This window comes from Lissotriton helveticus, chromosome 1_1, assembly GCF_964261635.1.
Source record: "Lissotriton helveticus chromosome 1_1, aLisHel1.1, whole genome shotgun sequence".
Taxonomy (NCBI): Eukaryota; Metazoa; Chordata; class Amphibia; order Caudata; family Salamandridae; genus Lissotriton; species Lissotriton helveticus.
The window spans coordinates 69,721,126-70,297,841 of record NC_136057.1 but is presented as its reverse complement, the minus strand read 5'-3'; the positions used below and the strand labels follow the sequence as shown (position 1 = coordinate 70,297,841).

Genomic DNA, 576,716 nt, shown 5'->3' with positions numbered 1-576,716 from the left:
AAAAGCACGTACCTCCTTCTGGGTCTTGGGCTGAGGAAGACTCGCTATTAACTGGATACGGTCTGGTGTCAACTGCCTACCCCTCTTGGACAGTAAGTGTCCTAAGTAGACCACTTGCTGGACACAGAATTGAAGCTTCGAAGGGGACACCTTGTGCCCCATCTCGGCAAGGAAATACAAGACTGTAAGGGATGCTCGCTCGCAAGCACATTCAGAACGGGCTGTGATCAGTAGATCATCGACATACTGGAGCAGGGCAGTGTCAGTTGGCATGTGAATGTTGTCTAGTTGTCTCTTAAGTGCTTGACTGTAAATACTAGGACTTTCTGTGAAACCTTGAGGAGCTCGTGTGAACATATAGCTCCTTCCATTTAAACAAAATCCGAAAAGGAATTGGCTGTCTGGATGAATAGGGACACTGAAAAACGCGTTCTTGAGGTCGATTACAGTAAAGAACATGGCTTCGGAATCAATGGCTGTCAATAGGGAAGAAATATCTGGGACAACTGGATACTGAGGAATAATACATTTATTAAGTTCTCGTAGGTCAATCACTAATCGATATACTGGGGGTGCATTTGGATCAGTACGTTTCATGACTGGAATGATCGGAGAATTGCATACATTGGAGTCAGTTTCTACAACCACTCCTTGGGCCATGAGCTCGTCAATAATTTTGGATAAGGCTGCTACAGCCTCAGGTGGCAATCTGTACTGTCTGATTCGTGGTAACACTACACCTGGCTTGAGAGTCACACGATGGGGTGTGATTTGCATATAACCAACATCAGTTGGACCTTGCGCCCATAAATGCTGCGGAACATTAGACAATCTGGGATCAAAATCTCGTAATACATAGTGACCCTTAAAGTCACGTAGGAACAGACGTATTCCCTCTGGGGAACAGCATATAACTGCACCTAACTCTTTCAGTGTTTTAATACCTAATAGATTTTCTGGACATGACTTAGTAAGTAACAAATCAGTAGTACGGGACAATGGACCTACTTCTAGAGTAACTGGCTTTGATATTTCATTTACAATGGGTTTTCCTGAAAATCCAAGGGAAACATTTCTTGAGCCTGAGAGCGGAGCCCCTGGAACTTCGGCGTGACTTATAGTGGTCCTACTTGCCCCTGTATCGATCAAAAACTTTCTGTCTTTCCCTAATACTTGACTGTGAACATAGGGACCTTCTTGATCTACAGGTATCTCGATGAGAGGCAAGCCTACCTCCCTCTCTAGGCTGTTTCATGAATACTGCTGGTACTCTGGATACTCGGACTGTGCATACTGGTACATCTGCTGTGTAACATGCTGTGTTGCAGCGATGGGCTGCGGAGCTGTAACTGTCCGTTGTGTATTCTGTGGCTGAGGAGTCTGTGAAACTTGTTCTTGTCTAGGCGGACGTGGTCTTTCTTTAGTCTTACCAGTAGCTATGTTGTGTTTCAGAACTGCACACTCGTTTATAAAATGACCTGGCTGTTTACAATAATTGCAGTTCCCTTTAACGGGAGCTGCAGGATGACTGGCTTGATTCGGACCCCTCTTCTGACTGTCTTGAGGAACAGATTGTGCAACTAGTACTTTCATTTTCGTGTCTTTCATACGTTTTCTCTCGTGTTCTTGCTCTTCTCTGATTCTGTTCTGGTGGTATTGGAGCATCTGCAACATCTGGGACGGGGTATTAGCTTGCCAGGTACTTTCGACTTTCAAAACTCGATTCTTAATTGGTGGACTTGAATTCTCGACTAATTTAGTAACAAAAAGGTGAGGGTATGACTCACTACTTGTCTTGAGGCCACTGTTGATACTAAAGCATTTCTCAAATCTAGAATAAAAATCACTAATGTCTTCGTCTTGTTTCTGTTTACAGGCTGAGATTGCATCCCAGTCTTCCTTTTTCGTTGTTAACAATCTGGGTAAAACTTGTATTAATAATTCTGGCAATTCTTTACATTTCGCTCCAAGACCGGTACCTGGTACTCGTGCCTTGTCTTCGGCTTCTAGAACTGCCCAATCGATCTTTTTCTCTCCCACCTCCCATTCTTTTTCCTTGAGCTTTTCATACACCCCTGCGGGCAGCAGAACCTTTAACATTTTAATTATATCTGGATACGTGTATTCTCCCATACGGAGCATGTCTTTTAATTCTCTATGGAACCCTGCTGGATCTTTATCATGACAGGGGATTAATTTCTTCATCTCTAGGAGTTCCATCTTTGTAATCGGGGTGTAAACAAACACTCGTTCTAGTTCGCCACCTGTTCCTCTAACTGGGTGGACTTCTCGTAACGGATTCTGTCTCTCTATGTAAAATGGTTTACTTTCTGGGGGTGAGACATGAACAAAATGTGGATTCAAAAACGTTCTATATTTGTGACGCTGTTCTAGAATGACATTAATTAAATCGGTACCTAAACCTTTCCATCTCCACTGGAGTAACTCGTTCAGGATATCATGTAACGGGCCTGGATCAGAGTGCTGACCCTCATACAATGTAATGAGGTGCTGGATCATATACATACCCGCCAGTCGTTGCTCGGCTGGGGGCATTTTCAGAAACATTTGTGCCACTATTTCATCTGGAAAAGTGGTAGAATCAGTTATCCATCGGACTTCTGATCGGACTAGTTCTTGTTCATGCATGGTACTCAACTCACTGTAACCGATTCGTGATTTCAGAATGTGATCGGTAGCTTGAAACACTTGTTCTAGAGAACCTTGTTCTGGTGCTGGATGATGGAAAGTAGACTTGTGTTCTAGGCGTAAATGGTGATCTGGAAATCTAGATTTTCCTACATACGCTATTCTGGCGGGATTCTCGTCCTCTACCTCTTCAGTATCAGAGTTACTTTCTTTCTCGCTTACTTGTGCTGCTTTACGCTGTTCGTGTAACTTTATTATTTCTTTACGGATTTTCTTGTACATACTCTCCATAGCACCGACGGTCTTGTGCTTACCCTCGGCTATATTATCACTCCACCTTGTCAGGGTTTTCATTTCAGCCGGATCTTTAGACGCGTAATCTTGTTCTCTTATTAGACAATTGATCAGAAACTTTAATATCATGAGCTGGGTCTCAGCTTTCCTTTGAGACATGGCCTCGCCAATGCTTTCTGGATCATCCCCGGTACGGATGAAACGATATATTCTGTCTAGATCTTCTTTCATATTCGGTAGGGTGACTAGATACTCGGCCACCTTTCTTACGCGGAATGAATATAAAACCATATTATCCTCGCCTGGGACTGGATCATAGCCGCATTCATTAAGGGCTTTTCTTATTTCTGCTACAGACTGATGTCTGGGCGTACGTTGTGACGCTTGTGTATGTAATTCGGCTGTCGTTAAACGCTTGTGCGGCGGCGGGGTTTGAGGAGTACCTCCCCCTGCGGCCCCTAAACTAGAGTCGTCGACTGATGCTCTTCGTCCTGGCAGAGTGGGAAATGGAAATGCAGGCTGGACTTGTATGGCGGGCTGGACCGGGGGTACCGTAACAGGTACTCCGGTGTCTGGAGGAGTGGGTAGTGCCTGATTTAAAGGGACTGGCGGAGCGCGAACAGGATTTGCATATTCTGGGACTGTGCTGTCCAAATAGGACGAAATGAAAATATCAGCTGCGGTCTGTTTGTGACGTAGCTTGGTCGGAACTAATGGTGGCGGGAAATTACTGGATGCCTCTGGGGTCGCTTTTGGCAAGCCCTCGGCACGGAGAGGATACATACCCTTAATAAGGGCATGCCTCTGTCTGTCTGACTGTTCGGCTTTAACTTGTTCACCAATCTCGATTAATTCCCTTTCTTGGGCTCGTTCCAAGGATTCTCTACTTAATTCTGACTTTCTGATTTATTTTTTCGGTTCTTTTATGAGCTTCTTTGCGCCATAACTCGATGGCATCTTTCTGTGACTGTCTGGCTTTCTTTTTCCATAATGCTTCTTCTACTCGCATGATGCACTCGGCATCCCATGTACCCGATACGGGCCATCTATGCTTTTCTTCTAACTGTTTGGTATACTCGACCCATAAATCTAGATACAATATGGCGCTTATGCCATGCTTCTGATACATAAAATGACCTGGACTGTCCCTAGGCGGGACAGGAACTGCTGCTTCCAGCAGACCCTTTCTAGTTTTTAACTGACGTAACTTAGAAAACAAGGGCATGACTGAACTATAATCTGGACACAATACGATACACAATAAACACGATAACTACTTCACACTCATTCCACGACATCAAGATACATGAAGAACATTCAGAATAACAGTTCGAACAGAATACTACCTGGAATACGGAAAACAGAATACATGACTTTTCTCGAGAACAGAACTGACTAGAACAGAAACTAGATGCACTGCTGAAACAGTACGAAACTTACCGGTCTCATACAGAGACACGTCAGGACCCGCATCCACCGAAGTGGACACTTCGTTTGTGGGACTGTGAACCACCAACCCACGGACCAGAGTCAATTAAATTGACCCTGTCTAGATACTACCCCAGTAACGGTACTCACCGGGCAGTAAGAACGGAAGGCCTCAGACTGGACTGGACTGCCTCGACGTCGGACGGACGAACTTCGGACTTCTGTTACAGGTGGGCCTCCGGATACCTCGGACCTTGGACTCTCGGCTTGGGCTCTGGTCGGGACTCGCCGCGTTCCTCCACCGTCTCGTCTGGATGCTGGACCGCCTCCTCCGTCTCCTCCGTGGGCCTGAGGGATACTTGAAGCAGAAATATCTGCCGGTGCGCAGAAGAGTTCCGTCACGACTGCAGAGGGTCAGGGGGTCGGCGTGGCTTCACCGACGCGTGGGGAAAGGGCAAGTCCCTGTTCGGGCGCCATTATGTGGTATATAAATAAATAATACCGGATCTAGGTTTTACTAGGCATAGCAATAACAGATAGCTCAATAAATAAGAGTCAAGATTCGAGGTAGTAGGAGTTTGCAGGTTTATTACAGCATAAAGGACAGGAACAGGACAACCTGCATAGGAATAGGATGGCAGGGCCCAGCAGCTGCTGGGGCTGGATCTGGGATGAGCGCGCTGGGAAGGATAACTTTTTAATAACAGTACATGAGCATATATACATAACGCAAACACATAGCATTACATTGCAATAGGCGTAGCAGTGGGAGGAGCAATAGGCGTGACGCGTAGCAGTCGCGAAAGATAAGGGTGAAAAGAGGTGTAACAGGGCGTATACATAGACATGTGATGCAAACGTAACAGAATATGTCATGAATGGGGCGGAAACCATGGAGGGGGCTACCTGAGGAGCCGGGACCTCTAACCTGATGGTGCGCGCAAACTGGCAATGACGTGTTACTAGGAGAAGCTGGGGGCTATGAACTCTGTGCTAGGAGCAGAGACTGAAGTCTGGAGAGTCAGGGCGACATGTACCTAAACAGTATCTAGTATCTGATGTTTAGAGAACATGTTGATATAAACTAGAAGTCAGGAGGGGAGAGGCTAACAGACACTAAGACTGGAGCATGCATTATTCTACATGTAGTGCGTGATGAAGAATATTAAATGACCATTAAATGCAGTATTTCTCTTACATGGAGACGTGAAGGCTAGACAATGACGGAAACTATTGATGCGATTCAGTAGCTTTAGGAATGCAGAGAAGGAGGACTGAACTGATAATCTGGAATCATAACATACTCTTGGCAGACTCAGAGGCAGAGCCAGGCTGAACCGGGCACTGCGAGGCAGGAAGTAAGTGAAGGGTCGAGGACACAGGTGGGGGCTGTATCGCTCCTCAGCGAGGCTTCAGGAGACAGGAGACAGGAGCTGAATCTGGTGTCCAGGCCCTTTTGAGGCCTAGAAACGGGGACTTTACAATGGAATAACGTGCACACTGAGAAACGTGGCAACGTAGCTTTACATGGGCCTGATATTCGTAGTATTCACGAGAACTGGGAACTGACATACTAGAGGTGGACACAACTGTAATTGCGTCTTTAAATCAAACATAGGGAATACATATGCATATTTAATCATGCACATATAACATATGATGGATGACACGTAGGGACACAGAACATGACAAAATTTACTTTTCCACACACCCATCCACCAACCCATCCATCCACCCACCCAACTATCCAACCACCCACTGACACCTCCATTCACACATCCATCCACCCATCCATCCATCCACCCACCCATCCGCCCACCGACACATCCATCCATCCATCCACCCACCTAGCCAACCATCCACCCACCCAACCATCCATCCATCCATCCACCCATCCATCCATCCATCCATCCATCCATCCATCCATCCCATCCATCCATCCATCCATCCCATCCATCCATCCACTCATCCACCCACCTATCCATCCATCCATCCACCCACCCATCCACCCACCCACCTATGCATCCATTCTTCCATCCACCCATCCATCCATCCACACATCCATCGGCTCACCCATCCATCCACCAACACACATCCATCCGCCCATCCACCCTCCATCCGTCTATCCATCCATCCATCTACCCACCCATCCACCAATCCATCCATCCACCCACCCAACTATCCAACCACTCACTGACACCTCCATTCACACATCCATCCGCCCATCGATCCATCCACCCACCCATCCATCCGCCCACCGACACATCCATCCATCCATCCATCCACCCACCTAGCCATCCATCCACCTACCCACCCATCCATCCATCCATCCCATCCATCCATCCACTCATCCACCCACCTATCCATCCATCCATCCACCCACCCATCCACCCACCCACCTATGCATCCATCCTTCAATCAATCAATCAATCAATCATACCATTTGTATAGTGCGCTACTCACCCGGAAGGGTCTCAAGGCGCTTTGGGGAGGGGTCCGCTACTGCTCGAACAGCCAGGTCTTGAGTTGTTTCCTGAAGGCGAGATGGTCCTGTGTCAGCCGGAGGTGGATGGGGAGGGAGTTCCATGTCTTGGCTGCCAGGTAGGAGAAGGATCTTCCTCCGGCGGTGGCTCTTCGGATGCGTGGTACGGCGGCGAGGGCGAGGCTTGTAGAGCGTAGCTGACGGGTGGGCGTGTAGAAGGTCAGGCGGTCGTTGAGGTACTTGGGGCCCAGGTCGTGGAGAGACTTGTGTGCATGGGTAAGGAGCCTGAACGTGATCCTTTTGCTGACGGGGAGCCAGTGCAGGTCCCTCAGGTGGCCGGAGATGTGGCTGCATCGGGGGATGTCCAGGATGAGTCGGGCGGAGGCGTTCTGTATGCGCTGGAGTCTTTTCTGTAGTTTGGCTGTGGTTCCCGCGTAGAGGGTGTTCCCGTAGTCCAGTCGGCTGGTGACGAGGGCCTGGGTGACCGTCTTCCTGGTTTCGGTCCGGATCCATCGGAAGATCTTTCGGAGCATACGCAGGGTGTTGAAACACGATGTGGAGACGGCGTTGACTTGTCTGGTCATTGAGAGGGAAGAGTCCAGGATGAAGCCCAGGTTGGGTGCATGGTCGGTTGGCTTGGGGGCGGTGCCCAGGGCGGGGGGCCACCAGGAGTCGTCCCAGGCAGAGGGCGATGGTCCCAGGATGAGGACTTCCGTCTTGTCTGAGTTCAGTTTCAGGCGGCTGTTCTTCATCCATTCGGCGACGTTTTTCATCCCTTCGTGCAGACTCGTTCTGGCGGTGGCAGGGTCTCTGGTGAGGGAGAGGATCAGTTGGGTGTCGTCGGCGTAGGAGATGATGTTGAGGTTGTGCTGGCATCCGATGGATGCAAGTGGTCTCATGTAGACGTTGAATAGGGTGGGGCTGAGTGATGATCCTTGTGGTACACCGCAGATGACTTCGGTGGCCTCGGATCGGAACGGGGGGAGGCGGACTCTCTGTGTTCTTCCGGCGAGGAACGAGATGATCCACTCCAGTGTCTTCTCTTGGATCCCGATGTTGTTGAGGCGTTGGACTAGAGTGCGGTGGCAGACGGTGTCGAACGCTGCAGAGAGGTCCAAGAGGATGAGGGCCGCTGTTTCCCCGTTGTCGAGCAGGGTTCTGATGTCGTCGGTGGCTGCGATGAGGGCGGTCTCGGTGCTGTGGTTGGCTCGGAAACCGGACTGCGAGGGGTTGAGGGATCCGTTTGTCTCGAGGAAGGCTGCGAGCTGTCTGTTGACGGTCTTCTCGATGACTTTGGCAGGAAAAGGGAGGAGCGAGATGGGGGCGGAAGTTCTTGAGGTCGGTGGGGTCCGCTGTTGGTTTCTTCAGTAGGGCGTTGAGCTGGGCATGCTTCCAGCTCTCCGGGAAGGTGGCGGTGTTGAAGGAGGTGTTAATGACGTCCCGGAGTTGGGGTGCGATGATGGAGTCGGCCTTGTTGAAGATGTGGTGGGGGCAGGGGTCGGTTGGAGATCCGGAGTGGATGGTGTTCATCGTGCGGGCTGTGTCTTCGGTGGTCACCGTGGTCCAGGTGCGGAGGGTGGCGGTGGGGGGCGTTGGTTCAACAGTTGGGTGCGTGGGTGGGGCGTCAAAGCTGTTGTGGATGTCGGCGATCTTGCGGTGGAAGAACGAGGCGAGAGAGTCGCAGAGATCCTGTGAAGGAGTGATGTCGTTGTTGCCGGTGCTGGGGTTGGAGAACTCCTTGACGATTCACCCATCCACCCATCCATCCATCCCTCTACCCACCCACCCACACATCCATCCATCCAGCCATCCATCCATCCATCCATCCACCCACCCATCTATGCATCCATCCTTCCATCCATCCACTCATCCACCCACCCATCTATGCATCCATCCATCCATCAATCCATCCACACATCCATCTCCACTTCTTTCCTCCCTCTGTTTCTCCCTCTCCATCCACCTAAAGTCGTTTTCAGGCCTTGGCAAAGTGGGTTCACTTCTTGCCCTGGGCCCCAGCCTTTCAGGGGCCCCTGGTAGACCTGGCTCTGTTCTCCACACAGCCCTGCCCTGATGACCTTGAATGGTTTTTAAACACAGTTTGTTTTCATATATTTGTATTACAGGGGCAGGGATTGTGCGCAGTGACGTCAGTGAGCTGCTGCTGAGTCATAGGACACACTTTAGAGTCTGGAGCAGTCTGATTGGATCATGAATTCACAACTGCTCTGAGCAGGGGCCACAAAATGTTTGATCCAGGGCCCCTAAAATCCTTAAGATGTCCCAGCATCCCCTTCCTCTTCCTCTTTTTCCATCCATCTAACTCCTCCCCCCATCCCACAAGGAGCAGAGGGGCCCCTCCCACAAGAGAAGCATAGGGGCCCCTCCCACAAGAGAAGCAGGGGGGCCTCCCACAGGAGCAGCAGGGGGGGCCCTCCCACAAGAGAAGCATAGGGGCCCCTCCCACAAGAGAAGCAGGGGGGGGCCTCCCACAAGAGAAGCATAGGGGCCCCACCCACAGGAGAAGCAGAGGGGCCCCTCCCAGAAGAAGCAGAGGGGGCCCCACCCACAGGAGAAGCAGAGGGGCCCCTCCCAGAAGAAGCAGAGGGGGCCCCACCCACAGGAGAAGCAGAGGGGCCCCTCCCAGAAGAAGCAGAGGGGGCCCCACCCACAGGAGAAGCAGAGGGGCCCCTCCCAGAAGAAGCAGAGGGGGCCCCACCCACAGGAGAAGCAGAGGGACCCCTCCCAGAAGCAGAGGGGCCCCTCCTAACCTTCTACAGGGGCCCCCAGGGGTTGGCAGCAGCAGCAGTCCCCCAGGGAGCGGTTTATTCTGTATTTATTTTAGGGTGTTTATAAAGCGTGAAGGAGGCCGGGGGAGTCGAGGCGCCTCGGATTAAACATTTATTATCACAAGTTGTGCCCAAGAAGAGATACACAGAGTATAACACCCCCAGAGGGGCAGACATCAGGAGTGGGGTACAGTGGGTGCAGTGTCAGCTGCACAAGACACGATCATCACCACAAGCCAGAAATACCCCAGAGACCTGCCCCCTCCAGAGAGGACACTTCAGGGTTAAAGGTCACTATGGGGAGTGGGGGGGGCAGCATCACCGGAGCCGGACCCCGGGGCTGAAAGATGGAAATGGATCAGGACATTTCCCTCATTGTGAGGTTGCCACGCGCCTCGTGTGTAGCGCCTCGAGTCTGGTGTGTCCAGGCACAGTCTGCCGAGGGTCACACAGCGCGTGGGGTCCGTCGGTCGAAGCTCCGCCCAGATCTGAATGTGTTGCTGTGACTCGGGTCTGATTTTTAGGTCTCGCGCACGGTGCGTGGTTCACACACGGGTGCACCGAGCGCTGCGTGTTTGACAAGGGGGTCTCTGGGCGCTGTGTCTTGAACGTCACGAACTACATTGAGGGGAATGTGCTTATATATCCAGAAGTGCTTGTCTCAAGACAAAAAGTGTGGTTAGTGGGTAACTGCATTTCTTATCTGGCGGTAATGCAATTGATAAAAAACGTATACATCTATGTTTTGAGATTGGATATATTTAGCATATGTTTTGTGGCGGCGGAAGCTATTCTTAGATTGCAGTGACCCCTTGACATTAATACGTTTAGTGGTGTCATGTGTGCGAAACACTGCCCGACCCCTGTGTGCGCCCCTCTCCGCCGCCGCTCCCCAGGTGCCCCCACCCCACTGTCTTACACAACCTACTATATATATATAATAAAAGCAGCATTTCAAATACAAGAGGTTTAAAAGTTACGCACGGGTGCCCGTGAGTCCTGGACTCGAAGTATCCATACATCATCATCTGTAATGTCTACAACACGTGCTGCCAACACAGATGGATTACAACAAGCATTTGCAAAGCCAATAGGCCTTCCTTTAATTTTCTACCCTCAGTTACAATTTGTAAGAATCAGCAGTGCTGAGCAGTGTCGAGAGTGTTTGCTTGATCTCCACGCGCTGTTGTTTAAATGCATTTGTAACGCCGAGGCTGCTCGCGTGCTTTGCCATTAACAGAAAGCAAAAAAGCGCACAGAGGCCCTTTTAAGTCTGGAGCTGCTGCAGCATTAAATATGAACGTGCGCCTCGCGCTGAAAGAAACACACATCATTGACGGCTCCTGCAGCCACGTTGTGAAAACGTATAAAAAATATTTCGACCCATATATTTTCTTTACATTATATGGACTCGATGTCTTTAGCGGGTAGAACGTTAACAAACTTTATTACAGGGATGTTTTAAAATTGCCATTGTTACTCAAACACATTACACAAACCCTTGGATGTTGCATCGCTCTTACTGCTTACATCAGCCCCACACACCCCTCCCCCTCACATACTTTAACTCAGAGCAGGCCGCCACACCCTGCAGGGCGATCCCTTCCTTTGAAAAGCCTCAGACACATTCACACTCGAAACAACTCCATGTCGCTGCGTCCACCTGACCTCTGCAGGTCACTGGCGCCGCCGACATTTACATATCAGACGGGATGAAAGGAGGCGCCAATCACAGGGTCAGCCGTCTGCCATCTTTACAACAAGCAGCGCTAGTGACACCTCACTCTTAATGTCGGCGCTACTTTCCATTCACACCATGAGTGCCTCGATCGCATCGGGGCGTTAGTTCCAGGGTACGCGTCATTGCTTGTTGTGATCAAAGAGTACACGCTTTGCATTTCTTTCTCTCTTTCCTTATTTAAACTCCACACACGCCCCTGTCCAGGACAGCGCCTCGTTCATGCGACCAGAGACGTGTCCTGTGGCACTCGGGCTCTGTCCACTTCTCGTCTTTGTGTAAGTACATCTTAACTTATTAAATGTGCCTAGTGTGTCAATGCATCCTTTGTATTATATTTACCATTAATACAAAGGTTTGTTTTATTATTTAGCCACGGAAGAAAGTTCTTTTCACAACACTTCGCGTAAACCTGTGACTTTGGGATTCTTTTGAAGTGTACCGCCAAGCAACCTGTCGTTTTGGTAAGTAGATTGTTGGTTTTTTTGTTACATGATGTGAGTTGTTTACTTAACTTACTTTCTAGGGAAATGCAGCTCTCATGATTTATCTTATTGTATTGAGCTGCACTAAAAACGTCTTTTTATGAGTAATTATATTAGATCATATAATATGTAACATTTGTATTGTTTGCTTTTATGATTGATTCTTTTTAATCGACTAAAGTCTTTGAAACTGAACTGACTGTTATTCAGATGTACATAACTGTATTAGCAGTGTGATGTTTGAATGCCCGCCAAAGGTGTGTTGTTTAACACAAAGGGCCACTCTCAGTTCTTTTTTAGCCCGCGTGTGACTCGTGGCTGTGACGGGTGATATAATACACCTGAAATGGCCTACATTTACGGGTTCGTCGAAATTGCAAAGTTCCACAGAGCTCCTATTGAGGTATAATCCCGAGTTCTGAACCTTTATGAGGGACTCACACTTACACCTAAAGGAAGCATGGCGAGCTCGGGGTTTCCAGGGCTCGCCCACACACTCCACCGCTGCATCATGAGATCCATCTCCCGGCGAAAGCCTGAGCTATTTCCATACCCGCCCCTTGCAGCGTTAACAAACAGCAGAGGCGCGGGGACCGCAGGGCGGCCGGGATGCAGATAGACAGGCAGGCGACCACAGGCACCTGAGCGATAATGCTCACACCTGACGGCTGGCGTGAGGTCCTCGCGCCAGTACTGCTAATCCATAGTAGATGCCACTCCACATAATATGCTGCCCTTTCCTGCTCTACAAGCCCCCTCTCATCCTCTGCATTCCATCTCTGACTTTAAATCTCATCCTCTCTCGCCCCTGCTCCACACCTCTCTCACCTTTAGCTCCCCCCCCCCCGCTGTCCCCCGGATCCCCTCTCCCCCTCAGCCTTTCTGTTATAGATTTGGTCATCTTTAGGGGCAAGCTGCCTCCTCCAGTAATGTACAATCGTCTCCAGAGTCTTTCCTCTCTGCCTTTTGTAAGACTTGTAATCTCAAGTCTTTGTAATCACGAATCTTTGGGACGAACCTCGTTCAATGTATAGCGCGCTAGCACCTCTGGACAATGTCGGCGCTATATAATAATGCATAACTGACTAAATAAACTCAGTCTACGGGCAGAAACCCCCTCCCTTTCCTCCTTCTTCAGTCCCTCTCACCTCCTCTCTTCTCTTCGGCACACCTCCCGGCCATCCATGCAACTCCCCTCTCACCATCAGCAGCCCCCCCCTCCATCCCTCAGCAGCCCTCTCCTCTAGCTCTTTTCTACCCTCTCTCCCTCGCCCCCTTCCTGCTTCTCTACCAGTGACACCATCTCCCCCTCTCCATCTCTCCTCTCCCTCATATCTCCCCTCATACCTCCCCTCAGTCTTCTCGTCCCGCTCTCCCTCGCCCTCCCTTCCTGCTTCTCTACCAGTGACACCATCTCCCCCTCTCCTCCATCTCTCCTCTCCCTCATACCTCCCCTCAGTCTTCTCCTCCCTCTCTCCCTCCCTTCCTGCTTCTCTACCAGTGACACCATCTCCCCATCTCCTCCATCTCTCCTCTCCCTCATATCTCCCCTCAGTCTTCTCTTCCCTCTCTCCCTCGCCCTCCCTTCCTGCTTCTCTACCAGTGACACCATCTCCCCCTCTCCTCCATCTCTCCATCTCTCCTCTCCCTCATACCTCCCCTCATACCTCCCCTCAGTCTTCTCTTCCCTCCCTCACTCCCTTCCTGCTTCTCTACCAGTGACACCATCTCCCCCTCTCCTCCATCTCTCCTCTCCCTCATACCTCCCCTCATACCTCCCCTCAGTCTTCTCTTCCCTCTCTCCCTCCTTTCCTGCTTCTCTACCAGTGACACCATCTCCCCCTCTCCTCCATCTCTCCTCTCCCTCATACCTCCCCTCAGTCTTCTCTTCCCTCTCTCCCTCGCCCTCCCTTCCTGCTTCTCTACCAGTGACAGCACCTCCCCCTCTCCTCTATCTTTTCCTCTCCCTCATACCTCCCCTCAGTCTTCTCTTCCCTCTCTACCTCCCTTCCTGCTTCTCTACCAGTGACACTATCTCCCCCTCTCCTCCATCTCTCCTCTCCCCCATACCTCCCCTCATACCTCCCCTCAGTCTTCTCTTCCCTCTCTCCCTCCTTTCCTGCTTCTCTACCAGTGACACCATCCCCCCTCTCCTCCATCTCTCCTCTCCCTCATACCTCCCCTCATACCTCCCCTCAGTCTTCTCTCCCCTCTCTCCCTCCCTTCCTGCTTCTCTACCAGTGACAGCACCTCCCCCCCTCCTCTAAATTTTCCTCTCCCTCATACCTCCCCTCATACCTCCCCTCAGTCTTCTCTTCCCTCTCTCCCTCGCCCTCCCTTCCTGCTTCTCTACCAGTGGCAGCACCTCCCCCTCTCCTCTATCTTTTCCTCTCCATCATACCTCCCCTCATACCTCCCCTCAGTCTTCTCTTCCCTCTCTCCCTCCCTTCCTGCTTCTCTACCAGTGACAGCACCTCCCCCTCTCCTCTATCTTTTCCTCTCCCTCATACCTCCCCTCAGTCTTCTCTTCCCTCTCTCCCTCGCCCTCCCTTCCTTCTTCTCTACCAGTGGCAGCACCTCCCCCTCTCCTCTATCTTTTCCTCTCCCGCATACCTCCCCTCATACCTCCCCTTAGTCTTCTCTTCCCTCTCTCCCTCGCCCTCCCTTCCTGCTTCCCTACCAGTGACACCATCTCCCCCTCTCCTCCATCTCTCCTCTCCCTCATACCTCCCCTCAGTCTTCTCTTCCCTCTCTCCCTCGCCCTCCCTTCCTGCTTCTCTACCAGTGACAGCACCTCCCCCTCTCCTCTATCTTTTCCTCTCCCTCATACCTCCCCTCATACCTCCCCTCAGTCTTCTCTTCCCTCTCTCCCTCGCCCTCCCTTCCTGCTTCTCTACCAGTGACAGCACCTCCCCCTCTCCTCTATCTTTTCCTCTCCCTCATACCTCCCCTCATACCTCCCCTCAGTCTTCTCTTCCCTCTCTCCCTCGCCCTCCCTTCCTTCTTCTCTACCAGTGACAGCACCTCCCCCTCTCCTCCATCTCTCCTCTCCCTCATACCTCCCCTCAGTCTTCTCTTCCCTCTCTCCCTCGCCCTCCCTTCCTGCTTTTCTACCAGTGGCAGCACCTCCCCCTCTTGAGGTACTGGGTTTTTCAGAACCGGTACCGAACCGGTAACCCAGTGGTGTCAGGGTACACCCAAAGACCTCGGGTACTTTCCTGTTTAGACCACAGAAACTCAGAGTCTTCTAGGTGAAGTCAAAGATCAAATTTATTGGCTGCAATCAAGTAATAGGCGTCCTAGAAGTACAACACGGGGTGTATGTTCTCAGGAGACTGCTCAATCTTACAAAGTCAGGCTTCTCTTTTTATACGAAATATTGTGCTTTAGGCAAACATTCCTAACATTTTAGTATACCATTCACATGTTTCCACTACAAAGAAAAAGCAGAGTCATGATGACAAGCCCACATTTCAGTTTGTCCATCCCATAACAAATTACCCGGCAAGGCCCAGCATTTTCATCAGATATCAGTGGACCCCCAATAAAAAACGTGCACCTCTCCATCATAAAGCAAGTGAGAGAGAAAAGAGCAGGGGCAGGTGTGAGCAAGATTAGGCAGGGTGTGTGTGTGTGTGTGATGAAAGGGTTTATGGTAGGCTGTGCCTTGATGCTATCTTGCTCGGCCACTGGGAAAGGAACTGGCCGAACAGGTTCGGCCTGGGGCAATGGTTCCAGCTTGCCCAGGTCACAGGGAAGTCAATTAAGGTGTACGTGTCCTTTGGAATCAAATTTGGCTTAATTCATCTGCCTATGTGAGGGCAACTCACAAAATGGCTGCCGTACACAAAATGGAACCCAAGGGTTCAGAACGAAAATGACGATCTCGAGGTGAAATCATTACTCGAATATGACGAAAATGCTAGCACATAGTGTACTCGTCATTCTCGGTCTTTTGATACCAAATTCGTCCTGTTACGACGAAGTTTTATTCTCGAGTCCAGAATTTTCAGAACCACAAACCCTCCTTTTGCCCTTACATAGGCAATTAACCTATCCTCATGCTAATCTGAGTCCAGGTCTATATTCCTAAAGTCATTGAGATGTTGCTGTAACATCATTCTATTACTTAGTTCGTCTTTTGATACAGGCTTCCTTACACATGATGTAGCACAGAGGCCACATATTGCAGGAGCACACTGCACGCACAGACAGAACAGGAAAAGAATGGCAAAGACCATCCCAATGACCATCAGAATTTTCCATCCCCAGGCGGATATCAGTTCCCAGAACTATCCCATTAACGACCAATCTCCTTTATCCACATGAATAGATTCGGAAATCTTATGCAGTTTGGAGATGGCCTGGTACACTGTTGGAGCGTTATCTGGAATGAAAAAACAGCAACTTGATTGGATCAATTTACATACCCCACCTCGGTCTGCAAGTATGACATCTAACGCGACCCTGTTCTGAAGGGTCATAAGACGATCCGATTCCTGCTGTTAACCATTGGTCCCCAGAACGGCAGAAAACCCTTTGCGAAGTCCCCAAATTCTTGTCCTGCAGTGTCTTCTTTACTCAAGACACCTCTAACTATCCTTGTCTTGTGGTAATCTGCCGCTGCTGTGTAGGTGGGAGGCAACAGGAATGAAACAAAGCATGTGCCCGAAAAGTCGGGGGGCAACCATGTATAGGCTCTATCATGGCAGATGAAATATGTACCCTTAGCTGCTAAGAACGCAGGGGAAGTCTGAGACCCAAAAACATATGTTTCAGTACAGACACTCTTCCCTAACTGAGCTCTGGGATTCTTGCCAGTACCTTGCAGACACAGGTGACCCTGATGTGGTACAATCCAAATCGGGGAAGATCTCTTAGCTTGCTGTTTCTCACTCAGAGTAGCTCCATATCCGGGCACGTTGCATCCTATGTATGCTAGTGTCTCATCTTCCGGGGTAGTTTCATAAGAAATATCTTCCTTAATCATGTTGACTATACCCTTAACTAGAGCACTATTCTTAGGATTGTCTTTTACAGAACGTAGGGGTTGGACTTCACGTGCGTAGATGAATATTGTTCTGTATGCCCACACAGAACCATTATGGCTGAAAGGCAGGACCAGATAAGGGATACCTTTTTCCGTTGTGTGAGGCATAAGACCACACACCCAGCAGTTAGTTGTGTTCATTACAAGTTGGTGTTGGTGCAAGAGCTGAACAAAGGAGTTATTAATAAACTCTAATCTCCTAGCTGATTCATGTTCAGGAAGGGGTTGAAAAGAATGAGAGGAAACAGTAGAAATAGGAGGTGTAGGCGATGTAGTGGGTGCAAATGTTACTTGAAAAGAGAATAGAACATATCCTATCAAAAATATCATAACACTGAATAACATGAAAATGCACAATATCAAAAAGCTTTTCTTTGTCATCATTTTACATATTCTATTTTTAAAGTTCGTTTCCTTGGCAGGTCTCTCCATCTCGAAAAACTCCATCCTCTATACAATGCTGCCCGCGATGGGAGGTTGTTTCTGCTAAGGAATGCTTCTGTCATTCTAGGGCAACTCCCTTAAACCAACCAGAACTGTCGACCTAACGTCGTCAGCTGCACCCCAAAGACTTGGGCAATCGCGGCCCTAGCAGCGGCACCCGGATGGCGGTTCGAAAAACAAAAATAAGCAAGTTTCTCAGATGGGAGAGCTGCGCTTTTCAAAAATAGTACTTGGAAAAAGACACTTTTATTAGTTCGCATTTCTCGGCCTCAGATTATATCGTTGTTTTCCTGGTATTGTATTATCTTGGAAAAGGAGTTCAGGCTCTGTAGTGCCCAATGGAACTGACGGTGATACAGTTGGTTGCAAAATATTGTCGCTCTCTTGTTCAGTAAGTGTTCCTTTTACACGTGCATCACTGAAAGGCAGAAAACGAGGCACGGTTTCAGTCTCTGAGTCACCGACACCCTCCTGGACCCACCGGTCGTACGGCAGAGGTAAAGGGACCCTTTTACAATGGACCCCGTGGATCCAGTGCTTCTTCCCTTCCACTCGAACAGCTGATCTTGTGGAAAGAAGGACGAGGTGCGGTCCGGTCCACCTGGGCTGGTCGTTCTTAGTTCGCTGGAAGTTCTTGATCAGCACCCACGATCCAGGGTCGATCTGATGTCCTGGAGCTTCAGAGACTTGAGGCAGTGTATCATGCACCTGTTGGTGTAAAACACGCAATTTAGCCGTGAATTCGTACAGATAATCAAGCAAAACAGGGTGTTCGATTTCACTGAACTTTGTGGGCCTTGGCACTCCCCATATGTTGGCCGGACGGCCAAAAACAATTTCGTATGGACAAAGTCCCACTCGCGAATGCACAGTCATTCTGGTAGATAGGAGTGCTAAGGGTAGAGCATCAGGCCATTTAAGACCAGTGCTCGCTTGAATTTTGGCCAATTTAAGTTTTAACGTGCCATTGTAGCATTCTACCAGTCCAGCTGATTGGGGGTGATTTGCAGCGTGAAACTTCTGATGAATTCCTAGCCCTTCACATACTTTGTTCATCACTCGACCCACAAATTCACTCCCATTGTCACTCCAGACCATTCTCGGCATTCCAAATCTGGGGAAGAACTCTTTCACAAGGGCTTTCGCTGTGGACAAGGCAGTATTGTCCTTTAGGGGATATGCTTCTACCCATCTTGAAAAGGCACAAACAACAACGAGTACGTATTTTAAATTGTTGCACCTCGCCATGTGGATAAAATCTAGCTGCAAAACCTCGAACGGATACGTAGGAGGCGCAAAATGACCAGCTGGAGTTGGGGTTCCCCTACCAGGATTGTATTTCAGACACACCATGCAATTCTTTTTTTTTTTTTTTTAAAAACCTTCATTGGAGTAAGCAAGAAAATACAAGGATGGGCCTACAACCACACGGGCTGGCCGCTAAAGAGGAGTCGAAATGCAAGATACCTGCCCGCAGAGGCAACAATCGACCAATGCAATACTCCCCACGAAATACAGGACAAAACAGATTTTATTTTATATGAAAGAACAAGCACACAAAAAGGCGAAAGTATAGTACTGTCAGTCAGCCCAAAGGACGTAAAGGGGGTATAGCAGCAGGAGAACATAAACGGAGCTCCAAGCTCCAAGGAGATCGGGGGGGGGGGGGGAGGGGCGAGGAGATCAGAGGGGAGAACCGGAAACACCAGTACAGCCCCTATATGAAAGGTTCCAGGAACGCTCGCCTAGGGAGACAGGGTAATCTCAGCAGTGCCTACAAGGGGAGGAGTACAAATGTCGCCACGGTAGTCATTCCATTGACCCCAAACCTTCGTCCACGCCCTGGGTCTGCCCCTGGCCACATAGACAGTCTTCTCACGGAACATGGACCAGTCCATATTATCCTCCCATTTCGAGACGTCAGGGGGCCTAGAGGCCCCCCAGAGTTGCGCGATATCCCGCTTCGCAACCATATAACCCAGGGTGGCCCATCTGGTCTGGGCCACCGAATAGTCGGTGGGTTCCCAAACATTCAAAAGACAGCGACGAGGTTCCGGACGCAAGGACACACCTGTCACCTCAGCCATCACTTCAAGCACAGCCGTCCAATAAGCAGCCACCATCGGGCACTCCCAAAGAATATGCAAAAAAGTTGCACTCAAACCACAGCCACGCTTGCATAACCCGTCGGAGGAAAAGCCCATCACCACCAGACGCGGTCCCGTAACGTACACCCGATGAAGGATCTTAAGTTGAACCAGACGGAGACGAGCCGGAATAGCCACCTCCTTCGGGGAGGAGAGGGCCGATTGCCAGTCCTCATCATCAAGTTCCAACCCATCGCCCACCCACGCTTCCCGAAGTCGGACCAGTAGGTCGGCCCGATTATTAATCAACTTTTTATAGATCAGGGAAATAGTGCTATCAGGAAGATGCCCGTCAAGGATACGGTCTTCAAGGGGGGAAGAATCAGGCGGAATCTCACCAGGAGCAAATACCGAAGCAAGGGCGTGTCTGACCTGTAGATAACGAAAGAATTCCCGACCATTCAGGCCATAGTCAGCCTGGAGGGCCTGAAACGACCGCACAGAACCCTTAGAGTACACATCCCCCACCTTACAAATCCCAATCACATCCCAACGGTCGAAACCCTTGGTAGACCAGAGACCGCCCAGACGTTCCGAAGCATAAAGCGGTGTCGCCAACGTCAAGCGATCTTCCCAGCCCAAGCTCACATTCGCAGCGCGCCACACAGTCAAAGCAGTCAATGTAGGTCCCACAAGATGGCGCCCAGCGGAGCGAGAGTAAAGCACTCTGTTAAAGTCACCTCCCGGAAGCTGAAGTTTATCCATCTCGAACGCCGGATTACGACCCGGCGAAAACATAACGTGATTGATAGCAGACAGGTGGGAGGCCCAATAATATCTCTTAATGTCGGGGAGCGCCATGCCCCCGTCATACCACGGGATGGAAAGTTTCGCGAGAGCAATGCGCGGACGCCCATCCCAAATAAGCTGTCTCTGAAGACTCTCAATCTCCCGAAAATAGGTCTTAGGGATAGGATCATAAAAGTTCTGGAGAGCGTAGAGAAATCGCGGCAATGACATCATTTTAAACAGGGCCGCCCGACCCAGAGGAGATAAGGGAAGTTTACGCCAGCGGGCAACGTCCAAACGTAGTCTAAGCAACGGGGGAAGGAGATTACGATCAAAGCGAAGGGACGAGTCCAAAGTAACAAAAATCCCCAAGTATTTGAAGCCATCCTGGGCCACCTGAATGGGAAGTCTACTCGGCAACGGAGGCAAGACACCAGATAAAACATATACACAGGACTTGGTCCAGTTAATTACAAGGCCCGAGTTAGCACCAAAGGACGCGAGAACGTCAAATAAAACGGATAAAGACTTACGAGGGGAGGTAAGATACAAGAGGATATCGTCTGCATAAAGCGAGACACGGTCTTCAAAGTCCGGGGCCCAACGAATCCCTTTAAGGGACGGTTCCCACCGAAGCCAGGCCGCCAATGGTTCAAGAGCGAGTGCAAACAGCAGCGGAGACAAGGGGCAACCCTGGCGGGTGCCCCTGCCCAAGGAGAAGGGAGCCGACACCCTACCATTCACCACAACTTGCGCCAGAGGTTCCGCGTACAACAATTTAATCCAGCTAATAAACTCGCACCCGAATCCGAATTTCTCAAGAGTCGCCCATAAATAGGGCCACTCCACAGTATCGAAGGCCATAGAGGCATCCAAAGACGCCAAAATGGTCGGTTCCGTCAACAGCCCCGCCCTCGCTATCACGCCGTGAAGGCGACGTAGATTCAAAGCAGTGTTGCGATGCGGGATAAAGCCAGATTGATCTGGATGGACCAGGTCACCAAGAACCGACAGAAGACGGGACGCCAAAAGTTTCGCCAAAACCTTGGGTTCAACATTTAACAGGGATATAGGCCTATATGAGGAACAAAGGTCCCGCGGTTTACCATCTTTGGGGATGACGACTATCGTCGCCAGACGCTGATCGTAGGGAAGGATGTTCCGCTCTCGGGATTCTAAAAACATATCGCGGAGATACGGCGCCATCTTATCGGGACGTAACTTGTACAACTCAATAGGCAACCCGTTTGGGCCCAATGCTTTGCCCGAGCGGAGCGAACGGATAGCAGTAGCTATCTCATCAGCCGTAAAAGGGGAGTCCAAAGCAATACGGTCCAAGTCGGAGACACAGGGCAGAGTTATATCACGCAACAGAAGGCGAGAATCAGCCACATCCCTCACAGACACGGGAGCATACACAACACGGAAGTATTCAGCAAAACGGTCAACAATGGCAATCGGGTCAGTGACATTCTCACCACTCGCAGACTGAATCACGGGCACCACACGATTAACTCTTTCTTTCTTGTCCAACCACGCTAGGAGTTTACCCGCCTTATCACCCACATCATATAACCTGCCCTGTTGTTCTCGAAACATCACCTTTGCAGCGTCCGTGACCAGGGATTTATAGGCAAATTGTTTCAAACCCAGGGCGTGAAGTTTCTCAGGCGTGACACCAGAGTCCAGTTCGTCCTCCAAAGCCGAAATCTCCCCCTCAAGGTCTACCGCCTCCCTCTTCCCGGCTTTCTTAGCTTCAACAATCAAGGAAAGGGCCTGTCCACGAATCACCGTTTTAAAAGCTTCCCAGAGGGACACAGCCGAAGAGACCGACCCCTCGTTGTCCAGGAAATACGCATCCATGGACTTGAGCAAGAGGCTACGGGTCTCAGGGGAGGAAAGGTACCATGGGTTAATGGGAGCTACTCGGCCCGCTGCCTCTACCCCGACCTCAAAACGAAGCCAGAGCGGCGAGTGGTCAGAGATACCCCTTGGCAAATGCAAAATCTCACTGACCGCCGACGACTGGGCCGCGGGCATCAGGAAATAATCCAGCCGAGACAAACTGCCATGTGCCCCAGAGTGGAATGTGTATTGAAGCTGAGTGGGATGCAACAGTCGCCAGCAGTCCACAAGGCCAAAGGTATCTAAAAACCCACCCAACCACTGCTGAGCAGCCGGAGTATCCCTAGGGGGATGGCGATCGTGAAGGCCGGAAAGCACCGAATTAAAATCACCGGCCAGGAAGAGAGTACTATTAGGGAGATCTAACAAGACGCGGCCCAAATCAGTGAAAGTAGAAGTCTGCAAACCCGGGGGGACATAAACATTGAAGAGAGATAGGGTGCGGCCCTCATATCTACCCACCAAGACCGCATACCTCCCTCGGTCATCTTGAATCACCTCATCAATTGCCAGGGGGAGGGAGGTTCGAACAAGGATACCCACACCCCTGGAACCAGAGGTAAACCCCGAGTGTGCCACAAGGCGGTAGCCCCACCTATTCATTGCATAACAAACATTTCCAATCAAATGAGTTTCTTGCAGGAAAACAATGTCCGGTGATAAACGTCGTATACATTTCAAAACCACACTGCGCTTAATACGATCTCCCAGACCGTTAACGTTCCAGGAAACAAATTTTAACCCTCTACCCCCCATCCCATCCACCCGAGCCAAGACCCCACGTCCATGAGCACGACATCAGAAACAGCAGCAAACACAGGAGCAATCCGCCTTGAAAACAACACACAGAAAAGAAAGAACTTCCCAACCCCCCTCCCCCAAAATGAAAAGGAACACCCCCCACCCTGCACCCCTGCAAAAAGCTAAAGAGCCACCCCAACCTGCAGTGTGCCTGTCGCCCTAGGACCCCTATTCTACACAAAGACCCCGGAGGAGGAAAGGCCCCCGTTCCACCCGCCCCCCGACCACACCAAGAACTAAAAGGAACAAACTAAAGACAAAATAATTATGCTGTAGAGGAACGCCGGCCAACATTCCTGAAAACGTATTCAAAGTAAGACATGAGAGCCGAACAGTCAGATCTCCGCACCACCTTCGGCACCACCAGGGTGAGCGGCGGGCTCAGTCTCAGGAGGACGGTCAGGCAAGGAGTCCAGCCAGTCATTAACAACATCTGGTCGATCAAAGAAAAGGGTACGCTCGTTATACTCGACCCGAAGCCTGGTGGGAAAGAGCATAGCATAGCGTAGGCCCCGGTCCCGAAGACGTTTCTTGGCACCACGAAATTCCATCCGTTGTCTCTGAACTTGTTGGGAAAAGTCCGGGTAAAAGTTCACCGTGGCATTTTCAAAGGCCACCGGGCCCTTCACCCGCGAAGCCTGCAGGATAGCGTCCCGGTCTCTATAGTGGAAAAGCTTCGCCACAATAGGTCTCGGCGGGGCTCCCGGCTTACCTTTGCCCCCCGGAACACGATGTGCACGTTCCACTGTGAAAAACTTAGTAAGACCAGAAGGGGCAAGATGGTTCAAGACCAGATCTTCAACCAGGAGATCCACCGAGTGGGGTTCTGGGTTCTCCGGTACACCAACCAGACGGACATTGCAGCGACGTGCCCTATTTTCAAAATCCTCCAGGCGTCGGGTCATGAAGTCGTTCACCCGACGGAGATTTCCAACCTCCGTCTGGAGCTCCGATACGTCCTTCGTGAGGTTGGATGATTTAATATCCAGTGATTGTACCCTTTCATTCGTCTTGCCGAGATCAGCACGAATCAGATTCACTTCAATAGCCACAGTGTCAAGTTTATGGGCCAAGGCCTCGTACTGTAGGCCGATGGATTCCCTCACGCCCAAAATGGCGCCCATAATGTCCTGCAGGGAGGGCTCCGCCGACTCCTCCAAAACTCGATCGGACGCTGTAATAGGACCAGGCAGGGCAGCTCCGGGGGACCCCTTAGAATGGGTATAGCGGTCCATAACATTTGATTGAACCGGAGCTCCGCGCAGAGGTGTTTTCGTCTTGCGCGTCTCCCTGTCCCCTCTGCCCGCCATTTTGAAGATGCGTCACAAGGCGAGCCACCAGGGTCAACGGGCCCGACACCCAAATCGCAGGACCAAAGGTTCCAAAAAGGGCACCACTCGGGTAGAGGTCGCCAAACCAGCAAATAGTCCGCAGGAAGGCCCAACAGCCGATCTGCCTCCAAGTATCAGCCCCTGCACGACACGCACACTGTCGGCCCAAGTCGAAACAGAATCGAAACCGAAACTTAGGAGGGGGACCCACAAGGCTAGTTCTCCTGCCGCTGTTGTTCAATTCCAGGACGGCCACAGAACCGCACCCCGTCCCGGGCGCACCTGAAGGGCGGAGCCCAAAAGTTCAGATCACCATATCTCAGGAATCCAATGTCCAAATCGATTTCTGAAAAGTGCCAGGGTCATCAGCCAAACGTCCTCCACATGAATTCTTGCAGGAAATCAGGATTCAGTCAGGATAAAATGCCGGGAGCGGCGAGGGTCCGGAGAGCGCTGTGCTCAAGCGGCCATCTCGGATGCCCGCCAATCTCCTCCCCTCCACCATGCAATTCTTGACCACATTCTCTGCACACTTAGGAATTCCTGCATTTTGCCATACTGGAGCCAACAACTTACAAATCCCTTTCACACTGAAGTGAGCCATTCCATGGGCCATTGTAACCACTGCAAGCACGTACGCATCGGGTAGCAACCATCTCTGATGCTCTGACAATTCAATCCAACAACCATTTGCATCCATTCTACCCGTACTTTCTCTCCACATGTTCAACTCTTTCTCTGTAGCCTCAGCTTGAATAGACTTTACACTCTCTATTGTGTCTTCACACATTCCAACATCACCAACCCATCTTGCAGGGCCTGCAACATACATTCGGCTCATCACATTCCTCGCTGTCTCTTTTGCGATTTCGTCAGCAAATGCATTTCCACGACCAACATCATCAGTCACCTTCTTGTGTGCGCTACATTTCACAATCGCAACTTGCAACGGCAAAGTAAGGGATTCAAGAAGCTCATTCACCAACTGACCATGCTGAATCTTAGCTCCATGCGAAGTCAGGAACCCACGTTCTTTCCACAATCGTCCAAAACTGTGAGCCACTCCAAATGCATACTGGCTGTCGGTGTAGATGTTCACTTTCATTCCTTTTGACAACACACATGCTCTTGTGAGTGCAATCAATTCTGCTGCTTGAGCTGAATTATGTGGAATACGTGCAGTTTCAACGATCGTATGCAAAGTCGTGACAGCATATGCTGCAGTCGTGTCACCATTCGGAAGCTTGAAACATGAACCATCCACCCATAATGTACCATCACATTCAGAAAGAGGAGTGTCCCTAAGATCTATTCTCCCTTTCGTTTCTTCTTCTGTTCTAAGAAAACAATCATGCTGTTCTGAAGCATCTAGTTCCTCTACAATTGGCAACAACGTAGCAGGGTTGAGAGTGTTGCATCTTTTTATATGCACATGACTCGCTAACAATATCAACTCGTAACCTGACAATCGAGCACTAGTTAAGTGCTGTGCTGCGCCTTTAACTAGGCCGGGTCACCCCCTTGCTCCCCACGCCTGCCGCTGCCACTGCCTGCCTCCTGCTTGCTGCTGCTGCAGAACGACCCAGCCGCCGCTGGGCCGCCCGGAGCTCCCCCTGCCCCCCTCGCTTGACCCAGGGACACAGAACCGCCGCCGGACGCCCAGAGGTTCCCGCCGCTGCCTCCCTGCGGCCCCGCCCACCACCAGCCCATTGGCCGCCCCGCTCCCGCCACCCAGCTCACCCGCCCACCCGGCTCCTTACTTAAGGGGTCCTGCGGGGTCAGCCAGGGAGTGACCACTGCGCCTTTAACTAGGCCGGGTCACCCCCTTGCTCCCCACGCCTGCCGCTGCCACTGCCTGCCTCCTGCTTGCTGCTGCTGCAGAACGACCCAGCCGCCGCTGGGCCGCCCGGAGCTCCCCCGGCCCCCCTCGCTTGACCCAGGGACACAGAACCGCCGCCGGACGCCCAGAGGTTCCCGCCGCTGCCTCCCTGCGGCCCCGCCCACCACCAGCCCATTGGCCGCCCCGCTCCCGCCACCCAGCTGACCCGCCCACCCGGCTCCTTACTTATGACGCCCCCAGAGCGACCGCGCAGCGGACGCGCGCAGCGGGAGCACCGATTGAGCGCCGAAGGTGCGCCAAAGGTAAGCCCGTCTGCGCCCGTCCGCGCCTGGACCGCACCCAGTGCCAGGACCCCTGGCCCCCACCGACTGAAGCCGACCCGACGGACCTACGACGCCACCGAACTCAACGCACTCAACACCGGCCGAACCCCGGGCTGCTACCGAGCCACACCGAGACGCACCCACGGACCCTTCAGCTGCCACTCCTGCAAGTTCACCTGCAACCGGACCCACGCCACACCAGCACCCACCAAGCCGACCTCCAGCAGCACCCACCTGAAGTGCATCCTGCTCAACACCCGCTCCGTCCACAGACACGCCGTCGAGCTCTGGAACCTGCTCGACACCACAGACCCAGACGTCGCCTTCCTCACGGAAACCTGGATGAACGCCTCCTCAGCGCCCGACATCGCCATCGCCATCCCAGAGGGCTACAAGATCACCCGGAGAGACCGCGCTAACCAGACAGGAGGAGGCATCGCCATCATCCACAGGAACACCATCCGCATCACGACCAACACCGACGACACCCTCGCACCCGCCGAACACCTGCACTTCCAGATCCACGTCAACCCCAAGACCACCCTCAGAGGCACCCTCATCTACAGACCCCCGGGACCACGCACACAATTCAGCGAGGACATCGCCGACATCATCAGCCCACACGCCCTCCGCTCCGCCGACTACATCCTCCTCGGGGACCTCAACTTCCACCTGGAGAACAACAACGACCGCAACACCACCACCCTGCTGGACAACCTCGCCAACCTCGGACTCAAGCAACTGGTGACCACCCCCACTCACTACGCCGGACACACTCTCGACCCGGTCTTCTCTTCCAGCAAGGACATCGCCTTCAGCCACGCCACGGGGCTCCACTGGACGGACCACAGCTGCGTTCACTTCAGCTTCAGAAGGACCACGCTCCACCATCACCAGCAACAGGCTCCCCGCAGAAGCTGGAACAAGATCACTGCAGACCAGCTCGCTACGTCCCTGAACAAGAACCCTCCCACCAGCACTACAAACCCCAGCCAAGCAGCCACCAACCTCACAAAATGGATCAGCGACTGCGCAGACGACCTCGCCCTGCTGAAGACCCCGCCGAGCAGACACGGCAGCAAGAAAGCCCCATGGTTTAACGGCGACCTCAAGAGCTCCAAGAAGAACTGCAGAGCACTCGAGAAAACCTGGCGCAGAGACCCAACACCGGACAACATGACTGCCCTCAAGCTCGCCACCCGAAAACACCACCAGCTGATCCACACCACCAAGAAAACTGCTTTCAAGGAACGACTGGACAACAACGCACACAACAGCAAGGAACTCTTCAACATCGTGAAAGAGCTCTCCAACCCCAACTCCGGAAACAACGACATCACCCCTTCGCAAGACCTCTGCAACTCCCTCGCCTCCTACTTCCACAACAAGATCGCGGACATACACAACAGCTTCAGCACTCAACCGACGCACGCCACGACCGAACCACCGCCCCCCACCACCACCCTCCGCGCCTGGACCCCGATCAGCACCGAAGACACCATCCGCACGATGAACTCCATCCACTCCGGATCTCCGACAGACCCCTGCCCTCACCACGTCTTCAACAAGGCCGACGCTGTCATCGCACCCCACCTGCGGGACATCATCAACACCTCCTTCGACATCGCCACCTTCCCGGAGAGCTGGAAGCACGCCGAACTCAGCGCTCTACTCAAGAAACCATCAGCAGACCCAACCGACCTCAAGAACTACCGCCCCATCTCGCTGCTCCCGTTTCCGGCCAAAGTCATCGAGAAGACCGTCAACAAGCAACTGGCCGCCTTCCTCGAGACGAACGGTTCCCTCAACTTCTCGCAGTCTGGCTTCCGGGCCAACCACAGCACCGAGACCGCCCTGATCGCAGCCACCGATGACATCCGAGCCCTGCTCGACAACGGAGAAACAGCGGCCCTCATCCTCCTGGACCTCTCCGCGGCCTTCAACACTGTCTGCCACCGCACCCTAGTACAGCGCCTCAGCAACGTCGGAATCCAGGAGAAGGCACTGGAGTGGATCACCTCCTTCCTCGCCGGAAGGACACAGAGAGTCCGCCTCCCCCCGTTCAGATCGGAAGCCACCGAAGTCATCTGCGGCGTTCCTCAAGGCTCCTCGCTCAGCCCAACACTCTTCAACGTCTACATGAGCCCCCTCGCAGCCATCGCACGCCAGCACAACCTGAACATCATCTCCTACGCCGACGACACCCAGCTGATCCTCTCCCTCACTAACGACCCCGCCACCGCCAGAGCCAACCTGCACGAAGGGATGACAGGCGTAGCCAAATGGATGTCGAACAGCCGCCTGAAACTGAACTCGGACAAGACGGAAGTCCTCATCCTGGGATCCTCACCCTCCGCCTGGGACGACTCCTGGTGGCCCCCCGCCCTGGGCAGCGCACCCAAACCAACAGACCACGCACGCAACCTGGGCTTCATCCTGGACTCCTCCCTCTCCATGACCAGACAAGTCAACGCCGTCTCCTCGTCATGCTTCAACATCCTGCGCATGCTACGAAAGATCTTCCGATGGATCCCCACCGAGACCAGGAAGACGGTCACCCAGGCCCTCGTCACCAGCCGTCTGGACTACGGCAACTCCCTCTACGCGGGAACCACCGCCAAACTCCAGAAAAGACTCCAGCGGATCCAGAACACCTCAGCACGACTCATCCTGGACATCCCCCGCCGCAGCCACATCTCCGGACACCTGAGAGACCTGCACTGGCTCCCAGTCAACAAGAGAATCACCTTCCGGCTCCTCACCCACGCACACAAAGCCCTACACAACCAAGGACCAGGATACCTCAACAGCCGCCTCAACTTCTACGCTCCCAAACGCCAGCTTCGATCAACCAGCCACGCCCTCGCCGCCGTCCCCCACATCCGAAGAGCCACCACAGGAGGAAGGTCCTTCTCCTACCTGGCTGCCAAGACTTGGAACTCCCTTCCGACCCACCTCCGCCTGACCCAGGACCACCTCGCCTTCAGGAAGCAGCTCAAGACCTGGCTGTTCGAGCAGTAGCGGACCCCACCCCCAGCGCCTTGAGACCCTCCGGGTGAGTAGTGCGCTATACAAATGCTCTGATTTGATTTGATTTGATTTGATTTGATTTTGATTTGATTTGATTTGATTTTGATTCTGTGTCTTGGTTCTGTTTAACAACGTGTCTACTGCATGTGGAACCATTACGACTAACGTGTTATTCATCACTAGACCAGCAGACTGTCAAATAGAAACAGCTGCTGCCGCTGTTGCTCTTAAACAACTCGGAAATGCTTTAGCTACCAGATCCAAAGTCGATGAAAAATACGCACATGGACGCTGCTTGTCTCCAAACAACTGTGTCAACACTGACAATGCACAACCTTCTTTCTCATGGACATACAATGTAAAGGGCTTACTGTAGTTGGGGGTACCTAACACAGGAGCCGAACATAATGCTGTGCGTAATTCAGAAAAACTTTTCTGACAATCTTCAGACCATGGAACGGGATTGGGTGTATCCTTACACGTTAATGCCACCAAGGGTTTGGCCAGCAAGGAAAAATTTGGTATCCACTGTCTACAGTACGATGTAATACCTAAGAAAGCACGCACTTCTCTCTGTGTTCTTGGCACACTCAATTTTGCTATTGCCTGAATTCTCTCTGGGGTCAGTTTCCTTCCCTCCTTCGATAAGAGATGACCTAAGTAGGTCACTTCTTGTCGACAATATTGCAATTTGGAAAGTGACACCTTGTGATGTAAATCACACAGATAACGCAACAATGACAACGTGGCTTCTTTACAGATCTCTTCAGTATCTGCAGCAACAAGCAGATCATCGACATATTGAACAAGGTAGCACCATCAGGTAAAACAATCGTATCAAGCTGTGTCTTTAGAGCTTGACTATATATAGATGGACTTTCACAGTAGCTCTGGGGAGCGCGTTTGAAGCGGAAGCTTCGTCCTCCTAAACTGAAGCCAAAAATATCCCTGCTCTCCTCAGCATTCGGGATGCTGAAGAAAGCATTCTTCAGGTCAATCACTGAAAACCAAGTCGCAGAAGCTGGAATCATAGTCAATAGGGCAGTAATATCAGGGACAACTGGAAATTGTGGCACAACTATTTTATTGACCTCTCTCAGATCGATCACAAATCTGTAAACAGGTGGCTGAGAAGGGTCAGTTCGTTTCAAAACAGGCAGAACAGGACTATTGCAAACGTTGCCTCTTGTTTCTTCAATCACATCTTTTTCAATCAGATCGTAAACGATCGGTAGCAACGCTTTTTCACCTTCACTGGAGATTTTGTATTGGGGAATTCGTGGCATTTTAACATTGGCTTTCAATGTTACAGCATTTCTAAAAGACCCACATCATTAGGACCAGTAGCCCAAAGAATATCAGGAAGAAACGACAATTCTGTCGGAAGTTTATCCCTTGACAAATACATTGGAGAAACCACTTTCTTACCAAGTGTAAGTTGTACTCCCGAAGGAGAACAGTACAAAGTCGCATACAATCTTTTCAACAGATCCAATCCCAACAAGTTTTCACCACAACCTGTTGTCAGAATAAGGGGTGCTTCGAATTCACAAGGACCAACAGAAAGAGACATAGGACTAGAAATCGGGTTCCTAACCGGGGTGCCAGAAAAACCTACAGAAACATTCATTTCGCCAGACAAAGGTGCGCCAGGGAGTTTTGAGTGCATAATAGAACTCTTTGTAGCACCAGTATCCAACAGAAAAGGTTCTGACACACCTGATGTAATCACCTCAACGTAAGGTCCACTCTGATGTACTGGAACTGAAACAACTCCCTCTCTTTGTCTATGGGTGTCCTAGCAACCATTACCTTCCATATTCTCATCTTCTGCATAGTAATCATCAGCATAGTACTGAGCTGTCCTACCAGACGCGTTATTCTGCTGATCAAAACTATTCATAGAATTTTGAGGCGGAGGGGGACGTGCATTCTGAGGGACATTTCCACGTCCTCTACCTCTAGGCGCTTGCTGAGCACCTCGACCTCGTGTACCCGGGACACCATTTCCACGCTGTAACAGAATAGGGCAACTATACTTAAAATGACCCTCTTCCTTGCAATACGAACACTGATTGGGGCCTACAGGGACATGTGGCTGAGTATACTCGACTCTTCGCCTTTGAAACTGTTGAAGTTGCTGATAATTATTCTGATAGTTACTCTGACCACCATTATTCTGGCCACCACCACCACCACGTGGCGTATATGCTTGCTGTAACAGAACCTTCGTTTTTAACTCTTTAGTTTTCTTCTCTGCTCTATCTTTCTCGTCTTTGTCTCTATTTTCGTAATATTGTGTAGTAGCCAATATCTGTGCTGAAGAGGAAACTGCCCAAGAACTCTCTGAATCCTTCAACTTTTTACACAACTCGGGAAGCAGATTGTGCACGAATTTATCGACGAACAACCGCTGACCACCTTCTGTACTCATATCTTGACCACTGTGGTCGACAAACGTTTCTTCAAACCTGGTGACGAAATCAGACACCGTTTCATCTTTCTTCTGCTTACATATAATCAATGATCTTACCAGGAAGCTCTGCTACTAAAGGCTCAGGCTTAGCACCACCAATTTGTAGGGCATCTGCAGCAGCAATATTAGCCCATGAGTCACCCAACTCCTGATCATGATCTGTATGACGAATCTTTCCCCATAAAGGCTGTGGAACAACGTTCCCAAACAACATGTCTATATACGCTAAATTCATGATACATGACCCAGCAGTCTGTGACAACTCTTTGTAATACCCTGCAGGATTTTTACGGGGATCAGGCAATGTCTGCTTAAGGGCCAAAACTTCAGCTCGCTTCCATGGAACATGTACACACACGCGCTGGAAATGAGGCTGAATAGGTGGATTAGCATTTGCGTCACCCTCTCTCCATTGTGGGGGAGCTTCTCTCATGGGATATTGTCTTCCCTTCTTCTTGACAGAAGAATCAGACTCAAACAACGACTTAGAAACATCTTCAGTCCTAAGCGACAACAACGTTGCAACTGCTTTCTCAACATCTGAACCCACAATTGTGCCTTTTGAAAATTCGAACCGTACATGGCTCAACTCGGGCAGATTAGAGTCAAAATCATTTTCCTCTAAATCTTCACACAGAAAAGCACACATTTTCTCAAAAACGTATCTCTGCTTCGATGCTTCCCACTGATAGAAGACATCCATAACAGACTCTAGACCATATCTTGTCGGGTCAGTCATCCATCTATGTGCCAAATGATTTAACGTTTCTTTCTCCCTAGAATCAGGCTGTTGACTACGCAACTGTTTATGCTCAGAGACAGGAGCCGGACTTGCCGCTCCAAAGAAAGGATATAAAATACTAGTAACAGTGCTAGCCACTCTCTGATGAACAGAAGGAGAAGTCGATGAAAAGACAAGAGGGAAAACAGGATGAGACGAGGCAGATGCAGAGGCAGTGTCAGTAGGAATACCAGGAGTGGTAGTCGATACAGTAGTCAAAGTTGTAGGAAGTATAGGAAGAGCAGATGTAAAAGCCGGTGGCCCTTGAGGAGGCTGCACCGGAAGAGCAGGAGCCAGCTGAAGAACAGCTGGTGGGTGCTGTGGAGGCAATGCAACCACGGGTTGCGCAACAAAAGGTTGCGGAGGTGCTGTAGCATTATGCGCATGGGGGGTGGCGAAATCAACAAATGCGACATTAGGGGATCCTTTTTAAGTTCTTTTGCTGCATCTTGCTGAAGAGGCGGCAAAACTGGATAGCATTTATCAATCACCATTTTACGTTGCCTGTGCAACTGCTCACTCATCTGTTCTTCTTCATTGTCTTTATACTGCATAGCAGCTTGCATTATCGAGATACCCCTTTCTCTCTTATTTTTCTTCGCTAATTTAATTTCCTTCTGTTTGGCCTCCTTACGCCATTGGCGGAAAGAGTCAAACATTGCCTGCCAGGCTTTCTTCTTGAAGAGTTTAACTTCGAGGTTATCTAGGACTTCCGTATCAAAGCTACCATATTGGGGTCATTTTAAAACACCATCGTTTCTGGTGTATTTAATCCACACTTCATTATATGTGATGGGACCTACTCCATGTTTTACATATAATTCATAAGTTGGAGTTCCAATCGGAGGAACCGGACATGAGTACTCCAATCGGGAGTCCCTTTTACTACCACAACAAAACTAATTTCCAAGTCTGCTAAGACCAGGCATCTTCGCTCTCTAGTCTAGCTTCAAACTTCAAAGGATTATCGAATACGATATTCTCGTGAATACACGAGTCCTTCGGCTTTGGCGCTTGCAAGTTCCAAATTAAAGATCCCAAAGGGATACCCAAAAACTAAGAACCAACTAAGGACTGGGAGACGCTCCACTTATACTTAACTGAGATATCGATGACGTCACCAGAAGACTCATCTATCGTTTCGCTCTACCAATCATCAAGGGTCCAAAGCAGGGCGATAGCCAGGGCAGCAGTCCTTTGTAGCCGTCGGGAAGCGGGGAACCTCGCAGCAAAGACTTTCGGACCACGTCGACATGCAGGGGTCCATGAAGTGGCGGCCTTCCTCCAGAATTTTCACACAAAGCTCCTCACGAACCTCTGGCTTGGACCGGTACCGCTGGAATCGCCCCACGTGGGGCGCCAACTGAGGTACTGGGTTTTTCAGAACCGGTACTGAACCGGTAACCCAGTGGTGTCAGGTACACCCAAAGACCTCGGGTACTTTCCTGTTTAGACCACAGAAACTCAGAGTCTTCTAGGTGAAGTCAAAGATCAAATTTATTGGCTGCAATCAAGTAATAGGTGTCCTAGAAGTACAACACGGGGTGTATGTTCTCAGGAGACTGCTCAATCTTACAAAGTCAGGCTTCTCTTTTTATACGAAATATTGTGCTTTAGGCAAACATTCCTAACATTTTAGTATACCATTCACATGTTTCCACTACAAAGAAAAAGCAGAGTCATGATGACAAGCCCACATTTCAGTTTGTCCATCCCGTAACAAATTACCCGGCAAGGCCCAGCATTTTCATCAGATATCAGTGGACCCCCAATAAAAACGGGCACCTCCCCATCATAAAGCAAGTGAGAGAGAAAAGAACAGGGGCAGGTGTGAGCAAGATTAGGGAGGGTGTGTATGTGATGAAAAGGTTTATGGTAGGCTGTGCCATGATGCTATCTTGCTCGGCCACTGGGAAAGGAACTGGCCGAACAGGTTCGGCCTGGGGCAATTGTTCCAGCTTGCCCAGGTCACGGGGAAGTCAATTAAGGTGTACGTGTCCTTTGGAATCGAATTTGGCTTAATTCATCTGCCTATGTGAGGGCAACTCACAAAATGGCTGCCGTACACAAAATGGAACCCACGGGTTCAGAACGAAAATGACGATCTCGAGGTGAAATCATTACTCGAATATGACGAAAATGCTCGCACATAGTGTACTCGTCATTCTCGGTCTTTTGATACCAAATTTGTCCTGTTACGGCGAAGTTTTATTCTCGAGTCCAGAATTTTCAGAACCACACTCTCCTCTATCTTTTCCTCTCCCTCATACCTCCCCTCAGTCTTCTCTTCCCTCTCTCCCTCGCCCTCCCTTCCTGCTTCTCTACCAGTGACACCATCTCCCCCTCTCCTCCATATCTCCTCTCCCTCATACCTCCCCTCAGTCTTCTCTTCCCTCTCTCCCTCCCTTCCTGCTTCTCTACCAGTGACAGCACCTCCCCCTCTCCTCTATCTTTTCCTCTCCCTCATACCTCCCCTCAGTCTTCTCTTCCCTCTCTCCCTCCCTTCCTGCTTCTCTACCAGTGACACCATTACCCCCTCTCCTCCATCTCTCCTCTCCCTCATACCTCCCCTCAGTCTTCTCTTCCCTCTCTCCCTCGCCCACCCTTCCTGCTTCTCTACCAGTGGATGCATCTCCCCCTCTCCTCCATCTCTGCTCTCCCTCATACCTCCCCTCATACCTCCCCTAAGGCGTCTCTTCCCTCTCTTCCTCGCCCACCCTTCCTGCTTCTCTACCAGTGACAGCACCTCCCCCTCTCCTCTATCTTTTCCTCTCACTCATACCTCCCCTCATACCTCCCCTCAGTCGTCTCTTCCCTCTCTCCCTCCCTTCCTGCTTCTCTACCAGTGACAGCACCTACCCGTCTCCTCTATCTTTTACTCTCCCTCATACCTCCCCTCATACCTCCCCTCAGTCTTCTCTTCCCTCTCTCCCTCGCCCTCCCTTCCTGCTTCTCTACCAGTGACACCACCTCCCCCTCTCTTCTATCTTTTCCTCTCCCTCATACCTCCCCTCATACCTCCCCTCAGTCTTCTCTTCCCTCTCTCCCTCGCCCTCCCTTCCTGCTTCTCTACCAGTGGCAGCACCCCCCCACTCCTCTATCTTTTCCTCTCCCTCATACCTCCCCTCATACCTAACCCTCAGTTATTTCTTCCCTCTCTCCCTCCCTTCCTGCTTCTCTACCAGTGACACCATCTCCCCCTCTCCTCCATCTCTCCTCTCCCTCATACCTCCCCTCAGTCTTCTCTTTCCTCTCTCCCTCGCCCTCCCTTCCTGCTTCTCTACCAGTGACACCATCTCCCCCTCTCCTCCATCTCTCCTCTCCCTCATACCTCCCCTCAGTCTTCTCTTTCCTCTCTCCCTCCCTTCCTGCTTCTCTACCAGTGACAGCACCTCCCCCTCTCCTCTATCTCTTTCTCTACCTCATACCTCCCCTCATACCTCCCCTCAGTCTTCTCTTCCCTCTCTCCCTCGCCCTCCCTTCCTGCTTCTCTACCAGTGACATCATCTCCCCCTCTCCTCCATCTCTCCTCTCCCTCATACCTCCCTTCATACCTCCCCTCAGTCTTCTCTTCCCTCTCTCCCTCGCTCTCCCTTCCTGCTTCTCTACCAGTGACACCATCTCCCCCTCTCCTCCATCTCTCCTCTCCCTCATACCTCCCCTCATACCTCCCCTCAGTCTTCTCTTCCCTCTCTCCCTCCTTTCCTGCTTCTCTACCAGTGACACCATCTCCCCCTCTCCTCCATCTCTCCTCTCCCTCATACCTCCCCTCATACCTCCCCTAAGGCTTCTCTTCCCTCTCTCCCTCGCCCTCCCTTCCTGCTTCTCTACCAGTGACAGCACCTCCCCCTCTCCTCTATCTTTTCCTCTCACTCATACCTCCCCTAATACCTCCCCTCAGTCTTCTCTTCCCTCTCTCCCTCGCCCTCCCTTCCTGCTTCTCTACCAGTGACACCACCTCCCCTTCTCCTCTATCTTTTCCTCTCCCTCATACCTCCCCTCATACCTCCCCTCAGTCTTCTCCTCCCTCTCTCCCTCCCTTCCTGCTTCTCTACCAGTGACACCATCTCCCCCTCTCCTCCATCTCTTCTCTCCCTCATATCTCCCCTCATACCTCCCCTCAGTCTTCTCCTCCCTCTCTCCCTCCCTTCCTGCTTCTCTACCAGTGACAGCACCTCCCCCTCTCCTCCATCTCTCCTCTCCCTCATACCTCCCCTCATACCTCCCCTCAGTCTTCTCTTCCCTTCGCTCCCTCGCCCTCCCTTCCTGCTTCTCTACCAGTGGCAGCACCTCCCCCTCTCCTCTGTCTTTTCCTTTCCCTCATACCTCCCCTCATACCTCCCCTCAGTCTTCTCTTCCCTCTCCCCCTCCCTTCCTGCTTCTCTACCAGTGACACCATCTCCCCCTCCCCTCCATCTCTTCTCTCCCTCATACCTCCCCTCATACCTCCCCTCTCTCCCTCGCCCTCCCTTCCTGCTTCTCTACCAGTGGCAGCACCTCCCCCTCTCCTCTATCTTTACCTCTCCCTCATACCTCCCCTCAGTCTTCTCTTCCCTCTCTCCCTCCCTTCCTGCTTCTCTACCAGTGACACCATCTCCCCCTCTCCTCCATCTCTCCTCTCCCTCATACCTCACCTCATACCTCCCCTCAGTCTACTCTTCCCTTTCTCCCTCGCCCTCCCTTCCTGCTTCTCTACCAGTGACACCATCTCCCCCTCTCCTCCATCTCTCCTCTCCCTCATACCTCCCCTCATACCTCCCCTCAGTCTCCTCTTCCCTCTCTCCCTCGCCCTCCCTTCCTGCTTCTCTACCAGTGGCAGCACCTCCCCCTCTCCTCTATCTTTTCCTCTCCCTCATACCTCCCCTCATACCTCCCCTCAGTCTTCTCTTCCCTCTCTCCCTTGCCCTCCCTTCCTGCTTCTCTACCACTGGCAGCACCTCCCCCTCTCCTCTATCTTTTCTTCGCCTTCATACCTCCCCTCATACCTACCCTCAGTCTTCTCTTCCCTCTCTCCCTCCCTTCCTGCTTCTCTACCAGTGACACCATCTCCCCCTCTCCTCCATCTCTCCTCTCCCTCATACCTCCCCTCATACCTCCCCTCAGTCTTTTTTTCCCTCTCTCCCTCGCCCTCCCTTCCTGCTTCTCTACCAGTGACACCATCTCCCCCTCTCCTCTGTCATGTCGTGACTGCAATAACGACATACAAAATAGATCTATTTGTAGGAGCTTTATTCTTTGCTTCCTTTCACATTCCTGTCCCTACACTATCTGCCCTTTCCTGTTCCCGCTCCGCCTCTTCCCCCAACCCCGAAACTCCTCCCATCCCAACTACTAGACTGTGTACAACATTACATCTCCCCCTTTGTTAACAAACAAACTTGAACTGTTTCTATTCCATCTCCTCAATCAGTCTCTTTGGCTTGATTATGTCTCTTCGTGGTTGGAGACATGTTCCGGCGTCTGTCAGTGCATTTTCCTGTGACCGGTCAGATCTCAAGGTTGGGCTTGGTTGACTTGATCCGCCAACATCTTGTTGCGCTGTGTCTCTCTCAAGTGTTTCTTTCATACCTGGTGTGCATTTCTGAAAATGGGACACGTTTCGGGTAATCCTTCTCTGCTCAGACTCAGCAGTAATCATGGTGCCTTTATTCTGAGTAACAATTAGAGGTTCGTCTTTGAACCGACAATCTGTTTTCTTGGTCTGCTCTTGTTTGACCACCACACAATCTCCTGTTTGCAAGGAGGGAGACTTGGCACGCCGTCTGGCATCGGCATACGTTTTCATCCTACTCTTCTCCGCATGGTCAGCCCTAGCTGTTTCTTGATGAGTGCGTGTTGGGGACACCGGTGCCAGCGCTCCTTCCCACGTAGGGATCCTTGTCCTAATGGGTCGCCCTAGCATGAGTGTAGCAGGGCACTTTCCGGTGGTGGCGTGTGGAGTGGTTCAATACGCCCTTAACACTTCATTCAGAGCCACTTGTAATCCTTCTTTTCTAGCGTGGCCTGTTGAAAGGTCTTTTTCAGGGTGGCCATGAATCTCTCAATGGTGCAATTGGCTTGGGGCCACAACGGTGTAACCTTTCTATGTCGAAAGTTCAGATGCTTTGCAAATTCACTGAATTCATGGCTATTGAAAGGAGGGCCATTGTCTGTTTTGAGTTCCTTGGGAACGCCCCATGCAGGAAACACTTCGTCCAATACAGCAATTGTGCTGGAAGCATTGGTGGACGATACAAATTGAGCTATTGGGAATCGTGAATATTCATCCATGATAGCCACCACATACCGGCCTGATTGGAGGGGACCATAGAAGTCCCTGGCGAGTTACTGCCATACCCCTTCCGGCAATGGAGTAATTTGAAGAGGAGCGGGAGGCTCTCCTGACTTTACCAGTTGACACTGTGGACAGTCTTTCAAGGTGGACTCAACTATTTGATCTAGTTGCGGGAACCAGACTCTCTCCCTTAATGTTCTCTTGGTGGCAACCACTCCTCTATGACCTTCAGTGCCAGGTTAACCACTCCTTGACGTAGCTGCCTCGGGATGACAATCCGATGGTCCCTCAGCAGGAGCCCCTCTGAGGTGGTTGACAGTTCGTCACTGACATGTCGGAAGGCTTGCATTTCCTGACGTATTTGTGAGTCTCTCATTTCGTCCTCGCTCTCATGTCTCCAGCGATGTGTGTGCAGCCGGCGCATTACTTTTTGAAGGATGTTGTCCTGCGCCGTAGCATCCTTGATTGCTTCTAGGGGAACTGCGGGTGGTCGGGCTACACCTACCACAAAGTGGATGTATTCTTCAGCCAAGGATGAGTGTGATTCATGGGATGCCTGGGGGTGTCTGGACATATAGTCCGCCGGATTCTCACCCTTCCCGGGTTTGTGAATGATGGTGAATGTGTACTCCTGCAATCTCAGACCCCATCTTTCAATGCGGGGCGGCATCTTGGCCTTGGGGTTGCCGAAAATGGTGACAAGGGCCTGGTGATCCGTGATCATGGTGAAATGTTTGCCAAAGATGAACACATGGAAATGTTCACATGCCCACACAACTGCTAAGCTCTCCTTCTCAGGCTGAGAATAAGCTTTCTCGGTGTCAGAGAGGCTGCGGCTGGCGTATGCCACGATGTGGCGTCGCTCAGTGTCGTTGTCATATTGAGCTAAAATGGCGCCCAGACCTACTGGACTGGCATCCACCGTTATCTCCGTCTTCCTTTTGGTGTTGAAATAGGCCAGATTGTCCGCCGATTCCACCGCTTGCTTGATTTCTTGGAAGGCCCGCTCGCACGGGGGACTCCACACAAACGGTTGTCCCTGTTTCGTAAGGGCACGAAGGGGGTGACTGATTGTTGCATAGTCCTTGATGTATCTGGAGCAGTAACTGTCCATGCCCAGAAATGATCTGACATCGCTGACATCTTGAGGGCTCTTGGTGGTGTTGAGCGCAGTCACTTTCTCGGGGTCAGGCTTCATTCCAGCCCCTGAAAATACGTGACCAAAGAACTTGAGCGTTGACTGGTGGAACTCACACTTGTCTTTGTTCAACGTTAGATTCGCTTCCAGGAGAGCATGACACACTCGATCCAGGGCTTGATCATGCTCCTGGGTATTTGAGCCATACACCATTATATCGTCACTGTAGTTCAGGGAGTTCGGGATATGCCTGATGGTTTGGCGTATCACCTCTTGAAAAATTTCCGCTGCGGAAGAAATTCCGAAGCTCAGTCTTTTGTAGCGGAATAAGCCCAGATGAGTTGCAAATGTTGTAATGTATCTTGATTTTTCATGTAACTCCAACTGATGGTATCCCTTGTTGAGATCTAACTTTGAGAACACCCTGGCTCCATTTAATGCCGCTATCATGTCGCTCAGGTGAGGCCCTGGATGTCGTTCCCATTCTATTGCTGTGTTGGGAAGCCTCATGTCGCCACACAATCTCACTTTCTCAGGGGTACCCTTTTTGGGGACGATCACAACTGGGGACACCCATGGTGTGGGACCATCTGTTTTCTCAATAATGTTCGCTTGAAGCAGTTCCTGAATCTCGTCCTCCACTGCCTGCTGAAGGTGGAAAGGTACTCGCCGTGGGTGTTGAGCAATAGGTCGAACTTGGTCGTTGATGTGTAGGCGAATCAGGCACTTGTTCATCTTGCCGAGTCCATTGAAGAGCTTGGGGAACTTCCGGACAATGTCTGGATTGTCATGTACTCGGTACAGTATTTCAACCAGTCTGAGTCTCTCCGCCGTGGGCAAACTGAGGAGACAATCAGCCTCCGGTTCCTAAATGACGTGAATATATGCTTGTACTGCTGTGGATTCATGTTTGAGCGTCGTTGCGAACTTCCCCTGACAAGGAAGTGTTTTTTTCGCCATCCAGGTGAACACTCTGACATGTGCGGGACTCAACGCGGGCTGCAGTCTCATCTTGTTGTATTCAGTCATGGGCATGTAGTTTAATGATGCCCCACTGTCAAGTACAAATTTGGTGGCATGAGTCCCCACTTCAATATCCAGCGGAGGATATTTTTTTAGTTTTAGTTGATCCGGGTCAGCCACCATGCAAACGTATTCGTCCGTGTACATCGTCTCTCGAGAACTTGACCTCGATTCCCTTGACAATTACCTTCTGGTCCAATGGGATCTGTGAGACTCTCCGCTGGAATGTGACGAGCCAGAAGACGACATTGCCCGGTCCTGCACAGCCTTTGCATGATGTCGCCTTTCATCCGTCCGAGATCTGGTTTTCTCACTCTTTCTCTCCATGCTGTACACTCCACACATGGCTTCGAAATGATTCATGCGCCCACATTTACGGCACTGTTGTCCCATTGCTGGACAAGCGTCTGTATGGGGAAATCGTACCCACATCGATAACATTTCCGTGGACGTTCTGGCTTCTTGGTGTAGCCCGATCTCGTTTCTCTCCTTCTTGATTCGTGGCGTCGATGACTCCGATGTGTGTGTCTGGAGGCTGGACGAGACCTTCTCTGATGGTCGCTGGATCTTCTCCGAGGACCAGAGCTTTGAGTCCAACACGCTTGCTCCTTTTTCTCGCCCCGCCCTGTCACCATGGTTTTCGCGTGCTCTTCTGCCTGGTCATATACTCTCGTCATCTCCTCAATCTCGTCGAGGTTATGACTCTTTCTCAGCAGTCGCCTGCGAAGGGTCTCCGAATGACAGCCATCGATGACTCTCAATCGGATGGCATCGTCAGTTGAAAAGGAGTAAAAAATTGCAATACTGCGATAGTCGCCGCAGTCGTGAGATGAAAGGGCTCATAATTTCCTCTTTGTCTTGACGTGCCTGATGAAACACGTACCTCTCATAGTCCACATTTCGTTTGTGTACAAATTTTCTGTTTAGTGCATCACGTACTTTATCATAGGTCCCTTTATCATCTGCTGGCAATTCTTTGATCACTTTCCCAATCTCTTTGCCAACAAGATTGCGGAGTGCAATTAGTTTGTCTCTGGCTTCCGTGACTTTTGACCCTTCTAGGTAATCTTCAAAGTCTTCCAGCCACTCCTGCCACCGAGGACCCATGCTTCCGCCCGCCACCAGGGTCAATGATTCCGGGGGGCGTAGATGTGAGATGATGGGCGTGACAGAGGCAGCCACGGCCGCTGCTGCACCGCCTCCCGCTGCTGCACCACCTCCGTTTCGAGTGGGTGACGTTGACATGCCTGGACTGACGTGTTAACAACGTACTCGTATTCTGAATGGTGCTCGCTTTTGCACCCTTTTTTTTTTTCCTTGCACTCGCCAGTGCTTGTCTGGCAATTATCACTATTTGTCCTTGCACTCACCAGTGCTTGTTTTGCATTCATCAATGCTTGTTTGGCTTTATAAATGCTTGTCCTAGCCTCAAACTGAGGATGCCTGACTTCAAAATGGCCGCTCCTGTACTTCACAGGGGATGTCCTGCACAGCTGCCTGACTCTAAGATGGCCGCCACCTATCACCCACGAGGCTTGACTCTTCATTCATGCTGCAACTCACTCGGTCTCATTGGACACTCACCGAGGGTCTCTCGTTCAAACAGCAGGGATTTGCAGCTCAGCTTCCACTTCCAGGCCACTTTCACCAGCCAGGTAGGCCAGGAGCGAGCTCCGGTTTCTTTCGCCTACCGAGTTCGGTTCCTCACGCATCGGGGGTGAGACCCGATGTCGGCACTTTCTTCTGGCGCCTCCACGGGGGTCACTGGCTTCGTCGGACGCTCTCCACTCCTTCAGGACGCTTCGGGAGGACTGAGGTGGGCTCTCCGTACCTTCTCTGGGGGCACAATATGCAGGGCACACTCGAGACTTTCTTTTTGGCGCAAATTATCGCGTCGGGTGCCAGAAAGGCAGCGCTGCACTCGTGCTGTTCCACTGGGGGCTCTACACGATCGGCAAATCGTGGAGCAGCTCATTTACCGCTGGCCTAGGGCTGTAGGAGGCGGCTTCCTCGGGGCACACGTGTCCTGCAGAGGAACTTTCCTTTCGTCGGGGTGCCCAGGGACAGGACGCTTCTTCTTTAGTTCCGGGGATGATTAACTTCTCATCCCACCCTCGTCGCCAGTTGTCATGTCGTGACTGCAATAACGACATACAAAATAGATCTGTTTGTAGGAGCTTTATTCTTCTGCTTCCTTTCATGTTCCTGTCCCTACACTATCTGCCCTTTCCTGTTCCCGCTCCGCCTCTTCCCCCAACCCCGAAACTCCTCCCATCCCAACTACTAGACTGTGTACAACATTACATCCTCCATCTCTCCTCTCCCTCATACCTCCCCTCATACCTCCCCTCAGTCTTCTCTTCCCTCTCTCCCTCGCCCTCCCTTCCTGCTTCTCTACCAGTGGCAGCACCTCCCCCTCTCCTCTATCTTTTCCTCTCCCTCATACCTCCCCTCAGTCTTCTCTTCCCCCTCTCCCTCCCTTCCTGCTTCTCTACCAGTGACACCATCTCACCCTCTCATCCATCTCTCCTCTCCCTCATACCTCCCCTCATACCTCCCCTCAGTCTTCTCTTCCCTCTCTCCCTTGCCCTCCCTTCCTGCTTCTCTACCAGTGACACCATCTCCCCCTCTCCTCCATCTCTCCTCTCCCTCATACCTCCTCTCATACCTCCCCTTAGTCTTCTCTTCCCTCTCTCCCTCCCTTCCTTCTTCTCTACCAGTGACACCATCTCCCCCTCTCCTCCATCACTCCTCTCCCTCATACCTCCCCTGAAACCTCCCCTCAGTCTTCTCTTCCCTCTCTCCCTCGCCCACCCTTCCTGCTTCTCTACCAGTGGCAGCATCTCCCCCTCTCCTCCATCTCTCCTCTCCCTCATACCTCCCTCAGTCTTCTCTTCCCTCTCTCCCTCGCCCTCCCTTCCTGCTTCTCTACCAGTGACAGTACCTCCCCCTCTCCTCTATCTTTTCCTCTCCCTCATACCTCCCCTCATACCTCCCCTCAGTCTTCTCTTCCCTCTCTCCCTCGCCCTCCCTTCCTGCTTCTCTACCAGTGGCAGCACCTCCCCCTCTCCTCTATCTTTTCCTCTCCCTCATACCTCCCCTCATACCTCCCCTCAGTGTCTCCGGGGCCCCAGGGGGGTAGATTAGCCCCTGTCTGAATGAAGGGTCGCACCGCCTTGTGTCCTTCTGACCTGTGTTTCAGAAGGGTGTGGGGTCTTGACACAGACATGTCCCTGCCGCCCTTGCACCGTATTCCGTTTGTTTTTGTGAGGTACGCGAGTGTCTCCGGGACCCCAGGGGGGTAGATTAGCCACTGTCTGAATGAAGGGTCGCACCGCCTTGTGTCCTTCTGACCTGTGTTTCAGAAGGGTGCGGGTCTTAACACAGACATGTCCCTGCCGCCTGTGGAAAAGTAAATTTTGTCATGTTCTGTGTCCCTACGTGTCATCCATCATATGTTATGTGTGCATGACCAATATGCATATGTTATTCCCCATGTCCGATTAATGACGCAATTATAGTTGTGTCCACCTCTAGTATGCCAGTTTCCAGTTCTCGTGAATACTACGAATATCAGGCCTATGTAAAGTAATGTTGCCACGTTTCTCAGTGTGCACGTTATTCCATTATAAAGTCCCCGTTTCTAGGCCTCAAAAGGGCCTGGACATCAGATTCACCCCCTGTCTCCTGAAGCCTCGCTGAGGAGCGATACAGCCCCCACCTGTATCCTCCACCCTTCACTTACTTCCTGCCTCGCAGTGCCCGGTGCAGCTTGGCTCTGCCTCCGAGTCTGCCAAAAGTATGTTATAGTTCCAGTTATCAGTTCAGTCCTCCTTCTCTGCATTCCTAAGCTACTGAACTGCATCAATAGTTTCCGTCATTGTCTAGCCTTCAGGTCTCCACTTTAGAGAAATACTGTATTTAATGGTCATTTAATATTCTTCATCACGCACTACATGTAGAATAATGCATGGTCCAGTCTTAGAGTCAGTTAGCCTTTCCCCTTTTGACTTCTAGTTTATATCAACATGTTCCCTAAACATCAGATACTAGATAGAGTTTAGGTACATGTCGCTCCGACCCTCCAGACTTTAGTCTCTGCTCCTAGCACAGAGTTCATAGCCCCCAGCTTCTCCTAGTAACACGTCATTGCCAGTTTGCGCGCACCATCAGGTTAGAGGTCCCGGCTCCTTAGGTAGCCCCCTCCTATGTTTCTGCCCATTCATGACATATTCTGTTACGTCTGCACCACATGTCTATGTATACGCCCAGTTACACCTACTTTTACTGTTATCTTTTGCGACTGCTACGCGTCACGCCTTCTGTTCCACCCACTGCTACGCCTACTGCAATGTAATGCTATGTGTTCGCGCTATGTATATATGCTCGTGTATTGTTATCAAAAGTTAGCGCGCTCATCCCAGCCCCAGCAGCTGCTGGGCCCTGCCATCCTATTCCCGTGCAGGTTGTCCTGTTCCTGTCCTTATGCTGTATTAAACCTGCAAAACTCCTACTACCTCGAATCTTGACTCTTATTTATTGAGCTATCTGTTATGATATATGTCTAGTCAAAAATAGGGTATTATTTATTTATTTACCACACGCCCTTGCACCGTATTCCGTTTGTTTTTGTGAGGTACGGGAGTGTCTCCGGGGCCCCAGGAGGGTAGATTAGCCCCTGTCTGAATGAAGGGTCGCACCGCCTTGTGTCCTTCTGACCTGTGTTTCAGAAGGGTATGGGGTCTTGACACAGACATGTCCCTGCTGCCCTTGCACCGTATTCCGTTTGTTTTTGTGAGGTACGGGAGTGTCTCCGGTGCCCCAGGGGGGTAGATTAGCCCCTGTCTGAATGAAGGGTCGCACCGCCTTGTGTCCTTCTGACCTGTGTTTCAGAAGGGTGTGGGGTCTTGACACAGACATGTCCCTGCCGCTCTTGCACTGTATTCCGTTTGTTTTTGTGAGGTACGGGAGTGTCTCCGGGGCCCCAGGGGGGTAGATTAGCCACTGTCTGAATGAAGGGTCGCACCGCCTTGTGTCCTTCTGACCTGTGTTTCAGAAGGGTGTGGGGTCTTGACACAGACATGTCCCTGCCACCCTTGCACCGTATTCAGTTTGTTTTTGTGAGATACGGGAGTATCTCCGGGGCCCCAGGAGGGTAGATTAGCCACTGTATGAATAAAGGGTCGCAGGAAGAGCCCGCAGCGCCTTGTGTCACTCTGACCTGTGTTTCAGAAGGGTGGGGGGTCTTGACACAGACATGTCCCTGCCACCCTTGCACCGTATTCAGTTTGTTTTTGTGAGATACAGGAGTGTCTCCGGGGCCCCAGGAGGGTAGATAAGCCACTGTCTGAATGAAGGGTCGCAGGGGCAGCCCGCAGCGCCTTGTGTCATTCTGACCTGTGTTTCAGAAGGGTGGGGTGTCTTGCTCAGCTGGATACACTTGCGCTGCCCAAACGCTGCAGTTTTCCGCCTGCCTAAAACTGTGACCGGAGCTCTGCAGCTGTATCTGTGCGAGTAGCGGCTGGAAGCGCCATTCATCTATCTATCCACACAGATGTGGTGTAACTGGGTTCCTTCCACCTGTTCTGTCCTTGTGCTTAAGGAGCTGACAGCAATGCGTCTGGGTCCGAATTGGGAGACGACGACGAGCTTGTCCTGGTTTGAGGGTGAAATGGAAGTGTGTGAGGGAAGCTTGAAACATTCCGCGTGTGGGTGTGTGTTTAAGAGAGTGGACGTAAGTCTGACCACGAGGCTCGCTTCCACCTTGAATCTCAGCCTGTGAAGCCTGCTCCCTGGTAACCGTGTAGCCGTAGTCGTGCTGAGAGCGTCGGTGCAGTCACCCCATGTGATGGTGTCACCCGGTGCGGTCCGCACCCCCCGGACCCTCCTAGTGACGCCACTGTTAGCAGTGTGATGTTTTGAATGCCCGTCAAAGGTGTGTTGTTTAACACAAAGGGCCATTCTCAGTTCTTTTTTAGCCCGCGTGTGACTCGTGGCTGTGACGGGTGATATAATACACCTGAAATGGCCTAAATTTACGGGTTCGTCGAAATTGCAAAGTTCCACAGAGTTTTTATTGAGGTATAAAATGTCCTGAGTTCTGAGCCTGTATGAGGGACTCACACTTACGTGTGGCCTAAGTTACGCACAACACCAAACTTTGTGAATCAGGCCTCTAAACGTCATCTAAGTGTACTACCAAGGGAGGGGTTAGATGGGTGTTAAAGTGGGGGAGATTTACCTACAGGCAGACAGTCGGGCCGCCATCCGTACTCGTGGGGCGGAATCTTTGTATCAGCACAAGGGAGGGGGCTAGTGCTGGTAAGTACTTTCACTGTATTCAGGGACAATAGCTCCCTGAAACCTACAAGAGCAAGTTAAGGCAATGCTGTGCAAAGCCACTGTACCCTCTTCAGCCACTGACAGTGGCGGTTACTTTTTTGGTCAAGGACCGCCGCACTGCGTAGCCCGATATTTAATGTTTCTTAGAGGGGGCTTGGAACCCGCCCCTCTTCTCCATTGGCTGGCTTTCTAAACGGAGGCCAGCCATTGGAGGAGAGGGGCTTCACTCGGTTCAAGCCCCGTCTTTTTGCGATTCGGGGGCATGTTTTTTAGGTTCTTTCTATCTGTGACGCCATCCGTCACTCACCCAAAAACACACCCCCAAATCGGAAAAAATGTGAGTTTTGCGGCAGCCATTTTTTGTTGTTGTTGGCAGGAACAGCCCCGCTGCCACTCCAGGTAAATCACTTGTCCCTTCCTCCTACCACGGGTCTTCCCTCTTTCTTTTAACCTATCCCATGTTACTCCTTTCTCTTCTGCACCATTTCCATTACCATGACCACTTTTCCCTCCGCTCACCCTCGTCTTTGTTTCCCGCCCTCACCACAGGACCCTCACCACGGACTGTGAACTCCTCTCCGCCAAACACAAGGTGAGTTATTTAATGAGGAGCCCAGCGCCCCGCGCCGCCGCCTGATGCTGCAGCGCGAGGCAGAGGAGGCTCGCACTCGCCCCCCGCTCGCGCTAGCCTCTCGCGCTGCACAAGAGACATGCTTTTCGTTCCAGCGGCTTGGAGGGAACGGGAGCAGAGCCACGGAGCAGGCATCAGCGCTTTGTGGCATCTAATTGGACTGCCAGGCCGCATCGCTGTAGGAGAAGCAGGGGAGATATTAAAAGATGATGAGGCGCTGCCTCCAGATATTGCTTTCATTTGTCCAGCTCTCCATAATAAGGCAAGAGCTGAAACGAAGAGTCAATCATCCGGGGTTCAAGGGCAGCGTTTCCACTTAGCCGCTTTCCTGCCCTTTTATACCAAGAATGTATTTTCTTCCAGGGCTGACTTTTGGAAATGGGTGAGCTGGGCCCAGGGTGCCCAGATTTAGAGGGGGTGCACGTTTGGCTGACCTTCTAAGCTGCCTTGAATGATCCCTTCATTCCGGGACGCTGGTTCAGTTCATTACCTCTCGAATGTCTATACAATCGTATTTTCTTTACTTCCCTTAGCCTCCCTTCAGGTGATGAGACAATGGCAAATGTGTGTTCGCAGGCCGCTCTCTGCTTGGAGATATTCAGCGGCATTTGTGACTTTCAGCCACTCCTAGCTTTCAGCCGAAAGCTCTCTGCATGTTGGGACATGTAGTTCCACGCGTGTAATGCAAATAGTGGTGCTACCACCCCCAGTATGCTGTTGCCTGCCTAAGAGTGAATTGGTGATTCCCTTGGGGGTAGAAGCACAAGGGTAGAAGCATTTTTATGAATTAAAATCTCTTGGAACAGCACAGAGCGCCGTGCTCCAGGTTGTCTATAATTGGGCACACAGAGTTTGTTTCTCCCTTGCTTCGTTCCTACGGAAAAGCGCTCTGATACCTGCGGGTCTAACCAGCGCTATACAAGGGTGAATGCCAATGTCAAGGAGCCCCCTCGCTGTGCTTGCTCCCCTGCCCCCTGGCTATGCTTGCTCCCCTGCCCCATGGCTGTGCTTGCTCCTCTGCCCCCTGGCTGTGCTTGCTTCCCTGCCCCCTGGCTGTGCTTGCTTCCCTGCCCCCTGGCTGTGCTTGCTTCCCTGCCCCCTGGCTGTGCTTGCTTCCCTGCCCCCTGGCTGTGTTTGCTTCCCTGCCCCCTGGCTGTGCTTGCTCCTCTGCCCCCTGGCTGTGCTTGCTTCCTTGCCCCCTGGCTGTGCTTGCTTCCCTGCCCCCTGGCTGTGTTTGCTTCCCTGCCCCCTGGCTGTGCTTGCTCCCCTGGCTGTGCTTGCTCCCCTGCCCCCTCGCTGTGCTTGCTTCCCTGCCCGCTTGCTGTGCTTGCTTCCCTGCCCCCTTGCTGTGCTTGCTTCCCTGCCGCCTCGCTGTGTTGCTCTCCTGCCCCCTGGCTGTGCTTGCTCCCCTGCCCCCTGGTTCCCCTGCCCCCTCGCTGTGCTTGCTTCCCTGCCCCCTCGCTGTGCTTGCTTCTCTGCACCCTCGCTGTGCTTGCTTCCCTGCACCCTCGCTGTGCTTGCTTCCCTGCACCCTCGCTGTGCTTGCTTCCCTGCCCCCTCGCTGTGCTTGCTTCCCTGCCCCCTCACTGTACTTGCTCCCCTGCTCCCTCGCTGTGTTTGCTCCCCTGCCCCCTGGCTGTGCTTGCTCCCCTGCCCCCTGGCTGTGCTTGCTCCCCTGCCCCCTGGCTGTGCTTGCTCCCCTGCCCCTGGCTGTGCTTGCTCCCCTGCCCCCTCCCTGTGCTTGCTTGCCTGTCCCCTCGCTGTGCTTGCTCTCCTGTTTGTGTATGTGGCTCTGGGTGTGTGTGTGTGTCTCTGGGTGTGTGTGGGGCTCTGTGTGTATGTGTGTGTGTGGCTCTGTGTGTGTGTGTGTGTGGGGGGCTCTCTGTGTGTGTGTGTGGGGGGCTCTCTGTGTGTGTGTGTCTCTGTGTGAGTGGCTCTGTATGTGTGTGTGGGTGGCTTTGTGTGTGTGGCTCTGTGCAATAGGTCATGCATTTGCGAGTGATTAAGCTATTGGCATTGTAAATGACAATGCCATATATTTAACGATTAAGCAATTGGCAATGTAAATGACAATGCCATTTATTTATGATTTAAAAAAAAAATGTCATGAGCAATGCTAATAGCTCTACCTTTAATAATGCAGAGACCATTGCATTGTAAATGCTTGTTATTATTACTAATGAGCGTGCATTTCACGCGTCATGCGTGTGTCCTGGCTGGGCACCCTGTTGGATCAGCCCCACTTGGGCACCAGTGTACCCGCGGAGTGGGGAGATGCTGGCGCTGGCGGGCCACAGAGTGTGCCGGGGACCAGGCGAACCTCTCCCAAGGCGCACGGGCTGTCAGGCCCTCGTGTTTACAAAGCTCGCCCATTGACTTTGCGGCTATATTATGTGTAAATGAACACCCATGCTGTGTGCAGAAAAGTGAAAAGTATATTAAAACAGTCACAATAGCTCCCAAAGGCTCCATTTTCAACCGTGGGCCCGAAAATCACAGACACTGTTTGCCCTATAACACTTTGTTTGTGCAATGCAGTCGACGTGTTCCTAAGAGGCATTTCCTACAGCTCTTTACACAATGCACCATCGCCTGAACCATTTCTGGGGAACACTATCCTACGCCCATTTGATAGGAACAACAAATTTTGGTACAAAATATAATATAACATGATATTAAGATGGCATGTTGACGCCAAATGCGGTTGGGCTGGTGCTTGAACACGCATCGCTCACTTCAATGGCTGCAGGTTTTTACACCCGGATATCTCTGCACGGAGGGCCACTGCAGCCTTTCATCTGTCTGGCAAACTCTTCCATGCCTCGGGCCCATGAGACGCCTGTGCCTGCACCCCTGCAGCCAAGGAGACCCCCACCACTGGCGTAACGAAAAGTGAGGGGTCTCCCTGCATGGTACTTAGAGGGGCCCCCTCCAGGCTCAATCAGGAGCTCTCCGGCCACAGTGCAGTGCCGAGGGGGCCCCTTGGAGCTAGAGCCCCCCCACACCGCGGGACACCTGTGCCTGCACCCCTGCAGCCAAGGAGACCCCCACCAGGACCCCTCACGGCAGGCATCTCCTTCCTCTCTCTCCCTCCTGCCCCACATTGCCCCTCTCGTTGTCTATCTGCATGCGCATCTCTCACACTCTGCCCCACTCTGTACTCCTCTCTCTCCCTCCTGCCCCACTCTGTACTCCTCTCCCTCCTGCCCCACATTGCCCCCCTCTCCTTGTCTATCTGCATGCGCATCTCTCACACTCTGCCCCACTCTGTACTCCTCTCCCTCCTGCCCCACAATGCCCCCCTCTCCTTGTCTATCTGCATGTGCATCTCTCACACTCTGCCCCACTCTGTACTCCTCTCCCTCCTGCCCCACATTGCCCCCCTCTCCTTGTCTATCTGCATGCACATCTCTCACACTCTGTCCCCACTCTGTACTCCTCTCCCTCCTGCCCCACATTGCCCCCTCTCCTTGTCTATCTGCATGCGCATCTCTCACACTCTGCCCCACTCTGTCCTCCTCTCCCTCTTGCCCCACATTGCCCCCCTCCTTGTCTATCTGAATGCGCATCTCTCACACTCTGCCCCCACTCTGTACTCCTCTCTCCTGCCCCACATTGCCCCCTCTCCTTGTCTATCTGCTATGCGCATCTCTCACACTCTGCCCCCACTCTGTACTCCTCTCCCTCCTGCCCCACATTGCCCCCCTCCTTGTCTATCTGCATGCACACCTCTCACACTCTGCCCCCACTCTGTACTCCTCTCTCCCTCCTGCCCCACATTGCCCCCTCTCCTTGTCTATCTGCATGCGCATCTCTCACACTCTGCCCCCACTCTATACTCCTCTCCCTCCTGCCCCACATTGCCCCCTCTCCTTGTCTATCTGCATGCGCATCTCTCACACTCTGCCCCCACTCTATACTCCTCTCTCCCTCCTGCTCCACATTGCCCCCTCTCCTTGTCTATCTGCATGCACATCTCTCACACTCTGCCCCCACTCTGTACCCCTCTCTCTCCCTCCTGCCCCACATTGCCCCCTCTCCTTGCCTATCTGTATGCGCATCTCTCACACTCTGTCCCCACTCTGTACTCCTCTCTCTTCTGCCCCACATTGCTCCCTCTCCTTGTCTATCTGCATGCGCATCTCTCACACTCTGCCCCCACTCTGTACTCCTCTCCCTCCTGGCCCACATTGCCCCCTTTCCTTATTTATCTGCATGCGCATCTCTCACACTCTGCCCCACTCTGTACTCCTCTCCCTCCTGCCCCACATTGCCCCTCTCCTTGTCTATCTGCTATGCACATCTCTCACACTCTGCCCCCACTCTGTACTCCTCTCCCTCCTGCCCCACATTGTCCCCCTCCTTGTCTGTCTGCATGCACACCTCTCACACTTTGCCCCCACTCTGTACTCCTCTCCCTCCTGCCCCACATTGCCCCCTATCCTTGTCTATCTGCATGCACATCTCTCACACTCTGCCCCCAGTCTGTACTCCTCTCTCCCTCCTGCCCCACATTGCCCCCATCTCCTTGTCTATCTGCATGCGCATCTCTCACACTCTGCCCCCACTCTGTACTCCTCTCCCTCCTGCCCCACATTGCCCCTCTCCTTGGCTATCTGCATGCACATCTCTCACACTCTGCCCCACTCTGTACTCCTCTCCCTCCTGCCCCACATTGCCCCTCTCCTTGTCTATCTGCTATGCGCATCTCTCACACTCTGCCCCCACTCTGTACTCCTCTCCCTCCTGCCCCACATTGCCCCCCTCCTTGTCTGTCTGCATGCACACCTCTCACACTTTGCCCCCACTCTGTACTCCTCTCCCTCCTGCCCCACATTGCCCCCTATCCTTGTCTATCTGCATGCACATCTCTCACACTCTGCCCCCAGTCTGTACTCCTCTCTCCCTCCTGCCCCACATTGCCCCCATCTCCTTGTCTATCTGCATGCGCATCTCTCACACTCTGCCCCCAGTCTGTACTCCTCTCTCCCTCCTGCCCCACATTGCCCCCATCTCCTTGTCTATCTGCATGCACATCTCTCACACTCTGCCCCCAGTCTGTACTCCTCTCTCCCTCCTGCCCCACATTGCCCCCTCTCCTTGGCTATCTGCATGCGCATCTCTCACACTCTGCCCCCACTCTGTTCTCCTCTCTCCCTCATGCCCCACATTACCCTCTCTCCTTGTCTATATGCATGCACATCTCTCACTCTCTGCCCCCACTCTGTACCCCTCTCTCTCCCTCCTGCCCCACATTGCCCCCTCTCCTTGTCTATCTGCATGCGCATCTCTCACACTCTGCCCCCACTCTGTACTCCTCTCCCTCCTGCCCCACATTGCCCCCCTCTTTGTCTATCTGCATGCGCATCACTCACACTCTGCCCCCACTCTGTACTCCTCTCTCTTCTGCCCCACATTTCCCCCTCTCTTTGTCTATCTGCTATGCAGATCTCTCACACTCTGCCCCCACTCTGTACTCCTCTCCCTCCTGCCCCACACTGCCCCCTCTCCTTGTCTATCTGCATGTGCATCTCTCACACTCTTCCCCCACTCTGTACTCCTCTCTCTCCCTCCTGCCCCACATTGCCCCCTCTCCTTGTCTATCTGCATGCGCATCTCTCACACTCTGCCCCCACTCTGTACTCCTCTCCCTCCTGCCCACATTGCCCCCTCTCCTTGTCTATCTGCATGCGCATCTCTCACACTCAGCCCCCACTCTGTACTCCTCTTTCCTGCCCCACATTTCCCCCCTGTCTCTCTGCATGCGCATACCTCACACTCTGCCCCCACTCTGCACTCCTCTCTCTCCTGCCCCAAATTGCCCCCTCTCCTTTTCTATCTGCATGCGCATCTCTCACACTCTGCCCCCCACTCTGTACTCCTCTCTCCTGCCCCACATTGCCCCCCTGTCTATCTTCATGTGCATACCTCACACTCTGGCCCCACTCTGTACTCCTCTCCCTCCTGCCCCACATTGCCCCCTCTTTGTCTATCTGCATGCGCATCTCTCACACTCTGCCCCCACTCTGTACTCCTCTCTCTCCTGCCCCACATTGCCCCCTCTCCTTGTCTATCTGCATGTGCATCTCTCACGCTCTTCCCCCACTCTGTACTCCTCTCCCTCCTGCCCCACATTGCCCCCTCTCCTTGTCTATCTGCATGTGCATCTCTCACACTCCGTCCCCACTCTGTACTCCTCTCTCTCCTGCCCCACATTGCCCCCTCTCCTTGTCTATCTGCATGCACATCTCTCACACTCTGCCCCCACTCTGTACTCCTCTCTCCCTCCTGCCCTACATTGCCCCCATCTCCTTGTGCAATCTGCATGCGCATCTCTCACACTCTGCCCCCACTCTGTACTCCTCTCCCTCCTGCCCCACATTTCCCCCTCTCCTTGGCTATCTGCATGCGCATCTCTCACACTCTGCCCCCACTCTGTACTCCTCTCTCCCTCCTGCCCCACATTGCCCTCTCTCCTTGTCTATCTGCATGCGCATCTCTCACTCTCTGCCCCCACTCTGTACTCCTCTCTCCCTCCTGCCCCACATTGCCCTCTCTCCTTGTCTATCTGCATGCGCATCTCTCACTCTCTGCCCCCACTCTGTACCCCTCTCTCTCCCTCCTGCCCCACATTGCCCCCTCTCCTTGTCTATCTGCATGCGCATCTCTCACACTCTGCCCCCACTCTGTACTCCTCTCCCTCCTGCCCCACATTGCACCCCTCTTTGTCTATCTGCATGCGCATCACTCACACTCTGCCCCCACTCTGTACTCCTCTCTCTTCTGCCCCACATTTCCCCCTCTCTTTGTCTATCTGCTATGCAGATCTCTCACACTCTGCCTCCACTCTGTACTCCTCTCCCTCCTGCCCCACATTGCCCCCCTCTCCTTGTCTATCTGCATGTGCATCTCTCACACTCTTCCCCCACTCTGTACTCCTCTCTCTTCCTCCTGCCCCACATTGCCCCCTCTCCTTGTCTATCTGCATGCGCATCTCTCACACTCTGCCCCCACTCTGTACTCCTCTCCCTCCTGCCCCACATTGCCCCCTCTCCTTGTCTATCTGCATGCGCATCTCTCACACTCAGCCCCCACTCTGTACTCCTCTTTCCTGCCCCACATTGCCCCCTGTCTATCTGCATGCGCATACCTCACACTCTGCCCCCACTCTGCACTCCTCTCTCTCCTGCCCCAAATTGCCCCCTCTCCTTTTCTATCTGCATGCGCATCTCTCACACTCTGCCCCCACTCTGTACTCCTCTCTCCTGCCCCACATTGCCCCCCCTGTCTATCTTCATGTGCATACCTCACACTCTGGCCCCACTCTGTACTCCTCTCCCTCCTGCCCCACATTGCCCCCCTCTTTGTCTATCTGCATGCGCATCTCTCACACTCTGCCCCCACTCTGTACTCCTCTCTCTCCTGCCCCACATTTCCCCCTCTCCTTGTCTATCTGCATGCGCATCTCTCACACTCTGCCCCCACTCTGTACTCCTCTCCCTCCTGCCCCACATTGCCCCCTCTCCTTGTCTATCTGCATGTGCATCTCTCACACTCTGCCCCCACTCTGTACTCCTCTCCCTCCTGCCCCACATTGCCCCCTCTCCTTGTCTATCTGCATGTGCATCTCTCACACTCCGTCCCCACTCTGTACTCCTCTCTCTCCTGCCCCACATTGCCCCCTCTCCTTGTCTATCTGCATGCACATCTCTCACACTCTGCCCCCACTCTGTACTCCTCTCTGTCTTGTCCCCCCTTTATCTTTCGCTCTTCTCCCCCTTCCTCCGTGGATCTGTAGTGCTCATGTCCGCCCCCTCCCTGCCCCCAGCCCCCTTCCTGCCTTGTCCCTGCCCCCAGCCCTCTTCCTGCCCCCAGCTCTCTCCCGCCACCTCTGTATCTTTCTTTGTACCGGGCTATAACCACGTACACATTATGTAAGGCTCATTGAGTATAGCATGTCCCTTAGAGAGGGAATCCACCCGGAGGAGTCGCCAATGTCCTCGTTGCGTGGGGGGGGGGGCAGCTGCAGGGACTCTCGGCTCCCGGTCTTACCGCCGGTTCTATTCTTGCAGAGGGTGCTAGGAGAGGGGAGGGTGGGACATTAGTGGAGGGATGGGGGTGACTGCTAAACCTGCAGCAAGTGCTGTGAAGCAATTCACATCCTTCACTGCCCCCTGCAGCCACGCTGCTGTCACTATCTCCCTCTGTATAATATTATCATTCTTACGCTGCGGTCGGGCTGGCGCTTCAACACGCATCATTTTTACTGTTATTCATTTAAACGTGATTCTATGCTTCTCACTCTTTAACTCGCTATACTACTAAGTTTTAAAAGAGTGATTGCCTGTTAGCCAGTTTTTAATCGTATCTTTTTTTTGCCGTTTGTACTACATGTTTATTTTATTTTTGGACAATTAGTGGGTCAAAGGCAAAGCTGCAAACATGGGCAGATGTTTGTAGTGTTGCTCTCTAGTTGTTGCGTCGTGACGTAACGACGCAGAGCGCGGCCGCCATCTTGAGAAGACGCGCGGAGCCCGCGAACAGTGCAGACGCGGTTCCCGGCACTCTCTTACCGTAAACTACATAAAAAAAGTATTTACTGGCCCCCAACTGAGTGTCCCTTGTTCATGCCTCAGTGCCTGCCATTATCACTACAAATTGGCGACGAGGGTGGTACAACAAAAAAAAATGAACGAAACGGACACCACCACAACAGGACCACGAGGCAGCTGGGCCAAGCACAGCAAAGGGGTCAAGAGAGACAGTGAGAGCGTGGCAGAGGAGCAGCCCGCACACTCTTCCACACACCCTGGCACACGGATGCTGGGGGGGGGAGATAGCAGACCAGCCTCCTGGAGCTGCACAACGCAAGGTCCACCCACAAGGCACCGGACAATGAGACGCCGGCCACGGTGAGTGAAGCAGCAGGGTGCAGTGTGAAGGGAGGACGTGACCACGTGCCCTTGTCCCAGCCTACCTTCCCAGCGGGGCGACCACATTCGCGGCAGCAACACCGGCACCATCCCCCACGCCCCTGGCGGAGCAGGCACAACAGAGCGGGAGTGGAGAGACTGTGCACCATGGGAGCCCCTCGCACCAGCACACATCCGGCATGCCAGGAAGTCCCTCAGGGGTGGAAGAGCGTCAAGAACGCAGAGCGGAGATGAGTGCCCAAGCCTCCTCGCTTGCAACGCCAATTCCCTACCTGCCCAAACCCAGGGAACCCTCAATGAAGTGGGACGATTGGAAGGTGTACTTTATGAATTACCTGGAGGCCCTAGAGGACGAAAGTGGCGGGGAGTTTCCCAGCAAAAGGAAGAAGAGGATACTCCTCCATAACCTGGGTCCTGAAGGCATCAGGGTCTTCCAAAACCTAGTACCCAAAGCACGGCAGGACGAAGACGACGTCATCTTCCAGCACGCGATTGAAGACCTGGACAGTCACTATAGACCGGTGGTGTGTACGTCTATAGACAGATACAACTTCCAACAAAGAAAACAGGCAGCGGGAGAGTCTATAGATGAATATGTGGCAGCACTAAAGAAACTGGCGGTCACCTGCAAGTTCGGCGCGCTACATGACGAGTTCATCAAAGACCAGATTGTCATGCACACCATGAACACATCAATCCAGGACAAGCTTTGGGTCAATGGGGATGCGTCCCTGAAAGAAGTCATAGCAATGGTAAAGAAAGCCGAATTATCAAAAAGATGCGCAGAGGCGGGGAAAAGGGAAACCCTCATAAAACCCATGGTCAACAAAGTTACGGACGCTGAACTTCCGGACAGGCGCACTGGAGAGGCGGGGAACGCGAAGTTGCCCACGAGGAATGCTTTCAGACAACATCCCATCAAGAAATTCACGAACGAATGCAAGAATGCATGCTACAGATGTGGGAGCCAATCACATACTAGCCAGGAAAAGCGATGTCCAGCGTTCCGGGCCAAGTGTATGTTCTGCGGCATTATGGGGCATTATGAGAAAGTGTGTCGCCGGAAACAGATGACCCGTGGTCAAGTACGTCGCACAGGATCCAGAAGAGGAAGGAGAAAAGAGGACGATGAAGATAATGTCCTCTGCATAGAGGATCACATACTCGGAATCAACTGCACCCGCTCGAAAAAACTGCAATGAGATCTGACCATAGGAGGAGTGCAAATTAGAGTGGTAGCCGACTCGGGGTCCCCGTACACCATAGTACAAAGCAAGGTGTGGGACGAACTCTTCAGACAGCATCTAGGGCCACACCTGATTCCTCCAGACATCCGACCAGTCACGTTCACGGGAGAACCGATCCCCATGGTGGGATACAGAGTCCTACAATTTGAATTCAAGGGGCGGAAAGCAGACTGCAAGCTGTTTGTAGCAGGGAAAGGACCCTCGGTCCTAGGATGGGTCGACCAGGGAGAGCTTGGCATACAACTGAACCCAGGTGGAGTCACGCAAGTCCTGATGAAAGGCCCAGAGAGGCAGCCGGAAGATGACAGATGGAAGGAGGAGTTCCCCACGGTGTTCGGAGGCACGATTGGAAAACTGACAAAATTCACTCATAAAATAGACCTCAAAGCAGATGCAAAACCCATGTGCCATAAAGTAAGAAACATCCCGTTGGCAGTAAGAGAAACAGTACAGTTGGAGTTGCAACGGCTGGAAGAAAATGGCATCATAGAGCCGATAGACAGCGCAGAATGGTGGCCAGGAAGCCCAACGGCAGGTGCGCCTGTGGATGGACCTGAGAGAGCTGAACAAAAACATCGTAGTTGAAAAGTTCCCGCTGCCACGGATTGACGAAATGCTGGCCCAGACCAAAGGCATGAAATGGTTTTCCACCATCGACCTAGCATCGGCGTACCACCAGATAGCCCTCCATCACACGTGCCGAAGACTGACGTCCTTCATAACTCCATTCGGGTGCTACCAGTTCTGCAGGATGCCGTTCGGACTAGCTTCGGCTGCGGCTGTCTTCCAAAAACGTATGCATAGATTGTTCAAGGATGTAAATAGCGTACAGTATTTTCAAGATGACATTTTGATTATGGGCCGGGACCGATCGGACCATGACACAAAGCTATCCACGGTGTTACATATCCTGGCGAGGAACGGGCTCACGGCCGAATGGGACAAATGTCGTTTCAGAATGTCATCCGTCACGTACTTGGGCCATGAAATCAGCGATCAAGGGATCACTCCCAAGCGCTATAACGCCAAGGCCATACGCGATGCACCGCCACCAACCAACAAGGAGGAAGTCTGCTCTTCCATAGTCAAATTTTATAGCAAATTTGTGCCACACTTCGCCACAAAGACACACAACCTGCGGCAACTGCTCAGAGACAGAACAACTTTTGAATGGACACAGGAAGCAGACAGGGAGTTCGAAAGCATCAAGAAAGACATCTGTGCGGCAATTCCTCTTCATGGATTCGACCAACGAGCGTTGTCCGTACTCACCACGGACGCAAGTGAGAAGGGGCTGGGTGCTCTCCTAATGCAGGAAAACGAATTCGGAGCGTTGTCCACCATCAGCTTCGCATCCAGGTCCTTGTCCCCGATGGAACAGAAGTTCAGCATGGTGGAAAAGTAGATGCTAGCGGCAGCTTGGGCGATGGAGAAATTCAGCCAGTTTATATGGGGCTCGAGGTTCCGCCTCCAGACAGACCACAAACAACTAGTCAAAGTGCTCACCTCATGCGGACACGCGAACGCCACCCCTAGGATAGCAAAAATGACATTGAGGTTGCTAGACTACAGGTACGACGTCGAATACCAGGGTCAAAGAACAAAGTGTCAGACTACCTGAGCAGAGCTGCCGATATGGAGGAGGCTCCTCTTAGCAACACAGAAGAGGAAATCAGCGTGGCATTTACGGACGACCACGAAAAGGTGATCAGCGCGCAAGAATGGAGAGACGCCTACGAGAACGACACGGACCTCATTGCAGTCAGGCAGTGCGTACTACAAGGGTGGCCGGACAAGAGACGCCTGAGCACTGAACACAGGAAGTTCTATGAAGTGCGAGACAAATTGTCCATTGGAGAAGAGGGCACCTTCCTGCTCAGGGGAGATAAAGAATTCCTTGGTGACTCGCCTACTCTCAATCCTACATGAAGGACACTTAGGCATTGTAAAGACAAAACTACAGGCGAAACAAACATACTGGTGGCCTGCAATGGATAGTCAAATAGAAAGACACGTAAGAGAGTGTACACAATGCCAGAATGCTGACAGATCACAGAGCTTAATGAGACCGTCTTTGGGGAAGTTCAAAAACCCAGTGAACCCGTGGGAGGAACTGTCGATAGACATCCTGGGGCCGGTGCTGGATGCACAAAGTGTCCAAAAGTATGTGGTGGTGCTCATGGACAGGTACTCCAAATGGCCTGAAGTGGAGGTACAGGAGGAAATGGACACAGAAACAGTATTGAAGTTTCTCACAGCCGTATTTCTAAGGGAAGGCATTCCACGTTCCATCCTAAGTGACAATGTGCCCCAGTTCACATCGGAGAAGTGGAACGCCTACATGAAAAGGAATGGAATCAAGATCAAACATACATCGGTATACCATACAGCCGGAAATGGCTTAGCCGAAAGGTTTAACAGAGTGGTCATGGGGTCGATACAATCGGCAATCAGCACAGGAAAGAACTGGGAAACTGAGTTGAGGAACACGGTATGGGCATACAGGATCACTCCCACCAGCACAGGATACAGTCCCTTTAAGATCCTCAGAGGGCGTGACCCCTTCATCAGGGATAATGTTGCATGAAAGGAACGCACGGTAGTGAGCAAGTGGTCTCCTGCAAGAGTAAACCACAATATGGGAAAAGCCCAGAGAATATATTCTGAACATTACAACAAAAGGCGGAATGTGAAAGAAACGGACTTGGAAAAAGGAGAGTGGGTCCGAGTCAAACTAGCCCAACTGAAAAGGAAGGGTGAAAGCAAATTCAGTGCGCCCATGCAAGTGAAGGAGGTTTACAACAGAGCGGCCTTGCTGAGCGATGGGAAAGTTTGGTCTCAGGATCACATGTCCAAGTGCAACAAAATACTGCAGTGGACCAAGGAGGAAGAAACCCAGTCAGAACTTCTTTGTGACAATCAGGCTGAGGTCATCCCGGCGGAGGAAGAAGGAGCAACCTCGGGGGAAGCTATGAGAGAGTTGGTGTCGGCAGAAAGGAGTGATCTGGAAGGGGCATCGGGACACCAGGCAAGCCCCGGAGAAATGACAGCCAGGAGCAGGCCCGTGGGCGGAGGCAGATCATGGCTGAGAACTCCCAGGGTGGACACTGATATCGCCTCCGGTACCCCCGTGAGACACACCCGAGCTGGCAAAACAGTGGTAAGACCGGCCCGATATAAAGACTTTGAGATGGGAGAGATTGATGTACTAAGAAGCACATAGACTATGGAGACTTACCTTTCACTATTATGTAAATGTTAAAGGAGGAAGATATGTAGTGTTGCGCTCTAGTTGTTGCGTCGTGACGTAACGACGCAGAGCGCGGCCGCCATCTTGAGGAGACGCGCAGAGCCCGCGAACAGTGCAGACGCGGTTCCCGGCGCTCTCTTACCGCAAACGACATAAATAAAGTATTTACTGGCCCCCAACTGGTTGTCCCTCGTTCATGCCTCAGCGCCTGCCATTATCACTACAATGTTTGCATCTGGTTGGAAAAATATGGTTACATAAGAATGAAGTTACCTGTTATCTATGCATTTGTGCTGTGGAGGGAGGGTTTCCGTTTGCATGGAGATGTTAAAATATTCAATGGTTCTCTGTGCATATTAGTAACATCTGGCCAGCGTGCAAGGGTCAGCTCGGTTTTCTGGCACTGTGGGAGAAGCTAAAAGGCAAACGGTGTTTTCATGGCGGGTCTTGCGTTTGTGTGCACCAAGTAGAACTCCATGCAATGTACAACAGCGTAGCAAGGGTGCCCGTCAGTGCTGGTGCAGGCAGGGTGAGTGGCCCCATTCAGTGCTGAAAATGTAGCAGAGTACAGCATTGTCGGTGTTCAGTCACCCCTTTGCAACTCTACACACCTGGTGCTACTGCACCTGCTGCACTAATAGTCTCTAGGAGAGGTGTTTAGGGCGTTAAGTCAATTGTCCTGGTGCAGGCAATGAGCCCATCCACTAGTCAAGGTGCAGAGTACATCATTGGACCGTTACCTCTGTTGGGGGCCTTGTTGCCACTGCGCCTCTCGCACATTTGTCCCCCCAACATCCCCCCACGACGCTATACTTGGCAGACGATCCTTACCTTATGCAAGGTCAAAAAACAGGATATATTTCAAAAACTTTTTGGGCGGCGGAAGCTATTTTTAGATTGCAGTGAACCCCTTGACATTAGTACGTTTAAGGGTGTCATGTGTACAAAACACCGCCCGACCCCTACGTGCGACCCTCTCCGCCACCGCTCACCAGGTGCTCCCCCACCCCACTGTCTTACACAACCTTCTAAGCGAAGCACAACGAACAGATATTACAAACGCATCTCCGTTTTTTGTTTTGGGGTACTTTAAAATCTAAAAGGTCTCAATGTTACGCACGTTTAAGCTATTGCCATTGTAAATAACAAAGCATTTTAGTTTACTCTTTAGAAATAAAACGGAAAATAAAAGACATTGTTATTTGCAATGTTAATAGCTTAAACTCACATACCTGCGACACTTATCGCCCTGCCGCACCGTGTAAAACGAACAAATACCTTTAGGTCGAGGTGGCACAATATCTAAAAAAACGCATAACTACATAAATAGAATCAAGTATTCTTCGTCATACTTTCACGGTGCGTAAAAGTGAAATGCTTCCGCTTCACTCTACACGTTCTTACAAAACAGTTTTATACACAAAAAAAACCCAGTTGTCAACATTAGCAGTGGTTGGGGGTAAAGCATAAGGTAAAAAACTTGGGCCAGTCGTTGGGATACTAAGCATCCAGTCAACGCGTTAATAAATCACAAGATGTCTACACTACTTGCTGCCAACAGAGACGTATTTTTAAAATGCATTTGGAAATAAAATAAGCCTTGCTTTTAATTTATACCCGGATCTCTCTGCAAATAAAACCCCTACACCTCTTTTACTACTTTACTAACCTTACAATATGCCATATTATTACACCTTTAGTAGCCCACTATCATACAAACCCTCTAATTACTCTACCCCTCTAATAACTTCCATCCCTATAAACCTACACTAGACCTCTTCTAGCCCTTAATACCTCTACCCCTTTACTACTTTCAAATACCTTTACCCCTCTACTACCCCAGGACTACCCCCTCCGCAAATAATACCCCTCTACTCCTCCTCTTATATCCATAAATCACTCTACCCCACTTCTGCTCTTCAACACCTGTAGCCCTATACTACCCCTCTACTACCCCTCGACTACACATCTAACACTCTTCTACACCTATAATCCTCTAGCATTTGATTCATCTACCCAGATATCCTTCAATCTCTTAACCCACAGCTATCCCTTTACCCATGTACCCATCTATCATCACTCTACTAGCCATAATACATTTAAACATACAAACCCTTTGCTAAATACATTCTTCATCTATACCATTCTACTACCCATCTACCCCTGTACTACCCCTTTAACACTCTAAACCTCTGCTAAAACTCTTCTAACATCAATCACTCTTACCCTCTTCTACTCTTATAATTCTTTACACCTCCAATCACATAGTAGCCCTATAAAAATAAACTACCACTATAATACCCCACTAAGACCCGTGCCACACCACGTACTCAACAAAGCAGACGCAGCCATCGCACCCCAACTACGGAAGGTCATCAACATCTCCTTTGAAACAGTAACATTCCTGGAAAGCAGGAAGCACGCCGAAATCAACACCCTCTTCAAGAAGCCCAAAGCGGACCCCAAGGACCTCAAGAACTTCCGGACCATCTCCCTGCTCCCGCTCCCGGCAAAGGTCATCGAGAAAATCATCAACATGCAATTGGCCCGCCACCTGGAAGACAACAACATCTTGGACCCATCCCAGTCCGGTTTCAGTTGCAACCACAGCACCGAGACAACCCTCATTGCTGCCACAGACAACATCAGGCGCCAACTAGACAACGGCGAAATATCAGTCCTCCTGGACACGCCTCCTAGAAGCCGGAATCCAAGAGAAGGCCCTGGACTGGACCACATTCTTCCTTTCAGGCAGAACCCAGAGAGTCTGCCTCCCACCCTTCCAATCCGAAGCCACCAACATCATCTGCGGCGTCCCCCAGGGCTCATCCCTCAGCCCGACACTGTTCAATGTCTACATGGACCCCTCGCACAAGTATCCCGCCATCACGACCTCAACATCATCTCCAATGCCAACGACACCCAGCTCATCCTCTCCCTTACCAAGGACACACACACCGCCAAAACCAACCTCCATGAGGGAATGAAGGCCATTGCAGACTGGATGAGGAGGAGCCGTCTGAAACTGAACTCAGACAAGACGGAGGTTCTCATCCTTGGACCCACCCCCTCAGCCTGGGACAACTCATGGTGACCAAACACGATGGGAACAGCACCAACACCCACCCACCATGCACGCAGCCTAGGATCCATCCTCGACTCCTCCCTCTCCATGTCCAGGCAGGTCAATACCGTCTCCTCCTCCTGCTACAACACCTTCCGCATGCTCCGCAGGATCTACAAGTGGATCCCGACCGAAACAAGAAGGACTGTTACACAGGCCCTCGTCAGCAGCAGACTGGACTACAACAACATACTCTATGCAGGAATCCCAGCCAAACACCTACAACGATTACAACGCATCCAAAACGCCTCCGCCCAACTGATCGTCAACGCCCCCTACGCAGCAACATCACCCCCACCTGAAAAACCTACACTGGCTCCTCGTCGACAAGAGGATCACCTTCAAGCTCCTCACTCACGCACACAAAGCACTCCACAACGCCGGACCAGCCTACCTGAACAGCAAACTCAGCTTTCACACCCCCACCCGCCAGCTCGGCTCAGCCAGCCTCGCCCTCGCCGCTGTCCTCCAGATCTAATGTATGAAATCCGGCGCAGATCCTTCTCCTACCTCACCGCCAAGACCTGGAACACCCTCCCTACCCACATACGGCAGACCCAATACCTATCAATCAATCAATCAATCAATCATAATATTTGTATAGCGCACTACTCACCCGGAAGGGTCTCAAGGCGCTTGGGGGAAGGGGTCCGCTACTGCTCGAACAGCCAGATCTTGAGTTGTCTCCTGAAGGCGAGGTGGTCCTGGGTCAGCCGAAGGTGGATGGGGAGGGAGTTCCATGTCTTGGCCGCCAGGTAGGAGTAGGATCTGCCTCCGGCGGTGGCTCTTCGGATGCGTGGTACGGCGGCGAGGGCGAGGCTGGTAGACCGTAGCTGGCGGGTGGGCGCGTAGGTCAGGCGGTCGTTGAGGTACTTGGGGCCCAGGTCGTGGAGAGACTTGTGTGCGTGGGTGAGGAGCCTGAACATGATCCTCTTGTTGACGGGGAGCCAGTGCAGGTCCCTCAGGTGGCCGGAGATGTGGTTGCCTCGGGGGATGTCCAGGATGAGTCGGGCGGAGGCGTTCTGGATGCGTTGGAGTCTTTTCTGTAGTTTGGCTGTGGTTCCGGCGTAGAGGGTGTTTCCGTAGTCCAGTCGGCTGGTGACGAGGGCCTGGGTGACCGTCTTCCTGGTTTCGGTCGGGATCCATCGGAAGATCTTGCGAAGCATGCGGAGGGTGTGAAAGCATGATGAGGAGACGGCGTTGACTTGTCTGGTCATCGAGAGGGAGGAGTCCAGGATGAAGCCCAGGTTGCGTGCGTGGTCTGTTGGCTTGGGAGCGGTGCCCAGGGCTGGGGGCCACCAGGAGTCGTCCCAGGCAGAGGGTGATGGTCCCAGGATGAGGACTTCGGTCTTGTCTGAGTTCAGTTTCAGGCGGCTGTTCTTCATCCACTCGGCGACGTCTTTCATCCCTTCGTGTAGGCTGGCTCTGGCGGTGTCGGGGTCTCTGGTGAGGGAGAGGATCAGCTAGGTGTCGTCGGCGTAGGAGATGATGTTGAGGTTGTGTTGGCGTGCGATGGCAGCAAGGGGTCTCATGTAGACGTTGAAGAGGGTGGGGCTGAGTGAAGATCCTTGCGGGACGCCGCAGATGACTTCGGTGGCCTCGGAGCGAAACGGGGGGATGCGGACTCTCTGTGTTCTTCCGGCGAGGAACGAGATGATCCACTCCAGTGCCTTGTCTTGGATGCCGGTGTTGCTGAGGCGTTGGACTAGGGTGCGGTGGCAGACAGTGTCGAACGCTGCAGAGAGGTCCAGGAGGATAAGTGCTGCTGTTTCTCCGTTGTCGAGCAGGGCTCGGATGTCGTCGGTGGCTGCGATGAGGGCGGTCTTGGTGCTGTGGTTGGCTCTGAACCCGGACTGCGAGGGGTCGAGGGATCCGTTAGTCTCGAGGAAGGCGGCAAGCTGTCTGTTGACGATCTTCTCGATGACTTTGGCAGGAAAAGGGAGGAGCGAGATGGGGCGGAAGTTCTTGAGGTCGGTGGGGTTTCTTCAGTAGGGCGCTGATCTCGGCATGCTTCCAGCTCTCCGGGAAGGTGGCGGTGTTGAAGGAGGTGTTGATGACGTCCCGGAGTTGGGGTGCGATGGTGAAGTCGGCCTTGTTGAAGACGTGGTGGGGGCAGGGGTCGGTTGGAGATCCGGAGTGGATGGTATTCATCGTGCGGGCTGTTTCTTCGGTGGTCACCGTGGTCCAGGTGCGAAGGGTGGCGGTGGGGTGCGTTGTTTCGACGGTTGGGTGCGTGGATGGTGGGCCGAAACTGTTGTGGATGTCGGCAATCTTGCGGTGGAAGAACGAGGCGAGGGAGTCGCAGAGATCTTGTGAGGGAGTGATGTCGTTGTTGCCGGTGCTGGGGTTGAAGAACTCCTTGACGATGCTGAAGAGTTCCTTGCTGTCGTGGGCGTTGTTGTCCAGTCGCTCCTTCAGTGATTTCTTCTTGGTGGTGCGGATGAGCTGGTGGTGCTTGCGGGTGGCGTGTTTGAGGGCGGTCATGTTGTCAGTGTCCTACTTTCCTTCAGAAGACTCCTCAAAACCTGGCTTTTCGAACAGTAGCAGCAACCACCCCTCCCCCCCTCCCCCAGCGCCTTGAGACCCTCATGGGTAAGTAGCGAGCTTTACAAGTACTCTGATTGATTGATTGATTGATTGATAAAATGTTAGCATTTAAGGCCCTTAAGTCCACTCATAGTCTAATACTCTGACCACTATCCTTGGTTGTGATGACTATGTTTGCCAACCAAGCAGAGCTCTCTGTTTCTTGAATTACACCTTGGTTGACCAATTTTTCAATTTCCAATCTTCAAGGTTCTCTCATAAGTAAAGAAATAGAACGTGTTTTGTGAACTACTAGGACATCACCTTCTTTTAGAACAATTTTATGCATGTAATTTTTTAACAATCCCATATTTTCATTAAAAACATCTGGAAATTCTTTAGGAGATTGGTTCCGACTTCTGGGGGATCAATATAACAATGTAGTGCAGAGGAGGTGAGGCCTGTCCAGAGCTGGGGGGTGCAGAATAGGTGAGGCCTGTCCAGGGGGGTGCAGAGGAAGTGAGGCCTGTCTAGTGGGGTGCAGAGGAGGTTAGGAATGTCCAAGGGGTGCAGAGGAGGTGAGACCTGTCCAGGGAGGTATAGAGAAGGTAAGGCCTGTCCAGCGTGGTTCAGAGGAGGTGATGCCAGTGCAGTGGGAGCAGAGGAGGTGAGGACTGCCCAGGGAGCTGCATTATAGGTGAGGCCTTTCCAGGGGGGTGCAGTGGAGGTGAGGCCTGTCCATTGGGTGCTGAGGAGGTGAGACTTATCCTTTACTGGGTGGTGCAGATGATGTGGGGTCTGTCCAGAGGGGGTGCAGAGGAGGTGAAGCCTGTATGAAGGGGGCGGGGTGTGCTATAGAGGTGAGGCCTTCCAGTGGGATGCAGAGGCGAGGAGGTCATTTCCAGAGGGGGGGGGGGGCAGAGTGGGCGAGGTCTATCCACATGGGTGCAGAGGAGATGAGGCATGTCGGGCAAGGGGTTGGGAGGTGCAGCAGAGGTGATACCTGTCCAGGGTGGTGCAGAGGAGGAGTGAGGCCTGTCCAGGGGTGCAGAGGGGTAGAGGCCTGTCCAGGGGTGCAGAGGAAGTGAGGCCTGTCCAGGGGTGCAGAGGAGGAGTGAGGCCTGTCCATGGGATGTAGAGGAGGTGAGACCTGTCCAGGGGTGCAGAGGAGGAGTGAGGCCTGTCCAGGGGTGCAGAGGAGGAGTGAGGCCTGTCCAGGGGTCCAGAGGAGGTGAGGCATGTCCAGCGTTGCAGAGGAGGCAAGGCCTGTTCTGTCCAGGGGAGTGCAGCCTAGGTGAGACCTGTCCGGGTGGTACAGAGAGGGTGAGACCTGTGGAGAGGGGATGAGGGGCAAAGGAGGTGAGACCTGTGGAGAGGGTGTAGGGGCAGAGGAGGTGAGACCTGTTCTGTTGGGGGGAGGTTAGAAGAGCTGAAGCCTGTCCAGGGGGAGGCACAAAGAAGAGAAGGCCTGTCCAGCAGGTGCAGAGGAGGGGAGGACTGTCCATGGGATGTAGAGGGCGTGAGGCCTGTTTGGAGGGAAGTGCAGAGGAGGAGAGGCCTGTCCAGGGGTGCAGAGGAGGAGAGGCCTGTCCAGGGGTGCAGAAGAGGAGAGGCCTGTCCAGGGTTGCAGAAGAGGAGAGGCCTGTCCAGGGGTACAGAGGAGGTGAGGCCTGTCCAGGGGTGCAGAGGAGGCGAGGCCTGTCCAGGGGTGCAGAGGAGGTGAGGCCTGTCCAGGGGTCCAGAAGAGGAGAGGCCTGACCAGGGGTACAGAGGAGGTGAGGCCTGTCCAGGGGTGCAGAGGAGGCGAGGCCTGTCCAGGGGTGCCGAGGAGGTGAGGCCTGTCCAGGCGTGAAGAGGAGGTAAGGCCTGTCCAGGGGAGCAGAGGAGGCGAAGCCTGTCCAGGGGTGCAGAAGAGGAGAGGCCTGTCCAGGGGTACAGAGGAGGTGAGGCCTGTCCAGGGGTGCAGAGGAGGCGAGGCCTGTCCAGGGGTGCCGAGGATGTGAGGCCTGTCCAGGGGTGCAGAGGAGGCGAGGCCTGTCCAGGGGTGCCGAGGAGGAGAGGCCTGTCCAGGGGTGCAGAGGAGGAGAGGCCTGTCCAGGGCTGCAGAGGAGGAGAGGCCTGTCCAGGGGTACAGAGGAGGGGAGGACTGTCCATGTGATGTAGAGGGGGTGGGGTCTGTTTGGAGGGCGGTGCAGAGGAGGCGATACCTGTCAGGGGGGATGTAGAGGAAGCGAGGCTTGTCCAGGGGGCTCAAAGGAGGTGAGTGAGGCCTGTCCAGAAGGGTGTTGAGGAGATGAGGCCTGTCCTGTGTTTGGGTGGTTCAAAGGAGGTGGGGCCTCTCCAGGAGGGATGCAGTGGAGATGAGACCTGTTCATCGAGGCGGGGTGGTCGAGAGCTGAGTTTAAGTTTATTAATTGTTTTCCTAAGAGATTTGTGGAATGAGTGTAAGTTGCTTGTAAACTGGCCAATTGAAGAGCCACAGAGTGAAGCGCCTCAAAATATTTTATTATATATTACAAGAGATTAATGCAGATTTACAGACAATATTGCAAAGTGGAAGACCGGGTAAAAGAGGGTGCATCTTTTAGCGTTGCATCCAGAGGTTAGTCCTAATGTGAGGGGCTGCAGACTAACATTCTGGATGAGATTTTGTTTTACGCAAAGTACTGTAGTGACAATTTTGTTAAAAAGCAGAAAAATATATAAAAAAAAAAATAATGAGCGCTCAGACAAAAATGTTCCAGAAGGGTGACAATATTGCAAAAGCAAAGACTGGGTAAAAGAGGGTGCATTTTTTAGCGTTGCATTCCGAGGTAGTGCATATAACCAGCAAAATGTGAGGGGCGGCAGACTAACATTCTGGATGAGATTTTGTTGTAACCAAAGTTCTGTAGTGACGATTTTATTACTAAGCAGAAGAAGATCAAAATAAAAATAATGATGACGCAGACAAAATTTTTCCAAACGGGTGACGAAATTGGTTCTCACGGATTGTATTCTCGTTTTGATTCCGGGTTTGTTGCTGGTGTGAATTTGGATATGCACGGCGTTGGTGTGCAGAGTAATGATGTTCAGTATGTGCAAGGAGGAAATGTTGTTCCTCTGGGTCAGGGCCGGACTGGGAACCCAAACCAGGCCTGACAATTTTGACGGACCTGCTCACTGCCTCTTTTGTTGCTGGGGGGGCGATATAGCAGCACCACAGCAAAACCAGCCCCCAGTAACAAATACGTTTCCCAGCACTGAAGAATCGGCCCGCACTCTTCCAGCCTCCCGGGGAAACACCCGAAGCCCGTTCCGGCCAGTCCGGCCCTGCTCAGGGTGTTGGTTTTACTGACATTGGCAATTTAAATACCTCAAACACTAATAATGTGCAGAATAAGACACACTCCTTGCGATGTTTGCAGGAACCTGGGAAACTGGAACATGAATCAGATGGCCAGAATGGGATGTCACAGTCAGTGGTCCCAGCCCAACTGAACTCTGTGCCGAGCATGCAGAATGAGAGGCAGATACATTGGAACATACCTTCAGTTCAGATGGTCCCACAGCCCAGTGCAGAATAGAATGCCAAATTCTCAACAAATTCAGGATTTCAACAAAATCCTCCAGTGATTAATAAGGATTTTCCACTTCTTGCGTCTACACTAGGAGTTTCTACTGGACTGAGTCAGACACAATGACGGTGCATGAGACGGGAGAAGGGTTGCATGCTTGGTGCAGTCCTAGAGGTCACCCAGAGTGACCCTTTTGTAGAAGAAGACGTAAATGGGAATTCAGCATCACTTTTGATCAATAAATGTGCCTCCCGTTCCACAGTCAGACTGACGGGAGCGCCCAACCCCCCCTCTTGGGAAAGGAGTCCAAGTTGTAGGCATTTCTAATAAACAACTAATAAGCTGTCAGCAAATGTTCCAGTACAAATTGGGTCAATGATGAATGGCCAAAAACGTATACGTATCCAGTTATTATGTTAGGGAATTACCTTGTAAAATGACTTGTGGCTTTTTGGGGAAGAGTCACAATTAATTATTCATTTTGTAGGTGTGATTTATTAAATTACATTTTGTTGTGCCATGTTTTCATGAACATTCATTGATTGCTGTCACTTTTACCTCATCGTGAACCATGTCAATAATGTGTTCTCTCTGTCTAAAAACTTAAGAACTTTTCCTTGATTCCTAACTGAGCAGATTCTATATCAGTTTGCTATTTGATATTATTTAAAAAACTGTTCTTATATTTTAGCACCCATTTGTTGTGTGTGGTCTGTCTATTGACTTTACAGCTGGAGTTATTTCTGATTCTGGCTTTTCATATACTTTAGAGGTTACCTTTATGTGATCCTCCTGCAAATATTGTGATAATTATTTCTCTGGCTGTGTAACCATGTTTATGTCTTCAGTAATTATTTGAAACCTTTAATATAGCTTTGAAGCTTGTTGTAGCTCCAAAGGCAAGGGCCTATACCGGGGGAGCGGTCCTTTAAGGGACTGTACTGCCTGCTACGGCTGACTATAAGGTCATTAAACTGTTTGCCCCATGAGGGCAGAATGTGTTAATCAATAAAACAACGGTGTCCCAGAGACCGAGGGGGTTGAAACACCTCCGGTACTCTGAAACCTTTGTTTCAAAGCTGTTGCTGTGAAACTTGAACAGTTAACAGCCGCATGCGGGGCCACGGTGGTTAATTGTGGAACATTCACAGCAATAGCTGTTAAAGGAGGCTGAAGTCAGCCCCTGGTTCTCCCTGGGCTCGGTTGTTTTGTAAATCCAGGACGGTTATTTGTAAAATGTGATGAAGTGTGATTGTCGTCTGATGCAAAATTATTTCTTTACTTCCTTTCAGGGTATTCTGGGATGACAGGCAGTGCAGCGTGGCTGCCACCCTTGGGGGAACAAACAAAATAATTGTCAGGTAAGGATTCCTATAACTCTCTGTTTCCCTTTCCTCTGTTTCTTCTTTCTCGCTTCCCTTTCTTGATCTCTGTTTTTTTTGTCTCTTTACTTCAACTTTTGACTCTCTCTGTGCACTATTCTTGTTGTTATCAAACTTCTGATAATAATATGATGGAGCCACATTCCACTCTTGGAACATGTTGGGTGGTGCACTGCAGGTCCAATTCCTTTTTAGGTCAGTTTTGCCCAGCAGTTCCTTAACTAGTATCACATTTGTCTCCTCCTCTACACCACGTGATGGTGGTTCACCCTGATTAGAGGTGCCACGCTGTTGCGCTGCTACTGCGTTTAGAAAATGACCATGATATAAAAATGTTATTGAATCATTGTGTACGTTCTAATGGGGGAATGTTTTAAAAACTATTATAATTGCTTACTTGTGTGGGGTTACTGCATTCTTTCCAAGCACTTTTCTGTTTTTTTCTTCATCTCGGGGAGGGGGTGGGGGGCTTGTGGGGGTCTTTTTTCCTTCCCCGGTCTGGTATTGCTGATAGATGTCAGTTCATTCAGGTTTATGTTTCGAGGGTTCCTTTTCAAGTGTCTGTTTTTTTTCATTTTAACCTTTTTTGAGGACAGCGATTCAGCGATGAGCAAAGTGATGCAGTGATGGTCTGTCCAATCACATGGAATGATAGATTCAAGTTGAATGGAATTACCTTTAGAGATAATTAGATCCAATGTCGCTTCCAGGTTCTAATAGGACTTTCGCATATTTGGGTCAAGTTTAGTTCAGCTAAGAAGGTTTTTAGGCTAATCACTGATTGGTCATTTGGGTCATTCCAGTAGAGGTTGAAGTCACCAAGGAAGATTTGGGCGCAGTATACACGGAGTTGGTTGTGATGATTTCCATAATTTGTTCAATGGATGGAAGCTTATCTCCTGGAGGGTGGGAAAACGCTTGCAGTTTGTATCGAGGCCTATCTTTACTCAGGATATCGATGCCTAGATATTCACACGAGATGAGAGTAACGTTTTGTGCTTGCTTCACACAGAGATTATTGCAGTGAGTACAGGGGTTACCTCCACCAGGTCTGTTTGGTCTATCTAATCTGATGATGTCCTAGCTGGGCGGTACTATTGAGCGTTGGAGTGAAGGAGTCATTTAGTCAAGTTTCAGTCAGGACTATGAGGTCAAGATCATTGGTAAGGAAAAGGTCAGCAATATCCACTGCATGTTTAGATGCTGATCTGCAATTGAGTAGCGTACGTTTCAGATGGGGTATGGCGACAGCGGAGGCAGCCTCAGTGATGGGAATTTGCTTGAAGTTGGAATTGTTACCTGCTCTGGGATTGGGCCTAGGATCTCTATGTGGATTCGACTGAAAGAGAAGTGATTAAATATTGTTGTCCGATTGAGAATCTTTTATCCTGATGGGTCGGTGAAGGCGTGGGGGTAGGAAATTGTCTTCCAGGTCAAATGAGGAGATGTTGCGATTGCTGAGATCCCATTGGATGTGCGGGGTGACATCCGTCTAACATGATTGTCATTGGATTGCTAAAGGGAGTGTCTATTCTTACCCATCGGCCTGGTGGGAAACCAACAATTAGCGAGCTCTGAGGTGAGGGATATTAGGCTTTAAACCTCAGCCATAATTTGATGAAGCTCCTGAGATATCTCAGTGAGTTTGGAGTCTTTAGTAATGTGGGAACAGGAGCTCGTGATGTGTGCCAGGAGGCCAGGTGAGACTGCTCCGGTTTATGGTGTTAGGGAGAAACTGAGTTGGGAGAACCAGGGGAGGGGGGAATAGAGATAGAGTCATGATTGAGGAGTGGGGTTCAGGGACTCAAAAACAGATTGATGAGGACATAGGCGCCATGTTATTGGTCATGTTAGCGGGTTCCGAAATAGCAAGTGTCAGGGTTCTTCCAGAAAGAGTGTCACAAATGCATCAGTGCTGACAGTGGGGCTCAGCACTTTCACCCATTCTTTTTAATCTACTCATGGAGCCCCTGGCAAACGCATTTAACTCAGTGAACATTCTATATCACCTGTATGCTGACGACACCCAACTGTATATGAAAATCTCGTCACAAAGACTTCCTCTCCATCAACTCTATTCCACAGAATACTCAAAGTTGGCTCACTGGTAACCACCTCATGCTTAACCCCCAAAAAACAGAATTCCTCCTCATCTACCCACCCAATCACACACCCAAGATAAATTTATGGTTGAAACATCTAACTTCCTTTGACACTGCTCCGCACATCATTGACTCCGCGAAATCCCTGGGAGTCCCCACAAACACCTGAACATGCAGGCACAAATCAGTAATGCCACCAAGGGAGCTAATCACCAGATGAGTATACTAAAACTTAAACCCTCCCCCCCACAGACCGACTTAAAAATGGCAGTACAAGCCCTAGTGCTACCAAGATTAGACTATGGAAGCACCACTCTATGCGGTTTCCCCAAATACTGGCCGGCCCCGCTGAGGGCATCGCTTAACGCTGCGGCCAAACTGGTATCAGGAACTAAAAGAAATAACTACATCTCTCCGACCTTGAAAGTTCTGAACTGTCTGCCCTATGAGGCAATAATACACCTAAATATCGCTTGCATGACCCATAAAGCCCTGCATAGCAAAACCCCAGTTACTTCACTCTAAAACGAGAGTGATCAGGAGGATGTAGACAACTGCGCAGTGCGAGTTCACTACTACTGAAACCACAATCCTTCCATAAAAAGAGAACGGGCTGCAAAGCATTCTCATGGATTGCACCGAAGATTTGGAACTCCCTACCTCCAGTGGTATGTGGGATCTCTTCCTTTACCTCCTTCAAACAAGCATTGGCATAGCCAATAGGTCTCGCCTTTGGGACCTTATAAGTGTTTAGCCATGCAACAGTTGATGTTGTTGCACCAAGGATATTGTGCTGGATAAGCAAACACCTATAAGATCACAAAGGCGAGACCTATTGGCTATGTCAATGCTTGTTCTTACTTTGCCTGGCTTATTAGAGTTATTGCTAAAAATGGCGTCTTCCCATCTATAGGATTGGGAAGACAGGAATAGTGGATTTTAGAAGATCTCTGAAATATCGGAAGTCGGCTCCTTTTTCTGCTTGTTTTATATGTGTAGGAAGGTGGAATCTGACTATATGGTTGTCCCCACTTTTTTCCTGGTATTCTGCTGGTTGTTTGACTTAGTTGGGCTGGGACCCTGCTAATCAGGACCCCAGCCTATCTGCTTTCTCTTTAAAATGGACTCAATGTACTTTAGGTACATACCAGATTGAGTATTGTGTCCTCTCTGTGAGTCCCTGTATAGTGACCATAGGTACCCAGGGCATAGGTGCATCCAAGGCCTACCAGGGGCAGCAGCATGTTTTATGCCACCCCTGGCTGGCCCTCCAAACTGACACCACAGGTCTGTTCACACAGCCTGGGTAAGGTGGTGTAATCACCCCTTACTTAGATATAGTATCCCTATATCCACCTATATATATAGACACATAGACACCTATAAGACACTTCCATGGTACGCCTCGACAATCCTGGAGGCAGAGTGGTTGGTTTTATGTGAGAGGGTGCCCTAGCATGAGCTGAGCCCCTCTGCAGCTTTCGGAACCATCTCCTTATAGCTGGATAGCCATACCATATACTCTTAAGTGCATTATAATCCTCATGGTTAATGCTAACTTTGGTTTGGCTTTATCAAAACATGTCGTGTAAGGTGTCAAACACTGTGGAATACTACCCCCCCCCCGCCAGTTCTGGCAGCGGGGGTAGCATTCCACCCTTTTAGAGGGAGAAGACATGTTACTACTGTTAAACCCGGTAAAAGTTAAACAGAGCCCCAGGATCACAAAATGGATGCTGCTGCCACAGACGCGAGTCTGACCTCCTGCTGCTGAACGAAACTCCGGCAGGGGAGGCCTGGACAATAGGTTTCCTGCCTTGGGAGGTGCTAGCACCTCCCCAAACAGGCTTTTAGTGTATTGGGGCAGGGAGGGCTGCAATTCTAGACACTTCCTGGGGCACACAAGGTGCTCCATGCATAGCCGGTTCAAACCAGTTTCTGGGGCATTCCAGCCCCACTCTGGTGTGAAACTGGACAGAGGGAAAGGGGTGTAACCACCCCCTTTCCAGGTCCACCCATAGGAGGGACCTAGCCAGGTAGTTCAGCCCCTAAGATCAGTATAAGTATAGGAGCTGTGTCCCTAGGACTTTAGATTATCCTGGACGAATCTTTGCAAGACATATCCTGGACCTTTGACGTTCCATTCTGACTGGAAGACGGAAGATACCTCCCTTGTGGTCAAGGAGTGACCACCCTGTTCAAACAGGCACCATCAGCAACTTTGCCGGTCTGCAGTTTCAAGGCTCCTGTCAGATCTCGAAGACTCTGCGACTCAAGCACTGGACTTCCAGACTTCTCTGACACGACCCACATCCACTGCAAAGCTGAGACACGGGGTGGTCACGAGAGAAGTGGGACCAGCCATCTTAGACATCCTGCGATTTGCTACCTGCTTGACTACTGAGGCATCCTCGCAGTTGTGCATTGGAGTAAGAGAAGCCCTAGCTCCGAGCACCCTTTGCACTGAAGCTCAGGCCCCTCCACTCCACGAGTGTCCTGTGGGACCCGCCTTTGCATTTGTGCTCGATGCGTCTTCCCGGCTCCTTGCCTGTTGGCTAGTGAGTCCCACATAGACTTTCTTACAACTTTAACTTGCTGGCCTGGTTGCTCCAGGCTTGCTCCAGCTTCCCTGAAAAGGAGAAGTGCCACAGACCTTGCTGGTCTGCAACAGAGTGAATCTTGACATCCTGCGTGGGTTGCGGTTGCCAAGGTTTGTTGAGTTCAATCCAGATACCGACACTGTCGTCAGCTTGATCCGTCGTGGGACAGCTCGAATCCAGTGGCTGGTCATCGTCGATGTCTCCTGGACCTCGTGGCTGAAGAGACAAACTCCCCTTCTCCACCTGCAAGCACTCGACATCGCCTGGTTCCTTCCTGGTACCTTCCTGGTCACTGGCTAGTGACCCAGACTCTGTTCCCTCTGCTTTCAGGTTCTTCACATCCTCTATCCACCCTTGGATCCACCCGGACACTTTTCCTCTGGACGCTTGCAGCACTTCTTTACAGCTCTCCATAGAAAACAACGACGAAACCCGACATCGAAAGGCACCTATGCACCCGGCTTCCCTGGGTGAGGTAACACGAGTACCCCGGTGCTCCCATGGGTCTTGACTCTCGAAGTGTCCTAGTCTAAAGGGGTTTTGTCGTAGTCCATCCGGAAGTGTCCTTTAACAGTAACTTTGTGACTTCTTCGTTCTGCATTATAAGTCAATGGTAACCGGCGTCTGTGTTTAGACACTGCACGCGTCTCCCGTGGGCCTCCTACTTCCTAACCATTGGTTGTTTAGTGTAGCCCCAGCGATTCCGCAGGCCCTAGGCCTACTTTCCATTTCAGTCGTGGTTCTTATACCACTATTTTAATATATGGTTCGTGAGGCCCCTAGGGCATTACTGTATATTGTGCAACTTAATGTATGCTGATTGAGAATCTTGTATTGTACTTTTACCTCTGACCTCATATAGAGTGCAGATGGATTGTGTTTAGATTAAATACATATATATTTGATATATACCTGGTGTGGTGTCCTTTCATTTGGCATTCAAGGGATTATACATGGTAAAACAACTTGCTTAACTCGCCTACTGAAGTCTTAGCCTGAAGACTGCTGGTCCATGCTACCACTAGGATAGCTTTCTATAAGGTTGACTTTACAACCACCATCAATAAGGGTCGATTCGACTGGTGCAAGGTGCCCAATAGAACTAGTGACATCATATGCCAGGCTAACTTCTCACAATATGTAGTTTGCACATATGTGAACCCTGTCTGGAGAAGGTGCATTACATTGATAGCATGTCTCTTGGTGGTAAAGCAGGGGGCTGGCTTATTAGGCCCAGGACACCAATTGCATTTATTTAATTGCAGAAAATATTACTAGCCTAAGACAGTGGTCTTATATTTCTCCTTTCCTGGCTCTTGTTTCATGCTGTTTATGATATCTCCAAGCAAATCTGTGTTATTGTGATAACTCTCGGCAAACCCAATGAGTGCGTTAAGATAATTCATTCAACTATAAGATTTAGTGCAATGGAACACTGCATGCTGATTGGTGGTGCCTCCACTCTGCATCTTCGTGTACATTGGTCTTTTGTGTGAAGGCCTGTTAAGTGTTACATCATTGTCTCAGATCCGAGTTAGCGTCATTTTGATTGGCGTAAGCCCTGCATGTATGTATACACTGGTCTTCAGTTAAGTGTTACATCATTGGTTAAGATAAGATTTGATTGACAGGCCAGAGGTACCCATGCAGGGGGTGAGGTGCACAGCCATGACCTTCAAGGGTCCCAGCTAACACGGAGGCGAGGGCTATGACCTATGGATCCCTCATGGTGGAGAGAAGGGAACAGCCATGAATCCAGGAACAATGAAATCAATCTCTTTCAAAGCTGGGCTCAGAGAGTTGTCAAGCACCATTGTACTGAGCAGGGTCTCTATCGGGCTCTGTTTTGTGCCCTGGCACAGATGGTCCGTTTTTTCCCGGACCGAAGTGACAGCAGGAATATCGATGTGCGCTACTCACACTGCTCACTTCTCACCAGTGTGTGCTGCTCACACTACTCACTTCTCACTAGTGGAGAAGTTACGGCATGACGTCATGTCAGGGGGGCGGTGTAGGAGAAGGGACATCAATTAAAGAGAGTCATTTTCTCTCTGGATTTCCCTTCTCTTTTTGAATCTCAGGAGCAGCAACATTGTCCTGGTGTCACCAGGGCTTTAAGGGAAGTGTTTTTAATAATATATACAAGCTGTAGTTGCTGCTTATGTATCTTATGCAACTAGCAACCATTGACAAAGCCAATAGGCCTAACTTGTAGGTATGATGTGACTTGTTGTATCATATATCTGGAGGCAATGACAGGAACAGCAAAATACAAGCCGGGCAGCACACTGTGCTAAACACAGATTTTTAGCTTATGTGTTTTAAAGCCACACCCTTAATTACATTGACCATGTTTCTTTCAGAGACCCCCCAGTTTTTTCATCCCACTTAAAGCCCTGGGTATGATGTTACTTGTTGTATCATATCTAGATGCAACACAGAAACCGCAAAATACAAGTCAGGCGGCACACTATGCTAAGCACAGATGCTAAGCACAGATTCTTAGCTTACGTGTTTTTAGCCATGTCCTTAATTACATTGGCCACGCCCCTTTGAGAGACCCCCCAGTTTTTTCACCCTACTTAAAGCCCTGACTACATCACATTACTCTTCCTTTAGCACATTGTGTTTGAGATCCTGTTTGGATATTTTCTTTAAAGCGCTTTCAATTGAATCTTGGCCCTATGTCTTGGTGACCTTCCGCTTCCTCACCGGCCGGGCATTACTGAACCCAGGTCCACAGACTGACCCTAATCACTGAACCCTGTTCCACAGACTGATCCTACTAACAGTTCCAGGGCCGCGAATGTCTTCCTACAGAGCCCACTCTCCTCCGGGCCACACCCGGACAGCCCCAGCTGCAGTGACGGACGGGTGCCCACAAGTGCCGGCTGCCTCTCGTCGCCACACGCTATGTCCTGCTCCATTAGTCTCCGAGGCGTCTCTGCAGGATGGCTTCCCGGGAGCAGCGGGCCTTGATGGCAGCCGAGGCGGGCGACGCGGCGCGGAGCTCCAGGGGAGAAGATCTGATGACGGCGCTTAGCATTTAATTAAAACCGCTGGGACCGAGGCCCTCCCGGGCACCCATGAGGAGGACAACGGGGAGGGAGCGAGGAGAGGCGAGCGGAGGGAGAGGGCTTCAGGGAGAGGGCCGTAGTAGGAGAGGGGAAGGAAAGAGATGCTGAAAGGAGGATGAGAAAGAGTGAGGCAGAGGGTGTCGGAGAAATAAACTAAAGGAGGAGAGGGGAAAATGAAGGAGGAAAGGGTGGGGTGAAAGAGTGCCACGAGATTTCAGAGAGAACAAGAAAAAAAGCACTTGCGTGGAAGCAGCGGGGAAGGATTACTCGCGGGAGCGTTAATTGTGACCCGATGGGCCGCGCGCTCCCGCGAGTGAATGTCCTGACGTGCACGCGTTGCCATTGAGGGCAATGGAACGTGTGCACGTGCTTGGCTGAAAAGCCTAAGCATTCGAAAAGGTCGTTTTCCTTTGCAGCTCATGCGCGCTGCGAAGGCTCGACCTAAAAAGAAGTAAAAATGCTTCTAATGAACAAATTCACATCCTAAGACTTTAATTCTTTGTGACCTCTAGTCACCTGTGCGATCCATATATTATTGCCTACATCTTTCGTATTGAAGGCGAATACCGAATGTATGTTTACTACTTCAACCATCTAATGTTTAATAACTGCGTATTGTGAAGCGTTCTGATTCCCTTGTGGTTCATTCTTTGTTGACTACTAGTCACCTATGCTATCCATATACTACTATCTACCTCTTTTGTACTGAATGGCGTATACCAAATGTATGTTTGCTATCTCAACCATCTAATATTTAATAACTCTATATTGTAAAGCGCTCTGATACCCTCGTGGGTCATGTTTGTGCTATATAAAACTTTATAAAAAAAAAAGGTTCAGAGGTAAGGGGCAGAGATGAGGTGAAGGTGTTAGTATCGAGTCAGTGTATTTCAGTGGTCGCTGCTCTAGGGTGTGATGAGGGCTCAGGCTATTATGACACAATTGTTGGTTGAAACAAGCTGCAAGGGTAATGGTAAATGAATGCTGTTGGGTAATCTGATGAAGGTGGATTGGGAGGAGGGGAAAGGGGTGGAGCAATACAAGCAGTGGGGAGAGGGGATGATACAGAAAGAGGTACCCGTGGGATGACTAAAGGGCTAGGATGAGCTTGGGTCAGGGAGGAAACTTTTTCATCACAGAGAGTTTGATGAGAGGAAAATGTCATCAAGTAATTCTAGGCTGCGTTCAGATGCTTGGATGAGGATAATCCCATTATTATAAAGGGAGATGGTAGCCTCTGCTCCGCCAACAATAGAGGGAGTTACCAAGAGTCTGAGACCGTGGGGGGCTTTAGTGGATGCAGTGATCCGAAGCAGAGAGCAAAGGGTTTTCCTTCATTGTGCTGGTCTTTTAATGCAAAAAATAAGGTCACTTAAGGTAGCACCTTTATTCGTGAAGACATAGGGGGTAGAAATAAGGGTTTCTGGGAGAAATTTGAGAAGTCTGTGTTAGAAGTTCTTGAACACGCTTTTAGGGGTATATGATAGTGTAGGAATTTCAGGTGAAACTAGTTTGGAGTCTAGTGATCTTCAAGAAAGGGAATCCATGGCTAAGGGCACCAAATTTCCAGAGTGGAAAGAGGGGAGGGACCGGAATACTACATGCTCACGTGGGGGGAAGCTGAGGGGAGTTGAGGAGAAGGGGCTATGGTCAGATGAAGGAAGGAAGGGATGGAGCAAACCATGGGGTGACTGGAGGAAAGTTCCATGACTCCGTTCTACAATAGCAGCCCATTAAACAGCAGAATCATGACAGAAGATGTCCAGAGAGAAGAAGGTACTCTTTCTGTTTTGGGCTTATCAGCATTATATGCCTGTGATTACTAGGTGGAAATCAGCAAATCCTGAAGAAAGGGCCCAACTGTGAATATAAGAAAGGGAAGTTGGAATACATTAGGGCAAACTAGATTATGCAATTAGGAAAATAGAATCCGGATTAGAGGGATAGGGGGATGAGGTGAACAGTGGCCTAGGATAAGCGGCTGAGAGGTGAGTAGAGATGCACTTGGAAATTCGATAGACTGAGCCAGTCTGGGAAGCCAAGCAGAATTAGTAAACAACATCTTTCTAAGATGGCTGCCACCCTGGTAACACTTAGAAGCTATAGAACATGATAGTCTTTTTTTCCTGTCCTTAAGAAGGACATGATGAGTCCTATGTTGATATCTAGATTCCGAGAGTCTTAGAGGCGCCGCCATTTTAGATTGGGCAGGCACCTTATACAGGGGGGCTCAATACATGATGCAGGGCCTATAAGGCCCAGATAGAGCCCCTTAATGCTACAAGGTCCCCAAACACAGTCAGCACACAAAAGGCCCTCATGATCATGCCTTGAGACAACAGCAAGGGAAATCCTCCTGAAAAACGAGTTAGTAGTGAATGAAACCAGGCACCTCCATGAACAATAATATTTGATGTATGGCACAACACCCTGATGTCTACCCTACTGTCTTGAGTCTTCCTGATCCATCTCTTACTCCAAGAGCTGTTCTTGTTTTGACAAAACCTTCACCATATGCATCTACCTAAAGCTGTAACTAGTATATGAGTGCTGTGTGAGTGCCCTTTTTTTGCAAAGTTACTCTATGAACACCTTTGCTGAAATAAATAAGATTGTGGCATGTTCTAAAGAACTTGTATGCAAATATCTGTGTATGGTTAAATATGCCTTCATAATTTTCAACAATAGTAATAAAATAGATGGTTTTTTAATCAATTAAAAATTGTGTATGCACATTCCTGTATTTTTCATTTAAGTAATTTAAATCTCTTTACATCCAACAGAAAACAATCCTTGATTGTACAAAATGTTTAAGAATAATGAAGATAATACTGTAAATCTGCAAAAGCAAAGTCGTAAACATTGAGTTCCAGTATTCAGGAAAACATAAGTGCCGACAGAGAGAGCGGTACCTGAACATAAACTGACAGATCTTGGAAGTACCGTCAAGGGAAATTCAGTGTTTCTACGAGTATCAGCTGTGCACCTCCATGCCTCAAGATGAAGAATTGACCTCTAGAAAATTAAGGCAACACTGATCAAACGCCTCTTGTGTAAACATGTCCAATACCATGAGGTGGTTACAGCAGTACTCTGCTTCCTAAAGTGATATCAGACCACCATTCAGTGCTAAAGGTGTATTGTAAACTCCCTCGGGCCATTCCACAGCAACCAGCAAAAAGCACAGTTAACTGAAAGTTAAAAGATATGGGGGTTCTGCTATATACTACACAGAGTATATTTACCAAGCCTAAAACTGCATCAGCGAACACACACAGGGAAAAAGCCATACAAATGCAATGAATGTCTGAAGAGCTTTAGTCAATTATCATGCCTAAAAAACAGCAGCGAACACACACAGGGGAAAACCCATATCATTGCAGTGAATGTGGAAGTAGTTTTACGGAATCATCTAAACTCATGAGTCATCAGCGAACACACACTGGAGTAAAACCATTCAAGTGCAATGAATGTGGGAAGAGCTTTATATATTTATCCCACCTAAAACGGCATCAGAGAACACACACTGGAGAAAAAACATATTCTTGCAGTGAATGTCTGAAGAGCTTTAGTCGATTATCTCTCCTAAAACAGCATCAGAGAACACACACTGGAGAAAAACCATATAATTGCAGTGAATGTGGAAGTAGTTTCAGTTCCTCTTCAGGATTTAGGTTTCATCAGCAAAAACACACAGGGGAAAAACCATATCATTGCAGTGAATGTGTGAAGAGCTTTCCTAAATTATGGTACCTAAAACAGCATCAGAAAACACACACTGGGGAAAAACCATTCAAGTGCAATGAATGTGGGAAGAGATTTTGTCGCTTATCAGTCCTACATATACATCAGCGAACACACACAGGGGAAAAACCATATCATTGCAGTGAATGTGGAAGTAGTTTTAGTTACTCTTCAACATTAATGATTCATCAGCGAACACACACTGGGGAAAAACCATACCATTGCAGTGAATGTGGAAGTAGTTTTAGTTACTCTTCAACATTAATGATTCATCAGCGAACACACACTGGGGAAAAACCATACCATTGTAGTGAATGTGGAAGTAGTTTTAGTGAATCTTCAACATTAAGGATTCATCAGCGAACACACACTAGAGAAAAACCATACCATTGCAGTGAATGTGGGAAGAGATTTTGTCACTTATCAAACCTAAAACGGCATCAGAAAACACACACTGGGGAAAAACCATACCATTGCAGTGAATGTGGGAAGCGCTTTAGTCACTTATCATACCTAAAACTCCTTTAGAGAACACACACAGGGGAAAAACCATATCATTGCAGTGAATGTGGAAGTAGTTTTAGTGACTCATCAACATTAAGGGTTCATCAACGAACACACACAGGGGTAAAACCATATCATTGCAGTGAATGTGGGAAGAGATTTTGTCACTTATCAAACCTAAAACGGCATCAGCGAGCACACCCTGGGGAAAAACTGTAGTATGGCCCCTACGGTCACGCTATTCTTTGCTAAAGTTAGCCTCAGTTAGCAGCTATTCTAACTGCGTGTCTTTTTATTTTTGCACACAACACTCTGTATCTTCTTGTGTAAGACGCCTTTCTGCCCACATGAGCTCATATTGTTGTAGTTTGCTCTCAGCGTACAAGGTCAAAAATCAAGCCACTGTGCTTTCCATTTCTGGTCAGTCCGTACTACCTAGATATAATATTAGGCACTTCTTGGATTGAGAAATGCTTGCATTATACTAACACGTAGCAGCTTCCTCAAGACAGACGGAAGATTTCCTTCTACAAACTAGAGCCTTGCTGAGCCTATGATGTAACCGTACTCCTATATTCTATGGTGAGGGTTTCCCCAGAATTGGCCCAGAGATCTTCTTTTATATAATATACATATTCCTACCAGGGGAGGGTGGTCTAGGCGCTATAGCCGAAATGTCCACTGGCCAATCAGAATGATTTCCCCCTTCTTATTTTATGGTATTGTAACTTTGATCATTGTTTTTATCTTGTGTATTCTGCTGGTGATAGCTCATTTACTGCATTATTGAACAACGCACAGTTTGTTAGTTGAAAAATAAACGTTTTAAACTTTACATAGACTCTGCATTATTTGGTGCGGACAAGCACGGGTGAGTGAGCAAAAGGGTGTGCAATGCATTGCTACCGCAACTGAGAGGTCGGGAGGTCCATGTTCTGGTTTTGTCTAAGTATTAGGTATCTTTGGAAGGTCTGCTGAGCTAATGAGACACTGTAGCTAGTCGGTCTAGGGATTGTGGGTTCTTAAGTGTAAGTGCGGTACAACCAATCTTGCACTAAAGGCCTATTTTCTTGTGCATAGTTCTGTATGTGCAGAATCTCCACAACAAAACCATTCAAGTGCAGTGACTGTGGAAGTAGTTTTAGTTCCTCTTTAGGATTAATGTATCATCAACAAACACGCACAGGGGAAAAACCATTCCAGTGCAATGAATGTGGAAGTAGTTTTAGTGACTCATCAACATTAAAGGTTCATCAATGAAAACACACTGGAGAAAAACCATATCATTGCAGTAAATGTGGAAGTAGTTTTATGGAATCATCTAAACTCATGAGTCATCAGCGAAGGCACACTGGAGTAAAACCATACCATTGCAGGGAATGTGGAAGTTGTTTTAGTTCCTCTTCAGGATTAATGTATCATGAACAAACACACACAGGGGCAAAACCATTCCAGTGCAATGAATGTGGGAAGAGATTTTGCCGCTTATTAGTCCTACATGGACATCAGCGAACACACACTGGAGAAAAAACATTTCAGTGCAATGAATGTGGGAAGAGATTTTGTCGCTTATCAGTCCTACATGGACATCAGCGAACACACACTGGAGAAAAACCATACCATTGCAGGGAATGTGGAAGTAGCTTACGTGATTCTTCAATATTAAGGATTCATCAGCGAAGACACACAGGAGAAAAAACATATATTGGCAGTGAACGTGCAAAAAGCTTTTGTCAATCTTCAAACCTAAAAATAAATCAGCGAGCACTCCACCATCACCATCAATGAAAGTGTCTATTCTCTGCTATTGTTTATTTCCCTACAGCAAGGAAAAACATGAAATATCAGGAAACCCATTGGGAGACTAGCACAAAGTGGACTAAAAGTAAAAAAACATTGTTGGTATTTATTCTGTGAGAGTTTTAACTAAAGAAATCCAAGCACACCTGACCATGCTGCCTGTAAAATAAACACCATGAACAATGCTTGGACTAACAAGGGTATTTGCAGCTAATTTTAGAGATTAGTACTAAAACATATAAACCCAACACACTCAAAACAATTTACCAAGCACAAAATGAAGATTCTTCAGAGCTGACTGTGGTTTTGGTCATTTTATGCATCATTAATGGTTCTGTGACAGTGGCCAGAGAACTGTGTAGAAAAGAAGAAGTGAAAGCATGAGAATGTGATCTGCAGCTCTCTGGGTTAACCCTCGCAGTGCTGACATTTACCTCTGAAGCAGGAGAATGTGAGCTGAAGCTCTCTGGGTTAACCCTCGCAGTGCTGACATTTACCTCAGATGCAGGAGAATGTGAGCTGCAGCTCTCTGGGTTAACCCTCGCAGTGCATGACATTTACCTCTGAAGCAGGAGAATGTGAGCTGCAGCTCTCTGCGTTAACCCTCGCAGTGCATGACACTTACCTCTGAAGCAGGAGAATGTGAGCTGCAGCTCTCTGGGTTAACCCTCGCAGTGCTGACATTTACCTCTGAAGCAGGAGAATGTGATCTGCAGCTCTCTGGGTTAACCCTCGCAGTGCATGACATTTACCTCTGAAGCAGGAGAATGTGAGCTGCAGCTCTCTGGGTTAACCCTCGCAGTGCATGACACTTACCTCTGAAGCAGGAGAATGTGAGCTGCAGCTCTCTGGGTTAACCCTCGCAGTGCATGACACTTACCTCTGAAGCAGGAGAATGTGAGCTGCAGCTCTCTGGGTTAACCCTCGCAGTGCTGACATTTACCTCTGAAGCAGGAGAATGTGAGCTGCAGCTCTCTGGGTTAACCCTCGCAGTGCATGACATTTACCTCTGAAGCAGGAGAATGTGAGCTGCAGCTCTCCGGGTTAACCCTTGCAGTGCATGACATTTACCTCTGAAGCAGGAGAATGTGAGCTGCAGCTCTCTGGGTTAACCCTCGCAGTGCTGACATTTACCTCTGAAGCAGGAGAATGTGAGCTGCAGCTCTCTGGGTTAACCCTCGCAGTGCTGACATTTACCTCTGAAGCAGGAGAATGTGAGCTGCAGCTCTCTGCCTTAACCCTCGCAGTGCTGACATTTACCTCTGAAGCAGGAGAATGTGAGCTGCAGCTCTCTGGGTTAACCCTCGCAGTGCATGACATTTGCCTCTGAAGCAGGAGAATGTGAGCTGCAGCTCTCTGGGTTAACCCTTGCAGTGCATGACATTTACCTCTGAAGCAGGAGAATGTGAGCTGCAGCTCTCTGGGTTAACCCTCGCAGTGCATGGCATTTACCTCTGAAGCAGGAGAATGTGAGCTGCAGCTCTCTGGGTTAAGCCTCGCAGTGCATGACATTTACCTCTGAAGCAGGAGAATGTGAGCTGCAGCTCGCTGGGTTAACCCTCGCAGTGCTGACATTTACCTCTGAAGCAGGAGAATGTGAGCTGCAGCTCTCTGGGTTAATCCTCGCAGTGCGTGACATTTACCTCAGAAGCAGGAGAATGTGAGCTGCAGCTCTCTGGGTTAACCCTCGCAGTGCATGACATTTACCTCTGAAGCAGGAGAATGTGAGCTGCAGCTCTCTGGGTTAACCCTTGCAGTGCATGACACTTACCTCTGAAGCAGGAGAATGTGAGCTGCAGCTCTCTGGGTTAACCCTCGCAGTGCTGACATTTACCTCTGAAGCAAGAGAATCAGAGCTGCAGCTCTCTGGGTTAACCCTCGCAGTGCATGACATTTAGCTCTGAAGCAGGAGAATGTGAGCTGCAGCTCTCTGGGGTAACCCTCGCAGTGCATGACATTTACCTCTGATGCAGGAGAATGTGAGCTGCAGCTCTCTGGGTTAACCCTCGCAGTGCATGACATTTACCTCTGAAGCAGGAGAATGTGAGCTGCAGCTCTCTGGGTTAACCCTCGCAGTGCATGACATTTACCTCTGAAGCAGGAGAATGTGAGCTGCAGCTCTCTGGGTTAACCCTCGCAGTGCTGACATTTACCTCTGAAGCAGGAGAATGTGAGCAGCAGCTCTCCGGGTTAACACTCGCAGTGCATGACATTTACCTCTGAAGCAGCAGAATGTGAGCTGCAGCTCTCTGCGTTAACCCTCGCAGTGCATGACATTTATCTCTGAAGCAGGAGAATGTGAGCTGCAGCTCTCCGGGTTAACCCTTGCAGTGCATGACATTTATCTCTGAAGCAGGAGAATGTGAGCTGCAGCTCTCTGGGTTAACCCTCGCAGTGCTGACATTTACCTCTGAAGCAGGAGAATGTCAGCTGCAGCTCTCTGGGTTAACCCTCGCAGTGCTGACATTTACCTCTGAAGCAGGAGAATGTGAGCTGCAGCTCTCTGGGTTAACCCTCGCAGTGCATGACATTTACCTCTGAAGCAGGAGAATGTGAGCTGCAGCTCTCTGGGTTAACCCTCGCAGTGCATGGCATTTACCTCTGAAGCAGGAGAATGTGAGCTGCAGCTCTCTGGGTTAACCCTCGCAGTGCATGACATTTACCTCTGAAGCAGGAGAATGTGAGCTGCAGCTCGCTGGGTTAACCCTCGCAGTGCGTGACATTTACCTCAGAAGCAGGAGAATGTGAGCTGCAGCTCTCTGCGTTAACCCTCGCAGTGCATGACACTTACCTCTGAAGCAGGAGAATGTGAGCTGCAGCTCTCTGGGTTAACCCTTGCAGTGCATGACATTTACCTCTGAAGCAGGAGAATGTGAGCTGCAGCTCTCTGGGTTAACCTTTGCAGTGCATGACATTTACCTCAGAAGCAGGAGAATGTGAGCTGCAGCTCTCTGGGTTAACCCTCGCAGTGCATGGCATTTACCTCTGAAGCAGGAGAATGTGAGCTGCAGCTCTCTGGGTTAACCCTCGCAGTGCTGACATTTACCTCTGAAGCAGGAGAATGTGAGCAGCAGCTCTCCGGGTTAACACTCGCAGTGCATGACATTTACCTCTGAAGCAGCAGAATGTGAGCTGCAGCTCTCTGGGTTAACCCTCGCAGTGCATGACATTTACCTCTGAAGCAGGAGAATGTGAGCTGCAGCTCTCTGGGTTAACCCTCGCAGTGCATGACACTTACCTCTGAAGCAGGAGAATGTGAGCTGCAGCTCTCTGGGTTAACCCTCGCAGTGCATGACACTTACCTCTGAAGCAGGAGACTGTGAGCTGCAGCTCTCTGCGTTAACCCTCGCAGTGCATGACACTTACCTCTGAAGCAGGAGAATGTGAGCTGCAGCTCTCTGGGTTAACCCTCGCAGTGCATGACACTTACCTCTGAAGCAGGAGACTGTGAGCTGCAGCTCTCTGGGTTAACCCTCGCAGTGCTGACATTTACCTCTGAAGCAGAAGAATGTGAGCTGCAGCTCTCTGGGTTAACCCTCGCAGTGCTGACATTTACCTCTGAAGCAGGAGAATGTGAGCTGCAGCTCTCTGGGTTAACCCTCGCAGTGCTGACATTTACCTCTGAAGCAAGAGAATCAGAGCTGCAGCTCTCTGGGTTAACCCTCGCAGTGCATGACATTTAGCTCTGAAGCAGGAGAATGTGAGCTGCAGCTCTCTGGGGTAACCCTCGCAGTGCATGACATTTACCTCTGATGCAGGAGAATGTGAGCTGCAGCTCTCTGGGTTAACCCTCGCAGTGCATGACATTTACCTCTGAAGCAGGAGAATGTGAGCTGCAGCTCTCTGGGTTAACCCTCGCAGTGCATGACATTTACCTCTGAAGCAGGAGAATGTGAGCTGCAGCTCTCTGGGTTAACCCGCGCAGTGCTGACATTTACCTCTGAAGCAGGAGAATGTGAGCAGCAGCTCTCCGGGTTAACACTCGCAGTGCATGACATTTACCTCTGAAGCAGCAGAATGTGAGCTGCAGCTCTCTGCGTTAACCCTCGCAGTGCATGACATTTATCTCTGAAGCAGGAGAATGTGAGCTGCAGCTCTCCGGGTTAACCCTTGCAGTGCATGACATTTATCTCTGAAGCAGGAGAATGTGAGCTGCAGCTCTCTGGGTTAACCCTCGCAGTGCTGACATTTACCTCTGAAGCAGGAGAATGTCAGCTGCAGCTCTCTGGGTTAACCCTCGCAGTGCTGACATTTACCTCTGAAGCAGGAGAATGTGAGCTGCAGCTCTCTGGGTTAACCCTCGCAGTGCATGACATTTACCTCTGAAGCAGGAGAATGTGAGCTGCAGCTCTCTGGGTTAACCCTCGCAGTGCATGGCATTTACCTCTGAAGCAGGAGAATGTGAGCTGCAGCTCTCTGGGTTAACCCTCGCAGTGCATGACATTTACCTCTGAAGCAGGAGAATGTGAGCTGCAGCTCGCTGGGTTAACCCTCGCAGTGCTGACATTTACCTCTGAAGCAGGAGAATGTGAGCTGCAGCTCTCTGGGTTAACCCTCGCAGTGCGTGACATTTACCTCAGAAGCAGGAGAATGTGAGCTGCAGCTCTCTGGGTTAACCCTCGCAGTGCATGACATTTACCTCTGAAGCAGGAGAATGTGAGCTGCAGCTCTCTGGGTTAACCCTCGCAGTGCATGACACTTACCTCTGAAGCAGGAGAATGTGAGCTGCAGCTCTCTGGGTTAACCCTCGCAGTGCATGACATTTACCTCTGAAGCAGGAGAATGTGATCTGCAGCTCTCTGGGTTAACCCTCGCAGTGCATGACACTTACCTCTGTAGCAGGAGAATGTGAGCTGCAGCTCTCTGCGTTAACCCTCGCAGTGCATGACACTTACCTCTGAAGCAGGAGAATGTGAGCTGCAGCTCTCTGGGTTAACCCTCGCAGTGCATGACATTTACCTCTGAAGCAGGAGAATGTGAGCTGCAGCTCTCTGGGTTAACCCTCGCAGTGCATGACACTTACCTCTGAAGCAGGAGAATGTGAGCTGCAGCTCTCTGAGTTAACCCTCGCAGTGCATGACACTTACCTCTGAAGCAGGAGAATGTGAGCTGCAGCTCTCTGGGTTAACCCTCGCAGTGCTGACATTTACTTCTGAAGCAGGAGAATGTGAGCTGCAGCTCTCTGGGTTAACCCTCGCAGTGCTGACATTTACCTCTGAAGCAGGAGAATGTGAACTGCAGCTCTCTGGGTTAACCCTCGCAGTGCATGACATTTACCACTGAAGCAGGAGAATGTGAGCTGCAGCTCTCTGGGTTAACCCTCGCAGTGCATGACATTTACCTCTGAAGCAGGAGAATGTGAGCTGCAGCTCTCTGCCTTAACCCTCGCAGTGCTGACATTTACCTCTGAAGCAGGAGAATGTGAGCTGCAGCTCTCTGGGTTAACCCTTGCAGTGCATGACATTTACCTCTGAAGCAGGAGAATGTGAGCTGCAGCTCTCTGGGTTAACCTTCGCAGTGCATGACATTTACCTCTGAAGCAGGAGAATGTGAGCTGCAGCTCTCTGGGTTAACCCTCGCAGTGCATGGCATTTACCTCTGAGGCAGGAGAATGTGAGCTGCAGCTCTCTGGGTTAACCCTCGCAGTGCATGACATTTACCTCTGAAGCAGGAGAATGTGAGCTGCAGCTCGCTGGGTTAACCCTCGCAGTGCTGACATTTACCTCTGAAGCAGGAGAATGTGAGCTGCAGCTCTTTGGGTTAACCCTCGCAGTGCGTGACATTTACCTCAGAAGCAGCAGAATGTGAGCTGCAGCTCTCTGGGTTAACCCTCGCAGTGCATGACATTTACCTCTGAAGCAGGAGAAGGTGAGCTGCAGCTCTCTGCGTTAACCCTCGCAGTGCATGACACTTACCTCTGAAGCAGGAGAATGTGAGCTGCAGCTCTCTGGGTTAACCCTCGCAGTGCTGACATTTACCTCTGAAGCAGGAGAATGTGATCTGCAGCTCTCTGGGTTAACCCTCGCAGTGCATGACACTTACCTCTGTAGCAGGAGAATGTGAGCTGCAGCTCTCTGCGTTAACCCTCGCAGTGCATGACACTTACCTCTGAAGCAGGAGAATGTGAGCTGCAGCTCTCTGGGTTAACCCTCGCAGTGCATGACATTTACCTCTGAAGCAGGAGAATGTGAGCTGCAGCTCTCTGGGTTAACCCTCGCAGTGCATGACACTTACCTCTGAAGCAGGAGAATGTGAGCTGCAGCTCTCTGGGTTAACCCTCGCAGTGCATGACACTTACCTCTGAAGCAGGAGACTGTGAGCTGCAGCTCTCTGGGTTAACCCTCGCAGTGCTGACATTTACCTCTGAAGCAGAAGAATGTGAGCTGCAGCTCTCTGGGTTAACCACAGTGCTGACATTTACCTCTGAAGCAGGAGAATGTGAGCTGCAGCTCTCTGGGTTAACCCTCGCAGTGCTGACATTTACCTCTGAAGCAAGAGAATGTGAGCTGCAGCTCTCTGGGTTAACCCTCGCAGTGCATGACATTTACCTCTGAAGCAGGAGAATGTGAGCTGCAGCTCTCTGGGGTAACCCTCGCAGTGCGTGACATTTACCTCTGAAGCAGCAGAATGTGATCTGCAGCTCTCTGGGTTAACCCTCGCAGTGCTGACATTTACCTCTGAAGCAGGAGAATGTGAGCTGCAGCTCTCCGGGTTAACCCTCGCAGTGCTGACATTTACCTCTGAAGCAGGAGAATGTGAGCTGCAGCTCTCTGGGTTAACCCTCGCAGTGCATGACATTTAGCTCTGAAGCAGGAGAATGTGAGCTGCAGCTCTCTGGGTTAACCCTCGCAGTGCATGACATTTACCTCTGAAGCAGGAGAATGTGAGCTGCAGCTCTCTGGGTTAACCCTCGCAGTGCTGACATTTACCTCTGAAGCAGGAGAATGTGAGCTGCAGCTCTCTGGGTTAACCCTCGCAGTGCATGACATTTACCTCTGAAGCAGCAGAATGTGAGCTGCAGCTCTCCGGGTTAACCCTTGCAGTGCATGACATTTACCTCTGAAGCAGGAGAATGTGAGCTGAAGCTCTCTGGGTTAACCCTCGCAGTGCATGACATTTACCTCTGAAGCAGGAGAATGTGAGCTGCAGCTCGCTGGGTTAACCCTTGCAGTGCATGACATTTGCCTCTGAAGCAGGAGAATGTGAGCAGCAGCTCTCCGGGTTAACCCTCGCAGTGCATGACATTTACCTCTGAAGCAGCAGAATGTGAGCTGCAGCTCTCCGGGTTAACCCTTGCAGTGCATGACATTTACCTCTGAAGCAGGAGAATGTGAGCTGCAGCTCTCTGGGTTAACCCTCGCAGTGCTGACATTTACCTCTGAAGCAGGAGAATGACAGCTGCAGCTCTCTGGGTTAACCCTCGCAGTGCTGACATTTACCTCTGAAGCAGGAGAATGTGAGCTGCAGCTCTCTGGGTTAACCCTCGCAGTGCAGACATTTACCTCTGAAGCAGGAGAATGTGAGCTGCAGCTCTCTGGGTTAACCCTCGCAGTGCTGACATTTACCTCTGAAGCAGGAGAATGTGAGCTGCAGCTCTCCGGGTTAACCCTCGCAGTGCTGACATTTACCTCTGAAGCAGGAGAATGTGAGCTTCAGCTCTCTGGGTTAACCCTCTCAGCGCTGACATTTACCTCTGAAGCAGGAGAATGTGAGCTGCAGCTCTCCGGGTTAACCCTCGCAGTGCTGACATTTACCTCTGAAGCAGGAGAATGTGAGCTGCAGCTCTCTGGGTTAACCCTCGCAGTGCTGACATTTACCTCTGAAGCTGGAGAATGTGAGCGGCAGCTCTCCGGGTTAACCCTCGCAGTGCATGACATTTACCAGTGAAGCAGGAGAATGTGAGCTGCAGCTCTCTGGGTTAACCCTCGCAGTGCATGACATTTACCTCTGAAGCAGGAGAATGTGAGCTGCAGCTCTCCGGGTTAACCCTTGCAGTGCATGACATTTACCTCTGAAGCAGGAGAATGTGAGCTGCAGCTCTCTGGGTTAACCCTCGCAGTGCATGACATTTACCTCTGAAGCTCTGATGTAGACTAATGAGGACACAAATTCTTCAGCCATGAAAATAATGCTTAAGTTTTAACTGTGAAACTATGTGACAACAATTAAATTTATGTTACTCTTTTGGTCTGTCCTCACGATGTAGCAACTGTTATACAATTATGTTAAACATTAGACAGTGCATCTACATAGAAATAGGCACTGGATGAATGTGGAAGTATGCCTGTATATCTTCAGTAGGGACCATGCACCAACTACGTGCTGAATATTGATCATCTACATCGCAATTGCATTGCAAATGCTTTTTTATACACTGTTGGTATAAACATATATTTTTGATAACTCATTATACTTGGTTGTTCACAATTTGTCTTTTCCTAATTCAAAGGTCCTCTTTGTTCTTATATTTCCTCAATGTTTTTACACACTTGTACAACAAATGATGATCATAGTCCGAATTTCCATCTACGAGCCGTACTCCTCAGCACATTACACAACCTCGCATTTCATTAGCGACAAAAAAGTTAAAATCTCAAAGAAACTTGGCCCTACGCCTGGCTAGGAAAAACCCAGGCAACAACTGGTCTCTGGACTGGTCGGATAGGATCTCCTTTTACTCCGATGATATCCCCTGTACCTGGCCTACCCTCGATCCTCAATTCACGGGTTGTTGCATGTTCTTGCCCTCTTTCGACAGTACTCAGGTTATATCAATAACTGGGACAAATCATTGATTTATGTCCTCAGTGGCGAGCCCCTACGTATTCCCCCGGGCAGCAGCGCTGATATAGTCACGGGCGGTTTCCGCTATCTGGGCATTTATATCAAGAGGAACAAGGACGTTTTCTATCAGAAGAATCTCCTGCCTCCCCTGCATCGCCTCCAGGATGACATGCAGCACTGGAAGACACTGCCCCTTACTCTATTGGATAGAGCTGCCCTTTTTAAAATTAATGTGAAAACCAAGAAGGATTTGGCTCTGAAGCAGCAAGGCTGAGCTCAACTATATATCAAGCAGAAGACAAAGTGCCAATACTGCTGTGATTCACTGTGATTATTTTGTCCTGATATAAGAATGTACCATCACTATATCAGCCAGCTTATGAATTGCTTTTATTTTTCCATTTTCATATCTTATTTGTTTAGAAAAAACCTTTTCAATTTTTTACATATGAACAACATATTACATCAACATACCCCACAAATTGACTGTACAAAATACACCATTGTCTAACACCATCACATCAAGCATTCTTCTTCATGCATACAACATTCATACCCATACTCTATATACAGCAAAAATCGATAAACCAAAATAAAAAAATTCCACCAAAAGGAAGACTTTTTCCTATGGGAAAACACAAATCCACATTTTCAAGTTGTTATCACAATTTAGTACATTCAGCCAAATTATAGGACAAACTCCTATTATTGTGGAGAATTCACTTTGATTTCCAACTCTTTTTTAACCACAGCGTGCAATTTGGTTTATCTTTGGCCTACGCGTTTCAAACCCCTCCCCAGTGTGTTCGGGGTTCTCATAAGGGCCGATAGTTTACTTTGCGTCAGACCTGCACTGCTTCCTTTCATATCTTTGTGGTAGGAAGTGTCTACAAGAGTGAAAGGACGTGGAGTTGATTCCATGTTTGCGGGCATGTTGATGAAATTAAGGAAACGGGAATGCCACATCTTACGAACTGTGTCTTCGGCTGGCCGTTCTTCCGTCAGGCTCGATTCCTGGTATGGAGCCCCGTCTGCATGTACTGTTACTGCCTCGATGGCTGCCCAATCAAAGCGTGCGATTAAAGCATATTACTGGGCCTCACAATTAGTGGTCCTCAATCACTGGGCCCACCGTCCTCTTATGGATCCAGCATACAGGATGGACAGGCTTAATATGACTGCGGGCATTTACCTACGAGCATTGTATGGAGGGCTCAGGCATCTACCCAACTATACTCCGACCTCTACCACAGTTTCGATCTGGCATGCGGCAACCACCACATTGGGTTGTAAGGGGAAAATTACGCAGGTTACTCAATTGCTGGAATCGTGCCGATAGGGTATGCTCTCGGGTTATTCAAGGTTTGAAAAGTGGGATTTGATTGGTCTCTCCACGGTTGGGGACCTGTGGGCAAAGGTGCTGTGGTTCCATTCGGAGAACTACAATTAAAATACCAACTGCATGAGGGGAAAATCGTTTTGTTATCTTCAGGCATGTAGTGCCTTCTGTAAGGCAATTCCCAAGGTCTCCCATCTATCTTTTCTCCTCGCCTCTGGAAGATAGGCTTCTAGACGATTATCTCCCGGATAAGGCCATCTCCCTGACCTACCGTAAAATACTTAATAATTCACCCGAGACTCTCGACAAACTACGCACAAAATGGTGCGATGACGTGCAAGACTTATGTGATGAAGATTGGAGGGAGGCCCTGGCTTCTCCCCGGGAGGTGGCTCATACAGCTTAAAATACCTCACAGGGCCTATTATACCACCACAGCACTTGTTAAAATGGGTCTCTCTTATTCCTCACTCTGTCCCCGATGCTGCGGTTCCATAGGCACCTTCTTACACTACTAGTACAGTACTGGAGTGCGATTTTGTCTACCATGTCCCAAATATGCCATAAACCTATAGAAACCTCTCCTCGACTTTGTCTCGTAAACATTTGGGGCGCCACTGACCTCTCTCGAACTGAACAAACATGGGGTTCGCTGGGCTGTATAATAGCAAAACGCAACATAGCCAGAACATGGAAGGGAGGAATGGTGCCCCAACACAGGGACTGGGCGGCCGACATGGACTGGTGCATGCAGGCTGAAAGAGTGGTGTATGAGAGCGGGGGATGCCCAGTTAAATGGACAAAAATATGGGACCCCTCGAACGAAAGCAGAGGTCTTCTGTGCACTCCCTTTGATGATGGTTCCCCATTTAATGTTGATAATGAGACACTTTAAGGTTTATTACCAGTATGTGACCGAAATATTATCAGTGACGCTTCTTTTTATTATACTTCAGAAGAGTGCAGGATCAATAATGGAGGTCAAAGAGCAGCAGCTGTGTGATAGCCAGGCCGAGCACACTTCAGAAGAGTGCAGGATCAATAATGAAGGTCTCAGAGCTGCAGCTGTGTGATAGCCAGGCCGAGCACACTTCAGAAGAGTGCATGATCAATAATGAAGGTCACAGAGATGCAGCTGTGTGATAGCCAGGCTGAGTACACTTCAGAAGAGTGCAGGATCCATAAGGAAGCAGCAGCTGTGTGATAGCCAGGCCGAGTACACTTCAGAAGAGTGCAGGATCAATAATGAAGGTCGCAGAGCTGCAGATATGTGATAGCCAGGGTGAGCACAAGGCTTCACTTCAGAAGAGTGCAGGAATCATAATGTAGGTCACAGAGCTGCTGCAGCTGTGTGATAGCCAGGCAGACTTCTGTTCACCATAGATGAATTATTAACAAAGTCTCCGACCCACATGACGTGTGATTGCCGGGCTGAGCTCAGGGCTTCTCTGCAGTAAAGTGACGGATCATTAACAAAAGTCACAGAACCTCCCAATGTCTGATAGCAAGGCTCAGCACAGGGCTTCTCTGCAGAAGAGTGTCGGATCATTAACAAAAGTCACAGAGCCTCCCAATGTCTGATAGCAAGGCCGAGCACAGGGCTTCTCTGCAGAAGAGTGACAGATCATTAACAAACGTCACAGAGCCTCCCAATGTCTGATAGCAAGGCCGAGCACAGGGCTTCTCTGCAGAAGAGTGACAGATCATTAACAAACGTCACAGAGCCTCCCAATGTCTGATAGCAAGGCCGAGTACAGGGCTTCTCTGCAGAAGAGTGACGGATCATTAACAAAAGCCCCAGAGCCTCCCAATGTCTGATAGCAAAGCCGAGCACAGGGCTTCTCTGCAGAAGAGTGACGGATCATTAACAAACGTCACAGAGCCTCCCAATGTCTGATAGCAAGGCCGAGCACAGAGGTCGAATATTTACTTTCGCTAGAAAGTATGATGATTTAACAATTAAACCAGCACAGATTACAAACAAGCCCAACAAAGAACCAAGTATCTCATCTAGCTCCACATCAATCTCCTCAATAGAGAGTGTAGAGAGCGAGGAACCTAGTACCAGTATGGGAGCAAGTGGGCAAAATTCGGCTTTTTTACAGGAAGTACAGCGATTCAGGCTGGGCAACAAAAAGAAAAATCAAGGAAGCGAGTCAGGCGGGGTGGCAAAAAACACATGGGCAGGCGTAAAAGCAAGGAACACGAATGCCCAGAATCAATGATAAATAAGAATGTGAACCACCAGGTGGGCAGCAATGTCGAATTGAATAATGCTAAAGAGTTAAATGTGATCAATCTGTCTTCTAGAATACTGACGCAAGAAGAAAATATAATACTATGTAAAGGTTTGAATTACTGTGTGACTGAAACACCTGCATTGGAAAATGTACATGTTGACCTTTACAAGTTCGTGCGCAAATTGAAATTAAAAACTTACTTTGCAGAACGTCCGACTGTTTGTAATTTATCTGGTGGGCATGTACGTAACTCTGATTTCACTATTGCTGACATTCAATTATTGCACACTATTGCCATTTTAGATAATGATTCAGAAATGGAAGATTTGGTGGATTTTGCACGTAATCTTGATATAGTAGAAGACACCACATTGGACAGTGGACTACGACCCCCATCCAAATTTGTACCACCCACAAGTAGCTCCTCAGCAATAGATGAATTCACAGCCAGAGTTACTCGAGACCTGTACAAACTAGAAGAAACTCATGGCCCCCAATCCAAATGCAAGCACCAGTACAATCTCACTAAGCATGAGAAATCCCTTTTGAAACATCTAAAAGAGGATCCCAATGTGGTGATCCGTGAGGCGGATAAGGGCGGTAACATAGTCCTGATGGACTATGATGACTATGTTGTGTGAAATAGACAGACAACTTGGCCAACAACACTGCTATAGACGTTTGACATCTAACCCCACGACTCAAATTGAAAATAACATCAATGCCCACCTGGTAGAGTGGAAAGAATCAGGACTAATATCTGAGGTCGAACACAGATACCTACAACCATGTAAGTCGCGACATCCCTGCATCTACATACTCCCAAAAGTCCATAAAGGTGGGATATTCCCGCCCGGCCGCCCAATTATATCTGGGAATGGAGGGCCTACGGAGCACTTGGCAGAATATGTAGACACTTTTCTACAACCATTTGTGAAGAATTTACCTTCTTTTATTAAAGACAGTAGAGAATTACTTTGCAAGTTGGAGGATTTTCATTGGGAACCTGGCACTCTCACATTCATAACTATGGATGTGGAAAGTTTATATACCTGTATAGAAATAGAACAGGGTACTCGGGCCGTAACCCATTATTTGCACAAGAGAAACGCAAGCCACTTACAACATTCTGAGATGCTTCTGCAAATGGCCAATTTGGTCCTGACACAGAATGCATTCTTGCATGGAAACAAATGGTTCCTACAGTTACAAGGTACGGCCATGGGTTCAAAACTGGCACCGTCGTACGCGAACCTCTTTATGGGGTTATACGAACGGGAACATGCGTGGGGACGAGATGCAGGCCCATGGCTAGATAACATTCTATTCTACGTCCGATACATCGACGACATTTTGTTAATATGGAAGGGCAGTGAAACCGCGTTTGCAGAATATTTCAATTATTTAAATGAAAACAATTTCAACGTTAAATTAACCACCAATAGCTCCAAAGTTGAGATTGTATACTTAGACCTGAAGCTGTATGTGGTCGGTAACAAAATCCAAAGCGACATGCACAAAAAAATTACAGCCTGCAATAGTGTGTTGCATGCCGATAGTTGTCATTCCAGCACGACCATTTCAGCCATTCCTTATGGAGAAATGGTTCGTGCACGAAGGAATTGTAGTCAAGAGGACAACTTTAACAGAACCATAAAAGATATACAAAGCAACTTTAACCAGATCGCTGCTCAGCATATTCCCCTCCTGTGCTGAGATTTGTATATTCCCTTTATTCATGACGAGCTGGGCTCGTCATGAGCGTGCGAGGAGGCTACCTCATGACGAGCCCAGCTCGTCATGAGCGTGGAAGGGGTTAAGACAAGAGGATATTCTGAAACATGTCTAAACAAAGCGGAAAAGAGAGCTAAAAAACTTGTCAGATCGGAAACATTGGTATCCAAGCAAACCAGAAAGAAAGATGAATTTAATGAGCAGTTTGCCTTTATAACAGAATATGGTATGTTTAGTGGCCATATATATAACATTCTAAGACGACACTGGGGCCTCTTACAGTGCAACACAGTGCCAGCTAATGCCATTTCGGTACGACCAAAAGTAGTTTACCGCAAAGGTAAAACAATTAGAAATATGCTGTGTCCCAGTCATGTTGAAGAACGAAAGTCTAATCCACGTATATGGATGCCGACAGGCCCGGTGGGTTTCCACACATGTGGAAAATGCAATGTCTGTCAATTTGGTATTAACAGGTGCACCAAATTTCAATACAATCGATCAAAAGAGTACCGGATACTCTCCTTCATGAACTGCAATACCACTTTCTGCATATATGTATTGCAGTGTTCATGTGAGAAAATATATGTGGGTAGCAGTAGCAGACTGCTTAAAATAAGAATACAAGAACATGTTAGGGACATCAAAAAGAAAGACGATCGTTCTCCGATAGCCCAACACATAGCAGAGACGCATCCCACTCAAACTAAGATCTTGTTTCATGCCATAGATCACGTATGGGCAGGGACCAGAGGAGGAGATAGAATGGTCAGACTCAGGCAAACAGAGGCGAAATGGATATGTCGCTTGAGGGCTGTCTCTGAGGGGTTAAATTTTAATAATGAATTTCATCATTTTTTATAATCCTGTCTGAGACTGTTATTTTATGTGACACTGACTATTTGTCTAACATCTAACAGAGACATAAACGACTCCATGCCTTATTGTGTGCGTCTATGTTTCTTTATGAATTGTAACTGTTAATGCAAAATTGTCACACTACAAGTGCACAAATGGGCAAACGAATATGTATGAAACATGTGCCTATAGATTATGTTGATAATGGACCTCAACAGTCCCCATAATCACTATGCTAGGGGACTATACTTATTCCTCCATTTTTATCGAGCGGGTGAATATCAACACATCACCAATGTATTTTAAATGCAGTGACTACTTGAGAATACCGTCACGATAATAGGGGTTGGATGGACTAATAAAACCGAGTACTTGGCTTACTTAGATAACAAATAGAAAACATCACTCCTATGTACGCCTTGAACTATAATATGAGGACATTCGATTACCATAGAGCGTTTTCTCTGTATTGTAAAGAATCAGCCAATATTAATCAGCTAGCATTGTCTCTAATATTGCATGTTGCACTTTCAGCAATGGCGCCGTTTCTCCCCGACGAATAACATAGCTGGATAGTACGCACGTGATTATTAGTCTATTATTTGGACTACATTTCCCAGTACTCGCCACCGTCTTCGCCTACAATATTGAAAAAGAGGCGACAAGTCAAAACATAGATCGGGGGAGAAATAACTACATTCCCCATCAACCTTGGGACGTCGGAAATTACGTCAAAACGCCAGACACTGTTTTGCCCAACCACGGCAATAAAACTCACGTTGTATATGGGACTTCATCTCCCATGACCACAGTAATGCTAGGAACTACGAGAATTTAAATGACAACTATGCGCGGCAAAAACTATTAAGCACAGCTGTTGTGAAACGCCCAATTTTGGGTTGTTAATACGGGTACTTAAAGACGCTCGCACAAGGGTTTCTAGACTCACTTGGAAAGGACCCTGTACGAGACGCTAGCGGCACGCTAAAAGTAAGTACCATGAGAATTCCTATGAGGTATCGGTCACTGCCTCTGGACTTTTTGTTGCTCTGTCTGACCAGATTGATATGTGTCTGACTAGATCTAATATCCATATGGGTTAGTTTTTTAATAGCTGGAGGCTTCGTTCTAAAATATACCGTAAACAATGGGCTAAAAGACCATTCTTTTGCTAGAAGTATTCGATTCATTTCTGTGGCTTTTAACATAAACTTCAGTCTAACATCATGTCACCATAGAGTAGGGTCTTATAATTCACTAGTACCGCTTTTCCCAATAAATAATGGTGAACAAAGTTGGAATAGGGGATTTTCTTAGATTATTAATAAGATGTGGTTCAGGGTTTACGTTTTTTGTAATGCTTAGTAATTTTGCATATATCATAGTAGACGAAAGTGATCAGAGAGAGATTTTATCAGGAAAATAATAGCACACTAAATTCTCTGTGTTATCTGGTGCTATGTCAGCCATAACAAGAGCATGATGTGAGCCACCAAACATGATGTTAGTGTGACAAAAAAGAGCTACCATAGTGTATTCCTGTTGGTACCTAGGTTATGGGTCATTAGTGCATTACTGCTATATTTTTCTTCCCTACATATAATGTAAGGGATAACCTGGGAGTTATGCAGTTAATATAGACATGTAGTAGAAGTTGCGTCTGCCTACTCAAGCCTGAATCATATATATATTTTGTTACAAAATGGAACCGATATGAATGGGGGCAACAGACTTTTATACTAGTGTATGGGACAGCCTGGCAAAATAGGAGTTTTTTTAATATGAATTAACAAGAATGTAACTCTAACATGGATCTATATATACCATTATAGATGCCCGCCCCTTACTGAATAAATAATGATGGGCTCTACTGCACTCCCAAAATCACACATGTAAGAGCGAGAGACGTCATTGGGGACACACCATATTACCTTTGTCAATGTAAGTAGCACTGTCTGGACATTGTCCAAGACTTGAACATGGCACATCATACGTATTTGATTGTTACTTTGGTGTCTTATTTATTTGCAGATTCTTGTGATACGGATGATAAATATTGAAAACTATTGTACAATTTATTGTAAACCTGAAAGCCACATCGTCAACGAGGGTGACTATGAACCCCGTTCTTTAGTGTAAGTGTTATCTGAACGTATTTCCTACCATATACTGTACATAAGAATGTATAGCACCCTAAATTGTGATTTCAACATCTCATAGGTCCTCTTTGTTTGGTGTATCCCTGCTCAAGCGATGCAAGCTCTACCCATTACATTTCTATCGACTTTAGAGGTATGACCAAACGTGCAAAATGCTCAAAATTTGTAGTGTGTGTAGATCCATCCTATATGATTTGATATGAAATTGATTTAGCTAAAAATGACAAATACATGATATTACCTAATATCTGATTAGACTATAATAGATAGTGTTTACCAAGTAGTAGCAATGCAAGAGGGTATTTTGAGGCTAACTTCTCTCCCTGTGTTAGCTTCTTACCTAAATCTTGGCAAAAACTGTACATGAAATGTGGGCACATGCTTTCTTTTTGGTGTTTATCGCTTTCCAAATGTATGAAGTACAATAATGTAAATCGATGTGTGTTGGATTAATTTTCAATAAGTATAGAACATAACAGAAAATATAGAATCTATATAGTATTACGTGTAAATGGCCAGTCGCACTATACTGTGTGCAACTCCCCCTGTTTTTAAATGACATACCTTGTGTACATATTATATTTGTCTGTATTTGTTTTTATCATGTAAATATCTTCTATGTGTAATTCTTTGTCTTATGTACAATTGCTTCTAGCCCTGAAGAAGTCACGTTTGTGACGAAACGCGTTGGCAGCTAGCAATTTCCTGAATTTCTAATTTTTCTTGAATAAAAATTTTTTCAATACAATTTTCAAGACTTGGACTTCGCCTCTTTCTGGAAAGCGGTTTTGCTACACATTTGAAAAATACTGTTGCATTATTCTGGCAAAAATTACAATTTGTATATAATTTCCCGTGTGCGGGTCATTGTGTGTCTTCTCCGAGCACAGGGCTTCTCTGCACAAGAGTGACGGATCATTAACAAAAGTCAAAGAGCCTCCCAATGTCTGATAGCAAGGCCGAGCACAAAGTGAACCAAATCACCATTGTACATTCGTGGGTGACAGTTGTAGATGGCAGATGGATGATGGAGCTGCATTTTGAAATGATTGTTCTACAAAAGAAATAAAAAAAGAGATTTATTGCACCATACTATTATATAGTTGGAACTAATCATGACACTATAGAATGTGCATAATAATTACTAGATTTTACATGGTAATAAAATTGTATGTTTTTGGATATGTAATAAAACAAAAAATAATTTGGATTTATAGTATTTGACTGCTGATTGTAAAGAATGAGATTGCTCCCCTACACTATCAAGATACTTTGTGCTGTTTACAGGGTGTCTACAGAAGACCCAAAAATGATGGAGGGAATGCAGAACAAATCAAACATTCATCCACAGTCAGGAGATCTGAATTAAATCCATTGTTCTTTTGCTCATCATGCCATCCCAGTTTACAACCAGCCATATGCAAATCTGTCTTGACCATGCTCCTCATTGGGAACAGTCCAGCCTGAACTGCAGAACCAGGTCCTATTAGATCCAGAAATGAGCATCCTGAGAACGGTTTTGGCATATCCAACTTATCAGCCAGGTCAGGTTCAATTTAGTGGCACAGTGAGCCCGGGACTCATGCCTGGCCATACCAGGAGCACTTAGTGCAAGAAAGCAAAAGACACACAAATGATGGACGGAATCAGGAACAAATCAAACATTCGCCCCCAGTCAAGAGATCTGGGTTCAATCCATCCTTCTTTTGCTCACCATGCCACCTCAATTTAGAGCCAGCCATATGCAACTCAGTATTGACGCTGCTCCTCATGGAAACAATCCAGCCCTAGCTTCCAAGGCAGGTCCTCCCTGGACTAGAAACAAGCATCCTAAGATGAGTTTCAAGGAATCACGCCTCATCAGCCAGGCTAGCTTGAATACTGTGGCACTGTGAGCCTAAGACCAATATCTGTGCATACCCGGCATAATTAGGGTGTGTCTGGCACAGATGGCAGTTGAAGGGGGGTCAAACTTGACAGTGTGTCCCTGGACTGACAAGGTTTCTTTGGTTGGGATGGTACTAGCTCTCCTATGTTGCTGGAAAGAGAAGTGCTACTGGTAATACAGAGATCTGTACTACACTACTTTTAATTCAGTCATTGTTACCCAACCAATGCATTATTTTTTAAGAGCGATAACAATATGTCTGTCGACGGCACTCCTCTTGTTAATAATCCATATAAATACCACAAATTGTTCAGTACTTGAATGTATTTTGCTTCAAGAGGGAAGTAAACATACATTTGTCATATTCTTTTTTTTTTTTTTTTTTTTGAAAACCTTTATTGATAAACAAATATAAGTACAAGCGCAGGCCTACAACCACAAGGGCCGGCCGCAAGGTCAGGAGATTCAAAAGGGAACAACATCAACGTGTACGGTAGGAGGAATACAGGATGGACGTACAATGAAATCGTTACACAGTATGCTCCAGGATAAGAAAGGTTTCATTTTATAATGTATAGAGGAGGTCAAAGCCATATCTACCCATGTGTCATGCAACATACTCAAAGAAAGAGGGGAGGGGACGAGAGGGATGTAGCCCCCTACGCAATCAAATAACCACAGTAGAGCAAAGCCCAGAGACATCCAATGCCCATCAAAGGTTCAAAGAATAAAGGACAAATCGTAGCAAACAAGTAAATGGGTCACCGCATAAACCGCCCTCCCGCCCCGAAAAAGGAGAAGGTGCAGACACTTACGAAACGAAGGAGATAGAACAAAGGGACATAGCCCACCCCCTAGAAAGAAAGCAAAGAAGGGACCATAGAAGAAAACAAACTAAAATAACAAACACCCCCCCCACCCTACATCACTGTAATGGCTATGGCCTATCCCACTAAACAGCGTGCCTGTCGCCCCGAATCACCCGAAATATAGAAGAAAGAGAAAGGGAATAATAACAAAGGGAAAAAGGAGAAAGGGATAAAAGGAGAGAAAAAAGAGGGAAGAGAAGGAGAGAAGAGAAGAGCGGAGGGGAGCCAGCGATCGAAAGACAGAACACCACCCCACCCGCAATAACGGATCAGTGGTCGAGGTCAAAAAAGGGATATCGAGAAAAGCCTACATAAAGGAGGAAAACAGAACTGTCCAAATGATGAAGCACGGAGATGCCAATAAACAAAACAAAAGTCCCGCAGGCACCCAGGCACGATCACCCCTGCCCAGTTCTATGAAAAGCAGAGCTGCCAGACCCCGCCATGGCCAGGAAACAACACGACACAGTGGGTCCATACCAGTCAGGGAAGGCAAGTGGGATCTTCACGGAACACCGTCTCGGCGAACAAGAAGCAGCCAGGAAAAAACGGCAGCAGTCAGAATGCAAAAGTAACCCAAAGATCCACGTGGCCAAGCACAAAGTCCGGGCTGTCCAGCACAAAGCAAAGAAATCAGGATGTAGGAAATACTGCTGCATCGGCACCGGGTCCACTTGATCCCATGAAATCGAACACCCAGCCGGATATCCCAGCACAGCAGCTGGAGAAGTCTCAACAATACCAACTCGGGGAGACGAAACTGCGTCACAAAATGGATGAACAACCATGGCGGCGATCCGCAACTCCAAGTCCCGGCAGTGCAAGGACAGGTCGATCCGCAGAGCACCCAGGGCGAACAAGACAGCACTCCGTGTAGGGGCCGCCCGACTCAAACTAGGTCTGGGGAGAGCAAATGCAGCAACGTCCCTGTCTCCAGGAAGAAGACACTCCGAGGGGCCATCCGCATCTTGTGCATATCGCCGGCCGCCATTGTCGCATCCGCCTACAAGCCCATCAGGAGTGTCGGAGGCCCCAGGACACACAGCCGATCCACGGCGGAAGGCGCTCGGCGGAGAAAGGAGAGTCACCAGAAGAACGGGCGTGCCCCCCACAACACTCGGGGGAGCCCTGCACCGGATCCCAGGCGGGACAATCAACAGGAGTGGGCTTCTCACTCGAGGGGTGCCGGACAACGCGGCTTCTCTTCTGCGGGCCGGCAGGCAATCAGGCATGCGGGGCGGCTCACCATCGGGGGTGGGTCCGCTACGGCGTTCCCGGCTCGCGGCTCTCAGGCTCCCACCAGCGGGTCTCTTCAGCGGTTCCGGGCCGCCGGCACTCCGAACACCTCCGGGCAGACTCAGCACTCGAGGCCCCGGCGTCAGGGCCGGGAAGGCCAGCAAGGTCCCAAGGGCAGAACGCAGAAACCACTGCACGCCAGAGCCCCGGAAGAAGACGGTAAGTGAAGGCTCTTCCCAGGTAACCAAATTCGGATCACCCCGATCAGGATTAAAGACAGGATAGGCGGCGGGGAGGAAGGGATCACGGAGCGAAGCGTTTATGCGACTGTTCCGATCGCCATCTTGGCTCCTCCCCCATTTGTCATATTCAAAATACAAAGTACAAAGAGTTTCTCGGAAAGCTCTCAGCACCTTGGAAGGGTGAACAGTTATAAAGCTAAGGTTATTTAAGGTTTGGGTTTCATATCTAGAATGTCGGTCTACCCATGTCCCGGACTAACCGGGCAGTTTAAACATTTTTCATAGTATGTAAGGCTGTTTTTCAAAGCCCTTGTGAGAACATACAGTGCTAAAAGTCTAGCAAAAGCAATCTATGGCGCCCTCCACTGGTGTTTCTGAGTCGGACCTGCTTGAGCTTCTGTTGTATAGAGAATTCTGTGGGTTGCTCTGGGGGATAATAATTCCGTTGTCCTACGGAAGCTTAACTTTAAATGTTTATTGACTAGAATGGAACTAAATGCACTCCTGGACTGGGCCAAGATATGGGCATGTAAGTATTCCATTCTGAAGTATGTCTTTGTTATTGACAAGATCTGCTGAGATTCCAAGGAGAAAGTTCACGGAATCATTTTGATGTTCTTGTTGTCACTGAGTGTAGATGATTAGAACATGGATCACTGTCATCACACTGTTTATTCAGCACAAATATGTGTGTGGAATTTTGTTAAAATGTCCTCATTCTGTGTGCATTTCACACCAATACTTCTGAAGTCAGGGAACCATATCTATAAATTAATACAGTTGAATACAATTACTAGAGTGAGGCTCAGTCATTTGGTAATTTTAGAGAATCAAAACATTTGCCACCAAGAACTGGGAACGTAAAATGATTATATTTGTTTTTTTGAATAGGTAAACCGTTTTCTGCCCCTGGTTCTCTTTAAAACAGATGCCAGCCGATATGCCTACAAAGCTGGTTTGATATACAGCCTAGCACACAAGGTCAATGTCTGGAAGCCTAGGAGGAGGTCACTTTCAGAACTTGGAATTGAAACCTTTAGTTGGTGTTATCTGCTAGAAAGAGCAACGCCCCTCCATGGAGCCAGAGTTCCGTCCACCATGGCACTTTTGGTGTGGAAGGCTTTGTGAACCAATGAAATTCAAGTAAAGAAATACGACTTCCTATCAACTTGGCTGCCTGTCCTGTATGACATGGTGGGTGTTCATAGAGAACTGGCTTCTCAAGCTAGGCGGAGAGCACTGGGGATGTTACAACTAATTTAAGAGATAGTTTAGTTGATAAACAAGACATTTGTCCCAAGCCTTCATTGCAGGGTACAGAATAAGGAGGTCGTCAATTGCTGAAACACCTAGTAGCTGACATCGAGGCGACAGATACAATTATAACAGAGCAGCAATTTGCCAACAGTTATGTGTTTAGATCATTTTCACTGTATTAGGGCCCTTAAAATGAAAACACAATTTTTTTAAGAAAGCTAGTGTGAGTGTAACTTCCCTCAGATGATCTGGACGTTCTGTAGTAATTAGCCAAAAGTATGAAACAAAGTGAAACTAGAGAGTTTTAGGTCAAAAAGTGACTGAATTAGCCTAAGAATTCCCATCAACCATAGATTGGAGGACGCTGTTGGTAACATATCTCCGCAGGTTTCATTTAGCTAGCAGTGGATTGAATTATTTTAGTTAGTCTGTTTGTGTATCTTTAAATGTTTAATCAAACGTATAATCATTTTCAGACCTGAATGTGTGTAATCCTTTTGACACACCAGTTCCTTGTTCCCTACCGCTGTTTATAAATTGATTAGTTGATGTTAAAATACATTTTAGTCATTGATGTTTTCTTCTGCACTATTGTTGTATCAATGTCATGGAATATTCATTAATTCCGAAATAAATATGGTTTGATTCATTCACTCACATTCTGTCAGCTCTTCTGTGATTTTTTTATTTAGGAACAATGAATGCTAGAAATGTATGTCTAGGGTGGAGGTGTTCAAACTGGTGGTGTGCCCCCTTAGGGGGGCCTCGGGTGATCCCAGATGGGGCGCCAGGCACTGGCCCAAAAAAACATTATACTGATAACAGTGCTTTATTTTAGCTGGAAATAATGAGCGGCAGTAAGCTGCTCTCCAATGGGCCATCACTAAGATGTTTTGTCGTTTATATCCTAACTGGGAGTACGTGTCAAAAGAGACGGGACAGCAAATGTTCTTCAAAACCCCCACCCCCACTTCAAATAAAGTCACTGTGGGTACTGTGAGAAGTTAGCCTGGCATATGATGTCCACTAGTTATAGTGGGCTCCTTGCACCAGTCTAATCGACCCTTATTGATGGTGGTTGTAAAGTCAACCTTATAGAAAGCTATCCTAGTGGTAGCATGGGCCAGCAGTCATCAGGCTAAGACTTCTGTAGGCAAGTTAAGTTAGTTGTTTTACCAGTTATAATCTCTTGAGTACCAAATTAAAGTCCACCACATAAAGTATATATCAAATATATATGTATTTATTCTAAACACAATCCCTCTGCACTCTTTATGAGGTCAGAGGTCAAAGTACATTACAAGAATCTTAATTAGCATATGATAAGTTGCACAAATACAGTTATGCCCTAGCGGCCTCCCAAACCATATACTAAAATAGTGGTATAAGAACCATGTGAGAGTTAGAAAGCAGGCCTGGGGCCTGTGTAATCGCTGGGGCTACACTAAACAACCAAAGGTTAGGAAGTAGGAGGCCCACGGGAGACGCGTGCAGTGTCCAAACACAACCGCCGGTTACCACTGTCATCCTGGTGTTCCATCATTTCCCATATTAAGTAATTACACTATTGCTAAAAACTTTCTTGGCTTGCATAGCTTTGCCAAATTTTTTATATCCCTTATTAATCAAACCAGGTTTAAGGACCTTCATCCAATCACCAACTTTTAAACCGTGCACTTTAGTTTTCCATTTGTTGTCATACCATTTTTTTGTTTTATGTTGTTTCACTTCTACCCTCTTAGCAGTATCATGTACCCATTCCTTCTCGTGCACAATTTTCTTGCATTTTTCCCTGAACCACCATGGACATACGCTGGATGCAGGATCTCTCCCTTTAAGTAATTTGAAGGGACTAACTTCGGTGGTGGAGTGTGGGGTGATCCGATATATCCACAACCATTCCCTTAACGCACTCAACTAATTGCTACCTTGTTTGAGTGAATCAGAAACAAACAATTTTAGAACTCTATTGAAACGCTCAACTTGTCCATTCTCACGTGGTTCATAAAGGGAAGTAAATTTATGCTTAATACTACAATTCTTGAGAAAAACACCAATCTCAGCTGATGTAAGTTGCACACCATTGTCAGAAATTAATGTAGAGGGACATACTTCACATGCAAAAACTTCTTTGAAAAAAACAAATAACAGCACTAGTGGTAGCCTTAGGGACAAACTTCTCTTCAGGCCATTTAGAGTGATAGTCAATAATGACTAAAGCAAAATGAGAATTCTCAGGCAACATATTAAAGGGTCCAGATATGTCAAAAGCAACTTTTTGCCAAGGCCCCTCAGGCCATTTAACAATTTGTAGGGGAGGAATGTGTACCCTTAACATCTTTTCACTAGAAACACACTCATTACATTTTATGACTACCCGGTCAATGAACCTAGCCATACCCGGCCACCAAATATGAATTCTGATTAGTTATTGCATAGCAGAAATACCTGGATGTGTCTTGTGGGATATCCTTAGAATGACCTCTTGTACTCCTCTTGAAGGAACACATTTCACAGATTTGAGGATTAAATTGCCTTCAATTTCTAACTGCTCTGAAACATTGTAAAAAGGTAAAAATTCTGACCTCACGTTAGTTTTGTTTGGCCATCCTGCCATAACAAATTGTTTGAGGTCACTCCACCTGTCATCATTCACTTTCCACCCAGAACTGCTCCGTGATTTCTTTGTACTTTGAAGGGACAACGTCATTAATGCTTACAACAAAATCAACTTCCTTAACTAAATTAACATCATCATGACTACAAGGTAAGCGTGAAAAAAGTCAGCAGTGACATTTTTCTTCCCTGGAACATAATTTGTTTTAAAATTATACTCTCGAACCTAACCTTGAAGTTCTAGCTGTGGATTTCCACTCTTTTCCTGTGGATAGTATATTAACTAACGGTTTGTGGTCTGTCCTGAGGATGAACTTGCTACCCCAAACATAAATCCTGTAATGTTCCACAGCCCATACACAGGCAAGAAGCTCTCTCTAAATCACCACACACTTGCTTTCTGTTTCATTGAGAGTCCTGGAAGCAAATGCAACATTCCACTCATCCATACCTTCCCTTTGTGATAAAACACTTCCAAGGCCATATAAACTGGCATCAACTGTTATAATACATCCTTTCTTCATGTGAAAGGGTTTCAAGGTGGGTGCATTGACAACATCTTTTTTTATGCTCTCAAACACCTTTTGCTGTTCTTCTTCCCAATCATAAACAGCATTATGCCTTATTAATTTTCTTAGAGGTTCTATTTTAGTGGCAACATTTTCTATACATTTGCTATAGTACTCACACATGCCTGCAAACAATAACAGCTCCTCCTTGTTGTTGGGGGTAGGGGCATTGATTATGGCATCAACATTTGATTTTTTAGGTACTACACAGACAATGTGTGTCCTAAGTATTCTACAGAGCGTTTGAATAATTTACACTTGTTTGCTTTAAAAGTGAGGCCATGGCCATCTAATCTCCTGCATACTTGGTTCAAATGCATTTCATGTTCTTCTTCATTTTCTGAAAATATTGATGTGTCATCCTGGAAGCATTTAACATAAAAATCAATGTCTCTAAAAATCTGAAACATCGCTCTCTGAAACACTGACACAGCTGAAGTCAGGCCGAAAGGCATCCTAGTATACTGAAAAAACCCTTGTGGAGTAATAAAGGCTGTGTATTTGTTAGATTCTTCTGTGAGCTCTATCTGGTGGTAAGCAGATCTCAAATCTAACGTTGAAAATACTTTAGTACCTTCCAACATAGAAACTACTTCATTGATATTAGGTAGTGGGTGACAATCTATTACAATGTTCAATCAATCAGGGGATTATAAAGTTCGCTACTCACCCGTGAGGGTCTCAAGGTGCTGGGGGGAGGGGGGAGCAGCTACAGATCAGTCGAAGAGCCAGGTCTTGAGGTCCTTCCTGAACGTGTGCAGGGTCAGGGAGCATCTGATGTTCACAGAGAGATCATTCCAGGTCTTGGCCGTGATGTAGGAGAAGGCTCTCCCACCGGTTCTATTTCTGTGGATGTGGGAGACCTCTGCCAGGGCAAGGTTGGCGGAGCAGGGGTTCCTCTTGGGTACGTGGAAGGAAACTCGCTTGTTGAGGTATTTGAGCCCGATGTTGTTGAGGGATTTGTAGGCATGGGTGAGGAGTTTGAAGGTGATCCGCTTCTCCACGGGGAGCCAGTGGAGGTCTCGTAGGTGTTGGGTCAGGTGTTCGTGACGCGGAGTCCTGAGGATGAGTCTTGCTGCAGAATTGTTAAAATGAAATGCCCTTAAGTCCACACACACTCTAAGTTTTTGATCCGGTTTCCATACTAAAACCCACTCAGAAGACTCGATGCTTTCAAAAATTCCCTCATCTGAAAAATCTTTTAACATATCTCTTAGTTCATCTCTTATGTTTATAGCTACCACCCTTAACTTTTGTTTAACAGGGCATGCGTTTTCTTTCAAGACAATTTTATATGTAAAATCCTCAACTTACCCAATTTGTCACAAAATACATTGTTATATTTATTAATGAGTTTTGTTTCCTTATCAAAACAATGATCATTAAGATTAATATCTGCAATCCTCTCCATTAGTTCTTCACTCAAGGACACAGGTTCTTTGGACCGTGGGTTAAGAATTATTCCTAATTTTCACTGATCTTCACCAACCTAGTACATTCACTCCTCTCACAGAAATACATAACTTAATCTGCACACATCTTCCTTTGAAACATAACTGTACTTGAAAAAATGTTGTTGAGGGATTTGTAGGCATGGGTGAGGAGTTTGAAGGTGATCCGCTTCTCCACGGGGAGCCAGTGGAGGTCTCGTAGGTGTTGGGTCAGGTGTTCGTGACGCGGAGTCCTGAGGATGAGTCTTGCTGCAGAATTGTTAAAATGAAATGCCCTTAAGTCCACACACACTCTAAGTTTTTGATCCGGTTTCCATACTAAAACCCACTCAGAAGACTCGATGCTTTCAAACATTCCCTCATCTGAAAAATCTTTTAACATATCTCTTAGTTCATCTCTTATGTTTATAGCTACCACCCTTAACTTTTGTTTAACAGGGCATGCGTTTTCTTTCAAGACAATTTTATATGTAAAATCCTCAACTTACCCAATTTGTCACAAAATACATTGTTATATTTATTAATGAGTTTTGTTTCCTTATCAAAACAATGATCATTAAGATTAATATCTGCAATCCTCTCCATTAGTTCTTCACTCAAGGACACAGGTTCTTTGGACCGTGGGTTAAGAATTATTCCTAATTTTCACTGATCTTCACCAACCTAGTACATTCACTCCTCTCACAGAAATACATAACTTAATCTGCACACATCTTCCTTTGAAACATAACTGTACTTGAAAAAACCTTATCTATCAATTCTTGACCCATCAAAGCTTTCAGCACATATATCTGATTGTTGTAAATTATCATAATTACACACGTTGAGTAATTTTTCCTTAAAATATTGCGTAGTTATAATTGTCCAAGGTGAGCCAGAATCGGCCATCAGTTCTAAATCAGTACCCATAACTTGGAAGATTGATTTAGGAGATCTTTAGTTTTTATCAGGTTCTCTGTTTAAGATGGAAACAACAAATCCCTTGTTGGAATCTGGTATTTCTTGGACACAAGTAACTTTGTTTCCTTCAGAAGTACTAGAAGTGTTACTCCGCATCAGGTTGGGATGACGCTTATTGGTCCTGCATACACTTCCAAAATGTCCCACTCTACCACAATATCTACATTCTTTGTTAATTGCAGGGCATCCTGGAAAAGACGTTATGTGGAATTTGCTTCCACACCTGTAACATGAGTGGTGGTTATTGAAAGTGTCATTCCTCCTGTATGTGTGACTGTTATTACATTTTTGAATAAACTTCCCTTTCGAGGTATCGTTTTTGGATTCATTCTTGACTTTGACAACACAAATTTCTTCCTCATTTGCAGTCTTACTGGACTTTTGTTTGACTACCTCCATCCATTTTTCTGACAGTTCATAGCTTTTGCTGTAGCAATTGCTTCTGCTAACTTAGGGGCTCCCATGACCCATATTTTTTCTTGCATCTTCTTGTTTTTTACATGTACGATAATTTGATCACGTATCATTTCATCAGTAATGCGACCAAAATTGCAATGTAAACTCAAAGGGCCCGATTCACAGAATGAACTTAAGACTCAATCCTAAACTGACTACTATTTTGGTATTCACAGAATGAATATACTACTTTTCGTATTCACAGAAGTTAGGATTTTGTCTTAAGTTTGTCTTAAGACAGACTTAAGACAAAATCCTAACTTCTGTGAATACCAAAAGTAGTAAGTGCATTCTGTGAATACCAAAATAGTAGTAAGTTTAGGATTGAGTCTTAAGTTAGTTCTGTGAATCGGGCCCAGAGATCTTAGAGCAGTTAAAAAATCATTGAATGATTCTTCCTCCTTCTGCGCCCTAGTGTAGAATTTAAATCTATTTAAGCAATATTAGCAACGGGCTTGAATCTCCTTTCAATCCTGGTTAATGCCTCAACATATACATTCATGTTGTCTCCTCCTTCACCTGTATCACTTTGTGTAAACATTTGAGGAAGTGTTCTAAAAATGTCCTGTCCCTCTGAACCTAAACAATGTAGAAATCTACGTTTTTTTCTTTCAGCACCAAGCGTCCACCATCTATTGCTTTCATATAAGTAATGAATTCTTCTTTCCATTTTGACCATGGCATGAGTGGATCACCTTTGTTTTGTAAGAACTTGGCAGGAGGTTCAAACTGCATTATGTTGTATAATTTATGTGAAATAAGTCAAAGAAAATGGCAGGAAAAATGTATATAGTTAAATAAAACGATATATCAATGTAAGTGTGACCATAGAAAGTCTGCTGGTATGAAATGTCTACTTTTGTAGTAATTTGCGATAAAAAATAATATGGAAAATGCAAATAACTCACTCTCAGTAAAGGTGAACGATAAAGTTCTTCACAAGTGATGATCTCCGATGACACGATGTGCAGAACGTGCACCTCAGCATGTTTAATGAGTACTAAATGCTTTAGTTGAAACGCGGTGAAGCGTTGTCTAGGCAACCACAAAATGGCTGACACATACATTGCACACACAGGCAACATGACGACAAGGGAACGCTCGCCTGGATGAGTGTTCTTACGGAGGAGGAGAGGAGAATGTAGAATCTCCTGAGCTCGAATGGCTATAACGACGTCTTGTGAAAGGTAGGGATCCGTTGACTTAGTTATTCTTTTTTAAACACTTACTGCGCCCGGGATATCAGAATGTAGAAATATCAATGAAACACTGATCCACACAAAATTTCCAAATGAGAAAATCTCCAAATGCGCCGTATGCATAGTGTACAAGAGAGTTTCACCAGTTATCAAAGCCGATGTATAAGAATAATTCCAGTGTAATCCATAAAAATAATTCCCAAAAATTGGTGGGTTCGAGAGACACTCTGTTCCTGTGCTGCAGTGTAGACTGCAGTGAATCTGTGATCCCATCTTCATTGCCATTGTTAAGATGCAAAAACATCCAAATAGTAGAACAGGTGATTTATTGGCAGCACGGCTAATACATCTTCCCAGGTTGATCTCCAGAGGAAACTGAAGCCAACAGTGTGGAACACAGATCACAACACTCCATTTGGAATGTGGAAACCCACACAAAGATATACAGAACTCATGCTATGAAAACATACAGCATGAAAAAGAGAACAATCAATACATCAAAGCTTTATTACAACAATTAAGTCTTAAAGCACATGCATATAATAGCTAAAACAATACATATATATTATACATGCTGGGGTACAATGCATGAACACAGAATGTAACATGGTACTATCCACAAAGTCTACTCAGTCCTGTGCATGTGCTTTCTGGTGTCTCTGAACTTAATCCTGTATTGTTCAGTGGTTAAGCCAAACCCATCAATGAAAGCACTCGTCAAGACTGAGTAATTATCAGCATCCTCTTCTCTAACAGTGAGGAGCTTATCTCTACTTTTGTCAGCAAAGGAGAGCCACAAGATTGCTGCCCACTGCTCCTGAGGGACCCTCTGTACTTTACAGGCACTCTCTAGTGTAGTTATCCATTTGTGGATGTCATCCCCACTCTGGTATGGAGGGACTATCTTGTTCAGGTTCCTATGATCATGAGTCTACTCTCTAGTTCTAGACACTGTTGCTGACACCATGGGACTCTAGTCGCAGTTTCTTCCTTGCTCTCTGAACTTCCAGGGGCTCTCTGTCAAGGGTAAATAGCCTAAGCCTAGCTTTCTCAAGCTCAAGACGTTGTTACTCCCTATCCATAGAGTTCCCCTTCTTATTAGAAATGGAGGTCCCTGTTGAATGTCCTGAGGCATTAAATTCTGCAGAGAAGGATCTAGACCTCCTTGGTGTACTCTGCACCTTCCCAGGAGGATCAAAGGGCCATTCTTTCAAGCCACCTGTATTCTCCTCTGGGAGGTCTGACTTGTCCATGTAGGAGTCATCAGGCTCCACCTGGTTAGGGTTAGATTCTAGGGCAAAGAGGGACTCCCCTCTTGTCCTATCCTCATGCCCTGTCCCACCCACTCTTTCCTGTTCATCTGACCCACTAGTTTTCCTGAGGTCATCCAACAATAACACCTCTAAGAGGCGTTGAGCGTTGGCTCCTTTCCCTTTCTTCAACTTTCTAGAGGCACACAGAGCTTTCATGTTCTTGAAACGAAAGTTCACTGTTTCTAGTAATCAGAGAGCCGCTGGCGTCTCCTTTGGAGGACATACTGTGTGGTGAGGTATTGCACCTACCTAACCTAGTGGGAACTAAACTCTCTGAGGTTGGAGAAAGGGTGTGCTAGACCATTGACTTACCCAACCCTAAGTTGAGTAGAACTTACTTATTCTAAGCTTGTATTATATGTGCCTAGTATTAGTGATGGTTTCTCAATTAATCATTACAAATATTGTATCTGGTAAAACAATGCAGGCTTGAATCCCAACTGCTGCACCCAATGTGAGAAGCTGGCCTGGTATATGATGTACACTTATGTAAGTGGACACCTGCACAAGTCCAGGCAACCCTCATGATGTTTTAAGAGGTCTTAGACAACCTTAGAAAGCTCTCTAAGTGGTAGCTGTGGAGAACAGCCTTTAGGCTTAGTCCAGAAGGACTGTAAAGAAGCTTGTTTTATCAGAATGCAATCATATAGTATAGATTAAATGAAAAGAATCACAACAAGTATTTATCAAAATATGTATTTGTTATATAATACTCTCAAGTATGTTCATATATCTTCCACATGGAGAGAAACACAATGCACACACTACTTCAGCAAAGAAACACAGTAAATAGCACCTAATATACAGTAGACCCAAGGAGGGGGCCCAAACCATATACGAAGAAAGTGGTATAAGTACCGTGACTCGAGTCAGGACGATGTTGAGAGGACGTACAAGTGCTGGGAACGCACATAACCACCCAAGGTAAGTAGATAGGGACCCCATAGAGAGAATGTGCAGTGTGGGAACACAACAGCGAGCCCTGTACAACTCTATGTGTAAGTCTTGGTTGGATTTTTAAAGATAAGGGACCCTTCCTAGTGGACCCTGAAGGAACCTGTGGAAGACAGAAGGTTGGAGAGCCACCCCACCTGTGGATACCCAAGTACCCAAGTTACGCACACCAGGGAAGCCGGGTGCATACATGCGAAGTGGTGTCGGAAACCGCCGTCATTTCCAATGGAGGACTTCAGGAAAATGCCACTGTTGGAAGAGGAGAAAGTGTCCGGTGGAATCCGAAAGTGGAAACTATATGAAAAGTACCTGCAAGCATAGGGGACAAAATCTATGTCACTCAGCAATGACCAGGAGTGACCAGGAGACTTTGAAGACGAGTGCCCTCCGATGTCGGGTGTTGCAGGAGAGTTGACCTTGACTCTGCAGCTGTGAGGACCAGGCGATGCTGAGGAAGTCCAGGAGCAATACAAGAGCCGTCCCATGTAGGATGTCTATTGCACAGGGATCGGTGTCCAGCTGGTGCACCAACAAGCCTTGGCAAGTGCAACCCACTCAGAAGTCGAAGAAAGTGCAATGTTGGGACCAGCAAGGTCCAGGGGACTCACGCAAAGCGGGGGAGTCAGGGCAGGCCTGAGCAATCAGGGAGCCCAAGAAAAGCAAGGGTGACCCTCAATTGTACCCACAGGCCGGAGGCACTGGAGTCACAAGAGGACCTTAAGCAGCTCACCAAATGTTGCAGGCCAGGATGCACATGATGTGGTGTGGCTGAAGATTCTGGTCACAGGAGATGCTCGAGGTTGGGGCTACTTGGAGCATGAAGATCTTCTAGTAAGGAAGCCAACAAGCCTTTGCAACTACAAGTTGGACACTGTGCACAGGGGTTCATTTATTGCATTCCCATGAGGGATACTGACCTCAAACTTGGTCAGAGGGAAGGCTAGGTCTCGGAAGCTATGGAGCCCACCACCTGTTTTACAAAGCCCATGGTGTCCACAGGCGATCAGGATCTGCAGACAGGACAACTTAGGTGTGGTGCTTGCAAATGCAAGGGAGTAACTCCTTCACTCTAAGGGAGATTTATTCAGGTGTCTTTGATAATTCACAGGCCTTCGAAGGTTCCTGTATGATGCACAGACACAGACGATGCAGCAGACTGGAAGGGAGACAAAGTCAGGCACAAACAAAGTCCAGCGAATTCCAGAGTGCCCATACGTTAGAAGAAGGAGTGGTGTCTGCTCTGAAGCTTATCCTACGACGAATCTAGGGACCTACACTCAGGTAAGCCCTTAAGAACCCTAGGGAAAGGGTTGAGAAGATTCAGGTGACCCTCCCAAGGGAGGGTCTGGAAAGAGGGGAGGTTACTACCCTGTCCTTTGTCCATTTTCATGCCAGAGCGGGAGCCAAGGGCTCCCAGGACTGGTTTGAACTGGACTATGCACAGGGACAAAAAACGGGCCACTCATGCAGACTTTGTGGCACTGGGAAGCACAACCATCCGGTCCCAATACACTAAATCCTGTCTGGGAGGTGGTCACGCCTCCCTGTGACCGGATGCCTATTGTTCTGCCTTCTCCTGCCCGAGCTTCGCTCATCAACAGGCGGGCAGAAATACGTCTCTGGTCGGCAGCAACCATTTTTTGGCTGTCAGGGTCTGGGAGACTGGTACCGGGGACATGGAGAGCCTAGCGGAGAGGTCTTATAGTACTTGGAATCATACCCCCACACCGTTTACAGTGTGGGTGTATGATTCCAACATGTTTGATAGGAAAACATAATTAGATTTGTTGCAGCCAATTTCAAGATGGTCATCGCGTAATTACGCGATGCCCCTCTATATAGTATAAGGCTGCTTCTCTGACAACCTGTAGGGGTGTCCTGCTCATGCAGGGGCACCGTCTCACTTAGAACCAAGCACCCTGCCTTCAGGATTGCAAAGGCCTGCTAGAGGGTTGACTTATAGGTTTTAATTCAGTGACCTTAGATAAAGAAACCTATATCTTTAGTAAGTGGTGTTAGCACCAACTTACACAGGCTGCAATGGCAGGCCTGTAGTACTATTTTGAATGGTCTCTCATGAGGTACCTATGCCCATGGTACCTTAGCACCATATATTAGATACTGACAAGGGTACCCCACTTTCCAATCTGGGATGTACCTAAGTATTGAACACAACAATGTAGGGAAAAGGCAGATAGACTGGGGTCCTGATGAGCAGAATCCCTGTCACACTACTCATAATACAGCTTAGCACCAGGCAAAAAGTGGAGGTAACCATAGAAGCAGATCCTACTTTCCTACAATCAATTACTATACCTTGTCCCTATGCTATTGCTAATCCACAGTGAATAAAGGGGCCTCTTAGCCAGAAGCACTACTGCACCAAACACATATTTTCTCTCTGAAACAAATGAATAACACTGAGAAAGCTTTTGACGGGTGATCCGGATTTCATATTGCTAATTCGTACACTATTCACATACAGCTCACGAGGTTGACAGCCTCTCTTTACAAAAAGGCTATAGCACCATTATCAATAATAGGTCAATCGGTCCTGTAATGCCCCAAAGAAGTACCCAGGAAAGATGTCCCATCACCACGTTGCTTTGAACATTGTTCATGGAATGCTTATCCATTTCTATTCACTTCCATCCTTCAGTTCATTCGCAGGTGGTCTGCTCCACCCTCATAAAACCGAATGCCAATTATATTGCTCTGCATTCAGCAGCAAGACCAAGCAATATTCGTTCTGCACTGTCTGCTGTTAGGGAATACACTAAGGGGTCGATTCACAGAACTAAACTGAGATAAAATCCTAAACTTTCTACTTTTGGTATTCATAATAGGCATTTAGTAGTAGATAAGTTAGGACTCCTACCTCTACAACTACTAATTGCCTTCTGTGAATACCAAAAGTAGTACGTTTAGGATTCTGTCCCAGTTTAGTGGTAGTAAAGATAGGAGTCCTAACTTTACTAATACTAAATGCCTTCTGTGAATACCAAAAGTAGTATGTTTAGGATTTCACACCAGTTTAGCAGTTTAGTAGTAGTAAAGTTAGGAGTCTTAACTTTACTACTACTAAATGCCTTCTGTGAATACCAAAAGTAGTACGTTTAGGATTTTATACCGGTTTAGTAGTAATTCTTTGTGAAGACTTAAACACTCATTTAGATAGTCAAGCTGATCTCTAAGAAAATCAAGTATACCATGGGAAAAAACTGAAGGTTTTCAAGGCATTGCAAGGTCTTGTAGGGGAACATGGTCTGAGAGATATTTGGGCTAAATATAAGGCATGCAATTCATGCTTTACATTTTATTTGGCTCCCCATAATGAATTAGTAAGACTAGATTATTTCTTTGTCTCAACTACATTGGCAGGTCAAGTCGGTTTTGAGAGTTTCCAGAGGGCTGTTTCAGATCATAATCCCTTGGCAATAGAATTCTCGATAACAGGGTTATCAGGAGTAAAACATCCTGGAATTTGAGAGAAAACTTCTAATTAATCAAACATATAGAGATCATATGGCTAAATGGATCTCAGAGTTCTTTGAGAATAATAAGGAATCTGTGCCAGAGAACGTAGTTTGGGATGCTGTTAAAGCTGGGGTCCGAGGGCAAACCCTGAGCTTCTTCTTTCATCATCATCAAGATATTCAGTAGATCCACCAAACAATAGGAATTTAAAATCTAGATTCAACCCCGTACTTTGGAGCCGAGGTGGCAATGAAATTTAAGCAACATAGGGCGAATCTTATGAGCTGTGGGAAAATACAGGGCGACTGCAAGCAAAACATCTGTGACAGCAAGAAGTAGCTAACAGAATATTAAGGATTAGTGATCAGTCAGGTAAAGTACAAGAAACACCATCGGGGGTGCTCAGGGTTTTCAAAGAGTTTTACGAGCAACTCTAAAAGGAGGATATAATGTCATTAAGGATCAAGGCTGGAGAACACTTTTTTAAAGATCTGGATACGCCAAAGGTCTCCTGCAAACCAAATCACAGGCTGGCAGCCTCAATAAGCAGGGAAGAGACTGAAGTGGCTATTCACTCACTAGCTATGGGGTAGACTTCTGGACCTGATATCATTCCATTGGAATTTTATAGAACATTTTTCTAGGTAGTGCAACAACATATTTTGCAAACTTTTTTGCAGGCCCAAAGAGGATGTGTGCCTCCTTAATGGCAGAGGATACCATAGTTGTGTTAAAAAAGAAAGCAAAACCAGAGCTGAATCCAGGCTCATATAGACTGATATCTCTTTTGAATTGCGATAGTAAAATATACTCTAAGATACTCACAATTCACCTGGGTGAGGTTTTATCCCCTTTAGTTTCAACGTGCCAGCATGGATTTATTCCCGGCAGAGACACAGTGGACCATGTCTGCCGGGTCGTAGCCCTTTTGGGCTCGGCACCGGCCATGAAATCACCATTAGGCGTAATCTTATTAGAGGCTGAGAAAGCGTTCGATTGGGTCTCATGGCAGTTCCTCTGGGAAGTCTTCCAATGGAAAGGCTTTTGCAAAGAGTTTTCTGGGGCAATCAACCCCTTTGCTGTGGGGGTTATTCCCCCGCTGTGCTGGGGGCAGGGGGGCGCGCACAGCGTCCCGGTGCTGATGACGAGCTGAGCTCGTCATCAGCCACAGTGCTCGAGTGCTGATGACGAGCTGAGCTCGTCACGGCCGCGCCCGTTCCTTAGAACGCTCAGCAGAGCAGGGGAATTAGCCCCGCGTGTGAGCGTTCTAAGGGCCATGACGAGCTCAGCTCGTCATCAGCACACACGCACCGTGGCTGATGACGACTTGAGCTCATCATCAGCATGGGAGGGGTTAAAGCACTGTACTCTTCACCTATGACCGTTATTCACATAGCAGGACAAGACTCAGCCCCATTTGACATCACAAAGGGTATGAGGCAAGGGTTCCCATGCTGTCCTCTTCTATTTGCTCTGTATATCGATCTATTTTGAGATCAATAAAAGATAAATACTGTCATCAAACCGTTGACTGTGAATAGGCTTGAATACAGAGCACTGGCATGTGCAGATGACATAGTGGTACTCAATACTGATCTGATTACAACACTCCCAGAGATTAACATCTTAGCTGACCAGTCTATTGCTTGTTCAGGCTATAAACCAAATGCAGATTATGTGCTCGGAAAAACTGCATATAGCCTACCCACTAGTAGTTTCTGAGGTAACATGTTTTGGGATTAAAACTACACCTAGAAGTGAATGAAATGTCGATTTGAATATGATTATAGATAAGGTTAGAAGAGAACTGGAAAGATTGGATCACCTACATCTTTCATTGTTGATCCTACCTCTGTTTTTAGGACTGTCCCTTAGAAATGATCTTATCCTGGATATCGAGTCTGGAAAGGATATGTCATAGGTTTTTAAGAGGATACCGTAAGCCCCGGAGGGCTCTAAGCGGATGGTTCTTCCAAGACACCGAGGTGGATGGGCAATCCCTAGTTTTCTTTTTTCTTTTCGGGCCTGCATGCTGCAGCGCATGGACATTCTGATTTCTGGCGTTCCAACAAAGATTCTCGATGCAGAGAAATCGACTATTTATGAACCAGTCTTGGGTAGCGATCTGAGGGGCTGCTTTCTAAAACTGCTAGAACCTAGCTATTATAAAAAGACAACATTTTAAATTCTAAAAGCAGCTCATACAGTATGGAGGCAGGCAAAGTGTAAATGAAGTATTTGGAAATTAATTATTTACGCACCATTAATGGCAGCAGGCATACTCCCATCAATCGTTCAAGACCAAGTAACGTTTGGGGGATTGATTTCGTGGGCGATCTCTATAGGGAAGGGCAGCTGCTATCTTTCTCAGAACTGCAAGAGTCATTTGGGCTAGCTAGAGGAGTGTTTTTAAGTACCTACACTTACGGTGTTTTCTTACTAAAGCATGAAAGGTGCAGGATCAACTCTTAAAATACCAGTGGTTGAAGAATTGAAGGGCGAGGCTCGTCTTGGTAAAATGTATGAGATATTAGTCCAAGCATTCGCTGATGATATTGAGGTGAAAATTTTTAAAAGGGAAGCTAGGCTAGGAGTAGAAGGAACTTTTATTAAGTATTCACTGTAATTGGCAAGCGAGGTGTTAATCACAGGGAGCCTTAGGAGTCAACATTTTATGTCTATCTTTGACCTCTATTATACACATGCGAAGGTACCTATATGGGGTACCGGGAGGGGGTAAATGTAATAGATGCGGGCTGCAATCGGCTGACACCCTCCATATATTATACACGTGCGAAGGTACCGGGAGGGGGTAAATGTAATAGATGCGGGCTGCAATTGGCTGACACACTTCATATATTATACACGTGAGGCGGTATCTATATAGGGTATCAGGAGAGGGTAAATGTAATAGATGCGGGCTGCAATCGGCTGACACCCTCCATATATTATACACGTGAGAAGGTACCTATATGGGGTATCAGGAGGGGGTAAATGTAATAGATGCGGGCTGCAATCGGCTGACACCCTTCATATATTAGATACGTGAGAAGGTACCTATATGGGGTACAGGGAGGGGATAAATGTAATAGATGCGGGCTGCAATCGGCTGACACCCTCCATATATTATACACGTGCGAAGGTACCTATATGGGGTACCGGGAGGGGGTAAATGTAATAGATGCGGGCTGCAATCAGCTGACACCCTCCATATATTATACACGTGAGAAGGTACCTATATGGGGTACCGGGAGGGGGTAAATGTAATAGATGCGGGCTGCAATCGGCTGACACCCTCCATATATTATACACGTGCGAAGGTACCGGGAGGGGGTAAATGTAATAGATGCGGGCTGCAATCGGCTGACACCCTCCATATATTATACACGTGAGATGGTACCTATATGCGGTATCGGGAGGGGGTAAATGTAATAGATGCGGGCTGCAATCGGCTGACACCCTCCATATATTATACACGTGAGAAGGTAGCTATATGGGGTATCGGGAGGGGGTAAATGTAATAGATGTGGGCTGCAATCGGCTGACACTATCCATATATTATACACGTGAGAAGGTTCCTATATGGGGTATCGGGAGGGGGTAAATGTAATAGATGCGGGCTGCAATCTGCTGACACCCTTCATATATTATACACGTTGTGGTAAATATTTTAGTAATTTACCTTGATCGGAATTTCTAGACAATATCAATAAGTTCAAAGTATGAAGAGCAGAGTCCGTGGTGGTTCGAATTCAGGGTCTTTATTGAGTAACTCGAGTTAAGGGAGAGCTCCGTCACCTGAGGAGGATCGGAAGAATCTCTAACTTTATTATCTGAACACACAGTATTTATAGCAGAAAAAGAGGAAGGAGCTTCCCTTCAATGCATGCCCGGATCATACGTTAACATAAAACAGAAGTCATGTAGGCCCGGATCATATGTTGTAATAGAACAGAAGTCATGACCATAAAAGGAGGCAGCGTCATGAAAGAGTGAAGACGTGGTAGAGGAGATAAAACTGCGTCATGATTTAGAATAAGGAAGCACAAGAGAGGCGAAGGTGTGGAGAAATAACACTAGGCTGGTTCCTTAGATAAGGGAGAGGTGGTCGTGACAGGATGTCTGTTTGTCGTGTTTCAGCATTCGGGGGCTCTTCTTCTCGGAATTGGTTGTCGTGGTTTAACAGAATGGGGCCCATTTCTCGGAATTGGCCTGATTATAGGGAAATGGTTACAGATGGGGGGGTTCTTGTTCTCGGCATCGGCTTAACCACAGTAATGCACGGTTTGAGTGAGGCAGTTGGTTCTCGGAATCGCTTTGACCATAAGGATAAGCATTTGACTTTTTGGGGAAGGAGAGCGCGTGTGTGACTACATGAGGCGCATCATAAGCGCGTGGTCGTTTCGTGCTCGCGTTCTCATGTGCTCGTGTTTTCGTGTGCACGTGTTTTGGAATGATGGGCTCGGGGACGTGACGGGAGAGGGTGTATGATGGGACATAACTGTTCGATAAATAATCATTTTCCTCATTCCCTCCTTGTCCCATAATATACCCTTCTAAAATTATTTGCTTTTTCTAGTACACCTCTATACTCATTAGGTCGTTTACTTGTTCCTGTAACATGATTCTTTCTCTTTCTTTCTTTCTGGTCTGGGTTTTGGGAATGCAGGTAGTGATACAGAAACTACAGAGTGCTGGACCGCACTGAATACAGAGGCAGCAAGTGAAGAGAATAGCTAGAGCAAGACCTAGGACTGTAAGCACCTTCCATCCCCATGAGGACAGGAGGCTCCAGAGCCAACCCGTCAGGGACCAGGCACCAGTGTCTGCATCTAGTTTTCTGGAAAGTATATGAAGGCGGGAAATAGCGGCATACACCGAGGGTGCATTATCTGGGATAAATATACAGCAGCTGGACCCGATCAGTTCACATACACCACCACGGTCAGCCAATATGATGTCTAGGACCATACGGTTTTGTAACGTCATGAGTCTGTCGGCAGCCATCTCAGCGGTGATGTTACTTAATGCACCGGCTGTTTCGTTTATGGCTCCCTGGACTACACGAGTCAGTTGTCTTATGTGGCGGCTGTTGATCATAGGCCCCCAGAATGGGATGACTCCTTTAAAGAAATCGCCAGCCTCTTGGCCCGCTGTATCTTCAGCATCTATGGCCCCCCTTCGCCGTCTATTAATTACGGTCGGGGGGTCACTGAGATGATAATCTGCTGGGGCGGTGTAGGTAGGGGGGAGGAGAAATGCAATGTAGCATTTTCCAGACCAGCCTTGAGGTAACCAAGTGCGCGCGTGAGATCCACAGATAAAGTAGGTGTTGGGGGCAGTGGCCATCGTTGGGAAATTTGGATCAGGTAGGGTGTAGGTCTTGTTACATTCACTATCTCCCATTTTCTGACCCTTGCCCTTTCCTCCTACGCAGAATAGGCCCTGGTGGGGCACGGCCCACCCTCCCTGGTCTGTCTGTCTTTTCTGGACTGAAAATGTCTCCCTAAAGGAGGTGGTGTCATTAAAAAGGGAGTAACTGGTGTTTTCACTAATGTCTGCTCGTCCCCATGTTGCTGTGAAAGTTACCATCCTTGCAACGGTTCTTACTGTTTTTGCTTTTATCTCATTCCAGGTACTAGCGTTTTTGATCGGGGTCTCAGGAATGTTCCTAACAGAGGCGGAAAATATCATAGAGAGTGCATAGGTAGATCCAGCATAGCCAAAAGGGAGAGGAATAAAAGGCATTCCTTTGTGCACAGAATGTGGCATTAAACAACAGACCCAACAATTTGTCTTGTTATTCACCAATTGATGTTGGTGGAGTGTGGAGATGAATGTGTTATTGAAGAACTCTTTTCTTCTGTTCATGAGATGTGGAGGAAGATCTACGTGTGAATGCATAGTAGTATTGTTCAAGGGCGCAGGGGAAGACGGTGGGAAAGCTAGATGAAGGAACCAACCTAGACAAGCCATGATGCAGAAAATAAGAATCATGATAGAAAGGAAAAGGGGAACTTTGTCATGTAACAGTTTCGCACAATGAGTCTTTATCTTCATAATTTCGGCTGCTTCATTTTTGAGAGGATAAAATGCACCAGTAACCGGACTCTTCCCAGCAACCGCTTCACCAAGCGTCCGTCTTGGGCTTAAATAGCCACTGGCAGGCCGGATTCAGATGCAAATGTCTCAAGTCTGTTTGGGGTAGGATCGCAGCCGCGATTTGTACTCTTCTTGGGGTAAAAGTTCTGGGAGGGGTGAAATAAAGTCTGTCGTTTCAGTGTCTTTAAAGTCTGTTTTTTCAGTGTCTCTGGTCTCAGGATCAGCAACAGTGTCCGGAGTTGGTCCGTAGAAGGGTTTGCAGTGCGACACGTGCAACCACCCTTTCCGTCCCTCGACCTTGATGGCGGTCCTCGTCGTCAGCAGCACCAGCTTGGGGAACGTCCACCTTTTCTCCAGAGGGCTGGTTCGATCAAAATTTCTGACGAGCACCCATTGACCAGGCTGAAGGGGGTGCTCATCGGGCGCGGTCTTGTCTGGGAAGGCTGCAGCCACCTGTGAACGGCAAGAGCGTAGTGCAGACATCAAAGAAGCCAAGTAATCTGTCAGTACATTTGCATCAATGTCAATTAGCTTTTTAGGAGATGGGACACCCCAGATATTCGGAGGCCTCCCAAATGTAATTTCATAGGGGGACAGACCCGTCCGGGAATGTGCCACCATTCTCATATAGAAGAGGGCAACCGGAAGAGCTGTAACCCAATCTATTTGTTTGTCAGCGCATATTTTTGCTAATTTTGTTTTTAATGTCTGGTTATGTCGTTCGACTAGGCCTGCTGCTTGGGGATGCCTAACACAGTGAAACTTCCAGGTGTATCCTAGCAGTAAGGAGACAGCTTCCATCAATTTAGAGGAGAATGGTTGTCCGTTGTCAGAGTAAATGACTCTTGGCAACCCGTAGCGAGGGAAGAATTCCCTCACTAATTGCTTGCCAGTCATCTGGGCACCATAGTCTGGGACGGGGTATGCTTCAGTCCATCGAGTTAAGGTACAGACTACTACGAGGACATACTTATATCCCCGACATCTCTCCATCTGTATGTAGTCCATTTGTAGGACTTCGAAGGGGTGATCTGGAGGATGGAACCCTCCTTGTTCAACGGATACACTTTTCGCTGGATTGAACTGACAGCAAATCATACAGGTTCGTACTTTTTGTTTGGCTGCTGCACGCAGATGCTTGTTGTGCCATATCAGATTCAGACAGTCTAACATTCCTTTCTCTCCTAGATGTGCGGGACCATGAGCAGTTTCTATCATTATGGGAACCATTAGGTCAGGGAGAAACCATTTGGACTTGTCCTGTGTTACCCAACCTTGATCCGTGTGTGAACCTCCCTCCTCTTTCCATTTTCTCTTTTCGGTTTCTGTGGCTTGATTTTGGATGTCTACTACATCCTTGGTCGGATCGATAACTGGACAGATAGTACTAATGGTGGTTTCGGTGTTTAGTGTTTCTGTCTGAGCAGTATGTTTAGCTGTGGCGTCAGCCAGAGCATTACCTCTGGTGATAGAGTCTACAACTTTGGTGTGTGCTTTACATTTTAGTATGGCTATTTCTGCGGGTTTGTGTATTGACTCTAGTAGCTGGAGGACAAGGTCTCCATGTTGGATCTTGGTTCCAGGAGAGCTCAGGAAACCTCTCTCTTTCCAAAGGATGCCGAAATTATGAACTACCCCGAATGCATATTGTGAGTCGGTGTAGATGTTGACTTGTTTTCCTTTGGACCATTCACATGCTTGGGTGAGGGCTATTAGTTCTGCTGCTTGTGCAGAATGTATGGGTATTCTGGCTGCTAGAAGGACGGTGTTCTCTGTAGTGACAGCATAGGCTACTGAGAGTTCACCTGATTGGAGACGCATACAGGAACCGTCTACAAACAGCATGTATTCTGGCGTACTTAGAGGGACATCTGTAAGATCAGACCGGGGTTTTGTGACTAGTTCGACCACCTCTAAGCAGTCATGAACCTGGTTGTCAACTGGAACAGTAGGTAGTAGCGTAGCTGGGTTGAGGATATTGCACCTTTTGATGATAATATGGGGTTGGAACAGAGTGACTTCGTAACCTGTGAGGCGAGCTATGGTTAGGTGTTGTGTCTGTGTCCTATTTAAAAGCAATTCTACTGCATGTGGAACTTGTACTTCAAGGGAGTGTCCTAGTACTATGGAATCACTTTGTCGTATTGCTAGAGCTGTAGCTGCAACAGATTTCAGGCAGGCCGGCAAACCTTGTGCAACAGGGTCAAGAGTGCTAAAAAAATAAGCACAGGGACGGTGTTTGTTAGCTTGTGTTTGTGTGAGTACTGACAAGGCTGTACCTTCCCGTTCTGTGACAAAGAGGACAAAAGGTTTGGCATAATCAGGTGTAGCTAGGACAGGTACAGAGCATAATGCCTGTTTGAGGGTGTCAAAAGCAAAAGTGTGCTCAGGTGTCCATGGCAGTGGGGAAGAGGTTGTGCTTGTTAGCTGTATCAGGGGTTTGGCCAAGTATGCAAACTGGGGAATCCACTGTCTACAGTAGGATGTGAGACCAATAAAAGCACGGACTTCTTTCTGTGTCTTGGGGACAGGAATGTTAAAAATGAGTTGAATTCTTTCAGGTGTGAGTGCCCTACCCTCCTTTGACAGCAGGTGTCCTAGGTAGGCCACCTGCTGTAAACATAATTGTAATTTCGAGGGTGACACCTTGTGGCCATGTTGTGCAAGGAACATTAGGACAATTCGTGAAGCTTGTTTACATTCTGGTTCGGAGCGTGCGGTGACCAGTAAGTCATCGACATATTGTAACAATGTCGTGTTGGCGGGCAGAACAATGTCATCTAGCTGTCTTTTAAGTGCCTGACTGTAGATACTGGGACTTTCTGTATATCCTTGGGGAGCTCTTGTGAAGCAGAAGCTACGACCTCGTAGGGAAAATCCGAATAGGTACTGACTGTCTTGGTGGATGGGTACACTGAAGAAAGCATTCTTCAGGTCTATTACAGTGAAATGTGTAGCCTCAGGATCTATGGCTGTTAACAGAGTACTGGTATCCGAGACCACAGGGTATTGTGGTACTACGCATTTATTGAGTTCACGTAAGTCAACCACGAGTCTGTAGACTGGTGGCACACCATCATCAGTTTTCTTTCTGACTGGCAGGACTGGCGAGTTACATGTGTTGGAAGGTACTTCTCTGACTACTCCTTTTGTTATCAAATCATCGATAATATGAATAAGGGCTTGTTCTGCATCTGGAGGTAATTTGTATTGACGGATACGAGGTAGGACAACTCCTTCTTTCAGTGTCACTAAGTGTGGTGTAATATCCATGAATCCTACATCTGTTGGATCAGTAGCCCATAGTGTAACAGGAATGTCTCTTAGTCTGACATCTAGTTCTCGTGTGGTGAAATGACCTTTAAAATCTCGGAGGAATAGTCGGACTCCTTCTGGGGAACAACATATTATAGCACCTAGTTCTTTTAGTGTCTGGATGCCAAGGAGATTTTCGTGACAGGACTTTGTAAGCACTAAATCGGTGGAAGTTGTAAGAGGACCAACTTTAAGTGAAATTGGTTCAGAAACTTTGTTGATGACAGGTGTACCAGAAAAACCCAAGGAAATACTATTTGAGCTAGAGAGGGGTACCTTGGGAACTTCGTTGTGCTGCACTGTCGTCCTACTAGCCCCGGTGTCGATCAGAAATTTTGCTTCCTTACCTAGGAGTTTAGCATGTACATAGGGACCCTCTTGGTCAACCGGGACCGGTATTAGTGGACGATTATCGTGTTCCTCCCAGCTGTTTCATGAGAACGTGGGGAATTCAGGATAGGATGACACTGGGTACTGATAGAGTTGGGTGGTAAGTTTAGCATCAGTTGGAGGAGCAGAAGGACGAGGGGGATAGTTACGGGGTTGTGTCTTCCCAGTGGCAATATTATGTTTTAATACTGGACAGTCACGCACAAAATATCCTGGCTTTTTACAGTAATTACAAGTAACTTTTTCTTGTGATACTTGGGGTTGTTTAGGGGTCTGTTGGATCGTATTAGTTTGTGCTACTAATACCTTCATTTTAGTATCTTTTGTTCTTGTTCGTCCCTAATTCTATTTTGGTGATATTGGAGCATCTGAAGTGCTTGTGAGGGGGAGCTTGCTTGCCAAGTACTTTCTACCTTCAGTACTCTATTTTTGATCGTGGGCAAGGCATTTTCTACAAGTTTGGAAACAAATAATCGACTATAGGCATCTCCACCGGAGGAGAGGCCGCTGTTGATGAGGAAGCATTTCTCTAACCTAGAATAATAGTCCCCTATATCCTCATCTGGTTTCTGTTTACATGCAGAGATAGCATCCCAATCTTCTTTCTTAGTGGTCAGCAACTGGGACAGTATTTTAGGGAGACAGCGAGGGAGTTCCTGAACTAGAGGTCCCAAACCTTGTCCGGGATTACGAGTGGCATCTTCTTTCTCTAAGTCTGCCCATGTTACCTTTTTCCCTTCAATCTCCCAATCTTTTCCCTTTAGCTTGTCGTACGTTCCTTGAGGTAACAGGACTTTAAGGAGAATATTAAGGTCTTTATAAGTAAAGGAACCCATTTGAAGAATGTCCTTGAGTTCCCTATGGAAACCCGAAGGGTCTTTTTCGTGGGAAGGGACCATTTTCTTCATCTCGAGTATTTCTAGTTTTGTCAAAGGAGTGTACACAAATGTTTGTTGCAACTTTCCATCGGAATCTGCAACGGGGTGTACTTCTCGGAGGGGGAACTGTCCTTGGTCATAGGGATGGGGATTTGTATCATAACTGCCTGTAAAACATTGGATATATCGCTGTCGTAGTTCAAGGAAGATATTAAGGAATTCTTGTCCCCTAGCCACCCACCTCCCTTCTAAACAGTCTCGTAAGAGAGAATGTAATCTTTTTGGTGGGCAACCAGTATCTTCGTACATTGTAATGAGGTGTTGAACCATATAGATGCTAGCTAGTCTTTGAGAGGCTAGAGGGATCGATAAAAACATTTGAGCAACTATATCAGAGCCATATATGGAGTGTTGAGATACCCAATGGGTGCTTGATCTAGCGAGTTCTTTTTCTTGTGTGGTGAGTGGAGGCTCGTCGTCCATCCAATCATCTAGAGCTTCTTGCGTTCGTTGGAACAACCTATCTGTGGGGGCTGACAATTTCTTAGTTCTAAGTTTGAATTGTCAGTTATTCTGAGAACGAGGGATACGGGAACGTACTGCACCCTGAAAAGCAGTTCCTTCGTCTCTATCCTCGCTCGTACTCTCATTCTCAGTTCCCTGGGTAGGGGCATCTTTTCGATGGGAATCGGAAACCTTGCTTATGAAGAGTGGAATAAAAAGATCTATTTCTTTTATTTTATTGAAATTCCCTGCGACTACTGCTTGGTCTAGTTGTAGTAAATCATCAGGAACTCTTTTTCCTGCACTGGCTATCATTCTAATAAAACAAGTGATCATGAATCGTGAGAGGCATTTTCTATGTGCTATGGGTCTATTTTGTATAGCCTCCTGTAGTGTTTCTAAATTTTCTCCTGTTCGAAGCGCTTCATAAATTTTGTTTAGGCAATTTGTGATATTCGGTACCTCTCATATACCTTCTAGAGCTTCTCGTAAGCGAAGGGAAATATCTGCTTGTGAACCTTCCCCTGGGTTCGGGTCATAATCACATTCTAACAGAGGTAGAACACCACCCGAAGTGTCAGGGATGGGTTCCGTCTGAGTAACTACTCGTCTGGCGGTTACCTGATTCGTATAAGCAGGAGGAGGCTCCATCAAGTAAGTAGTAATAAAATCGTCGGGTACAGAAGGAACCTTAGGGCGTGGGGGTGCCGTAGGGGTACTAGAATCTGAGTTAATCTCGGACCCTGTTTTTGGTGAGAGGACAGGATATATACCCGTTACTGAGGCTGATACCTCCCTTTTCTTTTGTTCAGAACAAATATCATCATCCTGATCCTGTAACTTTTTCATCTTACTTTCTTCCGACATTCTTTTTGCTTTCTCAACTTTCCCTTGCTCTTTCTGTTCCCTTCGATGTGCTTCTTTTCGCCATATATCAACACTCTCTAACATCGAAGGTCTCGCTTTCTTTTCCCAACATCTTTTCTCAACCGCCATGATACACTTCAAATCCCATGTGCCACTCTTTGGCCATCTAATCGCGATGTCTAAATCTTTAGTATAGCTTTCCCAAAGATCCAAATACAAGATGGCACCAATCCCATACTTTGTGTACATAAAATAACCAGGAGTATCCTTCGGGGGGACTGGTACAGACTGTTCCAGTAACCCCTTCCGGGTAACCAGTTTACACAGCTTAGAGAACAAAGGCATTGTATCAGATACAGATAAAACTTTACACTTGAAAAAACTCAATATATTCTGAGTATCAGAATACAAACATACCGTTTTATAGAAACCTAGAACCCGTCTTTACCGTGCTCTGAATAACTCAGAACCCGTCTTTACCGTGCTCTGAAAATTCAGAACCCGTCTTTACCGTGCTCTGAAAATTCAGAACCCGTCTTTACCGTGCTCTGAAAATTCAGAACCCGTCTTGATACACTCCCAGCAGTACTCACCGAGGTGCAGAGAACTCGAAGATCTTGAAGATCTGGATACTTGATTACGCAGCGCTCGTGGACAGGGACTGGTCGGGTTTCAGACGACCTCGGACTCGGCAATCTTCACAGGTTTCGGGCTCTGGGTTGGAACTTCCGCTGTCGTCCTCACCGCCTCGTATGGATGGCTAGGCCGTGGCTCGGCCCCTCTTCGACACAAAGGAGTTCATGCAGGAACACCCTGCAGCGTGCACGTAGAAGTCCGTCGATGTCTTGAAGAGACCGGTCAAGGTCCGCATCACCGGCGTGTGGGGAGAAAGGGAAGTCCCTATTCAGGCGCCAATTTGCTGTGGTAAATATTTTAGTAATTTACCTTGATCGGAATTTCTAGACAATATCAATAAGTTCAAAGTATGAAGAGCAGAGTCCGTGGTGGTTCGAATTCAGGGTCTTTATTCAGTAACTCGAGTTAAGGGAGAGCTCCGTCACCTGAGGAGGATCGGAAGAATCTCTAACTTTATTATCTGAACACACAGTATTTATAGCAGAAAAAGAGGAAGGAGCTTCCCTTCAATGCATGCCCGGATCATACGTTAACATAAAACAGAAGTCATGTAGGCCCGGATCATATGTTGTGATAGAACAGAAGTCATGACCATAAAAGGAGGCAGCGTCATGAAAGAGTGAAGACATGGTAGAGGAGATAAAACTGCGTTATGATTTAGAATAAGGAAGCACAAGAGAGGCGAAGGTGTGGAGAAATAACACTAGGCTGGTTCCTTAGATAAGGGAGAGGTGGTCGTGACAGGATGTCTGTTTGTCGTGTTTCAGCATTCGGGGGCTCTTCTTCTCGGAATTGGTTGTCGTGGTTTAACAGAATGGGGCCCATTTCTCGGAATTGGCCTGATTATAGGGAAATGGTTACAGATGGGGGGGTCTTGTTCTCGGCATCGGCTTAACCACAGTAATGCACGGTTTGAGTGAGGCAGTTGGTTCTCGGAATCGCTTTGACCATAAGGATAAGCGTTTGACTTTTTGGGGAAGGAGAGCGCGTGTGTGACTACATGAGGCGCATGATCAGCGCATGGTCGGTTCGTGCTCGCGTTCTCGTGTGCTCGTGTTTTCGTGTGCTCGTGTTTTGGCATGATGGGCTCGGGGACGTGACGGGAGAGGGTGTATGATGGGACATAACTGTACGATAAATAATAATTTTCCTCAACAAGAGAAGGTACCTATATGGTGTATCGGGAGGGGGTAAATGTAATAGATGCGGGCTGCAATCAGCTGACATCCTCCTTATATTATACACGTGCGAAGGTACCTATATGGGGTACCGGGAGGGGGTAAATGTAATAGATGCTGGCTGCAATCGGCTGACACCCTCCATATATTATACACGTGAGAAGGTACCTATATGGGGTATCGGGAGGGGGTAAATGTAATAGATGCGGGCTGCAATCGGCTGACACCCTCCATATATTATACACATGAGAAGGTACCTACATGGGAACCGGGAGGGGGTAATTGTAACAGATGCTGGCTGCAATCGGCTGACACCCTCCATATAATATACACGTGAGAAGGTACCTATATGGGGTACCGGGAGGGGGTAAATGTAATAGATGCGGGCTGCAATCGGCTGACACCCTCCATATATTATACACGTGAGAAGGTACCTATATGGGGTATCGGGAGGGGGTAAATGTAATAGATGCGGGCTGCAATCGGCTGACACCCTCCATATGTTTTACTCTTGTCCTAAGCTCAGTCTTCTTCAGGATATTTAGAAGTTCCTGGAAAGGATCCTATGTGTATCCGTGTCGATCGCTCCTGCCTTCATGATTCGGGAAATACCAGATAGCACTGAAGCAAGCGAGGTGGTAATGGCACATTCAGGTTTTCTCTGGTTGGTGATGGCTCTTGCCCGACTCTTCATCACTTTCCAATGGCTAAGTGCGGATCCACCAACTGGTAGTAGCTGGAGGGCTAGAATGTTGTCTATCTATAACATAGAATCCCCCCTATTTGATATGAAAGGGCGAAGGAAAAAGGCTATGGTACGAAAGATCTGAACTTTGATCGTTACATGGCTGAATGAGGCTGGCTCCAGTGAGGGATAAAGGGAGAGTTTCCCCCGAGCGATATAGCTATAGTCTGAATTAGTGAGCCCTATTCTTTTTATGGCCCGGGGATTTCTGAAAAACATTTTATAGGAATATTCCGGAAAGCAAGAACATGTATCATCTTATCTTGAATCCATATTACCTGCTCTTAGTCTTGCTTTGCAGGGTAGGTTAAGGAGGGAAAGGTATAAGTATTTCATGCACTTTATTCTATTTTATGTCTTCCTGTGATTCGGTAGCTTGGTTTCCTCCAGAATATTAACAAAGCACTTATCTGTATGAGGCACTTGCACTTTACTTGAATTGTGATTGTTCTTCAAAACTGATGTACAAGTAAAGAGAATAGTAATATCTGCTTTTGTCGGTATGGCTACATTGATTATTTATTTGCTTATTTATTATCTGTATAAGGAATTATGTTCTCAAGAAAGCTGTATTGGTATGTGGTGTGAGGATTGCTACTAACATGGGTAAATTGGTTTTAGTCTTCAAAGAAAACATTAAAAAATAAATTAAAAAAGAGATGTCGGAACAGGAAGATCACAATCGCAAAGGCAATCTGAATTTCTAAGTTTTACCAGAAAAGGCAGAGGAGAATGCCAATTTGTGTGTAGAGTTCTTGGAGACCTGGCTATCACGCACACTTAGTAGCAAATTAGATAAGATTTCAAAATAGAAAGGGCACATCTAGTCCCTATGGATAAACCACGTTCTGAATCATCAAACATGCATCTCTGAGCTATGATATTCAGACTACTATGATACCGCCACGCGGAGATTATAATCGCCCACATGAGAAAGATGCGACAGATATCTTGGAAAGGAGCAAAAATGAACATCTGACAAGACTACTCGATAAAAACAATGTCAACCAGGAAAGGTTTCCTCAGTCTTTGACCATCACTGAAGGACTACAACAACCCGTGTAGATGCGCGGGCCCACCAAAATTCCAGATTATCTTTTACGAAAAATGCCTGTTATTCACAGAACCAAAGGATCCACAAAAAGTTCTAGCCTCCTCAGCATCATCACGCATACATACGGAATAACCCACCAATTCACTGCTGCGCTCACTCCCAACACCTGGAGCTTTAACGTATAGACAATCTCCATACTTTTCGTCATCAGGATCCTGGCATCCCTTCATCATCAACCACATCGTCTAGGCAAAGACATCATATCTCAGATCTCGGGACTCAGTCAGTTTTTATGCTTCTGACTACCCAGGTTTGCCATGGCACTCAGACACTCTACATTGGTCACGTAAGATCTTTGAATGGTGATCAAGGTCCCGCCATGCATGCTCAAATTTATTATGCGTAGCACTGCTTGATGTTAAATATCTCTGTGCCACATTACGGAGGTTGACGTTTGCTTGGTCCACTCATATTTGGTATCGCCTACATGTAAAATAATTAGACAGACACAAACGATGCACTCGCTCAATGTCTGAATATATTTGTTATTGGATTTTCTGAATTAACTGGCTGCTTAAACAATGGTTAACCTAAGTATAGGAGACGGTTAAGGTTCTGACCTCCATGAAAGACCGGATCTGCTAAGATCTGATGAGACCTGTGAACACAGCATACTCAAGCCCACTCCCACTACACTTGGTCTGTCCTTCAAATGTTTGCCCTGCATCCCTAGGAGAACTACCTTTTGGTCTTTCATATCCAGAATTATACCACAACCACAACATCTTGGATTTCCCATAGAATCCTTAACCTGTTGTTATGTTGCCCTTGCTCATCACAATGACAACACCTCCATGTACATCACCTGCTCAACTAGTCGCGGCGAGTGATCAGCCCTCCGTGACACCTGATCTGCCCAACCAGCATAACGCTTTGATCACAATCATACACAACTTGACTCGTAGCTGGGCTCTCACGTGGGAGATCAGACTCTTCCCTAATGTTAGTTTTATCTGTGGGGCAGGATTGCTGCTCAACCGGATTGGGATAGTCCTCTTGGGGATCATTTGCCCCGGTTAGAATATGGTTGAGGGAATTGCATCCTAGACGCATTCCAAGGGTGGGTTGAAGGAAGGGTAAATAAGGGATTTTGTGTTTTTGTTGTGTTTGTTATAATTTTGTTGCTCATTTTAGTTCAGCTGGTCCTCTCTCTATATTCTTTCACTCTGGTTCTATCCCCTCTCCCCCGTCTCTCTGCCTCCTGTGGCTCCTCCGATTGGCCTCCTAGTTCGTACTGACTCTCCTTTCTCATGGCTCCATCTCAGAACAACACCCGGAGCTCTTCCCCTCTTCGCACTCATCGCTTGCTATGGACACTGATGTGCACCCTCCAACCCGATCCAACAAAATACCCACAGTGCCTTCAGATTCCATCTGCTATTGTTCAGAATATTCACATTCTCATAACATTGCACATTCCCTGAATATACTCTCGCTAAACATGCAAGGGCTCAATCAACCAGGTAAAGTAAAGTTATAGCTGATTACTGCAACAAACTGAAAGGCAACATTATTCTCCACCAGGAGCTATACCTCAGATCTATACATGATGTGAAGTTCTACAGCCCATGGATAGAAGCCATTAGTAACTCCCCAACCCCCCAAAAGAAACACGGTGTAGCTACGCTTATCTAAAAAAAGCCAGAAATTCTGTGGTCTCCTATATCCATGACCAAGTGGGAAGGTGGCTTGTCTCTAAATGAAAATAGGAGAGCTAGAATTTTTGATTTAAACATATATGCTCTAAATTACAATGCATGTGAATTTTGGAGAGACCTAGATCAGCAAATATCAGACCTGCCAAAGAACCTGGGCATTGTCTTGGGCAGTGACTTTAACCTTCCCGTGGATGGCAACCTCAACAGAATTTACACGTATAAATATATAAGGATAAAGGCTCACAAACAAATGAGGATTTGTTTCAATAACAATAATTTGATAGATGTTTAGCGGCTTTGTAATCCTATGGGGAATGACTACACATTTTACTCTGCTTCACATCACTCACTCATACGCATAGATTCCATTATGGAGAGCACAACGATGCACCACCTTACTCAGACCCTTAAAATCAAACCCATCTTGATCTCCAATCTTGCCTGTGTATCGATTCAATTAAGACTCAACAGTACTACTCGACCACCCCACCAATGGGGACTCGATGACGACCTTATTGATGACTCCTCTAACAAACAAGAAATAGAAACAGCCATCAAGAACTTACTCAAAGAAAATCGCCCTAACAACACCTCTGGCACAACCCGTTGGGATGCCCTTAAACAACCCTGAGAGGAACTCTGATTCATATGGTTTCTTTGAAAAACTGACATATTGCCAACCAACTAAAAGAACTCAAATGCTGTATCTAAAATCTAAACAGCCAACTCAGACCCTCTGAAGCTCAGCGCTCCTCCCAAAACTCTACTCGACACAATAGGAATATAGTCAAATCAGAAAGCTCAAAAGTGGATTGACGTCATCAAAGTGTACTGGCTCTGTAACAACAACAAACCTGGTAAAGCTTTAGCTAGCTATATGAAATACACAAAAAAGCACTCATATCATCTATCAAAATAAATTGGTGATATAACCACATTCATCCCTGACATCATAGGCTCGTTTAAACACTTCCATGAGGATCTTTAGAACTCCAGCCCTCCCCTCTAAAATTAACAAATACCTTAACTCTTGTAAAACTTCCATCACTATCTCCACAAGACTCTCTTGGCATCAGCAAACTCATTTCAGAGGAAGAGGTCAAGACAGCTATCTCTTAAAATAAGGAAAGCTCTGGCTACGCAGAAAAATGTTATAAAACAGTTACAGACATGCTGACTGAATTTCGATGCGCGCACTGCATCGCATTTGGTGATGCAGTGCACGCAACGAAATTCGTTATACTTTATTTATATGTTTACTTACCTGTAAAGCTCCGTAATCCATGCATTACTACCCCCCACTCTGCCCTCCCTTTCCCCACATCACTGCCCGGCAGGTACTCCCACTACCAGCCGTGGCTGAAAACCAAACACTTATAAGGTCACAACGGCGAGACCTATTGGCTATGCCAAGGCTTTTTGGTACTTGGTCTTCCATGACCAGAGCCATCCCAGGAGAGTCGTGGGTTTCTCCCACTCAAGCGACTCACACCTGAGACCAGAATCTCTCATGATGACAGAGACCGTGTATTTCAGCAAGTCCAGCAGTGAAATATCACTGCTACCCATGACAGCAGGACAGAGAGAATGACCCCCACATGAGGAGTATCAATAAACTGAGCACAGGCACCGAAAGCTGCAGGACCATGAAAATTAAAAAGGCTGTTCGGAACAGCACCACCACCGTGGGGCACTGTGTCGTCCATGGCGTGCAATGCCACTGCACAGTTCACTGCACCAGGCTCTGTGCATCATGGCCATCACAGACAACACACAATGCAATAACACCAGATTAACGTGGGTGAAATATCGAAAACCAAACAATGCCAAAGAGGGTATACAGGCACATACAGATGCACTGTGCTTGCTATGCTTAACTGCACAAGTAAGTATCCTGGTGTGCAGTCAATAAAACCGACGCTGCGCTTACATAATTCCCTTCATAATGTTTCGGGGCTGTAAATTCGGCCACAGCACTCTTGCATCACAACATTTTTACCCTCAACATTCTGGAGTACATTTTTGGGCATTACCTGGGTCTCTCCTCATGTCAGCATGGCGTGCTGCCTGCTGCATAAAAGAGTGCAAACCTCCCTCACCCCACCCCAATAAAAGGGAAATTTATGGCTCTTGTTTTCACCCTAATAATACAGCATTTTATAAAGCGCGAGCAGCTACCTCACGAGGAGGTGTCCCGGCGCTAGGAAGAACACAGTTGACCAGGAGACTAGGAGAAAGGAAGCTAACGTGGTTGGGTAAAGAGCCAGGTCTTTAGCAGCCGCTTGAAGCAAGGTTCAGTGGGGGATGGCTGAATTGCTGGGGGTAGGGTGTTCCATAACTTTGCAACATTTGCCGAAAAGATTCGACCCCCCCAAGCGAGCCCTTTTTGCTCGTGGGACTACAAGTTGAACACGGCAATTGGAACGAAGCGCACGGGTCTGTGAGTATCTCGGGAGCCGGATTTTCAAATATTTAGGACAGGTGCCAAACAGAGATCGGTAGGCCAATGTAAGTGCCTTAAATTTGATTCTGCCGGCAACTGGTAGCCAGTGCAGTGCAGGCGAACACTTTATCTTTAAGCAAGCTGCTGCCCTGCCATACTTCTGGCTTACCCCAGCAAATGGTGCCATTAAAATGTGACCATTCTCCAACCACTCTATTACACCTTGAGTAGGTCGTCCGTCTGGGGATACCAGTCAAGATAAAGTATGTACGGAAGCTGCTGTCTGACTACTAGTATTTTCTACAACAGTCTAAAAAGGAAAAGATGGTACAAACAAAATGGAAGACAGGCTTTGACGTCAAACAGGGTCTAAATGCATATGCGCACAACTAATCATTTCTCCGATGCACAATTAAAATAAATGCAATAATACATTGCTTATTATTATTATATATCACTGTGCACTCACGAATTTTGCTGTCACTTAACGCTGTGGATGGCGTACTGGTTTTATCGTCCTTCAAGGCAGAAAGACAGAGCCTACTTGAAAACGGCTGTCTGTAGCTTGCTCGTAAATCTATACAACAGTCGCATTGACCCACCGAGCTATTTTAATCGCGCCTCACAGTACTGCTGTATCGTTGGAGCTGCCGAAGATAAGTGATTCAATGTCATAACGCGCAGCCACTTTGCCACTAACACAATAACTTTGAAACGCTGCATCGGGGTCTGTTTAGTGGACGTTAAGTTCGTACCAGGTATTGCTGTCTGCTTGAATATAAAGTCATTCAGAAAAGGGGGTGGTGATGAACAGAGTGTCTGAATTAAGCAGACCACTCTTACCCAGTCCAAAGATCAGGGCTTGATCGATCACCGTTTTTTAGCTCACTGCACCATCCCAGCTCAGAACTTGGCTATATGCAAATTAGTCTGTTCCTGTACCAGTGCATGATGGGAACAGGGCAAACCAAACTACCAAGCCAATTCTTATACTGGGAAGGAAACAAGTTTTCGGGGACCGGTTTCTGGCATTTCAGCCGTCGTCGGCCCGGCTTGCTTGAATCCTGATGGTGCAATGAGCAAGGGACTCACATCTGAGTATACCCTTCCACGCTTATGGTGGACACAATGATTCAGAAAAGGGGGTGGTGATGAACATAGTGTCTGAATTAAGCAGACCACTCTTACCCAGTCCAAAGATCAGGGCTTGATCCAACACCGTTTTTTAGCTCACTGCACCATCCCAGATCAGAGCCTGGCTATATGCAAATTAGTCTGTTCCTGTCCCAGTGCATGATGGGAACAGGGCAAACCAAACTACCAAGCCAATTCTTATACTGGGAAGGAAACAAGCTTCCGGGGACCGGTTTCTGGCATTTCAGCCGTCGTCGGCCCGGCTTGCTTGAATCCTGATGGTGCAATGAGCAAGGGACTCACATCTGAGTATACCCTTCCACGCTTATGGTGGACAAAATGATTCAGAAAAGGGGGTGGTGATGAACAGAGTGTCTGAATTAAGCAGACCACTCTTACCCAGTCCAAAGATCAGGGCTTGATCCATCACTGTTTTTTAGCTCACTGCACCATCCCAGTCAGAACTTGGCTATATGCAAATTAGTCTGTTCCTGTCCCAGTGCATGATGGGAACAGGGCAAACCAAACTACCAAGCCAATTCTTATACTGGGAAGGAAACTAGCTTCCGGGGACCGGTTTCTGGCATTTCAGCCGTCGTCGGCCCGGCTTGCTTGAATCCTGATGGTGCAATGAGCAAGGGACTCACATCTGAGTATACCCTTCCACGCTTATGGTGGACAAAATGATTCAGAAAAGGGGGTGGTGATGAACAGAGTGTCTGAATTAAGCAGACCACTCTTACCCAGTCCAAAGATCAGGGCTTGATCCATCACCGTTTTTTAGCTCACTGCACCATCCCAGCTCAGAACCTGGCTATATGCAAATTAGTCTGTTCCTGTCCCAGTGCATGATGGGAACAGGGCAAACCAAACTACCAAGCCAATTCTTATACTGGGAAGGAAACAAGCTTCCGGGGACCGGTTTCTGGCATTTCAGCCGTCGTCGGCCCGGCTTGCTTGAATCCTGATGCTGCAATGAGCAAGGGACTCACATCTGAGTATACCCTTCCACGCTTATGGTGGACAAAATGATTCAGAAAAGGGGGTGGTGATGAACAGAGTGTCTGAATTAAGCAGACCACTCTTACCCAGTCCAAAGATCAGGGCTTGATCCATCACCGTTTTTTAGCTCACTGCACCATCCCAGCTCAGAACCTGGCTATATGCAAATTAGTCTGTTCCTGTCCCAGTGCATGATGGGAACAGGGCAAACCAAACTACCAAGCCAATTCTTATACTGGGAAGGAAACAAGCTTCCGGGGACCGGTTTCTGGCATTTCAGCCGTCGTCGGCCCGGCTTGCTTGAATCCTGATGGTGCAATGAGCAAGGGACTCACATCTGAGTATACCCTTCCACGCTTATGGTGGACAAAATGATTCAGAAAAGGGGGTGGTGATGAACAGAGTGTCTGAATTAAGCAGACCACTCTTACCCAGTCCAAAGATCAGGGCTTGATCCATCACCGTTTTTTAGCTCACTGCACCATCCCAGCTCAGAACCTGGTTATATGCAAATTAGTCTGTTCCTGTCCCAGTGCATGATGGGAACAGGGCAAACCAAACTACCAAGCCAATTCTTATACTGGGAAGGAAACAAGCTTCCGGGGACCGGTTTCTGGCATTTCAGCCGTCGTCGGCCCGGCTTGCTTGAATCCTGATGGTGCGATGAGCAAGGGACTCACATCTGAGGATACCCTTCCACGCTTATGGTGGACAAAATGATTCAGAAAAGGGGGTGGTGATGAACAGAGTGTCTGAATTAAGCAGACCACTCTTACCCAGTCCAAAGATCAGGGCTTGATCCATCACCGTTTTTTAGCTCACTGCACCATCCCAGCTCAGAACCTGGCTATATGCAAATTAGTCTGTTCCTGTCCCAGTGCATGATGGGAACAGGGCAAACCAAACTACCAAGCCAATTCTTATACTGGGAAGGAAACAAGCTTCCGGGGACCGGTTTCTGGCATTTCAGCCGTCGTCGGCCCGGCTTGCTTGAATCCTGATGGTGCAATGAGCAAGGGACTCACATCTGAGTATACCCTTCCACGCTTATGGTGGACAAAATGATTCAGAAAAGGGGGTGGTGATGAACAGAGTGTCTGAATTAAGCAGACCACTCTTACCCAGTCCAAAGATCAGGGCTTGATCCATCACCGTTTTTTAGCTCACTGCACCATCCCAGCTCAGAACCTGGCTATATGCAAATTAGTCTGTTCCTGTCCCAGTGCATGATGGGAACAGGGCAAACCAAACTACCAAGCCAATTCTTATACTGGGAAGGAAACAAGCTTCCGGGGACCGGTTTCTGGCATTTCAGCCGTCGTTGGCCCGGCTTGCTTGAATCCTGATGGTGCAATGACCAAGGGACTCACATCTGAGTATACCCTTCCACGCTTATGGTGGACAAAATGATTCAGAAACGGGGGTGGTGATGAACAGTGTCTGAATTAAGCAGACCACTCTTACCCAGTCCAAAGATCAGGGCTTGATCCATCACCGTTTTTTAGCTCACTGCACCATCCCAGCTCAGAACCTGGTTATATGCAAATTAGTCTGTTCCTGTCCCAGTGCATGATGGGAACAGGGCAAACCAAACTACCAAGCCAATTCTTATACTGGGAAGGAAACAAGCTTCCGGGGACCGGTTTCTGGCATTTCAGCCGTCGTCGGCCCGGCTTGCTTGAATCCTGATGGTGCGATGAGCAAGGGACTCACATCTGAGTATACCCTGCCACACCTATATGGGCCACCATAAGCGTGCTGCTAGTCGAGACCAAAAAAAATGAAAGATCTCCTCGACACATTGTCTCCAAAAAATATCACATGGTGGGGACAGGTGAGCACAGAAAAATGATGATGCCACCCTTGATCAATTTTATATCCATCATGCTCCCTGTCTCCTTATCCGTCACCGTCTTCAAATCTGTGGATTTAGCCATTTCTAAATTCATATGGTAAAAGAAAAAAGGGAGAATCTCTATGAAAATCTTGAAGAGGAACAAAAGCTCTGGTAAATATTGCAGACTATGCCCGATATCAAAGAGTGTTCCTGATTTCCCAGGGATCCTGGTGGTTGAACCAACATGATCTGAACCCTCTCCTCCTTGGCTTTCCATTGAGATAGACCTCACAACTCGCCTACCTCTCAGCTCCATTCTCACAATTCATAACCTAGCGAAACTCCCATTAGATCACTCTAAATCCATTCTGTTGGATAAAGTATCCTCACTCCTCCAATTCGATACACACCTTACACACAAACTACAAGGCTCGGCCCTCGCGTCCCTTTGGTTTACCCACCAGATCACAATCTGCCTCAGCTGGGATCACAAAGGAATAAACAACATAAAAATCATTAGATCCTTTGGCAACCCTATCTATCCCCTTCTCTAACATAAAATCCAGCAATGACCTACCTAATATTGACTTCTACAAATTCCTAGTCTTCAATGGAGCATTGACCAAGCTGAAGCTCCCACATGAATCAGACCTACCGAACTTACTAATCACCCTAAAACAACGAGGCTGTACTGCCTCCCAATTATACAAACTCCTTGACACTCACAACGGGCTCTTGTTGAAACCATTTATCATAATATGGGTACCGCATATTTCGGTGGCCAACAACCTACATAGTAATGAAACGTGCTCGCAAAAAAATTGGAAATCTCCCTTTGACTCAAACATTCCTCCCACCATAGCACAAGCCAGAATTCTGGTCTATTCATAAAATTAATTTGACTTCATATAGATTACACAAATTGGAACTAAGGGATTCCCCACTATGCTTGCGCTGCGGGGAGGAGATAGGGGATCTTCCTCTTAAGTTCTTTACATGCAAACTAGCACGTCTACTCTGCACAAAAATCAAAGAGTTGATACAACAGGTCGCAATGAGATCATTAGTAATTGACTTCCTTACAACTGTGCTAGGACTTCACGCTAACCAGAACGCACTGTTTTTAGACTCACATAAAGCCTTGTTAGTTGATCTCCTCTTGTCTCTGGGTACAAAAACAAAACTTCCAGATTGGAAATCAACCTCTGCTAGAGCCTATGACAAATTGTGGAACTTCCTCTGTTCAATTAGGAGTGCAGATAACGCAATATTCACAAAAACACATAGCTCCTCAAGTTCAAGACATTTCTGGGTTACACTCAATAAATTTCTACAGGAACACACACCCCTATAGTCCAGCCCCACTGTTGGACTTGGCCCTTTTCACGGAATTTTTTTTGCTTTTTGCGTCCCCTAATTCATGATGTCCCCCCTTTATAATGTAATTGTATAGGCCCTGCGAGGTTGTAATGCTCTGTGTATTGTTAAAATCAATGTTAGGTACAGGTGCTCTACCCTCAACATGGCTGCCACTGACCCCTGTTACTGCAGTGTGGTCTTGTAAAAGCGCATTCTAGTTGCCAGAAGCTGGCAGGGACTCCAAACAATGTTGCCATTCCAGCCTGCCTTGCCTGCCCACAGTTAGAGTAGGGAAGCTCCTGGCACCTTCTAGAATAAGGGCGGAGCTTAGTTTTGCCGCCTTAGAGGGTCTAGGCACGGAGGCAGGGAGAGAAAACTTTCTAGTCAGTTGGGGCATCACTGACCTGGGGAACCCACGCAGGAGTTTTAGGCGGTTAGGGCCTAGTCAGGGACTTATGCCACTGAGAGTGACAGGGCTTAGGTGCTGCCTCTTAAGTTGAGTGAGGTGCCCTGGACTACCCACTGATCTGGCCCGGCGAGAGGGGAACCCAGGGACCATCTACAGTGACCTGCAGAGGAAGCCTGCCTGCAGTCCCCAACTCAACCCCCCTTCAAGAAACAAGAAACTGAAATTTACAAGGGCCAAAATCCATCGGGCGCCAAGAAGAAGAAGTCTAACTGCTATAGGACTACTGGAGAATCAACCAGGTACTGGACTGTGCTGCACCTGCGCCCCCTTTGTCCTGACCTGGGTCCCTGCGCTAACCTGCCACTGTCGTGTGGCCTGTCCTGTTTGAACTGTGATCTGCCTCCCACTTAAATAAACTACCCGAGGAGTGCTGTGGACTGCTGTCCTGCATCATCTGAACTGCCATAGATTGCCAGAGCTGTGGGTCCCTCCGAGCGCTGTGACCTACTCCAAGCGCTATCTCTGCTGAGCATCTCACCCACGTGTGCCTTAGCACTGGCACCGTGAAGTGATTGGGCTGCTTGGGGCCCCAGCGCTTCATTCCTCCTGAGAAGCGCTGTGCCCCTAAGCGCTATCGTGGAGACTGCCCCCAAGCGCTGATTCTGCCAGAAGCGCTGTCTGCGCACTCAGACCAGCGTCACGTGACGGGGGCGTCAACAGAGACTCCGCCCCCGCCGTGCGCTCATTGATCCTTGATCGTCACGCCCCCGCAGGCCGCACTGCCATTGGCGGCTGCGGGCGCGCCCTCCAGGAGGCCGTTCCTGATTGGCTCCCGGGCCCCGGAGACAGCGCGAGGCCCGGGAACAGCACTTCCATCTCGGGGAGGGCTCCGAGGAAGTCCGAGCCCCCCCATCTGCCCGTGCAAGCCCCGGGTGGGCCGAAGAGTAACAGGGAGCCCCCACCTGCCGGCGACAGCCCCGGGGGGGTCCTGACCAGCCCCCACACCGCCGGAGGGCTCCTAGAAAAGCACGAGCCCTCCCCCAAAATTACCGGAAACCCACGCAAGGGCTCCTGTGTGAGCCGAAGAGAGAAGGTAATCCCCGGGGAGGTGGGCGGGAGGCCGGAGAAGGCCCGAGTTTGCCCCTCCCTGGGGGAAAGTTGAAATTGGGCCCCGTTGGCCCTCACAAGGCTCCCTGAACTGGGGAATAGCCCCATTGAAGACTGATGACTGGGCCTGTTGGCCCCTAGTTAGCCCCAGAGAATCCCCTGACTGGGGCCAGGGCCCCTATATACACTGTCAGGGCCTCACCTGGTAAAAGTTAACCCCTGCCTGGGGTACGGTGGAATGCCAGTTACTTTAGCCTTATGTATGGCTTGTTATGGTGATTAATCAAATGCTCATTTTCAGCCTGATGCAGGGCTTGTTGGGGCCATATGAAATCTGTGGTGCAGAATAATGGAATGGTGGACATTTCCTAATGAAAGGGTTCTACTAATCTAGTAAGAGGTTTATCCTTGCTCAATTAATTGGGTGTTCCCATTTGATCAAATGTTTATTCTGGCCCAAAGGAATGTTGGTTTACCTGAAAAAGGTGGTAGTTCTTGCTAAATGAACTGTTTACTTCTGTTTAATGCAATGTTTTACTCCTACGCACGGAAGTGTTCTCTATCCCTGCCTAATGCAGTGTTTCCCTGAATGCCGACAGGTGGCCGATGAAAGGTTTATCCTTACCCACTGAGAGGTTTTACCTCTGCTAATTCCCTGTTCTACACTTAATGAAAGGTTTACTCCTGTTTAGTGCTCCCTTTCCTAAAAGTCTACAGGTACCTACTTACATGTTTATTGTTGTGACAAGAAAGGTAATTTCTTCCCTGACAGGGTTGTTGCGATATGCGGAATTGATTAAGGAATTACAACCTTTACTCCTGCAGGGAAATGATTATTGAAATGTGCTGCATGGATAATGAAATGGTCATGTTTATCCTATGAGGTGTTCCCTCTGATTGAGGACCTGCTTTACTTTCTAATGACCTATTTAATCCTTTTAGGAAATGTTTGGGTTTTGCCTAATGCAACGTTGTTGAAATGCTGGAAGGAAGATATTAATGCATAGTGTATCTATGCTCCTTTTACCTTCTTATTGCCCTACTGAAGTTCTCCACAAATGGTTAATGAAATGTTTACTGCTGGGCAACGCAGTGTCTAATTTCCTTGATGAAATGATCTGCAAATGTTTAATTAACTATTCTTTTGCCTCATGAGAGGTTGCCTGATTTTCCCTAAAAGTGTTTAGGCCGCATAGGAAGTTGTTGACTCCAGGTCCACGGTTATCTAAGGAACTGTTGATTCAGGCACCAGGTAATGTGATGGTATTTAATACCTGATGAAATGTTTTACATTTAAAGAAATGTTCTATCCTCATTTAAGGCACTGCTTATTCCTGCTGAAGGATATGTTTTACTTTTGCTGAGGAGTTTTATGTAAAGTTTACCCTTGCTTGGTGAGCTGTTATTTGTTTTGCCTACCGAACAGGTCACTGACCTGCCAGGCTCATCCTTGCCTGATGAGCTGGTTGTCCAAGCTAAGTCTTCTATGAGATGTTTTGCTCCTGTTTAATGAGATGCTAATTCTTTCAAGAAATGTTCATCTTTAACTACTGAAATGCTAATTATCTACTGAGATGTTATTGTAACGGATTTAAGTGATTATTGAACTGCTCCCTTTTCTCCCCTCCTATGAAATGCTTTAATGACCAAACGATACTGTGATTTTCCACTCCTGAATCTTAATCTTACATAAAAGTTATTTGATTTTTAATCAAACACACTGGAGTGGCGTCAGTCATTGTGTGCCTTTTATTGTCTCAGGGAGTGTGTGCTGTGTAGTCACTTAACAACTAAGCTTTCGGGTGCCTACCTGCTCGTGCCAGGCTACCCCCGGGGAACTGGCAACCCCAGTTCCTACATTGGTGCCTAGCGGTGGGATTCAGGACCTGTGACTATACAGCACCCTCCAGTGAGACGGAGTGTGCCGCAATTAGACTGGACACCTATCGTGCTTGCAAGCATAGGTAATTGCCCCCACTGTCTAGCCTGTGTGTAGAAACCTGTTTGACCCAGAATTGTTACCCACGTCCTAGGATCTTTCCTTGATTTTTATCTGGGTCCCCACCTGGCAAAATGGAGTTCCAGCTGGCCAAACTGCCATGGGAATTTTGTCAGGGGATGGGGGTGCCGGTTGGGCGGAGAGTCGCAAAGGAGGTGCTCCGTACCGCTTTGAGGGCAGGGGTAAGGGCCCACCCAGAGGGGAGAGGGGACGGGGAACAGGAGGGGCAGGTTACACAAGGGGAGGCGGGCGCTCCAGAAGGACTAGACCTACTGAACACTGTGATGAGTGGATATGTGTTGCCGGGAAGACGTTCCAAGACAGGCAGTAGTGTATCTAGCAGGAGTGTGTCGTCCAAGGTGTATGAGGACAGGTGGGAGGAGAGGCAATTGAGATTGGAGCTAGCTAAGCTAGCACACGAGAGGGAGAGAGAAAGGGAAGATAGGGAGTTTGCAATGGAAGAAGAGAAATTAGCATTGGAAGAGAAGAAGTTGGCGCACGAGATTCAGCTCAAGGAAATGGAGCTGAGAGCCTTACAATTAAGTGTGCCGAGAAATTCTAATGGTGGCAGCGTACCCGAGGTTCGGGGGAGTGATCCTGAAGGGAATGGTGCAGGGATCTTCCGACCCAGCGAGGCGGGAGAGGGCTTGAGTAACCCAGCTAGGTCCCAGGATAATGTGAGGGTTGTAGGGCCTCACATCCCATCTACAGGAGGGAGTGAGACGGGGAGGTGTCCCGAGGTGCCCCAACCACAGTCACAGGGCCTGGAGAGTTTGGTAAGTGAACCCCAGGTTGGGAGCCTAGGCTGTCCTGTTGTGCCTTCCAGTAAAAGGAATCCCCTCGTGCCAGAAGAAACCGGAGCATCAGTAACCGGAGCTCCAGTGGTTCAGGGTTCTGACCAGTCGCAGGGTTTAGATCCTGGACTGGGGTTTCAGGTTCAGGAGTTGCCTGACCTGGAGGGTGGGGTACCTGTAATTGAGGTCCCTACCGAATTGACTTCCAGGGGTACTTCTCCCAGTGGGAGGGTGCGGAACTCTGGAAGGGGGTGCGGAGGGAGGGAGGACTCTCCTCCGTCACCGGCTCAGCCGCGGGGTGCAGATCCCGGGTTGGGTGGCCAGGTTGAGGGTTTGCCGGACCTGGCGGGTGGGACATCTGTGATCAGAGTCCCCCCAAATTTGACTCTCAGGGGTACTTCTCCGGTTAGGAGGGTGCGGAACTCTGGGAGGGGGTGCAGGAGGAGGGAGGACTCGCCCCTGTCACCGGTTCAACCTAAGGGTCTAGACTCTAGGTTGGGGAGAGAGTGGTGTCCTGAGGGTGTCCCGCTTAGGAGGAAAGGGTGGAACCCCAGAAGGAGAGGTAGGGGGAGGAGAGCCTCGCCCCTGGTGGCTGGTCAGCCTGAGGGTTTGAACTCCAGATGGGATGACCAGTGGCCGTTTGGAGCTGCAAGGAGGAGAAGGAGAGTGGTCAAATGGTACTACGGGCCTGGGGCTACTGCCCCCCACTCTATGAGAGAGCTAGGGCCAGATACTTTTGGACTGTCTAGAGGCCAGTCCTGGCCACATCCCACTAGGGAACACCAGTGGGGTGGTGTGAATGGTGAAGAGCTGGCAGATGCCATTGGAGTTACGGGCCTGCGTCCAACTTTTTTCGCCCCAAGCAGGAAAGCCCATCACTGTGATGATTGGTCTAACCTGGCTTTTGGCTGGGGGGGAGTTGTGTTGGACTTGGCCCTTTTCACGGAAATATTTTTGCTTTTTGCTTCCCCTAATTCTGAAAGTCCCCCTTTGTAATGTAGTTGTATAAGCCCTGTGAGGTTGTAATGCCCTGGGTAATGTTAAAATCCATGCTAGGTGCAGGTGCCCTCTTCCCTCAACATGGCTGCCATAGGCCCCTGTTACTGCAGCGTGGTCTTGTAAAGGCGCATTCTAGTTGCCAGGAGCTGGCAGGGACTCCAAACAATGTTGCCATTCCAGCCTGCCTTGCCTGCCCACAGTGAGAGTAGGGAAGCTCCTGGCACCTTCTAGAATAGGGGCGGAGATTAGTTTTGCCGCCTTAGAGGGTGGTCACCTGACCTGGGCCTATATAAACAAGGGAGGGAAAACTTTCCAGTCAGTTGGGGCATCACTGACCTGGGGAACCCACGCAGGAGTTTTAGGCGGGAGGGCCTAGTTAGGAACCTATGCTACTGGGAGTGACAGGATTTAGGTGCTGCCTCTTAAGCTGGGTGAGGTGTCCTAGACTAGCCCCCTGATCTGGCCCGCGCCAGGGAACCCAGGGACCATCTACAGTGACCTGAAGAGGAAGCCTGCCTGCAGCCCCCAACTCAACCCCCCCTTCAAGAATCAAGAAACAAGAAACCAAGAAATTGATATTTACAAGGGCGCAGGAACCATCAAGCACCAAGAAGAAGAAGTCTAACTGCGCTGACCAGGTACTGGACTGTGCTGCACCTGCGCCCCTTTTGCCCTCACCTGGGTCCCTGCGCTAATCTGCCACTGTCGTGTGGCCTGTCCTGCATGAACTGTCTAATTTTCCTCAGCTTGCTGAACTGGACAAAGCGCTGTGCCCCAGGCGCTATCCCTCCGATCACCTGCTGAAGCGCTGTGTCCCCTTGAGATAAGAAAAAGAGAAAATGCCCGCCCACCTTGTTTTGTTTGCTCCAAAATTTAAGCAACAAATCAATATTATTTAGATATGTTAGGTATATTTATTTTTACCTGTTCTTTAAATTCAATTTTTGAAAAAATCATTAATTTATGTCAGAAAGACAACACTACACATATATCACATATATACAACAACTTGTACAAAACATTCACCAAAAAACATTAATACATAAATATATACATTCACTGTACACAACATTGCTAATACATTTCTTAGCTGTTCCAAGGACAAATGTCAACTCTTTGCCTTAATAACCATTAGTGATTATACTGATGAGAACAGTAGTGAACAAAGTCACAATCAACCAGAGATATTAAATAATAATTCACAAATCAATAATTATAAATAATTCAAATTTTTATCTCCGTTCTGCCGACGCGTTTCGAACACCAATAAACAATTATGGGTTCTCCTCAGGGCTTTGTCACTTTTATCTTTCCTGTAGCCGTTATTCTCCTATATCTGAATCTGGGTCTTTGAGCTGCAATCTTTTTGATTCTGTGTCTGGGCGTGCCCCTACAGCTTGGCTCTCTTTTAACCTTATTGGGTCCACCGTTAACTTGGGGGCATCTCACTTCATGTACACGACGTTTTAAATATGCGGGTAATCTTGTTTCAAATCGGTCTGCCGGACTCCCGCTATGCGCGCCACATTGGTCCCTTCAGGTTGCTCTCGCATTCACACACTAATTTCGACTTGCTACGGCGTCTCGCTCGACCCACAGTGAGACGAGCGAGACGCCGTAGCAAGTCGAAATTAGTGTGTGAATGCGAGAGCAACCTGAAGGGACCAATGTGGCGCGCATAGCGGGAGTCCGGCAGACCGATTTGAAACAAGATTACCCGCATATTTAAAACGTCGTGTACATGAAGTGAGATGCCCCCAAGTTAACGGTGGACCCAATAAGGTTAAAAGAGAGCCAAGCTGTAGGGGCACGCCCAGACACAGAATCAAAAAGATTGCAGCTCAAAGACCCAGATTCAGATATAGGAGAATAACGGCTACAGGAAAGATAAAAGTGACAAAGCCCTGAGGAGAACCCATAATTGTTTATTGGTGTTCGAAACGCGTCGGCAGAACGGAGATAAAAATTTGAATTATTTATAATTATTGATTTGTGAATTATTATTTAATATCTCTGGTTGATTGTGACTTTGTTCACTACTGTTCTCATCAGTATGATCACTAATGGTTATTAAGGCAAAGAGTTGACATTTGTCCTTGTGTGGAAAAGTAAATTTTGCCATGTTCTGTGTCCCTACGTGTTCCCCATCTTATGCTATATGTGCATGATCGATATGCATACGTATCCCCTATGATCGATTAAAGACGCAATTACAGTTGTGTCCAACTCTAGTATGCCAGTTTCCAGTTCTTGTGAAAGCTACGAGTATTAGGCCTATGTAAACCTATGTTGCCACGTTTCACAGTGTGCACGTTAATTCAGAATAAAGTCCCCGTTTCTAGGCCTCAAAAGGGCCCGGATTCAGATTCAGCTTCTGTCTCCTGAACTCTCTCCGAGGAGCGATACAGCCCCCACCTGCATCCCTGACCCTTCACTTACTTCATGCCACGCAGTGCCCGGCTCGGCCTGGCTCTGCCTCCCAGTCTACCAAGAGTATGTTATGATTCTAGTTATCAGTCCAGCCCTCCTTCTCTGCATTCCTAAGCTACTGAATCGCATCAATAGTTTCCGTCATGGTCTAGCCTTTATGTCTCCATGTAAGAGAAATACTGTATTATATTCATAGAATATTCCTCGCACCCGCACTACATGTGGAATTATGCATGCACCAGTCTTAGAATCTGTTAGCCTTTGCCCTGATAAGTTTTGGATTCTATCAACATGTTCTCTAAACACCAGATACTAGATAGGCTTTAGGTACATGTCGCTCTGACACTCCAGACTTTAGTCTCCTCTTCTAGCACAGAAGTCATAGCACCCAGTTCTCCCTGGTAACACGTCATTGCCAGTTTGCGCGCACCACTAGGTTAAAGGTCCCAGCTGCTCAGGTAGCCCCCTCCATGTTTCCGCCCCATTTATGACATATTCTGTTACGTTTACATCACATGTCTATGTATACGCCTCTTGTTACACCCACTTTATGCCTTATCTTTCGCGACTGTTACTAAACCCCGCCTACTGCTACGCCTACTGTATTGCATGTAATGTATTTTGTTTAACTATAAATATTGTGCACTGTTATTAAAAGTTAGCGCATTATTCCCAGATCCTGCCCCCGGCAGCTGCCATCCCATTCCCATGCAGGCTGTCCTGTTCCTGTCCTTTATGCCTGATTAAAGCCTGTAAACTCCAGCTACCTCGAATCTTGACTCTTATTTATTGAGCTATCTGTTTATATTGCATCCAGTCAAAAATAGATCCGGTAATTAATTATTTATTTACCACATAATGGCGCCCGAATAGGGACTTGCCCTTTCCCCACGCGCCGGAGAAGCCACGCAAGCCCCCTGACCCTCTGCAGCCGTGACGGAACCATCCTGCGCACCGGTAGATATTTCTGCTTCAAGTATCCCTCAGGTCCACGGAGGAGACGGAGGTTGCGGTCCAGCATCCAGACGAGGCGGTGGAGGAACGCGGCGAGTCCCGACCAGAGCCCAAGCCGAGAGTCCAAGGTCCGAGGTATCCGGAGGCCCACCCGTAACTGAAGTCCGAAGTTCGTAGTCCGTCGTCGTAGCAGTCCAGTCCAGTCCGAGGCCTTCCTTTCTTGCTGCCCGGTGAGTACCGTTGCTGGGGTAGTATCTAGACAGGGTCAATTAATTTGTCTCTGGTCCGTGGGTTTGGGTACGCAAATCCAACACGAAGTGTCCACCTAGGTGGATGCGGGTCCTGACGTGTCTCTTTATGGGACCGGTAAGTTTCGTACTGTTTCAGCAGTGCATCTAGTAATTCTAGTAAGTTCTGTTCTCGAGAAATTCTTGTGTTTCTGTTCTCAGTATTCCAGGTAATATTCTGTCCGAACTGTTATTTTAATGTCATTCAATGTGTTTTCAATGTCGTGGTATGAATGATTTGTTTTCTCAGTCATTATTGTGTTCATTGTGTATTGTATTGTGTCTAGATTCCAGTCTAAGTCATGCCTCTGTTCTCTAAGTTACATCAGTTAAAAACTAGAAAAGGGCTGCTTGAGGAAGCAGTCCCTGTCCCGCCTAGGGACAGTCCAGGTCATTTTATGTATCATAAGCATGGCTTAAGTGCCATAATATATCTAGATTTATGGTCTGATTATACCAGACATCTCGAAGAGAAATATAGGTGGCCTGTATCAGGCACATGGGATGCCGAGTGCATCATGCGAGTAGAAGAAGCATTGTGGAAAAAGAAAGCCAGACAGTCACAGAAAGATGCCATCGAGTTATGGCGCAAAGAATCTCATAAAAGAACCGAAAAAGAAATCAGAAAAGCAGAATTAAGTAGAGAATCCACAGAGAGAGCCCAAGAAAGGGAATTAATCGAAATAGGTGAACGAGTTAAAACCGAACAGTCAGACAGACAGAGGAATGCCCTTATTAAGGGTATGTACCCTCTTCTTGCCGAGGGCTTGCCAGAAGCAACCCCGGAGGCATCCAGTAATTTTCCGCCACCATTAGTTCCGACCAAGCTACGTCATAAACCGACCGCAGCTGATATTTTTCTCTCGTCCTATCTGGACGACACAGTCCCCGAATATGCTAATCCTGTTCCGCCAGCTCCTGTAAATAATGTAATTCCTGTTCCTCCAGCCACCGGGGCACCCGTTACAACACCTGTTACGGCACCCCCGGTCCAGCCCACAGTACAAGTACCCGCTACATCAGTCACTCTGCCAGCCCGTACAGTACCCGTCGATGATTCTAGTTTAGGAGCCGCGGGGGGAGGTTCTCCTCGTACCCCGCCTCAACACAGACGTATAGAATATATCATAGAATATTCCTCGCACCCGCACTACATGTGGAATTATGCATGCACCAGTCTTAGAATCTGTTAGCCTTTGCCCTGATAAGTTTTGGATTCTATCAACATGTTCTCTAAACACCAGATACTAGATAGGCTTTAGGTACATGTCGCTCTGACACTCCAGACTTTAGTCTCCTCTTCTAGCACAGAAGTCATAGCACCCAGTTCTCCCTGGTAACACGTCATTGCCAGTTTGCGCGCACCACTAGGTTAAAGGTCCCAGCTGCTCAGGTAGCCCCCTCCATGTTTCCGCCCCATTTATGACATATTCTGTTACGTTTACATCACATGTCTATGTATACGCCTCTTGTTACACCCACTTTATGCCTTATCTTTCGCGACTGTTACTAAACCCCGCCTACTGCTACGCCTACTGTATTGCATGTAATGTATTTTGTTTAACTATAAATATTGTGCACTGTTATTAAAAGTTAGCGCATTATTCCCAGATCCTGCCCCCGGCAGCTGCCATCCCATTCCCATGCAGGCTGTCCTGTTCCTGTCCTTTATGCCTGATTAAAGCCTGTAAACTCCAGCTACCTCGAATCTTGACTCTTATTTATTGAGCTATCTGTTTATATTGCATCCAGTCAAAAATAGATCCGGTAATTAATTATTTATTTACCACATAATGGCGCCCGAATAGGGACTTGCCCTTTCCCCACGCGCCAGAGAAGCCACGCAAGCCCCCTGACCCTCTGCAGCCGTGACGGAACCATCCTGCGCACCGGCAGATATTTCTGCTTCAAGTATCCCTCAGGTCCACGGAGGAGACGGAGGTTGCGGTCCAGCATCCAGACGAGGCGGTGGAGGAACGCGGCGAGTCCCGACCAGAGCCCAAGCCGAGAGTCCAAGGTCCGAGGTATCCGGAGGCCCACCCGTAACTGAAGTCCGAAGTTCGTAGTCCGTCGTCGTAGCAGTCCAGTCCAGTCCGAGGCCTTCCTTTCTTGCTGCCCGGTGAGTACCGTTGCTGGGGTAGTATCTAGACAGGGTCAAATAATTTGTCTCTGGTCCGTGGGTTTGGGTACGCAAATCCAACACGAAGTGTCCACCTAGGTGGATGCGGGTCCTGACGTGTCTCTTTATGGGACCGGTAAGTTTCGTACTGTTTCAGCAGTGCATCTAGTAATTCTAGTAAGTTCTGTTCTCGAGAAATTCTTGTGTTTCTGTTCTCAGTATTCCAGGTAATATTCTGTCCGAACTGTTATTTTAATGTCATTCAATGTGTTTTCAATGTCGTGGTATGAATGATTTGTTTTCTCAGTCATTATTGTGTTCATTGTGTATTGTATTGTGTCTAGATTCCAGTCTAAGTCATGCCTCTGTTCTCTAAGTTACGTCAGTTAAAAACTAGAAAAGGGCTGCTTGAGGAAGCAGTCCCTGTCCCGCCTAGGGACAGTCCAGGTCATTTTATGTATCATAAGCATGGCTTAAGTGCCATAATATATCTAGATTTATGGTCTGATTATACCAGACATCTCGAAGAGAAATATAGGTGGCCTGTATCAGGCACATGGGATGCCGAGTGCATCATGCGAGTAGAAGAAGCATTGTGGAAAAAGAAAGCCAGACAGTCACAGAAAGATGCCATCGAGTTATGGCGCAAAGAATCTCATAAAAGAACCGAAAAAGAAATCAGAAAAGCAGAATTAAGTAGAGAATCCACAGAGAGAGCCCAAGAAAGGGAATTAATCGAAATAGGTGAACGAGTTAAAACCGAACAGTCAGACAGACAGAGGAATGCCCTTATTAAGGGTATGTACCCTCTTCTTGCCGAGGGCTTGCCAGAAGCAACCCCGGAGGCATCCAGTAATTTTCCGCCACCATTAGTTCCGACCAAGCTACGTCATAAACCGACCGCAGCTGATATTTTTCTCTCGTCCTATCTGGACGACACAGTCCCCGAATATGCTAATCCTGTTCCGCCAGCTCCTGTAAATAATGTAATTCCTGTTCCTCCAGCCACCGGGGCACCCGTTACAACACCTGTTACGGCACCCCCGGTCCAGCCCACAGTACAAGTACCCGCTACATCAGTCACTCTGCCAGCCCGTACAGTACCCGTCGATGATTCTAGTTTAGGAGCCGCGGGGGGAGGTTCTCCTCGTACCCCGCCTCAACACAGACGTATAGAATATATCATAGAATATTCCTCGCACCCGCACTACATGTGGAATTATGCATGCACCAGTCTTAGAATCTGTTAGCCTTTGCCCTGATAAGTTTTGGATTCTATCAACATGTTCTCTAAACACCAGATACTAGATAGGCTTTAGGTACATGTCGCTCTGACACTCCAGACTTTAGTCTCCTCTTCTAGCACAGAAGTCATAGCACCCAGTTCTCCCTGGTAACACGTCATTGCCAGTTTGCGCGCACCACTAGGTTAAAGGTCCCAGCTGCTCAGGTAGCCCCCTCCATGTTTCCGCCCCATTTATGACATATTCTGTTACGTTTACATCACATGTCTATGTATACGCCTCTTGTTACACCCACTTTATGCCTTATCTTTCGCGACTGTTACTAAACCCCGCCTACTGCTACGCCTACTGTATTGCATGTAATGTATTTTGTTTAACTATAAATATTGTGCACTGTTATCAAAAGTTAGCGCATTATTCCCAGATCCTGCCCCCGGCAGCTGCCATCCCATTCCCATGCAGGCTGTCCTGTTCCTGTCCTTTATGCCTGATTAAAGCCTGTAAACTCCAGCTACCTCGAATCTTGACTCTTATTTATTGAGCTATCTGTTTATATTGCATCCAGTCAAAAATAGATCCGGTAATTAATTATTTATTTACCACATAATGGCGCCCGAATAGGGACTTGCCCTTTCCCCACGCGCCGGAGAAGCCACGCAAGCCCCCTGACCCTCTGCAGCCGTGACGGAACCATCCTGCGCACCGGCAGATATTTCTGCTTCAAGTATCCCTCAGGTCCACGGAGGAGACGGAGGTTGCGGTCCAGCATCCAGACGAGGCGGTGGAGGAACGCGGCGAGTCCCGACCAGAGCCCAAGCCGAGAGTCCAAGGTCCGAGGTATCCGGAGGCCCACCCGTAACTGAAGTCCGAAGTTCGTAGTCCGTCGTCGTAGCAGTCCAGTCCAGTCCGAGGCCTTCCTTTCTTGCTGCCCGGTGAGTACCGTTGCTGGGGTAGTATCTAGACAGGGTCAATTAATTTGTCTCTGGTCCGTGGGTTTGGGTACGCAAATCCAACACGAAGTGTCCACCTAGGTGGATGCGGGTCCTGACGTGTCTCTTTATGGGACCGGTAAGTTTCGTACTGTTTCAGCAGTGCATCTAGTAATTCTAGTAAGTTCTGTTCTCGAGAAATTCTTGTGTTTCTGTTCTCAGTATTCCAGGTAATATTCTGTCCGAACTGTTATTTTAATGTCATTCAATGTGTTTTCAATGTCGTGGTATGAATGATTTGTTTTCTCAGTCATTATTGTGTTCATTGTGTATTGTATTGTGTCTAGATTCCAGTCTAAGTCATGCCTCTGTTCTCTAAGTTACGTCAGTTAAAAACTAGAAAAGGGCTGCTTGAGGAAGCAGTCCCTGTCCCGCCTAGGGACAGTCCAGGTCATTTTATGTATCATAAGCATGGCTTAAGTGCCATAATATATCTAGATTTATGGTCTGATTATACCAGACATCTCGAAGAGAAATATAGGTGGCCTGTATCAGGCACATGGGATGCCGAGTGCATCATGCGAGTAGAAGAAGCATTGTGGAAAAAGAAAGCCAGACAGTCACAGAAAGATGCCATCGAGTTATGGCGCAAAGAATCTCATAAAAGAACCGAAAAAGAAATCAGAAAAGCAGAATTAAGTAGAGAATCCACAGAGAGAGCCCAAGAAAGGGAATTAATCGAAATAGGTGAACGAGTTAAAACCGAACAGTCAGACAGACAGAGGAATGCCCTTATTAAGGGTATGTACCCTCTTCTTGCCGAGGGCTTGCCAGAAGCAACCCCGGAGGCATCCAGTAATTTTCCGCCACCATTAGTTCCGACCAAGCTACGTCATAAACCGACCGCAGCTGATATTTTTCTCTCGTCCTATCTGGACGACACAGTCCCCGAATATGCTAATCCTGTTCCGCCAGCTCCTGTAAATAATGTAATTCCTGTTCCTCCAGCCACCGGGGCACCCGTTACAACACCTGTTACGGCACCCCCGGTCCAGCCCACAGTACAAGTACCCGCTACATCAGTCACTCTGCCAGCCCGTACAGTACCCGTCGATGATTCTAGTTTAGGAGCCGCGGGGGGAGGTTCTCCTCGTACCCCGCCTCAACACAGACGTATGACGCTACATGAGCTAGCGTTACAGCGTACACCCAAATTTCAGTCCGTTGCAGATATCAAGCGAGCACTTACCGAATGCCGTTATGATCCAGTCCCAGGCGATGATGACATGGTCTTGTATTCATTGCGTGTAAGAAGGGTGACCGAGTATTTGGACACCCTGCCGAATATGAAAAGTTATCTAGACAGAATATATCATTTCATCCGTACAGGAAGAGATCCAGAAAGTATTGGCGACACCATGGTCCAAAGAAAAGTCGAGACTCAGCTCATGATTTTAAAGTTTTTAATTAATTGTTTAATAAGAGAACAAGATTATCCAGGAAAAGATTCGGAAGAAATGAAAGTTCTGACCAGGTGGAGTGACCATATAGCCGAGGGAAGACACAAGACACTAGCTAGTATAGAGAGTATGTACAAGAAAATCCGTAAAGAAATAATAAAGTTACACGAGAAACGAGAAGCATTACAAGCAACCGAGAAAGAAAATGACTCTTCTACTGAAGAGGTAGACGACGAGAATCCCACTAGAATAGCGTATGTAGGTAGAACTAGACTTTCCGACCGACATTCACGTCTAGACTACAAGAAAACTGTTCCTTCTCCAGTACCAGAACAGTGTTCTCTTGAGCAAGTATTCCAAGTTACCGATCACATTCTGAAATCACGAATCGGTTATAGTGAACTTAGTACTATGCATGAACAAGAACTAGCCCGATCAGCAGTCCGATGGGCTACTGATTCTACCACTTTTCCAGACGAAATAGTGGCACAAATGTTTCTGAAACTGCCCCCAGCCGAGCAGCGACTGGTGGGTATGTATATGATCCAGCACCTCATCACTCTGTATGAGGGTCAACATTCTGATCCAGGTCCGTTACATGATGTTCTGAACGAGTTACTACAGTATAGATGGAAAGGTCTAGGTACCGATTTAATTAGTGTCATTCTAGAACAGCGCCACAAATACCGAACGTTCCTGAATCCGCATTTTGTTCATGTCTCACCCCCCGAAAATAAACCATTCTATATAGACAGACAGCATCCGTTACGAGAAGTACACCCAGTTAGGACAACGGGTGGTGATCTAGAACGAGTATTTGTTTACACCCCGATTACAAAGATGGAACTCTTAGAGATGAAAAAGTTAATTCCCTGTCACGATAAAGATCCAGCAGGGTTCCACCGTGAATTAAAAGACATGCTCCGTATGGGAGAATACACGTATCCTGATATCATTAAAATGTTAAAGGTCCTGTTGCCCGCAGGGGTATATGAAAAACTCAAGGAAAAAGAATGGGAGGTGAGAGAGAAAAAGATAGATGGGACAGCTCTAGAAGCTGAAGATAAAACACGTGTACCAGGTACCGGTCTAGGAGAGAAATGTAAAGAATTGCCCGAACTGTTAATACAAGTTTTGCCAAGGTTACTAGCCACGAAAAAGGAAGACTGGGATGCAATCTCAGCCTGTAAACAGAAACAGGATGAAGACACTAGTGATTTTTATTCTAGATTTGAGAAATGTTTTATTATTAACAGTGGTTTGAAGACAAGTAGCGAGTCATACCCTCATCTTTTTGTTACTAAACTAGTTGAGAATTCAAGTCCACAAGTTAAGAATCGAGTATTGAAAGTCGAAAGTACCTGGCAAGCTAATACCCCGTCGCAAATGCTTCAGATGCTCCAGTATCACCAGAACAGAATCAGGGAAGAGCAAGATCATGAAAGGAGACGTATGAAAGACACGAAGATGAAAGTATTAGTTGCACAATCTGTTCCTCAAGACAGTCAGAAGAGGGGTACGAATCCAGCCAGTCATCCTGCAGCTCCTGTTAAAGGGATCTGCAATTACTGTAAACAGCCAGGTCATTTTATAAACGAGTGTGCAGTTCTGAAACACAACATAGCTACCGGTAAGACTAAAGAAAGACCACGTCCGCCTAGACAAGAACAAGTTTCACAGACTTCTCAGTCACCACAGAATGCACAACAGACAGTTCCAGTACCGCAGCCTATCGCTGCAACACAGAATGTTACACAGCAAATGTACCAGTATGCACAGTCCGAGTATCCAGATTACCAGCAGTATTCATGAAACAGCCTAGAGAGGGAGGTAGGCTTGCCTCTCATCGAGATACCTGTAGATCAAGAGGGTCCTTATGTTCACAGTCAAGTATTAGGGAAAGACAGAAAGTTTTTGATTGATACAGGGGCAAGTAGGACTACTATCAGTCATGACGAGGTTCCAGGGGCTCCGCTTCCAGGCTCTAAAAATGTTTCCCTTGGATTTTCAGGAAAACCCATTGTTAACGAGATTTAAAAAACCAGTTACTCTAGAAGTTGGTCCATTGTCCCGAACTACTGATTTGTTACTTACTAAAGCATGTCCAGAAAATGTATTAGGCATTAAAACACTGAAAGAATTAGGTGCAGTTATATGCTGCTCCCCAGAAGGAATCTGATTGTTTTTAAGAGACTTTAAAGGTCACTATGTATTACGTGATTTTGATCCAAGATTACTGAATGTCCCGCAGCATCTATGGGCACAAGGTCCAACTGATGTTGGTTGTATGCAAATCACACCCCATCGTGTGACTCTGAAACAAGGTATAGTTTTGCCACGAATCAGACAGTACAGATTACCACCTGAGGCTGTAGCAGCCTTATCCAAAATTATTGACGAGCTTATTGTTCAAGGAGTGGTTGTAGAAACCGACTCCAATGTATGTAATTCTCCTATCATTCCAGTTATGAAACGTACTGATCCAAACGCACCTCCAGTATATCGATTAGTGATTGACCTTCGAGAACTTAATAAATGTATCATACCACAGTATCCAGTAGTCCCAGATATCTCATCCCTATTGACAGCCATTGATTCTGAAGCTACATTTTTCACTGTCATCGACCTCAAGAATGCATTTTTCAGTGTCCCGATTCATCCAGACAGCCAGTATCTTTTCGGTTTTTGCTTAAATGGAAGGAGCTATAAATTCACACGAGCTCCTCAAGGTTTCACAGAAAGTCCTAGTATTTACAGTCAAGCACTCAAGAGACAACTAGACAATATTCACATGCCAACTGACACTGCCCTGCTCCAGTATGTCGATGATCTACTGATCACAGCCCGTTCTGAACGGGACTGCGAGCGTGCGTCACTTACAGTTCTGTATTTTCTGGCCGAGCAGGGGCACAAGGTGTCCCCTTCCAAATTGCAATTCTGTGTCCAGCAAGTGATCTACTTAGGCCACTTACTGTCCAAGTGGGGTAGGCAGTTGACACCAGACCGTATCCAGTTAATAGCGAGTCTTCCACAGCCCAAGACACAGAAGGAGGTACGAGCTTTTATTGGCCTCACTTCTTATTGCAGACAATGGACTCCTCAGTATGCATTTCTAGCCAAGCCACTGATACAGTTAACGACACAGGAGGCAGCCGTATCGACTGTCCTCCCTTGGACCCAGGAACATACACTTGTTTTCAATGAATTAAAGAAAGCCTTATGCCAAGCACCTGTTCTGGCTACACCGAACTACAGTAAGCCTTTTACACTTTTTGTCACAGAACGTGATGGTACAGCATTATCTGTTCTCACACAAGATCAAGCAGGACAATACAAGCCCTGTGCTTATTTTTCTAGCACATTAGATCCAGTAGCCCAGGCTTTGCCTGCGTGCCTCAAGTCAGTTGCAGCCACAGCACTAGCTATCAGACAAAGTGATTCCATAGTGTTAGGACACTCCATGACAGTACAAGTTCCACACTCTGTGGAAGTTCTTTTAAACCGAACACAGACTCAGCACTTGACAATTGCACGTTTAACAGGTTATGAATTGACACTGTTCCAGCCACATATAGAAATCAGACGCTGCAACGTTCTGAACCCTGCTACACTGTTACCGTCAGTTACTTCAAATCCTGCCACACATGACTGTGTGGAAGTAGTTAACACTATGACAAAGCCAAGACAAGACTTGACAGATATTCCATTACCTGATCCCGACCTGACACTTTATGTGGATGGTTCATGTATGAGAACTAGTACAGGAGAACTAGTAGCCGCGTATGCAGTGACTACTGACACTGAAGTTATAGAGACACACCGTATTGACACCTTGTCTGCTCAAGCAGCAGAGCTAGTCGCTCTGACCCAAGCCTGCATGCGTGCCAAGAACCTGAAAGTAAACATATATACAGATTCACGTTATGCATTCGGAGTCGTACACGACTTTGGAGTGCTCTGGCAAGAAAGAGGTTTCATGACTTCTCATGGAACCAAGATTCAGCATGGTCTTCTTATTCAAGCTCTGTTAGATGCAATTCATTTACCGACAGCTATCGCTATCATGAAGTGCAAAGCACATACGAAAGTCACTGACATTATTTCCCAAGGTAATGATCTAGCAGACCGAACAGCCAAGCTCACAGCTCAGACTCCAGACATTCCAGTCAACACGACACTGACACACACTCCAGATCCGACTACATGTATGACAGTTAAGGACCCTACACAAGATGTCATAGACATACAGTCACATGCTACTCCCGACGAGATCAAGAAATGGTCCGAACAAGGAGGGGTCCAGACAGATCAGGGATGGTTGACGAAGGGAAAAGCCACATGGTTTCTCCCCGACTCCATGCTTCAAGTCATTATCAATACCGCACATAGTCCTGCACATTTAGGAGAAAAAGCTATGTTAGACAGTATCCAGAACATTTGGTTTAACAAGCATTTACGAGCTGCAGCCAAGCAGAAAGTCCGTACCTGTATGATATGTTGTCAGTTCAATCCAGGTAAAAGTGTCCCGGTGGAACAAGGGGGATTCCAACCTCCTGACCACCCTTTTGAGGTCCTCCAGATGGATTATATTCAGATGGAGCGATGTCGAGGTTTCAAGTATTTCCTCGTAGTTGTATGCGCTTTGTCCAGGTGGACAGAGGCATATCCAGTCCCAGATTACACAGCCGCGACCACTGCCAAGCAGTTGGTTCGTGAATTCTTTCCTCGTTGTGGACTCCCTAGGGTCGTGTATTCAGATAACGGCCAGCCATTCTCATCTGAACTAATGAAGCATGTGTCCCTTCTGTTAGGGTACCAGTGGAAGTTCCATTGTGTACGCCATCCTGAAGCAGCCGGTCTCGTAGAGAGACATAACCAGACATTAAAAATCCGCATTGCCAAAGTTTGTAAAGAGAAAGGTGTAGACTGGCTGGAAGCCCTGCCAGTCGCTCTATTTTATATGCGCATAGTTGCACATTCCAGATCAGGTCTGTCCCCTTATGAGGTCGTATTTGGCCGCCCCCCAAACATGTGGGGTACACCTAGACCCCGCAGTATTACAGATGTTTCCAGTAATATGCTGACAGATTACCTAGCTTCCTTGATGTCTGCCCTACACTCTTGTCGTTCACAGGTTGCCGCTGCATTTCCAGACAATACCGAAGTGAAACCGCATGAAATCGTTCCAGGAAACCTTGTCCTTGTAAGGAACTTTGATCGTTCAAGTCCACTGGAGCCTCATTGGAAGGAGCCAAGACTAGTCCTTCTGACCACCCGCACGGCCATGAAGTTGGAAGGCCGCAAGGGGTGGGTCCACCTGTCCCACGTCAAGAAATTTCATGGAGTTCGTGAAAAAACATTTGCCAAGAACATTTCTAAGGACTGCCAAAATTCTAAAGACTGCCTGAAACCAGACCCTGAACTCGATTCTGAACTTAAAGTTCCTCAGTTAGAGGAAACTCCGCAGCAGGAGTATAAAAAGAAACTCCGGTCCAGTAAAATAAGTCAGCCAGTTTAATTGTCTAAGTCCCCCTCGGGTGAAACGGTTAGACAGGTTTCTGACATGTATGAGATAGACCCCCATAGCGAGAGAGTTAGTCAAAACTCTATCAGATGTATCGTTTTTCTAAGTTTTATATTGTTTCTAAGTCTTATGGTTACCTGCACAAGTTATGCATTACATTTATGTTTTCCAGTTTCTCATGTAAATAAGTTTGCTAATGCTACAGTAGAGCACACATTTAGTGATCTGCCTCCTCACGAGCTATCCTATCGTCTTGCTATGCGTAATAACACGTTTATTAGAATGTTACACTATTCACACCAGACCAGCAATGCCACTAATTGTTGGGTGTGTGGTCGACTTCCCCCTTTCCAGACACCGAAGGGAGTTCTGCCACTCTTTCCTTATCCATTTTCACATAATGGTTCGTGTGGAGCATGGTCCACGTTAACGTCATCCTCAACTGATATGTCCCTTCTGAATAGTACATGTTTCCCAGACAAGCAAGGTCTCACCCATAGAACAGGGTCAGATCTAGAAAATGAAGTATATGATTTAGGTAATTATTCCTCGAATTTTATGGTCCTGAATGTTCAGTCCGATACTACTCCAGATTTGCCTGCTATTTCAGTACTACCAGTCAAAGGCGAATTATGTGTCAGAAAGAATGGTTCCGCACATGTAGGACACAGTGATTGTACTACTATTGTCGAGTATAGTGACAGTGGGAAATCTATTTTCAAAGCCTCACGTCATTCTTATTTTGTTTGTGGTCAGACCGCATATGTTCGTCTGCCCCTCGATTGGGATGGAACATGTTACATTGCCTTCCTACTGCCACCAGTTTTTCTAGCCCCATCCGATTATCATAGAAATACACATCTAGTACACGTTAGACATAGAAGGGAGATCGAGTCCCCGATTGTCGATCAAACTGAAACTACTCTAGAACAGTATCAAGACTTTAATAAAGGTTTTTTCTTCTTTATAGGACCTGTCCAGAATAGTAAGTTAATCCGTAGGTTAACCAGAACCCTTGAAGCAGTAGTGAATGAGACTACTTCTGCTCTAGGTAACTTGACCGAAGAGCAATCTGCTATGAGATTTGTCGTGCTCCAAAATCGTCTCGTTCTTGACGTCATACTGGCCGATAGAGGAGGAGCATGTAGAGTCATCGGATCTAGTTGCTGCATTTTCATTCCTAATAACGCGCCGTCTGTTTATTCAGCTATAACCAGACTTCATAAAATTGCCCATCAGTTACACCAGAATCCAGGCACCTGGACATGGTCCGGTTGGCTCTGGAGTATCATATCTGCCTGGGGATGGAAAGTATTGTCATTTCTAGGTATTGCAGTAATGATCATTTTCAGTTGCTGCCTCTGTTTACAATGTGGCCCTGCGATTTGCGGCATTTGTGCTACATCCTGTATTCCTCGTCCTAGTCCTAAGTCCCATTCCAAGCCAATTCGAGACGAGCAAATGATACTGTATGAAATGATAGATGGTATCATGAATATTGATGTTTCCTGATGGAAACGTAGTGACAAGGAGGGAATGTGGAAAAGTAAATTTTGCCATGTTCTGTGTCCCTACGTGTTCCCCATCTTATGCTATATGTGCATGATCGATATGCATACGTATCCCCTATGATCGATTAAAGATGCAATTACAGTTGTGTCCAACTCTAGTATGCCAGTTTCCAGTTTTTGTGAAAGCTACGAGTATTAGGCCTATGTAAACCTATGTTGCCACGTTTCACAGTGTGCACGTTAATTCAGAATAAAGTCCCCGTTTCTAGGCCTCAAAAGGGCCCGGATTCAGATTCAGCTCCTGTCTCCTGAACTCTCTCCGAGGAGCGATACAGCCCCCACCTGCATCCCTGACCCTTCACTTACTTCATGCCACGCAGTGCCCGGCTCGGCCTGGTTCTGCCTCCCAGTCTACCAAGAGTATGTTATGATTCTAGTTATCAGTCCAGCCCTCCTTCTCTGCATTCCTAAGCTACTGAATCGCATCAATAGTTTCCGTCATGGTCTAGCCTTTATGTCTCCATGTAAGAGAAATACTGTATTATATTCATAGAATATTCCTCGCACCCGCACTACATGTGGAATTATGCATGCACCAGTCTTAGAATCTGTTAGCCTTTGCCCTGATAAGTTTTGGATTCTATCAACATGTTCTCTAAACACCAGATACTAGATAGGCTTTAGGTACATGTCGCTCTGACACTCCAGACTTTAGTCTCCTCTTCTAGCACAGAAGTCATAGCACCCAGTTCTCCCTGGTAACACGTCATTGCCAGTTTGCGCGCACCACTAGGTTAAAGGTCCCAGCTGCTCAGGTAGCCCCCTCCATGTTTCCGCCCCATTTATGACATATTCTGTTACGTTTACATCACATGTCTATGTATACGCCTCTTGTTACACCCACTTTATGCCTTATCTTTCGCGACTGTTACTAAACCCCGCCTACTGCTACGCCTACTGTATTGCATGTAATGTATTTTGTTTAACTATAAATATTGTGCACTGTTATTAAAAGTTAGCGCATTATTCCCAGATCCTGCCCCCGGCAGCTGCCATCCCATTCCCATGCAGGCTGTCCTGTTCCTGTCCTTTATGCCTGATTAAAGCCTGTAAACTCCAGCTACCTCGAATCTTGACTCTTATTTATTGAGCTATCTGTTTATATTGCATCCAGTCAAAAATAGATCCGGTAATTAATTATTTATTTACCACACTTGGAACAGCTAAGAAATGTATTAGCAATGTTGTGTACAGAGAATGTATATATTTATGTATTAATGTTTTTGGGTGAATGTTTTGTACAAGTTGTTGTATATATGTGATATATGTGTAGTGTTGTCTTTCTGACATAAATTTATGATTTTTTCAAAAATTGAATTTAAAGAACAGGTAAAAATAAATATACCTAACATATCTAAATAATATTGATTTGTTGCTTAAATTTTGGAGCAAACAAAACAAGGTGGGCGGGCATTTTCTCTTTTTCTTAGTTCATTATAAGGTCCAGCCAGTCCCACATTTTAAGGACCTAACTCCTTCACTTTAAAAAGTGTCCCCTTGAGAAGCGCTTATGTTCTGCAGACAAGTTCAAGCGCCATACCTTTGTAGCGCCACGAAGTCCCGGTGTGGAGCGCTTTGGCCCCATTGTGCCTGTGAGAAGTGCCAAGGTACTGGTGGCCTCCATGCCCCTGAGGCACTAGGTTTTTGAAGCGCCATAACTGTCCAGCGCTGGGCCCCCAAAAGCGCAGTCTGCGCACTCACCGCAGTCGCCCTGTCAGGCGCTGTCTTCCCCAGTCACCGCTGCAGCCCGGACGGTCTGAGGTGCCCTGCGAAGTGCTGGCATCGCCGTCATCTGTCCCGGCGGGCCCCCGGTAACCGGAGAGGGCCGCCGCCATGTCGCTGTGGGCCGTGCTCGGCCCGGAAGAAGAGTGAAGCAGTGGCGCTGTTACCCGGTGCGCCAGGGCCCGGCTCGACAGGAGGGCCTTCCCGCCACTGCCAGCATCGTCTCGGCAGCCCCACGATGTCAGGAGGGGGCCGCCGCAGTATTGTAGCGGGCCGTGTTGGGCCCTGAAGCAAGAATACCGGCATTACGTGACGGGGGGGCGCCGCGTCATTGGCCGCGCCCCCGCCTGTAGCCGCGCAGCCATTGACTGCTGGTCACACACCCCAAGGAGCTGCCCTGCCATTGGCCGCCATTAAGTAAGGCCTCTGATTGGCCCGGTACCAGGAGAAGCCCCGGCCGGGCCTGAGAAACGTCGCGGAGGGGGCCAGGAGGTGAGAGAGCGCCCTCCGATTCGCTGCACCATCGGGGCCGGCGGAAACCCCGGCGCGGGCCCTGCAACCGGCCCCACAGAGCAGAGAAGACCAGAGGGCTCTGAAAAGAGCACACGCCCTCCCTCCAGCCTCCTGAGACCACGCAAAGGCCCCGGAGGGCCGAAATACCCAAGGTAACCACCGGGGAGGAGGGCGGTAGGCCGGGTAAGGCCCGAGGTCGCCTCTCCCCTGGGGAAAACTGTGACTGGGCCCCGTTGCCCCCCCCCTAATGTGCCTCGAGTAGCTGGGAGGCTTGGGAACAGATACTTTCCCCATTGAACTGCCTTTTGCCAGTTTTAGGCTTGGAGCCTGGTAATTGAACTGGGAGTTAATGTTTGGTGAACACATAATCCACTTCATTGACTGTTGGTGCATGGTGGCAGTCTTATGCTGCCTTTACTGTTCATACTGCTTAAATGTTTTCATGCCTGCTTATGGGAGGATCTTTTTCCCTGTACTGAATTTCTTGCAGGGGTGGGCCTCTATAGTTCCTGACCGGGTTAAGTTCTGGACCCTAGTGATTTATGCCAGTATTGTTTCGAGGGCCTGATTTTGGTCGCAAGACTGTTGATATTTACAAGAGGAAATGCTTATGATTTCTCCCTACAGGTTAGCCCATGGTTTATGAAACTACCTTCCAGCCGGCTGAATAATTTAACGTGACAGGCTGTGTATTTGGAGTTTTCTGCTGTACTGAAAGTACTTAATGACATGCTCTAAGGTCAATGGAATGTTTTACCCTTGAGTAAACAAATGTTTAAATCTTAGCCTTAGGCATGGCTTAACCTGGCTACTGAAGCCATTCACTCCAGCTAATTAAATATTTTACTCCTCTCTAGGGTAGGGGTTCCTGAATGCCTACAGTGATATAAGGAAATGTTTTATCCCTGCGTAGGGAAATGCTCTACTCTTAGCCTTATGTATGGTTTAACCTGACTAATGAAATGTTTCACTCCAGCTAATTGAAGGTTCACTGCAGTGTAAAGAAACGTTATTTCTTTCCTGACAGGATAATTGAAATGAAATTGAAATGTGCTGCATTGCTGATAAAATGGTCATGTTTGCCTTATGAGGAGTTCCCTCTGATTGAGGACATGTTTTACTTCCTAATGACCAATTTACTCCTGATTAGGAAATGTTTGGGCTGTACCTAAGGAGAGGTTGCCTGATTCTCCCTAAAGTGTTTAGGCCTGCAAAGGAAGTTGTTGACTCCAGGTCTACAGTTATCTAAGGTACTGCTTACTGCGGGCTAAGGAAATGTCCTACATGTAATGAAAAGTTTTATCCTTTAATGCACTGCTCATTCCTGCTGAAGGATATGTTTTACTCCTGCAAAGGAGTTTTATGTAATGTTCATCCTTGTTTGGTGAGCGGTTACTTGCTTTACCTACTGAACAGGTTACTTACTTGATGACATGGTGATTTCTCCATACCTAATGAGATGTTTTGCGCTCCTGTTTAATTAGATGCTAATTCTTCCAAGAAATGTTCATCTTTAACTACTGAACTGCTAATTATCTACTGAGATGTTATTGTAACAGATTCAAGTGATTATTGAACTGCTCCCTTTTCTCCCCTCGTATGAAATGCTTTAATGACTAATTGATACTGTGATTTTCCACTCCTGAACCTTAATCTTATATATTTTTAATCAAACACACTGGAGTGGCGTCAGTCATTGCGTGCCTTTGATTGTCTCAGTAAGTGTGTGCTGTGTAGTCACTTAACACCTAATATTTCGGGTGCCTACCTGCTCGTGCCAGGCTACCCCCGGGTAACTGGCGACCCCAGTTCCTACATGAACTTTAAAAGCATTTCCAGACCTACCCCAGTCAATGTGCCTAAATCATTTCCACCACAGTGCACAATTATGAGGTCAGGGTGTGGTAAATGCATAAAGGATTTTACCAATGGTATCAATTGGTGACTTCTTAATCCTCTCTGTCCAATCCATACAATGTCCACATTTGGTAAATCAAGGTTGTAAATACCTCTGTTAGCTGCGTAATTTTCACTCCAGTGGACAAAGTTATGACCCACAAACTAGACTTTTGGCATCTTGAAGGTAGATGTGCTTGTATTCAGATGAGTTGTGGAAATGAAATGGCAGTTTGAAAGTAGGAGTTATGAAAAAAAAGTGGTTGAGATTCAGTGCACTTGAAAAACAAGAAATGATTGGTGCTTTCTTAAAATTCAGCACTGCAAATTAGGGTGCATGCTTTTTTTTTTAAAGAAGTCATTTCAATGGTTGAGGAAAAGTCATTTCAAGAAACATTGCACATGATTAGCTGGTACATTGAGAGGTCAAACACCCTTGCTGCATTGTTTTGCAACATAGTATGATGAACTTTTCAACAGTGAGCTGGGTTAGGAGGGAGTTACCATGGTAACAGGGGAATGAGCACTGGGGGGATGGGTGAATGTTATGTGACTTTCAAAGAGTTCAAATGTACAACCAATTAAAAGGTGCAGTTTGGTTTTGAATTTGTGTGGGAATAATTTGTATTGGTTATGTACAAGAATATGGGTCTGAAATGAGAAAGAATCTGTGCCATTATTCTCAGGCTCCAGTGAAAGAAGCATTATTCGGAGATTCAGCTTAAGAAAATCTGTTGAGTGTGACTGACACTGTTCTACATCTTCTAAAGCATTTTTAAAGGTGAGTAATGATTATTTTAATAAAGATAGACTGCTGTATGCACTATGGGGAAGATTATGAAGCATATTGTGCTTCTTTATTCTTGCATTTTGTGTCATTTTTTTGTAATGATGTTTAAAAATAGAATGGTGCATATTGGAAATGTATTGTGAAAAGGAGTTAGATTTCTGCTTTGTTTTTGTAGTGGTCATTTAAATGAGCTGTGCTTTGTGTCAAAAACGACTTACCATGGAAAACATTTTCTGGTAAAAAGTCTGGTTTTTAAATTTTGGTCAAGGATTACACTGAGTGTCTGTTTAGAGTAAGAAATTATATTTCTATAATTTTCAATAATGTCACATGTGCCTTCTAACAGTTTGCCTCTTTTAGCTTAAAAGGTATTCTGTGCCTGTGTCTCATCTTACTCTGTGCCTGTGTGTTATCTGAAATATGATTCATTTAATGAAGATACACTGCTGTATGCAGTATGGGGAAGATTAAGAAGCATATTGTGCTTTTTTATTTTTGCATTGTGTGTGTCATGTTGTTTTGTAATGCTGTTTAAAAATTGTATGGTGCATATTGAAAATGTATTTTGCAAATGAGTTAGGTTTCTGCTTTGCTTTGTAGTGGTCATGGAAATGGGCTGTGCTTTGTGTCAAAAACGATTTACTAAGTAAAATGTTTTCTGGTAAAAAGTCTGGTATATATATGCTTATATATAGGTGGGCTGTTTTTGGCCAGTAGAGACAGTGAAATATTATGAGCAGAGACACACATACTGCTTGTAGAGACAGACATGGTAAATTATATGTAACATCCTGGTCATGGGCCTAAGATCACACTGTGAGTCAAGCTTGATTTTAAATGGATCTGGGTGAATAATATGCTTAGTTGATGTCTTTAAAAATATGGAAGTACATGTTTTTCAAAGACATGGTAGATTACATGTAACATGCTGGTCATCTGCCTAAGATCACACTGATGGGTGAATCAAGCTTCACTCACAGTGTGATCTTAGGCACATGAGCAGGATGTTACATGTAATGAGAAATAAATATTATGTGTTGCTTAAATATGGGTGCCCTCTTTTTGGCCTGTAGAGACAGTGAAATAATATGATCAGAGAGACATATATTGCTTGCAGAGACAGACATGGTAGATTACATGTAATATCCTGGTCATGGGCCTAAGGTCACACTGTGAGTCAAGCTTGATTTTAAATGGATGTGGGTGAATAATATACTTAGTTGATGTCTTTAAAAATATGGAAGTACATGTTTTTTAAAGACATGGTAGATTATATGTAACATTCTGGTCATGTGTCTAAGATCACACTGTGAGTCAAGCTTCATTTTAAATGAATCTGGGTGAATAATTTGTTTACTTGATGTGTTAAAAAATTATTTCTTGAAGTCAGTTAGGCTTTATGATATGTACTGCTAGAGAATCTTAGCCAGCATGTCTGTTAGGCTTCTTAGTTGCCAAAAGATCTATGGTGATTCCTTTTGGCAGGTAAGAGGCCTAACAGACATGCTGCCTAAGATTCTCTAGCAGTACATATCATAAAGATTGCATGTAACATCCTGGTCATGTGTCTAAGATCACACTGTGAGTCAAGCTTGATTTTAAATGAATCTGGGTAAATTATTTTTTTAGTTGATGTCTTTAAAAAATCATTTCTTGAAGTCAGTTAGGCTTTATGATATGTACTGCTAGAGAATCTTAGGCAGCATGTCTGTTAGGCCTCTTAGTTGCCAAAAGATCCATGGTGAGTCCTTTTGGCAAGTAAGAGGCCTAGCAGACATGCTGCCTAAGATTCTCTAGCAGTACATATCATAAAGATTACATGTAACATCCTGGTCATGTGTCTAAGATCACACTATGAGTCAAGCTTGATTTTAAATGAATCTGGGTGAATAATTTGCTTACTTGATGTGTTAAAAAATAATTTCTTGAAGTCAGTTAGGCTTTAGGATATGTACTGCTAGAGAATCTTAGGCAGCATGTCTGGTAGGCCTCTTACTTGCCAAAAAGGCTCTATGCTGTGTAATAAAGATGTGTGTAACATGGTAATAAAATTAGTGTTTTTTTGTTTTTTTAGTGTTTGCTGCTCAAATCCAAGAATCTGGAGTGTAATTGAGAGTGTTTTGAACCTTCAAAACCATTTATAAAGGTGAGTTGCTAATTTATAAAGGGGATCTATTTTTGTGCAGCTTAAAATAATAAGAAAAATTTCTCTCAATGTTTCCACCATTTGTTGTACCATTTTATCTTTTATGTGTACCATGTCTGTATCTGCTTGCACTATTTATCTATGTTGTCATACTATTTTACTGTCTCTCGGCACCATCTTTTTATGGGACTGCTCCATGTGTTCTTTTCTTTGCAGTCCTGCTTCATCTATCCTCTGCCTGTAACAGTTTAGTGTCTGCGTGCATTATTTCTTGCTAAATCTGCATTATCTCTCTAACTCTGGCTGTACCATCTGTCTGAACCCATTCTTGTGTATTTTCAGAGGCCTATTATGATATGGCTGTTGGTGTGTGTTATGCAGTCCTACCATGATAAATATTTTCCCTCTCTGTCTGTAGTTTCGCACTCTCTGGTTGTACTGTTTTCTCTCTGTCTTCTCTATCTGTGCCTCTGTGTGCTTTATGTAGCCTCTGGATGTAACATTTAAGTGTCTTTTTGTAGCATTTTTCTCTATTGTACCATTGTATCATCTGTGTGTACCATGTCTGAGTCTGCTTGCACTATCTGTGTCTGTTTTCATACCATCTCACCGTCTCTACTGGCAAAAAACAGACCATATACATGTAAGCAAGAAATAACATTCCTTTTTCATTTCAACAGGACACCCTGGATCTTTATTGCACAACATAGAGCCTTCTTAGCAAATAAGAGGCCTAACAGATATGCTGCCTAAGATTCTCTAACAGTACATATGCTGAAGCATAATTGTGTTCCAAACATGATTTTAAAACACAACAACTAAGCAAATTATTCACCCAGATTAATTTAAAATCAAATTTGACTCACAGTGTGATCTTAGACACATGACCAGCATGTTATATGCAATCTACTATGTCTGTCTCTGCCTGCACTATGTGCCTCTCTGCTCATACCATCTCACTGTGTCTCTGCACCTTCTTTTTTTGTAACTGCTCCATCTGTTCTTTTACTTGCAGCAGTGCACCATCTGTTCTCTGACTGTAACAGTTTACTGTCTGCCTGCGTTATTTAATTTTTCGTCAGCACCATCTCTCTATATCTGTGCCTGTACCATCTCTCTGCACCCTTATATATGCATTTGCAGAGTTCTATTAAGATATGGTTGCTCATGCTTAGCATGAAATTGTGTACATGCTGTGCAATTTAGATGCTGAGTGTGCTGTTGAAAGGCAAAAGCAACTGTCTCTGTGGCAAGTAGTAATCTTTTTAGTGATTTTACATTTCTGCACTGTGACTTCCACCTTCAGTCTGTACACAGTTTAAACACCAGTTTATTGTGCTAAACTCAGAAAATCCATCCCTAGTAATAAATTATAAAGTCTTTCAACAGTTCTACAGTCCAGAAAACCCTTAAACAAAACTCACAGTAAGACCCTCTTTGACTGCAGTAATTATTTAAATAAATTGCAAGGGATAGTGTTATGTGTCTAGGATCACAGTGTGAGTCTGTTTTAAAAAAAGAAGAAGGTGGCAGATTAATTTGTATACTTAATGTGTTTAAAAGTATGGTAATGTATGTACTTATAAAATTGGTAAAGGTAGTTTTTAATAATCTATTTGTGAAAAAGATATAATTAAGTCTTTATATTTCTTTGGAAGGACCAGCAACATAATATTATTGATACAATGGAAGACTATCAAGAAAACGTTGCTTTGAATTTTGACATCTCAAGTGATTTATTAGAGGAAGTGAAAGATGGACTTTTTCCAGAGGAAAGTGATACTGGAAATGAAGATTTTTTGTATGAGAGTTTGGACAGTGCTTTTGTTGAAGTGGTAGAAGATTTTGAATTGGAAAATGAAAATTTGGTTTATGATGAAAATGAAATACCGGATGAAGTCATGTTGCAAGTTTTATTGGACTATGAAATTTTCACAAATAAATTTATAATTTATAATAAAACATTTTTCGAGTCAGTCTTCTTGTAGTATTGCTCGTTCATGTTTTTAATTAAAATGAGAATAAATGTTTTAATGAAGTGTGTTAGAGATTAGGGTCAGAAACATTAATTCCACTATGACCCCCTACACCGCCTGAAAACTACTGTACTGTTCTTAACCCTGAAATATTATTCTCAGGAAATACGTCTATAATGTTGACACACCAATGCACTGCCATCAAGTCACAAACAGCACTCACTACATGATTTCCTACTCTGTTCAGAGACTGTTGCTATGCCTTAATTTTACTTATAAACTGAACCAGTGTTTACATTATTTAGTGGTTATAATTTCTATGTTATAAGTTAGTAGAAGTCTATATTATTTTTTTTCTTTATTCATAACAGATTATAATTTTGAACAGAAAGAAAAATCAACAAGCAGAACAAAAATGAAAAAAGAAAAAAACAAAAACAGACATACTATTCGAAGAGAAAACAATTAGAAGAATTACGTAATCAACAAAGGACGGACAAAAAGAAGAGTGCTCCTGGTAAGACAACCAAGGATTTTATAAAGAAAGTATGTCAAAGGAAAACAAATTTTGGATAATGTGGGAAAGGAAAAACATTTGGGAGTATCTACAAGGAGAAATCAGAGAAAAAAGAAAAATGTTTCCCAACTCTGCGGTGAACAAATGAATAGACAAACTAATCAGTTTGCGGAAATCAGGAAGCGTATGTTTTATAATAGAGTAGTTTCAAATTTATTAAAAAATGTAAGAATTTCTAAAAGGAAATCTGCTTTTTATAAGAAAAAAAGTATATTGAGAATATTGTTGAACGCGCATTTGAGACACAAAAAGTTATTTGTTTTAGTAATTAATAGAATAAATACACTGAAAAAGGAAATCAAAGTTTTAAAAGCTAAGAGTAAATGGAAAAGAGTAATTAATCGGACTAATTTTTGTGATGTTTTTTCTGGAAAATGGATGCATAGTTCAAGTTGTGAGCCATTTTTTAATGAAGAGAGTTACTTTCAAACTAATGATTTGTTGCATGCAGTTGACACCAGTGGTCGAGCATATGAGGTGAAGGACGGTTGTCCTATTGAAAAAGAGAAAATTGTGCCTAGAAATACAGAAGAGGTGATAGCTCATGAAGTTTTAGGGAGACGTCCTAAGGCTCCTGTGTACACTTGGAATTGTAGTAGTATTTGCAGTGTACGACAGGATTCAATTGATTTCTTTTGCAATTTCTTACGTAAGTATGCTAAGAAAAGTCTTAAACAAAAAGTTAAAATGTTGCAAGAATTAGACCCTTGCAGAGTGAGAGAAAAAACAGGTCTGCAAGGGCATTCTGTGGCTTGTCTTTCTAAAAAAGTATGCCAGAGTGTTTTTCACCATTTCAGGATGTTAGCAGTGCATCATACCGAAGTAAGAAAATTAGTGAGAAGGTTGTATTATGCAAAAAGTCCAGCACTTAAGCTCAAACAGTTAAATAGTGCTCTTTTGCATGGATCTGAATTAGATGTTAAGAAGATCTGTGAAGAAATTGAGGTTAATTATTTTGGTCCAGAAGAAGACAGTGCAGAAACTGATTCAGTAATAGAAGGAAATGTGGTAGAAAATGTCCGGAATTTTAATACTGAAAATTTTGAACAGGAAATAACAAAGTTTAAGGTTATTGCAGGTGAAAAACCAAATTTTCCTTGTGTGTGTTGTCGACGCACTCATTACAAAAATCAAACCATGTTAGTTGATTTATATTTAAAAAGTGAAGAGGAAAATAATAGTGAGTTGAAAAAGTTTGCAACTTATTTGTTGGTAGAAAATTGTTTTGATTTGGGTTCTGATCAACGTATTTGTAAATATTGTTATAATCAATTAAGTGATAATAGAATGCCTGCTAGAGCTGTACATAATAATCTTGAGTTGGTGAGTATTCCATCTGAACTGAAGGATTTAAATACCTATGAGACTATTCTGATTCAATGTGTGCATCCATTTCAGGCTATTGTTTGTATGGAGCCTAAAACACGGAAATTAAATCCTTCAAATTTACAAAGAGGATTAAAGGGAAGAGTTGTATATTTGCCTATTGATTTAAAGAAAAACATTGAGACAATTGGTGTTGAAAATGTAGAAGAGGAACCTTTAGTTATTCTAGTTAATGGTGTGCTACAAAGAGTAAGAAAATCTGGCAAGATTTAGTGGATGTTAGAAAAGTCAAAAAGACAACGTTGTATTTGGTCAAAAACAATAAATACTATAAAAATGTATACGTAGGAGATGAAGAAATAAATGAAGAAGAGGATAATGATTTGTCTGCTGGACAAATTGAAAAAGTGAATGTGTCCAGAAGTGAAGAAATTTATGAACATTACAGTGTTCATCCACTGCATTCCAAAGAAGCATTTGGGAATGCTATTGAATTATTTCAGATGAAAAAAGCAGAAGGAACTCCCATTAGTGTATGGGAAGAAAGCTTTGAAGCTCGTTGTTTCCTTAGTTATTTCCAATAGGTCAAGGTGCACGATATGATGACCGACCTATGCAGATTCCTGCTTCTGAATACCGGACAAAAGGATTATATGCAGAAGATCCGAGATTTCGTCAATGTATTCCATATTTGTTTATTTTCTGTTTGAGAGTGATTTATCTGGACTTTCTTATGCAGTAAACCATATACTAAAAAGTGGAGTACAGCTGCAAAATGTTTTAGCAAGGTAGTTTATGGATAAAGTCCAACAGAAAGACACTGTTTTGGATTCTCACCTAATTAATCTAATGGCATGTCAGCGTGGTACTAATGAGTATTGGTACCGTCATCATGGGGATTTAAAATGTATGCTAAGAAACTTAGGAGCACCTACATGGTTTCTAACTCTAAGCTGTGCTGAATATGCTTGGGAAGATTTACTTGAATTTCTTCGAGAGGCAAATGCAAACATCGAAAATATAGAGTACAAGACACCTGGGGAACTGTGCTCTCTGGATCCAGTTAATGTTTGCAGATATTTTAATCATAGATTTGAAGCTATGATGTCTTTTATTACAAACAAAAAAAAAACTCCTCTTGGCGAAGTTCTGGATTTCTTTTGGAGAAAAGAGTATCAAGCGAGAGGTGCTCCTCATATTCATATGCTATTATGGATCAAAGATGCTCCCAATTTTGGAAAAGACTCAGATGACACTGTACTGTCTTTCATTGAAGAATATGCAACATCTGATATACCCAAAAGTACAATTGATAAGGACTTAAGAGGGAAAGTGTTACGATTTCAAAGCCATCGTTGTGGCAAATATTGTCGACGAAAATTCAAATCAAAGGATAAATTCTATACCAAATGTCGTTTTGGATTTCCACGACCAGTAATTTCAAAAGGAAGAGTGAACAATTTGATGTCGTCTTTGCGACATACTGTCACAAGAAGATCACCAAAAAATACGTACAATTTAAGAAGAAATGAAGAGTCAAAATACATAAATGACTATAACCCAGTCATTTTGTCCATGTGGAATGCTAACATGGATATTCAATATGTTTCAGACAACTCTATTGCTGTGGCTCGATATGTAACGTCTTACATCACCAAATCTGAAAAGACGGAACTAAAGGATATGTGGGAAGACATTTCTCATGAAAAGAGCCTAAGTAAGAAATTGTATACCTACAGTTTGAAGATGTCATCTCATCGAGAAATTGGAGCATATGAATGTTGTGATCGATTACCATCAGCAAGTCTTTATGCAAAATCTCGAACAATCATTTGGGTGAGTTTAGGTCTTGCAAGAACAAGAAACCGAGTTTTGAAACCTGTTCAAGAAATTGAATATTTAGCAGAGAAACAACCAAACAGTACACACATTCTGAAGACAAACATGTTGGATACATACTATCCAAATAGAAGTAATCTGCTTGAAAACATTTGTCTGTATGAAATACTACAAAACTACACTTTTAAAAGGAATATTACAGAGGATATTGATAAAGGTGTATATGCTGTGATTAGATGTGAAGGATGTCTGGTAAAACAAAGAAAAGGATATTTGATTAATCACCGAAAACTGAGTGGTGAAACTCCTGACAAAAGAGAATTTTACTATTTAGCTCTTTTGCAACTCTTTAAACCATGGCGTAAAGAAGAGGAACTACTTGGTTACTTTGACAGTTATGAAGATTCATTCAACGCATCTAAAAATAGTATAGAATGTCCTGTTTTTAGTAATTATCTGCAAATGTTGAAGGACGAAATAGAGCAAGAAGCAACAATAGAAGCGGAGATTGCTAGAGACAGTTCTCAAGATAGTAAAAGTTCTGCTTCGTTGAGTCACGATCCACTAGGACAACCAATTATCCAAAATGAAGCAGCCACTGCCATGGATGAGGTGGAAAGAGCAATGGAACAAGTTCAACAGGATGTAATAAACTTAGAAGAATTGGAAAAGCAACTTAATCTTGAGCAAAAACAAATATATGATGAAGTGACACAGCAGATTGAGCATGGTTTTCGTCATGAGAAAAAAGAATGCTCATGTATGTCATTTCAACCTGTCCGACTATATGTGAGTGGAGAAGCTGGAACTGGTAAAAGTTTTCTAATTAAAGGAATTGCCACATATCTACGGCAAAGAACTGAGTCATCACTCTCTTGTGTTGTTACTGCTCCAACTGGGTTGGCAGCACACAACATAAAGGGATTACTTTACATCGTTTATTGATGCTGCCAGTTGAACATGAAAATAAATTACAATACCACAAGCTATCTGGAGAAGCTTGCTGTGAAGTTTCTAGAGTCCTTAAAAAATGAAACTTCTCATTATTGATGAGGTAAGCATGGTATCAAATGTAATGCTTGCCTTTGTGCATTTAAGAATGCAACAGATTCTTAAAACAGAGTATGATGTGTTATTTGGAGGCAAACACATCATAGTTTTTGGAGATCAACTGCAGCTAACTCCTGGAAAAGGACAACCTGTATTTAAAACTGTTACACATGAAGACACCAGAAAGTGCCTGGGAAGTATTGGAAATGTTAATATATGGTCACATTTCAAATATACTGTACTCATTCAAAATATGCGACAGGCAAAGGATGCTAAATATGGAAATATTCTTCAAGATATAAGAATTGGAAAACTAAGTGAACATGCCAAAGAAACTTTACAAACACGATTACTTTCCAATTTGTTTCCAAATGAAAATAATGTGGCAGAGAAAATATATAGTAAAGAGGCAGAAGATAAGTCAGTTATATGCTTGATGCCAACTCTCCAAGAATGTTCAATGTTCAATGAAAAAATGTTGAAGTTAGAAAATGAAGAAATTAAGAAACTGGAAGCTAAAGATAGAATAGAGCATGAAGGAAGTACTATTATTTTGTCAGAAAGGTTAAAGTTAAAATTGGATTCATTAGAGAAATAAATATCTAAAACTGCTGGTTTAGAAAAGAATCTGTATGTATGTTTAAAATGTCGGATTATTTTACGAAGAAATTTACATGTGGAAAGAGGTTTGGTGAATGGAGCAATGGGTAATGTTGTTGGTTTTGTGAATTATCCAAATAGAGATGAGATTGAATTTTTTAAAATCAAATTGGATGGAATTGAAGAGGTACAACAAGTCAGTCGTTGTTCAAATCGATTTTTGCTTGTAAAAGATTTATATGTCTGCCGAAAACAGTTTCCTGTTTGTTTGGCATATGCGGTGACTATTAATAAATCTCAAGGTTTAGGTGTAGATAGTGCTTTGATAAATATTGGAAGTACTGTGTTCAAAGAGGATATGGCCTATGTTGCTTTATCACGTGTTAGAACTTTATCTGGATGGTATCTGATTGATTTTGATGAGACAAAGATTAGTGCAGATCTAAATTGTGTGAAGGAGTATAACAGGTTAAGAAGAGAATATGCTCCAAGTTTACCTCAATATCCTTTAATTGAAAAGTGTGTGGTAGGTCGAAAAAGGAGATATGAGGAAAAATGTACTGAAGTAGTAGAGAAACTAATAAAAATAGATGAACCTGTGATTGGTAGCAAAAAGCAAAAAGTTACTACTGAAGAGATTGTTGGATTTAAATTTGAAAACAGTTCTGGTGTCAACTGCTATGTAAATGTAGTGGTTAATGTTGTTTTCTTTCTTAAAAGTTTACAGCAACAGATTGTTGAAAATCGGGACCAAACATTTTTTTGTTCATTAAATTCTGTGTTTAAGAAATGTAACAGTGATAATAGTCAAATAGCAAATGTTTCTCAACTTCGAAATGTTTTAGACATATGTGCTGGACTAAATCAATTTTCTCAGAATATTCAGCAAGATTGTCAAGAATTTATTATGTATATGCTTACAGTTTTACAAGATGAAGGTGTAGATATTGATAGTCTTTTTGGCCTTTCTTATAAATGGCAACATAACTGCGACAATTGTTCATTTTCAAGTTTTACTGACATACACACTGAAAGATTTATATATTTAACATTACCAGACTGTAAAGCAGTGTCTTTCAAAAATCTAGTTAGAGATGCGCATCAAAACATGGTCTGTTCTCAATGTAACTCAGAAATGTTATCAACATTATTTATCTGAAGATATGGACAGTATGTAAGTTTAATGTTTCAACGATGCAGACCTGATGGAATAAAATTGACAACTTCAATTAAAAATGTTGTGGCTTCTCAACTATCAATTTCTGGAAGAACTTTTGTAACTGTAGCAATTATCTTCCATGATGGTCCTTCAACAACATCAGGACATTACACAGCTTATTTGAAATCTCCAACAGGCTGGACTCACTGTAATGATAGTCAATTGACTTTTAAAAAACTTTTGCCTTTTGACTTACCAAATTCTTATCTGGTGTTTTTGCAACCCAAATTTCAGTAAAATTACTTGGCGTAGGAAGATTACTGCTGTTAAGAAAAGATACTCTGTTGTTCAGAAGTATCGTGCGACTAAGGGTGACCAAATTTAAAAATGAAACTTGTATTTGGCATAGTGATAGTATCAGGTACAGGTTTAAGTAATGTTTCATGGTACAGAACACGTTGGAACGTTTTATTCTAAAGGTCGGGAAAAGAATGGTTAAGAGTACAATTAAGTAATTTGCAAAATAAGGACTTTACTATACTATTTGGCCATGAGGAATAGTATCTGAGAACAAAATGACTACTTCTGATAAATGTAGGTAAAACATGCTTGTACGGAAGTTTATTGAGAGGTATTTAAAAATAAGTCATATTATTTTATCACTTTGTGATTGTTGAAGATGTAGCAACCTTACACAAGAAATTGCGATTTAGAGAAAAACATTTAAGACATGTTTTTTCTCATATTTACATAATGTAATCAAATGTTGTCTGGGTTTTTTAAACACAATCATTTTGATTGTGTTTTTTTCCCGCGCTGTTATATGATGAGTAGTATTGAGCTCACTGTTTATAGTGCAAATCAATATATTCTGAGTACAGCAAAAATAAACCATATAACATATTGTACAAGTTATTTTGTATTTTGTATTCACAAATATTTATTATAACTGATTTGTTTATTCTCTTCCACAGATATTACATTTATAAGGTAAGTACGACTAATAAAAAATACTTTTTCATTAGTTTTTTATTTCTGTTTCTCCCTATACTTCCCTCACTCCCTCTCTCTTACCCTCACTCCCTTCATCACCTCACTTTGTCAGTCCCCTTCTCTCACGGTCACTCCCTTTAACTCATCCACATTTCGTCATTTACCTTTCTTTGCTCCTTCCCTGAGTCCCCTTCTGTCACTGTTTCATTCACTCCCTCTGTCTCTGCACTTTCTCACTCCCCTTATCTCATGCTCACTCGCCTTTATCCACCCTCTATCATCCCTGTTTCCTCAATCTCAATGCCCTTCTCTTACCCAACCTCACCCCTGTTTCCTTACTCTGCTTCCTTCACTTCTCCTCATTCACCATACTTCAATCCATACTTCAGTCCCCTTAGCCTGCTCTATTTCCCTTTGTCCATCCCTTACACTCCTTCCCTGTCTCTACCCCGTTCACCTTCTCTCACTCACTCTTCTTCATTCTATTTCTTTTAGTGCCCTTTCACTGTCCTTAACTCACTCCTCTACCCTTAGTCCTTTTCTTTTACACACTGTTTTTCTCATCTTCCATTACTCATCACACTCTCCTTTCCTCCCTCACCATACTTTCCTTTCCACAGTCATTCCCTCAATCCCTTCCTCTGTTTCACTCAGTCATCTTAGTAATTGATTTATACACTACACATTCAGTCCCTCTCTGTCTCTCCCTTTCTCTTCCTTTGTTTCACTTTCTGTTTCCTGCACTCCTACTTTCTTTTGTTTTATGAAATGTATATTATAACTCTATTTTTTCTTTTATTCCACAGATAGTATATTTTTAAAAGAAATTTACTATTAATTTGTTACTATTTCTAAGGTAAGTATAACAAACAAAAATACTTTTTAATCACTCTCTTACTTCTCTTTGTCTCTTGATCATTGTTAAATCTATCTCTTATTCGCCTTCCTTAACTATTTTTACTTTCCTTTAGTTTCCTTTACTTATTCCCATTAGTTCCCTTTTTTCTTCTTTACAGTCTTTCTGTCATTATTAATACTGTTTTTTCAGCCTCACTCACCTTGTCTAACTACCTTTTTCTCTCTCTGTCCTTTACTTGTCTTTCCTATCTTCTACTATCACTACATTTATCTTGCTTTTTTTTCCATTACTCTTTTCCCCTCACTCTTATACCCCTTCCCTCACTATCACTTCCCTTTACTGAATCTCACTCCTCTTCTCACACTTCATGTTCTCTTCTCTGTACATCACTCCCATTCCTTTTCTTCTTCTCCAATTTCTTCAGTACCCCTCATTTTCTTTTCCTCACTTCATCTGTCCATCTTGCTCCCTAATTTCTTTTTCTCATTCCCTTGTGCTACCTCCTTTTCATTTACTCTCTCTCTCATATTTTGAATATTTGTTTCTCTCTCTTTTATTGTGTGTTACTCAGTCTAACTTCTCTTCCTGTCTGTTTCTCACACCTTTTCTCTTTTGCTCTCTCTTTCCATTACTCTTCCTCACACTCTTTCACTCATTTAATTCCTCAGGGGCAAATTTAGAAGCCCATTGCGCCTCTTTTATACCGCCTGTGCGTCACTTTTCTTATGCAGTGGCAGTGCAAAAGAAGCGCCATAGTGCAGGGAGATGCATCACGTTGTAAAACCCTGCACCACATGAAACCAGTCTCAGGTTTCATGTGGCCATTTCCACGCAGGGGTAGGCGTTCCGTCACAAGAACCCCTTTGAAAAGTGATTCAGTGAAATCGACAAGATTTCACTGAGTCACTTTACCAACACTGATGTGTCAAAACATTGCATCTGTTGAAGCAGGTGTAAAGGTTGACGTAGCACATTACAGATAGAGCAAGTTGGAAAGGTGCTGGAGTTGCGTCCTGCATAGAACAGAATTTTAATACTGTGCAAACTTTCAGCCCTAGATGTGACATGCATCTGTTTATTCCTGTGCCATGGTACACCGCATTGTAAATGCGGTGCATCATGAGTGGTGCAAGGATTAATTTGTGTATCGCATCTTTCCTAGCGCATCTCTGCTATTTTGCAGAGATGTGTTGGATAACATAAATGTGTCCCTCTGTTCCATTCCCTTTCTATGCTTTCCTAAGTCCCTTCATTCTCTTACTCAATTTTTTAATCACTTATTTCCCAATTCTCACTTTCACTTACCTCCCTTTTATCATCCTCAAATCCCCTTCCTTCATCATCTTTCCATTTCTTTTACCTTCACTCCCCTAACCCTACTCTATGTATCTCTCTTTGTCCCTTACTCTCCGTCCATATATCCATCCTCACTCCCCTTCTGTGACTCCTCCACCTTTACTTTCTTTTCCATACTGCTCTTCCCATAATTTTTAATTTCCCTTAACTCACTACCCTACCTTTAGACATCTTGGGGCAGATTTAGAAGCCATTTACACCTCTTTTGCCCCGCCGTTGCATCACTTTTGTGACACGTCGGCGGTGGAAAAGATGCGCTATGGTGCGGGCTATTTACAACATGATGCATCTGGGAGATGCATCACGTTGTAAAGCCCTGCGCCTTAAGGAGGCGTTCTGGTGCAGGGGGGCGTTCCTGCGCAGGAACGCCTGCTAAAAGTGGCTAAGTGAAATCTACAAGATTTCACTCAATCACTTTTAGGCCAATGCTATGTCAAAACCCTGCGCCTGCTTGAAGCAGGCGTAAGGCTTGAAGCAGCATTAGTTGAATGGGCCCCCCAGGAGCATTGCTGGAGCTGCATGGCGCATGCGACGCAACTTCAGCAATGCGACACCTTTACGACACAGATGCGTCACGCATGTGTGCCGTTTTTGCCCCATGGTGCGCCACATTGTAAATGTGGCACATCAGTGGTGGCGCACAGGTGGTTTTGCTTGTTGTAGGTTATTTGGCGCATCCCTGCTAATTTGCAGAGATGCACCATGTAACGTACATCTGTCCCCTAGTTTCAGTCACTCTTTTACTTCACTATCTTCAGTCACTATACTTCCTTTACCTCACTCATTTGCTCAGTCCCTTACTCCATTTTTGTCATTCATTTAATTTAGTCATTTATACACTACACATTCATACAAAAGAAAGATGACACAGTGCGTAACAAATAGAGCTCTTTTTGGAAAAATAAGTTAGTTCTGAAAAGAACTTTTTGTTTTTGTTTTGTTGTTTTATATTTTTTTTTCTTTTTTGAAAGTTTTATATATTTTTTATTTTTCTAACAGGAACAGAAATCTTCAACTGAAACACTGTTCAACAGGAACAAAATAAATCCAAACTTTGAAAAAATGTATCGTCTCTGGGAGCATTGATGTTCATTAATTCTGCGCTCGATCAGAGTGAGGCTCTGCTCCGCGTACACAACAATTTCAAAACATTTGTTGCATCTCATGTGGACTTTGGACAAGAATGGTCTTAGGTCCATCTGTGCAGTGGATGGAGATGCAGGTCGCCCTCCAGATGATGTGCTGGCCACAGCGGGTGGTATTTGTGCGGCCAGAGCTCTTGTTGATGCCTGTGCAAATTGCACAGGGTGCACTTGTCTGACATGCCTTATCATAGTATGAATTGAAAATGAGTACTTTTTTGATGGATTTCTTCTTAAATAGAACAGTGCCACATATAGTACAAGTGACTTTCGGGGCATTCACTTTTTTTAGTCCTTCAGGAAACGTAAAAAATGTCCATATGAAAGATTCCTTCCCTTTTCTTTGAGGAAGCCGATAATCTTCCCCAGAATCAGAAGAAGAATCCTGTCTTGCAGCCATTTCAGAAAATTCTCAGGAAACTTCAAAAAGGCTCCTTCTCCCATGAGAGTAAAACAGATAGTGAGGGAAGTGGGTGGGGTTTTTGAAGATTCTAGAACAGAAACTACTATAAATCAATCAAAAGTGTTGTTTTCGAGTCACATGACATGACGTGCGCGCTCTGGTGCGCGCACGCGGTGGGCGCACCGGTCGCGCACGTCGGTTTAAAATGGCGTTTTACCCGATTTACATAAAAGTTTCAAAACGTGAAAAGGAGGCAACCTAGACACTCCCTGACCCCGTAGAGTTTCTCAGGGGGTCCCAGAAGAATCTCGACGGGCCCAAAACCCCCTTTTTTTGTTGGAAAAATAGCGGGGTGCGCGCACCCGGTCGCGCACGTTGGTTTAAAATGGCGTTTTACCCAATTTACATAACAGTTTCAAAACGTGAAAAGGAGGCAACCTAGACACTCCCTGACCCCCTAGAGTTTCTCAGGGGGTCCCAGAAGAATCTCGACGGGCCAAAATACCCTTTTTCTTTTTTTTTTAAATAGCGGGGTGCGCGCACCCGGTCGCGCACGTCGGTTTAAAATGGCGTTTTACCCGATTTAAATAAAAGTTTCAAAACGTGAAAAGGAGGCAAGGTAGACAGTCCCTGACCCCCCTAGAACTTATCAGGGGGTCCCTAAACAACTCCGATGGGCAAAAAAACCTTTTTAGCGCGCACCTAGCAATTTAATTAAAAAAAAGGTGAAATTATGTGACTCAAAAACAACATTTTTCATTGGTTCATAGTAGTTTCAATAGAATATTCAAAAACCCCACCCATTTCCCTCACTATTTGCTTTATTCTCCTGGAAGAAGAACCCTTTTTGGAGCTGGAAGCAGAAAAAACAACAGAATGGCAGAAAGACAGGGAAGAACATCTTCTTTTCTGACTCCCACATGGAATATCGCCAGCAAGCCAAGAAGGGGAAATCTTCTTTTATTTGGAAGTTTTTTTACTTTTCCTGAGGGACTAAAAAGGGTAAATGCCCCTAAAGTAACGTGTACCCTTTGTGGTACTGTTCTTTCAAGGGGAAACACTGATAAGACATGTAAAAAATCTCCACCCTGTGCAATATGCCCAAGCAGCCACAAGAGCTCTGGCCCAGCAGATTCCAGCAGCTGTGGCCAGCACATCTACAGCTCGACCTCCATCACCAGCAACAGCAGAAATGGACCTTAAGCCATATTTGGCACATGTGCATATGCGATGCAACAAATGTTTTGATGGTATTGTTTTTGGTGAACAGAGCCTGAAAGTAATTGAACGCAGCATTCAGGATCATAAATGATCTGAAAGGAGATATTTTTTTTTATATTTTTCATTTATTTTGTTCTTGTTGAATAGTTTCCAAGTTGCAGTTCCTGACTTTAAAAAAAAATACAAAACTTTAAAAAATGCTAAAAAAAAATATAAAACAACAAAAGAAAAAAAAAGTTCTTTTCAGAACTCATTCAATTTTCTAAAAAGAGTTATATTCCAAATACACTGTGTCATTTATTTTTTAGAATGAAAGCGTACTGCATAAATGAGTGATTGAAATGACTGAGTGAAGGGAAGGAAGGGACTAAGAGAAAGTCTGAGAAAAGGGGAATTTGGTGGGTGACAAAAGAGGAGTCGAAGAGTGAGTGAAAGAAGGGGACTATAGGTAGAGGAGTGAGTTAAGGGGAATGAAAAACTAAGGGAAGGGCAGTAAAGCAAGGAGAAAAAAACCAACTTGCAGTGTTTTGATGTTGTATTTATATTCATTAAAAAAACAAAGATTTACACACATATTTTATTTAGGGGTTAGCATTTAAAAAAACTTTGAAATTCACTATAAAAAACATAGGTTTCACACACGTTATAGTTAGGAATTAGCATTTAAAAAACCTTGCAAATTCACTGAAAAAAACATAGGTTTTACACACGTTATAGTTAGGAATTAGCATTTAAAAAACGTAGCAAATTCATTGAAAAAAACATAGGTTTTTTATCAGTTATAGTTAGCTGGACAATTTACTCATACAAAACCATTGAAAAACCCACGTTATAGTTAGTTGTACTCACTATAACTGGTGCGCCCGCAAAGCACTGCTAATGGAAAGGGGCGACCATTCGGTCCCCCCGAACGTATGGTGGAGTACCACGATCCCCCCGGGAAGCCATTTTGGGGCGGGAGGCGAGTCTCGGCTGGTATGCCCGAAGCGGCGTAGCCGGGGCGCGCCTTTTCCCGCCCTGGAGTGGGTTGTCCTAGACACTGACGCACTCGGCCACGCCCTCGGTGGCGGGCGGGGGCGGGTTGACGCCCGCCCCGAAGACGGATAAAAGAAGCAACAAGCCAAGAAAACATCCTCTCGTTCCTGTGCTCTGAAGCTGCACCTCCCCGCTGCACGTGAGCTCAAGACGGAACGAAGAGCCAATTTTGAGCGTTGTAATCTTTCTTTTTGTCTTACAGATATCCGTCTGGGAATGCCTAAGAAAGTCGGACAGCGGGTCAGTACCGATCAGATGCTCCGCATGCTCATGAAGGAGGTAGCCGATTTGAAGAAGCAGATGGCGGCTACGAACGGGGAGGGAGGACCGAAACGGCCTTTGCCGGGAGTAGTCCCCGGTGGGAGAGGCAAGAGGTCCAGAAAGGGGACGCTTGGGGGTGAAACTCCGGTCCCTGATACCCCACTTGAGGAGCCAACCCCGGTGCCGAAGGGGGGGAATTCGATCCCCGTGGTGGTCACCCCCGTGACCAGGGAGGATATGCCTCCCGAGTTAGCGGCACAATTGGCAGCGTGGTTGGGAAAAGAAAACGAGGGCACCACGGCTGACGACGCCCGGGCAGTAATGAGACAACTGCGGGAATCTAGGGAGGCTGGGAAGACACCAGCTTCTGTTACCCCGCCAGTTATGGCGGCAGAAAATGCAACGGGCCCAGTTTCGGCGGCAAATGCAGCCTCTGGTTCAGGTAAGCGGCCATTGCCGATCGCGGGGGAAGGGTCTGTACCTTCACGAAGGGAGAAGGTGGCTCAGCATGTTCCACTGGAAATTAAGGAAAAGATTTGGGCGAATAAGTATGTTAATATTTTTTCTTTGCTTACCGACCATTACGAGATGGAGCATGTTAAGAGCCAAAAGGAGCTCATGCATCCGAGTGTTTGGCGCGCAAAAATGGCCGCCTTTAAGGTTGACGAAAACATTGGTACTTGGGGCAGAGTGTGGGGCATTTTTACCTCCATCATGGGTGAGCGCAGGCCCGAGTTGCTGACCGAGTTGCCTATTTATCAAGCGCGTATCATGGAGTACTCCGTAGCGTATGGGGGCAATCAGTGGTTCTGCTATGACAATATTTTTAGAAAAGCTAAGGAACATGACCCAGTTTTGACTTGGGATTGTTACGACTCCGTGTCATGGCAAAAAATGGAGAGTACTGGAATGTTAAAAGTACCATTGTCAGGGAGTAGCGGGGGTGAATCTTCCCGCCAATACTCTGGGACACCCTTTCGGACGGGTGCAGGTAGCGAGTACCACTCGAAGACGAGTGGCAACGCAGGTAAAAGGGGAATCTGTTGGAATTTTAACAGAGGTAAATGTACGAGGCCCCAGGGGTCGTGCAAGTTCAGACATGAATGTGGGGGGTGTGGGCAGCCATCCCATCCTGAGTCCATGTGCAGAGCCAAAACGGGTGATAACGGTGGTTAGGGAAGCGCCAAACAGGTCTGAAATAGTCCGAGGGGCGACTTTACCTACTCCGATTGATACCATGGCAATGATTCCTTGGCTCAGTGAATACCCGGATCATGCTTCCGCTGGGGTGTTGCGGAACGGGTTTTCATATGGTTTCCGCATCCCAGTGGGGGATTTTCAGGGTGTAGCTAACTGTACGAATCAACTATCGGTCCTACAGCATTCGGCTGTGGTACAGGCAAAGATTGGGAAGGAGGTGATTCGAGGTCGTGTCGCCGGTCCATTTGACTTGCCACCGGTTGATAACTTTGTTTGTTCCCCTCTAGGGGTGGTCCCCAAGAAGGACCCGGGTGAGTTTCGGCTGATACATAACTTGTCAGCCCCACGTGGTCTTTCCGTGAATGATGCGATAGACCCGGAAGTATGTTCGGTGCGGTACGCATCTTTCGATGAGGCCGTCGCCATGTTGCATCGCCTGGGGCCCGGGGCGCTGATGGCAAAATCAGATATCGAGTCAGCGTTCCGGTTGCTCCCGGTACACCCAGACGATCAGCGTCTCCTTGGTTTTAGGTTTCAGGGTCGCTATTACATGGACAGATGTATGCCAATGGGATGTTCTATATCTTGTGCCTATTTTGAAATGTTCAGTTGTTTTTTGCAATGGGTCTTCACAAAGAAGACGGGTTTTCAACATGTTATGCATTATCTCGATGATTTTTTGTTCTTGGGGGCAACCGGGGATCCAGAATGTGGACAGGCTTTAAATGAATTTTGTGTCTTGATGAACCAATTTGGTGTGCCATTGGCACCAGGTAAGACCGTGGGTCCCTCGACTTCCCTCGAGTTTCTGGGGATCGAGCTCGACTCGGTAGAGGGTTGTTTTCGACTACCAAGAGATAAGGTTTTGAAATTCAGGGCATCCCTTGAAACATGTATCAGTGAGACTAAAGTAAAACTGCATCAATTACAACAAGTGGTGGGCCAGTTGAATTTTGCCCTGAGAGTAATGCCGATGGCCCGCCCCTTTTCCCGCTCGATTGCACAAGCCATGGTCGGCCTGAAGGAGGGTCATCACCGCACGAGGCTCTCGGCAGAGGTTCGCCAGGACATGCGCATTTGGTTGGCATTTCTTGCGGATTTCAATGGTCGAATTGTCTGGATAAAACCGGCGGTGTCCTCTGAGGAGCTGGGGCTGTGGACAGATTCGGCGGGGAGTATAGGTTTTGGCGCCATATTCGGCACACAATGGACGGCTCAAAAATGGCCGTCATGGTGGCATGAGTGCGGATTGACGAGGAACATTGCTTTTCTCGAACTTTTCCCCATTTTGGTGGCCCTGAAAACTTGGCCTGAGGGGTTCCGGGATCAGTCTGTGGTGTTTTGGTCTGACAACATGACCGTGGTAGAGTGTATCAATAGTCAGGCAGCACGTTGCAAATGGATGCTGAGACTGCTTAAAGAAATTGTGTTATTGTGCATGCAGTTGAATGTGCTCTTTAGGGCAAGACATGTCCCGGGGGTATTGAACCAAGCGGCTGATGCGCTTTCTCGTTTCCGTATGCAGGCCTTCTGGGGTTTTCTGCCCGCAGCGGACCCGGTGGCAGCACCCTTTCCCGAAGCTCTCTGGTCTCTCGGTGCCCCGAACTACAAAACCTCGTGGGAGAGAGTTTAGCGCCCAGGACAAGGAAGGCATACGAAGGGGCGTTCCGTTCCTATTGGTCCTTTTTGGGTTCTGCTAGGGGGGAGCTTTGGGGCCAGGAGGAGCTTGTCGTTAAATTTTTGCTGTCTTTACATCAGGCAGGCAAATCAGTAGCTACGGCCCAGAGGCATCGGGCCGCCATTTCCTTTATGGCAAGGGCTCATGGGATCCAGGACCCGACAGCGTCTTTCGTAGTCCAGAAAGCGCTACGGGGGTGGCAACGCCTGGAGGGTCGCAAAGCAGATGAGAGGCGCCCGATAGGTCTGGATAGGTTGGCCCTGTTATTTTCCGTACTCCCGGCAACGTGTTCATCACAGTATGAGACAGTGTTATTCCGAGCCGCTTTTGCGCTAGCATTCCATGGGGCTATGCGGGTAAGCGAACTAGTGGCGAGGAACAAGCGGGATACGATGGGGGGATTGTGCCAAGAGCACGTTCAGGTCAAGGGGGAGACAATGACTGTCTCGTTTGTCAGGTCCAAAACCGATCAGGGTGCGTTTGGGGACTGCATAATCATACAGAGGATTCCCGGGTCCCCCATGTGCCCTGTGGTTTGCGTAGAGGAATATTTAGCGCAGAGAGTGGCATCATGGGGGGGACCTTTTTGAGACACGCTGACACCACCCCACTGACAAGGTTTCAGTTCCAGCGGGTGCTTGCGATGTCGATTTCGGCCGCGGGCTTGAACCCCGGCGAGTTTGGGACCCATTCTTTTCGGATAGGGGCTGCTACAGAGGCTACAGCCAGGGGTCTGAGTGTAGAAGAAGTAAAACGTGTAGGGCGTTGGTCTTCGAACTGTTATAAAAGGTATGTGCGGTTGCACATGTTATGAAGCTGTAATGATGTACTCACGCTTCTTGTTTTGTTTGGTTTTCAGTTGCGCAAGCCTACGAGGCGGGGCGGACTGTGCAGTCGACCCGACACATGGGGACCAGCGGTCAGACATCACCGGCTGGGAAAAAGGAGGTGTGGGTCGTGGGCCACTCATACGTGAGGCGTGCCGCGGACGTATTCAAAGCAGGTGACATGATTCACGTGGCTGGGGAATACGGGTACAGTGTGTCCTTCTACGGAAAGGGCGGGCTCTGTATTGACCAGTTTCAATCCTTTTTCGAGGATTTGTTAGGGCGGACAAGGTCACCGCCGTCTATAATCATAGTTCATCTTGGGGGCAACGATTTGGTGGCCACTGGTAGACGACTTCTTCTTGAGGCAATGCTTTCCACAGTAAGTTGGTTGGCAAGGAGAGTTCCAGGGTGCACAATTGCATGGTCCCACATGATCCCACGAAAAGTGTGGCGGGGGGCTATTTCTGTTTCTGCTCTGAATCATTCAGTAAGGAAAATAAATAACAAAGTGAGTAGATTGTTTCGTTCAAGTACTCTGCATTTTGTCTCGCATGGTTGTATCAGAGGGGACAGTATGTATTTGGGGGACGGTGTTCATTTGTCCCGGGTGGGGAACGAGTTACTCATAGGAGACCTCATAGCTTGGTTAAAAAGTTTATAACATGACCTTTAGGCAGGAGTTGTTGTGGGGGGTCCGGATAGCCGGTCAACTATCCGGCCTGTGGCGGTAAGGTCATGATCGGTGAGCAGTAATTGGAAGATCCCTATGGGGGGGCGTCACCCATTACGGATGGGAGAGCTCGGGGGAGGTGGCCATTGGCCCCTCAACGGGGAGGCGGTCCCGTCTAAGGATAGGCCGCCGGAAGGAAAGGAAAGGTGGTCAAGGCCCCTTCCTGGATAGGAGGGGCTACGGGCCCTCCTGGGGAATTTCCCGGGGCCAGGACATCTGCGACGGCAGATGGGTAAGTTGTGTGGGGTTCGGGAGGGGGTTTACGCTACCTCTTAGACACCTCACACTAGTCCTCGGACGACCGTTAAATGGCGTCGAGTTCATTGGGGCCCCCGTCAAGTCCAAGGGAAATTGGTAGATGCACTTGAGGTACGCCTCTGTGCGGTTGGTCCTCTCACAAGTGAGGGTTGTATTTCTGGTTTAGGGATCTGACACCGGTTACGACCTTGCCGTTGGCCCTTAACGTTAGGATGTACAATTTCAAGTCAAATGTTTTGTAGGATGTTGGATCGGCTAGGAGAATCTTTGTATTAGAGATCTGTTAAGGTTAGCCAAACATCGTAATGTGGAAATGAAATTGTACATAATATGAAACTGTTATTTTAATGTTTTGATTTTGTTTCATATTTTAATAAATACGGCCGGGAGGGTCACTCCCTCCCGCCTTCCAAAAGTTCAGAACCGTTTCGGTTTCCCATCCTTGGGGATTGTGTCGAGAGGGGGTGGCGGGTATCTCAGCCATATGACGTCACATATTACATCACTCATGACATAGTCAGTGACATCCCTCATGACATCACTGATGACATCTCAAATTACATCACTGATGACATCACTGATGACATCATCCTTGTGAAAGAATGGCAGACCCTCTCTCAGTGTAATATAAGCTTTGATACACACATTGAAAAAAGAATCAAAACATTTCAAAACAATGGAGAAACTAATTCCACTTACAACAACCTATTCGGAAGTTGTAAAATATACATACACATTAACTCATTCACCAACATTTCTATATAGTTACTCATACACATACTCAATCATCATAAATACTCATTCATCTATGCATTTTATTACACAACGAAACTCATCCTTAGAGTTACTCACACACATACTCACACAAGCAAATAAATTATAAAACAACCGTACACTTGCTTACACAGCTATACATACACCACTACTCTTACTTCTACAGAAACGTACACATACTTTTTCATTAAAACAATCACTTATAGGAACAAAAACGTATTTATACAGAAACTCTTACAATCTATTGAACTATCCGCTCTGTCTCCCGCTTCTTCTCTCCCCAGGCACTTAAGATCATCATAGCCGCCCTGGTAATCTCACGATTGGACTACGCCAACGCCCTCTATCATGGCATTCCAGCATATAGCCTGCGTAGACTCCAAACCATCCAGAACCAGGCGGCCAGGCTGATATACGGCCTTCCGCGCTATCACCACTCCACCCCCCTTCTAAAAGAGCTTCACTGGCTCCCTGTGAAACAACGCTCCCTTTTCAAGATCGGATGCATGGTTTTTCAGGCCCGCCAGGGCACTGCCCCCGCTTTCATCGCCTCACTAATTAAACCCTATGTCCCCGCCAGAAATCTCCGGTCTTCCTCCAAGTCCCTTCTCCAGATCCCTCGCTTCTCACGCAAAAAGTGGGGCGGTTCTAACTTCTCAACTCTGGCTCCTACTTTCTGGAACTCACTTCCAGACAATCTTCGTTCCGCAACTCAGTATCTCTCCTTCCGTAGAGACCTGAAAACTTTCCTTTTCAGCCAGGCTTTCCCCGCCTAATACTCACTCCACCCTTCCATGGTCTTTCCCCCTCAGTTCTGAACCTCCAGCGCCAAGAAACCGCAAGGTGTACGCCGCGCTCTACAAGTGTTTTAAATTAGAAATTATCTCTCACTCTCACACATACTTACCTATATGCATCAATTTTTACTTATACAAATTTAAAACATATGTAGTTACTCATAAAGAAATGATTCAGACAGTCATTCACTTACTAACACACCCATACACACACTCATCCACCCATACAGTCCTGCACACATGCTGTCTTCAAAACATATACAAACAGTAAGCCACTCCTTCATTCATATATGCACAAAGTAATACCCCCCACCAAACTTAACAGACACTCTTACTAATACTCAAAAAACTAACTAATATCCCATATAGACAATCATGTAGCTACTCACCAACCCAAGCATCCGTCTATAGATAAAGGGAGACAGTGATACAGATATTTACAACTTTAAACAATAATTGCTAATACATGTATTTAGTAACATACACTTAATAAGTCAGTTATACAATCAATGGAAAAAACCCCATCCATTTAAATACTTATTTAACCGTTTGTTCTTCCCTCAATGTTTAGGTATATATATATATAAAAAAAAATCAGAAAGACACACATTCACTGGATGATGTCATCAGTGATGTCATTTGAGATGTCATCAGTGATGTCATGAGTGATGTCACTGACTATGTCATGAGTGATGTAATATGTGACATCATTAGCAGTGCTTTGCGGGTGCGCCAGTTATAGTGAGTACAACTAACCATAACGTGGGAATTTCAATGGTTTTGTATGAGTAAATTGTCCAGCTAACTATAACTGATATAAAACCTATGGGTTTTTTCAATGAATTTGCTATGTTTTTTTAATTGCTAATTCCTAACTATAACGTGTGTAAAACCTATGGTTTTTTCAGTGAATATATAATATGTATATATATGTATATATATATATGTGTGTGAGAGAGAATATTTATAGTTATGCACCTGTAGGACTATGGAATTACTAACCTGCAGACTAGGCAAAAAAATTCCCTTTTAAAGGTAACATGTGGCAACAGCTTAAGCAGGTCCTACTCAGTGTGCCAGTAGAGTAGCTCCATAGATTGCCTTTGCTAGACTTTTAGCACTGTACGTACCTATAGGGGCTCAGAAGAACTGCCTTGAATATTATGAGAAAAAAGGTAATCGCTGAGTTAGACTGAGACATAGTTAGAGCAACGTTATGGATATTACCTTTGCAGGAGCGTTTAAAAAAATCAAAACCTCAAATACGAATAACTAATCTCAAATACCCATAACTTTATAACTGCTGACGCTTCACCCTTACATGGTGCTTGTAGTGTTATAACAAACTCTTTGTACTAGCCTACTCCATTCCACAATAATTCCTATCAATAATTTTGCTATCATGCACTGAATCTGTTTTATGACCACTTAGGATTTGGTTTAATGATCCTCTGTAAATAAGAAACTCATAACAAATATTTATACAATTAATCTAACCGCAAATCGTTTACATAGTCAGCGATTGGCCAAGATCCAGCTCGATGATAAACACCTCTGTGAAGTGCCACTATGATGGCTTCATTTACGGATGCATGCCATGGTGAACATAAGCATCACTTCTTCCGCGTCAGGGCTTGGGCGGTAAATGCCGTGCACTGCAAGCATTAACCCTGAGAGCCACAGCTCTCATTCCGATTTGTTCACTTATTCCGCGTCAGGGCTTTGGTCGTAAAAGTTGTCCAATGCAAGGATAACCCTGAGAGTCACAGCTCACATTCTGCTACTTTTACTTCTTCCGTGTCAGGACTTGGGTGGTAAATGTCGTGCACTGCAAGCAGTAACGGGGAGAGTCGCAGCTCCCATTCTGCTCCTCTCACTTCTTCTGCATCGGGGTTTGGGTGGTAATTGTTGTGCACTGCAAGAATTAACCCTGAGAGTAACAGATCCCATTCTGTTCCTTTCACTTCTTCCGCATCAGGGCTTGGGTGGTAAATGTCCTGCACTGCAAGCATTAACCCTGAGAGTAACAGCTCACATTCTGCTCCTTTCCCTTCTTCCGGGTCAGGGCTTGGGTGGTAAATGTTATACACGGCAAGAATTAACCCTAAGAGCTACCGCTCACATTCTGCTCCTTTCACTTCTCTGCTTCTGAACACTGTTTTCTGACCACTTTCACTGAGTCATCACTGTTGTATGAAATGACCAAACACTACAATCAGCTGTGAATATTCTGAGGTGTGCTTATTAAATTAGTTCTTCCTGCAGGGACTCAGTCAGAGTGTGTTGAGTGTATAGGTTTTAGCACTAATCCTTCCAGTTACCTGAAAATACCCTTCTTAGCCCAAACATAGTTCCCAGTGCTGCTTTTACAGGTAGCATGAACAGGAACCATTGGATGTTTTTCTTTTTAACTCTACTTCATCAAATAAAAACCACAAGTGTTTCTTTTCTTTTATGCCACATTGTGCTAGTCTCCCAGTGGATTTCCTAGTAAATCATGTTGTTTTGCTGTGTGCTCAAAAGTGAGCAATCACTGGGAACAGACAGTTTTATAATGTTACAAATATCATTATTTGTTTTTCTTCTTTCCTTTTAGTTGAGTCTTCCTTCAGCAGGAATTTGAATAGTCCTCATAATTATAATTCTCTTTTTTCTGTAATTCCTTCATCTCACAATAACTGCAATGTTCTGCTCCTGACTATGTCCTTAGATGGATCACAATTATTGTTAATTTAATAAAGTACTTTCAGGATTCACTGCATTTCTAGGATTATTTCTAAGTAAGTTAAATGAAGGTATGTGTTCACGGAGGCCTGTGTAGCATCGAAAATTGACAAAAGCTCTTCACACTTTCGGTGCACTTGTAAGGTTTTCCCCTTGAGTTTTCGCTGATGACTCTGGAGACCTGATATTTGACAAAATCTGTTAAGACATTTATTGCAATATCATTTTTCCTCTGTGTGTGTTTGTTGATGTATTCGTAGGTTTAGTAGCTGACAGAAGATATTCACACATTCACAGCAACTGAAAGGCTTTTCCTCTGTGTGTGTTAACTGATGAATTCTTAATGTGGAAGATGCACTTAAGGTTTTCCTACATTCACTACAGTTGTATGGTTTTAACCCAGTGTGTGTACGCTGATGTCTATATAGACTTGATAATTGACTAAAGCTCTTCACACATTCACTGCACTTGAATGGCTTTTGTCCTGTGTGTGTTCGATGATGGGTGTGTAGGATTGATAATTGACTAAAGCTTTTCACACATGCAGTGCATTTAAATGGTTTTTCCCCTTCTGAGGTCGCTGATGATTCCTTAATGCAGAGGAGTCAGTAAAACTACTGCCACATTCATTGCAATGGTATGGTTTTTATCCCGTTTGTGTTCGCTGATGTCTTTGTAGGTCTGATAATTGACTAAAGCTATTCATGCATTCACTGCACTTAAATGGCTTTTTCCCTTTGTGAGTTAGCTGATTAATCCTTAATGCTGAGGACTCTATAAAACTCCTGCCACAGTCACTACAAAAATATGTTTTGCCCCATTATGTGTTCGCTGATGTCTTTGTAGGTTTGATAATCAACTTAAGCTCTTCACACATTCACTGCCCTTGAATGGTTTTTCTCCTGTGTGTGTTCGCTGATGAATCCTGAGATTTGAGGAATCACTAAATCTACTTCCACAATCATTTCTCTTAAATGGTTTTTCCCCTGTGTGTGTTTGCTGATGGCTTTGTAGGTTTAATAATAGCCTAAAACGACTTCCATATTCACTGTTCTTGTGTTTTTTCCCTTGTGATTTTTTTGCTGATGTCTTCGGAGATTTGATACTTGACTAAAGCTCTTCCCACATTCATTACACTTGAATGGTTTTTCCCCTGTGTGTGTTCGTTGATGAGCCGTGAGATTTGAGGAATCACTAAATCTACTTCCACATTTACTGCAATTGTATGGTTTTTCCCCAGTGTGTATTCGCTGATGTTTTTGGAGGTCTGCTAACCGACTGAAGCTCTTCACACATTCACCGCAATGGTATGGTTTCTCCCCTGTGTGTGTTCGCTGATGTCTTCGGAGGTCTGCTAACTGACTGAAGCTCTTCACACATTCATTGCAATGGTATGGCTTTTCCCCTGTGTGTGTTCGCTGATGTGTTTGGAGGTGTGAAAACCGACTGAAGCTTTTCACACATTCACTGCAATGGTATGGTTTTTCCCCTGTGTGTGTTCGCTGATGTCGTCGGAGGTCTTCTAACTGACTGAAGCTCTTCACACATTCATTGCAATGGTATGGCTTTTCCCCTGTGTGTATTCGCTGATGTCTTCGGAGGTCTGCTAACTGACTGAATCTCTTCACACATTCATTGCAATGGTATGGCTTTTCCCCTGTGTGTGTTCGCTGATGTGTTTGGAGGAGTGATAACCGACTGAAGCTCTTCACACATTCACCACAATGGTATGGTTTTTCCCCTGTGTGTGTTCGCTGATGTCTTCGGAGGTCTGTTAACCGACTGAAGCTCTTCACGCATTCACTGCAATGGTATGGTTTTTCCCCTGTGTGTGTTCGCTGATGTGTTTGGAGGAGTGATAACCGACTGAAGCTCTTCACACATTCACCACAATGGTATGGTTTTTCGCCTGTGTGTGTTCGCTGATGTCTTCGGAGGTCTGTTAACCAACTGAAGCTCTTCACACATTCACTACAATGGTATGGTTTTTCCCCTGTGTGTGTTCGCTGATGTGTTTGGAGAAGTGATAACCAACTGAAGCTCTTCACACATTCACTGCAATGGTATGGTTTTTCCCCTGTGTGTGTTCGCTGATGTCTTCGGAGGTCTGTTAACCGACGGAAGCTCTTCACACATTCACTGCAATCGTATGGTTTTTCCCCTGTATGTGTTTTCTGATGTATTTGGAGATTTGATAATTGACTGAAGCTATTTACACATTCAGTGCATTGGTATGGCTTTTCCCCTGTGTGTGTTCGCTGATGTCTATGTAGGATTGATGATTGACTAAAGCTCTTCACACATTCAGTGCAATGGTATGGTTTTTCCCCTGTGTGTGTTCGCTGATGATCTTTTAGGATTACTAACTGATTAAAGTTCTTCACACATTCAGTGCAATTGCACGATTTTTCTCCTGTGTGTGTTTGCTGATGGTGCTTTAGTAGTGATGACAAACTAAAGCTCTCGCTGCATGTGTATGATTCTTTTTTCTTGCTTAGTGTTTTTGGGATGGATATATATTTGTCTACATCACATGACCGTGTTTCCTGAAGGGCCAACATGGTTGATAAGCTACTTGCGTTATTCTCACATTCCCTGTATGTCTGTGGTGTTTTGGATGCTTGATTTCTGATTGAACAATAAAATACAAGACTCACTAAATACCTATCGCATTCATAGTAAAAGTAAGGCGCCTTTCTGGGTGATTGCGTCCTTACATTGGATGGCGGCTTTGCGTGCTTGTGGGTAAAGATTTGTCTTCCTTCTGGTCGGTGCAAATTGGGACAATACTTTGTGCTTTAGAGAGCAGAACCCCTCTTTTCTTTAGCCTTCAGTTGTTTGGTTCCACTTCGTTGTGCTTCTCCCTGGTTCCTGTGGCTTGGCTAGAAAGAGTTAACAATACACTGAGAGCACTGTAATGCAACTTGTAATGTTTACAGCTACTCCGAAGAGTGTCCCTGGGCCGAGAACAGGTCTGAAGAGAAAGTAAATCTGGTTGTTTCAAACATGGACAGATAGCCAGGTTTTCAATCTTTTTTTAAACATTGTCATGCTACTAACAGCGCAAAGCTCAAGAGGGAGTTTTTCCAAGCTATGGATTCCAAATAGACACAAGACCTTCCTCCAACTTTCATACCGACCTCATGATCGAAACAGGTGTTGGACGCTTGTTTATACAGCAGGTGGTTTGTCAGTGTTGTTGCCCTAATTCTGTAGAGGGCATTTCTTCTTCTTGTGGCGTGGAAGAGTAGAGCTCAAACTTGTATTCACTGAATTGCCTTTGACTGTTTCTTCCTGGATCTGTCCTCTGTCTCTGATTTCACTGATATTTTCTGAGCTCCTTATTTTTGACTATTTTTGCTGATTTGCTGTGTTATCTTCATTATTCATAATCAATCCGGCCATTTAGGCTTATTTTCTGTTGGATGTAAAGAAATTAAAAATTACTAAATGCAAATGTAATGGAATGTGAATACACAATATTTATCTGGGCGTAGAAGAAAGACATCTCTGCTTTACCATATCTGAAACTTAACAAGGAATATTTCACCATACATGGATATTTCACTGAAAGTTCTGTTGAGCAGGTCACAGCTTATTTACTCATAAAAAGGCAGTGATTTACCATGGTTCACAGAGTAACTTACTAAAGAAAGGGAAGCCACTGAGCCCTCACATGCTACAAATACAGTTTTAGCTAGATACACATGGAGATTTAGCTAGATACTCATTTAAACAAGAACAGATTGTGAAAAAGAGAGGGAGCACAAAGCATTGCAGTTAGGTCAATTTCATGAAGTTTCTACCAAAGGGTCCTCAGGACTGTCTTACTCGTGGTGGCGGTCTGACTGACACCACGCTGGCGGTCTGACTGCCACCACGCTGGCGGTCTGACTGCCATAATATGAGTGTGGTGGTGGAACCGCAACGAGACCTCCACCTCCACCTGAATCAGGTATCCTGCATCCGCGGTGGTCTGCAAACGGCCTGAATATACGTGCGGTACATATTCTGGCCCTGCTGAGCCAATTACAATTTGCATATCCACTGCCCGTTTCATGGTGGGGACACCACCTTGAAAAGGGCAGTGGACATGCAGGTAAAGGGGCCCTAGCAGGGCCTCCTGACAAGTCTGAGCCTAGGGTTGCATGCGGGGTGCACATGTTGTACCTCTTGGAACTGCACCCTCATTCCTGCATGGTGTGGCATGCAAAACATGGTGCATGCCATACAGTGCAGGAACGTGCTGCAGGCCCTCTCAGGGCGGTGGTATGCTGTTTAGGATCTCCTAGGGACCTAACACAGCCGCTGCCATGAGACTGCAGCTGCACCACCCGCCCTGGATTAATGTCATAATCTGGTGGGCGGGCTCAACAGGGGCTTGGCGATCTTCCTGGGAACACCATGGAGGTGGTCCCATTGGAAGACCGCCAAACTCGTAATAAGGCCTTAAGCCACCTTCAACACTTTCCACAGCCCTCCTGGTTCAAGCATTTCTGGATCCTTCTAACTTGGAAAACTGAAGCATTATCCTGAGTTGAGGTGGATTTTCTATCGGCATAATATATATCAATCGCCCTTAAACTAGTGTCTGATTCTGAACTGATTGACAACTTAAACAAGCATTGGCATAGCCAATAGGTCTCGCCCACGGGACCTATTAAGTGTTTAGCCATGCAGGAGAATAGGGTTTGGGGGAGTGGGTGGGTTTGCTTAGACTGGGCACTAATCTTTGAAGCTACTGTATGTGGAGTCGTTCTGTTGCAACACAAATCAACTACAAACAGAACCAAGCATATCCACACACACGTACAAGCATACACACTCATGCAAGTAGGCAGTGAAGAGGGAGCATGCGGGCACCTGATCTGCCAACCAGAGTCTGTCCCCAGCTCCTTGTGCTGCCCAAGCAGAGCCCCCCGCACACTGCACCAGATGCCTTAGGCACGTCTCTTTAATTATACGGAGTGACTAAATCGATGATATCATGGATACTGTGACAGTAAGCACTGTGGCACTGTTAATTGTAATGTTACTGATGCTAAATAATAAATAACGTTTTTTTTAAAAAGCACGTCTCTTTAAACAAAAAAACAAACAAAAAAAGTTACAAAAAGAAAAATATTTTTAAAAAGGTGCCAACTTGGTAGACAATGTAGGTCCTCAGGCAGTGTGTCTTTTTGCCGGGTTGAACATAATTCCAGCCGCGTCCAAAGGTTTGAGAGTGAAGGGCAGGGGGGCTAGACATGACAATCTGGACTTTAGTGAGGGGTGGGGGTTGATGTGATGAGAAAGACAAGAATTGGCAAGATTTTGTTCCAGCTCGACATTTAAAAAAAAAAAAAAAATCGCAAATTGCTAAACTGGCAACCAGTGTCCATGGCGGGGAGAGATCGCCATGCTAGGCATATATTGGCTTTTACAAAAGAGACCCGGTCTCCATCAAGGGAAGAAAGAGAGAGATGGGTCCTGCAGAAGAGTTGGCGATTTTTGACATCTTTTTTCCCAGTCCTTCCCCTCCCCCCTCCTGCTCCTCACCAGATCCGTTACCCCAACACTGATGCCCCTCGTGTATTGGCTTAGCAGACAAGCATTGGCAAAGCCAATAGGTCCCACCTTTTGGCTTTGCCAATGCTTTTTGCTGACTCTGTTCAGCCTTTTAACAAACAGTGGTGTGCCGTGGGGGGAAGGGGTGAGGGAGCACCTCACGGGCCACCGCAAGTGGGTGGAAACAAAAAAAATGCAGACAATGCGAGGAGGGTGTAGTGTAGCTCCTATATTCCCAATAGGCTCTGCGCATTGGAATAATATAAACAGCAGTGTGGACGTAGGACTGAGGTCGACTAGGTCTCTACTGACTATATTAGACTTAAGGTTTGCCAGCTAGCTCAGAGGTCACTAGAAACTTTCACGAATAAACAAGGAGGAGTTTAACCTCCCTGGATAGACAAGAAGGGATTAGCTTCTGACAACCATAAAACATGACAACTTTGCTCTCCCAGAATAAGAGTGTATCTCTAGAGTCGTGTGAAAACAATAGACAGCTATTTCACTCAGTCAAATGTGCGTACTTACTTTCACCAGATTGCAGAGAAAAGAGAGACGGGCGTTTTCAATAAAAGGTGTTATTTATTGAGCAGTCTTCTTCCTCATGCAAGAGAAATGAATTGCCACAATTGCAATACTCATAGTAAAATAAAGTGCGTTCAGTAAAAGGAGGATTATAAAATAATACTGTAAAAGCATTGATATGGTTTCTTAGCCATATGATACTTTAAAATAGATAAAATATATACATACATATATACATTGACTAATCGTACTCAACTGGTGCTTCTAAATACGCCTACCCCGGTGTACCTGACCTAAGCCTAATACGTGGGAAGGAGTAAGTAAGTAGCAGTTTAAGTTAAGTTTGTTTTGCCAAGAATCTGACTCAAGAATTCTCTTTTAAGGGTTTAGTCAGCTCCGTACCTGGGTAAATAGAAAGCAGGAGGTCTTGTATCTCTCTCTCAGGACTCGATATCCCAGTAACCCGCGAAGGTATCTGGAAACACCGGAGCTGGATTTCTCGGCAGGAGAAAATACAGCGTCTCTCTCAGTGCGTCAAAGAGGAGGGGCAGGGTCCGTGGGCTCTCGCATCAGCTGGGCTCTCGGGCAAGTAGATAGCTGCTCTGCTCCAAAACCACCACCGTGTCTTTGCTTAAGGCAACATTGGTATATTTATACCTGAAAGGTGCCGGGTTTGACGTAAGGTTGGACATAAGACGTCAATAAAGATGTCACTAAGAACTGGCAATTCTTACAGTGCTTTACAGGAGTTCTAGGACGAAATCAAAAGAAAAGCAAGGGGGATTTCCCAGGTTGCTGGAGGTTTGGTTTTGTTTAGAGAACTCGTTGTGCTTTCTAGGGGGCCGGGGTAGTAGCCTTGCTCAATGTGACAGCATGTGCTACGACTGAATTATGGATATGATTACTATGCCGTTATATGGATATTATTGATTATAACCGGACAAGGGCATACAATAGAAATATCGATTCAGGTTCCTATATAAAACACTACACCCACTCCACGAATTAATGTCCATCATTACTAAAACTAAGCAATAGTAAACATTTAAAAGGTGCATGTGTATACCAACCCACCCCAAAATACATTTTTGCATTTGAAATGGTGTATGCGAAATACATGAAAATGATTATAGGTACTGTACGCTTTTCAAGCAGTGTAATCATTCATTAAAAAGGATGCATATATATATCAGCTGAATGATTTTGCGAAATTTACACATGAAATGGCTCTTTATACAGAAAAAAAGGGCGAGACCATTCCATCACATACAAATACAGTTAACTGTAAATGTCCTAGAGGCTGAGGTAATATATTGTCTCTAGATTTCCTAAAAATAGAAGTTCTGTTCTCTAAGAATAGTTCTACTTTAAGCAGAGTACAAGTGCCTTTAAAAAGGTAAATATTTTGGAAGGGAAGAGAAAAAAAAAATTTAGTTTTCAGGGGAAAAATAGTTCCAAATATTTTTAGTAGCTTTTTGTTTATCAAAGCTGAAGGCCGAATTCAGAGTACAGGGAACGCTGTGTGCTTGTTTGCTTAAAAGTTATTCTTTCTGTTCAGGGGAGAACATCATTTCAGACAGACTCGCAAAAAAGATGTCTACGGCTTCAGGTGAAAGTTCAACCAAGTTTGAAAATACTGCAACTGTGCAGTCTTGAGCATGATTGCTATCGTCGATGTCAGGATCAGCATTGCTCACAGAAGGTCATACCTGGGTGATGCTGCTCTCATCTCGTACTTCACTATCACCTAATCGTATTGTAGAAGTCTCAATGAATGCCGTCATCAGGATGGGTAACCGCTGGGGACAACACGATGCATGAGGCGTTACAGGACTTAGCAAAGTATCTGTATCCAATGGTACTGCTGATTGTAGTGTAAGACAGACGTCCAACACGCATTCTTCTCCGCATAGCATACATCAAAGCACAGGTAAGATACAATTCTGCCAGATGGGTCTGAATGAAAGAAACCAGGTCATATTCATATCTCTTAGCTGGGCTAATCCACGGACTTTAGTTATGCGGTCCCGATAGCGTATAGCTGGGATCGTTTCTTCCATCGTTGCTGGAGTCTAAAGAATGGCTCTATTCGTGTTGCAGGTGTGCCATGCTGGTAACATGAAAGGTTATTTGAAGTCCCCTCACAGGCCCCATGCAGGTTAATACTTTGACACAGAAGTATACCACTTAGTGATCTTTTACAATTATTACCACTAAGAAATACATTCTGTTCCTTTTCACTATAACATGTGTGTGTAAGGTAATTTCCATGATGACTTAATGTACCCTTTACCCAACCTTTCATACTGGCCTGCTGGTATATACTCTTGACAGTATTTAAATTGGAAAGTTGTTATCGGAATAGTTATTATTCCGTATATTATCCATTCAATGACAGGTCTTTCTGACATTGTCAATGGTAATCTCTCAAGTTTTTCAATGCTCAAAATCGTATATCCTGCTCCTTTTTGTGCCAAGCTGATTTGATTATCAGTAAGGTTAAAGATAGAGAATAATGATGTTGTGTTGATTAAACGCCAGGGCACGCAGCCTGAACGCAGATTTTGCAACGTCCAGCCAAGCTGTACAATAGAACTCAATTGGGACTGACCGTGTTGTAACATTAGTAAGTCCTGCTCTATTATATCAATAGCAGATGATACAATACTGTCCAGTGAATATATTCTGGAAGACAGAGTCATTAACCCATTGTCTACAACAGAAAGTGATTTTTCCAAATTAATATGGTCAATTTTCTGTATTTTTTCTGCTGTTTCAATTTGCGTTTCTTTCCAAGCTTCGTTGTAAGCTGCGTATATACCGGCCACTATGAAACGTTTTTGACGCTGTTTGCGTGGTCCCATTATGAAATCACGCAAGCCAGCACCTTCTTTAAGTAAAGTCAAGCGTTGCTTAATTTCTGCCAGTGTGGATTTCTGTAGCCATTCGAGGCAGAGTTTCCCTACACTGTATGTTGTAACTATCCCTGGATGTTGTCTCTGGGAGTATCTAGGGTCTGGCCTGGTCAATTTGAACCCCTATATTTTGTTCAAGAATCTATCTTCACAGTTATTTGTGTCTGTGGGCCAGATCAACCATTTTTTCCATTCAGGATGTGTTCTGTTATGGTTAAAAATATGGGATACGTCTATCTCAACATCTGTAGTGCTATTACTGTCAGGTGTTGGCTTTGGAATAGACGGTATGTTTAAGTCTTTATTTTGGCTAGGCCAAGACAGGTTGTCTGTTGAATGGTGTCATTCAAGAATATAATTTGTTCTGGGATCATGCAGGCTCTAAATAATGATTCTATACCTTGGACCTGCCAATCTTTGGTACCCCAGATTGTTTTTGTTTCAATGTTGTTTTTCCAAAAATCGAAACCAAATGTAGTCATTTTTTCTTAGAATGTTTCTGAATAGATTAATTTAGTATTTGTCAGCATTGTTTTCACCCCTGTCTTATTTAACATTTTGAAATAAAACGTTTCTGCATCACTTGTATTAAACCCTGAGAAGTATGGGAATTTCTCATAAAATGTTTTTGAACTGCCTTTTGGTGGAGTTGCACAATGTTCCCATTGATTATAATTTAAAACATTTCTAGGTTGAGCAGATTTATGCAAATAGTGATGTGCAAAGTGATTATAACAATACATTTCTTCATAATTTGATGAACCCTGTAAGTAATCATGTTCTGTAAATTTTGCTGACATTACTAAATCTGACATCATATTATTAATACTTTCAAAGTCCCAATCATCAGAGAATGTGCTCGGCTTTACAAAGTCACTTAATGAAACCTTAAATTGGTGTGGATACTTCAAGAGCTCGACCGGGCCATAGATTTCGTAATCTGTTTTGTTCCAAGCTACCCCACCGGGTATTGGATTGGCTGTGACATTCACTGATGATAGTTCTCTTTTCTCGATGTGAGATGACTTGTGTGGCTTTAGGACGAAGTTGATGTTCTGACTTGCTGTGTCCATTGTTCTGTATTTTCCCTCAATGAATTTTCCCAAACAAAGAACCATGATGAGCCAAAGCTGGAGGAAAAGTACACCTAACACAATCCAAAATTCAATCCATGGAGAAATCAGATAAGTTTCTTTGAGTTGTTGAAAGAGTTCATTTACTTTGTCTTTAAAAGTTTTTGTTGTTGGCTGTTCTTCAGGTTCGCTCGGATCCTCAGAAAACTCATCGAAATTGATGAAGTAGCCAGATGCTGTTCTGTCAATTGTTGGAATCGCTTCCAGATTTTCATTTGCTTTTGGAATTTTCTTTGTTTCATTAGCATAGTCTGTGGCTACATCGTTGTAGACAGGTGTTTCTTGATGAACTGTTTTAATTTGGTCTTTAAGAGGCATAAGTTCCATGGCTTTGTTGCATAGTCCTTTATTATTCACTGCAGGTTTATCAAAAGTGATTAGTCTCTCAGTTTGAACCTCTTGAATTGTAGCAAGATTTGGTCTTCTGCTACTTCTTGGGAGTCCACTGGGCCTACTACTTATTATTGGCCACATGATTGTGGTTTTACCAGGTCGATGGATACAACTCGGTTCTCCTTTTTACCAGCAAGGGGCGGTAGTACAACTGATCTTGTTCCGTTGACAGCTAAGACAGGTACTGCTTTTCTGTAAGAAGGCCCAAATTCCTTCTTCACAGCGATCTTCTCTCTGACCAGATCCCCAATTTTTGGAATCCAGACAGGCCTTGCTGGGACAGGTGGTTTATCTTCAGTGGCTGTTGGCTGCTGTTTTAGCTTTATGTTGCTCAGGTCTTTTCTTGTTTAATTTAAGTCCTGTAAAATAGCCAAACGATCTTTGATATCAAAGCATTTTTCTTCTACCACTGAAGTCTGAATATCTAAGTCCTGAATATGCATTCTAGTACCGAACAATAGTTCGTACGGACTGAAAACTTTTAGAGAATTTCTTGGCAGATTGTTAAGACTACTTTGGACACTTGTTAAATGTTGCACCCACCCATCACCCGAACCTAATACCCTCACCGTTATAGATTGCTTTATGTCTCATTTTTTTCTTTCCACAATCCCGTTTCCCTCAGGATGGAAGGGACAAGAGTACCGCAATGCAATGCCCATGCTGGTCATAGCCTCCTTATAAGCTCGAGAGCTAAAAGCAGGACCCTGGTCAGAATGTAGCATGCCAATTGCGTATGTGCCGATATAGACTCGCAAATCTTTTATAACAGTTCTGGCGTCAGCCGAGCGCTGGGGTCTACATTTTAAGTGAATCTAGTCTTAAATAATATACATTGGGACGTATTTCTCCTGTTTGATTATGCGTATAGATCGCCTTATGCTTTCTAATAGGGGTCCGGGCACTACTCTGGCCGGTTCACTACTGCGATCTCGATTGCAGTTTGGACAAACCTTTGCAAATTTGTAATTTTGCAGGCTCATCCCCGGCCACCAGTATTCTGATTGCAATTCTTTCAGAGATTCCTTGATCGTCTGGTGTCTTAGACCCTCACCCATGTGTGCTTCTTGAATCAAGAAGATTCTCCTGTTCGTGTTTGGAATTACCCTATCCCCCACTCCAGGGATTCGAGCAAAAGGAACGGAGTTTGCATCTATTATGTATGTATAATTGAGTGGATAGTTCACGGGTAGCGCTGCACAGTCGCCTTTTGAAGACGTTTTTACTGCCAGCATGGTTTCCTAGTCTATGTATATTTCTGAACGCTTTTTTGTGGCTACGGAAGCCAGATTAGTTGCTTCCGCTGTGGCTAACTCAGCCAATGAATTCCCTGCAACGTGAACGCCATCACGCTGATGACTCAGTGTATGTATCATGTGAGTCTTTTGTAGTTCTTTCTGTAAAAGAACTACTTGTTCCCAAAGCGAGTTCTGCTTGATTGTGGCACCTGTGTCATCTTTGTAACCGTTTTGAACCCATTTCTTTAAGTCATTATTGTAAGATTTGACGCAGGAATGCGAATCGTACACTATTAGTGACGGGAATTCGCGATCGGCAATATCGAGCGCCATTTTTAAAGCTATTAATTCATTTTGTTGCCCTGAATTGTCTTTTACAGATTGTGACATTGTTACCAGTGGTCTCAATTTACCTCCGCGCCACCGGCATTTAACAACCTCGCACGTAGCATTGTAAGCTTGCTTTCCCCAAACTGAGGGTTGTGCATATCCGTCTGTACATATTACACAGGCGTACTGTTGTAGGGGCAGAATTTCGATTGCCACAGGATATTCTTTTTCATATGTTAGATCTTTCAGTTTTTTCATGTTCGGGTCAAAATAGTATTTCACTTTTTCTGTAGCAAGAGAATTTTCCCATTGTACCCATTTTGGATCTAATGCCACGGTAGTCAAATTGCGTGGGCTTGTTAATGCCTCAAAGTCTGATTCTGCTGTTAAAACAGTTATCTGTCTGCCTTGGGCTTGGGCTCTTTCTTTTGCTACAGCTGTTTGAACCGCATTTACAATGTTTTCCGCAAGACTGAATGTTTTTTCAGCTTCTGTGTACAAATGTGATTTGTATGCTAATGGTACCTTTTCTCCCTCATTAGAGGTCAGGTACGTGAATCCGCATCTTCCTGGGATGACTCGGATTACAAGGTTGCGTGTATTATCGCGAGTTTGCAATTTTGTTTTAGCTAACATGTCTGTTTGCAATGATCTCAAAATTTCTGTGTGTTTTTGAGTCCAATTGATTGGTTTAAAATCAGGTTTTATTAATTTATAGAGAGGTTTAACCCTCTCTGCATAATTTTGAATGTAAGTTCTTCTGAAATTCAGGAAACCTAGTATTGATTGTAAGTTCTTCAGCGTTTTTGGTGCTTGGAGTAACAGCGCACTTCTCTAAGAAATTGTCTGCTAGGCTTTTGCCTTTACTTGATAATTCATATCCTAAAAACAGGACAGTTAGATGGGCAATTCGTGACTTTTTAAAGTTGAATTTGTAACCCTCTGCTGCGAACCCAAGTATTATGGTGTTCACTCTTTTCAAGTGAGTATCCAAGTCATCATCTGTCAGATAGATGTCATCGACATAAGATAATGCCTCATCATCATACATTTGTAGTAACTCTGTTACCCTTGCTGAGAATAAACCTGGGCTATTCTTGAATCCCTGTGGGAGTCGACAGAAATTTGCTGCGAACCCATTATTGAGAAAGCGGTCAAATACCTGCTTTCAGGTGCTATGTTTTGACAAAAGAACCCATTAGAGATGTCTAATGTCGTTTTGTATTTTTTGCGCACGATGTTATTCATTAGTGCTGCACTGTGTGAGTTTTGTACTGCAAATGTCTCGCAACATGAGTTAAGGTGTCTGTAGTCCAAAACTAGACAATATGAATCATCTGGCTTGGAGACAGGAAACAAAGGATTGTTCATTTGTGAGGTGCATGTTTCAATCACCCCTTGGTATTCAAGTTGATCTAAGATCTCCCTGACTTGTTTTTTAGCTTCTTGTTTAACTGGGTACTGCCTTTGTGCAGTTGGTTGACATTTTAACTGGATTTTGTGAGGAGGAGAGTCCTCATCCCATCCTACATGATTTTTATATAATGCAGGAGCTTGGGCTACTGCCCACTTTCTTGCATATGTATATTTTCTATGAATTGGAATATGATTTGAGAAGGCAGGCATAATCATTTCTTCGCCATGAGGGCACTCTCTGACAAACTCTGGTGGCTAGTCTTTTTCTGCTAAAAGGATGTCATAGCCTTTTGAAAGGTTATCCCAAAATAGACCCCTTACTTTCCTAGTCTTATCTCCCTCTATACGTAATGTTATTTCGTATATTTTATGAGGTTTGCTAACTCTGGTATCTGCAGTTTCCACTTGAATGTATTAATTCGTGTCCACTGTCTCCAGATGATTCATCAGGATCTTGCGAGCTATGGTCACTTCTGCTGCGCTGTCTAGCACTGTCTGGGCCCACTCTCCGTTTTTCAGCTGTGTCCTCAGTATCCTCGGCATGTCTGATTATTTTAATACTGGCTACCTTCTTTTTTGGAAATTGTAATTTTTTACTTTGATGAGCAGGTTCCTTGTCTTTGGACTTGACGTGCTCTTCCCTGTGTTCTGACCGTCCTCTTCTTTCTGATTTCTGCGAGGAAGTCTGAAAAGATCGAGAGGGACGTGTATCAATATCTTGATATCTATCAGGTTTCTTTAAATTATCCCTATTTCTAAGGTTGTATCTTTTCTCAGAGGGCTCCCTCTGGGGAGACTTGTGTCCTTGGTTCGGAGATCTTTCTCTCCGTCGAGGAGACCTTCCTCTGGACTGGAATCTTTTTTCTTTGGGAGTGGATTGTTTATTTCCATTCCAGCTCTTTTTTGGAGTATTTGGATTATTTTTAATAAATATCTTTTCAGGATTTTCAGTTAGTTGTGGTTTTACTGGTTTCCCACCCAAACTATCTCTTCCTAGTTCTTCATAGGATTTTTCTATAATTCTGGCAAGTTCAAATGGCTGTTCCACTATATCTGTTTCTTTCAATTTCAGGAGGAAAGTTATATCCTCTGTTGCCAATTGAACTAACTCTCTATATGCCTGTGTTAATTCTTTTATTTTAACTAAGAGTTCTTCGCCTGACATTTTTTCTATGTCAGGATGTGGTATGTAGCTGGCTAGGACCGGCCACGTTGCTCCTGGTCTACCTAGTGGACCGAGCCTGGTGATGTGATTATTATGTTTTAGGGCGCCTTTAAACCAGAGCAGGTGCTCTTGGTATTTTAATGGGATTTCCACCTCCTCGAAAGGAGTGTACTCTTCCGTAGGGTTCCTCTATTTGGTAATAGTGGAATTCGTGTGTGACAGCGTTTGCTGCTGGAAAGTTTATCCATGAATAGAATACCTCTGTCTGCCGATATTCATGTGCCTCAATTACGAATACGACTATACCACCTCTCGATGTTAGTCCATTCTCTATAAGTTTAAGAGTTATAGTTTTTCTTATGTTGACCGGAATGAGTATAGCATTCGGGTCGGTCTGCAGGAGACTAGTGTCATCCTCTAGGAGTCGAGCTGCTATTCTAGCTGCCTCCCTTTCGTCGTCACTTTCTGTCATTTTTACTAACAGAAAGGTGTTGTTGCAGATCAAGTTTTAAGGAAACAAAGATTAGGTGCACAATATTTTGGGACACTGTATCCTTCAACGTTGAATAAACCAAAAACTATACATAGAAATCTCTTCCTACTAAGTTCCGGCAGATTTTTAACCTTTTACCCACTCCAGACGTCTTCTGGAGTATTTACGGGGAAAAGGGTCTGTGTGAAAAAGCACGACTGAGTTACTCTAACGTCTTGCGTTAGATTTATCGCCTTACAAACGTTGGGCGCCATGTAGTGTAGTTCCTATATTCCCAATAGGCTCTGCGCACTGGAATAATATAAACGGCAGTGTAGACGTAGGACTGAGGTCGACTAGGTCTCTACTGACTATATTAGACTTAAGGTTTGCCAGCTAGCTCAGAGGTCACTAGAAACTTTCTCGAATAAACGAGGAGGAGTTTAACCTCTCTGGATAGACAAGAAGGGATTAGCTTCTGACAACCATAAAACATGACAACTTTGCTCTCCCAGAATAAGAGTGTATCTCTAGAGTCGTGTGAAAACAATAGACAGCTATTTCACTCAGTCAAATGTGCGTACTTAGTTTCACCAGATTGCAGAGAAAAGAGAGACGGGCGTTTTCAATAAAAGGTGGTATTTATTGAGCAGTCTTCTTCCTCATGCAAGAGAAATGAATTGCCACAATTGCAATACTCATAGTAAAGTAAAGTGCGTACAGTAAAAGGAGGATTATAAAATAATACTGTAAAAGCATTGATATGGTTTCTTAGCCATATGATACTTTAAAATAGATAAAATATATACATACATATATACATTGACTAATCGTACTAAACTGGCGCTTCTAAATATGCCTACCCCGGTGTACCTGACCTAAGCCTAATACGTGGGAAGGAGTAAGTAAGTAGCAGTTTAAGTTAAGTTTGTTTTGCCAAGAATCTTACTCAAGAATTCTCTTTTAAGGGTTTAGTCAGCTCCGTACCTGGGTAAATAGAAAGCAGGAGCTCTTGTATCTCTCTCTCAGGACTCGATAGCCCAGTAACCCGCGAAGGTATCTGGAAACACCGGAGCTGGATTTCTCTGCAGGAGAAAAGACAGCGTCTCTATCAGTGCGTCAAAGAGGAGGGGCAGCGTCCGTGGGCTCTCGCATCAGCTGGGCTCTCGGGCAAGTAGATAGCTGCTCTGCTCCAAAACCACCACCGTGTCTTTGCTTAAGGCAATGTTGGTATATTCATACCTGAAAGGTGCCGGGTTTGACGTAAGGTTGGACATAAGACGTCAATAAAGATGTCACTAAGAACTGGCCGTTCTTACAGTGCTTTACAGGAGTTATAGGACAAAATCAAAACAAAAGCAAGGGGAATTTCCCAGGTTGCTGGAGGTTTTGTTTTGTTTAGAGAACTCGTTGTGCTTTCTAGGGGGCCGGGGAAGTAGCCTTGCTCAATGTGACAGCATGTGCTACGACTGAATTATGGATTTGATTACTATGCCGTTGTATGGATATTATATATTATAACCGGACAAGGGCATAACATAGAAATATCGATTCAGGTTCCTAGATAAAAACACTAAAAGGGCAGGAGCATGTTTAACACAGACAAAGGAGGGGGGCGGGAGCAAAGGTTATGCGAACAGCAGGGGGCGGTGGGAGCCTGGTGAACATGGACAATGGAAGGGGGAGGGGTGTTACCTCATGGGTTGCCGCAAGTGGGTAGGGGGAGGGACAAAGGGAATGCGGATAACGGGAGCATTGTGAACATGGACAATGGGTGGGAGGCGGGAGCAAAGCAACAGGAACGTAAACGAGCATGGCCGGTAAAGTGTGTTTAATTAGTAACCTGATCCACGACGAGGAATGCAGCTGCCACCCAGCGCTCCACTGCTGGCTCCCGAGAGCAAAAGATCACCGGAGTGATCCTTTGGAGAATAGGTTGGACATGCACCTGCCTTTGGCCATTTAGGTCCTTTCATTATTGAAAGACACACGCAAAGGCCAATCCAATGTGTGGGAGGAGTCAGACCCACACGGAGAAGTTTAGAGTGCTCACAAGAAGCCTCCCATAGTGCAGCGCAAAGAGCACTGCGCAAGGCTCGACATAAAAAGGAAGAATTTAGTTCTTCCTACAGTATTTCAAGTTAAGATCCTGTTGTAGTTCAATCAGCAGCTCCTTCCACGATTTTCGGTAAAATAGAATGAGGGATTTATTGCAATTGCCTGTCTTTATATTGTGCACACAGATAAAGCAAACAAATATGAATTCATGAAATGTATTATTCAACGATATCAGTCATTTATTCCTTTTAGAGAATACATCACAACCAATATTTTAACTGCAACAAAAGCAATGCAAGCACCATTCAAGCTAAGAGGCGATTGTAGCACCGTTGTGAGTGGATGAATGTCTTTTTCAAATCCGTAAACGGGCCGCCGCCACCCTTGGCCCGGATTGCACCTGTTGTGTGAAAGCACTGGATAATGCTTGCGCGATACAGTATCTTGCAGGGACTGAAGAATGCATTGCTCAGCAGTCTGTCTGCAAAAACCCTGAAGATGCATGCACGATTCAGCAATCAGAGCACAAATATATCTGAAGGATGCATGGCTCAGCAGTCTGTCTGCAACAACCCTAAAGAGGCATTCATGACTCAGCAATCAGAGCACAAATACATCTGAACAATGCATGGCTCAGCAGTCTGTCTGCAACAACCCTAAAGAGGCATGCATGACTCAGCAATCAGAGCACAAATAGATCTGAAGAATGCATTGCTCAACGGTATGACAGCAAAAACCCTTGAGAGGCATGCATGACCCTGTAATCAGAGCACAAATAGATCTGAAGAATGCATGGCTCAGCAGTATGTCTGCAAAAACCCTTAAGAGGCATGCATGATTCAGCAATCAGAGCACAAATATATCTGAAGAATGCATGGCTCAGCAGTCTGGCTGCAACAACCCTAAAGAGGCATGCATGACACAGCAATCAGAGCACAGATATATCTGAAGAATGCATGGCTCAGCAGTCTGTCTGCAAAAACCCTTGAGAGGCATTCATGACTCAGCAATCAGAACACAAATAGATCTGAAGAATGCATTGCTCAGCAGTGTGTCTGCAAAAACCCTTAAGAGGCATGCATGACTGCAATCGGAGCACAAATATATCTGAAGAATGTATGGCTCAGCAGTCTGTTTGCAAAAACCCTTAAGAGGCATTAATGACTCAGCAATCAGAGCACAAATAGATCTGAAGAATGCATTGCTCAGCAGTATGTCTGCAAAAACCCTTAAGAGGCATGCATGACCCTGCAATCAGAGCAGAAATAGATCTGAAGAATGCATGGGTCTGCAGTATGTCTGCAAAAACCCTCAAGAGGCATGCATGACTGCAATCAGAGCACAAATAGATCTGAAGAATGCATGGCTCAGCAGCCTGTCTGCAACAATCCTTAAGAGGCATGCATGATTCAGCAATCAGAGCACAAATAGATCTGAAGAATGCATGGCTCAGCAGTCTGTCTGCAAAAACCCTAAAAAGGCATGCATGACTCAGCAATCAGAGCACAAATATATCTGAAGGATGCATGGCTCAGCAGCCTGTCTGCAAAAACCCTTAAGAGGCATGCATGACTCAGCAATCAGAACACACATATATCTGAAGGATGCATGGCTCAGCAGCCTGTCTGCAAACACCCTTAAGAGGCATGCATGACACAGCAATCAGAACACACATATATCTGAAGGATGGATGGCTCAGCAGACTGTCTGCAACAACCCTTAAGACGCATGCATGACTCAGCAATCAGAGCACAAATAGATCTGAAGAATGCATGGCTCAGCAGTCTGTCTACAAAAATCCTAAAAAGGCATGCATGACTCAGCAATCAGAGCACAAATATATCTGAAGGATGCATGGCTCAGCAGCCTGTCTGCAAAAACCCTTAAGAGGCATGCATGACTCAGCAATCAGAACACACATATATCTGAAGGATGGATGGCTCAGCAGACTGCCTGCAACAACCCTTAAGAGGCCTGCATGACTCAGCAATCAGAGCACAAATATATCTGAACAATTCATGGCTTAGCAGTCTGTCTGAAAAAACCCTTAAGAGGAATGCAAGATTCAGCAATCAGAGCAGAAATAAATCTGAAGAATGCTTGGCTCAGCAGTGTCCACTATCACACTGTTGCGACGCATGCAGGCAGGAGGACTCTAGCATCACAAATATACTCTATGTAGGAAGAATAAGAGGCGATTTCTGTCCGTGCATGCATACACTTATGCTGGGCAAAGGACGTGCACGACTTGTCTGTGTGCACACAACTGCGCTGTAGAGGATACAAACATAGCAATCATAGCTCAACAGTCTTGTGCACAACTGCACTGTACTGGATCCATGCAAGATGTATGTGGGGGTGTGGTTTGTGTGTGTGTGACTATCACACGGGTTGAAAGCAGGATGGCGCAACAGTGTGCACAATTGTACTGTGTTGTAGTGTGCACAACTGACCTGTACAGCAAACCAGGTAGGAGTTAACAGTGTGCAGAACTGCACCATACAGGAAGCATGTAAGGTGTAACTGTTTCTACTCATGCAGCACAGCAGTCTATATAAAGCATGTATCGTACTAAAGTGTGTGTACAATTGTACTGTGTAAAAAGAAAGCATGGCTCGGCAGTATGCAAAAATTCTTTTCACACTAAGCATTTAAGACCTAACACTATGCACAACTGCACCTTAAACGAAGCTTGCACGGCAAGAGAGATTGCTGCACGGTTGGCTGTAGGATGCATTGAGGGCACAGCTCAGCAGTGTGCACAACTGCACAGTATCATAAGAATACCTGGTTAAGAAAAGCGCAGCAGAGGGTGTACACAATTGTGCCATATAGAAATTATTTGTGGCTCATCAGTGTGGGCACAACTGAAATGAAGATGAAGCACGCGTGGTTCAGCAGTGTGCATAACTACCCAATATACGAAGCATGTTTGGCTCAGCAGTGATTGCCCCATTACAGTGCGTAGAAGTATGCAAGTTCAGCCGTGAGCGTCTGACTGGAAGCATGCAATGCTCAGCAGAGGGGTTACAATAGTGGTGTATAGGGATGCATGGCTCGCCATGGTGCTAAATTGCACTCAAGGAACCATGTATTCCTCAGAAGTGTGTACTACAGCAAAGTACAGTGAGCATGCAAGGTACTGCAGTGTGCACAAGGGTACAGTACATTAAATGAGCTTGACTTTTAAAACAAATAATCAAACAAATATTGAGAGAACACACAGTTTAGTAATGCATGCATGATTAAGTAGCTACTGCTAGTTATAGCAGAAATGTCACAGCCAACCGTGTGTGACTACCCAGATCCTAGATGCCTAGGAAACATGCACTGCTCAGTACTTTTTTTCGTTCCTGTGTGTCTCAGCACAAAGTTTAGGCGTGGGTTGCTAACCTCTGTGTTTGTGGGTTGTGCATCACCGCTACGTGGCCCACGTTGTCAGTTTGGTTGCGAGAAAGCATACACTGCTCTCCTGTCATTTCGCTGACACTGTCCACGCAAGGATTTACTTTGCACTCGTACAGCGGATCTAACAGAGCAGAGAGGTCACTGCAAGCCCTAAAAGCAGCAAGCACCTTTCACCTCTGTTCACATGCATCACAAGCAAGTACTTCCCCCCTAAGCACACGGTCATTGAGAGTGCCAGCCCAAGTGCCCTGTTTATGCTCTGCCACAAGCACATGCAGACCCGGATGCAAAGTGCAACAATTACCTGGGGGCTCCCATGCAGCTCAGCATGTAGAGGGGGCCCAGGGGCTGAAGCATGGCTGAAGCGGGGCTGTCCGCTGACCATGGAGGAGAGAGCTGCAAGGTGCTTCCGCGAGATGGTCATGCTGCTAAATCTTTTTCTTTTTAATTATTTAAAGACTAATCAATGGATTTGCACCAAATTACAAAATTAGAACTTTCTGGAACAAGCTCTAGCTTTCTGCCAAATTTGGTGTAATATTGTTCAGCGGTCCGGGCTGTAGTCATGTCTAAAACCCTATGGGAAATTGCAAGGGGAAAAGGCATTTTGGGACCATCCTTTTTCTCGGCCTCTACTGACAAATGACCCCCAAAGCTTTCTAGACAGCAGCTGAATTGAATAGTAAACTAGCTTTAAAACTTTTGTAGACTCGTCAAATGGAGCCAAAGTTATTAGCAAAACAAAAAAAAATGTATACTGAAACTAGGTCCTAACTATAACTACCTACTGGTGACAGCTAGTGTTTTATATATACATACATTGCTTGCATTGTCTCGCACCCGGGGGGTCCGGCGACACATAGAAGGGATCTAAACTGCAGTGACTAAGGTGCGTTAGGTATTTACACCTACGCCATGCAGTATATGCAATACACATGGCGTATACTGCGTTAAAGAAACGCAAAGTATCGGCTCATAGAATCTTTAAATCGAAGTCAGCTGTGAGACGAGACGGCGCCGCAGATGTAAGTGATGCCGATGGCCCAACCGGCACTTTGAAACAACGAGGAATTACACTGGAAAAAATGAGGAAAAGGGAAATCAGTCAATGGTGGAAAGCCACATCACTTCAAAATTACCTGGATGTAAACAGAATAACGAGAGGCCAAAGAAACTTTCTAATCCCCACAATGGCAAATCCTAGACCTGAGCTACTGAAGGATTGGACAGAAAATACTCAGAATCCTGATCAAGAGTGCATGGATAGAGCATACAGATTTAACAGCTAAAATCAAGGGCATAACGGATGAATTTGAGAAAGAAATAGATCAGGAAGGCGTTAGGAAAATACTTAAGCCAATTGAAGAACACCTCAAGACCTATGAAAAGGATGTAATAGAGCGCAAACAACATAAATTCCTTTGAGATGAACTGATTACGCAGCAGTAAGGATTGTGATATTTGTGAAAAATTTTGATAAAGCCCATCAACAAATTGCTAAAGATAGCAATGGAGCAGAGACAAATAGTTTCTTACCTGTCTGTGAAGTTTTGCAGCTTGAAGATCTTTCTGGATTCACTACGCTGTGCATTATTCTGCGGTCTAGTGGTTGGGTCCGGCATCGTAGTCTTTTCTTTCTTTTTTTTTTCGTAGCCCAGGTGGGAGTCGACGTCCCGCCTTTTGGTGTACTTCCTGTGACGTCGGCATGCTTCCAGCGGAAGCTCCTACCTTTGAGCGCCATCTTCGGATTCTTATTTCTTGTTTTTGTGTTCTGCTTGTGAATCCTTTGGCAATGTTTTCTAGTTTTTCCTCCAAGTAAATTATGTTTCCCACTTTGTCTATTTAAGTGTCTGTTTGTATATTGTCCTTTTTATTTCCACCTTCTTCTCCTGCCTCATCTTTCTGGTGGAGGTGGGTGGTGAATCAAGAAAGATCTTCAAGCTGCAAAACTACACCGACAGGTAAGAAACTATTCATTTTGCAGCGTGAATCTTTCTGGATTCACTATGCTGTGCATAGACTTTGTAGCGGTTTGTTATGTTTGTGGCGGCTGCGTGGAAGATGAGAGTTGGTTGTTGAATATATGTTGAAGCACCTTCTGTCCTACTTGTGCTTCCTTGTTCATTTGTATATCCACATAGTAGTGCTTAGTGAACGTGTGCACTGAAGCCCATGTTGCCGCCAGGCATATGTCTTGAATGAGTGTGTTATCCAGGAAGGCTATTGTTGCTCCCTCCCTTCTTCCTGGTAGAGTGGGCTCGTGCCCCCTCTGCTAGTTCTTGGCCTGCCTGTTTGTGGCAGAATTGTATAGTTTCTGCGATCCATCGTGTGATGGTTCCCTTTGTTACTGGTCTACCCAGGAAACTGCTTGCAAAGGACACAAATAACTGCTTTGTTTTCCTGTGCTCCTTAGTTCTTTCCATGTAATGCATTACTGCTCTTCTAGCATCCAGAGTGTGCAGTGCCCTCTCTGCGCTTGTGGACGGTTTCTGAAAGAAGCTTGGTATTTGTACTGTCTGGTTCATGTGGAACCTAGACACCACCTTTGGCATAAAGTGCGAGCCAGTTCTCATTATCACCCTATTATTGTGTATTTGAATGTAGGATTCCTGCAGTGTCAACGCCTGCAGTTCGCTTACCCTGCGCAGCGAGATGATAGCCACCAGAAAGGCTGTCTTCATTGCCAGCATTTGTAGGGAGGCCTTATGGATGGGTTCAAAGGGCACTTTCACAAGCTCTGTTAGGACTAAATTAAGGTTCCATGCCGGTGGCGGCATCCTCTTAGGTGGTGCAATCCTTTTTGCCCCTTCCAGGAATCTCTTTACTACTTGTGATTTAAAGAAGCTCTTTCTTGTCTCTCCTCTTGTGTAGGCTACTATCGCTGCTAGGTGTACTCTTAGCGAGGATGAACTTAGTTTTCATTTCAGCAGGTGCGTGAGGTATCTTAGCACTGTTGATTCCCTCATCTTTTTGTGTAGTTTCTTCTTGATGCACCATTGTGTGAACCTCTTCCATTTTGCCACATAGCACCTTCGTGTGGTAGGTCTCCTTGCCTCTCGTAGCACCCGCAGGGTGCTCTCAGGTAACCTTAGGTGTGCAAACTCTATGTCTTCAGGAACCATGCCGCTAGGCTGAGGGTCTCTGGCTATGGGTGCAGTACTTCTCCGTTTTGCATGTAGAGTAAGTCTTTTCTTTTCCCGAACTTGTGGGGTGGTCCCTGTGCCATTTCCATTATTTGTGAGTACCAGGTCTGCCTTGGCCACTGTAGTGCCACCAGGATCAGTGTCATGTTGCTGGTTCTGCACTTGTTGAGTACCCTGTGTATCAGTGGTATCGGGGGAAAAGCGTAGGCAAATATTTTCGACCAGCTTATCCATAGGGCAGTCCCCTGGGATCGTTCCCCTGGTTACCTGGATGCGAAGTGTCGTTATTGGGCATTCTGGTGTGTTGCAAATAGGTCTATCATCGGTGTTCCCCATCTCCTGAATAGCCTTTGCGTTTTTATGTGCATTGAGCTTCCACTCGTGGGATGCTAAAGTCTGTCTGCTGAGCCAGTCTGCTTCCACATTGTCCTTCCATGGTAGGTGTATGGCTAGCAGGTCTATTTTGAGTGGGACGGTCCATCTCCATATTTCCTGCACTAGGTTGGATAGTGCGATTGATTGTGTTCCTCCCTGTTTGTTGATGTAGAACATCGTTGTTGTGTTGTCTGTTTGTATCAACACTCTCTGGTTGTACAGTTGTTTCTGGAATGCCTTCAGGGCGAGGAACACGGTCTTCAGTTCCAGGTAGTTGATGTGTCTGACCGCATCTGCTGGAGTCCACAGACCCCTCACTTTGAGTTTGTTCATGTGTGCTCCCCATCCCATCTCGGATGCGTCTGTGGTGATGGTCACCGTTGGGGTTGGTGGTGTTAAAGGCTTCCCTTTTGTTATGGTCTCCCTGTTCCACCACATAATCTCCTCCTGCACTGTGTGCATTACAACCACTAGATCTTCCCAACTTCCTGTAGCTTGTGACCATTGTTGTTGCAGCCATTCCTGGAATGGTCTCATGCGGAGCTGTATATTGGGGACCAGGTGTATGCAGGACGCCATCATCCCCATGATCTTGCTCGCTGTCCTTACTGTCAGGGCTCGCCCCTTCTGGTAGTGGCGTGTCTCCTTCAGCAGAGCCAGTGTTCTCTTGTCGCTGGGGAACACCTTGCGCTGTATGGTGTTGATCTGTGCCCCCAGGAAGATCTTCACTTGCTCTGGTTCCATTGAGGATTTCCCCCAGTGTATGGAGGAACCCAGGTCTGTCAGTGTTTCTGTGACCCGCTGTGCGTGTTCCTTGCATGTCCTGTGTGAACTTGCTTTTATTAGCCAGTCGTCGAGGTAAGGGTATACATGAACCCCTGCCTGGCGCAGGTATGCTGCCACGGCTGCGAGACATTTGGTGAACAGCCTTGGTGCGGACTTTAGTCCGAAGGCTAGGGCTGTGAACTGGTAGTCTTCTTTGTTGATGGTAAATCTTAGTAGATGTTTGTGCTGCCTGTTCATGGGAAAGCGCAGGTAGGCATCTTTGAGGTCTATGTTGGACATGAAGTCTCCGTCCCTTATCTCAGGAATTACCTCTTGTAGGGATGTCATTTTGAATTTTTGTGTCTTTATGTATTTGTTTAGGAACCTTAGGTGAAGGATGGGTCTTAGCGTTTCGTCCACCTTTGGAACTGGGAAATAGTTTGAGTACACTCCCTTGTTCCTTTCACTGAATGAAATTGGTTCGTTAGCCTCCTTTCCGAGCAGTTCTTGTGATTCCTCTAGGAGTGAAATGAAATGAAATGAAAAATTACACTTATATAGCGCGTAACTACCCGGAGTAACGCTAGTTCTTTTCCTGAATGTGCCTTCCTTTTTTGTTTTCTGTTTGGTGGTTTCTTTTCCAGTTCTATGCTGTATCGGAACTGTATGATGTTGAGTATCCATTTGTCTGTAGTTATCTTCTTCCACTCCTGGAAGAAGTATCTTAGCCCGCCTCCTACTGGTGTTACATGTTCGTCGATGTTTGGTCCGGGTAAACCCCTCTCGTTGACCTTGTTGTGCCTCACCCTCGGAGGGGTCGTGTGGGTGGGCACGCTTTGCATGACGGAGTCACTTTGAGGTGGGTTGTTGGCCCACTCTTCTTGTTTGCCCTCATCCATTCGCCCTCCCGCGAAAGGACTGGCCCCGAGGTTGGAACTGCCAGGCTTGCTTTTGCTATCCCTGGTGTGACTGCTGGAATGTCTGGTGAGACGTTCCCGTCTGGTTTCCTCCCCTTCCGTTTGGTCTCCGTGTCGGGGTACCCCTTCTCATCCCTCTGAATTGTTAGGCCCCCATGGACCTTGCAGTTTCATTTTCTTTCTTGAGCTGGGTGAGTTTCTCATCCACCGGTGCCCCGAACAGTGTCTCTCCATTGAACGAAGTACTCAGAATGTTGTTTTGTACTTCTGGCGTCGGGTCCTTCTCCTTCGAAATCGAGCAGTCCTTTTCGGGGACGTGCTTCGACGACCTTGGCTTTTCGCCGGTCTTCGCTGCCTGGGAGTCCTTTTCGAAGGATCCGCTGGGCTGTTTGTCCTTGGATGCAGCTGCGCTCGTCGAGATTTTCGGCGCCAGTGCTCCGTTCGAGGACTTAGACTCTGTTTTTCGAGTCTGACTTGGGCATTCGAGAGCCTGTCGGGGGTTTAGGGGTCGACGTCTCTCCTACTTCTTTAGATGCCTTCTTAACGGTCTCTACGACCGTGTAGTCATCTGGTCCCTTGGCGATGTTGTCCTCTTCGTCGCTGGAGAGGCCCAGGTCCCGAAGCGACAGAGGTTGGCCTTTGCCTTGCATGGTGTAGTTGGCTTTCCTCTGTCTCTAACCCTGAGTGTCTGCGGGGTGAAGGAGGAGCAGGCGTTGCAATAATTGCTCTTGTGGTCAACTGGTAAGCAAAGGTTGCAGACCGGGTGCTGGTCCTTCTGTGCGTATTTGTGGTGGCAGTTACGGCAGAATTTAAAAGGTGTTTTGTCCATTCCTGCGCTCAGGGGGCCCCCTGTGTGCCCATTATCCATAGGATGTCGAAGATCTCAAAGTTCTCCTCCTTCTTTGTCGTCCCGGCTTGGTGATCTCATTCCTCGGTATCTTCTCCAATCTTTTCTGTGTAAAATTCGTCTTTTTCCTCTTCTTTTCTCCAAAAACTCTGGAGCCTCTCGGTGACGATCCAGACCCAACGGTGGAAAAAAGAATCTGAAAATGGCACCCAAAGGTGGGAGCTTATGACCGTTTAGTCATCTGGCCCCTCGGCGATGTTGTCCTCTTGGTCGCTGGAGAGGCCCAGGTCCCGAAGCAACAGAGGTTGGCCTTTGCCTTGCATGGTGTAGTTGGCTCTCCTCTGTCTCTCTCTAACTCTGAGTGTCTTCGGGGTGAAGGCGGAGCAGGCGTTGCAATCCTTGCTCTCATGGTTGAGGTTGCACACCGGGTGCTGGTCCTTCTGCGCGTATTTGTGGTGGCAGTTACGGCAGAATTTAAAAGGTGTTTTGTCCATTCCTGCACTCAGGGGGCCCCCTGTGTGCCCATTCTCCATTGGACGTCGAAGATCTCAAAGTTCTCCTCCTTCTTCGTCGTCCCGGCTTGGTGATCTCGTTCCTCGGTATATTCTCCAATCTTTTCTTTGTAAAATTCGTCTTTTTCCTCTTCTTTTCTCCCAAAATTCTGGAGCCTCTCGGTAACAATCCAGACCCAATGGAGGAAAAAAGAATCTGAAGATGGCTCCCAAAGTTGGGAGCTTCCGCAGGAAGCTTGCCGACATCACAGGAAATACACCAAAAGGTGGGACGTCGACGCCCACCTGGGCTGCGAAAGAAAAAAAAGAAAGAAAAGACTACGATTCCGGACCCAACCACTAGACCGCGGAATAATGCACAGCATAGTGAATCCAGAAAGATTCACGCTGCAAAAGTATCAGAATCAGGCACGGACCAGAGCTCTGAACTCGAATCGTTGTAAGACCTGAGAAACAAGATGGCACCAAAGATTTATTATTCCGAGGAACTTCGGATGCTCCAAAAAGAAAAAGAACACTCATTTCAGTCAAAACAAAGAGGCAGAGGAAGGGGCACAAAAGTGAAAGCCAGAGAAGCTGGCAACAAAGGAAAACAAACAAACAGCGGCATGGGAATACAGGGCCAGCATGGAAAGAACAAGTAATGGCAGTTCAATCGAAGAAAGTAACGGTAATAAACCTCTCTAAAACACAATTCACACATGAGGACATTTGGACTTTTAAACTTGGATTATCCTTTTGTCCTACATCACAAGTAAATTATGTACAATTAAGGATCAATTTATTTAAGTTTGTTAGGAAGTTGAAATAGTACAAAATACATGCATTCCGTCCAAACAGGGAAACAATTGATATGACAACAACAACCACTTCTCTCCAGACTGCCCTTACAATAAGAGGCCTTGAGATATTACAGACACTACAGAGTTTAGAAAGAATGGAAGAGACCACAATCATATCTAGTAATTCCAATGACTCTCTACATCCCACTAATATTAACAACATCCTTGGTAACGACAGGGGGAAATGACTAATTTTAGAATGCCATCTAGATCTATATCCCAATTACCCAAATACAATATTGACGTATTCTCAGACACAGTTACAGTGGAAATTTTGAAACTAAGTAGAGAACAATTGAAACAGAGTAACTTGAACAAGAGACAATGGAACACATTAACTGAGTTACAGAAAGATCAGACAATAATCATTAAACCCTCCGACAAGGGGGGCAACATAGTGATAATTTGTAGCGAGAACTATGTAAAGGAGGGACTCAGACAGGTGAGCAATAGCACCTGTTACGTTAGAAGTGACAGGGAATGTTAGAAATGGGATTTCCAGGTGGCTAAGGCTTGCGCCAAAGCCAGGCAGAAACCACCACTCTAGTCAGGGCAAGGAAGTTACACGCCAAGGATAACCCCTGCTCACCCTCTAGGTAACGTGACACGAGCAGTAAGGCTAATCCCGGAGGCAATGTAGGTTAAGTATTTGCGCACGCACCCAGCAACAACACCCAAGGCCCACCACAAAGGAAACTCCACACAAGGTTATATATAAAAATAGCCTTCGTATTATACCAAACACATTAGATAATAAACACACAATTTACAATGTGCCAGAGGCACGGGCAGAATTTACAGGGGTTTATATACTTGGACAGGGCCACATGAACCACTGTCAGGAATAAGCACTTGGTAGAACTAGCACTTTGTAGAAATAGAATACTTGTAGGAGTAGCGCTTAGCACATAGAACATATCATAACTGTAGCATCAAATAGTAAATGTAGCACACAACCAGTAATCACTGGTAAAAGGTAAGTATCACCCACGCGATCCTAAACACCTTAGGCAAATATCACGCAGGGAACCATGCACTCACTAGCATAACTATACTAGGAAAAACAACCACCTAAGCATAAAAATACATTTAGGGGTATAGGCAAGAAGCTTGGCACATGATGCATGAAAACACATTCAGAGGTGTAGGTAAGAAGGCATTACACAGTAGGCAGGTAATCACAAATTGCGCAACGATCACATAGGGCCAGAAACAGGTACCCCACGCAAGGGCACAACACCAGAACTGTCCACCAGGCCAACTGGCCTCTCAGGTGCTGAAACGCCCGGTGTCCACATGATCAGAGAAGGCTGCGCAGGCAGCCAAAGAAGATGGCGCAAGGGTTCCTGGGGGGGCCTAAACGAAGCAGCTGCCCACTAAATGCTGGGCAGCTGGAGACCTCCTCTGGGCTCTAAATAAACAAAATAGGGCCAAAACAACGTGGGAGCCTCGTAGGATCGAGAGAAAATGCTGCCCACTGTGGGGGGAGTGGCCCGCTGCCAGCCGGGGCCGCTCTACCTTCCGAAATGCCCCCAAACTGGTGGAGCCTCTCGGGCTCAAACAATAATGCCCCCAAGATGTTAGAGTCCCGCTCGGGGGACTCGACAAACAATTATGGCTCAAAACGAAGGCAGCACTTAGCATGAGGGGGCGGGCACCAGCAATGTGCCCTGACACCCCCTCTATCAATAATGGCCTCCGAGGCCCCTCGTAGGCTGTGAATGCACTAGTGCCCAGGAACCTCTCAGGGCTTGAGTCAGCAAATGCCCCCGTTGGTGTCCCGCTCTGGGACTGCTACAATAATGTACCCCCAAAGTCGGAGTCCCGCTTCACTCACCGGAGGTCTTCTGCAGCACTCCTCTGGTCTGCGCTGGGTAGGGCGAGGCTCCTCTTGGGCTGCGGGGCTCTCCTTTTACTCAGGGAGCCTTGCTGCTCTGGCGGCCGGTGCTCCTCTCTGCCGGGGGCTGCAGGGCTCTCTGATGGGAGACACACGCAGGGCTCACACCGCCGATGCGGGAACACTGCTTCCTATTTCCTCCTACGGCCGGACTTCCTGCTCCTTGGCCGGGCCCCGCACTCGTCTCAGCAAGGGCTGCCTGACTTCTGGGGGCCGCAGCGGTGATTTTCTGTTGTCCCTGGCTGCGGCGGTGATGTGGGGCTGATGAGGGGTAGGCTCTCTCTTTAATTTAAATATAAAGCGGGGTGAGCACCCGCTAGGCCGCAAATGTAAGAATACACCCTGACAGAAGGTCCCTGGCGGGGTGAGCACCCGCTAGGGACATGAACCGGCAAAATTGCGGGGTACACTCCCGTGTCGATGATAAGCACAAAGGGGGATCCCCACGCTGGGGATTCCCTCGAGAAAAGGGATAGCCGCTCCAGCGGTGCAATGCACTGTTTTTAGAGGGGGGAGGCCAGCGCTCCCTAGGGCTGGCAGGCAGGAATCCCCAAAGTCTTTCGAAAGGCAGGGGGGCAAAGGCTGGGCCCAGGGGCCAGCTCACAGGGCCCTGTAGGCAGGGAGGCAGTCCCCAGTGGCGGTCCTCCTGGCGCCCAGCAGCAGCAGCAGGCCCCTCTCTCTGGTCAAGAACAAGAGAGCAACATTCATGGGGACACAGCCCCTTTTTATACACCTAATTCCTCTGTCTGTGTCTGCAGGGTGGGGGGGGAAACCAGTCGCAGCTGGTTTTGGAGCACTCTGATGTGCTCAGGCCCTCTTCTCATTCACTGGGCAGGTTAGGGTCATCAGTCGCACCACAAGGGGTGGAGCCAGCATTGTGTGGGGAATGCCCAGCCCTATTCAGGTCCCAGGTGCACCCCTCCCTCACATTAACATGCAGATCTCCCATTCACCATCGGGGCAGACCCATCCTGACTCATGGAGCCAGGCACACCAGCCAGTCTCAGCCAATCACAAGCCAGACAGCCAATTTAACTTTTGTACACAGAATGATAGGAAACCCAACCTTAACAACTTACAACAAATACATATAAACACCAAACCGCAAAACCTGAACTCAAACAACGCTGGGAAAACACTGAAATGTCTTTTGATCAACTGTAGATCCGCAACTAAACATGCATCAGACATAGCTGACATCATCATTAACAAGGAAATTGATATGACAATGCTCACGGAAACATGGTTATCATCATCTCCGGTCATGGACTTACTAGTGCCCCTTTTATATAACATTGTAACACTGGATAGACCAAAAAAACAGGGGGCGGCTTAGCCTGCATCCACCGCTCTGACATAGCAGTAAGCCATATACAATCGGAACCACTCAAATCCTGCGAATACCTAGGGCTAAATATAAGATCGGCTAACAACCAAAGTTGCAACTTGCATGCAATTTATCACCCACCAGGTATCAATAGTTCTTTTATAGAACAACTAATGGAGATCATTACGGCAAACACTAACACCGACACAAATTATATTTTTTTAGGGGATTTTAATCTGCACTGGAACGACACCAATGACAAACAGGTCAACACTCTTAAAGATTTCTTAGCCGAGCTAAACCTCTCTCAAGCATGCAGACAGCCAACTCATTCGAAAGGAGCTACGTTGGATTGGATAATTTCAAAAAAAGAGAATACTTCAATCCTATCAATTGAACCTTGCGACTGGTCGGATCACCATGCCATAACCTTTCGGATTCCCACATGGAAAAAGAATAAACACTCACAACCGAGCAAAGTAAAAAAATGAATGGATACGGGACACAAGAGAACCGAACATGGAACTACTAATAGAAAGATCCGAGAAGGACCTGTACCCACCTAACAACTTGCAGAACTTGAATGATCTAACGGACCACTACACTTACTTAATAAAAGATATAGTGAACACCACAATGCCTCTGAAACTGAGAAAAGTCACAGAGAAGGACAAAAATCCATGGTTTAACGGAACACTGAATGAGGAAAGAAGGAAACTGAGACAATCAGAGAGAAAATGGACACAACACCCATCTTCTCCCGAACTGAAATCCCTCAGAAAAACCAGAAAAGAATACAATAAGAAGATCCTCAACTCCAAAAAAGAATTTATTAGATCAGAACTGGATCTCACCAAAAACAGACCACGGAAACTATTTGAAATATTAAAACAACAATCCAACAAGTTTGCCAAATCGTAACAAGAAATCACAAAAACACATCTAAGAGAATTCTCAACATTCTTCACCAACAAAGCCAACACGTTGGAAAGAGAGCTTAGGAGTGCAGCGGATATCCTAGACATCCAAAGACCCACAACGAACAATACCAACTCTACCAACTCAATAATTAAGGAGGGCAGGACATACAAATAAGGCCCACTGGGATACGTTCAAGTTATTGAACCAGAATAACATCACCAAAACGCTACTAGACATCAAACCTAATAACCATTATAACAAGCCTCTCCTATCAAAATTCATGAAAGAAGTCAGCCACATCCTGATTCCTATATGGACAAAAATTATTAACGCCTCTCTCTCACAAGGGATACTTCTGGAATGCCTAAAAACTGGACAAGTAGTCCCCATTATCAAAAAACCGACAGCGAAACCGGCTGATCCGAATAACTTTCGCCCAGTAACCAACATCCCTATACTTGCCAAACTAATAGAGAAATGTGTACAAAAACAACTTAGCGAACACATAGACAATTTCTCCCTACTGAATGAATGCCAATCGGGTTTCAGAACAGGTCACAGCACGGAAACAGCAATTCTACATATAGTCGATGATGCTCTACAGGCCCTAGACCAAAATAGATCATGTCTACTCATCCTCCTAGACCTATCTTCTGCATTTGACACGGTAAATCATGTAAAATTGCTGAACAGGCTGCAGGACAGGATGGGAATATCGGGTAATGTGCTGAAATGGTTTGATTCCTTCCTCATAAATAGAACGCAAAGATTCCTGGTCAACCAAATTCTGTCGCCCTCATGCCCTAACACGATTGGAGTTCCCCAAGGATCTACATTATCTCCTTCATTGTTTAACCTGTATGTCGAACCGCTTACGGAAATTCTTCAAAATTCTAAAATAGCCTTTCATATGTACGCGGACGACCCACAGTTATACATTAAATTCGCATCTCTGGAAGACATCAAGCTGATGAACGAGGCTTTATAAACAACATTACAATGGTTAACAAGCAAACTTCTGAAGCTAAACACCCAGAAAACAGAATTCCTACTAATGTCACCACCTAAGAACCACACAGAGTCCAAGGAATGGTCTAAAATTATCATGGCGCTTAACTGCACCACTACCTTAGCTGATTCGGCGAAATCGCTAGGAATCATACTCGATGAGAGCCTTGATATGAAAGCCCCTATCAAAGCAATGGCTAAAAGGGCCCGTTTTCATTTGAACTAAATTAGAAAAATGAAACCTTACATTTCTCAGGCGGATCTTAAACTAGCATTCCAATCATTGGTAATCTCGAGGATTGAATATGGCTGCACTACTTTAGCAGGCCTACCCAAAATCTCCACAGCTCCACTAAAAGCATGCCTCAACGCAGCTGCAAGAATGATCACCGGGTCGAGAAAGTTCGACCATATCTCTCCACACTTGAAAGCATTAAACTGGTTACCGTGTGAAGCCAGAATTCAACTAAAAATGACATGTATCACTCACAAAGCGCTTCAATACAATACAACAAGATACCTTGCCCAGAAAATTGAACTATCTGGAGGAAACAGACCAGCTAGGAGAGCAAAGGAGTTAGTGCTGTGACCACCCATCTTCCGGAAGCAGAAAACCTACGATAGAGTTTCTCAGGAGCAGTACCCAGAATCTGGAACTCTCTTCCACCAAACATTAGAAAAATAACAAACACAGCGTCATTCAAGAAGGAATTGAAAATATTTCTAATAAGCAAATACCTCCCATAGGCGAGACTAATCTTTTTAATCTCCATGTTATACTATGGTAACCGTTTAATTTGTTATCGATTTGTACTTAACTACGTTATTTAACCAGGTATAGTTGTATTATACAAAACTGTATCTGTTGTACTATACATCACTGTGTCTATTCTACCTCATGCAATGTAAAGCGCTCTGATACCCAAGGGTCTTGTTCGCGCTATACAAAACTCTCTAAATAAAATAAAATAAATAAATAAGTGGCACTTCCACACTAGGCACAATAACGCCACACACATCATCGCACAGCAATCAATATCACGAGTTCGCACATACCAAACTCGCCCCTGCACTCCCCACGCTTCAGGAACTACCAGTGACACATACATTCCCAATGCATTCCTATGGGAGGGCAGGCCAACCTGAAAACGCGCACGCACTTTACACTGGGACACAGTGGTAAAGTGCGCAGAAGCCAAAAATCACTAACACCACGTCACAATTAAAAGCAAAAAGTTTAGTGGTGAACCTACTAGAAGGGCCAAGTCCAACAGGGAATATTTACAAAATATAATTACACACCAATAAAGACTACTGGAGTGGCATGAACACCAACTACTCAGTTGGGATGAACTACAGTTCCTAAAAATGAAACACCTACCGTCCCCACACACTACCTAGTGTAAAGGTGCATAAGGATGCACTAAACCCACCAGGTCGTCCCATTGTTTCCTCAAAAAATAATATCTTTGAGAATACCTCAATATATGTTGATCCGTTTCTGGCACCATATGCACAGAATTTGAATTCCAAAAATCCAATAATCTGGGTTGGGACAAGGAATGTTGGCTAGAGTGCTTAGACGTGGAAAGTCTGTACACTAGTATTAGGCATCAAGATGGAATGAATGCCTGTAAATACTTTCTCGGAATGAGGGATGCTAAGGTACTTGTTAGAGGGGGGAGGTCTCTGGGGGACAGAGGTAAGTACTCCTGACCACCCGGGACCCCTCTCCTCCAGGAATGTTACCGAGCACTAGAGTCAGACCCTCCAGAGAGGAGGGTTAAGCATTAATGTTCATGTACACGGAGACACCACACTACAAAGGGACACCACACCAATGGATTATAGGCAAAACAAGTTCTTTATATATGGCTTCTCATCAGATCAGGGATTATGTACACTTGGGCTAGGGGCCAGCTTTGCTTCTTGAATGGCCGGGACTCATGGAGGGGATTTGCGGGAGACTTCGTGGGAATTCTCGAGGTACTCACAGTCTCCCCGGGTTAGTCTCTAGTCCGGTCGGCTCGGGAGGGCTGTGGAATTCAGCGCTCCAGGCACGGGTGGTGGAGGCCACGTATCCAGCGTACGGCTCTCAATCCTCTAGCCGCGGGATACGGAGGGCTGCAATGTAGAGGTATCAGGCGTACGACTCACAATCCTCGAGTCGTGGGATACCGATGGGGTCTAGAGCGGCGGGTTTGTGGACAACTCGTACCCTCAACCACGATTCGTCCACTTGATGTTCCACACACCCTGGCGGTGACAGGCCCGTGCCGCTCGTACTTTGGAGTGCGAAGGGCTCTTGTGTTCGGTCTCCGGTGTGGGGCACACCCTGAAGCACCACTGGTCCAAGTACGGTCCGACAGATGTAGCTGCAGTGCGTACTCTGGAGCGCACAGGTCCTCAAGCGCTTCCAGGTACGGGGCAGACAGATGTAGCTGCGTGCGTACTCTGGAGCGCACAGGTTCTCAAGCGCTCCAGAGTACTCCAGAGAGCTCAGGTTTCTCTGAGGTTGGGACCCTGTGGGGGAGGGTTCTGGCGGACCCCGGTTTCTATCGTTGGGCCTGGGCACTAGGCTTCCTGCTACTGGGGGGAACTGGGGTGCTATGTTGGGGTGGTTACGATTCTTCTGGGATCAGGGGGGATGTAGGGAGGACAGAAGACAGGGCTACGCTGGGGGTGGCCGCGCAAAGGGGACGGTCGGGGCCCGGGAGGTAAGAAGGCCCACGCCAAGGAGGACAGGTCTAACACACGTCCCCCCAGCTGAAAGGCAAGAAGAACTACTCATCCCCTTGGGAGTTCTCCTCACTGAGACAGAAAAACCTGGATAGACCATCCGCATTGGCGTGATCAGTACCCGGGCGGTGTTCGACGGTGAAGTCCATCCCTTGGAGGGAAATGGCCCACCGCAACAGTTTGGGATTCTCTCCCCTCATCTGCATTAGCCACCTGAGGGGCCGGTGGTCGGTTTGGACCCGGAAGTGAGTTCCGAACAGGTAGGGCCTCAGTTTCTTCAGGGCCCAAACCACCGCAAAGGCCTCCCGCTCGATGGTGCACCACCTTTGCTCCCTGGGTAGTAATCTCCTACTGATGAAGGCGACTGGCTGGTCATGGCCCTCTTCATTTAGCTGGGATAGAACTGCCCCTATGCCAAGCTCCGAGGCGTCGGTCTGGACAACAAACTCCCGGGAGTAGTCAGGGGCCTGGAGTACTGGGGCGGTGCACATGGCGATCTTCAAGGAGTCAAAAGCCTTCTGACAGGTGGGGTCCATTGCACCTTCTTAGGCTGTCTCTTAGAGGTCAATTCTGTCAGGGGCCCCACTATGCTGCCATACCCCTTGATAAATCTCCGGTAGTAGCCGGTGAGGCCGAGGAAGGCCCTCACTCCGGTCTGGGTCATGGGGGGTTCCCAAGCCAGGATGGCGTCGATTTTGGGTTGGAGGGGCACCACCTGGCCGCTCCCTATGTGGTGCCCGAGGTAGACCACTGACTCTTGCCCAATCTGGCACTTACTGACCTTGATGGTGAGCCCGGCCCGGCGCTGGGCCGACAACACCTCGCAGAGGTGTCGCAAGTGTTCTCCCCAGTCGGTGCTGAACACTGCATTATCATCCAGGTATGCGGCGCTCAATTCCTCCAGCCCCGCCAGTACCCGGTTGACCAGTCTCTGGAAGGTGGCCGGGGCGTTCTTCATTCCCAATGGCATCACCCGGAATTGGTAGTGCCCATCGGGGGTGGAGAAGGCGGATCTCTCTTTTACTCCTTCGGTGAGGGCAATTTGCCAGTATCCTGAGGTCAGGTCGAAAGTACTGAGGTACTGTGCTGCCTCCAGGCGGTCAATGAGTTTGTCTGCCCGGGGAAAGGGGTGTGCATCCGTTCTCGTGACGGCATTGAGTCCACCGTAATTCACGCAGAACCTTAGTTCGGGCGTGGTACCTGGGGTGGCCGCTTTCGGGACCAGGACCACGGGGATGGCCCACGGGCTGTCAGAGGATTCTACTACCCCCAGGGCAAGCATTTTGGAGACCTCCTCCTTAATGCAGGACCGGACTCGGTCTGAGACACGGTAGGCTTTGTGCCGCACAGGGGTCCTGTCCCAAGTGTCTACATCGTGGACACACCAATCTGTGACACTGGGGACCAGGGAAAACAGGTCCGAGAACTGTCTCAATAGCTGGCGACAGTCTTCGTGCTGTTCCGGGGTCAGGGAGGGGAAGAGAATCACTCCCTCTACGGAGCCATCCTTGTCCTTAGCACATAGGAGATCTGGCAGGGGCTCGGTCTCCTCCTCCGCCCCATCATCGGTGGCTAGGAGCATGCTCACCTCAGACCACTCAAAGTGGGGTTTAAGGCGGGTCACGTGGGGGACCCTCAAAGGGTTCCTTGGGAACTGTACATCTACCCGGTAGGTGACCTGGCTCTTGCGCTCCACTACTTTGAAGGGACCGGTCCATTTGTCCTGGAGGGCGCAAGGTTCCACCGGGGCCATCACCCACACCTGCTGACCAGGCTGAAACTCTACCAGAGTGGCATTTTGGTCATACCAGTGTTTCATTTCTTCCTGGCTAGCCTCGAGGTTGGCCTCCGCGAGTTCTTTGAATTTCTGAGTCTGGTTCCTTAGGGCCTTAGGGCCAGGATGTATTGGAATACATCCTGGGGAGGGTTTTGGGGGGCTGTCTCCTAGCCCTCCTTGACTAGGCTTAGCGGTCCTCGGACGGGGGTGACCATAGAGTAGTTCAAAAGGGCTGAACCCCAGGGACTTTAGGGGAACTTCCCGGTACGTGAACAAGTGGCAGGGTAGGAGGATGTCCCACTTACGCCTCAGGGGTTCCTCCAGGCCCATGATCATTCCCTTGAGGGTCCGGTTGAACCTCTCAACCAGACCATTGCCTTGGGGGTGGTATGGGGTGGTGAATTTGTAAGTCACCCCACACTCCTGCCACAGGGACTTCATGTATTTTGAAATGAAGTTGGTCCCCCTGTCGCTCACCACCTCCCGGGGGAATCCCACCCTGGAGAATATTCCCATCAGGGCCCGCCCCACCACGGGGGCCATCACTGTTCAGAGGGGGATGGCCTCGGGATACCTGGTGGCATGGTCCACCAGGACTAGGATGACTCTGTGGCCCATGGCAGTCCAGGGGTCCAGAGGTCCCACAATATCGATTCCCACCCGCTCAAAGGGGGTACTGACCACCGGGAAGAGCTGGAGAGGAGCTTTGTGCCTTCCTCCACTCTTCCCACTGGCCTGGCAGGTCTGGCAGGACTGGCAGTGGGTCGCTACGTTTTGGCGCATCTTGGGCCAATAGAAATGGGTCACCAGCCCGTGGTATGTCTTATCTTGTCCCAAGTGTCCGGCTAGAGGCACGTCGTGAGCCAGGCCCAGTAGGAAGTCTCTGAAGCATAGGGGTACCACCAGCACCCTGGCTGACCCTAGCTCAGCAGACTTAGGCTCGCTGTAGAAGAAACCATTCTCCCAGTAGATCCAGTGGGACCCGGACTGTTTGCCAGCCGCCTGTGCAGTGGCCTGCTGCCACACGCCTAGAAGGGTGGGGCAGGTGGTTTGTTCTCGCCAAAACTCTTCCCGGGAAGGTTCCCCCTCTTGTCGCCACTCGGCCAATCCAGGGAAGTCCCCCAGCTCTGCAATCTGCTCTCCGGTAGGGCCCGGGCTTCTTCTTCTTCAGGGTTAGATTCCCCTAGGGTGTCGGGACTGGAGGGGTCAGGTTGTCTGCACTCCCTTTCTCCTCCCTCTGAGGCGGGGCTCTGGGCCCTTCTTTCTGGCCCGACTTCCTCTGGAGCACTCATCCGTGCGGCCATGGCCCGAGTGGTGGCGCACATCCACTCGGGTAGGCCCATCATTCTCAGATGAGCCTTTCGTTCCACCTGTGTCCACGGAGAAGTCTCCAGGTCGTTGCCTAGTAAACAATCGACCGGGATGGAGGGTCGGACCACTACCTGCAGGGTGCCAGATACCCCGCCCATTCAAAGGGAATTTGGGCCATTTTACAGAGGCTCTAAGAATTGTCAGCCGCAATGACGGGACAGAGGACGTGAGGGACAATCTGCTCCTTTGATACCAAGTGACAGCGGCCAGCCGTGACACCGGCACCGGTGTCGCGGAGGGCCTCTACCCGGTGTCCGTTGACGGTCACCCACTGCGCGTACTTCGTAGTGTTGAGCGGTAGCGGAGTTCCAGGGACCATTTCTCCATCCCCTAGGGAAACCAGGGACATCGCTACGGGTTCCCACTCCTCTGGAGCTTCTAACTCCTCCTCGAGTGCGACGGCGGTCAGGTGACGGGGGGGTTGCCAGAGATGGTGGGCTTTTCGTAGAGGGGACACTGGGCGTCACTGGCATAGTGGCCTGGTTGTTGGCATTTGTAACAAGAGGTGGCGTTCCTTGGCCCCGGTCTGCCTGGGGGGACCCCAGGGCTCGTTACGGGGGAGATGGTGAACCTGTCCGCTTGTTTCCTTGGAGGCTACGTTGGGGCCCTGGCGAGAACTCCCGCAGCCTACCTTGGCCTCCCCCCTCGCTGTCGGGGGCCCTTCTGATTTCTAGCATGTTCACCCACTAGGCCCCTGGGGACCCAGGTGTTCACCCAGCAGTCTGCCTCCACGGCGAGCCGTCTGGGGTTAGTAAGCTTGCTGTCCAGGAGGTGCTGGCGCAGTTCCACAAAGCACTTTAATGATAGGTGTTCCAAGGCTATCAGATCAAATAACTCTTTGAACGTGGTGACCTTGGTGCCCTTGATCCACCCTTCCAAGGCTCTACTGTAAAAGTTGACATATTCTACCCAGGTGGTACCAGGGAGCTTTTTGCAATCCCTGAATCACTGCCTGTACATCTCTGGGGTGAGCCCATACCTAGCTACTACGGCCTCCTTCATGTGGCTGTAGGAATTCAGTACCGTAGAGGGGAGTTCTAGCAAGGTATCCCTCCCCTCGCTCAGGAATCGCCCCCACAGCCCGGCCCCCCAATCCTTCTCTGGGATCCGGTGGGAGGTCATCGCTACCTCATAGGCTTTAAACCATTTTTGAATGTCATCATTCCTATAGTATTCCTTGACTACGTCTTTAGGGATGTGATCCTTGGCTTCTACAGGGGGAGGGGTTCCTCGGTTCCCCGGGGGCCCGGCTTCCTCACTCCTAGCCTTGAGTTCGAGCTCCTTCAAGCTCCGTTCGTGCTCCAACTGGAGTTTCCTGCCCTCATGCTCTCGCTGCAACTTTTTTTCCTCCAACTCCCCTTTCAACCTCAACTTTTCTATAGGTAACTTCCTTTCTGCTAATTTAAACTCCCCTTCAATTTTTAAGCTTAGCTAGCCCTAACTCGTGGGCTCTGCTCTTCTCTCGATCTGCCAGTTCCTCTGGGGACAGGCCTCTCTCTAGCGTGGCGCTACGCGCAGGGGAAACTGGTCTCTCCCTCTCAGGGGCCCTGGGTTCGTCCTGCCGTCCGTCCTCAGCACCGTTCCCTTGTACATGGGGAGGAGGCGCCCTGGACTCTACCCAGGCCTTCAGGCCTTCTGGAAATCTTCCTTGGTGTTTAGGCCAGTGGTGAGGATTTGAAAGTCCTTACAGAATTGTTCAGTTCCCTATAGGTGGAATTCTCTAATTGGTCTTCTTGAAAGGTAGGGTTCCCGCTGGGCCCGGTAAGACTCATGGCGCTAGGTAGTGTGTCAGCTGCTCCCCTATACAATGACCACAAATGCTGATTCGGATCTTTTCAGCTGCTACCAGTGTTAGAGGGGGGAGGTCTCTGGGGGACAGAGGTAAGTACTCCTGACCACCCCGGGACCCCTCTCCTCCAGGAACGTTATCGAGCACTAGCGTCAGACCCTCCAGAGAGGAGGGTTAAGCATTAATGTTCATGTACACGGCGACACCACCACACTACAAAGGGACACCACACCAAAGGGTTATAGGCAAAACAAGTTCTTTATATATGGCTTCTCATCAGATCAGGGATTATGTACACTTGGGCTCGGGGCCAGCTTTGCTTCTTGAATGGCCGGGACTCATGGAGGGGATATGCGGGAGACTTCATGGGAATTCTCGAGGTACTCACAGTCTCCCCGGGATAGTCTCTAGTCCGGTCGGCTCAGGAGGGCTGTGGGATTCAGCGCTCCTGGCACGGGTGGTGGAGGCCACGTATCCGGTGTACGGCTCTCAATCCTCGAGCCGCGGGATACGGAGGGCTACAATGTAGAGGTATCAGGTGTACGACTCACAATCCTCGAGTCGCGTGATACCAATGGGGTCTAGAGCGGCGGGTTTGTGGACAACTCGTACCCTCAACTACGATTCATCCACTTGATGTTTCACACACCCTGGGCTCCGGGTACGACTCGCACTTCTGAGCGCCGTAGGTTGGGTCGCCCCTCCTGGTGGTGACAGGCCAGTGCTGCTCGTACTTTGGAGCGTAAAGGGCTCTTGTGTCTGGTCTCCGGTGTGGGGCACACCCTGAAGCGCCACTGGTGTCCTTGCGTTCCCCGGGACGTGGCGTACAGCTGTCGATGCGGTGCATACCCTGGAGCGCATAGGTTCTCACGTGCTTCCAGGTACGGGACGGACAGATGTAGCTGCGGTGCGTACTCTGGAGCACACAGGTTCTCAAGCGCTTCCAGGCACGGGACGAACAGATGTAGCTGCGGTGCGTACTTAGGAGCGCACAGGTCCTCAAGCACTTCTACGTATGGGGTGGACAGATGTAGCTGCGGTGCGTACTCAGGAGCGCACAGGTCCTCAAGCACTTCCAAGTACGGGACGGACAGATGTAGCTGCGGTGCGTACTCTGGAGTGCACAGGTTCTCAAGCACTTCCAGGTACGGGACGGACAGATGTAGGCCAGGTACAAGGCTTGAGCTGCGGCGAAGTCAGCAGGGCTCGAGTCGGGGGCAACAAAGCGTCCTCACGGGGTCTGGGGAGCCGCGATCTAGTCAGCAGGGCTCAGAGTGTCTTTGGTGGGAGTGTGACGTTCTTCTTCTCCAGGATGGGCCGCTACTACGTCAGCAGGGCCCTCTTGTTCCAAGATTCAACTAACTTCACTCCCAAGGTGGCCACCGTTATATCTCTCCTTTTTCCTTTCAATTTCTAGCCCTCCCATATAGCTCCTCAGGCCTGGGGCTGATTGTCGGTGCCTCCGGCCATCTGGCACTCATCTCCTTTGAAGTCTGGAGGTGGGGCTTTTCCGCTGCCCAGCAGGGAGCGGGGCCGTTTTGGGCAGGAGGTGCAAACGAAACTCCTCCGCCCCATTCCACTGGGAAAAGGATCGCTACCCACAGCTGGGCAGGGAGGCGAAGGGGGGTTCAGGTTTCTCTGAGGTTGGGACCCTATGGGGGAGGGCGCTGGTGGACCCCAGTTTCTATCGTTGGGCCTGGGCACTAGGCTTCCTGCTACTGGGGGAAATTGGGGGTGCTATGTCGGGGTGGCTACGATTCTTCTGGGATCAGGGGGGGATGTAGGGAGGACAGAGGACAGGGCTACGCTGGGGGTGGCCACGCACAGGGGACGGTCGGGGCCCGGGAGGTAAGAAGGCCCACACCAAAGAGGACAGGTCTAACAGTACTACAACACAAACAGATGATCACGGAAATGATCAAAACTTGTCTAAAGGAGAACATTTTCCTCTTTGAAAATACATTGTATAAGCAAATACAAGGAACAGCCAGGGGGACATGCTTCGCCCCCAGCTATTCCAATCTTATGGTGGGCTGGTGGGAGGAGCACGTCCTATGGAATCAAGATCAGAATAGATTCATTGGTCAAATCAGTGTGTGGCTCAGGTATATTGATGACGTCTTCCTCGTTTGGGAGAGGAGCGAGGAAGACCGTAAAATCTTTTTAACTGTCATCAATAACAACAACATCAATCAATTCACCATGAAATACAGCCAGGAAACAGTGGATTTCCTTGATATATGAAAGTTTCACTCAAAAATGGCACACTCCAGACTGATCTCTACAGGAAGAAACTGCTGGCAACTAGATCCTCCTTGCGGATCTATCATCCACCAAGCTACTGCTGGAGTATCCCCTATAGCAAGTTTCTCAGAGCCAATAGAAACAGTAGCACCAAAGAAGGCTATAGGAGAACCAAACAGGACATGGTAGATCGGGTTAGTGCCAGAAAGTATCCTATGAAAAGCCTTATAAAATCTAGCATAAGGGCTGATGAATAATCGAGAGATGAACTTTTACAAGGTAAATCAGACATATCAAGGGAACCTGACAAAGAACTGACACGATTTATCATCAAGTTTACATGTCAAACAAACAACTTATGCAAGATCTTAAAGAGTAGATGGGCAATACTAACAAATGATACCACCTTGAGAATGAAGATAGGCAAATACACCCAACATCACTTTTAAGAGAAATCTTTCCATCAAAGACATGTTAGTATACATCCATCTCACAAGTAACAGACAAACTTGGATGCAACAGAGTCGAGGTTTCAGAAAATGCGGTAACTGCAAGGCGTGCAAATTCAGCACTAGCGTCTATGAGATTACCCTAGACAGGATTAGGAAGAAACACTGTATCACTAAACCAATCACATGCGAAACAAACTATGAACTATATGTAAGCATCTGCCCATGTGACAGATGAAATATAGGGTTGACTACCTTTTCCATGCAAAAGCGTATCCTCGAACATTGGTATGCCATTACAAATGCAGACATGAGCTACAGCACAACACTTCAGGGAACACCGTGATGGAGACTGGACCAAAGCCAGATTGTTTGGCATTGATACTGTTGTGAAACACCCTAGGGGTGGCAACAGAACTACTGAATTACGCAGAATGAAATCTAGGTGCATACTAGAAACAGGAAGTCTCGCTCCACATGGTATGAACCAGGGCAAAGAGCTTTACACACACTTGTAAATTAGAAGCTCCTATGTGTAACTCATTTTTAGGTTTCGTCCTGGCGTTGCAACTGCGTAGCAGTTGCTCCGCCCAGGCGAAATCTAATGTTATCTCTATAGTGGGGACTTGAAACCGCCCCTTCTTCCATTGGCTAGCTCCATAAATGGAGGCTAGCCATTGGAAGAGATTGGCTGTCAATCACGTTTTTCCGTGAAAACGCGATTCGGGGGTGTTTCTGGGTCTTTTTTTAAGCCCCGCCCCTTGCTGCCGTGTGTCCCGGGCCGCGCTGTGATTGGATGCAGGCCCGGGACACCCCCGTGACGTCATTTCCCGGGCCGCACTGTGATTGGCTGCCGGCCCGGGACACCCCCGTAACGTCAGCCAATCACAGCACGGCCCGGGACCTGACTTTTTTTAGGACTTGTGCCATGTATACAAATGTGACAATGCGGTATAAAACACGAACTATTAGTTGGGCAAGGATTAGCCAACCATCTACTGATCCAGAATGCTACCAACTCATGAATGGCGGAGGTGTGGTCATGTGGTTAAATCTGTTCGCTGAAGGATCTGGAAGCTCTGCATTCTGATATTGGCTTCCGCACTTCAGGGAATCGCGTGATTCTGGGCAGATCACTATCTCCCAGCGCTTAATGTGAAGCTCGTGCTTTAGCTGGTGCAAGCTACAGTGGCCTCCTGACGAGGGCCCGGCTCTTTTTTCCGTTTTACAAAGGTAAGTAAGTACTGCTGTCTCCCTGTGCCTCAGTTCAGTTATGTGAGCAGTTAAGAATCGGTTCAGTGCGAGTAATACATGCTTTGTAAAACCGCAGGGGTTTAAGACATGTTTGTAGCCAGAGGTTTGTTTTAGAAAGTTGTACTCTGAACCATGCGTCTCCCGCACCACAGTTTAATTTATTCTGTTATCATTTCTGGTTTGAAAAACCAAACACCAGGAAACGTACACAGTCGTGTGATGGTACTCCAAGGTCTGTTCGAAAGGGCGCCCAGACAGGGATAGCGCTACGATGCCATGGCGAAGATGGGGAGCGCTATACAAATGCCAGCCGCAGCATTACCTCGTATTAGCTAAGTAGCAATGGGATACTGTCCACTTCCGTATGACGTTGTTCAAGTTGATGTGGAAAACCTATTCTGTCTCTCTGCAATGTTCTTCAGAAACTTTGTACAAAGCATCCCTCTCCCCCAAAGGAACTTTGCCCCTATTCCGACTTTAGAAGTGTTCAAAAGCAACCAGTAATAAGGGTTACCAGACGAAGCTCACATGGTTTGTCAAAGGCAGCCAATATATACATTCAGGGCTTTTTATATCAACCAACAACCAACCATCAGCAGTGTGGCTTTTTACATTCAGGAATGCTTCTTCTATCACTAGAAACTAGGAACAACAAAAAAATATACAGAGCCGAAAAAAAACACTAACGCGTAGAAGCCAGAAAAAAGACGGGGCACTTACCTTGGACTGCCTGTGGGCTGTATGGGACATCACCGAGGAGCAGCTATTTAAAATAGGGAGAAAAGGGAGATTGCAAATCGTTGCGTAAGTGGAAAGGATACCAGAGGCCACATCCTTCAGTGGCCCACTTTCGTTCAGCTCTCTGGGTGTGATGTCACGACACCGCCCTATCGTTAAACGGTCCTTGCGGGCTCCTTGGGCCGGAAAGACGAGTGACAACACGGACCATGTGGAAAGATTACAGTGGCGGCCGGCTGCCCACACCCAGAGGCACTGAGATAATGAAGAGCATGTCAGTAGCGTAACCCGGGGGTCATTGGCCCCGGAGTAAGAGAGCCCCGGTGCATCTGAACTTGCTGCACCAACGGAAGCTTCTAGCACACACAGTTACATCATAAAACGGCCATGTATTTGAACCCATTTCCTTTATGATGCCTTGGACTTTCACCACAGCACAAATTATTTTGCACAATTCCCTTCTAATTCGTTTGACAAACGTCAATTATTTTTGGGACTGTGAGGTTTGACATTCCTCTCACACTTTTTTCTTCATCCGCCCTGGAAATGCTACATTAGAAAAACATAACAAGCATTTGCAATGCAATAGGTCTCGCATTTACGCAACTTTAAACTATTGGCATTGTAAATGACAATGCCCTTTATTTATGTTTTGAAAACCAAAACATAAAAGGCATTTTCTTTTACAATGCCAATAGCTGAAACTCGCGTAAACACGAGACTTATTGCATTGGAAAACAAGCATCTGTATACTAGAATAATACTTTATGAGAACTGACTGGTATACTGACTTCATATACTGTGAAGCACAAATTCGTACTCTGTGAGATGTCCAGTCATGCACTGGGGTTGTAACTAAGTACACTGGCCCCTGGGGCAGGGTGGCTGGAATTGATTTTTGCATCTTTGCCGTTGCTGACAAGTTTTCTTCTTTTAAATAGATGTATATGTTGACTGCCAGACCTTGATTTTCATCAGTCTACCCCGCAAGAATCCACACCTTTTTCTCTGCTGCCCACGGAACCCAGGTTTATATTTTTTCAAAATATTCCGCACCGGATGTGACTCAGAAGTCCTGACCCTCTCTTCCTATGAGGCACTGCGACTCTTGTTGCTTTGTATTGTGGGAATGCTGTCACGTGACCCGGAAGTACTGGAATCACGGGCAAATGTGTTCCGTAAAAGATCAATAACGGGCTCGGGGCGGATTTTACGGACGGTTGGTGTAAGTGGAGGAGCAGTGGTGACTCTAGTTAAGATGGCTTTGGATTCTTCATTATTATTTTATGTTTCCGTGGCATGACGTTTTAATGAAGACTGTACGCTTTCAGTTTTCGAGGCGTATGTTTGTGTGCCTGCAGGACAGGCACGCCCGTGCCTCCTTGATTACATTTTCTCCTTTTTTCACTTCAGTGCATCAGAGGAGAGGCCACGTTGAGTGTCAAGGCCTTTCAGCTGGCGTGCCTCGTAGAGCGGGAGCTCCTGGCGGTGCCAGTTGTCTCGGGTGACAACTCCCGACAGCAGCAGCTACGCATCGAAAGCCTCGAGTGCTGCGGACATGATTTGTATCTGGGTTCAAGTGATGGCTGCATCCGTCGCTTCCTGCTGGAGGCGAAGAGCCATCCAGCCACGGGGCTGACAATTTTACTGGCTCCCGACAATTGCAGCAAACACTACTGGGCCCAAGGAAGCCAGTTACAGAACTCCGTGCCGCTTCAGCTTTGCACCGGCTTCTAGTTTTGTGTGATAATGTCATCAGTCTTGCTGACATGAGTAGTCTGGAGCTAGTGGCTGCTGCCGGGGCCCGAATAAAGGGTGCCACTGCATTCACCCTCAATGAAAACCCTGCAAGCGGCAGAGATCCTCTCTGTGTAGAGCTGTGCCTCATCTCTGCCAAGCGCCGTGCCAGTCAGATATTCCTGGTTTATGAGGATCACGTTCAGATGGTCAAGGAAGTCGTGACTCCCGAGCAGCCCTGCTCCCTTGCGGTGGATGGACACTTTTTGTGCGTGGCCCTCACCACTCAATACATCATCATGAATTACAACACTGGTTCATCACAGGACCTCTTCCCTTACAACAGCGAGGAGAAGCGGCCTATAGTGAAGCGTATAAGTAGACAGGAGTTCCTGCTGGCCGGTCCTGGTGGATTAGGTGAGGCTCTCTAAGCATGTTGAATTTCAGTTCATTAATTGCTGTAAGCACTAGTTTTTGTTAGGTCTCGCATTTGCGAAAGATTAAGCTATTGACATTGTAAATGACAATGCCATTATTTATCTGTTTTAAAAACCAACACAAAAATAAACAATTTGTCATTTGCAATGCCAATAGCTCTAACTTTGTCAAAGGCGAAACCGTTGCATTGTAAATGCTTGTTCTTTTCTTTTGATGATATTTCTAATTGTCACAAATGTATATATTTCTTTCTGAAGACATATCACATTCACCATCGATATTATTTTCTCCTCTTATAATGGTTTTACAAAATGCAACACAAAGAAGACTATACTTAGGTTGTACTTACGTTACGCTGGTATACTAAATTGCTCTTTTTCTCACTTATAAATATTTGGAAGCTTCCATGCACATCTGCTGGTAGTGTTAAGGAGACTATAATAGGCGACCCCCATGTGGCAACACCTTTTTTTATTCACTGAGGTGGAAGTACGATTTAGTTTCATTTGGGTACTATACCCTTAAGCACAGCAGCATTTGTTTGTCAGTTTTTAATTAGTGCACTAGACTCTAACAAGAAATTGTTTATCAAAATAAAAATATAATTCAGAAATAAGCCAAACATAGCTGAACAACTGTCATAGAAACTGTACTATACCTAATATATGGTGGCTAAAGTCAATATTATTGGTAAAACTTAGTTTACTAAATAACTGCTTTTGTTCGTCATTGATAAATTTTTTGTTGGCAAAGCGTTGAGCAGGAATGACAGATTGTGAAGTATTTTGTTTATGTTTACTTGAACACGTTTTTACACGTTGTATAAATGCAATGAATATAGAGAAAAACGGGTTATGTGAAAAAGTTTGTCAGATCGAAACGCACCAGTTTCGTTTTACAAATAAATACCAGTGATAAAATACGACTGCGTTGGTGTGGCTGTTTTCTCAGGAGTGACAGGCAAGGCAGAATACATGTGGAGCATACATATATATATTCCCTGAAAAAACTACAGGTTACAGGGACGTTAGAGTTAGGTTCAGATTTCACTGGGTCAAAACATAAATTCAGCTGGTATAGTTACCTGAGCTAACTATAACTTATGCCTCTGCAATGCACTGCTTATGACCTCACATATTGCATCACTCATGACATGGTCAGTGCCATCACTAATGACAACATCCACAGAACCCCTCACACAGCCACTCCTACCCCATAGAACCTCTCATAGACCCAATCACAACCCCACATAACCCCTCACATACCCATTCACAGACCTATACCAATACTCACACAACCAATGACTCATCCAAAGAGCCACTCACAAATCCACTCACTCATACAGCCACTTACACACCCACTAAGTCATCCATACAGCCACTCATGCTCCCATTCACTCACCAATACAATCACTCACATATACATACAGACAGATACTTACACACCCACTCCTATCCCATAGAACCTCTCATACACCCAATCCCAACCCCACATAACCCCTCACATACCCATTCACAGACCCTTGCCAGCACTCACACAACCAGTGACTCATCCAAAGAGCCACTCACAAATCCACTCACTCAGATAGATACAGCACATTCCTGCCCTTTCACTATCACGCAGTGCAGCTAGGTGACTTGCTGAGCTGCGCTGTGTGCCCCTAAGTGTAGCAGAAGGAGGTGCAGTATGGACAGCTTTTTCCAGTGAAGAGTAAAGAGCGGTGCAGCGTGCCCAGATTTTCTCTTTTTTAAACGCCCCTCAGACTGTAGTGATTCCGTTTGCAGACCACAGATGGGCTCTAAACACCCTGCACAGAATAGTCAAAGGCAGAGGAGTCTGCACAGATTTCCTCTTTTATTTCAAACCCCCTCACAGTGTAATAAAAAGCAGTGCAGTGTGTGCACATTAGCTTTCCTGTCAACAGCCCTCACAGAGCAAGGAAAAGCAATGCAATATACAGATGTTCTCGGTTCTCAGAGATTATTAGGAAGCTGAGCACAAATTTCTCACAAAGTAGTAAAAAGTAGTGCCGTTTCACAGACATCCTCTTCAAAGTGCAGTAAAAAGCAGAGCAATGTGCACCGATTTCTCACAGTGCAGGGGGCACAGACTACTCTTAGTGCAGTACAATGCATGGCAGCAAGCACAGATCGCTCATAGTGCAAATAGCCGTGCAGCATGCACTGATTCCACACAGTGCAGTACGATGCAGGGCAGCGTGCACAGATTTCTCATAGTGCAGTAAGATGCAGTGCAGTGTGCACAGATTTCTCATAGTGGAGTATGATGCAGTGCAGTGTGTCAGGTTTCTCATAGTGCAGTACGATGCAGTGCAGTGTGCACAGATTTCTCATAGTGGAGTATGATGCAGTGCAGTGTGACAGGTTTCTCATAGTGCAGTAAGATGCAGTGTAGTGTGACAGGTTTCTTATAGTGCAGTAAGATGCAGGGCAGTGTGCACAGATTTCTCATAGTGGAGTTTGATGCAGTGCAGTGTGACAGGTTTCTCATAGTGCAGTAAGATGCAGTGCAGTGTGACAGGTTTCTTATAGTGTAGTAATATGCAGGGCAGTGTGCACAGGTTTCTCATAGTGCAGTAAGATGCAGTGCAGTGTGCATAAATTCACCCTTCAACACACGTAATGACCACAAAAGTCCCCAGGGCCAGAAGGAAAGACCCTTCACCCTCCCAGAGGTCCCCTGGTAGAAGAAGCCAGCTCAGTCCACCCTCTTCAGTGATTTCTCATAGTGGGGTAAGACGAAGTGCAGTGTCACTGATTCCTTATAGTGCAGCAAGGTGCAGTGCAGTGTGCACAGATTTCACACAGTACAGTTAGATACAGTGCAGTGTTGTAAACGAATCTAGGAACCTAGTGTAATTTTCCGATTCATGCCCTTATATAGGTATACTTTACCCTATCCTTATATAGGCATAGAAATCATTACCATATTTGGCCTAAACCTTACAGCCCAAATACGGCAAGGCTACTTCCACTAAGTTCCAAGAATTCACAAGGATTTCTTGGAAAAACCCGCCTTCAGCAGCTAGGAACATCCCCCTGGTTGAATATTAAGTTATGCAAGAAATCCTGGAGTTTTCTAGGAATTGAACCTTTGAGTGACGTTATTAAGTCCAGTCATGCGTCAAACTCGGCACCTTCATGGTATAAATATGCCTACATTTGCCCAAACTAGCACACAGTGGTTTTGGAGCAGATCGACTAACTACTTGCCCGACACCCTGCAGCAGCAAGTGCCGAAAGAAGCCGACCCTCCAACAGACGCACTGAGAGACGCTGTTTCTTCTCTTGCCGAGAAATCCAGCTCCAGTGTTTCCAGCTTACCCTTGTGGGTATCTGGGAGATCGAGTCCTGAGAGAGAGATACAGGACCTCATTCATTCTAAAACAAGGTACGGAGCTGATTAGACCCTTAGAGAATTCTTGATTAGACTCTTGCAGATTCCAGGCAAAGAATACTAAACTTAAAATTACTCCTAAAAACGTATTCCTTCCCTCGTGCTAGGCTTAGGTCAAGTACACCGGGGTAGGCGTATTTTAGAAGCACCAGTTGAGTACTTTTAGCCATTCTTTTATCACTGTATGTATTTTATATATTTTAGGCAACTTATGGCTTAAGAAACCATATCATACTTTTACAGTACTACTTTATAATACTGTTCGTATTATATGCCCTGTACTTTATACCCAGCATTACTATTGTAGCAGTACATTTCTCATACTTGAGATAGAAGACTGTTCAATAAATACCTTTTATTGAAAACGTCCGTCTCTCTAATATCTCTGCAACTCTGGTGAAACGAAGCATGCACGATTGACTGAGTAAAATAGTTATCTACTGTTTCCGCGACTCTGAAGATTGATTTCTTATTTTTGGGAAACAAAGTTGTCATGTTATATGGTTGTCAGAGACTAATCCCTTCTTGTACTTTCGAGAAAGTTTCTAGTGACCTCTGAGCTAGCTGGCACACACAATTAAGTTTAGTATATTCGGTAGAGACCTAGTCGACCTCAGTCCTACGTCTAAGCTGCAGGATATATTATTCCAATGCACAGAGCCTATTGGGAATATAGGACCTACACTACAGCAGTACACTGACATAGACTTGTCATAGTACAATAAGATGCAGTGCACTGCACAGACTCCTCATAATGCAGTCAGATGCAGTGCAGTGTGCACAGATTTCTCACAGTACAGTAAATAGCATTGCAGTACTCCGAATTCCTCATAGTGCTGTAAGGTGCACTGTGGTGTGCACAGATTCCTCATAGTGCAGTAAGAGGCAGTGAAGCGTTCACAGGTTACTCAGAGTGTACTACGTTACAATGCAGTGTGAACAGATTTCTCAGAGTGGAATAAGACGCAGCACATTGTGCACAGATTTCTCATACAACACTAAACTGCAGTGCAGTGTGCATAGATTACTCATTGCAGTACAATGCAGTGCAGTGTGCACAGATTTCTCACAGTGCAGTGGCACAGACTTCTCATAGTGCTGTAAAATGCAGTACAGTGTGCACAATTTCCTCATAGTGCTGTAAGATGCAGTGACGTGTGCACAGCTTTCTTATAGTAGTGAGATTCAGTGTGCACATATTTCTCACAGTGTAGTAAGATGCAGGGCAGTGCGCATATAATCCTCACAGTACACTAAGAAACAATGCAGTGTGCATAGATAATTCATAGTGCAGTAAGATGCAGTGCAGCATGTACAGACTGCTCATAGTGTAGTATATACAGTGCAGAGATTTCTCACAGTGTTGTATGATGCAGGGCGGCGTGGACAGATTTCTCTCATTACAGTAAGATGCAGTGTAGAGTGCAAAGATTCTTCACAGTGTTGTAAAGATGCAGTGCAGCAGCACATATTCCTCATGCAGTAAAATGCAGTGCAGCATGCAGTGATTTCCATTGTGCAGAGGGATGTTGTGCAGAGATTACTCATAGTGCAGTCAGTTACAGTGGAGTGCACACAGATCCCTCACAGTGCAGTAAGATGCGCCACAGTGCACAGATTCCTCAAAGTGCAGTAAGATACAGTGCACAGACCTCTCATAGTGCAGTAGTATGCAGAGCAGCATGCACAGATTCCTCACAGTGCAGTAAGATTCAGTGCAAAGACCTCTAATAGTGCCGTCAGATGCAGTGCAGTGTGCACAGATTATTCATAGTGCAGTAGGATGCAGTGCACAGATACCCTCTTCAACACAAATGATGCCCACAAACACCCCCAGGGCAGGAAGGAAAGCCCCCCAGGGCCCCCAGATAGAAGAGCCCAGCTAATCCCCAGGGCCCCCGGATACAATAGCCAGCTCAGCCCCAGAGGCACTCGGATAGAAGAGCCCAACTCAGCCCCAGGGGCCCCGGATAGAAGAGCCCAGTTCGGCCCCAGGGCCCCCGGATAGAGGAGCCCAGCTCAGCCCAGGGCCCCTGGATTGAAAAGCCCAGCTCAGCCCCAGGGGCCCCGGATAAAAGAGCCCCGCTCAGCCCCAGGGGCCCCACATTGATAAACCCAGCTCAGCCCCTGAGGCCCCCGGATAGAAGGGCCCAGCTCAGCATCAGGGCCCCCAGATAGAAGAGGCCAGCTCAGCCCCAGGGGCCCCCAGATAGAAAAGCCAAGCTCAGCCTCAGGGGCCACCGGATAGAAGAGCCCAGCTCAGCCCCAGGGGCCCCAGATAGAAGAGCCCTGCTGAGCCCCAGGACCCCCAGATAGAAGAGTCCAGCTCAGCCCCAGGGCCCCCGGATAGAAGAGCCCAGCTCAGCCACAGGGGTCCCGGATAGAAAAGCCCAGCTCAGCCACAGGGGCCCCGGATAGAAGAGCCCAGCTCAGCCCCAGGGGCCCCCGGATAGAAGAGCCCAGTTCAGCCCCATGGCCCCCAGATAGAAGAGCCCAGCTCAGCCACAGGGGCCCCGGATAGAAGAGCCCAGCTCAGCCCCAGGGCCCCCCCCGGATAGAAGAACCCAGCTCAGCCCGGCTCCTGCAGAGATTCCCTCCAGGATTATTCAGTCTATTTCTACAAACACAGCAGAAGGTGCCGACAATCTCCTACCTGAGCAGAGACCTGAGCAGACATCTCCAGGCTCTCTCCTCCTCCTAGAGCTGGGGGGTGGGGGGGAGGTCTGGGGTCTGGGGGTGGTAAACCCACTCACTACCTTCAAAGGTTCACTTATAAAATAAACGAACAAGTAGATTACAGTCTCAATAACTTCATAAAACAGAACAATCAGATTTGACTGTCACTGATTTCTCCCTCAGTGGATGGTGTCATGACAATGAGTGAACAGTCCACAGATTCCTCACAATGCAGTAAGAATGCATTCTTACCGCAATCTGGGGTTCACATTTGATGATACCCTCTCCTGCAGCCCTCAAATCAATAAGGTTACTGCGACCTGCTTTGGCAAATTAAAAATGATGAGAAAGATCTTTCCATTTCTGCCAATGGAGGCTCGCAGAACCGTCACTCAGGCATTAATCACTGCCCATCTGGATTATGCCAACAGTCTGTATGCTGGGGCCCCTTTATATCAAATTGAACGCCTGCAGGTGGTACAGAATGTTGCGGCAAGACTGATTGGTAACATCCCATATAGACACTCTATCTCTGCGTTCCGCAAAGAACTCCATTGGCTTCCTATAGCCAACCGTATCAAATTTAAAACGCTTGTTCTGGCCTATCGAGCTCTGAACGGCTCTGGCCCAGAATACTTAAGAAAGAGATTGAGATTGTCTCACTCAGTCAGAGACCTTCGTTCTAACAATCTGCGTCTCATGTTTGTGCCTAGATTCCGTCGCTCAAGAATGGGTGGCAGAGCATTCGCTGTCTTAGCTGCCAAACATTGGAACAGCTTACCGATCGACCTGAGATTCGCCCCATCTGAAGCTCTGTTTCGAAGATGCCTGAAAACTTGGCTATTCGCTTCTATCTAGATTGCTCTTCTCTTCTAGCAGATAATTTTAGCGCCGGGACACCCCCGTTGGGGGTAGCCGTGCGCTTTATAAAATCCATAAATAAATAAATGCACCACAGTGCACATATCCCTCACAGTGCAGCAAGATGCACCACAGTGCACAGATCCCTCACAGTGCAGCAAGATGCACCACAGTGCACAGATTCCTCACAGTGCAGTAAGAATGCACCACAGTGCACAGATCCCTCACAGTGCAGCAAGATGCACCACAGTGCACAGATCCCTCACAGTGCAGCAAGATGCACCACAGTGCACAGATCCCTCACAGTGCAGTAAGATGCAGCGCACAGACCTCTAATAGTGAAGTAAGATGCAGCGCACAGATCCCCTTCTTTAACACACATGATGCCCACAAACACCACCAGGGCCCAAAGGAAAGCCCCCCAGGGCCCCCGGATAGACGAGCCCAGCTCAGCCCCAGGGGCCCGGATAAAAGAGCCCAGCTCAGCCCCAGGGCCCCCGGATAGAAGAGCCCAGCTCAGCTCCAGGGTGCCCGGATAGAAGAGCCCAGCTCAGCCCTAGGTGCCACAGATAGAAGAGCCAAGCTCAGCCCCAGGGGCCCCAGATAGAAGAGCCCAGCTCAGCCCCAGGGCCCCCGGATAGAAGAGCCCAGCTCAGCCCCAGGGACCCCGGATTGAAGAGCCCAGCTCAGCCCCAGGGGCCCCGGATAGAAGAGCCCAGCTCAGCCCCAGGGCTGCCCGGATAGAAGAGCCCAGCTCAGCCCCAGGGACCCCGGATTGAAGAGCCCAGCTCAGCCCCAGGGGCCCCTGGATAGAAGAGCCCAGCTCAGCCCCAGAGGCCCCTGGATAGAAAAGCCCAGCTCAGCCCCAGGGGCCCCAGATAGAAGAGCCCAGCTCAGCCCCCCAGAGGCCCTGGTTAGAAGAGCTCAGCTCAGCCCCAGGGGCCCTGGATAGAAGAGCCCAGCTCAGCCCCAGGGGCCCCAGATAGAAGAGCCCAGCTCAGCCCCCAGAGGCCCCATATAGAAGAGCCCAGCTCAGCCCCAGGGCCCTGGATAGAAGAGCCCAGTTTGGCCCCGGGCCCCCGGATAGAGGAGCCCAGCTCAGCCTCAGGGGCCCCAGATAAAAGAGCCCAGCTCAGCCCCAGGGACCCCAGATTGAAGAGCCTAGGTCAGCCCCCATAGGCCCCCGGATAGAAGAGTCCAGTTCAGCCCCAGGGGCCCCCGGATAGAAGGGCCCAGCTCAGCCCCAGGGGCCCCCAGATAGAAGAACCAAGCGCAGCCCTAGGGGACCCCGGATAGAAGAGCCCAGCTCAGTCCCAGGGGCCCCAAATAGAAGAGCCCAGCTAAGCCCCAGATAGAAGAGCCCAGCTCAGCCCCAGGGCCCTGGATAGATGACCCCAGCTCAGCCCCAGGGGTCCCGGATAGAAGAGCCCAGCTCATCCCCATGGGCCCCCTTAATAGAAGAGACCAGCTCAGCCCCAGGGCCCCTGGATAGAAGAGCCCTGCTCAGCCCCAGGGGCCCTGGATAGAAGAGCCCAGCTCAGCCCCAGGGGTCCTGGATTGAAGAGCCCAGCTCAGCCCCAAGGGCCCCTGGATAGAAGAGCCCAGCTCCTCCCAAGGGGCCCCCAGATAGAAGAGCCCAGCTCAGCCCCAGAGGCCCCCGGATAGAAGAGCCCAGCTCAGCCCCAGGGGCCCCCGGATAGAAGAGCCCAGCTCAGCCCCAAGGGCCCCTGGATAGAGGAGCCCAGCTCTGTCCCTGGGGACCCCAGATAGAATAGCCCAGCTCAGCCCCAGGGGTCCTGGATAGAAGAGCCCAACTAGGCCCCAGGGGTCCTGGATAGAAGAGCCCAGCTCAGCCTCAGGACCCTTGGATAGAAGAGACCAGCAAAGCCCCCAGGGCCCCAAGATAGAAGAGCCCAGCTCAGCCCCAGGGCCCCCGAATAGAAGAGCCCAGCTCAGCCCCAAGGGCCCCCGGATAAAAGAGCCCAGCTCAGCCCCAGGGCACCCGGATCAAAGAGCCCTGCTCAGTCCCAGGGGCCCCAGATATAAGAGCCCAGCTCAGCCCCAGAGGCCCCCAGATAGAAGAGCCCAGCTCAGCCCCAGAGGCCCCTAGATAGAAGAGCCCAGCTCAGCCCCAGGGCCCCCGGATAGAATAGCCCAGCTCAGTCCCAGGACACCTGGATAGAAGAGCCCAGTAAGAGTTTCTTACATCAGCCTCAGGGCCCCCGGATAGAAGAGCCCAGAACAGCCCCCAGGGCCCCCGGATAGAAGAGCCCAGCTCAGCCCCAGGGCCCCCCCCGGATAGAAGAGCCCAGCTCAGCCCGGCTCTTGCAGAGATTCCATCCAGAATTATTCAGTCTATTTCTACAAACACAGCAGAAGGTGATGACAATCTCCTACCTGAGCGGAGACCTGTGCAGACATGTCCAGGCTCTCTCCTCCTCCTAGGGCTGGGGGGAGGGGGGCGGCAGGTCTGAGGTCTGGGGGTGGTAAATCTGGGGTTTGAGGGGGGTCTGCAGATGAAGGTAACTGCACAGACAGACAGGGCTCCTTCCTCCTCTGCTGCAGGCTGCAAACACCAGGAGAGGCCGTAAGTGATGTCACTGCAGCTGCTGGTGTTGTCTCTGCAGCCGCTGACCCAGAAGAGGAAACCGTTCTCTCTTTCATCCAATGTGCATCTCGGAGGGTTTCATCAGCAGGCGATGAGCGCCCTCTGGTGGCCTCTGACGGAACCGCCGCCTCCAGTCTTCAAGAGTGAATTGGAAATGACAGCCTGAATGTCATTAAATACATAAAAATGTAAGAAAACTGCTAGAATTAAACTAGTCAACGTTTTTCTGTTTTTCCATTTTTTCTGTTTCTGTGGGTAATTCTTTATATTTGATAGGGCTGTGTGTATTCAAACAACTTTCCAACGATTTGCCCCAAACTGAGTTTTGCATTTCTCTGCATTTTTTATCCCCTCACTCCCCCCACAGTTTCACTTATAAAACAAAATAAAGTAAATTGCAGTCTCAATACATTCATGAGACAGAACAATCGGGTTTGACTCTCACAGATTTCTCCCTCAGTGGATGGTGTCATGGCAGTGAGTGACCGGTGCCGGCTCTGAGGATGAGAGGGTATTCCATCACTAACTAATGTCAGACTCCTTCATACAGGCTCTTATTAGAGGTACCACCTGCCTTTTGGTCATGTTTTAAGAATTTGCATAGGCCCGGATATTATTCTTCAATAAGACTTTGAATAAAAGTGTTTGTATTCGTTTTTAACATGGCTTTGTTGTCTTTATTTACTTTAACTCTCAGTCAGGATTCATTAAGGCAGCTCTAGAATGCATTTTAAAGTGATTTCTGCTTATATTTGATATTATAAGTTTGCACTGATTAGAGGAAAAATGCCAGCTTTAAGTAATCTTCCTACTTTTGTACTGGCTGGGACAGGAAAATACTGACCATGCCATTCCTATAAAAGACTGGTCAGGTGGTAACCCTCTCTCCTAGCATGAGTCACTCCTCGTCCACACACCATCAATGTGCGGTTGAAGGAGGGCTTCGTAGCACCGTCAGGCAAGTGGCATTTGCATGTGCTCTCAGCCACCCCAGTTCAGACATGGCTATATGCAAATCAGTCTGACCCTGTGCCTCATGGGAACAGTCCAGCCCGAACTGCCAAGCCATGTCTTCCCTGAACCGGAAACAAGCATGCAAGTTGCATTTGTTGCCTGGGCAGTGACATCAGATGCGACATGCACACATCAGAGCCTTCAAGTCTCACTCATCATGAGTGACACTCACACATTTAGAGGTCTGTTCTGAAGTCTCACTCACACCTAGCTGAATCTTATCACTGGGAGACGGGAGAGGGTCCTAGTACTCCATATGTGACTTTGCTCGCACTTCTACTGTGTGCAGAGTAGCCGCTTACAACTAAAGAGGGAGACACTATTCACTTCATAGAGTTCAGCAAACCCACTGTCAGACATTTTGATATCACTACATTTTCAATATTTCACCTTGCGGCTGCACAGATTATACTTTTGGTGTAATGTTAATTTAGATGTCTGCATTAATGATTTGTATGTTACCTGTGTACTCATCATACCTATAATTTCACAAATGTTTTGTAGTGTAGTTCCTATTATCCCAATAGGCTCTGCGCATTGGAATAATACCTTCAATAGTATAGGCCTAGACCAGACGTTAACTAGGTCTACTACTGTCGATATTAGACTTAAAGTTTTGGGTTTGCCAGCTTAGCTCAGAGTTCACTAGAAACTTTCTCGAATGTTCAGGAAGGAATTAACTTCCCTGATTAGACAAGAAGGGATTTAGTTTCTGACAACCATAGAACATGACAACTTTGCTCTCCCCTAATCAAGAGTGTATCTCGAGAGTCGTGTGAACAAAAGGCAATTTATTTTACTCAGTCAGTACGTGCATTCTTAGTCTCATCAGATTGTAGAGAAAAGGAAGAGACGGGCGTGTTCAATAAAAGATGTTATTTATTGATCAGTCTCTTTTCTCGTACAAGAGAAATGGATCGATATTATTGCAATACTTATAATTAAGTAAAGTGCATACATTAAAAGCAGAAGTATAAAATAATACTGTAAAAACATTGATATGGTTTCTAAGCCATATGAAGGTTTAAAATGAATAAAATATATTACATACACGTATACATTTGACTAAACGTACTCAACTGGTGTTTCTAAATACGCCTACCCCGTGTACCTGACCTAAGCCTAATACGTGGGCGGGAATAGAAAGTTACAGTTTAAGTTAAGTTTGTTTTTGCCAAGTGACTGACTAAAGAATTCTCTGTGAGGGGTTATTCAGTTCTGTACCTGGAAGTTAGGATGAATGAGGGATGGTATCTCTCTCTCTGGTCTCGATATTCCAAGCTGCCTGCGAGGGCTGCTCGGAAACGCCGGTGCTGGATTTCTCGGCAGGAGAAAGCAGCGCGTTTCGTTCTCAGCGCGTCAGGAAGGCGGGGCTGCGCCAGCGGGGTCTGCTCTGCTCTGGGCTTCGGCAAGTATGGCTGCTCCGTCTCGTCACCACCGCGTGTGTTTGCATAGGGCAATATCGGTAATATTTATACCTTTAAGGTGCCGAGATTGACGTAAGGATGGACATAGATACGTCAATAAGGATGTCATACGACCAGGTCGTTAGCACATTCTTTTGCTGAAGTTCTCGGTGAAATCAAAACAATGGCCGCAGGGTTTTTCCCAGGTTTTCATAGGTTTGATTTGTTTAGAGAACTCCGTATGCCTTATCAGGGGCTGGAGGAATATCGCTTGTCTAATTAGATCGCAAGCGTTATGACTTAATCAGATAACACGTTCCTGTGCCGTAGTGTGGCTTCGTCAGATAACGGTATCTGCATCATGGGGGTTTGCTGCCTCATGGGCTGACTGCTAGTTAACTTGTTGGTTTGTCAACCAGAATAGGGTCAGGAATAGGGGGATTGATCCAGAACCTATAGGAATACATCACACCCACTCCACGCTAACTATGGTCATATTTACTAATCTATGCATAGTACAACATACTGTAGAGTATTGTGTATACCTTACCACCCCAAAATACATAAATGCATTTTGAAATTATCAAATATACGGAAAAAATGCAGTCATATGTATAGTATGCACTCAAGCTGTAGAATAATGCAAAAGTAATCACGCATTTGTATACATTAATGCTATTTTGTATATGAAAATTTACACATGAAATGGCTCTAAATACAGAAAAAAAGTTCGAGACCATTCCATCACAGAATATAATAATAATGAACTTCCCAGCGGGCAGCTAATGTCAATAAAGTATCCAAAAAATAGAAATTTTAGTTCTCTAAGAATAGTTTCTTACTTTAAGCAGAAGATAAGTGTCCCGAAAAATATGCAAAAATATTATGGGGCTGCTGAAAAAGTTGCTGTCCGTGAACTGGAGGGAAAATTGTTCATGTGACTCTATTATTAAAGTTGAAGGCCAAATTCAGGGAACGCCGTGTACGAGTTTGTTCAAAAGTCTCTATTTCTGCTCTGGTGAGAAGATCATATCATTTAGGCTTTCGAAAAAGTTGTCAACAGCTTCCTGGGAGAGTTCCACTAACTCGGAAATAGGTGTAACCATGCATTCGTGCTCATGATTGTCTCCATTGACATTCTGATTTGGATTGCTGACCGAAGGTCGTACCTGATCGATGCTGCTTTCATCTTGTACTTCACTACCCCTTAATCGTAGTGGTGAAGCTTCCACGAATGCCGTCATCAGGATTGGTAGCCGTTGAGGGCAGCACAAAGCGTGAGCCTTGATTGGACTCAACAATGTTTCTGCATCCATTGGCGCATCCGATTGTAGCGTCAGACAGGTGTCTAACACGCATTCTTCTCCGCATAGCAGGCACCTTAATACAGGTAAAACACATCGTTGCCACATTGGTCGAAATGATAGAAACCAAGTCATGTTCAGGTCTCTAAGCCGGGATAGTCCCAGGATTTTTGATATCCGGTCCCGGTATCCAATGGCTAGGATTGTTTCTTCCCTTGTCGCAGGTGTTTTGTCTGTGACATGGTTTGCCATAACGAAATATAAGGACTAGGAATAGGATTCCTGCAATCAGTCCTAAAATGAGGGGAAGTCCGCCAAAAATCGAATGGACGAAATCTGGAAAAATACCCGGTATGGCTTTGAATGGTGTTAATGCCATCGAAAATACTGTCTTAAATACCTGTGAGACCCCACTGGTATCAGAAATATTTAAGATTTCATTCAGGATTTCTGCGAAATGTATGGGGGAATTAGTTGATAACAAAGAATGTATCTCTGCAGTCGTCCTTGCGACTTGGAGATCATACGTTTCTTTTGATGACGTGAGCCTTGTCGGCGTCTGAAGAAGCACTGTTTTCATTCTGCTTAAAGTATCTATTCGAATAGAAGTAATTTTCAAGTTGGGCCATGCCCTTGCCTCCCTGTCTGGAAAGGAGCTGGGGAACAGTGAGTGTCCACAGCACTTGACCTTCGCAGTCGTAGTTACGAGATAAGGAGTCCCGGGCATAAGACTACAACATCTGCGGTCTACAATTAGGATGTAACTCCCATTATAGAGTCTTTGAAAGAATGGTTCTATCTCTGTTGCAGGTGCGCCTAGCTGGTGACATGAAAGGTTATTTGAGTTCCCTTCACAGGCTCCATGTAAACTAATTCCGTTACACAGAAGTGTGCCGCTTAGTGACATCGCGCAATTATTGCCACTAAGAAACACTTTCTGTCCTTTATTACTGACACATGCATGTGAATAGGGCAGGTCCCATATTGTTTTAATGTACCCCTTTCCCAATTTCTCGTACATGCCAGCCTGTATATATTTTTGGCAGTATTGAAACCTGAAGATTGATATTGGAATATTAATTATCCCATGTATTATCCATTCACTGACAGGTCGTTCTGACATTGTCACTGGTAATCTCTCAAGTTTCTCAATGCTCAGGATTGTATAATCAGCTCCCTTTTGTGCCATACTGATTTGTCTATCAGTAAGGTTAAAGATTTGGAATAGTGACGTTGTGTTGATTAAACGCCAAGGCACATAGCCTGAACGCAGATTTTGTAACGTCCAGCCAAGCTGTACAATAGAACGCAATTGAGACTGACCGTGTTGTAGCAACAGTAAGTCCTGCGATAATATGTCGATTGCTGAAGACACAATGCTGTCCAAAGAAAAAATTCTGGAGGACAGAGTCATTAACCCATTGTCCACTACAGAAAGTGATTTTTCCAAATTAATACGGTCAATTTCCCGTATTCTCTCTGCTGTTTCAATTTGAGTAACCTTCCAGGCCTTGTTATATGCTGCATATACAGAGGCTGCTATGAAACGTTTTTGACGCTGTTTGCGTGGTCCCATAATGAAATCACGCAAGTCAGCACCATCAGTAAGTAAAGATAGGTGTTGCTTAATTTCTGGTAGTGTGGAAGTTTGCAGCCATTGAAGGCATAATTTGCCCACACTATAGGTGGTTATTATCCCTGGGTGTTGTCTTTGAGGATATCTAGGGTCTGGCCTGGTCATTTTGAACCCCTGTGTTTTATTCAGGAATCTGTCTTGACAGTTATTAGTATCTGTGGGCCAGATCAACCACTTTTTCCAATCTGGATGTGTTCTGTTTTGATTTAATATATGGTTTACGTCTATCTCCTCATCTGTAGAGCTATTGCTGTTCATTGTTGGCTTTGGAATAGACGGTTTATTTAAATCTTTGATTTTGGCTAAGCCAAGACAGGTGGTTTGTTGAACAGTGTCATTTAAAAATATAATTTGTTCTGGGATCATGCAGGCTCTAAACAAAGATTCTATACCCTGTACTTGCCATTCTTTTGTACCCCAAACACTTTTCAATTCAACATTTTTGTCCCAATAATCAAAACCAAAAGTATTCATTTTTTCAAAGAATGAGTCTGAATATATCAATTTCGTGTTTGTTATCATGGTCTTCATCCCTGTCTTGTTTGACAATTTGAAATAAAATGTTTCAGCATTACTTATGTTAAAACCTGAAAAGTATGAATATTTGTCGTATAAGGTTCTAGAGCTTCCTTTTGGAGGGGTTGCACAATGTTCCCATTGATTATAATTTAAAACATTTCTAGGTTGTGCAGATTTATGTAGAAAATGGTTACCATAGTGGTTGTAGCAATACATACTATCATAATTTGTAGAACCCTGCAAATAATCATGTTTGGTAAATTTAGCAGACATTACTAAGTCAGACATCATATTATTAATGCTTTCGAAGTCCCAATCATCAGCAAATGAGTTTGGTTTTACAAAGTCACTCAATGAGATCTTAATTTGGTGTGGATATTTCAGGATTTCAACCGGACCATATATTTCGTAGTCAGTGTTGTCCCATGCTACCCCACCCGGTATAGGATTGGCTGTGAAGTTGGCTGAAGAAAGTTCTCTTTTCTCGACGTGTGAAGATGTGTGTGGTTTGAGGATCAAGTTGATTGTCTGACTTGCTGTGTCCATTTTAGCATATTTTCCCTCAATGAAGCGTCCCAAAGTTAGTACCATGATGAGCCAAAGTATGAGGATAAATGCACCAAAACCCACCCAAAATTCAATCCATGGAGAAATTAGATATGTTTCTTTCAGTTGTTTCAAAAGTTCTTTAGCTTTATCTTTAAAGGTTTTTGATGATGGCTGTGTCTTTGATTCAGTGAAACCTTCAGAGGAATCATCGAAGTTTATGAAGTAGCCGGATGCAGTTCTGTCAATTGTTCCAATTGGTTCAGGATTACTGTTTCTTGCATTTGCACTTGGTACTTCATTGTAGATTGGTGTGTCTCTGCTAAATGTTTTTATTTGGGTTTTCAGAGGTCTAAGTTCCATTGCATTGTTGCATAGTCCTTGTTGTTCTTCTGTAGGCGTTTCGAATGTAATGAGCCTCTTAGTTAGGACCTCTGTACTGGTAGCAAACCTTGGTGTTCTGCTACTTATTGGGAGTCCACTTGGCCTACTGTTTGTTATCGGCCACATGATTGTGGTTTTACCAGGTCGATGGATACAACTCGGTTCTCCTTTTTACCAGCAAGTGGCGGTAGTACAACTGATCTTGTCCCGTTGACAGACAAGACAGGAACTGCTTTTCTGTAAGAAGGCCCAAATTCCTTCTTTACCGCGATCTTTTCTCTGACTAGATCCCCGACTTTTGGAATCCAGACAGGTCTTGCTGGGACAGGTGGTGGTTCTTCAGTGGTTGTTGGCTGCTGTTTCAACTTTATGTTGCTCAGGTCTTTTCTTGTTTTGTTTAAGTCCTGCAAAATAGCCAAACGGTCTTTGATATCAAAGCTTTTTTCTTTCACCACTGAAGTCTGACTATCAAGGTCAGAGATCAACATCCTAGTTCCAAATAATAATTCGTACGGACTGAATCCCTTCAGAGAATTTCTTGGCAAGTTATTTAGACTGCGTTGGACACTTATTAGATGTTTGACCCACCCAGCTCCCGAACCTAATATCCTTTCCGTTATAGATTGCTTTATGCCTTGGTTTTTTCTTTACACCATCCCGTATCCCTCAGGAAGGAAGTGAGAAGATTCCCGCTGTGCTATGCTCATTTGGCCATGTTTCCCCTCAGGCTGGAGGGCTAGAGTGAAAACAATGGTCAAACGTAGCATGCTCTTAGCGTATATGCCATTTAGACTCGCAAATCTTGTATAACAGTCCAGACGTCAGCCGAGTGCTGGTGATCTACATTATAAGTGGAAACTAGCCTGTATATGTTAATCGCAAGCCTTGCTTTTTACTCTTGATTTTTTCTGGAGTGAAACGACGAGATATTACACTGTTTCTCTCCCCACTGCGATTTCTGTTGCAGTTTGGGCAGTTTTTCACAAACATGGTGTGATGCAGACTCATGCCTGGCCACCAGTACCGTGATTGTAATTCTTCCAGAGAATCTTTTAGTTTGAGGTGAAGGACTGGACTTTTAACAGTACCAGCGGTGCCAGGGAACAACACCCATAACCTTCATGGGATACCTGTTTCGGCGCACAAATTACAGAGACACGGGACACTTCCTTCGGCGTCAAAGATTCAAGGTTTATTTACTGCAGGGAACACAGAAGTCACAACAAGTACAACACGTGCAACTTGGGGAGACTGCTTCAAATTGGTTCTGTGGAGCGCTCCTTTTATGCAGAATTTACTCATAGGACAACATGGTACACAAAAGTTTACAACCTGGTTCCCATAATTATCCCTCAGAGGGGTCGCGTTGGTCACTTTGGTACACATAAGGTCCGGAACATAAGTGCGGAAACATTTGGCGGTTCCCAACTGTAAAAACCCATCTTCCCAACATTAGTGAATTCCAATCGGCAGTAAAACAGATCGAAATAGGGACAAAGACAGGTGCAGAGGAAGATGGAGACAGTGGGAGATCGAAAAGGGTGTAAAAGGGGAGGTATCGGGAAACACGAGATACAGGCATCAAAGGGACGTGCCTAATGAGATGCACGGCTGAGACAATAAACCGGCACGGCAAGATGAGCCTCAAGCAGGGCCATCTGCCTTACAGTATCATCCCCCTCATCGTAAAAGATATTTACAAAGAACATGTGTCTTCCACAAATATCTTGAGAGTCCCAGGGTAACGAAACGGCCAGTGTCCGTTCGCTGGCTACTTGAGGGCAAGAGACAAAATGGATGCCGTATCTAAGATGGAACCCGTGGGTACAGATGAAAAACCCACATATTAAACGAACGGTTTAAGTTAGCACAGCGAAACTGCGCACACTTACTAAACTCGTCATTTGCGGTTCTTAGATACCAGACTCGACCATATTCGTGCGAGTCGAAAACATCACTTACAATTGTCACGGAACCTCAGACGCTCCTTTTGCCCTCATGTAGGCAAGCACTAGTCGGAATCATATTCGATATTCATCAGACCCTTGAGATGTTGCTGTAGCATAGCTCTGTCCAACCGAGACCCTTTGGTAACAGGTGGCTGTCTCATACACGTTGTAGCACAGAGGCCACATAAGGCAGGACCGCACTGCTCGCAAAGGCAACACGTGAACAGGAACGCTACAACGACTCCAATGATCATCAGAATTTTCCAACCCCAAGTCGACATCAGGCCCCAAAACCATCCAAGTAGCGTCCAATCCCCTACATCCACGTGTATGGATTCGGAGATCTTATGCAACTTCGAGATGGCTTGATAGACAGTCGGAGCGTTATCAGGAATGAAAATACAGCAGCTCGAATGGATCACCTTACATACCCCACCTCGATCTGCTAAGATCACGTCTAAAACCATACGGTTTTGTAACGTCATAAGTCTATCCGCCTGAAGTTCTGTGGTGATATTACCAAGGGCACTGGCAGTAATATTAGCTGTCGATTCTACCACTCGAGTCAACTGTCTCAGGTTCCTACTATTAACCATAGGTCCCCAAAATGGGAGGAAACCCTTGAAAAAGTCTCCTGCCTCTTGACCAGCAGTATCCTCTTCGCTAATTACGCCTCTCACAACTCTAGTTTTGTGATAATCTGCATCTACAGTAAACGTTGGAGGCAACAAGTTTGCGATAAAACATGAGCCCATAAAGTCAGAGGGCAACCATGCATACGCACGATCATGACAAATAAAGTATGTACCCTTGGCAGCCAAAAACACAGGGGACGAGACCATTGGCAAAATATAATTTTCAGTGCAAGCACTCTCTCCAAGTCGGGCTTTGGATCTACGGCCGCGACCTATTAAACAAAAATTGCCAATGTGGGGTACGACCCATATCGGAGGCGAGCTTTTAAGCTGTTTTTCACCAGTGAACACACTATATTCGCCTCTACTTGGGACCCTATAGGCTTGTACCTCTTCTTCAGGGATAAGCGAGGGATCATAGATATCACTATCTAAATCCTCTATTGCTATAGACAAAGATTTTTGGTACGAGGTAGGACCAGAGTAGGGGGAACGTGGTTCTCGAATGGGGTGGAAACCCAGTGCGCTTCGAAACATTGTTTGAAATGCTCGAGCAGACCCTTGGGAGCTATACGGTAACACCAGATATGGAATTCCCTTATCCGTAGTATGCGGCATCAACCCACACACCCAACAATTAGTAGTGTTAACCACTAACTGATGCTGATGAAGGAGCTGAATAAAGGAATTGTTGCGGAATTCTGCACGTCTAGCCTGCTCGTGTTCAGGTAAGATGTGAAAAGAATGAGGAGAAACAGTGGAGGTGAGTTTAAGGTCAGGGGTAGGAGTAGGTATGGTAGAAGGCAAGAAGTAAGACATCGTGTAATATACTCCACCCGCCAATAACGCAGAAACAGTCACAAACAGTACGAACATTTGGAACACAAAACATTTGGTACGACTGAGTTGCTGCAGCTTGAATCTTTGTGCTTGAGCTCTTTCCAAGTCCATCAGCTTCGAAAATGCCATTCCCTATGACCGTCCGCAACGTTTCTTGACGCACTTCGTTCTGTGTAGCAATAGTCAACTCCTAGGAGTTCCCAGGAACCGACGGTCTTTAACCTAGCGTCAAGACCTACTAAGCAGAAGGAAGTACGCGCGCGGCCCTACGGCCTTTATTTCACAAATATATATATATGCGAAATCAATGTCTCTCAGCTGTGGAAACAAAAAGTGTAAGGAACGAAGCTCAATGAATATGTACAAAATAATTACAATAGTATGAGTGTTCAAACTGATCATGGAAAACGGGATAATGCACTTGTCAAGGGACAGAACGGGGTTTTTTATTAGTCTTTAGTGCTGGATCGTAAAAAATATCGGGTTTTCCCCGGACGTGTCTGTTCGTTAAACAAAAGATCCGTTGAAGGGACAACGCCCTGTTGATCAGCTGAATGTTCTGGTCTTGAGTCTTCTGATGACAAGTGTTCAACAATGCCTTTTTGCTGCACTGAGGATTCTCCGACAGGTTGTGCGTCGCTGAAAGGTACAAACGTCGGCAATCCTTCGGTTTCAGTTGATGCAATGCCTTTCCTCACCCACGAGTCTGCTGGCAACGGGATGGGGACTTTCTTGGTATGGGTGGCATGCACCCAATTCTTCCGCCCCTCGAGACGAACTGCAGTTCTCGTGGCAAGGAGGACCTGATAGGGTCCAGTGAACCTGGGATCCAAATTGTTCTTGCGCGAAAAATTTCGCGTTACCACCCAATCTCCGGGCTGGAGCTGGTGGCCTGGACCCTCCGTCTGCGTCGGCAATGCTTCGTGAACCTTTTGGTGAATTAACCTCAGTTTAGCAGTCAAGTCATGAAGATAATCGATCAACATTGGATACTCAAGATCACAAAAGGCACCCGGTCTAGGGACCCCCCAAACATTGGCAGGACGACCGAACACTATTTCATAGGGACTGAGCCCTACTCGGGAGTGTACAGTTGCCCTTGTTGACAGTAATGCTAAGGGTAAAGCGTCAGGCCACGAAAGACCTGTCATAGCCTGAATCTTTGCTAGTTTTAGTTTAAGGGTGCCATTGTACCTTTCAACCAAACCAGCTGACTGAGGATGATTGGCACTATGGAATTTCTGATTAATTCCAAGGCCCTTGCACACACTCTTCATCACACTCCCCACAAACTCACTTCCGTTATCTGACCACACAATTCTAGGCATTCCATACCGAGGAAAGTATTCCTTCAGTAGGATTTTCGCAGTGGACAAAGCAGTATTGTCTTTGAGAGGATAGGCCTCAATCCATCGGGAGAATGCGCAAACAACAACTAAAACGTATTTCAGGTTATTGCATCGCTCCATATGGATGAAGTCCAATTGGATCACCTCAAAGGGACATGAAGGGGGAGCAAAACTACCAGAAGGAGTTGGGGTTCCCTTACCAGGATTGTACAACATACATATCATACAATTCTTAACCAAGTGTTCAGCACATTTCGTAATACCATCATTCTTCCACACAGGAAACAGCAATTTACAGATACCTTTCGCGCTAATATGTGCTAACCCATGTGCCATAGTCACAACAGCCAGCACATACGCATCAGGCAACATCCATCTTTTCTGTTCCGATAAGTCAATCCAACAACCATTCGCATCCAACTTTCCCGTACTTTCTTTCCACTTCGTCTTTTCAGTCTCGGTGGCCTCATTCTGAATTGCTTTCACACTCTCGATAGTGTTTTCACACATACTTGATTCTGCAGGCCACCTAACCGAACTCGTCACATACATTCGAGTGCTAAGGTTCCGGGCAGTCTCCTTAGCAGTCTCATCCGCAAACGCATTACCACGACCAACATCATCCGTCACCTTACGATGCGCACTACATTTAACAATCGCCACTTGCTTAGGCAACGTAAGTGCATCCAAAAGATCATTCACAAGCTGGCCATGCTGAATCTTCGTACCATGTGACGTAAGGAATCCTCTCTCTTTCCACAATCGTCCAAAACTATGTGCCACACCAAACGCATACTGGCTATCTGTAAACACATTCACCCGTTTATCTTTAGACAACACACACGCTCTCGTCAAAGCAATTAACTCAGCAGCCTGAGCCGAATTCTGACTTAACCTTGCGTTTTCCACAATCGTTCTCAATGTAACTACAGCATACGCAGTTGTCACATCACCATTCGGTAACTTAAAACAAGAACCATCCACATATAAAGTACCATCGGGGTCTGTCAATGGAGTATCTTTTAGGTCAATGCGACCCTTAGTTTCCTCTTCAGTTTTGAGATAGCAGTCATGTACTGCTTCATCACTTGATTCTGTGTCGATCGGCAGCAATGTTGCTGGATTCAACACATTACATCGTTTTATCCGTATGTGACTGGCCAGCAACGTCAACTCATATCCAGACAATCTTGCACTTGTCAGATGTTGAGTTTTCGTTCGGTTCAATAGAGTGTCGACTGCATGCGGAACCATTACCGTGAGCATATTATCCATGACTAGACCTGCGGACTGTCGAATGGACGCCGCAGCTGCCGCTGTTGCCCTTAAGCAACTTGGCAAAGCTCTTGCTACTGGGTCTAAAGTCGAAGAAAAGTAGGCACATGGGCGTTGCTTACCTCCAAAAGGTTGTGTCAAAACACTCACCGCGCAACCATCCCTCTCGTGAACGTATAGTGTAAACGGCTTACTGTAGTCAGGGGTACCCAACACAGGAGCCGAACACAACGCATCACGTAATTCAGAAAAACTTTTCTGACATTCTTCAGACCAAGGTACTGGGGATGAAACATCCTTGCACGTAAGGGCTATCAATGGTTTCGCCAACAATGAAAAATTTGGAATCCATTGTCTGCAGTAGGACGTAATACCTAAAAAGGCGCGAACATCTCTCTGAGTTTTTGGCACAGTCATTCGGGAAATCGCTGCAATTCTTTCTGGGGTCAACCTTCTCCCTTCTTTTGACAATAGGTGACCTAGATAGGTAACTTCTTGACAACAATACTGTAGCTTTGAAGGCGACACCTTGTGGTGTAAGTCATGTAGATAGCGTAACAGTGATACTGTAGCCGTTTTGCAAATTGCTTCTGTATCAGCTGCCACTAAAAGATCATCCACGTATTGAATCAAAGCTGCACCCGTTGGTAATACAAAGGCATCAAGTTGACCTTTAAGTGCTTGGCTGTAGATTGACGGACTCTCACAGTAGCCCTGTGGAGCGCGTTTTAGCCTAAAACTGCGACCACCTAATGAAAATCCGAATAGGTCTCTGCTTTCCTCTGCAATTGGGATGCTAAAGAAAGCATTCTTTAAATCGATCACTGTGAACCAGGAGGCAGTTGCCGGAATCATTGTTAGTAAGGCCGTAATGTCGGGAACCACAGGAAATTGCGGAACTACTATTTTGTTTACCTCTCTCAAATCTATAACAAAGCGATACACAGGAGGTTTAGTTGGGTCAGTTCGTTTCAGAATCGGCAATACAGGGCTATTGCACACGTTTCCACGAGTTTCTTCAACAACACCTTTTCCAATGAGATCATGAACGATTGCTAACAGCGCTCGTTCGCCCTCAAGAGAAATACGATATTGAGGTAAACGCGGTAATCGCGCATTTGGTTTCAATTGAATCACATAGGGTGGAATGTCTAACAGGCCCACGTCATTGGGACCTGTGGCCCATAGAGACGCAGGGAGGGAACTCAATTCCGGTGGGAATTTATCGACTGACAAATACATGGGAGAGATCACTCTCCGTCCTAATGTAAGCTCCACTCCTTCGGGGGAACAATACAATGTTGCATATAATCATTTCAACAAATCCAGGCCCAAAAGATTTTCACCACAGCCTGTAGATAGAATCAGTGGAGCGGTTAGCTCACGAGGTCCTATCATAAGAGGCAAAGGGTTAGAGACTGGGTTACTAACAGGGGCGCCAGAAAATCCAACGGAAACGTTCGTTAAGCCAGACAAAGGTGCGCCAGGGAGTTTTGAATGCATGATGGAACTTTTCGTCGCACCAGTGTCTAACAGAAAAGGCTCAACTACACCCGATGTAGTCACTGCAACGTAAGGCCCACTCTGATCGACCGGAACTGACACTACTCCCTCTCTTTGTCGTTGGCTGTCCTAGTAGTGGTCATTTACAACAGTCTCATGCTCTACATAATAATCATCCACATTATACTGTGCAGATCGAACTGACCCCGCATTTCGCTGGTCAAAACAATTATTTGCGTCTGATTGATTTTGATAACGATCACTCTGATTGTGGGATGAACCACGACCTCTACCACGTGGTGCTTGTTGGGGACCACCGCCACGATTTCCTCGTGCTGACACACCATTTAGACGGTCTCGTAAAGCAAGACAATCATATTTTAGGTGTCCCTCTTTCCTACAATATGCGCACTGATTATACCCAAGTGAAGATCTGTAATCAAAGTTGTCAGAGCGCGGCTGTATTCTATCGAGCTGTGCTCGTGGTCGATACTGCTGTTGTGAATCATTTTGGTTTGATCGTGGAGGGTATGCTTGCTGCAACAAAACCTTCGTTTTGAGTTCTTTCGTTTTCTTTTCTACACGATCACTTTCTTCCTTTTCCCTATTCTCATAATACTGGGCCGTTGCTAGTATTTGCGCAGGGGTTGAAACTGCCCACGCACTTTCTGAATTCTTTAATTTGTTGCATAGCTCAGGCAGCAAATTCGACACGAATTTGTCAACGAATAACCACTGGCCTCCCTCAGCGCCCATGTCCTGGCCGCTGTGGTCGACAAACGCTTCTTCAAACCTTGTAAAGAAATCCGAGACACTCTCGTCTTTCTTCTGCTTACAAGCTGATAACTTATCCCAGTTCACCTTCATCGCTGGCATGAGAGTTTTCATGAGCGTAATTATTTTCTGAGGCAAATCCAAGATCAACTGTTCAGGCTTGGCCCCACCGACTTGTAATGCATCAGCTGCTAGCAGTGCAGCCCAATCTCCCCCTAATTCAACTGCGTGGTTGGCTTGACGAATTTTAGTCCAAACTGGTTGCGGTACTACATTGCCAAACAACATGTCGATGTCGGCAAGGTTCATAATAGAAGCTTCCACCAGTTGCGATAACTCCTTATAATAACCAGCCGGATTTTTACGTGGATCGGGCAAGGATTGCTTCACTTGCAAAACTTCTGATCGTTTCCATGGAAGATGTATCCACACTCTTCGAAAATGCGGTAGCACCGGAGGGTTAGCAGCAGGGTCACCAGGCACCCACAGTGGCGGAACTTCTCTCATGGGATACTGACCAGGAACCGCTTTCCAGTTCTCAGTGGTATCATCTAATGACACCCGAGAATGTGCTGTGGGTCTGAACGCTAATAAGCGTTCCACGGCACGTCGTACATCGTCTCCTATAATCATACCATTCGAAAAGTGACTTTGAAGTTCAATTATGTCGGACGGTACATTATCTACATCATCATTGTACCACTCTTCTCTCAAAAAGTTACACATCTCCTCAAATACAAATCTCTGCGTAGGCTCATTAAACTGAGAAAACGTATCAAAGACTACACGTGGAGTGTAATTAGCAGGATGTTTTATCCACCTATGTGCCATTGTTGCTAACGTCTCTTTCTCCCTACCACTAGGGATCTGACTCCGTCTCTGAGGAGTTTCAGATGAATCAGACGAAAATAACGGACCAGAAAGAGGTGAATAAAGGGTAGCAACAGAGTTAGGGACACGCTTACGAACAGATGGGGAAAGAAAAACAGGGGCAACAACACTGGAGGTGAAGGAAGGCATAGTAGGAACAGACAAGGTAGTCGGAGTAGCAGAAACAACAGTCTGCGAAGGTACAGGTACAGGAGCAGTAGGAACGAGGACAGGTGGTGAAACAAACGTAGGGTTGACAGCGGGCTGACCCGCAGCCGCTGGAGCAACAAGAGGTACAACAGGAGGTACTACAGGAGCAACTACAGGAGCAGTAGCACCCTGTACATAAGGAGGTGGTGATTTCATCAAATATGATAACAAGGAATCCTCCTTCAAATCTTCTTCTTTCTTTTCTGATTTATTCGGTAAAACTGGGTAACATTTATCTATTTTCATGTGATGCAATCTAGTAGCGATTTCCATGTCCTTTTCTTCTTTGTCTTGTCTACATTCTTTTATAGCTTGTATTACAGGAACGAACTCTTGCTTTTGATCCTTTTTAAGTTGTTTGATTTCTTTCTGCTTGGCCTCTTTACGCCATATCCGAAAGGAATCAAACATAGCTGGCCTAGCTTTCCTTAAAAATAGTTTAGCCTCAAGATTATCTAAAATCGAAAGTTCAAAAGTTCCATGTGGTGGCCATCTAAGGTCACCGTCTTTCTTTGTATAGCGGATCCAGTAATCATTATAGATTATAGGACCTACCCCATGTCGACTATAAAGATCATGTATCGGAGTTCCAACTGGAGGTATCGGACACGAGTCCTCCAACCGGGAATCCATTGCGCAACATTTGAAAATACGAAACAAACCACTATGGCTAGGCATCGTGCACACTAACCTAGTATCAAACTTCAAGGATTACCGAAGCAATGAAACCTCGTGTAAGTCAAAACCCTCGGTTTTTGGCAATTGCAACTGTCAAATAATACTAAGAACCAATACTAAGAACCACAAATGCAATGGAACCATGCAATACAACAAAGCCTTAAGGCTATTACAAAGCTCGGAGAGCTAACCACAAAGCCTGAGGAGGCTATTACAAAGCTCAGTGAGCTATTACAACAAAAACCTTAAAGGTTAACAACAAAGCTTTCAAAAAGCTAGAACAACCACCAAGGACTGGGAGCGACCCACAAATACTTAACTCAGAACTTCAATGGCGTCTCCAGGAAGGCCCGTCTATCGTCTCGCTTGTACATAAGGTCTACGCCGGGCGTCGAAGACAGGTCGACAGTCAGGGCATCGGTCCGTCGCAGCCGTCAGGAGGCGGGAATCTTCGCAGGGAAAAACTTCGGGCCACTTATTTCGACAACAGGATCGATGAAGCGGGGTGCACCTTCCCTCGGAGATTTCACACGAAGTTCCTCACGATCATCAGGCTTTGGACCGGTACCGCTGAAGTCGCCCCACGTTGGGCGCCAATTGAAGGACTGGACTTTTAACAGTACCAGCGGTGCCAGGGAACAACACCTATAACCTTCATGGGATACCTGTTTCGGCGCACAAATTACAGAGACACGGGACACTTCCTTCGGCGTCAAAGATTCAAGGTTTATTTACTGCAGGGAACACAGAAGTCACAACAAGTACAACACGTGCAACTTGGGGAGACTGCTTCAAATTGGTTCTGTGGAGCGCTCCTTTTATGCAGAATTTACTCATAGGACAACATGGTACACAAAAGTTTACAACCTGGTTCCCATAATTATCCCTCAGAGGGGTCGCGTTGGTCACTTTGGTACACATAAGGTCCGGAACATAAGTGCGGAAACATTTGGCGGTTCCCAACTGTAAAAACCCATCTTCCCAACATTAGTGAATTCCAATCGGCAGTAAAACAGATCGAAATAGGGACAAAGACAGGTGCAGAGGAAGATGGAGACAGTGGGAGATCGAAAAGGGTGTAAAAGGGGAGGTATCGGGAAACACGAGATACAGGCATCAAAGGGACGTGCCTAATGAGATGCACGGCTGAGACAATAAACCGGCACGGCAAGATGAGCCTCAAGCAGGGCCATCTGCCTTACAGTATCATCCCCCTCATCGTAAAAGATATTTACAAAGAACATGTGTCTTCCACAAATATCTTGAGAGTCCCAGGGTAACGAAACGGCCAGTGTCCGTTCGCTGGCTACTTGAGGGCAAGAGACAAAATGGATGCCGTATCTAAGATGGAACCCGTGGGTACAGATGAAAAACCCACATATTAAACGAACGGTTTAAGTTAGCACAGCGAAACTGCGCACACTTACTAAACTCGTCATTTGCGGTTCTTAGATACCAGACTCGACCATATTCGTGCGAGTCGAAAACATCACTTACAATTGTCACGGAACCTCAGAGGTGTCTGAGACCCTCGCCCATGTGTGCGTCTGCGATTAACAAGTTTCTCCTGTCCATGTTTGGAATCACTCTATCCCCCACTCCAGGGATTCGAGCAAAAGGGACGGAGTTTGCATCGATTATGTATGTATAATGGAGTGGATAGTTGATCGGTAGCCCTGAGCAGTCGCCTTTTGATGACGTTTTCACCGCCAGTACTGTTTCACCGTCAATGTATTTTAATGTACGCTTTTTTCGAACTACGAGAGCCGATTTAGTGGCTGCCGCTGTGGCTGTTTCAGCCAATGAATTCCCTGCAACGTGAACGCCATCACGCTGATGACTCAGTGAATGTGTCACGTGAGTCTTTGGTAGTTCTTTTTGTAAAAGAGCTATTTGTTCCCAGAGCAGTTTCTGCTTTATTGGTGCATCTGTGTCATCTTTGTAACCGTTTTGAATCCATGTCTGCAAATCGTTGTTATATGATGTGACGCAGTAATATGAATCTGACACTATAAGTGTCAGGAATTCGCGATCCGCATTATCTAGCGCCATTTTCAATGCTATTATTTCAGTCTGTTGTTCTGAATTAGTTTCTACTGAGTGTGTTTTTGTTAATAGAGGTTTTAGTTTACCTCCGCGCCACACTTCTTTTGTAATCCCACATGTGGGGTTGTATGCTTGTTCTCCCCAAACGGGGGGTTGAGCACGTCCGTCTGTATAAATTACACAGGCGTAATGTCGTAAAGGCAGAATGTCGATCGGCAGAGGGAATGTTTTTACATATTCTAGATTTTTTAACTCTTCTAGTTCTGGGTCAAAGTAGTAGTATACTTTGTCCGTTGTGATTGAATTCACCCATTGTATCCATTCCGGATTCAATGTTGTTGTTGGTAAATTACCTGGTGTTGTTAATGCCTCAAAGGCTGATTCAGCTGTTCTGACTGTGATGTGTCTACCGTCCGCTTGATCTTTTTCTCTAGCTATCGTGGTTTGAACTGTATGAACAATTTTTTCTTTAATGCTGAATTTCTGTTCAGCTTCTGTGTACAAGTGTGATTTGAATGCAATTGGTACCTTTTCTCCCTCATTAGAGGTCAGGTATGTGAATCCGCATCTTCCTGGGATGACTCGAATCACAAGATTGCGTGTGTTATCACGTGTTTCTAATTTTGTTTTAATTAGCATGTCTGTTTGTAAGGATCTCAAAATTTCTGTGTGTATTTGAGTCCAATTAGTTCTTTTTAAATCAGGTTTTATTAGGTCATAAAGGGGTTTGACCCTTTCTGCGTAATTTGCAATGTATGTTCTTCCGAAATTTAGGAAGCCTAGAATTGACTGTAGGTTTTTTAGTGTTCTAGGTGCTTGGAGTACGGCACATTTCTCTAGGAAATTGTCAGCCAGGCTTTTGCCTTCACTTGATAATTCATATCCTAAGAACAGGATTTTCAGATGGGCAATTCTAGATTTTTTAAAGTTGAATTTGTAACCCTCTGCTGCGAACCCAAGTATTATGGTGTTCACTCTCTTCAAGTGAGTATCCAAGTCATCATCTGTTAAGTAAATGTCGTCGACATAAGATAATGCTTCATCATCATATATTTGTAGTAATTCTGTTACTCTCGCTGAGAATACTCCCGGGCTGTTTGCTTGTACCCCTGGGCTAACCGACAGAATTGTTTTTGAGTGCCATTTATTGAGAACGCAGACAAATATCTGCTCTCTGGTGCTATGTTTTGACAAAAGAATCCATTAGAGATGTCTAATGTTGTTTTGTATTTTTTGCGCACTATGTTATTCATTAGTGCAGCACTATGCGAATTTTGCACTGCAAAAGTTTTGCAACATGAGTTAAGGTGTCGGTAATCCAAAACTAGACGATATGAATTGTCTGGTTTGGAGACCGGAAACAAAGGGTTGTTCATTTGTGAGGTGCAAGTTTCAATCACCCCCTGGTATTCTAGCTGATCTAGGATTTCTTTTACCTGTTTTTTAGCTTCTTGCTTAATTGGGTACTGTCTCTGTACAGTAGGTTGTGATTTTAACTGGATTTTGTGAGGAGGAGAGTCCTCATCCCATCCTACGTGATTTTTATATAAAGCAGGAGCTTGAGCCACTGCCCACTTTCTAGCAAGTGTGTATTTTTTATGAATTGGGATATGATTTGAGAAGGCAGGCATAATTATTTCTTCGCCATGAGGGCACTCCCTGACAAACTCTGGTGGCCAGTCTTTTTCAGCTAGAAGGATGTCATAGCCCTTGGAGAGATTATCCCAAAATAGTCCCCTTATTTTTCTAGTCTTATCCCCCTCTATACGTAATGTTATTTCATATATTTTGTGAGGTTTGCTAACTCTGGTGTCTGCAGTTTCCACTTGAAGATATTCATTCGTGTCCACTGTCTCCAGATGAGTCATAAGGACTTTGCGAGCTATGCTCACTTCTGCTGCGCTGTCTAGCATTGTCTGAGCCCATTCTCCGTTTTTCAGTTGTGTCCTCAGTATTCTCGGCATTGTTAACTACCTTGATACTGGCTACCTTCTTTTTTGGAAATTGTAATTTCTTTTTTAGCTGAGCAGGTTCCTTGTCTTTGGACTTGGCGTGCTCTTCTCTTTGTTCTGATCGTCCTCTTCTTTCCGATTTCTGCGAGGAAGTCTGAAAAGATTGAGAGGGACGCGTATTAATGTCTTGATATCTATCAGGCTTTTTTATATTATCCCTATTTCTAAGGTTATTTCTTTTCCCAGAGGGGTCACTTTGGGGTGACCTGTGTCTTTGGTTCGGAGATTTTTCTCTTCGCCTAGGAGACCTTCCTCTGGACTGGAATTTCTTTTCTTTAGGATTGGATTGTTTGTTTCCATCCCAGCTCTTTTTCTGTGATGTTGAGTTATTATTAAAAAATATTTTTTCAGGACTTTCAATCAGTTGTGGTTTTACTGGTATTCCACCTAAACTATCTCTACCTAGTTCCTCATAGGATTTTTCTATGATTCTGGCAATTTCAGCTGGTTGGTCTGCTATATCTGTCTCCTTCAACCTCTGGCGGATCGCCACGTTTGCTGCTTCTCCCTTTATGTTGGCTAATAATATAGCCGAGACCTGCTTGAAGTCTTTCAGTAATTCCATACCAAGAGTTAAAGCGGGTTCTGGACCATATTCGTCTTGAATTTGTTTTAGCACATCTGGTATTACCGAAATGGATGGAACACCGTGCGTTTTTGTGTAGATGGAAGCAAAGACTGTACCCCAAGTGTCACAGTCCTCAATGTGTGGTGCGATTCCCATTGGAAGACAGATAGTCAGAATCCTGTGTTTTTCTAACGGGGTGGTGTCTGGAAACACCGCCTCTATTTGGGTTATTTTTTGTGCCAGCCAGAATGGTATTTGTTCCCGTTTAGCCGGTACTTTACCTAGGCAGGATTGTATGTTCTGTGGTGTAATTTTATTTGTGTTCCCCTGGTGAGGGGTCAGCTGTGGAATTTTAATCGCTGGCTGAATTGTTGAAGTCCGCATCACATATTAGACTAATTGTCTATGTACTTTTATTAATTGTTTTATCTGTGTTAGAAGATCTGCTGCAGACATCCTATCGATGTCTGGATGTGGTGTGTATCCGGCTAGGACCGGCCACGTTGCTCCTGGTCTTCCTAAAGGACCGAGCCTGGTGATGTGATTATTATGTTTTAGGGCGCCATCAAATAAGAGCAGATGCTATTGAAATTTGAGTGGTACTTCCACCTCCTCGAAAGGAGTGTATATGTCAGGAGGTTCCTCTATTTTGTAATAGTGGAAGTACTTTGTTATAGGATTTGCTGCTGGAAAATGTATCCATGAATAGTATACCTCTGTCTGCCGATATTCGTGTGCCTCAATTACGAATATGACTGTACCACCTCTAGGTGTCAGTCCATTTTCTATAAGTTTTATGGTTATAGATTTTCTTTTGATGACCGGGATGAGTATTATATCCTGGTCTGCTTCCTGCATGGTAGCATCAGCTGCTGCGAGTTCAGTTGCTATTCTAACTGCCTCTCTTTCATCATCACTCTCTACCATTTTTCCGACAGGAAGGTTATTCTGTTTGTTTGCAGATCAGGTTTCTTATGGAAACAAAGATTAGATGCACAATATTTTGGAACAGTGTATCCTTCAACGTTGACTAAACCAAGAACCATACATAGGAGTTCCCTCCTGCGAGGTTTTGGAGGATATAACCTTTCACTCACTCCAGACGTCTTTGGAGTATTATGTGGAAAAAGGGGTCTGAGTGAGAAAGCACGACTGAGTTACTCTAAATGTCTTACGTTAGTTTTATCGCCCTTTCCAAACACGTTGGGCGCCATGTAGTGTAGTTCCTATTATCCCAATAGGCTCTGCGCATTGGAATAATACCTTCAATAGTATAGGCCTAGACCAGACGTTAACTAGGTCTACTACTGTCGATATTAGACTTAAAGTTTTGGGTTTGCCAGCTTAGCTCAGAGTTCACTAGAAACTTTCTCGAATGTTCAGGAAGGAATTAACTTCCCTGATTAGACAAGAAGGGATTTAGTTTCTGACAACCATAGAACATGACAACTTTGCTCTCCCCTAATCAAGAGTGTATCTCGAGAGTCGTGTGAACAAAAGGCAATTTATTTTACTCAGTCAGTACGTGCATTCTTAGTCTCATCAGATTGTAGAGAAAAGGAAGAGACGGGCGTGTTCAATAAAAGATGTTATTTATTGATCAGTCTCTTTTCTTGTACAAGAGAAATGGATCGATATTATTGCAATACTTATAGTTAAGTAAAGTGCATACATTAAAAGCAGAAGTATAAAATAATACTGTAAAAACATTGATATGGTTTCTAAGCCATATGAAGGTTTAAAATGAATAAAATATATTACATACACGTATACATTTGACTAAACGTACTCAACTGGTGTTTCTAAATACGCCTACCCCGTGTACCTGACCTAAGCCTAATACGTGGGCGGGAATAGAAAGTTACAGTTTAAGTTAAGTTTGTTTTTGCCAAGTGACTGACTAAAGAATTCTCTGTGAGGGGTTATTCAGTTCTGTACCTGGAAGTTAGGATGAATGAGGGATGGTATCTCTCTCTCTGGTCTCGATATTCCAAGCTGCCTGCGAGGGCTGCTCGGAAACGCCGGTGCTGGATTTCTCGGCAGGAGAAAGCAGCGCGTCTCGTTCTCAGCGCGTCAGGAAGGCGGGGCTGCGCCAGCGGGGTCTGCTCTGCTCTGGGCTTCGGCAAGTATGGCTGCTCCGTCTCGTCACCACCGCGTGTGTTTGCATAGGGCAATATCGGTAATATTTATACCTTTAAGGTGCCGAGATTGACGTAAGGATGGACATAGATACGTCAATAAGGATGTCATACGACCAGGTCGTTAGCACATTCTTTTGCTGAAGTTCTCGGTGAAATCAAAACAATGGCCGCAGGGTTTTTCCCAGGTTGTCATAGGTTTGATTTGTTTAGAGAACTCCGTATGCCTTATCAGGGGCTGGAGGAATATCGCTTGTCTAATTAGATCGCAAGCGTTATGACTTAATCAGATAACACGTTCCTGTGCCGTAGTGTGGCTTCGTCAGATAACGGTATCTGCATCATGGGGGTTAGCTGCCTCATGGGCTGACTGCTAGTTAACTTGTTGGTTTGTCAACCAGAATAGGGTCAGGAATAGAGGGATTGATCCAGAACCTATAGGAATACATCACAGTTTCTTCCTCTGACATTATTAACGTCACATGTTATGTTACATCACTTCCTGTGAGGTCATCACTAAAATAGTTTGTTTTGGCTCCGAAAAATCTCAAAACCTTGACCTCTGTGAAGCCCATACATGTGCTCTCATCTGGAGTAAGGGGGAGGAGCATGCTCTTCGCTCAGAGATAAAAGCGCCTGGAAGCAGTGCAGGCGCTACCCTGACACGTTCCTGCCAAGGTATACTATCAGCATTCAGACCAGAAGAGTGCTGATCTCTCCAAAAAGAAATGACATGTTTGTTTCAATTTATTTGCACTTCACGTCAGTGTTGTTCAACTTTACAATGCTCACAAAGTGGTTCCTCGCTTGAGTCCCTACGAGTACCTTCTGTCTCCTGACTTTCACACTGTGCTGTTTCTGCTTGAAATTGTCCTTGGAAGAGCAAACTGTTTTTACAGAGAGAGAAGTCAAAAGTGGTTAAAGGCGCTGTCTATGTTTCTGCTGATTCCTGGATTTGACTGAAGTGAGTTACAAATTCTGTGCCTGGTTGGGTTCACTAAGAGAAGCCCTTCAAAATGTACATTGATGCTCTCAGTGCCTTGGCTAAGATCTGGAGGACAGACCTCTGCTCCACTGGGCTGTGTCTGGCACACAAGATATTGCCTTTGAACCTCCTTCAGTTGACACTGACACATACAGGGGATTCAAAGGGCGTCTGATGAAATATCTTCATCCCACAAAGAACACTACATAAACCAAGGAGGCATCAAATAATCTAGCACACCTTAAGTCATTGGGGTAGAGGTTACTTGTGCTGCAGACAGTCTTCCCCATACCCAGGGGTTCTGGGGAAATAACACACATGTGGCAACAGACACCATTATGAAAAGACTGACTTCATGTTCAGCTTTTCTGCACAATACAAAGCCCCTGAAAGAGAAAGAAAAGGGACTCTTCATTCAAAGTGCATCCATCCTTTTGCTTGCTTGTTTTTTTTCCACTTTTTGCCATTGAGATTCACATGTGATTATTACATATTATTTGGGGAGACTGATGCTTCTAGGATGGAAATATAGGGTGGGGGTGTTAGGGGGATGGATTTTAGTTTAGATTCTTCAGGGTTTCATTTTCTTTGTGTTGTACATGATCACTTTGATTCAAATGACTAACAAATTGTTGTCAGAATGCGATGGGATATAGTATAAAGTCATGGACTGATAATAGTTTGAAAACTAAAATTAAGAGGGGGCAGTTATGTTGTTTGTTGATCATCCCACCCCTGATATCCTGTTACTTCAAGAGACTCATTTACTAGGTACAAAGTGTGTGTTCCTGGGTAGTACACAGACACCCGTGTCTATCATGCAGTATTTACTCAGTGGTCCACAGAGGTCACCATTCTCCATTCGCTTCCGTAGGTCCTTCCCATTTTCAGTACAGACAGTTCATGTAGATGACATAGGTATGTTATGTTATGTTAAAAACATTTGTTAAGGGCACGTTCACCGGACCGTGTCTTGGCGCTGGGTAGTGAGTACGTTTGCCTAGTTATCATACGACTGGGAGAACAACCAGGTCTTCAGCAGTTTCCTGAGTAGAGCAAAGGAGGTAATGAACCTCATCTCCACGGGAAGCGAATTCCAGAACTGAGGGGCTAAAGCCATAAATCTGTAACCTCCATGCTTCATGCGTTTAAAAGTGGGAGTGACCAACATATTCAGATGGGCAGATCGCAGGTTACGAGAGGGGGCATAACGTAAAATCTGCGAGGAGATGAAGGCTGGACTGTTGCCGTGAAAAGCCTGGCAGCTTGATTCTGGACCAGCTGAAGGCGTCGTAGTTGGTAAGCCGGGATGACTAGATAAAGTGAGTTGGCATAGTCCAATAGGGAGAGGATCAATGCCAAGGTAACTAGTGTCAGGGCGTCCCTGGACGAAAATCTGCTAATCTTCTTTATTCTCCGCAGTTGAAACAAACCAGCAGAGACCACCGAGCCGATCTGAGCCTTCATGGACAGATCGTTGCTTGTCACTATGCCCAGGCTTTTGGCTGAACAAACCAGTAAAGGAGGGTTGCCCAGGAGAGAAGGCCAAAAGTTGGAGTTCCATGGATTAGCAAACCCACCAGTCAGGATAAACTCAGTTTTATCGGGGTTGAGCATCAATTGATTTCCGTTCATCCATTCACTTATGAAAATCATGGTACCTTGAAAGTGAGACACAGAAGATGGTGAGAGATTGATGTCGAAAACCAATTGAAGATCATCAGCATAATTATATGTTCCTTTCTCGCAGGAGGAGATTAAAGGAAGTAGATACAGTTTAAAAAGGAGCGGAGAAAGGGAGGAGCCCTGGGGAACCCCGCAGGTCAATTCCATCTTGTTAGAAGACGTACCGCTTGAAACCAGTTGCTGAGGAAGGAGGAGAGGCACTTCAGAACCATACCCTGGATCCCGGCATTACTGACACGGTCAATCAGGATGTTATGATCGACCGTGTTGAATGCTGTTGACAGATCCAGGAGTACCAGGGCCTGGGTGAGGCCCCTATCCGCACCCCTCTAAGTTAATCCAAAACTGTCAAGATGACTGACTCTGTAGAATGGGTGGGTCGAATCCCAGCCTGATGGGAGTCCAGAACATGGGACTGTTCGACAAAGGATCTAAGTTGGTTCGACACATGGGCCTCTGGGACCTTACCCAGGTAGGGCAGCAAGGAGATAGAGGGATAGTTACTAAGAATAGATGGATCCACGCCAGGTTTCTTTCAAATAGGGATGAATTCCACACTTTTAAGAAGGTCGGAGACAATGCCAAACTTATGTGAGTTGTTAAGAGAAAGTGGGGGATCCGGGCATATGGTAAAAACTTCCTGAAGAACGTGACAGCAATCAGTAGGGGAACCTGAGCCAACCTTTTTAAGTAGGCCCAGAAAAGTCTCCTGGGAAATTGGGGGAATCAGACCCAACTGAGTTGGGAGTCCTATAAATGTTGGGAGCATCTGTAAAAGAAGTGGAGGTAGGAATACTGGCCTTGATGGCAACGATTTTCTCCATAAAATATGAGTTGAGAGAATCACAAATGGACTGTGAGGGGGCGGTTTCAACGTGACTCTATCTGGTTTGGAAAGCTATAGAGAAGATTTCTTTAGACTTATTTGCTAAATTAAGAATCTTCTTGGATAAATAATCTGCCTTAGTTTGAAGAATTGCATTTTTATATTCTTTCAGCAAGGTAGAATAGTTTGTCTTTTCTTCTGCAAGATAATGCTATCTCCATCTGTGTTCTGCTTGTCTCAACGCCAGCTTCTTAATTTTTAGATCATCAGCAAACCATGGCTGCGCTTCGTGGGGTCTCAAAATCTTGGTAGTCTAAAGAGGGGCTACGCAGTCACATGTGGATTCAAGCCACATCTTAATGCTCTCTGCCTGGGTTTGAAACGACTCCAGTACAGACAGGGCCGTAGCGGTTAAAAGTGAGCAGAGGCGATCAATATTAGCCCTTCTCCAATTTCTGGACGTGCAGTTCTTTGGAACATCAGAGAAGAATGAATGTGATAATATGATGATCCGACCAAGTGCAAGGGGAGATATGTCATTCTCTCCAGATGGCTTTCCGATGATATACCAGCCCAACTAACCCTCTGACATCGACAATGGGAGTTGAAGAGTATGTGGTTGTTGAATTCTAGGTGGCTGTTAGATAATACTCTCGTCAAAAATCTGATAATAAGATCATAGACTATTTTGACATTATTGCATGTTCTGTATCCGCAGCAGTTACAGTTTGGGAAGTATTCAAGGTAGTGACTAGTGGAAATATCAAGGCTCAGATTAGGCATAACTGAAAATTGGAAGAGGGGTTGTTAGATCTGGCAGCCTTAGCATGGGTTTCCCCTAAATATTTTACCTTTGCCTCCTGTGTTTTACTGTGTGTTGGATTTTGTTTTTGCTGGTCTAGATGCTTTGGGCAACTGCTGTTCAGTGCCCAAGTGCAAGTGTTCCCTCTGTAAAATATTACCATGGATTAGTGTTTCCATATTTTGTTTACCGTTAAGTCTCTAGTACAGTGCACTGTGTATACCCAGGGCCTGTAAACCAAATGATGCTAGTGGGCTTGCAGTACTGATTGTACCATCCACACATGCAGCCTTGCAAAAGTGTTTCAGGCCTACCATTGCAGTGCCTGTGTGCAGTCTAGTACTGCTACATCGACCCCACAAGTGAATCCACTTGCCAGGCCCTAACCTTCCCTTTTCTTATTAGTGAGTCACCCCTAAGGTAGGACCAAGGTACCCCTGTGGGCAGGGTGCAATGCATGTGAAATGTAGGACATGGTCAGATGTGTGTGGCCTGTACCAATAGTGAAGTACTGCCAATTTCGTTTTTTACTATTGAAAGGTTATCTGTCCCGTGGGATAGAATAGGGAGTTTACTTATAACACTTTATAAGAAACCGCGCCAATGGAAACAAGATGGGAACCTAGAGGTTGGTATGCCTAAACATAGAATAAAGAGATGCATCTTTTAGTAAGAATGATTTTTATAAACTGGGTTTGAAAATACCACTTTTAGAAAGTGGATATTTTCTTTCTTAACCATCGTTGTGCCACTACTAGGGTTATGTATTGACTGTCTGGCTTTGGAGTGACAGGGGTTGGGTATGTGTATTCTGTTCAGACAGCCACTTGGAGGGGTGGTGGGTGAGGCGTGTCCTGCCTTTCCAGGGTGAGTCAGGGCTAGGGTGAATAGACCTGGGCTGCATTCAGAGTAGGGGGAGGAGATTCCTTTCACACCTGAATGGGCCTCGTCTGCCTTGGACAATGCTATCTCCACCTCCTGCCAGGAAGCTGCACCAGAGAGGACAGAACTGGTTTGGGCTGGGCAAAGAGTTTCTCTGCCACCAGAGAACAAAGGATTTTGTTTTAGAAGAAGTGGGACCCAGGCCCCAGACATTTAGATCATTTCTGGAACTCAAGAGGACCTGTGCCAAGGAGAAGAGCTGAGAAGATCTGAAGGAGAACTACTGCCCCTTTGCTGTGAGCTGTCTGGGGTTGGTCTGCAGTAGCGGTTTCTGCCAAGGCGAGGATAAAGACTTTGATGTGTGCTGCGTCTTCTGCTTGAGGAAGATCTCCAAGGGCTTGAAGCAGAGCTTGCTTCCTGTTTTGAAGTCTCAGGGATACACAGATGACACCACCAGCTCTTCTGAACTTCCTTGCTGGGAGTTCTGAGCTGCCATAGGTAGCCAAGGGATACCTATGGCTGTACTGGGCCTCTGGAGGTTGTTTTGCCAATGGGAGCTAGAAAAGTTACGCAACTTCAAGAAACGTGACGCATCCGCACCTGTTACTGACAAATCGCTGAAGAAACCGTCAGAGCGGCTGCCCACGACTTGGGAAAGCACCACACGCCGAATCCCATGCTTCAATCTCTGAAGTCAGAGATAACCACACTGATTCCGATGCAGGCCCTGCTGTGTGGCTGCAAGAACCAATGCATCATGGGACCGCAGCTCAAGAAAGCAACGCAGTGTCGTCGCCGCTGCCACAGCGAGAACTGATGCATGCCCGAACCTCATGCATCGCATGTGGGCGCCACGCCTGGAAGAACGCCCGGGCCGCACAGTAAGAAACTGATGCATCACCTCCCCTTCAGTAAGGAACCAAGGCATCATCGCCAAAGCATAAGGAACCAACGCTTTACCTTCCCTGCAATAGTTTTTGCTTGTGCGCGTGAAGCACCAAAGGTACTTTATGTGAAAAGTGTTGCATCTGCAATTTGCTTTGATCAGAACTTTTTCTATCTTTTGAGTGTCATAATTTTATTACTGTATTGTGGATTTGTGTTATTTTGGTCTTGTTTGGTTTTAATAAAGATTACATATTTTTCTAAACTGGTGTGGTGTCTATTTGTAGTGTTGTCACTTGATTACTGTATGTGTTCACAAATGCTTTACACACTGTCTCTGAGATAAGCCTGTCTGCACGTGCCAAGCGACCAAAGGTTTGAGCAGGGATTATTTTAGAAGCTTATCCCCCTTACCCTGACTAGGAAGAAGGCTTCCTACTTGGACAAAGGTGCAAACGGTTGCCAACTAGAGACCCCCATTTCTAACTGGGAAAGTACTGACCTAGACCAGATTAGTCCACTAGAAAAGCGGGAGGTGAATGCACATCATACCGACACCGCTCAACTCCTTCAACATCCAAGAACCACACTAAAGTAGAAAATCCACATTATTGGATGGACAGGTTAGTTGAATTCACAAAGCAGAATATATGAATTGGGTGACAAGGCTGGGAAACTTTATACTGGCTTCCAAACAAAGGCCAATTCTCAAAAATTGTCTCATCGATTTTACTCTCAGGATCAATTACAAATGGTGAACACAGATATTACAGAGACACATTCGCCCACTACTACAAGATATTATATTCTTGTGTACATCCCCCTCCTGCTGAACTTCAGAATCCCATCCTAAGAGCTCTTTCGGTGTGGGCACTGTCAAGGGTTGCCCCAGGTCCCAAAGGGTATCCTATTCAATTGTTCAAGGCATTTGCCTCCCTGGTTTTTCCGCATTTAAAGTTGATGTTTGAAGAGGCCTTTGAGAATTGCATGTTTTCTTACTTCTTGCGAGGGGCAGTTATTTCAGTTACTCCGAAGTTGCATACGCCCCACAACTCTGTACCTCCTATAGTTCAATTTCAGCAATTAATAATATCAAAACTAAAGCCCAAACAAAAGTGCTAGCCATGAGATTACATAATGTCATCTGTACCCCAGTGCACGATGATCAAAATGGCTTTATGCAGAATAAGAGCACTCGTCATTGCTTCCGGCACCTCCACGTTATACCCTCCCATGTACACAATTTCCGCAGCCCAGCGGCCCTAATTTTGCTAGAAATATAGAAGACTTTTGACTTGATAGAGTGGCCATTTGTGCGAACTGCACTACCAAAATGAATTTTGGGCCACATTTCATTTGTTTTGTCAATACCCTTTATACCTCCCCTTGGGCACAAGTGAGATTAAATGGCACATTATTGGTCCCACTCTCGACATAGAAGGACACCAGACAATGTTACCCTCTCACGCCCCTATTGTCCGCCCTTATTATTGAGCCTCTGGTGGAGTGGATCCGCTTAAATCCACGGGTCAGGTATCTGGACTGGGGAGACAATCATAAGGATAGAATGTTGCTTTACGCAGATGACACACTTTACGTGGATGACATACTGCTTTACATTCCAGACCCTGACATTACTACACATAGATTAATAGAGATCCTTCAGGTTTATGGAGATGCTTCTGGGTTACAGGTAAATTGGGGGAAATCCATTTATGTGCAAGTTAAAGGGGACATGCTGTCATGCCAGGTTACTGCTGACCTTCAGGTGATTGGCGAACCATTTTCAATATCTGGTGATAGAAATTACCCACTCACAGAGCAGGAGTTGAGAGCAGACTATTTGCCCACCTAGGTTGTTGCAGAAGCAAGATTTTTTGGCCTGGCTATCTATGCCTCTCTCATTAGCGAGATGTGGGCCCTGTTTAAAATGATAGCTCACCCCGTTTTCTGTATACTCATCAATATTATCTCAGTAAAAGAGAGGGGCCCTTTGAAACCAAAGAGATAGGGCACCAAGTAGACCATAGTCAAGAAATAAAGATCCCCTTTGGCAAACTCAATCCCTTCACTCCCACACGTATATCAAAAAACAATATCACCAAAACATAACTGGGAATAAAAATGAGTTCTTACTATACTCAGTGTGGGCCAAATTTTCTTCAACAATTTATTATAAATTCATTAAAAAAACAGTACAAACAATGTCAATCTTTAAAACAACAATTTGCTGTATATAATAAAAAAAGAGCACACAAAACATTTAATTAAACAATTCACATAAAATTCCCAATCAAAAAAACCTTTTCATTAGACAAACACAGCGGGAGAACATATTAGACAGTTATGTCATGTAATTAAACCATCACTAGTCTATAACAGATAATTTGTTAAAAAGTCGGAATATCTCATATGCTCAGTTATCTCCGACTAACAAAATGTCCCAAAGATCTAGTGTAAAAGATCATTTGTAAAGTATCAACGCGTTTCGGCGGCTACTAATATTTGACAGCCACCTTCTTCAGGAAATACGATATCTCCCAGCCACAATTTGTTATCTTAGTTTTCTACAAATGAGCACTTCTGGCAAATCTCAAAGGTGTTTACAAAATCCAGAGATGAAGGTGTCCATATACATCCCTTCTATCCACTCCATGGGGATCTGTCTCTGCTGTACAGCCAACCCCTTATACATGAAAGAAAGACAGGTCCAGCACCTTCAAAATGATTAAAACCTGAGTGTAACACCCCGAAAAAGGGTTGCAGTTGGAGATAGCTCTTGGTTCCAATGATTCCACTGTTTTAGTTGACCACCTATATCTCTCCGTTCGAACACTCTTGCCTTTATATTTCAGCAATATGACAGGGTATTAACCTCTGTAGTTTTGAAGGTACATGAGCCGTTTGAAGCCAAGATTATATCATATATAGGCAAAGGCATTTTTCCTGATTCAAACAGTCCCTGCTTGACTGCAGTTTTCTCCTGGAAGGATCAGCACCAACTAATGTGCAATGCCGACAAGACTGAAATTCTCTTTCAACTCCTAACTGGTCGTCATGCTGGCCAGAATAAGCACCACTTGCGCTTCCTCAAACAGGAGTACCTAGAAACCTAGAGTTCAAATTTGACAACAAGCTTTCGATTCAATCTCAAGTCAGGTCCATGGTAGGGATCTGCTATGTTACACTCTATGCAGTAAAGACGTTTTTGTCCCTTCTGTCTGGTCCCACCAAGAAAACTTTTATCCAGGCCTTGATTACATCTAGCCTGGATTGTGCTAATGTTCTTTATCTTGGCCTATTGAACTATGCCATCCAGAGACTCCAAGTGGTCCAGAATGCTGCAGCACGACTACTTCTTAATCAGCGATTGGTAATTTGGGCTTCTACGCACCTGCATGTGCTGTACTGGCTGCCTGTGAGGAAACAAACTGTGTTCAAGGAGCTAGTACTGATCCATAGAACCTTCCACCCGATAGGCTCGAGATATCTGACCACAAGAATTCATATGTACTGCCCTGCAAGGAAGCTCTGGTCTTCCAATAAGCCACTAGCTTTGGTTCCAGGAATTTACTGGGGGAGGGCAGGTGTCATTCGTTCTCTTTTCTTGGTTCCTTGAAGTGGAACAAACTTCTTCAGAACCTTCGTCTTGAAAGTTCAGAGCAGATACTTTTAAGAAAAACTCAACACATGGCTCAGCGACCCATGACCCTGTTGCCAGGCAGGTCGCTCCCACGCCACATAGCTCCACCGGACTGTGCCCGTTGCTCCAGGACAGCTGCTGCCTAGTTCGAGGCCCGCCTCCACCTGCAGGCTACCACCCGCGCCTCATCCCTGGAGGCCAGTGGTAGGCCTTAGGTTTGCTTTTTTCCGCTTCTGTATCGTTTTTGCCCGTTTTATTGTGCCTGTTTTTGGGCCTTAGGTTTGCTTTTACCCGCTTTTGCCTGGCTTTTACCTGCTTATTGTGCTTGTTTTCTGTGCCCCTATGGTTGTCTAAATATTGTAATTATTGTTCTTGTACTTTTCTCGCTGTCCCTTTGTGCCCGCTTTGCCTTGTGTACCCTCACCGGTCCTGCTTCCCGCCGCTGCACCCCCGGCGGCCTGCCCCCCCACTCCCATTAGTCCGCTCCCCCCTCCCAGCTGAACCTCCCCCCACCTCCCCTACTTATGGCGGCCGCTGAGTGGCAGTGAGAGCGACCCTTGACCCTTTTGCCAGGCAGGTCGCTCCCACGCCATGTAGCTCCACCGGGCAGCCCCCGTGCTCCAGCTCAGCTGCAGCCTAGTTCAAGGCCCACCTCCTCCCGCAGGCTACCATCTGTGCCTCATCCCTGGTGGCCAGTGGTAGGCTTTAGGTTTGCTTTTTCAGCTTCTGTACTCGTTCATTGCCTGTTTTATTGTGCCTGTTCTGTGCCTTAGGTTTGCTTTTACCTGCTTATGCCTTGCTGTTGCCCGCTTATTGTGCTCATTTTCTGGGCCCCTATGGTTGTCTAAATATTGTATTTATTGTTCTTGTATTGCCCTTGTTGTCCCTTTGTGTCTGCTTTGCCTTGTGTACCCTCACTGGTCCCGGTTCCTGCCGCGGTCCCCCCTGCAGCCCCGTCCCCTGCTTCCATTAGTCCGCTCCCCCCTCCCAGCTCATCCTCCCTCCCAACTCCCCTACTTATGGCGGGCGATGCGCGGACGCGCACAGCGGGTGCGCCGCTGGCGTGCCAAAGGCATGCCTAAGGCAAGCCCATCTGCGCCTGTCCGCGCCTGGACTGCGCCAGTGCCAGAACCCCTGGACCCCGCAAACACCACAATGCCCTACTGCGCTTCGATGCCAGCACCCTCCATGCACTCAACCCCGGACGAGAACACGCCTGCTACCGGGCCACCCCGAAGTGCACCCAAGGACCCTTTACCTGCTGGAACTGCAGCTTCACCAGCATCCGCCCTGCCAAACCTCCGCCCAGGAAAGAACCCAACTTCCTCAGATGCATCCTCCTCAATACCCGCTCTCCCCGCAAACACGCGGACTTCCTCGACTCAATCTACCCAGACGTCGCCTTCCTGACGGACACTTTGCTGAACCCAGCCTCAGCTCCCGACATCGCCATTGCCATCCCCGAAGGCTACAAGATCACCCGCAGGGACCGCACCAAAGGAGTAGGAAGAAGAATCGCTATCGTCCACAAGAACACCCTCAGAGTTTCGGCCAACACCGATGACACCCTCAGCATCGCCGACCACCTGCACTTCCAGATCCACACCAAACCCAACACCACCCTCAGAGGAACCCTCGTCTACAGACCTCCTAAATCCCGACCGTAGTTCAGCGACTCCATTGTCGACTTCATCAGCACACACGCCCTCCCCTCTACGGACTATATCCTTCTCGGGGACCTGAACTTCCACCTCGAGAACAACAATGACACCAATTCCACCACCCTGATCGACAACCTAGCCAACCTTCGACTCAGACAGCTCGTGACAACACCTACCCATGCCACCGGCCACAGGCATGACCCCATCTTCACCGCAAGCCCCCACATTTCCTTCAACCACACGACGAACACCACTGGACTGACCATCACTGCATCCACCTCACCTTCAGGAAGCCCAACCACGAACCACCGCACCCAACAGATGCCATGACGCTGCTGGGGAAAAGTCACCGAAGACCAGCTAACTGTCACACTCGCCCAGAGCCCACCCGCCGACCCCACTGACCCTGACACCACCACCCGCAACCTCAGACAGTGGATCGACGACTGCGCCAACACCCTCGCCCCACTCAAGAAATCCTCCAACAATCAAACCAGCAAGAAAGCCAGCTAGTTCACCAAAGACCTCCAGGCCTCCAAGCAAACCTGTTTAAAACTGGAGAAGAAATGGCTCAGTGAACGAACACCGGACAACTACGCACCCCACAAAAACGCCACCCGCAGACACCATCACCTCATCAGATCAACCAAAAGAGCCTCCTTCAAAGGCTGACTAGACAACAACGCACACAACAGCAAAGAGCTCTTCAACATTGTGAACGAACTCTCCAACCCCAGCTCCAACACTAACGACATCCTACCTTCACAAGACCTGTGTGACTCGCTTGCCACATTCTTCCACCGCAAGATCGCAGACATCCATGGCAGCTTCAATGCCACGACCACCCGACACCCACTGAGACAGCCACCCCCACGATCACAATCCGCACCAACCGCCTTCTCTCCTGGACAAACATCAACGAAGGCGATACTATCAAGACCATGAACACCATCCACTCGGGATCTCCATCAGACCTATGCCCACGCAACATCTTCAACAAAGCCAGCACCGCCATCGCACCTCACCTCCGGAAAGCCATCAACATCTCCTTCGAGACTGCTACCTTCCCGGAAGCATGCCGAGAGCAACCCCTTACTCAAGAAACCCAAGGCAGACCCAAAGGACCCCAAGAACTTCCGACCCGTCTCGCTGCTCCCGTTCCCGGCGAAGGTCATCGAAAAGACAGTCAACGAACAACTGACCCGCTACCTCGAGGATAACAGCATCCTGCACCCGTCCCAGTCCAGGTTCCGCAGCTACAACAGTACCGAGACTGCAATCATCGCCGCCACCGATGACATCAGGATCCTGCTAGACAACAGAGAAACCGTGGCCCTCATACTCCTGGACCTGTCAGCTGCCTTCGACACGATCTGCCACCGCACACTACGTACACGCCTCCACGACGCCGGGATCCAAGAGAAGAAGTTTAAGGAAACAGGGAACCTGGGGTTGTGACATATGTAAGGAAAACAATGGTTCAGGGGTGGCCTGATTAGGTCCAAAAAAGCTAAAGAAATTACTTAAACTTGATATTAAATCAGTCTGGGAGCAGAACATGTAGGGCAACATGTGAAAATGTAATCAGTTCGTATTTTCAACATGTAGATACACGTTCAGGTACTCACATAAGTGATGGAGTGCATATCGTGACTTGAGTGAGAAAAGTGAAGGTAGACGAAATATCACATAAAAAACAAGGGGTAATCCACAAAAATATATACAATGGAGGGAATTTTTCCTTGGGGGGGTCGACGACGTTTCGATCTAGTAAAGATCATCATCAGGACAGTGTGAGCATCCTGAAACTGGAGTAAGGTAAGTTTAAATTAACACTTAGCCCTATTCCAAGTTTTCTTCGCATAGTGACTTAGTGCTCCAAGTGGCATGATAGGCATAGTCGGCATGCACATTGTTCACATATTTAATTAATTAAAAGGTAACCAGGCAGTCGTGGTTGGGGCGCGCAGGGTGCATTCTGGATGCTAGTAACTGTGATCTAAGGAGGCGGCTACAGAGTTAATAGATGCTGCTGAACTTACTTCCTTTTGAGACCCAGTTAATGGGAAGGAGAGTGTAGGAGACATTCTATTCAGAAAGTCACGGCTGCAGCTTGGCATGAGTTAGGGTTCAGTCAAGGGAGATATCTATTATGTGGGAAAATTACAAGGCGTCATTTTTGCTCTCCCGAGAGGTGCTAGCTAATCTGAAGTTAAGAGAAAGGAGTCTTACAGCTAGAGTGATCAGACCCTCTTAGATCATATCCACAACGCTTATGTAGTTCAAGGATTGGACTGATCCCTTGTAATAATTTGTGCAACACACAACTACCATAAATTGACTCACAAGTAAGCATTGTGGAGACTGTTTCCACTTCTTATTCATTACTCGTATATAGACACTGATTGATTCCCTTGTCTTAGATCGCACGGTTCTTTGTTATATTTGTGCAAGGGGCTCTGAGCCCAGTTCAAACCAGTTCTGGGGGGCATGCTGCAAGTGCACAACAACATCCATTGTCAGTGTGAGCCTTGGCTCCAGACACACCACAGGGGAGCGGAATCAGCACTGTGGAAGGCAGACACAGCCCTATTCAGGTACAGGTGCTACTCCTCCCACCACTCCAAATGCAGATCAGGCCTATTCAGCCTAGTGCTGACTCATCCAGACTCCTGAAGCCACTGCACCTCCCCAGCCCCTGTCATTCCAAAGCCAGACAGTCAATCCACAACCAGGCAGAGACACACAGGATGGTTGGACAAGTAAATAGCCACTTTCTGAAAGTGGTATTTTCAAACACACGATTTAAAAACCATCTTTACTAAAAGATATGTTATTAAATCTTGAGTTCAGGGATACTAAACTCCATTTTTTCTATCTTATCCCTATGGGAAGATATGCTTGTAAAATGTTACAAATCATTCCCCATTCTGTCCCATGGGCAAGGTAGCCTTTCAATAGTGAAAAACAAAATTGGCAGAATGTGACTATCAGGACATGTTACACACACCAGCACATGTCCTACCTTTTACATATACTGCATCCTGCCCAGGGGGGTTCCTTGGGCCTACAATAGGGGTGTCCTATGTGTAAGAAGAGGAAAGGGTAGGGCCTGACAAGTGGTTGCACTTGCCAAGTTGACATGGCAGTTAACAAACTGCGCAAAGGCACTGCGTTGGCAGACCTGAGACCTCTTTATAGGACTACTCATGTGGGTGGCACAATCAGCACTGCAAGCCCACTAGTAGCATTTGATTTACCAGCCCTGGCGCACTCAATGTAGTTTACTAGGGACCCACTGGTAAAATAGATATGCCAATCAGGGAGAACCAATCACAACATCAATTCACACAGAGAGCACTTGCACTTTGACACTGAACAGCAGTGGCAAAGTGCCTAAAGCCTCTGAGCCAGCACAGCTTCAAAATACAGGAGGTAGAGGCAAAAAGTCAGGGAAAGCCACGCCAAGGTTGTCAGGTCTGACACTGGTCATTAGCTGTATCAAATTCAAGGCATTCATCTTCGCCTACACAGCCCTGGAGCAGAAAGGTCCTCAGTATCTGAGATGAAGACTCGGCCTATTGTCAGGGCAGACCCTGCGGTCCAATTCACTGAAGCCCCTGAAAACCCTCAGGGTTCGTAGAACCAGGAGTTGTGGAAGAACCTTTGCCTTACTAACAGCGAAATGCTGGAACTCGCTTCAACTGCTCTCTGGCTTTCACCATCAGAAATGGTCTTTAGGAAAGGTTTGAAGACTCATGTGTTTTTGTGATGTCCTGCTGCTAACACCAGGACGCTTCCTTGTGAGCAGCAGCACGGTTTACAAATGCCTGTATATTGTATTGTACCTATTGTCTACAGGGAATTTAGATTCTAATAGTTCTCTATAAAAGTCTCACCCGAGATATTACTTGCGAGCAAAGTTTTCTAAATGGGAAATGGTCCTTCGGCAGCAAACCCATCGAGGGACCCCAGCATCTCAGCAAGTGGCTGCCTTTTACCCCCAGCCAAGAGTGAGTGGCTGCCTCTCTACACAGACCACAGGGAGAGACTGCCTCTTCACACAGCCCACAGTGAGTGACTGCCTCTCCACAAATCTCACAGTGAGTGACTACCTCTCCATACAGCCCACAGTAAGTGACTGCCTCTCCACACAGCCCACAGTAAGTAGTGGCTTCTACACACAGCTCGCAGTGAATGACTGCTTCTATATACAGCCCACAGTGAGTGACTGCCTCTCCACACAGCCCACAGTGAGTGACTGCCTCTCCACACAGCCCACAATGAGTGACTGCTTCTATATACAGCCCACAGTGAGAGACTGCCTCTCCACACAGCCCACAGTGAGTGACTGCTTCTATATACAGCCCACAGTGAGAAACTGTCTCTCCACACAGTCCCCAATGTTTACCTGCTTGCCACATTGTCCACAGTGAGTGGCTGCCTCTCCACAAAGCCCACAGTGAGTGGTAGCTTTTACCCACACTCGACAGTGAGTGCTTGCCTCTCCACAGAGCCTACAGAGTTTACCTGCTTGCCACACAGCCCACAGTGAGTGACTGCCCCTCCACACAGCCCACAGTGAGTGGTAGCTTTTACCCACAGTCGACAGTGAGTGCTTGCCTCTCCACAGAGCCTAGAGTTTACCTGCTTGCCACACAGCCCACAGTGAGTGACTGCCTCTCCACACAGCCCACAGTGAGTGGTAGCTTTTACCCACAGTCGACAGTGAGTGCTTGCCTCTCCACAGAGCCTACAGAGTTTACCTGCTTGCCACACAGCCCACAGTGAGTGACTGCCTCTCCACACAGCCCACAGTGAGTGGTTCTTTTACCCACAGTCGACAGTGAGTGCTTGCCTCTCCACAGAGCCTACAGAGTTTACCTGCTTGCCACGCAGCCCACAGTGAGTGACTGCCTCTCCACATTGTCCACAGTGAGTGGCTGCCTCTACACAGTGTCCACAGTGAGTGGCTGCCTCAACACAGTGTCCACAGTGAGTGGCGTCTTCTACCCACCAGCCCAGTTAGTGCCTTTCCTCTTGCCACCTTGAGTTCTTTCTTTGACTATGATACACTTAAATTCATACAGAAGGATAATCTGTTAACTCTAAATATATATTTATTACGATGCATTAGATAGATGGGAGACCGGCGCACTGGACAATACTGCCTTCCCCAGCAACGCTCTTGAACAGCGCGGCCAAGGGCTGGCCTGTCTGCGCCCGTCAGAGTCCGGAAGAGGCTGGTCTGGGCCACCCCTCTAACCCCTGTGATCTGGGGCGTCATTTTAAGGTACTTTATTAAGTTACTTAATGTATTCTTTGCTCTGTTTTTGGTCCGTGCAATCTGTCAGCGGTGAACATTTCTTGCTGTGCAAGCCTGTGGGGGAGGTTTCTTTTTAAGTCTCATTATTTATCCGGCAAGGCACTACACCCTGATCACTTTGCATAATTGCAAAGTTCTCTGCAAAGGTTCCTTAAAACACAGTTGATTAAAATGAATGGGAAAAAGGAAGCAAAGCACGGGCCCGCCAGGAGGGGGCAGCACAGTTACTCCTCTGGACATGTTTCTAGCCAGGAAGGCAAACGTTTTGTCAAACAAAAGTTGCACTAACTCAAAGGAGGCTCTTGCTGGAATTAGTAAATCATCCTCAGACCTTATTGCCCCCTATTGACTCTTTGCAAATGGAAAATGATGGCAAGAGGGTACCCATGGCGATTAATGCTTTTGGTATTGATCTGCCATTTGGAGTGGATGGAAACTAAGTTGAAGTCACTTCTTTCACTGAACCACCGATTAAAAGGACGAGAGGAGGAGGGGAAAAAAACTCTGCAGATACCCAAGAAGGCTGTTGGTCCAGTTGCTTTACACCAGGAGGACTTGAGTCTGTTTGTGTCTGAGTTGTTACCCAGAATTGAAGATATGTTAAAAAAAATGTTGGTACCTATTAATCTGCAGTTCACTAAGGTAGAAGCTTTGCTTCATCAGGCCCCTGAGTTGCACTCTCGTCATTTACTCAGCAACTTGGGAGCAGCGACTGGGGAGGTGGCGGATGGTGCAGGGAAACACAGTGTGTTGGAACGGCGTCGTCGGCCCCCTCAACAAGTGGCTGCCAGCCCAAGGATGCCAAAAGTAGTTCGCAGTTAGGTCTAGGAAATAAATACCCCCCAACAGAAGGGCATACGCTCACAAAGGCGACTGGGAAAATCACAATAAATGGGGCAGTGGTGGGCAGTCCCGTTGAGATTGCGGCTGCCCTCAGCCGGGGGCCACTTCAGAGAATGGCTACCCCTTAGTTACATTTGGGCACTTCCTCACCCCCACTCACTTCTGCGGGATTCCAGGAGGAGTCCAAAACCTGCAGCAATATATTCTCCAAACAAAAATGTTGTGTTGTGTATTTATTCATGCATGCCTATTCTGCTGTGGTGTGGGTGGGGTCTTGCACCAATAAAGGAACTATGCTAGATGCTCATAAGGTTGACCCTCATAACAACTCTCGGTCCGATTTGCAGGGCCCAAATTCCCCCAGCCATCCTCAGAAGGTAGAAGGGAGCACTGATATATCACATCTGCCTCCAGAGTCAATCCCCTTAGTGGCCGTTCTGAGCGGGGCTCCCTCAGTTAAGCAGGATACCAGGGAGTCTACGATAGACCAGCTACACGAAGTGACCCACTGGCTGGACAATTCGTTAATAAATGGTTTCCATTCATCACCTCATGTCATCATGGTCAGAAGAGTGGGATGGGTCGGATCCTCCACAAAGAAAGATAGGGAGGGCGACTGCATTGTGGTTAACTTTATGTACCCGATACATATAAAAACCATGATTCACATGGTACGCAGACGAGATTTTAAAACTGGAATTAAGATGTTCTTGCTTCACTTTTATTTTAAGTTATCCTTCATGGGTACCACGTCACAGAACCCAGAGCAAAAACATCAGTTTCCAACCAGTAAGGTCAATACATTGCTCAAATATGAACTCAGTTGAGTGTACTTTTAATGTTGTGATGGCTATGATGAAACTTTATAGGTACCAATGTATCAAAACGGTCAATTATGTGTGTCTTTAATGCAATGTCTGAGATATTATGAGCCTGTTTAATAAAACGATGTTTAAAAAAAACATGAACTCAGCTATCCCCCTTGCAAATAGATTTGCTCCACTGAGGGATTTAGATAGTATTGATTGACAACTGGCCTCGACTGGGGTTGGGGAGGTTACAGGGTGACTAATAAACACTCCCTTAACATCTGTCCCCACCCAACCAGACCCATTGAATCTTAGAATTATATCCTGGAATATTGCGGGACTAAGGGCTAAAAAACATGTGGAGGCGTGGCTTGTAATAATAAGGTGCAGTCATATTGTTACCCTACAAGAAACATGGGATACATCGGACTCTTTTGTCCTGAATGGTTTTGCCCCTTTTTATAAAATACAAAACAACAACGGTCCCATGCATACAAAATATATGAGAAACAATAAATATAGACAAAATCAATTCTATATTTGGAGCGACATGTCCAGCCGGACAGAGGTCTTCAATTATTTACTCAATTGAAAGTTAGATATACAAGGGGAATACCTTCAACAATCAACAGTGTGGGGCACAAGCCTGTACCCAGACACAATCAGATCAGTACAGAAGGTTAACAAGAGACAAGACAGGGATTATAAGGCAAAAGCAGTGATTTCTGTAATCATTTCAATGTACAGAAGTATAAAGCAAGCACCATTACATATACATAACATATAAATCAGGTTTAGTATAAGGTGCACAACAAGTCGACAGCGTTTCGGTCCCACTACTTGGTTATGGGGACCATCCTCAGGACACTTATTAAATGCCTTAATGTTTTAAGACTCTAATGACGAGGAGAGTTTGCCCCGATCTGCTAGGGCTGCGAGCTGTGGTAAATGGACGCCTAGTTGAAGGCGGAGCCACCCGGAATCGGGACCATTTCGGAATTGCCGCGTTACAGTTAGTGTCAATGCGCGGTACCAGGGAGTTACCGGATCAGTCGGCTGTAAGTTCTGCTTCCTGGTTTCTCATTATTATTCCTTTTTATAAAATGGCTTCCCCTTCCACCATAGGACGTGCAAAGGGAGGCTGGCTTATTTTTTTATTTTTTATTTATTAACTTATAAAGTGTCCATAATTACAAAGTACTGGATTCAAGATAGCCTTGCTGATGAGGATTATGAATCCGAAACCGGTCCCAGGATGCTTGTTTCCGGTCCACGGAAGACATACCTTGGCAGTTCGGGCTGGACTGTTTCCATGAGGCACAGGGTCAGACTGATATGTATATGGCCATGTCTGAACTGGGGTGGTGAAGTGAACTAAAGAATTGTGATGGATTAAACCCAGATCAGTTGACTGGGGGTGAGTGTTCGATTTGCTCAAACGCTCCGTCCATCATCCCCTTTGGTATCGCTTTTTTCACCCTCAGTTGGCAGGGTATGCCCAGACGTGAGTCCCTTGCTCACTCTGCCACTGGATTCAAGATAGCCTGGCTGATGAGCATTATGAATCCGATACTGGTACCAGGTTTCTTGTTTCCGGTCCAGGGAAGACATGGCTTGTCAGTTCGGGCTGGACTGTTCCCATGAGGCACAGGGTCAGACTGATTTGCATATGACCATGTCTGAACTGTGGTGGTGGAGTGAGCTAAAGAATGGTGATGGATTAAACCCAGATCAGTTGACTGGGGGTCAGTGTTTGATTTGCTCAAACGCTCCGTCCATCATCCCCTTCGGTATCGCTTTGTTCACCCTAATTTGGCAGAGTATGCGCAGAAGTGGGTCCCTTGCTCACTCTACCACTGGATTCAAGATAGCCGACTGATGAGGATTATGAATCCCAAACCGGTCCCAGGATGCTTGTTTCCCGTCCAGGGAAGACATGGCTTGGCAGTTTGGGCTGGACGGTTCCCATGAGGCACAGGGTCAGACTGATTTGCATATGGCCATGTCTGAACTGGGATAGTGGAGTGAGCTAAAGAATGGTGATGCATTAAACCCAGGTAAGTTGACTGGGAGTGAGTGTTTGATTTGCTCAAACGTTCTGTCCATCATCCCATTTGGTATCGCTTTGTTCACCTTAAGTTGGCAGGGTACGCCCAGAAGTGGGTCCCTTGCTCACTCTACAACTGGATACAAGATAGCCTGGCTGTTGATGATTATGAATCCGAAACCGGTCCCAGGATACTTGTTTCCGGTCCAGGGAAGACATGGCTTGGCAGTTCGGGCTGGACTGATCCCATGAGGCACAGGGTCAGACTGATTTGCATATGGCCGTGTCTGAACTTGGGTGGTGGAGTGAGCTAAAGAATCGTGATGGATTAAACCCAGATCAGTTGACTGGGGTTGAGTGTTTGATTTGTTCAAACACTCCGTCCATCATCCCCTTTGGTATCGCTTTGTTCACCCTAAGTTGGCAGGGTATGCCCAGACGTGGGTCCCTTGCTCACTCTACCACTGGATTCAGGATAGCCTGGCTGATGAGGATTATGAATCCGAAACCGGTCCCAGGATGCATGTTTCCGGTCCAGGGAAGACATGGCTTGGCAGTTTGGGCTGGACTGTTCCCATGAGGCACAGGGTCAGACTGATTTTCATATGGCCATGTCTGAACTGGGGTGGTGGAGTGAGCTAAAGAATGGTGATGGATTAAACCCAGATCAGTTGACTGGGGGTGAGTGTTTGATTTGCTCAAACGCTCCGTCCATCATTCCCTTTGGTATCGCTTTGTTCACCCTAAGTTATCAGGGTATGCCCAGACGTGGGTCCCTTGCTCACTCTACCACTGGATTCAAGATAGCCTGGCTGATGAGGATTATGAATCCGAAACCGGTCCCAGGATGCTTGTTTCCGGTCCAGGGAAGACATGGCTTGGCAGTTCGGGCTGGACTGTTCCCATGATGCATAGAGTCATACTAATTTGCATATGGCCATGTCTGAACTGGGGTGGTGGAGTGAGCTAAAGAATGGTGATGGATTAAACCCAGATCAGTTGACTGGGGGTGAGTGTTTTATTTGCTCAAACGCTCCGTCCATCATTCCCTTTGGTATCGCTTTGTTCACCCTAAGTTGTCAGGGTATGCCCAGACGTGGGTCCCTTGCTCACTCTACCACTGGATTCAAGATAGGCTGGCTGATGAGGATTATGAATCCGAAACCGGTCCCAGGATGCTTGTTTCCGGTCCAGGGAAGACATGGCTTGGCAGTTCGGCTGGAATGTTCCCATGAGGCACAGGGTCAGACTGATTTGCATATAGCCATGTCTGAACTGGGGTGGTGGAGTGAGCTAAAGAATGGTGATGGATTAAACCCAGATCAGTTGACTGGGGGTAAGTGTTTGATTTGCTCAAACGCTCCATCCATCATCTCCTTTGGAATCACATAGATTGTCATAAGTAACACTGTTAGCACTCTAGTTGTTCTTTAGAACACTCTGGGAGGCAGCAGTAGAACACTTTATATCCGCTGACATTCACTGCACCTGCTGGAAGTACACGATTTAATGAAAATGTCAGACTTTATTCTCACATGGCTGAGAAAGACAGTGTGGATATACAGGAAACAGGCTCTCATTTTAGCTTTTGGAACACCTTCTATAACCCCGGCGAGAAAATCATGAGAGAGCTGTTTTCTCTTAAACATGATTAAAATCAGCTTAGAACAGACAACAAATGATTTATATTGTAACAGTTAGCATCCTTTAATTTCACAGGGTAAAATCACCTTAAAACAGACAATTCCTAAAATTAGTGTGGTACCATCCACAAATCATTTATATTGTAACTGTTGCCATCTTTCCATTTCAATTGGCTCCATGTCCAAGAGTCCTGTATCAGCTGCCACGGCATGTTGTCCATGTTGTGTCCAGCCTGTATAGGGGGGTTCCTTTCGGGTGTGCCCACTCTGCCCCTTACATATTTTTTAGGTTGAGCATCAGCGCATGCGCTGTCTGCAAGACCTGCTGTAATCATGACAAGGAGTGTGATCCCACCTGGCTGCTTGCCATTGGTTACTCCTCCATCACTCTTCTTTGTTGGCTTCTGATTGGTTGGCACTCGTGTAACATCACTTGCGGTTTTCTCTCAGGAGCACCTGCCAACTACAGTTTTGTTACGCTGTAGTTGTATATATGCTCCTTTGGGGACTACTGCTTTTATATCCACACCAATATTACTTTTCTCCACATGGGCGCCGCGCTTCATGTTTCAGCAGGGCGCCCGTTTCTGCTTATTTTGTTTATTGTTACGGTCCGCAAGTTGCCTCCGTGCAAGGCAGTCATTCCCGTTCCTAATCTCATCAAATGGTAACTTGATGTTTCAACAATAAATAACAGTGTTATATAAGCCATACAAAGCGTAGGATGGGAGAGGTGAGCAGGAGCTTGCTGCCGGTACTGAAGCATTCACGGCACTGGGCTGTACGAAGCAGACCGAGACAAAGGCAGCGCAAAGCCAGCATTCTGTAATTTTCAGCACCCCCTCTGCCCCCTTCCTTGCATGTGTGCAGAACACCAAAATCCAACTGCCCTTGCACTTCAGGCACAGTAACACACACGTAATGTGTACCATGCAAACTCTAGTAATCTGTACACAAGCTTTCTTGCAGACAGTTGCCTATTTAGTGCCACACACAACCACGCAAAGTCATTCATGCCCAGGCCTCTCTCATACAAATCATCACGTGTGTCCTTTTACACTCCCATCACCATCGCAGCTAAAATTGTTGCCACAAAACAACACAAAAGAAACAGTGGAGGTGGTTGCGACTGCAATTGCATCCTGAATAACAACTGACTTCTCATCACCACCGTAGTGACAGTGATGCTTTTATTATTTGTTAATTTTTTTTATAGCGCAGACTTTACCCGAAGGTGTCGGAGCGCTTCACAATAGGAACAGTAATGATACATGAGGAGAAAATTACAAGTGAACAAATTACAAAAGCAAACGTTAAGTTACATGAGGCAAAAGTGACAATTGTGAGCAAACAAAATACAAGAGGTAGCAAACGGTACATTACAGGAGGAAAAAGAGACAGGTGTGCAAGTTACAAAAGCGTACACAGTACATATAGAGGTATAATACTGCAATAAATGGCAGACACTCCAACACAAGAACAAACATTACGTAGGCATTAGTGGCACTTGTGCAAGTATCTAAAGCAAACAAAATGGAAGAGGTAGCAAACAGTGTGTTACCAGAAAAAAGTGACGTGTGCATGTTACAAAAGAGTACCAAACACAGGTAGAAGGCTAATACTGCAATAAATGGCAGACACTCAAACCACAAGAACACACTGGGAAGGCACTTCCATAGTCATGAAGAGTAGAGTTTTCTATAATGGAAGGTTTTCCTTCAGATAATAGAGAGGGCGTGAATTAAATTTGGAAGTGTCCTTGAAGGATGAGAACTTTGAAGGTCCGTTTTGAAGGCCTCGGGGGAGGTGGTGGTCCGGAGCTGAGGCGGAAGTGAGTTCCAGATTCTCACTGCGTTGCCTGAAAAGGATTGGGCCATCGATCTTTCCTTCTTGAAAGTGGGAGGTTCAAGCAGTAAACTTTCCGCATTACTAGAGCCTCCAGAGAGTTTCCTCCATCCCTCATTTCTCCACACAAATCCCATCAACACCCATGGTGACTAACCGTCCCTACCTTTTAACGGACTCTTCATAGGAATGCCTTTAAACGGAGCCTGTTGGACTTGGTCCATTTCCCCCCAAAAATTTTCGCCTTTCACCCCCCTAATTTAGGATGGCTCCTCCATGGTAGAAAGTTATATAGGCCATGTGTGGTGTGAGATGGCTAGTAGATGTAATGAAATGGTGTGCACTTATTTTCCCCCATTGTAAAAATGCACCCTGGTGAAATGTCGCATTTAAAATGGATGCCATGGTTGTGCGTTGTGCCGTCTGCCTGCAGTGGGTTGGCGGTCTAGTGTTCTTTTACCATTGCAGAAATGTCACTATTAAAACGGTCGCCATTTCTGTCTGCTTATGCCGGCTGACTGAGGTGGGTTAGCGGTCTAGTGTTTGAAGTGACAAGGTGCTCTACACTTCCCCCAGTGACAGTGAGGCTGGAACTGCCAGGGACCTTCTAGAAGCTTCCAGCCTTTCTGGTATAGGTAGAGCAGTAGAGTTGTCATGTGCAGAGACAGAGCTGGGACAGGAATGTGAGGGGACCTGTTGCCAGGGGATACCGCCACTTGGGCCTGTGTGCTGGACCCTGCACCCATCTGGAACCCCCCTACTGTCCACAGGGCTAGGGGAAGCCCCACTGCAGGAGTTTAGGCTGCTGTTCAGGATGAGGGCCATGCTGCAGTGGAGATGGTGAAAGCCTACCGCCCTGTTTTGATAACGCCCCCACTAACTGCTGACCTGGCCCAGTAGTGCCTACTGCTCTGTCTCCCAGGCCCATGAGGAAGGAGGGCCCCCATAGGTCCCTGAAGCTGCCGGGACCTTGCGCCACGCAAGCGCTGCGCAGAGAAGCGCCTAGAAGGGAAGGAGCATCTTGGACTGGACCCCCCAGGAGGTGAGGAGTGTTACCCTGGGGCTTGCTGCTGGGACTGTCCACCCCCCCTTTCGCTGTGTGCCTGGAAGCGCTGGCCTGCAGGAGACTGCTTGTGTCCCCAGAGCGCTGTGACCAAGACTGACCTGCTGATTGCCTGCTAAGCGCTACAATCTGGAAGCGCTGTAACTGCTAAGCGCTGTGTTGCATGATCCTACAGCGCTGTATGAGGAAGATTGTGCCCTTAGGGAGTTGTGGCTGGGAGAGTGTCTGTCTGTTGTGCCCCTGTCAAGCGCTATACTGCCTGGGACTGGAAGAAGCATTGAGCCTCCAATCGCTGGGGCTTGAGAAGCTGTCTGCCCCCTAAGCGCCACAATCTTGAAGCTGTGTGTTAAGCACTGTATTGCCCTGGGAACTGCTGCTGGCCCAAGCGCTGTGAGTGCTGCTGTGTACTCTAAGCGCTGTATCCGGAGGACTGAGACCCCAAAGCGCTGTGCCGCCTGGAAGCGCTGTGGGGCCCCGGAGAACTGTTTATTGTGGAAGCGCTGTGCCCCTTTGAAGCGCTACTGGCTCACCTGTAGCCCTGGTACCCAATTCTGAATAGCGCTGTTGCTTTTCACGGCCGCCACTCCCCGGGAGAACTGTAGTTGGGCCCTGTTTACTCTGGTTGATTTTGTGAGGCCCCCCCAAGCTAAAGGAAGGGGAAGAGGGGATTACAGGCCATACAGGTTCCGGGCCTAGTGTTTTCATGTTACCTGTTCAGGCATGATGCACACTTGCGCCTAATGTTTATTGTATGCTGAATATCCTGCGAAAGGTTTCATGCCCCCTGGTAGATGTGTTTCCTGCCCCATAATTTAGGCCTGCTCCGCCCTATGCCAGGTGTTGATGCTAGGTGCGTGAGGTTCTTTTCGCAGGGGATGCTGGTGCAAGGTATGCTGGGTTGTCATACCTAATGTGTTATGTTAAGCTTAATGCCTGCTGCCGAGGATTAATGCCTGTGTTTGCCCTGCAATATTGACCCTGTGTTTCATGCCAATGATATAATTTTTATTTCAGCTGGACACTAATGGACTTCCTTAACCCTTTTTCTTACTTCTCCCATTTTTCCTTGTATATAATCCCCCTGGTATACTTTGCTCTGGCGCCAGTTGGCGCCCCAGTGTGATTACTAATATTATTCTGTTTTACCTTTGCAGGTTGGAGATAATACGAAACGTATTCTTTTACTTCCAACCCAGTGTCGTGTCTCTTTTGTGGTGTGCCTGGTGTGTCGTCCGTGGGTACTGCGTGGATGTTTCACACATGTCCTCAGGAGTTTGGCCTGCCCACTCTGCTCCATGCTACCCCCTGTAGAATTGGTAACCCCATTTCTAACAGTGTTTCATACATGAACTAAACTTAAACAGAGGAAAAGGCAAAGTTAATAAACCATGGATGAGCCACATAGCTGAATTAGATTCACCTACAGAAAATGGTAATGGTTCTAATTTTTTTATATGCAATAGAGAATATGACGCATCCTTCATAGAAATGAACTGTTGTTTTTCTGTTAAATTAAACGGTAAAAATACTGACGAAATATTAATGTAGTCCCAAGGCACTTTCCCAGATTTTAAAGTTTGTAAGGTCCATGCAAACTGCATGATGGATCGCAATTGATTTTGACCATGGAACAAAACAGAAACATTATCTTACACAATATCCACAACAGATGAAACAATATTATCCAAGGTGTAAATCCTGGAAGAGAGTGTGTTAATGCTATTATCAATGAGAGCAAGCACTTTTTCCAAATTAGCTTGGTCTATTGCTCTTAAACAGGAAGCAGCCTCAACCTGCGACAGTTTCCAAACTTCATTGTAAATCGCACATATATATATCTTTTAGATCTTCCACTCACAGGACCCTTAACAAAATCAGTTAAATTAACATTGTCGGTGAACAAAGATAAATGATGTTTAACAGACGAAAGGGTGGAATGTTTCAGCCAATTTTGACATCTTTTCCCCACTGACTAGGTGGTAACTGAATGGGAAGTTTCAAAAAGGGATAAGTTCTGTCCTGTGTGAGGCCAGGGGCTAAACCCAGAAAGCCATGTTGACAAGAATCAGAACTTGTTGGCCACAACAGCCAACCCTCAGGATCCAGGGACGAAATGTTAAAGGAGGAATTTGAAATGAAAGATTGTAATTCATCAAGGGATCTATCAGTATGATTGTTCCAATTAGGGTAAGCATGCAGATTAGGAATTTTAGGGGTATTCATGTGTTTTGAAGTGGCCAAACTAAGACAAGTTGTTTGTGAGATCGTACTATTTAAAAACAACATGTGGCGGAGAATAAGACATGCTCGGTTTAAAGCTTCTGTGCCCTGCATTTGCCAAGGTCTAGAACCCCAAACAGATTTAAGATCTATGGTATCTTTTCCATAGCTTGTAGCCATCCACTGCTAACTGATCCATAAAGGATTTGGAATACAACAATTTTGAGTGAGTAAGTCTCACTTTCGAATTAGATTTGTAATTTAATTTAAAATAAAATGAGCTCGGGTTAGACCGATCAAAGTCAGTAAAATATGTGAATTTATTCAAAAGGGTATTTGAGCTGCCTTCTATGGGAGTAGGACAATGTTCCCATTGGGTGTAATTAACCACATTTCTAAATGTGTTAACCTTATGCAGAAAGTGATGGCCATAGTGATGGTAACAGAACAAGTTGGCGTAGTTTGCGGAGTCTAAATATAAATCCTCAGCATCCAAGGCGGCATAATATTTCAAATCAGAAAAGAGAGCTTCAATGGCTTGGACATCCCAATCATCAGAACGTATGTTTTGTTTCACAACATCTCCCATTGAAACACGAAGTACATTAGGAATATTAACCACCTCTGTGGGTCCATGAATTTGAAATTTTACAGCATCTCATACAATCCCATCTAGCACGGGCTAGGCTGTGATGTTGACAAAAGTCTGTTCTCTTTTCATGATGTGTGATGAGGAGTGTGGGGCCAAAGTTCCATCAATTAATCAGATTTTTGATTGTTCAGTTATATAGTGTCCATTTACCAGACGAAAAAATACCATCACAAATCCAATCAAAAAAAAAAGGAGATGAGAACCAACCAGATGTAAGTCCAAGGTGGAACCAAAAAATGTCTTTTAAAACAAGTACCAAAAATAGAAAACCTCAACGGTACACTCGATGTTATAGAGTCAGAGTCAAAGGATAAATGTGACTGGTCAGCTGGACTTGTCTACACGCCAGGCAATGACAAATCCGTGGGATATGTATACTCAGTATCTTCATGTGGATCGCCAGCTGGCGAATTTAATAATGGATTAGTGACTGTGGACATCTCTATAGTAAGGTCAGGGATGTTGGTGTTAGCAGAGGCCAAAACAAAATTTCTCAGCAGTGGTGGACAAGAGACAGCAGGAGTCATACTAAGAAGAATCGGCCACTCGTTGTAGTTTGACATTGTCAATGGAGTCGTACCTGTTTCCCTTGCGACCAGGAAGTGGTGGTAAAATGACTGTTCTTGTGCCCTGCATGCCAAACACTGGAACGGGTGCATGATACGAGGGGCTGAACTCCTTCTTGTTCTCAATGTTCTCACAGACCAGGTCACCGACTCGGGGTAGCCAGCTAACTACCGGAATCTACCGGAATCTGTAGAGCAGCTTGAGCTCCATATGTGGAGTCTCTTGTAGGTTTTGTAACACAGCAGAATGATTATCTACGTCAAAGGGTACAGCTGTCGTCGCCATGTCTAGACCATCAAGGTCCAGGACAAACATTTTTATGCCAAAGAGCATTTAGTGCACGTAGTACCTAAAACCCTAGCTGTCAAAGATTGCTTTAAGTCACGGTTCATTCTCTCCACAACAGAATTGCCCTCAGGCCGGTATGGAGACAAAAATTTCACCTGCACCCCCAAAGACCCCATGGCTTCCTTGTACACCTTAGAGGTGAACGCTGGACCTGATCAGAATGGAAGGTGCCACATGCAAAAATTCCCACAAAGACATGCAAATCTCTGATGACAGTTCGAGCATCAGCACTCCTTTGTGGCCAAACGCAGAGAAAACGTGTGCATGAATCCACTGCAACTAAGATATACTTATACGCAGTATCAGCAGAAAAAGGTCAGCAGTGATCTAAATAAACACAACCAAGTGGTCTATTAGATATGTACAGCAGAGTTTGTGGCGGCCGTGCAGCAGTTGAAGGTTTAATCTGCTGACATACATAACAAGAAAGGACATATTCACAAGTTTATTTATATAATCCACGCCACCAGTAACGCTGCTGTAAGATAAAGACATACGCTGAAACATCGGCATGAACCGAGGCTATGGCTTCGTGAGCGACAAGGGCAGCCTGCGGTCCGTGTCGGGAATCAGCCTGTCACCAACGTTGTTAATTCTCACATAGGGAACTTTATCAGGACTTAAATGATAAGAGTATTTAGAAGGGAAACCCTTAGGGTAATTATCACCGATCTCTGTAGCAGCTATAGCTGCCAAGATGTCATCATCATTCTTACTGTTGGACCTTGTAACTGCTTCTACTACATATGTTGCTACTGCGGTCTATGCTGCTTCACCAGCAAGACTGTTGCCAACAGCGTGTACTCCTACACGCTGGTGACCAAGAGTATAAATTACATTTACGAGAGGCAGAGGTTCTTTATTTCTGCGACTCAAACCCATAGCATCTTGTGCTTAATTGTGCCACCTTTGGAATCACGATAGTCATTCTGAGTCCAAAAGAATACATTTTTATTGAAGGACTGAACACAGTAATAAGAGTCACTCACAATTAAAGTAGTCACACGAGGGTTAGCAAACCTCAATGCAAACACTAGAGCACAGTTTGAGAAAGGTGTCTCAGGGCAAGCTTTGTTTTTTAGTCTATTATGGAAAAATTCCAATCACACGATGGTTCTTTTTTTGTTTTAATAAAGGTGTTAAAATATTCGTGATAGTACGTAGGAGAACAGCTAACACTTGTTTCACCCCTTACATGGCCATCCGGCTTGGGGTTTCCCAGGGCGTTACGAATCAGGTTGAAGAGGTATATCTGGTCGTTCTTTTCTGTAGATAAATAGGGATTCCCTGATTTTGGTGTAATGCCGGTACCAGTCGTCTCGTGCGATTGGAATTTTTCCATAATAGACTATAAAAAACAAAGCTTACCCTGACACACCTTTCTCAAACTTTGCTATAATAGGGGGTTAGGGGTTTCCCCATGCCGAGGGCAAGCTTGACAAAAAAGAGTTACCATTGCTCAATAAACGGCTAGTAAGGGATTGGGACCTTTTACCCCTCATTTTCACTAACCCAAACACTAGAGCACGTAGCTCTGCCAACTGGGCGGTACAGTCACCCAATGTCTGCGTGTGCACGACATCGGACTTGAAATCTCCATTCACCATGGTACCAGCCACGATTGCGCAGGCCACTGAATAAGAGTGCTTAGATTCTATCGCCGGTTGCGCCGAACCGTCAGTGTTAATGATACAATGGTAATCCTCAAGCGTGCGCAAGAACAGAGGAGCAGGATGAACAAACTCATACTGTAAAAACTCCTGAGTTTGCAATGAGGGGTCAAAGATAAATGTGATATCCGGAGATGTCAACAAAGTTGCCCATTGTATCCAATTAGGATATAAAACTTTAGAATTTGGTACACTGGCTTTCATCACTGCTTCAAATGCAGTATAAGGTGTAACATACAACATGTGTTTTCCTTGTGACTGGGCTCTCTCTTTAAGAATCGAAATCTGTACAGCTGTCAAGACGTTCTCGACAGAAGAAAATCGCACTGTGTCTCCTTCATTAAACGTCAAGTATGTGAAACCCACGGCACCAGGCACAATTCTTATTACCAGGTTAGTGTGGTTATCATGAGTACTTAGATTCAAGAAGATCAGACTGCAAAAATTGCAAAATAGCTGAATGTTCAGGTAGCCAGCATGACTTGGTAAAAGTTGGTTGTATCAAAGCATATAGAGGTTTGATACGCTGGGCATAATCGGGAATATAAGTACGCCCGAAATTCAAAAATCCCAGCAAGGATTGTAGTTTTTTCAGAGTTGTAGGAGACCATAAACATGCGCATTTCTCCAGGAAGTGAGGTGCAAGAACTCCACCTTCATTGTTGAGCCCAGGAAAAACACTGTGAACTCCGCAATGTCTGACTTTGCAAAGATAAATTTATAACCGAAGTCCGCAAACATAACTATGATGCGGTCAATGCGACACAGATGCGGCCATAATTCGTCGTCTATTAGATAAATATCATCAATGTACGAGTACGCATTAGGATCAATGCCATCTAAGAAAGGGACGACAAGTGCGGCAAAAAAACCTGGGCTGTTTATATAGCCCATGGCCAATCTTTTAAATTGTTTTTGTTTGCCGCCACAAGTGAGCGCTGTCCATTGACTACTAACGGAGGACAGGTTATGATTAAAAAAGCCATTTGAAATGTCTCGTGTGATCTTAAATCTTTTTCGCATCAGACTGTTAACGAGAGCTGATCTGTGGGTGTTCTGTACCGCACATGTACGACAATGTGAATTTAAATGTCGATAATCCAAAACCAGAAAACACAAGAATATGTCTACACCCAATTAATTTCCAAAAACTTATTTTAGATCATAGGAGAAACACAAACTTATTGAGTTTGACCCGGTATATTTATTTATACCTGTCTATTTCGAAAAAAAAATTATTCTTCTTTTGAAAGTTTCGCAAAAAAGGAAAAAACTGTACATTCAATACATTTAAATTCCAACATCTAACTATTTACAAACAAAATATTTACAATTCATATACACAATTATCATACATTCCACAAAAAAATCACTATACAAACACAAACAATTGAAATTTTCAAAAAAGTTAATCTGAATTCATAAAGAATGAAGAGACAAAGTCAAAAGGAAGGAGCACGTCCCAAAATAAGGATGACTTTTACAACCAGCCATAGCTAGTTCAAATGCTTAGTGATATCGATTGCTCCCTCAGATGTGCCGACGCGTTTCTAGTCCGAGGAAACCAGTTCCCAGACTGTCATCAGGGCTTTGTCACTTTTCTGTGTAAAATGCAGAAAAACAATAACGTTTTAATTATCTAGATTGAAACCTCTATTCTTCCTGGTATTGCACTAAACGATCCAAAATATGTACCGGTTGGTCTCTGATGTCCTGGCCTCTCACGGTATCGTCAGGCTCAGGGAAAACTTTTTTTATGAATCTTTGTATTCAAGGAAGTGGCTCAAGCTGTGAAACAGGACATTTTATGTTGACTGCCTGTGATAGAAGGAAAAAGTCTGAGTTTCTCCACTCATTTATGTACACGAAGCAGGGAGGAGGAAGAAGATACAATCTTACTCATTCCTACCTCTGTTCCAGGGTCAGAGTCTTAATAGTGGCAAGTGGATCGCCTGTGCTTCTGTTTTCAAAAGCAGGTTCTGATAAAAGAAATTGTAACAATATTGGACCCATAATCTTGTGTACCCAACACCAGCATCGTTTGTTGCCACCAGTTTGCTATATAACGTACCTTTGTCAATGCGTGAGCAGGACGGGTCCTCTCTCTATTGCGCTTGACCGGTGGCCATCTTGGAAACATCTGCACTTCAAACTCTTTTTTTATTTTTTATTAGGCTGGGGGTTATGGGACACGTAGTTTCTAGCCACTGAAGGTGCCGTTCCTAATACGTGTTTTGATGCAATTTGTAAATAAAGCGACATTTGGAGTCAGAATGAGTAAAACATCAGAGACCAACAGGTACATATTTTAGATCGTTTAGTGCAATACCAGAAAGAATAGAGGCTTCAAGCTAGATAATTAAAACTTTATTGTTTTTCTGCATTTTACACAGAAAAGTGACAAACCCCTGATGACTGTCTGGGAACTGGTTTCCTCGGACTAGAAACGCGTCAGCACATCTGAGGGAGCAATCAATATCACTAAGCGTTTGAACTAGCTCTGGCTGGTTGTAAAAGTCATCCTTATTTTAGGACGTGCTCCTTCCTTTTGACTTTGTCTCTTCATTCTTTATGAATACAGATTAACTTTATTGAAAATTTCAATTGTTTGTGTTTGTATAGTGAATTTTTTGTGGAATGTATGATAATTGTGTAAATGAATTGTAAATATTTTGTTTGTAAATAGTTAGATGTTGGAATTTTAATGTATTGAATGCACAGTTTTCTCCTTTTTTGCGAAACTTTCAAAAGAAGAATGCATTTTTTTTTCAAAATAGACAGGTATAAATAAAAATACCGGGTCAAACTCAATACGTTTGTGTTTCTCCTATGATTTGAAATAAGTTTTTGGAAATTAATTGGGTGTAGACGTATTCTTGTGTTTTCTAGTTTATTACGATCCACTCTACCCCATACCCTACATGGACCTAACTCCTTTCTTTCACAAAGATAATCCAAAACCAGGCAGTACGACCCATCAGGTTTGGTACCAGTGAAATGAGGATTATTCATGGGTGACACACATATCTCAATCACACCTTGATATTCTAATAGTTCAAGGAATTCTGCAATGGGGGTTTTAGCGAATCGCCGCATGAGATAGCAGGGTGGTGGCTGTGGCATAAACCGCAATGGAATCTCGTGTCTGGGGGAAAGTTTATCCCACCCGACTTGAGTATGGTACAACGCAGGCGCAAGCACCAGAGCACACTCTTCTGCAAAGTTCTGCGGACTGCTCCTTGGGCACGGTGTGCGGAAAACTGGAGAGGGTGACCTCTTCCCCTCTTAGAGCGGCCAAAATGAAAAGCGGGGGCCAGTCTGACTCAGCTAACAGAATGTCATATGTAGAGGTCAGATGTTCCCAAAAAATACATTTTATTACACGTTGGATATCACCTTCTATTAAAAGAACTATATCATATAGTCTGTCAGGGGGAGACACCCTACTGTCAGCAGTTTCCATTGCGATAAAAGTATCAGTTGCTGTCGCCTTCAGATATGGACGCAGTGCTTGCCGCACTATTGTAACCTCCGCTGCGCTGTTGAGCAGCGTTAATGCCCATGTCAGGATCCGAAGCTGTGTTCTCACTATCCGTGGCATACCTTACGGTTAACGCAGCAACTTTCTTTCTCTGAAAATGAGGGCGTTAACGTGGCAAGTCTTCCTGCTTGCCTTTACCATCAGAGGGGCGGTGCTGCTCACCTCCTTGTGGGGCACCCCAACCCGTGCCGTGTTCTCCTCCACCAGCTAGCGCACGATGTTTCCTGTGAAGAACGAGGAGAACGTTGCTCAGGAACCTGAAATCTATCAGGAGACCTAATTCTTGCGTGGTCGCACAAATCATAAGTGCGCTCAGTAGATGCTGGCATTGGCGACGCCAGACGCGAACCTGTTTTTTATTGCTGCTTCCCCTGATTTTTATTCTTCCAATTCTGTTTTGGAAAATTTGGATGGTCGTCTTTAGTAGACTTTGCTATCGGAGTCTGCGGTTGAGTTGCCGTTTTAGCAAAAGGCTTAACACCCAAACTATTGCGGCCAATGGTCTTATAAGCCTCCGCAATAATTCATGGTAACGTTTGGGGTTTGTGGACGTCTTGGACAAGGCGCAAAGCATTCGACACCTGAAAGTTAACCGCATCTCCCTTAACATTACAAAAGATGAGATCAGCAACTACGTCAAACACTCCAACGAGCCTCATCCTCAACTCAACAGCCGCCTCCGCACTGTGCTCATACGATGCTTGATCACAGTGGGCAAGACAATCATAGACGGCGTGCAGAAACACTTTGCATAATCTGCTCCAAATACTTTACACAAATCTCACAATCTGTTACCTCTGGCAATAAGTCTTTCTGCGAACTAATTGTGAGAATTCTGTGTTTTTCCACAGGAGTGGGATTAGGAAACACTGCTTCCAATTGGTCAAATTTCTCAGCAAGCCAATAAGGCATATCGTACTTAGTTTGAGGGTGCTTGCCCATTACCGAATTAACCGAATTAACCATGACTGGACCAATCTACATCCCGGCCGGTCCAACTTGTTCCGCTGCAAGAAACATATTGAACTAAAGCCCTATGTACCCCAACAAAAGAGGTATAAAGTTGACACAAGTCATCGATCGGGGCATTGAGATAACGTGGATATGGTGTGAAACCGGCTAAGACTGGCCAAGTGGCCCCAGGAATTGACAAGGGGCCTAACCGAACTGGAGTTACGGTGTGGGGGAGGGTGCCATACAACCAAACACGATGCTGCCATGCCGAAATTGGAATCTCTTGTGTCCTATATGGAGTACAGTTCACAGGAATCACAGTGTGAGTGTATGTATGAAACGTATCCTCATCCGCATTTATTGCAGGAAAAGTGACCCAAGAGTAGAAACGCTCAAAGGGGAACGCCGAATCAGCACTCACCACAAAGATAACAGACATACCATCCTCTGGTACTCCAAACTGCGTCAGATGATGCCGGAGCGCTGCCCAACTATGCTGAGCTATGTCAATATCACCCATGAGGACATAGAGAAGAAAAACAATTTATATAAATTGCAGTACAACAAAGGGTAGTAATTCAAAATGTGAACCTTTTCATAAATCTCATGCTTGAATTAACCTATAACACATTTGTCTAGGTAGGTTAATCGTCACGCCTGTTAACCGGAAAAGGTGTTGAGGGTATTGTGGACAGATACGAGCACTAATCAAGACTTTGGGCGCCATGTTTCAGGAATTCTGCTCATGCACAGAACTATGCGCAGGAAACCAGGACCTCAGTGTATTGTGGTGTACCAAAAATCCACCTCAGTGCCCAGAACCCCGATCCAACTAGCATCAGTGTCTCATTCGTTCTCCGTACTACAGCAAAGCTACCAATGAACAAGTGACTTTGGGACCTCTCAGGATTGGTGGAAATCAAGAACACTCTTTTGTTTTTATTCTCATAAATGTCCACAACGTGAGCAATCAGAGACACTGTATAGTTTAAAATGTTTATTTCAACTACGTGCTCTAAGATGCAGTATCTTTATTAACATAAGTAAAAAGATGCATAAAATCAATACAATCAACATTGTTACAATTCCATAAAATACAAAGGGAGAAATCATATTATAATGATAGTGGAACCAGGTCTATAGCGCCTTGGGTACCACCCTCCCCTTGCTAGGAGCTAGGTATTATAATAATAGAAGATCTCTAGGTTAAAACCGGGAACCCCATACCTCCAAAGTCAGGTGAAGTGAATCACATCCCAGATCAGCACAGCTCTTTGTTGATTGAAAGGTTTTTCCCAAGTTCTAGACTCATGCATGCAGTGCAATATTAAAAGCACCTGAGTTTCAGAAATGAGCAGCTGTGTTTGTGTTGTGTCTAGAGCGTGGGCCGATCAACCTGCATCAACAGCATACATTGTTATTTTAACCTTGAACACTTTGTGCAGACTTGAGGTCGCAGTGTGAGTTTAGAGATATGAAAAACAGACCATTCTCATGTGAAGGAAAAGCAAGCAGTTTGTCTTTATAAAAACAGAGACGTAGTGTCATGTGCAAAAGCAGCAAAATGGCTTTTTCGCAACTAACTCATTTATGCTAATATAGCAATGTGTGCAGGCAGAATCGTATTCATCCCTACACTTTTATAGGTAGCATGAACAGGAACACTAGGATGTTTTTCTTTGTAACTCTTCATCGTCAAATAAAAACCACCAGTGTTTCTTTTCTTTTATTCCACATTGTGCTAGTCTCCCAGTGGATTTCCTGTTATATCACATTTTTTCTATGTGTACTGAAGTGAACAATCACTGGGAACAGACACTTTTATTATTCTACAAATCTTTCGTTTTCTTCATTTATTCTAGTCGAGTCTTCATTCATCTGGTATTTAAATATCCCACATAATTATATATTTGTTCCTATAATTCCTTCATGTCACAATAACTGCACTGTTCTGCTCCTGTCTATGTCCTCAGATGAGTCAATATTATGGTTAATGTTCTTAAGTTCTTTTTGAATTCACTGCATCTCTAGGATTATTTCTATGTGAGTTAAATGAAGGTGTGTGTTCGCTGAGGCTATGTAGGATCAAAAGCTTGTCACACTTTTAGTGCAATTGTAAGGTTTACCCCAGGTGTGTTCGTAATTGACAAAATCACTTCTGACATTCATGGCAATGCCCATTTTTACTCTGTGTGTGTTAGTTGATGTATCCGTAGGTTTAATAACTGACAGAAGATATTCACACATTCACTGCACCTGAAAGGATTTTTCTCTGTGTGCATTAACTGATGAATCCTTAATGCGGAAGATTTCCTAAAGGTACTTCTACACTCTCTACAGTTGTACGGTATTTACAGAGTGTGTGTAAGCTGATGTCTACATAGGCTTGATAATTGACTACATTGCTTCACACATTCATTGCACTTGAAGGCTTTTCTTCTGTGTGTGTTCGCTGATGCCTGCTTAGGAGTGATAATGTACTACAGCTTTTCAAGCATTCATGGCATTTAAAAGATTTGTTTCCCCTTTGTGAGCTCGCTGATGATTTCTTAATGCTAAAGAGTAAGTAAAACTACTGCCACATTCACTGCAATGGTAGGGTTTTTCCCCAGTGTGTATTCGCTGATGTCTCCGGAGGCTTGTTAACTGACTGAAGCTCTTTACACATTCACCGCACTGGTATGGTTTTTCCCCTGTGTGTATTCGCTGATGTCCCCGGAGGCTTGTTAACTGACTGAAGCTCTTTACACATTCACTGCACTGGTATGGTTTTTCCCCTGTGTGTATTCTCTGATGTGCGTGGAGCTGTGAAATTCGACTGAAGCTCTTTACACATTCACTGCACTGGTATGGTTTTTCCCCTGTGTGTATTCTCTGATGTGCGTGGAGCTGTGGAATTTGACTGAAGCTCTTTACACATTCCTTGCAATGGTATGGTTTTTCCCCTGTGTGGGTTTGCTGATGTGTTTGGAGTTCTTGTAACCGGCAGAAGCTCTTTACGCATTCCTTGCAATGGTATGGTTTTTCCCCTGTGTGTATTTTCTGATGTCTGTGGAGGTTTGAAATGTGACTGAAACTCTTCACACATTCACTGCAATGGTATGGTTTTTCCCCTGTGTGTGTTCGCTGATGTGTTTGGAGGTGTGATAACCGACTGAAGCTCTGCACATATTCCTTGCAATGGTATTGTTTTTTCCCTGTGTGTATCCTCTGATGCCTTTGGAGGTCTGATAACTGACTGAAGCTCTTCACACATTCATTGCAATGGTATGGTTTTTCCCCCGTGTGTGTTCGCTGATGGTTTTGGAGGTTTGTTAACCGACTGAAGCTCTTCACACATTCAGTGCAATGGTATGGTTTTTCCCCTGTGTGTGTTCGCTGATGTGTTTGGAGATGTGATAACCGACTGAAGCTCTTCACACATTCACTGCACTGGTATGGTTTTTCCCCTGTGTGGGTTCGCTGATGTGTTTGGAGTTCTTGTAACAGGCAGAAGCTCTTTACACATTCCTTGCAATGGTATGGTTTTTCCCCTGTGTGTATTTTCTGATGTCTGTGGAGGTTTGAAATGTGACTGAAACTCCTCACACATTCACTGCAATGGTATGGTTTTTCCCCCGTGTGTGTTTGCTGATGTCTTTGGAGGACTGCTAACCGACTGAAGCTCTTCACACATTCAGTGCAATGGTATGGTTTTTCCCCTGTGTGTGTTCGATGATGTCTTTGGAGGAGTGATAACCGACTGAAGCTCTGCACACATTCCTTGCAATGGTATTGTTTTTCCCCTGTGTGTATTCTCTGATGTCTGTGGAGGTTTGATAACAGACTGAAGCTCTTCACACATTCATTGCAATGGTATGGTTTTTCCCCAGTGTGTGTTCTTTGATGTCTTCGGAGGTCTGTTAACAGACTGAAGCTCTTCACACATTCAGTGCAATGGTATGTTTTTTTCCCTGTTTGTATTCGCTGATTCTCTTTTATGGTTTCTAACTGGCTAAAGTACTTGACATATTCAGTGCAATTGCCAGATTTTTCTCCTAACCGTGTTTCCTGAAGGGTCAGCATAGTTAATAAACCACCTGCGTTATTTTCACATTCCCTGTATGTGTGTGATAATTTGGACGCTTGATTTCCGATTTAACAATAAAATACAAGATTCACTAAATACCTGCCACATTCATAATATCAGTAAGGCTTCCTTGAGAGTGATTGCATCTTTAGATTGGATAATGGCTTCGCCTGCATGCGGGTAAAGCTTAATCTTCCTTCCAGTAGGTGCAAATGGGACAATACTCTGTACTTCAGAGAGCAGAACTCCGCATTCCTTTAGCCTTCAGTTGTTTGGCTCCACTTCGTTGTGCTTTTCCCTGGTGTTTGGCTAGAAAGAGTTAACACTACACTGAGAGCACTGAATGGTGGTTTGTTACCAGTTTAGATAGTGAAGCACTGCTCTAGCCATATCATGATGGTGAAGCGGCTCGTAATGTGTACAGCTACTCCAAAGAGTGTCCCGGGGCAAAGCACAGGTCAGAAAAGAAAGTTAATCAGGTTGTTTCAAACATGGGCAAAAAGCCAAGTTTTCAACCTTTTTTTAAACATTATCATGTTGCTAACAGCTCAAAGCTGAAGAGGGAGTTTGTTCCAAGCTATGGATCCCAAATAGACACGAGACCTTCCTCCAACTCTCATACCGGCCTCATGATCAAATCTGGTGTTGGACGCTTGTTTATACAGCAGGTGGTTTGTCAGTTTTGTTGCCTTGGTTTTGTTGAGGTCATTTCTTCGTCTTGGGGTGTCGAGGTGCAGATCTCAGACTCAGACACTCATTGAATTGCCTTTGACTGCTTCTTCCTGGATCTGTCCTCTGCCTCTGATTGCACTGATGTTTTTGGAGGTCCTTATTTTTGATAATTTTTGCAGGTTTGATGTGTTATCTTCATTATTCATCATCAATCCGTGCATTTAAGGCTTATTTTCTGTTGGATGTAAAGAAATGTAATATTACTAAATGCAAATGTAATACAATGTGAATACACAATATTTAACCAGCTGGATAAAACATCTCTTCTCTACCATATTTGAAATTTAGTAAGGAACATTTCACCATACATGGATATTTCATTAAAACTGTGGTTGAACATGTCACATCTTATTTACTTCTGAAAAGGCAGCGATTTACCATTGTTCAGAGGAAATTACTAAGCAAAGGGCAGCTACAGAGCACTCATGTGCTACAGGTACAGTTTTGGATAGATACACATGGATAAGATTTCATTTAAACAGAACAGATTGTGGAAAAAGAGAGGAATCAGGAAGCGCTGCCGTTTATTTCAGTTTCAGGAAGTATCTACCTTAGGTAGCTCTTCAGGAAGTGTATAACAAAGGTAACTCTTCAGGAAGTGTATAACAAAGGTAACTCTTTATGAACTGTATAACAAAGGTAACTCTTCAGGAAGTATATATGACAAAGGTAACTCCGGACATCTTTTTCCACAATGCTTTCCTGTTCACACTAGATCAGCTCAAATGCCAACTGCCGCCTTTACCTTGCTTGTTACTAAAGACAGGGGTCCCTGTTTACACAGGGCGGTCACTCCTTGACCACAAGGGAGATGTCTTCAGTCTTCTAGTCGGTATAGAATGTCGAAGGTCCAAGAGTTTCATTTCAGAGTTTTGTTCCAGGATAATCGAAAGTCCTGGAGACACAGCACCTATCTTTATACTAAGAAAATGGGCTGGATTACCTACTAGGTCCCTCCTATGGGTGCACCTGGGAAGGGGGTGGTTACACCCCTTACCCTTTGTCCAGTATCGCGCCAGAGCGGGGCTGGAGTGCCCCAGCAACTGGTTTGAACCGGGCTATGCATGGAGCATCTTGTGTGCCCCAGGCAGTGTCTGGAAAAGCATTGTTCCATTTAACCCACACTGCCCCAATACACTACAGGCTGTCTGGGGAGGTCCAAGCACCTCCCTCGACAGGAAACTCATTGTCCAGGCCTCCCTTGCTGGAGTTTCATCCAGCATCAGGAGGTCAGACTCGTGTCTGTGGCAGCAGCATCCATTTTGTGATGCTGAAGCTCTGTTTAACTCTAACCGGGTAAAGCAGTAACATACATGTCTTTTCCCTCTAGAAGGGTGGAATGCTACCCCCGCCGCCGGAATTGGTGGGAGGGGGTATTATTCCAAAGTGTTTGACACCTTACACCACATGTTTTGATAAAGCCACACCAAAGTTAGCATTTAACGCGAGGATTATAATGCACTTAAGAATATATGGTATGGCTATATCATAGAACAGCTATAAGGACATGGTTCTGAAAGCTGCAGAGGGGCTCAGCTCATGCTAGGGCACCCTCTCACATAAAACTAAGCACTCTGCCTTGAGGATTGTCGAGGCCTACCATGGGAGTGACTTATAGGTTTATATGTGTCTATATATAAAGGTAGATATAGGTATACTATATCTAAGTAAGGGGTGATTACACCTCCTTAGTCAAGCTGAGTGATCAACCTGTGGTGTCAGTTTGGATGGCCAGCCAGGGGTGGCATAATACATGCTTCAGCCCATGGTAGGCCTTGGATGCACCTATGCCCTGGGTACCTATGGTACACTACACAGGGGCTCACAGAGGTGACCCAATCCCCAATCTGGTATGTACCTAAAGTACATGGAGTCCATTTTATAGGGAGAGCAGAGAGCCTGGAGCCCTGAATAGCAGGATCCCAGGCCAACTAAGTCAAAAACCAGCAAAACACAAGGCAAAAAGTTGGGGTAACCATATAGTCAGATATCCACCTTCCTACACCCAGTATCTTCTCAGTGTTGGAAATTATCAATTCTATTAACAGCACAATATTAACTCACCACTGCTGTGGCTTGCAGTCATAAGGCTATTATGAACGGACTATGTTGTGTGCCAGAATGCCTATGAATAGTTTAGCAAGAATGTTTGGGAGGGAGATTGGTCTCATGTTGAGCAGGCCTAGGGGTTTTGCCAGGGCCTGTGAATAACTGTTATTACTGTTTCTCTCTTGGTGTCAGTGGGCTTGTCTGTGTCCTCAGATCTTTCAACAATGTTTGAAAACAAAACTAGTCAGATGATAGCTGCCAAGTGTACATGTTTTGCATGTGTAGAATCACACACTAGTAACTTTAGTGCATGCATGATTCACCTTGTCAGTTTGTGAGCAAGTGAGCATTCACAGACCCCAATCTGACTTTTTCTGACACTGGAAACAGTTACAGTTTCACTTCAACAAAATGCTGGAGCAACTCTCTTTCCAGGGTAGGAAGAGAAATGGATCACCCTCTAAACGTGGTGGCGAGTAGTGCTATACGGTTCATAGCACCATTTATCCGGGGAAAACTGGGGAAATGGTACAATGCACTGGGAAAATGGCATGTGATGACAATGTGACATGACATTCCCACTACATCTGCTTTTACACTTTTTTTGAGCTGTCTGTGTTCAGTTTTTCAAGGCCCAGGGTTTACTTTCAAGTCAAGAGATAGTGCAGGATTAGACTAATTATAATGTCATAGATACCAACAAATGCCTTTAACACGTATGCCTTTACCATGCAATGCCTTAAACACGTATGCCTTTACCACGTAACACCTTTACCATGCATATGCCTTGACCATGCATAATGAAGGATTTACAAAAATGGCCCTGCCAGTAAAGGGTGGGTGCCCTTGAGCCTATACAGGGCACCCACATGATCAATGTTGAGGGCGCCCAAAGTCCCCATGACGCCAGCGGGACCCAGTATTGTTCCTACCCGTAGGGAGCAGCTTAAAATACTGTGCTCTACGGGCAGGAACAATTTTTTCATGTGCTTCTCTGCCCGCTTTATAAGCTGTGCATTGTGTGGAGTGTAAGTTATAGTTAGCCCAGGTAACTCTAACTGCTCAGTTTCTACGGTTTTGAGTATGTAAAATCTAAACCTAAGTAAACGTCTCTGTAACCTTTGTTTTTTTCTGTGTATTTCTAAGGTTTTTGATGCTATTTCCTACCTATAACGGCTCTGTAAACTATGTTTTTTTCAGTGAAAATATCTCTCTATCTCTCTCTCTCTCTCTCTCTGTCTCTCTCTCTCATATATATATACTGAGGATGACATTAGCGCGGACTGCATCGACCAGAATGCCGTGTGGCCACGCCCATTGGGGGCAGGTATGAAGTTTAAGGAACGGTCTGCGCTGCTTATGCTTCCCCTTGTCTGTCAAAAGCCACTGAGGAAGGGAGTTCACCTCCTGAAACGCGTCTGGCCTAATTTGACACTGCCTTCTTGAACAACGCTCTGCTGGCATGCTGTGAATAAATACTTAAAGCGCCACGAAGGTCTCCGTGTGGTTCTTCCAATGTTGGGTTCTGCAATGGATGGATGTGTGTGTATATATACATAATTTATGACTTATTATTATTAGAGACAACTCTATAAGGCCTTGTAGAATGCATTATTTATAGATTGTAAATAATTGTTGTGACAGAATAACTTACTACCATGAATGAGGAAATGATATCATCATCTCGCACGCAGCACTTTAAGAGTACTTCACAGGAATGGAAGAAAAACAAAATGGCGATTCTTTTGAGCCATAGTTTGTAAATGTAATGTAAATGTCTAGTGTTTAATGAACACAAAGAAAGGTACTACCACTGATCACTTTTTATGAATTTACTAGACCCCTGGGACTCTATGGCTTTAAAAATAAAATAATTTAGATAACCTACCTGCTGTCGTGCCGTGACTTCTGCTGGGAAAAGAAAAGTGGCGAGAGGTATCAAAGGAATCTATGGTGCGTGGACTGGGACGGACATCACAGGCACTCACGAAAGAGGAGAGGCGATCTGGGAACAATTCCAGTCATTTGAAGAATCGGAACAAGATGATCGACGCCTCTATCATCTGCCATGTTTAAACGCATCCGAACAAACTAGAGAAAACGGATGCCTGGAGTCTGAGCGGCAAAGACCCAGCGGTGAGTGAGCGAGGCGGGTGGTGGGTGGTGTCTGTGCAACTCAGTAGCGCGGCGGAAGTGGCGTATGAGGAGCGGGGGCCCGCGGCTGCCTACTCGATCACAAACCGCCAGGAAGAGTAGCCGAGCATTGTGTCATCGCGAAAGGGGCAAAGAAAATAAGACGCTTTCCAAAAGACGAATGATACAAGACAACACATTGCGTTCTCGACTCCTAAATTACAGGCAAAAACTGTCTCTGCAAGAAACCCGGAAGAAGCTAAATGAGAGGGATTGAGCATTAAAGAAACAGTATGGTATATCGTGATTCCTCGAACGTGGGGAGTAAGAGGAGCAGCAGGTCAATGGGATTCTGAACTAATCTGGGAGCAGACGACCGAATCCTGAAATAAAACAAATAAAACACCAAAGCAATTACAGACAAGAAACTGTGAAAATTATAACCTCATTTACAAAGATGGCAGATAAAACCAGGAATCGCCAACTAAGGGCGAGTGAACTACTCAATGACGATGAAACAACTCCCTCAACTAGCAAAAATACAAGAGGAACAGCAGGAGGAAAAGGAAAAGAAAAAGATAACAGAACAATAGTAAATGTCCTAAGAGAATTACAACAAAACGGGATCTTGGAAATTAACAAATGGTGAGAAAAAAACGACATTGGAAAAATATATAGAGCTAAAAGAGTCCCTAGAGTGCTACGGATACTCATCATGCCCACATTGAACGATGTAGACCCGGATTTGATAAAATGATGGCAACAGGACACCAATGAGTGTTCATTTAAACTCATGAGGACATTAATCATACATGCTGAGAGGAAATTGGAGAAAATTACGACCATAATCCAATCACTGGAACAAGAGTTAGCGAAAATCCCGGTATCTGAAGAAAACAAGGAATTAATTGAAAATATGGAGAAAAAATTGAACAAACATGAGACGGAGGTAGAGAAACGAAAAGCAAACAAATTCACGAGGGACCAAATGGATATACACGTTTGCCCGCAAGTACGACACTCTAAGAAGTAGAGTTGTGATGGACAAGTGCGCTGGAACAGTAAATACCGATACAATAGACATTTCAGAAATCAGCTCAGCTGATGAGGACACAGTAACAACTTCAATGGATTTTCGCGGGGAGATACAATTGGCGCAAATGATATCGCGACAAAGAGGAAGAGGCAGAATCAACACGCGGGGGAGAGGACAACCAAAACCAAAGAGAAGAAAACAAAAGCAAAAATAATCCTTAAAAAAAGCGGAATAAATCAAGATAAAAATTTGGTCCTGAACATATCCGACAAACAACTAACGGATGTTCAAATCAAACGATGGAATCGAGGACTTTCCTACTGCCCCAACAAGGATATGGATATCCCCAATGTACGGATTGATCTCTACAAGTTTTGTAGGAAAATTAAACTTAAAAAATACTTTGCGGAGAAGAAACCTCAACCTAATGCCTGTCAATCAGAAGAAACAAATCCATCCTTAATTGCCCAAAAAGATCTACCAGCACTCAGAGCATTAACATCTATGAGAGAGGATGAATCATCAAGCATAGAGACAAGTCAAGATTCGTTCACATCAGATATTGACTTCTGTAACACTATTGGACTGACAACAAACATAGGAGGTGAAAGTGGACTAAGAAAACAGTCCAGGTTCTGTCCACAGATGCCACCCGGGAATAAAATTGACCTATTCCATGAAATAATGTTAGAAGAAGTTACCAAGATGTCAAGCAGATCCATCGCTAATAAGAACATGGATTGGAATAATAACAACTATAAAAAACGTGGAGCCTCTCGCCAAAAGAATATCAGGCAAGAACTCAAAAACTATCCTACAATAATAATCAAATCCTCAGATAAAGGAGGAAACATTGTGGTCCAACATGTTACCGATTATATAAATGAGGCAAGTGCGACAGTTGGAGAATCAAGATCATTATGAGCTATCGGCCAACAACCCGACGGAAGAATGGACGAATGAATACCATACACACTTGCTGGGGTGGCAAGAAAGAGTCCTAATTGATTTTGATGAATATTGCTACTTGAAAACAGACAATCCGATCATAGCTACTATCTACTTTCTGCCGAAAGTTCATAAATCAATTGAGAGACCACCTGCTAGACCGATAATGAGTTCCATAGGATCGCTTTTGGAAACAGCCTCAAGATTCATTGACATCTTCCTCGTGAATTACGTAACAATGCTCCCTTCGTATCTGAGAGATACCATGGACTTTCTAAACAAAATATCTAAAATTGAGTGGAACCCGGGATACTTGATGACCACAATAGATGTAACATCACTCTACACCCCGATACGTCATGAAGACGGAATAAGAGCCATCAAGAAATTTCTGGAAAAAAGATCGATCAGTCACCTTGAACACTCAGCCATGCTAATCGACATGTTGACCTACTGTCTTGAACATAATATTTTCCCTTTACTTGGTAGCCTGTATTTACAAAAACAAGGCAAGGCGATGGGGACATCTTTCGCCCTAACTTATGCAAACTTAATGATGGCGCTCTGGGAAATCAAAGTCGTGGAGGAAGAAAACAAAAATCACTCGAAAATAAAAACATGGTGTCGTTTTATTCGTCATATGGGACGGAAGTCGCGAAGACTTACATAATTTCATCGACTCTCTGGAAGAAAATGAATACAACCTCCATTTCACATCATCTATATCAGAGAACAGTATAATTTTTCTAGATGTGGAGGTCTTCATTAAAAACAAGAGACTGTGTACTAATATGCATCGGAAACAGAAATCCTGTAATAGGATTCTTCATGCTAACAGTGGCCATCCAGTGAAACTAAAATGGAGTAAACCTTACGGTCAGATGCTTAGAGCTAAAATAAATTGTTCAGAGATGGAGGACTTGAAACTGGAAATCGAGGGGATGAGTAGTCGATTTCTGGAAAGAGGATATCCTTTGGAAGTAATCCTAACGGCAAAATCTAGGATGAACCTGAAACAACGATCGGACCTCTTAATCCCTGCGGCGGATGCAGCCAGGACGACACATGAGAACACAACAGAAACAGAGGGTACAACATGTTTGATCATGGATTTCAACAACCAAAGTAAGGAGCTGACGAAGGTGATAAGGAAGACCTGGGAGATTCTGTTACTGGATGAAACTCTGAAGGAAAACCTAACATCTTTTCCAACTATAACATATAGAAAAACAGCATCTCTACGCGATATCCTAACTCAGAGTCACCTGGAAATCCAACCACCAAAAAAGACAACATGGCTGACGACACCAGGTTTTTGGAAATGCTCCAAGTGTAAAGCTTGCGAACAGGGTTCTAACATCACAGAATACAAATTACAGAATGGGAGAACTAAGAAAATTAAGGATAACATCACGTGTGAACCAAAATTTGTGATCTACAGGTTGACATGTCCTTGTGGAAAGTACTACATAGGGAGTACCATTAACAAATTAAAATTATGGATTCTGCAACATCTCCGTGCAATAAAAAACAAAGACCCAAACTACCCAATGGCCAAACATTTTCATGAATTCCATCAAAACGTTTGCAGTAAATTGAAATATTCTGGGATTAGAATCATAAAACCATTAGAAAGAGGAGGCGATCGTACATTGAAACTTCAGAAAATGGAGTCTAGGATGATTTTGGGGATGGGTACAGAATACCCACATGGACATAACCTGGATGCTGAACTGTATGTACATTTGTAAATAAGATCACAATATCAAGGACTGTGTAAATAAACCTGAACAGTCTCAGCTCAAAAATCTGAAATAGAATGACCTTTTGTATATAGCTGTGTATAGGGTATAAATAGAATTTCTTTCCTCCCTGGAAATCTGTAGACAAGTGCATATGTGCAGGAGATATCCTCATGAAAAGACCAGACATGGGAAACCCGAAAAGTGGATATAAACTCTGGGTACACAACTTGTATATTAGATTCTAATGGAAATAATCTGAATTAACTGTATATAGAATTAACCATAAGAAGTGGAATGTGGGACCTGGTACTTTACCATGAGGGCCACAATATAGCAGCATCTCAGATAAACCAAACATTGGAGGATTAAGGACATGTATATGAGAATATATCTACCATAGAATTCAATACAACCGAATGGTCTTGGAAAGAATGGGTTTCCGCAATGAGATGTATTACGACAACATAATGACTAGAAATTATAAATAATTGTAAATAACAGGGTTGTAAATATGTAGAAAATGAGTAGTAAGTCACGTTATGTCCATCTCAAGAAAAAGTACTTTACAATGAAATGTATACATAATTTATGACTTATTATTATTAGAGACAACTCTATAAGGCCTTGTAGAATTAATTATTTATAGATTGTAAATAATTGTTGTGACAGAATAACTTACTGCCATGAATGAGGAAATGATATCATCATCTCGCACGCAGCACTTTAGGAGTACTTCACAGGAATGGAAGAAAAACAAAATGGCGATTATATTGAGCCATAGTTTGTAAATGAGGTTAACAGTCTAGTGTTTAATGAACACAAAGAAGGGTACTAACACTGAGCACTTTTTATAAATTTACTAGACGCCTGGGACTCTATGGTCCAGTTGAAGGCTAATTGTAGCCGAAACGGGTAGGCTGTCCTATTCTTGCACGTTTTTGCACATGGTGTTTATAAAATAAAAATAATTTAGATAACCTATCTGCTGTCGTGCCGTGACTTACGCTGGGAAAAGAAAGGTGGTGAGAGGTATCGAAGGAATATATATATATATATCATGTGAACAAGGCTCCGTTGAGCCGAAACGTCTTTGACTTTTTTCTGCTATTAAAACTACAGCACCTAACTGGTCCGTGTCCGTGTACTGCTTGCCGGCTGGTGAGACTCCAGAGTGCATCAGGAAGCGGAGTGAGTAATATATATATATATATATATATATATATATATTCACTGAAAAAAACATAGGTTTCAGGCCTGATATAGTTAGGAATTAGCATTTAAAAAACCTTAGAAATTCACTGAAAAAAACATAGGTTTTAGGAGTGTTAGAGTTAGCTGGACATTTCACTCGTACAAAAGCATTGAAATTCCTCTGATATAGTTAGTTGTACTCACTGTATCTCGTGCGCCCCCAATCCACTGCTGATGATGTCACATATTACATCATTCATGACATGGTCAGTGACATCACTGATGACATCTCAAATGACATCACTGATGACATCACTGATGACATCATCCGTGAATGTGGTTAGCTTCATTATTTAAATATGTATTATATATATATATAGCAATTTGCATTGAAGAATGAGTGGATATATAAATATAAATATCTGGATGGAGGATTTAGTAGCAGTGTGATTGACTGTTTACTTGAATAATTTAAAGTGTCTCACTACATATATTTGATAGTGACTAAACTGTGTGAACATCTGTATCACTTTGTCAGTTGTTGTGTAAACTGCTTCTCCAGTTGGTAACTAGCTATTTGAAACTCTATATTAGTTATTGATTAGTTTACTGTGTATTTGTATGGGAGAGTGAATGTGTATGTGGTTCAGTGGGGGGTTTGTGACTGCCCAAAGATGTGTGAATAGTTGATTCAGTAGGTATATGAATTTAAAACTACATGTTATAACAGTTGTTTGGGTGAGTTAATATCTTTATGGGTGTGGTGATGAGCAAATATATCTCTCAATGGTACATGTCCAACAAAGTAAAAAAAGTAAAAGTCAGTGTATGTGTCAGTTGTTGTTCATAAATAAGTATACATAAGACTCAGTGATTGTATGCGTGACTGTATGGATAACTGTATACTTGTAATAGTGATTTTATAACAAACTAAGTATGAGTTACTATCTATACGAATAGATAAAGTGGTATTTTTATTAGTGTGTAGCTGAGTAAATGTAAGTTTGATCCATTGTTTGCATAAGTGAGTAGGATGACTTCATAAGTGTCTAGGATGTGTGCTGGTGTGTAATGTCGAGATAGGGTATAAGTATATTTGATAGTGTTTGATCATTGACTGCATGTATGAGTGAATCTATAGGTAAATGGTTAAATGTGTATATAGATCTAGGAATCAGTGAGTGGGTTTTTAGAAACTTGTATTGGTGTGTCAATGGTTTCAAATATGGTACTCTGTAATTTACAGTGTATGATGAAAGGTTATACTAGTGTATGATGAAGTGTATCTGATTGTCACGTGGATGATGTCATCAGTGATGTCATTTGAGATGTCATCAGTGATGTCACTGACCATGTAATCAATTATGTAATATGTGACATCATCAGCAGTGGATAGCGGGCGCGCAAGATATAGTGAGTACAACTAATTATATCGGAAGAATTTCAATGGTTTTGTACGAGTGAAATATCCAGCTAACTATAACACCCCTAAAACATATGTTTTTTTCAGTGAATTTTAAGGTTTTTTAAATGCTAATTCCTAACTATATCAGGCCTGAAACCTATAGCTTTTTCAGTGAATTTCGAAGGTTTTGTAAATGACAATTTTTAAATTTATTAATTGTTATATTTTATTTTATACTGATTTACTACATTTTTTAAACAATTTATTTTTAGATATTTTTTTTAAAGCATTATAATTACATTTTACATTACATTACAAAATATACTTTCTTAGAATGAATTACTTTAGTTTAAATACTTTGCAAATAGGCAATAGACTTTTAAGTACAGTAGTTACAGTTGTTGCAATGGGCAATACAATTTCATACACAATGCAACATTGACCTCAATGTGAATTTCTAGTTAAATGCAATTAGTTAATTTATGGATTACTTTTCTAACCACTGGACTGGATCCTAGATTCAGTCCTTGGACATCTCCTGTAAACGGGCGAGTAAAAGTGTTTTAGTTACAGTAGTGATTTTTAAGGAATATTATTGTATTTTAAAAGTTGACACAAATATTTTCACATAGAATCACCAATGTTATCCTATAGCAGGAAATTCCTTCAGCAGGTAAGTAGTGCTATCGTCACTTTTTCTTACTCGGTGATGGATCCTGGATCCAGCACTGGTGCATCTCCTGTAAACAGTTGAAAGAATGCGTTTACGTCATGCAGGTAATTTTTAAGGAATATTTTTAGTTTGTGAAAATAGACATTAGAAACTTTTCTGGTGAAAACCAGACAATGGATTCTTATGGAAGGAAATACAAGTTACTGGTAAGTACGGTTAGAATTACTTTTTAGGGTCAGTGCTGGGCTAAAAGATGTAGCACTGGGTTCTCTCCTGATAACAGGTGAGTAAATTAGAATGTGTTGTTCGGATGATTTTAGGTGAAGATTTTAAAGTTGCAAAACTCCACACTTAGAAGAATTTCCAAGTGAAACCAGTCAATGTTAGCCTATCGAAGGAAATTCAAGTTACTGGTAAGTATGGTTAGAATTACCTTTGAGGATCAGTACTTGGATCAAAGATGCAGCACTGAGGTCTCTCCTGACAACAGGTGAGTAAATCGGAATTCGTAGTACATCCAGTAAGCGCCACAGAGCTGCGTAGCAGAGAGATGTAAAAAGGGGCACGGCATGCACCACCTCTCTGCAACGCAGCGCAGTAGCGCTTCCTGGAAGCACCTGGTGGACTACTTGGCCCCCATGGTCCCTCAGGTTTGAAGTTGAATTTTTTCCCCAACTTAAAACGCTTCTCAGGGCACACATCACGTTAGGCCCCGTCCCCTCGCTTCACCACCGTGTAAACGCACCCTGTCACTGTTCTACGTTGAGAGATTAAGTCCCCGTCAATCCTAAGGATCCCTAGGGTCAAACTAGACCACTAGGTACCTCCAGTAAGCACTACAGAGATGCGTTGCAGAGAGGTGTAAAAAGGGGCGTGGCCTCTGAACACCTGTCTGCAACGCAGCTCCCTGGCGCATACTGGAGATACCTGTTGGGCTATTTGGAGACTGCCAGTAGGTAATATATATATATATATATATATATATATATATATATATATATATATATATATATATATATATATATATATATATATATATATATATATATATATATATATATATATTTGAGTATTACACGTTTTGTGATATAGTGCCTCAATTCACCTGGTAATTCCTAATTTCTCCCAAATGTACACACAGAAAAGTTGGCAGTTTTTAGCATTAAAGTAAATAGATTCTCTGTATTTCTCGATTTCATGTTTCCCATTGAAACCAAAGAGGCTACTTGTAATGAGGGCATAAGAGGGTACACCGTGGCCGACCTCCGGACGGCCCTGGGGCTTGTCTTTATGGCTGCTCCCCCTTCGAGTCGCTATGGTTCGCAAGTAAACTTCCCCAAGGAACTGGGCTCTTAACGCCTTAATATTATGTACTTGCAGCACATACAGGAGATCACCATATCTAGTTAAGTTGTCCAAACATCATGACAAGACCTAGAATACAGGCACCTGTAATGCACCGAGCAGCCTCCTGTACTTAGCTGTGTTCACATTCAGTCCTGTTAGGCACTGCCATGCTCCCCGATGGAACTTCCCGCCACTGACGGGGCTGATAATCATTTCCAACTCTAAAACAGGTGTATTTCACGAGTAGAACAATATCCAACGAGTCTTTACTCTTCCATACAGCATCCCTCTCGCAAATAACGTTCTCCAGCACGGCTAGGTGACAGCAGTAGCCAGTGTTTCAGGGGCTCTAGTCCAAGAAAGAAATTCCCTCTTTGGCCCATGTTAAACTGTGAAATACAGCAATATTTAAAGTTCCGTGGGCCCTGGTGCCACTGCACCTGCTGCACTAGTGAAAGCTACGCCTGAAGTTTACGCATTGTGTTTGAAAGTAGATGTGGAGGATAAACAATCTGTGTTTGTGAGATAAATAATGATTTACAAGTACAGTTTTTACACTGAAAATCTTATCCTAATAATTGACTGTGAATACATAGAACATTGGGTGTGCTAATGTAATTTATTGTGTGTTTTAATGTATAGGGCAGGCATAGGGAATACCTCATTAAAAGAGGATTTCTATCTTCTAAGGAAGAGGTTAAGCACATTGATAGCCCTCCACGACACCGGCCCAGCGTACCTCAACAGACGACTCAGCTTCTACACCCCCACCTGCAAGCTCCGCTCTGCCGACCTCGCCCTCGCCGCTGTCCCCCGCATTCGAAGACCAACAGCCGGAGACAGATCCTTCTCCCACCTCGCCGCCAAGACCTGGAACATCCTCCCCACCAACCTACGGCAGACCCAAGACCTACTGGCCTTCAGAAGACTACTCAAGACCTGGCTCTTTGATCAGTAGCAGCATCCCCCCCACCAGCGCCTTGAGACCCTCATGGGTATCTAGTGCTCTTTACAAGTGTCCTGATTGATTGCTTGATAAAGACAGAAAAGAGTGCTCCCACAAAAAAAATACACATACAAAGAGATGCACAGACCCACAAACACACACCAAACATGAACATACAGACACCTAACTACCCACAATGGTGCACACAAACACATAAATACAAATAGAAACAAACTAACACCCACAAACAGATTTTCAAATAGACGCACACAAACATGCACACATAAACAAACACACAGGCTAAAAGACACTCACATGTAAACCAGCACCCACCTCATTGACACTGAAGTAAATAAGTAATAATGAGACACTGGCAGGCAGGAGCGTTGCTTGGTCAATAAGATTCGAGGGGGTGAGCTGTAGATTTTCCATGAATGGAGCTGAGTTGTAATGTGCATGAGAGGGCCTAACGAGGCAATGGAAAGGAGACACGTGCGGAGTGAGAGAAAACACGTTATTTTGTAATACAACCAACATTGTTAAAGACTTTCAAAACAGAAAGGGAAAAGTGTGTGTCGATAAAAATTCCTGTTGAAATATGACCGACATCTCACCATACCCGACTAAAAGCACCTGTGCCCAACTATTTAGCTGAAAATACATTTTACATTTACTGCTGGCATGGCAGAGTATAACACCGAATAGGGAATGAAGTAGAAATTCAAGTACTAGGGTCTCTACAGAAGCACAGAGGATGGGTGCCTAACCTGGCCTGGTGCTCTAGGGGGGCCGTTCCCACTAAATCTGCAGCCTGATCTTGCTTGGCCAGGGATTAGGGATGGCCACGCGATAACTTAAGACACCCAGTGGGTCGGTAACAGGCAGGAAGTTCTGATACCAGCTATTTTTAGCCCATTGAGCAGACAAGAAGACCATGTTCCAAAAGGGGCTTCTTCCCACTAAATTAGTATTCAAGGATCACAGACATGATCACATCTGTCCACAACAGCCCCTCAGAGATCACTGAACAGTGCAGGGGGGTGAAACTTTTAAATGTGTATTTAAAGGAAATTGGCTGAAACTCCGTGGAGATCGCAATAATCTGTCACAACGACAAGAACTCCCAAATCTCCATTTTAAACGAAATTTTAAATAATTGATGTATGGAAGTATGTTGTAGCCCAACCGTGTAAAAATGCTACTAATGATTTTACGTGTTTATATAAATATGCAGTAGTACTATTATAAATGTCATTGGTTTAATGGTTTTTGTTTTTAAAAGACTGATCACTTAAATAAATAAGTCTATACAGAAGGACAGAGCACAGAGGTCGCCGTCACCAGCCATTGTTCCTCCAGAAGCCCTTGTGATCCGTATTCAATGGGCGGGAAGCGCCGTGGGGTAACAAGATGGAAACAAGGAACAGCAGTACAGATACGAGAGAGAAGGAAAGCCAAGGAAGAAAAAGTGCGAGGGAAGGAAGAAAAAGAAGGAGAGATCCTTACATTTCCCTCACGGCACTTAAGCAAATGGCCTGAGCACTGATCTCATCCTGGTTAGACTACTGAAATGCGCTCCACCTGGCTATCAACAAGACTGTAATAGCCAAACTGCAGCTGGTCCAAAATGCGGCGGCAAGATTGATTTTTGATATTCCTAAATCTCAATCAGTTTTGGCAGAGATTCTGAAGCTCAATTGGCTACCTGTGACAAACCTGTAACCTTCAAACTTTATGCATCGTTCACAAGGCACTGCATAACATGGGGCATGGAGATATTAAAGACATGTTTCAATGATATATTCTCTCCAGACAGCTTCAATCCTCAAGTCAAAATCTTGTAATTGTTCCTAAATACCAAAAGCAAGTTGGGGAGTCCAGAGCCTTTTCCGTGGCCGTATTCAAGCTATGGAACCATTCCATCTCCTGTCTTCAGGCTCACACCCCATTTCGTAAGGCCTTAACCCGTTCGTTGCGTGAGTCGGCCAACAGCTGTCGCGAGTACTACCTCCGTAGTGCTGCTCACGTCCGTTGGCCGACACAGCCCCGCCCGCGCATAGAAACATCCGCACCGCGTCGGATTCTACGGCGCGCTAAGGGGGTTAAAAACCTGACTTTTTATTCTGTCATGGATGCTTTCGGGGCTTGAGACCATGGAATTTCTATTTCCATCTTCTTTTCCTTCTTTAGGGATAATTGCTGTCAGCGCCTTAACACCTTTGGGCATTTGTTTGCGCTCTATAAATCCTTTTCATTTCCTATTACGTTAGAGAGACGTCAAGACGAACAGGAAAATGTAAAGTGAAGGGGTGAACGAGGAACACCATGAGAACGCCAGTCGTAAACAATAGCTTGTTTTCTGGTCCCATTATCTTTTCTTCCTGCCCTTCAATAGAAGGGCAAGAAGAAAAGATAATGGGACCAGAAATGGGGGCAGTGACAAAAATGCCAGTCTTATTAGCTGCCATAAAGAACTTAAAAAGCATTGTGTGTTCAGAATGGGAGGATATGTAAACTGAGCTCTCTGTGTGTTGTTGTTGCAGTAATTAAAATCATTTCAGAAGTTGTTATTATTATTGTTAATGTATATTTAATATTGCGTACACTAGGTCTCGAAGGAAGAATCAAAGCGCTAAGTTGTTCTCTCCTCCTGGAAACCACTGAAGGCTTCCAGGAGCACACAACAAACCATGCTCAGTCTCATGCCCCGTTGTGAGCAGCACTCTTCGATAAACGGCAACAAAAGCAATGCAAGCACCATCCAAGCTAAGAGGCGATTGTAGCACCGTTGTGAGTGGAGGAATGTCTTTGTCAAATCAGTACACGCGCCGCCGCCACCCTTGGCCCGGATCGCACCCGTTGAGTGAAAGCACTGGATAATGCTTGCGCGATACAGTACCTTGCAGGGACTGAAGAATGCATGGCTCAGCAGTCTGTCTGCAAAAACCCTTAAGAGGCATGCAAGACTCAGCAATCAGAGCACAAATATATCTAAAGGATGCATGGCTCAGCAGTCTGTCTGCAAAAACCCTTAAGAGGCATGCAAGACTCAGCAATCAGAGCACAAATATATCTAAAGGATGCATGGCTCAGCAGTCTGTCTGCAAAAACCCTTAAGAGGCATGCATAACTCAGCAATCAGAGCACAAATATATCTGAAGGATGCATGGCTCAGCATTCTGTCTGCAAAAACACTAAAGAGGCATGCATGATTCAGCAATCAGAGCACAAATATATCTGAAGGATGGATGGCTCAGCAGTCTGTCTGCAAAAACCCTTAAGAGGCATGCATAACCCAGCAATTAGAGGACAAATACATCTGAACAATCAGACCCCCCAGGATATAGCGGCATGGATTAGCAAATTTAGCGGCACAAAAATGGAAATTTAGCGGCACAAATATGGAAATTTAGCTGCAATTTTGCGGCATTTTATGTGGCCATTTTTCCTACAACAAACACAGATATCTTAGTTTTTTTAGTTATTTAACAACATGAAGCTATGTATATTTGGTTTCATTACAATGTAGACACTTTGGGGCAGATTTACAAGCCGCTTGCGCTGTTTTTACGCCGCTGTTGCGTCACTTTTGTGACGCAGCGGCGGCGCAAAAGATGCACCATGGTGCGGGGTATTTACAACGTGACGCATCTCCCAGATGCGTCACGTTGCAAAGCCCTGCGCCAGAAGAGGCGTACCATTTCAGGTCAGTTTGTGTCTTGCAATAGCCTTAGAGCTTGGTGCCACTGTACCTGCTGCACTAATGATGGCTATACCGATCGCCCCTTTTATTAGTAAGTACTTTAAATAATACAGTGTATTTTGAACACGACCTGATATCCCACCGGATGCCCGTTCGACAGACCTAAACACTAGAGAAAGAGCAGTCAAAACCGCCAAGGAGTCACTTGTTAAACAGTAGCGAACTGCATGTTGGTACTTGTAGTTTTGTTGCAAAATGTCAGCCTGCAAATCGTCTCCGATTTAAAAGCGGGGACTGGTTGAAGTTGACACCCATGACATGGGGCCACTTGACGCCCGGGTTAAATTTCTCGCCTCTAGGATTTTTTCCATGGCTCACTCCCAGGGGGAAATGGTCTGCAATAGTTGAGCTCAACCCTCTGACTTCATCCCTGGTCCAGCGCGCCTCTGCAGATACCCCGTCCTGTGTGCGCCTCAGCTCTCTCGGCTGAGTGGTCCTGTCTGTTTATCTTGAGGGACAGACATCTCTGCACGGCGCTCCGTCTCCAAGCCCGCGAATAGGGTGACCAACTGGCATTGGTGCAAATTCAGGACGGTGAGTGTAAAAATTCAGGACAAAGGGTCAAAATTCAGGACACGAGCTCAAAATTCAGTACAAAACTTCAGGACAATAGGTACGTTTTACAGACACATCAGAGGTTGCGTATTAGTATATAAGTAAGCCCAACCATTTCCAAACATATTCAACCGTTTGCAAACCTATCCATCATGTATCCTTCCATCTATCATTTCACTCATCCATCCCTTCATCCATCCCCTCATCCATCTTTTCACTCATCTGCATTATCCATCCACCCTTTCACCCTATCCATCTGTACACTTATCCATCCACACTTCATCCCATCCATCCATTCACTCATCCATTCAGCCATTTACCCTTTCACCAATCCAGCCATCCTTTCACTTACTAATCCTTCCACCCATCCACTATTTTAGTCATCCATCCATCCTCCCTTTCTCTCTCCATCGACCATTTCACTTAGCCATCCTTCCTTCCATCCATCCTTTCACCCACCCATCATCCATCCATCTGTCCTTCCCCTCATCATCCATCCTTCCCCTCATCACCCATCCATCCTTTTCCCTCATCATCCATCCATCCTTTTCCCTCATCATCCATCCATCCATCTACCCACCCACTCTTCATCCACCCATCCTTCCCCTCATCATCCATCCATCCTTCCCCTCATCATCCATCCATCCTTTCACCCACCCCCTCATCATCCATCCATTCCCTCATCATCCATCCATCCACCCTTCCCCTCATCATCCATCATTTCACCCACCCCCTCATCAACCATCCATCCATCCCCTCATCATCCATCCATCCATCCATCCTTCCCCTCATCATCCATCCTTCCCCTCATCATCCATCCATCCATCCTTTCACCCACCCATCCATCCTTCCCCTCTATCCATCCCCTCATCCATCCATCCTTCCTCTCATCCATCCTTCCACTCATCCATCCATCCTTCCCCTCATCCATCCTTCCTTTCATCCATCATCCATCCTTCCCCTCACCCATCCATCCATCCATCCTTCCCCTCATCCATCCATCCTTCCCCTCCATCCATCCATCCATCCTTCTCCTCATCCATCATCCTTCCCCTCATCCATCTTTCCCCTCATCCATCATCCAGCTACCCTTCCACCCATACATCCAGCTATTTACATTTTCTCTCCATCCTTCCCCTCTCATCAATCCATCCATCCTCTCTCATTATCCATTTATTCAATCTTTCATTCATCCATCCATTCACCCTTTCACTAATTCATCCAGCCATTCACCCATCCCTTCACTTACTTACTCGCCGACCTTTCCATATTAATTTTGAGCTGAGCCCTTTTGAGAAGAGGCCCATCAAGAACTTCACCCTCGCTGCAGGGGCCGTTCCAGGACTGGGACAGAAGCCACCCAGGGCGGAGACAGGATCCACCACAGGGGGGGACAAGAGCCATCACAGGTGTAGGTGGACTGGAGCCACAACATGGGGGGACAGGAGCCATCACAGGCGGGGGGTGGACAGGAGCCATTACCGAGGGGAGGGCAGGAGCCATCACAGGAGAGGGAACAGGATCCACCAGGGTGGGCACAGGGGTGGGCATGCAGTATTCTAGTATCATCTTGGGCTCCTCGCCCCCTCCTGCCCAAGGCAACGAGAAGACAGGCTCTCTGTCCAAAATGCCATCCCCCACTGTGATGTACAGTACTTACAGGAGATACTCTAAGAGAACTGATTGACTGATTGTCCTCCATACTTTGTTAATCAGTGTGGGTGCGATTGTGCCATTTCTTTATTTTCTTACATTATAGACTGCATGTTTGAAGAACCGAGGTTTGCTTACACTTTAGTGACAGTAATTACGCTCTGTGAAGAGAACGACGTGCTGCCTCGGTGTAATCAGGGGTGTAATCTGGCGGAGTCTAGGATGTTTGGGGCCCTGGGTAGAAATGGAATGTGTGAGCCCCCCTCTAAATAGCAGAGACATGACACATTCAGGGCTGTTTGCATGTGAATAGATGTCGCTGCTCCTGAACCTGCAGCCCCTCCCTCTCAGTCACCTTCGAAGCACCTCTTAACAGGTCATCAAGGGCTAGAGGTGTGAGGGTTGCCATCCCGCTGTGCCTCTCCAATGCTGCTGAGTATCTGAGGAGCTTTGGTGCAGCATCGGAGTGAAGAAGGGAGGTGGGGCGATAGCCACATAAAGCAGACCCCCCAGGATATAGCGAAAAATGCCGCGATTTCTACAAAAATGCCGATTTCGCGGGCATTTTTGTAAAAATCGCAGCATTTTTTTTAAAAGTGCCGATTTTGCGGCAAATCGCGAAATCGCGATATCCTGGAGGGTCTGAACAATGCATGGCTCAGCAGTCTGTCTGCAAAAACCCTTAAGAGGCATGCATGACTCTGCAATCAGAGCACAAATACATCTGAAGAATGCATTGCTCAGCAATATGTCTGCAAAAACCCTTAATAGGCATGCATGACCCTGCAATCAGAGCACAAATAGATCTGAAGCATGCATTGCTCAGCAGTATGTCTGCAAAAAACCCTTAAGAGGCATGCATGACCCTGCAATCAGAGCACAAATAGATCTGAAGAATGCATGGGTCAGCAGTATGTCTGCAAAATCCCTAAAGAGGCATGCATGACTGCAATCGGAGCACAAATAAATCTGAAGAATGCATGGCTCAGCAGCCTGTCTGCAAAAATCCTTAAGAGGCATGCATGATTCAGCAATCAGAGCACAAATATATCTGAAGGATGCATGGCTCAGCAGTCTGTCTGCAAAAACCCTTAAGAGGCATGCAAGACTCAGCAATCAGAGCACAAATGTATCTAAAGGATGCATGGCTCAGCAGTCTGTCTGCAAAAACCCTTAAGAGGTAAGCATGACTCAGCAATCAGAGCACAAATATATCTAAAGGATGCATGGCTCAGCAGTCTGTTTGCAAAAAACCTTAAGAGGCAAGCATGACTCAGCAATCAGAACACAAATATATCTGAAAGATGGATGGCTCAGCAGTCTGTCTGCAAAAACCCTTAAGAGGCATGCATAACCCAGCAATTAGAGGACAAATACATCTGAACAATGCATGGCTCAGCAGTCTGTCTGCAAAAACCCTAAAGAGGCATGCATGACTCTGCAATCTGAGCACAAATACATCTAAAGGATGCATGGCTCAGCAGTCTGTCTGCAAAAACCCTTAAGAGGCATGCAAGACTCAGCAATCAGAGCACAAATATATCTAAAGGATGCATGGCTCAGCAGTCTGTCTGCAAAAACCCTTAAGAGGCATGCATAACTCAGCAATCAGAGCACAAATATATCTGAAGGATGCATGGCTCAGCATTCTGTCTGCAAAAACACTAAAGAGGCATGCATGATTCAGCAATCAGAGCACAAATATATCTGAAGGATGGATGGCTCAGCAGTCTGTCTGCAAAAACCCTTAAGAGGCATGCATAACCCAGCAATTAGAGGACAAATACATCTGAACAATCAGACCCCCCAGGATATAGCGGCATGGATTAGCAAATTTAGCGGCACAAAAATGGAAATTTAGCGGCACAAATATGGAAATTTAGCTGCAATTTTGCGGCATTTTATGTGGCCATTTTTCCTACAACAAACACAGATATCTTAGTTTTTTTAGTTATTTAACAACATGAAGCTATGTATATTTGGTTTCATTACAATGTAGACACTTTGGGGCAGATTTACAAGCCGCTTGCGCTGTTTTTACGCCGCTGTTGCGTCACTTTTGTGACGCAGCGGCGGCGCAAAAGATGCACCATGGTGCGGGGTATTTACAACGTGACGCATCTCCCAGATGCGTCACGTTGCAAAGCCCTGCGCCAGAAGAGGCGTACCATTTCAGGTCAGTTTGTGTCTTGCAATAGCCTTAGAGCTTGGTGCCACTGTACCTGCTGCACTAATGATGGCTATACCGATCGCCCCTTTTATTAGTAAGTACTTTAAATAATACAGTGTATTTTGAACACGACCTGATATCCCACCGGATGCCCGTTCGACAGACCTAAACACTAGAGAAAGAGCAGTCAAAACCGCCAAGGAGTCACTTGTTAAACAGTAGCGAACTGCATGTTGGTACTTGTAGTTTTGTTGCAAAATGTCAGCCTGCAAATCGTCTCCGATTTAAAAGCGGGGACTGGTTGAAGTTGACACCCATGACATGGGGCCACTTGACGCCCGGGTTAAATTTCTCGCCTCTAGGATTTTTTCCATGGCTCACTCCCAGGGGGAAATGGTCTGCAATAGTTGAGCTCAACCCTCTGACTTCATCCCTGGTCCAGCGCGCCTCTGCAGATACCCCGTCCTGTGTGCGCCTCAGCTCTCTCGGCTGAGTGGTCCTGTCTGTTTATCTTGAGGGACAGACATCTCTGCACGGCGCTCCGTCTCCAAGCCCGCGAATAGGGTGACCAACTGGCATTGGTGCAAATTCAGGACGGTGAGTGTAAAAATTCAGGACAAAGGGTCAAAATTCAGGACACGAGCTCAAAATTCAGTACAAAACTTCAGGACAATAGGTACGTTTTACAGACACATCAGAGGTTGCGTATTAGTATATAAGTAAGCCCAACCATTTCCAAACATATTCAACCGTTTGCAAACCTATCCATCATGTATCCTTCCATCTATCATTTCACTCATCCATCCCTTCATCCATCCCCTCATCCATCTTTTCACTCATCTGCATTATCCATCCACCCTTTCACCCTATCCATCTGTACACTTATCCATCCACACTTCATCCCATCCATCCATTCACTCATCCATTCAGCCATTTACCCTTTCACCAATCCAGCCATCCTTTCACTTACTAATCCTTCCACCCATCCACTATTTTAGTCATCCATCCATCCTCCCTTTCTCTCTCCATCGACCATTTCACTTAGCCATCCTTCCTTCCATCCATCCTTTCACCCACCCATCATCCATCCATCTGTCCTTCCCCTCATCATCCATCCTTCCCCTCATCACCCATCCATCCTTTTCCCTCATCATCCATCCATCCTTTTCCCTCATCATCCATCCATCCATCTACCCACCCACTCTTCATCCACCCATCCTTCCCCTCATCATCCATCCATCCTTCCCCTCATCATCCATCCATCCTTTCACCCACCCCCTCATCATCCATCCATTCCCTCATCATCCATCCATCCACCCTTCCCCTCATCATCCATCATTTCACCCACCCCCTCATCAACCATCCATCCATCCCCTCATCATCCATCCATCCATCCATCCTTCCCCTCATCATCCATCCTTCCCCTCATCATCCATCCATCCATCCTTTCACCCACCCATCCATCCTTCCCCTCTATCCATCCCCTCATCCATCCATCCTTCCTCTCATCCATCCTTCCACTCATCCATCCATCCTTCCCCTCATCCATCCTTCCTTTCATCCATCATCCATCCTTCCCCTCACCCATCCATCCATCCATCCTTCCCCTCATCCATCCATCCTTCCCCTCCATCCATCCATCCATCCTTCTCCTCATCCATCATCCTTCCCCTCATCCATCTTTCCCCTCATCCATCATCCAGCTACCCTTCCACCCATACATCCAGCTATTTACATTTTCTCTCCATCCTTCCCCTCTCATCAATCCATCCATCCTCTCTCATTATCCATTTATTCAATCTTTCATTCATCCATCCATTCACCCTTTCACTAATTCATCCAGCCATTCACCCATCCCTTCACTTACTTACTCGCCGACCTTTCCATATTAATTTTGAGCTGAGCCCTTTTGAGAAGAGGCCCATCAAGAACTTCACCCTCGCTGCAGGGGCCGTTCCAGGACTGGGACAGAAGCCACCCAGGGCGGAGACAGGATCCACCACAGGGGGGGACAAGAGCCATCACAGGTGTAGGTGGACTGGAGCCACAACATGGGGGGACAGGAGCCATCACAGGCGGGGGGTGGACAGGAGCCATTACCGAGGGGAGGGCAGGAGCCATCACAGGAGAGGGAACAGGATCCACCAGGGTGGGCACAGGGGTGGGCATGCAGTATTCTAGTATCATCTTGGGCTCCTCGCCCCCTCCTGCCCAAGGCAACGAGAAGACAGGCTCTCTGTCCAAAATGCCATCCCCCACTGTGATGTACAGTACTTACAGGAGATACTCTAAGAGAACTGATTGATTGATTGTCCTCCATACTTTGTTAATCAGTGTGGGTGCGATTGTGCCATTTCTTTATTTTCTTACATTATAGACTGCATGTTTGAAGAACCGAGGTTTGCTTACACTTTAGTGACAGTAATTACGCTCTGTGAAGAGAACGACGTGCTGCCTCGGTGTAATCAGGGGTGTAATCTGGCGGAGTCTAGGATGTTTGGGGCCCTGGGTAGAAATGGAATGTGTGAGCCCCCCTCTAAATAGCAGAGACATGACACATTCAGGGCTGTTTGCATGTGAATAGATGTCGCTGCTCCTGAACCTGCAGCCCCTCCCTCTCAGTCACCTTCGAAGCACCTCTTAACAGGTCATCAAGGGCTAGAGGTGTGAGGGTTGCCATCCCGCTGTGCCTCTCCAATGCTGCTGAGTATCTGAGGAGCTTTGGTGCAGCATCGGAGTGAAGAAGGGAGGTGGGGCGATAGCCACATAAAGCAGACCCCCCAGGATATAGCGAAAAATGCCGCGATTTCTACAAAAATGCCGATTTCGCGGGCATTTTTGTAAAAATCGCAGCATTTTTTTTAAAAGTGCCGATTTTGCGGCAAATCGCGAAATCGCGATATCCTGGAGGGTCTGAACAATGCATGGCTCAGCAGTCTGTCTGCAAAAACCCTTAAGAGGCATGCATGACTCTGCAATCAGAGCACAAATACATCTGAAGAATGCATTGCTCAGCAATATGTCTGCAAAAACCCTTAATAGGCATGCATGACCCTGCAATCAGAGCACAAATAGATCTGAAGCATGCATTGCTCAGCAGTATGTCTGCAAAAAACCCTTAAGAGGCATGCATGACCCTGCAATCAGAGCACAAATAGATCTGAAGAATGCATGGGTCAGCAGTATGTCTGCAAAATCCCTAAAGAGGCATGCATGACTGCAATCGGAGCACAAATAAATCTGAAGAATGCATGGCTCAGCAGCCTGTCTGCAAAAATCCTTAAGAGGCATGCATGATTCAGCAATCAGAGCACAAATATATCTGAAGGATGCATGGCTCAGCAGTCTGTCTGCAAAAACCCTTAAGAGGCATGCAAGACTCAGCAATCAGAGCACAAATGTATCTAAAGGATGCATGGCTCAGCAGTCTGTCTGCAAAAACCCTTAAGAGGTAAGCATGACTCAGCAATCAGAGCACAAATATATCTAAAGGATGCATGGCTCAGCAGTCTGTTTGCAAAAAACCTTAAGAGGCAAGCATGACTCAGCAATCAGAACACAAATATATCTGAAAGATGGATGGCTCAGCAGTCTGTCTGCAAAAACCCTTAAGAGGCATGCATAACCCAGCAATTAGAGGACAAATACATCTGAACAATGCATGGCTCAGCAGTCTGTCTGCAAAAACCCTAAAGAGGCATGCATGACTCTGCAATCTGAGCACAAATACATCTGAAGAATGCATTGCTCAGCAGTATGTCTGCAAAAACCCTTAAGAGGCATGCATGACCCTGCAATCAGAGCACAAATAGATCTGAAGAATGCATGGGTCAGCAGTATGTCTGCAAACACCTTAAAGAGGCATGCATGACTGCAATCAGAGCACAAATAAATCTGCAGAATGCATGGCTCAGCAGCCTGTCTCCAAAAATCCTTAAGAGGCATGCATGATTCAGCAATCAGAGCACAAATATATCCGAAGGATGCATGCCTGAGCAGTCTGTCTGCAAAAACCCAAACAGGCATGCATGACTCAGCAATCAGAGCACACATATATCTGAAGGATGCATGGCTAAGCAGTCTGTCTGCAAAAACCCTTAAGAGACATGCATGACTCAGCAATCAGAACACAAATATATCTGAAGGATGGATGGCTCAGCAGACTGTCTGCAACAACCCTTGTCAAAATGATAGACTCTTTCAAAAGCAAGGGAGCCCAGACTATGATTGTGCAACAGTCAAAACTCAAGGTCCTGGCTAAAGGGAGGTTTTTCATTTTTACAATTGTCCACGAAGCCCAGTCCTTCCTGGAAGGATTAGGAAGATAGCCCAGCAGATCTCCAGCTGTATCATACTCCTAGCAGATTCAAGAGTTTAGTCTATAACAGCTCTGATCGACATGGGGGGGGGGGGGTTGTGCATAACAGGAAGCACAAAAGGATGCAATGCAATGGCATCCAACAAGAAGAAACAGAAGGAAAGGACGGACATGGAACACGGGGGGATCCGTCCAACTGAGGGGGGAGGCGGGGGGTCCGGGGTGGTGAAGGGAGGTGTTGCAAGTGAAAAAACGAGAGTTCAAACGCAATATGTTTTTCGACATTTCTATGACTACAGTACGAGCAATGTTATTCTTTTTTTTTCTTTTCATATATCTTTATTTTTTTTTCTATATCCAGCACAAATAATATTTTGCACTCGCCACTTTTGCCCGTATGGATCATGATAAGTTGTCAAGTTTCTTTAAGTATACTTGCTTATTTTGCACTAGAGGGCTCAATCCTTCAATTCAGTGCTGCTATTTGTATCAGCCTGCTGATTAATTGCATATTTGCACAGACAATGGTAATTTATTCTTATCCAATGATCTTTCATATTTATGCAGTATATCTCTAAATTTATACATAGGGGAAAATTGCACAATGTGCTGTCTATCTGCATGCTTTGCACAATGAATGGAAGCTCTATCCAAACAGCATCACTTTACATTTTTGCTGCTCGTTTGCATATTTGCACATTGCAATTTAGATTTTTTATGAATGTTTCCGTCAATATCTGCTGCTACTATTATACTATTATGTATTACCTATCGGTTATATACGTCGTTATTGTTGTTGTTATATTTTTATATTTGCATACTTGCACACTTCCTGAGGGCCTCATCCATCATCTCGAGTATGCCCGTTTGCAGATTTGCACACCTAATCTCAGATTCTCTAGGAATATTTCTATGAATATTTGCTGCTATTATGCTACTGGCCTATATTGTTATATACATATATATTACCTATTGGTTATATTTGTTGCTGCTGCTGTTGTTTGTTTATTTGCAAATGTGCACACTTGCACATTGTCTGAGGGCCACGTTCAATATCTCGTATATGTTTGCTTGCATATTCCCACATTTAAATCCAGTCTCTTCACGAATGCTCCTGTGAATATCCGCTGCTATTATGTTATGGGTCTAGACTGCTATATATATATATATATATTATTTATTGATTATATGTGTTGTTGCTTCTCGAACATGAAATAATAAGGTGAAATGTATTTCTTTAAACGTTAATGGATTGAATAATGTTTGTAAAAGGAATGCTATTGAGTGCTGGCTGAAAACCTTTCACCAGATGTCATCTATTTGCAAGAAACCCATCATAAAAACTATGCAGAGTCAGCTAAACTCTTCAAAAGCTGGGTGGGCTATAACATATCTGCCCCTGCTGGGATGGCTCAGAGAGGAGTTTCAATATTAATAGGGAGACATGTAGGGTTTAATCTTGAAGGGACTTGCACGGACATCAGAGGTAGATGGGCAGTTGTACACGGTAAATTAAATAACGTCAGTGTTATTCTTGCTACAGTTTATGCACCAATTTTTGACGACCCTCAAGTCATTCTACAAGTAAAACAGGCAATAACTGGTCTGCCCGGGCCAATAATCTGGGGGGGGAGATTTTAATCTATTACAAAACCCGCGATTGGATTCGACTAAGAAAGATCGTCGACAGAATAAACCCCAAGTTGCCTTAGCAGTCCAAAGTTGTAAAATAGATCTTGATCTTATTGACCACTGGCGAAAGTTAAATCCTATCAAGCGCGAGTATTTATGCCACTCAGCAAAATACAATTCAGCGTCAAGGTTAGATTTTTTTCTGTCATCCCATTATTTAGTATTATACAACTATGCCCATCTACCTAATGCTTTCTCAGACCATGCAGCTCTTTGTATGGAGGTCAATCTGGGGAATTATGAAGCTAGACCTAAAAATAGATGGTTTTTCATTAAACTTAATCTCCTTGACCAACAATGGTGCACAGATATTAACGAAAGGATTGAGCAATTCTTTACACAGAATAGAGGTTCAGCCCCATTAAATATAATCTGGGATGCTTTTAAAGCCACTCTTCGTGGAATAATTACATCTAAAGAAATCCCTAAGCTGAGGGCAAAAAGGGAGGAGAAAATCAAACTCCAAACTTAACTTTCACAGGCAGCCCAAGAGCATTTTAGTGTCAGATCTAAGATCTCTGGTCAAGTTCAAGTTCAAGTTCAGAGATTTATATAGCGCATTTACTTGTCGAATATCCAAGTTTTTAGTTGTTTTCTGAAGGAGAGGTGGTTCTGAGTAAGGCGGAGGTGGGTGGGGACAGAATTCCAGGTCTTGGCCGCTAGATAGGAGAAGGATCTGCCCCCCATGGTGGATTTACGGATGCGTGGGATAGCGGCGAGGGCTTGATTGGATGATCGTAGTTGGCGGGTGGGGGTGTAGAAGGTTAGTCTTGTGTTGAGGCATTCGGGTCCAAGGTCGTAGAGGGCTTTGTGTGCGTGGGTGAGGAGACGAAACGTTATTCTTTTGTTGACGGGGAGCCAGTGGAGGTCTTTCAGGTGACCAGAAATGTGAGCCTGACGAGGAATGTCCAGTATGATTCTGGCTGAAGCGTTTTGGATGCGTTGGAGTTTTTTCTGTAGTTTGGCTGTGGTTCCGGCGTAAAGGGTGTTTCCGTAATCTAGACGGCTGGTGACCAGGGCGTGTGTGACCGTCTTTCTAGTTTCGGTGGGGATCCAACGGAAGACTTTTTTGAGCATGCGTAGGATGTTGAAGCAGGATGATGAGACGGCGTTGACTTGTCTGGACATCGAGAGAGAGGAGTCTAGGATGATGCCCAGGTTGCGTGCGTGATCCGTAGGTGTGGGTGCGGTTCCCAGGGCAGGCGGCCACCAAGAGTTGTCCCAGGCAGAGGGGGATGAGCCTAAGATGAGGACTTCCGTTTTGTCCGAGTTTAGTTTTAAATACCTGTTCTTCATCCACTCGGCTACGTCTTTCATTCCTTCGTGAAGGTTGGTTTTGGCGGTGTTTGGGTCTTTGGTGAGGGAGAGGATTAGCTGGGTGTCGTCTGCGTAGGAGATGATGTTGAGGTTGTGTTGGCGTGCGATGGATGCTAGGGGGCTCATGTATACGTTGAAGAGGGTGGGGCTGAGTGATTATCCTTGTGGTACGCCGCAGATGACTTCGGTGGCCTCTGATCTGAAAGGGGGAAGGCGGACTCTCTGCGTTCTTCCGGCGAGGAACGAGATGATCCATTCCAATGCTTTTCCTTGTATTCCGACGTTGTTGAGACGTTGTATGAGGGTGCTGTGGCAGACTGTGTCGAAGGCTGCGGAGAGGTCAAGTAGGATGAGGGCAACCGTTTCTCCGTTGTCTAGTAGTTTTCTAATGTCGTCTGTTGCTGCGATGAGGGCTGTTTCGGTGCTGTGTTTGGTTCGGAAGCCGGACTGTGAGGAGTTAAGGGATTTGTTGGATTCAAGGAAGGCGGCGAGCTGACTGTTCACGGCTTTCTCTATGACTTTGGCGGGGAATGGGAGGAGCGAGATGGGGCGGTAGTTCTTAAGTTCAGTGGGGTCTGCTGTGGGTTTCTTCAGAAGGGCGCTGAGTTCGGCATGTTTCCAGCTTTCCGGGAAGATAGCAGAGTTGAAGGAGCAGTTAATGACATCGCGGAGATGGGGTGCGATGATGGAGTCTGCTTTGTTGAAAATGTGGTGGGGACAAGGGTCGGTTGGCGATCCTGAGTGGATGGAGTTCATCAGGCGGATGGTGTCTTCAGTGGTGATTGTGTTCCAGGCGCAGAGGTTGTTAGAATGCGGTTTTGGTTCGGGGGTGGGTGAAGTGGGCTGGTCTTTGGGTTGGTTTTTGAAGCTGTTATGTATGTCGGCAATTTTGTTGTAGAAAAATGAGGATCGAGAGTCGCAGAGCTCTTGGGAGGGAGTGATGTCGTTGGAGCCGGCGTTGGGGTTGGTAAATTCTTTGACGATGTTGAATAGTTCCTTGCTGTTTTGGGCGTTGTTGTTAAGTCGATCCTTGAATGCTGATTTCTTGGAGGATCGGATGAGTTGGTGGTGTTTGCGGGTGGCGTTCTTGAGGGAGGCCATGTTGTCGATGGTTGGGTTTTTTCTCCAGGCTTTCTCGAGGGTGCGACAGAGCTTCTTGGATTTCTTAAGGTCGTCGTTGAACCAGGGGGCTTTTTTGTTGCCTTGCTTGATTTGATGGTTTTTCAGGGGTGCTAGTTCGTCAGCGCTGTGGGTGATCCAATGTGTGAGGTTGGAGGCTGCTTGGTTTGGGTCCGATGATTTGGCAGGGGGCTTTTGGTGAAGCGATGTGAGAAGTTGGTCGGTGGTAATTTTGTTCCAGTTTATTCGGGGGATAGGTTGTGGGTGGTTGTGGGTCGAGGTCTTTTTGTAGTTGAAGTGGACGCAGCTGTGGTCTGTCCAATGGAGAGTAGTGGTGTGATCGAAGGAGATGTGCTTGCTGGAGGTGAAGATTGGGTCGAGCGTGTGTCCGGCAAGATGGGTGGGGGTGTCAACAAGTTGTTTGAGTCAGAGATTGGCCAGGTTGTCTAGAAGGTTGGCGGTGTTGCTATCGTTCTTCTTTTCCAGGTGGAAGTTTAGGTCTCCCAGTAGGATGTAGTTTTCGGAGGGGAGGGCATGTGGGCTGATAAAGTCAGTGATATCTTCGCTAAATTGTGTGCGTGGTCCTGGTGTTCTGTAGATGAGGGTGCCTCTGAGTGTGGTCTTGGGGTCGGTGTGGATCTGGAAGGGAAGGTGTTCGGTGGCTGCGAGGTGATCGTCGGAACTGGTTGTGATGCGGATGGTGTTCTTATGGACAATGGCGATGCCTCTTCCTGTTTGGTTGGTGCGGTCCTTCCGGATGATCTTGTAGCCGTCCGGTATGGCTATGGCGATGACTGGAGCTGAAGAGGCGTTCATCCAGGTTTCTGTGAGGAAGGCGACGTCCGGAGATGTGGTGTCGAGGAGATTCCAGAGTTCAATGGAGTGTTTGTGGATCGAGCGGGTGTTGAGGAGGATACATTTCAGGTAGTTGTTGTCAGGGCACTGTTTGGAGTTAGCGCGTTTGGTGTGGGTTGTGATACATTCGAATTTGCAGGAGTGGCAGGTGAAGGGTCCATGGGTGTGTCCTGGGGCGGCTTGGTATCATTGTGGTGACCGGCCGGGGTTTAGAGCTGAGAGGGTTGCTGCGTCATATGTAATGCGGGCGGGATGTGTTTTTTGGGGGCCAGGGGGTCTGGCGCTGGGCGCGGTCCAGGCGCGGACGGGCGTAGACGGGCTTACCTTTGGCGCACCTTTGGCGCGCATGGGGCGCGACCGCTGCGCGTTAATGCTGCGCGCAAAGGCCTCTGTCATAAGTGGATAGTGGAGGGGGAGGGGCGAGGGAGGAGCAGCTGGGAGGCGGGGCGGAGGGCCGGGCTACGATTCACAACAACAACAAAATGGCTGGAAATGAAAAACGAAACAGGGCAAAGTTGTAATGGGCAGAGGCACAATCGGGCACAGAAGAGTTATCGAGCAGTGCGATCAGTGGGGTGCAATGTGCTTCACTGATGGTACCAGGCAGCTCCTAATGATAATAGTATGGGCAATGAGAGCACAACAATGCAGCGCTAAGATCTCGGAAAGCAGGCACAAGCAATTTACAATAATACAATTTAAATCCAGGCAGAGCGAGCGATGCGATGCGCAAATCAGCTGATGACAGACAGTAACAATGCAGCGTAATAGCGCTACGATACCAGGGTCCAGGGAGCGTTGGGAGCGACCGCCTCTGAGCGACTCAGGAGGGTCACAGAGCAGGCAGGGACGGCACAAAACTACCACTATCTGTGGGAGGGAGGAGCAGCTGGGAGGCGGGGCGGAGGGCCGGGCTACGATCCACACCAACAACAAAATGGCTGGAAATGAAAAATGAAACAGGGCGAAGTTGTAATGGGCAGAGGCACAATCGGGCACAGAAGAGTTATCGAGCAGTGCGATCAGTGGGGTGCAATGTGCTTCACTGATCGTACCAGGCAGCTCCTAATGATAATAGTATGGGCAATGAGAGCACAACAATGCAGCGCTAAAATCTCGGAAAGCAGGCACAAGCAATTTACAATAATACAATTTAAATCCAGGCAGAGCGAGCGATGCGATGCGCAAATCAGCTGATGGCAGACAGTAACAATACAGCGTAATAGCGCTACGATACCAGGGTCCAGGGAGCGTGGGGAGCGGCCGCCTCTGAGCGACTCAGGAGGGTCACAGAGCAGGCAGGGATGGCACGAAACTACCACTATCTGTGGGAGGGAGGAGCAGCTGGGAGGCGGGGCGGAGGGCCGGGCTACGATCCACAACAACAACAAAATGGCTGGAAATGAAAAACGAAACAGGGCGAAGTTGTAATGGGCAGAGGCACAATCGGGCACAGAAGAGTTATCGAGCAGTGCGATCAGTGGGGTGCAATGTGCTTCACTGATCGTACCAGGCAGCTCCTAACGATAATAGTATGAGCAATGAGAGCACAACAATGCAGCGCTAAGATCTCGGAAAGCAGGCACAAGCAATTTACAATAATACAATTTAAATCCAGGCAGAGCGAGCGATGCGATGCGCAAATCAGCTGATGGCAGACAGTAACAATGCAGCGTAATAGCGCTACGATACCAGGGTCCAGGGAGCGTGGGGAGCGACCACCTCTGAGCGACTCAGGAGGGTCACAAACTTAACGTGGCAAAAAGCAAAATGACGAACTTTTACTATGATTTAGGCGAGACAAATAGCAACCTACATGCACAAAAAACATATGAAGAGAGTGAATATACAGGAAAGCTTTTGGCCTGGCAATCTAAAGAAAAGCAGGTCCACAATAGAATAGATCAGCTATTAGACCCTACTACTAAAATACAAGTTAAGACCACCACCTCCATTGGCGAACTGTTTTTAAAACACTATGAGGGAATTTATCAAGTATCTGAGGGGGCTACATCTGACTCTATCTTGGAATTTTTAGAGCAACTTGAAATACCTAAATTAGACCCTGAGGGCAATAATTATCTTACTCGAGATTTCACATTATTGGAACTAGAGGAAGTGATAGAGTCTTTCCCCAATGGTAAGGCCAACGGTGAGGATGGCCTTCCCATCAAATTTTTTAAAACATTTGAGGGAACACTACGCAAAGAACTTCTGAAATTAGTTAATAACTTACTCCAAGGAGGTCCCCCACCGGATTCCTTCCATATAGCGGTGGTGGTCAGTATTTTAAAAAAAGAAAGGACAAGGAAAATATAAATTCATACCGCCCGATTAGCCTTCTGAATACAGATTACAAAATTTTTACAAAACTTTTAGCAAACCGATTAAATAAAATAATAGGATCCCTGGTAGCTCACGATCAGTGCGGTTTTATTGCAGGCAGACACCTTCATTCCAAAACTACATTTTTATTGGAGGCACTAGATTATTTTAAAACTAATAAGGTGAAGGCTCAAATTTGGTTTTTAGATGCGGAGAAAGCCTTCGATCTAGTCTCTTGGGATTGCCTGTTTCCAATTTTACGTAGTTTTAATTTCCCGAATGTTTTTATTTTTCTTCTACGACAATTGTATGTGAATTCTAGGGCACAAATTATCATTAATAATACACATATTGGGTCCTGTAAAGTCACTAGAGGTACGCGACAGGGATGTCCCCTGTCGCCAATTTTATTTGCATTATTTATCGAACCTCTCGCAATTGCCATCAGCAATATTAAAGCTGACACAGCCCCAATATTAGGAATGACAAATATAAAACTGTATGCAGATGATATTGCCCTTTTTATAGATTCTAAACCCTCTAGTCAACGGAGGATTTAAAAAATCTTCTCTGATTTTCAAAAGCTAGGGGGTTATAAAATTAATGTAAACGAAACGGAAATTATTCTGGTTTACTGCACTATAGACACTTTAGCTCCGGAATTCAGGCGGATATATAACACGAATCCAAAAAGATATCTTGGAATATTTGTATCGGATAGTCTAGATGACCTTTTTGCACTACATTTTTTACCTTTATTAAAAAAGGTGGGCTCACTTTTAGACCGTTGGAATTTGTTACCCCTGTCTATTATAGGGCGGGCATCGCTAATTCGGATGTCGGTATTACCCCTTTTTAATTTCCTTTTTTGTGCAATTCCCTGAGCAATCCAGGCCTCTTATTTTAAAAAAGTAGAAGCTCTGATTTCTCATTTCCTATGGGCAAAAAAATCTCCTAGACTTGCACTGAGCACTTTGTATTTATCATCTACACAAGGAGGGCTGTCCCTCCCAAATATTAGAGAATATTATTTTGCGTCTTTTGCACATTATAGTCACAGGTTTTCTGTTTTAGATTTCCATGAGTCGGATGATTTTTTTATTAAAAGGATGCTGTTGGAATTGAAAATCTATGACCCAGTGAGAATCACTAAAGATCCAAAAAAAGTACGCTATAAATCCCTGCAGTGGATCTTTAAGGTGAAAACTCAGTTTTTTTAATTCTACGGATTACCTAATTTTAGCAGCAAGACAAATTTAATGAATTTTAGCTTGGGAGATGCTGGATGTATGGACAAATATATATTAACTATTTGGAAGGAGAATGGCTTTGAGAAAATTGAAGACTTCCTGTTGAGCAACAGATGGAAATCCTGGGATGAAATCAATAGTCAGTTAATCCATTCGCACTGCATGCTGAACTGGTCCTTTATCAGGATAAATCCAAAACTTAGAGAACTCCCTATAGGAAATCTATTCATGAAAGAAAATATTTCCACTATCCTTAACAACAAAACACAAAAGAAAATGAGTATTTGGATTAAAACACTAAGAGAAGGTAAAGATCAGGACCTTTACAGCAAGATTACTGAAAGATGGAAAAAGAGGGAAGATATTACAATTAATCAATAGGTATGGGACAAAATAAATAAATTTAGTAAAACCATTTTTCGAGGAGCAAATTTTAAACGTATGCAATTCTTTAACAAATGGTTGATATATAGAACTCCGTCCTTTTTGCATAATATTTTCCCCCAAGCAGCCGACAAATGCTTCCAATGTGAAGGAAAAGGCACGTGGAAACACATTGTTTGGGAATGCCCCAAAATCCAGGTATTATGGAAGGAAATAGAAAAATATCTCTCAATTGTCCTTAAAACTAATATTGTACTGGATGAATTAATTTCCGTCCTAGGTTGCTCTTCTATTCATACCCAATATGATGAGTCCCTTTTTATAGCTTCTTTAATAGCTAAATCCCTTACATTACAGTCCTGGAAAACAGATCTTGTTCCATCCTTCCAAGCATGGAAGATAAAATTACTCCGAATCCAGGATAGGGAAAGAAAATACGCTCTAAGATCAGGGGCTCTGAAAAAATATGATACATTTTGGAGTGGGTTTGATCTTTAAATTTGCCTTGCTACTATTTAATCGGATTTAAAATTGGCTTATTAAGTTCGTTATGTATATGCACGATGCACTTTACAAATCTAGCTATGAAAAATTAACTGAGAATTCTCACAGGGAATTTAAAGGCTTTATATTGTTTTAATTCTAACAAAATCTTTTGAATATTAGTGAACGTTGATTACCTGCTTGCTCTTACACAATGTTGCACTTTATAATTTAAATGTTATAACGAAAAACTGTATGGTTGTTTTCAATATTCTTTGCTTTTAGATTGTATTAATTGGATTTCAAATATGTCATGTCTCTTGTACTGTATTGTTATATTTGAACTCTCAATAAAAAAAATTTAAAAAAATAAAAATAATAAGAACAACCCTTAAGAGGTATGCATGACTTAGCAATCAGAGCACAAATATATCTGAACAATGCATGGCTCAGCAGTCTGTCTGAAAAAACCCTTAAAAGGCATGCAAAACTCAGCAATTAGAGCAGAAATAAATCTGAAGAATGCATGGCTCAGCAGTGTCCACTATCACACTGTTGCGACACATGCAGGCAGGAGGACTCTAGCATCACAAATATACTCTATGTAGGAAGAATGAGAGGCGATTTCTGTCCGTGCACGCACACACTTATGCTGGGCAAAGGACGTGCACGGCTCGTCTGTCTGTGTGCACACAACTGCGGTGTAGAGGATACAAACATAGCAAGCATAGCTCAACAGTCTTGTGCACAACTGCGCTGTACTGGATCCATACAAGATGTATGTGGGGGTGTTGTGTGTGTGTGTGTGTGTGTGTGTGACTAGCACACGGGTTGAAAGCAGGATGGCGCAACAGTGTGCACAATTGTACTGTATTGTAGTGCACAACTGCACTGTACAGCAAACCAAGTAGGAGTTAATAGTGTGCAGAACTGCACCATATAGGAAGCATGCAAGGCGTAACTGTTTATACTCCGCAGCACAGCACACTATATAAAGCATGTATGGTACTAAAGTGTGTGTACAATTGTACTGTGTAAAAAGAAAGCATGGCTCAGCAGTATGCAAAAATTATTTTCACACTAAGCATTTAAGACCTAACACTATGCTCAACTGCACCTTAAACGAAGCTTGCAAGGCAAGAGAGATTGCTGCACGGTTGGCTATAGGATGCATTGAGGGCACAGCTCAGCAGTGTGCACAACTGCACAGTATCATAAGAATACCTGGTTAAGAAAGGCGCATCAGAAGGCGTGCACAATTGTGCCATATAGAAATTATTCACGGCTCATCAGTGTGGGCACAATTGAAACGAAGATGAAGCACGCGTGGTTCAGCAGTGTGCACAACTACTCAATATACGAAGCATGTTTGGCTCAGCAGTGATTGCCCCATTATAGTGCGTAGAAGTATGCAAGTTCAGCCGTGAGCGTCTGACTGGAAGCATGCAATGCTCAGCAGAGAGGTTACAATAGTGGTGTATAGGGATGCATGGCTCGCCACGGCGCTAAATTGCACTCAAGGAACCATGTATTGCTCAGCAGTGTGTACTACAGCAAAGTAAAGTGAGCATGCAAGGTACTGCAGTGTGCACAAGGGTACAGTAAATGAAATGAGCTTGACTTTTATAACAAATAATCAAACAAATATTGAGAGAACACACGGTTTAGTAATGCATGCATGATTAAGTAGCTCCTGCTGGTTATAGCAGAAGTGTCACAGCCAACCGTGTGTGACTACCCAGATCCTAGATGCCTAGGAAACATGCACTGCTCAGTACTTCATTTCGTTCCTGTGTGTCTCAGCACAAAGATTAGGTGTGGGATGTAAACCTCTGTGTTTGTGGGTTGTGCATGCACCGCTATGTGGCCCACGTTGTCGGTTCGGTTGCTAGAAAGCATACACTGCACTCCTGTCAGTTCGCTGACCCTGTCCACGCAGGGATTTACTTTGCACTCGGACAGCGGATCTAGCAGAGCAGAGAGGTCACTGCAAGCCCTAAAAGCAGCAAGCACCTTTCACCTCTGTTCACATGCACCACAAACAAGTACTTCCCAATAAGCACATGGCTATTGAGAGTGCCAGCCCCAGTGCCCTATCCGTGCTCTGGCATAAGCACATGCAGACCCGGATGCAAAGTGCAACAATTACCTGGGGGCTCCCATGCAGCTCAGCATGTAGAGGGGGCCCAGGGGCTGAAGCATGGCTGAAGCGGGGCTGTCCGCTGATCATGGAGGAGAGCGCTGCAAGGTGCTGCAGCGAGACGGTCATGCTGCTAAATCTTTTTCTTTTTAATTATTTAAAGACTAATCAATGGATTTGCACCAAATTACAAAATGAGAACTTTCTGGAACAAGCTCTAGCTTGCTGCCAAATTTGGTGTAATATTGTTCAGCGGTCCGGGCTGTGGTCATTTCTAAAACCTTATGGGAAATTGCATGGGGAAAAGGCAATTTGGGACCATCCTTTTTCTCGGCCTCTACTGATGAATGACCCCAAAGCTTTCCAGACAGCAGCTGAATTGAATAGTAAACTAGCTTTAAAACTTTTGTAGACTCGTCAAATGAAGCCAAAGTTATTAGCAAAACAATAAATAATTTCTACGGAAACTAGGTCCTAACTATAACTACCTACTGGTGACAGCTAGTGTTTTATATATACATACATTGTGCGCATTGTCTCGCACACGGGGGTCCGGCGACACATAGAAGGGATCTAACCTGCAGAGAATAAGGTGTGTTAGGTATTTACATATACGCCACGCAGTTTATGCAATACACATGGCCTATACTGCATTAAAGAAACGCGAAGCACCGGCTCATAGAATCTTTAAATCAAAGTCAGCTGTGAGACGAGACGGCGTCGCCGATGTAAGTAATGCCGAAGGCCCAACCGGCACTTTGAAAAAACGAGGAATTGCACTGGAAAAAATTAGGAAAAGGGAAATCAGTCAATGGTGGGAAGCCACATCACTTCAAAATTACCTGGATGTAAACAGAATAACGAGAGACCTGAGAAACTTTATAATCCCCACAATGGCAAATCCTAGACCTGAGCTACTGAAGGATTAGACAGAAAATACTTAGAATCCAGATCAAGAGTGCATGGATAGAGCATACGGATTTAACAACTAAAATCAAGGGCATAATCGATGAATTTGAGAAAGAAATAGATCAGGAAGGCATTAAGAAAATACTTAAGCCAATTGAAGAACACCTCAAGACCCATGAAAAGGATGTAATAGAGCGCAAACAACGTAAATTTCTTTGAGATGAACTGATTACGCAGCAGTAAGGATTGTGATATTTGCCCAAAACTTTGATAAAGCCCACCAACAAATTGCTAAAGATAGCAATGGAGCAGAGACAAATAGTTTCTTACCTGTCGGTGAAGTTTTGCAGCTTGAAGATCTTTCTGGATTCACTATGCTGTGCATTATTCCGCGGTCTAGTGGTTGGGTCCGGCATCGTAGTCTTTTCTTTCTTCTTTTTTTTTTTTCGTAGCCCAGGTGGGAGTCGACGTCCCACCTTTTGGTGTACTTCCTGTGATGTCGGCATGCTTCCTGCGGAAGCTCCCACCTTTGGGCGCCATCTTCGGATTCTTATTTCTTGTATTTGTGTTCTGCTTGTGAATCCTTTGGCAATGTTTTCTAGTTTTTCCTCCAAGTAAAGGATTTTTTCCGCTTTGTCTATTTAGGTGTCTGTTTGTATATTGTCCTTTTTATTTCCACCTCCTTCTCCTGCCTCATCTTTCTGGCGGAGGTGGGTGGTGAATCCAGAAAGATCTTCAAGCTGCAAAACTACACCGACAGGTAAGAAACTATTCATTTTGCCGAGTGAATCTTTCTGGATTCACTATGTTGTGCATAGGCTTTGTAGCGGTTTGTTATGTTTGTGGCGGCTGCGTGGAAGATGAGCATTTGTTGTTGAATATATGCTTAAGCACCTTCTGTCCAACTTGTGCTTCATTGTTCATTTGTATATCCACACATTAGTGCTTAGTGAACGTGTGCACTGAAGCCCATGTTGCCGCCAGGCATATGTCTTGAATGGGTGTGTTATCCAGGAAGGCTATTGTTGCTCCCTTCTTCCTGGTAGAGTGGGCTTGTGCCCCCTCTGCTAGTTCTTGGCCTGCCTGTATGTGGCAGAATAGTATAATTTCTGCGATCCATCGTGCGATGGTTCCCTTTGTTACTGGTCTACCCAGGAAACTGCTTGTGAAGGACACAAATAACTGATTTGTTTTCCTGTGCTCCTTAGTTCTTTCCATGTAATGCATTACTGCTCTTCTAGCATCCAGAGTGTGCAGTGCCTCTCTGCGCTTGTGGACAGTTTCTGAAAGAAGCTTGGTATTTATACTGTTTGGTTCATGTGGAACCTAGACACCACCTTTGGCATAAAGTGTGGGTCAGTTCTCATTACCACCCTATTATTGTGTATTTGAATGTAGGATTCCTGCAGTGTCAACGCTTGCAGTTCGCTTACCCTGCGCAGCGAGGTGATAGCCACCAGAAAGGTTGTCTTCAATGCCAGCATTTGTAGGGAGGCCTTATGGATGGGTTCAAAGGGCACTTTCACAAGCTCTGTTAGGACTAAATTAAGGTTCCATGCCGGTAGCGGCATCCTCTTAGGTAGTGCAATCCTTTTTGCCCCTTCCAGGAATCTCTTTACTACTTGTGATTTAAAGAAGCTCTTTCTTATCTCTCCTCTTGTGTAGGCTACTATCGCTGCTAGGTGTACTCTTAGCGAGGATGAACTTAGTTTTGCTTTCAGCAGGTGCGTGAGGTATCTTAGCACTGTTGATTCCCTTATCTTTTTGTGTAGTTTCTTCTTGATGCACCATTGTGTGAACCTCTTCCATTTTGCCACATAGCACCTTCGTGTGGTAGGTCTCCTTGCCTCTCGCAGCACCTGCAGGGTGCTCTCAGGTAACGTTAGGTGTGCAAACTCTATGTCTTCAGGAGCCATGCCGCTAGGCTGAGGCTCTCTGGCTCTGGGTTCAGTACTTCTCCGGTTTGCATGTAGAGTAAGTCTTTTCTTTTCCCGAACTTGCGGGGTGGTCCCTGTGCCATTTCCATTATTTGTGAGTACCAGGTCTGCCTTGGCCACTGTGGTGCCACCATGATCAGTGACATGTTGCTGGTTCTGCACTTGTTGAGTACCCTGTGTATCAGTGGTATCGGGGGAAAAGCGTAGGCAAATGTTTTCGACCAGCTTATCCATAGGGCAGTCCCCTGGGATCGTTCCCCTGGTTACCTGGATGCGAAGTGTCGGTATTGGGCATTCTCGTGTGTTGCAAATAGGTCTAAGGTCGGTGTTCCCCATCTCCTGAATAGCCTTTGCGTTTCCTATGCATTGAGCTTCCACTCGTGGGATGCTGAAGTCTGTCTGCTGAGCCAGTCTGCTTCCACATTGTCCTTCCCTGGTAGGCTTATGGCTAGCAGGTCTATTTTGAGTGATATGGCCCATCTCCATATTTCCTGCGCTAGGTTGGATAGTGCGACTGATTGTGTTCCTCCCTGTTTGTGATGTAGAACATCTTGGTTGTGTTATCTGTTTATATCAACACTCTCTGGTTGTACAGTTGTTTCTGGAATGCCTTTAGGGCGAGGAACACGGTCTTCAGTTCCAGGTAGTTGATGTGTCTGACCGCATCTGCTGGAGTCCACAGACCCCTCACTTTGAGTTTGTTCATGTGTGCTCCCCATCCCATTTGGGATGCGTCTGTGGTGATGGTCACTGTTGGGGTTTGTGGTGTTAAAGGCTTCCCTTTTGTTATGGTCTCCCTGTTCCACCACATACTCTCCTCCTGGGATGTATGACGTTACAACGCATACTTTTACAACGCCTACCTTTACATCGCAAGTTTTACAACGCATACCATTACAACGCATAATGCTTTTAGACGCTGGATAGTGAATATTCCAACTCCAGTCCCCGTGGATAGTAGGGAAGGTGTTGGATAGTACATTAAACCTATTCCCTATCCTAGAGCGCCCCCCAGCGCTATGCGTTGTAATGGTTTGCGTTGTAAAAGTTGCGTTGTAAAGGTTGTATACCCTCCTCCTGCACTGCGTGCGTTACAACCACTAGATCTTCCCAACTTCCTGTAGCTTGTGACCATTGTTGTTGGACTCATGTGGAGCTGAATATTGGGGACCAGGTGTATGCAGGACGCCATCATCCCCATGATCTTGCTCGCTGTCCTCACTGTCAGAGCTCGCCCCTTCTGGTAGTGGCGTGTCTCCTTCAGCAGAGCCAGTGTTCTCTTGTCACTGGGGAACACCTTGTGCTGTATGGTGTTGATCTGTGCCCCCAGGAAGATCTTCACTTGCTCTGGTTCCATTGAGGATTTCCCCCAGTGTATGGAGAAACCCAGGTCTGTCAGTGTTTCTGTGACCCGCTGTGCGTGTTCCTTGCATGTCCAGTGTGAACTTGCTTTTATTAGCCAGTCGTCGAGGTAAGGGTATACATGAACCCCTGCCCTGCGCAGGTACGCTGCCACGGCTGCGAGACATTTGGTGAACACCCTTGGTGCGGACCTTAGTCCAAAGGCTAGGGCTGTGAACTGGTAGTGTTCTTTGTTGATGGTAAATCTTAGTAGATGTTTGTGCTGCCTGTTCATGGGAATCTGCAGGTAGGCATCTTTGAGGTCTATGGTGGACATGAATTCTCCGTCCCTTATCTGAGGAATGACCTCTTGTAGGGATGTCATTTTGAATTTTTGTGTCTTTATGTATTTGTTTAGGAACCTTATGTGAAGGATGGGTCTTAGCGTTTCGTCCACCTTTGGAACTAGGAAATAGTTTGAGTACACTCCATTGTTCCTTTCTCTGAATGGAACTGGTTTGTTAGCCTCCTTTCGGAGGAGTTCTTGTGATTCCTCTAGGAGTAACGCTAGTTCTTTTCCTGAATGTGCCTTCCTTTTTGGTTTTCTGTTTGGTGGTTTCTTTTCCAGTTCAATGCAGTATCCAAACTGAATGATGTTGAGTATCCATTTGTCTGTAGTTATCTTCTTCCACTCCCGGAAGAAGTGTCTTAGTCCGCCTCCTACTGGTGTTACATGTTCGTCGATGTTTGGTCCATGTAACCCCCTCTTGTTGACCTTGTTGCGCCTCACCCTCGGAGGGGTTGTGTGGGTGGGCACGCTTTGCGTGGCTGAGTCACTTTGAGGTGGGTTGTTTGCCCACTCTTCTTGTTTGCCCTCATCAATTCGCCCTCCCACGAAAGGACTGGCCCTGAAGTTGGTACTGCCAGGCTTGCTTTTGCTGTCCCTGCTGTGATTGATTGCCGCCTTGGTGTGCCTGCTGGAATGTCTGGTGAGATGTTCCTGGCTGGTTTCTTCCCCTTCCGTTTGGTCTCCGTGTCGGGGTACCCCTTCTCATCCCTTTGAATTGTAAGGCCCCCATGGACCTAGGAGTTTTATTTTCTTTGTTGAGCTGGGTGAATTTCTCATCCACCGGTGCCCAGAACAGTGTCTCTCCATTGAACGGGGTGCTCAGAATGTTGTTTTGTACTTCTGGCGTCGGGTCCTTCTCCTTCGAAGTCGAGCGGTCCTTTTTGGGGACGTGCTTCGACGACCTTGGCTTTTCGCCGGTCTTCGCTGCCTGGGAGTCCTTTTCGAAGCATCCGCTGGGCTGTTTGTCCTTGGATGCAGCTGCGGCTGTCGAGATTTTCGGCGCCAGTGCTCCCTTCGAGGACTTAGACTCTGTTTTTCGAGAGCCTGACTCGGGCTTTCGAGAGCCTGTCGGGGTTTAGGGGTCCAATACAAAAGGGGATGATGGACGGAGCGTTTGAACAAATCAAACACTCACCCCCAGTCAACTGATCTGGGTTTAATCCATCACCATTCTTTAGTTCACTCAGCCACCCCAGTTCAGACATGGCTATATGCAAATCAGTCTGACCCTGTACCTCGTGGGAACAGTCCAGCCCGAACTGCCAAGTCATGTCTTCCCTGGACCGGAAACAAGCATCCTGGGACCGGTTTCGGATTCATAATCCTCATCAGCCAGGCTATCTTGAATCCAGTGGCCAAGTGAACAAGGGACTCACGTCTGAGCATACCCTGCCACACTTGGCCACTGGATTCAAGATAGCCTGGCTGATGAGGATTATGAATCCGAAACCGGTCCCAGGATGCTTGTTTCCGGTCCAGGGAAGACATGGCTTGGCAGTTCGGGCTGGACTGTTCCCATAAGGCACAGGGTCAGACTGATTTGCATATGGCCATGTCTGAACTGGGGTGGCTGAGTGAGCTAAAGAATGGTGATGGATTAAACCCAGATCAGTTGACTGGGGGTGAGTGTTTGATTTGCTCAAACGCTCCGTCCATCATCCCCTTTTGTATTGCTTTGTTCGCCCTAAGGATTTATTTATTTAAGTTTGTTAGGAAGGTGAAATTGTACAAAATACATGCATTATGTCCAAACAGGGAAACAATTGATGTGACAACAACTACCAATTTTCCTCAGACTGCCCTTACAATACGAGACCTTGAGATATTACAAAGACTACACAGTTTAGAAGGAATAGAAGAGACCACAATCATATCTAGTAATTCCAATGACTCTCTAGATCCCACTAATATTGACTATATTAACAACATCCTTGATATCGACACAGGGGGTACTGAGGCAACGAATTTTAGAATGCCATCTAGATCCATACCCCAACTACCCCAAGACAATATTGACGTATTCTCAGACACAGTTGCAGAGGACATTTTGAAACTAAGAAGAGAACACTTGAAACAGAGTAACTTGAACAAGAGATAATGGAACACATTAACTGAGTTGCAGAAAGATCAGACAATAGTCATCAAACCCTCCGGCAAGGGGGGAAACATAGTGATAATGTGTAGAGAGAACTATGTAAAAGAGGGACACAGACAGGTGAGGAATAGCACCTCTTACGTTAGAACTGACAGGGAATATTTACAAAATGTAATTACACACTATAAAGAAAGACTACTGGAGTGACATGAACACCAACTACTCATTTGGGATGAACTACAGTTCCTATAAAATGAAACACCTACCAACTCCACACTCTACCAGTTACCAAAGGTACTTAAGCATGCACTAAACCCACCAGGTCGTCCCATTGTTTCCTCAAAAAATAGTATTTTTGAAAATACCTCAATCTATGTAGATCATTTTCTGGTGCCATATGTACAGAATTTGGATTCCTACATTAGAGTTACGCAAGACTTCATCCAAAAATCCAATAATCTGTGTTGGGACAAGGAATGTTGGCTAGAGTGCTTAGACGTGGAAAGTCTGTACACTAGTATTAGGCATCAAGATGGAATGAATGCCTGTAAATACTTTCTCAGAATGAGAGATGCTAAGGTACTACAACACACACAGATGATCATGTAAATGATCGAAACTTGTCTAAAGGAGAACATTTTCCTCTTTGAAAATACATTCTATAAGCAAATACAAGGAACAGCCATGGGGACATGCTTCGCCCCCAACTATTCCAATATTTTGGTGGGCTGGTGGGAGGAGCCCGTCCTATGGAATCAAGATCAGAATAGATTCATTGATCAAATAAGTGTGTGGCTCAGGTATATTGATGACGTCTTCCTCGTTTGGGAGGGGAGCGAGGAAGACCTTAAAATCTTTTTATCTGTCATCAATAACAAAATCAATCTGAGATTCACCATGAATTACAGCCAGGAAACAGTGGATTTCCTTGATATCAAAGTTTCACTCAAAAATGGCACACTCCAGGACTGATCTCTATAGGAAATAAACTGCTGGCAACTCGATCCTCCTTTCGGATCTATCATCCACCAAGCTACTGCTGGAGTATCCCCTATAGCAAGTTTGGTCAGAGCCAAAAAAAACAATAGCACCAATTAAGGCTATAGGAGAACCAAACAGGACAGATCGCCTTAGTGCCAGAAAGTATCCTATGAAAAGCCTATAAAAGCTAGCATAAGAGCTGATGAAAAATCGAGAGATGAACTTTTACAAGGAAAACCATACATATCAAGGGAACCTGACAAAGAACCGATTCGATTTATCACCAAGTTTACATGTCAGCCAAACAACTTATGCAAGATCTTAAAGAGTAGATGGGCCTTGAGAACGGAGATCGGCAAATACACCCAACATCACTTTTAAGAGAAATGTTTCCATAAAAGACGTTAGTACACAGCCATCTCACAAGTAACAGATAAACTTGGTTGCAACAGAGTTGAGGTTTCAGAAAATGCGGTCACTGCAAAGCTTGCAAATTGAGCCCTAACATCTATGAGATTACCCTAGACAGGATTAGGAAGAAATACTGTATCACTAAACCAATCACATGTGAAACAGACTATGTAATATATGTAATCATCTGCCCATGTGACAGATGGTATACTGGGTCGACTACCTTTCCCATACAAAAGCGTATACTCGAACATTGGCGTGCCATCACAAATGCAGACATGAGCTACAGCACAGCACGACACTTCTGGGAACACCATGATGGAGACTGGACCAAAGCCAGATTGTTTGGCATCAATACTGTTTTAAAACACCCTAGGGGTGGCAACAGAACTACTGCAGTACGCAGAATGAAATCTAGGTACATATTAGAAGCAGGAAGTCTCGCTCCACAAGGTATGAACAAGGGCGAAGAGCTTTACACAAACTTGTAAATTAGAAGCTCCTATGTGTAACTCATTTTTCTTTTCTTTTGATGATATTTCTAACTGTCACAAATGTATATATTTCTTTCTGAGGACATATCACATTCATCATCGATATTATTTTCTCCTCTTATAATGGTTTTCCAAGATGAAACACAAAGAAGACTGTACTTAGGTTGTACTCACGTTACGCTGGTATACTAAATTGTTCTTTTTCTCACTTATAAATATTTGGAAGCTTCCATGCACATCTGCTGGTAGCGTTAAGGAGACTATAGAAGGCGACCCCCATGTGGCAACACCTTTTTTTATTGACTGAGGTGGAAGTACGATTTAGTTTTATTTGGGTACTATACCCTTAAGCACAGCAGCATTTGTTTGTCAATTTTGAATTAGTGCACTAGACTCTAACAAGAAATTGTTTATCAAAATAAAAATATAATTCAGAAATAAGCCAAACATAGCTGAACAGCTGTCATAGAAACTGTACTATACCTAATATATGTTGGCTGAAGTCAATATTATTGGTAAAACTTAGTTTACAAAATAAAAGCTTTTGTTCGCCATTGATACATTTTTTGTTGACAAAGAGTTGAGGAGGAATGACAGAATGTGAAGTATTTTGTTTATGTTTACTTGAACGCGTTTTTGCACGTTGTATAAATGCAATGAACATAGAGAAAAATGGGTTATGTGAAAAAGTTTTTCAGATCGAAACGCGCCAGTTTCGTTTAACAAATAAATACCAGTGGTAAAATACTACTGCGTTGGTGTGGCTGTTTTCTCAGGAGTGACAGGCAAGGCGGAATACATGTGGAGTATACATATATATATTCACTGAAAAAACTACAGGTTACAGGGACGTTAGAGTTAGGTTCAGATTTCACTGTGTCAAAACATAGAAATTCAACTGGTATAGTTACCTGAGCTAACTATAACTTATGCCTCTGCAATGCACTGCTTATGACCTCACATATTGCATCACTCATGACATGGTCAGTGACATCGCTAATGACAACATCCACAGAACCACTCACACACCGACTCCTACCCCATAGAACCTTTCATACACCCAATCCCAGCCCCACATAACCCCTCACATACCCATTCACAGACCCATACCAATACTCACACAACCAATGACTCATCCAAAGAGCCACTTACAAATCCACTCACTTACACAGCCACTTACATACCCACTAACTCACCCATACTGAGGTTCTGGACTTTCTAGAGTCCAGAGGTGTCAGGGAAACAACACCCAAAAGACCCCTGAGTTCCTTCCTGTCTCGGTGCACAAATAAACAGAGACACGGGCTTCTCGATGGTGGCGTCAGAGACCAAGGTTTATTTACTGCAGGGATACAGAAGGCACAGGAACCACACAAAGGCAGATTCTAGGAGACTGTTCGAATTGTACAAAGTGGGTCGCTCCTTATATACATGGAAAATGACTTTAGGCAACATTGTTAAAATATCTTCCATGCCTAGCCCGGTATCCCAAACAAAACAATAAACATATACCAACGATAATTATTTGCAAGTTTCCAGTGTTCGGTCAAGTCTTCATGTCAGTTTTCTATTCATAGATCGATCCGCCTCATCGTAAAAAATGTTTCCTCCCCATAGTAAAAGCCCGGAAGGAAAGGAGCAGAGCCAGGTGTAGAAGATAGAAAAGCAGGATAAGAGATGCTTGTGGGTCATAAAACGGGCACGGCTACTGTCTTCGGCCTCCTAATCGTGATCAGGCCAACAAACACGAGAACCAGTATAACAGGACTGGCTTCAGGCAAGGGAGGCAGCTTCTGCCAAGTCACGCAGCATCAGCCTTCCTGAACTAAAGCCTACGTGTCCCTAACAAGGTGATTCAGCTGGGGTCAACATTCGTCCATTGACTATGTGAGGGCAAGAGACAAAATGGACGCCGTATCTAAAATGGATGGCGTGTGTGTTCAACAGAATGCCCTATTTCTCAGTGTATCCGTGCTAGTAGCACAGCGAAAACACTGCCACATACACAATGGATTATTTACGGTTCACTGGTACCAAAATCGTGTCAGTAGTACGATACCGAAAACACGGGTTCGGATCGCTACAGAACCTCAGACCGTCCTTTTGCCCTTACATAGGCAATAACTCACTCTATGTCAGAGTCTATCTCTATATTCATTAAGTCACTGATATGGTGCTGGAGCATCATTCTATCTCGTAACGTCTCTCCCGAAACAGGCGGCCTTCTTATGCATGTTGCGGCACAGGGGCCACATAAGGCAGGACCACACTGAACAACGAGACAGCATGAGAATAGGAACACCAACACAACACCAATGACCTTCAGAACCTTCCATCCCCATGCAGATAACAGATTCCAAAGCCATCCCATCAGCGACCAATCACCTTTATCTACGTGAATAGAGTCAGCGATCTTGTGTAACTTAGAAATGGCCTTGTACACTGTTGGAGCATTATTAGGAATAAAAACACAGCAACTCGATTGGATCATCTTACATACTCCACCTCGATCTGCAAGTATTACGTAAAGAACCATACGGTTCTGCAACGTCATGAGGCGATCCGCCAGGAGCTCAGCTGTCAGGTTACTAAGGGCACCGGCAGTTTCAGTAATAGTGGATTCAACTACCCGTGTTAGTTGACGCAAGTTCCTACTATTGGCCATGGGCCCCCAGAACGGAAGGAAACCCTTAAAAAAATCTCCTGCTTCTTGGCCAGCAGTATCTTCTTTGTCGAAGACACCTCTCACAACTCTAGTCTTGTGATAATCCGGTGCAGCAGTGTATGTCGGAGGTAACAGTCGGGCAATATAACAGGAGCCTGAAAAGTCAGCCGGCAGCCATGTATATGCTCTGTCTTGGCAGACAAAATAGGTACCCTTAGCAGCTAAGAATGCAGGGGAAAACTGTGCTGGAAAAACGTACGTTTCAGTACAGTCACTCTTCCCTAGCCGAGCTCTCGGGTTCCTCCCATTCCCTTGCAAACAGACTTGACCTTGGTGGGGTACGACCCAAATCGGAGTCGAGCTCTTATGCTTGTTCTCACCCAAACTAATGCCATACTCCGTAGCATTCCAACCCATATAAACTCGCAACTCATCCTTGGGAATAAACGGAGTGTCATTGACATCACTAACCATGTCAGTAATTCCCTTTACCAAGGCTATATTAGCAGAGTTATACCTAGTGGAACGCGGAGGTCGCGGGGGATAGGTCTCAAGAGCATAAACGAACATGATCTGAAATGCCCAAAATGATCCATTATAACTAAAGGGCAGAACCAGATAGGGGATACCCTTGTCCATGGTATGTGGTATCAGACCGCACACCCAGCAGTTCGTTGTATTTACTACCAGTTGGTGTTGGTGCAAGAGCTGAATGAAAGTGTTATTTATAAACTCAGAGCGTCGAGCTTGCTCATGTGCAGGAAAAGGGTGAAAAGAATGAAGAGAAACAATAGTCGGAGAAACAGAAACATTGGTAGGTACTGTAGGTGTAACCGGTGCAAAAATTAACTGGATACCGAAAACAATTCCGCCCAACCAAAGTTATTAAAACAGTCCAAAATGTCAGAGCACATTGCATTATGAAACATTTGCTATGCAGAATTTTATACAATTTTGTCTTGCGAGTATTGATAACGTTAACTCGTCGCAGTTCAGGAAGCTCCATCTTCTACAGCCGTTCGCAATCGGATGATTTGTACCTGTTAAAAAATGCCTCTGTCTACCCTGGGAGTTCCCAAAATAAACAGAAGAAACCGACCTTGTGTCTGGTCCCCTGCAAGTTAAACTAGGCACACGTTACGACCCTACGGCAACCCAGATGGCAAGGTAAAGAAAACAAAAAATTCATGAGCAAAACTTCCTGACTGAAAAGAATATGGTAAGATCAATCAGTTTTCAAATAGACAAGTACTTATGCAATGTTATTGGTTCATAGAATGAGAACGCAAGTTGTAACGGAATTTTTCAGGTTGTGGCAAATGTTCACTTTGTGCAGTGCTCTGTTCAGGGTTCAAAGAAACAGTTCCTGGTGCGGTGTCAGAGTTCTGTGTTTCAGTTTGTCTGTCCGTTGTATACTCTGCATCGCTGAAAGGGACAAGCCTAGGAACAGGTTCGGTCTCGGAAACACCAATTCCCTGTCTAACCCAACTGTCATAGGGGAGTGGGAGAGGCACACGCTTCGTATGGGTAGCGTGCACCCAATTTTTCCTGCCGGCTAGGCGTACAGCAGTTTTTGTGGCCAGGAGCACTTGAAAAGGACCAACAAATCTTGGCTGAAGGTTTCGGGTTCGTCCAAAATTCCTTACGAGAACTAAGTCCCCGGGTTTCAGTGCGTGTCCTGGACCCTCTGGCGGCTTAGGCAAGGTTTCAAATACCTGTTGATGAATAAGACTCAATTTAGCAGTCAGGTCAAAAAGGTAATCAATCAACATTGGATATTCGATCCGATTGAATTCCTTGGGCCTCGGAACTCCCCAAACATTAGCAGGGCGACCAAACACAATCTCATATGGGCTAAGCCCTACTCGAGAGTATACAGTCGCTCTGGTAGACAGTAAGGCCAAAGGCAGTGCATCTGGCCAAGATAAACCAGTGGAAGCTTGGATTTTAGCAAGTTTCAGTTTCAAGGTACCATTGTACCCCTCAACCAAACCTGCTGACTGTGGATGATTCGCACTGTGGAATTTTTGCTTAATTCCCAAACCTGCACACACACTTTGCATAACTTTCCCTATGAACTCACTTCCATTGTCCGACCATACAATCCATGGCATGCCGTACCTAGGGAAATATTCTTTGAGGAGGATTTTGGCAGTGGACAGGGCAGTGTATCCTTTAACGGATAAGCTTCAATCCATCTCGAAAATGCACAGACTACCACTAGGACATATTTGAGGTTGTTACACCTGTCCATGTGGATAAAATCTAACTGGATCACTTCAAAGGGACAAGAAGGGGGAGCAAAATGACCAGCTGGGGTTGGGGTTCCCTTGCCAGGATTATGCATCAGGCATACCATGCAATTTTTCACCACTATCTCCGCACACTTAGCAATCCCATCATTCTTCCATACGGAAGCTAACATCTTACTGATACCTTTCGTACTGATGTGCGCTATTCCATGAGCCATCGTAACCACCTCAAGTACATACGCATCAGGCAACATCCATCGCTGATGCTCTGACAAATCAATCCAACATCCATTCGAATCCAATTTACCCATTTTCTCCTTCCATGCATTCCTCTCACTTTCAGTAGCTTCATTCTGGATTGCCTTTACACTTTCAATCGTATTCTCGCACATCCCTGATTCAGCAATCCATCTTGCAGACATTGCAACATACATTCGACTCATCATATTCTTGGCCGTCTCCTTAGCGACCTCATCTGCGAACGCATTCCCACGACCAACGTCATCCGTAACCTTTCGATGGGCACTGCATTTCACAATCGCAACTTCCTTTGGTAAGGTCAGAGATTCCAACAGGTCATTGACTAATTGTCCATGTTGGATCTTAGTCCCATGGGACGTAAAGAAACCTCTTTCCTTCCACAAACGACCAAAACTGTGTGCTACGCCGAAGGCATATTGACTATCAGTAAACACATTCACTCTCTTTCCCTCAGGTAAAACACACGCTCTCGTCAATGCAATTAATTCTGCAGCTTGGGCAGAATTCTGACTCACTCTTGCAGTCTCAACAATCGTGCTCAAAGTCGTAACTGCGTACGCACTAGTCACATCACCATTCTGGAGTTTAAAACAAGATCCGTCCACATACAAAATACCATCTGGATCTAGTAATGGAGTATCTTTTAAATCAATCCCTCCTTTTGTCTCTTCCTCAGTTCTGAAGCAACAATCATGGGGTTCCAAATCACTCGACTCCTGAGTAGTCGGCAACAGTGTTGCTGGATTCAATATGCTGCATCGCTTAATCTGAATGTGACTTGCCAAAAGCGTCAGCTCATAGCCTGATAGTCTAGCACTGGTGAGGTGCTGAGTTTTCGTTCGATTCATGAGTGTATCCACGGCATGTGGAACCATGACTACTAACATATTGTTCATGACCAATCCAGCAGACTGTCGAATGGACACTGCAGCTGCTGCTGTAGCTCTCAAACAACTTGGCAATGCTCTGGCTACCGGATCTAATGTCGATGAGAAATACGCACAAGGTCGTTGCTTGTCACCGAATTGTTGTGTCAAAACACTCAACGCGCAACCCTCTCTTTCGTGGACATATAGTGTAAACGGCTTACTATAGTCAGGAGTACCCAACACAGGAACTGAACACAACGCATCACACAAATCAGAGAAGCTCTGCTGACATTCATCAGACCATGGCAAAGGACTCGGAACACCTTTTCCAGTCAGAGCCACCAATGGTTTTGCCATAAGAGAAAAATTTGGGATCCATTGTCTGCAATATGACGTAATACCCAAAAACGCACGCACTTCTCTCTGTGTGCTTGGTACAGTCATCTGCGAAGTTGCTTTAATTCTCTCTGGGGTCAACCTTCTTCCCTCTTTTGACAAAAGATGACCTAAATAGGTCACTTCTTGGCAACAATATTGCAGTTTAGAAGGTGACACCTTGTGATGTAAGTCTGATAAATGATGCAGCAAAGAAATTGTAGCTGTTTTGCACGTTTCCTCGTCATCAGCAGCCACTAAGAGATCGTCTACATATTGGATAAGAGCAGCACCAGGAGGAAGTACAAAAGTATCTAAATGACTTTTTAATGCTTGGCTGTAAATCGAAGGGCTCTCACAATAGCCTTGTGGAGCTCGTTTGAATCTGAAGCTACGACCACCTAAGGAGAAACCAAAAATATCCCTACTGTCTTCGGCTATCGGAATGCTGAAGAAGGCATTCTTCAAGTCAATCACTGAAAACCACGTAGCTGAAGCAGGAATTAATGTCAGTAATGCAGTGATATCCGGGACCACAGGAAATTGCGGAACCACAATTTTATTAACCTCTCTAAGGTCAATCACTAATCTGTAGACTGGAGGTTTGGAAGGATCAGTGCGTTTCAAAATCGGCAAAACAGGACTGTTGCATACATTTCATCTAGTTTCTTCTATCACATCTTTCTGTATCAAGTCCTGCACGATCAGTAAAAGCGCACATTCACCTTAATTTGAAATCTGATACTGTGGGATTCGTGGAAATCTAACATTCGCCTTCAAACTCACCACATAAGGAGGAATTTCCAAAAGCCCTACATCGTTAGGACCAGTTGCCCAAAGAGTATCAGGGAGAGAACGCAGCTCCGGTGGGAGCTTATCCATTGACAAATACATTGGAGAGATCACTCTCTTACCCAACGTGAGCTGTACTCCTGAAGGAGAGCAGTACAATGTCGCATGCAGGCGTTTTAACAGATCTAGACCAAGCAGATTCTCATTACAACCAGTCGTTAGAATAAGGGGTGCTTTTAGATGACATGGTCCAACAGAAATGGACAAAGGACCAGAAACAGGGTTGTGAACAGGGGCGCCTGAGAATCCTACCGAAATGTTGGTTAAGCCAGAAAAAGGTGCGCCAGGGAGTTTCGCATGCATAATTGAACTTTTTGCCGCACCAGTATCCAACAGAAACGGTTCAATCACACCTGATGTAGCTACTGCGACATAAGGTCCACTCTGATCGACTGGAACTGATACTACTCCCTCTCTTTGCCTATGGCTGACCTAGTACTCACTTTGCTGTACTTCTCCATTACCCTCATAATAATCTTCAACATGGTATTGTTGAGATCTACCCGATGGAACATTCTGCTGATCAAAATAATTAGAGGAACGATCAGTCTGTGGAGGCACAGCACCGCGTCCTCTGCCTCTAGGAGCTTGCATGAAACTACCACGGCCTCTCGGAGCGGGGACACCACTAGTTTGTGGATGCAGAACTGGACACTCATTCTTATAATGACCCTCCTTTTTACAATAGGCACACTGATTCCATCCTAACTGTTGTCGTGGAATACCATAATCAAACCTTTGGGACATTCCTTGCTGGAACTGTGGCTGTTGCTGAAACTGGGGTCGCTGCTATGAATCTGACTGATTCGAGCGAGGCGGATACGCCTGTTGCAAAAGAACTTTAGTTTTCAAGTCTTTCGTCTTCTTCTCTGACTTTTCCTTCTCTTCTTTTTCTCTATTTTCGTAATACTGAGCAGTTGCAAGTATCTGTGCTGTCGTCAATACCGCCCATGCACTCTCAGAATCCTTCAACTTATTACTTAATTCAGGCAATAAATTAAACACAAACTTGTCGACAAACAATCTCTGGCCTCCCTCAGTACTCATATCTTGACCACTGTGGTCTACGAAAGTCTCTTCAAATCTGGTGAAGAAATCAGAGACACTTTCATCCTTCTTTTGCTTGCATGCTGATAATTTATCCCAGTTGACACGTATCGCCGGCATCAGAGTTTTCATCAGATTGATTATTCTGCCAGGCAAAGCAGCGATCAGGGGCTCAGGTTTAGCACCACCAATTTGTTGTGCATCTGCCGCTACAATAGCTGGCCAATCACCTCCTAAGGCAATTTGATGATCCTCATGGCGAATTTTGGCCCAAATAGGCTGTGGCACTACATTGCCGAAAAGCATCTCAATGTCTGCCAAATTCATGACACAAGCTTGAACTGTCTGGGTCAACTCTTTATAATAACCAGCAGGATTCTTACGCGGGTCTGGCAATGTCTGTTTTACTGCTAAAACTTCAGCCCGTTTCCACGGAATGTGTATCCACACTCTCTGAAACTGTGCTGGAGCTGCTTGAATACCAAGATTCGCATTAGTTTGAACTGCTTCGCGCCATAACGGCGGAACTTCCCTCATCGGATACTGACCTCAATTCTTCCTAGTAATCGGAGAACCATCTGAGTCCCTTGGTGATCGAAGAGGAGAATCAGACCTGTATGCTAAAATCAGTTCTATCGCTTCCTTTACGTCCGGACCCACTATCATTCCTGCAGCGAATCTTTGCTGAGTATATATCAAATCAGCGGGAACTGAATCCAAGTAATCATCATCCCATTCCTCACGCAAAAGGGAACACATCACATCAAATACGTATCGCTGAGTTGGTTCATTCCATTGCATAAACGTATCCAACACCTTTTGTGCATCGTATTTCACAGTTTTCGAAACCCACCTAAGAGCTGTCGAATCTAACATTTCTCGTTCCTGGGGACCAGGAAGCTGACTACGTCTCTGTGTAGAGTCAGAAACGGGGGTCTTAATTAAAGACCTGTAAAAAGGGGTAAAATATTAGTTACAGAGTCAGTTATTTTCCGACGAACAGAAAGCGGAGTCAGAATGTTTACAGAGGTCGGGGACAAGAAAGCTGGAGCAGATGAAATTGTAAGGGTAGGAGTAGTGGGCAAAGTAGTTTGCGAAACGACAGGCACAGGCGGAATAGGCAACCCAGGAAGAGGGGGTGCTGGAGGAACATTAACCACAGGAAGGACAGGAGCTTGGGTCAAAAGAGGAGGAACAACTATTCCAGGCTGACCAACAGCCGGTTGTACAACAGGTGGCAACTGTGGTGCCGTAACACCCTGTGCATACGGTGGAGGTGATCTCAAAAGATAAGACAACAGGGGATCCTTTTCGGGGTCCTCTGCTGGCTTAGCAGGACACGATGGCAAGGCAGGGTAGCACTTGTCAATCGCCAAATTATGCTCTCTATTCGCTACCTCTATTGCTTTTTCAGTCTCGTTGACATGCAACTGCCTAGCAGACTGCATTAAAGTCAAACCTTTCTCTTTCTGTTCCTTTTTCATTTTTCTTATTTCTCTCTGTCTGGCTTCCTTACGCCAAAAACGAAAAGAATCAAACATTGCCGGCCGGGCTTTCTTCTTAAATAATTTCTTTTCCAGGTTATCTAGAATTTCAGTTTCGAAGCTACCATGTGGTGGCCAACTAAGGACACCATCTTTCCTGGTGTATCGGACCCACACTTCATTGTAAGTGATAGGACCCACACCATGTTTACAGTAGAGCTCATACGTTGGAGTTCCAATCGGAGGAACCGGACACGAGTCCTCCAACCGGGAATCCCTGTTGCAACTTAACCAGGACAGGAAACAATTACTACGACTAGCCATTACAAACTAAGGACAATATTCTAACCAAATGTGCAAAGAACTTAGGCCTACCAAGAGCATCCAAATGAACCAATACCAAAAACCAAAGATTATCTTTGACAAGAGCAACCAGTGATAATCTACAAAAGCAACCAAGAGTATCCAAAACAAGCGTATCCAGAAAACAAAAGGATTATCCGTACAACAGCAACCAATGATAAATCCTTACAAGAGCAACCAAGAGCAACCAAGAGCAACCAAACTGGGTGCGACTCACTTAATACTTAACTGAAATGTCGAAGACGTCACCAAGGAGAACCCGTCTACGTCTCGCCGTACTAAGGTCTGCACCTGAGGTCCAAAACAGGGCGACAGTCAGGGCAGCGGTCCTCTGTAGCCGTCTGGGAACGGGAACCCTCGTGGAAGAGATCGTCGGGCCACTTTTACGACATGCAGGGATCGATGAAGCGGGGTACCTCCCTCTGGAATCTTCACACGAAGCTCCTCGAAATCTTCAGGCTTTGGACCGGTACCAGTTGACGTCGCCCCGTGTTGGGCGCCAAATGAGGTTCTGGACTTTCTAGAGTCCAGAGGTGTCAGGGAAATAACACCCAAAAGACCCCTGAGTTCCTTCCTGTCTCGGTGCACAAATAAACAGAGACACGGGCTTCTCGATGGTGGCGTCAGAGACCAAGGTTTATTTACTGCAGGGATACAGAAGTCACAGGAACCACACAAAGGCAGATTCTAGGAGACTGTTCGAATTGTACAAAGTGGGTCGCTCCTTATATACATGGAAAATGACTTTAGGCAACATTGTTAAAATATCTTCCATGCCTAGCCCGGTATCCCAAACAAAACAATAAACATATACCAACGATAATTATTTGCAAGTTTCCAGTATTCGATCAAGTCTTCATGTCAGTTTTCTATTCATAGATCGATCCGCCTCATCGTAAAAAATGTTTCCTCCCCATAGTAAAAGCCCGGAAGGAAAGGAGCAGAGCCAGGTGTTGAAGATAGAAAAGCAGGATAAGAGATGCTTGTGGGTCATAAAACGGGCACAGCTACTGTCTTCGGCCTCCTAATCGTGATCAGGCCAACGAACACGAGAACCAGTATAACAGGACTGGCTTCAGGCAAGGGAGGCAGCTTCTGCCAAGTCACGCAGCATCAGCCTTCCTGAACTAAAGCCTACGTGTCCCTAACAAGGTGATTCAGCTGGGGTCAACGTTCGTCCATTGACTATGTGAGGGCAAGAGACAAAATGGACGCCGTATCTAAAATGGATACCGTGTGTGTTCAACAGAATGCCCTATTTCTCAGTGTATCCGTGCTAGTAGCACAGCGAAAACACTGCCACATACACAATGGAATATTTATGGTTCACTGGTACCAAAATCGTGTCAGTACTCCGATACCGAAAACACGGGTTCGGATCGCTACAGAACCTCAATACAGCCACTCATACACCCACTCACTCACCAATACAACCACTCACATATACATACACACAGACACACACCCACTCCTACCCATAGAACCTCTCAGACACCCAATCCCAACCCCACATAACCCCTCACATACCCATTCACAGACCCATACCAGTACTCACACAACCAATGACTCCTCCAAAGAGCGACTCACAAATCCACTTACTCACACAGCCACTTACATACCCACTAAGTCACTCATACAGCCACTCATGCACCCACTCAGTCACCAATACAACCACTCGCAATAACATACAGACAGATACTTCCACACCCACTCCTATCCCATAGAACCTCTCATACACCCAATCCCAACCCCACATAACCCCTCACATACCCATTCACAGACCCTTGCCAGCACTCACACAATCAGTGACTTATCCAAAGAGCCACTCACAAATCCACTCACGCAGATAGATACAGCACATTCCTGCCCTTTCGCTATCACGCAGTGCAGCTAGGTGACTTGCTGAGCTGCGCTGTGTGCCCCTAAGTGTAGTTAAGGAAGCGCAGTATGGACAGATTTATCACACTGAAGAGTAAAGAGCAGTGCAGCGCGCCCCGATTTTCTCTTTTTTAATCGCCCCTCGGACTGTAGTAAAAAGTAATTCTATTTGCAGACCACAGATGGGCTCTAAACACCCTGCACAGAATAGTCAAAGGCAGAGCAGTCCGCACAGATGTCCTCTTTTATTTTAAATCCCCCTCACAGTGTAATAAAAAGCAGTGCAGTGTGTGCACATTAGCTTTCCTGTCAACAGCCCTCACAGAGCAAGGAAAAGCAATGCAATATACAGATTTTCTCGGTTCTCAGAGATTATTAGGAAGCTGAGCACAAATTTCTCACAAAGTAGCAAAAAGTAGTGCCGTTTTCACAGGCATCTTCAAAGTGCAGTAAAAAGCAAAGCAATGTGCACCGATTTCTCACAGTGCAGGGGGCACAGACTACTCATAGTGCAGTACAATGCATGGTAGCAAGCACAGATCGCTCATAGTGCAAATAGCCGTGCAGCATGCACTGATTCCACAAAGTGCAGTACGATGCAGGGCAGTGTGCACAGATCGCTCATAGTGCAAATAGCCATGCAGCATGCACTGATTCCACACAGTGCAGTACGATGCAGGGCAGTGTGCACAGATTTCTTATAGTGCAGTAAAAAGTAGTACAGTGTGACAGGTTCCTTATAGTGCAGTAAGATGCAGTGCAAAGTGCACAGATTTCTCATAGTGGAGTATGATGCAGTGCAGTGTGACAGGTTTCTCATAGTGCAGTAAGATGCAGTGCAGTGTGACAGGTTTCTTATAGTGCAGTAAGATGCAGTGCAGTGTGACAGGTTTCTCATAGTGCAGTATGATGCAGTGCAGTGTGCACAGATTTCTCATAGTGGAGTATGATGCAGTGCAGTGTGACAGGTTTCTTATAGTGCAGTAAGATGCAGTGCAGTGTGCACAGATTTCTCATAGTGCAGTATGATGCAGTGCAGTGTGACAGGTTTCTCATAGTGCAGTAAGATGCAGTTCAGTGTGACAGGTTTCTCATAGTGCAGTAAGATGCAGTGCAGTGTGACAGGTTTCTTATAGTGCAGTATGATGCAGTGCAGTGTGCACAGATTTCTTATAGTGCAGTAAGATGCAGTGCAGTGTGACAGGTTTCTCATAGTGCAGTAAGATGCAGTGCAGTGTGCATAAATTCACCCTTAAACACACATAATGACCACAAAAGTCTCAAGTGCCTGAAGGAAAGCCCCTTCACCCTCCCAGAGGTCCCCAGGTAGAAGAACCCAGCTCAGTCCACCCCCTTCAGTGATTTCTCATAGTGGGGTAAGACAAAGTGCAGTGACACCGATTCCTTATAGTGCAGCAAGGTGCAGTGCAGTGTGCACAGATTTCACACAGTGGAGTTAGATACAGTGCAGTGCACTGACATAGACTGGTCATATTGCAATAAGATGCAGTGCACTGCACAGACTCCTCATAATGCAATCAGATGCAGTGCAGTGTGCACAGATTTCTCACAGTGCAGTAAATAGCATTGCAGTACTCCAAATTCCTCATAGTGCTGTAAGGTGCACTGTGGTGTGCACAGATTCCTCATAGTGCAGTAAGAGGCGGTGAAGAGTCACAGGTTTCTCAGAGTGTACTACGTTACAGTGCAGTGTGAACAGACTTCTCAGAGTGGAATAAGACGCAGCACAGTGCGCACAGATTTCTCATAGAACACTAAACTGAAGTGCAGTGTGCATAGATTACTCATTGCAGTACAATGCAGTGCAGTGAGCACAGATGTCTCACAGTGCAGTGGCACACACTTCTCGTAGTGCTGTAAGATGCAGTACAGTGTGCACAATTTCCTCATAGTGCTGTAAGATGCAGTGACGTGTGCACAGATTTCTTATAGTAGTAAGATGCAGTGTGCACATATTTCTCACTGTAGTAAGGTGCAGTGCGCATATAATCCTCACAGTACAGTAAGAAACAATGCAGTGTGCATAGATTATTCATAGTGCAGTAAGATGCAGTGCAGCATGTACAGACTGCTCATAGTGCAGTATATACAGTGCAGCGTGCAGAGATTTCTTACAGTGTTGTATGATGCAGGGCTGCGTGGACAGATTTCTCACATTACAGTAAGATGCAGTGTAGAGTGCAAAGATTCTTCACAGTAGCACATATTCCTCATGCAGTAAAATGCAGTGCCGCATGCAGTGATTTCCATTGTGCAGAGGTAGGTTGTGCAGAGATTACTCATAGTGCCGTCAGATGCAGTGCAGCGTGCACAGATTCCTCACAGTGCAGTATGATGCAGTGCACAGATCCCCTCTTCAACAAAAAATTATGCCCACAAACCCCCCCAGGGCAGGAATGAAAGCCCCCCAGGCCCCCCGGATAGAAGAGCCCAGCTCAGCCCCCGAGACCCCCAGATAGAAGAGCCCAGCTCAGCCCCAGGGGCCCCAGATAGAAGGGGCCAGCTAAGCCCCAGGGGCCCTGGATAGAAGAGCCCAGTTCAGCCCCAGGAGCCCCGATAGAAGAGCCCAGCTCAGCCCCAGGGGCCCCCGGATAGAAGAGCTCGACTCAGTCCCAGGGCCCCCGATAGAAAAGCCCAGCTCAGCCCCAGAGGCCCCAGAAAGAAGAGCCCAGCTCAGCCCCAGGGGCCCCCGGATAGAAGAGCCCAGCTCAGCCCCAGAGGCCCCCGGATAGAAGAGCCCAGCTCAGCACCAGGGCCCCCAGATATAAGAGCCCAGCTCAGCCCCAGGGGCCCACGGATAGAAGAGCCCAGCTCAGCCCCAATGGCCCACGGATAAAAGAGCCCCGCTTAGCCCCAGGGCCCCCAGATAGAAGAGCCCAGCTCAGCCCCAGGGGCCCCAAGATAGAAGAACTCAGCTCAGCCCCAGAGGCCCTCGGATAGAAGAGCCCAGCTCAGCACCAGGGCCCCGATATAGAAGAGCCCAGCTCAGCCCCAGGGGCCCCCGGATAGAAGAGCCCAGCTCAGCCCCAAGGGCTCCCGGATAGAAGAGTATAGCTTAGCCCCAGGGGCCCCGGAAAAAAGAGACCAGACCCCCCCAGAGGCCCCCAGATAGAAGAGCCCAGCTCAGCCCCCAGGCCCCCCGGATAGAAGAGTATAGCTCAGCCCCAGGGGCCCCCGGATAGAAGAGCCCAGCTCAGCCCCAAGGGCCCCCAGATAGAAGAGTATAGCTCAGACCCAGGGGCCCCCGGATAGAAGAGCCCAGCTCAGCCCCAAGGGCCCCCGGATAGAAGAGCCCAACTCAACCCCAGGGGCCCCCAGATAGAAGAGCCCAGTTCAGCCCCAAGGGCCCCCAGATAGAAGAGTATAGCTCAGCCGCAGGGGCCCCCGAATAGAAGAGCCCAGCTCAGCCCCAAGGGCACCCGGATAGAAGAGTATAGCTCAGTCCCAGGGGCCCCCAGATAGAAGAGCCCAGCTCAGCCCCAAGGGCCCCCGGATAGAAGAGTATAGCTCAGCCCCAGGGGCCCCCGGTTAGAAGAGCCCAAGGGTCCTGGGTAGAAGAGCCCAGCTCAGCACCGGATAGAATAGTCCAGCCCTCCCCAGGTGCCCCCGGAGAGAATAGACCAGCTCAGCCCCAGGGGCCCTGGATAGAAGAGCCCAGCACAGCCCCCCCTGGGGCCCGCGGATAGAAGAGTCCAGCTCAGCCCCAGGGCCTCGGATAGAAGAGCCCAGACCCCCCCAGAGGCCCCCAGATAGAAGAGCCCAGCTCAGCCCCCAGGCCCCCCGGATAGAAGAGTATAGCTCAGCCCCAGGGGCCCCCGGATAGAAGAGCCCAGCTCAGCCCCAAGGGCCCCCAGATAGAAGAGTATAGCTCAGACCCAGGGGCCCCCGGATAGAAGAGCCCAGCTCAGCCCCAAGGGCCCCCGGATAGAAGAGCCCAACTCAACCCCAGGGGCCCCCAGATAGAAGAGCCCAGTTCAGCCCCAAGGGCCCCCGGATAGAAGAGTATAGCTCAGCCGCAGGGGCCCCCGAATAGAAGAGCCCAGCTCAGCCCCAAGGGCACCCGGATAGAAGAGTATAGCTCAGCCCCAGGGGCCCCCAGATAGAAGAGCCCAGCTCAGCCCCAAGGGCCCCCGGATAGAAGAGTATAGCTCAGCCACAGGGGCCCCCGGTTAGAAGAGCCCAAGAGTCCTGGGTAGAAGAGCCCAGCTCAGCACCGGATAGAATAGTCCAGCCCTCCCCAGGTGCCCCCGGAGAGAATAGACCAGCTCAGCCCCAGGGGCCCTGGATAGAAGAGCCCAGCACAGCCCCCCCTGGGGCCCGCGGATAGAAGAGTCCAGCTCAGCCCCAAGGGCTCCCGGATAGAAGAGTATAGCTTAGCCCCAGGGGCCCCGGAAAAAAGAGACCAGACCCCCCCAGAGGCCCCCAGATAGAAGAGCCCAGCTCAGCCCCCAGGCCCCCCGGATAGAAGAGTATAGCTCAGCCCCAGGGGCCCCCGGATAGAAGAGCCCAGCTCAGCCCCAAGGGCCCCCAGATAGAAGAGTATAGCTCAGACCCAGGGGCCCCCGGATAGAAGAGCCCAGCTCAGCCCCAAGGGCCCCCGGATAGAAGAGCCCAACTCAACCCCAGGGGCCCCCAGATAGAAGAGCCCAGTTCAGCCCCAAGGGCCCCCAGATAGAAGAGTATAGCTCAGCCGCAGGGGCCCCCGAATAGAAGAGCCCAGCTCAGCCCCAAGGGCACCCGGATAGAAGAGTATAGCTCAGTCCCAGGGGCCCCCAGATAGAAGAGCCCAGCTCAGCCCCAAGGGCCCCCGGATAGAAGAGTATAGCTCAGCCCCAGGGGCCCCCGGTTAGAAGAGCCCAAGGGTCCTGGGTAGAAGAGCCCAGCTCAGCACCGGATAGAATAGTCCAGCCCTCCCCAGGTGCCCCCGGAGAGAATAGACCAGCTCAGCCCCAGGGGCCCTGGATAGAAGAGCCCAGCACAGCCCCCCCTGGGGCCCGCGGATAGAAGAGTCCAGCTCAGCCCCAGGGCCTCGGATAGAAGAGCCCAGACCCCCCCAGAGGCCCCCAGATAGAAGAGCCCAGCTCAGCCCCCAGGCCCCCCGGATAGAAGAGTATAGCTCAGCCCCAGGGGCCCCCGGATAGAAGAGCCCAGCTCAGCCCCAAGGGCCCCCAGATAGAAGAGTATAGCTCAGACCCAGGGGCCCCCGGATAGAAGAGCCCAGCTCAGCCCCAAGGGCCCCCGGATAGAAGAGCCCAACTCAACCCCAGGGGCCCCCAGATAGAAGAGCCCAGTTCAGCCCCAAGGGCCCCCGGATAGAAGAGTATAGCTCAGCCGCAGGGGCCCCCGAATAGAAGAGCCCAGCTCAGCCCCAAGGGCACCCGGATAGAAGAGTATAGCTCAGCCCCAGGGGCCCCCAGATAGAAGAGCCCAGCTCAGCCCCAAGGGCCCCCGGATAGAAGAGTATAGCTCAGCCACAGGGGCCCCCGGTTAGAAGAGCCCAAGAGTCCTGGGTAGAAGAGCCCAGCTCAGCACCGGATAGAATAGTCCAGCCCTCCCCAGGTGCCCCCGGAGAGAATAGACCAGCTCAGCCCCAGGGGCCCTGGATAGAAGAGCCCAGCACAGCCCCCCCTGGGGCCCGCGGATAGAAGAGTCCAGCTCAGCCCCAGGGGCCCCGGGATAGAAGAGCCCAGCTCATCCTCGGGGCCCCCGGATAGAAGAGACCAGCACAGCCCCGAGGCCCCCGGATAGAAGAGCCCAGCTCAGCCCCAGGGCCCCCAGATAGAAGAGCCCAGCTCAGCCCCAGGGCGACGGATGGAAGAGCCCAGCTCAGTCCCAGGGGCCCTGGATAGAAGCGCCCAGCTCAGCCACAGGGCCTCGGATAGAAGAGCCCAGCTCAGCCCCAGAGGCCCCCGGACAGAAGAGCCTAGCTCAGCCCCAGGGGCCCCGGATAGAAAAGCCCAGTTCAGCCCCAGGGGCCCTGGATAGAAGAGCCCAGCTCAGCCCCAGGGGTCCCCAGACATAAGAGCCCAGCTCAGCCCCAGGGGCCCCGGGATAGAAGAGCCCAGCTCAGTCCCAGGGCCCTGGATGGAAGAGCCCAGCTCAGCCCCAGGGGCCCCGGATAGAAGCGCCTAGCTCAGCCCCAGGGGCCCCGGATAGATGAGCCCAGCTCAGCCCCAGGGGGCCCTGGATAGAAAATCCCAGCTCAGCCCCAGGGCCCCGGAAAGAAGAGCCCAGCTCAGCCTCAGGGGCCACAGGATAGAAGAGCCCAGTTCAGCCCCAAGGGCCCCCGGATAGAAGAGCCCACCTCAGCCCCAGGGCCCCCGATAGAAAAGCCCAGCTCAGCCCCAGGGGCCCCAGAAAGAAGAGCCCAGCTAAGCCCCAGGGGCCCCCGGATAGAAGAGCCCAGCTCAGCCCAAGATGCCCCCGGATAGAAGAGCCCAGCTCAGCACCAGGGCCCCCAGATATAAGAGCCCAGCTCAGCCCCAGGGGCCCGCGGATAGAAGAGCCCTGCTCAGCCCCAATTTCACCCGGATCAAAGAGCCCCGCTCAGCCCCAGGGGCCCCAGATAGAAAAGCCCTGCTCAGCCCCTGAGGCCCCCGGATAGAATAGACTAGCTCAGCACAAGGGGCCCTGGATAGAAGTGTGCAGCTCTCCCCAGGGCCCCCCGGATCGAATAGAATACCTCAGCCCCAGGGGCCCCCGGATAGAATAGTGCAGCTCAGCCCCAGAGGCCCCCAGATAGAAGAGCCCAGCTCAGCACCAGGGCCCCCAGATAGAAGAGCCCAGCTCAGCCCCAGGGGCCCCTGGATAGAAGAGCCCAGCTCGGCCCCAAGTTCCCCCGGATAGAAGAGTATAGCACAGCCCCAGGGGCCCCAGATAGAAGAGCTCAACCCCCCAGAGGCCCGTGGATAGAAGAGCCCAGCTCAGCCCCTAGGGCCCCTGGATAGAAGAGCACAGTTCAGCCCCAGGGGCCCCGGATAGAAGAGTGTAGCTCAGCCAAAGGGGCCCCGGATAGAAGAGCCCACGGGCCCTGGATAGAAGTGCCCAGCTCAGCTCCGGATAGAAGAGCCCAGCCCTCCCCAGGAGCCATCGGATAGAATAGACCAGCTCAGTTCCAGGGGCCCCGGATAGAAGAGCACATCTCAGCACCAGGGGCCCCCAGATAGAAGAGCCCAGCTCAGCCCCAGGGCCCCCAGATAGAAGAGCCCAGCTCAGCCCCAGGGGCCCCCAGATAGAAGAGCTCAGCTCAGCCCCAGAGGCCCCCGGATAGAAGAGCCCAGCTCAGCACCAGGGCCCGAGATAAAAGAGCCCAGCTCAGCCCCAGGTGCCCCCAGATAGAAGAGCCCAGCTCAGCCCCAAGGGCCCCGGATAGAAGAGTATAGCTTAGCCCCAGAGCCCCGGATAGAAGATCCCAGACCCCCCCAGAGGCCCCCAGATAGAAGAGCCCAGCTCAGCCCCCAGGGCTCCCGGATAGAAGAGCCCAGCTCAGCACCGGGGGCCCCCGATCATAGAGCCCAGCTCATCCCCAGGGGCCCCCAGATAGAAGAGCCCAGGTCAACCCCAGGGGCCCCCAGATAGAAGAGCCCAGCTCAGCCCCAAGGGCCCCCGGATAGAAGAGTATAGCTCAGCCCCAGGGGCCCCCGGATAGAAGAGCCAAGCTCAGCCCCAAGGGCTCCCGGATAGAAGAGTATAGCTCAGCCCCAGGGGCCCCCGGATAGAAGAGCCCTGGGGTCCTGGATAGAAAAGCCCAGCTCAGCACCAGATAGCAGAGTCCATCCCTCCCCAGGGGCCCCCGGAGAGAATAGACCAGCTCAGCCCCTCAGGGGCACCCAGATAGAAGAGCCCAGCTCAGCCCCCCCCTGGAGCCTGAGGATAGAAGAGTTCAGCTCAGCCCCAGGGGCCCCTGGATAGCAGAGACCAGCTCAGCCCAAGGGGCCCCGGATAGAAGAGCCCAGCACAGGCCGAGGATAAAAGAGCCCAGCTCAGCCCCCAAGGGACCCCCGGACAGAAGAGCCCAGCTCAGCCCCAGGGGCCCGGGATAGAAGAGCCCAGTTCATCCCCAGGGGCCGCCGTATAGAAGAGCCCAGCTCAGCCCAAGGGGCCCCGGATAGAAGCACCCAACTGAGCCTCAGGGCCCCCGGATATGAGAGCCCAGCACAACCCCCAGGGCCCCCAGATAGAAGAGCCCAGCTCAGGCCCAGGGCCCCCGGATAGAAGAGCCCAGCTTAGCCCCAGGGCCCCCGGATAGGAGAGCCCAGCTCAGCCCCAGGATAGAAGAGCCCAGCACAGCTCCGAGGCCCCTGGATAGAAGAGCCCAGCTCAGCCCCAGGGCCCTCAGATAGAAGAGCCCAGCTCAGCCCCAGGGCCACGGATGGAAGAGCCCAGCTCAGTCCCAGGGGCCCTGGATAGAAGCGCCCAGCTCAGCCCCAGGGCCTCGGATAGAAGAGCCCAGCTCAGCCCCAGAGGCCCCCGGATAGAAGAGCCCAGCTCAGCCCCAGGGGCCCCGGATAGAAAAGCCCAGTTCAGCCCCAGGGGACCTGGATAGAAGAGCCCAGCTTAGCCCCAGGGGCCCCCAGACATAAGAGCCCAGCTCAGCCCCAGGGGCCCCCGAATAGAAGAGCCCAGCTCAGCCCCAGGTCCCCGGATGGAAGAGCCCAGCTCAGCCCCAGGGGCCCCTGATAGAAGCACCCAACTCAGCCCCAGGGGCCCCGGATAGAAGAGCCCAGCTCAGCCCCAGGGGGCCCCCGGATAGAAAATCCCAGCTCAACCCCAGGGCCCCGGAAAGAAGAGCCCAGCTCAGCCCCAGGGCCCCCAGATAGAAGAGCCCAGCTCAGCCCCATGGGACCCCGGATAGAAGAGTCCAGCTCAGCCCCAGGGCCCCGGATGGAAGAGCCCAACTCAGCCCCAGGAGCCCCAGATAGAAGAGCCAAGCTCTGCCCCAGGGGCCCTGGATAGAAGAGCCCAGCTCAGCCCCAGGGGCCCCCGGATAGATGAGCCAAGCTCAGCCCCTGGGCCCCCAGATAGAAGAGCCCAGCTCAGCCCAGGGGCCCCTGGATAGAAGAGCCCAGCTCAGCCCCCAGGGGCCCCAGATAGAAGAACACAGCTCAGCCCCAGGGGCCCCCGGATAGATGAGCCCAGCTCAGCCCCATGGGCCCCTGATAGAAGAGCCCAGCTCAGCCCCAGAGGCCCCCGTATAGAAGAACCCAGCTCAGCCCCAGGGGCCCCAGATAGAAGAGCAAAGCTCAGCCCCAGGGCCACGGATGGAAGAGCCCAGCTCCGTCCCAGGGGCCCCAAATAGAAGCGCCCAGCTCAGCCCCAGGGCCACGGATGGAAGAGCCCAGCTCAGTCCCAGGGGCCCCGGATAGAAGCGCCCAGCTCAGCCCCAGGGCCCCATATAGAAGAGCCTAGCTCAGCCCCAGAGGCCCCCGGATAGAAGAGCCCAGCTCAGCCCCAGGGGCCCCGGATTGAAAAGCCCAGTTCAGCCCCAGGGGCCCTGGATAGAAGAGCCCAGCTCAGCCCCAGGGGCCCCCAGATATAAGTGCCCATCTGAGTCCCAGGGGCCCCAGATAGAAGAGCCCAGCTCAGCCCCAGGGGCCCCCGGATAGAAGATCCCAGCTCAGCCCCAGTGCCCCGGAAAGAAGAGCCTAGCTCAGCCCCAGGGCCCCCAGATAGAAGAGCCCAGCTCAGCCCCAGGGGCCACCGGATAGAAGAGCCCAGCTCAGCCCCTGGGCCCCGGATGGAAGAGCCCATCTCAGCCCCAGGGGCCGCGGATAAAAGCGCCCAGCTCAGCCCCAGGGGCCCCGGATAGAAGAGCCCACTCAGCCTCAGAGGCCCCCGGATAGAAGAGCCCAGCTCAGCCCCAGTGGCCCAGGATAGAAGAGCCCAGCTCAGCCCCAGGGGCCCCTGGATAGAAGAGCCCAGCTCAGCCCCAGGGGTCTCCGGATAGAAGAGCCCAGCTCAGCCCCAGGGGCCCATAGTGAAGAGCCCAGCTCAGCCCCCCAGGGGCCCCGGAATAGAAGAGCCCAGGTCAGCCCCAGAGCCCCCCAGATAGTAGGACCCAGCTCAGGCCAGGGGTCCCTAGATAGAAGAGCCCAGCTCAGCCCCCAGGGGCCCCGGATAGAAGCACCCAGCTCAGCCCCAGAGTCCCCCGGATAGATGATACCAGCTCAGCCCCAGGGGCCCCAGATAGAAGAGCCCTGCTGAGCCCCAGGGGCCCTGGATTGAAGAGCCCAGCTCAGCCCCAGAGGCTACCAGTGTGGTTCTGAAAATTCTGGACTCGAGAATAAAACTTCGTCATAACATGACTAATTTGGTATCAAAAGACCGAGAATGGCTAGTACGCTATGTACAAGCATTTTCGTCGTATTTGAGTGACGATTTCACCTCAAAATCGTCATTTGCGTCCTGAACCCTTGGCTTCCATTTTGTGTACGGCAGACATTTTGTGGGTTGCCCTCACATAGGCAGACAAATTAAACAAAATTCGATTCCAAAGGACACATACACCTTAATTGACTTTCCTGTGACCTGGGCAAGTTGGAACCATTGCCCCAGGCCGAACCTGTTTGGTCAGTTCCTCTCCCAGTGGCCGAACGAGATAGCATCAAGGCACAACAGGCCGTAAACCCTTTTCATCGCACACACACCCTGCCGAATCTTGCTCACACCTGTCCCTGCTCTTTTCTCTCTCACTTGCTTTATGATGGGGAGGTGCCCGTTTTTATTGGGGGTCCACCGATATCTGATGGAAATATTAGGCCTTGCCGGGTAATTTGTTATGGGATGGACAAACTGAAATGTGGGCTTGTCATCATGACTCTGCTTTTCCTTTGTAGTGGAAACATTCGAATGGTATACTAAAATGTTAGGAATGTTTGCCTAAAGCACAATATTTCGTATAAAAAGAGAAGCCTGACTTTGTAAATTGGAGCAGTCTCCTGAGAATATACATCCCGTGTTGTTTTACTTCTAGGACCTGTTACTTGGTTGCAGCCAATAAAATCGATCCTTGACTTCACCTAGAAGCCTCTGAGTTTCTGTGGTCTGAATCAGGAAAGTACTCGAGGTCTTTGGGTGTACCCTGACACCACTGGGTTACCGGTCCGGTACCGGTTCTGAAAAACCCAGTACCTCAGTTGGCGCCCAACGTGGGGCGATACCAGCGGTACCGGTCTAGCCAGAGGTTCGTGAGGAGCTTCGTGTGAAAATTCTGGAGGAAGGCCGCCACTTCATCGACCCCTGCATGTCGACGTGGTCCGAAAGTCTTTGCTGCGAGGTTCCCCGCTTCCCGACGGCTACAAAGGACTGCTGCCCTGGCTATCGCCCTGATTTGGACCCTTGAAGTTTGGTAGAGCGAAACGATAAGACGAGTCTTCTGGTGACGTCATCGATATCTCAGTTAAGTATAAGTGGAGCGTCTTCCAGTCCTTTATTGGTCTTAGTTTTGGGTATCCCCTTGGGATCACTTTGTTTGGAACTTGCAAGTGCCAAAACCGAAGGACTCGTGTATTCACGAGAGATATCGTAATCGATAATCCTTTGAAGTTTGAAGCTAGACTAGAGAGCGAAGATGCCTGGTCTTAGCAGACTTGGAAATTTGTTTTGTCTTGGTTGTAATAATAGGGATTCCCGATTGGAGGTCTCGTGTCCGGTTCCTCCGATTGGAACTCCAACATATGAATTGTATGTGAAACATGGAGTAGGCCCCATCACATACAATGAAGTGTGGATCAAATACACCTGAAAAGATGGTGTTTTAAAATGGCCCCAATATGGTAGCTTTGACACAGAAATCCTAGATAACCTTGAAGTTAAACTTTTTAAGAAGAAAGCCCGGCCGGCAATGTTTGACTCTTACCGCCTATGGCGTAAGAAAGCCAAACAGAAGGAAATTAAATTAGAGAAGAAAAATAAGAGAGAAAGGGGTATTTCGATAATGCAAGCTTCTATGCAGTTTAAAGACAATGAAGAAGAACAGATGAGTGAGCAGTTGCACAGGCAACGTAAAATGGTAATAGATAAATGCTATCCAGTTTTGCCGCCTCTTCAGCAAGATGCAGCAAAAGAGCTTGAAAAAGATCCGTTAATGGCGCATTTGTTAAGTTCGCCTCCCCCCTATGCGCAAAATGCTACGGCACCTCCGCAACCTTTAGTTGCGCAACCTGTGATTGCATTGCCTCCTGCTCCTCCACAGCACCCACCAGCTACTCTTCAGTTGGCTCCTGCTCCTCCGGTGCAGCCTCCTCAAGGGCCACCGACTTTTACATCTGCTCTGCCTTTACTTCCTACAACTTTGACTACTATATCGACTACCACTCCTGGTACTTCTCCTGACACTGCCTCTGCATCTGCCTCGTCTCACCCTGCCTTCCCTCTTGTCTTTTCATCGACTTCTCCTTCTGTTCGTCGGAGAGTGGCTAGAAATGTCGCTAATTTTTTGCATCCTCTCTTTGGTGCAACGAGTGTAACTCCTGACACAGAACGCAAGCAGTTGCGTAGTCAACTGCCTGATTCTAGGGAGAAGGAAACGTTGAATTATTTGGCACATAAATGGGTTGCTGGCACAGAAAGATATGATTTAAAATGTGTTATGGATGTCTTCACCCAGTGGGAAGCATCAAAGCAGAGATACGTTTTTGAGAAAATGTGTGTTTTTCTATGTGAAGATTTAGAGGAAAATGATTTAGACTCTAATCCTCCTGAGTTGAGCCATGTACGGTTTGAGTTTTCAAAAGGCGCAATTGTGGGTTCAGATGTTAAGAAAGCAGTTGCGACGTTGTTGTCGCTTAGGACTGAAGGTGTTTCTAGGTCGTTGTTTGAGTCTGATTCTTCTGGTAAGAAGAAGGTAAGACAATATCCCATGAGAGATGTTCCTCCAGTATGGAAGGAAGCAGTAGCAGCTGGTCCTGGTAATGTTCCACCACCTGTGCCAGCACATTTTCAGCGTGTATGTTCCTTGGAAGCGAGCTGAAGTTTTGGCCCTTAAGCAAACATTGCCTGATCCCCGTAAAAATCCCGCAGGGTATTACAAAGAGTTGTCACAGACTGCTGGGTCATGTATCATGAATTTAGCGGATATAGACATGTTGTTTGGGAATGTTGTTCCACAGCCTTTGTGGGGAAAGATTCGTCATGCAGATCATGATCAGGAGTTAGGTGACACATGGGCTAATATTGCTGCTGCAGATGACCGACAAGTTGGTGGTGCTAAGCCTGAGCCTTTAGTAGCAGACCTCCCTGGTAGGATTATTAATTACATGAAAACTATAATGCCTGCCATGCGAGTAAATTGGGATAAATTGTCTGCGTGTAAGCAGAAGAAAGATGAAACGGTGTCAGATTTCTTCACCAGGTTTGAAGAAACGTTTGTCGACCACAGTGGTCAAGATATGAGCACAGAAGGTGGTCAGCGACTGTTTGTCGATAAATTTGTGCACAATCTGCTTCCAGAGTTGTGTAAGAAGTTAAAAGATTCAGAGAGTTCTTGGGCAGTTTCCTCTTCAGCACAGATATTGGCTACTGCACAGTACTACGAAAATCGAGACAAAGACGAGAAAGATAGAGCAGAAAAGAAAACTAAAGAGTTGAAAACGAAGGTTTTGTTACAGAAAGCATATCCGCCACGTGGTGGACAAAATAGTGGTGCTCAGAGTAACTATCAGAATAATTATCAGCAGCCTCAACAGTATCAGAGGAACTCGCAAAGAGTCGAGTATACTCAACCACGTGTCCCTGTAGGCCCCAATCAATGTTCATATTGTAAGGAAGATGGTCATTTCAAGTATAGTTGCCTTATCTTGTTACAGCGCGCAAATGGTGTTTCTGGCTCAAGAGGTCGAGGTGTTCAACAAGCACATAGAGGTAGAGGGCGTGGAAATTTCCCCCAGAACACACAGTCTCTTCCACCTCAAAATTCGATGAATAGGTTCGATCAGCAGAATAACGCATCTGGTAGGACAGCTCAGTACTATGCTGATGATTACTATGCAGAAGATGAGCATATGGAGGGTAATGATTGCTAGGACAGCCATAGACAAAGAGAGGGAGTTGTTTCAGTTCCAGTAGATCAGAGTGGACCATAGGTTGAGGTGATTACATCAGGTGTGTCAGAGCCTTTTCTGTTGGATACTGGTGCTACAAAGAGTTCTATTATGCACTCCAAACTCCCTGGCGCACCTTTGTCTGGCGAAACAAATGTATCAGTAGGTTTTTCTGGTGCCCCGGTTAGAAATCCGATTTCTGACCCTTTGTCTCTTTCTGTTGGTCCTTGTGAATTCGAAGCACCCCTTATTCTGACAACAGGTTGTGGTGAAAACTTGACGGGATTGGATCTGTTAAAAAGATTGTATGCGACTTTGTACTGTTCTCCTTCAGGAGCACAACTTACTTTAGGTAAGAAAGTGGTTTCTCCAATGTATTTGTCAAGGGATAAACTTCCAACAGAATTGTCGTTTCTTCCTGATATTCTTTGGGCTACTGGTCCTAATGATGTGGGTCTTTTAGAAATACCACCATAGATTGTAACATTGAAAGCTAATGTTAAAATGCCACGAATTCCCCAATACAAAATCTCTAGTGAAGGTGAAAAAGCTTGGCTAGCGATCGTTTACGATCTGATTGAAAAAGATGTGATTGAAGAAACAAGAGGCAACGTTTGCAATAGTCCTGTTCTGCCTGTTTTAAAACGAACTGATCCCTCTCAGCCACCTGTGTACAGATTTGTGATTGATCTTAGAGAGGTGAATAAAATAGTTGTGCCACAATTTCCAGTTGTCCCCGACATTACTGCCCTATTGACTATGATTCCAGCTTCTGCAACCTGGTTTTCGGTGATTGACTTGAAGAATGCTTTCTTCAGCATCCCGATTGCTGAGGAGAGCAGGGACATTTTTGGCTTCAGTTTAGGAGGACGCAGCTTCCGCTTTAAACGCGCTCCCCAGGGCTACTGTGAAAGTCCATCAATATATAGTCGAGCTCTAAAGACACAGCTTGACACAATTGTTTTACCTGATGGTGCTACTCTTGTACAGTACGCTGATGATTTGCTTGTCGCTGCAGATACTGAGGAAATCTGTAAAGAAGCCACGTTTTCATTGTTGCGTCATCTGTGTGATTTGCATCACAAGGTGTCACTTTCCAAATTGCAATATTGTCGACAAGAAGTGACCTACTTAGGTCATCTCTTATCGAAGGAGGGAAGGAAACTGACCCCAGAGAGAATTCAGGCAATAGCGAAATTGAGTGTGCCAAGAACACAGAGAGAAGTGCGTGCTTTCTTGGGCATTACATCATATTGCAGGCAATTAATACCAAATTTTTCGTTATTAGCCAAACCTTTGGTGGCATTAACGTGTAAAGATACACCCAATCCCGTTCCTTGGTCTGAAGAGTGTCAGAAAAGTTTTTCTGAATTGCGCACAGCATTATGTTCGGCTCCTGTGTTAGGTACCCCCAACTACAGTAAGCCCTTTACATTGTATGTCCATGAGAAAGAAGGTTGCGCATTGTCCGTGTTGACACAGTTGTTTGGAGACAAGCAGCGTCCATGTGCATATTTTTCGTCGACTTTGGATCCGGTAGCTAAAGCATTGCCAAGTTGTTTAAGAGCCACAGCGGCAGCAGCTGTTTCTATTCGACAGTCTGCTGGTCTAGTAATGAATAATACGCTAGTTGTGATGGTCCCACATGCAGTAGACACGTTGTTGAACAGAACCAAGACACAGCACTTAACTAGTGCTCGATTGTCAGGTTACGAATTAACATTGTTAGCAAGTCATGTGCACATAAAAAGATGTAACACGTTAAACCCAGCTACGTTGTTACCAATTGTAGAGGAATTAGATGCTTCAGAACAGCATGATTGTTTTCTTAGAACAGAAGAAGAAACAAAAGGGAGAAAAGACCTCCAGGACACTCCTCTTGCTGAATGTGATGGTATCTTATGGGTGGATGGTTCATGCTTCAAGCTTCCGAATGGTGACACGACTGCAGCATATGCTGTCACGACTTTGCGTACAATTGTTGAAGCTGCACGTATTCCACATAATTCAGCTCAAGCAGCAGAATTGATTGCACTTACGAGAGCATGTGTGTTGTCAAAAGGAATGAAAGTGACCATCTACACCGATAGTCAGTGTGCGTTTGATGTGGCTCACAGTTTTGGACGATTGTGGAAAGAACGTGGGTTCCTGACTTCGCATGGAGCTAAGATTCAGCATGGTCAGTTGGTGAATGAGCTTCTTGAATCACTGACCTTGCCTCTGCAAGTGGTGATTGTGAAATGTAGTGCTCACAAGAAGGTGACTGATGATGTTGGTCGTGGAAATGCATTTGCTGACGAAATCGCGAAAGAAACTGCAAGGAATGTGATGAGCCGAATGTATGTTGCAGGCCCTGCAAGATGGGTTGGTGATGTTGGAATGTGTGAAGACACGATAGAGAGTGTGAAATCTATTCAAGCTGAGGCTACAGAGAAAGAGTTGAACATGTGGAGAGAAAGTACGGGTAGATTGGATGCAAATGGTTGTTGGGTTGAATTGTCAGAGCATCAGAGATGGTTGTTACCCGATGCATATGTGCTTGCAGTGGTTACAATGGCTCATGGAATGGCTCATATCAGCGTGAAAGGGATTTGCAAGTTGTTGGCTCCAGTATGGCAAAATTCAGGAATTCCCAAGTGTGCAGAGAATGTCGTCAAGAATTGCATGGTATGTCTGAAACACAATCCTGGTAGGGGAACCCCAACTCCAGCTGGTCATTTTGCACCTCCTACGTATCCGTTTGAGGTTTTGCAGCCAGATTTCATCCACATGGAGAGGTGCAACAACTTAAAATACGTACTCGTTGTTGTTTGCGCCTTCTCAAGATGGGTAGAAGCATATCCCCTAAAAGACAACACTGCCTTATCCACAGCTAAAGCCCTTGTGAAAGAGTTCTTCCCCAGATTCGGAATGCCTAGAATGGTCTGGAGTGACAATGGAAGTGAATTTGTGGGTCGTGTGATGAAGAAAGTATGTGAAGGGCTAGGCATTCAGCAAAAGTTCCACGCTGCAAATCACCCCCAATCAGCTGGACTAGTAGAATGTTACAATGGCACGCTTAAGTTAAAATTGGCCAAAATTCAAGCGAGCACAGGTCTTAAATGGCTCTACCCTTAGCACTCCTATCAACCAGAATGACTATGCATTTGCGAGTGGGACTTAGTCCATTTGAGATAGTTTTCGGCCGCCCGGCCAACATATGGGGAGTGCCAAGGCCCACAAAGTTCAGTGAAATCGAACACCCTGTTTTGCTTGATTATTTGTACGAATTGACGGCTAAATTGCGTGTTTTGCATCAACAGGTCCATGACACCCTGCCTCCGGTCTCTGAGACTCCAGGTCACGCCATCGACCCTGGATCCTGGGTTCTCGTGAAAAACTTCCAGCGAACCAAGAACGATCAGCCCAGGTGGACCGGACCGCACCTTGTCCTTCTTTCCACAAGATCAGCTGTTCGAGTGGAGGGGAAGAAAAACTGGATCCACTGGATCCACTGCAAACGGATCCCTCTGCCTCTGCCGTATGACCAGTGGGTCCAGAAGGGTGTCGCCGACTCAGAGACTGAAACTGTGCCACGTTTTCTGCCTTTCAGTGATGCACGTGTAAAAGGAACACTTACTGAACAAGAGAGTGATGAAATTTTGCAACCAGCTGTATCACCGTCAATTCGATTGGACACTACAGAACCTGAACTCCTTTTCAAAGACCAAACAGTACCTGGGAAAAAGCGCTATAATTTGAGGCCGAGACCTATGGACAAATAACATTCTTTTTTATCCTGCTATTTTTGAAAGTGCAGCTCTCCCATCTGAGAAACTTTTTTTTTTTTTTGTTTTTCGAACCACCATCCGGGTTCCGCTGCTAGGGCCGCGATTGCCCAAAGTCTTTCGGGTGCAGCTGACGACGTTAGGTCGGCAGTTCTGGTTGGTCTAAGGGAGTTGCCCTGGACTGACAGATTGTAAGCAGGGGAAAACCCAATCAACCCTTGTAGGCTTGGGCACTGTATAGTTAAGGTCAAGGTGTGCTACAAGGGATTTTATTTAAACAGATATTTAACTTAGTCGTGAGTTGTACTAAAGTAACACACTCAAAAGAAACCACAGGATATCAAGTTTGATTCTGTATTTGAAATAGATCAATGGAAGGGTAAACCAATAGAACACACAGAGATGAAAGTTTCAAAGAATATATATTTACTCAAATAATCAGGAAGACAGAAATATGAAATGAATCAAGCAATAGTTATGAACAGAGGTAGACAATAGTTTCACTGCAATTCATAACAGAAAATGAGTTGATGTTTTTCTGTTATGAATTGCAGTGAAACTATTGTCTACCTCTGTTCATAACTATTGCTTGATTCAATTGAAGCAATTGACAAGGGTGGTTGAGTCCACCGTAATTGAAACTGCTGGTGCCCTCAGTAACTTGACTGCTGAGCTCCAGTCGGATCGTCTTATAACCCTTCAGAACAGGGTCGCATTAGATGTCATACTTGCAGACCGAGGTGGGGTATGTAGATTGATCCAATCGAGTTGCTGTGTTTTCATTCCAGATAACGCTCCAACAGTGTACCAGGCCATCTCCAAACTGCATAAGATATCCAAATCTATTCATGTGGCTAAAGGAGATTGGTCATTAATGGGGTGGTTCTGGGAACTGATATCCGGCTGGGGATGGAAAATTCTGATGGTCATTGGGATGGTCTTAGCCATTCTTTTCCTGTTCTGTCTGTGCATGCAGTGTGCTCCTGCAATATGTGGCCTCTGTGCTACATCATGTGCAAGGAAACCTGTATCAAGAGACGAGCTTAGTACTAGGATGATGTTACAGCAGCATCTCAATGACTTTAGGAATATAGACCTGGACTCAGATTAGCATGAGATTAGGTTAAATTGCCTATGTAAGGGCAAAAGGAGGGTTTGTGGTTCTGAAAATTCTGGACTCGAGAATAAAACTTCGTCATAACATGACGAATTTGGTATCAAAAGACCGAGAATGGCTAGTACGCTATGTACAAGCATTTTCGTCGTATTTGAGTGACGATTTCACCTCGAAATGGTCATTTGCGTCCTGAACCCTTGGCTTCCATTTTATGTACGGCAGCCATTTTGTGGGTTGCCCTCACATAGGCAGACGAATTAAACCAAATTCGATTCCAAAGGACACATACACCTTAATTGACTTTCCTGTGACCTGGGCAAGTTGGAACCATTGCCCCAGGCCGAACCTGTTTGGTCAGTTCCTTTACCAGTGGCCGAACGAGATAGCATCAAGGCACAACAGGCCATAAACCCTTTTCATCGCACACACACCCTGCCGAATCTTGCTCACACCTGTCCCTGCTCTTTTCTCTCTCACTTGCTTTATGATGGGGAGGTGCCCGTTTTTATTGGGGGTCCACCGATATCTGATGGAAATATTGGGCCTTGCCGGGTAATTTGTTATGGGATGGACAAACTGAAATGTGGGCTTGTCATCATGACTCTGCTTTTCCTTTGTAGTGGAAACATTCGAATGGTATACTAAAATGTTAGGAATGTTTGCCTAAAGCACAATATTTCGTATAAAAAGAGAAGCCTGACTTTGTAAATTGGAGCAGTCTCCTGAGAATATACATCCCGTGTTGTTGTACTGTAACAGTATTTACATGTTAGTCTTCTGTCAATCATAATTATTTTACCATTATGCAATCTTTTGAACTCTGATACCGACCCCACGATTGTGCTTTCAAATTGCATCATAATCATACCACACATCCAGTTCGTTACACACACATTGTGGCAATTTAGCTAGAGTCAAGACACTGAGGACAGATCTACCCGCTATCTAGCACATCGAATAACATTTAGCACATTCAGAACATAAGCGAAATACAGTCTAATAAGAAGTGGGTACTCGACATTCCAAGATGGCGGCACTAGTTTTTACTAGTTTTTGTTTTGTTTTTCTCAACACCATAGTTACTTTTGAGTAAAACTTAGCACTTCCTTTTTTTGGATAGGTCGTGATAGTCACCAGAAGAATAACGTGAGTAGGACGCACTGCTCGACTAACAATGAAGAGCGGCTGTTTTTAGACAATTGTTAATCTAAATACGCTTGGATTACAGCATTTAAATAAGTGTTCATCGGACACTGCAAAATGGCGGGGCTAGTTTTTTGATACGTTAAACAGTCACATAGACGAAAAGTGCATCGTCTATGTTTACTAAACGAGAGGGCAAAACACAAACGCGAGCATGGCGCCAGCATAACGTTTATCCAACAAAGCGGATTAACCGAGGGCGACTTCTTTTGAGCGATAACGGAGCAGAATACAGGTATGTCTCTAATTTTAGAGCTACCCTTATTAGAGTCGGCAGATGGGTACGACATAACATTCATGTTGTTATGCGTTTGTCAACAGGTCGACAGATAACAACAGAGCAGGTACGCTTCCTTAAAAATATTACAACACGGACACGTGTATAATGTGTTACGAATTTTAAGCGTTCTTTCATGCCTCCGCAGGTTTTTCACATAAAGAAGATCAGGTAGGAAATCCTAACATTTGCACACAGCGATATTTCCTTATATTCAATTGACAGTTGAATCAACTCAAGGGATTTTCTCATGTATTTTTCCTTACAGCCTCATGAGCTTCAGGCAATACTCAATAATAGGTAAGCCCAGAGTATTGAGTAGCACTTAAATTAATTATCTGCGCACATATCTTTAAATTAACACGTAGTACCGTGGTTATTTTGCAGCTGACACACCATAAAACATATTATTAACAAGGTATGAGACATCATTATTTATTTTGTTACCTCCCTGACATCCATAAAAGATAGAATATTGACACAATCTATGTCCATTTACTTTCCAGATCAGCCCCTGATGAAGGTACCAGTGGGTACCGAAATGCATTGGGCAAGGAGTGAAAGCATCTGATTTTTGACAAATTGTTACAATATCAGTATAATGCTATTGAATAATGTATTGCGATTACATGAAGTTGGAAAATGTAAACTGATTATATGACTAATGTTATGTTGAAGAAATCAAGGAAACAGATTATGAAAATAAATAATCAACGAATAATTGTGAAAATTGTGTAAAAGGTTAAACACTTAAGGTGTGGGATTAACACCAAGTGCACAGTGCGCAACTGGATGAGTCTGTTACTCATCGTAACTAAACAAATACTAAAATGTTAGGAATGTTTGCCTAAAGCACAATATTTCGTATAAAAAGAGAAGCCTGACTTTGTAAATTGGAGCAGTCTCCTGAGAATATACATCCCGTGTTGTTGTACTTCTAGGACCTGTTACTTGGTTGCAGCCAATAAAATCGATCCTTGACTTCACCTAGAAGACTCTGAGTTTCTGTGGTCTGAATCAGGAAAGTACTCGAGGTCTTTGGGTGTACCCTGACACCACTGGGTTACCAGTCCGGTACCGGTTCTGAAAAACCCAGTACCTCGCCAGATAGAAGAGCCCAGCTCAGCCCCAGGGGACCCCGGATAGAAGAGCCCAGCTCAGCCCCAGAGGCCCCCGGATAGAAGAGCCCAGCTCAGCCCCAGAGGCCCCCGATTAGAAGAGCCCAGCTCAGCCCCAGGGGGCCCCGGATAGAAGAGCCCAGCTCAGCCCGGCCCCCTGGATAGAAGAGCCTAGCTCAGCGCCCTAGGGCCCCAGATAGAAGAGCCCAGCTCAGCCCCAAGGGCCCCCGGATAGAAGAGAACAGCTTAGCCCCAGGAGTCCCCGGATAGAAGAGCCCAGCTCAGCCCCAGGGGCCCCGGATAGAAGAGCCCACCTCAGCCCCAGGGGCCCAGATAGAAGAGCCCCGCTCAGCCCCCAGATAGAAGAGCCCAGCTGTGCCCCAGGGGCCCTGGATAAAAAAGCCCAGCTCAGCCCCAGAGGCCCCAGATGGAAGAGCCCAGCTCAGCCACAGGGGCCCCAGATGGAAGAGCCCAGTTCAGCCCCATGGCCCCCAGATAGAGGACCCCAGCTCAGCCCCAGGGGCCCTGGATAGAAGAGCCTAGCTTAGCCCCAGGACTCCCCGGATAGAAGAGCCCCGCTCAGCCCCAGGGGCCCCGGATAGAAGAGCCCAGCTCAGCCACAGGGGCCCCGGATAGAAGAGCCCAGCTCAGCCCTAGGGGCCCGGATAGAAGAGCCCCACTCAGCCCCCGGATAGAAGAGCCCAGCTGTGCCCCAGGGGCCCCCTGATAAAAGAGCCCAGCTCAGCCCCAGAGGCCCAAGATAGAATATCCCAGCTCAGCCACAGGGGCCCCGCATAGAAGAGCCCAGTTCAGCCCCGTGGCACCCAGATAGAAGAGCCCAGCTCAGCCCCAGGGGCCCTGGATAGAAGAGCCAGCTCAGCCCCAGCGGCCACCGGATAAAAGAGCCCAGCTCAGCCCCAGGGGCCCCCGGACCGAAGAGCCCAGCTCAGCCCCAGGGGCCCCCAGATAGAAGCGCCCAGCTCAGCCCCAGGGGCCCCGGGATAGAAGAGCCCAGCTCAGCCACAGGGGCCCCCGGATAGAAGAGCCCATCTCAGCCACAGGGCCCCCGATAGAAGAGCCCAGCTTAGTCCTGTGGCCCCGGATAGAAGAGCCCAGCTCAGCCCCCGGGGCCCCAGATAGAAGAGTATAGCTCAGCCCCAGGGACCCCCTGATAGAAGAGCCCAGCTCAGCCCCAGGGGCACCCAGATAGAAGAGCCCAGCTCAGCACCAGGAGCCCCCGGATAGAAGAGCCCAACTCAGCCCCAGGGGCCTCTGGATAGAAAAGCCCAGCTCAGCCGCAGAGGCCCCCAGATAGAAGAGCCCAGCTCGCCCCAGGGGCCCCAGATGGAAGAGCCAAGCTCAGCCCCAGGGGCCCATAGTGAAGAGCCCAGCTCAGCCCCCCAGAAGCCCTGGGATAGAAGAGCCCATCTCAGCCCCAGGGGCCCCTGGATAGAAGAGCCCAGCTCAGCCGCAGGGGCCCCAGATGGAAGAGCAAAGCTCAGCCCCAGGGGCCCCTGGATAGAGGAGCCCAGCTTAGCCACAGAGGCCTCCGGATAGAAGGCCCCAGGTCAGTCCAGGGGTTCCCAGATAGAGGAGCCCAGCTCAGCCCCCAGGGGCCCCGGATAGAAGCACCCAGCTCAGCCCCAGGGGCCCCGGATAGAAGAGCCCAGCTCAGCCCCAGGGGCCGCCGGATAGAAGAGCATAGCTCAGCCCCAGGGACTCCCGGATAGAAGAGCCCAGCTCAGCCCCAGGGCCCCCAGATAGAAGAGCCCAGCCCAGCCACAGGGGCTCCCCTAGAAGGGCCCAGCTCAGCCCCAGGGGCCCCGGAAAGAAGAGCCCAGCTCAGCTCGGCTCCTGCAGAGATTCCCTCCAGGATTATTCAGTCTATTTCTACAAACACAGCAGAAGGTGCTGACAATCTCCTACCTGAGCAGAGACTTGTGTAGACATGTCCAGGCTCTCTCCTCCCCCTGGGTCTGGGGGTGGGAGGTGCAGATCTGGGGTCTGAGGGGGGGTCTGCAGATGGAGGTAACTGCACAGAGAGACAATGGTTCCTTCCTCCTCTGCTGCAGGCTGCAAACACCAGGAGAGGCCGGAAGTGATGTCACCACAGCTGCTGGTGCTGTCTCTGCCGCCGCTGACCCGGAAGAGGAAACCCTTATCCCTTTCATCCAATGTGCAGCTCAGTGAGTTTCAGCAGCAGGCGAGGAGCGCCCTCTGTTGGCTGCTGACGGAACCGCCGCCTCCAGTCTTTAGGAGTGAATTAGAAATTGCCTGAATTTTATTAATGATATGTAAGAAACTGCTAGAATTAAATTGGACAATGTTTTCTATTTTTCCTGTTTCTGAGGGTAATTTTTTATATTTGGTAGGACTGTGTGTATTCAAACAACTTTCCGACTCCGCACCAAATTAAGTTTTACATTTGTCTCCTTTGTTTACCCGCTCACTCCCTTCAAAGGTTAACTTATAAAATAAACAAACAAGTAGATTACAGTCTCAATAACTTCATAAAACAGAACAATCAGATTTGACTGTCACAGATTTCTCCCTCAGTGGATGGTGTCATGACAATGAGTGAACAGTCCACAGATTCCTCACAGTGAAGCAAGATGCACCACAGTGCAAAGATCCCTTGTAGTGCAGCAAGATGCACCACAGTGCACAGATCCCTCACTGTGCAGCAAGATGCACCACAGTGCACAGATCCCTCACAGTGCAGCAAGATGCACCACAGTGCACAGATCCCTCACAGTGCACCAAGATGCACCACAGTGCACAGATCCCTCACAGTTCAGCAAGATGCACCACAGTGCACAGATCCCTCACAGTGCAGCAAGATGCACCACAGTGCACAGATCCCTCACAGTGCAGCAAGATGCACCACAGTGCACAGATCCCTCACAGTTCAGCAAGATGCACCACAGTGCACAGATCCCTCACAGTGCAGCAAGATGCACCACAGTGCACAGATCCCTCACAGTTCAGCAAGATGCACCACAGTGCACAGATCCCTCACAGTGCAGCACAATGCAACACAGTGCACAGATCCCACACAGTGCAGCAAGATGCACCACAGTGCACAGATCCCTCAGAGTGCAGCAAGATGCACAACAGTGCACAGATCCCTCACAGTACAGCACAATGCAACATAGTGCACAGATCCCTCACAGTGCAGCACGATGCACAACAGTGCACAGATCCCTCACAGTGCAGCAAGATGCACCACAGTGCACAGATCCCACACAGTGCACCAAGATGCACCACAGTGCACAGATCCCTCAGAGTGCAGCAAGATGCACCACAGTGCACAGATCCCTTGCAGTGCAGCAAGATGAACCACAGCGCACAGATCCCTCACAATGCAGTAAGATGCACCACAGTGCACAGATCCCTCACAGAGCAGTAAGATGCACCACAGTTCACAGATCCCTCACAGTGCGGTAAGATGCACCACACTGCACAGATCCCTCACAGTGCAGCACCATGCAACACAGTGCACAGATTCCTCACAGTGCAGCACGATGCACAACAGTGCACAGATCCCTCACAGTGCAGCAAGATGCACCACAGTGCACAGATCCCACACAGTGCAGCAAGATGCACCAGAGTGCACAGATCCCTCACAGTTCAGCACGATGCACCACAGTGTACAAATCCCTCACAGTGCAGCAAGATGCACCACAGTGCACAGATCCCTCACAAAGCAGCAAGATGCGCCACAGTGCACAGATCCCTCAGAGTGCAGCAAGATGCGCCACAGTGCACAGATCCCTCACAGTGCAGTAAGGATGCACCGCAGTGCACAGATCCCTCACAGTGCAGCAAGATGCACCACAGTGCACAGATCCCTCACAGTGCAGCAAGATGCACCACAGTGCACAGATCCCTCACAGTTCATCAAGATGCGCCACAGTGCACAGATCCCTCACAGTGCAGCAAGATGCACCACAGTGCACAGATCCCTCACAGTGCAGCAAGATCCACCACAGTGCACAGATCCCTCAGAGTGCAGCAAGATGTACCACAGTGCACAGATCCCTCACAGTGCAGCAAGATGCAGTGCATTGCACAGATTTCCCACAGTGCAGCAAGATGCACCACAGTGCACAGATCCCTAGAAGTGCAGTAAGAATGCACCGCAGTGCACATATTCCTAACAGTGCATTAAGATGCAGCGCACAGACCTCTAATAGTGCAATAAGATGCAGTGCACAGATCCCCTCTTTAACCCACATGATTCCCACAAACACCCCCAGGGCCAGAAGGAAAACCCCCCAGGGCCCCCGGATAGAAGAGCCCAGCTCAGCTAGTTCTTCTATCCAGGAGCCCCTGGATAGAAGAACCCAGCTCAGCCCCAGGGGTCCCCGGATAGAAGAGCCCAGCTCAGCACCAGGGGCCCTGGATAGAAGAGCCCAGCTCAGCCCCCCCCTGGGGCCGGTGGATAGAAGAGCCCAGCTCAGCCCCAGGGGCCCCCGGATAGAAGAGCCCTGCTCAGCCCCAGGATCCCCGGATAGAAGAGCCCAGCTCAGCCCCAGGCCCCCTGGATAGAAGAGCCCAGCTCAGCGCCAGGGGCCCTGGATAGAAGAGCCCAGCTCCGCCCCAGGGGCCCCAAGATAGAAGAGCCCAGCACAGGCCCAGAGGCCCCCGGATAGAAGAGCCCAGCTCAGCCCCTATGGCTGCCGGATAGAAGAGCCCAGCTCAGCCCCAGAGGGCCCCCGGATAGAAGAGCCCAGCTCTGCCCCAGGGGCCCCTGGAAAGAGCCCCGCTCAGCTCCAGGGGCCCTGGGTAGAAGAGCACAGCTCAGATCCAGGGGCCCTGGATAGAAGAGCCCAGCTCAGCCCCAGGGGCCCCCAGATAGATGAGCCCAGATCAGCTCCAGGGGCCCCTGGATAGAGGAGCCCGACTTAGCCCCAGAGGCCCCGGATAGAAGAGCACAGCTCAGCCCCAGGGGCCACTCGATAGAGGAGCTCAGCTCCAGGGGCCCCCGGATAGAAGAGCCCAGCTCAGCCCGAGGGGCCCCTGCATAGAAGAGCATAGCACAGCCCCAGGGGCCTCTGATAGAAGAGCCCAGCACCCCAGAAGCCCCCGGATAGAAGAGCCCAGCTCAGCCCCTAGGGCCTCAGGAAATAAGAGCCCCGCTCAGCCCCAGGGGCCCCCGATAGAAGAGCCCGGCTCAGACCCAGGGGACGCAGATAGAAGGGCCCAGCTCAGCCCCAGGGGCCCCCAGATAGTAGAGCCCAGCTCAGTCCCATGGGCCCCTGGATAGAAGAATATAGCTCAGCCCCAGGGGCCCCCGGATAGAAGAGCCCAGTTCAGCCCCAAGGGCCCCCGGATAGAAGAGTATAGCTCAGCCCCACAGGCCCCCGGATAGAAGAGCCCAGAGGTCCTGGATAGAAGAGCCCAGCTCAGCACCGGATAGAAGATTCCAGCCCTCCCCAGTGGCCCCCGGAGAGAATAGACCAGCTCAGCCCCAGGGGCCCTGGATAGAAGAGCCCAGCACAGCCCCCCTGGGACCCACGGATAGAAGAGCCCAGCTCAGCCCCACGGGCCCCTGGATAGAAGAGCCCAGCTCAGCCCAAGGGGCCCCAGATAGAAGAGCCCAGCTCAGCCCCAGGATAAAAGAGCCCAGCTCGGCCCCCAAGGGGCCCCCGGATAGCAGAGCCCAGCTCAGCCCCAGGGGCTCCTGGATAGAGGAGCCCAGCTCTGCCACAGGGGCCGCTGTATAGAGGAGCCCAGCTCAGCCCAAGGGCCCACGGATAGAAGAGCCCAGCTCAGCCTCAGGGCCCCCGGATAGAAGAGCCCAGCACAGCCCCCAGGGCCCCCGGATAGAAGAGCCCAGCTCAGCCCCAGGGGCCCCGGATAGAAGAGCCCTGCTCAGCCCCAGGACCCCCGGATAGAAGAGTCCAGCTCAGCCCAGGGTCCCCGGATAGAAGAGCCCAGCTCAGCTCAAGGGCCTGCGGATAGAAGAGCCCAGCTCAGCCCCAGGGGCATCGGATAGAAGAGCCCAGCTCAGCCCCAGGGGCATCGGATAGAAGAGCCCAGCTCAGCCCCGGGATAAAAGAGCCCAGCTCAGCCCCCAAGGGGCCCCCGGATAGCAGAGCCCAGCTCAGCCCCAGGGTCCCCGGATAGAGGAGCCCAGCTCTGCCACAGGGGCCGCTGTATAGAGGAGCCCAGCTCAGCCCAAGGGCCCATGGATAGAAGAGCCCAGCTCAGCCTCAGGGCCCCCGGATAGAAGAGCTCAGCACAGCCCCCAGGGCCCCCGGATAGAAGAGCCCAGCTCAGCCCCAGGGGCCCCGGATAGAAGAGCCCTGCTCAGCCCCAGGACCCCCGGATAGAAGAGTCCAGCTCAGCCCAGGGTCCCCGGATAGAAGAGCCCAGCTCAGCCCAAGGGCCCGCGGATAGAAGAGCCCAGCTCAGCCCCAGGGGCCCCGGATAGAAGAGCCCAGCTCAGCCCCAGGGCCCCCGGATAGAAGAGCCCAGCTCAGCCCCAGGGCCCATGGATGGCAGAGCCCAGCTTAGCCCCAGGAGCCCCCGGATGGAAGAGCCCAGCTCAGCCCTAGGGGCCCCCGGATAGAAGAGCCCAGCTCAGCCCCAGGGGCCCCGGATAGAAGAGTCCAGCTCAGCCCAGGGTCCCCGGATAGAAGAGCCCAGCTCAGCCCAAGGGCCCGCGGATAGAAGAGCCCAGCTCAGCCCCAGGGGCCCCGGATAGAAGAGCCCAGCTCAGCCCCAGGGCCCCTGGATAGAAGAGCCCAGCTCAGCCCCAGGGCCCATGGATGGCAGAGCCCAGCTTAGCCCCAGGAGCCCCCGGATAGAAGAGCCCAGCTCAGCCCTAGGGGCCCCCGGATAGAAGAGCCCAGCTCAGCCCCAGAGGCCCCGGATAGAAGAGCCCAGCTCAGCCCAGGAGGCACCCGGATGGAAGAGCCCTGCTCAGCCCCAGGAGCCCCGGATAGAAGAGCCCAGCTCAGCCCCAGGGGCCCCCGATAGAAGAGCCCAGCTCAGCTCGGCTCCTGCAGAGATTCCCTACAGTATTATTCAGTCTATTTCTACAAACACAGCAGAAGGTGCTGACAATCTCCTACCTGAGCAGAGACCTGTGCAGACATGTCCAGGCTCTCTCCTCCCCCTAGGGCTGGAGGAGGGCAGGTCTGGGGTCTGGGGTGGTAAATCTGGGGTTTGAGGGGGGTCTGCAGATGAAGGTAACTGCACAGACAGACAGGGCTCCTTCTTCCTCTGCTGCAGACTGCAAACACCAGGAGAGGCCAGAAGTGTTGTCACCGCACCTGCTGGTGCTGTCTCTGCCGCCGCTGACCCGGAAGAGGAAACCCTTCTCCCTTTCAGCCAATGTGCAGCTCAGTGGGACTCATCAGCGGGCGAGGAGCGCCCTCAGGTGGCCGCTGACGGAACCGCCGCCTCCAGTCTTTAAGAGTGAATTGGAAATAGCCTGAATTTCATTAATTATATGCAAATGTAAGAAACTGCTAGAATTACACTGGACAATGTTTTCTATTTTTCCTTTTTCTGTGGGTAATTTTTTATATTTGGTAGGACTGTCTATATTCAAACAACTTTCTGACTCTGCACCAAATTAAGTTTTAAGCTCAGCCCCTAGGGCACCCGGACAGAAGAGCCCAGCTCAGGCCCCAAGGGCCCCCGGATGGGAGAGCCCAGCTTAGCCCCAGGATCCCATGGATAGAGGAGCCCATTTCCACCCCAGGGCCCCTAGATAGAAGAGCCCAGCTCAGCCACAGAGCCCACCGGATAGAAGAGCCCAGCTCAGCCCCTAGGGCCCCCGGATAGAAGAGCCCAGCTCAACCCCAAAGGGCCCCCAGATAGAAGAGCCCAGTTCATCCCCAGGGGCTCCTGGATAGAGGAGCCCAGCTCAGCCCCCGGGGGTCCCGGATAGAAGAGCACAGCTCAGCCCCAGGGGCCCCCGGATAGAAGAGCCCAGATCAGCCCCAGGGGCCCCCGGATAGGAGAGCCCCGCTCAGCCCCAGGGGCCCCTGGATAGAAGAGACCAGCTCAGCCCCAGGGGCCCCTGGATAGAAGAGCCCAGCTCAGCCCCAGGACCACCGGATAGAAGAGCCCAGCTCAGCCGCACAGGCCTCCGGATAGAAGAACCCAGCTCAGCTCCAGGGCCCCTGGATAGAAAAGCCCAACTCAGCCCCAGGGGCTCCAGATAGAAGAGCCCAGCTCAGGCCCAGGGGCCCCCGGATAGAAGAGCCCAGCTCAGCCCCAGAGGCCCCCGGATAGAAGAGCCCAACTCATCCCCGGGGGCCCCAGATAGAAGAGCCCAGCTCAGCCCCAGGGCCCCCGGATAGAAGAGCCCAGCTCAGTCCAAGGGGCCCCAGATAGAAGAGCCCAGCTCAGCCCCAGGGGCCCCGGATAGAAGAGCCCAGCTCAGCCCCAGGACCCCCGGATAGAAGAGACCAGCTCAGCCACAGGGGCCCCAGATAGAAGAGCCCAGCTCAGCCCCAGGGGCCCCAGATAGAAGGGCCCAGCTCAGCCCGGCTCCTGCAGAGATTCCATCCAGGATTATTCAGTCTATTTCTACAAACACAGCAGAAGGTGCTGACAATCTCCTACCTGAGCGGAGACCTGTGCAGACATGTCCAGGCTCTCTTCTCCTCCTGGGACTGGGGGGCATATCTGGGGCCTGGGGGGGCAGATCTGGGGTTTGAGGGGGGTCTGCAGATGAAGGTAACTGCACAGACAGACAGGGCTCCTTCCTCCTCTGCTGCAGGCTGCAAACACCAGGAGAGGCCGGAATTGATGTCACCGCAGCTGCTGGTGCTGTCTCTCCCGCCGCAGACCCGGAAGAGGAAACCCTTCTCCCTTTCATCCAATGTGGAGCTCAGTGGGTTTCATCAGCAGGCGATGATCGCCCTCTGGTGGCCTCTGACGGAACCGCCGCCTCAAGTCTTCAAAAGTGAATTGGAAATGACAGCCTGACTTTCATTAAATACATAAAAATGTAAGAAAACTGCTAGAATTAAACTAGTCAACGTTTTTCTGTTTTTCTATTTTTCCTGTTTCTGTGGGTAATTCTTTATATTTGATAGGGCTGTGTGATTTCAAACAACTTTCCAACGATTTGCCCCAAATTAAGTTTTGCATTTCTCTGCATTTTTTACCCACTCACTCCCCCCAAAGTTTCACTTATAAAACAAAATAAAGTAAATTGCAGTCTCAATACATTCATGAGACAGAACAATCGGGTTTGACTCTCACAGATTTCTCCTTCAGTGGATTGTGTCATGGCAGTGAGTGACTGGTGCCGGCTCTGAGGATGAGATGGTATTCCATCACTAACTAATGTCAGACTCCTTCATACAGGCTCTTATTAGAGGTACCACCTGCCTTTTGGTCATGTTTTAAGATTTTGCAAAGGCCCGGATATTATTCTTCAATAAGACTTTGAATAAAAGTGTTTGTATTCATTTTTAACATGCCATTCCTATAAAAGACTGGTCAGGTGGTAACCCTCTCTCATAGCTTGAGTCACTCCTCGTCCACACACTATCAATGTGCGGTTGAAGGAGGACTTCGTAGCACCGTCAGGCAAGTTGCATTTGTTGCCTGGGCAGTGACATCAGATGCGACATGCACTCATCAGAGCCTTCAAGTCTCACTCATCATGAGTGACACTCACACATTTAGAGGTCTGTGCTGAAGTTTCACCCACACCTAGCTGAATCTTATCACTGGGAGACGGGAGAGGGTCCTAGTACTCCATATGTGACTTTGCTCGCACTTCTACTGTGTGCAGAGTAGCCGCTTACAACTAAAGAGGGAGACACTATTCACTTCATAGAGTTCAGCAAACCCACTGTCAGACATTTTGATATCACTACATTTTCAATATTTCACCTTGCGGCTGCACAGATTATACTTTTGGTGTAATATCAATTTAGATGTCTGCATTAATGATTTGTATGTTACCTGTGTACTCATCATTCCTATAATTTCACTAATGTCTCTTCTTCTGACATTATCAAATTCAAATGTTATGTGAAATCACTTCCTGTGAGGCCATCAATAGGATAGTTTGTTTTGGCTCCTAAGAATCTCAAAACCTTGAGCTATGTGAAGCCCATACATGAGCGCTCATCTGGACTAAGGGGGAGGAGCATGCTCTTAGCTCAGAGATGAAAGTGTCTGGAAGCAGTGCAGGCGCTATACTATCAGCATTCAGACTAGAGGAGTGCTGATCTCTGCAAAAAGAAATGAAATGTTTGTTTCAGTTTAATTGCACTTCATGTCAGTGTTGTTCAACTCTACAATGGTCACAAAGTGGCTCCTCGCTTGAGTTCCTATGAGTACCTTCAGTCTCCTGATTTTCACACTGTGCTGTTTCTCCGATTAAATTGCCCTCGAAAGAGCATACCATCTTTTCTGAGAGAGAAGTCAAACGTATGTTTCCTGGAGAAAGTGGTTAAAGCCTTTGTCTGTTTCTGCTGATTCTTGGATTTGACTAAAGTGAGTCAAATTCTGTGCCGAGGTGGGTTCACTATGAGAAGCCCTTCAAAATGTACATTGACGCTGTATGAATCTGGCTTTGTATATGGTATGCTTACTAGGTGGTCATTCCATGCACAGAGATCAGGGGTTCCCCAAAAGTGTACAGGGCTCAATGTAAAACCCAAAGTGTAACAGAAGAAAAGGTTTTTAAGGGTTAGGGGATTGGTCGCTCTGCAAAATTAACGCTAGGTTGTTTCAAGTTTCTGCAGTATCAAGTGTTGGCGCGAATGAGCGAGGGGATAAGCCCTATAACCCCTCATGGTGAGTCTGTTCACTGAACAAACTTTACGAACATCAAACAAGTGCCCATTGCACACAACCAGAGAGTAAATATTATTCAATATCTCTAAAACATATCAAACATGAGCAGGAAGTAAGCAAATAATTGTAAAATAAGCTGTCAGAGAAAACATATCTTCTTTAATTTCTTGTGTATCCAGCCGACACGTGTTTCGTCGCATAGCAATGCGACTCATCAGGGCTGGGGAAGATACAAAATAGAACATAGTGGAGCATTTGTGTTTTCGTAGTTGAATTTACAGCGTATTAATCAAATAATGTGACTTGGTAATAGTGAGAACAACCAATTTTCAGCGTACAGAGTGAAGGATTGTGTATTCATACAAATTAGTTCGATTTAAGACGTGACACAAGTGTCTAGTTCTATCAGTATTATTCCGCTGATCATTAGAGAAGATTGAGAACCGTGGAAACCAACGTATGACGTCCTACAAGTGAGAGTGTGAGTATCGTGATTTCAAGAATTCGAGTGAGCGAGGGACGTATTGCAATGTGGAAATTAAAAAGCCAATGATAGTGATGGTGTTGAGACTGTTTGTTCTAAGATGAACAGATGTGATAGTATGAAGTGGTCTTGAGAAACCAGTCTGGTTAATAGCCACTGTATCTTTGTGACGAATATTTATGTAAGTGACTCTTCACTCCATGCTGCTAATTTCGAGTGATAGCTAGTGCGTGATTTTTAAAAAAATATTTGAATCATACCTGTAACCTTCGAGTGAGTGAAAGGAAGGTCTAAAATATAAATAGAAACGAAAAGGACAAAGAACAGGAAAACAAGATGTAATGTGCTATAACTACGGTAAGGTGAGTAAACGAGCATCGTATGTCTAGGTGAAAGACAGCGGGCTATAAAAAATATATATAAAGAGAGAGAGGCTCACCGCTTAGCCGGTGATATTTCCAACCCGGCCGGGCTCAGGACCAAGGAAGTGTAGATAAACTTTGATTCTGGTGTGAAGCTAAATGATACAAGGGGAGGGGTAAGAGGGGTAGTTAGCGTCTGAAAAAAGAGCTGTGAGAATAGAGTGGAGTGTCGAAACCTACTAAAAAGCCAGCTCACCACGTAGCAAAAAGCCTGGGTAGGTAGTTGCATATCTGATCCGGACTGTGGGTATGACCGGATAATGTTGTTAAAAGCTGGCTTGGGAAGGAGCTCAGATAAAGCTGAGGGTATAAAGGGAAGACAAGGAAACAAAGGCATCAGAGAGAGGTAGGCTTGGAGGAAATCCAGAGAGCTGTGTGAAAACAAAATGTCAGGCACCAGTTACCCGGTGTGCCTGACACAGTGTAAGGAAAGGGTTTACCTCGTGTTAAGAATGTAAACCCAGAGGGATCCGCCGGAGGTCAGTGTGAGGGTGGGTAGAGCGGGTATGATCTCATCAGAGATTTGTTCCTGAAAAGGATTTAAAAAGAGCATTTCTGTACATGCTAAGCAGGTGTCGTCAAATACAACAATCACCATAAAGATCGGGGCGTAATGGATCTAATGCCCGTACGAGCTCCTACCAGCCATTTAGCGTAGAGAAGCGTAGGAGTAGAACCGCTTCCGAGAAAGGCGAGATCCCGTGTTCCTGGAAGGACACGTGATCACAACCCGGAAACATATTTTAGGAGTATGTGACCGGGCACCCGTATGTAAAGGGCTAGAACGTGAAACCCTCTAGCACGGGTGCGTTCCAGGGCAATACCCATATCACTCACCTCTCTTCTCCCTTTATTTCCCTCTCTTCTAGCCCACTTTTATTACTCATATATACTTTCACTTTCTTTCCACATAATTAGATTCCTTTTATGAGCATCCACTCACAATGCCGCTTACGGGCTTTCCAATTATGCACATGGGTTATTTCGTACTCTCTAGCTGTTCTTTGCTTTGACGACACAGTAGGCGGGCTCTTGCAACCATGGGTTCTGCCCTGGAACGCACCCGTGCGAGAGGGTTTCACCTTCGAGCCCTTTACATACGGGTCCACGGTCACATACTCCTGAAATATGTTTCCGGGTTGAGATCACGTGTCCTTCAAGGAACACGGGATCTCGCCTTACTCGGAAGCGGTTCTACTCCTACCCTTCTCTACGCTAAACAGCTGGTAAGAGCTCGTACGGGCATTAGATCCATTACGCCCCGATCTTTATGGTGATTGTTGTATTTGAAGACACCTGCTTAGCATGAACAGAAATGCTCTTTTTAAATCCTTTTCAGGAACAAATCTCTGATGAGAGCATAACCGCTCTACCCACCCTCACACTGACCTCCGGCGGATCCCTCTGGCTTTACATTCTTAACACGAGGTAAACCCTTTCCTTACACTGTGTCAGGCACACCGGGTAACTGGTGCCTGACCTTTTGTTTTCACACAGCTCTCTGGATTTCCTCCAAGCCTACCTCTCTCTGATGCCTTTGTTTCCTTGTCTTCCCTTTATACCCTCAGCTTTATCTGAGCTCCTTCCCAAGCCAGCTTTTAACAACATTATCCGGTCATACCCACAGTCCGGATCAGATCTGCAACTACCTACCTAGGCTTTTTGCTACGTGGTGAGCTGGCTTTTTAGTAGGTTTCGACACTCCACTCTATTCTCACAGCTCTTTTTTCAGACGCTAACTACCCCTCTTACCCCTCCCCTTGTATCATTTAGCTTCACTTGATTTGAATGAGAGAGACCCCTTATACCAGGGGAATAGGGTACTTATTCAAAGTAAAATAGAATGTTTCCCTTGGCACCAAACATTCATTAAGCCCACATATTAATATTGAACACTTTAACATATACACAAGATAAAACAAACCAATACGTGTGTAAAAAACTTGTACAAATTTATTCTTATTAATAAAAACACAAAGAATCATATGTTAAAAATTATGGTAACACCATATTGCGATTAAAAAAAGGAGAGAAAGAAAACCTTTTCCTCTGACAGTGTGAAATCAAACCCAACACAATATCACGAAAAATATTAAACACAATATCCAACTGACAATGCACGATGAACTAATGGAATTATACTACAACACAACAAAGAGAGACACAGTAAGACAATACAGTTTTGTCATTGAAACTATAGCACACCGGGTATATTAATCTCGGACTGGCAATTTTGGGCACATATACTTATTGCATTTTACAAAATTGACACGGTCACTCGGTTGTGCAGGTTGTTTTGCGTCGACGCGTTTCGATGGCTTATTTCACTTTGTTGCCATCTTTATCAAGACTGTTGTGTTTGGTCTCTCTTTATCTGGGGCACTGGTTGGTTGCCTTAAGATTTGGAAGGTCCTACAAATAAACATATTCCTGTCAATGTCTATTTTACATGTTACTGATATTACTGTACATTAGACATGTCTAGTACAACTGAATTCTATGTATCTAGCACAATATTTAAAAGGTCCTATGAAAAAACATATTACTATCTGTATCTGTTTTGCATATTATTGATTGTACTGTTCATTGGACACATCAACACATAGTTCAACTGATTTCTATGCATCTGGGGCGATAAACATCTTATTTGGACACATCAATTCCAATTCTCTCATACTGTATCAAGGATTAATATCCTTAGCTACCATCTAAGACCTCATAAGGTTGAGCATAGGTCTCACATTTTTAATCATCACAGCACCTGTAATTGTCCAATATTACCATGTGTGCTTTGTCGTTCAGTATCCCCCTCCCACTTATTGGGAAAAGAAAAGGCTGACTTGGGTATGAATTATTTGATGGATATCCCGGGATTACTACATTAAAGTTTCCACTGCAAGACTTTTTTAATTATATTGGCATCTAGTCATCATTTTTAATCTACAGGGCCCCATACGATATAATCAGATGTTACCTTTTATTGCATGCTCAGGGAGGACTTCTGATTGTCCTGCACATGCATGTTACAATGTAGGGTTGTCCTGAAAAGCAATGAGATATTTTTTTACTTAGCCTATAATGCTGACACAGATTTATTTCTTACTGCTACTGATATCAGCCTCATTATTACCTTTATTCCTGCTGTGGAATTCCTTGTTGGTTATTTTTTTCACTGGTAAAATCTTGCATTGAACGTGCATAGGGGTTATCTGTAATAAAGTTTACTCATTTATTTTTATCTTGCATTGATCTGTTGCTCACCCATATTAATTGGACGTTTTTGGCATTAAGTTTGTTGTTTACATTCTAATTGTTCGCCCAGAGTTACCTGTATCTGTTGTTGTTTGTTAACGATAGCGCACTAATCGCAACTGCTGGATAAGGAGCCCCCACTTTGTTGTCACTTGGCTTGTGTCTGGTAAAAGATATAACGAGCGTTACATGAATAAACGCACCAAAGCATGTTAAGAGAGGTGTCTTCTACATTTTTAATCTCTTAGGCATATTCCGAAAAAACCCACCTTGCTCGTCATGTAGCAAAGTCTGTAAGGGAGTGGATACTTGGCTGCGCCCGAATCTTTAGTTTTCTGTCTCTAAAGGATTAAGATGTAAAGGGGAGCTACAGTTAATTTCTGCTTTTACAATTGGGTGTTATCCCTGACCCTAAGCCCCTCCGACACCGCCTCTTACCTAGAAAGTCTGCAGCTATCGCGTCTCCCCTCCCGACCGGCGTTTCTTGGTTATGCGTCCGATTTCCCAATAGAAGTTCAACTTACCCGCGCTTGTTCCCTCTTTTATTCCCCATTGATTGGTTAAATCTGTATCACCTGTTTAACTTTGATTAGTAGGCGGATGTTTGTTAGTATGCTATTTCCGCTTTCTCCTATGCGTGTCTCGCCTCGTTTTCACATCTTTCACGTGACCCTACATCTAAGGCGGAGCTTGTTGGTGTTCGATTTCCGCATTAGCCTATGCGTTCTAAGCCTCAATTTCATATGTATTACGTCACTCTGCCTATGCAAGGTCTACTCTTATTTATTTATATCCACATCGTTTTAAAATTACCAGTCTCGCCTGTCAGCATTTTTCTTTAGTGAGCCATGCGTGATTGATATCAGCTACTATTGTATTAGCCTTCCGCATTCACAAATGTATATTTATAATATACATCTTGGTATTTTTAAAATTACCGATTTCTCATACTGGTAATTTTATTTACGGGGCATACATGTTGTCAGTTCCTCTGCTCGTATTGTTTCGCCGGCCTCCCGTCTTTAAAATGCACACGCTAAGTATGTAATTTAAACAAAATTATTTTATTAGTATTATTTGTCGATAAAGGCTGGATAGCTAATAGGTTATCGACCCCTAATGTATTCTTGCCAGTTTTCACCATGAAATAGATGCCACTTCTGTTTGTTCAATGGTTAGTTTATGTTATACATCCAGTCTGCTTTTTTTTCTCAAATATAGGCTACTATTTTCATCCAGTCTTCTTTTGAGTTTAACCCTTTATCCACTGTGTCTAAATAGCACATGTACCATTGTTCACGTGTTTTTCTTAGGGCCTCTACATTCCCTCCTCTTCTGCTTACAGTTATTTTTTCTAGAATATACCATGTGAATTCATTACAACCATGGTTTTCCTTTTGATAATGACACGATAGAGGTGCGTTTTCTTTTTTGTTTTTTATTGAAGATCTGTGTTCTAGTAGTCTTGTTCGTAGCTCTCTGCCCGTCTCCCCCACATAGCCTAAACCACAGGGACAGACAAGCAGGTAGACTACATTTTTGCTCCTACAGTTATTTAGAGTCCTTGGAACCAAAGTTTTTCCATTGAATATCAGTTTCTTTGTTTCTATACAGTTGGAACAAATTGAACAAGTTCCGCATTTGTGGTTGCCTGTTGCTTTGCTATTGTTCACCAAAGTGGTTTGTACAGAAATAGACGTATTTTTATATGTTTTGACTAGAGCATTCTTAATTGTTTTGTTCCGTCTGAACGAAAACAAAGGCTTAGGTATTGTTGTGGACAGACCCGTGTTAATGATCTTCCAGTTTCGATTCACTATGTTTTTTATTTTATTGCTGAGGCCAGAATATTGGCTTACAAACACAATTCTATTGTCCGCCTTGTTTTTCTTGGCCCTATCTGTCTCTAATAGACTATCTCTATTATAGAATCTGGCCCTCTTCATGGATTGTTTTATTAGCCTCTTTGGGTAACCTCTCTCACTCAATTTTTTGCTCATGATTTCAGCATGTTGGTAAAAATCGGTTAGACTTGTACAATTGCGACGAAGTCTTAGAAATTCACCAAAAGGAATATTGTCCTTTTGGGATTTTGGATGGTTGCTTTGGTACTGGAGGAGGGTGTTTTTGTCTGTCGGCTTAGTATATAATTCGACTTCCAAAAAACCCTCGACTTCTTTGATTTTTATGTCTAAGAAATCTACACAATTGGCACTGTAATGTGCAGTAAATTTTAGGTTACTGTCACCCAAATTTAGCCATTCCAGAAAGGTCAGGAGCTCCTCACTGGCACCGTTCCAGACAAAGATGATATCGTCAATGAAACGGTGCCAGTGGGACACATTTTCATAAAAAGGTGCCAATTCATTGTAAATATGTTTTTCTTCAAAGTGTCCAACATATAGGCATGCCAGACCGGGGGCACATGTGGCCCCCATGCTGGTCCCTTTGACCTGTTTATACAACTCATCCTTGAATAGAAAAAGGTTGTTTTTTAATACCAATTCTACACACCCAAGAATGAAATCTTTGTTGCCACCTGCGAGATCCTTCCCTTCAAGAATAGATGACAATACTTGAATGGTATGATCCTGGGGGATGTTGGTGTATAATGCTTCGATATCTAAGGTGACCAAAAGCTGGGTCACCTTGTCGAAGCTCATTCCTTCCATTATTGCAATGGTGTGTGCAGTGTCTTTTAAATAGGACCGTTGTTGTTGGACTAAGGGCCTTAGAAAGAAATCAGCATACTTGCTGAGGGGCTCCAATAGGGATCCCAGACTACTCACTATTGGCCGCATTGGCGGGTCAAAGGTGTTTTTATGAATTTTGGGCAACCCGTAGATTGCCGGGGTAATAGGGTTATTGTTTGAAAGAAATTTGTATTCGTCATCACAGATCCAATCGTTCTCTTTGCCCTCTTTTAAAAAGGTGGCTACCTCGCGTTTTAATCCATCGACCGCTCTGAATGATGCGGGGATGTAATGTTCCTGCACATTTAATAGTGACTTCATTTTGTTATCATAATCACAGGTGTTGAAAATCACAACACCTCCGCCCTTATCTGCGGGTTTTATTGTTAGGTGATCTGAGTCTTGTAGATTTTTCAAAGCAATTCTATGTACTTTTGACAAATTGTTGGACTGTGGTTGCATGTTGTCAAGGCTATTTTTGATCTCTATTTCTACTATTCTTTCAAATAATTCCACATTTTTGTCTACCTGATTTAAATTTGGGGTGAAGTTAGATTTAGGTTTGAAACCTGTTCTGTTGTACCTGGGTTCATAAACCTTGTCTGCAAAGTACCTATTTAGCCTAATTTTTCTAAAGAAACATTTCATGTCCTTCTCTAATTCAAATTTATTTGGTGGAGCAGTTGGGGCGAAACTAAAACCAAATTTTAAAACCTCCTTTTCCTCATTTGACAACTCTCTGTCAGAGAGGTTTATGATGGGAAATTGATTCACCTCCAGTATTTCGCATTCCTTGTTTTCAGAAAGTTGGGAGTATTCTGATTTTGAGGTACATGGTTCCTCATCGGTTCTTCCCAGGGGAAATTCCGGAAACCACGTCTCCCTCTGTAGGGGCGATGTCCTAAAAAAGTAGGATTGGGGTCCTGTTGGTAGTTTGAAGCTGTTCTTCCTGTATGATCATTAGTATGATCATCCTCATCACTGGACCCAGAGGTCTCAGAGAATGTGATTCTTTTATTGCCCCCTCGAGAGTAGATTTGTTTGGAATACTGGGGCTTTTCCCATCTTTGATCATTCTTATTTGTGTAGTAGTCTTTGTTTAAAAAGGGATATACAAGTTCAGCGCTGAACTTATCGATATCTTTCCTAAGTTTAATCGATTTTTTATTTGTTAAGTACTCTTGATAGCTTTCTGTTTCCTGCATTAATTCGTCTAGTTTCTTTTTTATGTCCTCAATTAATGAGTTTTGTTTAAATGCTGTTTCTAAGTCCTCAAGTTCTTTTCTTTCGAGGATCATGACACCTTGGGCTGTCTCAATAATAAGAATCAGCCAATCACGGCTACATCGATTCGCGATGTGAGTCCATATTTCTAGGAATTTTACATTATCCGTGAACAGGCCTGGTTCGTTCCGAATTCGTAGCCCTAGGGGTATGACCCCGGCTCTTAGATATCCTGTAAGAAACTCAGCGTGCAGTTCAGTTCTTATTAGCTTTTTTCTTAGGTTAAAGATTTTGAGTAGTTCTTCATGTCCATCTTTACTATTAATTGTAGTACTTCTAATTTGGGGATTGTGATTTAGCATTTTACTAAGCTGATCTTCTGTATACCCAAATGTAATAAATTTGTCCATTTTTTAACCCCAAAGACCAATATTTGGTGGTTCGTAGTCTATAGCTCACTCAGATTAAATTAATTACTGGGGCTATTTATTGACAAACCTCTCCGACTCAAAAGAGCCGTGCTCAAGTACTTGATTTGAATGAGAGAGACCCCTTATACCAGGGGAATAGGGTACTTATTCAAAGTAAAATAGAATGTTTCCCTTGGCACCAAACATTCATTAAGCCCACATATTAATATTGAACACTTTAACATATACACAAGATAAAACAAACCAATACGTGTGTAAAAAACTTGTACAAATTTATTCTTATTAATAAAAACACAAAGAATCATATGTTAAAAATTATGGTAACACCATATTGCGATTAAAAAAAGGAGAGAAAGAAAACCTTTTCCTCTGACAGTGTGAAATCAAACCCAACACAATATCACGAAAAATATTAAACACAATATCCAACTGACAATGCACGATGAACTAATGGAATTATACTACAACACAACAAAGAGAGACACAGTAAGACAATACAGTTTTGTCATTGAAACTATAGCACACCGGGTATATTAATCTCGGACTGGCAATTTTGGGCACATATACTTATTGCATTTTACAAAATTGACACGGTCACTCGGTTGTGCAGGTTGTTTTGCGTCGACGCGTTTCGATGGCTTATTTCACTTTGTTGCCATCTTTATCAAGACTGTTGTGTTTGGTCTCTCTTTATCTGGGGCACTGGTTGGTTGCCTTAAGATTTGGAAGGTCCTACAAATAAACATATTCCTGTCAATGTCTATTTTACATGTTACTGATATTACTGTACATTAGACATGTCTAGTACAACTGAATTCTATGTATCTAGCACAATATTTAAAAGGTCCTATGAAAAAACATATTACTATCTGTATCTGTTTTGCATATTATTGATTGTACTGTTCATTGGACACATCAACACATAGTTCAACTGATTTCTATGCATCTGGGGCGATAAACATCTTATTTGGACACATCAATTCCAATTCTCTCATACTGTATCAAGGATTAATATCCTTAGCTACCATCTAAGACCTCATAAGGTTGAGCATAGGTCTCACATTTTTAAACATCACAGCACCTGTAATTGTCCAATATTACCATGTGTGCTTTGTCGTTCAGTATCCCCCTCCCACTTATTGGGAAAAGAAAAGGCTGACTTGGGTATGAATTATTTGATGGATATCCCGGGATTACTAAATTAAAGTTTCCACTGCAAGACTTTTTTAATTATATTGGCATCTAGTCATCATTTTTAATCTACAGGGCCCCATACGATATAATCAGATGTTACCTTTTATTGCATGCTCAGGGAGGACTTCTGATTGTCCCGCACATGCATGTTACAATGTAGGGTTGTCCTGAAAAGCAATGAGATATTTTTTTACTTAGCCTATAATGCTGACACAGATTTATTTCTTACTGCTACTGATATCAGCCTCATTATTACCTTTATTCCTGCTGTGGAATTCCTTGTTGGTTATTTTTTTCACTGGTAAAATCTTGCATTGAACGTGCATAGGGGTTATCTGTAATAAAGTTTACTCATTTATTTTTATCTTGCATTGATCTGTTGCTCACCCATATTAATTGGACGTTTTTGGCATTAAGTTTGTTGTTTACATTCTAATTGTTCGCCCAGAGTTACCTGTATCTGTTGTTGTTTGTTAACGATAGCGCACTAATCGCAACTGCTGGATAAGGAGCCCCCACTTTGTTGTCACTTGGCTTGTGTCTGGTAAAAGATATAACGAGCGTTACATGAATAAACGCACCAAAGCATGTTAAGAGAGGTGTCTTCTACATTTTTAATCTCTTAGGCATATTCCGAAAAAACCCACCTTGCTCGTCATGTAGCAAAGTCTGTAAGGGAGTGGATACTTGGCTGCGCCCGAATCTTTAGTTTTCTGTCTCTAAAGGATTAAGATGTAAAGGGGAGCTACAGTTAATTTCTGCTTTTACAATTGGGTGTTATCCCTGACCCTAAGCCCCTCCGACACCGCCTCTTACCTAGAAAGTCTGCAGCTATCGCGTCTCCACTCCCGACCGGCGTTTCTTGGTTATGCGTCCGATTTCCCAATAGAAGTTCAACTTACCCGCGCTTGTTCCCTCTTTTATTCCCCATTGATTGGTTAAATCTGTATCACCTGTTTAACTTTGATTAGTAGGCGGATGTTTGTTAGTATGCTATTTCCGCTTTCTCCTATGCGTGTCTCGCCTCGTTTTCACATCTTTCACGTGACCCTACATCTAAGGCGGAGCTTGTTGGTGTTCGATTTCCGCATTAGCCTATGCGTTCTAAGCCTCAATTTCATATGTATTACGTCACTCTGCCTATGCAAGGTCTACTCTTATTTATTTATATCCACATCGTTTTAAAATTACCAGTCTCGCCTGTCAGCATTTTTCTTTAGTGAGCCATGCGTGATTGATATCAGCTACTATTGTATTAGCCTTCCGCATTCACAAATGTATATTTATAATATACATCTTGGTATTTTTAAAATTACCGATTTCTCATACTGGTAATTTTATTTACGGGGCATACATGTTGTCAGTTCCTCTGCTCGTATTGTTTCGCCGGCCTCCCGTCTTTAAAATGCACACGCTAAGTATGTAATTTAAACAAAATTATTTTATTAGTATTATTTGTCGATAAAGGCTGGATAGCTAATAGGTTATCGACCCCTAATGTATTCTTGCCAGTTTTCACCATGAAATAGATGCCACTTCTGTTTGTTCAATGGTTAGTTTATGTTATACATCCAGTCTGCTTTTTTTTCTCAAATATAGGCTACTATTTTCATCCAGTCTTCTTTTGAGTTTAACCCTTTATCCACTGTGTCTAAATAGCACATGTACCATTGTTCACGTGTTTTTCTTAGGGCCTCTACATTCCCTCCTCTTCTGCTTACAGTTATTTTTTCTAGAATATACCATGTGAATTCATTACAACCATGGTTTTCCTTTTGATAATGACACGATAGAGGTGCGTTTTCTTTTTTGTTTTTTATTGAAGATCTGTGTTCTAGTAGTCTTGTTCGTAGCTCTCTGCCCGTCTCCCCCACATAGCCTAAACCACAGGGACAGACAAGCAGGTAGACTACATTTTTGCTCCTACAGTTATTTAGAGTCCTTGGAACCAAAGTTTTTCCATTGAATATCAGTTTCTTTGTTTCTATACAGTTGGAACAAATTGAACAAGTTCCGCATTTGTGGTTGCCTGTTGCTTTGCTATTGTTCACCAAAGTGGTTTGTACAGAAATAGACGTATTTTTATATGTTTTGACTAGAGCATTCTTAATTGTTTTGTTCCGTCTGAACGAAAACAAAGGCTTAGGTATTGTTGTGGACAGACCCGTGTTAATGATCTTCCAGTTTCGATTCACTATGTTTTTTATTTTATTGCTGAGGCCAGAATATTGGCTTACAAACACAATTCTATTGTCCGCCTTGTTTTTCTTGGCCCTATCTGTCTCTAATAGACTATCTCTATTATAGAATCTGGCCCTCTTCATGGATTGTTTTATTAGCCTCTTTGGGTAACCTCTCTCACTCAATTTTTTGCTCATGATTTCAGCATGTTGGTAAAAATCGGTTAGACTTGTACAATTGCGACGAAGTCTTAGAAATTCACCAAAAGGAATATTGTCCTTTTGGGATTTTGGATGGTTGCTTTGGTACTGGAGGAGGGTGTTTTTGTCTGTCGGCTTAGTATATAATTCGACTTCCAAAAAACCCTCGACTTCTTTGATTTTTATGTCTAAGAAATCTACACAATTGGCACTGTAATGTGCAGTAAATTTTAGGTTACTGTCACCCAAATTTAGCCATTCCAGAAAGGTCAGGAGCTCCTCACTGGCACCGTTCCAGACAAAGATGATATCGTCAATGAAACGGTGCCAGTGGGACACATTTTCATAAAAAGGTGCCAATTCATTGTAAATATGTTTTTCTTCAAAGTGTCCAACATATAGGCATGCCAGACTGGGGCCTCATTTAGCTTCACACCAGAATCAAAGTTTATCTACACTTCCTTGGTCCTGAGCCCGGCCGGGTTGGAAATATCACCGGCTAAGCGGTGAGCCTCTCTCTCTTTATATCTATTTTTTATAGCCCGCTGTCTTTCACCTAGACATACGATGCTCGTTTGCGCACCTTACCGTAGTTATAGCACTTTACATCTTGTTTTCCTGTTCTTTGTCCTTTTCTTTTCTATTTCTATTTTAGACCTTCCTTTCACTCACTCGAAGGTTACAGGTATGATTCAAATATTTTTTTTAAAATCACGCACTAGCTATCACTCGAAATTAGCAGCATGGAGTGAAGAGTCACTTACATAAATATTCGTCACAAAGATACAGTGGCTATTAACCAGACTGGTTTCTCAAGACCACTTCGTACTATCACATCTGTTCATCTTAGAACAAAAAGTCTCGACACCATCACTATCTTTGGCTTTTTAATTTCCACATTGCAATACGTCCCTCGCTCACTCGAATTCTTGAAATCACGATACTCACACTCTCACTTGTAGGACGACATACGTTGGTTTCCACGGTTCTCAATCTTCTCTAATGGTCAGCGGAATAATACTGATAGAACTAGACACTAGTGTCACGTCTTAAATCGAACTAATTTGTATGAATACACAATGCTTCACTCTGTACGCTGAAAATTGGTTGTTCTCACTATTACCAAGTCACGTTATTTGATTAATACGCTGTGAATTCAACTACGAAAACACAAATGCGCCACTATGTTCTATTTTGTATCTTCCCCAGCCCTGATGAGTCGCATTGCTATGCGACGAAACACGTGCCGGCTGGATACACAAGAAATTAAAGAAGATTGTCTTTAATACTATGTTTTCTCTGACAGCTTATGTTACAATTATTTGCTTACTTCCTGCTCATGTTTGATATGTTTTAGAGATATTGAATAATATTTACTCTCTGGTTGTGTGCAATGGGCACTTGTTTGATGTAAAACCCAAAGTGCTCTATTAGTGGGAGTGTGGGCGAGCAGCCTTAGGCCTCACACAGAGGAGTGGAAGACATTTATTGCACAACATTGACCAATAACGGACACACGGCTCGATAAGGAGATCCACACCACTTTTGGAAAAATATATATTGTTTGTATTTTATTTTAAGACCAAGATCTTTGCAAAAAGGTAAGTACAATTTTAAATAAAAATACTTTTTGCTTTTAAAAGTTGGCATTTAGAATATGTTTGAAGCAGTTCAATGTTCCTTATGGTGAAAACAATAATGCAGTTTAACAGGTAAGTGCCACACTTACAAATCCAGTATTCGGGCCAAAAGGTCAGCAAGGAGCACGGGTTAGGTGAGTACCAAAACTGCACCACTAGCAGCACAGGGGCGGCTGAGTGCAGAGGTCAGAGTCAGAGTTCGGCCTAATGCTTTTCAGTAGAGACAGGGGGTGCCTGGAGCCACGATGCTTGCAGGTAAGTGGATCAGTTGCAGAGGCTAAGCTTTGGGGGTTAGCACAAGCACAGGGGGGGCCCCAAGCAGCACCAAGCATACACCACCAGGGGCAGAGGGGCAGCTGGATGCTAAATCAGCGCTCGGTGCCCAATGCTTTTGAATGGAGTTTGGAGCTTTTGACAAACAGGATGCAGGCATTTCACTGGAGGTTGCAAGAGGGAGACCAACTACAGGAGAGGTAAGTAGTGAGGCAGGGTGTGGTAGGGGCACAACTGGTTCAGCTCACCAAGGCCCAGGGGCTTCGGGTACAGGGGTGCCTTTCAACTTCCAAGTCTTCTTACCTGAGTCAGTCACGGTCAGGCAGAGCCTCTGGATTCTGTCTGCAGGCATCGTCATGGAGGTCAGGAGCGGTCAGCGAACACTGGATTTGAGGTCTAAATCACCACAGAGAATTCACTGGGCAGGTGGGACACTCAGACTCGGGCCGGGGGCGTCGGATGCAGGGATTGTGGTTCTAGCTCGATCCAGAGCCCTTGGAGTTCTTTTTTTCTGGACAGATCCACTCTCCACGGGAGATTGGAGTCTTCTTCAAAGGCAGCAGTCCACCCAGGGTTTTCAGAGCTCACCGGCTGCAAGACAGGTTGCAGGTTCGCAGAAGCTGTAGACAGGGATGGGGCCAAGAGAGTCTCCGTATTCAGTCTTCTCTGCAGGGACGTCTTCTTTCTTCTTAGGACATCGCAGATCGAATTTCCAGGACTGGTAGAGCCACCTAAAAACAAAATTATGGGGCATTTTAAGGGAGTAGCAGGTAGGGCCAATTGGCACCTTGCCTGGGTTGACTACACCATCTATTATGCCACCCTCCTGTGGGAGTGTGCACAGACCTAACCCTGATTGGCGGGTCTACCCATCTTCAAGATGGTGAGGACTGAAAGATGTGCTTCACCTTGCCTACCCCACCTGAGGGGTGGATTGGCAGAGGTGGGCACATCCCTTATTCTCCTAAGTTTTCCACCAGTTTTCCCATATGAAGTGGGGGTGTAAACCGGAGGCTGCCATCTTCTGTTAGCAGCAGAGGCACAGGATTGCATATTACAAAGGCGGCAGGCCTTTGAAGCTTCCCCTTTGAGCACCGGCCCATCCTGGGGGAGGAGGTGTGACACCTTCACCCAGGATGTGCATTGTTTCTGGTCCAAGAGAGAAGGGGCTCTCCACCCAGGGGTCCAGAAACATGTCTGGTGGTGGCTAAATGCCTACAGCCGGTCAGAAACCACACCAGGATTGGTAGGTTTTCAGCAGGCACCTCTGAGGTGCCCTCTGAGTACATGGTATAATAAATCTCACAGTGGCATTGGTGTGGATATATTGAAAGGAGTAGTTTGGTACCAAACACCCCTGTGTTCAGGGAAGCAATCATGATGCTGTGGAAATCGAGCTGTCGAGTTTCCAGCCCATGTACTCTGTTTGGCTTCACTGGCACTTACAATATTAAAGAATGGACCCTAATATTGTAGGGGCGTATCTGCTCATGCAGATATGTCCTCACCTGTGGTATAGCATACCCTGCCTTAGGGCTGTGAGATCGGCTAGAGCAGTGACTTACCTATACCTCCAGGCAGTGTTGCCTGGCACGGCACCCAGGTAGAGTGCCATGTCAACCTTGTTGTTTTCTCTCTCACAGGGGCATGCAAGCTGCCAGGGCAGTGACATGGTCCCACTGAGGAGGGTACGAGGGGATCCTCTTCAACTCCCAGGCCCTGGGTACCCAGGGTACCATTTACTAGGGACTTACAGGGGGGCAGATATACCAATTGTGGATATGTTTTGGGAAAAAGCACTGGCACTGGAGACCCTGTGCACTACAATTGAAACCACATCAAAACCAGGCAGCAAAAAACAGGGGATAACCATGTCAAACGAGGCACTTTCTCACAGATGCTCTTAGTGTTACAAATGGGCGTGAAGGAGAGGACCTCTGCTCCACTGTGCTGGGTCAAGATATTTCCTTTGAAATTTTTTCAGCTGACACATCCGGGGGATTGAAAGGGCGTCTGATGAAATATCTTCATCCCGCAAAGTACACTCCAAAAACCGAGGAGGCATCAAAGAATCTAGCACACCTTAAGTCATTGGGGGTAGAAGTTGCTCCTGCTGCAGACCGACTTCACCAAACCCAGGGTTCGGGGGAAATAACATGCATGTGGCAACTGAGACCATTATGAAACCACTGACTTCATGTTCAGCTTTTCTGCACAATACAAAGCCCCTGGAAGAGAAAAGAAAAGGGACTCTTCATTCAAAGTACATCAATCCTTTTACTTGCTTGTTTCTATTTTCACTTTTTGCCATTGAGTTTCACAGTTGATTATTACATATGATTTGGGGAGACTGATGCTTCTAGGATGGAAATATAGGGTGGGGATGTTAGGGGGATGGATTTTAGTTTAGATTATTTAAGGTTTCATTTTATTTGGGTTACCGAGCACATGCTCCCGCGAGTTGTACAGGATCACTTTGATTCGAATGACTAACAAATTGTTGTCAGACGGTGAGATGGGATATAGTATAAAGTCATGGAATGATAATAGTTTGAAAACTAAAATTAAGAGGGGGCTGTTATGTTGTTTGTTGAACATCACACCCCTGATATCCTGTTACTTCAAGAAACTCATTTACTAGGTACAAACTAGTGTGTGTTCTTGGGCAGGATGTATACACCATGTCAATCATCCAGGATTTACTCAGTGGTTCAGATTGGTCGCCATTCTCCATTCGCCTCTGTAGGTCCTTCTCATTTTCAGTACAGATAGTTTATGTAGACGACAAAGGTAAACATGTCATTCTCTCCAGTGGGTTCTCCGATCATTCACCGGACCTATAAACCACCTGACATCGACAATGGGAGTTGAAGGGTAAATGGTGTTTGATTGTTAGATGATACTCTTGTGAAACATCTGCGGAATAAGATCATAGATTATTTTTACATTATTGCGGGTTCAGTCTCCTCAGCAGTTACAGCTTGGGAAGCATTCAAGGTAGTGACTAGAGGAAATACCATGGCTCAGGTTAGGCGTAAGCTCAAAAATTAGAAGAGTGAGAATACTGACCTAGAAGACCAAATTATTCAGGTAGAAAAGAGGGAGGTGAACGCAGACCATACCAAAGCAGCTCAACTCCTTCAATATCCGAGAACCACACTAAAGCAGAAGATTCATATTACTGGATGGACAGGTTAGTTATATTCACAAAGTATGAAGTCGGTGACCAGGCTGGGAATTTTTGTACTGGCTTCCAAACAAAGGCCATATGTCAAGAATTGTCCCTTCGATTTTATTATCCACTGAGGGTCAAGTACAGATATTACAGAGACATTCACCCATTACTACAAAATGTTATATTTTTGTGTACATCCCCCTCCTGCTAAACTTCAAAATCCCACCATAAGAGATCTTTCAGTGTGGGCACTGTCAAGGGGGGACCCTGGTCCCAAGAGGTGTACTATTAAATTCTTCAAGAAATGTGCCTTTCTGGTTATTCTGCATTTAAAGTTGTTGTTTCAAAGGGCCTTGTGAATTGAACGCGTTCTGACTTCTTGTGAGGGGTGGTTATTTCAGTTACTCTGAAGCCGCATAAACCCCCACAACTCAGTGCCTTCTATAATTCGATTTCAGTAATTAATAATATCAAAACTAAAGCCAAAACTTTCCATAAGAAGATTCTTGATATCCATGCCTCATTGGATGTCGAACGCCTTCTATTGGATCGGAGTATCTCTATGGAGCTGTCTAGTCTTGATTCTTTCAGTAGGGATACTGCTAGTCCATCTCTATCGGAATTCCCCCCCTTGTCGTTGGAGGAGCTGGGTCTCCTGCTGGATAGAACCAAGTCTTCTTCTCCTATGGATCCTCTACCTCTTAAAAAGCTCAAAGAGTGTAGAAGCAGTCTTCTTCCTTCCATGCTCAGGGTTATGAACAAATCCATTTCCCAGGGCTCTTTTCCAACGGTATGGAAGAAGGCCATCGTGAAGCCTCTCCTCAAAAAACCATCCCTTGACCCTGGCCTTTTAAAAAACTTTAGGCCAATCTCCCTTCTTCCGGCACCTGCAAAGATATTGGAAGTACATCTAAATTCTCATCTGTCCGCCTTTCTTGATCAATCCGGATATTTGGATAACACACAGCATGGCTTCAGGAAACACCACAGCACAGAGTCTGCTCTGACTCTTGTGGCCGACAAGATCCGTCGGCAAGTGGACTCTGGCCAATCCACTGTCTTGGTTTTACTTGATCTCTCGGCCGCATTCGATACCCTGTCTCCCGCCATTTTAACATCTCGGCTTAGGGAGGCAGGGGTCGAGGGATCGGCTTTGAGTCTTCTAAACTCCTTTCTTTTAGAAAGAGAGCAGAGAGTGATGCTTGGGAACTACCTCTCCCCTGCCAAGTCTTTGCAATGTGGGGTGCCACAAGGGTCGGCCTTAAGCCCGACCCTGTTTAACATCTACGTGGCCCCCCTTGCTAGACTTATAAGATCGCAGGGGATGGAGGTAGTGTCCTACGCTGATGACACTCAAATCATGGTGTCTCTGGCTCATTCCTCTGTGGTGACATCTGCCTTGAGCTTCAGGGTATGCATGCAGTTGGTGGCAGACTGGATGACTGTTAATTCCCTGAGGCTCAATGGCGAAAAAACAGAGGTACTGGTTTTTGGAAAGAACCAGGATGTCTGGTCGAGCGAGTGGTGGCCTTCGTCTCTTGGCACCTGCCCCTCTCCCTCCCAATCAGCCAGAAATCTAGGTGTGATATTTGACACCTCACTCTCTATGTCCCTTCAAGTAAACAGGACCGTGGCCACTTGCTGGGGTGTGATTAGGACTCTAAATAGAATCCGTGAATATCTTTCTCCCCAAGCTCGGAAACAAATTGCAGTCGCTCTTGTTGGCTCCAGGTTGGATTATTGCAATTCCCTGTATATGGAGTCCAACAAGAGCCTTGTGCATCGACTGCAAATTGTGCAGAACGCGGCTGCACGTTTTGTATTGGCCCTTCCTAAGGTGGCTTCGGCGACTAAAGCCAGGAAAGATCTTCACTGGCTTCCAGTGCAGCACAGAATTTCTTTTAAAATTCTTTGCATGACTTACAGAGCATTGGCGGAGGGATCAATGAGTGGGATTAGTTCCTTGCTCGCTCGCTATGTCCCAGTTAGAGGCCTTCGATCCGCTGAATTGCTCCAACTTGTCGTGCCAAGGGTCAGGCTGGCAAGATGGGGAGCTAGGGCCTTTTCAGTGGTGGCCCCTCAGCTCTGGAATTCGATTCCCATTGAGCTTAAGAGGTTGCCATCTATTGAGTTGTTCAAAAAGGAGCTAAAGACATGGTTCTTTAGGAAGTCTTATCTCTAACTGAACGTTCCCTGGAGTGATAAGCTGTGTTTTGATGTTAGGCGCCTTGACGCCCATGGGGCAAAGTATGCGCAGAATAAAAACATTTTCATTTTCAAAGCCTGTACAAACGTAATAGCCTTGAGATTACATAATGTCATTCGAACACTACTGGATGATGATCAAAATGGATTTAAGCCTAATAAGAGCACTCACAATTGTTTCCGGCACCTCCACATTATACCCTCACATGTGCACGATTTCCACAGCCCAACTGCCCTACTTTTGCTATATATATAGAAGAATTTTGACATGGTACATTGGCCTTTTATGCTAATTGTACTATAACAAGGATTTTGGGCCTTGTTTCATTTGTTTTGTCAAAACCCTTTATACCTCCCCTTGGGCACAAGTGAGATTAAATAATCCATTATTGGCCCCACTCTCGACATAGAAAGACACCAGACTTGGTTATCCTCTCACACCCCTATTGCTCGCCCTTATCATTGAGCCTCTGGTGGAGTGGTTCCACTTAGATGCACAGGTCAGGGATCTGGCCTGGGGAGACAATCATAAGGATAGAATTATGCTTTACGCGGATGACACACTTTACGCAGATTACATACTTCTACACATTCCAGGCTGAGTGTGAGAAGTTGGACTGGTATATGCTGTCCATAGTTAAAGTGGGCACCTTGCACCAGTCCAAACGACCCTTATGATGTATGAGGTCAAAGATAACCTTTATGAAAGCTATCCTATTGGTAGCTATGGAGAGCAGCCTTCAGGCTAAATCTTGGAGGAGTGTAAAGCAGCTTGTTTTACCAGATCACAACCTCCTGAGTAATCAAATGAAAGGAGAACCACACAAGTGTTATTTATTACTAAACGCTCTCTACTAACCTCTATACTAGATTAGAGAAGAAAACACACACTACTTAATCAATAGAACAACAGTAAATAGCACAATACACAGCAGGCTCCAGGGGGAGACCGAACCATATACTAAAAAAATGGGATAACAACAATGACTTCACAAGACACAGTGTCTAGAGCACATAGAATCACTGGGACCCCAATGAACCACCCAAAGGAGTGACACAGGGACCCCACAGAGGGCGGGGGCAGTGTGGGAACACAGACGCAGGCTCCGTAAGCTTCTATGGGGAAAGTCGCGGTTGGAAAATTACAGTTCAAGGTTACTTTGGAGAGGACTTCAAGCAAACCCTTTGGAATATACAAGGTTCTAAGGCCAGCACCCTTGTGATTATCGAGGTACACGTGTTACCTATCCCAGAGGAGCCTGGTGCATAGGGGTCACATGGTGTCGGAAACCCTTGTCGTTTTCAATTGTGTGGTGCTGCCGGGAAGATGAAAACTGTCTGGTGGAATCCAAGCCTAGATCTGAGGTAAGAAGAACCTGAAAGCAGAGGTCACAGAGTCTGGGTCACTTCAGGGTGACCAGGGGCTCGATAGGCAAATGTCCATGCCGGGAGCTTAGGGTATGAAGATAGGATGCTTGACTCTGCAGCCATGGGGAACAGGAGACGTTGATGATGACTAAAGTCTGGAGGTTAGCTGTTGAGTGCTGAGGGGTCAGTGTCCCGATTGAACATGAACAAGCCTTTGCAAAGGCAACCCACGATGTCAGAGGAAACAGGTTACGGTGAGAACCAGCAAGGTCCTGGGGACTCTCCAAACTATGGGGAGTCAGGGCATGGTTGGAGCAACCAGGGAAGCCCAAGGCAAATCAAAGTGACCCTCCCTAGGACCCACAGGCCAACAGACCAGGGATCGCAAAGGGAATCACAAAGCACCAGCCCACAGAGCACTCGTGGAGTGGAGGCTAGAGATCTTCAGTGGACATACTGCTCAGGGTTTTGACTATAAGTAGTCGAATGCACAGCCTCAGGGATTGCAAAAAAGCATATGCTGCTGAAAAAATACTCAGTGCACAGGGGTTCGGGTTGCACGGACCCCACGAGGGATACGGGTCTAAGGATTGCTGAGAGAGCAGATCAACCTCAGAGATGCTCGGGAACCCACCTCCTGTGTTGCAGAAATCTTCAGAGTCCTCAGGAGCTCGGGGGATGCAAACCGGTCAGATGCTTTTAGGTGCCTGCTGATGCAGGGGAGTAACTCCTTTACTCCAAGGGAGATTCTTCTATCGTCCAGCGAAGTGTAGACCATTGAAGTGTGGAAAAGTAAATTTTGCCATGTTCTGTGTCCCTACGCCTCATCCATCATATGTTATGTGTGCATGACCAATATGCATATGTTATTCCCCATGTCCGATTAATGACGCAATTACAGTTGTGTCCACCTCTCGTATGCCAGTTTCCAGTCCTCGTGAATACTACGAATATCAGGCCTATGTAAAATTATGTTGCCACGTTTCTCAGTGTGCACGTTATTCCATTATAAAGTCCCCGTTTCCAGGCCTCAAAAGGGCCCGGACATCAGATTCAGCTCCTGTCTCCTGAAAGCCTCGCTGAGGAGCGATACAGCCCCCACCTGTATCCTCGACCTTTCACTTACTTCCTGCTTCGCAGAGCCCGGTGCAGCTTGGCTCTGCCTCTGAGTCTGCCAAAAGTATGTTATGGTTCCAGCTATCAGTTCAGTCCTCCTTCTCTGCATTCCTAAGCTACTGAACTGCATCAATAGTTTCCGTCATTGTCTAGCCTTCTCGTCTCCATGTTAGAGAAATACTACATTTAATGGTCATTTAATATTCTTCATCACGCATTACATGTAGAATAATGCATGGTCCAGTCTTAGAATCAAGTTAGCTTTTCCCCTCATGACTTCTAGTTTATATCAACATGTTCCCTAAACATCAGATACCAGATAGGGTTTAGGTACATGTCGCTCCGACCCTCCAGACTCTAGTCTCTGCTCCTAGCACAGAGTTCATAGCCCCCAGCTTCTCTTAGTGATACGTCATTGCCAGTTTACGCGCACCATTAGGTTAGAGGTCCCGGCTCCTTAGGTAGCCCCCTCCTATGTTTCCGCCCATTCATGACATATTCTGTTACGTTTGCATCACATGTCTATGTATACTCCCAGTTACACCTACTTTTACTGTTATCTTTCGCGACTGCTACGCGTCACGCCTTCTGCTCCACCCACTGCTACGCCTACTGCCATGTAACGCTATGTGTTTGCGCTATGTATATAAGTTGATGTATTGTTATTAAAAGTTAGCGCGCTCATCCCAGACCAAGCCCCGGCAGCTGCTGGGCCCCAGTTGTCCTGCTGGGCCCTGTCACCTCTGTTCTATGCAGGTTGTCCTGATCCTGTCCTTATGCTGTAATAAACCTGCAGAAACTCCTACTACCTCGAATCTTGACTCTTATTTTATTGAGCTATCTGTTATTCATTCATTCATTCAAAAATAGATCCGGTATTATTTATTTATATACCACATAATGGCGCCCGAACAGGGACTTGCCCTTTCCCCACGCGTCGGTGAAGCCACGCCGACCCCCTGACCCTCTGCAGTCGTGACGGAACCATACCGTGCACTGGCAGATATTTCTGCTCCAAGTATCCCTCAGGCCCACGGAGGAGACGGAGGAGGCGGTCCAGCATCCGAACGAGACGGTGGAGGAACGCGGCGAGTCCCGACCAGAGCCCAAGCCGAGAGTCCAAGGTCCGAGGTATCCGGAGGCCCACCCGTAACTGAAGTCCGAAGTTCGTCGTCGTAGCAGTCCAGTCCCGTCCAAGGCCTTCCGTTCCGTGCTGCCCGGTGAGTACCATTGCTGGGGTAGTATCTAGACAGGACCAATCTAAATTGACTCCTGGTCCGTGGGTTGGTGGTGCCCAGACTCACAAACGAAGTGTTCACCTAGGTGGATACGGGTCTTGATGCGTTCCTTTATGGGACCGGTATGTTCCGTACTGTTACAGCAGTGCATCCAGTAACTCTAGTCTGTTCCGTTCTCGAGAAAATCTGTTCTGTTTCTGTTCTCAGTATTTTCAGGTAATATTCTGTTCGAACTGTTATGTTATGATATTGTTTAATGTATTTCCAATGTCGTGGTATGCCTGAATTGTTTTCCCAATTGTTATTGTTCTTCGTGTATTGTATTGTGTTCCGATTCAAGTTTACAATGCCGCTCTTTTCAAGATTACGTCAGTTAAAAACTAGAAAGGGTTTATTAGAGGAAGCAGTTCCTGTCCCGCCTAGGGACAGTCCAGGTCATTTTATGTATCAGAAACATGGCATAAGCGCCATATTGTATCTAGATTTATGGGTAGAGTATACCAAACAGTTAGAAGAAAAGTATAGATGGCCCGTATCGGGTACATGGGATGCCGAATGTATCATGCGAGTAGAAGAAGCATTATGGAAAAAGAAAGCCAGACAGTCACAGAAAGATGCCATCGAGTTATGGCGTAAAGAAGCTCATAAAAGAACGGAAAAGGAAGTCAGAAAGTCAGAGTTAAGTAGAGAATCCCAAGAACGAGCCCAAGAAAGAGAATTAATCGAGATAGGTGAACGAGTCAAAGCCGAACAGTCAGACAGACAGAGGCATGCCCTTATTAAGGGTATGTATCCTCTTCTTGCCGAGGGCTTGCCAAAAGCGACCCCAGAGGCATCCAGTAATTTCCCGCCACCATTAGTTCCGACCAAGCTACGTCACAAACAGACCGCAGCTGATATTTTTATTTCGTCCTATTTGGACGACACAGTCCCAGAATATGCAAATCCTGTTCGCGCTCCGCCAGTCCCTGTAAATCAGGCACTTCCCGCTCTTCCAGACACCGGAGTACCTGCTACGGTACCCCCGGTCCAGCCAGCATTTCAACTTCCCGCTCCGCCACGAAGAATGTCCGTCGAGGACTCCAGTCTAGGGGCCGCAGGAGGAGCTACTCCTCAAACCCCGCCGCCACACAAGCGTTTATCAGCACTCGAATTACATGCTCAAGCATCACAGCGTACTCCTAAAAGTAATAAGTCTGTCACAGAAATCAGACAAGCCCTTGGCGAATGTGTTTATGACGCAGTCCCAGGCGAGTATAATATGGTTTTATATTCCGTACGCATAAGGAGGGTGACCGAGTATCTAGTCACCTTACCGAATATGAAAGAAGATCTAGACAGAATATATCGTTTCATCCGTACAGGGGATGATCCAGAAAGTATTGGCGAGATTATGTCTCAAAGGAAAGCCGAGATTCAGCTCATGATATTAAAGTTCCTGATCAATTGTCTAATAAGAGAACAAGATTATCCGTCTAAAGATCCCGCCGAAATGAGAATCCTGACAAGGTGGAGTGATAATATAGCCGAGGGTAAGCACAAGACCATTAGTGCTATGGAGAGTATGTACAAGAAAATCCGTAAAGAAATAATAAAGATACACGAACAGCGTAAAGCAGCACAAGTAAGCGAGAAAGAAAGTATCTCTGATCCTGAAGAAGAAGACGAGAATCCCGCCAGAATAGCGTATGTAGGAAAATCTAGATTTCCAGATCGCCATTTACGCCTAGAACACAAGTCTATTTTCCATCATCCAGCTCCAGAACAAGGTTCTCTAGAACAAGTATTCCAAGCTACCGACCACATTCTGAAATCACGAGTCGGTTATAGTGAGTTAAGTACCATGCATGAACAAGAACTAGCCCGATCAGCAGTCCGATGGATTACTGATTCTACCACTTTTCCAGACGAAATAGTGGCACAAATGTTTCTGAAACTGCCCCCAGCCGAGCAACGACTGGTGGGAATGTATATGATCCAGCACCTCATTACTATGTATGAGGGTCAACACTCTGATCCAGGCCCGTTACATGATATCCTGAACGAGTTACTCCAGTACAGATGGAAAGGTCTAGGTACCGATTTAATTAGTGTCATTCTAGAACAGCGTCACAAATATAGAACGTTCTTGAACCCGCATTTTGTTCATGTCTCACCCCCAGAAAGTAAACCGTTTTACATAGACAGACAGAATCCGTTACGAGAAGTCCACCCAGTCAGAGGGACGGGTGGCGAAATGCAACGAGTGTTTGTATACACTCCAATAACAAAGATGGAACTTCTTGAAATGAAGAAATTAATTCCCTGTCATGACAAAGATCCAGCAGGGTTCCATAGAGAATTAAAAGACATGCTCCGTATGGGAGAATACACTTACCCAGATATCATTAAAATGTTAAAGGTCCTGTTACCCGCAGGGGTGTATGAAAAGTTAAAGGAAAAGGAATGGGAGGTGGGAGAGAAAAAGATCGATTGGGCAGTTCTAGAAGCTGAAGACAAGGCACGAGTACCAGGTACCGGTCTTGGAGATAAATGTAAAGAATTACCAGAATTATTGATTCAAGTTTTACCCAGATTATTGACAACGAGAAAAGAAGACTGGGATGCAATCTCAGCCTGTAAACAGAAACAAGACGAAGATATTAGTGATTTTTATTCTAGGTTTGAAAAATGTTTCAGTATCAACAGTGGTCTCAAGACAAGTAGTGAGTCATACCCTCACCTTTTCGTTACTAAATTAGTCGAGAATTCAAGTCCACAAATTAAAAATCGAGTTTTGAAAGTCGAAAGCACCTGGCAAGCAAATACTCCGTCCCAGATGCTCCAGATGCTCCAGTACCACCAGAATAGAATTAGGGAAGAGCAAGAACACGAGAGAAAACGTATGAAAGATACGAAAATGAAAGTACTAGTTGCACAATCTGTTCCTCAAGACAGTCAGAAGAGGGGTCCGAATCAAGCCAGTCATCCTGCAGCTCCCGTTAAAGGGAACTGCAATTATTGTAAACAGCCAGGTCATTTTATAAACGAGTGTGCAGTTCTGAAACATAACATAGCTACTGGTAAGACTAAAGAAAGACCACGTCCGCCTAGACAAGAACAAGTTTCACAGATTCCTCAGTCACAGAATGCACAACAGACAGTTTCCGCACCGCAGCCTATTGCTGCAACACAGCACGTTACATCGCAGATGTACCAGTATGCACAGACAGAGTATCCAGAGTACCAGCCATATTCATGAAACAGCCTAGAGAGGGAGGTAGGCTTGCCTCTCATCGAGATACCTGTAGATCAAGAAGGTCCCTATGTTCACAGTCAAGTATTAGGGAAAGACAGAAAGTTTTTGATCGATACAGGGGCAAGTAGGACCACAATTAGTCATGCCGAAGTTCCAGGGGCTCCGCTCTCAGGCTCAAGAAATGTTTCCCTTGGATTTTCAGGAAAACCAATAGTTAATGAGATATCAAAGCCAGTTACTCTAGAAGTAGGTCCATTGTCCCGCACTACTGATCTGTTACTTACTAAGTCATGTCCAGAAAATCTGTTAGGCATTAAGACATTGAAAGAGTTAGGTGCAGTTATTTGCTGTTCCCCAGAGGGAATACGACTGTTCCTACGTGACTTTAAGGGTCACTATGTATTACGAGATTTTGATTCCAGATTGTCTAATGTTCCGCAGCACTTATGGGCGCAAGGTCCAACTGATGTAGGTTACATGCAAATCACACCCCATCGTGTGACTCTCAAGCCAGGTGTAGTGCTACCACGAATCAGACAGTACAGATTGCCACCTGAGGCTGTAGCAGCCTTATCCAAAATTATTGACGAGCTCATGGCTCAAGGAGTAGTTGTAGAAACTGACTCCAATGTATGTAATTCTCCGATCATTCCAGTCATGAAACGTACTGATCCGAATGCACCCCCAGTATATCGATTAGTGATTGATTTACGAGAGCTTAATAAATGTATTATTCCTCAGTACCCAGTTGTCCCAGATATCTCTTCCCTGTTAACTGCTATTGATTCCGAAGCCACGTTCTTCACTGTCATAGACCTCAAGAATGCATTTTTTAGTGTCCCCATTCATCCAGACAGCCAGTTTCTTTTCGGATTTTGTTTAAATGGAAGGAGCTATATGTTTACACGCGCTCCTCAAGGTTTCACAGAAAGCCCTAGTATTTACAGTCAAGCACTTAAGAGACAACTAGACAACATTCACATGCCAACTGACACTGCCCTGCTCCAGTATGTCGATGACCTACTGATCACAGCCCGTTCTGAACGTGACTGCGAACGAGCGTCACTTACAGTTTTGTATTTCCTTGCCGAGATGGGGCACAAGGTGTCACCTTCGAAGCTTCAATTCTGTGTCCAGCAAGTGGTATACTTAGGACACTTGCTGTCCAAGAGGGGTAGGCAGTTGACACCCGACCGTATCCAGTTAATAGCGAGTCTTCCCCAGCCCAGAACCCAGAAGGAGGTACGTGCCTTTATCGGCCTTACTTCTTATTGTAGACAATGGATTCCCCAGTATGCATTTCTAGCCAAGCCACTGATACAGTTAACGACACAGGAGGCAGCCGTATCGACTGTCCTCCCTTGGACATCTGACCATACACTTAGTTTCAACGAGTTAAAGAAAGCCCTATGTCAAGCTCCAGTTCTAGCTACACCGAACTACAGTAAGCCTTTTACACTTTTCGTTACTGAACGTGAAGGTACAGCATTATCTGTTCTTACACAAGATCAAGCAGGACAATACAAGCCCTGTGCTTATTTTTCTAGCACATTAGATCCAGTCGCCCAGGCGTTGCCTGCGTGCCTCAAGTCAGTTGCAGCCACAGCACTAGCAATCAGACAAAGTGATTCCATAGTTTTAGGGCATTCCCTGACCGTACAAGTCCCACATTCAGTAGAAGTTCTTTTAAACCGAACACAAACACAGCACTTGACAATTGCACGTTTAACAGGTTATGAATTGACACTGTTCCAGCCACACATAGAAATTAGACGCTGCAACGTTTTAAATCCTGCTACACTGTTACCATCAGTTAGTTCAAATCCTGACCCACATGACTGTGTGGAAGTAGTTAACATTACGACAAAGCCAAGACAAGACCTGACAGACATTCCGTTACCAGATCCTGACCTGACACTTTATGTGGATGGTTCATGTATGAGAACTAGTACAGGAGAACTAGTCGCCGCGTATGCAGTGACTACCGAAACCGAAGTTATTGAAACACACCGTATTGATACCCTGTCCGCTCAAGCAGCAGAGCTAGTCGCTCTGACACAAGCCTGTATACACGCCAAGAACCTGAAAGTTAATGTTTACACAGATTCACGTTACGCATTCGGAGTTGTACACGACTTCGGAGTGCTCTGGCAGGAGAGAGGTTTCATGACTTCTCATGGAACCAAGATTCAGCATGGTCTCCTTATTCAAGCTCTGTTAGATGCCATACATTTACCGACATCTATTGCTATCATGAAATGTAAAGCACATACGAAAGTTACTGACATTATTTCCCAAGGTAATGATCTAGCAGATCGCACAGCCAAGCTTACAGCACAGACTCCAGACATTCCAGTTAACCTGACACATATTCCAGATCCGACTACATGCATGACAGTTAAGGACCCTACACAAGACGTCATAGATATACAGTTACATGCTACCCCCGATGAAATCAAGAAATGGTCTGAACAAGGAGGGGTCCAGACAGATCAAGGATCGTTAACGAAGGGTAGAGCCACATGGTTTCTCCCCGATTCTATGGTTCAAGTCATTATCAATACCGCACATAGTCCCGCACATTTAGGAGAAAAAGCTATGTTAGACAGTATCCAGAACATTTGGTTCAACAAGCATTTACGAGCTGCAGCCAAGCAGAAAGTCCGTACCTGTATGATATGTTGTCAGTTTAATCCAGGTAAAAGTGTCCCGGTGGAACAAGGTGGTTTCCAGCCCCCTGACCACCCTTTTGAGGTCCTCCAGATGGATTATATTCAGATGGAGCGATGTCGAGGTTTCAAGTATGTCCTTGTAGTTGTATGCGCTTTGTCCAGATGGACAGAAGCATATCCAGTCCCAGATTACACAGCCGCGACCACTGCCAAGCAGTTGGTTCGTGAATTCTTCCCTAGATATGGACTCCCTAGAGTCGTATATTCTGATAACGGTCAGCCATTCTCCTCAGAGTTAATGAAGCACGTTTCCCTTTTGTTAGGGTACCAGTGGAAGTTCCATTGTGTACGCCATCCTGAAGCAGCCGGTCTAGTCGAGAGACATAATCAGACTCTGAAAATCCGCATAGCCAAAGTATGTAAAGACAAGGGTGTGGACTGGTTAGTAGCTCTGCCAGTCGCTTTGTTTTATATGCGCATGGTCGCACATTCTATATCAGGTCTGTCCCCGTATGAGGTCGTATTCGGCCGCCCCCCTAACATGTGGGGTACTCCTAGACCCCGAAGTATTACCGATGTTTCATGTAATATGTTGACAGATTACCTAGCTTCCTTGATGTCTGCCCTCAACTCATGTCGTTCACAGGTTGCCGCCGCATTTCCAGACAATACCGAGGTGGCACCGCATGAAATCGTTCCAGGTTCCCTTGTGATGGTCCGAAATTTTGACAGATCAAGTCCGCTGGAGCCCCGATGGAAGGAGCCCCGTCAGGTCCTCCTCACCACCCGTACAGCCGTGAAGTTGGAAGGCAGAAAAGGATGGATCCACCTTTCTCATGTTAAACTTTTTAAAGGACTGAAATCTGTTTCTAAAAACATTTCCCAGGATTTGAAAGACTGCCAGAATATTGCTCTTAAGGACTGTCCCGCAAAAGACATTATTACAACCCCTCCCTTGTTAGAGAAAACTCCGCAACAGGAGTATAAGTTAAAGCTCAGGTCTAGTAAAATAAGTCAGTCAGTTTGATTGTATAAGTCCTCCCCTAGGTGAAACGGTTAGACTGTTTCTGACATGTATAAAATAGACCCCCATAGTGAGAGAGTCAGTAATAACTCAATTCAATGTATCGTTTTTCTGAGTTTCGTATTATTCATCAGCATTATGATTTCCTGCACCAGCTATGCGTTCTATCTGTATTTTCCAGTTCCTCATGTAAATATGTCTGCTAATGCTACAGTAGAGCACACGTTTAGTGATCTGCCTCCTCACGAATATTCTTACCGCCTCGCTATGCGCAACAACTCATTTATCCGTATGTTACATTACTCACACCAGACCAGCAATGCCACTAATTGTTGGGTGTGTGGTCGACTCCCCCCTTTCCAGACACCGAAGGGAGTTCTGCCACTGTTTCCTTATCCATTCTCACATAATGGTTCGTGTGGAGCATGGTCCACGTTAACGTCCTCCTCAACAGATATGTCTTTTCTTAACAGTACATGTTTCCCAGACAAGCAAGGTCTCCCCCACAGAACAGGTTCAGATCTAGAAAATGAAGTATATAATTTAGGTAATTATTCGTCGAATTTCATGGTCCTGAATGTTCAGTCTGATACTACTCCAGACTTACCTGCTATTTCAGTACTACCTGTCAAAGGCGAATTATGTGTCCGTAGTTATGGTTCCATACATGTAGGTCATAGTGAATGTACTGCTGTTATCCAGTATAGTGACAGTAGGAAATCTATTTTCAAAGCTTCACGTCATTCCTATTTTATTTGTGGTCAAACTGCCTATGTCCGTCTGCCCCTCGATTGGGAGGGAACCTGTTACATTGCCTTCCTACTGCCACCTGTTTTCCTAGCCCCATCTGATTATCACAGAAACACACATCTAGTACACATTAGACATAGAAGGGAGTCCCCAATTGTCGATTATACTGAAACTACTCTAGAACAGTATACAGATTTCAATAAAGGTTTCTTCTTCTTTGTAGGACCTGTCCAGAATAGTAAACTGATCCGTAGGTTAACAAGAACCCTTGAAGCTGTAGTAAATGAGACTGCCTCTGCTCTAGGTAACCTAACCGAAGAACAATCTGCTATGAGATTTGTCGTTTTGCAAAATCGTCTCGTCCTTGACGTCATACTGGCCGATAGGGGCGGGGCCTGTAGAGTCATCGGATCTAGTTGCTGCATTTTCATTCCAAATAACGCACCGTCTGTTTATTCAGCTATAACCAGACTCCATAAAATTGCCCATCTGTTACACCAAGATCCAGGCACCTGGACATGGTCCGGTTGGTTCTGGAATATAATTTCCGCCTGGGGATGGAAAGTCCTGTCCTTTCTAGGTATTGCAGTAGCGATCATATTTAGCTGCTGCCTCTGTATACAATGTGGCCCTGCGATTTGCGGCATTTGTGCTACCTCTTGTATTCCTAGTCCCAAGCCCCGTTCTAAATCCCGTTCCAAGACAATTCGAGACGAACAAATGATACTGTATGAAATGATAGATGGTATCATGAAAATTGATGTTTCCTGATGGAAACGTAGTGACAAGGAGGGAATGTGGAAAAGTAAATTTTGCCATGTTCTGTGTCCCTACGCCTCATCCATCATATGTTATGTGTGCATGACCAATATGCATATGTTATTCCCCATGTCCGATTAATGACGCAATTACAGTTGTGTCCACCTCTCGTATGCCAGTTTCCAGTCCTCGTGAATACTACGAATATCAGGCCTATGTAAAATTATGTTGCCACGTTTCTCAGTGTGCACGTTATTCCATTATAAAGTCCCCGTTTCCAGGCCTCAAAAGGGCCCGGACATCAGATTCAGCTCCTGTCTCCTGAAAGCCTCGCTGAGGAGCGATACAGCCCCCACCTGTATCCTCGACCTTTCACTTACTTCCTGCTTCGCAGAGCCCGGTGCAGCTTGGCTCTGCCTCTGAGTCTGCCAAAAGTATGTTATGGTTCCAGCTATCAGTTCAGTCCTCCTTCTCTGCATTCCTAAGCTACTGAACTGCATCAATAGTTTCCGTCATTGTCTAGCCTTCTCGTCTCCATGTTAGAGAAATACTACATTTAATGGTCATTTAATATTCTTCATCACGCATTACATGTAGAATAATGCATGGTCCAGTCTTAGAATCAAGTTAGCTTTTCCCCTCATGACTTCTAGTTTATATCAACATGTTCCCTAAACATCAGATACCAGATAGGGTTTAGGTACATGTCGCTCCGACCCTCCAGACTCTAGTCTCTGCTCCTAGCACAGAGTTCATAGCCCCCAGCTTCTCTTAGTGATACGTCATTGCCAGTTTACGCGCACCATTAGGTTAGAGGTCCCGGCTCCTTAGGTAGCCCCCTCCTATGTTTCCGCCCATTCATGACATATTCTGTTACGTTTGCATCACATGTCTATGTATACTCCCAGTTACACCTACTTTTACTGTTATCTTTCGCGACTGCTACGCGTCACGCCTTCTGCTCCACCCACTGCTACGCCTACTGCCATGTAACGCTATGTGTTTGCGCTATGTATATAAGTTGATGTATTGTTATTAAAAGTTAGCGCGCTCATCCCAGACCAAGCCCCGGCAGCTGCTGGGCCCCAGTTGTCCTGCTGGGCCCTGTCACCTCTGTTCTATGCAGGTTGTCCTGATCCTGTCCTTATGCTGTAATAAACCTGCAGAAACTCCTACTACCTCGAATCTTGACTCTTATTTTATTGAGCTATCTGTTATTCATTCATTCATTCAAAAATAGATCCGGTATTATTTATTTATATACCACAGAAGTACTTGGTTTCTGCTTGCAGAGTAGAGTCTAGGTAAAATCCAAAGTACTGTAGTCAGTTTTCCCACTTTATAGCCAGGGAAGGCATTGGACTAACTCTAGGGAGCCTCCTAGGGGAGGGTTAGGACAGAGGGGTGGCTACACCCATGCCCTTTGTCCAGTTTCATGCCAGAGCAGGAGCAAATGGCTGCTGCAACCGGTTTGAGCTGGACTAAGCATGGGAACACCAAATGTGCCCCCAGTGCAGACTTTCTGGCACTCTAAGAGTGCATCCACCCAGCCCCAATACACTAAAGACTGTTTGGGAGGTGGTCACACCTCCCTGTGACAGGAAACGTATTGTCAGGCTTGGCTCAGCAGCAAGAGGGCAGACTCGTGTCTGTGGCTGGTATCATCCATTTTGTGATGTCCAGGTCGAAAAAGCTGGTACCGGGTGCACCGGTGTTTCACATAAGTCCCTCTAGAAGGGTGGAATCATGCCTCCCCCGCAGGAGGTAGGATTCCAAGGTGTTTTGTGATGTATTCCTATAGGTTCTGTATCGATCCCCCTATTCCTGACCCTATTCTGGTTAACGAGTTAACTAGCAGCCATCCCATGATGCAGAAACCGTTATCTGATTACGCCAGACCACGGCACAGGAGCGCTTTATCTGATTAGGTCATAACGCTTGCCATCTAATTAGGCAAGCAATATTCCTCCAGCCCCTGATAAGGCATACGGAGTTCTCAAAACAAATCAAACCTATGACAACCTGGGAAAAACCCTGCGGCCATTGTTTTGATTCCACCGAGAACTTCAGTAAAAGAATGCGCTAACGACCAGCTCGTATGACATCCTTATTGACGTATCTATGTCCATCCTTACGTCAATCTCGGCACCTTACAGGTATAAATATTACCGATATTGCCTTAAGCAAACACACGCGGTGGTGACGAGATCGGAGCAGCGAGACTTCCCGAAGCCCAGCAGAGAGCGAAGCCCACTAGCTGCCCCGCCTTCCTGACGCGCTGAGAACGAGACGCTGCCTTTCTCCTGCCGAGAAATCCAGCTCCGGCGCTTCCGAGCAGCCCTTGCAGGCAGCCTGGAATATCGAGACCAAAGATGAGAGATACCATCCCTCAATCATCCTAGATTCAAGGTACGGAACTGAATAACCCCTTGCAGAGAATTCTTGAATCAGTCACTTGGCAAAACAAACTTAACGTAAACTACTACTTTCCATCCCCGCCCACGTATTAGGCTTAGGTCAGGTACACCGGGGTAGGCGTGGTTAGAAGCACCAGTTGAGTACGATTAGTTAAATGTATATGTGTATGTATCTATTCTGTCCATTTTAAATAACGTATGGCTTAGAAACCATATCAATGTTTTTACAGTATTATTTTATACTTCTGCTTTTATTGTATGCACTTTACTTAACCATAAGTATTGCAATAATATCGATTAATTTCTCTTGTACGAGAAAAGAGACTGATCAATAAATAACATCTTTTATTGAACACGCCCGTCTCTTCCTTTTCTCTACAATCTGGTGAAACTAAGAATGCACGTACTGACTGAGTAAAATAAGTTGTCTTTTGTTTTCACACGACTCTAGAGATACACTCTTGATTAGGGGAGAGCAAAGTTGTCATGTTCTATGGTTGTCAGAAACTAAATCCCTTCTTGTCTATCCAGGGAGGTTCAACTCCTCCTTGTCTATTCGAGAAAGTTTCTAGTGAACTCTGAGCTAGCTGGCAAACCCAAAACTTTAAGTCTAATATCGACAGTAGAAGACCTAGTTAACGTCTGGTCTAGGTCTATACTATTGGAGGTATTATTCCAATGCGCAGAGCCTATTGGGATAATAGGAACTACACTACAGTTTGATACCAAACACAACATGTTTCTAAGCAGCCGTTTTAAAGTACGCTGCCTAGCGCATCGTCCGCTCCTCATCAGCTAAGCTGGTAAAACTGTCTAGATTTAAAAGAGCTAAATCAGTAGGAAGGGCCTTTAGTATTGCAGCGGCACTGGCCTGGAATAAACTCCCAACTGAACTCAGGCAGATGGAGAACTTGCTGCAGTTCAGGAAGAAGTTGAAGACATGGCTCTATCCTACCAAAAGCAGTAAGTACGTTCTGTGAATACCAAAAGTAGTACGTTTAGGATTTTGTCTTAAGTTAGTTCTGTGAATCGAGCCCACAGGATTAAAGCGCTTACCTCTCTTAAAAGATTTGGATCGATCTAACAGATCTGATTAGGACATTTGTGTGGTCCATAATCAGCAAGAAAGGTAATTTAGAAATTCACCTTTAACTGGTCCCTAAAAACTCCCAAAATTAAGTTAGTTCTGTGAATCGGGCCCTGTGTCACTCTTCTCTCACAAATGTGAGTCCCTAAATAGGGTGACAACCTGATTAAGTAATATATGAAAGCTCTAGACCTATATGTTCTTCCATCTGCAAGTTTGGCTTGCCCCGATACTGTTGCCTCCCTGAAATCCTCCCTGAAATCCTGGAATCAGCTTTGCTGTTTGTTAATCACATTTTGAACAAACTGCCGAATGCTTCACGGAAGTCTGCTGTTCTTCTGAAGGGGTGAAAACAGTCCCTCCTGGTACCACTGTTAACAAAACTAATGCTGACCCCAAAACTCTTAGGAAATTCAGACCACTTTCAATTCTTCCCACAGTAGCCAAAACGCTGGAAAAGGTGGCTAATAGACAGCTTTCCCTTTTTCTGGAATCAAACTCCCTTTTCCATGATACGCAGTGTACGGGGTACAGTACAGAGTTGGCCTAACTGGAGGTCGCTGAATTTATCAAGTCTAATATGGTTCAGGGTGCATCGGCTACGGTTGTAGAATTGGATTTCTCATCAGCGTTTGACATGGTCTCGCATTCTATCCTGCGGCAAAGGCTGTTGAAGATTAGAACTCAAGGGAAAGCTCTGTCTTGGCTTAAATCATATCTTGAGGACAGATCTAAGGCTGTTTTCCTTGCTCATTTTACTTCGGGTCCAAAGACCCTTAAATATGGATTCCCTCAGGGCTGTCCCCCACTCTTTTCAATGTGTATTTGGGGCCCTGGCTAACTTTGTCGAAGCCTGGGGCTTGAAAGTGATTTCCTGTGCTTATGACGCTCAGCACCTTCTGTCCCACCAGGATGAGGCTTCTGATGCCTTCAGTTCTTCTAAGAATTGCCTGAAAGCAGTGGGCAATTGGATAGGTGAGAGCTTCCCTAAACTGAAATACAAAAAAATTAAATTCTTCTCTTTAGCTCTAAAAAGCCCCCCAATTCACTCAATTGGTGGCCCCTCTTGTGTGAGAAACCAGGGTTCAAACCCTTCTTTGGGAAAAGTTTTTTTAACAAAGTTTTTTAACCACTCACGTGAATTGTATTGTTTATCTATTGTGTTTTTAATTTGTATTAATAACGAAATACATTTTGATACCATTTTGATAATTTTGGAGTCACATTTGCAATGGGTGTGTCTGTGGAATGAGGGAAGAGTTTTTACTTTAACTTTGATGTGGTTGTATAAGGGTGCGAACTTAGATGAGTGTTTGTGATAGTAAGCCCAGGGGATGGATTATTTTACACTGTTGTGTTGATACCCAGTCCCTTGGATGGTTGGGCCACTCCCTTCAAAATATAAGGTCAAATTTGACCCCACCTTCTCTTTTGAACTGCACGTGAAAGCCGTCTCGGCTAGCTGCTTTGCTACCTTGAACTCCCTCAGGAGGATATTGCATCTGGTTCTGGTGGTGCCACAGAAGACCATTCTTCATGCCCTGGTTACCTCAATGTGAATATTCTAAATCTGGGCTCACCAACCTACTTACTGCAAACGCTGCAGATCACCCAAAATGCAACAGCGCCTTATTCTTAAGGTGCCCATGCATCAGTCCGTTTCTGGTCATCTTTGTTGCTGCACTGGTTACCGGTCATTAGGCATATCAAATTCAATTATATCACAAGTAAATAACACCTTGCACTACGAACGTCTGAACAGCAGCCCAGTGAAAAAGATCAGTGAAGACATTCTCCGGATCACCCAAGAGGGTCTGGAAAATGGAGTCATTAGTGAAAATGAATTCCTGTTCCTCAATAACAAGGAGCCATGCACCCCGGTATAGTATACTCTACCCAAAGTGCATAAAGATGCAGAGGAACCCCCAGGAAGGCCCATCCTGTCAAGCTGTGGCTCCATTCTGGAAACCCTATGGAAATATGTTTTTTTTCCGTAAAGGACCTTGTTGGTGACACTATGACCTACGTCAAAGACACCACCCACCTTATCAATCTGATTGAATCACAAGCCTTCACTCCAAACACAGAACTCCTTGCCACTCTTGACATAGAGTCCCTGTATCCAAACATTCCACAACAAAAGGATATAGATGTAATCAAGAAACATCTAAATAACCGTCCAGTGCCCCATCACGTACCCACTGAATTTATAACTAGTCTGCTTGAGATTGCACTCAGTAGGAACTACTTCCTGTTTAAAGACACATACTTCCGACAGTGCAAAGGCACTTCAATGGGGGCAATTTTTGCTGCAATCTTTGCTATTCTGTTTGTGGATGACTTGGAATCCAACATCATTCTCAATGACACGAATCCACACGTTGACAAGATCCGTCGTTGGCGCAGGTACATAGACGATGTCCTCATGATTTGGGGCGGTGACCAGAATGCATTAAAAGAGTTCTGTGCTTGGCTCAACATAAGCCAGCCGGACCTAAAATTCACATTCAGCTATGATGCACACCAGGTAGACTATCTGGATGTAACTATCAAGTGCTGGGATGGCCAGTTATACACTACTTTATTCAGAAAGCCCACCAAACGTAACACCCTGCTTGAATATGAATACCACAGTGCGCACCCCAGGGAAGCCAGAGATGGCCTTCCATGTGGGCAATTTCTGAGGATCAGGCGCAACTGCAAATTCAAGGAAAACTTTTTTCATGAGGCAGAGATCCTCTTTAAGAAATTAACATCCAGGGGCTACCCCAGGAAACTGGTGAAACGCGATATGAAAAGAGTGTGGTATGCCCACCGGGAACACCTACTCCAACTACGTGATAAGAAGTAACTAACTAGGATCACCTGTGTCACCACTTTCAGCACAGTGAGCAATAAACTGACGAAACTAGTGAGAAAACATTGGTCTGTACTGGACCCACTCGAACTAAGTACAGGAACCCCCTTTTTCTCTTTTAAAAGAGGGCACAAGCTTAAAGATCACTTGGTTGGGGTGTCCATCCCAGTCAGAAAAAATAACACTATTGCGGCTTGTTTCAATCTGCCACCAATCGTTGGACACTACAAATGTAATCTCTGCATGGCTTGCGACTCCAGAAACAACACAAATGTTTTTGAATATGATAACTGTAAGCATGTTCTTAAGTCATTTACCAACTACAATTTCAAAAATGTAATCTACTGCATCAAGTGTCCGTGCCAACTATACTACATCGGTCGGACTACACAGCAGATCAAGACCTGAATCTCACAAAACAGAAGCCAGATCCATTGTAAAGTACTCACGGCGCCAATGGTGGAACATCTTTTGGCCCAGGGACATTCAGAAACAGATTTCACCTGGCAGGTGATAGACAGCCTGGTACCCAGCACAAGTGGCGGTAACCAACAATCCATACTCAATCATCTAGAATGCAAATGGATCTATAACTGCAAGACAATTGAAAAAGGACTGAACACTCTTGATGAGTGGAATACCTGTGTTTGATACCATGCCACCAAGGTCCCTTGAACCAGTTGTCCTCCTCATAGGTCTAACCTGATGAGCCTTTTGTCACCCACTATGCTAACCTTGTACAGAAATGACTAATGTTACTTTTTGTGTTAACCATATCTACATATCAAGAAATCTCAAAACTTACAAAGCGGTGCTGGAATTCGCTACGCATCCCTTATGTGTTTGTACTTTTCCTAGACTGAATGTGCACTGTAGCCAATGTATCCTTACAGCTAGGGGGCTAATTCTGTATATCTACACTTGCCTTACCTATGGAACCCTTAGGCTCATCATGCGCACTGTAAATATCAGCACATACTTTGGATACCTGACTAAGCACAACTGAGCGTTAAAGGGCTACTCTCAAGCCCTATTGTTTAAAATATGCACATTATAATTATTAGCACGTATACCCTGTTGTAATTTTTAATAACCAACAAGGGGTTGCAGGAAATACTAGCTAGCTATTACCTACTGATCCCAAAATATGTATTGCCAGATTAAATACCTTATTGATTAGGGGCTCATTTTAAGTCCGCAATTGAATTTAAATGTCAACGCTAAAGTAGAATTACGGCACGTAATAAGGGCTATTCCCAAGCCCGAAATGTAAGTATACTGAACTCATAGCATTAATGATTAGACATGTCATCCTGGAAACGAGGGAACCATTAGCCATGCGCAAATGGGTAGTGTCTCTCCTGCATCTTACGCATGCACCTCCAACACGCAGGCGCGTTTTAGCAGTCGCTACAGCGACGTGATCATAACTTCTTGTGCAGGCGCGTAGGATCAAATGCGCCCGGAAGCCATTATTACCTTGGGCCCCTCTCCTCCGCCCACTGATGCAGCAACAGCATTCAGCGCGACTGCCGCGTGGAGCAGGAATCTATCCCCGGCCCAGAACACGACGATTTAGTAAGAGTCCCTGCCTGCCCCGCAGACCCTGCTGCTTGTACATGACCTCCTTGTAATTCCCGCCACTTTAATCACAGATCCAGATCTCAGACGTGAATCAGAGACTGTATTGGTAATTACGCTTATGCCCTATTTGAGCCCACGCTTTCACTAACAGTCAGCCCCCCAAGGCGGATAGTGTTTTATGTAACCATAAAAATGTTAGAGGACCTAAAGAAGGGTGTACCAACGAGGATATCTTAATTGAAAATATCTATAACTTGTTTTTAGGGCTCGACTTGAACAATTCCCCAAAACCCTCTTTAAATATGGGTATACTCTGCAAAGTATACTCAAGTAAGCATGGCTCAAAATTTTAACTGTCATTTACAGCCTTTCATAAATTAGTACCGTGTTCTATATTGTTTGATTAATCTCTTGTAGACTATGACCTCTAAATACTCACCTGGAAACATTAATTGATGTAGAGGACCCTCTACTCCAACTGAGTTGCAAGTAAGAAGCCACTATGTACCGCTAAGACCCAGACTAGAATCCCTATTTATGGACAATTGGGTTTGATTTTTGATGTTTTGCCTTACTCGCCCCAGATCCTTCCATACTCGAGTGCTACATTAACCAGGCTTCGAAGAGACTGAACCTACATAGAGTGCGCCAGACACTCCTCCTCTTCCTTTACCTGCTCCCTTAATTAGTAAGTGTAGGTATGCGACACAGCATGTAATGTAAAGGTCACCCTGGTATCATTACCCCAATTACTTAGGCACGCATTAGCTCTAATCCCTTCCCGCACTTGGGATGTTTTATGCAAAAAACTGTGAACTAAACTAAAAGCATGCCAACTGTTATTACTCTGGCACTGGGAGCACAAAGGCACTGTATTAATTAAGTGTCCAGTAGGGCACAGTGCTAACATAAACAATTTTTTTCTCCAGTTTCGGACTGCTCACCCTGTCCTGATGATGATCTTAACTAAGTAAAGATTGAAACGCCGTCAACCCCCCAATGAAAATCCCCCTATTTTATATATCGTTGGGGATTTCTTGTTGTTGTCTTTGTGATATTTAGTGTATCTTCACTCTCACTTAGTCACGTTACGCATTTTTTTCACTCATGTGAGCACCTGAACGTACCTGTGTAATGCCAACTGGCAACCATAATGATTAAAAGTACACATGTTGCCCTACATACTGTGCTCCCTAATTTATTCAATATCTAGATAAAATAACTTTTTCTTTGTATCTTTGGACCTAATTAGGCCATCCCTGAACCATTGTTCCTTTTATATACATTACAACCCCAGGTTCGCTTAACAGGGTACCCTTGTTTTGCCTAACAAATTCAAGGCATTAATCTTCGCCTACAGAGCCCTGGAGCAGAAAGGTCCGCAGTATCTGAGACGAAGACTCAGGATCTATTGTCAGGGCAGATCCTGAGGTCCAATTCACTAAAGCCCTTGAATACCCTCAGCGTTCGTAGTTCCAGGAGTGGTGGGTGACCCTTTGCCTCACTAACAGCGAAACTATGGAACTTTAACTGCGTCCTGGCTTTCACCATCAGAAATGGTCTAAAAGAACTGACGTCAGCGTGCAGGTGGGGCATCTTAAGTAGACACTGCGATGTCATCCCGGCGCCTACGACACAGTACACGGAGTCGACCGACGCCACCTACCGAAGCGCAGGGGTACTGCTAAGAAAAAAATTCTCTGGATCCAGTCTGAAACCTGGGGGTAATTTTAAGGTAAGGAATCTATAACTAATAGTCTCTTCCAGATACAAGCATCCTGGGACCAGTTTCAGGGTAACACCCCGCATCAACCAGGCTCGCTTGAATCCAGTGGCAAAGTAAGCAATGGGCCCCATGTCTCGGCGTACCCTGCCAACTTACGGCAAACAAAGCAAACACAAGGAGATGATGGACAGACGGCTGAAACTTTTCAGAAACTCACCCCCAGTCACAGATCTGGGTTGAATCCATCATCGTTCTTTAGCTCATTTCGCCACCATAGTTCAGGCCCAGCCATATGCAAACCAGTCTTGACCATGTGCCTCATGGGAACAGTCCAGACCGAACTGCCAAGTCAGGTCTCAACTGGACCGGAAACAAGCATCCTGGGATTCAAGCTAGCCTGGCTGATATGGGGTGTTACCCCGAAACCGGTCCCAGTTGCTTGTTTACGGTCCAGGGAACACCTGGCTTGGCGAGCGTTGGATCAATGCAAGGACGAGGTTGCATTCACTGGCATTTTTATGAAAAGTGCAGGCTTGTTATAAAACTGGCGATTTTTTTCGCACATAGCTAAATCCTGAAGGGTCAGAATGTCAATGCTCCCAAATATAATGATGCCCTGCGGGAAACAGTGGCCCAAACTCTGTCGGCGAACACAAGCTATTCAGGATAGATGTGTTGCAGCAGTCAGTACTATGTTGTGACTTGGACATAGCCTATTGCTTTGGTCAGGCGATTGGCATGCGTGTGAAACTTCGGTGCATTGCCTGGATTAGGTCTATATGCTTTATTTATTTATTTTATTTATTTGTTGGGTTTATAGAGCGCGACAGCTACCCGATAAGGGTTTCCCGGCGCTAAGAGAATACTAGACCACAAAAGCAGGAGCGAGAGACTCAGGGGAGAGGCATGAGCAAATTACTGGTTGAAAAGCCAGGTCTTGATGGCTTTGCGGAAGTGGGTATAGTGGGTTTCCTGGCGTAGGTGTTGCGGAAGGGAATTCCAGAGCTTGGGGCCCAGAATGGAGAAAGATCTACCCCCCATCCTCACTAGACGTATTCTGGGAACTGAAAAAAGGCCTTGAGATGAGGATCGCAGGCAGCGAGCCGGCGTGTAGGCTTGAACGAGGGCTTGCAGGTATCTAGGTGCATTGCCCCATTTGATTTTGTGCATTAGGCTAAGGGTTTTGAATTTAACCCTATTTTCAATTCGTAGCCAGTGGAGCGTTTTAAGGTGACCGGACATATGTTCCCTCCTGTGGCACTTGCAAAGCAGTCTAGCTGCGGCGTTCTGCACCAGTTGAAGGCGTCGCATGACTGCTTTAGAAGCCCCTAGGTAGAGGACGTTACCGTAGTCCAAGCGGGAGGTGATTAATGCGTTGACCACTGATTGTTGAGTGTCATCTGGTAACATCCATATAATTTTCCTGAGCCACCTCAGGATGGTGAAGCAGGTGGATGTCAGATTGGTGACTTGGGGTTCCATAGTAAGGCCGTTGTCGATGATGATGCCTAGGTTTCGTACTTTTTGTGACGGGATGGGTAGGGAGCCCATTTCAGTTGGCCAATGTCTTGGGTTCCAGAGGTTGTGATTAGGGCCCAGTATTAGGACCTCCGTTTTGCTGCCGTTAATTTTGAGCATGTTTTCTCTCATCCAGTGGCAATGCTCCTAAGGCCAGACTGCAGGAGGGAGGAGGAGTCGTGGTCTCCGTTGGAGAGTAAAAATACAATTTGAGAATCGTCGGCGTAAGTGAACATGTTGAGGCCTGCTGCTTCGGCGATCTGAGCTAGCGGGGTAACGTATAAGTTAAAAAGCAGGGGGCTCAGTACCGATTCCTGAGGGACACCATAGGGGGATTGGTGGACATTTGAGGCCACGGTACTAGAGGTGACTTGAAACGTCCTGAGCGTCAGAAAAGATGATATCCAGTCCAGTGCTTTGCCCCTAATTCCCATGGTGGAGAGCGATTTTAACAAAATGTGGTGAGAGATGGTGTCGAACGCTGCGCTGAGGTCGAGTAAAATCAGCGCAGCGGAATCACCTCTATCGACTAGGAGGCGGAGATTTTCCATGACCCCGAGCAGTGTCGTCTCAGTGGAAAAGCCGGGCGGAAACCCGATTGGGAGGGGTGAAGTATGTTGTTTACCTCCGTGAAACTGGCAAGGTGTCCGTGGACGTGTTTCTCCAAGATTTTGGAGAATGCAGGTAGGAGGGATATAGGACGGAAATTGGCCAGCACTTTCGGATCCGCCGATGGTTTCTTGAGAAGTAGTGACACCTTGGCATGTTTCCACAAGGCTGGGACCTTTGCTGTGGAGAGGGACAAATTCAAAGTTTGGCAGGGTCCAGGAGTCTCAGTACAGAGATTGGGAGGGGGTCGCTAGGAGAGCCAGATTTTACTTTACCTAAGATGACTCGAAGACCCTGAACATTTATCTCGGGCCAGAATGTTAATGGCACGTAGGGTGGGTTTTGCGCAGGGGAAATGGCCTCCCCCTTTGGATCGAGGTCCAGGACAGTTTCTTCTTGTATCTGGTGCTGTTTTACAATGTCCTGGTAGATGGTCTCAATCTTTTTAGTAAAGAACTGCGCCAATTCTTCACATTGGGCATTATTCAATGGAGGGGGTTTGGCTGATGTATTTGAGCCCGCTAATTCTTTTACGAGATTAAAAAGAGTTTTGGATTTGTTTGTGGCTTCTGAGATTGCTTTCGCCACGTAGGTGGTTCTTGCCATGGAGCAAGCTTTATGATAGAGCTTGAGTTCGTTTCGGTAGGTCAGGCAGGCTGTAGGAGAGTAGTCTGTCCTCCAGAGTCGTTCCAGGCGTTTACACTTGGATTTCGCTGCCTTCAGTTCCACGTTGTACCATTATGCAGGAGGGTTATGGTTTGTGATTTTTTTACGAGTCAAGGGAAGGCAGGTGTCTAAGGCTCCTAATAGCCATTTATTAATTTTAGTAGCTACAATGTCTATGTCCTTGGTGTCAAATAAATCATCCAGGGGTGCCGAGTCTAGGACGGACATAAGGTGGTTTATGTCCAGTTTCTTCCAGTTTCTGTTGCCGGACTGTCCTGTCCTGCTGGAGGGACAGGAGTTTATGTGGTCAGACACGCTGAAATTTATAAGGAAATGATCAGACCAGTGTAGGGGCAAGGCTGGGTGGCAGAGTGACAGTGGAAGACTGGAAAAAATAGGGTCCAGAAAGTGTCCTCTTTTGTGTGTGGCCCCCGAGTTCCACAAAGTGAGATTCATGGCAGCAAGATCGTGGATTAGGTTTGACCCTGGTTTATTTAGCTGGTCGTCAAAATGTATATTTAGGTCGCCTAAGATGGACATATTGCTGTAGTTTATCCGGACCGAGGCGACCCAGTCCACTAGTTGGGTTGCCCAGGGTTGAGGAGGGCCGGGTGGTCGGTAAATCAGGAGACCCGTGAAGGTAAAGTTCGGGTGTAGTTGAAGTTTAAATAGGGCCATCTCACAGGCATTCAAGGAGACTGGTTCCAGGGTACATTGCACCGATTTTTTGAAGATAACAGCTATGCCACCCCCAACACCAATGGCTCGGTCTATTCTGGCTATGGCATAAGTAGAAGGGAGGGCTTCCGCTATGTCTGGGCCTGAGCTGGCGTGCAGCCACGTCTCCGTGAGAAATAGGGCGTCCAGAGAGTTGTCGGAAAAGAGGTCGAATATGTTTCTTTTATTTTTGCTGAGGGATCTACAGTTCAGGCTTCCTAGAAGCCACATGTGTGCCGGCTTACGGTTTGCGACAGTGGGCCGACAGAGCTGAGGAACATCAAGTTGGAATTTGCAGGACGTACACAAGATGGAATTGTGCCTATCATTTGGTAGGAGCTCACATTTTTGTTTGATAGGGTGTCGCATGGAGAGTAGTAGTTCAGGCGTATAAACCCTAGGTATTGTGGTGTAGCCTCCTGGGGTTTCGGGCCCTGGGCCCGGCCTGGTGCGGACGGGCGCAGACGGGCTTTCCTTTGGCGCGCCTTCGGCGCGCTGACGGCGCGCCCGCTGTGCTCGTCCGCTGCGCGTCCGGTAAATGCACATTGATATAGGGAGGAGAGAGGCGTGGCCTCAGGAAGTGGGCGTGGCCCAGGGGTTGAGCGCGCGATTGCGGCGATGTTGTTCCCTACCTGCAACAGCGCTAAGATCCGCTGTGCGAGGGACTTTGTATCAGCTTTCTGGGGTAAAGTGCTCAAGGGTGAGTGAAACGTGGTTTTAAAAACACAGAAAATGCAAATATAATTTTAAACACAAACAGCAAGCAGACTCTCCCAGCTTCCGCCTCAGGAGTAGTTCGGTAATTTTGGCGCGCTAGTGAGTCAGCGCGACTTATGAAGGCTAGGATTGAGTGGGCGTGGCCTCAGGTAGTGGGCGTGGCCCGGGGGTTGAGCGTGCGATTGCGGCGATGTTGTTCCCTACCTGCAACAGCACTAAGATCCGCTGTGCGAGGGACTTTGTATCAGCTTTCTGGGGGAAAGTGCTCAAGGGTGAGTGAAATGTGGTTTTAAAAACACAGAAAATGCAAATGTAATTTTAAACACAAACAGCGAGCAGTCTCTCCCAGCTTTCGCCTCAGGAGTGGTTCGGTAATTTTGGCGCGCTAGTGAGTCAGCGCGACTTATGAAGGCTAGGATTGAGTGGGCGAGGCCTCAGGAAGTGGGCGTGGCCCGGGGGTTGAGCACGCGATTGCGGCGATGTTGTTCCCTACCTACAACAGCGCTAAGATCCGCTGTGCGAAGGACTTTGTATCAGCTTTCTGGGGGAAAGTGCTCAAGGGTGAGTGAAACGTGGTTTTAGAAACACAGAAAATGCAAATATAATTTTAAACACAAACAGCGAGCAGACTCTCCCGGCTTCCGCCTCAGGAGTGGTTCGGTAATTTTGGCGCGCTAGGGAGTCAGCGCGACTTATGAAGGCTAGGATTGAGTGGGCGTGGCCTCAGGAAGTGGGCGTGGCCCGGGGGTTGAGCGCGCGATTGCGGCAATGTTGTTCCCTACCTGCAACAGCGCTAAGATCCGCTATGCGAGTGACTTTGTATCAGCTTTCTGGGGGAAAGGGCTCAAGGGTGAGTGAAACGTGGTTTTAAAAACACAGAAAATGCAAATATAATTTTAAACACAAACAGCGAGCAGACTCTCCCGGCTTCCGCCTCAGGAGTGGTTCGGTAATTTATGCTTCTCTAAAGATACCCAAGCATCGTTAATGGAAAAGCTATTAGATGGCTCTCGTCTTTTAAGCAAGAAAGCAGACTAGGCCCCAGACAGATTCCTTGGATCTGTCTGCCTCCGCCACGCAATTTCATCACAAATCTCGTCCCCTTTTGGCTACAGTAGGGTTTTTCAACACTGCCAGCGCCAGACCCTGCTGCAAACCCAGCAGGTCTGCCAGTTCTTTCATGGCCATGGCACACAAAGGCAAAGTCCAGGACATCATGCCACTGCGTGACCTGCCTCTACAACTGGTGCAGCCTCAAAACCTCTTTGTGTCCTTCCAGACAATGACTCACCCATTTGTAGGCAGTATCCAACATAGTCTCCAGTGAATTAGATTATGCCAGTGGCAGACCCATCTCCCTATTCCCCCCAGACTTAACAGTGGCGACGGATGTATCACTTCTGGGATGGGAAGGCCATATGGGAGACAGATTAGGGAACCCTCATCCCCAGCAGAGACTCAACTCCACATCAAGCTGTTGGAGTTGCTAGCATTTCACTTGGCGGTGGAGGTCTTCCTGCCCACCATCACAGGAGGGCGGGTGCAGCTTCTCACAGACAAGGCAGTCAATGACGATGGTCTCATCAGGAAGTGTCAGACTTGAACTTGTTTGACAGCGAGCCGAGGATTCACTGGCTCCCAGGTACGCTGCCCCGAGATACAGAAGAATCCTTACTGCGTTGTATTGAATATAGTGTGAGAAGCATATGGGAGAGACGGTGATCTACCGTCCTTATGAGTCCACGGTGATTAACTGGAATGGTTGAAACATTGACTAAACAGGGACTATTTCATATAAATTATGTCTTCTAAGAATCGCCTTTGCTTAACTTGTATTGTACATAAGCAATTTACAGCCCTGTTTTTGTGAACAAAATGTGGATCTGACTATTTTATCATCATATCACTTTCATCTTGAGCACTGCGCAGTCATCACTCAACGATTTATATATACACTTGCTGCTGAGAATACAATTATAATTTTTGGAAATGAAAAGGCCTCATCTGAATTCTAATCATGATAAAAATGGTGAATTAATATCTGCCCAGGGCCTGTATATGTGATACAGACCTCTGAGATAATGAACTCATAGACCCCTGTAGTTGTTCACAGTGCGCATGGGAAGTGCTTCTATGCATCTACGCTTGCCAAGTTCAAGTTCAAATACTTTATTTGGTTAATTGACAGTAACCATAAAAGCATACAACATGAAATTTCATTTACAAAGAAGTAATATGCATAATTTACCATGTAAAACAATATTCAACAAAAAGAGACAGTTAAAATTAATCCATGCCAATTGAATTCCGCAATATAAAAACATGTTTTAAAAATTCTGAGACTGTTGCAACCGTTAAAACTGTATCTAATCTCTGTAGTTCTAAAAACGCTGGGCGGCATCGATTTAAATTCATTTCCTTAAGCATAGGGATGATAAGTTTCCTGCGAGGCAATGTATAAAATATACAGAAAAATAATACGTGGATATCAGACTGGGCTGAAGAATCATCACATGGGCACAGAATTAAATCATGAGACCAAGAATTTGTAACAGGGAAAGTCAAGAGTCTAAAAACAATGTTTAATCTAAAACGCGTCAGGATAAACCTCTCATAATTAGTCATATATAAGGTTAAATATGGCTGCAGTTCGTCCCTAGACGATATCAGTTGTTGTAGAGAAACTGTCTTTTTCTTTACTTCCTCTTTTATTCTTTTCTCCTGAAGATCTTCCATACAGTTTTTTCAATGCTTTTCTGGGTATGTTAACCATTGTGAGAGGATCATCGTAGTATTGGTTGCAATCAATTTCAGCTAGGAAAGATTTAACATAATCGAGCCACTGGATCCTACTCACTTTTTCTAATTTTAAGACATCCCATAGAATAGCGCGATTTAGGACACACTCATTAGTAGTCCATACCCTATGCCAGAGGAGGATAGGCTGTATTCTAATTGTGTCTGTGATCTGCGGCCGAGCTCTGCATGCAAATAAAAGTCGAGACACTATCAGGAACAGGTAAAATGTGTCTCAAAAACATATTTTCGGCCAATTGAATTGTTTTTATACTGGCATATCCCCAGAGGCCTGATCCATAAAGAACAACTGATATACAAGTAGCATTATAAATAGTTAAAATTTCCCTAATTGGTTTTTCCCCCCATTTTTTTAATAAATTTTTTTAAAGCCAATATTGTTTTTGAGAACAAGAGTGTTCTCGCTTTTACGGCACTTGTCCATGTGCCAGTCTCATGGAACAGGATACCTAAATAAGGAACGGTAGGGGTAGATTCCAAGGGAGTATCATGTATGTAAATATTTTTCCTTCTTTGCTTACCTCCTGTATCACAGTTCATGGAAAACGTTTTTGTACAATTAATTTTTAGATCCAGGTTTGACATAATTTTATTAAATGATGTTGTGAGGTTCTGTAACGCCAGGGGCGTCCGAGTCATTAAAACCGCGTCGTCTGCGTACAGGAGTGCAGGGACAGATCTCTTACCAACCATGGGCATATCCCTGCACTCCTGCAGCAGACGCTGCTCGAGACCATTTATATAGATCAAAAACAGAAACGGGGCCAGGACGCACCCTTGGCGTACCCCATGGCCTATCCCAAAGGATCTTGTACATTCTCCACCCTTCCCATAACGGACAGATGCTGTGGCCCCTGAGTATAGTTCCCTTAAGAAGCAAATAATAGTTTTTTCCACTCCTAACCTTTCTTATAATGCCCAAAGTTTACTATGGGACATGCAGTCAAATGCCGATGTAAGATCGACAAACGTAAAATATAAGCGTTCCCCCTTAACCCTGGTATATTTTTGGTGCAAAATAAATAAATTTAATCCTTGTTCAACTGTGCCTATTCCCTTCTGAAAACCGTATTGCAGGTCACTTATTATCCCGTTTTCTTCTGCCCAGTTTTGAAGTCTTGCTAAAATAATTCTACCAAGGATCTTTATGGATGAGTCCAAAAGGGAAATGGGTCGGTAGGATGCACAATTTTGCCTATCTCCCGCTTTAAATATTGGCACAATTACCGAGGTGAACCAGGAGGCATTTAGTCCCCTCTCCACTGCGGCATTAAAAAGCTGTGCCAGCATAGGCCCCCAAATCGCGCTATTTTCCTTAAACAAATTCAAATTTAAAAAAATCTTTATTTCGGCCAATTTGGCCATAAAAGAGTACAAGATAAAAAGGAAAGGGGAAGAAAGGGGAACGGAGGGAAGGTAACATTTAAAAATCATTTATATACACATGACAGTATTTACATACAGGCCGAAATACCCACTCATCTATGCCTCATTAAAATTGATTAAAATAGCATCAATTAAAATAGCATCAAATTCAGCACACTTGCTTCTAAGCTTTAAAGCTAGCAATTCATTTCTATTAACTTGCGTCTCTTACACCACATGGCTAGCAAAAATTTCGAGAGTGCAAAAACAATAGGGCTCAGTGTACAGGTTTTAAAAATTCTAAAAGCATCCAAGCAATGTTTAAAACCCAGGTTTCTGCACACTGGTAACAACCAATATTTTCTTGATTTTGTATATGCTGGACAAAAAAGAGGACATGAAGTGCATCTTCTGAGTCACAACTGCAGCCCGGGCAGGACTTGTTATCCGAGGCAGTCCATTTAGATGTAAAGGCCCTTAGGGGTAAAGTGCCATGTCGCCATTAAACAAGTCTGCTGGTATCCCATCTGGGCCTGGGGCTTTTCCGCTCTTAGTTGTTTTGAGACTCGCCATGACTTCTTCCATGGTTACGACCAATTTCGAATCCGGTGCCCTTTTTTCCCTAATTATGGGGAGCAGTAATTGGTGCGTACCATGTGGGTCACTATAGAGTTTGGAAAAATGGTCGACCCAAACATCCTCAGAAATCGCTTTTTCTATGCGAGCTTTAGTGTTATCATAAAGAAAGGAGGCATTTACCGCCTTCCAGAACGCAGATGGGTCTTTAGATAGCGACACTTCACAGAGGGCATCCCAGGCCTCCCGTTTTATAATATTTTCCTGTTTTTCAATGCATTGTTATATTTTTTCCTTAAGCCTCTCACCAATGACAGGTCTCAAGGGTTCCCATGTAGTGTGTTTTAAATGTCGGGGAGGGCCTTAGTGCATGAAGTATCAAACCATCTCCTATTACCTTTTACCGCTTTTTTGGACTCAACCCATAAGCTATCCCTGATAGCAGACGCTATATAGTTAAAATGTTCAATAATACGCTCACTGTCTGTGTGCTCATCCAGACAGATCATAAAACTTTCTAGACATTTAATCACCAGATTCCTTGTAAATCTTTCTTGGGTCACCTTACTCCATTTAAGTGTGTAGCCATTTTGCCTCCCAAGCATCACATCAGGGACTATCTGGCTAGAGGACCCTTCACCATCTAGCTCCTGAAATGGATTTTCAATCTCTATTGTTAGTGGCCGGTGGTCACTCATTGGCAAATCAAGAGTCTTGAATCTTTTAATTTGCCGACCATACCTATTTACGGATATAATGAAGTCAATAACAGACAATGCTCCCCTGCCAATAAATGTCGGGACAAAGGGGGATGAAGTTTGAGCAATTTCATTAGCATATCCCAGATCATAGGTAAACAGTATTTCATTTAAGAGGTCCCCACACAGAGTGTTCAAAATGGGTAAGACTATTGTCTTGTTCAAGCAATCAGACCACCAATGCTTTTGCAAAGAGCACAATTAAAATCTCCCCCCCAAAATAATTATTACTTCTTTCTTATTGGTGTCAATTTCATGTTTTAGGTCATCCCTCAGCGTTTTTATAGTAATAACAATATCGCTATTCGGGATGTTATTATAAAAATGTATAATAATAAAACTAACCGCCTTCTTAACATCTATCCTTACCAGCTGATAGAAGCTGCTTTTTGAGAGTAACTGTACTCTCTCATACTTAAGCTGGTTAGAAAGATGCATGCTCAGTCCACCCTTTGCCCTCCTATATCTTCCCCCCGAAGCCGGTGTAAACAGGGTTTTATATCCATTTATATGAACTGGCTCTGTTAACCAGGTTTCCTGTAAGGCCAAGATATCATATTTATTTACTGCATTTTCCCAGATAGGGTTTTTAATTTTCGATTTGAGTCCTGCCACGTTCCAAAACATAAAGTTACAATGTTCCTTTTTTTCGATGGTACTATTGGGTCTTGTGGAAGACATAGCCCCATCTGTTGTCTCAGCCCTTAACAGATTACCCATTTTAATCCTTTCGGCCTGACATTCGTGCCCTCCAGGGTCTCCCTGGAGGGTTACTTTAACATCTCTATTATTCATTTTACATTCCCCTTTGTTAATACTAAAACTCTCTGGGGACATGGGGACTACACAGTTAGTAGCTGTCTTTCCTTCACACAGTACAATTTCTTCATTATTCGACTTAATTAAATCACTGTCCTGTGGTGTAGGGTACATAAAAATAACAGCATTGTCCCTAGGAAGTCTGTCTACCAGTTCAAGGCCTGAAAGTAAGTCAAACCGATTATATATTGGTATATTATAACTACCTGGTACAAGACCTGTGCTGCCACCGAAATGGTTGTTTTCTAATCGAGGATTTACAGATCGCAGGTATGGTGGTCTGGGGTAGAAATCACCTAATTCCCAGGTTACTATAGAGCTATCTCCTATTTGGGGTTGGCAGCTTCGGAGGTAAGGGATAACATGTTTGTCCCTAAAATTTAGTATGATCAAGTCACCTGCTATATCTTTTGGCATGTGTCCTAGCCATCCCACCCTTCTGGCATTCAAAATGCTCCCATCAATATTAGGTGGGAGAGGTCTGTTTTTACTTAACCAAAAGGCTACTTTATTTTTTAATTCCTGTTGTCCTTCAGTTTTCCCATTTATGAGCTCAGGAACCCCCGAGAGGATACTCACATAAGGTGCCGCCTCCCGACATAAATCAATACGGTTTATTCTTCTGTTTACCCTGCCCGGTTACCACCCGTCCTATCTAGGTTGATACTTTTTTTAATCTGCCCTACCTAAGGTGCAACATTCTTGGTTATTGTAGGTTTTTGGATTGATTTTGAATCCTGGGTATTTAGGGAAGATGTTTCCAGGGCTACCGGTTGATTTGAAGCAATATTCCCTGGCCCAATGCTTTTGGCCACAGTGGTTTCAATTGGCTTCTTAGTTTGCTTGTTTCCTGTCATTTTCTTAATGAGTATGGCGTTTGCCTTTGTGATTTCCTCTATACTCCCCACCTTTTCCCCTATTCTCTTCACCCGTTCTACCAATGGAAGTAATAAAGATTTAACCAAATGTTCAATCTGGGCGAGTAGGTCTGATGGTGGGGTAGATATGGGGACTCGTGGTATTGGACAAACCTTTGGTGATGTAAGGGGGCTGTTTGTTGCCGTTGGGGGACTTGAATACAATTTTTGTTGTTTCGCTAATCTCCCCCTATGTTTGGGACCTTTACGCTTCCTTTTAGCTAAAGGAACCTGAGCATGTGTAGGAGGTTTCATATTGTCTTTAATAGGTGAGCTGAGAGCAGTACTCGGAAGACTTAAGTCTGATATAAATTGTACATTGGGCTCAGCCCCTGTGTTTCCCGTGGTTAACTCACAACTTAGATCCCTGGTTGGCCCATAGTCTCCTTCTAGTGGGGTACATGAAATATTGCTAATCTCATTTCCATCCCCTAATGCAGATGGAGGTTGCGAGGATTCGATTAACACCAGGGAAGATTGTTTATTAGATGTACTTTCTACAGATAGGCGTTGTTCGGCTCTCACTATTTCACGTTCAATAGCAGATGTTGCCTTGTTAAGTAGTGGTCTATTGTCCCCTTGAGCGATCCCCCCTGAGAGATGATAGTTTTAGGGACCCCTTTAGTAGTCATAATACGAGTGATGTTTCTATATATGGCCAAGTAACAGAACAGGACACACAGGAAACCCACCTAGCCGGTGTGTAGTCCAGTAAGCAAGAACCACACAATAAGCTATCGTGTCCATATATAATTAACTTACTCAGTTTTTCTCAATGTCCACAGTCAAATGGGGTGGCCCAGCCAGGCCTCTTTTGGCCTCTGAGGGCCACAGAGGGCCCGCCCTTTGCCCGGGCTTAGCCCGGCTAGTCCCGTGCGCGTCCCGCGAGGCTGGAGGCGTTCCTCAGCTTTCAAGCGCTCCGGGCTCTGCGATGACGTCAGGCGTGCGCCGTGACCGCCGGGGCACCTCGGGATTGTAGTCCCTGCCCTTGCGGCGTTCGTCTGGCCGGTTGCACTGCCGTTCTGTTTTGCAGATGTAAGGGGCACTGGGAAGGCAGTCCAGTCCCCACACAACAGTATTCACCCAAGGAGCATCGTGGAATTCAGCCAGCTAACCAGGTAAGGTTCCCAATGAGCGCTCGGCGCTTCTCAGCTTTCAAGAGGTCCGGGCGCTGCGATGACGTCAGGCGTGCGCCGTGGCCGCCGGGGCACCTGGGGATTGTAGTCCCTGCCCTCGCGGCGTTCGTCTGGCCGGTTGCACTGCCGTTCCGTTTTGCAGATGAAACGGGCACTGGGCAGGCAGTCCGGTCCCCCCACAACAGTATTCACCCAAGGAGCCTTGTGGAATTCAGCCAGCTAACCAGGTAAGGTACCCAATGAGCGCTCGGCGCTCCTCAGCTTTCAAGCGCTCCCGGCGCTGCGATGACGTCAGGCGTGCGCCGTGGCCGCCGGGGCATCTGGGGATTGTAGTCCCTGCCCTCGCGGCGTTCGTCTGGCCGGTTACACTGCCGTTCTGTTTTGCAGATGTAAGGGGCACTGGGAAGGCAGTCCAGTCCCCACACAACAGTATTCACCCAAGGAGCATCTTGGAATTCAGCCAGCTAAGCAGGTAAGGTTCCCAATGAGCGCTCGGCGCTTCTCAGCTTTCAAGCGGTCCGGGCGCTGCGATGACGTCAGGCGTGCGCCGTGGCCGCCGGGGCACCTGGGGATGTAGTCCCTGCCCTCGCGGCGTTCGTCTGGCCGCTTGCACTGCCGTTCCGTTTTGCAGATGAAACGGGCACTGGGAAGGCAGTCCGGTTCCCCCACAACAGTATTCACCCAAGGAGCCTCGTGGAATTCAGCCAGCTAACCAGGTAAGGTTCCCAATGAGCGCTCAGCGCTCCTCAGCTTTCAAGCGCTCCCAGCGCTGCGATGACGTCAGGCGTGCGCCGTGGCCGCCGGGGTACCTGGGGATTGTAGTCTCTGCACTCGTGGCGTTCGTCTGGCCGGTTGCACTGCCGTTCCATTTTGCAGATGAAACGGGCAATGGGAAGTCAGTCCGGTCCCCCCACAACAGTATTCACCCAAGGAGCCTCGTGGAATTCAGCCAGCTAACCAGGTAAGGTTCTACGTTTGTCACTTCTGGAGCAGAAAGACATCGACACTGAGCTGCATGATATCTCCTACTGTGTGCAGCAGGACTACTTTAAGGTTTGAGGATCCAGTCTGGCGTGTGGGGAATATTCACACGGTTAGGAATCTGCAGGTAAAGGAATATCCACCAGAAAGAGCGTTATCGAAGGCAAGTAACTGGTTTGTTATGTTTTCCTGCTGTCGTATATTATCTCATTCTGGGTGGTGAACTCTGCTCGCGGAGTTATCCGTACTCCTCGGAGCTCGCATAGTTCCTAAAAACTCTGCTCCAAGGAGCGTAGCGAGGCTTTTATCTACACTCGCGCTCTTCAACGTCATGTGCCTGAGCAGGGAAAATCCACCTCGTAATGAGATTTTTCCTTGCTTGCGCTCGCCGTAGTCTAGTTGGTGAGCAAAATCAACCTCCTGGGGCGATTTCTCAAAGCAGGTCGTCTGATTTCTCAATGTGAGTGGTCACGGCAGGTCACAACCACTCGCGTTGAGAACACTTCTTTCGCATTGAAGAAGCAGCTGCACCCGTATGCGCTGAACATGGTGCCATTCGCGATTATTTTTACAGGGCGGGACAAACACCAGGAGATCAAAATCACCACAAACGGCATGACCCTTACGCACTCCGCTGCTTGCTGAACTCCGCGTAGACCGTCAGAGTTTTTTTGCCACTGTGCGGCGTTCCTCATTGAGGAACTCCGCATAGGCTTAATCTTATCATGAAAATATAGATATCAGTCATATGTTTAGAAACAAGGTTGAGTAGAAACCTTTTGGGTGGAGTAAAATTTAAGTCATTATTCTTGTGATTTTTTGGCAATTATTTGTTTTTTGCAAGCACTAACACTTCTCTGTGTAAAGTAAAGACCTTGAGAGTTTTGTAACTTTCAGATACTCAAATTGTGGATTCAATTGCAATTAAAAATATTTCCAGGCCTGAAATTTCTTTGGAGGTTGCATGCGGGCAGCCTAAGTTATCCTTCAAGAGTTTCTTGATGAATCCTATTGCAACTACAATATGTGCTCTCTCATGTAAAGTCAGATTGTTAGAAGCTTTTCTGCAACTCAAGATACGCCTTACTTTTCACCTCATGTGGATGCATTTCTCATGTTTAGTGAGATCTCCTTTCTGAGTAAAACGTTTCTGGCTTTCCCCTCCTGTATAAGGCTTTAGTCCAGTGTGAATTCTCTCATGTGAAATGACATTGTATTCAAGACTAAACCTATCTGACATTCAGAACACACAAAAGGCTTTTTTCCCCCGTGTGAGTTCGCTCATGTCAAGTGAGAAGTAATTTGTGACCAAAACTTTGCTTGCATTTCAAGCACTCATAAGGTTTTTCCCCAGAGTGGGATCTCTCATGAAGCATAACACTGTCTTTCAGATTCAAGCTGTTATGGCATAAGGATTTTCTCCAGTGTGGAGTTTCTCATGGTGAGATAGCGTTTTCCTCTGCAGCTTTTCTGGCATTCAGAGCACTCATACGGTCAGTATGGAGTCGCTTATGGTTAGTGAGGCTGTGCCTATCAAATAGGAATTACGGGCATTCAAAATGTTGGTAATGTTTTTTCCCTGTGTGCGTCTGCTCATGTAGAGTGAGATTGAGTTTAAATTTTATGCTTTTCTGGCATTCGGAGAACTGAATTATTTTGATGGTGTGTTTTCTTATGGCGCTTGTAACCATCACTACCTCTGAATCTTTTCTGACATTTAGAACACTGATACATTTTTTTCTCCAGTGTGGATTCTCACATGTTCAGTGAGATGAGATTTATGGCTGAAACATTTTTGGCATTCGGAGCACTGATAAGGTTTTTCCCCAGTGTGGATTCTTATATGCCTAGTGTGACTGCTTTTTACACTGAAACATTTCTGGCATTCAGAGCACTGATAAGGTTTTTCCCCAGTGTGGGTTCTTATATGATAAGTGAGATACTTTTTGTTAATGAAAGATTTCTGGCATTCAGAGCACTGATAAGGTTTTTCCCTAGTGTGGGTTCTTATATGATGAGTGAGATACTTTTTGTCAATGAAAGATTTCTGGCATTCAGAGCACTTATAAGGTTTTTCCCCAGTGTGGCTTCTTATATGAAGATTGAGATTGTTTTTTTGACTGAAACATTTGTGGCATTCAGTGCACTGATAAGGTTTTTCCCCAGTGTGGGTTCTTATATGCAGCGTGAGATAGTTTTTTTTACTGAAACATTTGTCACATTCAGTGCACTGATAAAGTTTAAAACAAGTGTGGGTTATTGCATGTCGAGAAAGACTTTGTTTGTCTCTGAAACATTTCTGGCATTCAGAGCACTGATAAGGTTTTTCCCCAGTGTGGGTTATTGCATGTCGAGAAAGACTTTCTTTGTTACAAAACCTTTCCTGGCATTCACAGCACTGATAAGGTTTTTCCCCAGTGTGGGTTCTTATATGATGAGTGAGACTCTTTTTGTAAATGAAAGATTTCTGGCATTCAGAGCACTGATAAGGTTTTTCCCCAGTGTGGGTTCTTATATGCTGAGTGAGACTTGTTTTATGAATGAAACATATCTGGCATTCAGAGCACTTATAAGGTTTTTCCCCAGAGTGGGTTCTTATATGATGATTGAGACTGTTTTTATGACTAAAACATTTCTGGCATTCAGAGCACTGATAAGGTTTTTCCCCAGTGTGGGTTCTTATATGCTGAGTGAGACTTGTTTTATGAATGAAACATATCTGGCATTCAGAGCACTTATAAGGTTTTTCCCCAGAGTGGATTCTTATATGATGATTGAGACTGTTTTTATGACTGAAACATTTCTGGCATTCAGAGCACTGATAAGGTTTTTCTCCAGTGTGGGTTCTTATATGCTGAGTGAGACAGATTTTTTCACTGAAACATTTGTGGCATTCAGTGCACTGATAAGGTTTTTCCCCAGTGTGGATTATTGCATGTCGAGAAAGACTGTGTTTGTCTCTGAAACATTTTTGGCATTCAGAGCACTGATAAGGTTTTTTCCCAGTGTGGGTTGTTGCATGTCGAGAAAGACTTTCTTTGTTACAAAACCTTTTCTGGCATTCAGAGCACTGATAAGGTTTTTCCCCAGTGTGGATTCTTGTATGTACAGTGAGTTTGCCTTTGCAACTGAAACATTTCTGGCATTCAGAGCACTGAAAAGGTTTATCCCCAGTGTGGGTTCTTCTATGCTGAGTGAGACTGGATTTTTGACTGAAACATTTCTGGCATTCAGAGCACTGGTGAGGTTTATCCCTAGTGTGGGTTCTTCTATGCAGAGTGAGATTGGTTCTGTAAATGAAAGATTTCTGGCATTTAGAGCACTGATAAGGTTTTTCCCAAGTGTGGGTCCTTGTATGTATAGTAAGTCTTCTTTTGTCACTGAAACATTTCTGGCATTCAGCGCACTGATAAGGTTTTTCCACAGAGTGGGTTAATGCATGTCGATAAAGACTCGGTTTGATACTAAACCTTTTCTGGCATTCAGAGCACTGATAAGGTTTTTCTCCAGTGTGGATTCTCATATGCTCAGTGAGATAAGATTTACGCCTGAAACTTTTTTTGCATACTTTGCACGGAGAGTGGTTTCCCCCAGTGTGGATTCTCATATGCTCAGTGAGATAAGATTTACGCTTGAAACTTTTTTGGCATACATTGCACTGAGAGTGGTTTCCCCCAGTATGCATTCTGTCAAATTCTGTGAGGTACGATTTATGGCTGTATCTTTTTTGGCACAAGTAACTTTTTTCCCCAACTTCGGTTATTTTGCCCTGATTGAGGCGGCTTTGAACACTGAATTTGCTCTCAGTCCGTGTTTTTAAAAGGTGTATTCCTAGAGTTAATATCTCTACATTTAGTTTTCTCTTGCTTATATACCACGGTAAGAGTGAACCTGATTTTAGAGTCAGGCTTGTTTAGATAATGTTCAGCATTTATCTCTAAAATAAATTGTGTGTAATCTTCTTAACACTTGAATTGAGAAAAATATGTCTGGAAGCAGCCCTGTAACACCTCTTGAAATTGTTCTAGCAGATAATAGTCTTTTGGTTATAGCCTCTCCGGAAGCAAATTATTTTGTGACTGAAGTTTTTCTCCAATCTATTTGTATAGATTTTTAGCAATGCAGCAATAAGGTGTTGGTCTGATATTTAATGATTGAACTGATAAGTACCTTTTTGCACTGACGTAAAGGCAGTAACTGAGAGAGTTGAGTTAGAATGTGCACAGTACTATTGTGGCTCACCAGTCGCAGAACATCAGTTCCTTTTACCCTTTCTATGTTTGGTGTAAGGTTAAGGTTTGTAGTTCTGAAGACGAGGATTTATTTACATTACCTATAGCGCCACGGTGCTCATGTAATCCATTTTTATATTTAACAGTTTTACATATCACTCATGCACAGCAGATAATGTTGAGGCGATTTACATAGAATTACAGAACACTACACAATAAAAAGGAAACAATTTGAGATGGTCATGAACACAATAAAGTGGTGAATTTTTAAGGTTTTCCCAAGAGTGAGCAGAGTGGGTCTTGCTTTTCTATCCAGAGGTAGATAGTCTCAAACCTGCGTAACAACAAAGGTGATTTTCCAATCTTTCGGCTGTTAACGTGTCAGCTTCAGAGTCTTCTTTCAGTGACTTTTCTTTGATGGTATGCAGAAGATACCTTTTGTTATACCTTTCTTTTATGCAGTGTGTGCTTCCTCTCTAGAATTACATGATGCTTTAGATGAACGTTATTCTGTCATGCTGAGGCAATTTGTCTTTCTGATAATATTTCAGATAAGGATGCTGAAGTGGTCTTTCTACATTATTTCTGATGCTGTGTGCACAGATATGGCTTTGCTCTGGGTTAATGAAATGCAAAATTAGAGACTTCACTTAAAGGTATAGTACTTTCCTCGCCACACCTAGATTTTTGTAAATTGTTTATACAGACAATGCTGGATTTCCTTCAGTTTTTCAAAATAATCCTTCTTATGGCACTGACATTCAGTTTCATAGTGCTAAATCTTGCTTTCTTCGTCCGTAATTTCAATTACCTATAGTATTAAAATTAAATAGTTAATACATGTACATTTCCAAAAATATAATTTACAAGCCAAATCAATGCAGAATTTTTGAAAATGTTGAGCTGTTTTTCAGACAGAGCAGAGTGTAGAATGGTAGCATGAGAGTACTTAGCTGTAGGAGTGAGGATTTGTAGAATTTTCAACATTTTATTAAGCTCAGAAAGGATACATGTACCCTATGGACTTGTGACATAGAATCCCAAAGGCAGAAATTAAAGTCATATGGACTGGCACCAAACAGATATTTAAGAAAGTATACTATTAATTAACTTGTAATGTAGATTTCTGGGACGGGAATTACTCGTCCACGGACAACAGGTGTTTTCCCCTGCCCTAAGTGACCACCTACTTGTATCTGGTATCCTGACTTTTGAGCTCTGGCCTCTGCCGCACGCAAATCTATTGTGTATTGCGAGGACTATGCCTAGACGTATCCCTCAACTATGGTCCAGAGTATGAATCAAGGCCAATTAAATTAAGGCGTACTTTCATGTGTTCATTTTATTCCACCTGATTATCAGTTGTTAGGTTTTTCTGCACCTGGACTTACTGGGTGCTTTTCTGCACAATTTTTTTCCAGACAGAAAAATTAGATTGCAAAGACGCATAAGACTCTGGGTGCAGCAGAAGCAGCCAAGACTTATGCTGTTGTTTTTACTAACTGGGGGAAACACACAATTCTTCCCTCTGTTGGTGTTTTAAGTCGTTGTCGGCCTGTGATTCGGCATTGAGTGCAGAGCGTACCGAGTAGAGCTGAGGGGCCGAGCAGGAGTTGATGAGCAAGCGGAGCGGAGGCTGGGATGACTGCCCGGGTTTGTTTTGTGACCAGTTCCCGCTACCGAAAGTTTCTCCCGCTTCACCCACGTCCTGTTATACGGGCGCTTTAAGTTCTACAGATCTGCTGTGGGGGCAGGAACGGCCACTTCCAGCGCCACGGTGCTAAGGCGCTGCCTGTGCTGCTCGTGCGGCAGCCGCTGCAGGGGTCAAAGGAGCCTTGGCCTGAGGTGCTGCTGGTGCGGTGGCTGCAGCAGGGCACAGAGGAGAACAGAGGAGCACAGAGGGCACAGAGGAGCCTTGGCCTGCCATCTGATTTTATGTATTTACTAAGCATTGAGCAGAGCAGAGCTGAGCGGAGGAGTGGAGGGAAGTGCCCACATCTGCCGTCTGTAGTGGGACTGGCTCCTGAAGGATTGCCAGCATTCTCCCTTGTACTCTTGTCGGCGATGAATAGCAACGAACAAGCAATGAACAGTGAGTGGTGAGTGACAAGTGGCAAGAGGTGTGTGGCGTGTGGTGAGTAGTTAAGGTTGATCGGTCCATAAGTCGCTGAGCCATTGGAGTCTGTAATAAGTCTGTAAAACAAAATCTGAGAAATTATGCAAAGGGGAAAGTGACAGTAGACTTTGCCCCTGTTGAAGCACCCCTCGACCCCTGAATTACTCTGGATGCCTAGACTACTGCACTACCCGCAGCCCGGCTATTAATCAATTGATTAATTAATTAAATAAGTAACCAGCAGTACCGGCGGATTCTGTACCGAGGTGTGCCTTGGGGGTGCCTTTCCCTTGGAGGTGTTTGGAGGTGTTTTTGTCCTATCAAAGCACCCTTTGGTCTTGTCACTGGCCCGTTTGATTCTCTGAAAGAAGCAAGACTTCTTCACCTTAGAGGGTGTATTATGAGGTCAGGAAGGGAGCGGCCACCTTTCCCTCCTATCAAAAGGAAAAGAAAAATACAACAAACAGTAATATTACATAAGTTTAAAATAAAACAGGCAAGTGACATACAGTCCTTTAAATCATCTACGGTCCATACATTTGGGAAACTGGGAAAATCCCCGTCAAAGTTTGATTTTATGAAAGATCCAACTGGTGCTATGCTAACATTGCTAATAATGAGGCTCCACAAAGCCAATTTTGCTAAGATCCAGTGAGGGGGACAGGGAATGGTGACAGCAGATTTCCCAGTTGAGCGCGGCGTCCGCCAAGGGTGCACGATGGCGCCCACACTGTTTACATTATATATCTAAGGGGTTGTTGCTCGTATGTTGTCTTCGAATGTGGATGCTCCCTCGTTAACTGGCACAAAAATTCCTATTTTAATGTTCGCAAACGACACGTTGATTTTATCTAAGACGCCGAGTGGTCTACAGCGTGCTTTGTCTATTTTCGACCAATTCTGTGGGGAACATGGTCTAGAAGTCAACGTGACCAAAACAAAACTTATGATTTTTAACCCTCACCGTAGCTTTAAATCCAAGCTAACTATGAATGGACGTCCATTGGAGGAAGTGGAAGCCTTTACATATTTGGGAATCCGTGTATCTAATGATCTTAGATGGTCCCAGCATATAGACATTGCTTCACTGAGGCATAGGCAATTGGCTGGTGCTCTTGGTCTGGAACATAGAAAATCTTTGACTAGACCAATTAAGCCAGCATTGCAGGTGTATGAAGCTAAGGCTCTCGGCTCTGCACTATATGGTGCTGAGCTGTGGGGATTTGAGAAGGTAGTGGCCCTTCAAACCTCGGAAAACAAGTTTTTCCGGGCCATCACTGGTGTCCCCAAGAGTACCCCGCTTGTGCCTCTCAGGTATGATTTGGGCAGAAAAGCGGTTGGTGACTTGGTTAGGCTTCGCCCGATCTTGTATTGGCCAAGACTCTGGACTACGCCTGAGCTATCACATTATGCTGAGGGCTTCCTAGACGTCATCAAAAGGGACGAGTTTCACAACATCAGATGGCTTAAAACCCTCTGTCTAAACTTGAGCGAACTTGGTCTCCAGGCGCTGTGGAAAAATCCAGCGGGTACCCCCTTCCCAACAATAAAAGCCATAAAAGAAATCTTCTGGGAGAAGGTTGCTGTCCGAACCTGGAGTAGGTCTAGTGCAGTGTCAATGGCTGGAGGATTTTTAGAAGCTAAGTTATATCCGTGCCTTGAACCGTACTGGGACGATATTACAAGGCCAGGCGACAGGAAGCTCCTCTTCCAACTAAGAGCAGGTGCGCTCCCACTTAGATCACTGATGGGAAGGTGGGGTGGTGGAGTACATGTTAGCTGTCCTGTTTGTGGTGCTTCCAAAGAAACAGTTGGCCATTTTTTATTCTCTTGTATGGCGTATTCTGATCCAAGACGCATCTGGTTAGCAAAAGCATGCAAAAATCTGGGTACCTCAAGTAGTACTGTTGCCTTACGAATCATTCGCACAAGCACTTTAATGCCTTTAGTGATAGCTATAGCCAAGTATCTTGGATGGGCGTGGTCTATCAGACAGAGAATATTGGCTACTTGACTGTGTTTTTTCTAATTAGTCGGTCTGCATTTTTATATTGTCATTTTATCTAACACTTTTTATCTTTGTAAACTTTTGTATCTGTACTTATTTTAACACACTTTTTTGCACAGAATTTTGCATTGTAAATGCATTGTAAATGCATTTAAAGTGTATTAGATTATCAAGTGTTAAATCTTAAATGAAAGTCTTACTTTTTAACTGTAATGATGTAATTGATTGTCAATTTTTGTCTTGTGTACTTGCTTTAATGAGTACATCGAATAAAGCATTATTTTATTTGATTTGAGAAGAAGATAACAAGGCAAAATAATCTAATAGTAAGGGCACAATCTCAGCCAACATCTACGTATGCAGAGTGTACTTGTGTCCCACTAATTAACAAACTAGCTACCATTCTGGATATTTAAAAAACAATAATGGACGATGTAAAAGTGAATTTTCCTAATGTGGGAATTCAAACCATCAAGACCGACTGGCCCTCTAAAGGTACAATAAAATGTAAAGACAATACTGTTTTTGTTAAAGAAAAAATAGATGATAAAACAAAAGATCAAGAAGTGATAAATCTATGCTCGACACAATCAACATTGACAGACGCAGCTCCGGACGTTCATCTATCAAAAAGACAGAGGAAAAAACAACGGAAAGCAAGAAATAAAGCTTCTAAAAGTATAAAAAATACAAATGCATCAGATAGTGAGATTGAACACTGGAAATAACCATGACCAAATATCATATTGTGAAGGTGAGGGTTAACAAATGTCTCCAACAAAACCCTTTTACCCTCTATTTAATAAGGATCTACAAGCAGTTATGAAAAATAAATGCCTAAACAATCAAGCTGATAGTATAAAAATGATAGAGAATGGGAAAATGCAGTCCTTTGAAATGCTGCAAGTGGAGGAAAGTAATAAACAGGTGGAAAGTAAGCCATCACAATTGGAAACAAATAGAGCAAAGAGGGAGAGTATCAGAGGGGATGAAACGAATAGAGATTTGTTAAGTGGTGCAGGTAATTTTTATGCCGGAATATAAATCTAGGGGTAATAATGAAACAACTTGCAAACATCCGGACCCAACATAAGATGGCAGGAGTATGTAAAGCATGCGCATCCACAGCATACATGCCTCGAACAGAGGATTAATGGCCCCAAATCCCTGCTGTGGTTTCTTGTCATGTTGTGGCTGAGTGTGCCATGTGATGTGGCAGGCTATAGTGTTTGGTGTGATTTGGTTATTTTTGACACGGTGGAGTGCTGAACGGTTAGGCAAATTTTTATTTTCTTTGTTTTTGGGATCGTGTGATATAGTGCGGTACCTATCGTATGATGTAAGTAAATAAATTACATCGCTAATATACCATAAGGATGTGGGGTGAGTGTTATTAGGGCCGGAGCCTTGCTCATTATATGCAGAATAACTGGTGTGGGCGGTCTCTACTGACTAGAGCAGGTTAGCAGCTGCACAGGCCTTGAGTATTGATCATATTGAGGTAATATATTTGACAGGCACTGGTGACTGGAGCTGGCTAGCAACAACGCTAGCCTCCGGTATTCATTACAGGCAGGGTAACAGTACATGTCAATATTGACTGGAACTGGTTGGCAGTAGAGTTGACCTCTGGCTTTGAATATTTGCAGGATTTAAGGTACAAGGGTCACTACTGACTGGAGTTACTTAGCAGGATAATAGGTCTCAGGGGGCCAATACTGACTGAAGCTGGTTAGTATGATCACTAGTTCCAAGGTGCTACTAATGACTCAAGTTGGCTAGAATTATAACACTTCCCAGGGGCCAGTACTAACAGGAGCTGGCTAGTAGGCTTACATACAGGCCCAAGGGGCCACTACTGACTGGAGCTGGCTAAAAGAAGAACAGGCCGAAGGGTGGTGGGGTGCGAGTGGCACCAGTGACCGGAGTTGGCTAGAAGCATTGACAACATTTGGTATTGATTAAATGCAGGATTCCAGGTCACAGGAGGCACTGCTGAATACAGCTGGGTAGCAGCAGTGGTGGCCTCTAGGAAGAAGGAGTTGAGAAAGCATAACTGGATATACTGGTTTATTTAATACTGATAATTGTTTACACATCATACACATCAATGCCACAACGTGCATTGATAATTACATTACCAAATTACAATATTCTTATATTAATTTGATGTGTCTGTTCGCCTTAATATGCCTGCAAAGTTATATGATTCTATTAGGGCCCAGAACTATTTTATTTATTGATGTCCAGGTGCACACTTTCCTGCATCTTGTAGTAAATTGAACATTGACAAACAGAAGTGTTATTTCCAGAAACAGTGAATTCTGCAGCTTGTCTGTGTATCTTTTATCTGCACCTCACGGACTCCTCACATTCCTCTCAAGAGAAGATCCTGCCTCCTACTCATTACTGTTGTTTCAGTAACTGTTTCTATCACGTGTTCATGTTTCATTGACTTGTATTAGGAGAAAAGTGTATACAAATGTATTGTGTAGCATTAGCATTATATACTCCAACTTGCTATAGGGTGGATGCTCTCGTCCATTGCAAAGACAATTGTCACTTGTTAGTTTACTTGGCCTTTTGCTATTTTTGCATTAAATTTATGATAGATTTGTTGGCCTCCCGGTATGTTGTGTTTTATTTTACATAGCACAAGAGATGCTGAGGAAAATGACAGTCCAGTATACACATTCTTCATATAAATCAACTCACAGTATACTGTTCTGGAGGTTCAGTCCCACAGACATTATCTCTAACTGAACGCTGGCACCCTAGGAAGCATGTGCTTTTCAAACCAGGTGCCGTCTGATGCGAAGTCTTCGCTATTGGATAAGTCAATATGTCCTGAATTTTAGGAGGGTTAGCGTATCTAGTGCATTCTGTTAGACAGCGCCCACCTGTGATAGTAAGATGGTAATAGGCACCTTATCACCTATGCACGGTGCAGGGCTTTGAGTTACAGAGCTCCTCACGCTGTGGAGAAGATTGGGTCACATTTAACCATTTCCCCATATTTGGTCCTGATGAAATGCCAACAGATTGCTCCATGACTACACAAGTCATGAAAAACGTTGACCTGAAGTATAGACCCCAGCTTACCAGCAGGTCCATAGGTGATCGACACTTTCACACAGTGATAGGGGCCATTAGTTCCTCAATTTCTCTGCCACTGTTTTTAATCTCACCATGGACCAGGAAGATCACATTAACTATATTGTGGCAACTGGTCGATAGTTGATCTTATATTCAGACTTCACCAATCTCACATCTTATGACACAACATCCTCTGTCCTACTATGATCATCCGGCAAACTTAATAAAAGATCTGCAAGAAAGTGCCCTCTGGTGGTGCCCGCCAGGCATTGTAGCGCTGGCCTGGTGAGGATTATAGCCCAATGATGAAGCATGTCACCTTCAGGTGAGTGAACGCAACTTGTCTTAAAAGCACATGCTTCCTAGGGTGTCTGCGTTCAGTTACAGATAATGTCGCTGGAACTGAACCTCCGAAAACAGTATACAGTGATTTGACTGTTTTATGTTGATGCTACAAGCTCCTTACCTGTGCGAGTTATCGGGAACGATGCAGGGGCAGACCCAAACCAGCCACATGTGGAGATCAATGAAAAATACTGAAGATTTAACAGAGCTTCCAAGCTGGTGACCATTACTTAATTGACCTTCAAAATAAAAGACACGTTTTTAGAATTCTGGTGACTCATGACCATAAAAAACAAAGGTTATAAATTCAATGTTGTTTCAAATACTTAAAAAATGGAACTGAAGGTGCAGAATCGGATGTTGCCCCAGGTCATGCGTGACACCTTCCACCACTATTGCTTATGGGACTTGTAGTTTTGTTTTTCTCATTAAAGGATGGGCTCTAAAGTCCCAGTGTTCTAAGTGATGTTGGTCAAAATCAGAGGCCTGACGGAGGATGAAGCATGACATGGCTCTGCTTAGCAGTGAGATGACTGACAGTTCCCCAGCCCTTCCATTCTTTGACCTACAGAGGCTCGTTGGCCATTCATATTTTTTTGCAACGACAAAGAAACTTTTATTGCAGCTTCTGTCAACTGAAGAGATAAAACCCTTGGGCATGTTTAATTAACTACTGACAAACATGAACAATCAAGAACATGAGTTTCTGGAAAACTATCAAGCACCCAATCAGAATCAGCCACCCTTCACACCCAGGAATTCTTGAGGCTTCGGAGAGGGTGAATTGCACGTGGTATAAGAGGAATACTACATCGACTCAAAGCTCACTTCTCAGGGATGTACTGAGATGCCAGCTTCATGGCACACTTAGCCAGCTCTTCACCTCCTCCTCCCCAAACTGTTGACCAGCTATCAGGGCAAATGAGCCTGCAGCAAAGCCTCGCTGGCTTGGTTCCACACCGGACCAGGCAAGGTGGTCAACTCCATACTCCTCCAGGACAGCATGCTCTCTGGTCGAGCCAGTCCTAACCCCACATGAATGTTCCCCTCACAACTATTTTAATGGTCCTAAGTTATGTTGCAGCTAAATGATTGAGTCAAAAATTGAAAGGTTTTACTATGAAGTGCTGAAAGAGAAATCATGAAGTTTTTCAATATTTTGGAGTCTGCCACAGTACACAGGACCATTATTTCTCTACAGCAGCAAATCATATATGTGCCCTGTATAAAGCACGTTTGAATGAAACATGGAATGCATTGCAGCCAACAATCTATGCAACATCATAGCAGAGTGCAAGATAACTTGTGTTATTATTCCAGCAGAACGAAATGCCATTCCTAATGTGTACGTCATTTTAAAGACAAACCCAGAAAAATGTATGGTCAGTGTTGTTCCTCTGCCAGTTAAAAGACAATCTCCATTAATGTGTCAGGAAATAAAATACTATGAGAAATCCTACTCTATGGCAGGGTGCTGCCTGCCACTATATTGCAGGTTACTTCCAACATAATCTGATTTATACATACATACTCCAGGGTGCTGCCAGCTATCGGGTCTGCACACAGCAGTCTGGAGCCACTCAGGAAGGAGGTAAGCTCTTCATTTCATCTTAAGCCCTTAGGTTACATTCACAGCCTGATAGGTCCGGAGAACTTTATCCACGCTCTAACTGCGCCGAGCAGATAGACGTAGCACATCATAGGCTGTGTTGTGTGCTGGGTGATGCCTGGCATCTTATTATCATTGGCGGGAGGATGAAGCTCTGATAGGAGCTGCTACAAGAAGAGCAGAGAAACAGGACCACAGATCGCCACAGAGCGACAACAGCCCTGAAGCTGAAGAAAGAACTCTGGAACAGCAAAACTCCTCCACCCTGGAGATTCTCCAGGATAAGCAAATGATGGTAATGAAATGCAAACTGCAGCATTAAGGTCACACACTACAACATCTTTCCCTTTAAACAGAATATAACAGCCTACAATAAAAAACTAACCAAAAAGCAACAAAATACGAAAATGCATTTCCAAATGCTGCAAAAGAGAAACAGTTAAAACAAATTAATAATATTAAACTTTGTTGGTACCTTAGTAATGTGCTTACTTCTTGGCTTCACTCCATCTGCAGCAATAACGCTCTGAAAGGAGAAATTACTGCTGTGAGTCTCAGAGTCTTCAGTATTACTAGTCTCAGTCACGAAGACTGCGGTTTCGGAAGATAACTTTCTCTTATTTGGCTTTATAGTTCCACCAGTCACGCCATCGCTTTTAGCAGACACGCTACTGTCAGCAGCATCATAACTTCAGGCAGATCAGCAAAGCGGATATCACCACTCACATTGGATGAACAGACTCGAATCTGCAACATACATCCACTCTGTTGTCAAATTTGCTTGGGGCTGTCAAAATGCTGCAATATATTCGCCACACTTTACTGACTACCTTGTTTTAAAAAGTTATGACATTAAAGCGTAATTCTTGGTTCGTCTGCAAGCTGAAGTTTTTTAGAGATTCTATTGCCACACAATACTCATCCCATATTTCAATCTGTCCACATGGTGCTTCAACCCTGGTAGGTTATCTACTGTCTGTTTTGCAGATAATGTTAGATAGTTTCTGTAAGAAACTGAATTATTATTTGCGGTAGATGTGGAACAATCACAACCGTTGTCAGAGTGAACTTTCAAAGCCATTCAATTAACCTAGGATCAACCCCCTGGTACCTAAGCACCAAACAGGCAGGCTTAACTTAAGGTAATAAGTAAAATATGTATGCAGAAACCAAAAAAGTAAAAGTCAAAATGCAAAACAATAAAAAAAAACGAAATAGAAAAATAAAGTAAAGTGTATTGAACAAAATGACACTAAAATGACGAAATCCAATAAGGGGAATGAGATATGAACTGTAACGCTGTAAAAATCACAAGGTGCCAATGGGTGAGGGGCCCAGGCATGGATTAGTCTCTCTGGAGCTGACTGCCAAGTCAGAGGACACCGGAGGCCACGGCCTGCAATCACATAATGCAGGAATTAGCCGCAGTGGTACTAGAAAACATCTAGTGCTCCAGGCTCAGATAGGGCTGCTGGCCTACAGGGGGATTCACAGCAGGTTCGGGCGCAAAGTGCTTAGAGTATTGATAACAAGCAGCAGATGCCCAGCAGGGCAATAGCAGACGGTCGAAGACAGCATGGCCTGCACGAGACTGAAAGGGAGTGACACCTAGGGCCCTCACCATCAAGCAACAGCGTAGTGGAGCTCAGCGGGAGGACAACCCGGTGACAGCCACCCACTAGAGCTGGGACCCCCACGACAAGGCATGCGGGTCTGGTGATGTGGTAAGAGATATAGCAGCCATGTCGTCTGTGAGAAGCAAGAAGGATCAGAATCTAAAAAAGATGCTGACCAAGCTCCCGATGACCGGCAGCGGAGAAGGGAGGCTCTCCCCAATGACACAAATCAGCCAAGATGTGGACACCTCTGAAGCACCAGTTACCCACGCCTTTTTAGAGTCTCTATTCAGTGCATTACAAGGCGACTTGCAGACGCTGAAAAGGGAAATAGCGGGGGAGATGAAGGAGATAACCAATGGAGGCCACACGTTCCCAAACAGCATCAATGTCCCGCCTTTTGATAAGGCGGGACGTCGATGCCGTTGGGGACCGTTTGGCCTCCATCGAGGATCAGGAGCAAGCCCAGGAAAAGGAGGTGGAGCATCTACAGCAAGAGATAGCCCGGCTCAAGGCTCAACAGATCGATCTCCAGGCACACAGAGAAGACCTGGAGAATCGGTCTCGGCGAAACAACATCCGTGTTAAGGGAGTTCCACCTAAAGAAGAAGGGCCAGACATCACACAATACCTGCAGGGTCTCTTCAGGAGCATACTGGGTGCCCTCACCGGATATTTTGGCTTACATTTCAGGCTTTCAACTAAAAGAGTGTATGCTACGTGCTGCCAGGGACAAGCAACCACTAAGATATTAGGACCACCACATAGCTTTGTACCAGGACCTGGCTCTTATACCCCTTCAAAAGTGTAGGGAGTTCCGAGTAGCAACTCTGCGTCTTCGAAATCAAGGAATACCGTATTCTTTGCAGGACACTTGCCAGGTGCTGGGCATTGAGAATCCAATCCAGGAGGAGACAGAGGGCCCACAGACCAAAACTCCTCGAGAAAGATGGCATAAGGTCTACGGGAGGCGTAGCACAGAGCGAGCAACGAGACCGGACCCCAAGACCATGGCACGAGAAATTCTGGCAGTGCTGGAGACATTGTCGAAAGAGACATTCCCCTATGATCACACCGTGAACGACTGAGGGACAGATACGTGACATTTGCATGGCTGGGTGGGCGGCGAAGAAATCTGCTGGGAGCGTAGAGACACGGGGAGTGTAGAGACACGGGGAACAGGTCACACACGTTCCCAACTATTCCGACTTCCAAGGACGTGCACGCATGAAAGGCGGGCCCTCGACAATTTGAGGTTAATGGGTTTCTACGTTGGAGTTAGGGAGGGGAGGGTGGAGAACTGGTATACAGGTTAAAGACGTTGAAGAGAGGATCAAAGGGCAATGGAGGCCGGGCAGACGTTGGGGGCTCAGAAGGAAAAGGGATCACAGGGACCCAAATACAGGCTAAAGCTGGTGCACTCACTATGAAACACTATTTCCCAGCCCACACTGAAAATTCTCAATCTCAATGTGAGAGGTCTCAACAATCCCAATATCCTACCTGGATAACATGGAGGCAGATGTGTGCCTCCTCCAGGAGACACAGCTCCTCTCCAAAGATTTGCATAGAATGAGTTCACAACTCTTTCCTCAGCAGTTCTTTTCATCTACCCTGGATAAGAAGGCGGGTGTCTATTTTAGTAGCCAAACGTTTTAAGGGGACAGTGGGGGAAAAGGTGGCCGAAATCAAAGAGGTTGATGGGAGCAGGGCCATAGATAGTGTAGGTGTTGGTATGAGTATTTTAGATGCGAAATTGTGTCGCAAACTACCAGTTACTGCTCCCGCAATCAGCCTTCACCTGATATACGATCAATCCAGGGGCTGCCTCAATTGCCTTTAGATAGAAACGGGTCCTCCCCCCGCCCCCCTATACCAATAACCATTTCAAATACCAAACCCACCAGGGATGGTGCTAATAGGTTAAACAGGCCCAGGGGATCGAATCAGAACAGGTTGTCTAGTACCTCGTGCATTAATGTTCCTGCCGCCCCAAGTATGAATGGCTAATCAGGATGTCCTGAGACTGCCGCCCACTGCTTGCCCTTATGTGTTGGTACTGGCAGGAGTACCTACTTTAAAGAGGGATCAACATGAGTCATGGGGCCAGCTACGCCTTAAATGTGCAGACTGGCTATCAAGGCATAGAAGCTTCCGTGCTACAGCGCCAAGACGCCTCGGCATAAGAGCGCTTTAAAAATAATTCAGTCAGTCAATCCATGTATCCGAAATAAAGGATATTATTATGGCACGCAGGGTTGGGTGAGTCAGTGCATCTACAAAAAATATCGAAGGGGACAGTATTCTAATTAACTTTCGCAGACCTTCTTTGGTGAGACACCTACTCAGGGGTTGCAAATTCATAACACCTAATAGCACTAACATATGCGCACTACCCCTTGGTTATTTCTACAAACCAAGTCATGCTCCTTTCACCAACAATTCCTCTTGAATTACTATCTCTAATAGGTTCCAGGCCTTGTCTGGATTACAGACACAAGACTGATATCAACTTTTGGGCAAAATACTGATCCTGCTATTAGGTTACCTCATGCCCTGCCAGTAACTGAGTGTACTATTCCCACAACCCACTTATCCCTCCTATGCAAACGAAGGCCTCAGCAAGTTCAGACTTCCGTATCTTAAGCTGGAATGTTGCAAGGTTGTACTCTAAACTTCACCAGCCAGATTGGGTACAACTTATTAAAGACCAAGATATCCTTTTATTTCAGTTAACATGGGCCACTCAAGAATTGCATATTGAGGGGTTTGAATGCCATAATATCCTAGCAACAACCCTCAAGCAGGGGGGGGGGGGCTTCATCAATCTGGGTCAATATTAAGACAGGGGGATGCATAAAAAATGTAAATACAGATAACAATAATTTTCTAGGCATATTATTTAATAGGGGAATTTCCTTTTGGATAATTTATTTTTATAACATTGATTTTCATTCTGTTCCAAATATGCATTTTATAAATGTGATTAATTTTATTGCATCTATTGGAAAATCCAAAGACTCTTTCAAGTCAGTAGGAATCTGCCTGGGGCGATTTTAATGCTAAGCTATCTTACTCATGGTCAAGCGATTATTCACACAGCAGCAGACAAACATGCAATAGGGGTAGAGAGCTAATGGACCATTTGAACACCTTTAACTTAATTAATGTTATGGAAATTGATGCAACTACAAAAGATAATGCACCCCCTGAACCGACATTCAGAGGAAGGGGCTGTTCATCTACAATTGATAATGTTTTTTATCTCCCCCGCTTTTGAAGCAAGCTTGCTTAAAGAAGAAATTATGGGTACAATCTTTAGGGACCATAACCCAATACAAGTAACGTTATGGATGTCTCCAGTTCCAACGCCTCAGACAGAATATGGTGCTGGAGATATATCACCATCCACAGATAACCGCAGACTGGTATGGCGATGCATTAATAACGCAGACCGATTCAGTTCTATGGTTAGGGGAAACATGAATCTTATTAAAATCTGCTTAGAGGCCCTGTTCCACACCCAGTGGCTATCAGCGCCTTTACCGAACTCAGTGGAGCAATTAAATCCTTGCTGTCTAAACCCATTTGTACAGTAGTCTGCGAACCTAGATGGCTATCCAATTTATCTGAACAAGAGGCTCAGATAAGATGTTTATGTATTTGTAAAGTGCATAGCTGCCCTTAGGCTTCCCAGCGCTAAGAGAAACATAACTACGGTGGACTAAGTCAAGTTGCCTCTGATCTGGAGTTTTTAGGGAAAGAGCAATGTTTTGAGTCTTTTCCTGAATGCTAATTTGTTGGTTATCATGCGCCTGTCCCTGGGTAGTGTGTTCTACATTTTAGGAACCAAGTGCTTGAAGGACCTTCCTCCCCATCTTGCTCTTTTTATTCTGCCCTGTTGCATAAGAAGATCCTCTGATGACCTTAGGGTCCTACTCGTGTTTCTCCTACCCAGACTTAACACCCCGCTGGCATCAGTGCGGCCCTCGGTCACATTATAGACCAAACTTTGCGGCCCCGGGAAAATGTGAGTAGCCGTGATCTAGATCAACAAAAGGTGGGAGTAGTTAGACACGAGGACGAAACAGAAGCATGCATCTCTAAAAGGCACAATCAGGAACCAATGAAAACAAGCATTGGCATAGCCAATAGGTCTCGCCTTTGGGACCTTATAAGTGTTTAGCCATGCAACAATTGATGCTGTTGCACCAAGGATATTGTGCTGGATAACTAAACACTTATAAGGTCCCAGAGGCGAGACCTACTGGCGATGCCAATGATTGTTTACCTGATGGGCATTGGCTGACCGCTGCCTGGTCACTGAGGCCCTGGTGAGGTTGAGTCATATTAGGGGGAGTTTTAGCCTCATCAGATAATGCTGTGCAGGCCCAGGTACAATGAGGCGCAGTCGGTGCTGCCTGGGAGTGCGTTCTTTCACTTTCGATTGACCCCCTTCACTCTGGTGAGAGCCACAAACGGGATTCAAGTCGATCTTCTCATCACAGACTTTTCAGGTGAAACAAATGTCAATGTTTGCTGAGGCCTTGAAAAGAATGACCCAACTACAGCAGTGAGGCCCAAGGAGCATTGTTGATACAAAATAATCATCGATCGATGCAACAACAAATGAATCCCGGAGCAGGCTCTAGACCCTCCCAGCAGCAGACAGTCTTTGTATCTCTTGACCTCACCTGGGGTTTCATGCGGGTACTGAGGTCCCTGCTGAGACTGAGGCCAGGACACCATGAGCGCGGGGTTAACTGCGCATGCGCTGAGGACAGACACTGCCTCCTACAGCGGAGCGCGAGTTAAGGAAGGCTTTGAATTAACCAACTGCGCATGCGCTGGGGGAGACCGCGCTGTTAAGACAATCCAAGGGTGAGACGTTATTTCAGTGCAAGGCTCCTCGGTTCGGCTCCTCTGTGGGGCGCGTCTTTGCTCTGCGCAGGCGCAGTGAGACTGAGTGTTACACTCTGCGCATGCGCATGCGCAGTGAGACTGAGAACCGTCTGTCCAGGGCACTTCACAATTTGTACCCCGTGCAAGATCCTAGCTCTGCGTTACGAGTAGTGTCTTTGCTCAGCAAATGCGCAGCAGTGACGCGCGGTCCTGCGCGTGCGCTGCTGTGAGATACTATGTTTTGTTCGCTCGCGCGCTTGTGGCTCGTGGTAGTGGCGTGAGCGCGCGCGTCACTCGGCGGTGAATAACCCACCGGGCCCCACTCCTCACAGGCAGCCGGTGCCCCCGGGGAGTCCCCCCTCCCCCCGCAGCCCCCACTGACCGGTGCTCAAGGAGAGGTGAGGGGACCTCAAAGCGCCCAACCATGTGTGTGTGAGGTAGTAATATTTTTTATTGGCTTTTATGTTTTTAAAAAAAATATTTTGTTATTTATGAAGAACTAAAGAGAGACCGTGACATCGCCATAGTCAAACCATTCCATATAATCCCGTCCCCGTGGGTGTGTTCGTGGTGATCCTGGTGTCTGATTCTGGTGTTTGTATGGGCCTCGCGCACTCCGGCCGTTCTGCCACATCCAGCCCGTGAGAGCCACAAACAAGGCTCAGCTGCACGGCGCGTGAGCCTGGCTACAGCAGTCCCCGCTTCCAAGCTCCATTGGCGTGATATTTACCTTCTACTATGTATGTGGTGCACTTTACAAGTGAATGAATGATTGAGCACACATGCCAACATTTCAAGAGAGCAAAGTGGGAGATAAAAAAAAAAATCTGGAGAATGGGGCCTTGAATCGGGTTACTGGCATGTCTGGGCTTTGTATGGGGTCACTGGCTTGTATGGGGTCACTGGCATGTATGAGGTTACTGGCATGTATGGGCTTTGTATGGGGTCACTGGCTTGTATGGGGTCACTGGCATGTATGGGGTTACTGGCATGTATGGGCTTTGTATGGGGTCACTGGCACTGGCATGTATGGGGTTACTGGCATGTATGGGCTTTGTATGGGGTCACTGGCATGTATGGGGTTACTGACATGTCTGGGCTTTGGAAGTGGCTGCTGCAGATCGGACATTTAAAACGCAAATGCACGTTTTTTTCTTACCTTTCAGAAGCATGAAGCATAATGGCAGGCAGAGAGGGTGATGCAAGTGTTGGGCACTGGCCTGGCAGAGAGAGGGGGGTGCAAGGGTGGGGCACTGGCCTGGCAGAGAGAGGGGGGTGCAAGGGTTGGGCACTGGCCTGGCAGGCAGAGAGGGTGATGCAAGTGTTGGGCACTGGCCTGGCAGAGAGAGGGGGATGCAAGAGGTGGGCACTGGCCTGGCAGAGAGAGGGGGATGCAAGTGTTGTGCACTGGCCTGGCAGAGAGAGGGGGATGCAAGTGTTTGGCACTGGCCTGGCAGAGAGAGGGGGATGCAAGGGTTGGCCACTGGCCTGGCAGAGAGAGGGGGATGCAAGTGTTGTGCACTGGCCTGGCAGAGAGAGGGTGATGCAAGGGTTGTGCACTGGCCTGGCAGAGAGAGGGTGATGCAAGGGTTGGGCACTGGCCTGGCAGAGAGAGGGGGATGCAAGTGTTGTGCACTGACCTGGCAGAGAGAGGGTGATGCAAGTGTTGTGCACCGGCCTGGCAGAGAGAGGGTGATGCAAGTGTTGTGCACTGGCCTGGCAGAGAGAGGGTGATGCAAGTGTTGTGCACTGGCCTGGCAGGTTGTTGGCAGTGCATGCACCCCCCCTCCTCCCACCCCAGTGGCGTAACGAGACTTGAGGGGGCCCCCCTGCAAAGAACATAGGGGGGCCCTACACGTTGGGCCCAGTCAGGAGCTCTCAAGCCTGGGGTCTGCTGCACATGCGCAGTGCCGGCAGCGGCTACCCCGCAGGAGCTAATGTTATGCCACTGCACAGAGACAGATTCTCGTATTTTAGATCCACCTTCAATATTATTAATTTTCATAAATGCTTTAGATCAGGGGTCCTTGTAATGTGGTATTTTTGCCACATACTTTTTAGCAAAATCCCTTGGGGCATGCCATAAATCTTCCTTGACTTTGTCTTTCAGTCTCATCTAGATTTTACCAATGTTTCTGGTGGAACGTGCTTCAAAATGCAGTGTTTAATCCTACTTTGGCTCTAACGTTCTTGGGAACCCCAAACCTTACTTTAAAACATTGATTAAATCATATTTCTTTTCACAAGATTCCCAGTTTAAGTGTGCACCTAAAAAAGTATTTGCGATTGCCCTGGAATGCCACTAAGGGACAGTAGGACACAAAATCTTCTGTAATATTGCAGTGTGTGTGGAGTGATCGTTCTTCTATCCACGCGCAGCACGATGGCTCTTCCAGTCTGGATGCTGCGGTCTCCCTTCCACTGGATGTTTCTAACTTGAGTCTAAGACCACATCTCCTTTGCTCTCCGGCCCTTTTATTCTCTATCCTCCTACGCCTCACCCCCCTGGTTTCATATCACACCCAAACCTTTTCCTCCATTCCCAACTTCACCCTTCCTCGCCACCTCCAGCCCAAAACCAGGCTACGTCACACCCATCGGAACTGGAAGTCCCTTCAGTCTCTGCAATCCGAAGTAATCTTATCCTCATAGACACCCCTCGTCTCTCCCCACCTTCTACCGTCTCTCTGACTGAGGGCAGAGGAAGGAGAGAGAAAGAATGAGGGTAAAAGAAGGAGAGAGAAGGAATGAGGGCAATTTAGTTACTGAAAGCCCCAGCTATGCTGTAATAGGCATCACACATTGCATGTGGCTGCAAAGCAAATGGAGAGGCGGCGAGGCGCTTTCGGAGCACAGTACACGCAGGTGAATTGTCAGATGCACAAAACTGCATATACAATAACTATTTCCTCAAACCAGAAATTGCCAACCTCCAATGATTGACACCCATGCCTCATGCAAAATTAACCACTACGTCTCATGCATGCAGATTTAACCACCTGTTTAACATCAGACTGCTTAATTAGTTGTATGTATGTACATAATTCTGAATGCATCTCTATATACCTTACAGAGGGTCTGGAGACCGTGCCGGCTTTAGGGTGGTGCGACCGGTGCCACTTCACTGGGTGCATAGGGGAGGGGGCGCCAAAACCCTGGATCTTTGATTTCCACAACGTTGATCCTCGAGGAAATAAAAGACGGACACAAGCGTTCATGTCATCTTGGATGAAATAGCTTTAGTGTCTGCCCGCGTCCCACAATTGCTGTGCCCTTACAAAATCAAAGAGCACCTGCTTAATTCAAGCTGTGTCCCTTTCCATGATAATATTAGCAGTGACACGCAAAGGTAGCTATGCTCTGGACACTGCATTAAAGGTCAGTTTGGTCCCATGAATTAGCCCTACTCCCATCAGAGTGTTTATGTGACATCCAACACCTTGCTTGAATTCCATTTCTATAATTCTCAAATGGAAGCTCGAAAAAGGCTTTCTTGAAAGTTACATTTTAGTTGGCGCAGTTTTCAGAGGTTATGCAGGCTGTGCATTAAAGCTACAAAAAAGTCAAATTGAAGTTACATAACTGTACAAAAAAGTTTAAAGTATTTTGTCTTGATGGATGATGTGTAACAGTGACATCAAGTTTTGGCCTCCACTGATTTAGAAAATATTTAATAAAATGTGACCTCCCACAGCGCCAATAAAATGTGCTTCCTGAGGATTATTTTTACTATCCTCAAACAGTAGAATACAAAATTGCCCTCATAAAAATTGACAGAAATCACTGATATTACTAATAAATGGAAGATGCTACTGTCACAAAAAGTTTAAGCCAGTAGAAATTTCATTTGCTTTTGCTCACTATAAAGTAGCGCAGAGGTTTAATGTGCCTGCTGCAAAGAACAGGTACCCTGCAGATCTCAGAACTGTATTTTATTTGGATAGCTCAGTGGGTCACTGCATGTGTCAGAGAGATTCTTCTGTTACTTGCTGCTCATAAGTTGCAATTCTAGTATAGCTCAGAGAGCTATGATCTGTCCTCCAAGAGTTTAGATGCTTTCAGACTGCGTGATATAGGTTAGAATATCATTTTTTCCCCTAGTCTTTCATTATACTAATGTAGCTAAACATTGGTTTGTTTGGGGAGAAATGTATTCTTACTACTACTAAAGCCAACCCTGTGGTGCATTTTAAATTGTGAATTTATGCTTTTCCAGACCAAACTCTTAAAATATACTGGCTACTGGTTCCGATGTCCTGCGACCCCTTCACAATATAATCCCCATTGTCTTATGTAACATTTCCCGTTACGCCGATTCACATTGTTTCTGTAGAATGTGTGTGTGTTTGATGTATAGTGCTCTTACACTCCTCATTGGTATGAATAGCACTATAAAGCAAATGAAAGTACAGAAAGAGATGTCTCAATGGGCATAATATAGTACAAATGACCAAGTTCAGAACAGAAAGAGGGAAGCGAAGTTGTGCGGTTCCTCTTTAATTGTATGGATGGCCAGCCGACACGTGTTTCGTCGTCAAGCGGTAACAATGCTTGTACGACTCATCAGGGCTGTAACGCGATGAAATAGGACCATAGGTCGCTAAGCCGGTGATACTTCCGACCCGGCCCCTGCTCGAGACCAGGTTAATGCTTGTCGGTGATTGATGCTCCAAATTGCACCACGAAAACAGAGGCTTTGCTGTATTTCATTTGTGGCTTCGTATACACCATAATCGCCTGGAGCACTGTTTCTGAAACACAGAGCGTGCCCTAACTGCATAACTCTCGAAATTTGGAGCATCAATCACCGACAAGCATTAACCTGGTCTCGAGCAGGGGCCGGGTCGGAAGTATCACCGGCTTAGCGACCTATGGTCCTATTTCATCGCGTTACAGCCCTGATGAGTCGTACAAGCATTGTTACCGCTTGACGACGAAACACGTGTCGGCTGGCCATCCATACAATTAAAGAGGAACCGCACAACTTCGCTTCCCTCTTTCTGTTCTGAACTTGGTCATTTGTACTATATTATGCCCATTGAGACATCTCTTTCTGTACTGTATATTGGTGTGCATTTGGTAATTGTTCTGTATTTGTTGAGCGTGTGCCCTGCACACTCTTTAGAGGGGTTTAGGGCCTTTTTTCCCCTCACCTTTTTGCACCCAGACCTAACCATTCTCTACACTTACGTAAGCTGTGCGCCCAGTATTTCCCTGAACTTCTAAAAAACCCGAGTTCCCCATAGCTTTAATCATAAAGCAAATGAAACGCATGTGAGAGACAGGAGCTATAGAGAGACGGGGCCCTGTTTGAGTGTGGTAGTGAGGACATCCGTGTAGAGTGAGGTTATTGGGGGCGCCTAAAATGCCTAGCTCTAAACCCGGCACTGGCTGGTGAAGGATTTCAAACTACTGTCATAATATTATAAATCCAATACCAAAAATAATTTACACACACAGACGTGGTGGCCTCTAGAAGCTGCTAACTAACCTTCGTGCGCCAGTACATGGGGTGGGAAGAAGGGCTGCGGAGATCAGCAGATACGATGCTTTTATTTTTACAAATTGGGCTGATTCAAGCACTGTTGCTCTTTGGGTGGACGGCTTTTAACACCTCCTTTGCAGTAAAACTCCCAAAGTTCCACCAGTAGTTGGTGTGAAATCCGAGCAGTGATCAATGCTGTGATGCCGCTAATAAGGAGGTGTTCTTTTACTGGGTTACATATCACAGAAGTGGCCGAGATTTTGAAATGTATGCCATAACTGAAAGCCTGCTGGGAGCGATCCATTCCGACGAGCGTGCGCATTACCAATAACATAAGGCAATCGTGGGGCTCAGGCTCACAGTAGCAATTGCTCGAATCTCGCACCCTGGGGTCCCTGAATACAGCAGCCCCCACTGCACGACATGTGACTGTGGTATCGTGACTGCTAGTTAATTTTACTCGTCTCACCTGTGACCTGCAGCTTCGGTTTCAGGAGCAGGCTGCTTTGCGCCGCACATGTGCAGTTTACATTGAACATGACTCAATATAGTCACACCCTGGCCTCCGCCCCGCCCTGAAGACCCCGCAGTGGCGCGCACTGCTGCACTGCACCACGTGTAAAGACTCATGTGACTTTCATGGGGCACGACGCTTGTACGTGTGCGCAGGAGCGTAACTGTAAAACAAACTAGTCCCAAGTCCATTCAATGAGCGTACTGGGCTGAGGGGGCACCTTGGAGGTAGGGGCCCCGCACTGCGGGGGCCTTTCTTACGCCCATGGTGCAGCATCATTTAATTTATGGTGACTTGGAGGGCGCGTGCGCACCATTTAGGCTTGCTGCTGGCTCCTCTGAGACTGAGGGCCCCCCTGGAGCGCAGGGCCCCCTGCAATGCGGGGGCCTGTGTTACGCCCCTGTCCCACCCCCTTGTGGCAGCCCAGGCTGAAACAGCCCCCCCGCCCCAGTACTTCGCAGGTCTTTAAAAGACGATTCCCTTGTAAATGACGCTTTGTTGGTTTTTCCCCCCTTCGAGAACCCCTGCATTGCCACTCTTTGCTGGAAGGATTAGAGCTTTTAACAATACCAAGCCCTGTGAGCTGAAACCCTTCAAATCGGTAGTCTCACGCCTGATTCGGGAGGGTTGGCATGTCTGGATTGAGTGATTAGGTGGGTCAAGAGAAGTAAAGAGAGGTCAACAATGTGTATTGCCACAAAGAGAAATGGCAGTCCTAAAATAATCGTCGGGAGGGGAATTCCTCCTTTCGGAACTAGGGCCCTCACGCACCCAGCCAGCTAGGTGCCATGCTTCATCATTTGTGCCTGCTCCTCGTTGGGTTGGTGCTGCAATACCTGACGGGCCCCCAAAGAGGGACTCTTAGGTGGTATGCACGCAGGCATGGGTATATTACATAATATATTACGTTGGTACTATTGTAATTTGTGAATTCTTCATGTATGATACTTTTGCCTCTGTATTCAAATTTATCTCCTTCGATGGTACTCAAGCATGAGATGCAATTTCCACATTGGTGGTGTCCTTTAATGTGAGGTAGTGCTAGCATGGTCTGTATGGAAACCTTTGGTCTTGTCACCTATGTATTGGCACGTACCTGTTTGTCTTTGATGTTTTTGTCAGCTGACAGCTGTCGGGGCCTCTGTTGGTTGCTGTCTAAATTTACAGAGTTTACCTTGGGTTGGGAACAAAAGTCTGACCCGAGGGATGTAATGAGCCAGATCACTTTTGTTTGCCATGGTTGTACTGTCTGCCACCTGGGATGTATCTGTGAACAAGTTACGGTTAGGTGCTGCACAGATGAGGAGAAGAGTTCCCCGTAGGTCAGTTCAGTGTCTCAGGAGAGTGTAGATGGAGGTATCCAACTGAGTTCAGAGGGACATAGAACTGATGAGTGCCTCTGAAGTAGAGGGCCACTGTCCATGTTCTTTCACCTAAGCATATAATCAGATGTAGTATTGATATATAGGCAATCAACGTAGCATCAGTTTGGTACATTCATGATTGATTTAATGCCTTCGATCCATATTGAAATAGCCTCATTGAAGAACACCAAGTCGCTTATTCTTATTAAGAGATGCAATATCAATAAGCTGGTAATCACCATCTCATCCTGTCAGATAAAATCTTGAAAGGATTATTGCCTTTGATCAGTACTAGCGTGTAGTCTCGTCGGGTATGCCAGGTGATTGCCTATATATCTATCCTACATCTGATTACGGAAATAGCACCTTGGTGAGCTTCCTTGCACCTGCTTCACTAATGATTGCTGCTCCTGTGTGGGCATAGGGTAGGCTTCAGTGAGCTCTTACCCCTTCTTCAGCCCTGGTGCCACTGTGCCTGCTGCACTAACAATAGATGTGCCCATGTGCTGTGTAGTGTTCAACCTACAAGGATACAGAACACTAAAAAGGCCTTTGCTGCAACTGTCCAGCTGACCAGTGGCATGGACTGGACTGGTCCCGGCTGTTGGTCCTTGACTGAGCCCATATGAGGCTCTAAGTGCTTCCCATGAGGTCCTGGGGTGCTATAGAAGTGCACTCCTATTATGGAAGAAGACTTAAAGGACTAAAGTCAAAAGGTAAAATCTTTGACCAGCACGAACCTGGTTGGTGTATCTGACCTGACTTCCATCGTGGTCACCATCAATTTATGCCTAGGTCTTCCGCAACAATGCAGTATCATTTGCACCTTGTGATTCTTGGCACTATCGCTACTTGAAGCGTTACATTACACATCTCAGAATCCGCTTATTGGGTTTTGTCATTTTAGTGTTATTTTGTTCATTACATTTTACATTATTTTTCTATTTTGTGTTTTTATTTTTATTGTTTTACATTTTGACTTTTACTGTTTTGGTTTCTGCATACATATTTTACATATTGTCTTATGTTAAGCCTGCCTGTTCCGTGCCTTAGGTACCAGGCGGTTGACTCCAGGTTACTTTTAATGGCGTTGAGAATTCACTCTGACAGGGGTTGGGATTTTTCCTCTTTCACCACAAATAATAATTCAGTTTCTTGCAGAAACTAGCAGAGAGTTTTTAGAAATTATCTGCAAATAGGCAGTTGATAACCTACCAGGGTTGAAGCACTTGGAATATGGGACGAGTATCGTGCGGGAACAGAACCTCTACAAAATTCAGTTTAGAGATAAACCAAGCTTCACGCTTGAACGTCACAACTTTTTAAAACAAATATATTGCAGCTCTTTGCATTTTGACAGCCCCAAGCAAATTTGAGAACAGAGTGGATGTATGTAGCATAGACGAGTTTGTGTTTAACTGTTTATCTAAGAATTTGCAGGAGAGATTACTGAGCTGCAGGAACCCAACTCTCCCCGAGAGGTGAACATTCCTAAAAGCATAGAGCGCTACACGCTTTCATCTAAGACGCTGACCTCTGAGGAGGGCGCATCACCAGTGAGTCGCATTCTTGGGACTGCTCTGGATTGTTCTGTGAACTCCAGAGACCGAACAAAAAGGAATTTGGCTGAGAAAGCTCATTATGGCAGTTGTTACAGGTGTGGATTTGAGGCACATGTGGGAAGTAATGGGAAATGCCTGGATCAAGGACAGTGTTGCAGTGTTGGGGCATTTTCAAGCAGTATGAGTGTATGCACTACTGTAAACGTCTGCACAATTGATGTTAATGAGGAAGAACGTCCCCAGAGGGAATAACATAGTTTTAGCAATTGATTCCATAGTTCGTTCCACCTTCATGCGACAAGTAATGTGTCCCTTGTGTATCGTTCATGCTGGTGCAGTGCTGTTAAATGGAATGGCCGATTCAGAACTACCCATCAAGATTTTAGTGTGATGTAGCCTTTGATAAACCTCGAGCTGTGAGAAACAGCTGACCAGCTCCAGTATAAATCCCCACACCTTAGGTGAGCAGGATTTCGATATATACTGGATTACTTTGTTAGTCTGCTGGAATGATTGGGTTAAAAGATTCACACAAAAATGTATGTATCTATCAATGGAAGGTAAGGGATGGAATGACAGATTCAGACTAAGTTGGTTTCGCTATGAGGCCGGTTCCTGATAATCCAGCGGTGTTGAGTGACATGCCTGTATTGAATGTAGATTTTGATGCCAATGACATTAAGAATACTTTACTACCTTCTCCTGATGTTTCCCGAGTGGGTGCAGTGAATGGGTATTGTATCAAACCTAAAGCTCAGGCAGTACCTCTCATTCATAGAGTGCGCTCTGTTTTTCTGAGGGTACGGAGTGAGCTTACTGCCCTCTTACATGATTTATGATGTCACCAATTCCTCTGAATGGGTTTGCCAGTTTTTATTGTCCAGAAGAGGTCTGGGGGCAAGCATCTTTTAAAGTTCGCAGACCACAGCCCTTTGCTTTGTACCCTTAACGGTGTCAGTCAGGCCCCTGTAAGGTTGCTAAGGCTGTTTTTAAAATTACAACTTTGGCATCAAATTAGTACACAGAGACAGAAACTACAGGGCTGGCTGCTTATCTAGAAAGCCATTTTTGGATAGTTTGGGTGACGAGGATTTGGATGTTCATGAATGTTTGTGGCAGCGGTGTTAGACGCTGTCCACGATGCTGCTTGTGCTGACCCAGGAGTGGTGCCAGTTCACAAGGACTTCACAGATGGTCTCCCCTGGGACTGGTGCTTAAGTGCTGAGGTGTTTGGGTGTGCTCAAGTGGAGGCAGAGCTAGCTGTGGCTCTTGTGGAAAAGTAAATTTTGTCATGTTCTGTGTCCCTACGTGTCATCCATCATATGTTATGTGTGCATGACCAATATGCATATGTTATTCCCCATGTCCGATTAATGACGCAATTACGGTTGTGTCCACCTCTAATATGCCAGTTTACAGTCCTCGTGAATAATACGAATATCAGGCCTATGTAAAGTAATGTTGCCACGTTTCTCAGTGTGCACGTTATTCCATTATAAAGTCCCCGTTTCCAGGCCTCAAAAGGGCCCGGACCACAGATTCAGCTCCTGTCTCCTGAAGTCTCGCTGAGGAGCGATACAGCCCCCACCTGTATCCTCGACCCTTCACTTACTTCCTGCCACACAGTGCCCGGTGCAGCCTGGCTCTGCCTCTGAGTCTGCCAAAAGTATGTTATAGTTCCAGTTATCAGTTCAGTTCTCCTTCTCTGCATTCCTAAGCTACTGAACTGCATCAATAGTTCCCGTCATTGTCTAGCCTATGCGGCTCCACGTTAGAGAAATACTGTATTTAATGGTCATCTAGTATTCTTCATCACACACTACATGTAGAATAATGCATGGTCCAGTCTTAGAATCAAGTTAGCCTTTCCCCTCATGACTTCTAGTTTATATCAACATGTTCCCTAAACATCAGATACTAGATAGGGTTTAGGTACAAGTCGCTCCGACCCTCCAGACTTTAGTCTCTGCTCCTAGCACAGAGTTCATAGCCCCCAGCTTCTCCTAGTAATACGTCATTGCCAGTTTGCGTGCACCACCAGGTTAGAGGTCCCGGCTCCTTAGGTAGCCCCCTCCTATGTTTCCGCCCCATTCATGACATATTCTGTTACGTTTGCACCACATGTCTATGTATACGCCCAGTTACACCTACTTTTACTGTTATCTTTCGCGACTGCTACGCGTCACGCCTTCTGCTCCACCCACTGCTACGCCTACTGCAATGTAATGCTATGTGTTTGCGCTATGTATATAAGTTCATGTATTGTTATTAAAAGTTAGCGCGCTCATCCCAGACCTGACCCCCAGCAGCTGCTGGGTCATCCTATGCAGGTTGTCCTGATCCTGTCCTTATGCTGTAATAAACCTGCAGAAACTCCTACTACCTCGAATCTTGACTCTTATTTATTGAGCTATCTGTTATGCTATATGCCTAGTCAAAAATAGGGTATTATTTATTTATTTACCACATAATGGCGCCCGAATAGGGACTTGCCCTTTCCCCAGGCGTCGGTGAAGCCACGCCGACCCCCTGACCCTCTACAGTCGTGACGGAACTCTTCTGCGCAGTGGCAGATATTTCTGCTCAAGTATCCCTCAGGCCCACGGAGGAGACGGAGGAGGCGGTCCAGCATCCGAACGAGACGGTGGAGGAACGCGGCGAGTCCCGACCAGAGCCCAAGCCGAGAGTCCAAGGTCCGAGGTATCCGGAGGCCCACCCGTAACTGAAGTCCGAAGTCCGTCGTCGTCAGCCCAGTCCCGTCCGAGGCCTTCCGTTCTTGCTGCCCGGTGAGTACCATTGCTGGGGTAGTATCTAGACAGGACCAATCTAAATTGACTCCTGGTCCGTGGGTTGGTGGTACCCAGACTCACAAACGAAGTGTTCACCTAGGTGGATACGGGTCTTGATGCGTTCCTTTATGGGACCGGTATGTTCCGTACTGTTTCAGCAGTGCATCCAGTAATTCTAGTCTGTTCCGTTCTCGAGAAATTCTGTTCTGTTTCTGTTCTCAAGTATTCCAGGTAATATTCTGTTCGAACTGTTATGTTATGATATTGTTTAATGTATTTCCAATGTCGTGGTATGCCTGAATTGTTTTCCCAATTGTTATTGTTCTTCGTGTATTGTATTGTGTTCCGATTCAAGTTTACAATGCCGCTCTTTTCAAGATTACGTCAGCTAAAAACTAGAAAGGGTTTATTAGAAGAAGCAGTTCCTGTCCCGCCTAGGGACAGTCCAGGTCACTTTATGTATCAGAAACATGGCATAAGCGCCATATTGTATCTAGATTTATGGGTAGAGTATACCAAACAGTTAGAAGAAAAGTATAGATGGCCCGTATCGGGTACATGGGATGCCGAATGTATCATGCGAGTAGAAGAAGCATTATGGAAAAAGAAAGCCAGACAGTCACAGAAAGATGCCATCGAGTTATGGCGTAAAGAAGCGCATAGAAGAACCGAAAAGGAAGTCAGAAAGTCAGAGTTAAGTAGAGAATCCCAAGAACGAGCCCAAGAAAGAGAATTAATCGAGATAGGTGAACGAGTCAAAGCCGAACAGTCAGACAGACAGAGGCATGCCCTTATTAAGGGTATGTATCCTCTTCTTGCCGAGGGCTTGCCAAAAGCGACCCCAGAGGCATCCAGTAATTTCCCGCCACCATTACTTCCGACCAAGCTACGTCACAAACAGACCGCAGCTGATATTTTTATTTCGTCCTATTTGGACGACACAGTCCCAGAATATGCAAATCCTGTTCGCGCTCCGCCAGTCCCTGTAAATCAGGCACTTCCCGCTCCTCCAGACACCGGAGTACCTGTTACGGTACCCCCGGTCCAGCCCGCCATACAAGTTCAGCCTACATTTCCATTTCCCACTCTGCCAGGACGTAGAGCCTCAGTAGACGACTCCAGTTTAGGGGCCGCAGGAGGAGGTCCTCCTCAAACCCCGCCGCCACACAAGCGTTTAACGTTAGCCGAATTACATGCACAAGCATCACAGCGTACGCCTAGGTATCAGTCTGTTGCAGAAATAAGAAAATCCCTTGCCGAATGTTGCTATGATCCAGTCCCAGGCGAGGATAATATGGTTTTATATTCATTTCGCGTAAGAAAGGTGGCCGAGTATCTAGTCACCTTACCGAATATGAAAGAAGATCTAGACAGAATATATCGTTTCATCCGTACAGGGGATGATCCAGAAAGTATTAGCGAGACTATGTCTCAAAGGAAAGCCGAGATCCAGCTCATGATATTAAAGTTCCTGATCAATTGTCTAATAAGAGAACAAGATTACCCGTCTAAAGAATCCGCCGAAATGAGAATCCTGACAAGGTGGAGTGATAATATAGCCGAGGGTAAGCACAAGACCGTCGGTGCTATGGAGAGTATGTACAAGAAAATCCGTAAAGAGATAATAAAGATACACGAACAGCGTAAAGCAGCACAAGTAAGCGAGAAAGAAAGTATCTCTGATCCCGAAGAAGAAGAGGACGAGAATCCCGCCAGAATAGCGTATGTAGGAAAATCTAGATTTCCAGATCGCCATTTACGCCTAGAACCCAAGTCTATTTTTCATCATTCAGCACCAGAACAAGGTTCTCTAGAACAAGTATTTCAAGCTACCGATCACATTCTGAAATCACGAATCGGTTATAGTGAGTTAAGTACCATGCACGAACAAGAACTAGCCCGATCAGCAGTCCGATGGATTACTGATTCTACCACTTTTCCAGACGAAATAGTGGCACAAATGTTCCTGAAAATGCCCCCAGCCGAGCAACGACTGGTGGGTATGTATATGATTCAGCACCTCATTACTCTGTATGAGGGTCAACACTCTGATCCAGGTCCGTTACATGATATCCTGAACGAGTTACTCCAGTACAGATGGAGAGGTCTAGGTACCGATTTAATTAGTGTCATTCTAGAACAACGCCACAAATATAGAACGTTCTTGAACCCACATTTTGTTCATGTCTCACCCCCAGAAAGTAAATCATTCTACATAGACCGACAGAATCCGTTACGAGAAGTCCACCCAGTCAGAGGGACGGGTGGCGAAATGCAACGAGTGTTTGTATACACTCCAATAACAAAGATGGAACTTCTTGAAATGAAGAAATTAATTCCCTGTCATGACAAAGATCCAGCAGGGTTCCATAGAGAATTAAAAGACATGCTCCGTATGGGAGAATATACTTACCCAGATATCATTAAAATGTTAAAGGTCCTGTTACCCGCAGGGGTGTATGAAAAGCTAAAGGAAAAAGAATGGGAGGTGGGAGAGAAAAAGATCGATTGGACAGCTCTAGAAGCTGAAGACAAGGCTCGAGTACCAGGTACCGGTCTTGGAGATAAATGTAAAGAATTACCAGAATTATTGATTCAAGTTTTACCCAGATTATTGACAACTAGAAAAGAAGACTGGGATGCAATCTCAGCCTGTAAACAGAAACAAGACGAAGATATTAGTGATTTTTATTCTAGATTTGAAAAATGTTTTAGTATTAACAGTGGTCTCAAGACAAGTAGTGAGTCATACCCTCACCTTTTCGTTACTAAATTAGTCGAGAATTCAAGTCCACAAATTAAAAATCGAGTTTTGAAAGTTGAAAGCACCTGGCAAGCAAATACTCCGTCCCAGATGCTCCAGATGCTTCAGTATCACCAGAATAGAATTAGGGAAGAGCAAGAACACGAAAGAAAACGTATGAAAGACACGAAAATGAAAGTGCTAGTTGCACAATCTGTTCCTCAAGACAGTCAGAAGAGGGGTCCGAATCAAGCCAGTCATCCTGCAGCTCCCGTTAAAGGGAACTGCAATTATTGTAAACAGCCAGGTCATTTTATAAACGAGTGTGCAGTTCTGAAACACAACATAGCTACTGGTAAGACTAAAGAAAGACCACGTCCGCCGAGACAAGAACAAGTTTCACAGACTCCTCAGTCACAGAATGCACAACAGACAGTTACAGTACCGCAGCCTATTGCTGCAACACAGCACGTTACATCGCAGATGTACCAGTATGCACAGTCCGAGTATCCAGAGTATCAGCCATATTCATGAAACAGCCTAGAGAGGGAGGTTGGCTTGCCTCTCATCGAGATACCTGTAGATCAAGAAGGTCCCTATGTTCACAGTCAAGTATTAGGGAAAGACAGAAAGTTTTTGATCGATACAGGGGCAAGTAGGACCACAATTAGTCATGCCGAAGTTCCAGGGGCTCCGCTCTCAGGCTCAAGAAATGTTTCCCTTGGATTTTCAGGAAAACCCATAGTTAACGAGATATCTAAGCCAGTTACTCTAGAAGTAGGTCCATTGTCCCGCACTACTGATCTGTTACTTACTAAGTCATGTCCAGAAAATCTGTTAGGCATTAAGACACTGAAAGAATTAGGTGCAGTTATTTGCTATTCCCCAGAGGGAATACGTCTGTTCCTACGTGACTTTAAGGGTCACTATGTATTACGAGATTTTGATTCAAGACTGTCTAAAGTTCCGCAGCATTTATGGGCGCAAGGTCCAACTGATGTAGGTTACATGCAAATCACACCCCATCGTGTGACTCTCAAACCAGGTGTAGTGTTACCCCGAATCAGACAGTACAGATTGCCACCTGAGGCTGTAGCAGCCTTATCCAAGATTATTGACGAGCTCATGGCTCAAGGAGTAGTTGTAGAAACTGACTCCAATGTATGTAATTCTCCGATCATTCCAGTCATGAAACGTACTGATCCAAATGCACCCCCAGTATATCGATTAGTGATTGATTTGCGAGAGCTTAATAAATGTATTATTCCGCAGTACCCAGTTGTCCCAGACATCTCTTCCCTATTGACAGCCATTGATTCCGAAGCCACGTTCTTCACTGTCATAGACCTCAAGAATGCATTTTTTAGTGTTCCAATTCATCCAGACAGCCAGTTTCTTTTCGGATTTTGTTTAAATGGAAGGAGCTATATGTTCACACGCGCTCCTCAAGGTTTCACAGAAAGTCCTAGTATTTACAGTCAAGCACTCAAGAGACAACTAGACAACATTCACATGCCAACTGACACTGCCCTGCTCCAGTATGTCGATGATCTACTGATCACAGCCCGTTCTGAACGTGACTGCGAGCGAGCATCACTTACAGTTTTGTATTTCCTAGCCGAGATGGGGCACAAGGTGTCACCTTCGAAGCTTCAATTCTGTGTCCAGCAAGTGGTATACTTAGGACACTTACTGTCCAAGAGGGGTAGGCAGTTGACACCCGACCGTATCCAGTTAATAGCGAGTCTTCCCCAGCCCAGAACCCAGAAGGAGGTACGTGCTTTTATCGGCCTTACTTCTTATTGTAGACAATGGATTCCCCAGTATGCATTTCTAGCCAAGCCACTGATACAGTTAACGACACAGGAGGCAGCCGTATCGACTGTCCTCCCTTGGACATCTGAACATACACTTAGTTTCAACGAGTTAAAGAAAGCCCTATGTCAAGCTCCAGTTCTAGCTACACCGAACTACAGTAAGCCTTTTACACTTTTCGTTACTGAACGTGAAGGTACAGCATTATCTGTTCTCACACAAGATCAAGCAGGACAATCCAAGCCCTGTGCTTACTTTTCTAGCACATTAGATCCAGTCGCCCAGGCGTTGCCTGCGTGCCTTAAGTCAGTTGCAGCCACCGCACTAGCTATCAGACAAAGTGATTCCATAGTTTTAGGACATTCCCTGACAGTACAAGTTCCACATTCCGTGGAAGTTCTTTTAAACCGAACACAAACTCAGCACTTGACAATTGCACGTTTAACAGGTTATGAATTGACACTGTTCCAGCCACACATAGAAATTAGACGCTGCAACGTCCTGAATCCTGCTACACTGTTACCATCAGTCAGTCTGAACCCTGACCCACATGACTGTGTGGAAGTAGTTAACAGACAAAGCCAAGACAAGACCTGACAGACATTCCGTTACCAGATCCTGACCTGACACTTTATGTGGATGGTTCATGTATGAGAACTAGTACAGGAGAACTAGTCGCCGCGTATGCAGTGACTACTGACACCGAAGTTATTGAAACACACCGTATTGATACCCTGTCCGCTCAAGCAGCAGAGCTAGTCGCTCTGACACAAGCCTGTATACACGCCAAGAACCTGAAAGTTAATGTTTATACAGATTCACGTTACGCATTCGGAGTTGTACACGACTTCGGAGTGCTCTGGCAGGAGAGAGGTTTCATGACTTCTCATGGAACCAAGATTCAGCATGGTCTCCTTATTCAAGCTCTGTTAGATGCCATACATTTACCGACATCCATTGCTATCATGAAATGCAAAGCACATACGAAAGTTACTGACATTATTTCCCAAGGTAACGATCTAGCAGACCGCACAGCCAAGCTTACAGCACAGACTCCAGACATTCCAGTTAACATGACACATACTCCAGATCCGACTACATGCATGACAGTTAAGGACCCTACACAAGATGTCATAGATATCCAGTTACATGCTTCTCCCGAGGAAATCAAGAAATGGTCCGAACAAGGAGGGGTCCAGACAGATCAAGGATGGTTAACAAAGGGTAGAGCCACATGGTTTCTCCCCGACTCTATGGTTCAAGTCATTATCAATACCGCACATAGTCCAGCACATTTAGGAGAAAAAGCTATGTTAGACAGTATCCAGAACATTTGGTTCAACAAGCATTTACGAGCTGCAGCCAAGCAGAAAGTCCGTACCTGTATGATATGTTGTCAGTTTAATCCAGGTAAAAGTGTCCCGGTGGAACAAGGTGGTTTCCAGCCCCCTGACCACCCTTTTGAGGTCCTCCAGATGGATTATATTCAAATGGAGCGATGTCGAGGTTTCAAGTATGTCCTTGTAGTAGTATGCGCTTTGTCCAGGTGGACAGAAGCATATCCAGTCCCAGATTACACAGCCGCGACCACTGCCAAGCAGTTGGTTCGTGAATTCTTCCCTAGATATGGACTCCCTAGAGTCGTATATTCTGATAACGGTCAGCCATTCTCCTCAGAGTTAATGAAGCATGTTTCCCTGTTGTTAGGGTACCAGTGGAAGTTCCATTGTGTACGCCATCCTGAAGCAGCCGGTCTAGTCGAGAGACATAATCAGACCCTGAAAATCCGTATTGCAAAAGTTTGTAAAGAAAAAGGTGTGGACTGGCTAGTAGCCCTGCCAGTCGCTTTATTTTATATGCGCATGGTCGCACATTCCAGATCAGGTCTGTCCCCGTATGAGGTCGTATTCGGCCGCCCCCCTAACATGTGGGGTACTCCTAGACCCCGAAGTATTACCGATGTTTCATGTAATATGTTGACAGATTACCTAGCTTCCTTGATGTCTGCCCTCAACTCATGTCGTTCACAGGTTGCCGCCGCCTTTCCAGACAATACCGAGGTGGCACCGGATGAAATCGTTCCAGGTTCCCTTGTGATGGTCCGGAATTTTGACAGATCAAGTCCGCTGGAACCTCGTTGGAAGGAGCCACGTCAGGTCCTCTTGACCACCCGTACTGCCATCAAGCTGGAAGGCAGGAAGGGGTGGGTCCACCTTTCTCATGTAAAACTTTTCAATGGATTGAAACCCGTTTCTAAAAACATTTCCAAGGAGTCCCAGGATTTTAAAGACTGCCAAGACATTGTTTTAAAGGACTGTCCCGCAAAAGACATTGTTACAACCCCTTCCCTGTTAGAGAAAACTCCGCAACAGGAGTATAAGCAAAAACTACGGTCTAGTAAGTCAGTCAGTTTGATTGTATAAGTCCTCCCCTAGGTGAAACGGTTAGATTGTTTCTGACATGTATAAAATAGACCCCCATAGTGAGAGAGTCAGTAAAAACTCAATTCAATGTATCATTTTTCTAAGTTTCATATTATTCATCAGCCTAATGATTTCCTGCACCAGTTATGCCTTTTTCCTATACTTTCCAGTTTCTCATGTAAATAAGTCTGCTAATGCTACAGTAGAGCACACGTTTAGCGATCTGCCTCCTCACGAATATTCTTACCGCCTCGCTATGCGTAATAATTCATTTATCCGTATGTTACATTATTCACACCAGACCAGCAATGCCACTAATTGTTGGGTGTGTGGTCGACTCCCCCCTTTCCAGACATCACAGGGAGTTCTGCCACTCTTTCCTTATCCTTTTTCACATAATGGTTCGTGTGGAGCATGGTCCACGTTAACGTCATCCGCAACAGATATGTCTTTTCTTAACAGTACATGTTTCCCAGACAAGCAAGGTCTCCCCCACAGAACCGGGTTAGATCTAGAAAATGAAGTGTATAATTTAGGTAATTATTCTTCGAATTTCATGGTCCTGAATGTTCAGTCTGATACTACTCCAGACTCACCTGCTATTTCAGTACTACCAGTCAAAGGCGAATTATGTGTCCGAAATAAGGGTTCTGTACAAGTAGGACATAGTGAATGTACTACTGTTATTCAGTATAGTGACAGTGGGAAATCTATTTTTAAAGCCTCACGTCATTCTTATTTTGTTTGTGGTCAAACTGCATATGTTCGTCTGCCCCTCGATTGGGAGGGAACCTGTTACATTGCCTTCCTACTGCCGCCTGTTTTTCTAGCCCCACCTGACTACCATAGGAATTCCTTCCTAGTACATACTAGACACAAGAGAAATCTCCCGATTGTCGATTATACTGAAACTGCCGCAGAGCAATTCATTGATATAGATAAAGGTGTTTTCCCTTATTTAGGCACAGTTGTAAATAGTAAGCTAATTCGTAGGTTAACAAGAACCCTTGAAGCAGTAGTAGATGAGACTGCCTCCGCTCTAGGTAACTTAACTGAAGAGCAATCCTTTATGAGAATTGTCGTTTTACAGAATCGTCTCGTCCTTGACGTCATACTGGCCGATAGGGGCGGGGCCTGTAGAGTTCTCGGATCTAGTTGCTGCATTTTCATTCCTAATAACGCGCCGTCTGTTTATTCAGCTATAACCAGACTCCATAAAATTGCCCATCTGTTACATCAAGATCCAGGCACCTGGACATGGTCCGGTTGGTTCTGGAATATAATTTCCGCATGGGGATGGAAAGTCCTGTCTTTTCTAAGTATTGCAGTAGCGATCATATTTAGCTGCTGCCTCTGTATACAATGTGGCCCTGCGATTTGCAGCATGTGTGCTACCTCTTGTATTCCTAGTCCTAAGCCCCGTTCTAAATCCCGTTCCAGGATAATTCGAGACGAGCAAATGATACTGTATGAAATGATAGATGGTATCATGAATATTGATGTTTCCTGATGGAAACGTAGTGACAAGGAGGGAATGTGGAAAAGTAAATTTTGTCATGTTCTGTGTCCCTACGTGTCATCCATCATATGTTATGTGTGCATGACCAATATGCATATGTTATTCCCCATGTCCGATTAATGACGCAATTACGGTTGTGTCCACCTCTAATATGCCAGTTTACAGTCCTCGTGAATAATACGAATATCAGGCCTATGTAAAGTAATGTTGCCACGTTTCTCAGTGTGCACGTTATTCCATTATAAAGTCCCCGTTTCCAGGCCTCAAAAGGGCCCGGACCACAGATTCAGCTCCTGTCTCCTGAAGTCTCGCTGAGGAGCGATACAGCCCCCACCTGTATCCTCGACCCTTCACTTACTTCCTGCCACACAGTGCCCGGTGCAGCCTGGCTCTGCCTCTGAGTCTGCCAAAAGTATGTTATAGTTCCAGTTATCAGTTCAGTTCTCCTTCTCTGCATTCCTAAGCTACTGAACTGCATCAATAGTTCCCGTCATTGTCTAGCCTATGCGGCTCCACGTTAGAGAAATACTGTATTTAATGGTCATCTAGTATTCGTCATCACACACTACATGTAGAATAATGCATGGTCCAGTCTTAGAATCAAGTTAGCCTTTCCCCTCATGACTTCTAGTTTATATCAACATGTTCCCTAAACATCAGATACTAGATAGGGTTTAGGTACAAGTCGCTCCGACCCTCCAGACTTTAGTCTCTGCTCCTAGCACAGAGTTCATAGCCCCCAGCTTCTCCTAGTAATACGTCATTGCCAGTTTGCGTGCACCACCAGGTTAGAGGTCCCGGCTCCTTAGGTAGCCCCCTCCTATGTTTCCGCCCCATTCATGACATATTCTGTTACGTTTGCACCACATGTCTATGTATACGCCCAGTTACACCTACTTTTACTGTTATCTTTCGCGACTGCTACGCGTCACGCCTTCTGCTCCACCCACTGCTACGCCTACTGCAATGTAATGCTATGTGTTTGCGCTATGTATATAAGTTCATGTATTGTTATTAAAAGTTAGCGCGCTCATCCCAGACCTGACCCCCAGCAGCTGCTGGGTCATCCTATGCAGGTTGTCCTGATCCTGTCCTTATGCTGTAATAAACCTGCAGAAACTCCTACTACCTCGAATCTTGACTCTTATTTATTGAGCTATCTGTTATGCTATATGCCTAGTCAAAAATAGGGTATTATTTATTTATTTACCACACTCTGGGTATGGTTATGAGACCCGATTCTTTAGTTCTGCTTGGTAAGCCGAGACCATGCTTGTTGAATATTCACCCAATGTGAGTGGTGAGATTCGCATTGCAGGTCTGCCTGACGTTGTGATGCTGCCGACTGTAGCGTGTCTGCTAAAAGCGATGGCGTGACTGGTGGAACTATAAAGCCAAATAAAAGAAAGTTATCTTCCGACACCGCAGTCTTCGTGACTGAGACCAGTAATACTGAAGACTCTGAGACTCACAGCAGTAATTTCTCCTTTTAGAGCATTATTGCTGCAGATGGAGTGAAGCCCAGAAGTAAGCATATTACTAAGGTACCAACAAAGTTTAATATTTTTCAATTGTATTAACTGTTTCTCTTTTGCAGCATTTGGAAATGCATTTTCTAGTTTTGTTGCTTTTTGTTTCGCTTTTTCTTGTAGGCTGTTACCTTTTGTTTAAAGGGAATGATGTTGTAGTGTGTGACCTTAATGCTGCAGTTTGCATTTAATTACCATCATTTGCTTACCCTGGAGAATCTCCAGGGTGTAGGAGGTTTGCTGTTTCAGAGTTCTTTCTTCAGCTTCTTGGCAGTTGTCACTCTGTGGCGATCTGTGGCCCTGTTTCTCTGCTCTTCTTGTAATAGCTCTAATCGGAGCTTCATCCCCCCGCCAACGATAATAAGATGCCAGGCATCACCCAGCACAAAACACAGTCTATGATGGGCTACGTCTATCTGCTCGGCGCAGTTAGAGCGAGGATAAAGTGCTCAGGACCCTTCAGGCTGTGAATGTAACCTAAGGGCTTAAGATGAAATGAAGAGCTAACCTCCTTCCTGAGTGGCTCAAGACTGCTGTGTGCAGACCCGATAGCTGGCAGCACCCTGGAGTATGTATGTATAAATCAGATTATGTTGGAAGTAACCTGCAATATAGTGGCAGGCAACACCCTGCCATAGAGTAGGATTTGCTGGGTGTGAAGGGCGGCTGATTCTGATTGGGTGCTTGATAGTTTTCCAGAAACTCATGTTCTTGCTTGTTCATGTTTGTCATTAGTTAATGAAACACGCCCAGGCGTATTATCTCTTCAGTTGACAGAAGCTGTAATAAAAGTTTCTTAGTCGTTGCAAAAAAATATGAATGGCCAACGAGCCTCTGTAGGTCAAAGAATGGAAGGGCTGGGGAACTGTCATTCATCTCGCTGCTAAGCAGAGCAGTGTCATGCTTCATCCTGCGTCAGGCCTTTGATTTTAACCAACATCGCTTAGAACACTGGGACTTTAGAGCCCATCCTTTTAACACTATCAATGCTAAAGCAATTCCCGCTTGGTGCTGGAAGTGCTTGAAATCCATTGTTCATGACGAGCTCAGCTCGTCATGAGCACACAAGCAGTGGACTGCATGACGAGCTGAGCTCGTCATGAGCGTGGAAGGGGTTAATGAGAAAAACAAAACTCAAAGTCCCATAGGCAACAGTGGTGGAAGGTGTCACTCATGACCTGGGACAACATCCAATTCAGCACATCCAGTTCCATTTTTTAAGTTTTGACACAATATTGAATTTATAACATTTGTTTTTTATGGTCACGAGTCACCAGAATACTAAAACGTGTCTTTTATTTTCAAGGTCAATTAAGTAATGGTCTCCAGCTTGGAAGCTCTGTTCATTCTTCATTATTTGTCATTGATCTCCATGTGTGGCTGGTTTGGGTCTGCCTCCTGCATCGTTCCCGATAACTCGCACAGGTAAGGAGCTTGTAACAGCAACATGATAACCCAATACTCGTCTGTAAGAAGTGCGCTCTGAGGCAGGTATCCGATCATTTTTGTGAAACAAGGAAGGGCCAATATCTGCTATGTACAATATTTAAAATATAACAGTCAAATCACAGTATACTGTTCCGGAGGTTCAGTCCCAGCGACATTATCTGTAACTGAACGCAGACACCCTAGGAAGCATGTGCTTTCTAAGTCAAGTTACGTTCACTCACCTGAAGGTGACATGCTTCATCATTGGGCTATACTCCTCACCAGGCCGGCGCTAAAATACCTGGCGGGCACCACAAGAGGGCACTTTGTTGCAAATCTTTTATTAGGTACGCCGGATGAGCATAGTAGGACAGAGGATGTTGTGTCATAAGATGTGAGATTATTGAAAGTCTGAATATAAGATCAACTATCAACCAGTTGCCACAATATAGTTAATGTTATCTTCCTGGTTCATGTTGAGATTAAAAACAGTGGCAGAGAAATTGAGGAACTAATGGCCCCTATCACTGTACGAAAGTGTCGATCACCTATGGACCTGCTGGTAAGATGGGGTCTATACTTCAGGTCAACTTTTTTCATGCCTTGTGTAGTCATGGAGCAATCTGTTGGCATTTCATCAAGAGCAAATATGGGAAAATAGGTAAATGTGACCTAATCTTCTCCACTGCGTGAGGAGCTCTGTAACTCAAAGCCCTGCACCGTGCATAGGTGATAAGGCGCCTATTAACTTCTTACAACCACAGGTGAGCACTCTCTAACAGAGTGCACTAGATACGGTAAGTCTCCTAAAATACAGGACATATTGACTTATCCAATAGCGAGGACGCCGCATCAGAGGGCAACTGGTTTGAAAAGCACATGCTTCCTAGGGTGTCTGCGTTCAGTTAGAGATAATGTCTGTGGGACTGAACCTCCAGAACAGTATACTGTAAGTTGATTTATAAGAAGAATGTGTATACTGGACTGTCATTTTCCTCGTCATCTCTTATGATATGTAAAATAAAACACAACACATCTGGAGGCCAACAAATCTATCATAAATTGAATCCAAAAATAGCAAAAGGCCAAGCAAGCTAACAAGTGAGAATTGTCTTTGCAATGGACGAAAGCATCCACTCCAAAGCAAGTTGGAGTATATAATGCTAATGCTCCCCATGTATTTTTATACACTTTTCTCCTAATACAAGTCAATGAAACATGAACACGTGATAGAAACAGTTACTAAAACTACACTAATGAGTAGGAGGCAGGATATTCTCTCGAGAGGAATGTGAGGAGTCCGTGAGGTGCAGATCAAAGATACTCAGACAAGCTGCAGAATTCACTGTTTCTGGAAATAACACTTCTGTTTGTCAATGTTCAAGTTACTACAAGATGCAGGAAAGTGTGCAGATGGACATCACTAAATAAAAGGGTTCTGGGCCCTAATAGAATCATGTAACTTTGCAGGCATAATAAGGCGAACAGTCACGTCAAATTAATATAAGAAAATTGTAATTTGGTAATATAATATATCAATGCACGTTGTGGCATTCATGTGTAACCAATTATCGGTATTAAAGAAACCAGTATATCCAGTTATGCTTTCTCAATTCCTTCTTCCTAGAGGCCACCACTGCTGCTATCCAGCTGTATTCAGCAGTGCCTCCTGTGACCTATAATCCTGCACTTAATCAATACCAAAGGTCGTCAATGCTTCTAGCCAACTCTGGTCACTGGTGCCACTCGCACCCCCACCACCCTTGGGCCTGTTATTCTTTTAGCCAGCTCCAGTCAGTAGTGGCCCCTTGGACCTGTATGTAAGCCTACTAGTCAGCTCCTGTTTGTACTGGCCCCTGGGATCTGTTATCATTGTAGCCAACTTGAGTCATTAGTAGCACCTTGGGACTAGTGATCATACTAACCAGCTTCAGTCAGTATTGGCCCCCTGAGACCTATTATCCTGCTAAGTAACTCCAGTCAGTAGTGACCCCTGTACCTTAAATCCTGCAAATATTCACAACCAGAGGTTAACTCTACTGCCAACCAGTTCCAGTCAATATTGACATGTATTGTTACCCTGCTTGTAATGAATAACAGGCGAGCGTTGTTGCTAGCCAGCTACAGTCACCAGTGCCCGTCACATATTATCCTCAATAGGATCAATGCCCAAGACCTGTGCAGCTGCTAACCTGCTCTAGTCAATAGTGACCTCCCAGACCTGTTATTCTGCATATAATCAGCAAGACTTCGGCCCTAATAACACTTACCCCACATCCTTATGGTATATTAGCAATGTAATTAATTTACATCATACGGTAGGTACCGCACTATTTCACACAATCCCAAAAACAAAGAAAATCAAAATTTGCCTGACCGTTCAGCACTCCAACTTGTCAAAAATGACCAAATCACACCAAGTACTATAGCCTGCCACATCACATGGCACACTCAGCCACAACATGACCAGATACCACGGCAGGGATTTGGGGTAATTAATCTTATGTTCAAGGCATGTGTGCTGTAGATGCACATGCTTTCCATACTCTTGCCATCTTGTGTTGGGTCCGGATGTTTGCAAGTTGTTTTTCTTTGAAGAAGTCTTTCCAATCACGAGGAAAGGTGACTCCACCTTTCGGTGATAGTGCACATGGGCATTGACTCCATTGTTAGATTGTTTTTTACCCCTAACGGGTTCGGATGTGTATTGCTGCACTCTGAAACCGCTCTTTGGGTTCCCCGCAGTCCACTCTACCCTCAACGGTATTGTTTCAGTACCCGTTTCCCTGTTCTCCGCGTTTCAAATAGATTAACAAACTCTCCATTTTCAATAGAAAACCTCATGGGCAACCGTTGGGCCTTGCTGCGTAGGGCCAGCCAACTGCAAATGGAACGGTCTCCATTCCATTTCTGTCCTGGGTGCCACGCCAAGTACCCTCGCAAAACATACATCAAGTTTGTAACTTGTGCCTCTCTCCAGCGCACAAGGAGGAAGACTGCGACGCTTGTAAGTCGTTTAGTTCCAAGAGGACTCTACCCGATCATCAGGCTCGATGGCGAGAGAGTCAGCATCAGAGCATTCAACACACTCTGGATATCTTCTGGGAAGAATCTGACCAAGAGGTCGAATCATTCCTCGTCGTTGAAGTGGGATTCCCACGGTACATAGAATAGCAATAGCATACCGAAAGCATAGCTAAAAGAGCAGTATTGTAACATGGACGTTAATAGGAAAAAACATGTCACTTTAATAACTTGTCCAAGTTACTAGATATGTTACAAACTCCAGCCAATCAGGCAACAGCACCCTCTGGAACCTTCTCCTCAGAGGCTCAGGCTCTCAGATTTTCTACTGCATGTCATGTGAAGGGAGTCTGCCTGAGCTCTGCTCAGTACCTCTACCTTTTCCCTTCAGAAACTCTTCAGAATATCTTCACTGCTTTGTCTACTACAAAAAGGTCACTCATCAGACACTGTGAGTCTTGTGGGAAATTCTGGCTTCATTCCGAAGACCCCCACAAAAAGTGTATCTACTGCCTCCACCCTGAACATCAGGTGAGAGATTGTAAAATCTGCAGGACTTTTCCTCAAAAGACTTTAAGAGACAGAGAGGGAGGTCAACTTCTGTGGTTACAGAAACTCAAGACTAAGGATATCAGATGTTGAGAGTGATTCCTCTCTCAGGACTGTCATCTCTAAGAAGAGGGCTTGTGAGGCGGAGATGGTATCTGCTAAGGCTAAGGTGCTCAAGAAAGACCACACCTCTACTCATGAAGGCCAGACTTCTTCCTCAAAAAGGGCTCCTGTTCCTTCTAAGGGGGTACGTATGCCCTCTACGCCTCCGAGATCTAAGTCTCAGGCATCTAAGTCTCTTCCTGAGACAAATTTGCCTAAAAAATGGGTTCCTCGTCGACGATGACTTCCGACGCCACTGCTACAACGACGACTTCCACCTTCTCTTCTCCTCAACCTACAATGATTATGTTGTCAGCGGTCTCTCCGTCGACGTTTGTCATGGTGTCGGTGAAGCCTCGCTCGTCTGCCACTCCTTCACTTCGTCGTGGACAAAAAAGAGGTCTGTTTCCGGTCAGTCGTCGACGGATGCCTTATCGCCGACGAGACGGTCGATGGCTCTCAAGGCTCCACCTGCTTCGTCGACGGTTGCCTCTTTGACGGTTGCCTTGTCGACAGCACAGAAGCCTTTCCTTACAGAACTTCAACCACACTCTTCGTCGTCGACCGCTGAGTCGGCGGTGGCATCCTTGGTTCCAACTTCAGCTTTGATGTCTCTAGTCCTCTTGAAATCTTCAGCAACACTTTTGCCGCCTTCAGGAATGATGGATGTTTCCCTACTTCAACGTAGGAACTCTTCTTTGGATCTATTGCCGATTCAGCCATCTCCAAATCTTTCTGTGGAGCTTTTTGACTACGGGGCTAATGAGGAGGTTTCGGAAGAGGATGACCGGTTCCGTGTTGCTTGTACTCCTTCTGAGCTTCTCATCAAATGACAAGATATTGATGATGACCAAGGATATGATTATTACCCTGAGCCTAATACTCAACCACCACTTGTCATCCAACTGTGCAGATGCCCATGTCTCTCATCTCTAATTTGCAACATGTGCTTGATGACTACTACCGCCGATTTCCTCCCTCGGAGTCGGCCTCATCTGTCCCACTGATGCCTCTTCCTCTGCCTTCATCGATCATCAGGCCGCCTCCTCCGGTGGCATCGATGTCTCATCTCCCGGAGGACGCACACAAAACTGACGATGACAGCGAATAAGGGGAGTGGGTGATAGAGCCCTCCTTACTGAGTGGGACAATTATTAAATTCCGACTGCGTCATCTACTGACAAAACTGAAGAGCCGACCTGGCACACATCCCTGTGTGCCATTCCCATGAATACTGCTAGAGGGATGTCTTACACATATCTCGGGCAGTGAGTTAAAATTCACAGATTTATATAGTGCGGCTCATCACCCGTTATTGTTTCCAGATGCTGTCTATGGTCACATGGTGATAAAGTGATTTGCCCAGAATCACAGGATGTTGCGCTGAGGCAGAGACTCAAACCCGGATCCCCAGTTCCTAAGTCGGCAGGTCTGGCTGTTGCACCACATCCTCTCCCCCCTGTGAGGGCATATCTGCATGAAATGCCCCTGATGCCCCTGCAATATCCTAGTCGATTCCTGGATATTGTAAGTGACCAGGGAAGTCATAGTAAGTACATAGGCTGGACACTCGTCATTATGAGTTCGCCAGCTCCATGATGGCTTCACTGAAATATGTGATGTTTGGCACCAAGCATCTCAACATAATAAACTTGCACTGATTCCAGTGTAGATTTTATTAAAAATTGCACACATAGGGCCCCTTAGAGGGGTCCCATGAAACCTACCAATCCTTAGTGTGGTCATTGACTGGCCTGAGCCAGCCTGTTACCACCAGAGTGTGTTCTGACCTCAGGGGAGAGTGCCTGCACACTCTGTGGCTGAGAACAATGCCTTTCCTGGGTGGAGGTGTTCACGTCTCACCTGGACAGGAAGAGCCATCCGTGGTGGGGAGCTTCAAAGGTCTTGCCCCCTTTGTAATGCGACCCCAGCCTCTTCTGTTCGAAGGAGTGGGCCTCCGTCGCGTCCTCACCCTCTTTTTGGCAGCAGGACGGGTGGGAAACCTTTGATAGAATAGGAGATGTGCCCCTCCTCTGTCAACTCCGGCCCTCGGGTGCTGGAGGCTAGGTCAAGTACACTTTTCAGTGCCCACCATCTTGAAGATGGTGGGACTTGTTCAGTTATGGCTAGGACTGTGTCCTCCTCTCACAGAAGGTGGGCATGTTAGAGGACCTAGACACCCAGGCAAAGGGTCCATTGGACACTACCTGTCACTTTCTTGTATCGCCCTTAAATAAAGTTTTTAGGTGGCATCCCCAGTCCCTGAACTTCAGTTCCTGACCACCTAGTTCCCCAAAGCCGCTGTTACCTACCTGTAAGCAGCCTCTGCCCGATTGCCCCAGTCCCCCTTAATTAGTATTGGGTTTCCAACCTTGAACTTGCACCTGCATCCGGGCGCCCACGTGCCGCTGGTGGTGCACTGTTGGTTCTGAAGTGAACCTTGTCCAATACTGACCTTAACTTCTGAAGAATGGTCTTGTAAGTAGATGTTGGCTATACGTTTGTTGAATGTTTTCTTCACCCCATAGGTTAACATTGCAAAGTCTGAAAATTGCACTAATTGTCCACTTTTATATTGACCAGAATTTCTATTGCAAAACTTATTTACTCAAGATGAAATTCTGTGGTTCCGCAAAATAAATCTAACCAAGTGTCATTTTATAAATTGGTCTCAGATTTATTCATTGATTGTGTGTCATTTATTACCACCCTGTGTACAACAGTGGGTGTCATTTATTGCCACTGTGTGTACAACAAATGCTTAAAACTACCCTCGTATACGTCTAACTGCTCCCCCACACTACCACAAAATAGCATTAGTATTATCTACTTTAGCCTCTGTAAAATCTCTGGGGATCCACTGGACTCTCTGCACACTATACCTCTTTTTGGTACAGTATAGTGAGAGCCGACTCCCCACGCTCAAGTACTCACACACACTCAGACATAGACAGACACACACACACACACACACACACACACACTCTCTCTCTCTCTCACACACATTCTCACACATACCCACCCTACCTCACATCAGAAACATATATTTAACTTCTAAATGACACCTTCAACTAGGACCATTAGTAAATAGGTTCATGCCGAATTCAAAAGATCCTACTTGTAAGGATATCTGTGCAGTCATCCCTATGACAGGAAAAAAGAAATACAAATGAAGGAATAAAATGCTTTAGGAAGCTAAGCCTTCTAAAATTAAGAAATGAATGAATGATAAGCCAGGAATAGAGAGAAACAGAAAAAGAAGAGAGAAAAAAAAGAGTAAAATAAAGATAATAAAAACAAGGGACATAGAAAGTACGAAAGAAAGAAATAAGCTCCCACATATTATATTCAGTGGTGATTGTAATACGGCGGCCTGGATATCCGTCACGTTTCTGTCTGAGTAACGCGGCCAGTAACCCGGCCAGCAAACTCTAAATCAGGCTCTTGACACTTTGCAATGTTGCTGCTGTTAACTGTGCACCATTACTTCCTCAGAAGTCACAGGCAAGAGACACCTGGTCGCCTGTAACATAATTTTGTATAATTACAAGGGGCACCAAATAACACCGCATAAACAACAAGTGCAGATTAAACCGCAGGGTTCAAATAAACCCACACACACACAGACCGTAAGATTAAACCTGTGCTAAACACACAAGCCTCAATAACAGGTAGATAATACAAAGACTGATGGACATAATGAAGCAGACCTAGAGATACATGCATAGCACAGCCAAGATAAAGGTCTTGATTTAGAGTTTGGTGAGCAGGGTACTCCTTCACAAGCGTGGTGGAGTATCCTGTCCAACAAACGATGGTCTGCCAGTAAATACATCGGACGGCCCTTCCTCTCTAGATCAGGCTGTCTGATGTTTTTTTCTCTTATTCAGGACCACCAGGGAATACCTGGCAGCCGTGATGAGAATTTGTTTTAAATGAATCCCACTTCCTGGGAGTAAATTAATTAGGGAGAAAGTTCCAGGGGTGTGAGGGTCATTAGTTATTGCTTTTTAAAAACAAACTCCAGCTTTGGAAGCTTGTTCTTGAAAATAACAAAAGTTGGTGAATGGCCGCCTGAAACATCCCCAAGGGATCCAGAGAATTGTAGATCAACTTCCTATAGATGGTTGAGATTGTTTTTTCGGTTAGGGGATTAGTTAGCAGCTGGTCCTCCAGTGGGGATGCATCAGGCAACTTCCCCCCTTCCCAGATGTGACCTTGCAGAGCGTGACCCACCTGCAAATGTCAGAACCGTTTTTAGTCACCTAATTCATACTTTTGTTGTAGGCTCGTGAAGGGCTCAAGCGCCTGTCTCCTCCACACATCGCCCGGCTGCTCTAAACTAATCAATCCCCATTTTGTGAAGCCCTGCAATCCTCCCACTGCACTTAAGAGATCACCACCATACAGTGGAATAATTTCAGTCAGCTTACCTTTTCAGCCTAAACACTTGGTAGCCTCTCTCCACACCCTTACCACTGTTTGGGTATGAGTAGGTAGGGCGCACTCATACTTTCTTCGATACAGCACCAGGGTGGGGTAACCTCTCTTGCCCATGGTCAATCTATCTACCCGGTAAGCAGGATCCTCACGGTCCACAAAAACCGAGTTGTTGACTGCCACCAGCTGCGTGGCCCAGTAATACTTGAGAATGCTCCGGACTGCCAGTCCACCTTAATAAATTCCCCTCTGCACCTTACTCAGCGCAAAGTGCCACCATCCCACAACAGGAGCCACAGTTCTCGGTCTACCCTTTGAAAGAAAATGTTTATTGGGATCTTAAAGGACGTTTTTTTCACGATGTACAGGAGACCCTGGAGGGTCATCACTTTAAATAGGACCACCCGGCCTAGTAAGGAAAGCGGGATCGCCCGCAAGTGTGGGGCATCCCAGCAAAGCTAGTCTAATTTCGGAAGTATGATCCTGCCTGTGGCTCTCTTGTAATAAACACGCCCAAATATTTAAAGCCATGTAGTGTCACCCGAACTGTGCACTTAGAGTGCAGCCGCAGGGTCCCTGCCACCAGCAGGAATGTTAAGGACTTCTTCCAGTTGATCTTATATCCTGAATAATCTCTAAATATGTGAAAAATGTGTAGGATTCGTTCACTCGAGAAGGCTGATTATGTGTCCTATAGCAAAACGTCAGCGTAGAGGGAGATTCTCTCGACCCACTCCTGATCAACTGGAATACCCCATATGAGAGGTCCTGGCGAACCTACGCACGTGAGAAGAACATACGAGACAAGGAACATCCCTGTCGGATGGCAAAGACTCGGGCACGCATTGGCACGCATGCGCGCTAGAGGGGCCACATACAAGAGCTTTACAGCAGCGCCACTGGTTCAGCAAAGGAATCCCCTGTTGCATGTGGTATGCCATTAAGGTGTCGGAGATATAAGCGCGTTCCCTGGTGTGGCATCAAGCCCGATTGATCAGGATGAGCCACTGTTGCAATTACTGTCTGCAAGAAGATCGCCAGGGCCTACGCAAGGACCTTAGTCTCAAAATTAAGCAGGGAGAGAGATCTATAAGACCCACACTCAGTTGCTGCTTCATCGTTTTTTGGGATGACCACCACCTCAGACATTCTTTGGTCCTCTGGGAGACACCCTTATTTTCAGGCAGTCTGAAACCTCCTCTGGAGGCACTCCCAGATTTTATCCTTCATGCTTTTATTTAATTCTATGGGGAGCTCATTAGGCCCCGTCGCGTGCCCTGTTTGCAAGGTTCCTATTGTCTTATTTATTTAGTCTACTGTCAGGTCTTGGTCTAGTGCGTCTCAGTCCTCATTCGTTAGCATTGGCAGGGTCAGGTCTTTCAGGAAGTCTCTCCCAGTATTTCCGTCCCCTTGTTGTCAGTGTCCTCAAGGATCACTGGCTTGAATTCATCCTATAGCACACAAGCTGATTCAACAGGCCGCAAGTTCTCCTTAAAATAGAAGTCTGCTCCATCTCTCATACAAGCTTTGAACGTCTTGTCTTTTAAGTATCATGGATCAACCCTTGGGGGTAGCAGGAAGTCCACAATCGGACAAACGAGTTGCATCTCAACCAGCGAATGGTCTGAGATTCCCCCTGCTATGCGCGTAGCGGCTCTAAAATCATCTTTATGGACAGTCTGGGTGAAAAGATAGTTTAGGCATGCCAGACTACCATGTGCTGCAGACAGGTGCGTCCGGTTCTGATCCCCTCTTCCCCACTAAGGGCATTTAGGAGTATCATGAATATAGTATAGTGTCAGTTCTGTCACTCCCGTCACCCCAATGCGTGTATGCTGTCGTAAGTGTCTTACCCTTTCACAGGATGAGTCAGTCTTGTCTGGGTCTCTTTCCTGTTTCCCGACACTTGAATGGCACGCCCGAAGACTCGAGAGAGCAATGACCCACCAGCAGGCTTTTGTGGAGCGCTTTTGTCCTGGATATAGTGCTGCATTGTTGTAAACGTATCTAGGACCCTATTTAAATATTCTCGATTCATGCCCTTATGTGGTTATAACAAATCATATCCTTATAAAGGCATAAGAATCATATCCATATTTAGTCAAAGCCAATGCAGTCCAAATACGGGAAGGCTACTCCCATAGACTCCTAGAAAGTACAACGCGTTCTTTAAACAAACCAAGCCTCCAGCAGCCCGGGAATTCCTCCTTCTTTTGTTTTGATATGTCCAAGAACTCCTGGAGTCCAGAAAGAACTGTAAGTTCTTAGTGACGTCCTATGTCCAACCTTACGTCAAACTCGGCACCTTCCAGGTATAAATATACCAACGTTTGCCTTAAGCAAACACACGGTGGTTTGGAGCAGATCGGCTATCTACTTACCCGAAGCCCAGCTGTAACGAGAGCCGAAGGAAGCCGACCCTCCCATTGACGTACTGAGAGAGACGCAGTCTTTTCTCCTGCCGAGAAATGCAGCTCCAGTGTTTCCAGTCACACTTGCGGGTTGCTGGGAGATCGAGTCCTGAGAAAGAGATACAAGACCTCCTTCATTCTATAACCAAGTTACGGAGCTGATTAGATCTTTAGAGAATTCTTGATTCAGATTCATGGCAAAAATGAACTTAACTTAAACTGCAGCTCACTTACTCCTTCCCACGTATTAGGCTTGGGTCAGGTACACCGGGGTAGGCGTATCTTAGAAGCACCAGTTGAGTACGTTTAGTGAATGATTTTATGTATGTATATATTTTATCCGTTTTAAGTATCATAGGGCTCAGAAACCATATAAATGCTTTTACAGTATTATTTCATAATACTCCTTTTAATGTACGCACTTTACTTCATGACAAGTATTGCAATTGTGGCAATTCACTTCTCTTGCATGAGAAAGAGGACTGCTCAATAAATGACAACTTTTATTGAAAACGCCCGTCTCTCTATTTCTCTGCACTCCTGGTGAAACTATGCATGCACGATTGACTGAGTGAAATAGCTGTCTATTGTTTTCCCCGACTCTGGAGATATACTCCTTATTCTGGGGGGAGCAAAGTTGTCATGTTTATGCAGTCGTAATCCCTTCTTGTCTATTCAGGAAAGTTAACACCTTCTTGTTTACTCGAGAAAGTTTCTAGTGACCTCTGAGCTAGCTGGCAAACCTAATTAAGTCTAACATATTCAATAGAGACCTAGATGACCTCAGTCCTACGTTTAAACTATCGTTTCTGTTATTCCAATGCGCAGAGCCTATTGGGAATATAGGAACTACACTACATGGCGCCCAACGGTTGGTAAGGCGACAATCTAACGCCAGATACTAGAGTAACTCAGTCGTGCTTTTCACACAGACCCCTTTTTCCCATAAAAACTCCAATAGACGTCTGGAGTGGGTAAAAGGTTAATATCCGCCGGAACTTAGTAGGAAGAGATTCCTATGTATTAGTTTTTGGTTTAGTCAACGTTGAAGGATATAGTGTTCCAAAATATTGTGCACCTAATCTTTGGTTCCTTGAAACTTGCTCTGCAACTGAAAAACTTTCTATCAGTAAAATGGTGGAACGTGACGATGAAAGGGAGAGAGCTAGAATAGCAGCTCAACTCCTAGCGGATGACACAAGTCTCCAAAATGAAGACCCGCATGCTATAATCATTCCGGTAAATGTAAGAAAAACTATAACTATTAAACTTATAGAAAATGGACTATCATTAAGAGGTGGTACAGTCATATTTGTGGTAGAGGCCCATGAATATCGGCAGACAGAGGTATTCTATTCATGGATACATTTTCCTGAAGCAAATCCAATAACACACGATTTCCACTATTACAAAATAGAGGAATCTCCAGAGGAATACGCCCCTTTCAAGGAAGTTGAAATTCCACTAACATACCAAGAGCACCTGCTCTGGTTTAATGTTGCCATAAAACATCAAAATCACATTACCAGGCTCGGTCCACTAGGTAGACCAGGAGCCACATGGCCGGTTCTAGCCAGCTACACACCACATCCCGACATTGGAAAAATGTCAAGCGAAGAACTTTTAGTTAAACTAAAAGAATTAACAAAGGCATATAGAGAATTAGTTCAATTGGCAATTGACGGTACAACCATCCGCCAGAAATTGAAAGAAACAGATATAGCAGAACAACCTTTTGAACTTGCCAGAATCATAGAAAAATCCTATGAAGAACCAGGTAGAGATAGTTTGGGTGGGAAACCACTAAAACCACAACTAACTGAAAATCCTGAAAAAACCTTTATTAAAAATAATCTCAATACCCCAAAAAAGAGGTGGGAGGGTAATAAACAAACCTCTCCCAGAGAAAAACAATTACAGTCCAGAGGAAGATCTCCTCAACGGAGAGATAGATCTCCAGAACGAGGAGGCAAGTCTCCCCACAAAGAGCCCTCTGAAAAAAGATACAACCTTAGAGATAGGGATAAATTGAGAAAACCTGACAGATATCAAGATATAGATACACGTCCCTCTCGATCTTTTCAGAATTCCTCACAGAAATCGGAAAGAAGAGGATGGTCAGAACACAAAGAAGAGCACGTCAAGTCCAAAGACAAGGAACCTGCTCATCAAAGTAACAAATCACAATTTCCAAAAAAGAAGGTAGCTTGTATCAAAATAAAACATGCCGAGGATTTTGAGGACACAACTGAAAAACGGAGAGTGGACCCAGACAATGCTAAGCAGCGCAGCAGAAGTGACCATAGCGCGCAAGATCCTGATGAATCTTCTGGAGACAGTGGACACGAATGAATACATTCAAGTGGAAACTGCAGACACCAGAGTTAGCATACCCCATAAATTATATGAAATCACATTGCCTATAGAGGGGGACGAGACTAGGAAAATAAGGGGTCTCTTTTGGGATAACCTTTCGAAAGGCTATCATATCCTTCTAGCAGAAAAAGACTGGCCACCAGAGTTTGTCAGGGAGTGCCCACATGGCGAAGAAATGATTATGCCTGCCTTCTCAAATCAAATTCCAATTCATAAAAAATACACATTTGCTAAAAAAATGGGCAGTGTCCCAAGCCCCTGCATTCTATAAAAATCATGTAGGATGGGATGAGGATTCTCCTCACCATAAATCCAGTTAAAAAATCAACTGACTGCACAGAGGCAGTAAGTATCCTGTTAAGCAAGAAGCTAAAAAGCAAGTCAGGGAGATCTTAGATCAACTTGAATATCAGGGGGTGATTGAAACATGCACCTCACAAATGAACAATCCTTTGTTTCCTGTCTCCAAGCCAGACGATTCATATCGTCTAGTTTTGGACTACAGACACTTAAACTCTTGTTGCAAAACATTTGCAGTACAAAACTCACATAGTGCAGCACTAAAGAATAACATTGTATGCAAAAAATATAAAACGACATTAGATATTTCAAATGGTTTCTTTTGTCAAAACATTGCACCTGAAAGCAGGTATTTGACCGCTTTCTCAACAATGGGGGCACAAAAACAATTTTGCCTTCTCCCACAGGGATTCAAGAATAGCCCAGGATTATTCTCAGCCAGGGTAACAGAGTTACTACAAATGTATGATGATGAGGCATTATCTTATGTCGATGACATCTATCTTACAGACGACGACCTGGAGACACACTTGAAAAGAGTGAACACCATAATACTTGGGTTCGCAGCTGAAGGGTACAAATTCAACTTTAAAAAGTCACGAATTGCTCAGCTAACTGTCCTGTTTTTAGGATATGAATTATCAAGTGAAGGCAAAAGCCTAGCAGACAACGTCTTAGAGAAGTGTGCAGTACTCCAAGCTCCAAAAACGCTGAAGAACTTACAATCAATACAAGGTTTCCTGAATTTCGTAGGGACATACATGCTAAATTATGCAAAGACGGTTAAACCTCTATACGAATTAATGAAACCTGATTTCAAACCAATTAATTGGACTCAGAAACACACAGAAATGTTAAGATCATTACAAACAGACATGTTAACCAAAACAAAACTGCAAACACGCGTAAACGTACGCAACCTTGTAATCCGAGTCATCCCAGGAAGATGCGGATTCACGTACCTGACCTCTAATGAGGGAGAAACGGTACCAATAGCTTATAAATCACACTTGTACACACAAGCTGAAATGAAATTCAGTGCAACTGAAAACATTCTGACTGCGGTTCAAACTGCTGTAGCAAAAGAAAGAGCCCTAGCCCAAGGCAAGAGCATATCTGTTTTAACAGCAGTATCAGCCCTTGAGGCAGTAACAAGACCACGCATTCCAAATGCTGTGGCATTAGATCCAAAATGGATACAATGGGAAAATTATCTTGCTGCAGAAGACGTGAAACACGCTTTTGATCCGAAAATGAAAAAACTAGAAGATCTGCAATACGAACATGAATATCCTCTGCCAATCAAAATTCTGCTTCTCGAACAATACACCTGTGTAATCTACACGGACAGATTTGCACAACACTACGTTGTGGATAAAAAAATCTTATAATGCAACGTGCGCAATTGTCAAAGGTCGCTGGCGCTTAGGTAAATTCAGACCGATAATCACCAAAACTGAATCACTCAGAAACTGTACAGCTCAGCGAGCTGAAATAAGATCTTTAAAGATGGCGCTTGAAAATGCCGATCGCAAATTCCCCACACTAATAGTGTGCGATTCGCATTACTGCGTCCAGTCTTACAATAATGACATGCAGACATGGATCAAAAACGGTTACAAAGATGAGACAGGTGCCACAGTAAAGCATAAAAAACTTTAAGAACAGGTAGTTCTTTTGCAGAAAGAACTACGAAAGACTCACGTGATACATACACTGAGTCATCAACGTGATGGCGTTCACATTGTGGGAAATTCATTGGCTAACAGAGCCACAGCGGCAGCTGTTCAATCGGCTTCCGTAGCTACAAAAAAGCGTACTAGAAAACAAATAGACGGTGAAACGCTACTAGAAGTAAAAACCTCAATGAAAGGCAACTATGCGGCGTTACCTCTAAATTATCCACTCGGAAATAAATACATAATTGATGCGAACTCCGTTCCGTTTGCTCAAATCCCTGGAGTGGGGGATAGAGTAATTCCAAACACGAACCGGAGAGCTTACTTGATTCAAGAAGCACACATGGGAATGGGTCTGAGGCACCAAGAGATCTTGAAATCTCTAATAGAATTACATTCACAATACTGGTGGCCGGGGATGAGCGTGCACATTTATAACTTTGTAATGAATTGTCAAAACTGCAATAGAGATCGCAGTTGTGAACCGGACCAGACAATTGCCAGGACACCTTTATTAGAAAGCATTAGGCTATCTATATGCAGAAATCGAGACGGAGAAATGCGATCCCATAATTATTAAGACGAGATTCATTTAGATGTGGCCCCAGCGCTCGGCTGACGCCAAAACTGTTATAAAAGATTTGCGAGTCTTTATCGGCACATACGCAATTGGCATGCTACATTCTGATCAGGGTCCTGCGTTTAGCTCTCAGGCTTACAAGGAGGCCATGGCCACCATGGGCATTGCATTGCGGTACTCTAGTCCATTCCATCCCGAGGGAAATGCAGTAGTGGAGAGAAAAAAACGTGACATAAAGCAATCTATAACAGCGAGGGTATTAGGTTCGGGTGACGGGTGGGTCAAACAACTAATAAGTGTCCAACGTATTCTTAATAATCTGCCAAGAAATTCTCTAGGAGGTATCACTCCGTACGAACTTTTGTTTGGTACTAGAATGATCATCCAGGATCTAGATTGTCAGACTTCAGTGGAGAAACAAAAAACCTTTGATATCAAAGATCGTTTGGCTGTTTTACAGGACTTAAATAAAACAAGAAGAAGTCTAATTAACACAAAGCTAAAGCCAATGCCACTGAAGAAAAACCACCTGTCCCAGCAAGACCTGTCTGGATTCCAAAGATTGGGGATCTGGTCAGAGAAAAGATCGCGGTGAAGAAGGAATTTGGGCCTTCTTACAGAAAAGCAGTACCTGTCTTAGCTGTCAGCGGAACAAGATCAGTAGTACTACCGCCCCTTGCTGGTAAAAAGGAGAACAGAGTTGTATCAATCAACCTGGTAAAACCACAATCATGTGGCCAATAATAAGTAGTAGGCCCAGTGGACTCCCAAGAAATAGCAGAAGACCAAATCTTGCTACAATCCAAGAGGTTGAAACTGAGAGACTAATCACATTTGATAAACCTGCAGTGAATAAAAAAAAGGACTATGCAACAAAGCCATGTAACTTGTGCCTTTTGAAACCCAAATTGCAACAGTTCGTCAAGAAACACCAGTCTACAATGATGTAGCCTCTGAACATACATATCCAAAGATAAAAGAAAATCCGGAAGCAATTCAAACAATTGACAGAACTGCATCTAGCTACTTCATCAATTTCGATGACTTTTCTGACGATCCAAGTGAACATAAAGAAACGCCAGCAACAAAAACTTTCAAAGAAAAAATGACTGAACTCTTTCATCAACTCAAAGAAACATATCTGATTTCACCATGGATTGAATTATGGATTGTGTTAGGTGTACTTTTCCTCCTTCTGTGGCTCATCTTGATTTTAAGTTTGGGTAGATTTATTGATGGAAAACATAGTACAATGGACACAGCAAGTCAGAACATCAACTTGGTCCTAAAGCCTCACAGATCCTCTCACATCGAAAAAAGAGAACTGTCATCAGTGAACATCACAGCCAATCCTATACCCGGTGGGGTAGCATGGGACACAAAGGATTACGAAATCTATGGCCCGATTGAGCTCTTGAAATATCTACATCAATTCAAGGTTTCCTTAAGTGACTTCGTATCACCAAGTACTTTCTCTGATGATTGGGACTTTGAAAATATTAATAATATGATGTCAGATTTACAAATGTCAGCTAAATTCACAGAGCATGATTATTTACAGGGTTCATCAAATTATGAAGAAATGTACTGTTTTAATCATTATGATCATCACTATTTGCATAAATCTGCTAATCCTAGAAATGTTTTTAATTATAACCAATGGGAACATTGTCCAACTCCGCCAAAAGGCAGCTCAAAAACATTTCATGAGAAATTCCCATACTTCTCAGGGTTTAACAACACTGATCCAGAAACGTTTTATTTTAAAATGTTAAATAACACAGGAATGAAAAACATGTTGACAAATACTAAATTGATTTATTCTGAAAAATTTTATGAAAAAATGTCTACATTTGGTTTTGATTTTTGGAAAAACAACATTGAGACAAAAACCATCTGGGGTACAAAAGACTGGCAGGTACAAGGTTTAGAATCATTATTTAGAGCCTGCATGATCCCAGAACAGATAATATAACCTGTCTTGGCTTGGCCAAGATAAAAGACCTAAACAAACAGTCTATTCCAAAGCCTATACCTGATAGTAATAGCACTACAGATGTAGAGATGGACTTATCCCATATTTTACACCAAAACAGAACAAATCCTGATTGGAAAAAATGGTTGATCTGGCCCACAGACACAAATAACTGTCAAGATAGATTCCTGAACAAAACACAGGGGTTCAAACAGAACAGGCCAGACCCAAGATATTCCCAGAGACAACATCCAGGGATAGTTACAACATATAGTGTAGGAAAACTATGCCTTGAGTGGCTACAGAAATCCACACTGCCTGAAATTAAGCAATACTTAACTTTACTTAAAGAAGGTGCTGACTTGCGAGATTTCATACTGGGACCTCGCAAACAGGGTCAAAAACATTTCATATACGCCAATATATACGCTGCTTACAACGAAGCTTGGAAAGTGACGGAAATTGAAACTGCTGAAAAAATACGAGAAATTGATCGTATAAATTTGGAAAAATCACTGTCTGTATTGGACAATGGGTTAACGACTCTGTCCTCCAGAATTTATTCACTGGACAGCATTGTATCATCGGCTATTGATATAATAGAGCAGGACTTGCTAATGTTACAACATGGCCAGTCCCAATTGCATTCTATTGTACAGCTAGGCTGGACGTTGCAAAATCTGCGTTCAGGCTACGTGCCATGGCGTGTAATCAACATAACGTCATTATTTTCTATCTTTAACCTTACTGATAAACAAATAAGTTTGGCACAAAAAGGAGCAGACTATACGATTCTGAGCATTGAAAAACTTGAGAGATTACCATTGACAATGTCAGAGAGACCTGTCATTGAATGAATAATACATGGTACAATTACAATTCCGATAACAACTTTTCAGTTTCAATATTGCCAAAAGTATATACCAGCAGGCGCCGCGGCCAGGGCGACTGACGCTGGAATCTGGGGACCATGGTTCGATCCCCGGCTCCGGCGGCAGGTTAGCCCAGCACCATGTGACTCTGGGCAATAGCTCGCTTAATCTTCCCGACGGCCCCCAGCGCCTAGAGACCCTTACGGGTGATTGTGCGCTTTACAAATGTGGACTTTACTTTAAAGATTGGGTAAAGGATACATCATGTCAACCTGGAATTTACCTTATACACATAAATGTTACAGTGAAGGAAAAAAAGAAGTATTTCTTAGTGGCAACAACTGTAAAAATTCACTAAGCGGTACACTTCTGTGTCAAGGTATTAACTTACATGGAGCCTGCGAAGGTTCATCAAATAACCTTTCATGTCACCTGCATGGCACCCCTGCAACACAGATAGAGCCTTTTGTCAGACAGCTTTCCAACGGCAGCTATGTTATAAAAAGTGACCACAGCTGTTGTGGCATGGTGCCAGGAATAGCCTATCTCGTGAGCGTTACTTCCAGGGTCATTTGCTGTATGCAAGTATTGTATCCAAACAGCAATCCAGAGAAGGAGGCAGCAATATGGCCTTCTCTGAATATCTCTTCTATTCGAATTGATACTTTAAGCAGAATTTGTATTTGTATTTGAGCTTGTAAAGCGCAGTGCTACCCGTCCATAGGTTTCCTGGCGCTGTATAACTCTGGGGAACCCGTCCTGGCTTTCCCTGTGGGATGGTCCCTGCTGGGAGTCCCCAAGGTGGAGCCAGGCATCCCCGGAATTGATGGGGCCGTTGTGGAGATTAGGCAAGCTAATGCCCAGAGTTGCCGAGTGGAACCCCTGATTAGAGTAAGCACCGAAGCGAGAATTATCGAGTCCGCTGACCCAGGTCCACGACCCTGCCGCGTTGGGAATTGAACCCTTTCGAAAGATTAAGGAATTGATCTTTTCTAAACTAACCCCAGTGCGTATGACTACAATAACCGCCTCTCTCAAATCAATATTGTGCTTGTTTTAGTGAGAAAGCTAAATGATCTAGGAGAAACCAGGAACTGGCATCAGTATTTTTCTTAGGAAGCTTCAAGTTAGAAAGTGAAAACACTTTTTAGAATGCCCCAAAAATTGTGATAAAGATATTTCAATATGTTTGACAAAAAGAATAGGTACATTTCATGACAATATTGAAATGGGAACTAACAGGAACAAATATTTACACGACATTACAAAAATATTAGAGACCAAGGGGCAGATGTATCAAGATTCCATTTTGTGATTCCTAAATAGCGATTTTTAAGGAATCGCTATTTAGAAATCGCAAAATGGAATGTATGTAAAAAATCGCTATTTTTTTGCGGTTCCTTAATCTTCCTTATTTGCCAATTCGAATTTTGCGAATTCGCAAATAAGGAATCATTTCCCATGCATTCCTATGGGCCAGGAGGCCCATAGGAATGATTGTGAAGTAATTTTTAAATTGCGAATTCGCAATTTGCTAATCGCAATTTGAGAATTATTTCATGGGTGCCGGGGTGTCTCAAAGACACCCTGCTGCACCCCTGAAATGTAGATGTGTGTGCATATGGCGCACACACATGCCCTATGGGCATGTGTGTGCGTCTCTTGACTGCTTAATGATAACCGAAACATGGTTAACGGAAGATAGCAACCCCGATATTGCCATTGCCCTACCCCAAGGCTACTCGTTTTTTAGACAAGATAGAGCTAAGGGGAGAGGCGGTGGGGTCGCCATTATACTTAAGAGCATCTTCACCTGTCACACTTTCAATTTAGAACCATTGAAAAAAACAGAAGGGTTAGGTTTTTCAATTAAATTGAATGAACACACCTCCTTCTCAGGCGGCCTTATCTATCGCCCACCCGGCAATGCTACTGAGTTTCTTGACTCATTATGTGAATCCTTGGGATACTTCTCTCTAAAATACTCGCACTTTACCCTACTCGGCGATTTCAATTTACATCTTGAATCCAAAACCGATGCACAATCCATCAATTTCTCCCAAACTCTGGATATGTTCAACATCCAGCAGCGCGTCACTCTTCCAACGCACTCTCTTGGTCATACCCTTGATGGTGTGTGCTCTAACCTCCCTTCCTTAACCACCTTTCCCCCTCTGCCACAGATCTGATCAGATCACTCGTTGATCCCATTCCACATTAAGATAGTGAATTTGCCCCCTGGCAATAAATCCAACCCCCACCTCACTAACTCAATTAACTGGAAAAAGGTCCAAGAAAACATTAGTCTCAAACCCCTTATGCCTGCTCAATCCCCCACTTTATCGGGGAACGTCGAAATCGACGCCGACCACTTCCACAACTGGATCTCTCAGGAAATTAACTCCAGAATCCCCCCCAAGCGTCCCTATTCCTCCCAACAAAAAACCAAAACTAATGCCCCTTGGTTCACTCCTGACCTAGCTACCGCTCATTTGCTTTGCAAGAAGGCAGAACGTAAATGGCGTAAGAAATACGATGAGGTCAATCGCCTTTCCTATATTTTAATTAGGAAAACGTATCTCTCTAAAATTAAATCACCCAAAAAAACCTTTTACGTTAATGCCATTAAAGACGCCAGCCAAAAACAAAAGGCGCTGTTCAAAATAGTAAAATCATTTACTCAGCCCAAAGCACTCCTACCGGAAATACCTCCATCTCAAGACCTCTGTGACCAAATCTCTGACTACTTTGAAGATAAAATTGCTTCCATCCAAAACAACTTCCCTATCCCGGATGCCTCCCTTGTTCCCTCCTTCCCGGAATCGAGTGTCGGCATTCTTAGAAGCTTTCCTCCGGCCACGTTAGCGCAAACCAAAGAAATTATCTTGGCCTGCAAATCCGGTTCCCCTTCGGACCCCTGTCCCCCGAAAATACTTCACCAACTAATCGAGGTATTGAATCCGACGATAAACAAAATAGTTAATTCTTCACTCCTCACAGGACATGTCCCCAGTCGTTGGAAGAAGGGAATTGTTAAACCCCTAATGAAAAAGGCCAACAAGTCCCCGACAGACCTGACCAACCTCTGCCCAATTTCACTACTCCCTGCCCTGGGAAAAATAACGGAGCAACTAGTCTACAGAGAGTTAAAACGCCACTTGGAAGAAAACAACATTCTACACCCTAAACAATCGGGCTTCCGTCCAAAACACTCGACTGAAACTGCACTGATAGAGCTATCAGACACCATCAGATTGTTACAAGATCAGAGGAAAAATTCTATTCTCATCCTCCTTGACTTAACGGCGGCGTTTGATACCATATCCCACTCCATCCTCATCAGTAGATTGAGGGACATTGGCGTCACCGACACTGTTTTAGCCTGGATTAATTAAGTCTTTCCTTACCGACCGTTCACAAACTGTCGCCCTAGGTCCCTTTCACTCGAAAGAGAAGCTGGTCTCATCAGGTGTACCGCAGGGGTCCATCCTGAGTCCCCTTCTTTTTAATATTTATCTCATTCCCCTCTTGTCTCTGATCGATTCCTTCGGCATACCAGTCACCTCTTACGCCGATGACACACAACTCATCGTGCCACTAGATGACAATTCCACTGACGCCGAGCTCAACCTTAAACTCTGTCTAACTGAAGTCTTCCGCTGGATGGATCGCAACCATTTAAAATGCAATTCCAACAAAACTGAGATCCTTCCAATTGGAAGAAACGCTTCCTTCAACCCAGCCCTCTGGTGGCCAGACGATTCAGCTGTTCCTCCCCAGACTGTTACATCCGCCAGAAATCTCGGCGTTATCTTTGACTCTGACCTCTCCTTTGACCTACATGCTAGAACGGTAGCTGGAAAATGCTTTGGAATAATCAAATCTCTCAGAAAATTCTTCAATTTCCTTCCTATCGATGCCAGGAAAACTGTTGCAATAGCGCTTATAATTTCCCGCCTAGACTATTGCAACGGCCTTCTTGCAGGGGCAAAAAAGAACACACTATCAAAACTTCAAAGTGTGCTTCACTCCGCCGCACGACTAGTACTCAGGCTACCTCGCAGATCCTCTATCTCTGCCGCCCTCCGTTCACTACACTGGCTGCCTCTCCATAAGAGAATTCTTTTTAAAATTCTGATCACTGCCTTCCGTGCCTTCAGCAAAACCGGCCCTAAATACCTCTCCAGTCGCTTCCCCCACTACACCCCTAGTCGTTCCCTACGCTCGTCTCTTGATAATCTTATCCTCCCGGCCAAATATAACCTAAAGACTAAGGGTGGCAAAACCTTAAGCTCTTTGGCCACGAAAGCATGGAACAACCTGCCCAAAACTCTCAGACAACAGACGCTGGAAAAACCCTTTAGAAAGCTCTTAAAGACCTGGATTTTCAACCTCTCCGATGACTACTCTAAAGCGGCCATCTAATCCCTCCTTCAACCCCAGGATTGGCCACTCAGGATCTTTAGCGCCAAGATGCTCCCTCCGGAGCGAACGTCGCGCTCTACAAATAACCTCACAAATATCACAAATATCATGCCACCTTCAAAAATGCCAAATTGTGCATTTTTTAAAGACATCGCAAATTACCATCAACTACAAGTTGGTGGTAATTTGCGATTTCTTAACCAAAAATCGCAATTCAAAATTGCTACATACATAGCATTTAAGGAATCGCAAAATTGCGATTCCTTAAATGCTATGGCAAAATAAGGAATCGCAAATTTTTGCTATTTCTTTTTTTGCGAATTTTTGATGCATGCCAAAACAAGCAAAAAGACCGTTTGCGATTCGCAAAAGGCTTGATACATCTGCCCCCAAATTTCAGCAATAAAGGAAATACTGAGGTTCATGTACTAATAATCCATTTGGTAAAAAGTGGTTGCTTGTAGATTCAGCACACTACTTTGTCATTGATAGCTTTTTAATAAAGGCATTTTTAATGCACCCCGTTTTACTTTCAGATTCACAAATGTCCCCTTGGGTTACTACATTCTGTTACTGTTTTTCAGTCCACATATGGTTTCAAAGCTCAATACATACCTTAAGGATGTATTAAATATTCGGAAGGGAAACTATTAACATTCCCCTTCCAAATTCTGAATTGTTAAATGGGCTTAGTACATTTCAAAAAGGGGTTTAGCTTTTGCAAACTCTGTGAACTACTGAACCAGTAGATTTTTTTAACAATAAAACATGAGGCAATTTTTCTCAATTCCCTCCAAATTAAGTTTGCTAATATTGTTAGTTGAATTATAACCGGTGCATGTACCTATTTAGTGTTAGTGTTGCTTCAGATCAAATAAAAACCATCACACATAACTCTTACACAATACTTAAAGACAGAATTTCTGACATCCAGCGTTAATGTTTTATTAAATATATTTGCAAATGTTGTCACTTAAACAGGAAAGCAGCTAAAGCAGTCTCTGGACATAAAATAGGATGTAATCATGATCTTTAGATACATTTTCTGAGTTTCAGGAACAATGTGTGTCTCTGGGTTTACTCTAAACCACTGTAATAAACATATTCAATGATTTTAGATTTGATCTGTTTGTACTGGTTTCTATTGCAGACATTAATCTAGATTTACACCAAGGATCAATTCCACCCATGGCTTTTAAAATCTATTTATCAATGATCTCTATTAGTGTTATCGCAACTAAAACTGTAATAGAACTGATCTGAGAGATGGACCTTCAAGTATTATGCTCAGTCAATTTATTGAACAAACTATGGAGTTAAAATCTGAATAGATTAGATACACAAGCATTGTCTGACCACTGTATTTTACATCAATAGATTACTTATCAGCACATTTTCTCTAAGTACAATTCAGTCATCTTCTATTTTTCGCGGAGCTCTTGCTGGTCTGTTAGAACTCTTTCAAAAATATGACATTTAAATGTCCAAAAAATCAGGAATTCTAGTTTCAAGCCTGGTCAAACCTTAATGAATGCTACACCAAAAGATGCCCTTCTGTTCCTACATTTGATTGTGTACCATGATTCAGAAATGGCATGTTTTTGCTTTCGGAAGTAAAATTCTAAACATATTTATTGTTGTTGCCAGCCGAAACATTATCACTAATTGGGACGATAACAACAAGTGGTCTTGTGATGCTTGCTGGAATGGGAAGTGTTTATTCAAAAAGTGGATGGAATTCAAGTTTAGGAGACAATTTTACAAAAGTGTATGGATTTCGTATATATTTCAAATTGTTGATCTCCAAAAAGGCCTAAATCAATAAATTGAATTGAAATTCAAGTTTATCATTTGAATCCTGTTGTTGGAAAAGATGTGATTTTGAACCCCATGAGGCGGTTCCTTTCCAGAAAGCATTCAGGTTGTAATCATGAGTCAAATAATGCTGAGGAGGTTAAAATATTCAAATTAAATTCTAATTACATATGAAATGTTCAATGTTCAATATATTTCTCTTAGTATTTTAATGTGAGGACTTTATAATAATTAGTATTTGTTTTTCTATATGTAGGAAGCATTACATTAATGAAATCACTGTATCCCACCTTCTTTGTTTCCTTTCCTGTTCTTTATGAACGTTTCTATTGTTGAACTTTAAAGATTGCCCGAAATTAGGAATTGTGCTCTACATAACTTTGCTATGTTACAGTATGTTGATTTTTATGTACTACTTTTGTCTCTTTTGTGTATGACAACTGATGTTTGGTTTGCTTTAATAATCAGCTTATGTTTACTAGGTTTTATTATTCAATAAAATGTTTCAAACACAACAAATGGTAGTTGATATGTATTTGCAACTGCAGCATTTTTATAGTATGGGTCAGTTTCAAAGGGGCCAAAAATATGGTCTGTGAGATGACGGAGGACCACATTGGCATCAGCGAGGAGAGGTTTGGGCAGGTGACTAGGGGTACATGTAAGGTTGGAAGTAGGGGGAACAAAGCATGTACATTATGTGGACTGTGACTCCTGGAGTTATTGTGAGGGATACCATGCTACCCTGTAAATGAATCCCCTGGTGATTATTATCAACAAACTTTATTCGGTTTTATAAAAGAAAAATATCTTCCAAGTTACAGATTGACAAATATATGTCCAAGTTAATCAGAACACAAGATATAAATTCATGAATGACAGCAGTAGTACTTGCGTCTTTGAGATCTCAATGAATGCCGTCATCAGAATGTGACAGTACATGGGCCGTTACTGGTTCAAGCAAAGTATCAACATCCGTTGGCATGACTGATGGGAGTGTGTTGTTCTATTGTAACATTGCTAGGATACACAAAGAATTATGGCTCAAGGATGACCCTCCCCCCCTTTAATGGAGTGTTAATTGTTTCAAAGCAAGTAGAATATAGGTTGTCCAGTGTAAAAGCAAAAGTTGAGAACAAAAGCAGTTCACTTGAAAATAAGAGGGAGGCAACTGTTGTGAAAGAGAAGAAGGAAATAAATAAAACAAATGACCAGAGCTTCAAAGGGCAGTGCTTCAGGTGTGGTATAACAGGCCATTTGGCTAACTGGAGAGAATGCCCAGAATGGAAGGCTGTGTCTGAGGGTTGTGTCAGGAAGGGGCATTTTGTTCCATGTTGAAGGTACCAGAAAAACGAGAAAAGGTATAAAAGCCCCAACGTATCTGAAATATGTGATGAAATAGTCTTGCAAATGAATGAGTCAGGTGAAGGTAGTCCCAAGGATATTGTAGATTCAATGTTTGATTCTTGCTCCAGACTAACCATTATTTCTGACCAGTATTCAGATACAAGTTCAAAGATAAAGCCCAGTTCAATAACATGGACATACAACCTAGTGGGTGTGGGGGCCAACACATCATGAAAGACTACTGTTTGGGGAATATTCAGGACTGTGGAAAAAAAAACCCTAAGCAAAGTGTACTTGTCTGAGAAAGGTGACAACATTTTAGGATGGCCTGTCCAGAAAATCTTTGGTGTAGTTCTTGACCCTAATGCCTCACTACAAATCCAAGTTCAAGCGATCAAGGACAACTGTTTTGTACACATGTCCAGAAGTATTTAGCAGAAAATTAGGATGCCTCAAATCATACATCCACAACAGTAAGTTAAAACCTAATGCAACCCCTGTTGTATCCAAGGTCTGTAGACTGCCAGTGAACATAAAATGATGTGGTGAGACCCGAATTGGAGAGATTATGTGAACAGAATGTCATTGAGCCAGTCAAAGCCACAGAGTGCTTAGCTCCCATTCTGGGAGCACGAAAGCTGACAGCAAGGTGAGATTGTGCGTATATTTAAAGGCACTGAACAAGGAAGTAGTGTTAGAAAGATTTCCCCTTCCCACGGTTTATGAAATGTTCACAGCCTTAATGGGAGCAAACGGTTTTCAACCCTCGATTTGGCATCACTCTATTACCAAATAAGGTTGCATCCTGAGTCACAACACCTCACTGCCTTAATCACACCCATGGGCGCTTACAGGTTCAAACGTATGCCTTTTGGGCTGGTATGTGCAGCATCAGTGTTCCAGAGAGCAATGCCATCAATGCTCAAAGACATTACAGAAGTATCTATTACGAGGAAGATGTATAAGTATGTGGGACAACCAAAACAGAACACAACGAGAGGACTGTGAAAATACTAGAGAAATTTGAACGTTTTAGACTCACAGTAAAAGCAGCCAAGTTGAAATTTGCATGTGAATAAATAAATCATGTGGGGCACAAGATCTCCAGGAAAGGCACTTAACCAAAGGATGACCTGGTGAACTCTAGCATAAACCTAGCCGTTCCAACCAACAAAGATGAACTACGGCCATTCCTTGGCATGGTAGAGTTTTACAATAAATTCCTAACAAATTTCACAAACAGAACATTCCAAATGAGTTAGCTAATTAAATCAAATCACCTTGCCCAACAATTACCAAATCCACTCTGTCTCTCATGTTTACAGTGTTTCTTTATTATGGATCTCAGTGGCGTTTCTCAGGGTTTTTCCAAAACTATGTTTTTCCAGTCTTTACAAAAAATATTTTTATGTAGTGATTGCTATAAAGTACGTATTTGATTTAAAGGAAAAATAATGCAGGGTATGTAGAGACTTTCCATTGGCAGTGTATTCAATGGATCTATGTATGACTCTTAAGGATAGAAAGTCTGTGTATTGCACGGTTACTCACAGGCACATGTCATTACCTCTCACACGCACTCAGGGCCTGATTACGATCTTGGCAGATGGGCTACTCCGTCACAAACAAGAAGGATATCCCGTTCGCCAAATTACAATTCCATTATATCCTATGGAATTGTAATTTTGCGGACTGGATATCTGTCACGGTTGTGACAGAGTAACCTTGTCTGCCAATTTAGTAATACGGCCCTCAGTCTGGTTTATAGGACTGGTTATGGATTAAGAAAGAAAGAGTGCTATATTCAAATGTTTTGATAAACAACTTCATGGACACAGTTAAGGGGCCACTCACCTAATCCTTACTTTTATGACACTTCAGGAGTGGAACGTTGGCAGAGAACTGCACGGTACCACCTGCAGGCACGCAGGGGTACTGCTGAAGATTTTCCAGATCTACTCTGATGCTAGGGAATATTCAAATGGTCAGAAACCTGCAGCTAAAAGTGTCAGAATTTCAACCTTTGAGGGTTCACTAATAGATTCTCAGAAATTTCGGCTGACCTGGGGCCCGGAACTCGGTCCGCGAGCTGGCGGATGGTGGGAGGCCCCCGCGGGTAGCATCGGGGGTGGGTCTCGTCTCCTGAATTGTGCATGGAGTGCTTTGTGGCCCCCCGGTCTCTGCTGTTCTTCTGCCCGGAGGTGTGGCGGTCCTGCAGGGGGGCGTGGGTGTCCCTCGGGTAGCAGCCTCATTGAATTGTGTGGCTGCGGACCTTGCTGGCTGGCTACGGCCCGCTGCTTTTGAAGTCTTTGAGGAGCCTTATATCGGCCCCTATATCGGCGGGCGGCACTTTGGCGGTCCGCTTCTCCCCCGCTATATTGGGTGCTCCCTGGGGCCAGTGACTATGAGAGTGCTGCCTGCTTGAGGCCTTGTGCGCTTTGGGACATAGCGGGGCCTTACATCAGCCTGTATATCGGCGGGCGGCACCTTGGAGATCAGCTTTCCCCCGCTTTATTGGGAGCTCCCTGAGGCCTGTGATTGCGAGTGTGCGTCGCTGGTGTTGTGGGTATGACGGAGGGGGGAGAGTATGGGAAGGCCCTCGGAGTGGCCTGAGAGGAGGTCTGTGGCTGTGGAGGAGGAGAGTCCTGGCATATCCCTGCCTTGGTATTTGTAGTTGCCCGACTGTGCTGCAGCCTCTGTGGGGTGCGTGGGACCGGGGGTCGAACTGAGACCCAGAGTGAAAGGCTCCCCCACCTCGATCGACTGATTGCTGCAGCGAGGTGCTCATAGGTGCCTTGAGCAGAGTGTTGGAACTGACGACTAGGAGGAGGGGACGTGGACAGAGTGTGGACTGCGCTAGCCCTTGCGCTGAGGCGGCCTTGTGGGGTCGGTGGTCCTGGGGGCCTTCTGGTGCTGCTCCTCAGCGATGCTGCTGTGGTTAGTGGATTCCGGGACGGTGGAAGGCGCACCATTGGCGTGAATACGTCGGTGCGCTGTTCCAGCAGATTCTTGATGAAGGGAATGAGCAGGACATTCAGCTGAATCGTGTCCATCACTTGGCTTGCCGAGGGGTGCCAAGGCCCCACCACCAGACATCCTGGTGTGTGTGCATGACTTTCAGATTAAAGAACGAATTCTTCGGAAAGCTCGAGATCTTAATCCTGTGCAGTTTTGGGGCCCTCAACCTGCACTCTTTCAAGACCTGGCGGCCTATACTCTTGTCAAGCGCAGAAGCTTCAAGCCTATCACTGCTTATCTGCGGGAGGAGGTCATCACCTATTCGTGGGGACACCCATTTCAAATTATTTTTAAATGCAAGGGCAAACTTCTGCAGATCCACTTGCTAGATGCAGCCTTCAAGGCGCTGGGACTGGAGCGGCCCCCACCTCGGGCCGAGTCTGCCGGATCACCTCCTCGGCAGTGCAGACGCTCCACCGAATGGCAGCGAGTTGGGAGATCGCCTCCACCGGTGAAGCCCGACCTCTCTGCAAGCCTCTTGGAGAGGGAAGCAGCTGTTTCTTCTGTGGTGCTGGAGACTGATAACAGGGGGTTCCTTGAGGGACGCAAGCATGGTGTGTAGTAGAGAGTGTGTAGTAGAGAGTGGTAGAGTGAGTAGTAGAGAGTCAGTAGTACAGTAGTAGAGAGTGTGTAGTAGTGTGTAGTAGAGAGTGTGTAGTAGAGAGTGAGTAGTAGAGAGTGTGTAGTAGAGAGTGTGTAGTAGAGAGTGGTAGAGTGAGTAGTAGAGAGTGAGTAGGAGAGTAGTAGAGAGTGTGTAGTGGAGAGTGTTTAGTAGAGTGGTAGAGTAAGTAGTAGAGTGAGTAGTAGAGTAGTAGAGAGTGTGTAGTAGAGAGTGAGTAGTAGAGAGTGAGTAGTAGAGAGTGTGTAGTAGAGAGTGTGTAGTAGAGAGTGGTAGAGTGAGTAGTAGAGAGTGAGTAGGAGAGTAGTAGAGAGTGTGTAGTGGAGAGTGTTTAGTAGAGCGTGGTAGAGTAAGTAGTAGAGAGTGAGTAGTAGAGTAGTAGAGAGTGTGTAGTAGAGAGTGTGTAGTAGAGAGTGTGTAGTGGAGAGTGAGTAGTAGAGAGTGTGTAGTAGAGAGTGTGTAGTAGAGAGTGAGTAGTAGAGAGTGTGTAGTAGAGAGTGTGTAGTAGAGAGTGGTAGAGTGAGTAGTAGAGAGTGAGTAGGAGAGTAGTAGAGAGTGTGTAGTGGAGAGTGTTTAGTAGAGTGGTAGAGTAAGTAGTAGAGTGAGTAGTAGAGTAGTAGAGAGTGTATAGTAGAGAGTGAGTAGTAGAGAGTGAGTAGTAGAGAGTGGTAGAGTGAGTAGTAGAGAGTGAGTAGGAGAGTAGTAGAGAGTGTGTAGTGGAGAGTGTTTAGTAGAGCGTGGTAGAGTAAGTAGTAGAGAGTGAGTAGTAGAGTAGTAGAGAGTGTGTAGTAGAGAGTGTGTAGTAGAGAGTGTGTAGTAGAGAGTGTGTAGTAGAGAGTGAGTAGTAGAGAGTGTGTAGTAGAGAGTGTGTAGTATAGAGTGAGTAGTAGAGTAGTAGAGAGTGTGTAGTAGAGAGTGCGTAGTAGAAAGTGTGTAGTAGAGAGTGGTAGAGTGAGTAGTAGAGAGTGAGTAGGAGAATAGTAGAGAGTGTGTAGTGGAGAGTGTTTAGTAGAGAGGGGTAGAGTAAGTAGTAGAGAGTGAGTAGTAGAGTAGTAGAGAGTGTGTAGTAGAGAGTGAGTAGTAGAGAGTGAGTAGTAGAGAGTGTGTAGTAGAGAGTGTGTAGTAGAGAGTGTGTAGTAGAGAGTGTGTAGTAGAGAGTGTGTAGTAGAGTAGTAGAGAGTGTGTAGTAGAGAGTGAGTAGGGAGGAGACACTTCACCTGCTGTGAAGGAGGTACACCTTAACCTCTGTTGCGGGATGACGTCACTTTCAAAGTGGCCACTGGAAAGAACGGAGGTGCTCTGCTAAAGTGTTATGACAGCTAGCACTGGCCACATAATGGCGCTTTGTTTTTATTATTGTTAGCCATCTCTAAAAACAATTAAGAAATCCACACAGCTCGCGCAGAGCTATTCGGCTCTGTTAATGTGTTTTTTTTTAAGATGTTGCACAGCAGATCGAGCTGCTATGCAGCATGGCTTCAAGTTAATAAAGATAAAGCGATACGGCATGGTCAGCGCTGGCCGTGCAATAGCGCTTTGTTTTTATTTACTTTGAGCCATGTTGCGCAGCAGCCAGCGCTGCTGTGCAACATCTTTAAAACATGGATAACGCCACTATGTCTCAAATAGGCGAAACCGAGTGGCTTTGCCTTTGCCAGTAAGTATTTCGATTTCTGTAGCACTTCACACCTCCGATGTGGCATCGACATGCATGAGCAGATGGATAGCATGCTTGCCCGACCTATTGGAATACGCCCCTGTGGGCCCTGAAGACCCTTAATGCTCTTGGTGAGCCAAGTGCCTGCTATATAAAACTGCAAATAAAAAAAATAGTACTTCACAGATATTTTAGGTTTAAAATATTTTTATTCAGTACAACATACATGGACAAACATCTAAAGCATGAGGCATCGTATCAATGCAGACAAAGCCGCGCCCACAGCGCGTAGATATCAAATTCGGGTCGTCCATGGGCCAGTCCGCTACGGCATTGAATGGTAAGCATTGTTGTGGCATGAAATAACATTCCCAATTCAAACTCCCACCCGAAACCCCAACATCCCAACCCCCCAGTTCCCCGTCCCACTACCCTCCCCCTCCCCTTGTCCAGTGCACAGGTCCGCTCAGAAACATCCACCTCAGTCGTCCTTTGCGAGAGATGTAGGTCCCCAACCTAGTCAGGGCCAGAGGTCGGTGCTGCCGGGCCCGTGAGCCGCAGAAGGCGGAGATACTTGGGACATGTGAGTTCTCTGAATTCTGTGAGCAGTAGGGAATGGAATGGTTGCCAGATGTCAGTAAATTGCTCTATATCCCCCGCTACTGTGAGTGACAATGTCTCCATGCCGAGCATGTGCCACAATCTATAGAGCCAACCCGTGATAGAGGGTATCGTGGCCGTGCGCCAGTGTATCAGGATATTCTGAACCGCTGATCCCAGTGCAATGGCTATTTGTCTACCCCTGCGTGACCTGAGTGGGTACATCAATCTATTCGGGAGCCCTAACAATGTGTACGCGGGAAAACATAGCAGTTCTATGCAAAAATGGGAGTCAATTTCGTCCAGTACCTCTTTCCAGTACGGTTCTAAAAGTGGACAGTCCCATAGAATGTGCGTCAGTGTGCCCTTGTGCCCGCACCCCCTCCAACAAGTATCCTCCTTGCTACGGTCCAGTTTGTGAACCCGCTCCGGTGTGTAGTACCAGTAGGTAGAGACCTTAGTCAGCGTCTCAGTGAGGCCCATGTGGTATGCCGAGTGTCGTGCCCTATAGGAGATCTGCTCCCACTCCTTATGGCTCAGTGACCTACCCAGCTCCCATTCCCAACGTTCTCTCCCCCGGTTATAGAAGTGTGAAGATGGTGGCTGTAGCAACTTATAGAGGTCTGTGATCAACTTCGAGTCTGATGTTCGCGTCATAAGCCATTTCTCGAACGGGAGAAATTGTCTATCGGCCGTCTCCCGCACCTGTGGTTGCAGCGCCCAGTGACGAGGCTGCAAATAGCGGTGTCTCTCAGCCTCGGGCAGTGAGTATTCCTGCCGAAATTGCTGGGAGGGGATGACCCCTTCTGGGCCATACAAGTGACACAGGGCACGACACCCCGCCGGTCTCCAGTGTGTGAAAGCTCCTTTCTCCAGCCCCGGGGTAAAGTCCGGGTTGTCCATCAACGGTGTGAGCGGTGACGGGAACGAGGTGAGATTGTATGCAAGGTTGGTGGTGTCCCAGACCCGCAAGGGCACTCTCGTGACAAACGAAGCATACAGATTTCTGGGCCGGTGAGACCGACGCAGAAATGGGATTTCCTGTAGGGGCCGGCCCGCCACTGCCTGGTCCTGGAAGAGCCAGTGTTTATCTGACTCCCATCTGCTCCATTCCACCAAATAGCGTAACTGTGCCGCTTGGAAGTACTTACGGAGATCTGGTATTCCCAGTCCTCCCGCCTCTGGGGCCAACATAGAGAGAGCCCTGCGCATTCTGGGCTTTTTGCCGTGCCAGATAAAGCGCGAGAGGTCCGCCTGTAGGTGCGGGATCCACCCGACTGGTGGCTGAAGCGGTAGGGCCCGGAACAGGTAAAGCACCTGGGGTAAGACCGTCATTTTGACAGCAGCTATCCTGCCTAGCCAGGAGAGAGTGCCGCGATTCCAGCGCCCCAGCTCCTCTCGGATCTTTGCGCCGAGCGCCATGTAGTTAGCCGACACCATGGCCGGTAAGGTGGGGGCCAGCTGAATCCCCAGGTAGGGCACCGCCTCTGACGACCAAAGCATGGGGAATTGGTCTTGTAAATGAGCCCTGGTGGTCGGTGTAAGGGAGATGTCCAGAGCCACCGATTTCCCCATATTCATTTTAAAACCCGCAACCGCACCAAAGGAGGACAGCTCCTCGATGCAGGCCGGCAGGGCCGTCCGTGGTCCGGCAGACGACAGTATGACATCATCCGCGTATAAGGTTATAGAGTGTGTGAAGCCTCCAAACCGCACCCCTGTCACCGCCGGGTTGTCACGGACCCGTTGGGCAAATGGCTCCATGTATAGGGCAAAGAGCAGGGGTGAGAGTGGGCATCCCTGCCTGGTGCCTCTCTCGATGTTGAAGCTCCTCGAGTTATAACCGTTCACGCGAACCACCGCAGACGGCAGCCTGTAGCAGTTAAGAATCATGGATCGGAACTTGTCTCCTATGCCCGCCTTCATCAGGACCCTTTCAAGATAGGGCCAGTGCACCCGGTCGAACGCCTTCTCGGCGTCCACCGCCAGCATCATTCTCTCCCCAGGGATCCGGGACGCCTTTTCCAGGGGGTGGACAATTCTCTTGGTGTTGTCCACTGTCTGCCTCCCCGGGACAAAACCTGCCTGATCTGGGTCTATGAGACTGGGCAGGTAGGGGGCTAGGCGGGCCGCCAGGATCCCTGTGTACAGTTTTAAATCCACATTGAAAAGGGATATCAGACTGTACGATCCGCAATGCTTCCGGTCCTTCCCCAGTTTGGGTATAACTGTAAGGGAGGCCCGCAGGAGGTCAGGTGGAATGGCCCCGGGAGCAGCGAATGAGTTTAAAAGGCGATTGAGAATCGGGGCCAGTGTCGTGCAAAACGTTTTGTAGAAAAGCGAGGTATAACCGTCCGGGCCTGGCGCTTTGCCGTGCTTAAGCCTGGCGATGGCCGAAATTACCTCCTCTATTCGGATATCCCGATCCAAGTGCTCCGCTTGTGAGGGTGCCAGGGAGGCAAGTGAGACCGATGCCAGGTATGCGGACGTTGCTGTGTCATCCGGAGGGTCACCAGCGTAGAGGTCCGCGTAGTACCTGCGGAATTCAGCCGCTATGTGGGCGTCTTCCGTCACCACTGCACCGGAGGGCTCAAAGATCTCCTTCACCAGTTGACTTTGGTGTGCTACTCTGAGCCTGTTGGCCAGCAATCTGCCGCAACGGTCCCCGCCAGTATAATAGGTATGGCGCGTGCGGAGGGCCGCATATTCTGCGCGATCTAGATCCAGGGCCGCCAGGAGTTTCCTCGCTTCCTTGAGTTGCCGCCAGATTCTGGGGGCCCCTGTCCTGCGGTACATCTGCTCAAGCTCACGGACCCGCTGGGTGAGCTCCTCCCTCTTGGCCTGCCGTTCTTTGTTTTCGGCCGAGGAGCTTGCCAAGAATTCCCCCCTAAGGACTGCCTTTAAGGCTGCCCACTGCGTCGCGCGGGTGGTGTCGGCGTTATCTTTGTGGGTCAAATACTCCCGGATCGCACCCTCAACGCGGTCCACCACCACCTTTCTGTGAAGCAGGGTGTCACGGAGGCGCCAAGTTCTGGGAGGCTTAGCCGCCGGGGGCAGGTGCAGAGTGGCTGAGACCGGGGCATGGTCCGATAAGGACAGCACACCCATGTCTGACCCCGAGACCAATGCCCACACTGGGGATGTGACCAGGAGGTGATCCAACCTCGCATACGTTTTGTGCGCGTGGGAATAATAAGAATATTCCCTGTCTGTGGGGTGCATGTGTCGCCAGAGATCAAGTAAGTCCACCTCCGACAGCTGTGCTTTGCATCCAGCGGAGAGCTCCCCGACTTGCGTAGAACGCTGCGCCGACCTGTCCATGGCAGAGTCAAAAACCATGCTAAAGTCCCCACCGAGGATAAGGTGTCTATCTTGCGAGGCGGTAACCTCCACGAGTGCCGATTGCAGGAAGCGTTCTTGCTGTTCGTTAGGGCTGTACAGGGACCCAACCGTAAAAATAATACCTCCGATCCTAAACCGATATGCTAACAGTCGACCTTTGTGTTATGTGAGTTTGTGAAGGATGTCCCCCTTGAAGTGCCTAGCTACCAGGATCGCCACCCCCGCCGTCTTAGTGGAACAGGAAGAGAAGAACTGCGTCGGGAATTTATGTGAGCGTAGCCTATGTGCGTTAGCAGGTGTGTCTCCTGGAGGAGACATACGTCCGCAATCGTGCTCTCCAGGAGGGACAGCACTGCTCGCCTTTTGACCGGATTGTTCAGGCCCTGACATTCAGGGTCACCACCTTAAAGGTGTCAGGAGGCATAGGAGAAGGAATAGATGAAAGCTGTAAGTCCCCGCTCGAGCGAGGCAAGGTGCGTGAGCGCCAATGAAGCTACTAGAACCTGCACAGTGCACTGGACAATCCCCCCCCCAACCCAACTCCCCAACTCCCACCCGGATCCCCCCGACCCCCCTCCAACTACCCCCCCCACACCCAACCCACAACTCCCCCAGTCACCCTCCTCCCCTCCACCCCCCTCTGCTAACAGTTTCAAGACCCCCAGTGTCCCAGTCTAGTCCTCAGCCGACAGGTCTGTGGAGAGTTTACTTTAGTGGATGTCCAGCCACCACAAACCCCCCCGCCACCCCCCTCCCCCGAACCCCCAAACCTGCAATTCCGTGTAGGCTGTGTAGATCTCCCCCCCGGAGTTCTGTCTGAGTTAGGTGCAATATCTCTGTGTTACGTGCAACTGGCCCACACTCTCGCACTATGCTCAAGGGCTTCTCAGGCCGTCAGGGCAACCTCAGTCAGGGCCGTGTCTCCAGCCGCCTCCCGCAGTGCACCCTCCATGCCGGCCCGGATAGTGGGTGAGTCCGGTCTAACAGAGGCAGTCGAGGATCGTCGGTCAGGGATTCTCTACCAGCCCTCTCTGGTGATTCGCCTACGTCGAGGAGTGTGGGCCTCATCATCCGTCGCGGTAATCCCCAACACTTCACAAGTGTCCTGAAGGGATCGAAGTTGATGCAAGACGCCGTTCCACCGAAAGATGAGCCGAAAAGGATGACCCCACAAGGATGACCCCACGAATATTGTGTCCCATGGGTCCTCAAAAAGTCAGTCGCTATTTTGAAAGTTGTTCGTTTCTGAAGCGTAATCGTGGATAAGTCCTGGTAGAGTGCAACTGGGTGTCCTCGGAACTGCAGTTGTTGCTGTTTCCGTGCCTCACGGAGGATCCTCTCTTTAAGCGGAAAGTCCGGTAGGAAGGCCAATATATCCGGCGGGGGTGCTGAGGATCGGCGCGCCAGTCCCACTCTGTGTGCTCTATCGATTCTTATGGGGAAGTCCTCCGATTCACCTAGCACAGCCCTAAACATGCCTTGCAAGTATCCAGCCACGTCTTCCACTTCTTCCTGCAACGGCACTCCCCGGACACGGATATTGTTCCGGCGGGACCGGTTTTCAAGGTCCTCAGAGTGTTCCTGGAGGTCCAACTGCTGATCTCGTAGGGGCAGCACTTCCTGTTGTAGATGTGCGATCTCTTCATCTCTGGCATGCCCTGTTTCCTCCACCGTGGCCACCCTCTCACCTAGGCTCTCAACCTCTCGCCGCACCTCTCGGACCTCCCCGGTGACCTCCTGTTTCAGCGACTGAAAGTTGTCCCTTAGGGAGCTGAAGAGAGACTCCAGAAAGGATCTGGTGACCGGGGGCTCGCCATCACCTGCTCCCACCAAGGTTCGGGAAGGGCCCGGGGAATGTTGCCCCTTGTCCTGCTTCATCGTCCCCTTGTTCATCATCTCTGGAAGTGTTTGATCGCCCTTCTTAGGCCCTCTGTTGCTAGCCATCGCTGAGGCAGGTCCCACCCTTGCGAGCCCTAGCCGCTCTCCGGGTCCCGGTGGTAGGCAAAAAAAAATCAGAGGCACTGCTCACTGGGAGATCCCTTTCTCCAACCCCGTCGTCCGTTCGCTCCAGCGGGCGCAGCAGAAGATGAGCCCCGCTCCCCGCTCTCCGGTGCACGTTCCAGAGGTAATCACCGCAAGGTGGGCCCCTCCATGCACAAGCCCTCCAAGTGGCGGGACAGTCAGTCGGACGTGGCTCGATCTCGTGGGTCCTCCGGGTCTGTGCCGCCGCTACGGCCTCCCAGGTCCTTTGACTCCGGCTGCTGTTCGAACAGGGACGTCTCAAGCTCCCCACGAGGCACCAGCTTACCCGGGAGCCGCTGTCAGTCGTCCACGCTGCAGACGTCGTGCAATCCCCAGCTTCAGACCTCCTGCACCTGAATCAGCCCGGGGGCCCTGGAGGTGCTTCGGGCCACAGACCCCGATCAATCGCCGCTGCGCTCCACCACCGCCTTCACCAGCCGTCGGTGGCGACTCCCTCCAGTTGGTCTCTGTAGCTCTCCGCCCCTCTCCGCGGTGCCAGGTCTCGTACCTGTGTGAGCCCGTGGGGCTCTCCTGCGAAACTCGGGTGCGCCGTCCTCCAGGCCCGGGAGCAGGTCGTCCTCCACGTGATCCAGCTAGTGGTGACTGGGAGGCCGGTTTGCATGCCCACAATCCGTCGTCCGGGGGATGGAGGACGGAGGTGTCAGCCACACCCTGTCGGGCCCTCTGCTCACAACCCAGTGCGATTCCGGGCCTCCCTCAAACCGGTGACGCGGGCAAGCCGCCTACGCAATGTAGTCCTCGCATGCTTCGGGTCTCTCCATAGGCCTGATCTCTGGGCTTCCGCTCTCCCCATGTGCAGTGCGTCCGTGGCCCTCGGCTTACTTCCTTTGCTGCACCCGGTGCCGCAGGCGGTCGTTCACACGCTGTCTTCCGTCAATCAAGGATCTCCTGGGTCGAGATCCGGGCGCTCCGGTCGCAGGCCGCGTCCCCGGCCTCGCGTAGCAGCCGAGGCCGGTCGCGCTTCCCCGGCTCCACCGTTGAGCTGGCTCAGCCGCCTCCCGGCTCAGGGCCTCGACCGAGGCTCCACTGGTGTCCCGCTTGGCTTACTGGCGTCGGAGCTTCAGTCCAGGTAGCTGCAACTAGGGTCCAGGTCCCCTCTGCTCACCCGGAGGCGTTCTCCATGGGCCACGCCACCGCTCAGCTTCGCCCCTCGCTCGATCACCGGCGCTTCTCCACTTCACTTCCGGCGGCTGACTGGATCCCCGAGCAAGTCGGGGTTGCGCCTACGTGCCCACCGTGGTGTGAACAGCAGATCGGGGGGAGATCCATGCTATTTAGCGGCGTAGGGCTCAAGGTCGGGGGAGCTCGCGAAGAGTGCGACTACTCACTCCGCCATCTTGGCCACGCCCCTTCACAGATATTTTAAAAGCTCATTTCAAGGGTATTTTCAAGAAAGGACCCATTGATATTGAAGTGAGAAACTGTGTGCCTCTCTCTAACAAACAGCCACAATTCTACAAAAAATGCAAGTGAATCTGCCTTTTTTCTGTCAATTACATTATCCTGTACCCCAATCCCACCCCCTTCCCAGCAGTGAAAGTTGAAGGCTAGCTACCTGCCAGTTCAGAATCCGTGTGACGAGCATGGCCACGCCCTCTCATGACACTGACAGCTGAATTTTGTAAGTGCTTCATCCAAGCCGGGCCCAATTATACTTTCTTGTTTCTGCCTTCCTCTATTGATGCTACAATATGTTTACAATTTGTAAAGCGTTTTAGCTACCGATCAGAGCTACATCTAAGCCTCATAAAACTCATAAATACACCAATAAAAAAACGAGGGGGTGGGGGGAGATTGGGCCAATCAAATGCCCCTACGCATTTGTCATGTTATGTAGAATATATGTACATCAAAGTGGTAAAAACGCCTCTTTTTTTGCCCATGACCCCCCCAAAAAAAGAGGACTGTGCTGTTCATCCATGAAAATAGGGTTGCGACGTGGCTCAATGTCAGCAACCTGTGCAGATATGTGAACGGAAGACTACATGTCCCAGAATGCATCAGTTTAAAAACAAACGCCAATGATGGCTGCATGGTTCCACCAGGTACATGACAACTACAATGTGGCACTCAAACCAAGATCGGGTAGACATTTAAATGCAGAAATGAAAAAAAGGTGGGTTGAAAAAAACAGCTTTTCTTTTCAACATATATTTGCATTTAAAGTATAGAAAATGGATCTAATAGGCTAGTCATATACCTATGGACGACCGACCAAAGGCTGCTACCCATCCACCATATGAAGGATGTGCAGCTCGAGAGCAGACCCCGCCCACAATATGGCTCCTCCCTCTGACCCCTACCACAGCATCTCAGAGTGCAGCCTGGCAGCATGAAGGTTATGCAAACACCATGCAAATCTTACCTTACCTTCGTTTATACAGCCCACAATCACAGAGGGCTCTCAGCGCTGAGCGAACAATCACAGCATGAAACGATGCCAAGGTTTCGATTTCTTTCAGAAACTCGATCCGTGTGGGAGGACAGTCCGCACTTAGACAGCGGCCACTGAGGAGGCCTGGCGCCTATTTTCGCCAAGCAGACTTTTAAAAAAAAATCTTTTTTTTAAAAGAACAGGCTCCACAAACAGTGGCATACTATAAAGCATCAGATAGTATGGGGGCGTACAGAAGGCAAGGTCATACATAATACAGTTTTGATCGTTTCGATCTGCTTACCAATACAAAGATACAGACACATCATGAGCAAGTTTTGGAGACAAACTGGGTGTCCATGAATTCCCCCCTATACATTCTCCATGCTGCCCATATTTTCTCCCACTTCTTGGGACACCCTCTACTTTTATAAATCGCGTTCTCAGCCCTCTGGCACCAATCTAGGTCATTTTCCCAGTCTTCCACTGTTGGTACCACATTACTACCCCATAGCCTCCCTATATCCTCTTGGCCACCATGCTCGCTAACGCCAGCCAGATCTTCTCCCACTTAGGCCATGTAATGTCAGACGTAACACCTAGGATGTGCCATCGGGCCTCCAGGGGGACTTCAGAGCCAACCACTTCCGACATTATGCTCGCCAGTCTGGACCAATACGCCCGAATCCCAGTGCAGTCCCACAAGATATGGAAGAACCACATCCCCTCAGACAGAACTCCAATATATCCTATTCGGTATTGTGTCATGCGCGGGGTGTAGGAGCGGTGTAAGATGCGCAGCTGGACAAGCCGAAAGCGGGCACAGATTGCCACTTCCTGGGGACTCTGTAGGGCCTCCCTCCAATAGTCTTCCTCCAACAACCCAACCTCGGACTCCCATTTTTCACGCAGAGGCCCCAGTGGATCGCTGATGTTATTGATTAGCTTTTTATACGTAAGGGAGATGGTCTTATCTATCATGGGATCGAGCAATAACCTATCTTCTAGCTGGGTAGTTGTTCCCCTTGGTGCAGATGATAGTATATGGCATGTCGGAGCTGCTGGTAATGGAGGAACTCCCCCTTTCCCATTTGGAATTCTGCCTGCAGGGCAGTGCACTCTAGCATGTCCCCTCTTTTCCAGATATCACCTAACACATCAATACCAATAAGGCTCCATTTGGCGAAGGCCCTTCAACTTGGCTACCTCAGGAAGATAATTCCCAGCCCATAGTGGGGTTTATGCCATTAGCTTTCCTTCCCACCCCAGAAGTTTAGTCGCCCATTTCCACATCTCCACAACTGCGGCAGTTTGAGGTGGCAAGGGCGGACCACGTCTACCTCTGCGGTAAAGAGCGGCCAAGTAGGTATCTCCCCCAAAGACCATGCAGTACACCCTGTAAGCCAGCTCATCCAACGGCACGAGCACCCACCCATTGGTGTTGACTAATTGTGCCGTCCAGTAGTAGAGCCTAATGTCTTGAACAGCGAGCCCCCCTCTCGTATGCCCCCCGCTGGAGTTTCTTCAGTGCAATTCTAGGGCACCCCCCTCCCCAAAGAAGTGTGTGCTGCTCCGACTGAATCACCCGGAAGATCTTCTCCGGAACTGGAAAGGGAGCACTTTGCAAAACATAGAGCAAGCGAGGAAGGGCCATCATTTTGAAGAGGACCGCACTCCCATCAGGGAGATCGAGAGGGTTCTCCAATGCTCGACGTCCCCTCTTAACCTCTCCAATTGCGCGTATATATTCAGACGCAGAAACTCCGCCTCCGAGTTCGTGATCCAAATACCTAGATAGCGGAAAGTCTCCTTCCACACCAGCCCTCGACAGTCCTCTGATAAGTTAGGCGTAGGTCCTGCCATCAGATGCCCCAGGGACTTGTCCCAATTAATGCGGTAGCCGGAGTACTCGCCAAACTTGCGCAGGATCTGCATGAATCTGTGGACTGAGTCAGCCGGACTCTGTACGTAGAGTAGAACATCGTCAGCGTATAAGGATATACGCTCTTCCCAGCCACCCCCTAGGTCGATACCCCACATCGCAGGATCTGTTCGTACCCAGGCCGCCAACAGCTCCGGGGCCAAGGCGAACAAAGTCGTGGAGAGCGGACAGCCCTGTCTCGTGCCCCGCCCCAATTGAAACTCCCTAGAGAGGGCTCCGTTGACACGAACACTTGCAAGCGGCACGGTGTACAGCAACCTCACCCAAGCTCTAAAGTTATCACCAAATCCCAGCCTGGCCTAGACCGCATATATATATTGCCATTCAATACTGTCAAAGGCCATATGGGCATCCAGTGACAATAGGGCCGCTGGGACGTTCGTGTGGTCGTACACCACTTGGAGCACCCCAAACAAGCGACGTAAATGGATCAGGGATTGAATGACCGCCCCCAGTCTAGTGGCTAGGATTTTGCCTAGGTCCTTGGTTTCGTAATTAAGGAGTGAGATGGGCCTGTAGGAACTGCATAACTCCTGTGGCCTGCCGGGCTAATGTATCACCACAATTGTTGCAGATCTAAGATCCTTCGGGAGTAGCCCATCCTGTTTGGCCTCCTTAAACATTTTTAGCATGTGTGGTGCTACCCTCCCCACCACAAACCCGAACGCTTCAGCTGGAAACCCTTTGGGGCCCGGTGCTTTCCTTGCTTGCAAATCCCCCATAGCAGCCTCTACCTCCTCCACAGTAATGTCAGAATCTAGGGTATCCCTATCGTCAGGGTCCAGTGTGGGCAGTTGGATGTCCTGCAAGAACTCCTCACACTCCCTTTCCCGCCTCTCTGTGTGCGTCTGATAAATAGCCTCGTAGTATTGCGCAAATGCCTCCGCTATGCCTATCCCTGTATCTCGTGTAGCCCCGTCCAGTGTTCGTATCCCACACACCCAGTTCCGGTCCCTGTTGCGCTTCTCAAGCCAGGCTATCATTTTATTAGCTTTGTCCCCCAAATCATAGACGCGCCTCTGCATGGCAATAGCGCGCAACTTCGCTTGGTCGGTCATGACGTCCCTCAGTTCCTTTTCCTAAAGTCGCAGCTGATGACATCTTCTGTTCCTCCTCTTGCGTCTCAGGCCTGGCGCTCTCTAAAGTGTGGAACTCTGTTTCCAAACTATCAATTTGCGCATTGTTGGACTTGGGCCTTCTGGCAGGTTCACCCCTGAACTTTTTGCCTTGAAGTGTAGTGATTTCTGGTCTTTGCGCACCTTGACACTGTGGCGCAGTGTAAAGTGCGTGCGCTCCCTGAGTGCGTGGAGTGAGACTGGCCTGCCCTCCCATAGGAATGCATGGGGAATGTCTGTGTCCCTGGTAGTTCCTGGTGCGTGAGGTGTGCATGGTCAAGTTTGGTATGTGTGAACTCGGGGGAGTGAATGCTGCGAGATGGTGTATGCCGCATGTATGTGTCTAGTAGGGAAGCGCCATTTCTAGACATGGCTGTACGTGTGCTGTGAGGGTGCTGGCGTGTGATTGGCTGGAGCTGGCTGGGATGCCAGGCTCCAGGAAGTCTGTGTGGGGCTGCCCCGGTGGTGAGTGGGAGATTAGCATGAGTGATGTGTGGGAGGAGTGTACCTGTGTCCTGGATGGGCTGGGTTTTCCCCGCACAATGCTGGCTCCGCCCCCCTGTGGTGTGACTGATGACCCTAGCCCTGCCTGTGAATAGAATGGGTGGTTGGGCCATCAACAGTACTCCCAGACCAGCTGCGACTGGTTCTGCCCCCACCCTGCACCTAAAGACAAAGAGAAAGGTGTATAAAAGAGGGGCTGTGACCCCATGAAAATGTTCTTGTTTGCTGCTTGAATCTTGCCAGGGGCGTGCTGCTGCTTGGGCTCAGGGATGGCTTGCCTCCCTGAGCCCTGCCCAGCCCCTGGACTTCTGATGACCACCTCCTGAAGGACTTTGTGGCTTTTTGTGCCTTCATAGCGCTGGGAGCGCTGTATTTTCCTTCCTAGCGCTTGGGAGCGCTTTCCATTGACCCCTGGTGCAGGAGAGCGGTATTCGGTGTGCCTAGCGCTGGGCGAGCGCTTTATTTGCCTTTGAGCGCTTGGACGCGCTATTGATCTCAGCCGGTGCCCACCCGGCGTTATTTGCCCGTTTATTACTTAAAACGAGCGAGTGCCCACCTCGCTGTTTATTTTAATCTCGAGGGTGCCACCCCTCGTAAATACCCCCGAGAGATCACCGCCGCAGCCGCGGGCAAAACCAGGAAGTCAGGCGGCATCGCGCCTGACTGTAGGCGGGACTTCCGGTTTCCCGGAGGAAGTCCCGCCCGCCGCCGCGCTGGGATTGGCCGCCGCCGACCGGAAGAGGATTGAGGCGGAGCGATGGCCGCCCGGGGCTCCTGTGAGGTGAGGAGAGCCCGGGGCAGCCAGCCAAGTGCAGCGCCGGTGTTGCGGGGCTCCCATGCCATGGAGGGAGCCCCGGCCAAGCAGTCCAGCCCGCAGCACAGGAGAGCCCCGAGGAGCGGGAGCTCTCCTGCCCCCCAGCCGCCGCGAGACCGGTGAGTGTATTACCGGGGAGGAGGGGTGTCGGGGCCCGCCCCTCCCCTTGAGAGCGAGCCCGGTTGCGTTAGGAGGCCCGTGAGGCCTCAAGTGATGTCCGAGTCCCCCGAGAGGGACTCTGCCTACCCCCCCACCTTGCTAGTGAGCCCCGAGAGGCTCTGAGATGCTGAGCCCTGCGAGGCTCCCCCGCTGTTGCCCGGAGCCCCGAGAGGCTCCCAGATGTTGAGCCCCAAGAGGCTCCTTGGTTCTCTGAGTCCCCAGGAGGGGGACCCCAACGATGCCCGCAATTGTGCCTACAGCCTAGAGAGGCTCAGGGCACCCCCAGTGTTCCCGGGTCCCCTGGGAGGGACCCCACCGCCCAGTGAGGCTACATCTTTTTGTTGAGAGCCCGGAGAGGCTCCAAAAAGGGGACAGTCATTTCCTCAGAGCCTGTGAGGCTCCCACATCATGTTTTCCCCATCATCCCCAGCTGCCCAGCACTTTGTGGGCAGCTGCACCGTTTAGGTTTTCCTTCCTAGGGACCTGTGTTCTATGGACTTAGGAGTGAGACGCACTCCTTCATCCCTGGCCTTTCCCCAGCTGCGCAGCACTTAGTGCCAGCTGCAGCGTTTAGGCCCCCTGTTCTGTCCCTCAGCTGCCCAGCAAGTAGTGGGCAGCTGCTACGTTTAGGTTCTGGCGCAGTGGCGCAACCTGGACTTTGTGAGTTCTACGCTAAAGGTTTAGATGCTGTTGTGATCTATGTCCTATTGCTTTTGGGTGTTAGGAAATGTACAATGTGTAGTATGTTTTGCGCACCCTGTGTTCTGCACCTCTGAATGTGTTGTTGATACATTATGTGCCCTGTTCCTTACACCGCTGAATGTAGGTTCTGCATCATGTGTTTTGTCCCCAGGTCTATGCCCCTACTTGTATTGTGATACTGAGGTGGTTGTTCTTGCTAGTGCAGGTGGTGCTAGTAAGGTCCTGGTTCCCTGCGTGACCTGTTCCTAGGGTGGTTAGGATTGCGTAGGGGGGACTTACCAGTTACCAGTGGGTACTGGTTTTGTGCTTTATGTCCTATTTTGTATTACAGTGATCTTCTGTTATAAGTGATCCCAAGGGCTTGATACTAAGCTTGCCCCCTGACCAGAGTCCCAGGACCAGTGGACTCTATGGTGCCTTCCCTGCCAAATTGATGGGACTTGTCTGATCTCCCTGGGCCCCTGGGGCCTCGCTGAAGTGTGCCTCGCTCGTTCCCCTCGGCAGCTCGTGCCGGCAGCCCGTCCAAGCCTCGAACAGCGCCGCTCTCCCCTGAGCCGCGTCGCTTCGCTGGGTCGCCCGCATCCTGCCTCCCCCTCCTCTTCTGAGCCGCACACATTGGTCGCCCCAGAGAAACGCTTGTACCGTGCCGGCAGCCCGTCCAAGCCTCGAGCAGCGCCGCTCTCCTCTGAGCCGCGCCGCTTCGCTGGGTCGCCCGCTCAAGCTTACTAAGGAGGTCACTCGCATTATCCCGTGCAACCAGGACGGAAGGTACTGTCTGATAGGCTATGTTCTAAGTTCTAGGCCTACAAGTATTGTATTGTTACTTATAAAAGTGCTGATTCCTGACAGTGGTCCAGGTGGCCCTGTCTTGTAAATAATCCCTTGTAAATTCTGCCCGTGCCTCTGGCACATTGTAAAGTGTGTGTTGTATCTAATGTGTTTTGGTGTAATACAAAGGCTATTTTTATATAACCTTGTGTGGAGTTTCCTTTGTGGTGGGCCTTTGGGTGTTGTTGCTGGGGTGCGTGCGCAAATACTTAACTTACATCGCCTCCAAGTTTAGCCTTGCTGCTCGCGCCACGTTACCTAGAGGGTGAGTAGGGGTTATCTTGGCGTGTAACTCCCTTGCCCTGACTTGGGAGTGGTGGTCTCTGACTGACTTTGGCGAAAGCCCTGGCCAGCCAGGGATCCCATTTCCAACATTGGTGGCAGCGGTGGGATAAGGATTTGTGTTTGCGTTGTACCTTAGTAGCAGCTGGCTACACCACAAAACTCTGCATTTTAGATAAAAACATTGTGGGGATTATTGTTTTAAGTTTGCTGAAAAGGTCATTTCTGTGGAAATGTGTTTCTTGTGCACTTTGAGTTAGGTGTCCCTAGCTCGGGAGGGTAGATCATCCCCCTAAGTGCAGTGTGTTTTCTGGATTCACCAGAAGGGTGGGATCCAGTGGTGGCAGCATAAGTGTGTCCAGTGCATGTGTCCCCCGTCCCTGCCCTGGAGTAATGGTACCTGTGTCAAGTGTGGTCAGGTTGAGAAGTCAGGGGTGGTAGAAACTGCCTTACCAGTCTGGGGAGGGGTGTGTGTGGATGAATGGTGTGTGGCACTGGATGTGTTTGTGAGTTCTCTGGATGGGGAGCTTGCTGAATGCTAGTTTTGTTCAGATACCTAAGTCCTGTGTGTTGAACTTTTCCCAAGAACGTCTGCAGATAGTGGAGCCTGCTTGTTGATTTCTGTGGTCTGTTGAGAGACAGAATTTTGGAGTTGGTAATGTTCTGGGAGGAGAGAGGCATAGGGGATGGAGTGATTCCAAAAGGAGTGTCTGAGGTGTCTTCCAGCCCAGCGTGGTGGAAGAGGTTCAGTGTAGCCCAGCTAGGTCTCGGTGTAGGGGCTCACGTCCTGTCTCAAGAGGAGAAGGAGTGGGTGGGACTGCATGTCTCCAGGTGCCCGAAACCCAGTGTCAGGGCCTGGAGTGTTTCTGAAGGGAACATCAGGTCAGGGGCCTAGGCTGTACCAATAGGTCATTTGAGGAGGATCTTCCAGAGTGTCTGGAGAACGTGGAACCTCTGTAACCAGGGTTCCAGTAGTTCTGGTGTCTGGCAGTACCGCTCCAGTTGGGAGGGTGCAGAAGTCCAGATGGAGGGGTGCGAGGGGGATAGGTTCCCCAGTGGAAGAACCAGTGGGTTAGGGGCCAACCAGAAGGGTTGTGTCGCCAGTGAGTGACCATGGTGATGCCACTTCTGTCCTGAGTGTCAGGCAGACTTGTACACGACACATTAGTTGTGTCACCCTCAAGGAAGTCCTGGTGCGCCAGGCATCTGACCAAAGAGGTACGTCCCTTGGTTGGGGAGCCAGTAGCCGGTGTTTCCGGATCTGGACGTAAGGGCAACTGTATGTAGTGTCCTGAAGTTACAAGAGGGAACTCCTGCCTGAAGAGAAGGAACCAGGTAAGCTGTATGGGGTATTGACCTGCAGTGGTTGCCTTGCTGCTGAAGGAGGAGAGAAAGTCTTAGATTTTTGTTTCCAACTTGTAGAAGTCCTGGTGCGCCAGGCATCTAACCAAAGGGTAGCGTCCCTAGGTTGGGGAGCCAGGGTCAGGTGTTGCCTGTCCTGGACGGCAGGGCGACTGTAGCCAGTGTCCTGGCCGGTTTGTCTTCTAGGGGTACCCCTGTGAACACAGGTGGGGCTCATCTTAAGTGAAGAGACCCTGTGTTTCCCAGAAGGGGTGGTACAGGCCTAGCAGGGATCTTTAGGGTTCTTGGCTGAGTGTTGTGGTACTACCCTGAGAGCAGGTGGGGCCTACCTTAAGTGGAGGGACCCTGTTCTACAGTGGGAGGGTGCAGAACTCTGGAAGGGGGTCAGAGGAAGTCTGACCCCTGTGCATCCGGTGAATTTGAATCCCAGGTGGTAGACCAGTTAAGGGAGTGGTGACCTATCTGTCATGACCAGCCTGGTGTCCTGTAGGCACCGCACTGAGCCGCGTCTGCCTTCGGCCGCGCAGTCTATGCCGCTCGCCGTCCCCGTCTCGACGCGGTCCGCGAGCCGCCGCCTGTGCCGCATCTGGCAACCCGCAAAGTGCAACGCCTTACTACACCGATCTTGTGCTGGTCTGACTGTGGTCACTGCTGCTGAGGAAGTCAGGTCCTAAACTGGTGGGAGAGTTGTGTTCTGGAGGGTGCTTCAGAAATAGAGGTAGGGTGGGGCATTCCTGCCCGTGACCTCTGGTCAGCCTGAGGGTGCGGACCCTAGGTTGAAGGATCAGTGGTAGTTTGGAACTACACTGAGAGGGAGTGGAGAATGGCTAGTGCAGGCCAGGGGTTACTACCCCCCACTCTGTGGATTGGCAAGGACCAGTGGTATCTAGGTGGCCTAGGGCCTGGTCCTAGCCGTGGACAGCTAAGGAGTACCAGTGGGGTAGCCTAGTTGGGCCTGTGTTTTTTTTTAAGGATGTGCTTGTCTTATGGATCAACTTGGCGTAGAACCGGAGGGTGTCCCTGCAGTGCGGGCCCGCGTCCGTGTTCTATCGCCCCAAGCAGGGAAGTCCATCACGGTGGTGATTGGTCTCCCCTGCGTTTTGGCTGGAAGGGGGTCGTGTTGGACTTGGGCCTTCTGGCAGGTTCACCCCTGAACTTTTTGCCTTGAAGTGTAGTGATTTCTGGTCTTTGCGCACCTTGACACTGTGGCGCAGTGTAAAGTGCGTGCGCTCCCTGAGTGCGTGGAGTGAGACTGGCCTGCCCTCCCATAGGAATGCATGGGGAATGTCTGTGTCCCTGGTAGTTCCTGGTGCGTGAGGTGTGCATGGTCAAGTTTGGTATGTGTGAACTCGGGGGAGTGAATGCTGCGAGATGGTGTATGCCGCATGTATGTGTCTAGTAGGGAAGCGCCATTTCTAGACATGGCTGTACGTGTGCTGTGAGGGTGCTGGCGTGTGATTGGCTGGAGCTGGCTGGGATGCCAGGCTCCAGGAAGTCTGTGTGGGGCTGCCCCGGTGGTGAGTGGGAGATTAGCATGAGTGATGTGTGGGAGGAGTGTACCTGTGTCCTGGATGGGCTGGGTTTTCCCCGCACAATGCTGGCTCCGCCCCCCTGTGGTGTGACTGATGACCCTAGCCCTGCCTGTGAATAGAATGGGTGGTTGGGCCATCAACAGTACTCCCAGACCAGCTGCGACTGGTTCTGCCCCCACCCTGCACCTAAAGACAAAGAGAAAGGTGTATAAAAGAGGGGCTGTGACCCCATGAAAATGTTCTTGTTTGCTGCTTGAATCTTGCCAGGGGCGTGCTGCTGCTTGGGCTCAGGGATGGCTTGCCTCCCTGAGCCCTGCCCAGCCCCTGGACTTCTGATGACCACCTCCTGAAGGACTTTGTGGCTTTTTGTGCCTTCATAGCGCTGGGAGCGCTGTATTTTCCTTCCTAGCGCTTGGGAGCGCTTTCCATTGACCCCTGGTGCAGGAGAGCGGTATTCGGTGTGCCTAGCGCTGGGCGAGCGCTTTATTTGCCTTTGAGCGCTTGGACGCGCTATTGATCTCAGCCGGTGCCCACCCGGCGTTATTTGCCCGTTTATTACTTAAAACGAGCGAGTGCCCACCTCGCTGTTTATTTTAATCTCGAGGGTGCCACCCCTCGTAAATACCCCCGAGAGATCACCGCCGCAGCCGCGGGCAAAACCAGGAAGTCAGGCGGCATCGCGCCTGACTGTAGGCGGGACTTCCGGTTTCCCGGAGGAAGTCCCGCCCGCCGCCGCGCTGGGATTGGCCGCCGCCGACCGGAAGAGGATTGAGGCGGAGCGATGGCCGCCCGGGGCTCCTGTGAGGTGAGGAGAGCCCGGGGCAGCCAGCCAAGTGCAGCGCCGGTGTTGCGGGGCTCCCATGCCATGGAGGGAGCCCCGGCCAAGCAGTCCAGCCCGCAGCACAGGAGAGCCCCGAGGAGCGGGAGCTCTCCTGCCCCCCAGCCGCCGCGAGACCGGTGAGTGTATTACCGGGGAGGAGGGGTGTCGGGGCCCGCCCCTCCCCTTGAGAGCGAGCCCGGTTGCGTTAGGAGGCCCGTGAGGCCTCAAGTGATGTCCGAGTCCCCCGAGAGGGACTCTGCCTACCCCCCCACCTTGCTAGTGAGCCCCGAGAGGCTCTGAGATGCTGAGCCCAGCGTGGCTCCCCCGCTGTTGCCCGGAGCCCCGAGAGGCTCCCAGATGTTGAGCCCCAAGAGGCTCCTTGGTTCTCTGAGTCCCCAGGAGGGGGACCCCAACGATGCCCGCAATTGTGCCTACAGCCTAGAGAGGCTCAGGGCACCCCCAGTGTTCCCGGGTCCCCTGGGAGGGACCCCACCGCCCAGTGAGGCTACATCTTTTTGTTGAGAGCCCGGAGAGGCTCCAAAAAGGGGACAGTCATTTCCTCAGAGCCTGTGAGGCTCCCACATCATGTTTTCCCCATCATCCCCAGCTGCCCAGCACTTTGTGGGCAGCTGCACCGTTTAGGTTTTCCTTCCTAGGGACCTGTGTTCTATGGACTTAGGAGTGAGACGCACTCCTTCATCCCTGGCCTTTCCCCAGCTGCGCAGCACTTAGTGCCAGCTGCAGCGTTTAGGCCCCCTGTTCTGTCCCTCAGCTGCCCAGCAAGTAGTGGGCAGCTGCTACGTTTAGGTTCTGGCGCAGTGGCGCAACCTGGACTTTGTGAGTTCTACGCTAAAGGTTTAGATGCTGTTGTGATCTATGTCCTATTGCTTTTGGGTGTTAGGAAATGTACAATGTGTAGTATGTTTTGCGCACCCTGTGTTCTGCACCTCTGAATGTGTTGTTGATACATTATGTGCCCTGTTCCTTACACCGCTGAATGTAGGTTCTGCATCATGTGTTTTGTCCCCAGGTCTATGCCCCTACTTGTATTGTGATACTGAGGTGGTTGTTCTTGCTAGTGCAGGTGGTGCTAGTAAGGTCCTGGTTCCCTGCGTGACCTGTTCCTAGGGTGGTTAGGATTGCGTAGGGGGGACTTACCAGTTACCAGTGGGTACTGGTTTTGTGCTTTATGTCCTATTTTGTATTACAGTGATCTTCTGTTATAAGTGATCCCAAGGGCTTGATACTAAGCTTGCCCCCTGACCAGAGTCCCAGGACCAGTGGACTCTATGGTGCCTTCCCTGCCAAATTGATGGGACTTGTCTGATCTCCCTGGGCCCCTGGGGCCTCGCTGAAGTGTGCCTCGCTCGTTCCCCTCGGCAGCTCGTGCCGGCAGCCCGTCCAAGCCTCGAACAGCGCCGCTCTCCCCTGAGCCGCGTCGCTTCGCTGGGTCGCCCGCATCCTGCCTCCCCCTCCTCTTCTGAGCCGCACACATTGGTCGCCCCAGAGAAACGCTTGTACCGTGCCGGCAGCCCGTCCAAGCCTCGAGCAGCGCCGCTCTCCTCTGAGCCGCGCCGCTTCGCTGGGTCGCCCGCTCAAGCTTACTAAGGAGGTCACTCGCATTATCCCGTGCAACCAGGACGGAAGGTACTGTCTGATAGGCTATGTTCTAAGTTCTAGGCCTACAAGTATTGTATTGTTACTTATAAAAGTGCTGATTCCTGACAGTGGTCCAGGTGGCCCTGTCTTGTAAATAATCCCTTGTAAATTCTGCCCGTGCCTCTGGCACATTGTAAAGTGTGTGTTGTATCTAATGTGTTTTGGTGTAATACAAAGGCTATTTTTATATAACCTTGTGTGGAGTTTCCTTTGTGGTGGGCCTTTGGGTGTTGTTGCTGGGGTGCGTGCGCAAATACTTAACTTACATCGCCTCCAAGTTTAGCCTTGCTGCTCGCGCCACGTTACCTAGAGGGTGAGTAGGGGTTATCTTGGCGTGTAACTCCCTTGCCCTGACTTGGGAGTGGTGGTCTCTGACTGACTTTGGCGAAAGCCCTGGCCAGCCAGGGATCCCATTTCCAACACGCATGTTTTTCCTTCCGGCGTCTACACATCTCCGCCTGCACAAAGTCAGTGGCGACGGTCTTATAGGCCTCCCAAAGAATACAGTGATATCTAACGGAGCCCACATTATCCGCAAAATACTGTTCCACCCGCTCCCGGAATTTATCTTGAAACGCCTGGTCCTTAAACAAGAACACATCCAGCCTGGGGGAGTACACCAATCTCTCACGGGACCCCCTAACTGCATCTCTACCAGAGAGTGATCAGATATGCCTTGGGCCTTATGACAGGAAGCGCTCGCCAAGCAGACTTAGCTGGTACACACTATTCCATACAAAATAAATGCACTATATCTCTGTTTCCATACACACAATGTGTGTGCGTTCTAAAGGACTTGCTCTTTCTTCCTCTGGCACCAATCTAAGAGATCGCCAGAGCACTAAATCCCGCTTCCGACATAATAAACACAACATGTACACAAATAATAACGCTAAACAGACTCTCCTCAAAGTGCTGGCTTCAAATTTAGATTGTCAGTTATGTACATAAGCAAAAAAGATTACACACAAAAACACAATCAGAAGTTCCTGGGGTGTGTTGAGCACAAGACTAAGAACAAGCGCTCGTCAGAGAGAGACTTTTCTCTTTTTGAGACGGCCCACTTGGACGGGCTCGTCTGACTTCCTTTTTTTTTCTTCAGAACAAATTTTATTGTGCTGTTGAAGAGTTACATAAAACATACAGCGTCCCGAGTCCGGGGAGGCTGCGAGCATGAAGGCAAAAATCACATTGGGACAATTCAAGCAGCTATTTAAACACAAACACTAACCCTAAAGCCCTCCCCCCAGTACCCCCCTAGTCACCCACCCGAAGTCCCCCCCACCCCACCCCCTGCACAGCGTCAAATTAGACCATACATAGAATCTAATATAGTAGATGAAGTGTGGAACCCTCCTCACTCGGGCACAATGTCCAAATGTCCTTCCCCTGGTCCATCACATGCTGGCGGCTCCAGCCAGAGCCCCCTGTACTCAGCCCACCGTTTCCAAATTTTGTAGTGTTTCCTGGGGCAACCCCGGGCCTCAAATATCGGGCGTTCCAGGCCCATTGAATAGTCCAGCCCCTTCTTCCACACACCCAACAGGGGAGCTTTGGGGTCCTTCCAGGCACGGGCCACATCCCTCTTGGCCACCACAAGACCCAACAGCAGCAAGTGGCGCTTATAAACATTGCCTCCCACCTGTTCCAGGACATGAAGGAGGCCTAACTTTGGTGTGCGAGGAAGGTCCCAGCCCAGTACCTCTGACAAACAATTCCACACACCCGTCCAAAACTTCCGCAGGCCCTCACACGCCCAGACAGTATGCAGGAACGTACCAGTCTCCTTACCACACCTCAAACAGACGGGAGACGCAATCAAGCCCGCCTTCCATAGCCGTTCCCTAGTGTAGTATGCTCTGTGTAAGTATTTAAACTGTATAAATCGTAGCCGGACTGCTATGGCCGCTCCTCTGGGAGCTTCGAGTGCCTCCCTCCAGTCTTCCTCCTCAAATGCTCCTAGATCGCCTTCCCACTTGGTCCGCAGAGAGTCCAGGGGTGTCGAGCAATGCGTAACCAACGTTTGGTATATGGATGAGATTTTCTTGGACTCCAATTCTCCCATGAAGAACTTCGCCTCCAGGGGGCTGAACTCGGGCAACGAGTCCAGACCTCGCAGGGTAGGGGCGAGGGCGTGACGAAGCTGCAGATATTTAAAAAATTGGGTCTGAGGCATGTCGTATTCCTCGCGCAGGTCCTGGAATGATTTAAGAGTCGTACCCCGGACCACATGTCCCACGGCCGAGACACCGATCGCATCCCAGCCTCGGAAACCCTGCAGGGACATCAACTCCGGCAGCTGCCCGTTCTGCCACAACGGGGTCTCCCTCGTCAATCTGTTCCACCACCCCATTCTACGGAGCGCGCCGCGCCATATGCGGAATACGGTTTGTGTGACCGCCGGGAGCCTCCTCCTTTTAACCGCTGAATACAGTATCGTGTGCAGCGTGTCGGGGTCCATCAGGAAGCGCTCCAGGGCGTAGGTAGGGTCACTCCGCTCCCCATACCACCATTCATTGAGCACCAAGAGGTGGGAAGCTTGGTAGTAGGACAAAACGTCCGAAGTCGCCAGTCCACCGCAATACGTGGACAAAAAGCATGTGCGGAGCGCCACTCTCGCCGCCCCCCCCGCCCAGAGGAAAGTACCAAGTGTCGAGTTCACCAGTCTGAACCACCGCGGTGGTATAGGGTACGGATGATTTTGTAGCTGATATAAGAGGCGCGGAAGGGCCACTATTTTAAAAATGGCCGAACGGCCATAGATGTTCAAGGGCATGCGGGACCACGTAGTCATGTCGGATCGGATACGCTCCCATACCGGCACGACATTACGCGCCCAGGAGACTCCTGGAATGTCTGTCAGAAATATCCCCAGGTACTTAAGTCCGCCTCTCGCTTCCTGCAGTGCCCCGGCCCAGGGCCCCAGGTCTCGGTGCTACCCAAGCACCCACAGCTGTGATTTACGTATGTTCAGGTGAAGGCCCGACACTTCTCCGAAGACACGCATGATGTCGAGGACTCGAGGTCCAGATCTGTTCAGGTCCGTGAGGAAGAAGAGGACATCATCGGCGTACAATGCAAGTCTGTCGGAGGGTCCCCCAGTCCACTCAATGCCCCGCATCTGTGCATCTATTCGGACCCACGCCGCCATGGGCTCCATGGCCAGGGCAAAGAGATACGGTGAAAGGGGGCAACCTTGTCTGGTGCCTCTACCGATGGGAAATGGAGCCGATGTTGCCCCAGACACTCTCACCGACGCCGTGAGATCAGTGTACAACAAATGAATATAGGATAGGAAGCGGGGCCCTAGATTCAATCGGGTCAAAAGGGCCCGGAGGTAGACGCAGCTCACGGAGTCAAAGGCCCTGTCTATGTCGGCCAGTAAAAGGGCCGCTGGTATCCCCGCTGTCCGGACCGCCTCCAGTACTACCTGCGCACGCCGAATATTGTGGCGTGTCGCCCTGTGGGGCATAAATCCGGCTTGATCCGGGTGCACGAGCGCCGCAATGTATGGGAGAAGGCGATTAGCTAACGCCTTTGCTAGAATTTTTGCTTCGGTGTTTAGTAGCGATATCGGTCGATAGGATTCAGGTCGGTCCGGAGGTCTCCCTGGTTTGAAGAAGACCACTATTTCAGCATGCCGCCAGTCCCTCGGAAGTCGGCCACAATCCCTGGCTTCTTCCAACGCTCTACCATAGTAGGAGCCCAGTTGGAGGTGAAAGGTCTTAAAGAATTCACAGGGAAAACCGTTGGGCCCGGGGGCCTTGCCCGTGTTCAGTTCTCCGAGGGCCGTACCCAGTTCCTCCGCCGATAGGGGGAGGTCCAGGGCATCTCGCTCCTCGTCCGAGAGCGATCGTGGCGGGAGATCAGCCAGGAACTTATCCACGTCGCTTGGCGAAAGAAGTTCCCGAGGGGCGTACTGGGTCTCGTAATACCGCGCAAATGCGGCCGCCAGGGCCGATGGGGCTGTTATGGGCTCACCTGACTCGTCTCGCAGACAAGGCAGAGACTGCGCGTGAAAAGTGCTTTGGCATAGTCTATAGAGCATCGAGCTGGATTTGTCACCCCACTGATATATCCGACTCTGAGTCGCCAACCATAACTGGCGAGCCTCGTCTAACTGCAAGGAGGCATAGGACTGTTGCAGCAATAGAAGGCGTCTCACGTCTTCTTCACTCCCGTCAGCACTGCATCTATGTTCTTGGTCCCTAACATGCTCGGCCGCCAGAACCAAGTCTTCCCTACGCTGCCTGCGGTCAGCCGCACACCAGGCAATGTCCACGCCGCGTAGCGTGGGCTTCAAGGCCTCCCAGAGGGTCACAGCATCTATATCATGGTGGTCATTATCACTCCAGTAATGCGCAATTGCCTCTCTCATATGAGACCGATAGGGTTCTCGCTGCAGGTGCCATGTGGAAAGACGCCACCTGAAAGGCTGCCGCCGCCTGTCTAGGGAGAGGTCCAGCATAACAGGCGAATGGTCTGATAGGCCCCTGGGTAAAATTTGTGTGTTATCGACCCTCCCGACCCAGGCCAGGGGAACGAACAGGTAGTCGAGCCTAGAAAAGGACTTGTGCACTGGTGAGACGTAGGTGTATTCGCGGTGTTGAGCATGCTGATGGCGCCACGTATCAGCCCACCCCATGCCTCTTACCATACCATCCAGTTTAGTAGGTGTGTCCGATACCACCTCTCCCCCCAACCTGTAGCGGTCCACTCGAGCATTCATCACATCATTCCAGTCCCCGCCAATAACTGCCATAACATTCGGGATTTCAGCCCACACTCCGAACAACTTTTCAATAAGAGCACTTTGCAGTGGGTGCGGAGCTTACACACTCCCAAAGGCGACCTGTTCCGTCCCTATTTTGCCCTGGATAAATACATATCTGCCCTGTGGGTCAGCCCATTGAGTTTCATGGGTGTAGGACAGCCTGCGGTGCACTAGTATAGCCACCCCCCGGGAACCTCTCACAAATCCTGCATGGAACACTTGATGGTAACCATATCTCTGAAGGCTAAGGGTCTTGGAGCCCAAGAGGTGGGTCTCCTGTAAAAGCAAGACATCGGCCTTGTCCCTCTTCCCTTGGCGTAGGACTGCCCCTCTTTTGACCCTATCTAACATCCCCCGCACATTCCAGCTCACAACACGCAGCAATGCCCTCTGCAGGCTCATTTCGGGAGTTTCATCCGCCATCTAGGGATACGAAGTCAGGTAATTCATGCGGCAAGGGCCCCACACATCCATCTCGTAATGACAAGGTCCAGGAAAGCACTGTGCAGTTAAACCCGTCTCCCCTCCCCACCCCCCCTCGGAGCACCCACCCATCTGCCCCGCAAACCCACAAACCCCCATTAACTCCCCCCCCTCCCCCATCTTCTATGCTGCCCACAACTATCTCCCCACCCCCCCACCCCATACCTCAGTAACATTGAAGTACCTGTCGCGGTATAGATAGACACTAGCCCCCAACGGGAGGCCAATGTCCCACTATGCCAATGGATCCCAACCAACTGTCCACCCACTCCCAACTAACCCTTAACCCAACTAGCTACTCTACTGTTCAGGGTGATGCCCGCCCACTCACGAGGATTCCCTAACCTGCGTTACATTCTCATAGTGGCGGCATGAGTCACGATGTGTGTCGCCAGTTCCCTCTATCAAGCTGTACGGTCGGCAGGATTCAGAGGGCGGTGCAGCCGTCCAGGGAGACACCCAGCAGAGCTAGGGTAGTATGCACGTTCAGGGCCCCGGTGCCGGAGCCTCGTCTGCAGTGTCGCCCCCAGACACCCCATCCTTGGGATGGCGGTTTCTCTGTGAGCGTGCCCTCCAATTGCTCCTACTGCGTGATCTCCTGGGGGTCCTCGGGGGTCTGGTCGCGGAGGAGGAGTCAGAGTCTCTCCTCGGAGGGGTATGAACCTTGACCCTCACCGTCTCATCAGTCCATTCAAATACCTCCTCCGGGGTGTTGAAGAACTGCGTCTTAGACTGAAACACCACTCGCAGGCGGGCTGGGTAGAGCAAAGCATATTGAATTTTCAGTTCTCTCAGCCGTGCCTTTGCCGCAGTGAAGGATTGGCGCTGTTGCTGCACCAATTTAGTATAATCGGGGAAAATCAATATTTTGTGGTTGTCGTACATTACCGGTTCCTTGTCCCTCGCCTGCCTCAATATGACGTCGCAGTCATGGTTGTTTAGGAGTTTGGCAATGACCAGACGGGGGCGAGCTCCAGTCGGAGGCTTCGGAAGAAGAGCGCGATGAGCCCGCTCGATGACGAAACACCTCGACACAGAGTCCGGGGGGAGCCATCCCTCCAGCCACTGGGCGAGGAAGGCCTCCATATTGCCCTTCTCGCAGTCCTCCGGAAAGCCCACGAAGCGCAGATTATTTCTTCGCGCCCGACCTTCAGCATCTTCGACCCGGCGCGCCAGTCCCTTCTGTATCCCCTCCATAGCCGCCACTTTCTTTTTAAGGACCACCACATCGTCCTCCACATCTGTGATTCTAGCTTCAGATTCGGTTATTCGAGCCACTGCGTTGCGTAAATCTTGCCGGAGCAGCGTGACATCAGCCCCAACTGCCCCTATTTTTGCGTCCAGTGCATCTCTTGACTGTGTGATGGCCGCCAAGATAGCTGCGTTGTCTGGGGCAGTCGCCGGTCCCGGGGGGCCACCAGACGCTCCGGCCCCACCACTCGGTCCCGTGAATTTATCAATGGGTCCATGCTTCGGGGCGCCACCGCTATTGCCGCCCCGCGTCATCGTGAGGAACAACCCGTGGCACAGTGTCCCAACAGCTGTATGTATCTGCCCACCCACGATGTAGAGCCTCCGGGAGGCGGTGCAGCTTCCAGGCGCGTAGCTCCTCTCCGGGTCACCAGGCGCAGCGGCGGGGGCACAGTGCGCAGCGGTGGCAAGACGCTCCGGGCCAAATAAGTCACAACATAGGGCCCTCCTCAACGGGGTCGACCAAGCCCACTCACTCGCACACCCTCTGGGCCGTGGTGTAGACGGACAACAGTCCTAGTGTAGCACAGCAGCAAGGGGATCTGGGCGCCAGGGGTAAAGTACACGAGCCCCTCGGGCTCACTGTCCGGTGGTTCGTGCCGCAAGCAGGCACTGAGTGACCGGCAATGGAAGGAAGCTGAGCGGGGGAGGTCCGATCTGAGCCCAGCAGGCCCCAACGGTCTGGGCCCCCTCGCGGTCCGAGCTGACCGCCGAGTGAGTGCCCTCCGTCGTCAAGGGAGGCCCCCCCCCTCCGCACAACCGCCCAAGTCTCAGCAGCCGCTCACCTCGTTGTCCCAGCGATCCAGCAGGCGGGCCAGCCCCAGGGCCCCCCGCTGTCCTCAGTGTCCCGAACCAGGAGCAGCCGCGCCTCCAGTCGGGCTCCCACAGGACTCAAGGGCTCGGCTCCAGCAAATGGCGCAGATCGCACCGCAACAGGGTCCGCCCCGCCGCAGCACACACCCGCAGATCCGTCACCGGATGAGTTCCTCCACTACCGAGGATAAAGCGCCGGGCCGGGGAGACTCCGCGCCCCAGGGTGCATCCGCATCAGGCTCGGCTCCGATGACCTGTCTCTGATTCAAGGTAGCCCCCAGCGCCGTCGCACTTCCGGCCGGACCCCGCAGAACTCGAGGGACCGGCTCCAGCGCGCGAAGAAGGCCCCACTGCTCCGGGTCGTGTTTCGCCGGTACCGTCGCTCGATGGTCTCCCAAAGTGCTACCGGAGCTCACCCCCAGACATCGGCCAAGGAGGGCTGGAGCTGGGAATCCGCAGGTTAGGGCGATGCAGGAGAAAAGTGAAGGATTTTAAGACGGCGGGACGGAGCTCGCTCAAGCCACGTCCGCCATGCTAGCCGCTTCGGCCACGCCCCCTCGTCTGACTTCCTTTTGGTGTAAAAGGTTCTTATTTTTATGGGGCCAACATGGTCTATAAAGATAAGAAACCTTTTATGCCAAAAGGAAGTCAGACGAGCCCGTCCAAGTGGGCCGTCTCAAAAAGAGAAAAGTGTACGTCATAGAATGCTCTTTCCCAATGGCTGGCCACCATTTAGTATAAACGTTGAAACCAGCCAATGGGAATAATAATTCACCTTTGTAAAGCGCGAACAATCACACGTAAGGGTCTCCAGGCGCTGGAGGCAGTCGGGAAGATTAAGCCAGCTATTGCCCAGAGTCACATGGTGCTGGGCTAACCTGCCGCCGGTGCCGGGGATCGAACTGTGATCCCCAGATTCCAGCGTCAGTCGCCCTGGCCGCGGCGCCACACCTCTCCCGGGAAAGAGGTGCGGGGCTTAAAGCCTGCTAGTGAAAGCTCGCCTAAGTCATTAAATCTCACCAGCAAGACTGCGCATGCGCAGCCTACGCCAGGCCGAGACCTAAAAAGGGGAAGAACCTCTTACCTGTTGATCCACCTATCACACGGGGTCAAGGATGCTCAGCTGTCCTAGCCAGTCAGAGGCTCCCAGGGGCCACGATTCAACAAGGCAGAATCAAGTGACCACCTGGAGGAGCTCTGGGCACCTTTCTAGGGAGGACCTGGACAGGGGGGTGGACAATTCCCTGTCTTTTGTGTAGTTTCACGCCAGAGCAGCATCCAAGGGCTTCTGAACTTTGCAAAATGGGTTTATGCATCGAAGGCACAAAATGTGCCCTTCAGTGCACTCTGGTGGTGCTAGGAAGCTCTCGGGTGGTTTGCCTGCCGTGCAGTAAACCTGAGGTAATTAGGCAAGGGAAAAAGCGAACGATATAATAGAGCACTCAAGGCAATGAAGCAAGCCACAATATAAAAACAAAGCATCAGACAAAGTCCCACTCTCCTACTAACGGTGTCAAGAAGGAAAAGTAAGGCGACTTAACTGATGGCGTAGCAGTGAAGAAAGAGGATGGACTACTTTTCATTGTGGGTTTTATAGACTGTCGGACAGTGAATGGATTAGACTATTGGTTACTATGATTACTCCCTAAGGTTCATGGGAGATGAAGTTTGTGAAGTTGTTGTTTTATTTTACGATATGCATAATTCTCGTCTCTGGTCCCGACATAGAATTGGGGTCATTTTGGTCTGGCAAAGACAGACTGAGCGGGTGTTTTGCAAGGTATGGGAGACTTTGCGTGTTTGTGCTTGCTGCAGGCAATGTTTGTGGTCAGGTGAGCAGTCCCCATTAGGGTAAAAGAGCTTCAACCCCCGCCCCCCCCCCCCCCTCAGGGAGGCTGTTTTAGCCAGGGATGCAGCAGCTTCCAAAGTCAATGGCTCTGGCCCTAATGCCACATCCTCTCCCATCAGTTACGAAAGTGACACCTCAACTTAACTTACTGACTGGCCTTCTTTCAGTGAAGGAAGGGCCTGCAACCACACTGCCCATGAGGAAATGCCCTGCTTGAGGCATCAGCAGAACAATCTTAATTCCTCCCACCACTCCAATTCACCCATAACGGGAATCGCCGGGTCTTGCAAACAACAAGGGTCAGGGGATGGAAATTAGCTACTGTAAAAGCATTGATGGACATGAGCTCCTGTAAAAGCTTTAATCACTTTGAGGCTTGGAGAGCAACACATGACTGAGGGAGGTCCACTCGATCACACATCTGTCTTCAAATTGGAGGGGTTCGCATTCATTACGTGTGGTTTATAAACTTTGTGAGTGGATTTCTGACCAAATATTAGGTGATTGATACGTCCTTATCAGAACTTATTTTTAATTCATAGTGGTTATTGAACATTGTACATGTCCTATAGTCCACCCGTATGTTTATAAGTCCTTGACATTCTTGAATTTTAATTAGAGCGACCAGCCCTATGATTATCCGTTTACATGTTCACATCCACTGGAGTGCTCTTTGGATATCCAATGTTCGATTTGTATAAATAGCATTAACCAAATCGTATCAAATGATGGTGAGAATAGACCATAATTAACTTTAGTATCATATCCTTTACCACAGAATCAGGATTATATCAATTCCTGCTCTCTGCAAATACAAGGAAATATACGGAGGGCTATCAATGCTTCAACGACTCAATACCTGAGAGTGAGTTCGACATCATCACATTATTATAATTTTTAAATGAAATACGTGTTTATATATTTTTCAGATGGTCAATGAACTATCGTATCTGGGAACTGATTAGGTAAATAGGATATTATCATCTTTAATTACTGTGGCTAACATAATTTTGTTGGCCCTATAAAATATATAGACCCCAATCATAAATAACGTTTTGGTAATTAGCTTAAATTTCTTATGCCCCCTTTTTCCTAACCTTTTCTTCTTTTTATTCTAACTCTTGTTTGTTTATTACATATCTGATGTGCTGGGTACTTATTATCATTGAACTGTGTATGAGGTCGATTTTCATGTTACCTCTAGAAAACATGATGTAATATATAGGAATCTAGACGACAGCAGAAAATTCCTCTTGTGTTTATATAAAAATGTTATTATAATTTTAAAAGAATCGTACAATGTTTAATGTTTAATGTGCAACACCGTAATGAAATAATTTGATGATGGTGTTTTTTCTTTCTTTCCTCTTTTTTTTATATATATGTTCCAGATTTTAAATATATCTTTCCCTTTGTGGCTCCTGAAGAAGGCGTTCTCCACGCCGAAACGCGTGTCGATGCTTATTGCCACTATGTTTGGATATTTTAATTAAAATTGTTAAGCTTTTTGTATAGATTGATGATTATTGTTTGTTTTGATGTATATAAACTCATGTTTTTAATGCTTTGTCTATAGACAGTTTATAACTGTCATAAACTGTATGAATTCATCTTGTGTTTTTTAATGTGTCCATTAAACTGATGGTACTATCCATTTATAATTTTTATGGTTTTTTCTTGCTGTCGTCTAATGTCACATGTTTTCTTTTGTGCTACTGCCTAGGAATTTTTTCACATATATTGTTTTCCCTGTCCTAGAAGTCTTGTTGACGCTACTATTCAGGGGGTCCTTGTTTTTTACAATTCTTATTACTACTATTAATACCAGGTCCTGCAGATGTACTTCATTGCTTGAAGAAACAAAGAACAGAAGCCCCGATGTCCCCCTCTCCCAGGGAGTGGCTGTCATGTTTCACAAACCCACTAGGCACCTAATGACCTGAGGTTGGTAACTAGCCTGCCTGAGACCTATTGGCGACCGCTGTTAGAAGGGGTGCGGAGGGGCAGAATTGCAAGTGATCCTATGTGGACAGTAGAATGTAAGCCGACAAAGCCCCACAGTCTTTCAGGGACTTCAGCAAGATCACAGATTGAAACTACGTAGCACGTGAGACACACACAGGTGTCTTTCCTGGGAGTCTAATGTGCCAATGTCCAGGGTACTGATGCCCATTCCACTTGTTCAGAGTGGGAATGAGTGCAAATGCTCACCACTGGCATCTACTGAGTCATTGGAGTTGGCTTTTCCTTCTTGGGATGAAATTCAAATATGCTTTTTTTAATTCCTATTTTTGGGCAGCTTTATATAGTGCGAGCTTGGCCCGAAGGGGATTAGTGTGCTTTACATGAGCACTAGATTAAGAAGTCGAGCTGTTGCGGTGCTACCGGGCAGCTGCGCGACAGTTAACAAAAAATATATCAGGAACTTCATTGAATGAAGCATAAACCTGCATGTGCCTAGTTGTGAATGAAAAGATGCACTTCCAAATGTACGGATTTCTTCTTCTTGGGTGTGTCTCTATGACATCCGCGGTGTACAGTGTTATTTATGAAAAGTGTTTATTAAATCTTCTGTGAGTGTATTGATTGGACACTTGGGGTCTCATTTACGAGCCACCAGTGGCACTTTTGCACCAATGGAGCATCACTTTTTTGACGCTCCGGTGGCACAAAGTGCCACAGCATATTTACAAGGTCACGAAAAGCCACCGTACGGTGCTTTCCATTGCCTTGTAAATATGTGCCCCTTTCATGCAGGACACTGTGTTAAAGGTGAGTTTCATGTGTGTTGCTGTGGGTTTTCCCACACAACACGCATGGAATCTGAAGCATTACCATATGTACAAGGAATCGCAAACCTGGGATTGCGTCATAATCCTACGCATGGGAGGCGTGGGAGTGGCGTGGGAGTGGCATGGGAGTGGCCCAGCAAGGAGAAATACTTTTACTCCTCCTGGTTTTTCCTCTTTCTATGCTTGATGCATTCTGCAGCACGCATAGAAAGAGGCAAATGCCATGAATTATTGTTTTTTTGCAGGAAGGTGTCCTTTCATGTACAAAAACAATCATACCCGCAATGCAGGCACCCTGGCAACATGACGCAAGGGTGTCAGTGTTGGTGCACGGCTGCTGTTTGTGCGCCGGTGCAGGGGAGAAGGACAGGAATGCGCTGTATCCTATAGATACAGTACATTCCTGCTATTATCTTTTGACGCACAGCAGGGCATCAGAAAGGCCTACAGCGCTGCCGTGCATCAAAAGTTTGCAAATGAGGCCCTTAAAATCTCTTTGTTTTTATCAACTGCCCTTCCTTTTACTAAATCATTTTGAATTTGATATTAACAAGTGCCAGAGACATTTATCTGAGGTACATTCTAAATTGAATGGAGTAGTGGATAGTGATTTATAAATTGACAACAAATATGAAAACGAAATCTGTCTAATAATTCATTAGCAATAGGTGAACTTTCCTGTACCAGTGCTCCCTCGTTGCCATGGCGTTAGGGACCCTGCCCTGCTAGCCTGAAGCTCTGTGACGTCTGGTGATGTCATAGTGTGAATGATGCGTTCCGCATTGTGACCTGTTCAGCATAAGCAGTAACATGACCTGTGGATGTGACTCAAGACTCCAGTGTCTCGCTGATTTTCATGGAGCGAGGTCGCAGGATGCTGCTTTCCGCTGATTCACTTGACAAATTTTATTAGTAAGTTTTACATCAATTTTATTGATCAGGAATATGTCCCAGCACAAGATGAGATGGAAGTCCAGTGGGCTGTTATGTTTACCTAAATGAAAGTTGCATGTTTTAGAAGATTTTAATCAGGGCTGATATAAAATGACTTTCTAATGTGACACTACATGCCTGAACTTTCTTAAATAGCTAGAAAGTTTATGTTTGTGAAAACATGCTGCGCTTTTTAATGCTAATCGTTGCTGGAAAGTAATTTCTTACTTGTGAAAGTCCACTGTATTTGTTGTCTGATTTTAGAGAGATGATGCAATGTCTGGCACATTCCTATGTTGGCAGATTCCACGGTATGTGGGATATGAGATGTAAGTTCATGAGACTGGGGTCTTTTCATAGTTATTGCAGTTACATATGTGCATTGCATGTGTGGAATGCTGTCTCTCGGCTTTGACCACCTTGGCTGAGATTGATTGCTTTCACCAGAATCCACTGCAGGGTGAAGTTATTTGTTTTGGTTGTTTTTTTGCTGGTGGCCGATCAGCGATTGCATTCCTACCAGGAATGGCCCTGAGTCACGCCTAACCTTAACTATTCCTTCACAAACGACGTCCCCTGGAGTGGACACTTAGCTCTGACGTCCTGACAGTGATAGAGGGCAGCGTGTCTTAGCTATGCACCTGCAGGTGGTCCGCACAATAACAGTTATGACAACCTGATGTTCCACCCTGCCTTAGTCATTTGTTGCAAAATTCAACAGCCATATTTACAAAGAATTGATGCGCTGCCCTATGCCAATTTGAAAGGACAGAAATGCACTGCATTTACAAGAAAGAGTGCATTCGAATTCTTTTCAGCCAGTGCCAAATCATAAACTGCAGATGTGCGCCAACGCAGGCACCGTTGCACCAGGGTGCAAGGTGTCTGTGTTGTTGGCATGCTTATATTTGTGCAGCAAGGGACACCTTCCTGCGTAAACACAATCACAAGAGGTGTTATCCTCTTTCTATGTGTGCTGCAAGGGACACTTTCCTGCATAAACACAATCACAAGAGGTGTTATCCTCTTTCCATGTGTGCTGCAAGGGACACCTTCCTGCATAAACACAATCACAAGAGGTGTTATCCTCTTTCTGTGTGTGCTGCAAGGGACACCTTCCTGCATAAACACAATCACAAGAGGTGTTATCCTCTTTCTGTGTGTGCTGCAAGGGACACCTTCCTGCATAAACACAATCACAAGAGGTGTTATCCTCTTTCTGTGTGTGCTGCAAGTGACACCTTCCTGCATAAACACAATCACAAGAGGTGTTATCCTCTTTCCATGTGTGCTGCAAGTGACACCTTCCTGCATAAACACAATCACAAGAGGTGTTATCCTCTTTCCATGTGTGCTGCAAGTGACACCTTCCTGCATAAACACAATCACAAGAGGTGTTATCCTCTTTCTGTGTGTGCTGCGAGGGACACCTTCCTGCATAAACACAATCACAAGAGGTGTTATCCTCTTTCTATGTGTGCTGCAAGGGACACCTTCCTGCATAAACACAATCACAAGAGGTGTTATCCTCTTTCTATGTGTGCTGCAAGGGACACCTTCCTGCATAAACACAATCACAAGAGGTGTTATCCTCTTTCTATGTGTGCTGCAAGGGACACCTTCCTGCATAAACACAATCACAAGAGGTGTTATCCTCTTTCTATGTGTGCTGCAAGGGACACCTTCCTGCATAAACACAATCACAAGAGGTGTTATCCTCTTTCTATGTGTGCTGCAAGGGACACCTTCCTGCATAAATACAATCACAAGAGTGTTATCCTCTTTCTGTGTGTGCTGCAAGGGACACCTTCCTGCATAAACACAATCACAAGAGGTGTTATCCTCTTTCTAGTGAGTGCAACAGTAGGGTAAGGGTTTCATAGTGGAGGGGTAAAAATTACTATTACCACTCCAATGAGTGCAAGAGTAGGGAAAGTGCTGGATACCGTAGTAAAAAAAATACTATTCACACTGAAACACTTAAATATATATATATATATATATATATATATATATATATATATATATATATATTCACTGAAAAAACCATAGGTTATAGACCATATATAGTTAGGAATTAGCATTTACAAAACCTTGAAAATTCACTGAAAAAACCATAGGTTATAGACCATATATAGTTAGGAATTAGCATTTACAAAACCTTATTTTACTCACACAAAACCATTGAAATTCCATATATAGTTAGTTGCACTAACTATATATCGCGCACCCGCAATCCACTGCTGATGATGTCACATATTACATCATTCATGACATGGTCAGTGACATCACTGATGACATCACTGATGACATCACTGATGACAACATCCAGTGACTGTATGTTTCTGTAAAGTTAAAATATGTCTTACATATTGAAGAATGAGTGGAAGTATAAGTGTCTGGACGAAGGATTTAGTAGGTGCATGACTGAATGTATGAGTGAGTGATTAAATGTGTCTCACTGAGTGCATGGGTTAGTGACTAAACTGTCTTAATTTGTGCATCATTATGTCTGTTGTTCTGTAAACTGCTGCATGTGTTGATCAGTAGCTATATGAGTAACTATATGGGTTATTGATTGATTGTCCAAGTATTTGTATGGGAGACTGAGTGTGTGTGTGGCTGGCTGGAAGGTGTGTGACTCTGTGCAGATCAATGTGTACTTGTATCAATGATTGTATAAGAGAGTAAGTATGTGTTAGTATATGTTTGAAAATGTAAGGTGCTCTATGTTTAACTGTATAGATTAGAAAATGGAAGTGTGATTGATTCTTTACAGGACTGACTAGGTGTGTGAGTAACTCCATGGATGAGTGGCAGAGTGTGAGTGTCTGTATAGGTGTATGAGTGCATATGATAGTGTTGTAAAGATGAGTGATTGTATGTATGAATGATTGTATGGGTGAATGAGTGAATGTGTGTGTAGACATAGGAATCAGTGAGTGTGTATGTAGTAACTAGTATTGGTGTGTCAATGGTTTCAAAAATTATACTCTGTATTTAACACTGGGTGTAACAGAGGTTATATTAAAATGTGAGGAGATGCATTGTATTGTCACATGAATGATATCATCAGTGATGTGGTCATTGATGTCAAATGAGATGTCATCAGTATTGTCATCAGTGATGTCATTTGAGATGTCATCAGTGATGTCACTGACCATGTCATGAATGATGTAATATGTGACATCATCAGCAGTGGATTGCGGGTGCGCGATATATAGTTAGTGCAACTAACTATA

At 46.5% G+C, this 576,716-nt stretch overlaps 2 protein-coding genes, 1 long non-coding RNA gene and 1 pseudogene across 3 annotated transcripts; 2 read left to right on the top strand and 2 right to left on the bottom strand.

Annotated features, from left to right (window-relative positions):
* Positions 1–82,732: 82,732 nt before the first annotated feature.
* On the top strand, positions 82,733–86,236 carry LOC144828435 (uncharacterized; annotated as a pseudogene).
* A 115,039-nt stretch (positions 86,237–201,275) lies between these two features.
* Positions 201,276–203,114, bottom strand: LOC144828357 (uncharacterized). The gene is made up of 2 exons (XM_078686505.1): positions 201,504–203,114; positions 201,276–201,345 (listed from the first exon to the last, which is right to left on the bottom strand). The coding sequence occupies exons 1-2, from the start codon at positions 202,979–202,981 to the stop codon at positions 201,276–201,278; spliced, it is 1,548 nt and encodes a 515-aa protein (XP_078542631.1). The 5' UTR covers positions 202,982–203,114.
* Positions 203,115–317,216: 114,102 nt separating this feature from the next.
* On the bottom strand, positions 317,217–471,239 carry LOC144758474 (uncharacterized). The gene is made up of 2 exons (XM_078646429.1): positions 467,980–471,239; positions 317,217–320,294 (listed from the first exon to the last, which is right to left on the bottom strand). The coding sequence occupies exons 1-2, from the start codon at positions 469,900–469,902 to the stop codon at positions 318,717–318,719; spliced, it is 3,501 nt and encodes a 1,166-aa protein (XP_078502555.1). The 5' UTR covers positions 469,903–471,239; the 3' UTR covers positions 317,217–318,716.
* A 15,182-nt stretch (positions 471,240–486,421) lies between these two features.
* On the top strand, positions 486,422–571,403 carry LOC144828621 (uncharacterized). Its single transcript, XR_013610501.1, has 4 exons — positions 486,422–486,578; positions 509,191–509,309; positions 570,528–570,614; positions 571,141–571,403. It is a non-coding gene; the product is annotated as an uncharacterized LOC144828621 (long non-coding RNA).
* The last annotated feature ends 5,313 nt before the right edge of the window (positions 571,404–576,716 follow it).

Excerpts from the sequence above, each read along its gene's own strand:
- LOC144758474 (XM_078646429.1), bottom strand. The coding sequence starts at position 469,902 with ATGCATACTGGGGGAAACCACTCTCAGTGCAATGTATGCCAAAAAAGT. Across the intron at positions 320,295-467,979 it reads ATAAATCTCATCTCACTGAA|ACTATGCTGACCCTTCAGGA; the intron begins CATGTGAGAATC and ends GGTGGTTTATTA.
- LOC144828357 (XM_078686505.1), bottom strand. The coding sequence starts at position 202,981 with ATGTTGGCCCTTCAGGAAACACGGTCATGTGATGTAGACAAATATATA. Across the intron at positions 201,346-201,503 it reads TCAAATCTCCGAAGACATCA|GATTCATCAGCGAACACACA; the intron begins GCAAAAAAATCA and ends CTCAAATCTCAG.